At 41.9% G+C, this 487,587-nt stretch overlaps 2 protein-coding genes and 1 pseudogene across 3 annotated transcripts; all 3 read right to left on the reverse strand.

Moving 5' to 3' along the window:
* Nucleotides 1–96,973: 96,973 nt before the first annotated feature.
* LOC126412740 (protein prenyltransferase alpha subunit repeat-containing protein 1) lies at nt 96,974–135,641 on the reverse strand. 2 transcript variants are annotated; one of them, XM_050082476.1, is made up of 5 exons: nt 135,478–135,641; nt 134,896–135,056; nt 122,229–122,438; nt 111,116–111,428; nt 96,974–97,568 (listed from the first exon to the last, which is right to left on the reverse strand). In XM_050082476.1, exons 1-5 carry the CDS (start codon nt 135,552–135,554, stop codon nt 97,265–97,267), a joined length of 1,065 nt encoding a protein of 354 aa, XP_049938433.1. In that variant the 5' UTR covers nt 135,555–135,641; the 3' UTR covers nt 96,974–97,264. The 2 variants fall into 2 exon arrangements, with proteins under 2 accessions (XP_049938433.1, XP_049938432.1); XM_050082475.1 differs by having other exon boundaries at nt 111,116–111,431; nt 135,478–135,639.
* Nucleotides 135,642–212,995: 77,354 nt separating this feature from the next.
* On the reverse strand, nt 212,996–481,917 carry LOC126413320 (uncharacterized). Its single transcript, XM_050083220.1, has 8 exons — nt 479,994–481,917; nt 392,165–392,320; nt 251,232–251,306; nt 250,725–250,797; nt 248,451–248,575; nt 234,545–234,635; nt 227,012–230,616; nt 212,996–213,731 (listed from the first exon to the last, which is right to left on the reverse strand). Exons 1-7 carry the CDS (start codon nt 480,120–480,122, stop codon nt 227,024–227,026), a joined length of 4,242 nt encoding a protein of 1,413 aa, XP_049939177.1. The 5' UTR covers nt 480,123–481,917; the 3' UTR covers nt 212,996–213,731; nt 227,012–227,023.
* Nucleotides 257,806–257,923, reverse strand: LOC126413635 (5S ribosomal RNA; annotated as a pseudogene).
* Nucleotides 481,918–487,587: the final 5,670 nt, after the last annotated feature.

Below are 487,587 nucleotides of genomic sequence, written 5' to 3' on the forward strand. Positions count from 1 at the left end.
CTACAATTATATTTCTTATACAAAATTTTAAAAGAATTTCAATACAGTTTCTTGTTAAGAGGTAGGAAGTGGCAGAGTCATTCAGCTACAACACGAGCAACGTTTAAAGGCAGACAATCCAAGTCACCCAAAACTTGTCAAAACATCATAAAAATATTTCACGAGATGCCACGATTAAAACAGGGTATACGGCTACTGTATTACGAATAAACTTTAGATATTCCACTTCAAATAATTTTTCATGTTGATTGTAACAGAATGTCGCTGACTATGTTAAATAGTATAAAAGCATTCTGTGTAAATCTGTTACTCTTGAGTGACAGGTGCGGATCCCAATTATATTTTTATATATACTTTCTGTCAACAAGCGTGAACTGTGTCTGTAATTTACTGTTATACTATTAATGTATGTACAAACATTGCAAATGCTTGAGTAAATGTAAAGCAATGTTCTGTCATGAAGAGAAACAAACCGTCTTCCTAAGAGACCCTTGCTGTCACCTAATGTAGTCCACGTCATTTCTTGGTTTTAATCGTGCAATCTTGCGAGGTATTTTTATGATTTTTTATGAGTTTGAGTGAGTTGGATTGTCTACTTTTAAACCCTGCACCTGTTGCAACTGATTGACAATGCCAGTTCCTATTTCTTTTCTGAATTTGTTTTAAAATTTTATATAAAAATATTTAATTGTAGATTATTATCATTATTGTACATATTATACAAACACGAAAAATGTGGGTGTGTTATGTTCTTAAGTTATCATGTAGGAGGCTGCTGCCTTCTGGCGGTAATCTGTAATACTACACAGTCCGTTTGAGTATTGTTTGGCAGTGTCAGCTGTCAACAAGGACGGATCAAGTAATACCGTATCTCCCAATTGCATTTTATCAGTAACTTTTGTGATTGGTCACCACAATTATGATTTTGTTACTTGATGTATGATGCTACACTTGTGCATCTGCTCCAGAGAGTATGTGCACCTCTCACATGTTTTATTGTAATCTTGGCATTGGATTTTCCGTAATTGCTTTTATCCACATTACAGTTGATCTCCTATATGTCAATGGCTTGAACACAGTGCACTGATTGGACTGGCACAATATTTGATGTATGTAGATATGTAGATGGTATGTAACTCACATATGTTGAAAAAATATTCTTCAAATTGAATTTCGATTATCAGACTGTAAAAAAACTGTTGTTTAAATTTCTTTCCGATCTGAAGATGAAAATTAAAATTTGCAGCAACTAGTCATCTATTTGTGTAGTTACTGCCATCAGGGCAAATACAACTTCTCTAATAAGAAAATTATATTTTTGGTATTGTGAGATCACTTCCCTGCTGACAATGTCCGGTAATCGTAATTCTATCACTTTCATAGTTTCATCTGATTTAATTATACTACATTCCATTACCCCTGTTTCAGTTCTGTCAATATTATTCTCATACCCTGTTTCCAAGAAGCCACCCATTCAGTTCAGCTGTTCTCGCAAGACAATGTCATCGGTATACCTCACAGTTTGATTTCTTCTCCCTGAACTGTAATTCCTTTCCAAACTTTCCTTAGATTTCCTTTACTACTATTCCAGTGTACAGATTAAATAACAATAGGGATGGTCGACAGCCCTGCTTCACTCTCTTCTCAACCACTACTTCCCTTTCACGTCCTTCGACTCTTGTAACTGTAGTCTGTTTTCTTTACAAGTTGTAGATAAGTTTTCGCTCGCTGTATATTACCGTACTCTATTAGACTTATCAGTGGTAACAGACAAGCAGCACTACGTGAAATAACTGCAGAATCGATATGGGACGTACGACGAATGTATCTGTAAGCACAGTGCGGTGAAATTTGGCGCTAATAGGCAGCAGACGACCGACGCGAGTGCCTTTGCTAACAGCACGAAATTGCCGGCAGCGCCTCTCCTGGGCTCTTGACCATATCGGTTGGACCCTAGACGACCGGATATCCGTGGCCTGGTCAGATGAATCCCGATTTCCGTTGGTAAGTGCTGATGGTAGGGTTCGAGTGTGGTGCAGGCCCTGTGAAACCAAGGGCCCAAGCTGCCAACGAGGCGCTGTGTACTGGTAAGCTGGTGGTGACTCGATAATGATATGCGCTGTGTTTACTTGGAATGGACTGGGTCCTCTGGTCCAACTGAACCGATCGTTGACCAGAAATGGTTATGTGCAGCTACTTGGAGACCACTTGCAGTCATTCATGGATTTCATGTTCCTAAACAACAATGGAATTTTTATTGTTGAAAATGCACGATGTCACTGGGCCACAGTTGTTCGCGATTGGTTTGAAGAACATTCTGGACAGTTCAAGCGAATGATTTAACCGCCCAGATAACCCAACATGAATCACACCGAACATTTATGGGACAGAATCGAGAGATCAGTTTATGCACAAAAACCTGCCCCTGCAACACTTCCGCAGTTGTGGACGGCTGTAGAGACAGGTTGGTTCAGTATTTCTTCCGGGGACAAAAGGAGGTCTGATAACGATATTAAGAGGTATCCCACGACTTTTGTCATCTCTGTGTCCACTCAGCACAAAGAGACACTAAAGTATTTCTTGAGTAAGAATTTTGGCAAATCGTTACGCAACTACTGGCATCACACCTGTCTCCCTCCACCGTCCTCCAGATCAATCGCACTATATTCTACATAGGTCTTCTCGTTTTGCACTAATTTCATCGTTTTCGTACTTTGTGCCAAATATTCAAACACACTCGAAATAGCAACAGAATGCTACCGACCGCTGTAAGCAGCCCATTGCTATACATGTAGCAAGAAGAGCGGCAAAATGATTGAGTTTCAAATCATCCCGCTGTTTTAAAAACACTGTGTATCTCCTCCCATCCTCCACACTGGTATTTACGAACATCCAATTTGACATTGTTTTTGCTTTTCCCCTCATGTTCAGTGATACCTTATGAGCCGAAGTCATTCAGTTACGAAACATTTCACTGCGTAATTCTCAGAGTCCCGACATAAAATTTAACACTAGAAAAAACTGAAAAGTTTAAAACCACAAATATAAAATATTTATAATCTTCCACACAAATAAAATCTCCTTACCGCTAAACATTTTAAGCTACTGAGAGAAACTTCTGCACAGAATAAAATTTTCAACTTAAACTTTTAAATCTGTGGTTTATGATTAAAATTTATCAGTTTTATTGGATTCTGCATTTCGCACACTGTTGTCCATTTTGCAATGATGTGCTGTGAACCTCAGATGCTACATCGTTCCCTGGTCATTACTATATCGTACACCTTTATCCAAGTATCGACTATCTATATTTTATGCTTTCACACAGCTGATTTCATTCTTGTGCCTTTCTTATTCCACAATCTGCATGACCTGCACTTACATCACTGATATTGGCTCAATTAACTTACATTTTCTCATGTCACTATTGGATTAAATTTTGAACAGTGGACTGTGGTCCACCACCCACTGCTGATTTGATTTGCGCGCGCACGCGCGCTTACACACACACACACACACACACACACACACACCAACCATCTACAAGTATCATGAATTCACACCTGCCCAAACAACCACCATGTTAAACTCACTGAATACCAGTTAGTGTAAGGGCAGATTACAGCTGTGGTCCCTGTGCATTCAACATGATATAGTCTTTGACATACATAATATGTTCATCAAGTGATTTCTTAGCTTTCGCTTAAGTTTGCAAAATATAAATGAACGTGCATGCGTTGTATACGATCTTCTCATAGTAGCTATTATGGGTCATCCCGCAAACTGCCACAGAACAAACTTCGTCCCATCCACACACATATCCAATGCACATATTTAATGTTATTTCATGATGTGTTAATATGTTAAGAAAACTCACTTCACCATGAAATGGTGTGTGGAGTAAAACTTAGGACACACTTCTGACTAGTAGCGGTTTAAATCTCAGGAAATATGTCAGACACAACAGAAATAATTATCTGATTCTTTGAAAATGAACTTTAAAACATTTACTGAATTCTGTCACTAGTCACCTTGAAAGTATTTGTAGCTAATTGGGATTATAATCTCTTAATGGTATAGATGTTCAAGTTCCAAAGTGACAACTCACAAGAAAAACTTGAGTACCTATGGGGATACCACATTGTGTAACCCCTCTGACAATCTGTCCCTCTTCATAACGGACTATTTTTGGTGTCGACTGTGCAGTGAAAGTGCGCTCTGTGGTTTTGAATCAAGCGGACGTGCTTTCTCGGTGTGTACCATTTCAGCATAACGAATTACTGTTTGACCACTGTATTTCCTTGTATACATTCCACACCACGCCCTCGACATACAGACCTGTATTTGTGATCCTCGAAGACCATGAATTATGACATACATACACTGTACCAGATACTATGCATCAACAATGCAGCCACTTTTTATGCTCTGTCTTCCAACTCGCGAATTACGCAAATATGTGCAGTGCCTTACTATACAGTGCCTCGCAACCTACCCTCTGACAGAGTGTACTCTTTAAGAGTCACAGCGACACTCGCCTGTGACGTGCATCAACAACTGCCAAATAATGGCGTTCCACAACTGACTTATTGTATGACTTCACAGCCACCTTCATTTCGCAAGTGGTTCACTCCAAATCACTAGTATCAGACCATTCACACCCACAGCTGCCCACTGTGAATGACGATTCTCCATGTGGCGACACACACTCATGCAAGTGCACAGTCTGCCCACACTATCTGCACCATGTACATAAATGGGACGTTTGCCTACATTACTGCTGCCAGTCCTTCTGTGGCAACGAGCATGGCCACACATACAGGTCACCTCCAACCGATTTAGTGCTCACCGCAAGCTACCACCACTTTGTTCCGTTCAGTCCTCTGTATGGTTCACCCTAGTGGTCAGCATCCTTGCCACCCATGAGATCACCACTGATGCTGTAAAATTTGTCACTCTTCAACATGCTGACATAATAAGCGACATCACCCTTGAACAACCAGCAGACAACAAATGTTTTACAGCAAAATCAGCACTTCTGCAATGCCTTTCCAGGACACCGAAACAGTAGCTGCAACAAGTGATCTGCAATGAACAATTAAGAAACAGAACCCTGCCAAAACTGTGGTGACAGTTACAAACATTAACACCGGCAATATATCAATTTAGTTGACAACAATGCCACCACATGCAGTCAACAGCACTAGTCCCACTGTGCTCTTCTTTCTGTAGCAACCAAACTGGCCTGATGACACTCAACTGCCACTGACTGAACGTTGTGGACTTTATCCAGGACAATGATCTTCACACATCTGAGTAAGCAAAATAAATTACTGACAGCTGCGCCTCCCAGGCCGCCACCCCACCTGTCTGCTAGCACCAAACACAGCTTGCCAACGCCACATGCAAATGCCATCCTCCCTATGACCACCCAAAAGCGCCGTGTGGCCCATGACAGGCACAACAGACTGTGATTACCATTGACGCCACTGCAATAGACCAACACCCGTTTCACCAATTCAGGATAGGAGCAGACTCTATATTTTGAATCATCTCAGGCAGCAATACTATTTAGTCGATTCCTGCTCTGACATAAGTGCGGCACCTCCACCCTTCCCTGCCACAGCACATGACAAGCAAGTCATACCAGTCCACGCAGTGAACAACTCAGCAGTCAACATTTACAGGCTCCAAATCCCAAACATTGGACCTAGGGTTCAGAACAATGGCCACATGGAACATTCTAACCATGGATGTAAGTGGACCATACATAGTGCCAATTTTCTCCGCTATTTCCGGCTCCTACTGGATCTGTGCAATGGCACACTAATACAACTCAACACCAGTCATCAGTCGCTTGTACCATCTACCACTTTCTCCTGGAGGCAAAACATATCTTTGCTACATCGTCTCCAATTCAAGATCCACACAGAGTTCCTATACCTCCAACAGGAAAATGAGAAAGTATGATTGGCAGTACAAGAAAGTCTGAGGAGCTCACTGCAGCATGACACCATCTACAAAATTCTTCACCTGCTTCACCCACCAACGCTGATTCCATTGCACATGTGCAACACACTTCTGGTTCATCTACACCAGCCTCCATCCACACAGTCCTCATGGACCAATAAGGCTAGTAATGCACCTTCTGTACAAGTGTTACCTGCTGTCACCTCATGCATCAATCTACCTATTAATTCTCCCTGAGTATTATTTACCCAGCGAGCTATCACAATCAGAACAGTAAACAAGATCCCCACCACACTGCTGCTCCCTGGTCTGACACAGACCATGACAACTACCACCAGACAAATTTCACGTGGCCAATGAGGTGTTCAAACAACTTTCAAAAGCTGGAATAGTCAGACCTTCAAATAGTTCATGGGGTTCACCTGTTAAATTAGCACCAAAGGAAGAGAGTACTTCGCGTATATGTGGTGACTACAGAACTCTTAATCCGCATATCATAATTGATAGTTACCCTATACTGAAAATCTAGTTTACTCACCACCTTGCAGGTGCGTCTGACTTCATAGCCCCACACTGCAAACAAGTTTTTCACCAGATACCGATGGGCCTAGAAGGCAGCAGTTATCACACAGTTTGGCATTTTTACTCCTTAGGGCCCCAAAAATGCAGCCCAAACACAGCAACGGTTTTTGGATGGTATCCTATTTAAGCTACCATTCTGTTATGCTTCTCTTGATGACATCCTCATTTTTTTCCAGGATAATGATACACACAAATCTCAAATAAGTTTTCGATATACTTACTACAAATGGCGTCATAATTAATGATGAAAAAAGTCAACTTTGGCAAAATGAGTTTACTTTTCTCAGTCTCATTGCCAACGCCACAGGCAGCCACCCTACACTACAATGAATAGAACTCCTCACCAACTACCATCCCCCCAATGATGTCAGGAATTACGTCGACTTCTACGGATGATCAACTTCTACTGGCACCACCTGCTGCAGGCAGCCCCTATTCACGCCCCTGTCACAGATGTCCTAAAAGGAAAGACGCTGATGATAAATGGAAGCTGACAGACTGTCTCACCCAGGCAACAAACCTGGCACACCCACTTCCCTACATACAGTTCATCATAACAGTGGACGCAGCCCTGGATCTAGGGAGGGCAGAGGAGTGGGGGGAGGAGGAGAGGGGTGGGGGAGCAAACCAGGTTACCTGCCACAGGCGGCGATTTCAAGGGGCACCAAATTCATTCTAGAAGAAAAGACCTTGTTTCACAAAGCCCCTTGCATTCAGCGCACGCTGGTCTATTGATTATTCACATGATTTTGAAATGCATCCCTGTGGGGTTTTTGAACATTCTTGAACACATTTTTAGTTGATTTCTGAATGAAACATAAGTTGATTTTTGAATGTGTGCATAGCGTAGGCTTACTTGATGTCTCTGCCAGGAGAATCTCCGTCGCATCTAGAAATAAAATAATTTCCCACAGAAAAATGAGGCAGCTCTATGAGCTGGGCCGAATAAACTGGAATGAGTAAATGCCAATTGCTGTTTATTTATGTGACTGATTTGGTGTGCAAATGATCAGCATTGATTAATTATTAGCGAAATCCATGGAGTCAGACTACCAGAGTGGAAATAATCAACTAATAGGAAAAAGAAGGAAGACAGATTACATATTAATCATCTCAGTGCATCGAAGAAAACGAAATTTTGATAGAAAATTTTTACCAGATCGCTACACTACTGTCAGTTGTACAGTCCCCAGTTAGCAGCCGCTTAAGTTCTGTTCTCGGAATAGCGCATAAATAAGTTATACGAACACGTAACAACGCCTAACTGGAGAATAAAAGCGGTGTAACTAAACTGGTGATTCTGACAGGATTAGTGAAGTTAACCGGAGAATAAGTTTTGACGATGTCAGTAATAGTTGCAGAATTAGTGATGACGAGATTGTTTGTCACAACAAGGAAGGAGAAGAAATGAGGACATCACACAAATGATGTGGAAAAATATGATGATCCCAAATTCATATAAGAATTTCATACTACTACTTTTCGACCTCATGCTTGAGAAACTGGAGCATATAAATGAGATGTGAAACTATTTCCTCACATAAAAGTTTTTGCTTGTAATAAGCCTAATATGCATTTGATATTAGTATGATGGTGGTTTGAACAATTCTCGGAACGGAATAGAAAAAAAAGTGCTTAAATCACTGAAACTTTTTTTTATTTTTCAGTATAGTCTCCTTGTAGATTAATGCACTTGTCCAGCGATGTTCCAGTGCCTTGATACCGTCTCGAAAATGAGTTTCCTCCAGGCCTGTAAAATAGTTGTCAACACCGGTTATCAATTCTTCGTTTGAAGTGGATCCTCGGCCACCAAGAAAAATTTTCAGGTTTGGGAAGAGATGGAAGTCTGATGGAGCCATATCAGGTGAAAAAGGAGGGTGTGGTAACAATTCATACCTTAGTTCATGTAATTTTGCCATGGTGACGGCACATGTGCGGGCGCGCATTGTCCTGATGAAAGATGACTTGTTTCCTTGCTTAACCTGCCCTTTTTCGCGTATCTTATGTTGCAGTTTGTTCAGGAGGTTAGCATAGTATTCTCCAGTAATTGTTTGCACAGTGGGGAGATAATTTACAAACAGAATCCCCTTCGCATCCCAGAACACTGATGCCATGACCTTCCCTGCCAAAGGAAATGTCTTTGGTTTCTTTCGTGGCGAAGAATCAACGTGTTTCCACTGCTTTGACTGTCGTTTTGTCTCTGGGTTATATTAGTGCACTCAAGTTCCATCTGTGGTCACAAATCAGCGCAAAAAAATCTTGTCCGTTTCTTCTAAAACAGGCCAAACATTGTTCCGATATGTCCATTCTCATGCGGTTTTGATACAGCATCAAGAGTTGTGGCACCCATCTCGCAGATAATTTTTTCATTTCTTATTTTCTGTTAAAATGTGATATACCCTTTCAGATGACATCTGGCAAGCGTGAGCAATTTGATGCATTTTCAATAGCGATCCTCCATGACCATTTTGTGCACTTTTTCAATGATTTCTGGCATAGTGACACATCTTGGCCGGCCACTGCGCAGATCATCACCTAAGGTCTGCCGACCAAATTTAAATTCATTTGTCCTCTTGGCAACAGTTGAATATGAAGGAGCAGAGTCCCCCAGTGTATTCTGGAAATCGGCATGAATGGCTCAAATGGCTCTGAGCACTATGGGACATCTGAGATCATCAGTCCCCTTCGGCATGAATGTCCTTTGCTTTCATACCTTTCTGTACGAAGTACTTAATCACAGTTCGAATCTCGATTTTTTTTCCATCTTCGCAAATCACTACACGGAAACAACAACAGAACCACGTCACCGCCACAGCTCTCTTCCAAGAGCACTGACGTGGCAAGTTTTTTGCAGGCAACAGTCCAATGAATATCATGTGAGGAACTCGTTGCGCTAACGCTGACCTCTCGTGGTGTTTCCGAGATCTTTTCAAACCACCCTCGTATGTTCTGTAGTTTTATCTTTGTAAATGAGGTCGGTAAAAATGATCGTTTCTACTAAAACAGTCTCGCTTATTTGGCGCATGTTACAGGAGCTGCAATAATAGAAAGGCCTATTTCGTTTTATCTAGCAGGCAGTGACAGAATAGACGTAATCAAATCGGAAAACCACACCATACGACTGGTACTGACAGCTTTTTCAGTGTTAGACAATGGCATTTTGATTTTTCATGTAGTAAAACATTTAACGAACTTTGATGAGGTACTTGGTTCTTTCAGAGAAAGGAAAGCACGTCGTGTAAAGCTGTAGCAAAATTATAGCGAAAAAAAGTTCTGGTACCTAAGGACTGAAGAAATGTGTACTGTCTTGCTTGGCTCTCATCTTCACTGGCTTTATGTTTCCTACATTTACTTTTACGTCACACAAAGGGAACGTTATTAGCTAATAGGCAATAAAGAATGCAAATTTTCTGTAGATTTATTATTCCTCCGGTAATCCCACCCAGTATTAATTGTGAGTTGTTAAAAAAAAAAAAAAAAGTGGGGGTAGGATGTCGAACCGGCCGACAGGGAGCAGGACTGGCACCATAAGACATTTTAATTTCCACTGTCCTGAATGTAAGCTTGATGGCTTCCACTTCAAAATACGCGTTTGATTTCCACAGAGCGAAATACAACTACATGCGATAAAAGAATGCTGTGTGAACTGGCATGGCGCTGCACTTTGGCAAACTTAAGACCAAATAACATGTCTTTAAATTTCCTCGAACATATATGTTTTATATATCAAATTCTTCAGAAAGATGTGCGCTAAAAATGAACTTATATTTGAAAAATCTTGTTTCTAAATTTTTAACGCCCTATCTCAAACGCTCGAAGAGTGAGGAGGGGGGGGGGGGTGTACTATCAAGCTTTTTCCCCAATTCGGAAATATTGTAGATCCGGGGCTGGATGGACGCAAGTGATGTCACCATTGGCATAGTCCTCCAACAGGAAGCGGTAGTTGTACAGCGATCACTCAGATTTTTTCGATGAAAACTAACTTCTTCTCAAAACAAATGGTCCACCTATGATCACGAACTCCTCACAGTGAACGATACCTATAGTGTTCCAGAAGATAAAGCACCTGAACATATGAAACAAGGTTACGAGTTAAGGAATGCAGTACGGAATCCGAAAGTTTTAATAGCGAGTGACAGCCAAGGCTGGTACTGTAGAAACATTCTGGAGACAAAACTAGACACAAAATATCACATTCACAGTTTATTAAACCAAATGCTCCTCTCCGTGAAGTTTTTAATCGAATTGACAAATTAGCAAAAGACCTGAACGCAAATGATACTCTTATCTTAATGGCTGGGTCGAACGATGTTGAAGACTCGTACAACAACATTGTGGAAAGCATTGATAACGTGTTACCAAGTGTTCTCCAACTCAGCAACAAGACGAATATCATTTTACATCCAATTCCCCAAAGATTCGACAAAGAATATATAAACGAAAAAATTGACATGGTTAATCATCATTTAGTGCAAACAGTGAACTGTTCAAAATCTTGCAACAAAAGTAGAATATCCATAAACTTTGAAATGGAAAGACTGTCTCGTGATAAATTCACACGTCACGGATTCCACTTGAACAGAGAGGGGAAGGAGCAAGTATGCAACAGACTGTCTTCGTTAATTAAAACTAACAATCGTACAAACCAGATGCATGTATCTCTGAATCGACCAGTCTACCTGAAGAAATCAGTGTTTTACCAAAATAAATACAATGTGAAAATCAGTGCAATACAAGTGCCTTAAATGAAACAAATGCTACTTGACAAGTGGATTACCATTAGAAGCACCACAGCACATGAAAGGCAGGGCCCAGAATCCAGGGAACCAGCTAGCAAGAAGACACCACCCATACCTCAAATCAAGGAGGATTTTTTACAGCTAACAATACTAGATGTAAAAAAGAGGTAAGTGGTTAAGCAAGACACAATATAGTCCCTGCTTCACACTTTAAATTATTCCATCAGAATGTTCAGTCTCTTTCCAATAAACTGAATGAAATACAAATCTTGTTAAATGATATGAGTGATATTTGTGTTTTATGCTTTACTGAGCACTGGCTAAATAAAGACATGATAGAACTAGCATACCTACCTCAGTTTAAATTAGCTGCCACATTTTGTAGAGAAGTACTCAGGAATGGTGGTAGCTGCATATATGTTCGAGAAGATATGGACTTCACTAACATTACCAAATTTGACAGCTTATCTAAAGAAAGAGACATACAACTCTCAATAGTAGAACTGCCAACTAGCAATTCTGTAATCATCTGTGTATATAGGTCACCAGATAGCGATAAAAAAGTTTTTTATAATCATATGGAAGAGCTGTTAGAGGACTTCAACACCCTTACAAAAAATATTATCGTATGTGGAGATTTCAATGTTGATTTCTCCAAACCCAGTAAACTTAAAGATGAAATCAAAGACTTACTGAAGTCCTTTAACCTAAAACCAACTATAACCAACCCAACTCGTATAACCACTACTTTTGCAACAACCATAGATCAGGTGTTTGTGAACACAGATAAATATATCTGCAACACACAGACTGCAAACACTGGTTTTAGTGATCACAATGCCCAAGTACTAACAATCACTATTCCAGAAAACATGAAAGCACAGAAAACTAGAACTATTGTGAGAAAGTTTAATAATGAAAACATAGATTACTTTTGTTCTCTCTTGAGAAGAGAAATCTGGACTGATGTTTACATTTCAAACAGCACAGATGACAAGTTTGATAAATTTATGGCCACATACAAACATTTTTTTGAAATAGCCTTTCCTAAACAAACATCACTTATGAATTCTGTGCACAAAGCAAATAAATGGATCACAACAGGAATAAAAATATCATGCCACAATAAAAGGAACTTATATGAATACTCAAAGCAAACCACAAATCCTGTATTTATCAACTACTTTAAACAATATAAACAAATACTTAGACAAGTTATAACAAAAGGAAAGAAAATGAAAAATGACAAACAAATAAAAAATTCCATGAATAAGACTAAAGCAACCTGGAGTATCATAAAAAGAGAAACAGGTACTACATCATTAGCCCACAAAAATATAGAACTTCATGAAAACAACAACAACAACAATAAAATAATCAACCCCACAGTAGTGGCTAATAAATTTGACAACTACTTTTCTAATGTTGCACACCACCTGATTACAAAACATCACAACTCACAACCAGACAGCAATACACTCCAGTCAGATACAAAAATTCTTACAAGAACCCTATTCATGTCTCCAACAACACCTGAGGAATTATCTGCCATTATAAAAAGGTTACCCAATAAGTATTCAGCAGGTACTGATGAAATACCAGATATTATCATCAAAGCAAGTGCAACATCTATCATAGAACCACTAACGGATATTTTCAATTCATCATTCGTGAGTGGTATATTCCCGAAAAATCTGAAAATGGCAAAAGTGACACCACTGTACAAGAAAGGGGACAAACTTGAAGCTGCAAACTATAGACCTGTATCAGTATTGTCAGGCTTTGGTAAAATTCTTGAAAAACTATTTCTTAGAAGGCTGACAGCCTTTCTAAGTAAAGAAAACATAATAAGTGATGTGCAACACAGATTCAGAACTGGCAGATCAACGCAGTCAGCTATTTATACCTTCTTAAATAAAATTCTAACTGCAGTTGATAATAAGCAATATGTGTCTGGCATATTTCTTGACCTTAGTAAAGCCTTTGATGTAATTGATCATAATACTCTGCTGCAGAAGCTAGGTAATTATGGAATACAAGGCCTGCCAAACAAGTGGATACATTCGTACCTTCATGACCATCAACAGATCACTCAAATAAAATACAAAGACATAAAAACACAAAAAATTGTAATTTTTACAGTAATGCACAAAACATTACATATGGAGTTCCTCAAGGGTCAGTCCTTGGGCCAATTGTTTTCATTCTTTATGTTAATGATTTGTCAGAAAAAATAACTAAAGGGACAACAGTACTTTTCGCAGATGACACAAATATCCTAATCAAATCACGTGATGAGGAAAGCCTACAAAAAACAGCTACAGGTATAATACAAAATCTGACACAATGGTTCAAAACAAACAAGCTAATAATAAATAATGAAAAAACAGTGACAGTCAGTTTCCACAATTCACAGAAACTACATCCTGCAAGACCAATTTTTAAAATTGATGGAAAAACTGTCTCATCTGTGAGCGACACAAAATTTTTAGGTATACATATACAGCAAAACCTAAAATCGGACACACATCTTAACCATGTAAATAAAAAGCTAAATACACTTATGTACGCAGTAAGAATCCTCGCACAAAATACGAGCCTTGCGTCTGTGATCACAATGTAACATGGCAGTATTCAGTCACTGCTGATGTACGGCATTATCTTTTGGGGGAACTCCGTAGGTACAAACAAAACATTTAGGCTACAGAAAAAGATTGTTAGAATAATAAACCACGCTAAGTACAGAGACTCCTGTAGACCAATATTTAAAAATCTCAGTATACTGCCTCTTCCTTGCTTATATATGCATGAAATATTAAATTTCTCAAAAGGAAGTATTTTAAAAGATGGAAATATCTTCAAGTATAACTGTGATTACCACCCTCATGATACTAGGCAGAAACATTACTTGCATGTCAATACAGTAAGTACAAACATTTGTAAGAGAGATGTGTATCATACTGGCATAATGCTGTACAATCACATGCCATCCTATTTGAAACATATGCAAAATTTACAAAAGTTTAAAGTGAAACTGAAAGAGTACTTGCTTGACCACTGCTTCTATTCTGTTTCCGAGTTTTTAGAGTACCAGAAAAGTGTAGTGCAATTGCTCAAATATTCTTAATAAGTCTATCACTTTATTTTATTGTATTAAATTTGTCATCAATATTCAACACATATTGAATAATTTTTAATTATTTATCCTTTCAAAATAACAATGTGTGTGATGATGTATATACTGTACCAACCTGACTTGTCCTACATCGTTTGTGCGAAATATGTACCTAAACACGATTTACAGGACCAATAAAGAAATATAAATATAAACACTATGCTTGCACATGACGTTTCTTCTGGAGCACGGAAACTTAATTTCGGAAACCGTTTTCCACTATCGCATTTACATGTGAAGGCCTGAAGCGGATTTACTATCCCTGTTAAATATGGCGCCTGGGAAACAGCTGTTACAATTTGTGATTTAGTCAACACAATTGTCATTTATCTTCGATTAGACGAGGTTTAAACAGCACCAGTCTAATATTTCTATGTCTGTATTATCCAAAAATTTGTAAAAACAATATGAAACCAAAAACATTTCAAAACCGGTTGCATTTACATGTGAGCGAAAATCTATTACAGAATTGCAAAAACGGCAACCAGAAGGGGATTTACAGATTCGATTTAGTAAGCGTTTACTTGAGCACTCATAATTCGAATCAAGAACAACTGCCAACATAAGTAACTTACAAGTAGATATCCTCGGAGTAGTGAAGCAACTTAAATCACTTAATGAAAGCAAATCTTTTGGTCCAAACTGTATACCAATTAGGTTCCTTTCAGAGTATGCTGATGCAACAGCTCCATACTTAACAATCATGTAAAACTGTTCGCTCGATGAAATATCTGTACCCACAGACTGGGAAGTTGCACATGTCACACCAATATTCAAGAATGGCAGTAGAAGTAATCCACTAAATTACAGGCCCACATCATTAATGTCAATATGCAGCAAGCTTTTGGAACATGTATTGTGTTCAATCATTATGAATCACCTTGAGGAAAACGGTCTATTGACACACAGTCAACACGAATTTAGAAAACAACGTTCTTACGAAACACAACTAGCTCTTTACTCGCATGAAGTGTTGAGTGCTATTGACTAGGGATCTCAAATAAATTCCGTATTTCTTGATTCCCGGAAGGCTTTTGACACTGAACCACACAAGCATCTTGTAGTGAAATTGCAGGCTTACGGAGTATCGTCTCACCCACGCGTCAGACTTTAACTGGTTTCTAAAGTAGTTTTCCCAGTGCATCTGTGCTGACCAAGTAATTCTCAGTATTGTGCCTTAAGCTTTCTTTCTGTGTTGTGTCAGTCAGGCTTTTTTTGGAGGCTGCAGTGGGAGACCTTTGATAGTCCATTATAGTTAGTCTTGCACATCGTCTGTCGTTACTCAGCTCAGGTGATGAAGACAGCTCCTTTCGTGGAGTGCTGGCAATTTTGAGTATACAACCATGTTGCATGTTATTTCTTGAAGAACCTGAGGTCTTTATTGAGACCACTAGATATTTGCTTGACATGGAATACTATTTAGTGTAGTTTGTTCAAATTTTTTTTCTAACATTAAAATTTTCTGCAAGATGTGTGTTTTGATGGATATTGTTTTCATTATTAATTGATAATGTAATTCTATAGTGATCATTATTGGTCAATAGGCTACATGGTGGACTGCTCACTCAGAAACTTAATTTTAACCCTCCTATTTGCTACCTTGAGTAACTGTGTCTGCTGTATGAGGTATGTTTTGCGTTGACCAAATGGTTTACCACTACTAGCTACATTTCTTGAAATGTCAAAATTGCTGTGGGAATGGGAGTTCAGGATTGAATTTTGTTTATCTATGGACTCACCTCTTATGTGTACTGTACCTGTAAAATTTCCCTTCTTTTTGTGTACATCTAATTTAACATGTCACATTATTCTTTGATATCTGTTAGGATATTGTTTGCCAATGTGAATAGTCTATCTGCCACCTTAGTTGTGGGGAATAGGACTGATTGTCTCTTTTCATGCCTGCCTCTGGTTGTGTATCAGAGGGTGATGTGCACAAGACTTCTGTTCTTTAGTTTATCAAGTTTAAGCCAATACGTTTATAAATATGAATCAGGTTCACTATTTAACCCTTGTTCATTTCACTGGAATGAATATCCAAGTGCTCATTTGTAGATTGTCTGTTTCTGTTTGTTGAGTATGTTAAATAATTAAATTACATGCAGCTTGTGTACTATTACTGATAGCTATTCCACTCTTTAAACTTCAACAATTTAATATACACAGGGTATCAAAAAGAATCATCTGATGTGGCACATCTGTATTTCTGAAACTAATAAACATATACAATGGATTTTGTTTTTTGATGAATGGGAAATGCAAAGGTTTTTCTTCATATCTTTTTTTAGGTGTTCAATATGCCTCCCTTGAGATGCATGGCATATGTCAATGCAGTTCTCAAATTGTTCCCACACTGTAGCGAGCATGTCTCGAGTTGCAGCTTCCACAGCTTTTGTTATGCAATGTCTCAGTTCACTCATTATTGTTGGTACTGGAGGAACATTAACAGAGTCTTTTACAAACCCTCACAATAAATAATCACATACAGTCAGGTACAGTGACCTTGGAGGCCAGTAGTGCAAGGCCGAATCATTTGATCCAGTGTGACCGATACATTGTTCTGTAACACGTTGATTTACAAATCCCCACACTACCAGATGCCAGAGTGGCAGTAACCCCATTCTGTTGGTAAATGAAGTTGTTCAAATCAGTCTCCAACTGTGGGGAAAGAAAGTTCTCAAGTATATCGGGATGTGTGTTTCCTGTCACAGTATTCTTGGCAAAGAAAAATGGACCGTATACCTTTCCCTGTGAATCAGCACAAAACACATTTTGGAGAGTCCCTCTCATGTTGTTCAACTTCATGCGGTTGTTCTGTACCCCGTATTCTCACATTATGATGGTTCAACTTTCCATTTAAATGGAATGTTGCCTTGTAACTAAACACTAAGCATGGAAGAAAACTGTCATCCTTCCTCTTGCCAAGAATGAAATTTCAGAACTTCACCCGTTTTTGTTTGTCACCTTCATGAAGAGCTTGCAGTAGCTAATTTTGTATGGTTTCATGTGTAAACACCAAAACAACACACACCAGATTGACATCAAGGGTATGTTGAGCTTTTGAGCTATGTGGCAAATGGGTTTCTGCTGACTCCTTGTGAAACTATGGCAAATGGATGCATTCGACATCTGTCTCAGACAATTGGGGATAGCCTAGCAATTTTCCTTTACACAAACAACCTGTTTTTCAGAATTGTTAATGGCATCATCTAATGATCTGTGCTGTAAGAGGATCCATACCATACCTAGTACAAAAATCATGGTGAATAGTTATTTCTGACCTGCACTATGCAAAACATGACATAAAATGCTTTCTGTTGTCCTGACACAATTTTTAATAGAAATGAAGTGGGTGCATACTGGTGCTATCTAGCAGGAACCATGTAAAACTCTACAGTTTCCTCTTTCCAACAGTATGTTGTTCACAAATATATATCAAATAACATGATGGTTATGATTTTTTAAAATCAGATGATTCTTTTTGGTAAACCCTGTACTTATCATTCTTTCTAGTAACATGTACTTTTGTTAGTGAGAACTTTTACCTACATTTCTACATAGTTTTCTACTTTAATGGGGGGGGGGGGGGGGGAGAAGTATGCAATAAAATGTACGATATATGCTTTCTGGTACTGCATTAACTTCAATTTCCTTTCGTATGGCCTAACACCTTTTACATTCTGCTTCATGCTCATTATTCAATATTTCATAAAGTTCTTGAAGAAGAAGGAAACTGGATTTGCAACATTGCATTTTACCTGTGCCCTGTTTTCTGTGGCTAATTCCACTGGGATATTACTTGCATTATTGAGTTGTTGTATGCTGATACACTTAACACATTGACTCCCATAGGTTCACTGGCTGTCACAGCTCATGTTCATATCTGATGCCGTGTGCCCACCATCAGCCACACCTTTCACTCTGTTTGGTACAATACTGAACTCAGATGGTTCATGATGTTGCAAAAACCAAAGTTCAAAACTTTTCTATTCACTGACATCAACTCAATCAAGAAGTATGAATTAACACACCATGCTGTAGTATACAAAATGTCCCAGGGGGAATGATCACTATTCAGGGACATGACAGGAATGATCATCTGAAGCACAAATCTTCATATGGACTTATGCCCATTCCAAACAGTTTCCAAGATAGAACACATGTAATATACATTGTTAATTATTTTCTGTATTAGTCAATATGCTGTCAGGTTGACACACGTACACATGCACAACAGACAGTACACAGTATGACATCCGTTTCACAAAGTGCCAATTGAAAAATACATGTTTTTAACACATTCACCTCTAAGCATTATCATACATCACATACAGCCGTTGTAAAGATCATAATAAATGTTCGAATATATCACTATCAGTTTCAGTACATTTGTACACTCTTGACAGAACATGTTGTGTTGCTTGTCTGAGTGCCTCTGCACATTTCCTAATGAGGGCAGCAGCATCCATGATGTGACCAAGTAATTCATCTTGTGTACTCAACTTTTGTTTGTACACCCCAGGCTTTGTCTAAACCTCATAAACAACAATCTAATGGCACAGGGTCTGACAATCTTGGTAACCAGTTAATTGTACTGGGGAGAAATCACAAAGCAGTCCCATGGGTTTCAATTTTAGGTCCAATCCTATTACTTATAAATGTGTTCTGTCTCAGAAACCATTCAGAATAGAGCATATGTCCAAAAGAAGTTTGCTGCTTCAAATGGCTATTCCTGACGCATCCCTGAATACTGACCATTCCACATGCTACACTCCATATATTGAACTAGTGGAGGGCCTGGCCACCAGCAGACACTTGGCATCAGGCATGAACCCCTGCTATGTGTGCTGGCAGGCTCACGGCAGTCAGTGTGTTAGAAAGTTGTCATTGGTTTTCAGAAATTACTTGAGATGGAAAGGGTGGTTTACAGTCTATTAGTCTATTTCTCATGTCAGGAATATATATATATATATATATATATATATATATATATATATATATATATATATATATATATATATATATATATATATATCTCTTCTTGATGTGAAGTCTGTTGAGTTGTAGCTGAAGTGGTTGCACTGTCAAATATAACAGCATAGTTGAACTTACTCCCCTTAGAGTGTCCTAGCAAATTATTGTGTAAAAGCACTGAGGGTCTCTTGGTCTCTTAAATCTTTGCTTTACTTTTTTTTTTTAACAAGAACATGGTATATTTCCAACTGACTCATTGTTGCACTAATTCTTTCAGTGACTGGGTTGAGCTAAGGACAAATGATCAAAGATACCCAACCTCATTATAAGAATTACATTCCATAGATAATGAACAGGCTCTAGAGCAAATAATAAGGTCCACGAAAAACTCTCAAACAAAATATGTTTAGGAGAAGGTAAAGAGAGCATTGTTTCACCCTATATGGCATAAGCACTATTGCAGCAACTGCTTACAGAAGAGGAGAGGATTGGTTTTTATTGTTAACAAAGGTTGCTGTATCACCTTCACCCCTGCCCCCAATGCAGTCATCCTTTCTGTCGGAGCTGTAACTCATAATATTGGAGAGTAGTCCTCTATAAAATGAATCACTTGTACACACAGGCACAAAGGCCTGCCTGTGCCCTTTTGTGTCTACTCCAATACGAAAGCACAAAAGTAAACAAAGGAAGAATCATTATTAGCTGCACGTTGAACAAAAACCAAAAGCAAAACAAAACAGTCCAAAAACAAAGCAGGATTGTTGTATGTGTAGCAATCCATTAGTAGCCAAAACACTTATAAACTGTGGAACAAGACTGTCAGTCACGCCTGCGGGTCAATTTAAATCAGCATTAACAACAGCACTCAAGTGACACTTGGTCCCGGCTCCTGCAGCAAGGTATAGTAATTTTCCTGATGACAACCTCAAGCATCTATGCATTACTGCTGTTATTGATACCTGCTGCAGGTTGGGATACCAGATCCTCCCCCTTTAATTGGCACAAGGAGCCAATAATTGCTGGGTTTATGCCAGTGCTTAAGTGGAACTGAAGGAGGTGTAGCAGAGCTCCCTACCCTGTCACTGTATTGAGTGGCAGGGCCTCTTATAGTATGACCAATTCCAATGTCCCAGAATGGTCTTGTGGGGACAGCAGTATTAGCAGAGTGTTGGAGGGTACAGGAGGGGGCCTGGGTAGTTGGAGTGGTTTCACATCCAAGGGCTTTCGTATTGCAGCAGCCCACTCATCTATGTGCATATGAGTGTAGTAGTGTGAGCCCAGGTTACACCACAGTGAGTGAGTGGTCAGGGCAGCACAAGGTTAAGACTGACAGCAAAGTGGGCAGTTGCATGAGTCAGGTTCTTGGGTAGGAGGTAGTGGTGGTGGGGGCACTGAGTGTGAATGTAGTTGTAATTGGAGATAGCTTTGATGGCAGGTCATGAGTGCACGACTTATCATGTCATCAGACACTGGACACTCCCCTATGACTTATAACTGGGTCCACCCTGGGAGCTGGCTAAATGTGTGCACCCAGATGCATGTGCCCTGCACATAGGCAAGACCTGTACTTGGAATTGGCGCAGTGCATAGGCAGTGGGAGCTCAAGCAAGGTTTGATGCCTGCACCAAGATAATATTTTGGAGGTTGTGGACCTTTACACGGCAAGGAAGCTGTTTAGTGTTTCCTTGGGTGGTACTGGACATCATGATCATCCGTTCAGCCTCTGAGCTGGAGAAGAGGATGGCGGTCAGCTGTATGGTAGCCTTATATTGAGATATAAAGAGTACTCTATGACATTGGCATCGATATACGTTTGTCTCTAGACTCCGAGCACCATCTTTGGACACTGAGATTATCTTTGTTCTGTTCTGCCATGTCAGTTCTTTGTGAGCCTTTGATGTGTTTAGGTGAATAAATGAACTACTGTTAAAATGGTGTTGTTTGGTGTAACCAACCTGAACATTAACCTCACTGGTGACCCCGAGTTGTAACGTCTTCCGTTTTCGCTGTTTTACTGTGTCTGCAACCTCCACATCGGTTATTACATCGACATAGCATTCGAACAATGGGTTCCACCCAGCGCCTAACGCCGGATTTTGTGATCGACATGCATCACGTTGCAGGCGATGTACACCCGCCAGGACTGCAACACAATGCCTCTCACTCGACGATTACACCGATTTCTCTGGACGTTTTCGAGCCTGCAACAATAAGTGAGGTTAGGAGTGTGCATGACTCCGGATATCAGATGCCTTTGTTCCCACCACATGTGCCCTCCCTCATCAACAGTGCAGTTACCTCTTACGGATCTCTGTGCAGTGCAGGACTAATGCCGATTTCTGCAAATGGTTTGTTGGACAACCTACCACCGCCAGGACAACGATTTGCCACACCGCAATCCATGCAGTACCACGTGGATTCCTGCCACGCGGCCAGAACTGCTTTGTTCACAGGTCAACCTCCACAGCATCTGACCATGCCCGCACTTGCCTCGGTTCAGCATCAGCACATGCCTTCCTGTTTCGTTACCTCGGCCTAACAATAACTTGTTATCTGTGCCTGACCTCCATCTCCGTCCCACTGGTACGTCTCAGTGTTTTGTGCCACAACATTCACCTTATCCGCACACCGTTTTGAGTCGAGTGACTATGAACAGTGAACATTCACACAATCCGTCCCACGTTCGACAACATTTCCCACAATGTGCTTGTGGAAAGCCCGCACCTCCGCAGCCTCCCTGCAACACAGGTGGCCCCGGCTCCGATCATACATCAAGCTTTCCATGGACTAACACACGTTCTCAAACTTTGAACTTATTCTCACCTGTCGCCCCCGCACCGGCTCCAATCAAGCTTCCACTACTGTTCTCGGCACATCTCGGTGCCTCATCCACGTCGGTCTTCCGCGATGCATCAATCCGAACACACCTGCAACATGTTGAGCTTCTGCAACCACAATTGATACATTACGGTGTCTCACCTGCGTCGGCCTGCTGCGTCACGACGGATCGCGCTCAACCACAACGTGTCATCTTCACACTGCCACCCAAACAGCCGTCATTGCCACATCCCCTGGAGGCACACTCTCCTGGAATACCACACCAACAACAGCTCGATGCAGGCAGTGCCTGACAAATTCAACTCAACCTGTTCTTCCGAACATTCTACAACACTTACCAATGCTGCCGCCGTTTAATCCCGACAGAGCAGCAACCTGGTTCAAAATTGTGGACGAAGTGTTCGGCCATTACAAACTCGACGAGTCAATCAGGTTTCTGTACCACATCACCCACCTGCACGACCAAGAGGACTTGATTGCTGACCTGGTCGACGCCCTGGACTTATCTACCCGGTACACTCTAGCCAAAACGACAGTTCTACGTCAGCTTGCATGCTCAACTGAGGCAGCAATACGGGAAGTGCTCCACATCGAGCAACTAGGCAACGACAAACCTTCCCAGCTCTGGAGACGACTACGTGCCCTGGTCAGCGCCGATCTATTCTCTGACACAGCTCTCCTCACATCCGCTTTGCTCTGGCTCAAAGGTCTCCTGAGCCTGTCGAACAAAGAATGACAATTGCTGACAAGCTACACGATCCATCACTGCTCTATTTCGCCAGCCACTGCCTACCTGACAAGTCTCAGGTTCAGTCTAATCGCCCTGCGGCCGGACGTGGCTAGGGCCATACTGTGCCGACCGTTCCGCTCGCTCCAGGAAGCAGTAAACAAGCAACTGGGACGTCACTGGCTCCACCCATGTTCACGCCCGCTCCTGCAACTGAACCTGCTCCGGCCACCGAACCTTGGCCACCGCCACTGGCAACGAACTTGCCACAGGAAATGCAACTGCACTACCCGTACTGTTACTTCCACACACGGTTTGGTGAGGCGGCATGGAACTGCAGACCACCCCGCTACTTCCCAAACATCAATCGCAGGTAGGTCTGGGTGCCACCTCCTGCACACAACATGACAGGCACCCCCCAGTGCTCCATTCTGTTCGGGAATGACAAGATAATTGCGGACGACTTTACATTAAAGATATTTCGTCGGGATACCTTTTCCTAGTGGACACAGGCGCCGATGTTTCGCTGCTGCCTACGTCCTTAGCGTCGTCGAACATCCGCCATCATCACACTTCACTGCAAGCCGTGAATTCAACTAAACTACAATGCTCAGGTTCAACTTCCCACGTCGTCTCACTCTCCACAAACTGCAAACTCGAGTGGACTCTTTTGGTGTGCAAAATTGACAAACCTTTACTAGGCATTGACTTCTTGCGACACCACAAACTCTCACTGGACCTAGTGCAAAACGCCGTGTTTCATCATCTGTCCAAGATTCACTTCCCCTGTCCTCCGTCAAGCTACCCCCCCCCCCCCCCCCCCCTCCCATGACACATCTGTCCGGGATCATCTCATCCATACATGCTCCTCTCTGTCGACGTAGTTACAAGAAACCACGCACATGTGCCTTGTCAAGCTCGACCACGTTGCTCGCCTATGCAAGGAAAACTTCAAGCTCTCCCTCCAGCTCCACGAAACACAGCTCCAGCTCTCCGATGCAGCAAAGGAATTACAGACACTACAGCAAGGACAAAGCAAGGTCAGTAAGTGCGCCGAATCCGCTTGCAATCCCAGCAATCGAGCCTCTGTGTGTTTACCTCCCGCTACCCCTCGCAACTGTGCTATCAAGACTGCCATAACGTGTACTGACAGTTCCGCAGGGCCACACCCTCCTAACACGGCAACGTTTGACACTCGGCCAGACACAAGTGCGCATGCGCAACGAGCGTCACGTGTTCCCGAACTGACGGCTCCTACCCTGCCCCTCGCGGACAGCACCTCAAACTATGCAACTTCAGCTCCTGCACGCCGCTGTGCGACTGCCGCTGACAACACAAACAGTGCACTCGCACCAAACGTCTCGCCCGCGACCATGCTGCCACAGGCCGTGCCCTCGGACAATAGACTCACTAACGGCTCCCAAGCTCTACTGAGCTCACCTGACCACGGTGCCACTGTTTCGGGCCGGCAGCCATCTTGTCACGTTGACTCCTGGGACACTTCACCGCCTCGGCTCCCATCGGATCCGCCGAGTGCCTCCGAACACCAGGACAACGCCTCGCCTGCCCCGCCCGCCACACCGCCTCCCATGCCGTCGGCAACATTTCTGTTATCACCAACGGCATGGTTCATAAGCTTCGCCTCACGCCAGGTCCCCCGATCTCCAGTAAACCACGTCGACTTTGTCCCGAACGCCTCTCCGACCTTAAAAAGCAGATTTTTGAACTACTAAGCTCCAGTGTCATTGAACCATCTGCCAGTAGCTGGTCTATGCCCATACCTATGACACCCAAGAAAGATGGGTCCTGGCGCATGTGCGGAGACTACCGTCGACTAAACTCATGAACAATTATGGACACCTACCCCATACCCAACATACCGACTTTACCAGTTTCCTCGCAGGTGTGACCACGTTCTCTGTCATTGACTGCAAACGGGCCTACCACCAGATCCCCATGGCACCTGAAGGCATCGAGAAGACAGCAATCACCACCCCAAGCGGGTTATTTCAGTTTCGATTCATGCCCTTCGGTCTGAAAAACGTAACCCAGACCTGGCAACGCTTCATCAACGAAGTGCCATTCGACCTAAAATTCTGCTTTGCATATCTTGACGACATTCTTGTGTTCAGCTCCTCTGTTGAGAACATCATTTGACATGTGCAAACTGTGATGAACACTCTCATGGCAGCAGGCATCGAGACCAACCAGGACAAATTGCAGCTACATCAACCTGCTGTCACTTTTCTTGGTTTTTGGGTCTCTGCCGACAGCACTTCACCGCCCCCTGGGAAAGTACAAACAATACTAAACCTACCCAGACCTTCATCATTCAAAGAGCTCTTTCTGGGAATGGTTAATTATTATTGTCGACGTCTACCTCAGGCTGTGGAGATTCAGGCTCCACTGATGGATGCCTTGGCAGGCAACAACACTTCTGGATCTCGGCCCGTTCCATGGACCCCTGCTATGACTGACTCTTTCACTACCCTCAAAAATCTTCTTGCCGAGGCCTGCACCATTGCGCATCCTCATCCCAATGTGCAGCTTTTCATCACCACAGATGCAAGCGATACTACCATCGGCGCTGTTCTTAGCCAGACAATCGACGGCCAAACTTCGCCTCTGCAGTTCTTCTCGTGCAAGCTCACCAATGCACAACAGAAATATTCCGCGTTTGACAGGGAGTTGCTCACGGTCTACGAAGTGATCAAGCATTTTAAGACTGACGTTGAGGGACGCCCTTTCTATGTCTTAACGGACCACAAACCCCTGGCTGCGGCCATTACAAACCCGCCAGCTGACCCGCCTCCTCGCTGCTTCAGATAAATGGACTTCATATCTCAGTTCATCACCGATGTCAGACACATAAAGGGTGCTGACAATATAGCTGCTGATTTCCTTTCACGAGTCGACGCTGTCCATTTGCTGTTAGACCTCTCTGAACTGCCTAACCTCCAACCTGCCGACGAGGAAACACAAAACCTGATTTCAGACTCTACTTCTTCACTACACTTCGTCCGCACCACCTTCCTTGGCTTTTCTGGTGAGATCTGGTGCAACGACAGTACGGGCAAGTTACACCCCCTCATCCCAACCACACTCCGTCAAGCTGTCTTCAACGCATTGCATAATTTAGCCACCCCGGTGTTTGTGTGTCCACCCACCTCATAGCAGAGCACTTTATGTGGAGAAATGTCAACAAGGACTGCCAGCAATGGGCACGCTCCTGCGTTGCATGCCAACACTGCAAAGTACACAAGCACACTTGATCCCCCCTCAGCGCCTTTTCGATCCCTCCTGGGCGTTTCCATCCAGCATATTCATATTGACATTGTCGGCCCTCTCTACCCCTCTAAAGGCTCTCGTTATGTTCTCTCATCTATCAACCGAACAACTCGCTTGGTCGAGGCTGCCCCCCTCCCCAACATTACGGCAGAAACTGTTGCTTGAGCTTTTGTCGAGTCATGGGTATCGTGTTTCCGATGTCCAGCTATCATCACGACTGACCAAGGCAGACAATTTGAGTCAGCCCTGTTCAACACGATTTGTAACTTTTGCGGCATCCAGCACATCCACACCACAGCATATCATCCATAAAGTAACGGGCTAGTCGAGCACCACACTCTTAAGGCGGCTCTTCGATGCCACGACTCTCTATGGATGGAGGCCCTTCCCCTTGTGCTACTTGGCATTCGTGCGGTCCATAAGGAAGACCTCAAAGGCAAAATAGCCGAGTTCGTATACGGCCAGAACATTGTTCTCCCTGGTGAATTTGTGAGCCCTTCCGCTTCTCTCCCTCAGTCTGACTTACCTTCCTTCGTGGACCGCATCAGATGCCACTTTATCAACCTCCACATCCCTCCACCCGCCAGCCATTCCCACCCTAAGGTTCATGTCCCAGAATCTCTGGACAATTGCGAGTATGTTATGCTTCAAGATGACACTGTCTTTGCTCCCCTCCAACCTCCATATACTGGCCTGTACCGAGTTCTCCGGGCTCAGCCAACATCTATGACATACAGATGAAAGATTCAGCTGTCACAGTCTCTCTCAACAGACTTAAGCCTGCTCATGTTGAGCCTTCTTCTACCCCCCTTCAGGCCACGACCAAGCTACTCACTGCCGTGGCTCATGACGCTCTGAACACTCCCTCCACATCAAACTTACACACTCGATCGAGTGACTTACAGTTCCAATCATTAAGCTCTCCTCTCATCTCGCCCCCTACTCTGGTCTCACACACTCCATCGAGTGACCACATGCTCTCCACATCGAGCTTACCTACGATCACGCCCTCGCCGCCGGGCCCTTTGCCGGTCCCTTCAACCACCCCACCATCGCCTGCCTCGCCCTGTCGAGGTTTCTGAAGCTCCCCCCCCCCCCCCCCCCATCCATCTCAATAATACTACGCAATTATACACTGTTCGTCATGTGTTTCCCTTCATCCAGTCCTCATGACACAACCTCCGCCATTCCCTGCCACCTGGTGAAATGTGTTCCCCTCTCTCCCGACATCGACCTGAACATGCTTCGTGTGTTCGCCACGCCCACTGGAGACATTGTCGTCATCGCTCCATTCCACCTGCAAACTGCCGGCCTACCTGTCCCCACACAACCAGCATTCACAGTACGACATCCGGCGAACTTCAACAACTTCCAGGTTCGGTGGCCGAACCTTCCTTCACGACATCTACCCACGCTGCTCCCCAACGACCGTGGTCCAACTCCTGTGGACCACCCCTGCCGGTGGCCGATGCCTCAGTCACCCCCCCCCCCCCCCCCCCCAGCCTCTCAAAAGTATTCTGTACTGCAGAGGAGGGGCTATGTAGTGCCGATGAGGTCGACACCAGCATCGATGTACGTTTGTCTCTAGACTCCGAGCACCGTCTTTGGACACTGAGATTATCTTTGCTCTGTTCCGTCATGTCAGTTCTTTGTGAGCCTTTGATGTGCTTAGGTGAATAAATGAACTACTGTTAAAATGGTGTTGTTTGGTGTAACCAACCCGAACATCAACCTCAGCCCCTTACCCAGCCTGCATTTATTGTGAATCTCTCACCCAGCACGAAGTGCCAAGTTAATGAAAAAAAGTACAGGTGGCTACAGTATATAAGAAGGGTAAAAGAACAGATCTGCAAAATTACAGGCCAATATCCCTAACTTTGATTTGCTGCAGAATCCTTGAAAATATTCTCAGTTTGAATACAATAAACTTCTGAGGTGGAAAGGCTTATGTCCACGGATCAGCATGATTTTACAAAGCATCGCTTGTGCGAACCTCAGCTTACCCTTTTCTCACGTGATGTACTGTGAACTGTGGATGAAGGGCAACAGGCAGATTCCATATTTTTAGGTCTCTGAAAAGAGTTTGACATGTTTCCCTATTACAGGCTGCTAACGAGAGTATGAGCATATTGCAGTAAGTTCACAGGTACGTGACATGCTCAAAGACTTCTTAAACAATAGAGCCCAATATGTTGTCCTCAATGGAGCAGCAACCTGCAGTTGTTTGTTGATGATGTTGTGGTGTATGGTAAGGTGTCAAAGTTGAGTGACTGTAGAAAGATACAAGATGAACTATACAAAATTTTTAATTGGTGTGATGAATGACGGCTAGCTCTTAATGTGGAAAAGTTAATGCAGATAAGTAGAAAGAACAAGCCTGTATGTTTGGCTACAGCATTACCAGTGTCCTGCTTGACACAGTCAAGTAATTTAAATATCTAGGCATAATGTTGCAGAGCGATATGAAATGGAATGAGCATGTGAGAATCGTGGTATAAAAAGGTGAATGGTTTACTTCAGTTCACTGGGAGAATTTTAAGGAAGAGTGGTTCACCTTTAAATGAGACTGAATAAAGGAAATTGGTGCTACCTATTCTTGAGCACTGCTCGAGTATTTGGGACATGTAGCAGGTTGTATTGTAGTGCTTTGAGAATTTCCACATAAAATCTGAAACCACTCGTCCTACCATCTTGAACACACGATATTTTAAATATAAGTGGGAGAGTGGAAATGTATCTACTGTGCCACCTGTTCGTGTGTGCAGGTTGGAAGTTTGTTATGAGAAGACTACAAGCATGGCAGTCAAACTACACTGACAAGTGTTTGTCACTAGGGCCACAGAAGCCGTGATGAAAGAACAAGGAGTAATTATGTAATATTCTTTGCTGCTTTAGTGACTGTGATTATTGCTAAAGAAAACTGAACAATTGAATATAGACATTTAAGTACTTCACGTATTGTACTCTCTACAGGCAAGACGGGTTCATAAATTATAGCCGGCCGCGGTGGCCGTGCGGTTCTAGGCACTGCAGTCCGGAATCGCGGGACTGCTACGGTTGCAAGTTCGAATCCTGCATCAGGCATGGATGTGTGTGATGTCCTTAGGTTAATTAGGTTTAAGTAGTTCTAAGTTCTTGGGGACTAATGACCTAAGATGTTAAGTCCCATAGTGCTCAGAGCCATTTGAACCATTTTTTCATAAATTATATGGTTGTTAAAGCAGTTTTATTGCAGATGTATTTTATCAAGTGTAATGCAAGATGAATCAGTTGACTTGTAAACATTCGAATATTAATGTGAGAATGGTGAGTATGTTATTGGTGGAATCTTAAATATACCAAGACTGAACTAAAAGTGTTCTTCGAGTACTAAATTATTTCAAAAGTAGAGAGAGAGTCTTATAAATTCCTGTAACCAACATTATTCTTCAGAGAAGAAGCTTTTGGAGATCGATGGAGCCAGCAATCCAGACAAGAAGATTGGCTGTGCAGATCAAGTAAATCAGCTGATGTGAGAGAGGTGTGAATTTTGCAATCCAACTTCACAACACTTCGGGTCGGCTAAAGTGGTAGAACATGGTGACCAGTGAAAAGGACTTGAAAAAATGGGAATTTTGGGAGGAAATTGAAGCAGAAGATATGATGTGTTGCCATAGCAATCATGTATGACAAGACAAGAGGACTGTTTCATGTAACTGGATTAAGTCCAAAAATCAAATGAAAAAATTTGTGAATGCAACACAGTCAAAGATGTACAAAAGTAATAATGTTAAAAGAATGCAAAGAAAACCGACATATTAGACTAAGAAGAGATACAACAAGAATAATTCATCTAAGAAGGTCTGGTCTGGGAAGTGCATAGCTCTCACACACATCGCAGGGACGAAGATGCAGAGAAATCATCAGGCACCATCGGCACCAGTTGCTGCTAACTGGTGCTGATTCTACATCAGCTCACCGACGCCGACACAGAAACCAGAAATCAACGCCACCAGCACCAGTTACTGTTCATTGGTGCTGATTCCAAATCTGCTCACTGACAAAACCTAAAACTCTACGCTGGGTGAGCAAAAAACAATAATTGTTTGAATATAAAGTTGAAGAAACAATTCACTAGACTGTGTTAGTGTAGTTATTATGCTCAGTTTTTTTAAAATGATTACTAGATCTAATGTTGGTAAAACCATAGAAAACATACAGCCAGCTGAAGAGACTTCCGAACCAGCAGTGGCTATGAGAATTAGTTGAGAGGGACCTGATTGGTCTGAGATAGCAAATTTCATCAAAGCTCAGAGTTTACAATTAAATTCTAGATTAAATGCACAAAGTAAAGAGTTAGGCTTAATGAATGCCTAAAATACTTCTTTCAAAAAAGGAACTAAGTGAAGAATTAGGCTTACTGAATGCCCAAAATTCTTCTTTAAGAAAGGAACTAAGTCTTAAATTGGACTCACTAAATACTCAATTAAATGACAAAATAGATGACCAGGGTGCTTCTTTGAGGAATGAAATAAGTGCAACTTTAAGTGAAAAACTCGGCATGCAGAGTGCTAGTTTAAGTAAAGAATTAGATACAGTGAATACTCAATTAAATAATAAACTGGATGTTCAAAATAAAACTTTAGGATTGTTAAGTGCTAAGGTAGATTTACAAAGTAAAGACTTTAGTAATTTATGTGAAGCTATGGAAAATTTGAAGACTGAATTTTACACTTTAACTAGTACAGCAGAAAATCTTAAAATAGATTTGAAAGGTGAATTAACTAGTTCTTTAAGCAGTCATGTGAATCAGCTGTTCACTGACTTTAAACAGAGACAGAATGATCAATTCCAGAATTTGAAAAAAAGTTAGTATTTGTTATTGAAGATAAATGTAATACTGTAAAAACTGAACTGAGTGAGAAATTAGGATGATTTCAAAATGTATGAAATGTTACATCTTATGCTGTAATGCAGAGGTTGCATACCTTAAAAGAAAATGTTGAAAAGCAGGATAAGTTAATACCAATAGTCCAATTGCAAATTGCAGGTGTTAATATTCAAGTAGATAATGTGGAAAGAAACTTTAAAGAGAAACTAGCAACCTTAGACATAATAGATGTAAGCAGTGTGGAGGAACAGGTAGAAGAGATGATAGACCAAAAAGTTTCCGCGAGAGTAAACTCCGAGAATGTATCTTCTGAGATTACTAATACCAAGAGAGATATGGATGAACTATGGAAAGAATTCAAACTTATTCAGGGCAAAATAAATTCTCCTAATGTGGTATTAACAAGTGAGGTAACGACAGATTTACAATGGGGAGCCAATTCTAGATTATCCAGGCAATTCCCTAAGTTTAAGCCAGACAGAGAAGTACATCCTACCCATTTTTTTGAAAAGGTTCAACCAAGCCTTGCCCAAGAACTGGGAGGATTTGAAAACAATTGAGTTCACTGTGGGGTGTCATATCAAGGGAAGCCTCCGAGTGGGGTACAGTAAACTTTGAGAACTTTTCCTCTTGGAGAGATTTTCAAATGAACTATAAAGAGAAGTACTGGTCAGCAAGTGCCCAGGAAAAATTAATATTGGACTTGTGGGACCCAAAGTATTACAATAATATGTGGGGTACAATGAGAAAGTATTTCAACTGGCATTTAACACAGGTGAAGTACTTAGAGAAGAGGGATTAGTTTGAATTTCAATAAGACAATTACCCATTTACGCAAGGAAAGATACACTACGTAGCCTTAAATAAAGACCGCAACAAGAATGTACACCAAAGTGAAAATCAAAATTACAAAAGGAATAGTAATAATAATTTTCAAAAAACATGAGGCCAACTTAGCTAGAGTACACCTGTGCAATAGAAATAATGGTAACAATAATTATCAGAAGAAGCATCCACCTTCGAATTTAGGTCCAGTAACTTCACATGAATTTGTGCCAAGTAATATAGAGCACAAGGTGGTAACGTAGTACCCCGATTTGGTAACCAACCAGTGATTACTAATAATGAGGAAAACGTAGTGCAATCTGGATCCAGGGCCGGGGCCTAGGTCATAGAGATACACTAGGAGGCCTGGTTCATAAGTATGTCAGTTTCATGCACAAATTACCTACAAAGGAATGGTTGTTACTGAAAGAACCAAACCTGACTACCGATAATCCACAACTAATAGTAGCAGGAACCATGGACACTTCTGAAGTTAACATATTTATAGATTCAGGGAGTGAGGTGTCACTCATTTCTAGCACGTTCTTTAGCACATTACAGACTAGGTATCACTTACTTCTGTTACCAGTAACGGGAGTTTACATACTTCGTACAACAGGAACGAAGAGCAAAGTTGTGAAACACGAAACCCAGGTGAACTGCCACACTGGAAATATTTTGTTTTGTCAGACATTGTTTATGGCAGAAAATATCAATGGAGATGTATTATTTGGGTTAGACTGGCTATTAGAATTTAAAGTCATTTTAAACTTTGAGGAAAATCTTCTATGTTTTGGGAAAGGTGACAGTAGATTTTGGGTACCATTTGTGACAGATGTGACAGACAGCTACATTGGTAAACAAACAACTGAGTGTCAATGTCGATGATTAACTGTTACTGCACGATTGTCACCAGAGATTGATAATGTTCAAATGTGTGTGAAATCTTATGGGACTTAACTGGTAAGGTCATCAGTCCATAAGCTTACACATTAAGTAACTTAAATTATCCTATGGACAAACACACACACCCATGCCCGAGAGAGGACTCGAACCTCCACTGGAACCAGCCGGACAGTCCATGATTGCAGTGCTTTAGACCATTCAGCTAATCCCACACGATAATGTAAATCACATATCACATAGAGCTGACACAAAACAAAGTAAATGAATCTCCAATATTAATCAACCAACATAAACTAGATTTATATAGAATTCTAATGGAATATGAAGAAGTATTTTCCGACTGTCCCAGTAATATCAGTGATTGCATACATAAGTTTAAAATCAAAGATTACACTCCATTTCTCTGTAAGCCATACCCAAAACTGGTAATTTTTAAAGAAGCAGTTGAGGAGGAAAATGACAAAATGATTGACAGCAATATAATAGAACGTAGTTCTAGCATCATTAATAACCCCTTAGTAGTGGTAGAAAAGGTTACAGGAGGTGTGGGATTAGTGCTAGACATGTATACATTGAATAAGCATATAGAGACAGAACAAGACAGACCCACTAACATTGATGAATTGTTATCCAAATTTGAGAATGCAAGATTTTTTAGCACGATGGACCATGATGCATTTGAAAACACCAAGAGAGCACTAGTAGAATCACCCATAATACATCATCCAATAATGGGCGAGACATTTAAAATTTCAGCAAATGCATCTGATTATGGTGTCGCTGCAGAACTCTTCCAAGGAGAGTAGGATCTAGATCGTGAAGAACATCGAACCACAGCCTTTGCTAGCTGTAGTCTGAATAAACGTGAATTAAATTACATGGCTACTGAAAAGGAACTGTTAGCAATTGTATGGAGTATCCAGAAATTTCAAACACTAGTAAGGGGGTCAGAAATCCATATCTATACAGATCATCAAGCTTTATCTTTTCTAATGAGTAGTCGATTGTTACATAGTAGATTAGTGCAATGAATGTTGTCCCTACAGGAATGTGACATTAGGATCCAGTATGTAAAAGGTTCTGAGAATATAGTACCAGATGCTTTGTCTAGGTTACCTATAGGAATGGAAGAGTTTAAATGTATGGAAGGACCCCGTGTAATTTTTGCAATTAACTTTGACAGTAGACTATCCACACACCAGAATACAAGAAATGGCTCGAAGAATAACAGAAAACATCCATCATGATCCCTACTTTACAAAAATGTTTGCTATGTGTATCAGGAATTCCTTACCTCCCAATCAAGCAGGAACATGGAAAATTATAGGGCACAATTTGTTTTGGAGAGACAGTATAACATAGCAACGTTGGCGCATATGCATTCCGAAGTTAATGTAAGACGAAATTGTGTGGTATGTTCATACAGGGTATGGACACTTCGGGTAAAAAAGTGTATAGCTCATATGAATAAGTTCTATTATTTTAAAAAGCTAGGACATAAAGTAGCATCTTTAATTAGGACCTGTAAAATCTGTCAGAAGGTGAAAGAGAGTAACACTCATGTTAAATACAAAATGTATCCAATTATTCCTAAGTTGTTAAACAATCTACAGCAGCCGATTTTTTTTTTTTACCAATTCCTAAAGGAGAGGGTGGAGTGACATACATTTTGGTCATCATAGAATGCTGGTCAAAGTATATTAAGTTATATCCTATCAAAAGAGCAAATACACAGACAGTTATACACTGTTTGCAACAGTGGTTTCTAGAGGTAGGAAAACCAAAACTATTTCTCACAGGTAATGGACCACTATTTGTCAGTAACAAAATTAAAGAATTTCTAACTTGGGAGGATATTCATCAAGTATGAATATCAAACTATAACCTGTCCTCGAATCCATGTGACAGAGTTATGAAAGAAATTGGGAAATTATGCCGCACCTACTGCCATGAAAAGCATAGTTTACGGGCGACGAAAATTAAAGACTTTGAGCTTATTTTAAATGAATTACCACATTTATCAACTGGATTAACACCTTTAGAAGTAATAGGCAAACCTTTTCTAGGACACCCTCTGATTAAATGTTTTAATTGGCCTGAACAATCTACTGTTGATTACGATCTCAATCGGGAAATAGTTTCCAGAAATTTAGTTGAAAAGGCACAACAAAGAGTGAGTAAACATAACAAGAACATGGTTGAACCTCAGTACAATATCAATGACCTAGTTCTGGTAAAACAACATCTTCGGAGCTCTGCCCTGAAGAAAGAGAGACAAGTTTTTTCAGAAATACGAGGCGTGTTTTTTAAGTAAGTAGCGCTTTGAAATTTAAAAAAAAAGACGTGCTAAGATATCTCAATAATTTCATTTTTACATGAAATCCTGTATCTTAATCTATGCACTGAGGCCATAAGAGCCCGATTCTTCCTTGTTTACGTTGTGTACGGAGTGTTTAAGATGCCTCTGATAATTGTGAGTGCCGCCGATTGTGAAGTACGGACTGTTATAAGGCCTAAAAACGATTGATATTCATCATGAGATCTGTGCAGTTTATGGAGAAAACATTATGAGTGATGGAATGGTAATAAAGTGGGTGAGAGCACTTAAAGATGGTCCCACAAATGTGCATGATGAACAACAGAGTGGGCGTCCTTCGGTCGTTAATGAAAGTTTGGTGCAGGAAGTGGACAATAAGGTGAGAGAAAACAGATGCTTTACGAATTCCTCCTAGCAGGATGACTTTCCTAATGTTTCTCGTAGTGTTTTGTATGGAATTGTGACCGAGCACTTGAATTACTGAAAATTGTGCGCACGTTGGGTACCGAAAATGTTGACGGATGTGCACAAAACCATACGTTTAGACAGTGCACTGACTTTCCTTGAGCAGTACCACAATGATGGTGATGATTTCTTAAGCCAAATTGTTATGGGCGATGAAATGTGGGTGGCCTACGTCAAACCAGAATCAAAGCAACAGTCCATGGAAGTTGAGCAAGGACATTGTTTTGCTGCAAGACAATGCTCGTCCACATGTGGTGAATCAGACCAAAGATCTCATCACACCTTTTCAATGGGAAACTCTAGATCATCCTCCGTACAGCCTCGATCTTGTACCCAGTGACTACCATCTGTTCATGCACTTGAAGAAACACCTGAGGAGTCAGCATCTTCAAGACAATGACGAAGTCAAAACAGTGGTGATGCAGTGGTTAACAAGTCAGGCGGCAGACTTCTATGAGAAGGGTGTTCAAAAACTGGTACAACGTTATGACAAGTGCCTCAATATTGACAGAAATTATGTAGAAAAGTAGATCAAGGTACAGGCTTCCATGTAAAAATAAAATTATTGAGATATCTTAGGACGTCATTTTTTAATTTCAAAATGGTACTTACTTAAAAAACACGCATCGTGTGAAAGACCTTACCAAATACAAATGGTAATACACCCCAAAGCCTTATTCTTAGTAGATCCTACAACTGGATCAGAGAAGGGAACATTCAATGTAAAGGACATAAAGATGTATATCTCCCAGGGACGTTAACGTACGGTGATAACGGCCAGAGTGACGACCGTCAGATCCCGAGTTGTTTTTGGTGTTTCTTCTGTAATAAAATGTTCCTGCACCAAATTCCAACTTCTTACACTACCCCCCCTACTTCTTACACTATTCTATCATCCCCTGCTTACTGTATATTAGAGAAACATACCAGCGAGGAATTGTTATTACGTCATCAAAACTGCTCCTGGTAGGTGACTGTGTCATCCTCGGTTGTTAGAGAGTTGGGACCGCTAGGCGTTTGACTGCATCATCCTCGGTTGTTAGAGTGTTGGGCCTGCTAGGAATTTTGATTGTGTCATCCTCAGTTATTCCAGGGGTGCCCCTAACTGTCCTTATGACTCGCCCTGTCTTATCCCAACTTATTCTGACTTGCTAGGCAGCAACATGAGATGGGAATTTGTATGCACGTTACCCCTGAGGTAAGATAGACTAAATCTGCCTAGCCAGCCAGTTTCTCCCACTCTCCACGTATAGTTAGTTTTTATTTTTGCCAGTTTCTGTGCAAATCTGTGGACCAAAGTCTGGGTGAAGACAACGTCATTAAATCTGTTAATATGAATTATTCCAAAAAATGGTTTTCTTGAAAGCCACCTGGTAATCCTAGTCCTAAGTAAATAGGGAGAACCATACCTAGCACATAACTTTTGAAATAATTTCTGAATTTGTGAGAATACCATTCTCACACTGAACATAAGATAATTGAGTTGAAGTCATTGAAGCATAATTTTCCTAGTAAACTGAATGGGGTATTACATTTGTGGAAAACGTAATACTGTGTGACTAGTTAAATGACTGTGATAATGGAATATATAATTTCATACTCGATACAGAATATTTTATACCTTTTATGAGATGTGATGTAGAACCTCCTCCAGCTTCTCACTCAAGTACCGGCTAGGTAGGGGTCCGAGAAAAGGGGACACACACACACACACACACACACACACACACACACACGCACACACAGTATATACCGAGTAAGTATAAGCTGAAAATTAGAGGATGACTCCAGGGACTAAATGAAGTATCAAGAAGTGAGAGTGAAGTGTAAAATAGATTTTTATTTTTATCAGGAAATATTTAATTATAGTATACATAAAGAAGTATACCAGGGCAATAAATCATTAGGCCTTCACACAAAATACAAGGGGGGGAGGGGGGGGCGTACCTGGCATTTGCTAAGGATATAGGCCAGGTGTACCTACACAGAGATAGGACAACCTGCGGCCTGATGAATAGGGATGTTTTATGATGGGGTGTACCTACCAGAATTGAAGGAGGAAGTGCACTCATAGGGTCAACCCATATGTAAGGTATAGGTACTGATCCTAGGGGAAAAGGACAGTATTGTGACAGAAGTCACACATTTTATAGGAATTATTCTGCTAAGTTTGAATTCTATATACCACTAGCATTATTATGTGTAATGAATGTCAGAAAGAACACTTTCGTTTGCCCAGAGTTCTTCCAGACAAACTACTGTGAACAATGAAACTAGTACATGCTAAAGAAAAGATAGTAGAAAGAATTAGAATAAAGGATGAAATCATCAAGTGTCTATGACACCTGGAGTTTATGACTGGAAATCAGAAATGTTGTCCACAAGATTCCTAGATATAAAAGAACTGACTCCAACATTAGGTGAAATGCTCAAGTTGTTATTATCAAAGTAGAATGAAAAAAGAAGAGCTAAGTATTAAATAAAAGGCTGTTCTTGATTATTAAAAGAAATAGAATATATACTGGTTAAAATGTGAATTAGTATTATGTGGGATATTAACGTACATGAAGATTATGTATAAAATATCGCATGTTCAAGCTGAGGTGAGGGATATGTAGTGCTTCAAGAATTTCTGCATAAATTCTAGAACCACTTGTCCTTCTACCATCTCGAACACACAATATTTTAAATGTAAGTGGGAGAGTGCAAACGTATCTACTGTGCCACCTGTTTCTGTGTGCAGGTTGGAAGTTCGTTATGAGAAGACTGTAAGCATGATGGTCGAACGACATTGACAAATGTTTGCGACTAGCACCACAGAAGCCATGATGAAAGAACAAGGAGTAATTATGTAGTATTCTTTGCTGTTTTAGTGACTGTGATTATTGCTAAAGAAAACTGAACAATTGAATATAGACTTCTAAGTACTTCACGTATTGCATTCTCTACAGGCAAGACAGGTTTATAAATTATGTGGTTGTTAAACCAATTTTATTGCAGATGTATTTTATCGAGTCTAACATGAGACAAATTGGTTGACTTGTAAACATTCGAATATTAATGTGAGAAATGGTGAATATGTTATTGGTGGAAGTTGAAATATACCAAGACTGAACTAAAAGTATTCTTCAATTACTAAATTATTTCCAAAGTAGATTGAGAGTCTTATAAATTCCTGTAACCAGCATTATTCTTTGGAGGAGAAGGTTTTGGAGATCAACAGAGGTGGCAGACCAGAGGAGAAGATCGGCTGTGCAGATCAAGTAAGTCAACTGATGTGGGAGAGGTGTGAATTTTGCGATCCAACTTCACATCACTTTGGGTCATATAAAGTGTTAGAGTACTGAAGTAAGAGTACTGGAAACGATTCAAAGCAGGCTGCTAGACCTGTTACTGGTAGGTTCGAACAACACATAAGTGTTACAGAGATGCTTTGGAAACTCAAATGGGAATCCCTGGAGGGAGGGTGACATCCATTTTGACAACCACTGTTGAGAAAATTTAGAGGACAGGCATTTGAAGCTGACGTGTCACATGATTCCACTGCCGCCACTATGCATTGCATGTAAGGACCATGAAGATAAGGTATGAGAAATTAGGCCTCATACGGAGGCATATAGACAGTCATTTTTCCCTTCCTCTATTTGCAAGTGGAACAGGAAACAAAATGACTAATAATGGTATATGGTACCCTATGCCAACCACCATATGGTGGCTTGTTAAGTACTGATGTAGATGTAGACATGGCAGACATGGTCCTGAACAGTTAAAACTGGGGATCATTGTCAGACAAAACAATCATTCTTCTTGCAAACCACTCATTATGAGAACAGGAGAAGGGAGCAGTGACAGTGATACAGAACACTGTAAGGTTGCTTGCAGAGTATAAATGTAGTTGTAGATATTGTTGGCTTGCATCCATGGCCTAGGAGTAGGGTCGTTGACTAGTAATCAAAACGTCCATGGTCCCGGGTTTGAACCTCACCATAGCTTAAATTTTGAATACAAAACATCAGCAGTGGCTGCCAAAGACTTTGTACATAAAAAGGCACCCTTGTTCTGCCAGGGAAGCTAAAGTGAAATGGCTACATGAAAAATGTGAACGAACTGAAAAAGAAATGATTGTCCAAAAGAGTGACTCAGCATATAGAAAAGTCAAAACTACCTTAGTGAGATTAAAAGCACGGACAACGACATTAAGAGTGCAATGGGAGAGAGAGGATAGGTGGAAAGAGTACAATTATGGCCTCTATGTGGGGGAGGACTTGTCTGACGATGGGATAGGAGGAGAAACAGGAATCAACAGGGTAGAGATGGGGAATCCAGTATTAGAATTAGATTCTAAAAGAGCAAATAATGCAGAAGGGGTAGATAACATCACATACAAATTTCGAGTGAAGTGGCAACAAAATGACTGTTTACATCAGTGCATAGAATGTATGAGACTGGTGATGTACCATCAGACTTTCAAAACAAAACAATAAAGAAATCATCCACACAATTCTGAAGATACCAACAGCTGACAAGTGCAAGAATTATTGCACAATCTGCTTAACAGCTCAGGCATCAAAGTTGCTGACAAGAATAATACAAAGAAGAATGAAAAAGAAAACTGAGGCTCTGTTACACAACAATCAGTTTGGCTTTAGGAAAGGTAAAGGCACAAGTGAGGCAGTTCTGACATTGCAGCTTATAATGGAAGCAGGACTGAAGAAAAATCAAGACAGGCTAGTAAGACTTGTCAACATTGAAAAAGTGTTAATCAGTGTGAAATGGTGCAAGATGTTAAAAATTCTGAGAAATATATGGGTAAGCTATATGAAATGGCAGGCAATATACAATTTGTACATGAACCAAGAGGGAACAATAAGACTGGATGACCATTAACAAAGTGCTCCGATTAAAAATGGGAATATGACAAGGACGTAATCTTTCGCCCAACTGTTCAGTCTATTGAAGAAGCAATGATTGAAATAATGTAAAGGTTCAAGATTGGGATTAAAATTCAAGATGAAAGGGTATATGGCATAAGATTCATTGATGACATCCTGGGTGAAAATTAAAAAGAATTACAGAGTCTTTTGAAGAGAATGAAAGGTTGACTGAGTACATAATATGGATTGAGGGTAAACTGAAGAAAGATTAAAGTAATGAGAAGTAGTAGAAATGAGAACAGTGAAAAACTTATTAGGACTGGTGACCATGAAGTAGATGAAGTTAAGGAAGTCTGCTACCTAGGTAGCAAGATAATCCATGATGGATGGAGCAAGGAGGACATAAAAAGCAGACCCGCACTGGCAAAAAAAGGCATTCCTGGTGAAGAGTAGTCTGCTAGTATCAAACATAGGCCTTAATTTTAGAAAGAAATTTTGGAGAATGCATGTTTGGTACACAGCATTTTATGGTAGTGAAACACGGACTGTTGAAAAACCAGAACAGAAGAGAATCAAAGCATTTGAAATGTGGTGTTGCAAAAGAACATTGAAAATTAGGTGGACTGATGAGGTAAGACATGAGGAGGTTCTCAGCAGAATTGGCAAGGAAATGAAGATATGGAAAATACCGACAAGAAGTTACAGATAATTCAATAACTGGGGCAACCACAGCTAAAGTAGTTATACTTGATCAATTGGCAATTCATATAATAAACAGTTTTTGATATAGATGTTAAAATTATTATATATAAAAGGCAATGAAAAGTCCAATAGCTCACTGTAGCTGCATTTATTCATGTCAATTATACAGGGTGTTACAAAAAGGTATGGCCAAACTTTCAGGAAACATTCCTCACACACAAATAAAGAAAAGATGTTATGTGGACTTGTGTCTGGAAACACTTAATTTCCATGTTAGAGCTCATTTTAGTTTCGTCAGTATGTACTGTACTTCCTCGATTCACCGCCAGTTGGCCCAATTGAAGGAAGGTAATGTTGACTTCAGTGCTTGTGTTGACATGTGACTCATTCCTCTACAGTACTAGCATCAAACATATCAGTACGTAGCATCACCAGGTTAGTGTTCATCACGAACGTGGTTTTGCAGTCAGTGCAATGTTTACAAATGCGGAGTTGGAAGACGCCCATTTTATTTATGGATTAGCACGGGGCAATAGCCATGGCGTGGTACGTTTGTATCAAGACAGATTTCCAGAATGAAGGTGTCCTGACAGGAAGACGTTCGAAGCAATTGATCGGCATCTAAGGGAACACGGAACATTCCAGCCTATGACTTGCGACTGGGGAAGACCTAGAACGACGAGGACACCTGCAGTGGACGAGGCAATTCTTCGTGCAGTTGACGATAACCCTAATGTCAGCATCAGAGAAGTTGCTGCTGTACAAGGTAACGTTGACCACGCCACTGTATGGAGAGTGCTACGGGAGAACGAGTTGTTTCCGTACCCTGTACATCGTGTGCAGGCACTATCAGCAACTGATTGGCCTCCACGGGTACACTTCTGTGAATGGTTCATCCAACAATGTGTCAATCCTCATTTCAGTGCAAATGTTCTCTTTATGGATGAGGCTTCATTCCAACGTGATCAAATTGTAAATTTTCACAATCAACATGTGTGGGCTGACGAGAATCTGCAGGCAATTGCGCAATCACGTCATCAACACAGATTTTCTGTGAACGTTTGGGCAGGCATTGTTGGTGATGTCTTGATTGGGCCCCATGTTCTTCCACCTATGCTCAATGGAGCACGTTATCATGATTTCATATGGGATACCCTACCTGTGCTGCTAGAACATGTGCCTTTACAAGTACGACACAACATGTGGTTCATGCACGATGGAGCTCCTACACATTTCAGTCGAAGTGTTTGTACGCTTCTCAACAACAGATTCGGTGACTGATGGATTGGTAGAGGCAGACCAATTCCATGGCCTCCATGCTCTCCTGACCTCAACCCTCTTGACTTTCATTTACGGGGGTATTTGAAAGCTCTTGTCTACGCAACCCCGGTACCAAATGTAGAGACTCTTCGTGCTCATATTGTGGACGGCTGTGATACAATACGCCATTCTCCAGGACTGCATCAGCGCATCAGGGATTCCATGCGACAGATGGTGGACGCATGTATCCTCGCTAACGGAGGACATTTTGAACATTACCTGTAACAAAGTGTTTGAAGTCACGCTGGTACGTTCTGTTGCAGTGTGTTTCCATTCCATGATTAATGTGATTTGAAGAGAAGTAATAAAATGAGCTCTAACATGGAAAGTAAGCATTTCCAGACACATGTCCACATAACATATTTTCTTTCTTTGTGTGTGAGGAATGTTTCCTGAAAGTTTGTAACACCCTGTAGACCCACAAAACTGGTTTCGAAACTTTTGAGTTGCATCTTCTGGTGCACATAAACACTATGTCATATGGTGTGTGGAGTGGTTACAGAATATTGCAGAGTAACAGTTAGCATGGCTAGACAAAGTTCTCAGCCCTCCTCAGTTGATAAAAGAAACCATCATCTATGATGACTGTCATGTTTGTGTTAAAATCACAAACAGTCATCACTTCACTGACTAAAATACATTCTTGTTGGTCTATGTCAAGCAACATACAATGCCCCTCATAGAATTTATTCAGGAAAGTACTGAGCCCAAAATCCAAAATCAGTTTGTGCTGCCTGGGGTATAAACTTTGCATAGTAGGTGACTTTGCATAGAAAAGACTGAATTTGTTTCAGGTTACTGGGTGCCAGCAAGACATCAGTGAGGTCACGCATTGGCAACACACCTTTTCTGCTGAGCATGTGTTTCAGGTACTTACCACTGGGGGCAAAAAAGGTGCACTTGTCCTACTGACAGTGTTAACCAACTTCCCAAGAGCCATTTTAAAAGAAATTTATGATTCCTAAGGTGTTTTGTGTGTGTCACCTCTGTTGCAATCATATCATCTAAGTAGTTCATGCAAGGCAGAACACCATCATTCAACTACTTCCTGACTAAGTAGCTTGGTCACTAACAACACCAAATGAGGAGCAATTCTACAGGATTTTTTTTTCTTTTGGAGTTTTAGGACGCAAAACATCTAAGGTCATAACCACCCAGTATAGAACCATAGAATGCTGGAATGCTGGGACCGTGAGGGTAAAAAACTGTTTTGGGGCCCAATACAGAAAGGAAGAAAAAACAAATCTAAAACATCAAGACGTTACAGAAGAGTATCTAAAAGATGATGACAAGACACCGGAGTCACCAGGTAGAAATCAAATATCTTTCGTCAAATTACTGCTTTTAAAAAAAGTTAAAACGTGAGCCACAGCTCGCATGTCATCCGCTAAAATGTCCTGCAAAGTAGGTGACAGCCCAACCCTGAGACACAAGTGGCTAAAATAGGGGCAGAGGATCAGGAAATGTCTGACAGTTAATGGCTGGCTACAGAAAGAACACTGGGTGCATGGTCGCCACTCAACAAGTGGCAGTGACTAAAGCAGCAGTGCCCTATCTGCAAGCGAGCTAACAGTACTTCCTCATGGCAAGACGGCTGGGAGGAAGTCGACCAGACTGTTGGGAGAGGTTTGACTTCACTGAGTTTGTTCCCATGAAGGGAGCACCAATGATCATGCCAAATTCACGTGATTCATTGACAGAGGAAAGTACAAATATCTTGCGAGGGAACAGAGTAAGAGGCGGGCCGACCGAGGTGGACTGCAGCCTTGGCTGCAGCATCAGCAGCGTCATTCCCAAGCACACCAATATGGCCAGGAACTCACATGAACAACACTTGGGCTCCCCCATCCAGGAACAAATGGAGGCAGTCCTGGATCCATCGAACGATGGGGTGGACTGGATCTGAATTATCCAGACTATGAAGTGCACTGAGGCAGTCAGAGCAGATCACACAGTGAGTGAGCTGGTGCCAGTGGACGTAGTGAACAGCCTGCGGTAAAAACTGTGCACTGGTTGACAAGCTGATATTGAAACTTATCATCCCCAATGACAAAAGCACAGCCAATACCATGGGCGGACTTGGAACCATCAGTTTACAAAAATATGCTATCGGCAGGTTGTGAGTGAAGTCAGCTTGAGGTCAGCTTGGGAGCCGAATCCTTCGGGGACGAGCTGAGGTCAAAATGAACAAAAACCTGTGCCTGAAGCCAAGGTGGTGAAGGGCTCTCACCCATTCGGAAAATGGCAGGAAGTGTGAACTGCAGATGCTGAAGCAGGTGACGAAAGCAGATGCTGGGAGGCTGCAGAGAAGAAACGTACATCTCATATTGGTGGTCAAGAATGTCATCAAAAAAAGGGTCAAAGGTTGGGTGGCCTGGCATGGAAGAAGGCCGACACGCATACCTACTGAGTTGGATGTCGCGTCGGCATGACAGTGGTAGTTCACCGGCTTCTGCTTAGAGGCTCTCAACTGGGCTAGTACAGAAGGCACCACTGGCGAGACTGATCCCCAAATGGTGTATTGTATTTAGAGGGCGTAAGATAGACAGCCGTGCAGAGGAGTGGACAATACATCCATAATCCAACTTGGAGCAGACAACAGATCGATAGAAGTAGAGGGGCACAGTCCGGTCAGCTCCCCAAGAGATACCACTCAATACACGAAGGACACTGAGGGACAGGGTGCAGTGTGCATCCAGGTAGGACATGTGGGGAGACCAAATGAGTTTCCTATTGAACGTAAGCCCTAAGAACTTCGTTGCATCCACGAATGGGAGAGCATTGTGGCCCAGTTGCAAGGACGGTGGAAGATACGTCTTGTACTGCCAGAAGTTGACACAAATGGTTTGGCAGCAGAAAAGCGGAAACCATTTGTGACACTCCATGAATAGAGATGGTCCAGACAATGCTGAAGACAGCATTGCAGGAGACACGTCCTCTGGGAGCTGCAATAAATAGCAAAGTCATCAACGAAAAGAGAGCCGGAAATGCCAGCTGGAAGGCAATCCATAATTGGATTGATGGCTATGGCGAAGAAGACGACACTGAGTACAGAGTCCTGAGGCACCCTGTTCTCCTGTGAAAAGGTGTGGGATAAGGAGGAACCCACACATACCCAGAAAACTCGATCCGTTAAAAATTCCCGGATGGAAGTGGGAAGATGACCACGAAGGCCCCACAAGTGCATAGTACGTAGAATGCCTGTCCGCCAACAGGTATCATAGGCTTTCTCCAAATCAAACAATACTGCCACTGTTTGTCACTTCTGCAGAAAATTATTCATGATGAACGTTGACAGGGTGATGGGATGATCAACCACTGAGCGGCACTTTCGGAACCCTCACTGAGCATTAGTGAGAGGATGGTGTGATTCCAACCACCACACTAATCAACCATTGATCATGCGTTCCATCACCTTACAAACGATGTTGGTAAGAGAAATTGGATGATAGCTGGAAGGAAGACATTTATCTCTACCAGGCTTAGGTAGGGGAACAATAATAGCTTCACGCCAAAATGTGGGAAATACACCGTCAGTCCAACACAGTTGTAGGTATCAAGAAGAAAGAGTTTTCCCACAGGAGGAAGATTCTGCGGCATGACGATGTGGATTGTATCAGGCCCATGAGCAGAAGACCTGGACAAGGAGAGAGCACACTCGAGCTCCCTCATAGTAAAAGGAGTATTGTAGCATTCTTGATTCAAAGAGAGAAAAGAGATTGCATGAGCATCCTCCATCTGTTTCCAAGAAAGGAAGGCAGGATGGTAGTGGGTGAAGCTTGAAACCTCTGCAAAATACCGGACTAAAGCATTGGAAACATCAACATAATCGACTATGACGTTTCCCGCCACAGTCAGACCAGGGATCGGGCAGTGAGCAGTAGTCCCTGAAAGTTAGCGCAGGCCACCCCAAATGAGAAAGGACGGAGTAAAACTGTTGAACAAGCTGGTGAAGGAAACCCAGCATGCTTTCTTGCTTTCCTTTGTAGTGCAACGGCACTGCGCATGTAGTTGCTTGTAGTGGATGCAGTTCGTTAATGTAGGATGACGGTGAAAGTAAGAAGCACACGTCGTCAGGCACGAAACACATTGCCTCACTCTACAGTCCACCAAGGGACTGGGATCTGGTGGGAAGTAGAAGTAGTAGTACGAGGGATAGAGGATTCGGCAACCGAGAGAATAACGTCCATAAGGTACTCGACCTGATCATCACAGCTGGTAAATGGCCGTTTGTCAGAGACTGCCAAGGAGGAATATAGCCTCCAGTCAGCAAGAGAGAATTTCCAATGAGCGGGCTGCTGTGGCGGGGTATGATTGTACAGGCAAGTCACACGAGGGAAGTGGTCACTCGAGTAAATATTGGAAAGAGCACACCAGGGGAAGGTCCACCTGTAGCGAAGTAAAATGGGAAAGAGCAAACTGGTCTTGAGGACTTAGCTTGGTTTCCAAGGGCCATAAAATTTAGGAACACTGGAGAATGAAGAAGAAACACTCACCGCAATGGCCACTTAGGGAGAGCCATCGAGGGAGGATGGCCACTGGAATCCACAGAGGTCCAACGAGTCGGAGAGGGGGAAGACTGTTTGCCTTCAGATGATTGTTTTGACTTTTGGAGATTGGCAGAAGAGCCAGATGGCTGTGAACTCAAGGTATGCAAGAAATCCCGGGAATAATCCTCTTTGAATTGATGGTTTGCTGGCTGTGTTGCAACCGTCTTCGCCGGTGAGGGCGAAGAACGGATAGCAGAATCTACAGTAGGGGAAGCGATAGACAGAGTGTCAGATTGAAGGTGAGGAAACTTTGCCACTGAAATGTAGGTCACAAGTTTGTGTAGCCATGGTTTTCGTGGGATGGGGAGAGGCTAACATGGTGCTGTAGCTTCCAGATGAAGGGACATCCAGTTTACGGCTCACCAACAGTTTCCGGGCAACAGCAAAAGGTACCTTCTCCTTCACCTTTATCTCCTGAACAGCCCACTTGTCTTGATAGACAGGACAAGAACAAGGAGAAGCAGCATGTTCTCCATGACAATTAACGCAGTGGGGGAAAGGAGGTGGACAGGCGCCCTCATATGCATCCCTGCTACAAGTGACACGTTTGGCTGGGTTTTTACGTGAAGAACTGGTATGATTGAACTGGTGGCATTTATAACACCTCAATGGATTGGGAATGTAAAGGCACACAGAGATGACTTCATAGCCTGCTTTTATCTTGTTAGGAAGCGTTAACCAATCGAAAGTCAGGAACAATGTGTGAGTGGGCACCAAATCAGCAGCTTCCTTCTTCATAACTTGATGAACAGCAGTAATACCTGATCCAATAGATAATTAGTTATTTCATCCTCCATCAAACCATCCAACAGCTGGGTGTAGATAACATCCACTTTTATAGGGTATTCATGGAGGAGTTGGGCCTTGAGTAGTTTCTGGGCCTGGAGAGCACTATCAATTTCCAAAAGCAGAGTTCCATTGCGGAGACAGGAGCACGACTTCACAGGGCTGGCGATGCCATCCACACCTTTCTGTATAACAAAGGTGTTTACAGCAGCAAAAGTCTGGTTTTCGTTTAAACGTGAGACTACTAGATATTGAGGCGCAACAGGAAGATTCATTGAGGCAAGAGCCTCACTCCACTTTCTTTTATGTGAAGCACTCAGAGAAAGAGAAGGAAAATCAGTCATTGGGAAGAAGTCCCCCATGATTGCCAGTGTCTATGATGGCGTGCTCCTTCCAGCAGGGGCCCTGCAAAGGGGAGCCCCCTGCCTTAGGTGATTGTCCTCACCTTATGTCACACCTCCTGAATGACAGTCGGAGGGACCCATCGGCAGAGCAGGAAGGTAACAGTTCAAGCAATCACCCCTCCCTGGGCCTGGCCTGTACCAGGGGGTACGTGCGGGCCCTACATGCCAACCCGGGGCTGGGAATTAACCGTTACCCAGTCACCTGCTATGCTTGGATGGCCGTCAGGTACACACAGGGAGGAGAAGCAAAGATAAGAAGGAAAGGAAGAAAGAAAGGATGGCCTCAAATGCAGGAGCAGAGGAAAAAGAGAGCAGAACAAGGAAGGAGCAGAACAAGGAAAGAAAGGGACAAGAAAAGAAAGGGACTAGGAAAGAAAGGGACAAGGAAAGAAAGGGACAAGGAAAGAAAGGGACAAGGAAGGAAAGGGAGAAGGAAAGAGCAGAACCAGGAAAAAACTGAACAGAGAAAGAGCTAAACAGGGAAAGAGCAAAATGAGGAAAGAGCAGTACAGGGAAAGGGCAGTACAGGAAAAGAGCAGTGCAGGGAAAGAGTGGAACTGGGAAAGAGCAGTACAGGGACAGAGCAGTACAAGAGAGAATATTTCTACAAGTAAACCAATGCAAATGAGCTTCAAGAGCCCATAAAGGCACGAGACATCTCCCCAAGAGAGGAGAAAAGGAGACAAGCAGCACAGAAAGAGAAGCGGTGCTGTGAGGGCTGGGGCCCCATGGTCGCCAAGCGTGTACTCACCAAAGAGCAGTGAGCCCCCTGGGGGGCAATTGTACAGGAACATGCCAAATGGCATGTTTAAGGTTAGTAACTATTTTCACTCGCTATCTAATGGGAGTTACAGATATGCATTTTTTACATAAATTTTTCAATAATATTGACCTCAGGGTAGTTTTGTTAATAAATTCTCTGGACATTGTATAAGATAGATTACAACATTCAAATGATCATTCTAGTTACTTTTAAATCAACAGAAGTGTGTTTAGATCCATTTGATTTTGTTTAATGACACCCGTGGCTTCACCAACTGGCTTGTTGATATCAGTGAAGTCATACCAAGTTCCTGAAGATGTGTGAGCTCAGCCTCAGCAGCTTCTCTTTCAACAGTTGGTAGAGAGCAAGCTGTACAAATTTTGGCACTATGGATGACTCCATAGATATACGAGCAGATTTTTTTTTTTTTTTTTTTTTTACCATCATCATCTAGTGATGCTTGGAAAATCCCATCATACATAGCACATACAGAAGCAAGATCAGTAAATAGTACTGCTTCAGAGTTTAATTTTATATGGTCCACTGTTTTGAACTCAATGTTATAAAGGCATCTAAGCTGAAAATGTGACCAGCATTAGGCAATCTACAACTAAGACTGTTATGACAAGTTTGATGTTTTTGTACTTAGCTGTAAGCAACAATTCTGAGGAGAGGAACTATCTTTTTGACAGGAAGACATGACCTGTTGCTGAGCCCTTTTCACCAAGGGTGAGTTGAGCCATCAATACACACCTGCATTGAGTAATGACAAAGAAGCTCCAGTGTCGAGCTGCAATGCCAATGATTGGCCAGAAATGGTGTGTGGAGACAAGTGTCTTCACCAGGCTGTGTTGTTACACAAAGCTGATGTAAAAAGGGTTTAATTGACACTGATGGGGAATCATTATGATTTATATACATTACTCGCTCATGAGATGCTGGCATTCCTGATGACCATGAACCTGGCATGACATAGATGTTTAAGAAGAAGGTGATGAATCAGAACCATCAGATGGCTGCTCCTCATGACAGCAACTAACTACTCTTGAGTCCTGAATTTTGTTAGTGAAGGCATGGTGAGCTTCAGAAGCAACCTCAAAAGATTTAGCAATCTTAAGAACTTCACTTTTCTAGGGTTGGATGTGGCTTATGATCTAGCCATGACTTCCAAATGGGGACTCATTGCACAACCGCATCATGAATCAGTAATACCCCTTTGGAAATCTTACAACTCTAACAAGTGAAACCTTCACTGTCATATAAAACCCTGCAAGTCAGTAGTCATGCTGTGCAACACTGGCCATGTTGTTTATGACACTAACATGTTGACTATCATGCGGCCACAGATGGCCACAGTAATACCTTATGTCTGATGCTGTGTGTCTGCAGGTGGCCACAGCAAAACCTTCTACCTGACGCCCTGTCCTGTCCTGGTAGTGAAACATCCATCATTACAAATGCAGCAGTCAATATTTTAAATTTTAGCCAAGCTACTACATGTGCACCTGATACCACAGTAATTGTTAACAAAGTACATAATTTATTGAAACATAATCCACTGGGGTTTGTGAGTATTTGCAATTTCTGCAAAAGTTTGTACAAATAACTGCTACAAATTTTTTGAGTCATAACTCATCTGATTGGTTCGATGCGACCCACCACAAATTTCTCTCCTGCACCAACCTCTTCATCTCAGAGTAGCACTTGCAACCTAAGTCCTCGACTATTTGCTGGATGTATTCCAATCTCAGTTTTTTATATATGCTGTTTTTACCCTCTACAGTGCCCTCTAGTACCACAGAAGCTATTCCCTGATGTCTTAACAGATGTCCTACCACCCTGTCCCTTCTTCTTGTCAGCGTTTCCCATATATTCCTTTCCTTACCAATTCTCCAAAGAACCTCCTCATTCCTGATCTTATCAGTCCATCTAATTTTCAACATTCTTCTATTGCAACACTTCTCAAATTCTTCAATACCTTCTTTTCTGGTTTTCCCACAGTCCATGTTTCACAACCATACAATGCTGTGCTCCAAATATACATTATCAGAAATTTCTTCCTCAAATTAAGGCACATGTATAATACTAATAGACTTCCCTTCACCGTAAATGCCCTTTTTGCCAGGGCTAGTCTGCTTTTTATGTCCTCCATGCTCCATCCATCATGGATTATTTTGCTGCCTAGATAGCTGAATTCAGGAACTTCATCTACTTTGTGATCACTAGTCATGACGTAAAGTTTCTTGTTGTTCTCATTTCTGGTAATTCTTATTACCTTTCTTCTATTTATTCTCAATCCATATTCTGTACTCATTAGACTGTTCATTCCATTGAGTTGTTTGGGAGAAGAGAACAAACTGCGAGATCATCGGTCTCATCGGATTAGGGAAGTCGGCTGTGCCCTTCCAAAGGAACCATCCTGGCATTTGCCTGGAGCGGTTTAGGGAAATCACGGAAAACCTAAATCAGGATGGCTGGATGCGGGATGTTCATTCCATTCAGCAGATCCTCTTCTTCTACTTCTTCTTCACTTTCACTGAGAACAGCAATGTCATCAGGAAATATTATTGTTGAGGTCCTTTCGCCTTGAATTATAATTCCACTCTTGAATCTTTCATTTATTTCCACCAGTGCTTCTTGAATGTATAAACTGAACAGTATGGGAAAAGACTACATCCTTGTCTCTCTCTATTTTTAATCTGAGCACTTCTTTCTTAGCCTTCCATTATTATTTTTCCCTCTTGGGTCTTGTATGTATTGTATATTCCCTATAGCTTACCCATATATTTCTCAGAATTTTGAACATCTTGCACCATTTGACATTTTTTCAGTTTGACAAATTAAATAAATGTGTCTTGACTTTTCTTTAGTCTTGCTTCCATTATCAACCACAATGTCAGAATTGCCTCTCTAGTGCCTTTACCTTTCCTAAAGTCAAACTGATTGTCATCCAACACATTTTTGATTTTCTTTTCCAGTCTTCAGTATATTATGCAACTAGGATGCATGAGCTCTTAAGCTGATTATGCGATAATTCTTGCACTTTTGGCTCATGCAATCTTGGGAATTGTGTGGATGGCGATTTTCTGAAAGTCAGATGGTATATCGACAGACTCATACATTCTTCACACAAAAATAAATATCATTTGTTGCCACTTCCCCACTGATTTTTGAAATTCTGATGGGATGCTATCGATCCCTACCACATTATTTGATCTTAAGTTTTCCAAAGCTCTTTTAAAGTCTAATTCTAATACTGGATTCCCCATCTCTACCCTGTTGACTCCTGTTTCTCCTTCTATCACTTCATCAGACAAGTATTCCCCCTCATAGAGGCCTTCATTATACTCTTTCCACTTATTCTCTCTCTCCCACTGCACTCTTAATGTTACTGCCCTTACTTTCAATCTCACTGAAGGTAGTTCGATTTTTCAACATGCTAAGTCAGTCCTTCCAAAAATCATTTCTTTTTCGATTCATTCACATTTTTCATGCAGCCATTTTGCCTTAGCTTCTGTGTACTTTACTTTTGTTCCATTTCTAAGTGACATGTATTTTTGTGTTCTTGAATTCCCCTGCACATTTTTGTATATCTTTCTTTCATCAAGCAACTGAAGTATTTTTTCTGTTACCCATGGTTTCTTCGCAGTTACCTTCCTTTACCTATGTTTTTTTCTTTACAACTTCTGTGACTGCCCTTTTTGAAAATGTTCATTACCTGCTCCTGATTATGTCTTACAATCCAGTACCCAATTTCAAAATCTCTGCCTGACCATGACGTAAACTAACTGAAATCTTCCTGTATCTCCCAGCCTTTTCCAAGTGAGTCTTGAACAGGGTATTCGCTATTACTAGTTGAAATTTATTGCAGAATTCGATTAGAGTTTCTCCTCTCTCATTCCCAGTACCAAGTCAGTATTCTCCCATTCTCCTCTCTCATTCCTAGTACCATGTCAATATTCTCCCATAACTCTTTCTTCTACTCCTCTCCAACAATTGCATTCCAATCCCCCATGGCTCTTAGATTTTCATCTCCCTTTATGTACTTAGTTACTCATCCAGCATCCTCATATATTTTCACTATCTCTTCATCTTCTGCTCCTGACATCGGCATGTATAACTGAAATATCACCATTGTTGTTGGTTTTCTGTTGATTCTGATGAGAATAATCCTATCACTGAACTGTTCTCAGTAACTCACTCTATGCTCTGCCTCCCTATTCATAACAAATCCTACTCCAGTTATACCATTTTCTGCTGCTGTTGCTGTTACCCTATACTCATCTGAGCAGAAATCCCTGTCTTCTATCAATCTCACTTCACTGACTCCCACTATATCTAGATTGAGCCCTAGCATTTACCTTTTCAGCTTTCTAGCTTCCCTATCATGTTCAAACCTCTGACATTCCCTACTTTGACTCATAGAATGTTATCATTTTGCTGGCCATTCAACCCTTTCCTCATGGTATCCTGTCCCTTGGCAGTCCCCTCCTGGAGATCCGAATGGGGGACTATTCCGGAATCTTTTGCCAATGGAAAGATCATCATGACACTTCTTCTATTACAGGCCACATGTCCTGTGGATACAATTATGTGTCTACAGCAGTTGTTTCCTCCACCCTCTTTGACAAGGACGTTGGCTGAATGAAGGTGGCTTCTTATGCTGGTAGTCTTTGACCACCGCTGCTAGAATGCAGGAGTGAAATGTTTTGCCACGTATCAGAAACTCTGTAAACAAGATAATGCTGTCTTCCAGGTCTCCGGAGCCTAGTCAAAGCATGTGAGTGTCAGTGGAGCATAGCTGTAACCACTGATAGATGTCATTGCTGCTGGAAAACGAGCTGGAAAATATTAGCACACTGTGAATGATTTGTTCTTGTTTCGGTTTTAGTTGTTCCTAGTGCTGCTGCTGTTCCTGCAGAGACAGTAATTGTTGCCAAAGTTTAAGGAACTTTTGATCCAAAGTACTGACACTGACTGCACTGCACTGCACTGAATGCATGCACCTTGTTTCCACTTTTCTATCTACTCCCAGTGCAAAAGTGTAAACAGAGATAAGAATTATCATTTTTTTTTTAAATTATGTATTAAACATGTTTCACTACAATGTAATATTACATGTTTGATAGTTAACACAAAACATTATCTGTAGAATTTGAGTTCAACAAGGATCATAAACTCATGCAGTATTGTCAGGTGCCTTGCTTTCCAGTATGAAATTAGAATGCATTAAAACTTAACTGTTAAATTAAGTATCAGATTTGTATCAATGTACACATCTGATTATTTAAGTTATTTACAATTTAAATGAACACTGAAGTACAGATATGTGCACTTTGTGGTGTGAAACAATCTAATAACTCATTCAATGACTGTATGAGTTAGGAGTACAAATCTGTTAGGCTTCTAGCATACATCCAGGTTCTTCGGATATGCATGAAGTTATAGTTGACATGAAGTATTGTCATTCAACTGAAAATCTTACTGAATTACAAAAGTCATAAAATTTTGTTATGAGAGTCTCATTTATTGGTGGCTTGTCAACGTCCTTTTTCAGTTACTTGATTTCCGAGAGTGTCCCTCTCTATTGTTAACTTACTGCTCTCTGAAAACAGCTGGTCAACAATTTGGTTCCCTCAAATACTTGTGAAAAATGCACCTTAAGTTATTTAGAACCATTTACAACAGTCTTTCAGCTGTCAACGGTCTGTCAGGATGGTTGTACAATTCAGTGATAGTGGTAGTTCAATCATTAAATGTTGGCATATCATTAGAAAACAATTTTTTGTCTTTCCCCCATTTTCAGTTTGTTGTCACTCAAGTCTCCATTTGTTTCTGGACACTTCTCTTAGTTTTTTCCTTTATCACACCACAATAAAATTAAATTCATAACAGGAAACAGATAGTCCAAAAAAGGCATGGTCGTTTTATGCATATGACAATAGACAAAAAAAATTCATACAGCATGGAACAGATCCAATATCTGAGGCAGCAGCGGCTTTGACTAACAATTAAAATGTCCCAGGTTTGATTACTGCCAACACTTAAAGTTAGAATAAAAACTGCCAGCAATGGTGGCTGAAAACATCTAGTGTAAAGACACACTCTAGTTCACATAAGAGCTTAATAAAAAACTGTGGAAGAGCACAGGGAGATTATGGACTCCCTGATGACCTGTAGCAGGAAACTGCCCCTCGATGGCAGACAAATCAACAATGATCTACAGCATGAGGATGCAGAAGGCAATGGAATCCACTGTTTTAAATATGCATAATGTGTTTCAAGAGGATACATGGCCCATGTCTGACAAAGTGTCATGATGTTGGCAAAAAGAGTCTGGATTAGACCACCATTCATATCTCCAGGAGCCAACTATCAAGACCGAGGTAACAAAAAGAAAAAGACTACATAATCCACAAAGTGGTATCACTGTAAGAGTCGAGAGCATGGAATGTCAGAAGTTTGAATATACTAAGGTAGTTAGCAAATCTGAAAAGAAAAATACGAAGGATCCATCTGGATATAGTGGTGGTCAGTGTAGTGAAATGGGAAGGCAATATGGATTTCTGGCCAGATGAATATGGGGTAATATCAACAGTAGCAGAAAATGGTATCATGATAGTAAGACTGAGTATGATTAGGAAGATAAGGCAGAGGAAGTTAGAATGAGAAGTTCTGTAATATGGTTCTTCTCATCAAAATCAACAGTAAATCAGTGCCAACAGCAGCAGTCCAGGTACGCACACCGTCATATCAAGCAGAGGATGCAGAGACTGAGAAAGTTTATGTGGGTACTGGATGAGTAATTCACTAAGTAAAGAGAGATGATAATCTAATGCTCATAGAGGATTGGAATGTAGTAGTAGGGGAAGGAATAGAAGACAGACAGGGGAGAATATGGGATCGCTTGTGGAAATGAGAGAAGACAGACTAAATTTCAGCTAATAGTTGCAATTACACCGTTCAAAAAATTACAAGAGCAAGAGGTATACTTAGGAGAAGCCCAGAGATATGGGAATATTCCAACTGGATTACATCGTAGACAGACTGATATTGGAATGTAAGGCGTATGCAGGAGCAGATACAGACTCAGATCACAATTTAGTGAAGATGAAGAGTAGACTGAAGTTCAAGAGTATCATCCACAAGAATCAGTGGGAAAACATATGGAATACAGAAGTACTGAGGAATGATGAGATGCATGTGAAGTTCTCTGAGACTGTAGATACTGCAAAAATGAATACCAAAGTAGTCACTTCAATTGATGATAGATGGACATTTCTAAAAAGGGGAATCACAGATGTTGGACAAATAAACATAGGTACAAGGAAGGTAACAGCAAACAAACCTTGAGTAACAGAAGAAATATTTCAATTGACCAACAAAAGAAGGTGGTACAAAAATATCCAGGGAAAGAGAGGATTACAGCAATATAAGTTACTTCAGAATGAAAGAAGTAGGAACTACATGGAAACTGAGGCAGAATGGTTGCAGGAATAATTCAAATAAATCTAAAAAGAAAAGGCCATCAGAAGAACAGATACAGCATACAGAAAAGTCAAAACAATCTTTAGTGGAATTAAAAGCAAGGGCATCAAGATTTAGTCAAAGGACAAAGTGGATAAGTGGAAAGAGTACACTGAAGGTCACTTTGAGAGAGAAGAAGTGTCTGATAATGCAACAGAAGAAGAAACTGAACTTGACGTAGAAGAAATAGGATATCCGGTATTAAGAATCACAGTTTAATTGAGCTTTGGAAGACTTTTGATCAAATAAGACAAGAGATATACAATATTCCCTCAGAATTTCTAAAATCATTAGGGGAAGAGGCAACCAAACGACTGTTCAAGTTAGTATGAATAATCTATGAGACTGGAGACACACCATCAGACTTTTAGAGAAATGTCATCCACATAATCCAAAAGATAGCAAAGGCAGGTAAGTATGAGAATTACAGCCTACTCAGCTTAACATCTTGTGCAATCAAGTAGCTGACAAGAATAATACAGTGTCTCAATTCTGAGAAGCTGCAAAGCTATCTTCTGGTGAGTTATGGCATTACGATCTTTGAAGTTTCAAAACAGCCACATACAAGGCTAACATACTAGCATCACTACAGCAGACATCCTGGTCATGAATGTAATAGTGCCTGTCAAACACTCATCGAAAAATGGCATTGGAGCAGCGAGGCAACATCAAGTTTTATGTTTTATGTTTTTGTGGGTAAGAATTTGTTGAATTTAGCCCAAATAGCAAGAGGCAGATTCCTGGTCACCTCCATGACAACACCACAGCCCACAGAGTGAAGAATGTGCACAAGTTTTTGTCAGTAAGTGGATCACAGTCCTGGATCACCAACTGCTTGTTCCCAAAACTGAAGCTACTGATGAAAGGACACTGTTACAATGCAATTAAGAAGATCCAAGAAAACTTTACTACAGTACTAACGGCAATTCCAAAATCAGACTACAGTGACTGTTTCAAAATGCTTTCAAAGCAATTTTAGCTGGGTATAGATTCAGAGGGAGATTATTTTGAATAAACACTGTGTTTTTGTGAACATAATTAATGACTTATATTTTTCATAGCTCAGTCCTACTGGAACTGGGACACACTGCGTAAGCAAAAGAATGGAAAAGAATATTGAGGCTCTGTTAGATGAGAAACAGTTTGACTTCAGGAAGGGTAAAGGCACTAGAGATGCAGTCCTGACTTTGCACTAAATATTGTATGCAAGACTTAGCAAGAATAAAGAAACATCCATAGAATTTATTGAACTAGAAAAAGTGTTCAACAATTACAGTGGTACAAAATGTTCAAAATACTAAAAAAAATAGGAGTAAGCTATAGGGAAAGACAGGTAATATACAATATGTACAAGAATCGAGAGGGAGCCATAAGAATGGAAGAAGTAGATCGAAGTACTTGGATTATAAGTGTGCAAGACAAGGATGCAGTGTTCTGCACCTACATCTACATCTACATCTATACTCCGCGAGCCACCTTACGGTGTGTGGCGGAGGGTACTTATTGTACCACTATCTGATCCCCCCTTCCCTGTTCCATTCACGAATTGTGCGTGGGAAGAACGACTGCTTGTAAGTCTCCGTATTTGCTCTAATTTCTCGGATCTTTTCGTTGTGATCATTACGCGAGATATATGTGGGCGGTAGTAATATGTTGCCCATCTCTTCCCGGAATGTGCTCTCTCGTAATTTCGATAATAAACCTCTCCGTATTGCGTAACGCCTTTCTTGAAGTGTCCGCCACTGGAGCTTGTTCAGCATCTCCGTAACGCTCTCGCACTGACTAAATGTCCCCATGACAAATCGCGCTGCTTTTCGCTGGATCATGTCTATCTCTTCTATTAATCCAACCTGGTAAGGGTCCCATACTGATGAGCAATACTCAAGAATCGGACGAACAAGCATTTTGTAAGCTACTTCTTTCGTCGATGAGTCACATTTTCTTAGAATTCTTCCTATGAATCTCAACCTGGCGCCTGCTTTTCCCACTATTTGTTTTATGTGATCATTCCACTTCAGATTGCTCCGGATAGTAACTCCTAAGTATTTTACGGTCGTTACCGCTTCCAATGATTTACCACCTATGGCATAATCGTACTGGAATGGATTTCTGCCCCTATGTATGCGCATTATATTACATTTATCTACGTTTAGGGAAAGCTGCCAGCTGTCGCACCATGCATTAATCCTCTGCAGGTCCTCCTGGAGTACGTACGAGTCTTCTGATGTTGCTACTTTCTTGTAGACAACCGTGTCATCTGCAAATAGCCTCACGGAGCTACCGATGTTGTCAACTAAGTCATTTATGTATATTGTAAACAATAAAGGTCCTATCACACTTCCCTGCGGTACTCCCGAAATTACCTCTACATCTGCAGATTTTGAACCGTTAAGAATGACATGTTGTGTTCTTTCTTCTAGGAAATCCTGAATCCAATCACAAACCTGGTCCGATATTCCGTAAGCTCGTATTTTTTTCACTAAACGTAAGTGCGGAACCGTATCAAATGCCTTCCTGAAGTCCAGGAATACGGCATCAATCTGCTCGCCAGTGTCTACGGCACTGTGAATTTCTTGGGCAAATAGGGCGAGCTGAGTTTCACATGATCTCTGTTTGCGGAATCCATGTTGGTTATGATGAAGGAGATTTGTATTATCTAAGAACGTCATAATACGAGAACACAAAACATGTTCCATTATTCTACAACAGATTGACGTAAGCGAAATAGGCCTATAATTATTCGCATCTGATTTATGACCCTTCTTGAAAATGGGAACGATCTGCGCTTTCTTCCAGTCGCTAGGTACTTTACGTTCTTCCAGCGATCTACGATAAATTGCTGATAGAAAGGGGGCAAGTTCTTTAGCATAATCACTGTAGAATCCTAAGGGTATCTCGTCTGGTCCGGATGCTTTTCCGCTACTAAGTGATAGCAGTTGTTTTTCAATTCCGATATCGTTTATTTCAACCTATTGTTCAATTTGTTCATGGAAGAAGTAATTGCAGAAATAAAAGAAAGGTTCAATAGAGAGATTACAAGTCACAGAGAAGTGACACAATGGTAAGATTCGCCAATGACATACCAGTTGAATGGAATGAATAGTCTAATGAGTGCAGACTATGGACTGAGAGTAGACCAAACAACGGGATTACTAAAGAGAACCAACAGAAATGAGATAAGTGATATACTTAATATGAAATTGATGATCTTGAGGTAGTTGATATTAAGGAAGCAAAATAACACATGATGAACAATGCAAAGATGATATAAAAAAAGTACACAAGCACAGGCAAAGAGGGCATTCCAGGACAAAACAAGTCAAACATTTTATGGTAGTGATCATTGACTGTAGAAAAACTGGAACAGAAGAGAATCAAAGCATTTGATACGCAGTTCTATAGAAGGACGTTGAAAAATAGGTGGACAGATATGAAATGAGTGCTTACATTTAGGAAACTGTGCTTTTACATCACAGCAGAAGATTTTCCCACGACTGCTTGTGTGTAGGTAGCTGGTCAGTTTGTTTAGCTGTGGTTGCTTTTATTATTACTTGTAGTAGCCCCATTCCTAAGCCTTTTCACTTTTACTGTAACAACACAGTTTACAAAGTTTATACATTATCATGCTTTGCAAGTATAGAAAAGTGACATCTTGCCAACTGCTCCTTCTTGAGTTTTAATAACAACAAATACACCTTAGTACAGATATATTCTGCAACTTTTCACAGTTTTAACATTCATCATTTATTACTCTGGAGCACAAGTCTGTTGATCTCTCTATGGTGGTTGGGTGGTATATACAACCAGTGATTCACCCAGTCCAATAGGGGATTTCTGGTTCTGAGCATATTGAGTCATTTGCTTCCCACAACCAGCTAGGGAAATCAAGGCTCACCCATACCTTAACTTGCCACAGTAAGACCCACATTGTCATCCATTTGCCAAGGTAGATCTTCCAGTGTATAAGGCTCATTCCTCAGAAGACAAGCACTAATGATTGAGTCATTTCTCCAACCTGCAAGTTTACACATCTGATAAACATGTTATTTGGCCTCGTTATTTTGTGTCTAAGGAGTGGTGCACAGACTCAGCAAATTACTATCCAGCTGCAGGGTGCACACAGGGTACATGGTGTGAGCACAAGGCAGCTTTAACTAACCATTATCTAACTGCTATGGTGAGGGAAGAATGGGGGGGGGTAAGGGGGGGGGGGAGTAAACAGTAGCAGTTCTATGGTCAAGAAGCTTGACAATGGCTGGGAGAGCAGTGTGCTGACCAAATGCCCCTCCATACTGTATCCAATGGCCCCATTGACAGAGGATGACATGGCTGTCAGTTGGGCCCAACTGGCCAAAAACATGGAACTTTACCTTACTGGGGAAGGGGAAGGAGGGGAGTGGGGCAATTTCTTGCCATTTCATGATATTTCATCGCTACCTGCCCTGTAGGTTAGCTATGGCAAAGCCCCCTGGCATCACTCAACTGTTTAGGCCTGTGTAGCTCTTTAAATGTAGCCTTACCAGCCTTTAATTTTGTACCAGCATTTCCAAGTGCAGTGCTCATGACCATTTCTTGCAGTCTGGGTATTGAAGCCAAGATCGCTGCTCTACGTGACACACAACATTCCATCACAATTTTTGGTATTTTCACTTTCCTCAAATTGCCCCTAAAATGAATATTAGTTCCTGAAATGATCACAAAACTACTGTTTTCCTGAATAGACAACTCTTTCAAATTAAGAGTTCAGTAGATGCAATGCCAACTGTTTTAATGCTTTAGTGAGTTTCAATTAGGTCTGGGACACATTACATAAATAATTTATTTCCCCAAAACACTCTTACTTTGTGTTTGTTGCTGTTGATGTTTCTGCATTTTCTTGGGAAGTACAACACTGCTGTCTATCATTACGTTATGTACGCACCAAACCCAGTGATTTCTGATGTGTACCCTTGGTCTTATCTTCAAAAATAGATAAGTTCAACTGAAATGCAGATTTGCAGAATATTGTTGTAGCTACTTGCAAAACAAAACACTGCAGCTTGCACAAAGTCAAGGATATACAAGAAAATGCATTTAGTGTCTTCCATCAGAACATCTGAAGTGTCATTAACCCTCCTAGTATCACTGAGATCAATATGAGACCATATGCACACTGGAAATACACATCTCACCTGTTTTCAAACTATTATTTTTTAAATATATGACTCTCTTCCTCTGAGCCAATTTTAACCAATGTTAACCAACTTTTTATATTTACAACACATTACAATTAATTGGTGGCTTCCACACTGAATACCACTGTGGTCAACATGACCACAATTTAAATCGATTGTTTGTTTGTTTCTTGAACATAACATTTACGAAAATAGAATGATGACTAAATAGCTGTTATACGAAATGCCCACAACAAAGAAAATATATTTCCTTCTGATTTGTATGCATTATTAGAGTTTCCTTCATCAGCTGTTGTTTCTGCATTTATGAACTTCATATATCTACACAGGAAAATTAAAAGAGATCTTTATGGACACAAGCTAATATCATACCACCACAGAATGAATAAGAAGAAAGGAGGAATATATGAAAAAAAGGTGGAAACCCTTCAGGTTAATAAATATCATGTTGAACAGTTTTTTTAATGCTGTGCCATGATATGGGTCTGGAGACAAACAAACTTGTAATACTGGCAGTTTACAGGCTACCAGCAGGAAGCATATTACATTTCACAAAATGCTAGAATGACTTAAAAGATTATGCAGACTTCACTGAACAATAATTATCTGTGGAGACTTTAACGTTAACTTTCTGGTAGATAGTAGTGACAGTTGTTGATGTCTAGCTTTGGACTGAGATTACTTTCCTCAATAAATTTACCTATGAGGACTGAAGGACATTGTGAAACAGCTATTAACAACAACATGCAGAGATTTAGCAGTAACTAGTAGCCTACAGTTTATCTGACCATGATGCTGGGATGTTAAAAGTATAGTGCAAAACTCAGCTTGCCCTTTTCTCACATGTTATCTAGAAACCACAGATGGAGGTTAACAGGCAGATTCCATAGTTCTTGATTTCCATAAAGTGTTTGATGTGGTGTCCCACTGCAGACTGATGATGAGTATGGATTAGATTTCCAGATATGTGAGTGAAGACTCTTAAAGTAACAGAAAGAAGTGTATCGACGATAGTGCCCCACGGAAGTCAGATAGGAACACTCTTATTCTCTATATAAATGAGTGACTCTAAGGATAGGTTAAGCAGCAAATTAAGGCTGTTTGCTGATTATTTGTGACTGTAGAAGGACACAAGGTCAGTTCAACAAAATTTCTAGTTGGTGTGATGAATGGCAGTGTACTCTAAATTTATAAAAATGTGGACACTTGACACTGTCACATCAATTAAATATCTGGCGATAACATTTTGAAGTGATATGAAATGTAACAAGCAGGTCAGGTTAGTAGTAGGGACGGCAAATGCTCAACTTCTTTTTATTGGGAGAATTTTGGGGAAGTGTGACTCATCTACAAAGAAGACAGCATACAGAATGCTAGTGCACCTGATTCTTGAGTACTGTTTTGAGTTTTTGGGCTCCCCATCACGTCAGATTAATAGAAGGCACTGAAGCAGTTCGGAGGCATACTGCTAGACTTGTTACTAGTATGCTTGATCAGCTCGCATGTATAATGAAGATTTTCATGAACTCAAATGCAAATCCCTAGAGGAAAGGCAACACACTTTTCATGAGTCACTACTGCAAAAATTTAGAGAACCAGCAATTGAGACCAACCACAGAATGATTTTACTACTGCCAACATTCATTTTGCGTAAGAAGATAAGATGAGAGAAATTGCATCTCGTATCAAGGCTTATAGACAGTTGTATTTCCCTTCCTCTATTTGTGAAGAGGAACAGGAAAGGAAATGTACAGTGGCTTGCAGAGTATGTATGCAGATGTAGAAGTTTACTAGAGCAGTTAGGCACAGTTCATAGAAAAGAAAGATATTGTGCAAAAGAATCATAGACAACTACTCAATTGCAGTGTTCAGAAATAAATTACAAGATGAATACCAGGAAGAAATTTATAAAGCAGACAGTGCATCTCAAAACTTTAACTCTTTCTCATAACACTAGAAGAATAAGACAAAAATAGTTTGGAACATTATTTAACAAGAAATACGCAAAAATAATAATTCAAGAGAACTTGAGCTCCCAGAAAATGGTTTGGCAGAAATAACACTTTCAAATCATTGGCCACTAAGTTCAATGTGTACTTTCTCAAAAGAGCAGTAAATCATGCACCCACTAATAAACAACACAAGCTTTAGATTTAATTGTGCAGACAATGCATCGAGCAACAAAAGATAGTTTCAACAGCAGTTGGCATCTGGAAAACACTGTTCGGATGGCAGACTCGAGGGACACAAGATTATCAGTGGTACAGCAACCCTGGCGGAAACTGTCCTGGCATGGAGCCACAGGCCACATGACTCCAGGATCCAACACAACCGCCAACTCACCACATGTTCTAGCAGCTTACAAAGAACGGTGGTGAGGCTGATGGGCCGATAGCTATCCACATTAAGCAGGTGTTTACCAGGTTTGAGCATTGGAATGATGGTGTTCTCCCGCCATTGTGATGGAAAGACACCATCACACCAGACCCAGTTGAAGATGATGAGGAGATGTTGCTTGTAGTCAGATGAGGAATGTTTAATTATCTGATTGTGGATCCGATCTGGCCCAGGAGCTGTGTCGGAGCAATGTGCATTCTCTGATGCAGAGGCTCAAGCATAGTGCTCAGCAAAGTGCTTGGCAATTGCATTTGCATCATGAGATAAGAAGCCATTGATGTTAATGCCAGGGACACCTGTTGGGGTCTGGTACCCAAAAACACGTCTGATCTTCGTCCACTTGGGAAGGTAACATATGGCACCCAATGGTCGAGACGTACCTCTCCAAACATTCCTGTTTCCGTCTTTTTATAAGCTGGCGAAAGCAGGCATGGAGCCATTTAAAATCTATTATGTGCTTCAGGGAAGGGTGCCACTTATGTCACTGTAGAGCCCACCTATGCTCTTTAATGGCCTCAGCAGTTTCCGGTGACCACCAAGGTACTGTCTTTCACCGGGGCACCCTAAGGAACAAGGGATCGCATTTTCCACCACAGAAAAGATTGTTATGGTGATTCGCTCAGCCACCACATTGATGTTACCATGTGGGGGAGATTCAGTGGTGATGGTAAAGGTGAAAGCTTCCCAGTCTGCCTTGTTTAAAGCCCATCTGGGTAGGCATCTGCGGAAATGACACCGGGGAGTGACAGGAAGATGGGGAAGTGGTCACTATTATACAAGTCATAGTGGGATCTCCAGTGGACAGTTGGGAGAAGTCCTGGGCTCCAAAGTGATAAATCAATGGCTGAGTAAGTACCATGAACCACACTGAAATGTGTGGTGGCCCCAGTATTTAGGAGACAGAGGTCGAGTTGAGACAGTAAATTTTCAACATCTCTACCTCGGCTAGTAAGCATGGTGCCACCCCACAAGGGTTTACGGGTATTAAAATCTCCCAAAAGTAGGAAAGGTTTAGGGAGTTGATGAATTAGTGCAGCCAATACGTTCAGGGGTACTGCACCATCTGGAGGAAGATAGACATTGTAGACAGTTATTTCGCACATCATCCTTATCCTGACAGCCACAGCAGCAAGAGGGGTTTAAAGGGGCAGAGGTTCACTACAAACCGAGTTCAGGACATAGACACAAACTTCACCTGACACACTATTATATTCGCTACGGTTCTTGTAATATCCCCTATAGCTGCAAAGCACATGGGTCTGCTTTGCCAGAACTGGGTTTCCTGGAGATCAATGCAGAAAGTAAGTGTGAAACTTAACAGCTGCCATAGCTCAGCCAGGTGATGGATAAAACCACAGCATTTCCACTGGAGGATGACGTTATCATGAGGCTGGGAAGGCATGATACATACAAGGAGGTGGGTTACACCTCAGGGTCACCTGCTGCCACTGATTGAGCATTTGCAACCATTCTTATTGTGGTTGAGGCATCAGTGAGATCCAACTTCTTGGGAACACTAAGATCACCTCATCCTCAGATGCAGAAGTGATAGGGACTAGTGGTGTTGGGGCCACCGGAGGGTCCTGTTTCTTAGCAGACTTCTTGGTTTGCTTGTCCTCTCACTTCTTTTTAGGGACTTGCTGGGAGAACTTCTCCGAAGTAGCTTCAGGCATGGAGGACGACTGTGAAGCTACTTCATCGAGCAGCTTTTGGCTCTTTTAGCCACTCGTGAGTGTCTGCTGTGGCATTAGTGGAGACCTTGGAAGAGAGGGTCCCAAAGAATCCCTTCCACACAGAGGAGCTGGCAGAGGAGGCTGCTGCTTCTCTGGCTGGGGGCAGTGGACCGATGTCCCCTACATTTGAGGGGGCCTTGCCCCAAAGTAAGTGCTTTGGGAGCAACAGAAGGAGCTTTGCCCCCTACCACCAAGGGGGCAGATGTATTCTGGCAGTCCAGAGGGCTGACTGTTCATGGCACAGAGTGTGGAACTACTGGCACATGTGACAGCGACGTTAAAGTAGCTGCAGCATATGTGGACATCAACCGAATGGGATGTAATCGTCCAAATTTATGTTTAGCCTCTTGGTAAGTCAACCTGTCTAGGGTCTTGTACTCCATGATTTTCCACTCGTTTTGGTATACTGTGCACTCTGGCAAGCAGAGGGAGTGGTGCTCTCCACAGTTGATACAAGTGGGAGGAGGCACACAGAGAGTGGGCATCCACAGTCTCGAATGCGGTGCTGGAAGCGCAGTGGGAAGACGTGTCTGAATTTCCAGCACTTAAAGCACCGCATAGGGGGAGGGATGTATGGTTTAATGTTAGAGCTGTAAACTATCACCTTCACCTTTTCAGACAATGAATCACCCTCAAAGGCCAAGATGAAGGCACCAGTAGGAACCCTGTCATCTTTGGATCCCCTGTAAATGGGGGGGAGGGATGTATGGTTTAGTGTTAGAGCTGTAAACTATCACTTTCACCTTTTCAGACAATGAATCACCCTCAAAGGCCAAGATGAAGGCACCAGTAGGAACCCTGTCATCTTTGGATCCCCTGTAAATGCGCCGGATGAAATGAACACCCTCCTGCTCTAAATTGGCGTGGAGCTCATCATCAGACTGCAAGAGGAGGTCGCGATGGAAAATAATCCCCTGGACCATGTTGAGGCTTTTATGGAGAGTGACGGAAACAGGAAAATCACCCAGCTGGTGACAGGCTCAGGATTAGGCTGGGGATGCTGTCTGAATCAAGACTGCACTGTTTGTCATCTCGGACAGCACTGTCACTTCCCCAAACTTATACTCAAGATGTTCAACAAAAAATTGAGGCTTCATAGGTAGGGAGGAGTCCCCATCCATTCTGCAACAGGCTAAATACCGAGGTGAATATGGCTCTTTGTTTCTGTAGCCCTCCATTCCTCACATGGTGTGAGGGAGGGAAACAATATAGTGTCACACCTGTCAGCATAGTATTTGATCTTGCCCTACTTAGAGACTGCTGGCGCAATACAATCACCAGCAAGAAATGACTTTGTCCGCCACATTGCGGGTCATCTGTCCTGATGCCATCTACTCCGATCAGGGGGTCTCCCCAGATGCCCCACAAAGAAGGGCATCTACTCCTTGGCATAGTGGTGGAAGGGGGGGGGGGGGGGGGGGAATTTACAGTTCAGGCATTAGCAGTGCAATCCCTGTGTTGTCAGGGGGCTACCACAAAATGGATACATGATAGCCCCATCACAACAGACTGTCTACCGTGCTGGATATTGGGCACAGAGAAATCCAATACTGTCATCAGGGTGAAAGAGGGCACGAGACAACAGAAGAAGATGACATACCTCGGGAAGTGTCCTCGCCCAAATAGTTGAATTGCAGGTGGAGTTCCAAAACCATGATGAGAAGAGGTTCAGGAGAGCCCATCTAAGGGCACTATGGGTAACTCAAGCATCACATAAGGTGTCCTTCCCCATATGGCGTGCACTTCTGTAGAATTTGGAAAGTGGGAGGTCAAACCATAAAATGGGACCTGAACTTTCAGGGTCGAAAAGTGTGAGTCTCCTTTAAGTCACCTCTTATGACAGTCAGGAATACTGCAGGCCTATTGTAACCCCGGGACCTGCAGGGGGGGGGGGGGGGGGGTTGAAAAGAGGTCATAACATCAACATCAACAAAAGTAAAACTAGCGTAATATAATGTAGTCAAATTTAATCAAGTGACACTGAGGGTATTAGATACGGAAGTACTTGATGAAGTTTTCTTTTTATATGAACATCAAAAATATTGACCATGACTGAAGTAGACAGTATATAAAATGCATACTGGCAACAGTAATAAAAGTATTCATGAAAAACATAAATATGTTAAAATCAAATATAAATTTAAATGTTAGAAAGTATATTCTGAAAGCATTAGTCTGGAGTGTAGCCTTTTACAGAAGTGAAGCATGGATGACAAATAAATAGACAAGAAGAGAATAGAAGATTTTGAAATGCGGTACTACAGAAAAATGCTGAAGATTGAATGGGTAGTCAGATAACTAACGAGAAGGTACTGAATCAAATGGCGAAGAACAGGAATTTATGGCATAACTTGGCTAAAAGAAGAGATCAGTTGGTGGGACACATCATGACTCTTCAATAAATTATCAGTATAACTATGAATGGAAGTGTTGTAATGGGACGCAAAATTAAAGCGTCACCCACCCACAATGATCAGCTCAGTTTGCAGGTAAATATAAGTTTAATTTAGTGTTTTGTTTATGTATTTGTAATATTTTGTTATGTTTGTAAAATATTTAAAGTTTTTTATTTTTGTTTTATATGTTTCATGTTTGGAGAGAGCAGCACAACTCGCAGAAACACCATCTTCACTGACGGAACCAGAAAGAAAATTGCTGGTCACTAGACATTGCGGGTCAACGGCCAAAGAGCAGCAGAAGATCCTGTGACCGGGTTGTTGCGTCGAACCTCCAACATCCAAATAAATAAAAATTTGTAATTTTACATTGTAATGACATCACAGAATGTTTAGTTCATGTTGTGTTTGGTTCAGTTCTGTTTTGTCGAGTCTGATGTTCACATCTGTATGTAGCATATATGAAGACAATAAAACAGTGTATGCTCTAAAGCTTAAATAAGTGTTCGAGAATTATTCATGAAGAGTTATATTGAGGAAGAATTATTACTGAATTTTTCCAAGATATTAATTTTCAGAAGAGTTTGATTTCGATTTTTTGAACCTTAAAGGTTTTACAGTCTGATTTTAATATGGGAAAAATAAGATAACTTGCAAGAACATGATTTCCAAGAAGAAACAAACGACATCTAAATTTCAAAAGTTTGCGCAAACCAGTTGGACTGAGTGATGTAATTTTGCACAAATGACTCAACTGAAGGTGTTTTAATTACAGTTTCGTTCAAGAATCTTTTATAGAGAACTTTAAAAGAATTTAAATAATTTTTTTTGAAGTGTTTTGTAAACGTCGTAGGTGACAAAGTCTGCACATGTTCATATTTCAAACAAAAATCATTGAGTCATACGCGTCGTAACACTACACCGTGGCGACCTTATAAACAGGACTTGTGTGCAAATAAAGGCACACTAGTACGAAACAATTAAAACATCAAGAGTCCTTCGGAACTCAGCATGGGTCTTCGTGGAGCCTACACCAGCCAGGAGCGACTTCGCAGGTGTGGGCATCTGACGGAGTGCAGCCAAGCAGTACGGTCACGCAGTTATTCCACGAGAAGGTGCGCCTGTTGGGCAGCACCTGAACGCTGCAAACCCTGACAATCTTTTTCTCCCTAAACTAACAGGCCCAGTATGTCAGCTGGGGGGCTCCGGCTGGTATTAAAAGTGTTGCTGAGGGCTTTTCCTCTCTACGGTGTGGCCGGGCGTGGTTGCAGCCAGTGACGTCTCCAGTGTTCGACTCAGCATCCCGCCGGTTGCAGAAGCAGGGTTGCAGCATCTCAGTGGTTGCATCGATGGCTGTTACTTCTGCAGCTCACAGCAGCGCACTGATCACCGAGAGCTACAAACTACAATATTAGTGCGCGGTGAGTCTGTTTTAAGTAGAAAGTGGTGTGTTGCACTTAGGGAAGTGTGCTTTTAATAGGATTGGTGATTACAAGTCTGCGTGTGTAATTAGTTAGCATTTTTCAAAACTATTGGGATGTGAAATGTCGGACGAAGAGCAATCTGTGTCTGATAGGGGCATGAGATCCTTTTTTAGGGCTATGGCTAAGATGGAAACCAAGTTGAAACAATCTAACGTTGAGTCTATAGTTAGACTAAAAGAGGCACTTAAAGGGGAACTTAAAGAGGAACTAACAAAATCTACAGACAGGTTACAGGAACATCTTAATGAAGCCAATAGAGAATTAAGTGGTAAAATAGAGATTTCTAAAATTGAGACGCAGGAAAAATTAATAGAACTTAGCAATAAGATTGCTGATAATTGTAAAAGGTTAGAAGAGCATATCCAGGAATCACGTGATGAAAAATCTTGCATGCAAAACAATATTACCGACTTAACCAAGAGACTAGAAAATGTCAGTTGTAAATGAAATAGAGAAAAATAATGTTAAGTTACAAGATGATTTTACTATGCAAAAAGAAACTGTTCGTAGAGAATTATTAGAATCTATTAAAGAAGTCTCTACCAAAACTGTAGATATTTTTCAATGGATAATGTAGAATTAGAGACATTGGCTCAACGAGTAGAAAAGAACCATACTGAAATCGAAAATATAAAATTTTTAATTACTGAAAAATGCAATAATATCGATACTCCCAAAGATAATGATGTTGATGAAATTACAGAGCGTTCATATCGTGAACATAGTGAAGAATCAATGTTAGCAAACCGTGTATCCAGCACAGAGATGTGAATACAGGAAATTACTAAACGGCTATCAGAATTAGATAATAATGAAAACATTTCAAGTAGTAGAACTAATAACGTAATCAGACACAACAGTCGCTTCGTGTTTGCTAGCATGGAAGACAATAATGCAAATAAAGAAGCCACCGCAAGCAAATCCGACGCAACTCCATCTCTGCAAAGTGCAATCTAAACAAAATCTGGCCATGTCTCTCACAGAATGTTGGGACGATATAAAGACAAATTCAAATGTAGCAAGTCGATTTTCTGTATTCAAACCAGGAGACGAACTTCACCCCATAATCTTCATAAAGGCTTTTGAAACTTCATTATCTCCTAAATGGAGTAATGAAAAATGGATTTTAGAAGCAGAAGCCGCAGAATGGGCGATACTGCATAGGACTACATTTAGGGACTGGGAGGACTTCGTTAAGCAGTTTAAACAAAATTATTGGCCAAGAGGAAAACAACAACACTTAACTTTAGAGTTATTAGACCCTCCTCCTTATTCTGAACGGTGGGGAGGTTATAGAAATTATTTCGAATGGCATTTAAATCGCGCTAAATTAATTGAAGAACCAATTATTGAAAGTCATCTAATATGAGTCTTAATTAGTAGATTACCGTATTATGTGAAGGAAAAAATGATAGAAAGGGAATGGGCGCAACCTTGCGAATTACTGGGATATTTAGAACAGTTAGATATACTTAGTAGAGAACAGGAAGATGAGAAATTTAGATTTAGTAGAAATGAAAATTCTTGAAACAATAATAATTCAGAACCACGAAAATTTAACAACAATCATAGCCGGTTTTGTTATATAAAACGTCAATCTAAAGATCAAGAGAGCAAACAAAATCGGGGTAATAACTCTAAAATGCGGAAATTACACAATAACAATAATGAGACAAATCACCCTCAAGTAATTAATGATGTTATCATAGAAAGTTCGGAAAACTAGTAAAGTTCTTTAGTACGGGTTGACTAAAGGGAACTGTTAGTCAAAATTATACAAGACCCACTTGCAATTTTTCACAAAGCTGCCAAAAGAGGGTCATTGGCAACAAGATTTACTTCATGAAGACAATCAGATAACAGAGAATATAACTTATAAACCCATTATTAAAGGTTATATTAAAGATACCGAAGTAAATATTATAATCGATTCAGGTAGCGAAGAAAGTATTTTGTCTAAAGAATTAGTTCAACTTAAAAGGAAATACTGGAATTTTCCAATCTTACCTGTAACTGGTGTGACAATTATAGGAGTTACTGGTAAAAGAAGCCAAAATATTGGTGAAGAAGTTCATTTAACTTTTGAAATTTCTAAACAATCATTTTCTCACTCTTTACTTGTTGTAGCCAACTTAAACATGGCCATCATCTTAGGTATAGACTGGTTGTGTAAGTATAAAGCTATATTAGATTTTAAAGACTCTTCCTTAACCATTCATAAGGAAGCATATACTTTTAAAATGGTGTTTTCTAATAACCAAGTACTTGAAAATTGTTACGAATCTTTACAAGTTAAGTACAAGTGTACCAATGTGAGGGTAGTAATAGTATCAAAACCGAAGTGAAAGAAAAATGTTATTCTATGAATTGTCTATCCGAACAAGAAAAAGAAGAGCTAGAATCTTTATTGTTAGAATTTAGAGCCGTCTTCTCAGATGAACCAGGAAGAATCAAAGATTACGTCTGTAAACTTAAAATTGAGGATCAAAAACCATTCTTTAAGAAACCTTATCCTATTCCAGTACAATTCAAAGAACCAGCTACCAGGGAAATAAATAAGATGCTAGAACAGAATATTATCGAACGATCATATAGTGCTTTTAACAGTCCTTTGTGGGTAGTTAAGAAAGCTGCTGGTGGGGTACGACTGGTTCTGGATGCTCGTGAATTAAACAAAATTATAGAGATGGAAAGAGAGAGACCTATTCCTATGGAGGAGGTATTTCTTAAAATTGCTGGTCCTCGCTACATGAGTACAATGGATTTAACTGCTGGTTACCATCAAGTCATATTACACCCAGATTCTTGGCAATATACAGCTTTTCTTTTTGAAGGCAGATCATATCAGTTCCAAGTTTTACCTTTTGGACTTAATATATCAGTGTCAACTTTCATTAGGGCATTAGATTCTGCTTTGGGTCAGCAATTATTACAGAAGATTATCTTATATGTAGATGATATTTTGGTAGCCACTAAAACGTGGAAAGAACACGTAACTATATGACGGGAATTGTTTAACCGTTTAATTGATAGGGGAATTACTTTAAAATTATCTAAATCTTACTTTGGAAAAGAAGAAGTGAGATTTTCAGGGCATATAGTGGACACTAAAGGTATTAGGCCAGACCCAGCATGTATTGAAGCTATTGCTCGATGTCCAAGTCTTAGAAATTGGAAACAACTGAAATCATTCTTAGGAATGGTAGGATTTCTGAGAAGATTTCTTCCAGGGCAGGATACTGTGAATCCTAAATTACTCGATTTATTAAAAGAGAAATCGGTATGGCTCTGGGGAAAAGAAGAAGAGGAAGTCTTTAATAAGATAAAAGGGGCATTAATAGAAGCTAAAATGTTATACCACCCAGATTTAAATCAGGACTTTTGTATGTGTACAGGCGCCTCTGATTATGGTGTGTCTTGCGTAATATTCCAAGGTGATTTGACTAATGAAAAGGGATTATATCAACCTATTGGATTCGCTAGTAGAACTTTAAATAAACATGAAAGAAATTATTTTGTAACCGAGAAGGAAGCTCTCGCAGTGGTTTGGGGTTTTCAAAGAATTAGCGGATTATTAATTGGAAGAAAAACAATTGTATATACTGATCATCAGGCTTTAACCTTTTTAAACAATTGACGGTTAATTCACCATAGGTTATTACGTTGGGTATTATGCTTGCAGGAATTTCAGTACGAAATTAGGTATATAAAAGGATCTCAAAATGTAGTTTCGGATGCTTTGTCGAGACTTCCAGTAGGCATGGAGAATATTAGCATTGCAGAAGAACCAGGAACAAATTACCATGTTTATTTCCTTTTAAATCAGGAGAACGAACGTAAGGTTAAACGGTTAATAACTGCTATTAAATACAATCAAAGAAATGATGATCAGTATAGGGATGTTATACAAACCTTAGTAATGGGGAAGAAACAGTTAACACTAGAGGTGTGTGGCTATATTTCAACGAGTTGTTGTATTGGAAAGCATAGAGGGAACATCAGAGGTGGAAAATTTGCATTCCGAAAACTGTCGTTTACGAATTAGTTACTTATATCCATGAAGGTTACGGGCATTTTGGTATTCGTAAATGTGTCAAACATCGGATGAAGTATTATTATTTCAAAAATATGTCCCATATTGTAAAAAGCATTATTAGTATAGAAGTTAGTAACAAATCTAAGCATAAATTATATGTGGTAATTCTTCGAGGTCTATGGGATCTACTATCACTGGATTTTTTCAGTCCTCTGCCTCGTAGTTCAGGAGGATTCAGTTTTGTGTTTGTTATAATGGAATGTTGGTCCAAACATGTGAAACTGTATACTTTGAAACGAGCGAATATGGCAAGCGTTATACGCCGTCTCACTCGAAATTACTTTGTTAACTGGGGCACTCCTAAATGACTTATGTCTGACAATGGTAGTGCTTTTATTAGTCAAAAGTTTCAAGATATGATAAAACAATATGGAATAAGGCACATCTTAATCTCAAAATATCACCCTCACAGTAATTTAGTAGAAAGAGTTATGAAAGAATTAGGATGGTTATGTGAAACATATTGTGCATCTAGATGTACTCGGTGGGCCAAATTAATGTTTGAAATCGAAAAAATATTAAACAAATTTCCTCATCTAACGACAGGGTTATCACCTATAGAAATTTTAGGCAAACGAATTATAGGAGAGCCTTTACTAGCTGCTTTACCTTGGCCACCAGTAAATGAGACCCAACAATGCATTTCAAGCGACAAAATTTGCGAACAGATTGTTAAGAAAGCTGAATGGAGACTTAAAAGTTTTAATCAAAATGCTATAGAACCCTCATTTCAAGTAGGAGATCTTGTATTAGTATGATCTCATCCTAAAAGTTCGAAAATTAATAAGGAATGTAGGAAATTTTTCTTTACCTTTGAAAGTCCATATGTTGTCCATAAGGTTGTACATCCCAAAGCATTACTTCTTATGGAACCTTCGTCAGGTGTAATTAAAGGTTTATATAGTGTTGATCAAATTAAACCCTTCATTCCTAAAGAAGTTGATATTTAGTTTATGTTACATATGAACGAGTGTTCGTGGTTTATTCATGCAACTTTTTTTGTGATAGGGACGTATTATTTTAAGGAAATGAAAAAAAGTTTACACAAGGGCTCAACAATAATCTACCAGTACTTCAAGAAAGGAAAGATAACTAGAAAGGGTTTATATGGAAGAAATTTTGTTATTAGGTCAGAAGGAGTTTTGTATATTTTTGTATTGACTCAGATAATAGGAACCAAAGGGGATGGTTAATGGTTTTAGGGACAGACAGAGCAGAGTGCCTTTAATAGAGATTGGTAACAGTGTTAATATAGAACACACTAAACAGGGCTCTCTCGCTTGTTTCTCCTAAATAAATTGCCATTACCTAATAAGAGTGTCCAAAGGTAAAGAAAACCGTGCCGAGTTTCTAAAGAAAGTTTGCTTGATTTCTTCTTGACCTCATGCATAAACAAAGTATTATGGAAAGGAACGATGTAAGGTAAATAGTACTAGTAGTTATTGTGAGAAACTCACTTATATATTGGAAAGAGTAACTTTAGTAAATGAATAAACCTGAGACAAACCTATAACAATTTGAACGCTCTATCCTAATGTAATAATGTTAAGGAACGTGCTAAGTAATTATTTACTAGGAACTATTAAGTGGAAAGGAGTAGTCTCCATATATTCAGCTACGAATAACAACAATAACAACGACTAAAAAGTAAATGACAAATAGTCACAAACATTCATTATATTATTTCTTTAAAGTCATAAAAGGATAAATCTATCTAAAAGCAAAGACATTAGACTACGTAAAATCCAAGAAAAATGTTTGAAACTTTTGCTACGTTAACAGTTAATATTGCATATACGAGAAGTTTTATTTTCAGTTAATTCTCGCCAAACTGAGCTTGTGGGTGGGGTATGTAATGGGACGCAAAATTAAAGCGTCACCCATCCACAAGAATCAGCTCAGTTTGCAGGTAAATATAAGTTTAATTTAGTGTTTTGTTTATGTATTTGTAATATTTTGTTATGTTTGTAAAAGTTTTAAAGTTTTGTATTTTTGTTTTGTATGTTTCATGTTTAGAGAGAGCAGTGCAATTCGCGGAAACACCATCTTCATTGACGGAACCAGAAAGAAAATTGCTGGCCACTAGACGTTACGGGTCAATGGCCAAAGAGCAGCAGAAGATCCTGTGACCAGGTTGTTGCGTCGAACCTCCAACATCCAAATAAATAAAAATTTGTAATTTTCCATTGTAATGACATCACAGACTGTTTAGTCCATGTTGTATTTTGTTCGGTTCTGTTTTGTCGAGTCTGATGTTCACATCTGTATGTAGCATATACGAAGACAATAAAAAAGTGTATGCTCTAAAGCTTAAATACTTGTTCGAGAATTATGACTGTTAATTGATTTGTGAAGAACAAATCAATTAAACTGCAGGAAAAATCGCTAGGGTTCAATTTGGGCTCTGTATTACTGCAAGCAGCCAGAAAACAAAACAGTGAAAGGAAGATTTGGTCTGTGACTAGCATTGTAGTATGGCAAATAAGTGGAACTACCTTTCAACGTATTGTGTGTGGTAGTACTGTGTGTGCTTAATGTATGGGTGTAGTATTAGGGGTGTGGTATTTGGGAAGACTTAAGAGAAACCTTTGTCAAATGGATGAAGGTCCAAGAAATGTACCAAAGCAGCGAGTAAAGAATCCTCTTGACAGATGGGAAGAAATGTTGAATGTAAGAGATCAATTGAATAGGACAGCTTATTGTTAAAAGATGATTTGTTAAGGAAATTTTCTAATAGGAAAAGAGGGTCCCAGTATTAATTACTTATTTTTTGCCTGATGGGTCAATTGAGTAATGCTTACAAGTGAAAACAAGGGAAGTACAGCAAACTTATAGTGACATGAGAGGGGCACATTTCTGTAAACAGGTACAATACATGCAATGGTACCAAGATAACCAGCACTGCTCAGTCATAACCTTGAGGGTTACGATATCTGCCACCTTGGCGGCTTTGACTCTGCTGTGTGCTGCCTTCATCTGTGTTAGGTGGAGGACTGCCAACCCATGTGAACCTCCAATACAACAGCTGCCTATGGACTGGATTACTTGTAGCTGGTAACGAATAGTTAAGTGAAACTTTAGTATAGACACTATTTGATAAGCGTGAGGCATTTATTGAGTAGATGGGTTTATTGTTAAGTAGTCATTAGAGAATGTGTCAAGAATAAGGAATCTGGTAACACCGCTTTGCTAGTTTGTAAGTGGTAACTTGCCTGAGTAATGTTAATGTATAAAAAGGAGAGAAGCCAGTGGACTAACCATGAAAAAATACCATTTAGATTATGTATACTGCCAGTGAACCTAGTGGTTTAAGCTGATGGTTGTCTGGGAAAAGCTGAAAGTATTGTACATAAATCTCAGTTGGTAGGATTCAAGTTGAGCCTTAGCAGAATTACCATGCCCAGAGGCCAGATCAGCGAAAGAGTGGATGTGTGTAGTGCCACAACTATTTTTGACCTAAATAATTAAAATGGCACAGTTTGTTGTATCCAGCGAGTGGTCCTAATGCTCAGTGACATTGGAGATAGAAGAAGGTCCATCCAGTAAGCTAGATGGAGATTGCTAACTGGAAGTTGGAAAGAGTTACAGAACTTGGTCAGGAAATAATCGAACAAAGACAAGAATTGAATAACTACAATCTTTAACTGCTCGTCTGAGCAAGAATTGGATAATGACTTGAATGAAAGAGACAACTCCTGACTGCAAAAATCCCATGAAGGGAGATATGCAGCTAAGTATGAGCATGAGCAGAGCCAGAGCGAATACTAAAAGTCCAAGTACCAGGCCTGACCTAGACAGATGTCCCTTCTGGGCCACTGTCTGTACTGAACTTGCCTGCGGGCTATGCCACCCCCCCCCCTTTATCTGTGCAGTAGGCTGTGTCACCACTTCCATGCTGGCAATTCCAGACACCGCCCTGCGGGACCTCATGTGATCATATACAGTCACCGCCAACGCATTGCTGCGCCTTGCGCCTCTCCACGTGAGTATATGTAACATTTCCAGCCAATTCCCAAATCAACACACTTTTGTAGCATTTCTTTTGTACTGTGAGTATTTTCTAGAAAGGTTGTTCATTCTGGTCGCTGTTCTATGGTATTTCAGGCTTTGCATTTTTAAAATACGTGACAAGCTGCAGCTGATGCAGAAGTGGGCCAGACTAGAGCCAACTAGATGCAGTTAACATCCATAGCTACCTGATGATACGTCGAGCACTGTCTCCAAGGCGTTGAGGCAGTTACCATAGCTTACAGCCAAGCGGAGGCATCAGGGGTGTAATAGCATTGATGAAGCAAAAAGGCAGAGCTGATCTGATGTGGATGACTGACTGCATCACATCTGAGTGATGGTTCTGTTGTGGCTTGTGTGATAGAAACTGATGCTTTAGTTAAACAAGAATGGGGCAAGTCTGGTTATTTCAAGTCAAAGATATCACGGTGTGCCAGCCGTCAGTCGTGTGAGGCAGTGGACTCTGTTGCTGCTAGCTGCATCCCTGCTATCCACACTGAGACCAATGCTGTGGACTTACCGCCCTCCAACCTGTGGGTCTATCTCAACTGCTCCTGGCGTCCCAGGCTGGAGGTCTACAGTTCGAGCCTGGGGCCATGCAGCAATTCAGCCACCATCATGTGAGTGGGCAAACTCCTTGACGCCTGCCTCTGCATGTGTGGGCAGACAGTGCTTCTGCTGTTAGTCCTCTAATCCACACTAGGTGTGTGCCTTGATTTTCGATGCGTCCATGTTCCGCGTCCTGTGCAGGTGGGCTGTCTTTTGCATACATTGTGGGCTGCCGTTTGCTGCTTTGGGCAGAGCCTTGCAGTGTCGCTGCCATATCTTCATCATCTGTGGGATGCTGGACGCCACCAGGTCACCTACTGCCAGTCAGACCTTTTCTGAGGCTCCTTACTGCTATCGTCCACAGGATGTTGGCTTCCCTGAGTACAGTCAAGATTGTCATAGAGTCTTGAGTAAAGAACGAATGATCTAACAACAATATTGTCATATTGATATGTCAGGTGACTACCAGGCTTCCACTCATCACTCCACCACTACTATGCCAGGGTGGTGAATCACTTTTTCTGGTGCTAACATCTCAGTTCTGCCATCAATTGTAGTGGTCATCCACTGCCGGCCATTAATGATGTTTATAGCCATCAAGAAAAACTGCTAAGGAGTACAGTTAATGTGAAGGGAAATTGTTATAATAATTCCATGGTCCTCAAAAAAGCTTCTGCAAAATGTACAGTTGCCTGCTTTATACATTATTTTTACTGCTCTCTCCTGCTGAATAAACATTTCATTTACTGTAGGTATGAACCAGAAAATAATCCCCTAAGACGACTGGAAGTGAAAATATGCTGCATAAGCCAATGCTCTTGTCTTTAGATCAAAACAATAAGAGACGCCCCTAAGGGCATGACTTACTGAACTAATCTTCTTGATTCCATTTTAAGTTATTCTCCAACTGGACCCCAAGGAAATTTACGTGTTTTGTTTCATGTAGTGTACCGTGATTAATGTCTACTTCTGGCCTTATCAGATCATTATTGCTTGTTTCAAACTGCATAATATGAATCTCTGTAAACCTTGAACATTCATAGACCTGTTTAACTCTCATCTGAGCTGTACCTTCTAATGTTGAGATTTTGCTTTTGATTAGCCACTTGCCATCATGAAACATACAGTACTTGAACCTCCCTTTAAAGACATTGGAAAATAATTTGTGTTAGTTAAGAGCAAGAGTGGTCCCAGTAGCATTTCTTGTGGGACACTACTTGTTATTTTCCCCTATTCGAAGGTTGGTTTCATGCCTGTAATGTGATCTGTCAATGAGACCCTATGCTTTCTGTCATGAAGATAAGACTACATCCATGCAAGAGGGATACCGTTAATGCATAAAATAGAGTTTTGTGATCCATACAACTAAAGGCTTCAGCAAGGTCGCAAAATATACCAACAGGATATTTTTTCTTGTGTAGATCTGTTAGCAACTCATGCATGAGAGTTCGTATTGTTTTATCTGCAGAGGTATGAAAACCAAAGTGAGAGGCAGTTAATAGGTCCTGCTCAGTTTGATGAGATGGTATTCTGTCTTAGGCCACTGTTTTCAGCACTGTAAGGAATGTGGTTAGAGATGGTTTTCTCACCTCTAATCTGAGAGATGAATGTTGCATTGAGGTCTACAGCCTGAAGACTGAGTTGTTGCAGCTCGCTGTGCTAATAGTAATGTTATCATTGTTTATTCTCAAAGTTTAGATTTTATCAGGAATGGTGACTCTTAAATTTTATCCTATTCACTTTTAGTTGTCCATGGCTGTGTCAGTTTATGGACTTCTTCAGCAGATTGTGCAGTACCTGCTGGAAGACAAGTATTTAGCTCAGGATTCATTTTTGCAAATAAATAAGACTCTTCTCTTAACGATATATTCCATATATCCTTCAAGTGTAATACAATACTCTTCTCATGAAAAACAGCTGATTCTACTAAAACATTACATGAAACATTGTAACTCGGAATGTGAATCACAGCTTGACATTTATACTCAGTACAGTACAATCTTGCTTTGCCTTCCAAAGTTAATCCCGGAATTGTTTGGCTTTGGGCCAACAATACATGGAGCATACACAATTACTCACACAGGTACTTCCTCTCAAAGTAATTGCAATCACAGCACCATTTTGAAGACGCGAGTTGTCCCTTGACATGACTCACCACATGAAAATAATGAATTTGCACAGTAGTTGTGCTCTCCTACAAAGTATTTTGTTTCACTGTTTTATCGTACATGTGTATTATTTGTTGGAAAGGCAAACCTAGGGTTACACATCGCTCTTCTGAGGTGATGTGTAACACCATATAATCTATACCAGGGCTGGCCAAGAACTCGGCTAGCATGTGGTGATCATGCACATACGGCAGTCTCTTTGGCCTGAGTGCAAGCTTCCCTCTCTACCATGGCACACAGTGTGAATGGGAAGAGCGGTAAACTGCGAAAGCATAGCATGTGGCTGTATTTCACATTTCTCAATAACATAGATCACAAATAAAATAAATAGTTTTTTATTATTAATTATTTTTGATGTGCTAAAGACACAAAAAAATTTTTATCTGTCACAAACTGTCGACATACAGACAAACACAGAAAGTTTTGCAGATTTTTGTCACTTAGGTTGCCACGTAATCATAACTTACAACTTTCATGATCAGAAAATGCTTTTCACATACGCATGTTGATCAAAACATTGGTATCATGTTTGCAACCTTGTTATGGATAAGTGGAAACTCTTCCCGAGGAAAAAAATGTAAAATTCCTGGGCAGTTTTAATGTGAAGGATTTGTCTTTTAAATGGAAATTACAGAACATATTGACCAATTCCATCAGCAGATGCACAGGGGCACTTTCAACTGAAATGGCAAACAGCCTCAAAAACAGATGTAAGATTGGCAGTGTTCTCAAACATTAAGAAAGCTATTCGTGGAATATTTACATTGCCTCAATAGATTATTCAAAATTCACATGTTTTTTAACGTCAGTAGGCTAAGGAAAATGGACGGTGTTCCATACCCTAAATTGTCCCTTTCACAATGTGATTTTCTTTTTAAAGGTATCAACTTTCTCCATGAAATTAGAAATAAGCTGCTTCTCACCTGGCAATGCCATACTGACGGCAAACTGCAATCAAGTCTATTTAAAATGCATAGTCTAAAACCCATTCCGAATCTTCTAATTTTTATCTTAAATCGAAGACTCATTCCAGGTATATCCTTTGACTTAATCAACATATTTTTCAGTAATGTATGACATTTCCATACTCTTTGTTCAGCTCCATCTGAAACCATTGCCCCTGCTGAAGTAATAATACGTGCAACTTTAGAAAATTTGCTGTTCACACTACGAATATCTTCACTTGTTGCGTGTCTACATATTTAACGTGAAGTGCTTTTTGATTTACAGAACAGTGAATCCCTACTAAATGTCTGTTGACCAATACAATTTTTAGCTCTTTCATCATCAATTATGTCTCTGAATTCTTACTGTATGGTGTTGTGAAACCATTTCATAGCAAATTTGCAGCAGCCTTCAATTATGTGTCTACCAAATACGTACTGAGAGATCTCATCATTCTCCTCTATGATTCTCCTTCATTTTTAAAGAATTGTGTTGACAGGTCGCTATTTTGGCTATTTTTTGCAAGTGGCCACTGGAACTGTAAACCTCCTTTGTACCATGAACAAATATGAGGGATAAACAGGCCTCATACCACAATTCTGCCAAACTGAAAAAAGTCTTGCTGACCAAAATAATCTGCACCAAATGCTGGAAGAAAGTGTCGCATCACATTGCTAAATGAAAAGTTGTGCTGTACTGAGAAGGACCAAGTAAATGCAAGACGTACTGAATAGTGCCAAGAACGACTGAACCTCAGGCTGCACACGACCAGTGCATTGTGCGCAAGTGAAGTTTTACATGCCGTGGATGAGCTAGTGCAAACCTAGTCAGTTCTGTGCTTACTTTTTTCAGTCTTTTGGCTCTGTCTACAATTTTAGACGTGCACACTGTAATGGGACGCGAAATTAAAGCGTCACCCATCCACAAGGGTCAGCTCAGCTTGCAGGTAAATATAAGTTTAATTTAGTGTTTTGTTTATGTATTTGTAATATTTTGTTATGTTTGTAAAATATTTAAAGTTTTGTATTTTTGTTTTGTTTGTTTCATGTTTGGAGAGAGCAGCGCAACTCGCAGAAACACCATCTTCACTGACGGAACCAAAAAGAAAATTGCTGGCCACTAGACGTCACGGGTCAACAGCCAAAGAGCAGCAGAAGATCCTGTGACCAGGTTGTTGCGTCGAACCTCCAACATCCAAATAAATAAAAATTTGTAATTTTACATTGTAATGACATCACAGAATGTTTAGTTCATGTTGTATATTGTTCAGTTCTGTTTTGTCGAGTCTGACGTTCACATCTGTATGTAGCATACACGAAGACAATAAAGCTTAAATACGTGTTCGAGAATGATTCATGAAGAGTTATATTGAGGAAGAATTATTACTGAATTTTTCCAAGATATTCATTTTCAGAAGAGTTTGATTTCGATTTTTTGAATCTTAAAGGTTTTACATTCTGATTTTAATATGGGAAAAATAAGATAACTTGCAAGAATATGACTTCCAAGGAGAAACAAACGACATCTAAATTTCAAAAGTTTGCGTAAACCATTTGGACTGAGTGATGTAATTTTGCACAAACGACTCAACTGAAGGTGTTTTAATTACAGTTTCATTCAAGAATCTTTTATAGAGAACTTTAAAAGAATTTAAATAATTTTTCTGAAGTGCTTTGTAAACGACGTAGGTGGCAAAGTCTGCACATGGTCATATTTCAAACAAAAATAACAGTTTCTCCAACAAATATGCATCCATCAGAAGTAAATGTGTTTGTACCACTTTGTTACTCATATCATCTTCAACACGATTAACAGTATCAACAGCTTCCTATGCATCCTCTGCAGTATCTGCAAAAAAAACTTACCATCTGCAGTTTCCCTCTGCTGGCACAAAAATCAACAACTTCCCTGTACATCTGTCCCAGACCCCACAGACTTGAAATAACACCCATTATCACCCAATGGAATGTATAATATCACACTTAAAACAATATACCCACATTGCTAAAAAAAAAACACACACACACACACACACACTCACTCACTTTAGTATAGCACACATCCACTTTGTTGGCACTACAGATGATTCAGACTCTGCATTACTTTCCTTAACTTCTACAACATTAGCATTCTGCACATCAACTAAATTTAGACTATTAACCTCTTTTTGTCCTTACTTTCTGCTTCCAGTTAAGTACTACTCTTGTACCTTCTTTCACACCTCTCTGAAATCCTCATATTCCTTATTGGCAATTTATTTTCTCTGCTATACCTGCTTGGTTTGCTCCCATAGCCATTATTTCCTTAGACATATCTGCATCTTCTGCTCACATCTCAGCTAAATCGGCTTCTAAAACCTGCAATGTTTCTCCTGGATAGCACCTTGCAATGACACATTTAACACAAAAACACTAATGACAAGGACATTTAATTATAATACTTTTGTAATACTTCTTACTGTAACTTAACTTCTCTGCCTGAGTGGCTACTCATATTTACTACTTTATAAACTGAAAACAATGAGCTGTTTCCTTAACTCGCAATCAGACACACTGCTTTTGTAAATTGCACAGTATCACAAACATGCAACTGCCTCCCCCTTGGAAAAACAGAGTATCCCAGACTGAAATTGTGGAATCTCTATCCACCAAATCACAACAACAAAACTAAAAGAAAACAAAACCAAAAACAAAAAAACCCACAGAGTCGACAATAATACAATGCAGTTCCTGTATTCAACAAATCAACAATCAGGAAAAACAAACTCAAATGACAAGGAGGACACTTAAATTTAACACTATCACATTACTTCCCGACAAAACTCAGCTTCGTCCCCTTAAGTGCTGCAGATGCTTAAACCTTATATACTTCTAGATCCTGAGCAAAGCCACTTGCTCATCGTAAGAGATGTTGCCCATACTAACTAGGTGAAAACATTGGTGTTTACACATCCTCAGAACACTGTCAGAGTTCACTTGCCACACTTCACAAACGACAACAGAATTAAAAACCTGGTCGAAGATGGACTGACTCAACATGATGCTCGCATGTAAAACCAGCCCAAAAAAAAGTCAGCAGGTCCTGGATCTAGTTGCAGCTGTCAATCCCATATCTGACACCACTTGTAATGTCTGAGGTTGCATGGTCACTGCGGAGGGTGGTGGAACTGAACTGTTAGCATCAACTATTACCCTGGGCAGGATTACAGTTGAGGGGTGAGTGGAAGCCTAGTAGTCGTCCGATGTATCAACATAAAAACTTCAAGTCAAAACATGCATTTGTAACTCAACACATTACGACAATTGTGACAACACTCGGAGGATCAAACCTGCCCTGGTTTAAAGCAGTAGTCACCCTGAGAAAATGTTGGGCCATCAGTAAGTGGCCAGGTGACGTGCAGTGTTGCAAAGTGATGATGGCAGCAACTATGCAAGGTGTTATTCATAGCAGTGGGTGGCAGCTCACAATGCACACTAACGGCAACCTGACTGCAAAGGATGGGGCATGCTGAGACATGCAAGATCGTGCTGTAGACCCAGTGTGGATTAAGGCAGCAAGGAGTTTGCCTGCACATACGATGGTGCCTAAATGGCTGCACGGTCTGAGGCTCGAACTGTAGATCTCCTGGTTACGATGCCAGTAGAAGCTGAGGTGGTCTACACATGGGCCACCGAGCGAGGTGGCGCAGTGGTTAGCACACTGGACTCGCATTCAGGAGGACGACTGTTCAATCCCGTCTCCGGCCATCCTGATTTAGGTTTTCCGTGATTTCCCTAAATCGTTTCAGGCAAATGCCGGGATGGTTCCTTTAAAAGGGCACGGCCGATTTCCTTCCCAATCCTTCCCTCACCCGAGCTTGCGCTCCGTCTCTAATGACCTCGTTGTCGACGGGACGTTAAACACTAACCACCACCACCACCACCACCACCACACATGAGCCACCTGTTGCAGCATTGGTTCCACCTGTTGCAGCATTGGTTTCAGCATGAAAAGAAGGGCAGCAGCTAGCTGTGGTAGAGCCCATATGTGATGACTTGTTGACCTATGTAGATTTGTAGACTCATAGACTGTCATAGTGCCCCCCCCCCCTCCCCCTTGCTGGGACTGGTGGGTGGCAGACTGTGAAACCTGTGAGTAGAAATGACAGTTCTTTATATGGATCTGGCAAAGTTTTTTTTTTTCTGAAGTATTGGTTTCTATTGTGTAAGCCACAACAGAAACATGGCTAGAATGTGAAGGAATCAGGTCATCCATGCTACAGCAGCTCTGCCTTTCTGCTGCATCAGTGCTGTTATGTCTGGTGCCTCTGTCTGGCAGTAGGTTGTGTTAATTGTGTCAACACCTTTGAGATAGTACTTCCCATATCAGAAAGTATCTCCTGATGTAAGTGCATTTGTGGCCTCTTACAGCAGTGTCGTCACCTTATTCAGTCATGCCTATATACAGTGGTGGCACTACACGTTTCCGCTGAACTGCAATCCACACAATCAGAATAAAAGATCCAAAAAAAAAATTTCACGTTCACTTTACCACATTGCCTAGGACTCAGAATGGCGTCCTGTTCTCTGGTGGAAAGATATTCACAAGTTCCCACTTGGGGGGGGGGGGGGGGGGGGACTGGGAAACTGCACCAGTTCAAAAGAAAATTACAAACATACCCCATGAGGCACTAATCCACAAATTAATTGATCTATATTCCAGGAGGGAAACATTCTGGTAACTACAGGGTAAATAGTGTTAATTCTAAAGTAGTGTGGTAATTAGTACTACATTGTAAACAGAACTACTATTTATACACGTACATAAATATTTATTTGAAATATATCACTTTAATGGAGTAAATATTAAACTACCAACAGCACCTAGATAGCTTAACTTTTCCCAAAGTAGGAACTTACTTCCTGAATTACTTGATTAAATTTTCCTGGTGTAAACATGAATAGCATCAAGCCGTATGTGACAGTTTATTATTATTAATGCAATACACAGATTAAGTTTCTATGATTTTCCTGTCTTTTGTGATACTTTATAATCATTCCTGAATTCTTCAGTTTCTCCTTCTTAATGGGATCTATGGAACATGATAAATGAATGAATGAATGAATGAATGAACAAATTCTGAAACTACAACATGCAGTTATGAAATCATCAATATATTACTCAACAAAGTATCATCAAATTGGTCAAGAAGGATTACTTTTATCTCCATAAAACTTCATGAGCAACCTAATCCCACTAAGTTTTAAAAAAGTAGTTCCAAAACAAATTATACTTTCTCATCATAAGAAATTTCTCTTTCACATACTAATGATTAAATTTGAAATGATGTTTCTTTCCCTTCCCCACAAACAATACAACAGAACAATTCAGAACACATTACAGACACGAGGAAACATATCAAGGTGGAATAGTTCCCCTTGCTGTAATTCCACACCATAAATAATCATTCTTTATTTTGTTTTCAACTCTGTGCATAAAACAGTACCTTGAATACATGAAATCTCCAAATTCTTAGAGAATGTGTACACTAGACTCTCGCTAATCCAGCCCTTCCTGGCACATATAGGTGCCGGATTAGAGGAAGTGCCGGATTATTGAGTGTCTGAAATTTATTTTATACATTTATTTTGTTTTTTATTTATTTTGAAAACGTAGAGGATATAGTGTATTGTACTTTATTAAACTGAAGGCTACAATTTTAAAACGCAGAGGATATACTTAATTAAATCCAAAAACATATTAATTTTCAAAGAAAACTTAGTCCTTGAGTGTATACTGTACATAATTAAACAGTCATATGACTCACTATGAAACATGTCCCTAATTTTTAACTGTCACATTGAATATACATGATGGTGGCATGCTTTATCACATAACTGCATTACAAGCATTGCATTGGTACTGCATGTATCTGGTCGTTGCATAATGTACTCTAGGAAGACCTTGGCAGCTTCAGCACCAGCAGTCAGAGAAATCTTCATGCTCTCTCCTCCTGTGTCCTCTACTTCATCATTACTTTCTTGCAGGCTTTTGATTATTTCTTCATTTGATAAAGTTTGGTCCTTATCACAGTTCTCCTCATTCAGCCACTTACTAACTTCTTCGTCATCAATTTCTTCTCCTCCTGGAAGGTTGTGGAACATGTCAGTGTACAAAGTAAATGGGTCAATCCAAGTGAAGTGGTCCAATAAAAATTAAGTTGGTTGCTTGACCATTTTTAAATATTTCAATTTTTTTATATGTGATCACCCTATAATTGAGAAGTTCAAAACATTTTTTTAAAGAATTTTACCTTTCGCCTTTACTGAATGGCGGCCATTTTTATTTGTAAGTGCGCGACAATGTTTCAGTTTAGAGACACTACCAAAAATACGTATGAATATCTCTGCACTGGGTTAGGTTACAACACTGCAATTGACATGATTGTTTTTAAAAAAGTGTCCTCTACAACACTGTTTATTACACAAAATACCCTAAATTCAAAAATAACCAGTCAAAATGACCTCCAAAGTTTGGTATCCAAATTTTCAAAAATCAACTTTTTAGGCCCAAAAATAACAAACAAGGAGTGATTTATGAGAGTCCATTTTTTTCCTATAGTCATACACTACTAGCCTCATATAGAGCAAGAACACTTACAAATATTTCCTTAATTTTTTGTGAATTTTTGAAATTTGAAAATTTTTCATTTTTTGTTAAGTTTCGGGTTAATTATCTCACGTGGGACTGAATATAAAAATATGATTTTTGCACAGTTTGTACACCTATATAATAGCAATGTACTGTAAAAATTTCAACATTGATATCTGACTGTGAACAAAGATATGAATTTTTGAAAATGAGGAGATAATTCACATTACTCTACAACTGATCTTATGGCTGTTGCCTATTCATGTGTGATATTCGTGGGATATAATCAATTATTATTGAAGTAAGGTACTGAATTACATACAAAAAGTGGAAACAACACTGAAATTAACACTTATATTATTTTGCCATTCTTAAAATAAATATTTTCAATTAACATCCTTCGAGATGCGACTGTTCCTAAACCTGGTGGTAAATGTTAAGAACATTTATTTATTCAGACAGCTTCTGTGATATAGAATGAGGCCTCCCAGTTGCATTGGTAAGTTCAAGCACTGTAAGTTTTCTTAAAACATTTTTCATTGATATCCAAACTTTGTCACTAGTGGATTTCTTGAATGATGTTCTTGGGCCAGCAGGGTGGTAAAAATGCACAAAAACATTATTGCTTTCCAAAATTATTCTTTCAACCTCTGCAAGCCACCACTGTCCATCATACACACATGCCACTATGTCATTCAATGTTAAAGAGAGAGGTGTAATTTTACTGACACAATTATCCCCATAAATTTCGGTTCTGATATTACACAGCATCAAACTAAGTTTTCTGCAATGCCAAAGAATTGTGGAAATGCCTTGTTCTTTTTATTGCTATACAGTTTTCAAATCTAGTTTGAAGTGTTGTTTTCATATGCATAACTGCTTCTTTCTTGATCAGAAAATACGTAGTGCCTTTAATATTATCCTTGCAAAAGACATACATGTCCTCTACCGTGATAATTTGGTCTGTGGTTGGTCTTTGTAGGATGGCTTTACTTACTTCACGTTTTGTTGTAACTCCTACTGCATCAGATGCATTTTTACCATGCCAAGATGCAAAAAAGTGCCATTCAGCCTCCAACCCAAAGTCTACTTTGGGGTTGCACAGATTTCAAAAATTCTTTTTGTTCATATACTGACTACCACTTCCATCTGAAAAGTACATCATCTTCTCAACTTTCAGAAAATTTTCTTTTATGTAATCTATTACATACTTTTGCAACACATGTACAGTCAAAGTGTTGTGCTCCATGTAGTTGCTTAGAATGCAAATTGAAGAACTGCAAACTTCATCTTTCTCATTTTTAAAGTACAGAATAAATGGCATTGTTGCCTGGTCATTGACCCAGTGATACACTTGTATTGCATCCTGAATCACAAATGTGAAATTTTCTGCAAAATCAGCTAGCACTATGCATTAAGTTTCATGAAGTTGTACTTTTTCGTCCTTCAAAAACTTACTTTAGATTTCAGAAACTAGTGGTAACTTTTGAGTTTTTGTAAGTTATCAATTAAAGATTTCAAGTACTCCAGAGATTTAACCACTGTTATCATTTCTGCTCTGTCAGTTGTGACCCACTGTTTGAAGGTAATACTGTCCAGCATTTCCTCATCATATTCGTGAAACAATTCAATAATGGTTTCCTTAACAGGGCATTTATTACACAAACTCATCATGCAGTCATAACTGTTAGTGTCACAGTCCATTAAATCTAGTATCTCGTTGTAGTTAAGATCACTGAGTTTTGCACCCACAATCATCAGTTTGACATTTTGATGATATAAAGAAACACATATGGAGTGTGTCCCTGAGGATCCTGCCAAAATACACCACTCAGGGTGGAGGTCACAAAATTTTGACCTTCCAAGTTTACATTCAGGATAAGAATGTTTGAAAGTTACATAAAGTTCATTTAAATCTGACAGCACTAGTTGTTTCTGCTTTGTTACTTTAACTCCATTTGTAACAACTCTTTTGCTATCTTTGCAACCTGGGCACATTCTACTGTTTTCGTCGTCTTCAAAAAAACTAATGGATCTTTTTAATTGTTTCTTCACTTACACCTACTTCTTTCTTCTTTCCTAAAACTTGAAGAATGCCTTGCTCTTTCACTAATTTTCGGGTTAGTTTAACCAGACGATGAGAAATGTCGAATTCATGAACTATTTTTTCTCTTGACCATGAGTCAGGGAACAAACTTAAAATTTTAACTTTTTCCTCTTTAGATGTTACTGAACATTTAATTTTTAATTTCTCTATTAAGCTCAAAAATTCAGTGTCTGATGATGCTGGTGGTAGATTTTCTTGTTCTTTAGAAATAATGTTGGTATCTCTATTATTAAAGCATGATTCTAAGTCTTCTGACAGCTTCCTCATTAGGAATATAAATCTTAATGATTCTGGTTCTGGATTCACAACAAATATTTCTGAGTAACAATTTGGGCACAGGGAATTTCCAGGAGTCACATTACATTTCACTTGGGAAGCTGTTTCACTCTCACATAACAGGGACAAATGTTCAAGTTTTATTTCCCTCAAACCTTTAGTAATAGGCTTTTTATGAACTTTAAGTGGATCACACAGAATGTAGTCGAATTAAGTCGGGTGATGCTGAGGGAATTAGATTAGGAAATGAGACACTTAAAGTAGTAAAGGAGTTTTGCTATTTGGGGAGCAAAATAACTGATGATGGTCGAAGTAGAGAGGATATAAAATGTAGACTGGCAATGGCAAGGAAAGCATTTCTGAAGAAGAGAAATTTGTTAACATCGAGTATAGATTTAAGTATCAGGAAGTCATTTCTGAAAGTATTTGTATGGAATGTAGCCATGTATGGAAGTGAAACATGGACGATAAATAGTTTGGACAAGAAGAGAATAGAAGCTTTAGAAATGTGGTGCTACAGAAGAATGCTGAAGATTAGATGGGTAGATCACATAACTAATGAGGAGGTATTGAATAGGATTGGGGAGAAGAGAAGATTGTGGCACAACTTGACGAGAAGAAGGGATCGGTTGGTAGGACATGTTCTGAGGCATCAAGGGATCACCAATTTAGTATTGGAGGGCAGTGTGGAGGGTAAAAATCGTAGAGGGAGACCAAGAGATGAATACACTAAGCAGATTCAGAAGGATGTAGGTTGCAGTAGGTATTGGGAGATGAAGAAGCTTGCACAGGCTAGAGTAGCATGGAGAGCTGCATCAAACCAGTCTCAGGACTGAAGACCACAACAACAACAACAAGTGGATCACAGCACTTTCTTCAAAAATTTGGTTGTACTTCAGAATATATTTCCTCTCATGATACTCACACACTGATGTTACAGGAGAATTTGCTCAAAATTTGAACAAAGTTTGTCTAACTTCATCTTTCACTTGCTATATGTCCAACAGAGCACTATTCAGCCATGTTATTTCATTCCAGTTAATATCTCAAAATTAATTACAAATTACACACAGAACAAAGCACATAACACATTCTACACTCTCTAAGTATCTACATCCACTCTAACAGAGGTTTCAGAACAGACTGACTACAACAATGCCAGACGCAGCAATAATGTTGTTCTTTATCAACAGTAAACCGAAACATAAATGGGTGTTTTTATTACCATAGAACAAAAACGAAAGCTCCTATTGTTTAATATTGCATTATTAAAAATAAATAAACTAAATGAATATTGGGTGATGGTGCAAACTAAATATATGTCACAATTAAATTTCATTACAACGAAACAATAAACCATTTAAATAGGCAACAGCCATAAGATCAGTTGTAGAGTAATGTGAATTATTTCCTCATTTTGAAAAATTCATATCTTTGTTCACAGTTAGATATCAATGTTGAAATTTTTACAGTATGTTGCTATCATATAGGTGTACAGACTGTGCAAAAAATCATATTTTTATATTTAGTCCCACCTGAGATAACTAACCCAAAACTTAACAAAAAAACGAAAATCTTCAAATTTTAAAAATTCACAAAAAATTAAGGAAATATTTGAAAGTGTTCTTGCTCTATATGAAGCTAGTGTTGTATGACATCTAACTATAGGAAAAAAAATAGCCTCTCATAAATCACTCCTTGTTTGTTATTTTTGGGCCTAAAAAGTGGATTTTTGAAAATTTGGATACCAAACTTTGGAGGTCATTTTGACTGGTTATTTTTGAACTTAGGGTATTTTGTGTAATAAAAAATGTTGTAGAGGACAATTTTTTCTAAAAACAACCATGTCAATTGCAATGTTGTAACTTAAACCAGTTTCGCTAATGCCTCCAGACTGAAAAATCATCGCACGCTCACAAATAAAAATGGCCACCATCCAGTAAAGGTGCAAGATGGATTATTAAAAAAAAAAGAAAAAAAAAAAAAAAAAACTGTTTTGAACTTTTCAAACATAGGGCAATAACAAATAAAAAATTAAACTATTTAAAAATGGTCAAGCAACCATCACTGGACCACTTCTTATGGATCGACCCAATTGATAATTCCGAATTGAAGGGCTCATCGCTGTCACTCACTACTAGATCCAACTTGGCATCAACAGATGGCCACAAATTTCTCCAGCTCTTCATTACGGAAGTGCTCTCCACTTTATCCCATGCTTCAGCTGCTTGGAAAACAACATCACGTATGTTAATTTCTTTCCACGCCTTCAGCATAGTCTCAACAGAGTCGTTTTCAATTTTGTTCAGCAAGGAGATGTATACCATTGGACTTTAGAGAAACATCTAAAGGATGACTGGGAGCATTGTCAATTGTAAGGATAGCTTTCAGTGGAAGCTTTTCCTTCTTTAGCTCTTTTTCTCACTGCTGGTACAAACATTTCAAGGAATCACTGAGAGATTATTTTCCTGTCCATCCACGCTTCCTTCTGAGTGCAATACTGCACTGGTAGAGTATTTATGTCAGTGTGTTGAAAACGAGGATATTTGGATGTTGGAATTTTCCAATCATCATAAGCAGTAGTTATGATTCCCATTTGCATTATAACATGCCATTAATGTTATGCACTGTTTCTGTTGCTTGTAACCACAAGCTTCCTTCTCGTTCTTGGCAGTTAAAGTTTTTGAAAGAAGCCTCGTGTAAAAGAGTCCCGTTTGACCAGCATTATACAAGGCATCAGCAGTTAAATCTTATCATCTTCTGTGTCTTGCTTACAAACTCATCAGCATGCTTATGGTTAGTTGAACAACTTTCCTCGGTGACTGTCAGCTGCCAAATGCCACGTCGTTCTTTCCAGTTTGATAACCAACCTTTGCTCGCTGCAAACAAGTTACTACCACCAAGTTGTTTGTTAAACGCAGCTGCTTTTTCCTTTATAATTGGGCCACTGTCTGGAATGCCTTTACTGCATTGTTGTATGAACCATCTATAAACAGCTACATCCAGGTCTTCATTCTCACTCTTTTGCATAACCTTACGCTTTCCCAACTAACTATCCATTTGTGTTGGGTACTGTCGAATAATGTCTTCTTTCTTTTTGATGTCATACATAATTGCTCGTTCAACACTGTACTCAGCAGCAATGCCTTTCTGCGATGAACCTCAATTTAACTTATCTAAAATTTTCGAGTTTCTGCTTGAGGTCTAGAGTAGCGCGTTTCCTTTTAGAAGACACGATTCCGAACTGTAAAGAAAGCTACAATTTCAAATACACTATATAAAGAATGATAATTCATTGTGCATGTGTTTTTGAATGTGCACTGGATTACTGAGAGGACAGACTACTGAGGGCCGGATTAGCGAGAGACTGGTGTATGTTACTAACCTATATTACTCATGGCATGGTACCAATTTGTACCAATTTAGTAACAATTATTGTTACATTGAAGTGTGTCTGCTTAAAGTGGTTATGTATTTTTCGTTTTCTCTGTAAATGTCTAAAATGTGATAGCATTGCAGTTTAACATTTTGTAATAAGTGTCCTAACCGCATTTTTAAATAGGACTCAAAAGTATAGTTTCCAGGATACTGATGATATGGTGTCACCAGTTTACATTGACACATCTTACTTAAACAAATATCCACAGTTTCAGAGTCATGCACAACAAGCACTCTTCACTTCATAATTATACCCCGCTAATAATTACTTGTTTTGGGGTTGACACACATTATTTGAAAATCCTCACTCTCCACTATGTAGCAAATCTTACATTTTTCTAAAAACTTAGTATCTCAAAAGTTATCTTTATTCAAAATTGTCAATTACTAGAATGCTCCAATCTTAAAATGTAAACCACATCCAGTGTTAAATTTTTAACCCCCAATTTTTCTTTTTCCAAAAATGTATACTTTCATTAAAATAATGTATTATTTAATGAAATATTCAAATTAGAAAATTTTGTTTTCCAGAAAATTATTGACAGCTTTTGTAGATCTTAGTGCACACCAAAACTACACAGCGCATCAAAAAGAATCATCCAATTTCTTAAAAAAAAATCATAACTATTCTGTTGTTTGAGATATGTGTGTGAACAAAGTACTATTATAAGGAAGAAACACACTAGTTTTACAAGGTTCCCACTAGGTAGCAACAGTTTGCACCCACTTCAGTTCTAGAAAAAAATGGTGTTGGGATAAGAGTTTTGCGTTCTACATTTTGCGCAGTGCAGATCAGTGATAACTGTTCAGTGTGATTTTCGTACTACGTATGGTGTGGATCCTCCTAAAGCACAGAGCATTAGATGATGGCATGAACAATTCCAAGAAATAGGTTGTTTGTGTGAAGGCAAATAGCCGGTCCATCCCAGTGTCTAACACCAATGTCAAACACACCCGCCATAGTTCAAGGAGTCTGCAGAAATCCGTTCGCCACGCATCTCTATAGCTCAACATGCCCCGGATGTCTGCCTGACATGTGTTTGAATGACTTCATTTACCAACAGGATGGGGCACCGCCACACTGGCATCTCGATGTGCGGGAATTTTTAACTCAAAGGATTACTGAACGATGGATTGGTCACACTGGACCAAACGATTCAGTCTTACATTACTGACCTCCAAGGTCACTGGATCTGACTGTGTGTTACTATTTCTTGTGGGGGTTTATAAAAGACTCTGTTAATATGCCTCTATTACCACCAACAATGAATGAACGGGGACATCGAAGCTGGAAGCTGTAACTCAAGACATGCTTGCTGAAGTGTGGGAACAATGTGAATACCGCATTGACGTATGCCATGCATCTCAAAGGAGGCATATCGAACACCTATGAAAAGTTATGAAAAAAAAAACTTTTTCAGTTTACCGTTCATCAAAAAACAAAATTCATTGTATGTGTTTATTAGTTTCAGAGATATAGGTGTGCAAATTCAGATGAACTTTTATACACCCTGTACTGCCTCATAAAATAGAACTACTATTTGTACCAATTTAATAACAATTATTGTTACACAGAAATGTGTCTGCTTATTGTCGTTATGTATTTTTTATTTTCTCTGTTAACGTCTAAAATGTGATAGCACTGCATTTTAAAATTTTGTAATAAGTGTCCTAACCGCATTTTTAAATAGGTATTGTGGACGAAGCTATTCTGTATGTGGATAGCAAACAAGTAGTGCAAACAAGAAGTTCTTCAGTTTGTTCATTTAATTAGTCTGAGCTCAGCATTCATTGGGCAAACTTCTGTGTCAATCAGAATATTCACACAACCAGTTTGCTCGTCAAAATGTTTTGCTGAAATGGTTATTTCAGTCAAAAGTAGACTCAACCACTTATTGAGCCATGGAAGGCCACTTGTTAATTTTCAGCATGATACTTGAGCCTTTATGAGCTGCTGACCTGTTTTATACAACCTATCAAAGTTACTACTTGCTGGCTGATCACCTTGAGTGTGTTCAGTAACAATAAATATGAAGAAAATTAAAAGTAAATCTGACCCTGTTGAGTTAAATTCTTAAACAACAATTGTGTATTAATCATCATCATCATCATCATCATCTGAGGCACAGCATTGTAAGATCAACACGACTTAATCAGGCGGCAAAACAGATCAGTAAGCTTACAATGTTACATAACATTACAGAAAAAATTTCATTTTTAATCACTGCAGCTAATTATGTGTCAAAAATAGTTACTTAAAATTCTTCATTTCACTAAATTTGTTTCCAAAAACTGACAAAACAATTGAAAAATTAAATACGAGTGTGAGATATGTATTGATGGGAAATCCAGGACAAAATGTAATATTTATCACTATTTCACTGAATAGAGGAAAGTTTTGTACAACAGATGCAGAACTGCTAAGTAAGCACACACAGTTCTTCACAAAGAGGGTAGGTAAGGGGTGAGAGGGGAATCTACTATTGTGTCTTGAGACTGATTGGAGAAAAAAAATGCAAGATAATATCCGATATTCCATAAATTTCACACAAAGGAATTTGTTGGTGAGTAACTGAGCTGCAAATGAGTAATGAATAAGCAGTTTTCAAGAAAAATAGCATGACCACCACTTTAATTTCCAAAAAGTAACAATAAACAAAACATCTGACTCAGAGTAAACAACATAAACAACAACGACAGGTACAGAAACAGATTCTTCAGTAGATAAAACTTAATACTGAACAACAAATGGCACAGATAGGTACATCACTTATTAAACTGTTAAGATACACATCTTTTCACAGAAAAACAAGGAAAACTGGACAGAGGACATGGTGTCTTCCACCTTCTGTATCACTCACTCTCACCCCCCCCCCCCATCCTCCCTCCGCCAACACCCCTCCCCCCCCCCCCCCACACACACACAGATAGTGCACAGATAGAGATAGAAACAGGTATGTGTGTGGGGGGGGGGGGGGGGGGCACGCGTGTGCGCTACCACTGAATTGGGTGGCAGCATGGCAGCTGCAGTACAATTTACTCATTCTTATCAAACCAAAAATAATAAGGCACCATTCTGCTTTTAACAAGCTGTGAATCATTGCTCCTCCAACTTCACAAACAATAATCCTCACAATGACTAAAGTGATGGTCAGTGAATTAAAGACTCTGCAGCATCAAGCCCACAACTGTAATGTGCAGGACGTCTTGAGCAGAAGGACTAAATTTTGTACTTGAATTTAGTGTATTATTCTTATCTTCTCATCCTTCTTCCAAGTTAACTCCAAGAGCTTTGAGCATCCAGTGTAAGTGACGAAGTACAAATTGTTTGTCTGTCATCTTACACCTTTCCACAAAATGATGTTCTTGTTGTACAATTCTCTTCCAAAATTCTTCAGGTTTAAAAACTGTCCCACATTCAAAACCATTCTCAGGAACACACTTCCCATTTACAGATGCTGTGAGGGCTGCAGCATCTGGATAAGAGTCAAATTTTGGGAGATATTCTTTAGTACACGTCAAAACTGATCTTCGATAGTTCCACAGTGCCTCATGACTTGGATACCTGAAGTTTGGAAAGAAATGGAAACATAAGTGTAAGCACAAATTTACTACATGCATTAATAAACATTTATAAATAACAACATTTATTTGCTTTAAAACATAAACAGTAAGACAAAACCATGAGGCAATAAAGAGGATTCTAAATGAATGGAGCAATGCTTTCTCAACTGTACATGCTAAATTAATAATTAAAGTTGTACAAAAAAAAAATGAAATATCTTATCAAATGGAAAGTCCTGCATGAGAGATGGAAAACTGTATTAGGAAAGAACCACTAACCATACACAAGGAAGTTATTTCTATTCAGACATTTTAAGTGATGAACAAATCTAGTTTCTTTCCTCGGAGTTCCTACAATGCACATAATTACCCATCTTTGTGCGATCTAAAGGTTCATAGATATGAGAGTTCAACAGTAATATATTTGCTGCTGCTTAAGTGCTAACGTATTTTTATTTAGGCACACACATTAAATGCTGAGAAAATGAATGAACACTGAAGTTCAAAAAAATTTAATAGTTCACCAATTACAAACTGTTGTGTTACTTTGATGTTCAGGGAATTATTATATGCACATAATTTATCTTAAAACAATCAACCTTGGTTTTCTTATTTTCCTAAATGTCACGTCAAAAACAGTATTTCACCGAGTAATTCACATTAAACTATTGGGGCCAAAGGTGATGTAATTATAGATCGAATGCACTTTACCTGACATTCTTATAAAGCACAATATTCAAACATAGAAACAAACATGGAAAATTGATTCCATTAAATCATCTTCTTTAAATTTCACTGAATAATTTTTATTTGTAATGTCAAAAAGGGTGTTCTCAGATTAATCATGGATGTACTCTTACTTAGAATATCAGCAACATTTTCATATACAGAATCTTACTGAGAAACAATGCAGATCATTCCGCATAATGCAGCGATTGCTATTGTCAAGTCAATAATTATGGAACAAGAACAATCAATCCATAAATTTAAAATTTGTCTAGCAGTTGTACAGATGACAGTGGAACATTTACGAACTGTAATTTACAAGCGTAATGTAATAAGATAAGGTTATCACTAAACCTTGACGTATAAATTTAGAGAATCTGTTGTCAAGGTAGACTGTGTAATGATTCTGCAGCTTCACATTAAGTATAATGAGACTAAAATAAAGATTAGGACCCATACAGACAGTGTTTCTTGTGGTGTATTCTCCACCTTGTACAGTAGAACAGTTTGGAGAGTAGCATACAGATGCACATGTCAGAAGTGGCTGGAAGCTATCAGAGAAAAACAATACTTCCTGTACATTGCGTACAACAGTGGCACAGGACCCAAGGTCAGGAGTACTGTTAGACTGAATAGTCCTCCACCTGTTGTTAATCTGAACCATCTGTAAAAAGGATTAAATCCTTCACCTGTAACACTACAAACCTAGCAAGGCTTGTGATGTGTCAGGATGCACACTTGTGCACTCATGAGAGGCCACTAACAAAGAAAGAAACCCAGATATTTGTTAATTAATACATATCATTGCATATGCTAGAGTCACTCTTAATGACTGACTCACTGGTAAAGTTATCAGGTTATCAATTTTATTTACCCTTGATTAAAAATTCAGAGAGAAAAGTATAACACAATAGTATTCCAGGACCTAAGTTTGAATGTGATCACATTTTGGCATGTGTTTCTCTCTCTCTCTCTCTCTCTCTCTCTCTCTCTCTCTCTCTGTCTCTGAAGTCGAAACCTCAGAGCACAGCTGCCTCAGCCTCACTTTGCCAGCTTCTATTCAGATCAATAGAAGCCGCAAGATGACTCTTATGGAAGCACAATGAAACACAATACAGTCTTGGCACTTGCCACCTCAAGTCAGATTACAGTTCAACTGCTCATTACTTTGAGCAGAAGACAGTAATATCGATCACGTACAGATGTTGTCATTTTTAACTGGCGCACATGACTTTTAACGGCCCCAGGGATAAAACTTTTCAATTGCACAGTGATGACAAACTGAAGAAACGGGGAGTAGTAGTCGTGATTATTTTCAGGAAAGAACCAGAAAACACACACACACACGTTGGTTCCATTGCAAGGCGATTTACTTTTGTGTAGAAGCAATTATCTTCCTTCAAATAAATGAGGTGACTGTATAAAAGCTATCTTTAATCACAAATATGATGGATCTTGACCTAAATGAAATTTTATTTTAGCTCCAGAACCTGAACTGTCCTACCAAGAAGCAAGTGATGATGAGACAGGATGTAGAACTTTAATTAATTTCCACTCAAGAATCAAATCTGTTTTAATTAGAGTTGAATCCCACATCACCATTCCTCAGTGTCCTCATTAACTGGTATTCCCGTAAGTAGGAAAAATGCTGATTGCCTTCCATGGTTGACACAGATAAGTCTCAAACACCTGGTAGCTTCCAAATTTCCATACCAAAGGGCAGAGCCAGTAGCTAAAGCCTGAAAACACTGTGGCAAGCGCTTTATGAGCAGCTGCTTGGCATTTAGGACACAGCAGGTTAGGTTCCACATCCATCTTTGTAAGATGGTGGAGGCAACTCAGCTTTTGAAAATTAGTGAACTATGGTAGTTCTTTGTATTTATCTATCGTACATACAGACGTGTTCAAATTATTAGACTAAACGATTATTTTTTTTACTCTTAAGTTTTCTGGTGTAAAAATAGAAGAAAAAGTGTAACAATTGATTTTTTTTAATGGTTTGATTGATACAACAAAATTTCCCCTCCAAGCAACTTACAGACCACTGAATTTTTCACAGTTGGTAACATTTTCATTTTCCCTCCAAATCGTGTTGGTGTTAGCCGACTGTGTACATGCTCTGAAACTGTGTTTACTGTAATGTTTTATTATGTTTCTGTGGCATACTACAGCTTGTTATTTATTCTATCAACTTCTTGCTACATTAACAAGACATTATATAGCTTGTGAACTTGCATGTTTTTGGCTATATGAATAAATCATGGGGTTTCCAAAGAAAGTGAGCTTATGGGGAAGACAAAAGATGTTTCACCTCGGAAAGATTCAGATGTGGTAGCACTTCTTGCTGAAAATAATTATACACAGCAAGAAATTGCTGACAAAATGAGAATATTACAGAAAACTGTCAGCAAAATCAAACTTTCAGGGCAGAAAGGTGGTGAATACAAGCTAAACAGGAAAGGTAAGTGTGGACATAAAAGAAAAATCTGTGATAGAACAATAAGAAGACTTATAAACATGGCAACAATGAACCATAAATTTACTTCTAAAGACATGCGCCATCAGCTGAAAGGTTTGGGTGTTGAAGTTTCACCTGCGACAGAGAGGAGGAGGCTGTTTGAAAGTGGTTTAAAGGCATGCTTACCAAGGAAAAAACAGAAAATCACACCTTCCATGAAAACCAAAAGATTGCAGTGGACTAAACAACTTTAGGAGAGGACGAGTGAGGACTGGGCTAAGGTATGTGCAATGATACGATAAATTAAGTGGGTCTGATCTCTAAATATAGGAGTTTTGGTTTGAAATTGTGATGTTTTATTGATACTGAAGACATGAACATTTGAATTTTGGGACTGTTGAGGTCACATATGCTACTATTAACAACTTTTCTAACTTGCAATTTTGTACACATGCTTCAATGATGAATCTGTATTCACCGTGCTGGAAGAAAGCAGCCAGTATGTTTGCTGCAGACCTGGAGAACAGTTCAAAGCTGAGCACACGTGCGCGTGGTTGTGTGTGTGTGTGTGTGTGTGAGTGTGTGTGTGTGTGTGTGTGTGAAGCATCGAACTTCCATTATGGTCTGGAGTGTGATGTCCGTGAAAGGTCATGGCAAATTACACACTGTTGAAGGGACAATGAGGCAAGAGGAATGTAAAGAACTCCTTGAAAAGGAACTCCCCCCCCCCCCCCCCCCAAATAAATGAGTGGTTTCCTAATAAAGATGCCAAAAGTGTTTCCAAGTACTTGGAAGAAAAGCAATTGAGTGTTTCCCTCGCCAGGAAATAGCCTTGATATGAACCCAATTGGAAATTTTTGAGCTATTGTCAAACAGAGGATAAGGAAATTTACAATAAGCACCAAACAAGATCTCAAGGAGAAACTAGAGAAAATCTGGTATCATGACAATGATATTAAAATGACATGTGAAAAGTTAATAAAAACTATACCAACAGGATAAAAATGTTGATTATGGACAAAGGCATGCACACAAAGTATTGAATGTACAAATATAATCTGTATGTGGATGTAAATGTGTAATAAACGCATTTTTTTTATGTCTTTGGTCTAATAATTTGAAAACATCTATATATTCTGTGTTGTCATCACTATCTAACACATGTACATATATTCTGCATTGTCTTCACATAGTTGGTAACCAAGTAAGGAACCAGTATTGTTTCAGTCTTGTAATGCCTTATAAGGCAATGGGAAAAAGGGGATGCCAAGCCACTTCACTACTAAGTTTTCAATGGCTTCTATTATTGGGTAGCTAACACGTGGAACTGCCTTTTTGTGATAATACAGGCTGTAACAGTGAATTGTAAATTCTGTAAAAATTGTAGATACACTTTGGAATAAATTGTCTTTTATTTTTAGTTTTTTGCTTTTCTACTGAAACTGATACGGATGCTAAAATAATTTGTGTGAGCATTTGCGGTAGTCTCTTCTATTTGGTGCAAAGTAAGTAATTATTTTTACTACAGTCAATGGCTTCAAGTCCTGGACAAATTACATGGAGAACTGCCTTTTTTGTGGAGATAGAAGCAAGAGCACATAATGTATTCACTTCAAAGAAATGCTGCCTAAAATATATTTGTAATTTGTTTTCAGCCACACAGTCGGTGCTCAGGGGCTCATAACATAAAGGGTAGTTCATTTTTGTAGCTTCATTTATCACTGACAGTGTGTCCAGTGATTGACCACTTTCAAATTCAAGGTTTTTTCCAAGTTTTTCAAGACAAATTTCTTTCCATGTTGCTTTCTTATTATATTTTTGTTAATTTTTTCAAAACTTTATGTTGATAATAATTGGAATATACATAATTAATTACAAGCTATTTCTTTAATGCATAATCACAAATACAAATTTAAACAATTTAAAGATATTAAATTAGGTGTATCGAGTAACAGTCCTAACAAAAAAGTTGGCAGTTTCAGACTTCTTCAGGTTTCTGTTGAGAGCGGCACCGATGTCATGTAACTGTCGATACATTTCAAGTGAATTTGATCTATAATTTCATGTCAGACATGCAAACAAAAATTACACAGCTCCATTTAAAAGACTAAGTTGCTCCCTGTATCTCCGTCAGAGTGTCCAGCGAACCTGGAAAAGCCAGGCATTTTCAAAATAAGGAAAACCTTAAATTTTATTTAAAAACCTTGATTTTTTAAAATTTTACTGGTGCCATACCCAAACTGATATATTATCAGTTTAAACCATCTGCGATATTTCAAATAGCACCCAAATATTCAGAGTCGAATCTACATGTTACACACATAATACCCATTGTGATCCAAAGTTTACACAATGATTCATAACTGTTTTATATTCATTGAGCTGTAAAATGAAGCGGGAATCTGAGGAAGCTGGTTGGTGATACTGGATGACAGAAGAATTCATTGCTTCAAAGTCTGGTCGCTATGGTAGAAATACTGGGAAGTAATAAGTTCTGTAGAAGCATTTTACAGATACATTCATATTCAGTTTAGCACAATTTCCAAAATTATGTTAAATCTGTTGTAACACAGACTATATCAACTGTTAGATCGTTGTGGTTGGTAACAGCAGAAAACAAGATGATGATGATGATGATGATGATGATGATGATTATGATGATCAGTTTGTGGGGCACTCAACTGTGCGGTTATCAGCGGCCATACAAAGTCCCAATTTTTACACAGACCATTTTTTTTTCTCCCACAGTCCACTCTCGCCACTGGCACGAATGAAGAGAACAACACAAACACCCAGTCCCTGGGCAGAGAAAAATCTCCAACTCTGCCAGGAATCTAAACCGGGACCCCGTGATCCAGAGAAAACAAGACTTCATACTCACGAAAAGTAATGAGTTGTGCCGATATGTATCGAACCGATCTCTGGGACTGAAAGACTGTTCAACAGCAACAGTCAGCAACATGGGGTACTCTGCAATCTACTATCAATAGATCTGTAGCATGTTAATGCTTGCATGGCCATTTCATCGAACAGAGTGGTGACACCTTGAGCAGTAATGAAATTAAATCAAGGCTGTTGTAACACAATTATTCAAAAAGGAGGACACACGACATTTTACACATTTGTAATTGTGCCTCATTTTGCAGTGTTTATACAATCATCACTATCAAGTAATTATTCACCTTTTTTTTTTTTAAATGTACTCTCCTGTTTATGTTTTCTTCCATTCACAACACTGTGCGATATTTATAATAGTTCTTCTCGCTTAATACTGTGACGATGGTGTCGTAGATATAGATGGGACAGAAGTAGCTTCTTCATTCATCATTTCTCAACTCATGCACCGCACTGATCAAGTTGAAACAAGTGGGTTTCACTGCATAATGGTTATTTGTTACAATGCCACACACTGTTGGACCGTGTTGCTGGGCAGTAATTCTGAGCAACTCAAAGTACAGGGGCAACAAAATAAAATAAACACTTTCCTCCAAATGTGTTCATGTATTTGGTAGTACTTTCACTTTTACACAGTTAAGTAAAAGTAGAAAACCTGCAGTGATTCAAGAATTTCTGTGTAAATTCTAAAACTATTCAGCCTTCTACCGTCTCAAACACACGATACTCTGGATATGAGTGTGGGATGGTAGAATCCTACCTACTGCACATCACATGTTTGTGTGTGCAGGTTTAAAATCTGTCGCGGGAAGAAAGTAGACGCAGTGGTCGGACAGCACCGACAAGTACCTGTCGGGCAATCCATAGATGTTTCAGTGAGTGTGTAAGGAAGAACCACAGAGTTTATATGCAGCTCTATGCTTATTGCGTCATTGACTAATGTTATTAAAACAAGAACAGTTGAAAAAGTACTCTTGTGGACTCTTGACACAACCTTGTTAGAGGCAAGACTTGTTTTATGATTCATGTTAAGAAAGGCCATGGTATCCAAGCCAAATTTCTTTTAACTGTAACTCTGTTTCTAACATCCAACTGTACGAGAGACTAGCAGGAAGTTACATATTCATGTGGAAAGTGAGATTTTCATTGTGTATGAAAGTCAAATACATCGTTAGTTGACGAAAAGCAAAGTTTGTATGTCTACTTATTTCATAAGTAGAAAGAGTCTAAAATTCCTGCACCTAGGGTTATTCGACAGAGAAGAAGTCAAGAGGGTTTCCAGCAGCCAGCTATTCAGTAAAGAAGAATGGCTGCAAACTCCAAGTAAGTCATCTCGTAAAGAAGTGAAAGGTGATTTGGGGGAATAAGCCAATATAATCCAGATCCACACTCACACTTTAATTCGTCAGGACATTAGAACCCCAGGACAGCATAAAGAAAGAAAATCTGTAAAGCTTGTAATACACGACACACCTAACATTTACTAGTCTGCACCAGAGCCCCAAGCATACAAGTCTGAAAGTACCAACTTTTTTTTAGGCCTGTTACCACTGCATCACCACTATGAGAAATTGTTTTTTAGTCATATTTTCCCTTCGGACGGTTTCATTGATTTGCAGTGGAACCACTGTCTACACACATTATGTATATAAGGAGGAATGCCTAAATTTATTCATAGTACATTACTTCTAAACCATTTCATTGTCATTTATGAGTCAATATTACTTAATAATACACAATAAGATGAAATCACATGTGCAGCTCGGTGCTTCGCTAGATGGCATATTATTCATTCCATCTTCATTAATAGCAGCAAAATGCTTCACAAAATTGAGTTTTACCCCAACAAGCACAACCAATGGAAGAATGTCACAAACAAAAGAGATGAAATGACATTTTATGTAGCTAGTACAATGAATGTGATTGTCAGTTCTCAACAAATACAAAGAAAGTTGGTATCATTTGATGAAATGCTCTGCATATTCCTCATCGGCACCCCTATATATCTTCCTCACTTCATTACAGCAAGCAATACATGCATTGATTTTAAACATAGTGTGAATTACTGCCACAGAGTTATCCAGCAATAAAATGATTTGACAGATAAAACCTATTTATGACAGTAGATATATGTTACTGTAATGTGTTAATTGTAAGAATTACTGGTCAGTGACAAACTTGTGTTGGCCCCACAAAGTGTTCAAACGACTGTGGAGTTTGAATGCATCGTGTGGTATAATCTGACACCATGTATTTGGCACTTATTTCATTGGTGGTAGTTTGAAAGGGATCCAGTATTAGAATCAGAATTTAACAGAGCTCTGGAGGACTTAAGATCAATTAAGACAGAAGGGACAGATAACATTCCAACAGAAATTTTAAAATCATTGGGAGATGTGGCAACAAAATGACATTGTGTTGGTGTGTAGAATGTTTGAATCTGGTGACACACCATCTGACTTTCAGAAAAATATCATCCACACAATTCCAAAGACTGAAAGAGCTGAAATGTGCGAGAATTATCCCACAATCAGTTTAACAGCTCACACATCAAAGTTACTTAAAAGAATAATATACAGAAGAATGGAGAAGAGAATTGAGGATGTGTTAGATAACGATCACCTTGGCTTTACAAAAGGTAAAGGCACCAGATAGGTAATTCTGACATTCCGGTTGACAATGGAAGCACGACATACAGTATAGGATTTGTCGACCTTGAAAAAGCATTCAACAATGTAAAATGATGCAAGATGTTCGAAATTATGAGAAAAATAGGAGTAAGCTATAGGGAGAGATGGGTAATATACAACACGTACAAGAATCGAGAGGGAATAATTAGGGTGGACAACAAAGAATGAAGTGCTCGAATAAAAAAGGGTGTAAGACAGGGATGTAGTCTTTCACCCCTACTCTTCAATCTGTACATCGAAGAAGCAATGATGGAAATAAAAGAAAAGTTCAAGAGTGGGGTTAAAATTCGTGGTGGAAGGATATCAATGATATGATTTGCTAATGACATTGCTATCCTGAGTGAAAGTGAAGAAGAATTACATGATCTCATGAAAGGAATGAACAGTTTAATGAGTACAGAATATAGATAGAGAGTAAATCGAAGAAACACACGAAAATAATGAGAAGTAGCAGAAACAAGGACAGTGAGAAACTTAACATTAAAGGTAATGGCCACGAAGTAGGTGAAGTTACGGAATTCTACTATATAGGCAGCAAAATAACCAATGACAGCATCCTTGGACAAGAGAAGTCTACTAACAGCAAACACAGAATTTGATTTGAGGAAGAAATTTCAGATAATGTACGTTTGGAGCACAGCTTTTTATGGTAGGGAAACATGGACTATGGAAAAACTGGAACAGACGAAAATCGAAGTATATGAGATGTGGTGCTAAAGATGAATGTTGAAAATTAGGTGGACAGATAAGGTAAATGAGGTGGTTCTGGGCAGAATTGGAAAAGAAAGGAATATGTGGAAAACACTGACAAGGAGAAGGGACAGGATGATAGGACATCTGTTAAGACATCAGGGAATGATTGCCATGGTGCTTGAGGGAGCTGTAGAGGGCAAAAACTGCAGAGGAAGACTGAGATTGTAATACCTCTAGCAAATAATTGATATATATGTTGTTTGCTGATGATGCCATGGTGTATGGCAAGGTGTCGAAGTTGAGTGACTGTAGGAGCATACAAGACAAATTAGATGAAATTTCCAGTTGTTGTGCTGAATGGCAGCTAGCTAAATCTGGATACACTGTAATTTAACGTGGATGAATAGAAAGAACAAGCATGTAATGTTTGGATACAGCATCACTAGTGTCCAGCTTGACACAATCAAGTTGTTTAAATATCTAGGCTTAATGTTGCAAAGCGATGTGAAATGGAATGAGAATGTGTGGTGGGGAAGGCGAACTGGCTACATTCTGGGGCCTATTACTTAAGAAGTCTTCGAGCCACTCAATATCTGTGAACTTATTCCATATGCTCGTACCTTCATTAACAGCCTGCAATGGGGCACCAAGTCAAATGCTTTATGGTAATCTAAAAATAGGGAATTTTTCCATTGCCCTGCATCCCTTGTTCACAGTATATCATGTGAGGAAAGGGCAAGCTGATGATTTGTGGACATAAGCTTCTCAGTCTCAAGAAAGTTTATTATATTCGAACTGAGTATATGTTCAAGATTTCTGCAGCAAATTGAAGTTAGGAATATGGGTCTGTATTTTTGCAGGTCTGTTCTTTCACTCTTCTTATATATTGGAGACATCAGCACATTTTTCCAGTTGCTTGGGACTTTGTGCTGGGCGAGAGATTCACAATAAATGCAGGCCAGGTATGGGGCCAATGCTGTAGAGTACTCTTTATAAAATCGAACTGGGGTCCATATGGACCCTGTGATTTATTTGCTTTTAAATCTTTCAACTGCTTCTCCACACCAGGGATGCTTATTGCTATATCGTCCATGCGGTAGTGTGTCTGATGGTCAAATGATGGTACGTTTGTGTGATTCTCCTGTTTGAACGATTTCTTGATCACGAAATTTAAAACTTCAGCTTTTGTTTTGCTATCTTCAATTGCCACACCAGACTCATCAACAAGGGATTAAATGGAAGCTTTAGACCCACTTAGTGATTTTACATAAGACTAGAATTTTCTCAGGTTCTCTGCCAAATTTTTAGCTAAGGTGCAACAGTGGTAGTAGTTGTATGCTTCATGCATAGATCTTTTGAACCGAGAGTGCAACAACCTCTGCTTCCCCGGCAGTTTCTCAATCTCATTATTAAACCATGGTGGGTCTTTTCCATCCTTAATCCACTAACTAAGCACATAATTCTCTAGATTACAATTTACAATCTGCTTAAACTTTGCCCATAATTCCTCTACACCCATCTTACTGGAACTAAGCGAAATCAATTCACTGTCTAAGTGAGATGCTAACAGTAGCTTACCTACTCTATCTAGAAGAAACACCCTCCTAGCCTTTGGGACTGATTTATTAATTTTCGTAATATGCTGTAAAGACATCATGATCACTAATCCCCTTTTCTATACTGACATTATCAATAAGTTCTGCTGATTTGTAGCTACAAGGTCTACGATACTTCCACTGCATGTGGGCTGCCAAGCTAGCTGCTCAAGGTAGTTTTCAGAAAACTGTGTTCAAAAGTATTTCACATGACTGTGTCTGTACACCCTGCAATGAATCCGTAGACATCTCAGTCTATACTCACTAGGTTAAAGTTGCCTCCAACTAATATTGCACAATCTGGGATTTACCCACTACTAATGGTAGACTTTCTTTGAATGACTCTAGAAACTGCACAGTGAAATCGGGTGACCAGTTACAACACCCAACAAGTAAATTGGTGTCACCTACACCTGTTATATGTGGCGAGATAACTTCTCTGTCACACTCAACTTCGATCTCAATAGTGACAATATTTTTGTCAACTGCAGCAAATGCTGCCCATTTATAGTCTCTAATATACCTTTCTAATATACGTTCCATGACTCGCTAAATATCTCAGAGCTTTCCACTCCGGTTTTCAGTCAGTTCTCGGTCCTGGTGAGAACTTTCCTGGAGGACAATAAATTCGGGAACTTTATTATGAATACTTTGACAGTTTACTGACAAAATTATGACCATTGAAGTGTCTTTCCTGAATGCCGTTTGACCTCCCTTGCTGCATAATGACTGGTGAATGTTAATCAGAGCACTTCAAACTACTGCCTAGCCTAAAAAATCCTCATGTGCACTCGAAAGTACTCTGCTACCGGAGTAGCTGCTTGCTTTATGCAGTGCACCTCTGACCTATCAAGAGGAGTCCCACAAATCCCCATACGATAACGCAGGTCTAGAAATCTGCAGCCAAGACTGTCACAGAGTCGACAAAGGCTTCGGTCAAGACCCTCCATTCAGTTTCAAACCAAAGGATCCTGGTCAACTCTGGGAACAATGCTAACTCTACTTGCACACTGCATGCAAGGTCAGCAGTCTTCATCACCTCTGCCAGCCACCCATAAAAACCAAGGATGGCCTCAGAAACTACACGAAACGCATCATTGGTGGCAATGTGAATCATAACTTGCAGACGACTGCACCCTGCATGTTCAATAGCTGCAGGCAAGGCTGCCTCCACACCTCAGTGAGGCCCCCCATCAGACATACTTAGTTTACATTGGCTTTCTTTCCAGCCCTGAATGCTTTCTGCCTAAGGGGCTCCATAATGCACCTAACATTGGAGCTCCCAAGAACTAGTAAACCTCTCCCCCCTTGTGACTACTTGGACCCCACTGAAGGAGCGACCTGTCCATTTACAAGGTGAATGACCTAGGCCAGGCAGCCAGTCCTCACATTATTCCTCTGCCTCGAGTGATGCAAACGCATTACCACTCACCACTCACTATGCTGTGATGACAGATTCACCACATAAGGTGCCTCGGAAGTGGAGCAGAACTTGTGGGCAAAACAAGCAACACCTGAGGGTCCCATGCAACACGCCCGATTCTCCACCGCTGCTACACCCCCAGGCATCAGCCTGAAGGTAACTGATCATAGCCAAAGAGGCATTCAGCTGTTCGCAAACTGCAGCCAACTCCTCCTGCATCCACGCACAGCATGCACACATCCTAACCATCATAGCAAGACTAATGAAGTATTAGACTGCAAAGGCAGATAGAATCCTAGAACTGCAACTTGCTACCCTCCTGATGTGTCACCAAACCTGATGCATATACCAGCTACGTACCTGACTGTTCAGTGAGGAACTACAGTGCTACAGACTGAAGGAATTTACACTTACAAAAACGCGAGACTAAACTTCTTAAACAGAAGAACACGCATGAAATTTAGTAAATAGCCTACGAGGAAAAAACAGAAAAGATAAAAACTTAACTTGTCGTTCCATAGTCTTATACCAACTGAGAGCTGGAGCCCAAATTCCAATGCATTTTTACTATGTTGTTTCTGGTCAGGCCTACAAACAGTTATATCACAGAGATTGTCTCACTGAAATCAGCTTTTCCAGCACCAAATGTTAATGCCTGAATCTTCCTGATTAATAAAACTCCAAAAATGTGTTGCTTGTTTACGCAAAAACAAAATACTCATTTAGCACATTTGTTGTATAACAATAATAATATTGGGTAGCATGACGAGAAATATTGAAAAAATTTTACTCCATCACAGGTTCAGTATACATCTGAAAAAATTCTCCTGCTATATTCCTGCAACTTCCTGAGCTATTATCAAAAATATCACTGAAACATAAGCTAGCCAAATATGGAGTACTGCACAATCTACCCTAAATTATGATCTAATCACCACAGTAGATACAGTAATGATATAATTTGAGATTTTTTGTGCATTTCCTCTCCTATGAATTCAGGTTTAGAGTCAAATAAAAACACTACAGTGCCCATTTTACTCTCGCCACACAAAATCAAGTGCAACATACCTTGTAATAAGATCTGTACTGCTTTCCAGTTCGGAAGTGATTATTTCTGTACATGCTGCAATATCTGCATTTCCATCTCCCAGCAAGTGACGCAGTAAAAACTGTCTATAATGTAATCCACTGTAATCAGATATGTGAAGAGACATCCAGCCTTCTGACCACTGCCACTCCTTCAACCACAACTGATCAGTTTCTGCAAGTCTCATCATACTCCATGTTCGGTGTTGCCAGGCATGATAGTTTCCAGCATATCGATCTGCTGCTACTGCACACACTTGCAACTCCTCTTCCAGTAAGTGTATCTTGTCTACACCTGCTGTGGAATGAAATTATTTGTGTTACAAATTAAATGGTATTTAAAATAAAAGTTTATTGTATTGTTCAAAAAACTTGCTGTTTATAGCAATCCTAACACTGACAACAATGTGTGTGAATGCAGACTTCCTGGCATATAATACTGATGAAAAGCTCTTGGGTTTCCAACCTGGTGGTAGTGCTAAAAGGCCATGATTTGTTGAATAAGTTTCTGACAAAGTGTCAAGATATTGCTGGTGATGTAATATTTACACTAACAGTGCAGTGTCTCCACCAGCTGCTGGATGGGGAGGAGGGTGAGGTTGCAGTGGTGAGAGTAGTGGGTGCACTGGAGGCTACTTTAAAATTTCTGTCTATGCAGTCCATTCGAGTCCTACATGCTGGATGATGCAGAGGTGCTCTCTTCATTTTGCTGGTAGCATAGGATTCCAAGCTGAACAAAGTTTTTGTCCTTCACCCCTGTTGACCAAATTGTCAAAAATCTTTATTTCTAAGGATGCCTATTAATACTGTCCCAAAGCCGGCTGCTCAGCAAAGCACATCAGTGTTCCGAAAGTAAAAATCTAGTTCTTCCTTTATGCTCTGCTCTGCTATTGCTGAGTTCCTCTGTGTGTCCCGGTTGAACTTGCTGGATGTGGACCTTGCAGATTTGAGAGATACATTTCTGCATCTGCCCACTGTACTGGTGGCAACATTCACAAGAGATGCTGTATGTCCCAGATACATTCAGTTTTACTACGTCTTTCCAGAGCTGAGATACTCTTAAATTCCAAGCGGTGGTCAGACGACAGTTCTTTATGTTGGATTTTTTCAAGAAGCCTCACAGTTTTGGCTGAGACTGGCCCAAAGTATGAGAGGAATGCGAGTCTTTTGTCTTCTCATTCTCTTCCCAGGTGGCTGCATTTTTTCTCTTCTTGAATGCTCTACTCATCTGTGCTTTACTGAAATGGTGCTGAAAGGCTTTCCTTATTGCAGATGACGCATACCTTATGCACTAAAATGGCTAGCAATGTCCGATGTTATGACAGATGGTGGCAGCTCATTGAATACATGCCTGTGTGAGTCTTTTATCTACACGCTGCATGGCATAGTGTGTCATCTGTCTTCATCATCATCATCATCATCATCATCATCATCATCATCATTATTATTATTATTATTTCTCTTTCCTGTCTCAGACGTTATGTATGGTTAAAAATGGAAAGTGACGCGGACCTTGATCAAGCGTGACTTCCTTTTAACTGTACAGTATATGTTACATTGCATTTAGGAACTTTCGGGTAATTGAAAATGTATCAATAATTACAGATTTCTGTAGTTGTATATATACATTTGGATGTAGCTGTATTGCGTTGATGTACTGGTGGATATTGTGTGGTACGACTCCTGTAGTTGATAGTACGAGGGTCGTCCGCAAAGTAAGTTCAGTTCCTATCTCTATCCGCGGCAGCGGTACAATCGCAGATCCGAGCATGCGCGGCAGTTATTCTGACTCAAGGAGAAGACATGTACGCCATTTTCAGATCATTGCTGCTGATGTGTGCTTTGTAGCGCTTATTTATAATGTCAGCTGTAATTGAAAATGCCGCCACGTGTGAAATCAGATCTGTGATTCATTTTCTAAATGAAAAGAAAGTTAAACCAAAGGAAATTCATCGGCAAATCTGCGAGGTTTCCGGACAAAATGCTTTGAGTGATTCATTGGTTAGAAGATGGGTCAGACTGGTCAATGAAGGACGTGATCAAGTGCACGATGAAGAACGAAGTGGACACCAGTCTGTGGTTACTGATGAACTGGTTCACCAAATTGAAGAGAAGATTAACCACAACCATAAGTTTACACTTAGTGCCCTTCCTATGAAAGTTCCACAAATCTCACGATCACTAATTCATGAAACTGTTTCTGAAAACCCAATTTGGAAAACTTTGCTCACGTTGGGTACTCAAAATTTTTACTGGACAACACAAAAAACGTGGATGGGCAGTGCACTTCAGTTTTTGACATGCTACAGTGAAGAAGACGATGATTTTCTTCCTCGGATAGTCACAGGGGATGAAACTTTGGTATCGTACGACACCCCTCAAACAAATCGGCAATTGGTGGAATGGAGGCACTCTTCATCCCCAACGAAGGTTAAGCCTAAGCAAATCTTGACGCCTCGAAAAGTCATGTGCATCATTTTTGGGACAGAAAAGGCATATTGGTGATTGATTTCTTACCACGAGGCCAAACAATCATTGCACATATTTACTGTGATACCATTAAAAAACTGTGCCGCGCAATACAGAACAAGTGCCGAGGATTATTGCCAAAGTGTTGTTCTTTTTTTTTTTTTTTTTCCCCACGATAATGCCCGACCTCACACAGCGAATGTGACCAAACAACTCTAACGGGAAATCCACTGCGACGCGTTTGATCATCCTCCGTACAGCCGGGACCTCACTCCTAGGGACTTTTATCTGTTCCTACACCTAAAATCTCTCCTCGGTGATCAACACTTCAATGATGATGACGAGCTGAAAGAACATGTTACCACATGGTTGAATACACAGGTGTCAACCTTCTATGAAGAAGACATACAAAAACTTGTGTCACGCTGTGACAAATGCCTACAAAATTTCGGAAGGTATGTAGAAAAGTAGTTTAACAGTTGTAGATTTTTGTACAGTAAATATTTTTCCTGTATTTGTACACATTTGTTTTATATAACAAAACGGAACTTACTTTGTGGACATACCTCGTATAATTGGTATAATGTCAACGTTATCCTGGTGCCACATGTCTTTGACTTCCTCAGCCAGTTGGATGTATTTTTCAATTTTTTCTCCTGTTTTCTTCTGTACATTTGTTGTACTGGGTATGGATATTTCGATTAGTTGTGTTAATTTCTTCTTTTTATTGGTGAGTATGATGTCAGGTTTGTTATGTGGTGTTGTTTTATCTGTTATAATGGTTCTGTTCCAGTATAATTTGTATTCATCATTCTCCAGTACATTTTGTGGTGCATACTTCTATGTGGGAACGTGTTGTTTTATTAGTTTATGTTGTATGGCAAGTTGTTGATGTATTATTTTTGCTACATTGTCATGTCTTCTGGGGTATTCTGTATTTGCTAGTATTGTACATCCGCTTGTGATGTGATCTACTGTTTCTATTTGTTGTTTGCAAAGTCTGCATTTATCTGTTGAGGTATTGGGATCTTTAATAATATGCTTGCTGTAATATCTGGTGTTTATTGCTTGATCCTGTATTGCATCATGAATCCTTCCGTCTCACTGTATATATTGCCATTTGTTAGCCATGTGTTGGATGCATCTTGATCGATGTGTGGCTGTGTTAGATGATACGGGTGTTTGCCATGTAGTGTTTTCTTTTTCCAATTTACTTTCTTCGTATCTGTTGATGTTATGTTATCTAAAGGGTTGAGAAGTGGTTATGAAATTGCAATGGTGTAGCCGATGTATTTGTATGAGTGATTGCTTTGTGTATTTTGCTAGTTTCTGCTCGTTCTAGAAAGAATTTTCTTAAGTTGTCTACCTGTCCATAATGTAGGTTTTTTATGTCGATAAATCCCCTTCCTTTCTGCTTAATGTGAATCTTTCTGTTGCTGAATGTATGTGATGTATTCTATATTTGTGGCATTGTGATCGTGTAAGTGTATTGAGTGCTTCTAGGTCTGTGTTACTCCATTTCACTGCTCCAAATGAGTAGATCAATATTGGTATAGCATAAGTATTTATAGCTTTTGTCTTGTTTCTTGCTGTCAATTCTGTTTTCAGTATTTTTGTTAGTCTTTGTCTATATTTTTCTTTTAGTTCTTCTTTAATATTTGTATTATCTATTGCTATTTTTTGTCTGTATCCTAGATATTTATAGGCATCTGTTTTTTCCATCGCTTCTATGCAGTCGCTGTGGTTATCCAATGTGTAATCTTCTTGTTTAGTGTGTTTTCCCTTGACTATGCTATTTTTCTTACATTTGTCTGTTCCAAAAGCCATATTTATATCACTGCTGAATACTTATGTTATCTTTAGTAATTGGTTGAGTTGCTGATTTGTTGCTGCCAGTAGTTTTAGATCATCCATGTATAGCAAATGTGTGATTTTGTGTTGGTATATTCCAGTAATATTGTATCCATAATTTGTATTATTTAGCATGTTGGATAGTGGGTTCAGAGCAAGGCAGAACCAGAAAGGACTTAATGAGTCTCCTTGGTATATTCCACGCTTAATCTGTATTGACTTTGATGTGATATTATTTGAGTTTGTTTGGATATTAAGCGTGGTTTTCCAATTTTTCATTACTACGTTTAGGAACTGTATCAATTTAGGATCTACTTTGTATATTTCCAATATTTGTAGTAACCGTGAGTGGGGTACACTATCAAAAGCTTTTCGGTAATCGATGTATGCATAGTGTAGCGACCTTTGTTTAGTTTTAGCTTGATATGTCACCTCTGCATCTATTATCAGTTGCTCTTCACATCCTCATGCTCCTTTGCAACAGCCTTTTTGTTCTTCTTCTTCTTCTGCTTTTACGGCCTCATTGGACCACTTCAGTCAATCATTTCTGGTCCTCTTCTTTGGTATTTTCCCCTTCCGAGTGGCCCAGTATCTCTTCATTCGTTCCGATGCTTTTCGTCGTTCCTTATCTGTAAATACCCTTTTCATTGTATGTTGTTTGTCAATTTTTGGTTTAAATCTTATTTCTGTGTCCCTCAACTTCTTTAAATTTGGCGTTTTGTTCTGCAAATCATCCAGAGTTATTTCCAGTTCTTCCATATCCTCTCTTATTTCCTTAAGCCATCCTCCTTGTTGTTTCAAATTCCAGAGTTTCTCAATAATTTTCCTTGATAATCTGGTTTCTGGTGCCCTCAGAATGTGACCACAAAAAGAGATCCTTTTCTTTCGTATAGTATCAGTGATGGGCTCCAGTTCTCTGTATACCACTTCGTTTGGAACTATCCGCCATTGCCCAGCTTTTTGATATTTCTTATTTATGCATGTTCTAGCAATTCTTCTCTCTACTTTTAAAATTTTGTCAATTCTGTTTTTCGGGGTGACTTTAAAAAGAGTTTCACTTCCGTATGTTCTTCATTTATAATTTTGTTCTGTGTTGTATGTATCGTTAATTTCTGTGTGATGACTGAAGTTCATATTTTGTATATTGTTGGTAGGCATGTTATGGGGCGATATTTTGCTGGGTTTGGTGTGTCTGCTTGATCTTTAGGTTTCAGATAAGTTATTCCATGTGTAAGTGTATCAGGGAATGTGTATGGGTCTGCAATGTAACTGTTAAATAATTTATATATAAAAACAAAGATGAGGTGACTTACCGAACGAAAGCGCTGGCAGGTCGATAGACACACAAACAAACACAAACACACACACAAAATTCAAGCTTTCGCAACAAACTGTTGCCTCATGAGGAAAGAGGGAAGGAGAGGGAAAGACGGAAGGAAGTGGGTTTTAAGGGTGAGGGTAAAGAGTCATTCCAATCCCGGGAGCGGAAAGACTTACCTTAGGGGGAAAAAAGGACAGGTATACACTCGCGCACACACACACATATCCATCCACACATACAGACACATGCAACAGTTTGTTGCGAAAGCTTGAATTTTGTGTGTGTGTGTGTGTTTGTGTGTCTATCGACCTGCCAGCGCTTTCGTTCGGTAAGTCACCTCATCTTTGTTTTTATATATAATTTTTCCCACGTGGAATGTTTCCCTCTATTATATTGTTAAATAATTTAGTTAGATGTGAATGTGTTGAGGTGAACTTCTTTAGCCAGAAATTTGCTACTTTATCTTTTCCAGGGACTTTCCAATTGGGCGTAGAATTAATTGCTCGGGTGACTCCATGTTGCAAAATTATCACTTCAGGCATTTGTGGTATCATCTTGTATGTGTCTGTTTCTGCTTGTATCCACCGTGCATGCCTGTTATGTTGTACCGGGTTTGACCATATGTTGCTCCAGAAGTGTTCCATGTCTTATGTTTGGTGGGTTGTCTATTTTAATGTGTGTGTTATCTATTGTCTGATAAAATTTCTTTTGGTTTGTGTTGAATGTTTGGTTTTGTTTCCTTCTCTTTTCACTTTTTTTGTATCTTCTAAGTCATTTGGCCAATGCTTGTAATTTCTGCTTCTTTTCATCTAACTGCTCTATTGCTTCTTGTTGTGAGATTTTACCTAACCTTTTTCGTTTTTTGTCTGATATTCATTTCTTATAAATTGTGTTAGCTGTCCGATGTCTTTTCTCAGTTTTTCTATTCTGATCTGTAGCCTGTGTTGCCATGCTGGTTTTGTGGGTTTCTTCTGTGTGTTGGTTTGTTCTGATCTCTGCCTAGTGTGTATATTTAGTGTAGTGAGTGCTCCTATATAAACCAGTAGCTGTAACTCTTCCATAGTTGTATTTTCATTTATTTTGTTGTGTATGATTGTGTTGATAGTTGTTATTGTTGTTTCGACTTGTGGGTTATTTGGTGGTCTATGCAAGAATTGTCTAATGTCTGTATTTGTGTCTTTGTATTCTATATATGTTAGCTGAAATTCTTCTTCTATATCTAACATGTGTGTCACTTCATGTTCTATTTGTGTTTGTTCTGGTGGCTGTCTTAAGATTTCATTTTCCTCTGATTGTTTAAATGATGCGTGGTGTTCTTTGTTTGTTTGCTATGGGATGTTCGAGTCCATTACTGTATTTTCTTCTTCTTCTGATTGCACATTATTTCGTTCCAGTATTTGTTGTACTTGTTGTTCGATGTTTTCTAATTCTGACTGGGGTATCCTGTTATTTTTTATTATTACACGGATCTGACCAGCTAGTCGTTGTTCTGTTAAAAATTTTAATTCTGGGTATCTGGTAATAAATGTTGTGTATACTTGTGATCTGTATCCAATTGTGTTGGTTCCTAAGTTTGTTGCTTGGTAATAACAGAACATGAGGTGTCTGTTAACTTCATTTGACCATCTCATCCTCTGTCTTTGTTTTCCTTCTAGAGTGGTTGCAGGAAGCATATCCTGCAAAACACCTCTATTTGGATATAAATCATTTTCTGCGTGGCTAGCAGTGTCGTCCCCGACCATGACAGCGCTTGTCCGAGGCTTCATTAGTTCTGTCCTGAACCAACTAATCACACTAAAAGGGGGGTTAGCCCTATTAGTGGTTTGTTTTTTTCGTCGCCTTTTACGACTGGCACAACATACCGAAGGCCTATTCTTTTCCCGGGCCTCCACGGGGATTATTATTATTTTATTATTATTATTATCACCACCACGTGCAATAAATGGAGACAACTGTTGAATAATAGTGAGTATAATGTTTTCACAAATGCTGTTAAGGTGGTCCATAAACTCATCCAGCACCTGAATGAGATTTTCACTCTGCAGCAGAGTGTGCGCTGATATAAAACTTCCTGGCAGATTAAAACTGTGTGCCCGACCGAGACTCGAACTCGGGACCTTTGCCTTTCGCGGGCAAGTGCTCTACCATCTGAGCTACCGAAGCATGACTCACGCCCGGTACTCACAGCTTTACTTCTGCCAGTATCTTGTCTCTACCTTCCAAACTTTACAGAAGCTCTCCTGCGAACCTTGCAGAACTAGCACTCCTGAAAGAAAGGATATTGTGGAGACATGGCTTAGCCACAGCCTGGGGGATGTTTCCAGAATGAGATTTTCACTCTGCAGCGGAGTGTGCGCTGATATGAAACTTCCTGGCAGATTAAAACTGTGTGCCCGACCGAGACTCGAACTCGGGACCTTTGCCTTTCGCAGGAGAGCCTCTGTAAAGTTTGGAAGGTAGAGACAAGATACTGGCAGAAGTAAAGCTGTGAGTACCAGGCGTGAGTCGTGCTTCGGTAGCTCAGATGGTAGAGCACTTGCCCGCGAAAGGCAAAGGTCCCGAGTTCGAGTCTCGGTCGGGCACACAGTTTTAATCTGCCAGGAAGTTTCATCCAGCACCTGTCGGCTATTCTCCCACACCATGAAAGTACTGTCAACACAGCGGAAAAAGTGCTTCAGCTTTTGGCGAGGGTTTTAAAGGGCTGTTTCCTCAGCATTCCATGTAGGGATTTGAAATCCCATGAGGCAGCGAGGGTTCCATGGCTGCTACATCCAATCTGTTCATACAATCTCCACTGCACTTGAAGGTGATGGTATCCAATGCATGTTCAAAAAGAATAACTATTTGCAGATCAAAATGTCAAGTAAGGAGTGCTAAGGAGTCTTCAGGTACTACTTTTGTGAAGAGTGATAAAATGTCACCACTCTTGAGCAATTCATCCCTTTGTAGTCGCATGTCCTTAAGCACTTTCATGAAATCAGGCAAATTCTTCATGTGGTGACTGCTGTGTCCTACAGTGGGTTTTAGAAGCATTGCCAGATATCTGACCAGTCCAAAGTTGTGCAAGTTAATGGTGCTCAGTGTTGGCCACAGAGGCACCCCTTCCTTGTGGACTGGCCGAACGGGCTAGCGCAGTGGTTAGTGCACTGCACTCGCATTTGGGAGGATGACTGGTCAAACACATGTACAGCCAACTTGATTTAGATTTCCCTAAATCACTTAAGGCAAATGCAGGGATGGTTCCTTCAACAGTGCATGGCTGCTTTCCTTCTCCATCCTGCTCTAATCTAAGCTTGTGCTCCGTCTCCAACAACCTTGTTGTCAATGGGACATTAAACACTAATCTCCTCCTTGCGGACTGTAAAGTGCATACAAGTACGGTGTCGCTGAAAAACGTTGGCTCTGCTGAAGAGATCAGAGTGACCAGATAAAGTGAAGAAGATATTGTATCCCTAGGCACCAGTGACATCCTGTCTATATGCAACAGCAGACAGTGACAATCACCTTCATATATGTGGCATGCATCATCAGTGATAAGGAATGCCTTCTAGCTGATCCACAACACCTGAAGGAAGCGTCCCTCATAAACAGGTACACTGCAGTACAGATTTGTAGGGCATTTAAGATGAAGAAAGACACAACCAACCATAAGGAGGAGGAGGAGGAGGAGGAGGAGGAGGAGGAAGACAAGACATTCTTGTTTCTACCATATTCAGGATTGGTCTCAGATAAAACTGTGAGGCTTCTTGAAAAATCCAACATACGAACTTTCTTCCCACAATTTCCTGTGGCAGAAGAGACACAATGAGGAGAACACCAGGAATGTTCAAATAGAAAACATATGGAAATCTTTGTAAGCAGAGCACAGCATTACAGAATATCATACCTTTGACTTTCAAATCACTATAGCACTATGCCGAGTAACTGGCTACTGGGATAGTTTCATAAAGGAATCCATATAAATCATTATTTACGAGAATCTGGTCAGTAGAACAAAGCATACCAATATTGTTTGACATGGGATCCTGTACTGGTGGCAATACAATAAGAGAGCACCTAACACTATCCAGCAGGCAAGAATCACCTGGAATGCACAGTCGAAGATTCGAACACAGCCTCCACTGCACCTACTAACCCCACCACTCCAACACGATTCGCCATCACACCCGCTTGCCGCACAGCACACAGCCACCTGTAGCCAGATGGAGGTGGTGTGCTGCTAGCATGAATATTACGACAACTGCAATATCTTGACACTTCACCAGAAGATGATGAGTATGACACCCTTTGAAGCATCGTGGTATTTTAAAACTGACCCCCAGCTGGATACACAAGAGCTTTCAACTCAATAACTATCACATTAGCTAAAAGTTAAACTAATTGCTGGTCCAGGGGTTACAAAAATTTAGTCAATTCTTGCCTCCCAACATCTATCACAGTGAAAGCGTAGGACAGAAAATAAGCAAACAACAAACACTAGCTGCCTCTTGAACTATACAGGATAGAGGAGGCTGTGCGTCTGCTGAATAATTAATCCTGAGGCTAACCTAAAATAAACCACTGAATTAATAGCAATCTGAACCAGGTAATGTGGTATCAATATCAATACCACCCCATTGGTGTCAAGTTGACAACGGAATTGTAAGTTTCCATCGGACACCGAGAGCAGTCACACGGAACTGGTGGAACCAATGGTGCATGCCCCCCTGAGCCACACCCGCAGTGGCTCTGTACTATGAACGCCCTCTGCAGCCACGATACAGGATGAGTGGAGGCAGCCACTCAACCCACTCACACTCAAAGCCCCTTCACTACAATACTGTCGTTAGTGCTTAGTTCAGACAGCCTCATCGTTGTTGCTGTTGTAATAGCTGGACTCTGTTTCTTGCTGCATTATTTGTAATGAGTCTTCGTACACTTGAAGAAATACAAGCTAAGTAAATCTTAAGTTTACTGTGTTAATATGTTTAATAATCATGTCTACTCCTTCCAGCTTTCCCACCATGACAGTTGCCGCTCTACTCTGTAGCGCACCTCTCCTTACTGTTGCGTTGTCATGTACGAAGTCACACACAACAAGTACCAGCAACACGGAAAAGATAAATAACTACTCACAACACAGGAGGCAAGGAGTCACGGACAGGCACAATGATAGAGAATGCTAGAAATGTTCAGCTTTCAGGCCATGTCCTACACACACACACACACACACACACACACACACACACACACACACACAGTCAGACAAGCATAACTGACACACATATGGCTACTGTCATCTCTTCAGAGTGCTTGGGCCTTAGCACAAAGATGGGGATTTGTAGGCTGATTAATAATCGAGACTGAGGGCGCAGTATGAAAAAGGAATGAAGTGGCAATAACGTGAACCAATGGCGACAGAGTAAAGTGGCATGGTGCTACCCTGGACTCTAATTAGGCTACTGTTATACTCACTTGTCAATAATTTCTCCAACAGGTACCTGCGGTATGAGAATGCTTCTGCACTTTTTGGCTTCCGAGATAATATAACAACAGTGAAATGCAATTCAGACTGAACATCCAAACGCCCTGACTGAACCAACTCTTTTCTCATGTTCCAGAATGTAGACACATCAGGATTAAGTAAAAGGGCTCCAAGTAGCAGTCTTGATGTCACTTCTGGATCTGTAACAAATGAAATAGTTACACAGCTTTAAGCATTAACCCCATAAGAGACATCGCTTTCCGTATAAAGATATAACACTGAAATTAGTATCTCTCTCCCTGCAGTTTCTATACTTATCATAACAGGTTGCATTCTATTTAGAAGAGTTTTACACAAGAAAAATTTGAATATTTGTAGCTTTCACACAACACTCAACAAAACTGAAAAATAAGTGGGTTCAGCTCGATTGTCCAGCTTCCAAGATAACCATGTAACATTAGTATCAATGGATCACATACGTAATATCTCTCAATTTATATAACACCTCACAGAGTTTACACAAAATGTACACCAAAAAAGTTTGGCAGAATTTTTATATATCGGTATCACACTTTCAGGTACTGTAGCACAACAAACCAAGACAAAAACGTCTCTTGGATAACTCTTTAATGCGCTTTAGTGCTAAACGGCATTTTTGTGGAATGAGGAAGTACAAATATGAAATCCACCAAATACAGCACGATAACTTCAAAATCTGAGACATTGAGATAGCACTGTACAATATGCTTTTGTTACACAATCTGAGCACAGGACATGTGATCTCCTCACCCAAACAGAACACTGAATGAGAGCACATTACACACTATGTAAACAGCCAATCTTATCATCACATTTTCAATGCACGAACACACAAACAACAACAAAATTTTAATAATGAAACACAAATAAAGCAATGTTCCACTGTAATGTACAAAATGTACGGTTCCCAGCAAGGTGATGCTGTAACATACTTGTAATGTTGAGGAAATTAAAGGTGCCTATTTTCCTGAAATGCATGGAATTACAGTCATTAGTCTGCTTGTAACATTTCTCAAAAGAATTATTGCATTACAATTTCGCCATGTGGGTGACGTTTATCCGCTTCAGCAAAAAGATAGTGTAACCGCAGAACAGCGCCTCTGATGTTCTGCCATATTCCGTCCATGTTTTGTGTATGAAAGATATGTTGTTCTGTATCTATGAAGTTCAGACTATGGTTCACTTTAAGGTGCTGAAAACCTTCAGTGCCTTGGGTGCTGTATGAACTGAGGCCATCACTAACAATCAAGGTCCCAGGGAGGATCATTTCTTTTATTATCCTGAACACCACTTCCTAAACTCAACGAGCTCAAGGAAAATTTTTTGAACCTTTGATGAATTCCACCAATCACCCAATTTCCTGTGATTTCACGGCCTGTGTTGTGTTTCCTTTTCCCAAATTTTGCCTTGCCATCTCACAACCAAATTGTCGCATTCCAACCTAACCTAGACCTCTTGTTAAGCTGCACATCAGTTTGTCACCACAACTAGAGTTTTTGCTTTCAGATCATTGGCAACTCCAAGCCACTGTAGCGTCCTAACCTAATTGAGACATCTGGCTATGCTACAGATCAGTCTGTTACCACAATCAGGTTTTTTGCTTTCACATTCATTGGCTCCAAAAACTCCCAAGCAAACTGTTGCATTCCAACCTAACCTAGACCTGTGGCTAAGCTAGAGAGCAGTCTGCACAACAACCAGTTTTTTCTGCCAATTCAAGATGTGCTCTTATATCCCAGCCTAACAGCACCATAGGAAATCACAAGATGTTTGGGAAATACAACTGAAAAGAGCTTAACCGCACTCCAGGAAATTGTGACCTATTTGTAAAATACAAGCCAAGTATTTGTAACAACAAAGAATGTAAAAGTCATTGCTTTACTCGCAGCAATTTATCCCCCGATCACTAAACCATCTTAGAATTTATGATAGCAATTAGTATCAATTCATAGTACCTGTACTAATTCGTGGTTCCTGCCACATTTTGAGCAGAACAACTCTCAGTATAGAATGTAAAAAGAGGACATTTTTTAATTATTGCATTTGTTACCTACCACTGGATACATGATAGCTGTAACTAACTAGTGCATAAACTATAAATTATGACTTCCTATGAGTAAAGTATGAAGTAGTGTAATTTTTGATGGTTTAGTAAGTGTCCCCTCTTTAATGTTCTAGGATTAACTTCTATTGTTACATCCAAGTTGTAACATACACATGGAAATCGCAATATGGAAACTACAACATAGTCCGAATTAAAGAACAGGATATTTCTCTCAAACACGGGTGGCAATGTCACTGCTTCATTCACATCAATTTAAGATGTCCTCTTACATCGCAGTGTAACCACATCTCTGAAGAAAAAAAGCAGAACCAAAGTTATTTATGTAACCATAGCTACATTATTTTTAATTTGAGTACGTGCGATGATTGGTTGGTTTGGGGGGGATTAAAGGGACCAGACTGCTACGGTCATCGGTCCCTTGTTCCAAATACAAAGAACACCCACAGAGAATAAAAACGAGGAACAGAAGAGATCACAGACGATACAGAACAAGAGAAACTGAGACAAGGACAAGACAAAACGAACTAAAACCACACCGAGTGTGACGGTGGTTGGCCGACCATAGAAAGAAATAAGGAAAAGCCAACCACTTAGAAACACATTAAAAAATCAGTGTAAAATCATAGGCCAAAGGCCAGAATCAACACAAAACGATAAAATAAAACAGAAACACTCAGAGTAAATGATAAAATCCCCCTGCCCGAATAAAACGTAAAACTAAGTCAGCCATAGTGGAGTCGTCTGTTAAAAGGGCAGGGAGCGTAGCAGGCAGCGCAAATGTCTGCCTGACCACAGCTAAAAGGGGGCAGGCCAGCAAAATGTGGGCCACTGTCAAAGCTGCCCCACAGCGACATAGAGGAGGGTCCTCCCGGCGCAGTAAATAACTGTGTGTCAGCCGGGAGTGGCCAATGCAGAGCCGGCAAAGAACTACTGAGTCCCTGCGAGTGGCTCGCAGGGATGACCGCCACACAGCCGTCGTCTCCTTGACAGCACGGAGTTTATTGGACATTGTCAGTTCGCGCCATTCATCGTCCCATAGCGCCAAGATTTTGCGGCGGAAGACTGCCCGCAAATCAGTCTCTGGGAGGCCAAGGTCCAGAGATGGCTTGCTGGTGGCCTCTTTCGCCAGGCGGTCAACATGTTCGTTACCCGGGATACCGACATGACCGGGGGTCCACACAAAGACCACAGAGCGGCCGCAACAGGCAAGAGTATGCAGAGACTCGTGGATAGCCATCACCAGACGAGAACGAGGGAAACACTGGTCGAGAGCTCGTAAACCGCTCAGGAAATCGCTACAGATAACGAAGGACTCACCTGAGCAGGAGCGGATATACTCTAGGGCACGAAAGATGGCGACCAATTCAGCAGTGTAAACGCTGCAGCCATCCTGCAAGGAACGTTGTTCGGAACGGTCCCCTAGAGTGAGCGCATACCCGACACGACCAGCAACCATCGAACTGTCAGTGTAGACAATACCAGAGCCCTGATACGTGGCCAGGATAGAATAAAAGCGGCGGCGGAAGGCCTCTGGAGGGACTGAGTCCTTCGGGCCCTGTGCCAGGTCCAGACGAAGGCAAGGGCGACGAACACACCATGGGGGTGTATGCAAAGTAGCCCGGAAAGTAGGTGGAACAGTGAAAACCTGAAGCCCAGAGAGAAGCTCTTTGACGCGGACCGCTATTGTACAACCAGACCGGGGCCGACGATCTGGCAGATGTACGACCGATTGCGGGAACAGGAGACGATAATTTGGATGCTCAGGCGAGCTTAGAACATGGGCAGCATAAGCGGCCAGCAAACGTTGGCGTCGGAACCGCAGGGGAGGCACACCTGCCTCCACTAGTACGCTGTCCACGGGGCTGGTGCGGAAAGCACCAGTGGCAAGGCGTATCCCGCTGTGGAGAATTGGGTCCAGCACCTGTAACGCAGATGGGGATGCTGAGCCATAAGCCAGGCTCCCATAATCCAGACGGGACTGGATTAACGCCTGGTAGAGCCGCAACAGGGTAAAGCGGTCGGCGCCCCAGCAGGTGTGGCTCAAGCATCTCAGAGCGTTTAGATGCCGCCAACACGTCTGTTTAAGCTGCCGGATATGAGGCAGCCAAGTCAACCGGGCATCGAAAACCACCCCCAAAAACCTGTGGGTCTCCACCACAGCAAGGAGTTCGTCGGCAAGATAAAGCCGCGGCTCAGGATGGACTGTTCGGCACCGGCAGAAATGCATAACGCGGGTCTTGGCTGCCGAAAACTGAAAAAAATCGGCAGAGGACCCCGAAGACCCCATCCATGAAGCGTAGAAAGAATGTGATGACGCCATGTCGTATCGTACGCCTTCCGCATGTCGAAAAAGACAGCGACCAGGTGCTGACGGCGGGCAAAGGCAGTACGGATGGCAGTCTCCAGGCTCACCAGATTGTCGGTGGCGGAGCGGCCTCTACGGAACCCACCCTGAGACGGAGCCAGAAGGCCCCGAGACTCCAGTACCCAATGCAAGCGCCGGCTCACCATCCGTTCGAGAAGCTTGCAAAGAACGTTGGTGAGGCTAATGGGACGGTAGCTGTCCACCTCCAGAGGGGGTCTTTCCAGGTTTCAAAACGGGGATGATTATGCCTTCCCGCCATTGCGACGGAAACTCCCCCTCGACCCAAAGACGGTTGTAAAGATCGAGAAGGCGCCGCTGGCAGTCCACTGAAAGGTGTTTCAGCATCTGACAGTGGATGCCATCTGGCCCAGTAGCGGTATCAGGGCAAGCAGCTAGGGCACTGCGAAATTCCCACTCACTGAATGGAGCATTGTAAGATTCCGGGTGGTTGGTGCGAAACGAAAGGCTCCGACGTTCCAGCCGCTCTTTAATGGAGCGGAAGGCCAGGGGGTAATTCGCAGAAGCGGAACGCATAGCAAAATGCTCTGCTAAGCGATTTGCAATGACGTCGGAGTCAGTACACACGGCTCCATTCAGTGAGAGCGCAGGGACGCTGGCAGGGGTCCGATAGCCGTAGACGCGTCGAATCTTGGCCCAGACCTGTGAGGGAGTGACATGGAGGCCAATGGTGGACACATACCGCTTACAGCACTCCTTCTTGCCTTGGCGGATAAGGAGGCGGGCCCGCGCACGCAGCCGTTTGAAGGCGATAAGGTGCGCTAAGGAGGGATGTCGCTTGTGACGCTGGAGCGCCCGCCGGCGATATTTAATCGCTTCAGCGATCTCAGGCGACCACCAAGGCACAGCCTTCCGCCGAGGAGACCCAGAAGAACGGGGAATGGCAGATTCGGCGGCAGTAACGATGCCGGTGGTGACCGATTGAACCACCGCATCAATGTCATCAGTACAGAGAGGCTCAAAAGCGGCAGTGGAGGAGAACAAATCCCAGTCAGCCTTATTCATAGCCCATCTGCTAGGGCGCCCAGAAGAGTGACGCTGTGGTAGTGACAAAAAGAGCGGAAAGTGGTCACTACCACACAGGTCGTCATGCACACTCCATTGGACAGATGGTAAGAGGCTATGGCTACAGATGGAAAGGTCAATGGCAGAGTAGGTGCCATGCGCCACACTGAAGTGTGTGAAGGCACCATCATTTAACAGCGAGAGATCGAGCTGCGACAATAAATGCTCAACGATGGCGCCCCGACCTGTAGCCACTGACCCACCCCACAGAGGGTTATGGGCGTTGAAGTCGCCCAATAGCAAGAAAGGTGGCGGCAATTGGGCGACCAGTGCAGCCAGGACAGGCTGCGAGACATCACCATCCGGTGGAATGTAAAGACTGCAGACGGTAACAGCCTGTGGCGTCCACACGCGTACAGCGACAGCCTCTAAAGGCGTCTGGAGAGGGACAGACTCGCTGTGCAGAGTGTGAAGGACATATATGCAGACGCCACCAGACACCCTTTCATAAGCTGCTCGGTTCTTATAATAACCCCGATAGCCACGGAGGGCGGGGGTTCGCAACGCTGGAAACCAAGTTTCCTGGAGAGCAATGCAGAAGAAAGGGCGAAGGCTGAGAAGTTGGCGGAGCTCAGCTAAATGGTGGAAGAAACCGCTGCTGTTCCACTGGAGAATGGTATTGGCCATGGCTGGGAAAGGCGTGACGTTACGGGGAAGGCAGATTACGCCGCTGGGTCACCTGCTGCCTCCAAGTGAGCACCTGTGCCATTGCTTTCCATGGCGTCGGAGGGACTGGCGAGATCGAGGTCCTCAGCAGACGCCAGGATCTCCACCTCGTCCTCAGACGCAGTGTTTGAAGGCTGCGGTGGGACAGGTGCCACCGCAATGTCAGGATGCTTGGGAGCCTTTTTCTTCAACTGCTTCGCACGCTGTGCCTTGGGAGGGTCTGGCTGGGAGGGCCCCACTGGGTCAGTCTCAGGGACGGACGACGACCGTGAAGCCCTATGACCAGCGACCGGTTGTTGTTTCAAAACTTTGCGGGTGTCCGCTTTGACACTGGGCAAAGCCTGGGAAGGGAGGGCCCCAAGGGACCCCTTCCTGGCTAGAGTAGCCGAAGAAGCCCTACGCTTCTCCGGCTGGGAAGGGGGGACGAAAGTCCCCGATGGTTGGGGTGGTGTTGCTCCTGGAGTAGATGGACTGCTTGTGCAGCAGCGGCATAGGTGGATGTCATGGGCACGGGATGTAGCCGCTCATATTTCCGCCTTGCCTCGGTGTAGGTCAGGCGGTCCAGGGTCTTATATTCCATTATCTTCCTTTCCTTCTGGAAGATCCGACAGTCCGGTGAGCAGGGGGAATGGTGTTCTCCACAGTTAACACAAATGGGAGGCAGAGCACATGGAGTATCAGGATGCGAAGGACGTCCACAATCCCGACACGTGATGCTGGAAGTACAGCGAGATGACATGTGCCCGAACTTCCAGCATTTAAAACACCGCATCGGAGGAGGGATATATGGTTTCACATCACAACGGTAAACCATCACCTTAACCTTTTCGGGTAAGACATCACCCTCAAAGGCCAAGATGAAGGCACCGGTGGCTACCTGATTATCCCTCGGACCCCGATGGATGTGCCGGACGAAGTGAACACCTCGTCGTTCGAGGTTGGCGCGTAATTCATCGTCGGACTGCAGAAGAAGATCCCGGTGGAATATAATACCCTGGACCATGTTGACTCTTATGTGGCGTGATGCTAACGGAAACATCCCCCAACTTGTCACAATTGAGCAACCTCCGCGACTGGGCAGAGGATGCCGTTTTGATGAGCACAGAACCAGAGCGCATCTTGGACAGGCCCTCCACCTCCCCGAACTTGTCCTCTAATTGCTCCACAAAAAACTGGGGCTTGGTCGACATGAATGATTCTCCATCACCCCGCGTACACACGAGGTACCGGGGTGAATATTCTCCACTGCCTTCTGTAGCAAGACGTTCCTCCCATGGAGTAGCTAGGGAGGGAAACGATCTCTGATCAAATTTCTTCCCGTTGAGGTTAGACCTCGATCGCTTAGAGACTGCTGGTGGAGGCCCACCAGTGATAGATGATGTACCACGCTTCATTGTGGGTCATCCGCCCTGATGCCACCTACTCCGACCAAGGGCCCTCCCCACGGGCGCCACCCAGCCACAGCAATAGCCACCTGGCAGGATGGCCATTGCCGGGAGTCCTGATACCCCAGGGAGATGGGCATCTACTCCTGGGCATACGTGGGGAGTGAACGGCGCAGGCATCAGTAGAGTGATTCCTGTGTTGTCAGGGGGCTACAACCAAGAGGGTACATGGCGGCCCCACCACAACGGACTGGCTACCGTGCTGGAAGTTAGGTGACATGTGGTCCATGGGCGTCACCAGTGCAGAAAATGGCCCTGCACAGTGCTTGGCAGAAAGTGCACGCAGGAGCGCATCCATGCCCAAGCGATGGAGAGCGGGCAAGACTGCAATGCAACGACGAATAAGATGGCGAAAGGTCGCAACACAACACGGACACAATGCACCAAGTAAGGCGCCCTTCCCCAATCAGCTCGCTCTTCGGAAAAATTTAGAGATATGGAGGTCAAACCCGACAGGGGACCATCACATAAGGCCGAAACGTTTGAGACTCCTTTTAGTCGCCTCTTACGACAGGCAGGAATACCGCGGGCCTATTCTAACCCCCGAACCCGCAGGGGGGATACGTGTGATGAAATTGTCATGTTGTCACTAGCTGAGTAGATCACGTCTGCTATGCTCACTGTATTTGGCTAATCAGATTACATGTTCTGTGCTCAGATTGTGCACCAAAAGCACATCGTAGAGCACAATCTCAATCTCACAGTTTCCAAAGCTAACACACCGTATTTGGTGACTTTCAAATTTATACTTGCTTATTCTGCAAATATAGTTTCAACGGTACAGCACATAAAAGAGCTATCCAAGAGATGTTGTTTTCTTCTCGGTTTGTTGCGGTGCTGCCCCCGAAACTGTCATACCGATACAGAAAAATTTAGTCAAAAGTTTTATTGTGGGGTCTGAGGCTGGACAAGTCACAACCCCCACTTCAATTTCTGTTTGGACATAGCAGAGGTTTCAAACTTATCATATTTGCCATTTGGTCAATTAATTTTGATCAAGAAAGAAGTGGTAAACAATTTTGTGATGCAAACTGTGAATCAGTGATATAAGGAAATCTCTATAATAATTTGAAATAAATGTCCCATCACACTGAAAAAAATCTGATGTTTTAAATGAAGTAAAACCCACAGTGGAATAACCACATTAATTCTAATAGGTTGCTACTCGCCATATACAGGTGGTGACAACCCAGCAGACAGGCACATTTAAAAGTAGACTGTAAGATATTATTTGTTATCGTACAAACCTCATCAGATGAAGAAACAAAAAACTAAACAAACAAAACATATACACATTTTTATAAATGCATAACACACGCACACACACACACACACACACACGGCCACTGCAACGTGTTACTTGTCTGATCTGAAACTTTCCACAGCTGCTTACAGGGTCAAGCTATTCATCTTATGTCTTAGTAAATATACATTTTTCATACAAGATACTTCCACAGCCATTCACTTCAGTATCTCTTCATACTGTACTTCCAATCACTGAATTTATTGCCTCCACCAATAGCATCTTGTTTCAAATGTGTAACTGAAGAAAGCTTTCTCTATTGTGTCAATCAGCTTTCAACACATCATTCTTTTAGCCCATCTTGTAAAATTCTATTTCCTTGATGAAATTTCACTTAAGCATCTCCTGAATTTGGTGTACAGCATGCCTTTTCTCCTCTTTCATTTTGTTTTGTTTACCCCTACCCAAGGCTTGTATTCAGTAACATGTTCATTATCATTAACAGTTACAATTCTCATAACTTTTATTCTTGCTATAAAAATCTGTTTCACCAACTTCAGTGCTTTTTCCACATATAAGTTAAACAACTGTGTTCATATTATTGTGGTGCTTCATTTTCAGTATAACTCATTATTTTCTTTTTAATGGAATATAATTCATAAGGTTAGAGAACATTGGGGACTCGCATGTAGCTGATTGAACTAAGCTGACAAAGAGTTGTCCATGGACTGCACTGTTTGCACTATTAGTTGGCTACTGGTCTCCCATGTCAAGTTGGACACCCACTGGGATGATACTACATGGTAGCCATGAAAAGCTTTTAACTGTATACATCTACATGCCACTCACTTATGAACTGATCATATTTTGCTGATTGCCATTATTGGATTGAGGTTGAAAAATGATACAAAATGTTCTGCATGGATTGCCTTTTCTTCATTTTCTGCTTTTGCTGCTTACAAGATATTATTTTATTGGTGTCTACAGCACTTCTGCGATTTCATTGCAAACGCAGGATCTACACTGTGGTGACAGACTGATCTGTTGTGTAACCTGAGGGTGGAAAGTGGAAATTTGGTTGAGAGTTGGCGAATCCAACAAACGTGAATAATAAATCTAGTTTATGGTGACGAGCGATCTGTTGAGTAACTTGGAGGCTAGGTTAGGTTTGAAGTTTACCATCTGGTTGTCAAAGTCAAATTTTGGTTGAATGCAGATGCTGATCCTGAGTTCAGTTTGCTGGACGGTTGGGGAGACAGTATTTCACTGTCTCCACCCCTCAGATATAATTTGACATCAGTTCAACATTTACTGTGCTACAGATGCTTCAGATTTAAATAATAACAACAACAATAGAACATATAAAATGTGTTAATATATTATAATAATAATAATAATAACTTGTATACATCAGTAATTAGTGCAGTGCCTTTGTTTGTTCTTTTTTTTGTGGCAGGTTGGGTGGGTGGCATGACCCCCACCCCCCATAATATCCTCCTCCCATTGAAGCTACACTGCCAAAGGTCTATGTTACTTGGAACCTAATAGTAAAATTTCCCTTTGCTTTCTTTATACTCACATCAAAAATACTGCAGTGAAAACTTAAGTGTCAAACTATTTACTACATATTTGTCCTTATAAACTAAGTATTTTTTCTCCAAAATTCAGTTTGATCCCCAGCATCATATGTCCTGGAATGATGCCAACATTTATTATTTGTTAAGTTCAATTGACATAGTATTAAATACCTAACATATCTCTCATGATCAAAATGAAAACATTGTTAAGTCATTGGCTATATTAATCAGTTGTTCTGCCATCATAATTTCCCTTGGCTGCTCAAGAAAAGCATTAGCTACATGCATATTGGGATCAGAGCATGGATCGATCTTTGTAAAGTTTCAACATTGATTATCCTTAAAGGCAAATCTATAGAGTTGCTGAAGAATTCTGGGATTTGCATAAACACATCCTTTTGTCACCTCAGTAAGTTTTACATTTTCTTATCATTCAAAACTTTGCCCAATTTCTTATACCCACAATATGAAAGTCAGAACATTCTACATATTAGGATGTATAGGCCTACATGAATCATTTCACAACAACCATTGCGATCCTGCACTTGAGTCACTAAATCACAGCAGAGAAATGCAGCTTTACCTACAGACAATTACTATGTTGCCTTATCTAGAGTGATTAACAATTCACAGACACAATCGACTGAAAAATAATTCCCATTAGACCTAGCACTACATTTCAGAGGTGAAGCTGAAGTTGACTGAACATACAAAACATCAATTTCAACTTAATAGCAAGACGAATAATTGTCACTCTTTAATTTATTGAAGGAACCAAAGTATATCTTTGGCACACTCATCACAGACTACCAGATGTTTGGGCTATTATTCCCCATCCCTATCATATAAAGTTGACCATCGGTAAAGCAAATGCCAGACTGAGATTCATTGGAAGAATCTTAAGGAAATGCAATCCGAAAACAAAGGAAGTAGGTTACAGTACATTTGTTCGCCCACTGCTTGAATATTGCTCACCAGTGTGGGATCCGTACCAGCTAGGGTTGATAGAAGAGATAGAGAAGATTCAACGGAGAGCAGTGCGCTTTGTTACAGGATCATTTAGTAATCGTGAAAGTTTTACGGAGATGCTAGATGAACTACAGTGGAAGACTCTGCAGGAGAGATGCTCAGTAGCTTGGTATGGGCTTTTGTTGAAGTTTCACAAACAGACCTTCACCGAGGAGTGAAGCAGTATATTGCTCCCTCCTACGTGAGACCATGAGGATAAAATCACAGAGATTGGAGACTACACAGAGGCATAACGACAATCTTCCTTTCCACGAACAATACGAGACTGGGATAGAAGGGAGAACCTACAGAGGTACTCAAAGTACCCTCCGCCACACACCGTCAGGTGACTTGCGGAGTATGGATGAAGATGTAGAAATGGCGTATTAGTTGACTAACAACTGAAATAGTGAAACTAAGAAAGCCTAATGGGGACATACAAAAGCAGATGTCATGTTTCAGCAATTTGTAAATACACACATCCATCTCATAAATGTAGTTCTTTATTTTGTTTATAGATTAAAAATTTAATTTCACAATTGAAATTTCCCATAATTCACACAAGCTTCACAAGGAAACTACCATCATGTCCAAGTTTCTCATTGAATTACACAGTTATAGGTTCCAATAATAAATGGTAACATTCTAACAAACTGAAGAGCAATTAACAGAAAGATTAAAGGTGTGGTTTATAAATTTCTCAACAATTACTGATCAGCCAGTCAGTGTGTACGCCTAGGGTGAGAATTACGTATTCCTACACACAATTTTCAAAGACTGCTCAGCCATGGTACTTCTTTCAGCTAAACACGACTGGAATTTTTTAGAGCAACTGGGAGAGATTACCACGACAACATCAATAACTGTTATCCTGTAATTGTGGATTCCACAACAAATGGGTCTGCAACACATTGATGAGAATATCTCAAAGATAAGTACAGCTCATCAACGAACTGTCATTGACCTAAAGTGGGCAATCAGTGAAGTATGTGTCGAGGTACATTTAATTAATTCACATATTCCACAAACCATATTTTGACCTGCAGTTTACAGTAATGTCCCCCCAAGGTCAGTTAGACATATATCTCCACAATCCACCATAACGGCAAGCAGTGTATTTTGCTCATGGATCTGTATATGTGTCACGAAATGCAATAAAAGAATACCTGCTCTTCGATGCCGGAAATGTCGCGTATCCAGGAGGCGATGATACGCATAGCAGTACACATGACGCACGCACCACGATTCAAGTGCTAAACAGTGTTCCACGTGATGAAGCGGCGACTTGTTGTGGTTGACAGTAACAGGAATTATGTCGAATTCTTTCCTACAAGACAGGGACATTATGAACGTTAAACAGCACTATACTTGCCAAAGTATTATAATACACAATTTCATCTGTTGGTACTGTTAACAAGAACTAATCCTCTGGTATTAAAGACACAGCGACAGCTGAAAGACCTAGATACACATAGTACTTAAGTACAGCAGAGGTAATTTAGGTCTTAATTAACGCAACAACAGTGTTTATTTACATGCGTTTAATGTCATCGTTAAAATTGGAAAGTTACTTTACTAAGTTTAAGTACACGTGTCATTCCTTTCAACAATAGAAAAACAATAGAGCATTGACAGAACCTTCGATGCACACTTAATTTGTTCACATATATTTCCGATAAACAAGTTTATTTACAACGCAATTTAGGATCACTGTAATAACTCCAAAAAAAAACCAGAAACACACTAACAGCTTTGGATCTCTCTTGAACACATTCTCAATATCTGCCAGAATCCTCTCGGCAGCAGGAAACGTATCTTCTTGCATTATGTCTCAAATTTATCTCTGCTGTACACACGGCAACAACACACATTATCCGTCAGACATCTACCTCATTAATGATCAAAGATACTTCGTATTATGTCCAAAGTCCATCGTATGTCAATATATCGATTAGATCATAATCGAAAGAGAATACGAACTCAAGGAGGTCCGAATTTTCTAACCTCATAGTACGAATTGCTAAATTAAAGTGTCTGGCTCATTTAACATTATCTGTGTGACATCTGTGAGCTATGGGATGATGAATGAAAATGCAATTGCTTATCATCCACCACTTCGTTATTCCTCTTTGACTGGTACTATAAGTTTTGGGGAGACACTATCCTCATTAGATGTCTTCAATTAAATTATCACAGAATGGAGGCAGTTACACAATGCACAGTTATTCAGTAGTTATGTACCGCTTACATTACATAACTGCCACTCTCAAAACTTTTTAACTCAAGAAGGCTGTATGGGGGGAAGTGACACAAAGCAGTCAAGATAAAAAATCATCTGCATATAGCAACTCTTTGTCAGCATATTGTAGGTCCATTTTTATACATTTAAACTTCATGTTGGAAGTTCAGCGATTAACTAACATTGAGGCCAGAGCGAGAATTTATACCGGTATTGTCATGATCGATTCTTTTGAACAACACCTCATCTGTGCGCAGCAAAAAAGGAGGATGCTAATTCACCCAACCTGTATATGATGTGACGTCATTATGACGTATATACGCTTTAGTCGATTAACAGACATATCGACTTTTACGAACGTTCGAGATTCTAAACTGTCGTCAGCTAGTTGTTTGTTTTGACACGTGCGATTCTGAAAACAGCTCAGTGTGGCAGCGTATATGTATTTCTCCAAAATAAAAGTAAAAGAGCTGGATATTAATAGAAATATTCCCGACCGTGGCCTTGAAAACACCACGGACAACACGTTTCGTAAAAAAGTGAAGTCTTCTTATGTCCCGACCAGAATAGATTGTGTAATTGTTGTATTGAATGCTTACGCCGAAAATAATATTTACTTATCATCAACATTTTAGTATGGTTTCATACAATTGGTCTTGTCAGTACATATTAGATTGTAGCAGCATACTCTTGCTGACTTTTTTTTCTTAATTTATATAGCTGAAAGAGAACTCGTGCAAGTTCGTTAGCCAAGTAATTTATATGTCCATCCCAAGATAGTCTTTTATCAACCATAACTCCAAGTAATTTTACACTCGGACCGCAGAAACGGGTACCTTAGTGTCCAGTAATGACTGGTGTGTAGAATGATTGAATTTCGAACTTAAAAAGAAAAATATGAGGCATTGTTGAAGGAAAATCGTCGACCGGAGATGAAATAGGAGGGTAAGTGGATTTCTCATTGTAATCTTAACCAAAGGTCAGTGTCTAGTACTGATTGACGTATGAAATGATTGAATGCACTGTCAAAGCATTCCATGGTGGTATGATAAACCAGACGTTCTGTATATTATGTCATGTATACAACCACAATAGTTTTAGCATGTACCTGGCCATGTCAATGTGGTTTATGTCAGCAGTATAATTTGCAAAGACAAGATTATGCAAAATACGAATTGCATCACAACATGAGCGGATACCTTAAACTATGCAGAAGTCTCGTTACTTTTGCTGGATGCAGCTTGCAGAAGATGGCACCAGTAAAGGTCTCTTACTCGGAGAACCAATGTGTTTGGTCATCATATACTCAGTTCAACTTTGGAGTCTACTGTTCACAAGCGAATGGCGCAAAGCACAGCGCTACCCTGCCACAACCTCTCGAAAGTTCACAAAAGTCGAATAGTCGATATACGGTTTCTATCGTTTTCGATGTAGCGTGTATACATCATAATGACGTCACATCGTATCCAAGTCCGGTGAACTTAGCATCCTCCAGCAAAAAATGTTTAAAATACATGCCGCTACCTTTGTGTCATTCCCGCAACTTATTAATTCCGATTATTGTGTATTATTTCAAACTTTGCTGCGTCGACTTCAGATGAAATCAGAAGTTATTAAATCACTAATCATCCAAATTAATCTGTGAGGTCACTGAAAAAATGCGTTTCTACATTGCATGAAATAATCAATTTCCTAATACAGACATATAAACTATACAATTAATGATTGATTCTTTTGAATGTGGCCTAGTGTAAGGGTATATTTAAGTACCTAGATCGATTTTAAGGCTCACAGTAGTTGCTGCTACACTTAACTGAACTAAACTCCGCCCAAACAGGCCATGAAGGCCCAACGGTACCGACTGGCAGCCGTGTCATCCTTAGTCAAGAGGCATCACTGAATGCGGATACTGAGGGGCATGTGATCAGCACACTGCTCTCACGGACGTATGACAGTTTATGAGACCGGAGCCGCTACTTCTCAGTCAAGTAGCTCCTCAGTTGATTCTCACAAGGGCTGAGTGAACCCTACATGCCAATAGTGCCCAGCAGACCGGTTGGTCACCCATCAATACACTAGCCCAGCCCAGCAGCACATAACTTCAATTATCTGACAGGAACCAGTGTTACCACTGTGATAAGGAAATACAAAGTCAAGGGGATGTTGGATACCACCACTACTATAATCATCATTTATATAATAAACATATAATTATTAATCATCTCAGCGAATTCATCCTATTTCTCACTTTTTCCCAGTGGAATGTTCCAGTGACAACAAAATTAAATTAACAACTGTACTAGTTCATTTATGGAGGTGGTGTTGTAGAGCTTTAATGAATGTTTAGAACTGAGTATGCAATACAAAGCTAGTTGAGATGGTTTTTGGATGCGATGATGGTGTGATTGTAGACCCAAGTCGATTGTCTCTAACAATACACACCATTACAGCTGGGTATTGCAGAATGCAGTTCTTAAATGTCCTAATCCTATTTAACCTATCATCAGGCAAGGTATTCTCCACAAAGTTTATTAAAGTTTTTAATGCCAGTCATCAACAACGACATCCAGATGTAGGTGAATGTTGGTTGAAGCAGGATATTAGCTTAAAGAATAACGACAGTCAGGATCAAATCAGAATAGGAAAAGAAGAATTCTGCTTCTATGTAGCATTTATGGGAAGGGTGTAGGCGAGCAGCTTCAGCAGAAATTAGGTACAGGGTACCAGGTCATAAGTTTTGAGAAACCAAGTGCTAGCCTTAACCAGGTGACAGAAAATTTAGGTCAGGTATGCAGGGACCTTAAGAACAAATATCAGGTAATTACAGTTGGGGGAGCAGGAAGCAGCCTGGCTATGAATCCAAGTATGAATCCTAGTATTAGGAGTGACCTGGATAAAATAGGAGCATAAACTGAGTACACAAATGTGGGGTTTGTGGAAGTCTTTCAGCATCATGATTGGCCCTGGGTAAACACTGCTGTAAGGCATGTTAACACTAAGCTGGACAGGATGCTCTAGAGACTGGCAAAATCTCACATAAGTGTTGTCCCAGTTGATGCTATTGGTTCATTGGGATACACTACACATGGCCCATACCTAAAGAGAAAGAGGAAAGATAAGTTAGCTTCTCTATTAGCAGATACTGTAAGGGGGGCACAGTCACACAAGGGATGATCCCTATGGTTAATGGGACCAGGCAGACAGGTTTCTACTTTAAATCCAAAGTCCATATGGACAACCATAAAAAAATAAAATAAAAAAACCTTCATATGCAGTAAATAGGGGTAAAGAAAAGGGTAGTATCAACTTATTTCATCAAAATATCAGGGGGATAAAAATGAAAGTAGATGAGCTGATAGTGTGTTTAGATGATCTCTAAAATAAGAATGAGATTGATATACTTGGTCTGTCTGAACACAATGTAACTGTGGGTATGGATAGCGTCAGTACAAATGGGTATAATTTAGCATCTTACACTTGCAGAACTAGCGTGGATAAAGGAGGAGTTGCCATTTATACAAAACAAAGGAATAAACGCAAAACAGTAGAAATAAACAAATTTTGTGTCGATCAGCACTTTGAAGTTTGTGCATATAAACTACAGCTAGATAATGTAGTGTTGATATTAACAACAGTGTACAGGTCTCCATTAGGAGAGTGGGAGCTATTCATAAAAAACGTTTGACTCCCTATTGCATTGTCTGTCAGACAAAAAAAGAAGTTATTAATCTGTGGTGATTTCAATATAAACTTTTTAAGCAATTATGTTAGGAAAAGTGAACCAGAAGTATTATAAATGACATATAACTTAGAATCATTGATCAATTTTCCTATGCATATAGCTCAAGACAATAGCACTCTAGTACATAATGTATTTGTACAGCAAGAGGATGTAAAACTAACACATGCTTTCCCTGTGATAAATGGATTATCACACCATGATGCACAATTGATTAACAAAATCCAGCAGGGTGTACAGTTCAGAAACTAATAAGTAAAAGTGTAAGTTTGCTCAACCTGGTACCTAAAGAGCAATTCAGAGAAAGTTTAAGAACTGTTGATTGGGAGGATATGTATAACAAGCCAAATGCTGTTGATAAATGCAACGTATTTCTTGATAAATTTATATTCGTTTTGAACATTGCTGCCCAAATAATTACTAAATGTAACACCAAACAGTTTTCAAAGATGTCTTGGATTCCTATAGGTATTAATGTGTCTTCAGAAATAAAAGAAAACTGTGTGAAACAGCAAGAATTAGTAACGACAGAAATAATTTTACACTATAAAAATTAGTGTAACATACTGAGAAAAGTTCTCAGAAAATCAAGAAATATGTGTATTAGAGATGAAATTAACAACTTGGGCAATAATATCAAATCATTGTGGAATGTTTGGATATGTAGTATCACAACTGAAGAGAATGAGACCATCTTAACCAACAGTACACAAGTAGCTAATCTTTTTAACAACCATTTCTTAAGTGTAGTTGAAAAAATTGGTGAGGATAGTTCAAAAGAAAATGCCAAGCAGTACATGGAAGAGTCAGTTTTGAGAAATCTTAGATTAATTTTCACCTAACAACCTCTTGGGAAATAAGAAAAACCATTAAATCTTTGAAAAATAAATGTTCTGTTGGAGTAGATGACATCTCTAACAAAATATTAAAACAATATGAAGCAGTTACAGCTAATGTTCTGGGTCACATATGGAATGCATCACTAACTCGATATATTTTGCCAGACTGGTTAAAATATGCCATTGTCAAGGTTCTCTACAAAAAAGGGGCCACAGCAGATGTCAACAATTTCTGGCTAGTATCTTTGCTTACAGCATTTTCAAAAATCGTCTAGAAAGTAATGCACTCAAGAGTGGTCAGCCATCTCAACAGTAAATCACAATTTGGATTTCAAAAATGCTGTTCCAGTGACATAGTAATATACAATTTCACTGTCCACATAAGAGAGTCTTTCGACAGTAAAATGTCACCAATAGGAATTTTCTTTGAATTATTCATACCATTTGATAGTGTGAACCATGATATCATGTTACAGAAATTACAATTTCATGCTATAAATGGAACAGCATATGAGTGGTTTAAGTCATAACTACAGAACAGGAGGCAGAAAGTGTCTTTACATGGTTCAAGTGATTTAAGGAAGTTCACCAGTTCATCTAACTTTAGTGACATTACATTAGGTGTTTCACAGGGTTTGATCATGAGTGCCCTTCTGTTCTTGATATAAGAAGCTAAACTGACACTGTTTGCTGATGATAAAGGCATCATTATTAATGCAGTGAAAGTAACTCCAATAGAAAATTATAAAAAGAATGTCTTTGGGAAAATTATTAATTGGTTTTCTGAAATAGGCTTGCTCTGAACTTAGATAAAATACAGTATATTTAATTTTCTGCTGCAAGGAGTACAGTTTCCTCAATAAATATAACACATTAACAAAAGTCAGAAGCCAAGGTAGAGCATACTAAGCTTTTGGGTGTACATATAGATGAGAGTCTTAATTGTAAAATTCATATTTTGGATCTCCTAAAGCGACTAGGCTCAGCAACTTTTACAGTTAGAATAATTGCCAATTTTGAGGATATAGAAATTAGCAAGCTAACATACTTTGCATACTTTCACTCTCTGATGTCATATGGAATAATATTTAGGGCTAACTCAACACTTAAGCAACAAGTATTCACTGCTCAAAAGAAAGTGGTTAGAATAATGCATGGGACTCATAGTCACACATCTTGTAGGCTTCTGTTTAAAAGGTTAGGAATTCTTACAACAACCACACAGTACATTTACTCAGTAACTAAATTTGCTCTCAAAACATGACCCAGTTTAAAAACAACAATGACATTCATGATTATAATGCCAGAAGAAAGAAAGACTTTCACTATCCTCTTCTTAACCTATCGTTGGTGCAGAAAAGGCTAAAACTTTTTGATAAAGTACCAGATGAAATAAAATGTCTGACAGAGAGCAGTAATAGTTTCAAAAATAAATGGAAATCATACCTTCTTGACAAATCCTGTACCATAGATGAGTTATTGAATAGAAATAAATAATTCTATAGGTATAATACAGGCTGTATCAAAAAGAATCATCCAATTTAGCACATCTATATTTCTGAAACTAATAAACAGGAACAATGAATTTTGTGTTTTGAAGAACGGAAAATGCAAAAAGCTTTTCTTTTTCATAGCTTTTCACAGGTGTACAATATGCCCCCCTTGAGATGCATGACATGCGTCAGGGCGGTATTCAAATTGTTCCCACACTGCAGTGAGCATGTCTTGATTTACATCTTCCACAGCTTCTGTTATGCAGTGTCTCAGTTCATTAAATGTTGTTGGGAACAGAGGCACATAAACAGAGTCTTTTATAAAACCCTTCAACAAATAATCACATACAGTCAGGTCCGATGACCTTGGAGGGCAGTAATGTAAGGCTGAATCATTTGAGCCAGTGCAACCGATCCATCATTCAGTAATCCGTTGATTTAAAAAATCCTGCACATAGCGGGAACTATAATTAGCAGGAACCATGTAAAACTCGAGAGTTAGCTCTTCTCTATAGTATGTTGTTCACAGACATATCTCATATAACATAATAGTTATGACTTTTTTAAATCTCATGGTTCTTTATGGTACGCCTGTATACGCGATTTGTGCCATTTAAGGGAGTGGGGAAGATAATAAAAAAATTAAGTTTACGTAAAATGAACCTTGATTCATGTGTGTATTTCTTATGCACTTGACACGTTCCGCATCATAATGCTTACCTTGAGATTTATCAGTGGAACAAGTAACAACTAACTAACTAAAGATAAATACGACATCAGAGCACAACAGTAACAGAAATTCTAATCATTCAGTTCTCTCGTCATCACTGTTGGACTATGGTAACAAATGAAAACTTTTACGGTAGTCAGGACAAAAAATTGCTATATGCATTAAACTGAAAACCAAGTGAAACCCAAGGCATTGCCATCTAGCGGTATGGTAGCCACAATACGACTGAGCTGTGATGCTTTCCTGATGGTGTACTGGTAAAGCACGTGCTATTGGGACCACAGATTTTTCACTCTGTATTTTAAAATAGCAATAACCTTTCAGTAATAACACACTAGGAAGATGCAAATCGAAGAAGTGGAGTCAAATTAAAAGTCTTACACGAGTATAATGACACACACAGTCACTGAAAAAGGATGCCCTTGCCTCCAGCCGTGACAGGCTACTTGTGATAGATATGATATGGAGTGCCTCTATTATTCTGAATTACGATGTGAAGTTCCTTCACACATGCTAGCGGTAAGTGGGAAATCCAGGTTCGAGTCCCAGTCCAGCACAAATTTTCATTGTCATCATTGCATTTTACAGCTAATGGTAGTCCATATTCACAACTACAAATACATTTCATGTATTTTAAGCAGCTGTAGATCCTCCAGTGCCTGTGAACTTAATATCGTAATTCAGGTTGGTTGGGTTAAAGATTAAAGGGACCTAACTACAAAGGTCATCGGTCCCCGTAATTCAGGTTAACACAGGTAGCATAGTGTCATACTTATCTGCTGATACTGCACGAGCGACTTTCAAGAAAAATGTCTCTGAACCTCTCGATACCAGTAATATTCTACTATGTTTCTCTAAAGTAGTTGACATATTTGTGCGACAACATTCAGATTTGATTTCATTAATGTAGAGGTACTTTGATACATCGATATGTTTGTATTGCAATGATATTATTCTTACGTGTATTCTTTCTTTTGTCACTATGATCTTTGTCGTTCTTGTAACTCTGATTTTTGGGCGCGTAAGCGATTATTATAGTTAGAATCGGACCTTTAGAAAGTCAAGTCTTGGACGTCATGTTGGAAAGACACATATTGTAGTCAGCTTATAAAATGTGAACTTTAACAGTGAGGAAGATATTTTCAAGTATGTTTTGTATTGTGAAGTGATGTTTTGTGTGTTATGCGATATTGCAACAAAAGCAATAAAAAGGAAGTGTAACTTGAATTCGGAGTGCTGATTACTTTTTTTACATCACCATTGTCCTGCAAAAGTGTAATCTTCAAGAATGGTTTGTGAAATACATCTATAAAACTTTTGAATATAGCAGAATAAAACCTAGGCCTCTTTGCTTCGGAGCTTGGAATCATCACCTAGATTTACGACGATTGAGCCATGATTTTACAACGAGACCAGCGGGGGAAACACGAAAAGATGAGTGCCTAGTTTATTCATTATTACATGAAATGACTTTATTAACTGTGCTCTAATGACACCTGCCACATAATAACTTTGTTGTTGCCCGAAAATGCAGTATTTAGCAGCGTGAGCAACACCACAATCATTATTAAATTTTGATCTTTGTTGTGGTAGGGTTGTTAGGCCCTGTACGATGGTGATTATGATGACAATTGGTTAGTGGGGCGATCAACTGCGTGGTTATCAGCGTCCCCACCTTATCTCAGCCCAATCTCGGCCCTTTCATGAATGATGATGAAATGATGAGGACAACACAAACACCCAGTCATCTCAATGCAGGTGAAAAATCCCTGACCCCGCCGGGAATCGAACCCAGGACCCCATTCTCGGAAGCGAGAACACGACCGCAAGACCACGATTTGCGGACGTCTCGCCTGTACGGGAACATACATAATGGATGTACGAGTACAGACTGTAGATAGATGGTTAACGATGTATTGATGTTTGGTGTGGCCCAGAGTCATATGCAGATAGCCAACTCGTAAGGCGACTGCTCCCAATAAGTGGGAAATACAGGTTCGTGTCCTGGTCTGGCACAAATTTTCACTGTCGCCATTCCTCTATGCAGCTGATGGTAGTCCATATTCGCAACTGCGAATACATTTCATGTGCTTATGGTACCTTTGAAAGAGCATGCAAAGTCGTGGGTCTGCTGGAAGACGATTCTCACTGGCAAAAACCGCTATCTGAAGTTGTATTCCACGTAGCTAAAACACTCAGACTTCTATTTGCTATTATTATTTTGTTTTGTGCAATTACTGAACCGATGTTCCTTTGGGAAGATCACTGCAAAAGCATGGTTCAAACATCATAAACGACAAGAGCAGTCATTATATGTATTGATGAATATATGTCTTATGAAGCTTTACCTGAATTGAATACATAGGATGAATCTGTCAGGCAAATCTATAAAACATTTTGAACTTTCTCTACCGATAAAATCCAATAGAAATACGTTCACCAACGCAGAATATTTGCAAGAAACAAACTACGATAATTACCAACTCTTACATACCGTTCAAAATGATTGTTAGTTTTACTATGAGCAAAAAAGTTTACAACTTGATAACGTCATCAGTCAACAACTACAAATGGAAAATATTTCTCTTAGATGCACCTGGAGACAGGGGAAAACTTTTTATTTAATATATACTCGCAAAAGTCAGATCTGGTGGAAAAATTGAGGTCGCTGAGGCATCGACTGGCATTGCCACTCTTCTAGAAGGTGGCCTGCTCCTTTTACATTCAGACTTACCTGAAATTTGATGGTGACATAACTACTGCGTCTATAACGTTCCTAAGCAAAGTCATATTGACATGTAGAATAATCGGGTCTACTACCGGATGTTTGTGTCGCTCTGGCACAATATTTTGGCCACATAACTCGGTGCCTTCTTCAGGTATTCGAGGATCATGTCCAGAATTTATGCCCAGAGGGCGCTGGGATCTTTGTTTGCCGTCCGCGCCCGCCTGGCGCTACTTGCAATTTGTTGTCTCTTCCCCGGTGCTCCCTTGGACGTCCACACCCGACTTGGTCGCCATCTGTGGCAGCTCTCTGATGCCCGTCCTGTGTCGGGCGCTCCGTTCGCGGTTGGCGCCCGCCTGGTGCTGCTTCTGAGGTTTTGGCCCCTCCCTGGTGCTCCCATGGACATCCGCGCCCGCCTCGTCCACCATCTGCAGTTGTGGCAGCTGTCTGAGGCCCGCCTCGAGTCGGGCGCTCCGTTTGCGGTCCGTCCGCGCCCGCCTGGTGCTGCTTGTAAGGTATTGTCTCTTCTCTGGTGCTCCGTCGGACGTCCGCGCCCGATTCGGTCGTCATCAGTGGTCGTGGCAGCTCTCTGGGGCCCGTCCCGCGTTGGGCGCTCCGTTCGCGGTCCGCGCCCGCCTGGCGCTGCTCCTGAAGTGTTGGCACTTCCCTGGTGCTCCGACGGTCGTCCGCGCCCGGATCGTCCATCATCTGCGGTCGTGGCGGCTGTCAGAGGCCCGTCCCGCGTCGGGAGTTGCGTTCGCTGTCCGCGCCCGCCTAGCGCTCCTCCTGTGGTGTCACAACTTCTTGAGGAGTTTCTTGGTTCCTTTCGTTGGGCCATGATAAGCTCAAGAGCCGGACTCCACGCCGAGGTGAGGTGGTAACCACTGTCTCGGTTTATTAGGTTGTCTGTGACCTTGATCTCGATGGCCTTTATATGACACTGTCCCAAAATCTTGGCGTCTGTGTCACAATTTTGGTGTTGTTGTAGTCCATTGAGTGACCGAGCTCGAGACAGTTCTCCACTATGGCAGATTTGGTTGCCTGTCTGAGTCTGGTGTGCCTCTGGTGTTCTTTGCACCTGATGTCCACCGTCCTGGTTGTCTGGCCAATGTATGACTTTCCACACTGGCATGGGATGTTGTAAATGCCTGGTTTATGTAGCCCCAGATCGTCCTTCACACTCCCTAGCATTGTCCCAATTTTGGAGGGTGGACAGAAGATACTCTTTATATCATATTTTGAAAGAATTCTGCTGATCTTTGCAGAAATAGGTCCAGCATATGGCAGGTATGCGACTTTCTTCACCTCCTCTGACTCCTCTTCTGTACCTTGTGGTTGGCTGGTAGCACGAAGTGCCCTTTGGATGTCTGTGGAGGAGTATCCATTTCTGCTGAACACCAGCTGTAGATGTTCTATCTCTGTGGCCAGACAATCCATATCTGACAGTCCCGAGCCCTGTGAACTAATGTTTTCAAGACTCCATTCTTCTGTGCCGGGTGGTGGCAACTACTGGCTTGAAGGTAAAGTCAGTGTGGGTGGGCTTACAATACACACTGTGCCCCAGAGTGCCATCTGCCTTCCTCTTGACCAGGACATCCAAGAACGGGAGCTGTCCATCCTTCTCTAGCTCCATAGTAAATTTTATACTTGGGTGGCATGAATTTAGATGTTCCAAAAGACATCTAGCTTCTTCCTGCCATGGGGCCAAATGACAAACGTGTCATCGACATACCTAAGAAAGCACTTGGGTTGGTAAGTGGCTGAGGCAAGTGCCTCCTCTTTGTACATTTTCATGAAAAGGTTGGCTACCACTGGTGATAAAGGGCTGCCCATTGCCACTCCTTCCATTTGCTCATAAAATTGACCCCCGTAAAGGAAATATGTTGAGGTCAGTACATGCTTGAACAGGTCGAGCAGGGCACCATCGAACTTCTCTCCAATGATATTGAGTGAATCGGTGAGTGGCACTCGTGTGAAGAGCGACACCACATCGAAACTGACCATGATGTCAGAGTCCACGGTGTGTAGCTGCCTTAGCTGTTGTAGGAAGTCCTCTGAGTTCTGAATGTGGTGTGCACATTTGTCCATATATGGTGCCAGTATCTTCTTCAGGTATTGTGCACAGAGATATGTCGCTGTGCCGATGTTACTGACAATAGGTCGAAGAGGGACCCCCTCCTTGTGGACCTTGGGGAATCCATAAAGTCTGGGTGGTACAGGTGCTTTGGGATGAAGCTTCTTGATGACCTGTTCAGGTAGACCTGTATCCTTCAGCAACTTTCAGGTCTTCTTGTCCACCTTGTTTTTTGACCTAATCATCACGAAGAGGTTATCAATGTAGTACACAAACTAATATTTCAAAGAAATAGACTATATAAACTGGACCACAGTCAAAACATAAAAAAAATAAGCTATTACAGTCATCAATTGGAGACTAAATACAACCAATTTCGTTCAACTTTCTATACAAATTTGATCGATACTAGAATCAGCAGTTAATATTCAAATTCCTAACGTTGCTCTCTTATTATTAACCATAACATTATGCAGTAGCCTGTTACAAAAATTACTGTGACATCAAACAAGTCACACAGGCATAGATACTTAGTGCTACCCTTGCAAAGCTAGGGTAGATGACTAGTAGGCCTATAATGTTTTAGCTTTTTAAAGATATTTACGAGTTTCTGAGTTATCCAAACTTCTCCAAACCAAATGGCACAAAGCTAATGCATGAAATAGTTGTTTCAGGAATCCTTTTCTTCTGATGCAGTTTTCACAGCTGCAAAAATACATTATTCATGCATTGGTTCCATTCAGAGTCACCACTGCAAAAAATATAACAATGAGACAATAGCGGACATTTCTTGTAACTCTCTACAAAGCAGTAAACATATCCATAGTATCGACCCCATCTTCGGTAGAATGTTACAATGGATGGCATTTGTTTATTTCCTATGTCAGAATCTATTGAATTATTCTCATGCAAGCTTCTTTCTAGTAGGATCACACACTTCTCTTTTTTAGGAACGTAAGGAAATAGAGTATAGCATTTCTTGAAGTTAAAGTGGATTGTGGGTGGCACTTCCTTTACTGGTAGTAAGCCCCAAAGGAATCTAACTATTGTTTTTCCTCATCGCCCCAACAAAAGAAAGATTTCTTCTTCTTCCTAACCCACCTATGGAGCTAATATTGGTAAACCAGTTGGCTCTTTGTACATTCCGACTTAACTGATAAATTCACTCACACAATCACAGAACAACATTCAAAGGTTTGCTGCTTACGTGGTATAGGGCTGGTTGTACAGTCTGTAGTTAGCAGCCGGTTAACCTCAATTCTCAGAATAGAGAAACGCATTGTACAAATATGGAATCACACCTCACTGGAGAATAAACTGAGGATAGTAGAAGGGCATGGCCAGCGCCACCCCACTCTGCGTTGTTGCCCAATTCATTCAAGATGGCGGATCCAAGATGGCGGCGATAGAAATGGCAATGTCACAATGGGATCATGATGGGAAGTTCAAATTTTGGCGGAAAAATAGGTCACTTGGACTACCTCAACTAAACTAACCACCACACCTCCCCTCCCCAAACCTCCCTTCCCCTCCTGACTCCTCCCCAAGAAAATGGCGGGAAATTTTAATGAAAAAAATGGTGCAGAAATAGTTCAATTGGTCTGCCTCCACTAACCTAAGTCATCCAACCACCACCTCTGTCTTGGAAATGGTGGGAAAAGGACTCAGGCTATGCTTGACTGCTGGATAGGATGGATATAAATCTGTATTTTTCATGCAGTGTTTATTTAAACACTCTATGTTGTCACAGGCAGTAGCTCCATCCAGTGTGTTCATCATGAGGTCTGGAGGCCAAGTGACCTAGTACACAGTACTGCCACCAGAAGGCGCTGTCGTCCCACCCCCTCTCCCCTAATCCAAGATGGTGGTCTGGATAAAAAATGGTGGTAAAAGGACTCAGTCTGTGTCCAGCTGTTGGAAAGGAAGAAGTGTACTTCATTTACTTTCAGTGGGAAGTGTGGCACGTGCCCCTGGACTCCAACCGCGTGCTGATGTAGTAGATGCCGTAGAGCTGCTACTGCCCCAGCTCTCGCGGCAGAGTAGAGACACGGTGCGATATAATGTCAGTCTCAGTAGATTAACGGGAGAAAAAAAACTGAAAAACTTCCGAAAAGGCGTTCCTCGCATAGTCGTTGTATCTCAATTACAGGTCCGGAGTGTTGCCACTTATGCGAACTCGTATAATTGATGCTTTTTATTATTAATATTGTATTGTTAATTGCCCGGATTTGCAGTAGTTATTAATTCTTCTCTCGTTCGCATAGCACACACCACTGATTGCGAGGAAATATTTGAATTAACAGTTTTCTATTACTCTGTTGTCTCATTGCTATGGAATTGTTGTGCTGGTATGCAGCGAGATCCAGAGATACTCTTTGATTCAGTCTTTGTAAGATTGCGTCATAATACGAAAATATTTTAAAGTTCACTTCTCAACTAATGACGTGAATATTTGCACTTCAATGAAATAGTCTTTCACGAGTAGTCGTTGATTTAGTCATTTACCAAACTATTTAATGATGTAGTCCATACCGGGTATTTAACTAGTAACGAACAGTTTATTGTTATTTTGTCACCAAATACTTATAACTCCCGCACCACACACACACGGAATAGTTTATTTAAGTCAGTCCGATTGAGTTATAGTTTCTTGGCAATTACCACAACTCAACACTTTAGTGTAATTGTTTTATCTTCATGATTTCGTGTACTTGGGTTCTACTCAAGACTAATTGCGTGTATTCTTTCGTAGAACGTTCACTTCTCCTTAAGGTCCAAATAATTTAATGTCAAGTCCAATGTTCACTAATTCCGTTATTAAATTTCAATTACCCTGTAGTGCACGGCTAAATGAGTCTATCTGTTCCTGTCTCAGTTCATAAAATCAGTTTCTTAAGCCGTGAATCCCGTCACGCAACAAACACTTCTAAACTCGAAAACAATCTCGCCACGATTCGCAATCTCAATAATTCAGATCAGAACTGCTCTCGTACGTCTGCACTGAATGAGTTCTAGCAAGAGACTTCTTCTGTTGACGAACATTGTAGGTGCATTGAATTTCTTCGTTGCGCTTTCAACTCTCTTCCACATAAAAGTTATCTCTGATGACATTACTTTGGACTTAACTTTTGAGATATTAATTTCACATTTGTCACATGGATATTTGTCCATTGCGGAAATACGATGTTTCTTCTTTCTCTTTCGCTAACAAATATGCTCAGTGGTGCACAATGCAGTCGTTGACAAAACTCTTTCGTGTTAGCTCATCGGCAAAGATGTCGTAACTGCCAAGATAACTTTCCCTACTTCATGTTCTTTCTTAATTGACTTCGAGGTGGTCGTTGGGGCGTTACAGAAGCTAGAACAGTTTTTTAGGGATGGATTTCATATTGTTTATTTATTACGCTGATACAAAACACTCGCCCTGGTGTGCTTGGGGTCACAATACAGAGCCTATAGACCTGCAAACTGTTCGTAAATTGCCGAAATAACGCAGTACCCTGATGTACAGACACTCAAACACTCATAGATTGTCAAACTAATGCATGTGAAATGCTCTGCAAATACGGTCACTAATTGTAAACTGTAGAAATAATGCACTGCACAGCGTATAGACATGTTCTCAAAATAATGCAGTACACTGATGTCCAGACACGTTCACTATGCATAAAATTGTCAAAAAATTATGCATGTATATCGCTCTGCAAACTCGTTCCATAACACTTAATCAGCCGAAATATTGCAGTGCACAAATAATCATTAACATAAAATCGCATTCGAACTATCGTTAGGAAATTCGACCACGATGTATCAGCGATCTGTTCCCTAGAGTGGTCCAAACTGGAATGATGATCGCATGTGTTGTGCACTATGGTCCAGTTCGTCCCACATGTGAGACACATCTGGGCGCATGCACATATTTGCCTGCCCAGGGTTGCTGCTACATTGATGCATAGCCCATACATGCGGCTCCAGCGCTGGCCTAATTTAAGAGAGAGATGTTTGGAAAGCGACTCACCCTCTCAGGTGCACCTTAAAGATGTCAGTGTTATTCTGATGTCACATGTCTATGTAAATAATAGGCAAGTCTCCCTCTGGATATGCAACAGAAATCTTTTGTAATGCTTTCAGAAACTGTTTACGAAAATATACAGGGCGAATTCCTCCTGGCGACCTTAATGGAACAGCCCCTCCATTACATATCATCCCTTCCAGCATATTGTAAAGTGCCGTAGGAAAAGTTAACAGTAGCTTCTGTTGTAGAAACTTTCGTGATGTCTCAGCTTGTCTGCATGGAAACACTAGTCCTAACAGAACCTGTTTACGAAAATATCCCAGAATAACACCAAACACATTCTTCCTGATGGTCCTAACAAGGCACCCCATCCATCGCGTGTTGCCCTTCCTGGAAATCGTAACATCCAGCTTTCAACACACATCTCAGAAACAGTAAACGTTCGCTCATGTTCTCATCGCTAAAAGCCTTCATCATGTTTGTGCACGCTTACGAAAACACTTTTAATCATGAAAACGTTCTTGTTGTTTGGAAAGTGAGCACTGTCTAAGCACAGATGGGAAAATCAGAACAATTACACAAACAGGATTTGAAACACTATCTTACAGAAGAGAAAACTGGCTGGAATTTTCGGTGTCTTACAGCTACTGTTCTGGTGATGTCCCAAGGACACAGTGGAGGATGAGGGACAGTATCCCACCAGAGATGGATGGTTTGTTTCAACTTGTCTTTGAATGCTTGAACAAAGAAGGCATCACGCTACTCTCAGAACTTTCCTTAGATACCTTTCCCCCATCTAGTTTGAACCAGTCTGTAGGGGCTGCTGCCAGTGTGGGAGCACTGTCTGCCATTATTTTCTGCAGATGAGACTTTCAGTGGCAAAACTATTTTGTACAGATCACCATATTGCACTGACAATTAAATCCTGCAGAAGTCGTTTACAGATCGTCGAATAAGGAAAGACACTATCTTAATTACACTTCTCTGCTATTGTCAAGCCGACGGTCACAAGTCATCTGCTCCCACACACACAAAATGGCATTGCGCATTACGGGGCCACCCTCAGCGACCGACGTCACACTATGAACTATTGTGCAAAGTCTGGGTCATCCCCTACCACACAATGGCATTACTGTTTCAGACCCTGACCTGCTTCCTTACTTGCTTTCTACACTCATCTCCAGACTCTGGGATTACAAGAACATATGTATTTTCACATAGTTTACCAGAATATCTTACCATTTGCGAGATACTTCTCGATATCAAGCACATAGCAATATCGCTTCCATAGCAATATCGCTTGTACGGTATAGTTCCGAAGATATAGACTGGAAATTATTTCTCTAGAAACCTGGAACTTAAGAAAGGTGCAGCAAGGTGGAACGTGCAGCAAACCACACAGTACGAGAAACCTATTTCGTCTGCAAATACCTTTACACGAAAACTCGAAAAATATAGAGGAAGCTGGTAATTCCACCAATGATTACAGATAACGGTTATATAACAGATTCCAAATCATCCTTATAATTTACAAAGTCAACTAAGGTGTTTCTCACCTGCTACATGCACGCAACACACACCACAGTCGGTAAGCTCTCAACTAAATAAAGACAGTAAATACGAAGAAGCAGTCAACCGGACAATTTACATGGGAGGGAATAATGCTTAAGTGCTAAAACACGTCCATATTGAATCGTCTCAAATTCCCACAAAGAGCACATGCGATCACGAAGGCTGTCCAGCATGTACGGAGTATTAGTTTGCTATTAAGCTGTCTAGTGGCGACACGGTTAGGGCAGCTACATTTCTGTACCCCAAACGGCGTTTCCATTTGGTCGGCTCTGGCCGTTAGCTGGAAATGTGAATCGTTCCCGCCACAGGCCACTGATGCCCCCGCCACGCAATCCCAGACAGAATCGTCCTAGGAAAATGGCCACATATATATTTGGTCACTGTACTTACAATTAAGTATTATGATTGCAGTCTCAATTGGACGACGCTCGACAATGAGTGAAGTATCTGGAATACCCCCTCCTGACGACTGTGGCTCTGGAAATAGAAATATCTGTAACATTCTAATGACTTGACATAATTCTCCAAGCAAAAAAAAAAAAAAATCTTCTATTCCCTTTGCGGCTATCACAGTTGTCCATGTCACATCCATACTTTCCTTACGACAGGACATAGTCATTTTCTTTGTACATGCTGGAACATAAACATACTTAATAAGCCTGCTGCTCGAGGCAAATCTATCACACGTCCCCTACTACTAAGTATAATAATTCACCAATAACTGAATGCTGGTTCATCAATAACTGAATGCTGGTGACACTAAACGGTATCGAGCGAAAATCAGCGATGGTTGGACGTCTCGTAAGCTTTTCTTGTGTGTGGTACCAATATGTCTTAGAAAGAGAAACGAAATCTTCTTACAAGCTGCCAGATGTTAAAACACAATCGCAACTTTCATGTTACTGTCGCCATTGGTCTTGGTTCTACAGGTGCTCACAAGTATCACTAACGATATCCATGCTAAAAACTACACAAGTCTTATAAATAGAGGTGTGGCATTGCCTCTGAATCAAGTGGTTTTTCCAGACAAATATCGCAGCACTGAATATCGACAATGATCACCAGAGAGTATATTAACAGACCAACAGTGCGGTTACACATCGCCGACGGTGTAAGCTCGAAATAAACTCATCTAATTTAGAAAGTGACTCGGCTAAGGAACGTGCTATGAAGCCAGTATTTGCTACTCCCTCATGCCGCCACTAGATATTTCTCCAGTATTTGTAATGCATTCTGTCTTGATACCACGTCGGAGGTTCTGCGATATATACACTGGTTGATTGAGAATGATCAAATACAAGTAGATGGTGTGCTGATTGAGGTCGTAAGAAATGTACACAGGCTTTTCAGATCTCTAGTGTTACGCTTACTGGTAGAAATGCCATCTGCGATTTGGAATCAATTCTTTCCATTCAGCCACATACCAGTGTTGAATCCTATAGAGAAGTCTGTTAATGATTACAGCCACTAGTGAATGATATTCGTAGTACTCTCATATCTCGAAACGAGTCACCTTTTTCGAACCTATCTGCTACAGTAAAATTCTAACGTGGTTTTAGATAGTCCCTATGCATCTTGTAACTGCTCTTCAGACTCTGCCCTGCCAACCCTGCGCATGTGATCGTTCAAATTTAAGTCGAAACTCAGCAGAAGTCGGAGAGAGCTATGTCTACCACATTCTGCAGCCTGTGTAGAAACAAAGTGAGCTGAGTTAGTGAGACAGGATAGTGTTTTGACCATTCAGTGGTAATGGGAACATGTTGTCGTAGTTCCATCAACCGTGTACAATGTGTAAGGTCATCACCAAATGCAGCCTGCTCGTGCAACATGAGGTAGTATATCTACATCTACGTGGATACTCTGCAAATCACATTTAAGTGCCTGGCAGAGGGTTCATCGAACCACCTTCACAATTCTCTATTATTCCAATCTCGTATAGCGCGTGGAAAGAATGAGCACCTATATCTTTCCGTACGAGCTCTGATTTCCCTTATTTTATCGTGGTGATCGTTCCGCCCTATGTAGGTCGGTGTCAACAAGATATTTTCTCATTCGAGGAGAAAGTTGGTGACTGGAATTTCGTGAGAAGATTCCGTCGCAACGAAAAACGTGTTTCTTTTAATGATTTCCAGCCCAAATCGTATATCATTTCTGTGACACTCTCTCCCATATTTCGCGATAATACAAAACGTGCTGCCTTTCTTTGAACTTTTTCGATGTACTCCGTCAGTCCTATCTGGTAAGGATCCCACACTGCCCAGCAGTATTCTAAAACAGGATGGACAAGTGTAGTGTAAACAGTCTCCTTTGTAGGTCTGTTACATTTTGTAAGTGTCCTGCCAATATAATGCAGCCTTTGGTTAGCCTTCCCCACAACATTTTCTGTGTGTTCTTTCCAATTTAAGTTGTTCATATAAAAGACAGTTCGAATGGTTATGGTGGTGTTTCTTATCAGGAAAACTAGGAAGACTCAACATCATAGAGGTACTGCAGTCCACATCAGATCTGTGTCCCTCAGTGCCCATTCATGTCTATCACCCCATTCACTTGTATCACCCCAACATTCTATATCATTCAACAGAGAAAAATTACGAATTATAAAAGATCCGCTAACTTCATCCGACAGAGAACCCAATAAGATTTTTACTGCATATCGTATGCATGCTGGGATCAAACATATGCGGCAATCCTATTAAATATACAAGTATTGGTCCATTGACAGACCAGTGTAAAGTGTCAATGCCCGTACTGTAGGAGGACCATATCCCAAGGACTATCAGTTACAGGAGAGAGTCCCTGTAACATTGTTTCAAACATTGTTATTTTTCTGCTCTAACACGATTTGTACACTGCCATACATTTTGTTTTTTCCACCTCGAATTCGAGGTCTGTGTCAGGTTTTAAACTGACATAAACGTATTCTGATCCATTGCTTCTCGCAGAAAACTAGAAGTCGCACGGTGTAAATCGTGTTGTTGCTGCCGCTAAAACACCACACAAACACACTGGATGATTTTAAATAAAATACGGTCACAACATATGGAAAGTGGAAGAGTTTTGCGGCACTGCGGAGCGTTTCCAAACTGCTATCCAAAGATGATTGACAGCCTCTATATTTAACCTCAACTTTCACAGTGGCGGAATAGCAGACGGCTCAGTGTTCCATTTCGATTGTTTCCTTATATTGCAGTCATGTACACGATCACTGTTTTGGTGCTAGCCATCCCCAGATGATGTTGCCCTTCACTCCACCAAGATTTTTTCTTCATCTCAAACAAGCGATCTCAGTCCATCATTATGTGGCAATCAACAGCACACCAGTGGATTGGTGGGAAATAATAGACAACATCGATGTACTGTAATAATAAGCATCAGAGTTTATAGTGCGAACAATTTTAGAAATTTTACCGCAGTTTCAACACCAACCAATGACACGGAAGCATGCTTCCCAGATTCTGTAAACCGCACCTCCTCTACTTCGCGAGTACCATTGCGAATGTAGAAAGATGACTGTGCAGTATGTCCATTCATTGTTAATTCTCGAACATATACAACAAAGTGCATCATGCAGTGATCTACATATTTCTAACACTTTCATCATAGTTTGTAATTTACAATCATTCTCTATGCTGATGGGAGTCACAGGGCATTCTCGCGTTCTTAGGAGAAAGTTAGAGACTGAAAAGCCTCCTCGTACTGTCTTTGACTAGTCGACCCTGCAGCATTATCACCAATTTAATCTGCAGCTGACCAGAAGTAGACCGCTACATTCTGCATGAAAGAATGGAGCGTGCTAAGTCCGTAACTGCTGTTCTGCTCCCATCCAAGTGCACAAGATTTCTCCCGATGCAAGCATGTCGAGTAGGTTAGAGCCCCTTATCAGTTTCCTGTAGTAGCGGCATTTTCCTTTTTTTACGTTCTGGTAAACTGGTACCAAACATCGCTCATAATTCTTCTAGGCGAAGGCAATGTGAATGACGTATCATTGTGCAGCACTGAAAAGTGCATTGGTAAAATTAAAATATTTCGTATTAACATGGCCACTTTAAATTGTAAAAGCTTAAAGCAAGGACAATCATACATGCAGCACATTCTATATTCAGAAGTTATAGAGTAGGTTGTAGAGAGTTGTCATCTGTGAAGCTTGTGCTGGCCAGAGTAGCCGAGCGGTTCTAGGTGCTACAGTCTGGATTTAGTACCAATATAACTTTATTACACAATAAGTATGCCCTCACAAACACTGGAAACCTGAAGGGAAAACCTGCACCATGGTAACGAAAAAGCAAAAACAGTTCAAGAATCTAGGAGACATTGCACATTGAGCTTACAAACGACCTCCTCCCCTTGAACATAAAATTGATTACAAGCAGAAAGAAAACAGAGTCAATCAATATGGGAACCGAGCGAGGTGGCGCAGTGGTTAGTACACTGGACTTGCATTCGGAAGGACGACGGTTCAATCCCGTGTCCGGCCATCCTGATTTAGGTTTTCCGTGATTTCCCTAAATCGCTCCAGGCAAATGCCGGGATGATTCCTCTGAAAGGACACGGCCGACTTCCTTCCCCATCCTTCTCTAATCTGATTAGACCGATGACCACACTGTCTGGTCTCCTTCCCCAAACAACCAAACCAAACCAATCAATATGGGAGAAACGATAACTAGAGTGTGCAAATACATTAATCTAAGCATAAAGACCGGATGCTCTATGGAAAAGCTTCTGTGATCTAGGGAGGAATAGGCAAAGTAGAAGCTACAGCTGATCCCATTGTTCCAAACAAGGAACTACACCAGTACTTCACTTAAGTGATAACCTTTGTGGAACTGTAAATTAAACATAGAAATACTGATTATTTTGCCATGGTAAATGATAGTAGTAGCGAGAAATTCCTTCTTGAGCTGACAACACTGTCAACTACTGCTCCCTAGACCTTGCCTGGACAACACAGCAGAAACACTCTTTCCCATAAGAACAAAAGAACTAGAGATCTGACTGCTAAGAAGAGTAGCTGGATACATTCTGTCTGACAGGAGAGTGAATGTAGACATCAGAAAAGAACTGATAGTGAAAAACATAAATGAACAGATTAAAGAATACAGAAACAACTGTAAGAATTGTGTCACAAGAATGGAAGACGACAGATTATCAAAATTGGTGTTAATTATTATCCACTATGCAGAAGACATTTAGGAAGACTGAGGAAAATCAACAGTTTCAACCAAGAGGGCATAACAGGCAAATGCATAACAAATGCAGAGAGAAGAAGAGATAACATATTAAAAATATTATAATTTTTTAAGTTACTGTGATTTTAATAAGTGTTGTGATTTCATATAAAACTCTGGTCTGATTAAGAGGATTCCTGAGGGATTTAGTATGTTCAGGTTAAATGTATAAGTAAAAATTAAAAATAATGTACAGGTTGTCCCCAGATAAATGGTCAATATACGTAGATAGGAACAACCATTTGAAGGAAAATATGCATTATTCTGGATGGTTTCCAGGACAGAACGTATTTAATGGACATTGCTTCTTATTTTATTTATTTTTCAGTACATTGTCATTGTTTGCAACATATGATAGTAGTTTAGAAGAAGTTGAGAAGAATAATTTGATGCAGGACATGTGGTCTATCAAATCAGGAAACTACTGCAAACTGGCTTATCTACACCTCAACACATCCGCACTGCGCAAGATTTTCCATATTCTCTCACTCACTTCATGCAACCTGTTAATCCTTGAGGAAAAAGGATAAGGACCTTTTTAAAGGAAATTTAATGTAGTTTAAGTTTAGGCTGAATCACGTTTTCGCTCGAGGCCGCAGATTTCGTGTTGTTCAAGAAAACGAATAAAAGTAACTTTAAGTATGTTCCACCCCAGAAAACATTTGCAATAGGGCATTTGCCCATATTTAGTTTTCTGCTTCAAATGATCGTTCCTGTCATATCTCTGAATATTGACCATTTCTTCCAAGACAACCTTTATACACAGACTATCTTCTTCTTCTTTTGCTTGTGCCTTGTCCCACATTTTTTGCAGGGTCGGCAGTGTTACAACCGGTTTCTGCATGGTTAATTTGAAACGGTGGCCGGATGCCCTTCATGCCGCCACCCCATACCCCCAGGACAGAATCAGTGTATCCCAGCTGTCTGTGTCTTGTGTAAATCACGAAATAGTGCAAACATGTTTCAAATGTCTGCGAGTCGTGTATCTGAGGCGGGACTAACCCGGTATTCACCTAGGGCGATGTGGAAAACCGCCTACAAACCACATCCAGGCTGGCTGGCACAATGGCACTCATCGTTAATCCGCTGTCCAGGAAGCAACACATTAGTGCTATCGGTTAACCTGGCGGCTCATACATGGACCATCTTGTATGTTAAAATAATTATGTGTTATACATACTGTTATATTCAGTGTCCTATCAACCCAAAGTAACTAAATTCTTCATAAATTCTACCAACACACCAACAACAGTAACTACAAATGCAACAGGCGTACAACAAGACATAGCAGTCCACATAACAAGGGCACTCACGCAACAAGAAAGCAGAAGAGCAACAACACAAGAAGATGACAACTAGAAATAAATAAATAAAGATACAAAGAATAAAGAGCTGAACTCAGATGGATAGGTGCTCAGTCAAGAAAGCGAATTGGAAGCTTTATCACAGTGCCAAGAACGCAGAGAATGGAGTGATGCCTCAAGTCACTGTGTCATCTGCTCCATGTGATCTCATCTGCGAGAGCTAGTTGCCTTAGTGGGGACCAGTGAGCTAGCCTGCAATCTGATCTCTAAGAGTGGTTGGGAGTATTGAGCTAGAGAGCCATCTTGCAATACGATTCCTGGGAGTGGTGGTGAGCAGTGAGCTACTGAGATGGTGTAGGGTCCAATCAGTGAGAGTGGTGGGAGGGAAGTGACGCCTGGTTTACTTTGCGATATGCTCTGAACACATGGTAGTTGAAGACTGCAGCTTCTGTTATCATTGGCAACACATTCTGAGTGCAGTGCTAAGTCAAAGGACAAGAAATCACAACTCACTCAACAGTATGTAACCGCTTATTGAACTTCTGAAATTTGAGATATTCTTTTGAACTCAAGAGCGTATATGTGATGCAGGAAGTGTTTCCCGCGTTAATAGATTGTACTGAATCGCTTCCATTCTGCTTGCGTCGGTAGCTGCGCGTGCACTGTGGCGGATTGTGAAGTGAAGCGATTTCCAGTGGGTTTGGAGATTTCTTTTTCACTCAGAGACTGGGTAAAGTGTTGTGTTTACTTTCATATCATCATCATTAGTATTATTATTGAAATGTCTGAATTGGTACAGCCCACCAATGAATAAATCGAAAAAAACGGAATTTTCTTTATTTTCTGTTTTCATGGAAGAGAAAAGGTTTATGTATTAGCGATGTATGTAAATCCACATGTGCACATTGTGTATACATTTCTTGTAGCTTGGGAAACGTTTTCTTAAGGATATGGGGTGCAACACCACCACATCAGGCTACAGAAGAATTTTCATCCCGTTCATTACCACCACTAGAGTAGCATTTTGAAATCAGATGAGCTACCATTCATTTTTTTCCAATCATCCATCATCCACTCTTTAGAAAGATCTGGCTCTTGAATCAATTCAAGAGCAGAATGCCCAACTCTATCCATCGCGCCCTGTCCAGGAGGGGAAAACCATATGCAATAGGTATGCAGCCTATAAATGTAACTGATGACACAATACAGCTTGGAGATAGGCAGTTTGCGAGACTGCCGAGCTTAATTAATCTTATTCTTCTAAGACTCACGAGAAAGATGAGAAATTATTTAGTTAACGATGTACCATGAAGTACTGCATTTGACTTATGTACATAAGATAGCAAACAGCCAGAGCAAATAGAAATACTTGATTTTGAAAACAACAACAGAAGAAGTAGCAATGATGGTGGTATTGAAATTGAGCATAAAGCAGTAAACAATCGAATCCTACAATATATATATATAATGATGACCCCAACAAGCTAATAGATCAACTACACCTCTTCATGGGCATCAGTTGCTCCAGGTAATACAACTCATTCGAATGCAGCTGTTTCAATAAGCTCTACACTTAAACAGAGAGATATCATCAAGTAAATATGGTGACAGTAGTTCGAGAACTGCACAAACCAGTACACAAAACATGCCCTCATATACATGTTATGGTTGAAGATTTGGCGACTTATGGCATGCTGATCTTGTAGATATGTGGGAACATTCACATGAGAATAATGGATTGAAATATATTTTAATGGTTATTGGTACATACTCCAAATTTACCTGGGCATTATCTGCTAAAACAATAAACAGGGAGAAATGTTGCGGATGTGTTTGAGCATTTGCTGCAGACAGGTAAGACTTGATGCCCAGACAGCCTCCAAACCAATCATGATGCAGAGTTTTACCAGAGGTATTTCAAGACGGTAATGCAGCAGTATGGAATACATCACTACTCAACAATCACCCACCTGAAGGCGAGTATCATGGAACTTCTGAACAGAATAATGAAGAGTAGAATGTGGATGCTTCTTAATCTTTGTGACTCATACAAATGAACAGATATCCTTCCAGAAATAATAGCTCAGTATAATAAAAACAAATATAGTTCAATAAAAATGAGACTAATCGATGTTCATGATAATGCACTCATTGTTATGATGTGCCATCGGGTCAAAATTCTGGGTTCATGAAAACAGAAATTTAATGTAGATGACTTGGTACATATCTCCAAACACAAAACAGTGTTCGAGAAATCATACCTGCCAAACTGGTGTACAGAGTTCCTTACCATACAAAGGTGCAAAGAACGAATTCAAGAACTTGTATCTTGAAGGATAATAAATTTGAAGATATTACAGGTTGCGTCTACATCAGAAGTTGCAGAAAAGCTCAGAACCAGAGGTGTTTCTCGTGGAGTCAGTCATAAGCCGTCAGGGAAATTGAGCACTAATCAAATGGCTTGGTTTTTGTGCAGCTCAAAACTGTTGATTGATGCTGACGATTTGCTATAAAATGTGGTGCGCAGTCCATAACTACTGCAGTAGCATAACGAACTTGCTAGGAGAAACAATAGAGGAGGAGGTGGTATTCTAGGTGAATTGCCAGGGGAATTACAAATTCTGCGATATTACTATTGTGTGCTGGAAAATGGTTCAAAACCGCCTGGCATGAGGTGATAAGGGGATTAACCTGTTCGACTAAGCATGTATGAAACACGACATTGCATATGCTGCAAATAAAAATCTCCCAAGTCGTCACGTTGCAGGCAGTATTTTAGCTGATAAGGCTAAGGCGAAACGCACAAGAAAGGAATTGGTATAGGTCAACGCATTGCAGCATTTACAGTTGATAAAATTAAGTTGGGTTTAGGAGTGATAAATTTGCAGTGAATTATGAATTCTACACATTGTATGCTAAAGAAGAAGAAGAAGAAGAAGAAGGGTCAGCAGCAAAGGTCTTTGAAGAACTGTATCCTGGCAGCGATTTATGCAGCTACAAAGGGTCTGAAGCAGAAGGGTGTTGTAAGAAGAAGAGGATCGGTTACAGCATCTCGACTTCTATCATTACCCAAAACGTCTGGTGGTTTTCTTCCATTCCTCACCCCAGCCCTCTCTCGATGGTAGTACCTTCGCTGGTGATCCTCAAACTATTGCACGAATGGTCAAGAATATGCAAAATTCTCAAGCACAATTAAAAGAAGCAAGAGGACATAACCACATGATGGAAGCCACAGCTATCAGAAAGGACTATACTTGAAACCAAAAGTATAAAAAAAACTCACTAACGTTCATACCAGATCAGACACTCACAAACACTGATCTTCTTAAGTTTGTTAGAAAAAAATGTAACATTCCAAGATTCTGTGGCGTATATATGTAGAATACATTTCCAAAGGCCATGTGGAATGTAAATGTAGTACTGTGAATTTAGATGTTGCTGGAGGCTATGAAAAATACATATTCCATTTACTGTTTCAAATCATTTGGTGACCTGCAACAGCCAGAAGAATTACAAGTCGTGTGTTGTACAATTTTTGGTACTATCACGTCTTTTAAATGCACCTTTGTGGACATCCATGCATCATGTTTCTCTTGACATTTACAAAGAGGAAGAAGAGTATATAAGGAACAGCTTTAAACATTCCTTCATCAGTTGAGATTGAGATGCAATTCATACACTTTGACTTAAATAGAAAGATCATCTGTATTCTGGGTAAATTCCTTCTGCATTAGTATATGTATGAGGGTTCTGATGCAAAGAACATATTTTTTAAAGATTATCTTATATAAACCTAGATTATAATTTTTCTGTATCCCTCATTCAGTAATTTATCTATACCTACATAAGAAATCTTCATTTAATTAAAAAAAGTTAAATGAGCTAAGAAATTCAATATTCAGCATTCTTCATGTATTCAGTTAAAATTTTAAAAAATTTTAAAATTTATTCAAATTCAGTACGATGAATCTAATAATCTTTATTTTGTTTTTACCTCAATGTATAAAATTCAATCCAACAATTTTCTCCACTTTGTCATTGACTACTAAAACGATTTTAGTACAACTATCAGGAAGAGTAATTTGATATTTATCATGTAAAAACAACAAAACTTTATGAGCAGAGTTAGGTACCAAAATTCCGGTTTTTGAAATATTGTACAATTTATTTTTTGTTCAGTTATGTTAATTTAGTTAATACTTATGCTTAGCCATTACTGTTAAGTTCATTTACTAAATTTGCAATGCCACCATTCATATTCATTTTGTTTTGCTTTTACTTATAAACAAAATAACCAGATTTTCAAAAATTAACACACTTAATAATCCTTTTAATTTTTTAAAATCTAAATTTGTCAGTTTTTTCCTCTATCTTTCTGAAAATACTTCAAAAGGAAATGTAAATATAAAGTTAATACTTCTACAGCTTTTTCTAATTTTTATTCATTTATCTAATCACAAATTTTCAGCAAGTGTTCTACCTTGTGAATCATAAGTTCAATTCCTTTTACCATACATAATTATATATGCAATTGTTTAATTTGGTATTTTTCCTTAAAACAGGTATATAATTTAATTTTTGTTTTTATGTGCTGAAAGAATCATTCTCCTATTCATATTTATTACATAGATATGACATTTCCTGATAAAAAAGAATGGACTTACATTTGCATCGTTACTTGAACACATTACTCTTTTAAAATCTCTAAAAGCATCATAAGCTTTTAAAAAATTATTTGGTGGATCAAGATTCTATAATTCTTGAGGGACAATTTCATTTCTTCCATATGTTACATACATATTTTGTACTTTAACATGATTGAATAAAGAAAAATCATGTAACTGATATTTTTCAATGACTTTGGAAACGAAGAAAATAAAGTAAGCCATATGAAATACAACAGAATTATAATAATTAGTATTATCTAGTTCAAAATTACTTTTTCGTTTCAATCCAGCAGTTTCAGTTGATTGTGGTTCAAAAAAAGAAATTGGGTTTCTTTTATTTTTCAGACATTCTTGCCCCAGTTCAAGTGAATATCCTGGTTCATATTTAACAACAGGAACACGAATTTCTATACTTTTAACTACAATTTTCCTTGTTTTGGAAGTCTGCTGTAATCAGTATCACTAAGCCAGCTAATAATAGAATCATCTTGATCTTTGTCTTCAACTCCAAGTGAAAATTATTGTTAAATCTCCTTCTCAAATTATTTTCATAATCCTTAAAAATCCTCTGTGTAATTCTAGTGGGTGAAATACTTCACTTTGTTTGTTCTCAATTTCACCATTGTTGAGAATGTGTCCTACCATAGTTATTTCATTTGATACAGATGAAGTTAAACAAATAAGAGTTGATAGAAAAGTAAATGGATGTTCTGTTTTAAACAAAATATTGTTTCCTTTTTGAGCTGTAATAACATCGAACAAGTTAAAAACATAATTATAAATTAGTTTGATATCTAATATGCTGAAAAATCTGTTCCGTTGGTTGAATGACATTAAATTTCATACAAAGTTGTGATTGAACTGGATTAATCGGTCCGCCCTCTATATTAATATTAATTTCTGTTTCCTTGTTTGGAGTATTTATATTATTTTTTGTTTTCTCATTTACAAGGACTGAGTAGAATTGTTAACTCCTGAATTTGTTCATGATTTATTAGTGAAAAATTTATTAATACATCTATTAAAATTAGTGTTGCCCAAACACCACTGAAGTCAGTCAAATTACCATTTTCATTTGTTGTAATTGTTTCTAAAGACTGAATAGGATTAAAAATTGGAATATATGCAGGATAATTTGTTTCAAAAATTATTGGTCCTCCAGATTCATCGTGTGGCTTAAATGTAGAAATAATATTAGTTTCAATATCGAAAGATCACTATGTTTACAAGCATTCCATCAGCTAGATTAAAATTTATATTAATTAATGCAAATGGAATAATTTTAGAAACTTCATTAGGTTCTGTAATTGGACCATTAAAAACTAAAATATGTCAAATAAATCTTCATTATCCATAACTAATTTGACATATCTGTCAGTAGCATCTCTGTTTAAAGTTTTATGTATTTTAAAGCAAATGTTAGAATTCTTTTAATTGAATAAATTTGTACAAATTTTGCAAACTGTACTGAGTAATGGGAGTTTGTATTGTTTCTCCATCACTATAATTTTTATTATTTTTTGATATGACATTTGGAGTTAAAATTTGAATAAACACCTTCAGGTAAAGCTTTTTTTATAAGTTTCTCTTACTGGTACAGATGAATTATAACTTAATTGAAATAAAACCCATTTACATTATTAAAAATAATGTAAATAAATAACAGATTGGGAACCAAAAATTGTAATCTCAGAAAAGAAATTAAATAATTAACATGATAAGCATTGTACAAATTCTATTCAATGCTAAATAATAGGATCAAGTGGTTGTGTAAAAACAACACTAATGATTGGTAATTATATTCTAGTTGGAAGATTAAAAATTGGAATAAAGTAAATCCTTTTTCATATATTCTAAGTTTAGATCAGCCAAAATATCAATTCATGAGAAAGTGTGAAAAAATTGAAGATAAAATTAATGAAAAATTAGTACTTTTATTGTGAATAAAGGCGAAATTATTAAGTTAGATGAATATGAAGTTGTAGTTTTTGGTGATTCCATTCTTGATAATCAAGGTTTATTTAGAGTATATTTTACTATCAGTGGACATCCAGGAATAACTGGTATTTATTAAGGTCAAACATACACAAAAATACTGAAACAGTTAGTTAGAGATAATCTCAAGTTTTTAAATAATCTCAGATAAGATGATACAAATTTAAATAATATTTATCATAAGTTCGTTGGTGATAATTTAAAATTCGAAGAAATGTGTAGTAAATGATGGAATAGAGATGAATTTGGTTTTATTACAATATAATGAGAAGAAAAATTAATAATGGCAAATACAGAGGAAAGATTAACAATTTTTTAATTTTGACCTTAACCATTCAAGATAAATGATGAATATAAAACAAAACAAATTATTATTATACATAATAAATGTTTTCACAATAAATCCAGAGGTTGCTAAAAAATCTAGACGAAAGAGAAAAGGAAAAGAAAAATTAAAAGAGGAATTTCAAAAATGGGAAAAACAACCAAGAACAGAATACGAAAAATTTAAAATGAACAACCAGTTATTGCCACAACTGAACAAGTTCATGAAGGAATCTAAGGTTTAGGTGATGATGTTTTGAAACCTATTGAAGAAAATACAGAAGATTAAAAAGAAATGGTTCCCTGTAGTCAAAGTTATTTAGAAGAATTTAACAACAGTCCAAGAACTGAACACTATCATAGCGATAAAAGATATTACACATTAACTGAATCAAAAATTAATAGCTTTTAGAGAATTATGAAAAGGAGAAAAAACTTCAAAGACAAATATACTAAAAAGTAAATATAAGTGGAAGAATGACAGAATTTAACAGTGCTAGTGAAGATGCTGTTTTTGTATTAAGACCTGTAGGTACTTTTAAACATATTTGCAAATTTTGAGTGGAATTCAATGGTTATCAATTAAAACTTGGTGAGAAAGAATTTGAAGATACTGATTGATTAATAAATCTGTTAAGTTAAAAATAAATTTACTGTGGATGATTTAGGTGATGAATATGTTTCTGCTGATTTACAAAATTGTCACAGAATTTTATTAAACTCAAATGCTGTATATAATTAAGGTAATCTAAATCAAATCAAATCAAGTGATGCAAATAATTATAATAATTTGATAAATCAATTGTTGAATGTTATTTTTCTAGTTTTTTAGAAAATTTCTTAACTATTCATTTCTAAATGTTGAAGAAGGTTTAATTAAAAATTTTCAGATAAAAACAATCGAATACATTTGGATGAATGATGTTAGATGTTTAATCAATGGATTAAATAATTCATGGTGAAGAATTAGCTGGAAATAATGCATCTTTCTCGTTATAATTAAAATGCGTCTTTATGGTTACACTTAAAAATTAAACTTTCTGGTTACAATTAAAAATGCATCTTTACGGATATAATTATTGTGGCCCAGAAACAAAATTAGAAGAAACATTATCTGGCGAAGATCAAGGAATAAATCTGTTAAATAAAGCTTGTAAAAACATCGCATTAGAGAGATAACAAAGATTAATCTAAAAGGTGTGAAGCAGATAAAGGACTTCACTTAATTGTAAGAGAAAGAATGCATGCTTTGGGTGCTTCTGTTAGTGAAAAATTAGCTGCAGCTGCAGTTCGAGGAGTAATGTATGCAAAACGAAAATTAGGAATGGATTTAATGTTGCACCAGCTAGAGCAGAGTTGAGTCTGATGCTTGATGAAATCGGATAGTGTTTATAAATAAAATTGTTGATTACTTTTTAATCTATATGAATGTATAACTCCAGTATTGATTATACTTTGCTACCTAGTGGCAAAACTGATCTAATATCAATTAACATAAAATTGAATAGTAAACAAATAAACAGTATTGTGGCATTTGTAACTGATGTTCAGAAAAGAAAAAGAGATAAGAAAACTGGTGGAAATTTTCATATTACATTAGATATTTCAGTGGTGAAAAAAGTTATTGAATATCTAACAAAAAACGAATGAAAACATTAAGGCAGATTACTATCATTACTACTTACTGCATTACCATATCTGGCAAGTTTTAGTGCACTTGATAGTGGTTCTGCAGCAATTACAACTGCTGTACTAAAGAAGAAAAAGGCTGATGCAGAATTGGAAGGACAGAAAAGATATAATCTAACACAGTAGAAAAAATAAAAGTGAATAAAAAATTGAAAAAATAGTCCATATGTATCCTACGCATTAAGTAATTTTTGTAAAGAAAAATCAGTTATCAACTAAAAATTAAACATTTTTCTGGTGTATTCATGACTGATGTATTACTAAATCATCCTAGAGAATATGCATCTGGAATAGTACATTTAGATAGATCTAATCAAGTTGGTACTCAATGGATTTGTTATCAGAAGAATAAAGATATAAAATTTGTTTTTGATTCATTTAGTCATAATATACCAAAACAACTAGTAACTATTTGGAATAAATGACTTATATTATTACGATGAAAGGAAATGATGCTTATTTCCCTCAAACTATCCTCAAACATTTTAACTTTAATGAAATTTTGACTTAAATAACCGAACATTTTAGAAAATAATTTATATTATAAAGAGAGCAGAGAATTTTAAAAAATCAAAGATTGTCAAGTAAATATAGATATGAAAATTAATGAAGTATTAGATTCAGAATATAAAAAATCAAACAATAATCCCTGTAGTCAGTAAAAAAAAATTAAAGATACCCTTAACTTTTCAATTATCAGTAAATCTAAAAATCAATGTTAGAATCAAGCAATTTCAAAAAGAAATGGATAACATTTTTAGCTCAAACACATATTTTACTCAAACACATGATCCTCAAAGATAACAAATAGAAATGGAAGACAAAGAATTAAAGGTCTTAGTACAATTTGTAATCTAAAAAGGAATATATGTTAAAAAGATTTGTAGATAATGGATTATGTGTTCGTGAACAAATTATTAATGATATAAATTATCTGATAAGAAAAAAATTTAAAAGTAAGCATAGTTTCACTTGGTGTTAATGATTTATGACAATGATTTAATCGATATGTTTTCAGATGGTTTGAAAGGAATTTCAAAAAATCAAGTAAAGGATATAAATATTTATTGATCATTAGAGATATTTTTACAAGACATATTTCGACAATTTCAGTTACAAACAAAACAGGTAGATGTTCCTTTTGAAAAAATATTTACAAAGGGAAACCAGAAAGTTTATACACAGACAATGGTAAAAATTTTATAATAAAAAATTACAAAGATTAATGAAAAATATTGTTAATCATTATTCAGCATTTACCTAATGAAAAGAAACTGTTGTTGAAAGATTTAATAGTACAATGAAAGAAAAGATGTGGAAAAATTTGACTTCAAGGAAATTATGACTGAATTGATTTAGTTAAAAATCTAGTTGATGATCATAATAACACAAAACATTCAACAATAAAAATCAAACCACTGGATGTAAACAAAGAATGGAAATATCTTATTGAAGACTGTTTATGTAACAAATTTGTTAGATACTATGCCTAAATAAAACAAGTAAGAATAAGTAAATTACAAGAAGGAGAAGTAATTATTTGGTCAACAGACATTTTTGAAACTGAAGATCTTATTTAATCTAATTTAATCACAAATACATTAAAAGAATTAAATGGTGAAAGAAATAAACAGAATTTTTTGAATAAGAACTGTTGAAAAACGCTTTTTCAGATGTTTATCTGGTTGAAAAAGTTTTGAATAAAAAAGGAGAGAAAGTGTATGTTAAATTGTTAGTTTAGAGCGATTTACAATTTCTAAAGATTTAGTGATATCTCCTTTAATCTTTTAATATTTTTGGGTGTCATGCCTTTTGATTTTCTCAATGGATATTAATTCTAGTTCATATAATTTTTTAACCACCATTTTTAAAATGTACATATAAATGGAGTTAATGAGTGAACAAATAAACCTTTGGTATTGAATATAATATTCATTATGCACACCATTTTATTAATCAATCGTTATGTATGTTATATTAATTTCGAATGGGATAAAAATACTTAAAATTTAGTTTCACATTCTAAGAAACGTTCACAGGACTAATTACACAATCATACAATTTTTCTCATCAATACTTATTCAAAATATTGAAATAATTATGACAACTTAACAATACAATCGTTTTTTCAGTTTTTGGAATAAATTTATTGAGTTAGGTACTTAATTAATTCTTATAAGTTCTTTACTGTTTATATGCCTATTTGTGATAATATTTTTCTGAATATTTAATTTGTGTTTGACTAACATAGTACTCATTTAATTGTATTGTAAAAAAAGTAGGTATTAATTTTTTGCATTTAACTCAGGCTCAATGTGTAGTAATGTGCTAGCTATTTGCTCATTATTTCAAGTAAAATTTCTGTAGTTGCATCATATATTTCATCTGATCTTTTTATGTAACTGTCTTTATTTTATTTAGACCATCTAAATAATTTATTTGACCTCCATACACTTTTTTAATATTAGTCATTAGTTTATATTGACCATGCTATCGTATTGATGGGAAAACTTCTTCATAAATCCAATCATGAAAATCTTCTGCAAAAGGCCTTTTGGAATTCATATCTAAAGAATATAATCTGGTTCATTTATAAAATTTGTATCTGAATTTAGATGTAGCTGCTGGTGGCCCTTTGATTTTTTATTTACTTTTAACGTTAACATCTAAAGCTTCTCTAGAATTCCAGTATTCCAAAATATCACAAACATCTTTTTCTTTAAACCATGGATATTTTTCCATCAATAATCATTAAAACTTTTTTATTAGTAAACATATGTTTGTTATTTTTAAAATCCAGAAATAAATCCATTTATATATAAAAACGTATATTAAATTTTATTATTTTATTTGTTCCTATGCAATGGAAAGTGAAAATAATGTGGTTCGAACACTGTGTAATGAAGAAAAAGAAATTAACAAATAAATAAAAATTACAATAAAGGATTCTCATTGAGTGTATAAAAAAGGAACAAAAAGTAGATAGGGAAAATAAATCAGAAAATACAAAAGAATTTATTAATAACTGGAATAAAAAACTTTTACTTTTGAGAACTATAAAAAGAATATGAGAATGAAGGCTTTCTCGGCAAATATCGTTGATAAAATCTTCTCGGGTTGACAGCCTAGTCAATGTGTTGTTCTCCAGCAATGTTTCAGCAAGTTTCTTGCTTGCCATCTTCAGGCGAAATGTCATGTTCACGTATCGTCCGGATCTTTATAGCCGTCTGCTGTCTGAAGCCCCTGAAGAGGTGAGAATACCTCGGCGGGGGAATGCAAGACGATACGCAGCCTCAGAGAAGGTAAGGATACTATCATTCTACGAGCAGACAAAGGGAATGCGACGGTGCTGCTAAGAGCGGCTGACTACTGGGATAAGATTAATTCATTGTTGCAGGACCAGGCCTACAAACAAGGGCAGAAGGACCCTACAACAGCTGTGACTAGAAAGACCATCGATCTTCTCAACAACTCAGGTCTGAACCAGGACCTGATAAAAAGGCTTTACCCCAGAGCTCTTGTTCCACCACGGTTATACAGCCTTCCCAAGATACACAAGAGAGAGGTAACACTACACCCGATGGTAGACATGATCAGTTCTCCTACCTATGGTATAGCCGAACACCTGGCACACCAACTTAAGCCTCTCATGGGTAAATGTCCCCACCACATCAAGAATTCCACGAAATTTGTGAAGACACTCAAGGAGTGGTGTCTTGACTAAAATGATATTATGGACAGTTTTGACAATATGTCCCTCTTCACTCCTTGAAACTATTGGAGAATCATTTTGACGAAGACAGTGGAATAATTCCGCCATGCGCTCACGAGCACATATATACAGTATGGGGGCAAGTTTTACCAACAGGTGGATGGAGTCGCCATGGGATCCCCACTGGAACCATGTATAACTAATCTGTATGTAGAACACTTCGAGGATATCGCCTTGGAAACGGGATACGTTAAACCCAAGGTCTTTTATCGGTACGTGGATGATACTTTCGCGGTCTAGCCGCACGGCCAGGACACTCTAATGGACTTTCTCAACGATCTGAACAGCATACACGAGAACATCAAGTTCACAATGGAATTGGAAGAGAATGGGTGCCTACCCTTCACGACATCCTAATACAGAAGAAAACAGACGGCACCCTGGGACACTCAGTCTACCAAAGAAAACACACACAGATCTGTAGTTCAACGCCAACAGCTGCCATCAACCAACATGTCCAAGCTCACTAGTCTTCTCCGCAGAGCTCATGACATATGCGAGAAGGGCATTTTATCTGCTGAGATGCAGCACCTGAAGAAAACTTTCCAGGAGAATGGATACACTGAAATGCAGATTAGACGTGCTCTCAAGATGGGCAAGAAGAAGGAGGAGAAGGACCTTCAGGAAGAAGAGAACAACAACGGTCTGGTGTTCCTCCCGAATGCAGGGCAGCCCATGGCCAAGATTTCCAGGATACTGAAGAAGAATAAGATAAAACCATCTTCAATCCTCCATCAAAAATCAGAAATATGCTGGACTCCATGAAGGAAAACTTGGTTCTAAGAACACCAGGTGTCTACAGTATTTCTTGTGAATGTGGGAAACAATATATCAGACAGACACAGCGTTGTATAACACAACACATCTCTGAACATGTGAGAAGTATCCGCTTCGAGCGAAAAGAAAAATTCGCAGTTGCGGAGCACAGCCTCAGTGAAGAACACACATTTCAATTTGAAGAAACCAAGAGACAGTGCTGAGCGAAAGGTTTCTGGGACTCTATTATTAAAGAGGTAGTGATAACCTGGTCAATCAGGATTGTGGCTCCCAACTCAGCAATGTGTGGAACACAACATTATCAAGAATGAAACGAGAGTGCACCAATGGAGACAGGTCAGTGGTGGTCGATGGAATAAACAGGCTGCACCGAGACGAGACGCCAGGACCCGGCGCCTGCTCCTCGCCACCCCCCCACCCCCCCCACTACCAAGTGCCACCACACCGATTCCACCCGCGTCTATAAAGTTCATGACGAGACGTGAACCCGACACTTCGTCTGAAGATTGCAAGTAAGAAACTCGCTGAAACATTGCTGGAGAACAACACATTGAGTCAGCTGTCAACCCGAGACGTTTTATCAAATGTAAAAATAAGTTAAAAATTCTTCTAAATGTGTTCACAGATGTGGTTACTCAATACAAGAGAAAAATCTTTCGATTATTCAAAACATAAAGAAGATTATTTTTGAAACGTTGAATGTTTCTGTGGGAAATTTGTTTGGAAAAAATATATGAAAAAACACTAAAAATAACAATTTCAAAAAATATATATAAAAAATAATTAAAATTTTATTTCTTAATGAAATATTCTATTCAAATGTTTAATTTACAGAGAAAAACATGATTATCATCGTTCATGATTCTTTTCGTTATTTTATAATGATGATGTGGTAATGTATTAATTCCACCTTGTAATATAATATGTTTATAATCGTCTGAATTTAAAACAATTTTATTATATTCCACTGTATATAATTGATGTTCGATTGTGAAAAAAATACTTGGAAATCTAGTTTCGCATTCTAAGAAACATCCACAAGACTAATTATATAATCAAATGAAAACATCCTGTTTATGTTAACTTTTTTGTAATTTTTCTTCAGACTCCATTTTTACGTAAAGTTTATCAACCTCCCATGAAAGTTTTTCTATCTCAGTGAGCAGTCGAACTGCAAGATTATCCCCGACGTAAGATTTGTAGCAGTTATGACTTGAATCATAGGACGATACAATTTGGTACACTGTCACATATGGTATATATTTCTCTGTGAAGCTGGTATAGGAGGCTGTAGGGTCACCTTCACAGCAGGTCCAAGGAGCGTGGAGGCATTCAAAGTCGGCATGCACTGCAAACAGGCATCGCTCCTGGTAGTGAGCATTTCTAAACTTTATGAATTTGTTTTCCTCAATAGGCACAATAACACATACTGCATCCTTGGGAGCGCGATCTACTAGATGCTGTGCTAATAATTTGTTTGAGCAAAGGGAATAGGGGCACCTTCAGCAAATATGCTTTTTACACTTGGGGTTATTCAACTGAGAGAATAAGAATCAGGACACGTCTATGATCCATACATAATGATAATTATCACCTGTGGAGAAGAGGAGCATGTTTACACACGTCTCACGGTCACCAGCAAATTTTGAGAAATGGAAGGGGCCGACAATAGTATGCTTGTCATACTCATCTGACAAGCTTTTCTTCTCCAGGCAGTAAACATGAACCGATATTCCAGTATTCTGCGCCTCAAATTTAGGTATGTCCTGGATCTTGACGAGAAACTCGATACCATCAAAGTTACAATACCCAAGAATATTTTTACCTATGTGGTATGTACCGGGATGCTCAGGATGATCTCTGTAATTGTAGTTTCACTCGCAAACCAGGACCGACCATGCAAAACACCCCTGATCCTTTTTATTTTCGACATTAATACACGCCTTTGTATTATCTCTATCCTAAGGGAGCTTGATATAGCTAGACTGTCCATTTAGTGGATCATAGACGTGTCTGTGGCTGTCCAGGCATAGTATTCAGCTGAGTGTTTTAGCTGACCCTCTCACTTCCATATCGGAAAACTGGGGCAGTATACCACTCCAGGTGGATACATGAAACTACACGGCGATTGACGTTCTCCGCCTTATCACGCCATTTTCCCCTAAAGATAATGAAGACTTGTCTCTTCAATGCCAGAGGCAACTCTTGGGAGGGGGGGGGGGGGGCGAGGGGGGTTCGACTAAGAGCAATGCACCGCACGATACAGATCACTGACTGCTTTGAGCAGCTCTGTTTCCATGACAGGAAGGCACGCCCTTAGAAACCCGGCAGGGTCACAGTACCCATCTGCTGGATTCTCGATCCCTGTGAGCGAGATTCGCTCTTCAAAGGCGTCTGCAATCACCAAGTATTCTAACTGCATATGATGTCACTGACCTGAGGGCTTTCACTAAAAGGACGGGAGAGGAAACTGTCGCTAGATGCAGGATCACCTCTACTACTACTACTACTGTTACAGGATGATAAGGTCCATCCTGTTGATGATGGAGTTGGCGAGGTGCACTGCAGTATGTGCTGAGGCACACATACCTTCCACTGCTGGCGAGGCCAAACAGTCAGAGCTGGAGTAGGATAAGGTGACAGCAATGAGGGCCAATGGGAACATTCTGGATGCGACGACGGTGTCCAGTGATGCTGATGCTACATGCTGGAACCTTCGCCACCGCCAGACTGGGGGGTGGGAGGGGGGAAGAAGATCATTGCTGTTCTTCTTCTTCCAGCTGAACCACCTACGGATCGGGGGGGGGGGGGGTTTCAATGGTGCAGCTGCCATCTCTAGTGTATCTGCAGTCGTGCTTTGCACAGAAGTGCATGCCAGTCAGATGCGTACTTGATTACTGCCCCTGGAACCACTGCCCTAGGCACAGCAACAGCAAGCTATTGTGGTGCTGGAGGTGACTGTGGAACCTCTGTAATATACATATGACGAAAAAAATTAATTACCATACTCAAGATTTTTAAAAAAGTATGTGCTGTAAACTAGTAACAGCATTTCAGATTAATAATAATTATATTCTGTAACGACAACAGTTGAATTATAATCACCTTTTCCACTCTGGGTCCAAGAACTGAGCAGGGTAATTGGTTTTTCCAGTAGATCTCCCACCCAACCCAGTATTTCCTCATCCTATGTCGAAAGGGAGAGAGGATGCTGCCTTTCAGCTGCCTCTGCGGCAACCGCCATCTCATGTAGCCTTTCTGGTATTTCACTCTCACCTTGGGGCCACTTATCTTGCTCACTGACACTGAGTACAACAATAAGATATTGAATGTAATTATTTCTTGCAAATGCTAGAGACATACACACAGAGAATCGTATTGAAAATCGTTTTCGTTAACTCACTGAAATATTAACAGAAAATCGTATTCTCTAGTCCACTGAAATTACTTATGTGTGAAACACACTGAATTTGAAAATCGTACTCTGCTACTTTGAAGACTGAATCGGTTGCTCCAGCCTCTCGGCCTCGACACATACCCCAACACCGCCTTCCTCATCCATAGAAACTAGAAAAGCAAAGAATGTATCTCAGACATCTGAATACATCATGTTATGAAAAATGAATGTATACACATTTCCCACCCCTCATCATTAAGACCATAGTACATTACATGAACAAAAAAATATTTTGTCTAATAGCAACATATTTAAAAAATACAATAAAATAAAAAATAAATGCACTTACGTTCTTGCTGTGCCGATACGGTTATTATTGCTGGAGGCTGTTGTTGCAATAGTCTTTCAGACTCCAGCTGCTGATCTAGATCAGCCAACATCTCAGGGAAGAAGGCTACAAGGACACGAAAAAAGAACGACTATAATACCAGCTATGGAATAAAAATTTGTCACACACTAAAATTACAGCAACAAGCCATTGAAAAGCTTGGTAGTAAGGAGGTATGCCTCTACCGACTACGAGTAAATAAGTGATGTCAGGAATACTAAAATTGTGGGTGACACAAAGTTATATTGAATGATTAGAACAATTAACTTACACAGTAGACTTTCCTGGTGAAGGCGTTTGCTGCTGCTGCTAGAGCTGCTGATGCTGTCGCTGGAATTTTTACGTTTCATTCTTTTTCCCAGAAAAAAAGTTGGCGCAAGAACATTCACCCAACCAGACAGGCGATCTGACGAAGGCAGAATCAGAGCGCCTGCTCCACGACGAGGATTTATATAACCTCTACCCCTCCACCCGCGATTTTGCCCAGGAAGCCAATTGGAGTGCGGCATTCTACCCCACCTGAACATGAATGTTGGTCTGTGCACGCAGAACAAGTTGGTGCTGGTCTGTCGGCCACAGTTTTGGCACGCTCGCGGATCCAGCCTGAAAACCCCGCTTCCAGTCGCTGCTTTACTCTGTGGCGAGCTGCGGCCGCTGACGGACGCTCTGAAGCTTTGAGGGCCCTGACGTATGACCGTGCCTCATGTAACAAATTACTGTGATGGTGTGTTTAATAATATTTTTTTGCGTGATGTACGATCGTCTTCAGAGTTTAAAAGCGGTGTATTTGCGCTCATTTATTTTGGTTTCAATTTATAAACAATATTCCTGCTCGATATATTTTCGAGTATATTTGCCATAATATATTTCCGGTACAGCGGCACCTAAGAAGACAGAGTGCAGTGTTTTGTGTACAGGTGTATCTGAAGAAAATTGATTGAAGCCACATTTGCAAATGTACTGAGGTGTTAAACACTTTACATCATTTGTTTATGCACGCAAATATTCCAGAGTACTTGGAGGAAGACTGAGAGGTTTCACAAATGTGCCACAATCTTTTTTTAGAGTCTGTGTTAAAGTGTGGCGGAATCCATAGCAAAGCTGAGGTAATCTAATGTGCAGTGATCTTTTTAAAAGCGTATTTAGAGACATTTTCTATTGGACTTAGTAACTTTCGAAGCAGTTCGAGCTCAAAGTCAAGGATATTTTCCACAAAAGCGCTCGAATTGTCTCAGGGATGCTTACACAAATGTGTTGCGATCTTTTTAAAGAGTCGGTGTTCGATTGCGGTGGTGGTATTCCTCGGAATAAAACGTGTAATTACATCGCAAATTGTTTAAATATGCTTGCATCATCTGCAAAGCACTTTCACTCTCTTTGTTCAGTGATACATTTAGTTCCTGTGACATCTTCAAGTATTGTATGTGACAATATTCCACACACTGCTGAAACACCAGATGTAGTAGTTCCTGAAGCAGTTCTGTTCAGTGACAAAGGGTATTTGTGTGCTGAGGAGGGGAAGGAGTAAGGCTGTTTAGCACACGTGGCAACCCTGTGGCTACTGTGTGCCAGCATTGTGAGTCCTACTCCAGAGCCCTGCCACTGCTGGAAAAGGCCAAGGGCCAGAGTGGGTGAACGTCCTGCCTCTTGGGCTTCAGAAGACTGACTGGACTTCTACTGAATGATCTACAGTTAAAGCACATGCATTTAACAGCAAGAGTTGTGAAGTGTAACTTAGCCCCATCCTACAGCATTTTCATTATTTGATCAAGCATATACATCTTCTTCATACAATCATAAGATATCATGGTTTCCAAGCATCATGCAGATGACTATATACACAGTCCTCAGCCCATTAAACTCCTCCTTCTCCAGCACAGACATTTCATCCATCGAACACATAGTACACAAAGTAAACAATTACATCATGCAGATGACTATATACACAGTCCTCAGCCCATTAAACTCCTCCTTCTCCAGCACAGACATTTCATCCATCGAACACATAGTACACAAAGTAAACAATTACATCTGACCTCACACTGCAGCAGCTAGACACTGACTGAGCGAATTTCCCACTATTTTTCCCCAGACTGCCGTCTTGGATTACATCAAGAGAGGGGAGGGGAAGGGCCAACAGCGCCCTATGGTGGTGGTGGTGGTGTTGTGAACTATATCAGTTGGACTTCGGACCTCAAGGTGAACATACTGGATGGAGCTACAGTCTATGATAAGTCAGATTGTTTAAATAAAAAATTGCATACAAAATCAAGACTTAAATCTGTCCTATCCTTCAGCCCAGCACAGTTTCCGGATGGGGGAGGGGAGGGTGCAGGGGTGGGATTAGGTTAGTGGAGATAGCCCAATTCACCTGTTTTCCCAAAAAAAAAAATACGAACTTCTCAAGATGATGTCAGTACGATGTTGCCACATCCATGGCCGCCATCTTGAATAAATTTGGCAACAATACAGAATGGGGTGACACTGCCAATGTCGCACTACTCCCTCTTTCATCACAAATTACACAATTGTCACATATAAGGCACTATGTCTCGAATTTGACATGTTTTATGTTCATTACACGGCAAAGTATGTCAGCATCATCCTAGACAGTTCCACACAGATCCTCTAAGTTTTGTCTCTTACTTCTGTAAACATCATTTGAAAATAAGATACTGATGAAGGCTTTTAAATTCAGTAACATCCTTTAATGTCAAAACGAAATTCTGATGCTCTTGATATACTTCTTCGTTCACATAACTACAAAGGAAAAAATGTGGTAAACCATGAAGTGATTATGCATTCCAAAGGCGTTCTCACTGCTTTTGCCACACCTATTGGTCCAGATACATTTCGAATAACACTGGGGAGCTTGGAACATACCCTCTGCGGTGGTGGAACAAAATTCCATTTTGTCTCTGCTCTTTCCAATATAGCAATGATCGTCTTCTTCAAGTACCTCTCCATGGTATTTACTGTCATCATCCTTTGTTTCTGAATATTCCTGTAAATTTCAACTTCAGCATCACAGTTTGTATCCACTCCATCATAAAAATCCATTGAACATAATTACTGTTGTCTCCAAATAAAACATTTTGTTTCTCTGAAAGTGTTTTAGTTGGAGGCGATTATATACAGGCTTATTACAATTGATTGAAGCGATTTCACAGCTCTACAATAACTTTATTATTTGAGATATTTTCACAATGCTTTGCACACACATAGAAAAACTCAAAAAGTTTTTTTAGGCATTCACAAATGTTCGATATATGCCCCTTTAGTGATTCGGCAGACATCAAGCCGTTAATCAAGTTCCTCCCACACTCAGCGCAGCATGTCCCCATCAATGAGGTCGAAAGCATTGTTGATGCAAGCTCGCAGTTCTGGCACGTTTCTTGGTAGAGGAGGTTTAAACACTGAATCTTTCACATCACCATGCATGAAACTTGCCCGCAGGCGTTCAACCGTTTCTTCGCTCACTGCAGTCCGACCCGTTGATTTCCCCTTACAGAGGCATCCAAAAGCTTTAAACTGCGCATACCATCGCCGAATGGAGTTAGCAGTTGGTTGATCTTCGTTGAACTTCGTCCTGAAATGTCGTTGCACTGTTATGACTGACTGATGTGAGTGCATTTCAAGCACGACATACGCTTTCTCGGCTCCTGTCGCCATTTTGTCTTACTGCGCTCTCGAGCGCTCTGGCGGCAGAAACATGAAGTGCGGCTTCAGCCGAACAAAACTTCATGAGTTTTTCTACGTATCTGTAGTGTGTAGTGACCATATGTCAATGAATGGAGCTACAGTGAAATTATGAAATCGCTTCAATCATTTGTAATAGCCCTGTATTTTACTTTAGCCTGATATGCTCAAGTGTAGCCCAACTAAATCAATTGAATTCCTGTGAAATGAAACAGTAAGATACAGTTCATTTGTCCGATACTTGATATTCAGACAACTGTAACAAATAATTAAGTGATCCAAAAAGAGAATAAATGCAATTTACATTTCAAAGTAGCTTGGCACTTCTCATTAAGTTATGTTGATATGCAAATAAACGTGCAGTTGAAATGAAATGAGAATAGCACATTCTATGAAATTGAGAAGTCAGAAGATATCTTGACAAGTGACGCATGCGACAATTGCAAGTGTTCAAAGAAGGGAAGTTGCTAGTAAGAAGGTATCACTGTCATCGATTATTAATAAATATTGAACAGAAATCTGAGCAATGTAAGAGTTTGATCAGCAATGCGCAATGGAAGTTTCATTCCCACCACACACAACACAGAGGCTTCACATAAAATTTTATGGAGTCTTCTTTAAAATCTAAGTATACATATGGTTATGCAAAGGCAAAGGCAGTGTTACTAAGTGCTTAATGTCAATTTACAATCTTTTAAAAAATATATAAATCGTAATTTGTCTCAGTAATTGCCTTATTTAATCACAATAAAATCTTTAAATTATAACATTTTATTCCTGTTGCAAAATTATAACACGAACCATTATTTGAAGTCACTGTGCACATTATATCCATATCCTTAACAGAACATTTGAAATAATTTATATCATAATGTCATTTACATTACATAGTGAAGGAAAACCTATGGGATACAAACTTAGCAAATTTGTACATTAATATTGCTACGCAACTGTTAGGAAATAAATTGTTATTAAAAAGCTACAAATTTATTCGTATTTATTTTTGCTAAATTTAACACTGAAAAATCTATAGGAAAGTTGACCTTTTTGACCATCACTTTAAACAGTGTAGGTTTTCTATAGCCACTAACATATATCTGTCTGACCACATTACAATTTAACATAGAACAACAATTTTATAGATGCCCTAAAATCAACAAAATCTTCATCTTGAGCATTGACCCATGGTATAAAGGTTTCATAAAATTTTAGTCTTTGAATTTAGATAGTGAAATAGTGTTGACAGGAGATCACTAATAAGATGAAATTTTATTAGTTTTTCAAATTTCAAAGTTTCTAATTTCCGATTTTCTAATGCAAGTGAATGCAAAAGAAAAAGCGATGGTTATATGTTTACATATATCCAGTACAACAAAACCCTTGTGACTAGACATATATAGTATCAATGAAGTTACTGAAGTATTGCCACACTATTACCATGTGACCCTGTTTAATCTTTGTTTAAACTATCAATATCATACCTACATGCCACAGGTACAGGACCTCAGCATGTGGAATGTCTTGTAAAGTCCTACTCTCACTACAAGCTGTTAGATAAAATGAACATTATTGTACCATTCAAGTGAATATAAGTATTGGTATTACACTGAGAAAGCATGTTGCTAATAGCAATTTTGATCGGTTTGTAACATGTGTAACATAAACAGAAACTATTATTTGAAGTTAGTCAACTATTAAATCCCAATGTTTAAGGTGGTTATGGGGTTCGATCGTATATCTAATGCACATACATAAATAAACATCACTGTAGTTCCACATCTCCTACCTGTATTATCAATCTGACAACTTGATTAGACCTACCAGATCAAAATATCTCTTTTCCACGTAAAGAAGAGAGCTGCTATCAGTTCACCTTATGACATTCACAGTGAAATAAATACTAAATTATGAAAATATGGTCGCCAAGCTCTGACTGAGCTACTTTTGTTATTTTTTCTGAAATCTATTGAATGACGTTGAATCAGAATTTCTTTTAACAAAACTGTTACTTACTAACAATATGGGTGCCAGCAGTATTGTTTCTTACATACCACTTTTGACACCACGTTTGAATCTGTGACTAAATAAATACTGAAAATTATTTGTCTGAACTTGAAAGTTATTTCAAACGAAATCAACATAACAAGAAAGAAGGTGCCCAACAAAATAAAACTACACTCAATTTTTGGTGAAATACCCTGCAATCATTATGTTCTTTACACAACTCAGAGACACTGTCACAATATTTACGCACAATTTATGAAATTGAAATTTTAATGCAAACCATTAATTAAAATATGAAGTTGCTATCTGTACAGATATCATTGGTCATCTTACAGTTCTTGAAGAATGAAATATAGACCTTTAGGTGCTTACAGGCATTGATAAATATCAATGGGGACAGTTGAAAAATGTGTGCCTCGACCAGGACTCAGAACCAGAATCTCCTGCTTACATGGCAGACGTTCCATCCGACTGAGCCACCGAGTACACAGACAATAGAGCGACTGCAGGGACTTACCTCTGGCATGCTCCCTTGAGACCCACACTTTCCAACTTTCTGTCCACACACTATATTTGTAGTACCCCTGCCCACCATACTCAATACTCATGGCAGTCAATCCACTTCTCAAAACAAAAAAACATAGCGTTCTATGATTACAATATCAGTGAGTCACAACTGGAATATGAAGCTGGTATCTGTTCTTTCAGACATGTCTGAAAGAACAGATATCAGCTTCATATAGATAAGGCTTACCGGTAAATGATCTTCTTCAGTGTGGATGCACTCAGATAGCTCAAACTCTTATGGAAATCGGTAGAGTCACTGCTGCGAATAATGAGTATGGTTGGCAGGGGCACTGCAAATGTAGTGTGTGGACAGAAAGTTGGAAAGTGTGGGTCTCACGGGGAGCGTGCCAGAGATAAGTCCTTGCAGTCGCACTATCGTCTGTGTCCTCAGTGGCTCAGTTAGATAGAGCATCTACCATGCAAGCAGGATTTCCCGGGTTAGAGTTCCGATTGGGGCACACATTTTTCAAGTGTCCTCCTTGATATTTATCAACATCTGTAAGCAGCTAAAGGTCTAGATTTCATTATAATTTCATTAATTAAAAATCTAGACAAAAAAGTAGGAGCATGAAATATGTATAGGCAAAATTTAATGGGAATCTACTTGGAAAATAAAATTTATGTTATTCCATAGAAGCAATGTTCAACACTTGCAAGAAATGACTCACACTCCATGAACTAATTAAAAAAGTATAATAAATTTCTTGCCTCATTATTGACGTGCCATCATAATGGTATCAACGAATCTACACATTTTCTTCATATCTCTGGCAATTAGACTTAGCATAGTTCATTATGATGTCTTCCCAAAGCCATTGTTACTGCTGCTGTAGTGGCTCAAAACTTTTGTACTATGTGTGTTTGGAAATTCTTATATATGTGACCCATAAATTTCAGAGGTTCTTTATAAATGTAAAAGGGATAGCAACACCACAAGATACACCATTCAATGTGCACTAGGCATAATTTTAAATTTACATCTCTAGACATCAACAACAATTCCATATATTGTGTGGTCTCCTGCTTTTCCCTACTCTTTGATACCATGCATACCATCAGAGTCATCCAAACAAGATGCTCAAAGGAAAACACAATGTAATTTCCTGGTTTACATGGATGACAGTTTGAAAACTGACTCTAACAAAATACAATTACCTGGGAGTATTACAGTCGTTCACATTTTTTATAATTATAGTTTGTATCATATTCTAAATTCTATTCAATACCTATTAATAAAAAGTCGTTCAAGTAGTTCCAAAGACAGTTGCATTTTTCATCATGACAATATGAAGTGCACGTACACAACATGGTAGCTTATATGTGTGGATGCTAGAGTCCACATTTTTACGAAATTGATATTTCATCATAATCGTTTAAGACTGATTATGCCTTTCAGCGTTCAGTCTGGGGCATAGCCCCCTTATAAAATTCCTCCATGATCCCCTATTCAGTGCTAACATTGGTGCCTCTTCTGATGTTAAACCTATTACTTCAAAATCATTCTTAACCGAATCCAGGTACCTTCTCCTTGGTCTACCCCAACTCGTCCTACCCTCTACTGCTGAACCCATGAGTCCCTTGGGTAACCTTGCTTCTCCCATGTGTGTATCATGACCCCACCATCTAAGCTTGTTACCCTGACTGCTACATCTATAGAGTTCATTCCCAGTTTTTCTTTGATTTCCTCATTGTGGACACCCTCCTGCCATGGTTCCCATCTACTAGTACCTGCAATCATCCTAGCTACTTTCATATCCGTAACCTCAACCTTGTTGATAAGGTAACCTGAATCCACCCAGCTTTCGCTCCCATACAACAAAGTTGGCCGAAGGATTGAACTGTGCACAGATAACTTAGTCTTGGTACTGACTTCCTTCTTGCAGAAGAGAGTATATCGTAGCTGAGCGCTCACTGCATTAGCTTTGCTACACCTCACTTCCAGGTCTTTCACTAATGTTGCCATTCTGTGAGAATATGCATCCTAAGTACTTGAAACCGTCCACCTGTTCTAACTTTGTTCCTCCTATTTGGCACTCAATCCGTTTATATTTCTTTCCCACTGACATTGCTTTCGTTTTGGAGATGATAATCTTCATACCATAGTCCTTACCTTTCTCATCTAGCTCTGAAATATTACTTTGCAAACTTTCAATCGAATCTGCCATCACAACTGTCATCCGCATATGCAAGACTGCTTATTTTGTGTTCACATATCTTAATCTCACCCAGCCAGTCTATTGTTTTCAACATATGATCCATAAATAATATGAACAACAGTGGAGACAGGTTGCAGCCTTGTCTTACCCCTGAAACTACTCTGAACCATGAACTCAATTTACCGTCAACTCTAACTGCTGCCTGACTATCTATGTAAAGACCTTTAATTGCTTGCAAAAGTTTGCCTCCTATTCCATAATCTCGTAGAACAGACAATAACTTCCTCCTAGGAACCCGGTTATACGCCTTTTCTAGATCGATAAAGCATAGATACAATTCCCTGTTCCACTCATAACACTTCTCCATTATTTGCCATAAGCTAAAGATATGGTCCTGACAGGCCTAAACCCACACTGATTTTCATCCAATTGGCCCTCAACTAATACTTCCACTTTCCTTTCAGCAATACCTGAGAAGATTTTACCCATAACGCTGATTAAAGAGATACCTCTGTAGTTGTTACAATCTTTTCTGTTTCCATGTTTAAAGATTGGTGTGATTACTGCTTTTGTCCAGTCTGACGGATCCTGTCCCGACTCCCAGGTCATTTCAATTATCCTGTGTAGCCATTTAAGACCTCACATTCCACTGTATTTGATGAGTTCCGACTTAATTTCATCCACCCCAGCTGCTTTATTGCACTGCAATCTATTGACCATTTTCTCCACTTCCTCTAATGTGATCCTATTTCCATCATCATTCCTATCCCATTCTACCTCGAAATCTGAAACATTACTGATCGTATTTTCACCTACATTGAGCAACTCTTCAAAATATTCCCTCCATCTGCCCAAGGCATCCACAGGATTCACCAGCAGTTTTCCTGAGCTGTCCAAAATACTTGTCATTTCCTTCTTACCTCCCTTTCGAAGACTGCTAATTACACTCCAGAATGGTTTTCCAGCAGCTTGACCCATAGTCTCCAACCTGTTTCCAAAGTCTTCCCAAGATTTGTTCTTGGATGCTGCAATTATCTGTTCGGCTTTGATTCTTTCTTCAACATAACTTTCTCTGTCTACCTGAGTTCTAGTATGTAGCCATTTTTGATACGCCTTCTTTTTCCTTTTACAGACTGCCTTGACTTTGTCATTCCACCAAGCTGTTTGCTTCATCCTACTTTTACACACTACTGTTCCAAGACATTCTTTAGCCACTTCTAGTACTGTGTCCCTGTACCTTGTCCATTCCTTTTCCAATGACTGTAATTGACTACATTCAACTAACTGGTACCTTTCTGAGATCGCTGTTATGTACTTGTGCCTGATTTCCTTATCCTGAATTTTCTCCCCTCTTATCCTCCTACATATGGACCTGACGTCCTGCACTTTCGGCCTCACAATCCCAATTTCACTGCAGATTAAATAATGATCAGTGTCATCAAAGAATTCCCTGAATACACGTGTGTCCCTCACAGCCTTCCTGAATTCCTGATCTGCTATTATATAGTCAATGACAGATCTGGTTCTACATCTACATCTACATTGATACTCCGCAAGCCACCCAACGGTGTGTGGCGGAGGGCACTTTACGAGCCACTGTCATTACCTCCCTTTCCTGTTCCAGTCGCGTATGGTTCGCGGGAAGAACGACTGTCTGAAAGCCTCCGTGCGCGCTCTAATCTCTCTAATTTTACATTCGTGATCTCCTCGGGAAGTATAAGTAGGGGGAAGCAATATATTCGATACCTCATCCAGAAACGCACCCTCTCGAAACCTGGCGAGCAAGCTACACCGCGATGCAGAGCGCCTCTCTTGCAGAGTCTGCCACTTGAGTTTATTAAACATCTCCGTAACGCTATCACGGTTACCAAATAACCCAGTGACGAAACGCGCCGCTCTTCTTTGGATCTTCTCTATCTCCTCCGTCAACCCGACCTGGTACGGATCCCACACTGATGAGCAATACTCAAGTATAGGTCGAACGAGTGTTTTGTAAGCCACCTCCTTTGTTGATGGAGTACATTTTCTAAGCACTCTCCCAATGAATCTCAACCTGGTACCCGCCTTACCAACAATTAGTTTTATATGATCATTCCACTTCAAATCGTTCCGTACGCATACTCCCAGATATTTTACAGAAGTAACTGCTACCAGTGTTTGTTCCGCTATCATATAATCATACAATAAAGGATCCTTCTTTCTATGTATTCGCAATACATTACATTTGTCTATGTTAAGGGTCAGTTGCCACTCCCTGCACCAAGTGCCTATCCGCTGCAGATCTTCCTGTATTTCGCTACAATTTTCTAATGCAGCAACTTCTCTGTATACTACAGCATCATCCGCGAAAAGCCGCATGGAACTTCCGACACTATCTACTAAGTCATTTATATATATATTGTGAAAAGCAATGGTCCCATAACACTCCCCTGTGGCACGCCAGAGGTTACTTTAACGTCTGTAGACGTCTCTCCATTGATAACAACATGCTGTGTTCTGTTTGCTAAAAACTCTTCAATCCAGCCACACAGCTGGTCTGATATTCCGTAGGCTCTTACTTTGTTTATCAGGCGACAGTGCGGAACTGTATCGAACGCCTTCCGGAAGTCAAGAAAAATAGCATCTACCTGGGAGCCTGTATCTAATATTTTCTGGGTCTCATGAACAAATAAGGCGAGTTGGGTCTCACACGATCGCTGTTTCCGGAATCCATGTTGATTCCTACATAGCAGATTCTGGGTTTCCAGAAATGACATGATACACGAGCAAAAAACATGTTCTAAAATTCTACAAGAGATCGACGTAAGAGATATAGGTCTATAGTTTTGCGCATCTGCTCGACGACCCTTCTTGAAGACTGAGACTATCTGTGCTCTTTTCCAATCATTTGGAACCCTCCGTTCCTCTAGAGACTTGCGGTACACGGCTGTTAGAAGGGGGGCAAGTTCTTTCACGTACTCTGTGTAGAATCGAATTGGTATCCCGTCAGGTCCAGTGGACTTTCCTCTATTGAGTGATTCCAGTTGCTTTTCTATTCCTTGGACACTTATTTCGATGTCAGCCATTTTTTCGTTTGTGCGAGGATTTAGAGAAGGAACTGCAGTGCGGTCTTCCTCTGTGAAACAGCTTTGGAAAAAGGTGTTTAGTATTTCAGCTTTACGCGTGTCATCCTCTGTTTCAATGCCATCATCATCCCGTAGTGTCTGGATATGCTGTTTCGAGCCACTTACTGATTTAACGTAAGACCAGAACTTCCTAGGATTTTCTGTCAAGTCGATACATAGAATTTTACTTTCGAATTCAATGAACGCTTCACGCATAGCCCTCCTTACGCTAACTTTGACATCGTTTAGCTTCTGTTTGTCTGAGAGGATTTGGCTGCGTTTAAACTTGGAGTGGAGCTCTCTTTGCTTTCGCAGTAGTTTCCTAACTTTGTTGTTGTACCACGGTGGGTTTTTCCCGTCCCTCACAGTTTTACTCGGCACGTACCTGTCTAAAACGCATTTTACGATTGCCTTGAACTTTTTCCATAAACACTCAACATTGTCAGTGTCGGAACAGAAATTTTCGTTTTGATCTGTTAGGTAGTCTGAAATCTGCCTTCTATTACTCTTGCTAAACAGATAAACCTTCCTCCCTTTTTTTATATTCCTATTAACTTCCATATTCAGGGATGCTGCAACGGCCTTATGATCACTGATTCCCTGTTCTGTACATACAGATTCGAAAAGTTCGGGTCTGTTTGTTATCAGTAGGTCCAATATGTTATCTCCACGAGTCGGTTCTCTGTTTAATTGCTCGAGGTAATTTTCGGATAGTGCACTCAGTATAATGTCACTCGATGCTCTGTCCCTACCACCCGTCCTAAACATCTGAGTGTCCCAGTCTATATCTGGTAAATTGAAATCCCCTGCCTTCCCAAGTATACCGGTGAATGTTCTTATGTTTAAAAAAGGAGTTTGTGATTACTAAGCCCATACTGGCACAGAAATCCAAGAGTTGTTTCCCGTTCCTGTTGGCCTCCAAATCCTCTCCAAATTTACCCATAACCTTTTCATACCGTTCTGTTCGATTTCCAATCCTGGCGTTAAAATCACCCATGAGCAGAACACTGTCCTTGTCCTTTACTCTAACAACTACACCACTGAGTGCCTCATAAAAACTATCCATCTTATCTTGATCTGCCCCTTCACAATGCGAATATACTGACACAATCCTAATTTTCTTGCTAGACACTGTCAAATCTATCCACATCAGTCGTTCGTTTACATACCTTATTGCAACTACGCTGGGTTCCATTTCTTTCCTGATGTAAAGCCCTACACCCCATTGTGCTCTTCCTGCTTTGACTCCTGACAGGTAGACCTTGTATTCTCCCACTTCCGCTTCTTTCTCACCCCATGCCCGAATGTCACTAACAGCTAAAACGTCCAGCCCCATCTTACTTGCAGCCTCTGCCAGCTCTACCTTCTTCCCAGAGTAGCCCCCATTGATATTAATAGCTCCCCATCTCATTACCATTTGTTTGCCAAGTCGTATCTTAGGAGTCCCTGGTTTGTCAGTTAGAGGTGGGGCTCTGTCGCCTCCAAAGGTCTGAGGTATTTTGCTCTGATTGTTGCCGGCATCATATTTAAAGTACCAGGGAAGCAGGTTGCTAGCCTTACTTGCAACGAGTCCCATTGGGTTTTACCCCTAACGGTTGAGGGACTAACCGGTGGATTTGGTAGTCTTTGCCATATGAGCACAAAGGTGACCACGACACAGAATATGTCCGAGATGCCCAGCCTTATTCCAAATTAACTGGTATCCCGACTGTCGGGACCACTTACTTGGCCACTCATACGTTGCCCATGGTTCATGAACTAGGACATGACTACAGGAACCCACACCATGAACCACGAAAATGATATTTATTGGACTCAAATGGTTTGCAGTTTGTAGTAATAGCTTGTATATTAGAGAAGGAAGACGTAAGTGCAAAACAACACAAAAAAGAGTGTGGGTACACAGAATGTCATTACATGGTACAAAAGGGGAATTTCACACACTTTGCAAGGGGACCTTGGAAGAGGAATCCGCACTTTATATTTAAGACAGTCAAAGCGTCAGTTTTTTGCATTTGTTACATAAAATTGCAACCAGAATTACTAAAATGAATGCAGTGTTATGAGCCGCCATCACATCTCATGAAAGAATGGTTTGTTCAAAGTTAAGTTTAGTCTCTAGTACAGTGCAAATTTCTGTGCTGTAGTCATATCGCCTTCAATATTTTTCCCTTCATGATTTATAGGTTTTCTCCACATCTTGTATTTGGCTTTTAATAGTTCAAGTACCTTATTTGTTCTGGGGTTAGCTAGTAAAACCATATAAATATCGACCACCAATGCTTCCAAAACTATTTCACACACAATCCAGAGACCTACTTAACAATAAATAAGCCTGCCACAAAAACATATCTAAACAAACAACTTGCAGTGTCTGAATGTTTCAGTCCATTTCTTTAGCAAACACTACAAATATCTGACCTTAAAATACATTCCACCTAGTAATCAATCTGGTTCTATTCACAGTACTGTTCTCACATCTAGCTGCACCCACACTGCAAACCATTTCATTGTAAAATATTAAATATGGTACTGGCATGTATAAAAATCCGCTTTGTAAATGTAGTAGAGGGTACATAATTTAGTTCATTTATGTCGTATAATTCAGACCTGAACCTCACTGTGTCAGTTAATATTCCATCATTTATTGTAAATTTTAACAAAAGAAATAACAAAACAGAACAATTTATAATAAATAATCAACAACAAACAACTGATGTCAACCATGAAAACTGTTAAAAGAAAAGAAAAAATACCTTGACGACTATATTTATGTGCTGCTCCATGACTCTGCTGACAATATCTTTATTCTTGGCTTGTATGTAACTTCTGTGTTTTCTTTCAGTAAATGCGTTTTTTTTCGTATCCAGGGTGTAATTACAAAGCTAATAAAATGTTTTCTTGCCTTTAAAATAATATTTTTCATCAGGTTATGGGCCCAGTACACGTGTAAAGGCAAACAACATAATTTAATTAAAACAATATTTGAAATAAGCCTATGTCTGTAAAGAAACATGAATGCTAGCGGCGATTATAAGGTCAGCATTGATAAGCTTGAAGGACCTGACAACTGGGCCAAATGGAAATGGCATATTTCTATGGTTCTGCGTTGTATACGGACTAGAAGATATTATTAACGGGACACGTGAACGTGTAGAGTTGCCGCAAGATGCGACAAGTGCACAAAAAGAAGCGTATGTGGAATGGCACAAGGACGACGCAAAGGCAGCAAGTCTTATAGCAAGTGCACTAAGTAAACCTGTTGCAGAACTCATCTTAACGTGCAAGAATGCTAAAGAAATCTGGGACAAATTATGCGCCCGATTTGAACGTAGCAGTACTCAGCGTTTGAATATGTTGATTGAAACATTTTTCCGTGTTAAACGTGATGAAACGGAAGATATTAGTGCACATGTGGACAAACTGCAAAAGTTAATTGTGGACCTGAACGATGAATTAGCAAAACATGAAAAAAATACGCTATCTGAAAAAATCTTAAATGGTCGGATTTTGTCTACACTGGGAAAAGACTACAACAATTTTAAGGATCTCTGGGATACGATACCGACAGGAAAGCAAAGCTTGAATTTATTGATTGAAAAACTGTGTACTATTGAACTGCGTGAACAAGACATTAATGGAAGTGCAGCTTTTTCGTTTCTAAAACAAGAAAACGGCAAACAAGTAATCAGCAAGTAAAGATGACGAAGTCACAACTAAAACAGAAGTTTCCGTGTAATATATGCAAACAATTAGGTCACTGGGCAGCAGGGTGTCCACAGAACTCTCGTGACAGCAATAAAAGAAAAGAGAAGAAGCGAGAAAGTGAACACGCTGCATTTACTTCATACGCTATGGGTGTGTGTACCAGTAATCACAGTGACCCTAATAAATGGTATTGCGACAGTAGTGCTACAAATCATATCACTCCCAACAAACAGTATTTTGTTTCGTATAGTGAATTTGATGTTCCTTAAGTAATTTCATTGGGAAAACAAGATGTCAAAATGTGTGTGTATGGTCGAGGGACAGTTTACATCCAAAGTCAACGAAACAATAAATGGTACAATGCTAGAATGGACAATGTTTTGTACGTCCCTGATGCAAGTGCTAATCTGTTCTCTGTGAGAGCCATTGCCTGCAGAGGCTACAGTACTAATTTTAGTTAGAATAATGTCTGTGTTCGAAAACAAGTCAGTGGCAATATCGTTATGACAGGTTATGTGAGAAAATGGACTTTATGTGTTGAACATGCGTGTTGTTAGAAATGCAAAAATGAATCGTGTGAACTTGATGACTTCATCCGAAACATTGCAAGTGTACCATGAAAGGTTTGGTCATCAAAATAAACAGCATGTGAAGAATATTTTAAAACGAATGAACATTAATGTGGAAGATGCCAAGAGTGAATTTTGTGATGGCTGTGCGATTGGAAAGATGCATAGGCTGCCATTCAAAACACAAACAATACGCGCTACCAGTACTGGTGAATTAATCCACACGGATGTCAATGGACCAATGAGCATGAAATCTTTTGGAGGCAAGCATTATTATCTGTGTTTCAAAAACGATTTTAGTAAATTTCGTCGAATTTTCTTTTTAAGACACAAAAGTGGAGTGTGTACTGTGCTTAAGCAGTTTTTAAATGAAGCACGAACAAATGGACATGTTGTCAAACAATTTAGATGTGATGGTGGCAAAGAATTGAACTATAAGAATGTCAGTGAACTGTTTGTAGACAGCGAATAGAGCTACTGATTCCTCCTCCTTACACTCCTGAACAAAATGGTGTGACTGAACGGGAAAATAGGACCATTGTTGAAGCTGCCCAGTCAATGCTAAATCCAAGTAAGGGTTGTGGGCAGAGGCATGTAACACAGCAGTCTACCTAATAAATCGTACTGGAAAATCTTCAGTTGAAAATAAAACCTCTTATGAACTATAATTTAATCGACCAGTAGGACGACTTGATCATCTCAGAATTTTTGGAACAGGATGCTATGTTCACATTAACAAACAATTCCGTTCCAAGTTTGATGATAAGGCAGTTTTTGGACGACTTGTTGGATATGTTAATGACAAAGATGGGTTTAGAGTTTGGATTCCAACTAAAATAAAAGTGGTGTTGAGCCACGATGTGAAATTTAAGCCAGAAATTGTTTGTGATTTACATAGTGACCATGTTGAATATAGTGATCATGTTGAATCTGAAGTCCCTCAGGAAGAATTTAATGATCCGAATTCATCTAAAGATGACCAATGTAAATCTCCTAGGCTGTACGCTTCTGGAGGAAGCCAAAGTCAAGAAAAAACTGGCACTCTTTACTCTAGAGAAAGTCAAGAGTCGAGTGAATCTGATGAAAATAAAGAATTAACAGAATTTCTAAAAGCAGAAGCTGCTGAATCTTCTAATGAAGAGAAACGGAAGAATAAAAGACAACGAAGAAAACCAACCTGGATGGAAAGTGGTGAATTTTGTATGGCAACAAAAGTTGATGCACTTGAATACAAAGATCCAAACTGTTTTTCAGAAATATTGCAGTCAAACGAGCAGGAAGAATGGATGAAAGCTATTAGTGAAGAACTTCAATCACTAAAGAAAAACAATACCTGGGTGCTGGTTGACCGACCGAAGAATGCCAAAGTATTGCAAAACCGCTGGGTTCTTCGGCGAAAGGTCGCAGTCAATGGAGGTACTCGCTTTAAAGCCAGATTGGTTGCAAAAGGCTGTATTCAGAAAGCGGGAATTGATTATGACGACGCCTTTAGCCCTGTGGCACGTTATGACACCATACGAACTCTGTTGGCTGTAGCTGCTTCAAAGAAAATGCTGCTAGAACAATTCGATGTAAAGACAGCTTTTTTGAATGGAATACTTGAAGATGAAGTATATATGGAACAACCAGAAGGTTTCGAAGATGGTACAGGTCGAGTGTGTTTCTTAAAAAAGAGTCTTTATGGGTTGAAGCAAGCACCACGTTGCTGGAACAAACGTTTTGTTGAGTTGATGAAGAAAGCTGGTTTTTCAGACAGTGATGCAGATCCATGCCTATTTTATCGTAGACAAAATGGAAATAGCCTTTATGTGGCAATCTACGTGGTGATGGCTGATTGTCGGCAGTAACAAGAAAGAAATTACTGTTTTTATTGCCACGTTTTTCTCGAAAAAAGCGACCTTATCACTTCTGTGATTGATAATTTTGCTTATTTTCTCACGAAAAAGTTTCTTCCCTTCGAAATTTAGATGCATCTCATATCTGGTATGTAGACATTTGTCCATTTTACCTATATCCACTATTTTACATTTCCCAAACGAAGTACCGGTACACATCTGTTTGATTTTGATGTTCGTTTTCCGTATCTTCTTGTTGACACACCAATTAGTTCAATTAGTTTATGCCTGCGAGGTAGCGTTGTAACTATTATGTTTCCAGGTTTGTTAGCTTCTAAGAACGTTCCTAGGCTTGCTAACCAATTTTGTGGCTCATTTCTTGCAACTTCGTTGGCACCAGCTACGCACACGACATATTCAATTTTTACTATTCCCATTGCTTAGAAGTATTGTATTATAAAATACTCGCCAGGTTTCTGCCGTGGTGCTCTGTTAAGAAAAGAACATCGCACCTTTTTTGCGACTGATTTTTGGTTGTGATGTCACTGTGTCTCGTTTGCACCCCCGCTGCGTTGTTTCGTTGGGATCACACTTTACACTTTCATGTTAAACACCTGTGTCCAGTAGTAATTGCAGTCCACATTTTTGGAACAGTTTGACTGTCATCCATAAATGTACTCGATTGTCGTAGCGATGACGGTTCACAACACTTTTTGGACGTTAGTTTTTCGTATTCATATTTGGAACCGTTTGGCCATCACGCGAAAGTATACGTGATTTTCGTAGCAGCTCACACTTGTTAGAAGTAAGTTTTTTTTTATATCACTCATTAGAACGTTATTTGTTAGTTGAAGACTACTTATAAGATCATTTAACTTTCCGTTTTGGTCACTACACTTCGTGCACACGCTGCTTCTACTGGTATGATTTTCACTTTATTTCGCGTGAACACGACATGTGTTTGTACAAGTCGCCATCTTATCTTCAGTTGTAACACCAGACACGTCATTTGGTAACTGAGATTCCCATTTGTTAATAAGTATCAAACTGAAATAAAAAGATTTGGAGGAGAGACTTTATGATTACAAGACCTTTTTGCTGTATGCTCAGCTACTGAAAACAGTTTCCCAGAAATCTTATAATGTTAAAAGGCATGTGTTGTACTACTTTATGAAATTGATGCATGGCACTGAGCTTCGAACTGTCTAAGTATGGCGATAACTGACGAGGGCCAGTCCATAAGGAACTTTTGTCAGACAGTTTCGGATGCTTGGGTTTCAGAATCCCAATTATTTACCACAAACTCTCCAAGCACATTGAAGAGCGATAGAGGGTGCTTTGTTCAAAACATGGTTCAGATGGCTCTGAGCACTATGGGACTTTTAACTTCTAAGGTCATCAGTGCCCTAGAACTTAGAACTACTTAAACCTAACTAACCTACGGACATCACACACATCCATGCCTGAGGCAGGATTCGAACCTGCGACCATAGCGGTCGCGCGGTTCCAGACTGAAGCGCCTAGAACCGCTCGGCCACTCCGGCCGGCGGGTGCTTTGTGTATCAGTGGCACTTCTCCCTTTTTCTTTACAAGGATCACTTTCTGTCCTTCGCGTTTCCGACTGGTTTGATGTAGCTCAAAACGACATCGTATATTCATCTCGAGTAGCACATGTGCCGAATGTCCTTAATTATTTGTTGGATGTATTCCAATCTCCGTCCCACTACAACTCCCACTACTACCATGGAAGTTATTCTCTGATGTCATTACACAAATGCTGTCATTGTAAAATGTACGTTAGGCATAGCGTACGTTGGCGGCAGTAGAATCATTCGGCAGTCAGCTTCAAATACTGGTTCTCTAAATTCTCTCAGTAGTGTTTCTTGAATAGAACGTCACCTTCTCTCAAGGGATTTCCATTTGTGTTCCTGATGCATTTCAGTAACACTTAAGTATTGTTCAAACCTACCGGTAATAAATCTAGCAGCCCACCTCTGAATTGCTTATATGTCTTCCTTCAATCCGACCTGTTATGTAACCCGAACACTTGAGTAGTACTCAAGAATGGGTCACACCAGTGTTCTATATGTAGTCCCCTTTACAGGTGAATCACTCTTTCGTAAAATTCTTTCAATAAACCAAAGTCTATAATTCGCCTTCTCTACCACAATTCTTACATGATCTTTCCATCCCATATCTACTTCTCCATCAACAATCATGGTGAGGTGCTAGGCAGAGGGTACGCTCCATTATTCCAGTTATTAGGATTTCTTCCAATTCCACTCACGTATGGAGTGCGGGAACAATGATTGTTTGAATGCCTCTGTCCCTGCAGCAATTATTCTCATCTTATCCCCATGATCCCTATGTGAGTGATATGTAGGGGGTTGTAGTATATCCCTAGAATAATAATTTAAAGCTGTTTCTTGAAACTTTGTTGATAGTCTTTCATGGGATAGTTTACGGTTGTCTTCAAGAGTGTGCAAGGTCAGTTCCTTCAGTACTGTGTGACACTCTCCCACTGATTAACAACACCTGTGACCATTCATGCTACCCTTCTCTGAATACATTCAGTATCCCCTGTTAGTCCTATCTGGTATGGGCCCCACACACTTGAACAGTATTCTGTAACCAGTCGCCCAATTGATTTGTAAGCAAATTCATTTGTAGACTGATTACACTTCCAGAGTATTCTACCAATAAACCAAAGTGTACCATCTGCTTTACCCACGACTTTGCTTTCCAGCGTTATGCCCAGATATTTAAACTATTGACTGTGTCAAGCAAGACACTAGTAATACTGTATTCGAACATTACAAGTTTGATCTTCCTATTCACCCATGTTAACTTACATTTTTCCAAATTTAGAGCTAGGTGCCATTCTTCACACCAGCTGGAAATTTTCTCTAAGTGCTTTTGTATCTTCCTACAGTCACTCAACTTTGACACCTTACCGTACACCACACCGTCATCAGCAAAAAACCACAGATTGGTGCCAACCCTGTCTGATAAATCATTTATGTATATAGAGAACAACAACAGTCCTATCACACTTCCCTGGGGCACTCCTGATGATGCTCTTGTCTCCTATGAACTGTTTCTGTTGATGACAATGTACTGGGTTCTGTTATTTAAGAAGTCTTTGAGCCACTCACATCCCTGTGAACTTCTTCCATATGATGTGCATGTAACTACTGTATCAGATTTTGCAGAATTCCAGTACTAGAAAATATGCAGATTAGTCATTATCTGGATGACATTTAGAACTTAGATTCTAGATTTCTCCACTAAAATTCTGTAAGTGCTGTCATAGGAATGAGTCCATACTGTTAGGGTCTTAGTCCAACTGAGCGATATCTGTGTAAAATGGAAATAAATACTGTTCAATTCTCTTAGAATATCTCTTAAGTTAAAAAAAAAGCCAGCCAGTATTGTAGCCACCACTGTACTTAATAGTATTTAATAACACTACTTGACATCCAAATGGTAGCCATTTCATTTTCACCCACTGTCCACCCACAGAGTTCATCATAAAATTGTTTATTCTCTTCAGGTATATAACATAGCAGTTTTGTTACATTACTCAACTTGACACATTTGATTGCTGCATGTTATGTTGATTATGCTACGGTGTTTAGTAGACTAGGCACAGGTCATCCTGGTTGAATCACATGGAAAGTGTTATTGGTCATGGCATTAGTGAAGCCCCTGGCAATAATGCAGCTTGATACTACAGATTAAATGCTTGAAACTGCTGATGTTAAGCTGTACTTCCTGGTATTAAGAAATGCTGGTATTAGCAATTTCATCTGAGATGCATGTCTTTTTATAGAAGACATTCCAGAAATTTTAAAACCAAAAAAATCATATGTAAGCACTTCCATGATGGTAAACTTGATTTTGCTGCTGCTTATGATGATCTCTGGTAACTTGTCTGCACTGTAGATTTGGTCATGCTTCCTTAGCGACTGTTGTACAAAACCGAAGTCCCTGTCACAAGAAAGCAGAGAAATATCCCTGACTGGGAAGTACTGTTCTGCCTTCTGCAACCTTTGTCAGTTGGATAGGGGGGGGGGGGGGGGGAAGGCATTCTAGCCAGATTATGATTTTTCTTTCGACCCTCACAGTTGTTTGATAAGAAGTGAAATTTATTTATTTCTAATGGAATGTCATTATGTGTGTTATCAAGAAGGAAAGGACACACATCATTGAACACTTAACTGTATTGTCTTCATGTTATCCCTGCATTTCTCAATTCTTTTTTTCCCATCACTGCCGTAGTCTATGACACTTCGCAGCAATGCTTGAAACACAGCAAAAATCCTCTTACTCACTGCCAATAAAAAAAGTGTGGGACAGAGGAAATAAATATAGAAGGCAGCTGTCTTCAGTATCTAGTATACAATGGGTCTCAGCTGCAGATGGAAACACTTTCTCTGTGGAGCTACAAAAAGTGTGTATCAGTTTCTCCATTTTACAAACTTGGTACTGCTGTCCTTTCACTGTAGCACTTTAGGTTGGTCCCAAAGAGCATTAATTTGACAATAACTTATGTTCTCTAATGTTGAGACAGAAGTCATTCAGTAAATTTCAAAACAATTAATTTATCTGAAAAGTTTGCAGAAGATGCACCCTGGGAGAAAATAATAACTGATCTTTCAAGAAAGCATATTCATTAATATTTGCTGAAGCCATTATTTCCTCATATTGCACCAAACATTCATGTTTTCATTTATTTACTAAGTAACCTGCCACATACGCAGATAATATTCATTGTGTAATTTATCAGAATATCTGAACTTGAGGATGTAAGTCCAGATAATACTAATGGTCACATTATACAGGTTTTCAACTTGATTACTGTGTAGACAGTTGAAAAGTGTTCTCTAAATGAACTAATGTTATATGTTTATTAGTCTGAAGCACTAGATAGAAACAGCAACTGATTATTCTAATATGATGAACAGTAACTTGTTCAAAGTAACTGCATTTATCCTTACATAGCAAATGTCTTTTCTAAAAGTAGTCAGACACATTTTCTCTGGTGTTTAGTTAGAGTTTTACTCTGGCGTTAGTTTGGTTTTACTTTGTATAGGTGAAATCAGCCTGAACATGTTTTTTGTGACAGCCAGTGCCAACAGAAAATGTGACATTAAACTGAAAATTGGACTAGGCTAATCTGACACTGTACTATTGGCTGGGTACATAAAATCCCACTGTGAAAAACATTTTGTTTGTAACAAGTCAAAATTAAGCATTTTCCTTGAGCATCAGGTACCACATGAAACCTGTGATGAGGGTTGTGTGTGTGTGTGTGTGTGTGTGTGTGTGTGTGTGTGCACGTTTTATGTGCAACACATTCCTGGCAGCTCTAAGTTCATGATAGATTTAACAAACACGATGACTGAGTAAATGAATGTGTAATAGTGATGAATGTTAGTATTTTCTGTATATCTATGAACCTTAGGTAGACAGCATATTAACAAAAACCACTGATAGGTTACTTTGCACACATTTGCTCTGTTGTTATTCCCCATTTCGCCATAGCCAAATTCAGTTCTCTCTGTCTTAATGCACGGAGATAATGTGTTTGGATCATAAGCTGAAGTTTTTGTATGGAATCCACTTTTATTAAATGTGTTTCAGATTAAACCAAATGAGATGAATTTAATTCCCATATTAACATTTAGCATGACTAAAATGGACACACATTCATGCAGTTAACTTGAACTAGTGTATGCCTGTTTTGACAAATACAGTGTGCGTGAGATCCTTATGTAGAGTCAGTAAAATAATGTCAACATTGCTGTAAGATTTTCATAACTAGAATGATTATGCAAGATAAAGATGTTTGTGTATTGCTATGACTATATATGTCATATCTGGGAACTTGCTGTGGTACCAGGTTGCCAGCACGCTACTCTCAAATACTCTGCCAACAGCATCTGCATGAGCTGGCCATCACAGGTTGCCCGCGACTTGTGCACATGGCATGGCACCCACCAGGCCATCTACCGATACTCTCCTTTCTACAAGGACAGCACAGTAGGCACCCATCCTCAGATTGTTTTCTGTACCATTTATATGTTTGTTGTTTCCTTAATGTGGATAAATAAACTTTTGTTCTTTGTAGCTGTACTATTATTTGTGTCTAGCACTATGACAGAACGGACGAGTGCGGTGTTCCCTTCTGTGTGTTCAGCGTATTTGGTTGTTCCATCAGATCTCAGGTACATGGAGGTAGTGCTCAAATCTCTCCTCAAGCAGCAGCAGACTCCTACACTTGCTACCACAAATTTGTTGGCCACATCAACTATGCAGGCTTCTGCACTGTCCTTTCCCCCTGACTGGAAGGCTTATGAGAAGTCGCATCAGCAACACTTCCTTGCTTTTGCTCTCGTTGATGCAAACATGTTTAAGGCTTTGTTCCTTTCTTGGATTTCCCCCAGTTTGTTAGTTGTGGTTTCAGTGAGCTCCTCTCCAGGAACCAGCTTCACTTTTGTTTCATGATGTGTAAGTTTTCCCAGTTATTACCGTAAGTGCACATGTCACTGCAGTGCATTTTGAGTTGTGTTGAGCCTGCCGCGGTGGCCGAGCGGTTCTAGGCGCTTCAGTCCGGAACCACGCGACTGCTATGGTCGCAGGTTCGCATCCTGCCTCAGGCATGGATGTGTGTGCTGTCCTTAGGTTAGTTCGGTTTATGTAGTTCTAAGTTCTAGGGGACTGATGACCTCAGATGTTAAATCCCATAGTTCTCAGAGCCATTTGAACCAGAGCCATTTTGAGTTGTGTTGTTGTCATAAACAGCCCCACCAGTCCTATCAGGCTTGGGTGGCCGAACACTGTGGCCTCAGTTGCTAATGTCAGTTTGTTAGTGATGCTCATCAGGATTCCTGTGCTGACTCTATGGTCTATGACATCATCATTTGGTAGGCTCTGGACAAGATGTGCACCCATGTATGCTATAGTGCGAGAATCCATCTTTGGCTAAAGTGTTGAATATTGCTCAGTCTCTCAAGGTATCTCATGCTCCTAGAATGAAATTTTCACTCTACAGTGGAGTGTGTGCTGATATGAAACTTCCTGGCAGATTAAAACTGTCTGCGGGACTGAGACTCGAACTTGGGACCATTGCCTTTTGCAGGCAAGTGCTCTACCAACTGAGCTACCCAAGCACGACTCATGCCCTGTCCTCACAGCTTTAATTCCGCCAGTACCTCGTCTCCTACCTTCCAAACTTTACAGAAGCTCTCCTGCGAACGTTGCAGAACTAGCATTCCTGAAAGAAAGGATATTGCGGAGACATGATTTAGCCACAGCCTGGGGGATGTTTCCAGAATGAGATTTTCACTCTGCAGTGGAGTGTGCGCTGATATGAAACTTCCTGGCAGATTAAAACTGTGTGCCAGACCGAGACTCGAACTCAGGACCATTGCCTTTTGCGGGCAAGTGCTCTACCAACTGCAAGGTTCGCAGGAGAGCTTCTGTGAAGTTTGGAAGGTAGGAGACGAGGTACTGGCAGAATTAAAGCTGTGAGGACGGGGCATGAGTCATGCTTGGGTAGCTCAGTTGGTAGAGCACTTGCCTGCAAAAGGCAGTGGTCCTGAGTTCGAGTCTCAGTTGGGAACACAGTTTTAATCTGCCAGGAAGTTTCATATCTCATGCTGCTGGTGATCAGATTGAGGCTTGGCGTGATGTCACTATGCTGGCTCTCATTCCTGGTTGTTGGGCGTCAGTTAGTTCTCAAGTGGAGGGTGATGCAGCAACCGTGCAAATGCAGCCCCCTTGCCACACTGGGCAGCAATGTGCCAAACAACAACAACAATGAGTCATGAGTCTTCTGACTCGTTTGATATGGCCCACTATGAACTTCTCTCCTGTGCCAACCGCTTCATCTCAGAGTAGCACTTGCAACCTAAATCCTTAATTACTCACTGGATGTATTCCAATCTCTGTCCTCTTTACAGTTTTTGCGCTCTACAGCTCCCTCTAGTACCACTGAAGTTATTCGCTGATGTCTTAACAGATGTCCTATCATCCTGTCCCTTCTTCTTGTTAGTGTTTTCCACATATTCCTTTCCTCTCCGATCCTGTGCAGAACCTCCTCATTCCTTACCTTATCAATCCACTCAATTTTCAACATATGTCTGTGGCACCACATCTCAGATGCTTTAATCCTCTTCTGTTCTGGATTTCCAATAGTCCATAATTCACATCCATACAATGCTGTGCTCAATACACTGAAAAAAACAAAACAAATGGTGAGCTTTGCCTCTATGGCTATTTTAAAGCTTCCGTTAATGCTGAGTCTATCACTGACACCTAATTATCCCATCAAGGCAGGTTGTTGGCCAAACTTGCGGGGGCTAGTTTTTCTCTAAAACTGATTTATCTAAAGCCTGTTTACGGGTTCCATTGGGTGAGGACTCGGAAAGGCTCATTGTGATTAGCACATCCTTCTGGTTGTACCAATACCAGTGCCTCCTGTTCAGTGTGGCTAGTACCCCCAACAGTTTTTCAGAGTTTTCTGGAACAATTGACAATGTTTGTTCCAGGATGCATCAACTATCTCAATGACGTTGCATGATGGGTGCATCCACAGAAGAGCATTTATGCAACTTATGCACCTCGATCATGGTCTTACATAATGCAGGGTTAAAGTGCAGCTATGCCAAACCCCACTTTCTTGGGATGGTTTAAAGCCCTTACGTCATCATGTCCTCACTGTCACACCTCTGCCTCGCACTTCCAGTGTCAAGGAATGTCAAGCATTGTTAGGGAAAATTGCCCACTATGGCTATTTTATTCTGGGTGCAGCCAAGTTGGCCCATCTTCTCCATGAATTGCTCCACAAGGATGGTCCATTTTGGTGGATGATTGCCTGTGACTGCACATTCACACTTTTGAAATGTAAATTGTGAGGATCATTTTGAAAATAATGCCTCCCATTTTTTGTGGTGGCACTTTTGATGTCTGCACCAGATGTTATTGGTGTAGCACAAATGCTTGAACCTTCCTTTTTCATTTGCAGGTGGTTCTGTTATTCTGTGGTAGTTGGGGCCAGCAGAGGAGTGTTCCAAAATGAAGTTTGATTATGGACACACGTATAAAACAGCGATGTGTGATTGAATTCCTCACTGCTGAAGAAATTGTGCTGATTGAAATTGATTGATGCTTGCTAAAGGTGTATGGAGGCAATACAAAAAGATGGGTCCCGCGGATGCTTACAGAAGAACAAAAAACTCATTGAATGAAAATTTGTTGGGACCTGCTAGACCAGCATGAAGCTGAAGGTGACAATTTTCTGAATAGCATCATCACCGGTGATGAGATGTGGTGTCACCACTATGAGCTGGAATCTGAAAGACAGTCCATGGAATTGTGACAGGGGAATTCTCAAGATACAGCCATCTGCAGGCAAAGTAATGTGCACAGTCTTCTGGGATAGCCAGGATATTCTGGAGCCTGGAGAAACAGTCAAGTGCAGAGTCTTCTTGGATAGCCAGGATGTCGTGGAGCCTGGAGAAACAGTCAATTCAGCACGCTACAAGATGACACTAACTAAGCTAAAAGCCCAAATTTCCAGGATAAGGCCAGAGAAGAAGACTAGCTATCACCTGCAACATGATAATGCTCCACACCAGTTCTGCAAAATTATGCTATACTGTCTTACCACATCGACCATATAGTGCCGATTTAGCGCCTTCAGATTTTCCCTTTGGGCCGCTGAGAGAAGGACTAAATGACGAGCATTTTCAAGACTCGGATGCTGTTGTCAAAGCTGTAAGAAAGTGGTTAGCCTCAGCTGGTTCTGATTTTTACAAGAGCAGCATGCAGGCTTGGTTCATCATTGGCAAAAGTCCATAATGAATAGTGGTGACTATATGGAAAAATGACGATGTGGAGCTGAAATGTGGCTCTATTTAGCTGTGCTGTTGTGATTTTTGTATCTCCAGTAGTTTCCTGGAATAAAGATCGGAGGAATTACTTTCAGAACAACCCTCATACATTCTGCTCCTTGTTTAGCCATCTTTCATCATGGCCACCACCTGGTCTTAGCAACATTCACCTCCCAGGATGGCCTCGGGGCTGTTCTTGCACATCACTGTAAGGACGGTTCCAAATTTCCAACACCTTACATGTCAAAAAGGCTCAACTCCACTCGCTGCACTACACCCAAGCTTAAAAAAAAGAAACTTCCTGGCAGATTAAAACTATGTGCTGGACCGAGACTCAAACTCGGGACTTGGCTGCAAAAGGCAAAGGTCCTGAGTTTGAGTCTTGGTCTGGCACACAGCTTTAATCTGCCAGCAAGTTTCATATCAGAGAAGACTCCACTGCAAAGTGAAAATTTCATTCTGAAAAAAAAAGAGTTTGTTATTGTCTACACCCTTAAAACATTTCATTCTATGTTGTATGGGTCTGAGTTCCAACTAATGACTTACAACAAGCCTTTGGTTTTGTTGTTTAACCCTTCTGCTTTATTGCCTGACAAAGTAGCCCATTGCCTCCAGTTCTAGACTTGCTTCTGTTTCCCTGCAACTGTGGAATACATTTTCAGCCTACCAAGCAGCATGCCAATATCAAAGTGTTGTCCCGGCTTCCGACGGGGCTGGATCCAACTTTTTATCAGGATGAGCTCCTATGGTTGCACTTAGATGTGGAGGCACAACACCCAGTGGAGATATGGGCTCCCATATTGCAGCTGCTGTTGCTGCCCATTCAGTTTTCCACCAAGTTGGTCACTTTGTTCAGCATGGTTGGCTGGACAGGACTCCGAGCAGTGCTCCCGATCCTTTACATAACTATTTTGTCCCTCTGACACCACCTTTCGGTGTTTGATGGTGGTTTTCTCTTAGCTACAGACAGGCTGTCACTCAGGTTTGTGATCCTGTGTGCCCTACAGTGGGACATTGGGAAATCTTTCATACTAAGCCACTGTCCCATTGACACATGTTTTGGCCTGGCATTGACAGTGACATTTTGCATCTTATTGCAGCCTGCTCTCAGTGCTACACAGTAGGTAATGCTGCGGGTGATGCTCCCTCTGTGACCCATTCTGCAACTTCCATGGTAACATGTCCGTATTGATTTTGTATGTCCCTAGGTTGTTGGTTGTCATTGTTTCTTCAAAATTTCCATATATTCTCCACTTCATCCACTTAAGCTATGACTGTGATTCAGGCCCTCTCAAACATTTTTCCCAGTGAAAGGTTGCCTTATCCACCCGTGAAGGATAATGATCCATAGTTTGTATTTCGTACCTTTTACGATTTCTGCACCCGTCAAGGCATTTGCAAAGTGACCAATTTTCCCTTCTACCTCCAATCTACTAGCGAGGCAGAATATCTCATTCACATGTTCAAGGTTCAAATGAAGAAGTACATCATGGACTCTTCCATGGACGATGCCTTGACATGTTTCTTGAGTTCCTACAGCTTTATGCTGGTGGAGGGTCAGAGTCCAGCAGAGATGCTCCATAGTCACCAGCCACATACTCTTCTACATCTGTTTGAGCTGTCCCACCAACATCCATCGGCTTGGCAGGGGTCATCGCAGTTTGCTTGTGGCTCTGCGATCTGGGCTAGGGGATTTGGCCTCTGACTAAAGTGGATTCGGGCCACAGTCCACAGTTGCCACAGCCACTGCCTCTATATGTTGTGCAGCAGTGATGGGCTGGTTGTGCGTCACCACAATCAGCTGTGCCCTTATGCCATGGTGAGGACCACAGGTCCACCACCACTACCTTTGCCTCCTTCTTTGGGACCCTCCCAGACCTCGCAGGGCATCCCCACTGTGAGGGTTGGCACAGCCTCCTTGTAGATGTTACTGCCGCTTGCCTCTCCTCTGGGGTGCAGCACCCTGATGCATGCTGCTGGCCCTTCCCATGATGCTTCACTGCCACCAGTGTTATGCTGCCAGTTGGACCAGCGCTGTCAGGTCGTTCACTACTGGTGTCCCTGCCCGAGTGGCCAGTACCTTCACTGTCAGTTCACTTATACCTTGTTTAGGACCCAGGCATTGAGATACTTCCAGTGACCATATCACCAGTCTTCTCTTATAGTACTGTGGAGGGTGGAAGGGGGGGGGGGGGGGGGCTGCCATGCTTGTCTGCTGCCACGCCACTTCTGACTTCTGCCCCCTACTCTCCTTCTGCTGTTGCCATCACCATCTGCGGTGCCCACCACAGAACTCGTGGATGTGTCATCATTTGTGACAAGATTGCGCTGAATGAAAATTACAAGTGCAACAGCTTCATAAGTTAAATTAAAAATTGCAATGGAAAGTGCATAATGTGCGAAAAAATCAGTACTCATTGTGATAATACTTGTCTGGCGTGCTATATTATTAAAAAAGTTGACAAAAGAAGAAGTGCAAACACTGAAAAATACATAGATGAACTTGTGTGTGCAGCATCAACAACCAACACGGAACATTTGCAAGAAAATGGAGCGTCTTCCCTCTGCTATTGTAACAATGCGCCGACAAAGGAATAATGTGTCTAAAATGTGAAACAGTTTACCAATATAAAAATGCAAACGTAAGTTCAAAATGAAAGACTTGGTACGGTTTGAATTGCTGCAAAGACGAAACGCATGATAATGTAAACAGCAAAGACACTAAAGACAATATTGTAGCATTTATATTAGATGAAATTCATGCGTTAAAACTAAAAAATATTAACTTAAACAGCAGTGTGAATTTCCAATGTACAGTGATGTGGTAACAGAAAATTTGACTAGTACAAATACAGGCGACAGGACCAATAAACATTGTCAAAAATGCCAGAAAACTGTGAGAAGTGGTGTTGAGTGCATGGAATTTGGAAACATATTTCATTTTCGATGTGGAAAAGTAGATCCTTCACTAAAGGGACAGGAGATAATCATAAAAAAACTGGAACTGTGATGAATGTAGGTTGAAAACTATTAGGCCTAAAGTATGTAACATACCCGATTATAATGGACCTGAAGATAATGAAGTTCACAAAATCTCATCTGAAGCCAAACACACAAAGCAGAACAACATGAATTGTGGCACAAAAAGCGCAGATGTATTTAAATCATTGAAAAAGAAACACATCAAAGAATCTTGCAGAAACGCAGATTTGATGGTACCTGCTTTGAAACTGAATAAAACAAACAATGTATCATATGCAACAATAAAGAACAAGATGGAGCACAGAGTCAAGAAATATGAAGAGAAGAAACAACACACATCAGAATCTACTCTGATGGTTTTGGAAGAGGGATGGCTACAAAAACGAAGACCCTGACAACTCAAAAAAACATGAAAATTGAAGGCCTAGTGAAACCTGGAGCAAGATTCAACCAGATCCTCACCAACACTGAAGATTGCAGTAATTTGTCAAGGAGTGACTTTGCAGTTCTTATAGGTGGTCCCAATGATGTATACTATAATGAAACAGCTGCAGCAACAACAGCTCTGAAGACAACACTGGGCAGGTTAACAAACACAAATGTTATATTATTTGAAATACCTCATCATTACGATTTAATTGAAACATCATGTGTAAACAGAGAAATAACCAAAGCTAACAAATATTTTGAAACAATTTGCAAACAGTTTAAAAATGTAATGCTTTTAAATATTAAGGAATGTATCAGTTGTAACCATGAACCCTCTGACAGTTGTAACTGCTCGAGAACTTGTCATACAAGACATGGTCAAGGTCTAAGTGGAACAGGAAAGACACTGCTGGCCAAAAAAATACTTAATGTGGTAAATATCAAATTATCTTGTATCAGCAATTTGGAACATATGTCTCAAAACTCAGAACGAGATCAGGGAACAGATCAGAGAAACGTATAAGGCTGACCAAGCCTGAAATGTGTCAGACTTGGTCAAAACCTAAAGGGGACACTAAGGTGAGCTGTGTACCAAATCTAGATGGCTTGACGTTGCTGTATCAGAATGTACAAGGACTAGGCAACAACATGTGTGATCTGCAAGTAATTTTAAACTCTAATCTTAAGGAGGTTTCTGTGCTGTGTATCAATGAGCACTGGCTTTGGGACACTTAGATTTGTGCAGCAAATATACCAGACTTTGATTTAATAAGTAGCTTTTGCAGGGAAACTTATAAATGTGGAGGAGTATGCATCTACATTAGAAGTAATGTTAAATCTAAGGAGGTAAAACTTAGCAAGGTGAAGTGTGTAGGAAAAGATTTTGAATGTTGTATTTGTGAACTTACAGACTGTCAAACTACCATTGCTTGCATCTATAGGTCCCTATCAGGTGACTTTACCCAATTCTTATATTATATAGGTGATCGATCTTTTAAATAAATTGAGAGGCAAGTCAAAATGCACAATAGTTCTTGGTGACTTTAACATTAATTTTAACAAAAGTAATAAGAACAAGGTACAATTATTAAATCTGTTTAACACATACAACATGCAGCCCACAGTGCAGAAAATTACCAGATATGAGGATGGGTCTGAAACAACACTTAATCAGATATTTACCAACAAACAAAGCTGGGAGTACAATGTTGAAGTAACAGATACAGGATTTTCTGACCATATGGCTTTAAAAATGATGATAAGGAATGAGAACAATAAGAAATGCACAGTCACTGAAAAATGTGTACAAAGAAGACTTACTAATGCAAACAACATAAGGGTATTTAATAGTGTGCTAAAAAGGGTGCAGTGGGGCACAGAACATACTGATGATGCAGACAAAAAGTATGACAGTTTTCTCACTGACTATAAATATTGCTAAGATGTAGCATTCCCGTTAAAAAGAATTAAAGTCAGTGAGAAGACATACACATGGGTAACACAAGGGATTAAAAAAATCAGCAACCACCCTTAGAAAACTAAGCAAACATGCTAAAATAAATAAAACAATAAAACCATACTATAGGAAATATAGAAGGGTCTATAGGAAAGTTTTACAGGCAGCAAAAAGGCTAAGCAATGATTCATACGTTAATAAGAGAAGCAATAAATCAAAATAGATTTGGAAGGTTATAAACAGTAGCTTAGGAAAATGTAAAACCAAGAACAAAAATTTCAAAATTAAAAGTAAGGGCAAAGTGGTAGAAGGTGCTCAACAGGTAGCCAATATATTCAATGAACATTATGTGAACATAGCACCAAACCTAATTAAAAGTCTGCGCAATTCAAACAAAAAAAATGTAAAAGCACCAACTTGTGAAAAGACAATGTTTCTGTAAATGGTAACAGAATTTGAAGTTACAAATGCTATTAATAAACTAAAAAATAAAATGTCTTGTGGTATTGATGGAATTCCAAAAGAGGTAATCAAACATAGCTCTACCAGTATAGATACTCACCTAACTGACATTACTAATACTTCTTTCAGGACAGGGGTGTTCCCATCAAAACTAAAACTCTCCACAATAAAGCCACTTCACAAAAAGGATAGTACAGCTGACACATAAATATAGGCTAGTGTCATTTTTGTCAGGTTTCTCTGAAGTAATTGAAAGAGTAATGTATGAAAGGCTAGCTGACTTCCTGAATAAAAATAAAATACTGACTAATGCTCAAAATGAGTTTAGAAAGAACAGATCCACAGAAACAGTCTTCCAATACATGAAAATGGTTCTAAATGCCTTGGACAAGAACGAATTAAGCTGTGGGATATTCTTAGATTTATCTAAAGCATTTGATTTAATCAGGCATGACTTATTGCTTATGAAACTAGAATTTTATGGGGTCCGGGGACTTGAATTCAAATTGTTCAAGTCTTATCTCTCTGATAGACAACAGAAAGTACAAATATGCCATGAAGGCAAAGAGTATCTTTCAGATTTCAAAAAAACTAGCTGTGGAGTGTTCCAGGGTTCTGTGTTAGGCCCTTCTGTTGTTCTTAGTGTACATAAATGATTTGCCAAATCATCTGACAGTCGCAGAAACAGTTATGTTTGCTGATGACACTAGCATTTTTATAAAAGGATACACTGAGGATAATCTGCAGCAGAGTGTCTCTAGGACAATAAATGAGACAGGTAAATGGTTTAGCGATAGTGCTTTGATCATAAATAAGGATAAAACGGTATTGATGAATTTGACTAATATTAAAAGTAAAGCTAGAAGAAGAATAAAAGCTGAGTTAGGGAACTATGTTATTGCACAAGTTCCATACATAAAATTCCTTGGTGTATGGATGGATGAGCATTTAAGATGGGAAAAGCATCTAGAAGTTTTGAGTAAAAAATTGAGTTAATGCTGCTATGTGGTAAGAATGCTTCGGGAGTATTGCAACACTGAATCATTGCTGTGTGCCTATTATGCTTATGTGAACAGTTTGCTTAGATATGGTGTGATCTTCTGTGGAAATACAGGTAAGGCAAAACAAGCTTTCAAACTTCAAAAAAGGGCTATTAGAATAATGAAAGGGGTTTGCTGCAGAGTGTCATGCAGGGAAATATTTAAAGAATTTAAAATAATGACTCATCCTAGCTTATACATCTATGAATGTGTATGCTTTCTGAAAACTCACTAGGAATTTTCAACATTAAATAATCAGGTTCATAACCATGAAACAAGAAACAGGGATGATTTTCACACACACACCCACAAAGGCACACTCTACCAAAAAAGTGTAAGCTACCAGCCCAAAATACTTTTTAGCGCATTGCCTTCTACAATAAAAAAAATTAAAGAATTTCATAAATTCAAAGTAGATCTTAAACAATTTTTACTAACACGTAGTTTTTATAACATTGAAGAACATCTAAATATGGAAAAGTAATATTATTTATATATACCGATTTAAAATATTCCAAGTTTTTTTAAACAAATTAAATATAAGAAACTATATTGTAATTGACTACATTCATACAATGTATATTATTAATGGATGAATAAAGAGATTGATCACCAACTGCATCTACTTGGGCTGGCCACCAGAGGCCCTCTACAGTTTGTGCACACAGCATGGCACCTGCTGCACTGTCTGCTGGGATTGTTCTCTATATAAGGACAGCATGGTAGGTGCCCATTCTCAGAATGTATTCTACTGCTTATTGTACCATTTCGATGTTTGTTATTTATTTGAATGTGGATAAATGAACTTTGCTCTTTTCGGATCCACTATTGTTTGTGTCTTGCAGTACGATGTGTGTACGTGTGCATATGAGCATGTGCACATGTGTGTGTTTGTGTGTTTAGACTTACAAATACATTTGAAGTTCCAAGATATTATAAAATTTAAATAAGTAACTCATTGTCTACACACCAAGCGGTAGTGCAGGAGACACAAGTCATCTTAATTATATTTTACTCTCTGTTATGATGCTGGCTTCTGCAGGAGCATTATTCGTAAGAAATGTATATTATCTCAGGATATGGTTATTGGTGAGAGATGAAATATAACCTTGTGGATGAAATATATATATATATTTAAATGTTTAATGTTGCTTTGTTAACAAAATCATTTCCAATTTTCAGCATGTACAAAGCGTAAATAATGTGGATGATGTACATATAGGTTTTGAGAAGGTACATTACATCATGATTCATCTTTTCTCATTGATAGCAATTAAGCTGTAGGCATGACTTCCTTTCATAAAAATACGCTCTGTGCTTTTCTAAAGCAACATATTTATATTTTGTAACACTACATAGTAAGACACAGACACACACAGCCTTCCTGTTTAAATGATCTAAAATGAACTTGCTACAACATAGTTTACTTGCACATTTAAACTTTTAATACTTTTAACAAATACCACAATATATATTGTAATAATCAAATATTTACAGTGACAGTTCAGTCATTTGATAAATATGGATATCTGTTAGGAAAATCAATAAACTACATTTTAATTTTGACAACCATACAGTTGGCATCCTTGCACAGAATAATAGTTCTTGGATGCATGCAAAGCACTTTTCACTCATTCTTAGACAGGAGCATCCCTGAAAGGCACTTGTGTGGAGGTGCTAGCTAATTTATTGTTTTATGCACATAATACATTTAAGAGAGAAACTCTCCTATATGGTTTATTGAACAAAAATACACCTGCCATACACAGATCACAATTCTGATAGTACCAAAAAGTACAATGGCTTAATACAACAAAAATATTTGGAAATAGTATACTGTACCTATGGAGATATAATACAATTGTGTTTATATACAATTAAATATATATGTACACACTTATACAAAAATATCACTCGTTAGTTAACACAGTCCAGAAATGAAAGTATGTAAAATTAATTTATGATATGCCATAAATTTTAATTCACTTTATCTAGAAGTATACTCTCTATCTATTCTGCAAAAAATAAAAGAATGATTCAACAGTTATGTGAGATGCCATTGTCACATGACAATTGCTTCATCAAAAGAACAGAACACAGAAGACACATACTGTGTATAATGGCTGTGGAATTATTTAAGCATAATATCAGACGCATAGCACATCAGAAACTAGAATCTGTAAAGAAAATTTAAATTTTACAAGCATTTTCCAAAAACAAGGAAAAGAACAAACAGTGGAATGATTATAAATGAAAGAAGTGTTGATGTATGGCATCTTGCTTCAAGAAAAAGAAATCATGAAATAAAACTCTTTCAAATTTTGTGACTGAAAGAACATGGAGAAATACTCTCTTTACGTAATTTACTAATTCACATGATGGAGGAAAAAAAAAAAAAAAAAAAAAACATATATTTCATTGTCATGAATGAGCTCAAAAGTGAATTCAAATGCATAGTTTTCAGACATTAATACACCATTAATAACTTTCAAGATATCTGCTGGAAGATCACTTCTGAATGTGTGGTTATTGGTCAGCAGATCATTACACAGATATCTAATGTTACAAATTCCTTCAGCTTGTTAAAAAAAAGTTGAATTTCGATAGAGATGTAGGTCAGTTAGCCAAACTTATTAAAAACTCAGTTGCTGAGTTCTACTTCATGACATTTTCTGTCTCTAAGCTGTGGCAGAGTCTCTCTTCCAATACTCACCATCGTGCTTTGTTTTTATAGTTTCATTTTTCTTGCACAGGGTAGTATTTATTTATAAGTCATTTGAAATAAATGTCTCATCTGAAATGCATTACCACAAAAACTCCACAATGAAACTATGCACCTTTGGACATAAAAAAGTCTAAAATATGTAACCTCATTTCACAAAATGTTATGAAAAGCTATTCATGTGACAAGCTAATATTTTATCTCAAAAGTGTAAAATTACACAGTCGTCTCCAGTATTGAAATACTTCGCCATTAGCATTACAAAATATGGTTTATGTAGTTGCAGTGATTGCTCCATGAAACCAATTTCACTCTTTGTGAAGTGAGTAACAAAATATTCATGTAATTTGCTACCATCTCCAGCAATGGAGGAGAACATTTCTTTTGTTTCTTCTTGGGTTACATTCTGTAAAATAAAGAGAGGACAATTTCAGTATTATGATTTGCAACTAAACCAAGACAAAAGTGATATAAACAACATTAATAAGTACTACAGTACTGTTCAGAATGCATCCTAGAACTGAGAGACATAGCTTGATCTTGTGAGGTCACAGTTTTTTCCCTTTTGTTATCTAGGCTGCGAGGCAAAAAGTTGAAATGAACCAGATAAATAAAGTCAACACGGCAGATAAGAATGTTATCCAAATGAAGGTTTTTGTGACATGTCAGTACAATAAAAATGTTGGGTTTCTTCCCACATCAGTTCACTGAGGTGAACAATGTTTCCAAAGGTATATACTCTCCTTCCAATCTTCTGGCAAAATGCTAGTATTTTGCTATCCAACTCCTTGTATAGTCACCAGGAGTGACTGAAATTCAAACCCCCATGACAGACCCTACACAACAGTTTGTCACCTGACCCTGTGTTTACATGGAGAGCAGCTTGCATTTGCTCTCCATTGTCACCACATGAACTGCAGCATGTCACTCCCATCTTATTGCTTCCAGTGCAGGTTGACAAGATGCCTCCCGCGGCAAGGTGGTGGGGGGCACACCGCAGGTATAAAGGGACCGGCATCCGCAAAGTCTCGGCACTTCGCCAGAAGATGATGAGTATGTCACTTGTCGAAACGTCGCAGTTTGAAGACACCGCCACCCGGCTGGAAGCCCGAGAACTCTTCGCCAGCTGCATTCTTACTGTATGCTAACTCAGCCTTCACAAGAATTGGTCAAGCTCTAAACAAGAAGGAATCAAGTCATCTTCTGATCACCAACAAACACTAACAAATGTTTGACCATCATAAAATACAACCTTGGGCTTCGTAGATCTGAGATCTGTTACATTCCTTTCTAATATGGAAAGTCTTTACATCAGACTGACACAGGGCTGTATTCTGTACATTGTACTGAACATACGTGCAATGTAATACAAAGTTATAGATGAATCATGTTTGCTGAGCAGTGTTTAATGGAGGAGCATAAGTTTAATTTCAATGATATGTCTGTGGTCTGCCCAGCAAATGGATTCTGCAACACTACAGTTCAGGAGGCATTTAGATCAAGTGTGACGCCAAACCTCATGAGATGTGGTAGGGATGTTTGCCTTCAGTGCAGTTCATAAACCTGCATTGGAAGAAGTAAGACATGTATTTCATTGAGCATCAGCACAATATGTAAGCCATATAAACCTAGGGCTGGGTGTTGGTTAAATTGCTATTGAGGGGCCAATGTGGTGATCCACCATCAATGGCCAAAGACAACCGGCTATGGGTATTGGCACTTTTACAAAAGATGGAAGTGTATAGCACAGGCCTGCCAAAACATTACAGGCTCACTGTGAACTGACACAGCAAGAAATCCAAGAAGAGTCAAAAGCTTTAATCATACATGCCAAGGGAAGTGACAAGAAAGGAATATTGTCCTTTTGTGAAACCTGGAAAGGAAACACACTCCTCACATAGTTAAAGACAAATCAGCATAACATACAGACTTTTTCAAGTTATTAGAAAGGATGGTAAACTGGTGAATTCTTGGGTGTCTCAAGTCATATGGGGTCTTATTCTGATAGCAAATTTGGCTTCCATGCATTCTAATACACCACTAACCCCTGGTACATTTGGACTCCACAGCTCGAGACACTTTTGTAAATTGCCACCACCTAATTGCTGTGTCCTCTTATCTGCATAAAACACACAATAGTGCCTAGCATCATCATAACCTATCAACACTCCATGGATGTAGTTTTTGGGCCACCTGCAGATTTTCATAAGTAACTTCCTATCTCTATCTAGGCTTTGTGTCCAGATTGGAGTGATATAAGTGGATGATGTGAACAGGAGGATGGAGAATCCCAGGTATTTGCTCTGAGTGTCACAGTGTTTGGCATCAGTATTAAAGCAGTTCATGACCACAGTGGGCCAGATGGTCTTACCATCACTATATGTGGACGACTTTTGCCTCCAGCACAGTGCTGCACAATAGGCACTACTGAGCATCACCTCCAGAACCCAAAGGCACAAAACTGAGTAGAGAAATATGGACTTCAGTTATCTCTATCAAAAGACCATTTATGGCCCCTGAGCTCTATGTGGGCAACAAATTACTAGAACTGATTGAACACAGTTTCCTGAGTTTTCTTCTTGACAGCAAGCTGATGATTGCCACCTGTATTTATGTCAACTGAAAGCCAACTATATGATGAAGCTTAATACACACTGGTTCCTCAGTAGCACCAATTGGGAAGGTGATGACATGACTCAGCAACATTTTTACAATTCACTATGGGTTGTTATGTATGGATCAAGTTGCTCTTTTAGTATAATATTTCCTCAGTCTGGTCTACCATAGTGGCATGACACTGACAACTGGAGCTTCCATGTGAACTCTATCAACAATCTGCTGGAAGAGACAGGAACCCCATCACTAAGAGTCTTGTGACATCAGTTACACGTAAATTATGCAATAACAATCCACCAGATGCCCAAACATGTATGTTACTAAGTTTTTTTTCGCCAACAATCCATCAGATGCCCAATCACATATGTTACTAAGTTCTTTTTCATCACTATCAGGACACACTCTTTATGAACCAAACACTGAATAAGTAAACCAGCCTGGACAAAAATAGAAGCTCTGAGAAATGACCTATAACCTCGTTCACTGGTTTATGCACACAAAACTCTTCCTAGGGTACCTCCATGGTAACTGAATCATTCTGTGATGCTTCTAGCCTGCCTCTGGGGTCAAGGGAGAACACTTTCTGATGACTGCTTTGCTCAGTTCTCAAATACTATCCCAACCCAAAAAAAGTCTACATTTATGGTTCAAGAATTAACAGTTGAGTTGGCTTTGCTTTCAGTCACACAGGTGGCTCTGAACAGTGATCCATACTGAATGCATGTAGTGTGTTTACTGTTGAAATTTCAGCCATCACCCAATCCCTGCATCACCTCAGTAGAGAAAGATCTTCCTATTTTGCTGTGATTCAATGAGATGCTTACAAACCACTGTTAAATGTTACCAACATTAAATACTGGTATCTGACATCCAGGACCAGTTAGCAGTTTCACCATGCTGCTTCTTCCTTACGTTCATACACCTGGCTGATCAAATGGCCAAACAAGCCATGAAAAGATTTTTAGATCTTTGAATAGCTGCTGCTGATGTACACTTACAACAAAGGCATTTAATTTTAAAATTATTGCTTGAGGAATAGCAAATTACAGCCACCCCTAACAAATTAAGACAGGTTAAGTGAATCACAGTTGTTTGAATGACATCCCAAAGATGTCACACCAGGTAGACCCACACATTTCATCATAATGAAAATGACTCCAACCTAATTTGTTTATGAGCCCCTGGACAATGGCCCATATTCTTGGGGAATGTACCACATTGTTCAGCATGAGGAAGGAGCTAAAGTTGGATACATTCATAGCTCTCACAATCTCAGACACAAAATAGCCATAAAATAAATTTTGTATTTCATGAGAATGTAGTACTTCTATAATTGTGTTGATAGCTCTCACAATCTCATACACAAAATAGTCACAAAATAAATTTTGTATTTCATGAGAACGTAGTACTTCTATAATTGTGTTGGTGTAGGGGATAGGCATGTAGGATGGGCTCCAGCCAAGGGCAGCCACCCACTGGACCACTACCATGCACTGATATTCTCTACATACCATTCACTGATGTCTAGCTTGGGGGAAAGGAGCTACGGCTGCTCCTGCAGACTTAGGCCTGAGAGTCACCAACCTTGCAGCCCCCCCCCCCCCCCCCCCCCCAACCACCTTTGCCTGACACTTCTACAAGGCCACCGTTTTGCTTTCATACCACAGTGCATCAGAGAGCCTGTCATTATTTATCACCATGCCGATTAGAATGGCGTCAACATTTTACTACTACATTTCATTTTCAGGAACAGAAGAAAGCTGTTGCTTCTGCATCATACCATCTATTTGAAAACAGTGCAGAAACTGAGCCCCTAAGTACCACATGGTGCAGTCAACAATATTTTTCCCCTTTTTGAAGCCTTATAACAACAGTGTGAAAATCATAATATGGGTTCTTCATATCACGTATAATCTTTACAAAACAATGAAAATTTTGGAGGGAGGTGTGAAAGTTAGATTTGGAGAAAAGAATAGTGCAGACGATTCTGAGGAGTGTTGGACACATCTCAAAGAAATCAGTACATGTTAAATCTGGGAACTGGTGGAAGACAGGGAAACATTGAAACTGAAATTAGTGAGTTTTCAAAGGAATGACATGGTGGAATAAAGAGATATCATATTTTGTCTCTCTTGTGTATTGTGGTTCATATTGTGAAACCCGAGTTTCTCCTAGCATATAAAATGTTTTACTTTTGAATGCATTATGGGAACAGCAGTGATCAATAAAATTGTAAGTAATTACTATTAAAAACAGTCTTGATCACAATTTATTTTATAAGGTGACCGGTTTCGACCACTGCTGTGGTCATCTTCAGACCTACTAGATGTATACAAAGCACTAATTAGAGGGCTACATGCATTAATGAAAATACATAGAGTTATACGGCTATAAAACGTTGAATTACCATTGAGTGGAAACCCCTTTCTGTTGGAGAATCACAACTGGAGAAACCAGTGCACGTCTTACTTTATATAATGGAGGCTCCACCCACTTCTGACTGCATGATGTCATTATTAACCAATGAGTTATAAGTCGAATTACAATTTAAAATTTCTTAGTTAAAAGAACATTGTCAAGAATTAGAAATAAATATACATTAAACTTTGCTTATTTAACAGCTATTGTCAATTAAAAAGCGTTAAAAATATTTAAAAATGTAGGAAAATGAACTTCAGTTTGGCAATACATGGGTTGCCCTCTCGTGGCCTGTCAGTGAACCATTTGAAACCACTGGTTGCTATGGTGAAGTTAGACGCCGTTACAAAGATGAAGGAGCAAGCTTTTTCCACTGAAGTTGTTGTAGAGTCGATAGTTGAACTAGTGGTTGCCATGGTGAGGACAAACGCCAATGCAAAGATGTGGCAGCAGGCTTCTTTCCAATGAAGTTGTTGCAAAGTGGAATGGAAAAGACTGTGGCGTCAGACGATGTATTATTGAGCAGCAACTTGTCTTTATTGAAACGAAAAGAGTAAGCTACAATAATCTGTAGCTGATATATATAACTCATGCTGCACAAATACGCTATGAAGTAGTTGACTGTATATATGAAATATTATCTATGAAGTTAGTATGTAGATTACCAGTGCCATTTTTTTTATAAGGCATTGCTATTCTTCAAGTTACATACCAGTCATATAAGAAAATAAAATTGAAAGAATTTAAAATTATAAAATTATTAAATTATGAGCCATTGTCAATAATAAAATAAAACGATGTGAATTAGCAGTCTAAAAGCATAAAAGCAATAATTCTAAAACAGGTAGTCAATCATAAAATAATGTTTGGTAAAATTCAATTACAATGTAAAGATAAAATTATTTGCTAAAAGTCTTAATAATTAGAAAGACTTTTTTTTTTTTAACAAATACAGAAGAGTAGACATTCTAAAGCAGATCATCGAAAAGCTCAAAGAAATGTTTGTCTTTGAACTGAAGTTGTTCGTTTAAAACAGATAATGGATTACTTTTGTGAAGTGAAAAAATTTCAATTTCTTCTAAGGTATTTAGCAGTGGTCCTTTTGGCACAGTATGTAATATTTTCAAATTCCTAGAAATGCAACCCTCAGAATGATTGTATTCATCAAGATGTTGACCAAATATTGATTTGATACGTGCAGCACCAGTAGTATGTTCTCTGAAACGTGTTAAAAAGTTTCGGCCAGTTTGGCCAATATACTGTTTCTCACAGTCATTACATATTATTTTATAAACACCTGACTTTTGGTATCTATTTGAGTCTCCAATTGTGTGTTTCAGTTTCATCTGTAGGGGGTTATTAGTTTTAAATGCTATTGCCACGCTTGTGTTCTTAAATAATTTATTTATTTTATCTGAGATAGGTCCCATGTATGTCATTTGTGTAAATCTCTTCTTGGAATTTATAACGGCATCATTTTTTTCTTGTAATTTTTTATATAACAGATCAAACCTGATGGGAATTATAATTGTTAGCAACTGCTATCTGTTTTAATGTATCAATTTCCTTTTGGATTGCATCATGTTGGAGAGGTAATCTCAGTATCCTATGTATCATAGTTTTAAAAAATGCCATTTTGTATCTTAATGGATGGCATGATGTAGCATTTATTATTACGTCGGTTGATGTGGGTTTTCTATAAATAGAAATATTATGTCTTCCATTCTGTTTTGTAATTGTGAGGTCAAGGAAATTAATACTATTTTTACTTTCATGTTCTACTGTAAATACAAGTTTTGGATGTAAATTATTTAAGTTGTTAGCGAAAGCATCAATTTCTTCCTTAGAGCCGTTATATAATAGCAGTGTGTCGTCAACATATCTTTTGTAGTATATAATTTTATTTGTTATTTCTGGATTATTTTTGAAAAATTGGATTTCAACATAGTTGACGAAGATATCTGCTATAGTGCTAGCCAGGGAATTTCCCATTGCAAGTCCATCTTCTTGTATGTATATTTTATTATTAAATGAGAAATAATTAAAATCTAGAGTAATTCTTAACAGTTCAATGAATTCTACTATTTCTTTGGGGCTCATGATTTTGTGATGCGTTAAGTTATCATTAATAATAGAGATAGTCTCTTGAATAGGTATATTTGTGTAAAGATTTGTGATGTCTAACGATGCAAACCTTGCGTTTTTTGGAATATCCACATCATAAATTAACTTAGTTAATTCGAAACTGTTTTTAATACTATAATTTTCTTCATACACATAGAAGGATTTTAAGATTTGATTGAGCTTTTTGTTTAAGTTATAAGAGGGACAGTTTGTATTGTTAACAATTGGACGAATTGGTAAGTTTTGTTTGTGTAATTTGATTTGCGATCTCAACTTAGGTAAAGTGGGGTTCATAACTTTAAGTGTTATTTTATCTTTAGGTGAAAGTAAAGAGTCATTATCATCAATCAGTTTTCTAATTTTTGTTTGAAATCTTGAAGTCGGGTCTTTATTAACCTCAGTTATTCCATTAGCGTTAAAAAATTGTAAAGTTTTAGAAACATAATCCTCTTCGCTAACAATGACTAGAGTATTCCCTTTATCTGCCTTGATTGCAATAGCTTTATTAGCTATTAACTTTTGGTTGATTTGCTTTACAAGTTTTAATTCATTATTATGTTTATTTTTATTTTTTTCATTAGTAATAACATTCTTAGTTTTACGTGCAATGTCACATATTTCAGACCTACTAAATTGTGCATGTTTTGCAGCAATCTTTACATCAGCAATCACACGTTTAATATTTGCATTGCTCAATTGTGGAGCTAAATTATATTTTAGGCCTTTGTTTAAAAGTGTTGTCTCGGCAGGAGTAAAAGAAATTTTGGTTAGATTGGTTACTCTTGGATGAAAGTGATGTACATTTGGTGAAACATCTTGTGAACACATATTTTGGTGACTAACAAGGGCTGCAATTTTTTTATTATGCTTTTTAAAAATAGTTTCTCGCACTGCATTAATTTTCTCATCTGTAAAGTTAAGTAGCTGTGAAAATATTAATGGTGACAACTGACTGCTAATTTTTAAATGTAAATTGTACATTTCAAGATTTAATGTATCTTTTTCTTTATATGCATCTCTAATTTCAGATCTGATCCACAGAATGCTACTCTTCTGTCGTAGAAACTTTTCTATATTTGATCTGGTATTAAAACTAATTTTTACATAATTAGGAATCACATTATTCATCAGGCATTGTTTGTTAAAAGATATTTTGGTATTAAGTTTCATAATTTTAGTGCGTAACCCTCTAAACTTCTTGTAATCTCCCAATACCTGACTAGGCAATAATTGTATTACTTTTGAATGCATTATGGGAACAGCAGTGATCAATAAAATTGTAAATAATTACTATTAAAAACAGTCTTGATCACAATTTATTTTTATAGTCAGGTATTGGGAGATTACAAGAAGTTTAGAGGGTTACGCACTAAAATTATGAAACTTAATACCAAAATATCTTTTAACAAACAATGCCTGATGAATAATGTGATTCCTAATTATGTAAGACTTTTAGCAAATAATTTTATCTTTACATTGTAATTGAATTTTACCAAACATTATTTTATGATTGACTACCTGTTTTAGAATTATTGCTTTTATGCTTTTAGACTGCTAATTCACATCGTTTTATTTTATTATTGACAATGGCTCATAATTTAATAATTTTATAATTTTAAATTCTTTCAATTTTATTTTCTTATATGACTGGTATGTAACTTGAAGAATAGCAATGCCTTATAAAAAAAAATGGCACTGGTAATCTACATACTAACTTCATAGATAATATTTCATATATACAGTCAACTACTTCATAGCGTATTTGTGCAGCATGAGTTATATATATCAGCTACAGATTATTGTAGCTTACTCTTTTCGTTTCAATAAAGACAAGTTGCTGCTCAATAATACATCGTCTGACGCCACAGTCTTTTCCATTCCACTTTGCAACAACTTCATTGGAAAGAAGCCTGCTGCCACATCTTTGCATTGGCGTTTGTCCTCACCATGGCAACCACTAGTTCAACTATCGACTCTACAACAACTTCAGTGGAAAAAGCTTGCTCCTTCATCTTTGTAACGGCGTCTAACTTCACCATAGCAACCAGTGGTTTCAAATGGTTCACTGACAGGCCACGAGAGGGCAACCCATGTATTGCCAAACTGAAGTTCATTTTCCTACATTTTAAAATATTTTTAACGCTTTTTAATTGACAATAGCTGTTAAATAAGCAAAGTTTAATGTATATTTATTTCTAATTCTTGACAATGTTCTTTTAACTAAGAAATTTTAAATTGAAATTCGACTTATAACTCATTGGTTAATAATGACATCATGCAGTCAGAAGTGGGTGGAGCCTCCATTATATAAAGTAAGACGTGCACTGGTTTCTCCAGTTGTGATTCTCCAACAGAAAGGGGTTTCCACTCAATGGTAATTCAACGTTTTATAGCCGTATAACTCTATGTATTTTCATTAATGCATGTAGCCCTCTAATTAGTGCTTTGTATACATCTAGTAGGTCTGAAGATGACCACAGCAGTGGTCGAAACCGGTCACCTTATAAAATAAATTGTGATCAAGACTGTTTTTAATAGTAATTATATAAAATGTTCATATAATTTAATTGAACGCAGCCCAGTGATGTCTTCAGTGTACACTGTAATTTCAACAAGTGCACACCCTGTCATTTTCAAGGCACAAATGCAGTAAGAACACACTGTGCAAGGGAATTTGAAATCTAGGTATTCAGAGCATATTCAAAAAGGTAAAACACACACACACACACACACACACACACACACACACACACACACACACACACACACACAAACGAGAGAGGGGGAGAGGGAGTGGGGGAGAGTATAAAGTATGAAGTGAAACTCCTTATTCACTTAGATGCAGGTACTATTTGACAGTTACAATTATTTGGTGGTTTTATAAATTTAATTATTACAGTCTACAAATCAATGAAGTTACTTAGTCCCATACCTGATGCCTCCACTTCCTCTCCTTGTTATGGTGTTCGTGCATTTCCTAAACACCTTGAGGTGATTTATTCTTCTATAATGCTAGATTCGCCAATTTTCAGTGTTATTGGCTTTCATTTGTAAGAGATACAATTGGTTAGAGCCTGTCCCAACATGCTCATCCCTGTCCTCCCGTCATCCCTTTCCCATCCGCTCTCATATGAATCACTTGATTTTTTATGTACTTTGTCTGTACACTTTTGACTATAGTTTTTGTTTTGGCTGGACCCTAACTGGGCCACTATAATCACCAACATTATCTTGGATACTGTGGATGTCTTTTGGCTGGGCTGCAATTTCCCATTAAGCTGCAAGTGCACCACTGACAGTGGGTTGGTGATTACGGAACTATTTTCTTCACCTGTGATCACATGGCTACTGCACATGCACTGTCCATAGTGGCACTGCAACCAAAGTCACGTGATTACTGGTGAATCAGTTCACTTTCCTTTATAGGCTGTGCTGAGGCCACCAGCAGGCAGATGATTCTTCCAGTCTCGGCAATTACGCCGGGCTCTTGCAGCCCACCAGTAAGAGTCTCATCATCCGTCTCACCTGTCCATCAGTATTGCCACATTCTTGGGGGCTGCCTTGGGTGACCCATCACTCCCTTTGGTCCCTGACACTTACTAATGTTTCAGCTCTATGCCAGCACACTCCGTCGATATCGTCCCAGGCAGTCTCACTGGCCGAGCACTATCTTCCAGCTGCCGCCAATGCAGCAGAGACCAGAGCAACATCACTCTCACTGGCCTGTTGGTGTTGCCACACCCTTGGTGGTCACTGCTGATCAAGCACTGCCTTGCCAGTGGCTGCCAATGTCTGTGCTCTTGCTACCATGCGTGGGAGCATAAGGTGGTGATGTGCTTGTTCCAGTGTTCCCAACATCTGGGCCAACACCCTGCTCATCCTTCTGCATCTCCACTGGCTGTCGATGATCAAGCTCATGACTCCCACCAGCTGCAGGTGCCTGGCCAGCCCTGCCATGTATCCAGCAGCTGCTGGTGGTTGGGTCTCTCCTCCCATTAGCCGCCGATGACACCATCACAGTTTCCCACTGTTGCGGGACACCTGTTAGTCCTTCTAGTGTTCTTCTGTGCTTTCTGTGTCATCTTTGGCATGTTTCAGCATGTTTCAAGCCCAAGCCTTTCTCTGGGTGCCTGTGCATTGTCTGTCTTTCTTTTCAGTGGTGCATCTTCCTATCATTTGCACATGTCATCATCCTATGCCTGTGGCACACCTGGTGACATCTTCACTGACACTTTGGGCCTCCTTCCTGGCTCTCCTTTGCATGTTTTTCTGCACACCGTGCATCCTGGGAGCTACCATCAAGCCTTCAGTTCTAATGGCTGTCAATGCCCTTGCAGTCGCTCTTCCTTATGGTGTTCCTTGTGGACCCTCCACTCAGGATCTCTGGGGTTCCATTTCCCCCTCTCTGTCATTTCTTTTCAGTTGAGATCGCCCCACTATCTCCTCCTAAGCTTGGAGGAGTATTATAGCTAGTCCTTACCTGAGTCACTACAACCACTAAAATTACCCCTCCATGCTGCTGTTTATCTGGTGGCTGGCTGAAGGCATTTCTTCGTCAGAGGCACCAGTTCCCTGCTAGCTGTACACTCACTGCTGACAGCAGTGTGGAGGCACCAGTTCCCTGCTAAGTTGTACACTTGCTGCTGATAGCAGCATGATGATCACAGAAACATGTCCCTCATCTGCAGTCGCGTGGCTACAGATGTATGTGTGCACACTATCAATAGCAGTGCTGTGATCATAGTCATATGATTATGCACATATCAGTCTGCCTACCTTCAATGGCTGTGTTGAAGCCACAAACAAGCAGAGGTTCTCACACTGGGCAATTACATCAGCCACTGCAGCCCGCTAGTCAGAGCTGACTCCACTATCAGCGAGAGTAAAATTGCCCTCAGTGGCCTGTAGGGCTCACCGCATCCCAGGAGGTCACTGCTGATTCAGTGCTGCTTTGCCAGCAGCTGCCAATGCATGCTGCAGTAGCAGCTGGCTCATTGTGCTACTGATGCTGCAAGTCTCAATGGATACCACCACACCACACTCATTGCAGTGTCAGTTACCAGGTGCCTGCTGCGCCCCGCCGAGCATTACCAAGTGCCAGCCATGCCCTAACCACAGCACCACACTGGGTCCAGACCACATCCAGAAGAGCTTTATCTATTGTAATAACATATGCATTGTTATTGTTAAACTTGTGGAATAAACCCTTGCAGATTTCACTGGGAACTACTGTTTTACTTTTCTTATAGATGATTGCTCCAATTATCTTTACGTTATTTCTGATATTGGTTTTGTATTAATTTGTCTGCTTACTTTTAGTGTATATTTTTAAAGCCACTACAAACATAAAGTGATGCCACTGGGTGGCATGTATTGATAATTACTCTTTGAAACAGTAGCCTGCCATTAGCTGAACTCCAGTGTTGTGATTGTAATTATGTGACACTGCACTATGTGTTAAAGCTTTCTATATGTTATCTGACTTAATTGTGAATGTTTTTGAATACTTTTACTCTTAGTGGCATGGATATATTGCGCTTATACTTTCAGGAAATGGTGTTTCATTTGGGAGATTTGCTGATGGTGGGCTATGCTCAAAACATGTCCACAAATATAATTTTTTACAACTAGTGATCTGTTGAGTTTAGTGACCCAATAAACCATAGACATACGATGTGCTCAGAGTTTACATAATGGTCACAGGCCTTCTTCTCAACTTTGTTGCAACTACCTATAGTCAAGAAGTCAAACAATGGGAAATCCAGTTTGGAATACCAGAAATACTATAGAATGGACAGACTCCTCTCACCATAAAGACAATACATTGAGTTACAGGCTGGATCATCAAAAAGACAGTTACATACGAGCTTTCAGTGAAGGCCTTCTTCTGAAAAGAAAGAAACACAGACATTCACACAAGCAAAGAACACCTTCTATCCACAGCCTTTCTAACTAGAATGCTTTTGTGTGTGTGTGTGTGTGTGTGTGTGTGTGTGAGGAGGGGGTCTATTTTGAACATTGGCCTTGTTGGCCAAAAGCTTATTTTGTGGCAGCCTTTTTGTTGTGCCTATCAGTGACAGCATCTCCACTATATGGTGAAATGCATACTCATTACTTATTACACTTCATCAAACTCAAAAGGAAGTGTTTATTTAGCAGTCTGTTAGTCAAATATAAGCTCCATTTATTTATTTGTGTTTTCAATTTTTGTCTGTAATTTTTAGCTTAAAGTTTTGTAAACACAAATACAAAATGTCTGCTGTAAAACAATATATGTTGTTGAGTTCTGTTTGACTGCATAGTATAAAATGAAACATGTTGTTAATTACACTTCAGCAAGCAAGTTCAAAAGCTTATTAAGCATAGAATCAGTTGTAAGTAAGTCAGTTCCGAAATAAAAATGTAAGGTTGTAGGCTTAAAATTTCATACTTGTCGGTTACTTTAGAACTTTCAGCTGTACAAGTAACTGATATGAAATGTGTAATTTCTAGCATCTATACTTTTTTTAAATTTTTGATTGCACTTACCGGTTTTAGCACCTAAGGCAGATTCCTCTTTGAGGCCAGCTGTGCTCGTTGCTCCCATTCCTCTCGCCTCTGCTGTATGCGCTTGAATCTTGGAATGCTGCTTTCTTCAACCTCTGAAGCATTAGTCTCATTTTCAGTCTGAGTATTCAGTCTCTCTGCTGCTGTTTTGCTCTCAGTGCTTACAATGTGCATTTCTTTCTCTTTGTATATGTTTGCCCAAGCTCTGTGTGGAGTTCTTTCTGAAGAAATGAAGCAACTATCTGTGCGCTGTGATTCAGGAACAGTTCTATTTCTAATGCGTTTTTCGGGGCTCATGTTATCCTTTTTATAGGGTGATAAAATGTTCTCGTTTATGTTTGTGTTCTCATTGCTTGCAGTGCTGCTTCCACTTATACTTCTTTGATACTTAAAATTTGCTGGGCTGCTGTGTCGGGTATTATTCACGGGGGCAGCTACTTTAATAGGTGGTTCAGGGACTATGTCTGTGTGGTGTTTTGACTCAACAAGTGGTTCCTTAACAGGCAACTTTTTCCTCTCTTCTTTAGGTGAATCTCCACATTCATTTTCTTTGTCACTATCTCTTGATTTTGTTGCCTGAGTGTCAGAGACGGCTTGGTTTTCCCGGTTCTTTGATGAGAGACTTTGTTGACTAAGAACTTCAATATCACTATCTTTCAGTTTAAGAGATCTTCTAGCAAATACTTTGAGTAACTCAGGTTCTTCCTCATTTTTAAGGCCTATCTCTTTTGTCACTGACTTTTTACGTAGAACTACTTCGTTCATACTATTCTCAAATACACTGCCTGACTCTGATCCAAAAGTTTCTTTTGATTTTGAGCTCCTGTGGCTATTATCTGTAGAGCTTGCCTCAGAACAGACTGACTCACGTCCTGATGAAAACCTTTCAACAGGAGGAAAACAGTCTTCCTCCTTTCTGAGGATGGGGTCCCTTTGCACAGATTTTTTACGAATTACTACATCTTGTGTACCAAAATCTTTTGTACTTATGGACCCTTCACACTTATTTGTGGTCTTCATATCTTCAGATTCATTTAGGATATTATCATTCAAAGGGATGTGAGAATCTGGAGAATCAAAACTAGACGATTGTTTCTTAAAAGCAAACTTTGATGGGTGGCGTGCTGTTTGCATTTCAGATGATATTGAAACAACTGAGTAATTTCTATTCTGTTGACTTGGAGTTGCTGTTAATGATATACTTCTCTTTGTTTTCACAGGATTGTTTATTCCTGCTTCTGGCTTTGCTATTTCTTCAAATGTAGAAGCAGGTTCACATATCTTCTGTATGCCATCCGATGTGTGGCCAACAGGTTTTCCAGTTACATTTCTACCATCAGCACCATCCTTAACTGCTTTGAACTGTTCTTCTCTAAAGAGCTTCTGCTTAATGGAAGATGTTGTTCCATTTGTTTCCTGGGATGTCTCAGAAATGAGTGATGTCCTTTTTGCTTGTTCATCAGCTTCATCTGTCTGTTCAGTCTTTATACCTAACTTCTCATCAATACTTTTCAAACGACTTCTTTGTGGATCAGGTTTATCAGTATCAAAAATTACATTCACTGCAGGCTGACTATCAACACGATTCAGCTGGATTCTGAGAAATTCAGGAACGTGTTCTGATGCAGTAGCAAGCCGAGGTTCACGTTTTGTTGGTTGTGGTCGGGGAGTAAAATTGTGTGCAAGTAAATCTTTTTCCTGCTGAGATAATCCAGGGGATGTTTTTGGTAAATCAGCACTTTTCCTGGCATTATCAAAACTCTTTGCGGTACTTTCTTGTCCACTTAGCATTTCAGGTAAATTCGACTCAGTTTTTGTTGATTCTTGTGCAGTTATCACCAGCTCGTTAGGCTGTTGAGTTGCATCATTTATTGCTGCTATAGAAGGCTGAGTGTCTACTGAAAGGTCAGCTTTTACAACTTCCTCCATTGTATTTTCACCTTTATAGATATCCATGTTATGCTGCTGCATGAAATGTGAACCATTCCCTTTTAAGTCTGTTTTAGTTTCTTCATGTTTTGTGAATGTTTGTGTGATAGTGATACCATCAGTGCCAGGTGGCAACACTACATGTTGAGTGTAGTTGGTATCATTTTCACTACCTGAGGATGTTTTTGCTGGTTTAGAGTCTAGCACAGACGAAGTTTTGGAATAATGATCAGTACTGATACTTTCTGAAGAGGCAGCCTTTTCAAGAGATCCTACATTTTCCTTAGCTAGAGGAACTTCAGGAGATGAAACACTTGTGAATATATTTTCAATTGTCTTTTCTTTTAGAACGCTTGTTGTTGATACATAAACATTGTTTGCAAACAGGTTTGTCTTCTCATTGGTAGCGGTTTCATCGTAAAACAATAATTCTTTTTCCATTGGTTTTGTACTCAGTGGTCTTTCACTACTGATTGTCATAATGTTTGTTTCATCAGCAGATATTGTTGCTGAAATTGTGCTTTTGTAAGATATTGTTGTCTCTTCTACTTCTCTTACATCTTCCTGAAAGCTCAGATCTTGGCTTTCTTTAACAATGTTACTTAATGTATTGCTTGTATTTGATGCTGGTTTTTTGTGAGTTTTCTGTGAAAAATCTATATCAGTTCTAAAGCTCTGAGACTTTTTGACTGGAAATTTTGGAGAGCTTGGTTTCTCAACTGTGTTCACCAAGGAACTGCATTCTCTTTCATCAGTTTCATCATACGCACTAGGAAGTGGTTGCTCATGAGGTAGTGCTTCACCAATTCTGAAGGAAGATTTGTATTCATTTTCATTGGAGAGAGAATCTTGACTTTCAGATCTTTTATCTGCATTTATATGCTGCAATGAAGTGGAATTAAGTTCTTTGCTACCTCCTGCACTATGTGATGTCCACACATGTTTTGGAGGAGAAACAGAGAGATTTCCATGCATCACATCTGGAACTACTTTTTCTGCTACACTTACGTTATCATTTTTGTCAGTCACTAAAATATCTGAGCCATAATCATTTGGAGGAATGGAAGTAACTTCAGGGACTTCAAGAACTTTTCCTCTTTTTTCTATTTCAGGACTTGGTGGTAAATTAATTGGCTCTACTCTCTGACGTGAGGCAGCAGAACTTCGTGGCTGTAATTTGGTATTATGATGCCTAGATGACGCATGGGAAGTAAAATCAGTGAAAAAGTCATTGGCATATTGCCCACCTTCATTTATTCGCTTTGGTATGAGTGGTGGAGCTGAAATCTGTTTGTTTAAGTTATCACCAAGATTGCTGTCTACATCATCTGATTTTTCCTTTTTCTTTTTCCCACTACGTCTCGACAAGAGCCGTCCGAAAAAGGTTGTTTCCTCTTTCTTTTCATCTTTTTCTTTATTTTCATCCTTATCTTCTGCAATGTCTGCTTTCTCATCTTCATCCTCTTCCCCAACAACGCCAAACATTTCCCTTGATTTTGTGAGAGCTTCTAGGGCAATTATACTCGACATATTCATTTCAAGTTCTGAAGCAGATGCTGCTCGTTTGTAGCGGCTGCTTGAAGATGCTTCAGTCTGTCTGTATGCAGCATTTGACCGGCTTCGAGGCAGTTTGTTCACATGTTCTCCGGGAGTGAGAGCTAATCCAGGAGGGAGAGATGCAGATTTTTGTTGAATTTCAATAGGCAGATTCACAAGAGGTGGCAGCATGTGTTCAGTTGCAGTGGAAGGCCAAGCAGGAATTTCAGTGTCATCATTCTTGCTAAATTCAGATGCGTTTTCTGCAAGCATCAGTAAATAAAGCCATGCATCAGCGCTTATGAACATGCAAGCTTTAATATAAATGTTTCATTACAAGGTATTAAATTAAATAAACACATATGTATATAAATAATGAGCCATGCTCACTGAAAAGACGTAACATGCAGATTTGGAAAATATGCCGTTGGTGTAGCTACAGAAGAAAGACTGTTAAACACAAAATAAAGTCCTGAAAGCACTGAATAAATGTAAGTGATTTTGTGGTATGAGAGCAAAGTCTGAACTCGTTGTACATGCAGTGTAGTGAAATGGGAGGGGAAAAGCACACAATAAGAAAAATGTGACATGTAAATATCATGATATTTCAACTCACACAACAACGTGAATATTATTAGAGCTATATACACTTAGTCATATTTCAAAATGTAGAAAAAATGTATTATTGCAAATTAGTGACAGTGTGTAATTAATTATAAACATTGGATCATACAAAGAGAAGGAACTTAAACCCTAATCTTTCTCCCTTTCTGCATGACTAAGTAAAAGAGCTACATGATATACAGTATGTTTGGAGAGAACATTAGACTTAGATCAAAAGAACATCAGTTTACCAGTAGTAAATAATGATAAAACATTCTTCACTATACTAGAGCACATTAAAAAGTTACCAGACTTGCACAATATTGGCATTGATATCAATGGTAAATGTCATACATTCTGCATGATAATCTCAATAAGTGTCAACTGCACTTGCTGAATAGTTCTGTTCACATATCTTTCGAAAGAGATGACTGTGTCTATTTCATTCAGATGGATAAATCCCAGTAATGTATATTTGTTCTGAGTAGTTTATCATATGTGGGAATTCATCCAAAGCTGGTGAGGATTTACAAGGACTCAGATTATTCATACCCAGCATTTGGAAGAAAAAAAATCAGATATGGCTGTACTACTCCACATGAAGGACACACTAAAAATAGAAGCACAGATCAAACACTGAGAAAGTGTACTGTGTGGCACTGAAGCATTTGCAATTAAGAGTTTATGAAACAGCTGATACCAGAGAAAATATCAGCAATCAGAGAAATGAGGGTGGCACTCATTACAAGAAAAATTAAGTAAGTCCTGCAGTGTACAACAATGGATAAAAATCCTTCATCTTGACAATTCACTTGTCACCTTAGATGTGTTGCAATTGGAAAAGTGAGTAAATTAAAGTATACATTTTTAGAATAACCACTGTATTCACCAGATCACTTGCTGATTGCACTCTATTTCTGAAACTAAGTACAATTTTGGCCGAAAAGCATTTTGAGTTCACAGAAAACTTTATGGCTGCCTCGATGGGAATTCTGCCGAGTGTAGTGCCTTCCTTAACCATTTGTCCCTTCACACAGTAAAGTGCAAAAATATAAACTAGGACTATATTCCAAAAGTAAATAGATTTTTCTGCCCAAAAAGCCACAGTCATTCACTACTTAACTGATAACTTTTCAACTTGCTCTTGTAGTTTGACTACATGCAATGAGGTGACAAAAGTCATAGGATAGTGGTATGCACATCTACTAGTGATGGTAGAATCATGTACACATGGTGTAAAAGGACACTGCATTGGCAGATTTGTCATTTGTACTCAGGTGATTCATGTGAAATGGATTCCAACTGAGCATGGCTGCACGGCAGGAATTAACATACTTTGAATGCAGAATGTTAGTTGGAGCTAGACACATGGGATATTCCATTTAAGAAATCATAAGGGAATTCAGTATTCTGAGACCCACAGTATCAAGAGTGTACTGAGAATAACAAATTTCAGGCACAACCTCTCACTGCAAACAATGCAGTGGCTGACAGCCTTCACTTAATGACTGAACACAGTAGCGTTTGCGTAGAGTGGTCAGTGTTACCAGACAAAGAAACTGCATGAGGTAACCACCAGAGTCAATGTGGAATGTATGATGAATGTATCCATTAGGACAGTGAGGCAAAATTTGGCATTAATGGGCCTTTGCTAATAGCACTACATTGCCTGCAGCACCTCTCCTGAGCTCACGATCATATCGGTCGGATGCTTGACAGCCGTGGCCTGGCCAGGTGAGTCCTGATTTCAGATGGTAAGAGCTGATGGTAGGGTTGAAGTGTGGTGCAGACACCACGAAGCCAAGGACCCAAGTTGTGAACGAGACACTGCAAGCTGGTGGTTGCTCCATAATGGTGTGAGGTGTATTTACCTGGAATGGACTGGGTCTTGTGGTCCAACTGAACTGATCATTAACTGTAAATGTTTATGTTCAGGTACTTGAAGACCATTTGCAGCCATTCATGAACTTCATGTTCCCTAACAATGATGGAATTATCACCGGGCCACAATTGTTCGTGATTAGTTTTAAGAACATTCTGGACAATTTAAGTAAATGTTTTGACCACTCAGATTGCCTCACATGAATCCCATCAAACACGTATGGGACATAACTGAGAGGTCAGTTCAGGCACAAAATTCTGTACCAGCAACACTTTCACAATTATGGATGGCTGTAGAGGCAGTGTGGCTTAATATTTATGCAAGGACTTCCAACCTTGTTGAGTCCCTGCCATGTTGAGTTGCTGCACTATGCTGGGAGAAAGAAATCTGACACAATATCAGGAGATATGCCATGCATTTTGTCAGCTCAGTGTAAAGTAAAATGTTTACAAGATACGTTATATAAGTGGTCATGATTCTCAGTTGGTTCAAGAACTTTCTTTTCTGAAATGTATTCCACATCCATATAAGAAAGTAACATAAAATAATGAAAATGAAAACGGTTGCAAGGTCCAAAAATAAATGGAATGAAAAGCAGAAATGTTTGAGTGTCATACATAGTGGAAGTTAAATAGCACTTGTATAAAATCAAGTCCTGTAGAATGTACTAAGTTGAAGTGAACTGAAGAGACAGCTCTTACTTATAGAGTTCAGAAAACTTTCTGGATAATAGAATAAAACAAATGACATGTGTCATGAACAACATATTTGTTTCCAGAATGAATTTTCTCTGTGCACTTAAGTGTGTGATGATTTGAAACTTTTTGGCAGATTAAAACTGTGTGCCTACCTGGTACTCAAAATGCAGATCTGGGCCCTTTGTGGGCAAATGCGCTGCTCACTGAACTTTCCCAGCATGACTCATAATATACCCTCACTGCCTAACTTCCACCAGTACCTTTTCCCTAGAGTCCAAACTTCACACAAGTTCCCTTGCATACCATATGGAATTAGTACTCCTCAAAGAATGGATATTGCACAGAACTGACTTAGACATAGCCTAGGGGACTGTTTCCTGAATCTGACAAGAAGTTTCAAATCAGTGCTGTCTATGCTGCAGAGTAAAAATTTGCTATGGAAATAATCCGTAACGTTCTGTGCTATGTCTGCAATATAAGCAGGAGAACATCTGTTTTGGAAGGTAGGAGAGAGGTACTGGCAGAACTAAGACTCTGGAGGTAGGTTGTGAATCATGCCTGGATTGATCAGTCTGTAGAGTACTGCCCATGAAAAGCAGAGGTTTTGGGTTCACATCCTGATCTGGTTTGCAGTTTTAATCTGTCAGGAATTACATATTTGTTGAATACACATGGATAACTGTTGGTAACTTGAGATTTATATTGCTCAGTGTGTTTCATTTTTCCAGCTTTGCTTGATTTTCAAGCTAAACAAGGAGCTGTATTAGCTCCTGTTACTCCCCTTTGTGTTACTTTTTTTCATAAACATAAACAAAATTAAGAATATTACACCTTGGCTTTCATAGACAAGGTATTGGTAAAATATACCTTTCCTTTGTTTCACCTCTGGACTTGTACTCCTACAAGATGCTTCTTCATTTACTTCTGGGGTTGTAGGCAGGGAGCTCCCAGCAGAAATCTATGAACATGGAAGAAGATAGTTAGTTACAATTATGATACATGTTGTTCTAATATTTTGTTACTAGCTATTAAAAAATTGTGTACAGAGATCACAATTCTTGGAAGGAATGTGTTACTACTATTTACTTTATGAGTAAAGAAGTGTAACAATGCCCAACAATCATATGATATTATAACCTTTGATGTAGGCTAGATTTTGGATTTCATATCAAAACTCAGATATGATAGCAACAACAGATAGGGTAATCACCCCTCATTCTGCAGTACCTGCCCTTTTTATGCTTATGCACTAAAATAGGGTGTAAGAAATTTAATGCGTAGGTTAAAGTGGTCTCGGTCAAGAGATATTTTTTGCCATTAGTTTCACTAATTATATGTTTTTGCAACCTTGGTTTTATTTTTTAGTGGGGTAGATCTGGTAAAGATTTAAGTTACTCTTCAGTTCTTGAAACTGCTAAATCTGTCTGATTACCCAAGCAAAATTTGTTGAATTGCACACCACTATAAATCGATGTGCCAGTGAATTATATAATTCAGTGTTTTATAGTTATAAATTGATATTATGTATACTTAGTGTTAACAATTAATTTCTCTGGTGACTATAAAATCTTTGCTTTTCAAGTTTGTACCATTACGCACATCATCATCTCCAATTACAAGACAAATAACCTGACAAATAAAACACGTACAATAAATTTTGCTTAGTATGTAAAGCAAATCAAGTGGATAATACTGATTGGTGTTTATGACTTTAAGCTAAAAGGGGCTGTCAGCTAGTTGTAAAAAGAGAACAGAGGGCAGTGAGAAAGGATATAGCCAACAAATGGAATGATTGAAAGGAAAAAAATTATGATCTACTCATAATAGCATCTGTGAGAAAGAGAAGGCTGTTACTGTGCTACTCACAATGACCAACAAACTGTACTCCAGCTCCTGCAGTCTTAAACCAGAGGCTCAGACAGTTGGGTGAGGTTCTCGGATGCAGGTTTCTTTACCTCCACCATTGACAGAAAGTTGTAGAACCAACACCCTCCCCCTTAACGCCATAAATGACCAGGCACAAGAAATGGCTACTGGGGTACTGGAGTAGATGTGCTGTAAACATTTAGATTTTTAGGATAGAGAAATCCCTCCACAGACATAGTAATAATCGTTCTAATCTCGGACAAGGAAGAATGCTGTCCACATTAATTAAAGAGAGTAGTATTCATCATGGCAGATCAGAGAAAGAAAATGTTAATATAGTATTAGTTACCTTCAGGGGTGTCTATGGAAAGGTCTCAGAACTAGTCTTGCTGATAAGTGGCAACAATGTCCACATAATACTAAGGACAGAAACCTGGCTGTAAACAGGTGTTAATAGCAGTGAAATACTAAATTCAGATTGGAATGTACAGTATATTGCAGGGAGAGAGTGAATGCCAGTAGTGGGGGCATGTTTATAGCTGTAAAAAATGTGATGATCATTAGTGATGTTAGTACAGATTCTGAATGCTAAATAATTTGGGTGAAGATAGTGTTAAAGATGGATCAAACATGGTCAATAGATGCTCTTATTAGACCCCCTGCCTCAGTAACAATAGTAGTGCAGCATTTGAGGAGAAACTGGAAGAATATTCTATTTAAATCTCCAGGTTACGATATTAGGTGGAGACTTCCACTTACCATCTGTGGACTGGGATACTCAAGTGATTTAGATGGTTAGTCAGGACAGAGAACCATGTGAATCTGTTCTAGATGTTTTATCTGAAAAGTATCTTGAGCAGCTAATCAGGTAACTGGCATGTGAAGGTAACATATTAGATCTCTTTGTAATCAATAGGAATGAAGTTTTTGGCTCATTTAGCATAGACATGGAATCAGTGATCATAAGGCCATTACAGTTATCAATCAGCATGGTGGATGAAGAAAGATAGGAAGTTATTTCTGCTTAGCAAAAGTGACCTAAAACAGATAACAGATTACCTGTATGGTGAACATGAAAATTTCATCGCTAGTACAGACGATGGTCAGCATCAATGGACTAAGTTCTAGACTATTGTATAATATGCTTTAGAAAGGCACATGCTGTACAAAGTTGCAAGGGTTGGGTTGACCTGCCATGTTAGACAGTTAGTATGAAAGAGAACTTTACTGTAAATCTGAACATAGCCAAAGCCTGACACACAAACAAAGACAGAGCAAAGCCAAAATTAATGTGAGGCGAGTCAAGTGTGAAACATTCAACAAATTGGAAAGTAAAATTCCACGTACTGGCTTGACAAAAATCCTAAGAAGTTTTGGTCTTATGTTGAATCAGTATGCGGATTGAATCCATATGTCCAGATACTTTTTGACCATAACTGCATCAAAATGGCAAATGACAAAGACAAGGCTGATATAGTAAATGTCTTTTTCTGAAATTGTTTTACTGAAGAAGATCATGCAGTAGTTCCTCCTTTAAATCATTGCATAAATGTCAACATGACAGATATTGAAATAAGTGATCACTGCTCCTCTTCTAGCAGCAGTGTGCTGCAGGTTGCTGGAGAAGAGAAGCATTACTAATGTTTGAAAAAGAGCACAGGTCATTCTCTTCCTCAAGAATACTCATTGAACATAAACACAAATTTGTAGGCCCATGTCTCTGGTGACAGTCTGTTGTAGAATTTTGGAGCATGTGTATGCTTGCACAGTATGAAATTTTTGTATGCTGAAAATTTCATATGTAGAGATCAATATGGGTTCTGAGAACAACAGTCATGTGAAACCCAGCACACTCTGTTTGTCAACAGATCCAGAAAGTGGTATATACCAGTACCCAGGTTGATGCCATGTTCCTTTACTTCTGGAAGGTGTTCGAAATAGTTCTGTAGTTCGTAATGAACAAAATGTCAGCATATGGAATATCATACCATTACATGTGATTCTTAAGGCAGAGTTATCTGCATACAAAGAAATATCTTCAGATGCACCGCAAGGGAGTGTTATCAGACACTTATTGTTCACAAATTCTATAAATGACCTGGTGGATAATTTTGGAAGTTCCACGAGGCATTTCACAGATAATGCTGGTGTATACAGAGAAGTCGCAACACTAGAAAATTGTAGTGAAATGCAGAAAGACCTGTGGAGGATTGAGGCTTCACGCGTGGAGTGGCAATTGACTTTCAACAAAAACAAATTTAATTTACTGCATGTATATAGACAGAAAGACCCATTATTGTATGATTACACTGTTGCAGAACAACCATGGAAAGCAATCATGGCCATAAATTATTTAGGAGCTGCGTACAGAGTTGTTTGAAATGGAAAAGCACATAAACTAATTGCAGTTGAGGCAGGTGCTGGAGTGAGATTCACTGGAAGACTCCTCAGGAAGTATAGTCCATCCACAAAGGAAGTAGTGTAATAAACCCTCATTTGATCAATACTTGAATACTGCTTGTCGGTCTAAGATCCATACCAGATATGATAGATAGAGGAAATATAAAAGATCCAAAGCAAAGAATTGTGTTTTGTTACAGGATCATTTTACAAACGTGAGGCTGTCATAGAGTGCTCTGACAACTCCAGTGTCAGCTGCTATCAGAGGGGCATCATGGTGTGCTTTACCGTTAGAAGTTCGACAGCATATATTCCTAGAAGAATCAACCAATGTATTATAATGCCTCTTCCTGTACATATCTTGTGAATAAACATTGAGTATAAAATTAAAGAGATTCAAACTTACACATACGCTTGCCAGCAATCATTCTTCCCAGAAACTCTTTGTGACTGGAGCAGGATAAGGGAAAGTGGCAGTGATGCACAAAGCACCCTCCACCATAGATCACAAGGTGGCATGTAGAGTGTAGATGTGGGTGTAGTCAAATATAACTGAGTCATTTGATCTTATGAGAATACAAGTGTATTTATGTTTATAGTTACCAGATTTATGTGTTTAAAAAATCTGTAAGTGTATATAAGATAAGGAAAGTAAAGTGAAGAATATGATGACACAGTTTTCAAAGAAATATATAAAAGTTCTTTCTCACATCAAACTAGTGCAGCAGTTCATCTTTCCAGTGTTGTAATAGCTACGAAAATACCTTTGACCTTTTATTTGTGTTTTTGACATCCCCTGACTCCATTGCTCTCACACAGTATGCCCTTTACCTTTCTTCATATTTTATTTCTTTTTTATGCTCAACCAGCTGTCACCTCTCACAGGTACACTGATTTAATTTTAGCTCTCGAATCTTGTGTTTAGTTTTCCAGTTGGCATCTTGTGGCACGCTACTGAACACAGGTTACTTTTGAATCTTCTGCCACATGATTGGGCTTCTCTTCTTCAGCCTTCTTTTTCCTTTAGTTCCCACACACATTGTTACATACCACATCATTCACCATTAGAAATTAGTACTGTCTTTCGAGGTTGTGCTGACACAAAATTGTCATTCTTAAACAGTGGCAGAAATGCAAGGAAGAAAATATATAGGCCAAATTGTTTGTTGATAAGCAGCTTACACAGACTATATGTTTGTACTGTACAGGATCACAGAAATAAAAATGGAACAGAAAATGTTTGTAAGTCTGACATGGTTGCCTTTCTTCCGTCTATCTCCTAAGACATCTACATCTACATCCAAACTCTGCAAAGCACAAAAAAGTGCATGGTAGAGGGTACATCCCATTGTACCAGTTAGTAGTATTTCTTCCCATTCCATTCATGTATAGAACATGGGGAGAATGACTGTTTGAATGCCTTTGTGTGTGCTGTAATTATTCTAATCTTGTCGTTGCGATCCCTATGTGAGCAATACATAGGAGGCTGTAGTATATTGCTAGTGTCATCATATAAAGCTGGTTCTTGAAATTTTGTCAGTAGTTTACATCTATCTTCAATAGTCTGCCAGTTCACTTTCTTCAGCATCACTGTAAGACTCTTGCCTGGGTCAAACAAACCTGTAACCATTCATTCTGTGCTTCTCTGTATATGTTAAATATCCCCTGTTAGTCCCATTTGGTATGGGTCCCATACACTTGAGCAGTATTCTAGAATACTGCACAAGTGATTTGTAAGCAATCTCCTTTGTGTACTGATTGCACTGATTCAGTATTCTATGAATAAATTGAAGTCTACTACCTGCTTTACCCAAAACTAAGTCTATGTGATCGTACAATTTTATATCCCTGCAGTGTGTTACACCCAAGTATTTGTATGAGTTAGCTGATTCCAACTGTGACTCATTGATATTGTAGTCATAGGATACTATGTTTCTTTATTTTTTGTAATGCACAATTTTACATTTATGAATATTTATAGCAAGTTGCCAATCTTTGTATCTCTTTGAAATATTATCAAGGTCTGACTGAATATTTAAGCAACTTCTTTTAGAGACTACTTCATTACAGATAACTGCATTGTCTGTAAAAAGTCTGAGGTCCATAAGGTCATTAATATACAACATGGACAGCAAGGGTCCCAACACACTTCCTTGGGGTGCACCCAAAATTACTTGTATGTCTGACAATGACTACATCCAATATAACATGCCGTTTCCACCATTCCTTGTAAATGGGCATTACCTGCGCTTTCCTCCAACCACTGGGCATGGTTTTTTTGTTCGCTGGGTCTATGATAGATTGGAGTTACAAGAGGGGCTAACTCAGCTGCAAATTCGCTATAGAATTTGATAGGGATTCCATCAGGCCCTAGAGCTTTGTTGAATTTTAACAGAATCATTTCAGCTTTTGCACTGCTACAGTCAGTTTCAGTTCCTGCATCACTCACTTGGGATTGAACGCAAACTTTGGTGCCACTAGAAGCCTTTACAAATGACCAGAATTTCTTTGGGCTTTCTGATATGTCATTTGACAATATTCTACTACTTTCATCAATAAAGGCTTGACATGTTGCTCTCTTGACAGCCAAACACATTTCATTTAGCATCGCTCTATCTACAGTCCTATGCTATGTTTTACACCTGTTATGCAGTAGTCAATGTTTCTTTAGGCGTTTCCTTACAGTGACTGCATACCATGGAGGGTCCCTTCCATTATGATCTGTTCCACACTTTGCATATCTATTCAGTGCTGATCTTTTTAAACTTGGGCCATAGTTTCTTTACATGCTCCTGCTTAAGCTAAAAGTTTCAAGTTCCTCATCGAAATATGACATGACTGATTTTTTATCTAGTGTAATGAACATATACAGGGTGAAGCGAAATTCACGCACTCGGCTTTGCAGCGTGACTCCTCACATGCCAGTGGTAAAAAAATGTCGTCCAGCAAATATATCTGGCAGAAAAAGGACATTAAAGAGTGGCAATCTGGCAACACTGTAAACACATGTATGGTAACTACCTCTGTCAGTACACAGTAGTTGTGCTGTGCAGTTGGTGCAGTAGAGGTAGAGTTTTGGGTTAGCGTGCAGGAGGTCGAGGGTTGGATCCTGGGTTGAACCATATGTTTTTTACTTGGTGAATGTAGTCCAGGTAGTACTGTAGCTGGCATTTTAATTGTCAACAGCCATTGCAGTGGGTCATCTAGAAAACACTTGCACTTACACAGCCACATGGCCTAAGGCGCCTTGTCACGTTCCGTGCGGCTCCCCCTTTTGGAGGTTTGAGTCCTCCCTCAGGTGTATGTGTGAGTGTGTGTGTGTGTGTGTGTGTGTGTGTGTGTGTGTGTGTGTGTGTGTGTGTGTGTGTGTGTGTATGTGTTGTCTATAGCACAAGTTAATTTAATATAATGGAAGGAAACATTCCACGTGGGAAAAATTATATATAAAAACAAAGATGAGGTGACTTACCGAACAAAAGCGCTGGCAGGTCGATAGATACACAAACAAACACAAACACACACACAAAATTCAAGCTTTCGCAACAAACTGTTGCCTCATCAGGAAAGAGGGAAGGAGAGGGGAAGACGAAAGGAAGTGGGTTTTAAGGGAGAGGGTAAGGAGTCATTCCAATCCTGGGAGCGGAAAGACTTACCTTAGGGGGAAAAAAGGAAAAAAGGAAAAATATGTCTGCTTGTGTCTGTATGTGTGGATGGATATGTGCGTGTGTGCGAGTGTATACCTGTCCTTTTTTCCCCCTAAGGTAAGTCTTTCCGCTCCCAGGATTGGAATGACTCCTTACCCTCTCCCTTAAAACCCACTTCCTTTCGTCTTCCCCTCTCCTTCCCTCTTTCCTGATGAGGCAACAGTTTGTTGCGAAAGCTTGAATTTTGTGTGTGTGTTTGTGTTTGTTTGTGTATCTATCGACCTGCCAGCGCTTTTGTTCGGTAAGTCACCTCATCTTTGTTTTTATATATAACAAGTTAATTTAAGTTATATTAAGTAGTGTGTAGGTATAGGGACTGATGACCTCAATAGTTTGGTCTTATGACCTTACCAAAAATTTCCAAATTTTGCATTGACATACTACAATCATAGAAATGGAAGATTGGTCAGCTTTGGAAGGGGCCCTTTCCTCATCATGGGTGTGAATTTATTCGCACCACTTCATCTACTAGATGCAAAACCTGTTTTCCTTGTATCCTCCTCCAACGGCCCCATAAATTAGTAACAAACTATTATTTTTGCCTCGTTCAGGTGGATTACTTTTTGTTAGGGCCTTACGTTACCAACAGGACTAGCAATGTGCTTGCAAATAAAGTCCAAACTCGGTTACTGTTTGTATGTGTTATCAATTCTGTTTAGTACATATCTGAATGCATTATTATTATTATTATTATTATTATTATTATTATTGTATTGATGGGATTTTGGAAACATCACGTCTATTACTGTTAGGGAAACAGTGTAATTCGAAACCGAACATTTCACAATTAGTGGTGTTGGGATGAATCATGCAGAACAATATCTGTCAGAGTGGTAATGCATGTTAGGTGGAACAGGGCGCAAGAATGACAGCGTGTTTATACTCTATGCGCTGTTCACCAAACAGGAACTAGTTGTGAGTGGAGTAACGTGCCTGTGACAGACTCCAATGTACATGTATACATATCACTGTAACCAGTGTGGCAGACATATGGCATACGCAAATGATGAATATGTGGATATTATTTGGTCCTTGGTGCATCTGATAACCGCCGGGCTGGTGTTGCCACTCATGAATTTGCTGCTAGATATCCTCGTTGATGCCATCCAGATAAAAATGTGCTTCGTTGTCTGGAGCTGCACCTTCGGGAGTCAGGTTCTCTCCTTTCACCACTGCATGACAGAGGTCGTCCACAGACTCACAGTACTCCAGCAACTGAGGAAGCTATTCTGGAGGTCATACACCAAGAACCTCAGTGAAGTACACAGAGCGTAGCAAGGCAGCTGTGTGTCTCACAATGCACAGTCATTACATGCTGCACGAGCATGGGCTGAACGCTTTCACGCAACACCTGCGTTCTGCAGACCGCCATCAGTATTTGGACTGAACATTACCAGGGTAATGGCTCAGACGTGGAGGTCCAGTTGGATGGCCACCACGTTTACGTGACCTAAATCCTATGGATTTCTTCCTGCCGGGACACCTGAAGGTGCACTTGCACTCTATTCTGCCGACAAATGTGGAAGAATTGTTAGTGTGCCTTCATGCTCCTCTTGTTACTGTGGATGCAGCTTTACTGCAAAGGGTCCAGAGCTGTATGATCCAGCAGATTGCGCAATGTTTGGATGCGCAGGGAGGTCGCTTTGAGCATCTGTTGTTCTGAGGACGACATATTTTGTTGTGTAAGTATTGCGGTCATTAATATGGACATTATTACTGTCACTGGTTGCTAATGTGCGACATCTGAGTGCTCATATTACATGTAATATAAATGACAAGTAGTTGTTGTGTAATTGTACTGTGCCATCATCTTTAGCCTCTCGAAACTGATATTGTTTTGGTAGTAATTCTGTCCTATGACAGGTCATTTGTTTCCTCTGTCTATTTATTATTTGTCTAACCACATATTTGTTATATTCAGCATTACAAAATGTTGTAAATTTGGGATACATGTGACCTAAGAAATTGTGCATATTACAGTATGAAATGTCAGAATGAAATTAGCCATAAAAAAAATGTGCCCCAACCCAGGATCGAAACCTCGACCTCCTGCATGCTAACCCAAAACTCTATCCACTGCACCAACTATGCAGCACACCTGAGGTGTACTAAGAGAGGCAGTTACCATACATGTGGTTACAGTATTGCAAGATTGCCACTCTTTAATGTCCTTTTTCTGCTGGATGTACTCGCCGGACAAGATTTTGTGACAGACATTTTTTTTTATCGTTGGCATGTGAGGAGTCACACTGTGAAGCCCGAGTGTGCGAATTTGGAGTCACCCTGTATATCTTTCATAGGGACAAGTCATAGTGGCAAGATTGGCTTGTGTGTTTTTACATTTCCCCAGAGCCCAAACATTCCTTTCCTGAGGTCAGCATCTACGTCTTTCCATATTTCTGGAATCAATTTTTTTCTTATACCTTGCAACCATGATATACATTAAATTGCTAGATCATTAATAATTCCACTTGTCAGCACTCTCCTGCTTTGGAAATTGAATTATTAACTCTTCTTAAAGTCCAGGATATTTTGCCTGCTTTAGATGTCTTGCATGAAGGTGGAATAGTTATATCATATTGATTCCCCCAAGCATTTCAATAATTCTGAAGGAATGTTGCTATTCCGAGTTTCTCTTGGCATTACAAAATTGCAGATGAAAATGCCTTACATTGATGAACAAACAACATTTATCCAGAAGACACACCACCAAGTAGATCTGTGCCTTTGCAAGGTGGGAAAATGATATACAGGGTGCCAATAATTAAAGTTCCAGTTTCATAACATTGTACAAAGAGAAGAATGAAGGCAAATTTGAACAGCATATTATTGATGCAGGGGGAAACATGGAAAATATTAACAAAAATTTTACTAATAGATGGTGCTCTAATTCTCAGAATATGCACATACCAACATAAGTGCAGTACTTGGCTTTTCCTCACTTCGCATCCAAGATGCCCAAATGGCTGTCTCCATGAAGGATCGTGCATTGCTGGTAAAGCTCTTTTTCAAGAGTGGAGACTGTGTTCCAAGCGCCCTTCAGAAGTTCTGTACATTCAAGAGTATGAAAAAAGGCATTGGACCAATGTGTGCTAAGGGTCTGGAGAAAATTATTACTAGATTTGAATAGACGGGTTCTTCTGAAGTGCAGTGTGGCAAAGAGAAGAAAGCAGGTAATCCAACATCTGTCAAAGATGTGGCCATAGCATTGCTGGAGAGATTGAGCGGTGGTGTGCAAACATGCAGTGCGCAGGGATATGCCTGTGAGCAAAGTGCGTAAAATCCTATGATGCATACTGCATTGCTATCCATACAAAATCACCCATATTCAGGTGTTGCCTCCTGCTGACCTGCCCGCAAGATAAATTTCACTGTGAAATTTCTTGCTCACAGGGAAGTGGGCAATGTATGGACGTGGAACATTCTGTGGATAGACCCATTTCCATTTCCAATGACATGTCAGTATGCAGAAATGAAGAATATGAGCAATGAAAAATCCACCCGCACATCAACCTGTACCATTTCACTCTGCAAACGTGACTGTGTGGCGCAGGTTGATGGCATCATTTATCGTAGGGCCATATTTTTTCAAGGAGATGGGTCCTGCAGGTCCTTTACAGTTACTGCACAGCAACAGCATTCCAACCATTCAACACTCTGCACATTGCACAGCCAGTGAAGCGGCTGCTGTAGAGGCATTTTGGAAATAGGAGGGTTGCCCAGAAAGTAATACACTGCATTTTTTTTTCTCAGCCAAAAATGATGCTACAGATGTGAAACATTACGTATGTACTATTTGAAGTGTCCTGACAGAAAGCGTAGCTGCAAGATAGTTTCAAAATGGTGTCTGTAGGTGACGTACATTACAAGCAACGTCCTGTCATTGAATTTCTCACTGCAGAGGAAGAAACTGTGAGGAATATTCACAAACGCTTGTGAAAAGTCTATGGAACATCTGCCATGGACAGAAGTACAGTTAGTCACTTGGCACAGAGGTCGAGGTCATCAGAAGGCGGTTCCGCGGAGCTCCACAATTTGCAGTGGTCAGGGAGACCATCCACAGCTGTCAAACCTGACATGTTGCAGTGAGCTGCTGATGTCATTCGTGAGGATGGGCACATTATGACTCAGCAGTTGGCGTTTCATCTGTCAATCAGCAAAGGAGAGAACTTTTCGTCAGACACTGATCTGTATTTGTGGCATAGAAGTTAATTTTTCTTTCATTAAATGTTCATTTTTCTTTGAGTCTTACACGGTGTACATGTTGAACAAGTGTGGGAAATAACTTCTCTCTCTTGAATCAAAGAAATACTACAGAAGGTCATTACTTAATATTACTCAAGAGCTTCATTTCAAGAAACAGAGTCTTAATTTTTAGTTCCTGTTAAAATGAGCTGTACTTGCAGTTTTGGTACATGGCATCTCTTCTGAACTTTAATGCTGAACATTTTTGTGAATCTTGTATCTTCCATATTTTATTTCAGAACTGATGTAACAGAATTTCACAATGATCTGTCACAGAGCTTGTCAGAACAAGGGCAAAAGGATTATCACATAAATCCACATCCATATTCTGCAAACCTCTGTGAAGTGCGTGGCAGACAGTACTTTCCAGTGTTTCACATATTAGCGTTTTGTCCTATTCCATTTGAATTTGGAGCACAGGAAGGATGGATGTGTAAATGACTTCTGTTCATGCTATAATTAGTTTAATCTTTTCTTCACAGTACTTAACAAGAGCAATACATAGAGGGCTACTGCTTATTCCTAAATTTGTCACTTAATAGTGGGTTCTAACATTCTGGAAGTAGGCTGTTGTACTGCAATTTGCCTCACTCAAAGTGCCTGGCAGTTAAGGTTTTTCATCATTTCCGTGACATTCTCCCATGGGTCAGACAAACCTGTGACAATTTGTAGTGTTCTTCTTAAAGTAGTCCTGTTTGTTATTGTTCCGACACACTTGAATGATATCCTGCAAGCAATCTATAAGGGTGATCAAAAATTTTACTTTTGAGAGCATTGCTGCAGGTTATATGCAATTTAGCATGACTCTGATGGAGGTATACAAGCATCGACATGTAAGCAAGGGATTAGTGTGGCATTCATGTGTTTCCAATGTGTGTGCAGCAAATACAGAAACGTGAACTATGGTGACATTATCACCAAATGTGACCAAACAGGACCAACATGCTGTTTTTTGTTTCTTGGCTGCTGAAGGCCAAAGACTGGTAGGCATTCATCAAAGAATGAAAAATGTGTATTTGGCAGCGTGTCTGTCAAAAACCACAATTGTGGAATTGAGTGCAAAATTCTGGTTGGTTGTGGTTTGACACAAGACGCTGGTCACTCTAGGAGGCCAGCCTCATCCATTATAGACAGGTGGGAGACACTTGAGCACCCACCTTACAGTTGCTGATCTCTCCCCATGTGATTGTCATGCCTATGGTCCCCTGAAAAGGCCGTGAAGGCTTGATGGTCCCTGTAAGATGAAAATGTGCAGCAGGCAGTTATGTTCTTCCTCAAACAGCAAGACACAGTGTTTTACCAAATTGGTATCTTCAATCTGGTGCATCGGTGGGATGATTGTCTCAATGCTCATGGCAATTTTGCCAGTTCACTCCCAGCCTGAAAGAAGCTGGAATATGTAATGGGTGTTGTCTAGTCGCAAGTGTATTCAGAATCATTTGTTGCAAAATTTCAAAATTATTTCTCTGTTCACTGCTGTTCTCCTTGCTACTAAAAAGGTCAGATGGCTCTGTTTTGTAAACTCTTTCAATTGAACTGTACCTTCAGTCTGATATGTTTCCTCTTGTGCTACCAGCCAGCATAAAAAGCTACTAAATTATGCATGTAGAAAGTATTCACATATCCCCAAATATCACCTGGGTGTCAATAAAATAATATACACAAATCTCAAATAAACTGTAAATTGTAGGTAGCAGACGCGGCAGCGCATTCTTCGCGTGCGTGTGTTCTAGAAACGGGGCACCGAAGTGCGGATACCGTTAGTCGTACCGAGCCACCAGCAAGGTTGAACCACCTAAAGATGTCGGACAGTTGATCTGAGGAAATACTGTGGAATTTGCACAACGTGATCCAGCGGCAAACCCGTGAAGACTATTTACAACGCATCCATTGGGAAAACTTGAAGAGTCACATAGTAGACATTTGTTATAAAGTGGAAGCATCAGTATGTTTTCAGTAGTTTTGAGTTTTAATTTGTAATAAATTTTGCTTAGAAATTGTGCTTTGTTTCCTCTGCTTACCTCCTTCTGTGAAGTTAATATGAAAAGCTAACAACCAAACAAAACTAGCTTTTGGAACTGTGAGTATGAAAGGCCCCCATCTTATGAAGACAAGTGAGTCCCTCTAATTCTGATGTCTGAATGGCCTATCCCTACTTTCTAACCTGCCCCAACCTCCCTCTTTTCTCTCTGATGAACCAACTAATAGTTCTGAAAGTTAGGATTGGTTTTCTCAGTTTTAAATGTTTCTAATGATATTACTGGAATTTTGCCTACTGAAGGTAAGAATTGGTAAGCAACTCAGTCTGTGAGTAATCGTAGAAAATAAATTCTTATATACAAGGGCAGCACACAATATTGTGGTCTTGATAATGATTTCACTGTCAGCAGTACATGAAGTTTTGTATATAAAAAGAGAAGTGCTAGTCAGCACTCAACCAGGTCAGTAATGCTTCACCTACCTGCTGCATTCAGCTATTCATTAAATTTTGTATTTAAAAAAAGAAGGAACACTAATTTACAACTGACCCTAAACCAGGTCATTACCTCTTTACCTACCTGCTGCATTCTGTGTCGTCTGGGTGCTCCGTGTGTTCTTTTAGGCCGCACAGCCATCTTATGCCTTGCTGCACTGTGGCTGAGTGGTACAGCTAACACTCCAATGTCCAGTTCAGCATCTGATGCTATCAAAAATGAAATTATCAATTAAACAATGGAACCGTGTGTGTGTGTCTATTGTTGAGGAAGGTCTTAATGGCCGAAAGCTATAATTGTGAGAGTCTTTTTGTTGTGCCTATCTGCGACTCAGCATATCTGCTATATGGTGAGTAGCAACTTTCCTTCTCATATTATCGTTACAAATTGTCAATTAATATTTTCTTTTATACAGGGTGGCCCATTGATAGTGACCGGGCCAAATATCTCACGAAATAAGCATCAAATAAAAAAACTACCAAGAACGAAACTCGTCTGGCTTGAAGGTGGAAACCAGATGGCGCTATGGTTGGTCCGCTAGATGGCGCTGCCATAGGTCAAACGGATATCAACTGCGATTTTTTTAAATAGGAACCCCATTTTTAATTGCATATTCGTGTAGTACGTAAAGAAATATGAATGTTTTAGTTGGATCACTTTTTTCGCTTTGTGACAGATGGCGCTGTAATAGTCACAACCGTATAAGTACGTGGTACCACGTAACATTCCGCCAGTGCGGACGGTATTTGCTTCGTGATACATAACCCGTGTTAAAATGGACCGCTCGGTATCCTGGGCGACATCGTCCAAGTGTCCGGACCGTTCGCCGGAAAGTTACGTTATTAAAGGAAACAGGAAGCGTTCAGCCACATGTGAAACGTCAACCACGACCTACAACAAATGATGATGTCCAAGTAGGTGTTTTAGCTGCTGTCGCGGCTAATCCGTACATCAGTAGCAGAAATATTGCGCGAGAATCGGGAATCTCAAAAACGTCGGTGTTGAGTATACTACATCAACATCGATTGCACCCGTACCATATTTCTATGCACCAGGACTTGCATGGCGACGACTTTGAACGTCGTGTACAGTTCTGCCACTGGGCACAAGAGAAATTACGGGACGATGACAGAGTTTTTGCACGCGTTCTATTTAGCGACGAAGCATCATTTACCAAGCGCTGTAACGTAAACCGGCATAATATGCATTATTGGGCAACGGAAAATTCACGATGGCTGCGACAAGTGGAACATCAGCGACCTTGGCGGGTTAATGTATGGTGCGGCATTATGGGAGGAAGGATAATTGGCCCCCATTTTATCTATGGCAATCTAAATGGTGCAATGTATGCTGATTTCCACGTAATGTTCTACCGACGTTACCACAGGATGTTTCACTGCATGATAGAATGGCGATGTACTTCCAACATGATGGATGTCCGGCACATAGCTCGCGTGCGGTTGAAGTGGTACTGAATAGCATATTTCATGACAGGTGGATTGGTCGTCGAAGCACCATACTATGGCCCGCACGTTCACCGGATCTGACGTCCCCGGATTTCTTTCTGTGGGGGAAGTTGAAGGATATTTGCTATCGTGATCCACTGACAACGCCTGACAACATGGCATCAGCGCATTGTCAATGCATGTGCGAACATTACGGAAGGCGAACTACTCGCTGTTTAGAGGAATGTCGTTAGACGTATTGCCAAATGCACTGAGGTTGACGGACATCATTTTGAGCATTTATTGCATTAAAATGGTATTTACTGGTAATCACGCTGTAACAGCATGCGTTCTCAGAAATGATAAGTTCACAAAGGTACATGTATCACATTGGAACAACCGAAACAAAATGTTCAAACGTAACTGCGTTCTAAATTTTAATTTAAAAAATCTACCTTTTACCAACTGTTCGTCTAAAATTATGAGCCATATGTTTGCGACTATTACAGCGCCATCTATCACAAAACGAAAAAAGTGGTCCAACTAAAACATTAATATTTCTTTACGTACTACACGAATATGTAATAAAAATGGGGCTTCCTATTAAAAAAAAAACAAAAAAAAAACGCAGCTGATATCCGTTTGACCTACGGCAGCGCCATATAGCGGGCCAACTATAGCGCCATCTGGTTTCCCCCTTCAAGCTAGACAAGTTTCGTTCTTCATAGTTTTTTCGTTTGACGCTTATTTCGTGAGATATTTGGCCCGGTGGCGATCAGTGGACCACCCTGTATACATATATATTGAAAAATGTTATTCCTTGAGTCAAAGAACTAATTTTTTTAAACTAGTTAAAAGTAGTCAAATGAATAGAAATTACTTTCGCACAAATAAAGTTCACTTTCATATTTACCATTTTCCTGGTAAATTTTCTTGTCTTGAAGAGAAATCTTTGAGGAATGACCAGAGTTTTGTCCCATGGAGTCCTATAAAGAAAAAGAAAATGTTCTTCATTCCACAAGAGTATGTATCCAAAAATTATTGAACATGAAATTTCTAACTGTCATTGTCCTCTTGAAATAAAAAAGTTGGTAAGTTTCATGTGCAGTATGGTATTTGTGTGTTTCCTTTTTAATAAATATTTTTGGTTTGCCATAGTGTCAATTCAGTTGTGAAAGACTACAAAAGAAATTAAGCCTTTCACAGAGTAAATGAAACACTTTCATTTGGATAGTTACATTTAAAACAAGAATTTTATTTTAAATTAAATGTATGTTAATTCTCAGATGTTTCACTGCCATTCCTACGAATTTATAGTGCTGTAAGTTCTCTACAAGAGATGTCACTGTTTACAGCCTCTGAGTATTCACAACAAAATTTTAGACGGATTAAGGAGAAACATTATACTTTTTGTTCATACCTCGTCCATTTCGGAGCTACCCATGCTGAGTAACGACCCATCACTGCATGTGCTATGAGATTTGGTTGGGTTTTCCTGCAAAAAAAGAAGAAAAAATTAATAAGAGATTCACATACTTCAGCTATGACTACTATTGTTATGACTGAATTGGATGCAGTTGAATGGCAATGAACCTATCAGAAGGAAAATCAGTTAATGTGGATCCTTAGCTTCCATGTACATTGAAATATGAATGAGTTTTTTTCTAATATGTCAAATTTATTACAGAATTGTAAAAACTCAGTTATTTGTTGGGGCAATAGGGATACTGTTTGGTTACTAATTTTACACTTGTCCTTGAATTCTGTCACCATTCATTGTATAAATATCAAAATTTCATTTAAAAATTCGTTAAATTCACAGATGGACAGACAGAAGTATTTATCTTAAGGAGGTGACATGGTCAGTACTGCCAATAGAATGCAAACAGTCACCGTGCCGCTGCAAGGTTAGAAGAAAGAAAATAAGTTGGTTGAAGATTATACAGCATATAAGACGATCAAGTCGTTCAGAACCCAGGCTAGGAGGGTGGAAGGCGGGTGGTGTCTGTTAGAATTCAAGAGTAACAGAGTTTACACATGTCTGTTATCGTTAGGAAAGGACTCTAGAGTAGGATGAGTATTCCACTTCCCAATTAAGTTTGAGGTTCTCAGGCATCTGAAATAGCCAAAAAGAAATCCGTGTGGGATTTTCAAATTGGCAATGGCGTACATTTGACTTTCACCGTTTCTCCATAGTGCCTTTTCTGTCTACAACCATTTTTCACATTTCTTGACAGAACTTTCATAGTTCACCAACAGGTTAGGGTATTTACATTTACTAGAGTAGCAACTAGTTTTTGGACATATAATGAAATCTGTCTTTTAGTATGTGACCTTTTTTTTCTTCTACTTCCTTTCACTTTGGTGCATTAACATCTCTGTAAGATCAGTGGGTAAGTGAACTCAACCCTTAGCCACACCACTTTTTTTAAAAAAAAATTGCATTATCTCTTCTGACAGCCTATTCTGGTAAGAAGACCAGAGGAAAAGCACTCATATAAAACAGATGAGAAAATTTGAACAATGTTAATTAGTATGCTAAACATCCATAGAATTTTGCATCTAAAATGCCGTCTGGCATTTGCCTTCCTCTTATTTTGACAGATCATCACAAATAAGGTTTGTCAGTGATCAACATGTGTGGCATCAACCTGAATGGCATTCATTATGGGATCTGAGCCTAATTAATGAAGAGAGTAAGTTGGATTTTATACAAAATTTGTTCTTGAAATGCGTTATGATTTTTATTGATGAGTTCTTTAGTTTCTTTAGGGGTCACTGTGTTTGACTTATAAATTGTACAAGAAAATGGCACCAACAGCATAGGTTACTCACTTAAGTCTTCTCTTATTACTTTTGCAAAGGTAACAGAGGAGAAAAGATTCCTAGTACCCCTCTGTGTAAATCCAAATTCCTCTAATTTCACTATCACAATTAGTACTGAAATGTATGCTTGAAAACGAATAAGCTTCTTCAGTCATGTTAAATTATTGGAGTTTTCATTGTAAAACTGTCACTGTGGCACATTACTGCCCTTGAAGTGTCTCACACTGGAGTTTGTTCAGCATTTCTGTGATGATCTCACATTGACTAAAGAAATCAAACCAAGCAGGTCTTGGAATCTCTAGTATCTCATATGTTAAACCCTCTCACTATGTTCACAGACTGATGAAATGCTTGAGTATAATTGTTACTTTTGAGTCATTCCATGTGAAATCAACCAATAAAAAATTTAAACCTTAATGATTAGCAATTTTATAATTTTTTGTCATTGTATCCTACCTACCAAAATGAGAGAAAATAAAGTGTTAAAATTATTCTGGACATTTCATTTTAAAGTTATTAATATTTAAATGTCCCAAAATTTTGCGATTTCTGCCATGTTTCGAAACCTTCAAATGCCAATATCTCAAAAGGTAATTGGCATACAGACCTGAAATTTATGCCATTTTATTTAGTTTATTACAGGCTTTTAAAATATGTGTACCTTCACAAAATTCATTATAATGCAAAATTTTCCCAAACTAAAACTTTCTTAACTTTTGAAAATTTCGAAAAAGGATTTTTTTTTTGTTTAAAAAAAATTTTTTAGCTGTACACTATCTATGAATGTGTGTGCCAAATTTCATTTTGGAATCTCAAATGGAACTGCTTATTCATATTGTCGGCTGTGTCTCAACTGTACTTGGTTTGCAAGCTGGTATATTGAACTACTGTTAAAATGAAATTATTGAGAACTAATAAAGCACACTTTGATCTTTCATTTTAAAATTGTACTGAACTATGTGATATAATGATTAACATAAATAATGTAAGGGATAGTGTGCATCTTTCATTGTATATAACTTTTAATTATTGGTAGTTGTAGTTCATATTTATAGAGCAACTCTGTGTGTGTGTGTGTGTGTGTGTGTGTGTGTGCGTGTGTGTGCGTGCGTGTGCATTCACTTCTACTGCTAGTCATTTACTTCAGTTGAGATGAAATTAGCAAAGTATTGGTGAGAGAAAGGGGACTTGGTTGCTTTGTACATGTATAAGTCTTTAAGCACAAGTCATCATGTGACAAAGTGGCAGAAAACTGCCAGTGTCATTATTTCTAATGCTTAACCGCCCAATAAAATGTTGAAGGGCATGTGTTGGAATATGATAAATATCAAGTGCAGTGCACGAATTGAATTGTTGTTCTTGTCAGATCCCAACATTAGTGGTTCAACATTTTGTTGGGAAATCAATTCATGACTCTGGCACATTTGTGCCACTTTGTCACTGAGGATGTTAATATAGAATGAAACGAGTGGCTTAATAAATGCACATAAAACAATAGTCGAAGTGGTTTTCTTAACACTCATATTAATCTGTTGTGGAAGCACTACATGGTCAAGTATTAATTTCATTTCAATTATTTGAGTGAAGTAATTCAATATTGCCTAATTATAGTTGGTGACCCCTATAACACTTTATGGTGAATGGCAATGAATACCATTCACAGGTGGCACTATGACTCTCCTAATCAAACTGCCCTATTACTAGGGACAGGAAAAAATCGTTTCATTTTATGGACAAATTCAGTGTTATTCTTTGCAAAATTCGGTGTTATTTTTTCTAATTTCAGTGTTGTTTATTACCAGTTTCTGTGGTTTTTGCTATTTTGGTACTTTTTTTGTCAAACTCAGTGGTGTTTTTTTGTCAGTTTCTCTATTTTTGCCAATTTCGGTGTTATTTTTTGTTAAATTGGGTCATTTTTCTTAACAAATTCGGTATTATTTTTTACCAATTTCAGTGTAATATTTGCCAGTTGTGGTGTTATAGTTGACAATTTCGGTGTTATTTCATTTTTGGTGCTATTTATTTGTCACATTCGGCGTTACCTGCCACTGTCGCTGCTAATTATTTAGCCAATTTCGGTAGTGCATTCTTCCCTTTTTCGTGTTTATATTTTTTCCTGTTTTGGTGCGTTTTTTCCACTTTCCATGTTCCAACCATTGTACACTCGTAGGTGGGGTTCCGCGTGTCATCCTCATATTTGGAGGCAATACTGAATTCATCTTTGCTGTGAGTTACGAATTTTTTGAAACATTCTCGAATCATATGGTAAATCTTGACAATATTGTACAATTCGGTGCTCCAATTCTTCAATTTTATCAACGGGAGTGCTGTACGCTTTACTTTTGAGAAGACCGCAGGCAGAAAAATTCAAAATGGAAAGGCCTTGTACGTCAAGATAGAGGCCGTGCTTGTCCTATATGCCTTGGACCTTTCTCGCGCATGAGGTGTGTTAAATGAGCAGCAAAATATGTTTGTGTCCTATAAAGATCCATATCCAAACACTGAAAAGTTGCGCATGTCACACCAATATTCAAGAAAGGCAATAGAAAAGCCCGCTAAATTACAGGCCCATATCGTTAACGACAACATGCAGCCAGATTTTGGAACGTGTACTGTGTTCGAACATAATGAATTATCTCGAAGAGAACGGTCTATTGATACATAGTCAACACGGATTTGCAAAATATCGTCCTTGTGAAACATAACTAACTATTTACTCAGAAGAGGTGTTGAGCGCTATCGACAAGGGATTTCAAATTGATTGCGTGTTTCTAGCTTTCCAGAAGGCTTCTGACACCGTACCTCACAAGTTGCTTGTACTCAAACTGCGTGCTTGTGGAATATCATCTCAGTTACGCGACTGGGTTCGCGATTTCCTATCAGAGAGGCCACAGTTTGTAATAATTGGCGGAAAGTCATCGAGTAAAACAGAAGTGATTTCTGACGTTCCCCAAGATAGTACTATATATAGGCCCTCTGTTGTTCATTATCCATATAAACGATTTAGGAGACAGCCTGAGCAGCCGTCTTAGGCTGGTTGGAAATGATGCTGGCGTTTATCGTGTAGTAAAGTCATCCGAAGATTAAAACAAATTGCATAACCATTTAGAAAAAAGATATCTACGTGGTGCGGGAATTGGTAATTGACCCCAAATAATGAAAAGTGTGAGGTCATCCACATGAGTGCTAAAAGAAATCCGTTAAACTTCGCTTACACGATAAAATCAATCAAATCCAAAGGCCGTAAATGCAACTAAATACCTAGGAATTACACATACGAACAACATTAATTGGAAAGAGCACATGGAAAATGTTATGGAAGGAAGACGAACCAAAGATGCGTTTTATTGGCAGAATACTTAGAAGATGCAACAGATCTACTAAAGAGACTGCCTACATTACGCTTGTCCGTTCTCTTTTGAACTGCTGCGCGGTGTGAGGTCTTTACTAGATAGGATTAACGGAGCACATCGAGAAAGTTCAAAGAAAGGCAGCACTTTTTGTATTATCGAAAAACGGGGGAGAGACTGTCACGGACGTGATATGTGATTTAGGGTTTCCATCATTAAAACAAAGGCATTTCTCTTTGCGACAGGATCTACTCATGAAATTTCAATCACCAACTTTCGCCTTCGAATGTGAAAATATTTTTTTGACGCCGATCTACATAGAGAGAAACGATCTTCATAGAACAGGGTGTATCAAAAAGACTCATCCCATTTAAAAAAAAAAATGATAACTGTTACGCTCTTTGAGGTCCGTACGCGAACTGTTGGAAAGAGCAAACTATAGCAGCAGTGTGCGTCCACTTCAGTTCTAGTAAAAATGGTACATGTATTACATATCACATATTAAAGAAATAGGCGCCTAAAAACACGCCTGTGTCAGAATGCAACGTTGTGTCAAAATTTCAAAGCAATCGGTCAAGAGCTTTCCGAGATACACTATTTTTAACAAACGAACATTTACATTTTTGAAACTTACTGGCAGATTAAAACTGTGTGCCGGACCGAGACTCGAACTCGGGACCTTTGCCTTTCGCGGGCAAGTGCTGTACCAACTGAGTTATCCAAGCACGACTCACGCCCCGTCCTCACAGCTTGCAAAGGTCCCGAGTTCGAGTCTCGGTCCGGCACACAGTTTTAATCTGCCAGGGAGTTTCATATCAGCGCACACTCCGCTGCAGAGTGAAAATCTCATTCTGGCATTTACATTTTTATTTATATAGATTAATCATCCGCTCACACAGGCAACAGAACATCACTTCTTCAGGCAATGACAGTGTGACAACACGCTGAGGATTGCAACAATCTCAAACAGAGAACTCTCGACGCGAAGTGTTCGGAACAATCAGCGGTACTTGGGAGCCGGCGGTCAACTTACCGCGTCCTTACTACAGCTAGGGTGTTAGGTGCTTATAACTTACTATTTTATTTAGATTACCAATTAACAGTGAGATCGTTACATCCGCGGCCCGAGGTGCCACCACCCCGTCCCCACAACGTCAGTATTGGCTCCTGAGCAAGAACACTTGACGATCACATTCTAAGGTCTAAGGTTGTAACCCACGGTTCTCCTCTCCCATACGTATCCTCCCAAGGCGCCGGTTTGCTTCCTGAAATGCAGAGCGTGCGTTTGTAGCCCCTCTCCGCTGCTAGGCACGCGCGCCAGCTGCCGTATGGCGTCTGCTGATTCACGGCGGTAACCCATTGGCCTCCTTACGGCGTCTGCGGCACCTAAGCACGGCCAGCCATTGCCCTGGGATTCCGCTGTCTCGCGTACGGCGAACGTTCGGGCTGCAGTCTCGGCTACCTGTTACAGATCTATCGGCTGCAAGCTCGGCTACATGTCACCATTTTGTCACCCGAGTTCACCAATGTAACAGCCGTCCAATGCGTCAAATTCGTTTGTCATTGTCGGATCGCAGACGCCAAATCCTCCATTTGCTACAGATAAACCTCTCCGTCCGAACAGGCCTTGGAAGGCCCAACGCTACCGACCGGCCGCCGTGGCATCTCAGCGCACAGGTGTCACTGGAGGCGGATATGGAGAGGCATGTGGTCAGCACACCGCTCTCCCGGCCGTATGTCAGTTTACGAGACCGGAGCCGCTACTTCTCAATCAACTAGCTCTTCAGTTTGCCTCACAAGGGCTTAGTCCAACCCGCTTGGCAACAGCGCTCGGCAGACCGGATGGTCACCCATCCAAGTGCTAGCCCAGCTCGACAGCGCTTAACGTCGGTGATCTGACGGGAACCGGTGTTACCACTGCGGCAAGGCCGTTGGCCAGATAAACCTCGACTCCCGGAATTTTCCGACTATGAAGAGAAATTTTATGCCGGCACCTGTGCGTCGGATCTACGATCGCACAGTCAGCGCTGCTCCGACAGTAGAACGCTGTGAACTCTTCTGTGTTAACAGAGCTGTACATTTTTCGTCAGTAAGCAAACAGTGTCGGATCTTCTGCATTATAAGCTCCATAACATGCGTCAACGTGGCACCGCGATCTTTCACAGCGGTCACATGACACTAGGGTCTGACTGTTTTGTGTAAACATTTCGGCCTCGTGAGCCTGTTTGTTTATTTATTTACTTTTTAACCTGGCAGGATTAGGGCCTTTATGCGCTCTGTTACATCTAACTAGACATCCTTAGTGAGTCAACACTACGATTTGTATAGTACATAACCAATACATGGGAGAGGTGGGCAAGGTGGCCACTGGGATCCTCGGGGCTCTAATGTGCTGGCATGGTACGGAAAGTGCGTAGACTTACTCTGTCTGGAGGGCCCGCTCACCCCATGAAGTCTAAACAGTCTGCTGTGCCGCTTCTCAGAGTTATAATAATTTTTGTGGATAAAAAAAATGGTTCAAATGGCTCTAAGCACTATGGGACTTAACATCTGAGGTCATCAGTCCCCTAGACACACGTCCATGTCCGAGGCAGGATTCGAACCTGCGACCATAGTAGTAGCGCCTAGAACCACTCGGCCACAGCGGCCGGCTGTGGATTTTAGTAATCTTAATGTAAGATAAATGGTTAGTTCGTGTATTTATTGTCGAGAGGTAATGGGGCTTTCGTAGTTTTAATGAAATTATGTCAAAAATGTCATGGATTGACTCCGTAATACTACTTTGGTGCCGCGCGGGATTAACCGAGCGGTCTTGGGGCGCTGCAGTCATGGACTGTGTGGCGGGTCCCGGCGGAGGTTCGAGTCCTCCCTCGGGCATGGGTGTGTGTGTTTGTCCTTAGGATAATTTAGATCATGTAGTGTGTAAGCTTAGGGACTGATGACCTTAGCAGTTAAGTCCCTTAACATTTCACACACATTTGAACTACTTTCGTTATTGGAAGTTCGGTCATGCTTTTAGAGCGTGTACAGCTTTTGTGTAATGTCGTCAATGCGGGCAAAGACGCCATCTCGGCTGTGGGTTCTGACCTCTTTGTATAGTACGGGAAAATGTAAAAGCAGTGGCTGAAGATACTTACAGCAAGTCCTTATAAGAGTCAACTAAAAGCGGCAAATAAAGAGAGAGGAGAAAAAGAAATTAGAAAGGAGCAAAAAGACAGTTAAAAGAAGAGAAGAAGAGCAGGAAACCCAACCTTAGATGAGCTCTTTTGATGATAACGATGAAAACAGAGAACGCATTTACTAAGAAGAAAAAAAAATTCAAATTCAAGGCCATAAGAGCAGTCAGTTTAGTGCCAACTGGGTTCCCTCTGTCGAACTGGCGTACTTCCGAGTCCAGCGTCACCGCACAGGCGTCGTTTAGCGACATAGGCGACTATTTTTTACTCTATCCCGTAAACCATTTTATTATCTTTCTTTTCGGGGAAAGAATTGCCGTGTTTCCTTGGACGTTCTCGTCTTCGTCCTTGGTAGGTCACATTTCTGAATACCAAAGTAAGTAATTTAACCATCATACACAAGATTTAAATAAAAGGAAGGATAAATGAATGTAAATACACCGAAGCGTCAAAGAAACTGGTATAGGCATGTGTATTCAAATACAGAGATGTCTAAACAGGCAGAATACGGCGCTGCGGTCGGCAGCGCATATACACTCCTGGAAATTGAAATAAGAACACCGTGAATTCATTGTCCCAGGAAGGGGAAACTTTATTGACACATTCCTGGGGTCAGATACATCACATGATCACACTGACAGAACCACAGGCACATAGACACAGGCAACAGAGCATGTACAATGTCGGCACTAGTACAGTGTATATCCACCTTTCGCAGCAATGCAGGCTGCTATTCTCCCATGGAGACGATCGTAGAGATGCTGGATGTAGTCCTGTGGAACGGCTTGCCATGCCATTTCCACCTGGCGCCTCAGTTGGGCCAGCGTTCGTGCTGGACGTGCAGACCGCGTGAGACGACGCTTCATCCAGTCCCAAACATGCTCAATGGGGGACAGATCCGGAGATCTTGCTGGCCAGGGTAGTTGACTTACACCTTCTAGAGCACGTTGGGTGGCACGGGATACATGCGGACGTGCATTGTCCTGTTGGAACAGCAAGTTCCCTTGCCGGTCTAGGAATGGTAGAACGATGGGTTCGATGACGGTTTGGATGTACCGTGCACTATTCAGTGTCCCCTCGACGATCACCAGTGGTGTACGGCCAGTGTAGGAGATCGCTCCCCACACCATGATGCCGGGTGTTGGCCCTGTGTGCCTCGGTCGTATGCAGTCCTGATTGTGGCGCTCACCTGCACGGCGCCAAACACGCATACGACCATCATTGGCACCAAGGCAGAAGCGACTCTCATCGCTGAAGACGACACGTCTCCATTCGTCCCTCCATTCACGCCTGTCGCGACACCACTGGAGGCGGGCTGCACGATGTTGGGGCGTGAGCGGAAGACGGCCTAACGGTGTGCGGGACCGTAACCCAGCTTCATGGAGACGGTTGCGAATGGTCCTCGCCGATACCCCAGGAGCAACAGTGTCCCTAATTTGCTGGGAAGTGGCGGTGCGGTCCCCTACGGCACTGCGTAGGATCCTATGGTCTTGGCGTGCATCCGTGCGTCGCTGCGGTCCGGTCCCAGGTCGACGGGCACGAGCACCTTCCGCCGACCACTGGCGACAACATCGATGTACTGTGGAGACCTCACGCCCCACGTGTTGAGCAATTCGGCGGTACGTCCACCCGGCCTCCCGCATGCCCACTATACGCCCTCGCTCAAAGTCCGTCAACTGCACATACGGTTCACGTCCACGCTGTCGCGGCATGCTACCAGTGTTAAAGACTACGATGGATCTCCGTATGCCACGGCAAACTGGCTGACACTGACGGCGGCGGTGCACAAATGCTGCGAAGCTAGCGCCATTCGACGGCCAACACCGCGGTTCCTGGTGTGTCCGCTGTGCCGTGCGTGTGATCATTGCTTGTACAGCCCTCTCGCAGTGTCCGGAGCAAGTATGGTGGGTCTGACACACCGGTGTCAATGTGTTCTTTTTTCCATTTCCAGGAGTGTATAAGACAACAAGTGCCTGGCTACAATTGCAGCTTATCAATATTTAAGTGAGTTTGAACGTGGTGTTAGAGTTGGCGCACGAGCGATCGGACACAGCATCTCAGAGGTAGTGATGGAGAGGGGATTTTCCCGAACGACCATTTCACGAGTGTATCGTGAATATCATGAATCCGGTAAAACATCAAATCTCTGACATCGCTGCGGCGGAAACAGATCCTGCAAGAACGGGAGCAACGTCGACTGAAGAAAATCTTTCAACGTGACAGGAGTGCAATCCTTCCCCAAGTGTCGCAGATTTCAATGCTGGGCCATCAACAAGTGTCAGCGTGCGAACCATTCAACGAAACATCATCGGTATGGGCATTCGGAGCCGAAGGCCCACTGGTGTACCCTTGATGACTGCACGACCGAATCCTTGACGCCTCGCTTGTGCCCGTAAGCACCGACATTGAACTGTTGATGACTGTAAACATTGTATCGAGCGGATGGACGTGTCCGGGTATGGAGACAACCTCATGAATCCATGAACCCTACATGTCAGCAGGGGACTGCTCAAGCTGGTGTGGGGCGCGTGCAGCTGGAGTGATATGGGACCCCTTATACACCTAGATACGACTCTGACAGGTGACACGTACGTAAGCATCCTGTCTGGTCACCTGCATCCATTCATATCCATTTTGCGCTCCTACGGACTTGGGCAATTCCAGCAGGACAATGGGACACCCTACATAATTGCTACAGAGTCGCTCTAGGAACACTTAAGTTTAAACACTTCCGCTGGCCACCAAACTCCCCAGACATGAACATTATTGACCATATGTGGGATGTCTTGCAACGTGCTGTTCAGAAGAGATCTCCAGCCCTTCATACTAATACGGATTTATGGAAAGCCGTGCAAGATTCATGGTGTCATTTCCCTCCACCACTACTACAGACGTTAGTCGAGTCCATGCCACGTCGTATTGCGGCACTTCTGCATGCTCGAGGGAGCCCTACACGATATTAGGCAGGAGTATCAGTTTCTTCGGCTTTTCAATGTAAATGTAGTCCTTAGTTACGAATCTTCTCCCATCGCAGAACATTAAGAAATTATAGCCTGAATTTTCATACACTCGTACATTTTCCACTGCTTTGTGCAGATAGTTTTGGAAAGTAATTTTATATTTCTCATAAAATCGGCCTCTCAGTATCCAGTGTTTCTGATGGAGGTAGTCCTGGTAAGCCTGTATAAAGTGACGTTTTGTCTTGACGGTGTACTAGACACGCTTTCCGATCTACCAAATGTAGCTACGGCGTTTTGCAGTTGGAAATGACTTCTAATCTGGTCGCAGTATGGTCGTGATATCAGTCTGTTGAGGGGGCGTCTTGATATCACAGACAACTTCTTTTTCGTCCAACTCCAAATGCTGCTGAAGCTGATGTGGACAAATGATGTCGTTGCGAATAACCGCCGGGAAAATAGCAGCGCCATTAATCTTGGACGTGAACATCGATAACAACGGCGAGTAAACAGCAACCGACATGTTACAGCGGAACAGCTTGCTATCTAAATATTTCCGATGGTAACCAATCTCTTCATTACCACAGTATTTCAGTGAACAGTTCGGCGCATGTGCTTACGTATTCTAAGTACTGCGCATCGACTTGCATTTTCGCTATAGCCGGCATATTTGTCCCGCGAGAATCAGCAACTGTATTGCTATTTAAGATAATTCTCCTTTGTTGTTCAGTCTCAGTTGCACATTTTTAATTAAATGATATGTTTCGATCTTTCAGGGTTATCTTCAGATCGAAGTACTTGCGTCAGCAACCCGTCTTGTATATTGAGAATCTCATATTGGAGTAGTTGCGTCAGCAACCCGTCTGATATGAAGTTCTGAACAGACAAGACGGGTTGCTGACGCAGCTACTTAGATCTGAAGATAATCCTGAAAGATCGAAACATATCATGTAATTAAAAATATGCAACTGACACGCAACAATAAATGAGAATTATCTTAGAGTTGCATTTGCTTTTTAAGCCTGAGGACTTTTAATTGGCGGCAGTCAGAATCTTTCGGACAGTGACATTTTCTACTAGACAGAACTTAACGAGGTCACGCGACCGTTGAGCAATGTCGGAGACCAAACGTCGTTAAAGCAAAATTTTCGACCTGAGGACTGTTTCGTTAATTCATACGGAAAGCACTTAATCGATTTTGTTTTAAATCCAACCACAAATATGTTAATTATCATGCCTGGGTGATGCGATGTATACATGTATACAACACACCGTAGACGAGGTCACTGGAAATGGAAAAGGAATTCGGCCGTATCCTTTCACTTGAGAGAAGCATTTCGGTGGCAAAATGGGATTGCAAATCCGAATGTTCAGGCTTCAATCTCCAACAAGTTCTAATAACTTTTTTATCATTTATCAGTCCTTTCATATTTGGCAATGATATGTTGTACGGTAGTGTGGAGATCAAATTAAACTCCCCCAATAAATGACTAGGCAAGTCACTTCAAAGGTTAGTGGAAAGAAAGAACATACCACTTCCGATAAAGCACTGCAATGTTCAAACTTATCTTCAGTTTGAAAACAGCTTACGTTTTTACATTTTCAGAGAAAGTATCCCGCCATTAGTATTAAGCAAATTTTCCTTAACACTCTAAATATATTTTGAATTACTGTAAAGTACAAAACATTTCCATCTTATTATCATACCGAGCGAGATGGCGCAATGGTTATTACACTACACTCGCATTCGGGAGGACGACGGTTCAAACCCGCATCCGGCCATCCTGATTTAGGTTTTCCGTGATTTCCCTAAATCGCTTCAGGCAAATGTCGGGATGGTTCCTATAAAAGGGCCGGCCGATTTCCCTTTCCAACCTTCCCTAATCCGAGCTTGTGCTCCGTCTCTAATGACCTCGTTGTCGACGAGACGTTAAACACTAATCTCCTCCTCCTCTTATTATCATACTCAATGGTAGCTGAGTGAAAATACACTACTGCCCATTAAAATTGCTACACCACGAAGATGACGTGCTACAGACGCGAAATTTAACCGACAGGAAGAAGATGCTGTGGTATGCAAATGATTAGATTTTCAGAGCATTCACACAAGGTTGGCGCCGGTGGCGACACCTACAACGTGCTGACATGAAAATTTCCAACCGATTTCTGATACACAAACAGCGGTTGACCGGCGTTGCCTGGTGAAACGTTGCTGTGATGCCTTGTGTAAGGAGGAGAAATGTGAACCATCACGTTTCCGACTTTGATAAAGGTCGGACCGTAGCCTATCGCGATTGCGGTTTATCGTATCGCGACATTGCTGCTCGCGTTGGTCGAGATCCAGTGACTGTTAGCAGAATACGGAATCGGTGGGTTCAGGAGGGTAATACGGAACGCTGGATCCCAACGGCCTCGTATCACTAGCAGTCGAGATGACACGCATCTTATTCGCATGGATGAAACGGATCGTGCAGCCATGTCTCGATCCCTGAGGCAACAGATGCGGAAGTTTGCAAGAGAACAACCATCTGCACGAATAGTTCGACGACGTTTGCAGCAGCATGGACTATCAGCTCGGAGACCATGGCTGTGAGTTACCCTTGACGCTGCATCACAGGCAGGAGCGTCTGCGATGGTGTACTCAACGACGAACCTGGGTGCACGAACGGCAAAACGGCATTTTTTCGGATGAACCCAGGTTCTGTTTACAGCGTCATGATGGTCGCATCCGTGTTTGGCGACATCGCAGTGAACGCACATTGGAAGCGTGTATTCGTCATCGCTGTACTGGCGTATCACCCGGCATGATGGTATGGGGTGCCATTGGTTACTCGTCTCGGTCACCTCTTGTTCGCACTGACGGCACCCTGAACCGTGGACGCTACATTTCAAATGTGTTACAACCCCTGCGATCCGCGCGGTTCTGGCGCTGCAGTCTGGAACCGCGAGACCGCTACGGTCGCAGGTTCGAATCCTGCCTTGGGCATGGATGTGTGTGATGTCCTTAGGTTAGTTAGGTTTAACTAGTTCTAAGTTCTAGGGGACTAATGACCTCAGCAGTTGAGTCCCATAGTGCTCAGAGCCATTTGAACCATTTTTTTTTATCCCTGCGAAACCCTACATTGCAGCAGGATAATGCAGCACCGCATGTTGGAGGTCCTGTCCTGCCCTGGCCAGCACATTCTCCAGACCTCTCACCAATTGAAAACGTCTGGTCAATGGTAGCCGAGCAACTGGCTCGTCACAACACGCCAGTCACTACTCGAGATGATCTGTGGTATCGTGTTGAAGCTGCATGGGCAGCTGTACGTGTACACGCCATCTTAGCTCTGTTTGACTCAATGCCCAGCCGTATGAAGGCCGTTATTACGGCCAGAGGCGGTTGTTGTGGGTACTGATTTCTCAGGATCTATACACCCAAATTGCGTGAAAATGTAATTACATGTCAATTCTAGTATAACATATTTGTCCAATGAATACCCGTTTATCATCTGCATTTCTTCTTGGTGTAGCAATTTTAATGGGCAGTAGTGTATTTAGACGTTCCTGTATATTTTGTGCTTATTCTTGCAAGGTAGTGAGAAGTCGTGTTTCGTTGACAGGTCGGTACCTTTCACCCGGTTCTCGCACGAATTTCACCGTCGGTTCTTTCCGCACAGGGAATTCGCGAAGGGAATTGACGGGTGCCGCCGGCGGAACCTGCATCGCAGTGGAGCATCTCATCCGCGGCCAGGAAGTGCCCTCACGAGTTCGCTCGCACCATCCGGTGGGAACCAGAACGCGGGAACAGCTGTGGGCTTTGTGCCACTTGCTGGGAGGCGTGCTAGCATACCGCCTGCGAGGCGTTTTTAAAGGACTTCGTTCAGCGATCCAGAGATGAGATAAACGTCTGCTACTGCTGTAAGAAATATTGTTGTGTTTAGTATCATCTCCGTAGCTGTCAAGCACCTGAAGATTTTAAATAGCGAACACCTCTTTCTTGCGTTTTTTGAGATAATTTTTAATTTTGTAAAAATATCGAAGGGGAGGAAGTGATAGATTTGTGCGAAAGATAGCAAGTAGGAGTTATGATGTCGAGACTGTCAAGGTGGGGTGTGGATTCACCCAGTAGCAGTCTGCTGGTTTCTAACAAAATTTAAACTCGAGTCGCGTGTATGAGACGTTCACGATCTTCGTGTCTCGTTGTTCCAAAAGTGTCTAACATGTGTGGCTACATTCGAGAACCGTTAAATAAATATGTTTAAACTTGGGGGCTCCTCGCTATCTCATTTCCTCACAAAATTTCGAAAACAAAACAGAACGATTCTCCCATACTGAATATGAATGCTAACACTTCCGTTAATCTCTATATATAAAATGAGGTGTGCTGACTGATTCACTGACCCAACATCGTCCAGCCCAAACTGCTAAGGATGGAAACTTGAAATTTGGAGAGCGCGTTGATCTAATATTACAGGCATCGTTTAAGAAGGTATTTTCCGAAATTCTATCCCTAAGGGAGTGGAACAAGGGGATGAATGGTTTTATGAAAATGTTTTGCTATTTATTATTATGCTATTTATTATCATAATGTTGAAGCTATACCTACGGAAATTGATACATGGTTTCTCCGTCAGAAAGAAAAAATTAACTGTTTCTGTATTTTTCGAAATTCAACCGCTGACGGGGCGAAAGAGTGGGTGAAGGTTTTTTTTTTTAAATAAACCATTATTAAAGAATTACTAATGCATTTTTAAAGCTACATCTTTGAAAATTAGTATTTTACTTCTCGGTTAAATTCAACCCATAAAGGGATGAAATAAGGGATGAGAAGTTTTATGGAAATATTTGATGATGAAAGCAGAATCGCTTTCGGTCAGAAAAGACCATGCTTCTATGGTCTTAATAAGCACGACAAGTTTAGAGGCTGTTGTATTTTGTGAACTAAATTAGTGAAAACTATTTAACAGTCACCACGACAAATTGGCTTTGTCAAAACTGCATGGAAAAAGAAACAGATCTTTAATCCATTAATTTTTCATAAGGCCTAACATATATTTGTAAATTTTTTTGTTCTAACTACTAAGCAAGCTAATCATTACTCATGACAAAATAGATGCGACGTTTAAATGTGATTCCACGTACATGTATATCCTTTTGAGATGAGAGAATTCAGTACCGGGTGCGAGACTGGCGCTAATAACTATAGAATCATTTGTCTCCTTTTTTTGATTACGTTAAGCCCGTTGGAACGCAACCATGTAAATGGCCAGTAACTCTTTTATAGTGTGTAGATTCACATACGAGCAATGGGCGTAACAACATATAAATTCCATTAAAGAAGGGAAAAAAGAATCTGTGGGGACCACACAGTCTACGTGAGTGAATCAGCGGGTGCTTGAGCTATTTTTAATATAAAAATGTAGAGGTATGAGTATGTAGGTAAAAACAAAAATTTATTTAAATTATAAAACAAAATCCACTGTGTTACTCGTTAACAGAACTGATGTTACGTAGGTGTTGAACAGCTCTGCCTATGTGATAAACTTGTTCAAAAGGAAGCTCTTATTCTTTAATATGACTCAATGCACACTCTGTGCAATTTGATAGCAACTGAGTCGCTATATCCTGCGATGTGGATGCTCTTGGCTGCTACGTAGATTCGTAGATTCTGGTAGGTACCACTGTAGTATATTGTTAAGCCACTGTTTAATCTTGTCACCTGTAATTCGCTATTTTCAGTATTCTGGTTGTTAGCCTTGAATTACGGAGTTTTGGAGGCAGGTCGAGATATCCGTGAACTATGGGAGATAGTCTGTCAAGTGGGAAAACGCAGGCCTTCCGGTAAATTCTTGCAGATGAGTGAATGGCACGGAGGTGACTGGAAATTTTAAGCCGCTAACAAGGAGAATGTGATCGAAGAAAGTCAGGACAAAATTATTCTGGCTGGCTATTCTGTCCTGAAAAATTCGCCCAGTTAGAACGACAGCCTGCTTTGCTGGAGAGCCTCTGTTAATTGATGCCAGTGAAACTTATTAGAGGATACAGTCAACTGTATCCGAACAAGCGTAGTGCGGTAATTGTATTTATTACTCAATGTTAAAAAATCGGGTCTAAGTGAAAACCACAATAATCAGTGAGGTACCATTTGTGGAACTCTTTTGGATCGTCATCGTTTAGCTCTTGAATAATACTTATTATTATACAACACTGTACGTGGTGGCAGGACATCGTGCAATTGCGTCATCAAATCTGAAGCTGCCCTAGGTTAGTTAGTTAGTTAGTTTCGTGTGCCATTAAATCGTAATGATCGTTTACATTCATATCTCAAATTAATTTGTAAGTATGGCTACATGCTGAACATTTATAAGATTAAAAGAATGTATACAGATGTCACTTGGTAGTTCCTGCCTACCACCTTTTACAGGCCGGTCGGGGCGGCCGAGCGGTTCTAGGCGCTACAGTCCGGAACCGTGCGACCGCTACAGTCGCAGGTTCGAATCCTGCCTCGGGCATGGATGTGTGTGATGTCCTTAGGTTAGTTAGGTTTAAGTGGTTCTAAGTTCTAGGAGACTGGTGACCTCAGAAATTAAGTCCCATAGTGCTCAGAGCCATTTGATTTGAACCACCTTTTACACATTATAACAATAGAAATTCATCTATGGACAGGAGGAGTTGTCAAAGAGAAATTCTTTCAATTTGTTTTTCAATTTTACTTTGCTTCTGTCTGACATTTTATATCACTGGTAAGTTATCAAACATTTAATTACAGCTTTGTGCACACTTTTTTGTGCTAAGGCAACCTGTGGAGTAATGAATGTCATTTTTCCGTCCGATATTGTAATTATGTACGTCATTGTTCCTTTTGAACTAATTTCTTAAAAGTATTATTGACTCGTTTTCTGCGAGTGGCCTCGCCCTCAATTTTAAAAGAGGCACAACATATGCAGTTCTGTAGATCTAGGGGTACTACACCAACAATCAATGTAACACATGGTGAGGAACTAATAAATGCTGTGGAAGTGGTTTTAGACCACTTCTGCACAATAAATAATATTTAAAAAATATTTAAGGTTTTCATTTGACTCACCCTCGTACATGAAATGTTGAAACTGTGCCGGCGGGGGTGGCTGAGCAGTTCTAGGCGCTACAGTCTGGAAATGCGCGACCGCTACTGTCGCAGGTTCGAATCCTGCCTCGGGCATGGCTGTGTGTGATATCCTTAGCTTAGTTAGGTTTAAGTAGTTCTAAGTTCTAGGGGACTGATGACCTTAGAATTAAGTCCCATAGTGCTCAGAGCCATTTGAACCATCTGAACTTCTTCTGTATCTGAATGTATGCTTGGAATGATTACAGTACTAGTGTCATCTACAAAAGGATCCCATTCTCCTTGTTGTTTGTTAGATGGCAGATCGTTTACATTATATGAGGAACAATAGTGGTCCTAAGGTGTAGCCTTTTGGACATTCATACGCGATTTCTCCCATTTGAATAACGCTCCTGGACTACATTGACTGAATTACGAAGTCTAGCTTTTCTGCATTCTTTTGGCTAGAATGACGTTACCATTGGTTGGCATACCATAAATCCCGTAAAAATCAAAATATCTAGGACAATACTGTGATTCACACAGCCAAATGTCTTAGACAGGTCGCAGAAAATACCAACCGGCAGTGCTTAATTATTTGATGCTTGTCAGATCTGGTGAGTGAACATGTACATGGCATTCTCAGTAGAGCAACTCTTCTGAAGCTCAAACTTTAATTAACGGGTTGGTATTGCTCTACGACAACGACACAGTTCATTCTATTGAGGACACACCCACAAAGGCTGCTTCTTTGGGTTGTCAAATTTTGCCTAATACTCGTATTCTCCTGATGTGACACCCAATAACTTACCCTCTTTCCTCAGATGCAGAAACCACTGCTTGTCAGTCATTTCAAGAACGACCACGACGAGGTTATCCTGGTGGAACGTTCCTCGAACTCGGAAAAATGCAAAGTTCTCCAACCAAACTATCCGCAAAGTCAATCACTATTGGTAAAAATGTGTCGCATTTATGAGTGATTATGTAGAGGGGGATCAACACCACCACCAGCAAGTTTTATGTTCCTTAAGGGATAATTGAAACGTTTCCTAAGGGGATAATTGAAACGCTAATACTACCCGCTAACGACCGCTAAAGCCACCACGGCAGCTGACGCTGACATCTCGTCGAGACACGCTGTGGAACGCTGACTCCTAGCAGAGCAGTTCAGGTCCGTGGAAGGTGAGTCGACGTAACAGTCTTTCTGCTAAAGGAGGCGTTACCGCCGCGGCATCAGGCGGACGGACTAGCAGGGACGAGTCGACGCGGCTGACGGGTTGCACCGTTGCAGCTCCTCATTACGCAAAAATGCGTAACGTGGGACGTCGGCCGCAGCAGGCCGTTGACACATGCGTCCCTCAGCACCGTGCAGCACTGACAGGTAGCCGCAAGAAACGCCTGCAGTAATGTGTGGCGTGCGCTGGTGTGACTTTCATCCTCTTCTATCATTGCGGGATTCAGCAATGTAGAGGCCTCTGGGCAAGCCAAACAATCCCTTTCTTCCTCCAAATCTACTGCGTTTTTATAAACCACTGGCCATTATAATTGCTGCACCAAGAAGAAACGCAGATGAAAAACGGGTATTCATTGGACAAATATATTATACTAGAACTGACATGCGATTACATTTTCACGCAGTTTGGGTGCATAGATCCTGAGAAATCAGTACTCAGAACAACCACCTCTGGCCGTAATAACGGCCTTGATGCGCCTGGGCATTGAGTCAAACAGAGCTTGCATGGCGTGTACAGGTACAGCTGCCCATGAATCTACAACACGGTACCACAGTTCATCAAGAGTAGCGACTGGCGTATTGTGACGAGCCAGTTGCTCGGCCACCACTGACCAGACGTTTTCAGTTGGTGAGAGATCTACAAAATGTGCTGGCCAGGGCAGCAGTCGAACATTTTCTGTATCCAGAAAGGCCCGTACAGGGCCTGCTACATGCGGTCGTCCATCATCCTGCTGAAATGTAGGGTTTCTCAGGGATCGAATGAAGGGTACAGCCCCGGGTCGTAACACATCTGAAATGTAACGTCCACTGTTCAAAGTGCCGTCAAAGCGAACAAGAGGTGACCGAGACGTGTAACCAATGGCACACAATACCATCACACCGGGTGTTACGCCAGTATGGCGACGACGAATACACGATTCCAATGTGCGCTCACCGCGATGTCGCCAAACACCGATGCGACCATCATGATGCTGTAAACAGAACCTGGATTCATCCGAAAAAATGACGTTTTGCCATTCGTGCACCCAGGTTCGTCGTTGAGTACACCATCGCAGGCGCTCCTGTCTGTGATGCAGCATCAAGGGTAACCGCAGCCATGGTCTCCGTGCTGACAGTCCATGGTGCTGCAAACGTCGTCGAACTGTTCGTGCAGATGGTTGTCGTCTTGCTAACGTCCCCATCTGTTGCCTCAGGGATCTAGACGTGGCTGCACGATCCGTTACAGCCATGCGGATAAGATGCCTGTCATCTCGACTGCTAGTGGTACGAGGCCGTTGGGATCCAGCACGGCGTTCCGTATTACCCTCCTGAACCCACCGATTCTATATTCTGGTAACAGTCATTGGATCTCGACCAAGGCGAGCAGCAATGTCGCGATACGATAAACCGCAATCACGATAGGCTACAATCCGACCTTGATCGAAGTCGGAAACGTGATGGTGCGCATTTCTCCTCCTGACACGAGGCATCACAACAACGTTTCTCAGGCAACGCCGGTCAACTGCTGTTTGTGTATGAGAAATCGGTTGGAAACTTTCCTCATGTGAGCACGTTGTAGGTGTCGCCACCAGCGCCAACCATGTGTGAATGCTCTGAAAAGCTAATCATCTGCATATCACAGCATCTTCTTCCTGTCAGTTAAATTACGCGTCTGTAGCACGTCATCTTCGTGGTGTAGCAATTTTAATGGCCAGTATTGTAATTAAAGAGCGGCTACTCACAGTGGTAGAGTGTGAGCTGCAGTTATCACATGGCAGCAAAACTTGGCAGATATTGTAATGTGTTAATGTTGAACCGATATAAGCTGGAAAAAATTAGTTCCAGAGTTGGTCATCAGGTGCAAATATGACGCTGTGAATTAAAAAAAAAAGTATAGAAATGTTCCATATGTATTGGATTGGGAAAGAGATGTGGGCGGAAAAAGTCAAACAAGTGAGAAACGCTTACACAGTTCGTTCAATACGAGCGCCAGAGACGTAGATGAGATGCGGTACAGCGCCAGTTTTGCACCTGGTGGCCAAAATTGGGACTAATGTTTGTCCAGCGTAAAGAGGTTCCACATTAACGCATTAGCGTATCTACCGAGTTTCGCTGCCATTTGATAGTTACAGCCCACAATGTACCTTGGTGAGTAGCTGCATTTTAATTATAACCTCCCACTATATTATTAAATGGCTAACCCGCTTCATGGTGCCCGGCCTTGGCTGTAGGTTGCCTATCTAGCGCCTTCCAGGGCCAGCAGAAAATTGAGTTTCAACATTTCATGTACGAGGGTGAGTCAAATGAAAACCTTAAATATTTTTTAAAATATTATTTATTGTGCAGAAGTGGTACAACGCTGTATCATATTTCAACATAATCTCTTCCACGCTCAATGCAAATTCTACAGCACTTACAAAGTGCATAAATTCCTTTAGAACAAAAATTCTTTTGGTAGTCCGCGCAACCACTCATGCACCGCGTGGCGTACCTCTTCATCAGAACGGAACTTCTTTCCTCCCACTGCGTCTTTGAGTGGTCCAAACATATGGAAACCACTTGGGGCAAGGACTGGTGAGTATGGTGGATGAGGAAGACACTCAAAATGTATGTCTGTGATTGTTGCAACTGTTGTACGGGCGGTGTGGGGCCTTGCACTGTCATGTTGCAAAGGGACACCTGCTGACAGCAATCCACGTCGCTTTGATTTGATTGCTGGCCGCAGATGATTTTTTAGGAGATCTGTGTATGATGCACTGGTGACAGTGGTCCCTCTAGGCATGTAATGCTCCAAAATTACGCCTTTTTCGTCCCAAAAGACAGTCAGCATAACCTTCGCTGCTGATAGTTCTGTTCGAAACTTCTTTGGTTTTGGTGATGAGGAATGGCGGCATTCCTTGCTCGCTCTCTTCGTTTCCGGTTGGTGGAAGTGAACCCAGGTTTCGTCCCCAGTAACGATTCTTGCAAGGAACCCATCACCTTCTCGTTCAAAGCGCCGAAGAAGTTCTTCACAAACATCAACACGTCATTCTCTCATTTCAGGAGTCAGCTGCCGTGGCACACATCTTGCAGACACTTTGTGAAACTGGAGCACATCGTGCACAATGTGGTGTGCTGACCCATGACTAATTTGTAAACATGCTGCAATGTCATTCAGTGTCACTCGACGGTTTTCCTTCACAATGGCTTCAACTGCTGCAATGTTCTGTGGAGTCACAACTCGTTGTGCCTGACCTGGACGAGGAGCATCTTCCATTGAAATCACACCATTTGCGAAATTCCTACTCCATTCGTAGACTTGCTGCTGTGACAAACATGCATCACCGTACTGAACCTTCATTCGTTGATGAATTTCAATAGGTTTCACACCTTCACTATGCAAAAACAGAATAACAGAACGCTGCCTGCTTTCATCGAGGCAGTGCTTTTTTTCATTTGTATTCTTAAATTCACGCAATTTTCAACCGAGAAACGATATCTAAAGTCTTATGACAGAAGTCTTACAATTTTTTAAAGTTTTTTTTTGACACCATTTTTCCGTATGTAGAGCCTAACGGTTAAAGCAGAGGAAGAAGCATTTAGTTCTATTAATACTAGCACATATTCGGGGCTATTTTTAGTTCACTGGTGTGGGGTCTGAATTTAGTTTTCCCCTGTAACTGTAGTTTGTTTGTAATGCGACGTTCAAAGTTTGCCTACATTGATTATTTAAAAAAAAGGCTAATCAACAATTCGACTTGAATCTTATTTTAGACTCCATACCAACAAAAATATTTTTCGTTCACTAAAAAAAAAAATTAGCAAATCCGTTTGCCGGCCGCGGTGGTCGTGCGGTTCTAGGCGCTGCAGTCCGCAACCGCGGGACTGCTACGGTCGCAGATTAGAATCCTGCCTCGGGCATGGATGTGTGTGATGTCCTTAGGTTAGTTAGGTTTAAGTAGTTCTAAGTTCTAGGGGACTGATGACCTAAGATGTTGAGTCCCATAGTGCTCAGAGCCATTTGAACCATTTGACCCAATCCGTTTGAACAGATATTACACCAAAAATACGACAAAACAAAAATAGCTTTTGTTCGGGGTATTGAATATGTCTTCATTAGTATAGACCTAATGAAGATGAAGATAATATACTCCAGCAACTTGCATTAATCAGAAATACTACATACACGCAAAAATTTGCTCTAAAAAGTTTTACATTTGTGTATAAGCACAGGGCAGTCTCGTTTTATGTTCCCCGAGCGGTCAACCAATGTACTTCTGCTCCATGGTCCGATGCTGTTACATTATCTGCCATGCACGATGGAGTCGTTCTCTCTGTTCATCACCAATGGCCTCAATGTTAGCACGAAACTATACCAGTTGACTGTACATGCAAAATGTGTCTTCACAATTATGTTGCACCCAATATCCTTAAGAATTTCCGAAGTGCAAAGGTGAGGGGATGGGGGATGGAGTCCCGAAGTATAAGAGAACGAACTAGATCGTAAGCCTGGAGCTACTGAGATGTAGACGCCCTTAGTTTCCTGACAATACCTCGAATGGTACGGCAACTACAACGAAAGTACATTTCGGCCTTACGTTGACGTTACGACTCATGGTTAATACTATAATGGCCAGCCGATTTTTTTGCACTTGGTTGCTGATGAAACGTGCATAAGTTAATAGACGCAAGTTTATGTGTAAGATGCTGTAAGTAAAAGCTATATGACAGTAAACAGGCTTCATTAAGCTCGATGTAGCATTAATGTCTGACTTGAAGAATGTCGCTGAACAAAAACTAGTTGTGTGTAAACAAACAGTACAACAACAACTTTTGGTGATTCCCTGCTGCCGCTCATTAAATACACTGATCAGCCATAACATTACGACCACCGACGTGCTATCGATATAAACCCGTCCACGCGATACGAGCGTCACCTGGCAAGGAACGACTCTCGAAGAAAATGATTTATTGACACATAGCACGGTTTCAGAAAATATCGTTCTTGTGAAACACAACTAGTTCTTTATACTTATAAAGTAATAAGTGCTATCGACGGGGGATGTCAAATTGATTCCATATTTTTGGGTTTCCAGAAGACTTTCGATACCGTTCCTCACAAGCGTCTTCTAACCAAACTGCATGTCTACGGAGTATCGCCTCATTTGTGCGGCTGGATTCGTGATTTCCTGTCAGAAAGGTCACAGTTCGTAGTAATAGACGGAAAGTCATTGAGTAAAACAGAAGTAACATCAAGCGTTCCCCACGGAAGTGTTATAGGCCCTCTATTGTTCCTGATGTATATTAACGACATACGAGACAATCTGAGTAGCCGTCTTCGATTGTTTGCAGATGATGCTGTCATTTACCGTCTTGTAAAGTCATCAGATGATCAAAACGATTTGCAAAATAATTTAGATAAGATATCTGTGTGGTGTGAAAAGTGGCAATTAACCCTGAATAAGGAAAAGTGTGAAGTTATTCACTTGAGTACTACAGGAAATCAGCAAAATTTCCATTACGCGATAAGTCACTCAAATCTGAAGACTGCAAATTCAGCTAAATACTTAAAAATGATTGCAATTACCAATAACCTAAATTGGAACGATCACATAGATAATATTGTGGGTAGAGCAAACCAAATACTGCGATTCATTGGCCGAACACTTAGAAGGTGCGCCGGCCGAAGTGACCGAGCGGTTCTAGGCGCTACAATCTGGAACCACGCGACTGCTACGGTCGCAGATTCGAATCCTGCCTCAGGCATGGATGTGTGTGATGTCCTTAGGTTAGTTATGTTTAAGTAGTTCTAAGTTCTAGGGGACTCAGAAGTTAAGTCCCATAGTGTTCAGAGCCATTTGAACCATTTTTGAACTTAGAAGGTGCAACAGGTGTACTAAAGAGACTGCTTACACCACGCTTGTCCGCCCTATTCCGGAGTATTTCTGTGCGGTTTGGGAACCGCATCAGATGCGACTGACGGATGACATCGAAAAAGTGCAAAGAAGGGCAGCTCGTTTTGTATTATCGCGAAATAGGGGAGATAGTGTCGAAGACATGATACGTGAATTGGAGTGGCAATCATTAAAGCAAAGGCGTTTTTCGTTGCGACGGGACCTTCTCATGAAATTTCAATCACCAGTTTTCTCCTCCGATTGCGAAAACATTCTGTTGGCACCCACCTACATAGGGAGAAATGATCATCACGATAAAATAAGAGGAATCAGGGCTCGCATAGAAAAATTTAAGTGCTCGTTTTTCCCGCGTGTCGTTCGAGAGTGGAACGGTAGAGAGACAGCTTGAAAGTGGTTCATTGGACCCTCTGCCAGGCATTTTATTGTGAATAGCAGAGTAATCACGTAGATGTAGATGTAGATGTAGACTGCTAGTCAGACACACGCACGGTGCATGTAGTACCAGTGAGCTTGCCGTCCGTGTATAGAGTGGGGAAGGCGCTCGATCTATCTGAGTTCGACCGAAAGCAGATTGTGATGTCCCGGAGGCTCAGCACGAGCTTTTCGGAAACTGCACGGCTTGTCGAGTGTTCCAGGAGTAGTGTGGTGAGTGTCTTCAACACGTGGCGAGACCGTGAAACCATGTCCAGATATTGTGGGGTTGGGCAGTCACCCCAGATTACAGATGACGGACGTCGTAGGCTGGGCAGACTACTAAAACAGGACAGGCGGAGAAATGTGGCGGAACTAACATCAGGCTTTATTGCTGGGCAGAGTACAAGTGTGTCTGAACGCACAGTGCACAGAACACTCCTAATGATGGGTCTCCGCAGCCGACGACACATACACGTGCCAACGTTAACACCACGACATCGGCAACTACTACTGAAATGGGCACGTGACCATCAACACTGGACGTTGGTGCAGTGGCAGAGCGTTGCATGATCTGACTAATCCGGATACTGTCATCATCATGCCGATGTGAAGGTGAGAATCCGTCGTCTTCCAGGAGAACAGCTTCTTGACACATGTACTGCGGGACGGAGATAAACTGACGGCGGCTCAATTATTTTCTGGGGGACATTCACGTGGACGACCATGGGTCCAGTGCAGCTAGTGCAAGGCAATATGACGGCCAAGGAGTATCGTACACTGGTTGCAGACCACGTACACTCCTTCATGACGATCATGTTTCCCGACAGCAGTTTCATTTTTCAACAAGATAATGCGCCGTGTCACACGGCCAGGTGTATGACAGAGTGGTTCGAGAAACACAATGCTGAGTTCCAATTAATGTGCTGCTCCAACTCGTCAGATCTGGACACGATCGAACACATTTGGGATGTGACTGAACGTGGCGCAAGAGCTCGTCACCCCCCTCCCCGGAATTTACGGGAATTAAGTGAGACGTGTGTGTGCAGATGTTGTACCAACTCCCTTCAGCGACCTACCAAGACCTAAATGCTTCCATGCCAGGACGCGTCGCTGCTGTTATCCGTACCAAAGGTGGACATACCGGCTATTGGATAGGTTGTCATAATGCACTTATGAAACAATCGTGGACTTTGTAAGGTACTGTAACCTGCACACGTAACTCAATGTCCGTTTCCAAAGTGGTCCGTGTCATACAATGAATTGTATGTTGGACAATTCATCTATATCTACAAGCCACCTTGCAGTGTGTGGCGGAGGGTACTTTGGGTAACCTTGTCACTTCCGCCTTTCAGTCGCGAAGAACGATTGCCGGTAAGCCTCAGTGTGGGCTCGAATCTCTTAAATTTTATCTTTATAGTTTTATGGTCTTTTCGAGGAATATTCCTAGAAGGACTGCCCTGTGTACGTATTACTTGACCATTCCCTGTTGGTAGCAATTGTATAACCAAAAGCCAATGCTCTGAGTAGAAGAAATTAGAATTTTTGTATCGTTCTTTACCTTTTTGTTTTATTTAATAACCTGAATTAATTGTTCTTGTTGGCCCTTACAAGATGTATTATTGAGATCTTTGTCAGGTTTCAGTTTGTATGTGCCTTGTATGTACTAACAAAAATTTGTTGCAGGTTATCGGATGTAGTGCTAATGTAATACTACGTTGTCTGCGTGGTATAAACACCAAATGCAAATAATAATAATAATAATAATAATAATAATAATAATAATAATCCGTTTCCATGCTTAAGATCGGCATCAAAAATAGCTAGAAACTGTTGAAAAATCTCATGCAACAGAATTTAAGAAAAAATTCTCTCTCAAGTGCTAGAAACTGTTGAAAAATATCATGCAACAGAATTTAAGAAAAAATTCTCGTAGAGCCATCTCTCCCTCCCCCCCCCCCCCCCCCCTCTCTCTCTCTCCTTTTTTGGAATGGGGAGGCATCCACGCTGATATGTTTTCTGAGTTTCTAAGAACCTCATCCATCACGCCAAGTTGCGAGACACTGCTATCCTGTCGCAGGTGGGCACCAAAGAAGTCAATGCCCTGAGTAGGCAGCATCCGAGTACAGTTATACGAGGCCTCACCTCTTGTCGCCCATCAACCGCGAGCTTGAGGTTGCGTGTTGCTTTAATTCCCAGCACTCTCTTTAATGCGCAAAAAATGTCTCATCCTCTTAGAAAAAACCGTTGTAGCTTCAGCACAAATGGGAAGTTATGGTGTAACGACGCTGTCGTATCAAAGCCATTACAGTCTAAGCACCAGCTCAGTTCATGAAGGATGCAGCGAGAAGAGGCTTTAGACTGTTGAAGGAACTATGCTAGCAATGTTAAAGACACGGTAGAAAGTGTCTTCAGGTGCAAGGCACTCAGTAGCGTCCTAGATGTGGTCCAACTACTGGTGTTCTCTAAGTTTATGCTGTTAATGTCGCGTTAACATCATTTATATTACATTTATGTACTTTTATCTTTAATACCACCAGTACTGGTGGTTCCCAAAAGACGTAGACAAGTGAGAAGAAACACCAGGCAGATAAGAAGCTGGAGAGGAAAGGAAAACCAGTGAATATTTGCAGTGGAAGGCAGGCGGTGGTACTATTGACAACGCCGAAAGATCATTTGCTGTAACAATATGAAAAAGGAAAGAAGTATTCTATAAATAACTAGAAAAATATGTCACACCTAAATAACACATAGCGTTAATAATTTCTTGAAGAATAAACGTACTAAGTGCTCGTAATGTTTACAGCGTAACCAACGGGAAAAATTTTTCAAAAAGACCCGAGTTTTACAATTTGCAGTACGCTTAAAGCACGAAAAGGAATAATAATAAATGAAACGGCAACTTAAGCTTAAATATCCATGTGCTATACTCGGAGGACGGTAAAGCCATGCTTGCTATCGACATCAGGAATTTCCCCGCTACACACCGGCGCTCTCTAAATAGAAGATGTGCCTCAAGTAGCGTGCAGCAGGCAAATAGCGTCGTAAATATTGTAAGCCTATCGATAGCATCGTTGGCCGAAGTTTCAACTGTACATTATTCCGGCTGTCACCACAGTACTTAAGGTACGAAAATGTTCACGAACAATCGACATTACTTCTCCCGCGAACCGATATGGCGAATGTGGTGCAATGCAGAATTCCGTCGATTACAGAAAAATAAAACAATTCTACACAAAACGGATGTCTCCAGCCGCCTTCCCTCCCAGAACATAACTGGCTGGGTACGACGTTTTACAGGTCAAAACATGACAATGGCTCGCTGTCTCAGACAGCATTCAAACCCACAATAGATATGGTTAGTTTTACCGACAGGGAATATTCCTACACCGTGTAAGAGTGGTTATTGTGGTTATAAATATGATTCAACGTGCTCTTAAATTGTAAGGCTCGAAACAGACTGTTTTACCGTTCCGATCAATCGAGAAATAAATCTTGTGAAAGTTTGTTTGTGTGTGTGTGTGTGTGTGTGTGTGTGTGTGTGTGTGTGTGTGTGTGTGTGTTACTCCTTCACGCCGAAACGGTTGGAAGGATTTGGACGAAATTTGGAATATACGTAGCTTATACTCTGAATTAACAGGTAGGCAACCTATCAAAACGGTGAGGGTGGAAAAGAGGTATAGCCTACGACGCGCGAATAGCCATACTTTAGTTATCCAGTAATTGAGAATAATAAACTTTGTGACTTGCAACAGACTTTACACATAATATGAAACCTTTATGAAACTTTTTCTCGGTGATTACCCCCGCAAAATGATGAAAGAAAAAAGATTCATCGTTTACTACATTTTCGCTGTTCATGCAGTAAAGCTGCCGCATAAAGAATGACATTTTAATTGTTGCTTCTTTACTACTAACTCTACCCGCGACACATTCTACAGACAGTATACACATGTACCACTGAATGTACCAGCAGAATTATTCATTGTACAGTACATTGTTCAGGAGATAAGACGTCAAATACGAGATGCGTAAAAAATTGCGGCGTAATGCATGACGTTTCAATTTTTCACTTCTCTACTATTAACTCTATTCACAACACATTTCGCAGACAGTGACCACCTACACTACTGGATGTATCTGCAAAATTATATCATTTTACGACGTACAGTTCAGGAGATACGTTGTCATAAACACTGAGCTGCGTGAAAATGAAATGGCAGGGCGAAATTTGCTAGAGATCCAGCTGAAATGTGTGTACAAATACGTGGGAAATAGGCTAAATACATATGAAATATATTTGAAATGTGCGTACAAGGGCAAATTCACGGGTAAAACCCGTGGAACGATTTCAAACAAATCTGGAAAGAACTATTGTGAGGATAAGAATCACCATCTTCCTATCGGGGTGGGAGTGATAACGTGGAGAGAGAAGCAGGGAGGAGCAGCTTAAGAAATAGACAGGGAGATGGGAGGAGATACGCACAGACAGGAGGAGGAGGAGATGGACAAATAGAGGGAGAGGGGTAAATGGACAGAGAGAGGAGAGAGCAGGAGATGAACAGAGGAAAGAAAGAGGAGGAGATGGACAGAGGCTGGGGGAGGAAGAGGCAGGCAGAGAGAGGGGGCGGGGAGATGAGTAGGAGATGGACAGCGAGAGGGGACACGAGGGGATGGACAGGGAGAGGGGGAAATGGACAGGGGAAAGAGGGGATGGATGGGGAGGGGAGAATGTGTTGGACAGAGAAAGGGTGGTGGAGGAGGAGATCGACAGAGAGTGGGAGGTTGAGATGGTGGACAGAGAGAGGGGGTGGAGGAAATGGACAGAGTGTGGGGTGGGGTGGAGGAGGTGGACAGAGAGAGGGGGTGGAGGAGATAGAGAGAGGGGAAGGAGAATACGGACTAATAGAGTATTGGAATAAACACATACCCGGGCATTTTTTCTTATAAATAACTGTTCAACCGTGGGGGCGGAGGTAGTTGAATAATAGTACTCATTTGCATGACTGAAGAGAAAAGCCAATTCACAGTCAGTGTATAAATTTTGAATTCAATCATAATAGTTGCCATTAGATATATACGATGTATCATAACTATTGTAACAATTCAGTGCATTGCTCTTTCCGAGCAGATATAAAATGATGAGACAAATTATTATGGCCGCTTGCTTAATGCGGTGATGGTCGACCTACGCAACGGTGCACAACAGCGATTCTGTTTGCCACGGATTCGACAAGCCTTTGGTAGGTTTCAAAAATGTGTGTGAAATCTTATGGGACTTAATTGCTAAGGTCAACAGTCCCTAAGCTTACAGACTACTTAACCTAAATTATCCTAAGGACAAACACACACACCCATGCCCGAGGGAGGACTCGAACCTCCGCCGGGACCAGCCGCGCAGACTCGGTAGGTTTGCGAGGAATGTGGCGCCAGATGTCAACGCACAGCAGGTCTCACAAGTCTAAATTACTTGCCGGTATCTTGTGGACGCAGAACTGACGCCCGACTGCTTTCTATGCGTGTTCCGTGGGGTTCAGATCAGACGAATTTCGTGGTCAAGACATCAACGTGAGTTCACTACCACGCTCCTCAAAGCACTGTAGCACGATTCTCGCCTTGTGACACGGACAATGATCCTGCTGAAAGCTGCCGTCGCCGTCAATGAAGGCATCAAGCATGAAGGAATGCATTCGCCGAAATCTACAGTTGTCAGAGTGCCTTCGATTACTACCGCAGGTTACATGGACGTCGAGGTGACTGTCCCTCATACCATAATACGCGTCCGTGGCGCGATGCATTTTTCGACCAGTTGTTCACCTGGATGGTGGCGCATCCCTCCGTACCATCGATCTGATGTAACAAGAAACGTAATTCACCCGAACAGGCGTCACGTTTCCACTGATCCACAATCCAGTTGCAAAGATATCGTACCAACTGCAGTCGTAACTGACGATGTCGTTGGGTCAACTTTGGAACAGATAGGGGCTGTCTGATGCTCCATGTTCAACAATATACACCAAACAGTGTGCCCGGAAATACTTGTGCGAGCACGAACAATCTACGCTGTTTCAGATCTGCCACAGATCGACTCCTATGCTACATCACAGAGTGGGCAAGCCTCTGACTTCTTCGTTTTATGATGAGGCGTGAACATATAATACCCTGTGGCTTACTCGTGGTTTCACTGTCCTTCAACCACTTTCCATAGCTGCTGACGACGGTACCACGCGAAAAAAGGACCACCTCTACCGTATTCGAGATTCTCGTTTCCAAGCGCCGGCCATAACAATTTGCCATTGTCAAAGTCGCTTATGTCGATGGGTTTCCCCATCTACGGCTCTTATTGTCGCTAGAACGAGTTCCCATTAGTCTGTGCTTCGCTTATATGCTTTTCTTGGAGCGTGACGTGCCCGCAACACACCGGGTGGCATTCAATTCAGCAGTGGGCGGGGGTCATAATGTATCCTATCAGGCTATCCCTTTTTTAGTCAACCTGTACCACAGATTTCTTTTCTGCCCTATACGGTATAGTGCTTCTGTACTAGTTATTCGATCTACATATCTAATCTTCACCATTCTTCCGTAATACATACCTAATGCTACTGCTCTTTTCTTGCATTTGAAATTTATCGTCCACGATTCACTAGCTGTGGTGCAGCGCATGTATAAACTGTTATAGGAATAACTAGTTTGGAGAAATACGAATGGATGGATCAGAAATCGGCTGTGACATGACAGAGGAACTAATGTAACATTCATTTGCAATGATTTAATACCTCCCCGCACATGTACTAACAGGGTGAAGAAGCTACTGTACCATTTCGCTTGGTTTCGGTCTACTAAGAGACTGATGTGATGCTCATCAAAGTAGAGATTTTTAAGTAAAACTAACTTTATTTACATTCTACAACTTTATTCTTCATTTCTACATATTTATTTCTCAGCATAGTCACCCTGGCGACGAACACATGTGTCTCAACAAGAGACCAGCTTGTTTGCCTACAAATACCTATTACTCCGCAAGCCACCTAACGGCGGTGTGTGATGGAGGGCACTTTTGGGATCACTAACTGATCCATCCTTAGTCTGTTCCACTCGCGAATGGCGTCTAGGAAGAATGATCGTCGGTAAGCCTCTATATTAGCTCTAGTTTCTCGAATTTTCTCATTGTGGTCATTTCACAAGATGTGTGCGGGAGGAAATAATCCTCTCTTGTAAAGTCTTCAAAATAGTTCAGATGGCTCTGAGCACTATGGGACTTAACATCTGAGGTCATCAGTCCCCTATAACTTAGAACTACTTAAACCTAACTAACATGAGGACAACACACACATCCATGCCCGAGGCACGATTCGAACTTGCGACCGTAGCGGTCGCGAGGTTCCGGACTGAAGAGCCTAGAACGGCTCGGTCACAGCGGCCGGCTTGTAACGTCTGCCACTGTAGTCTGTTGATCATCCCTGGAACGTTCTCGCGCCGACTAAACGATCCGTGGCGGAAGGTAAGAATCCCAAACTGACGCACTATAGTCAAGAATCGGTTGAACTAGTACCTTATAAGCCAATTTCTTCGTGAATGAGTTATACTTCTTTAACATCACCGACCAGAGTGGCCGTGCGGTTCTAGGCGCTACAGTCTGGAGCCGAGCGACCGCTACGGTCGCAGGTTCGACTCTTGCCTAGGGCATGGATGTGTGTGATGTCCTTAGGTTAGTTAGGTTTAATTAGTTCTAAGTTCTAGGCGACTGATGACCTCAGAAGTTAAGTCGCATAGTGCTCAGAGCCATTTGAACCATTTTTTTTCTCTAGCATCCTTCCTATGAATCTCAGTCTGGTGTCTGTTTTTCCTACTATCTGTTTTATGCGATCATTCCACTTTTGGTCTCTCAAAAGTTACTTCTAGATATTTTACGGTAGATACTGATTCCAACAGTGTGTCATCAATAGATCACTTGTACAGTAGCGTGATTATTTTCCCTAAGTATGCGCAATATGCTACATTTATTTACGTGCAGGGTTAACTGCACCATTCTCGAATCCTCTGCAGGTTATTCTGCAAATCGCTACTGTCTTTTGGCGTTGTTACTTTCTTATAAGCCGGCCGGAGTGACCGAGCGGTTCTAGGCGCTACAGTCTGGAACCGCGCGACTTCTACGGTCGCAGGTTCGAATCCTGCCTCGGGCATGGATGTGTGTGATGTCCTTAGGTTAGTAAGGTTTAAGTAGTTCTAAGTTCTAGGGGACTGATGACCTCAGAAGTTAAGTCCCATAGTGCTCAGAGCCATTTGAACCATTTGAACTTTCTTATAAACAACCGCGTCATCTGCAAATAGTCTTAAAGAGCTTCCGAAGCTTTCTACTGGATCATTTATAGGCATTGTAAACAGCAACTGTCCTATCACACTTCCTTGCTGTACTGCGGAAATTACCTCTACATCTATCGATTTTGTTGACCTAAGAGGTACGCAAATCTGGTCTGATACTCGATAAGGTCGTATTTTATTTCACTAACCAGCAGTGCAGGACGCTGTCAAATTGCTTCCTGAAATCAAGGAACGCGGCATCAAACTGTGGCCGTTGCCTATAGCGCTATGGATCTCATGGAGTATACGTCACTGAAAAATGTTTGACTTTGTTGACGGAACCATACGCCGCCTGTACTTTCACTACTTCATCACTATCGAAGTGAGCTCATTGAAGATGTTCTTTAAGTTCTGGAAACAGATGAAAATTAGATGGGGTCAAGTCGGGACTGTATGAGGGATACCAAAGGCAGCGAACCCCAAGGGGTCGGATTGCTGCAGATGTTGCAGCGTTCGGGCGTGGTATGACATTGTCTTGCTGAATGAGAGAGTCCACAATGTGTGGACGAACTCTTCGAACCCGTGATTTCATTTTTCCTCACGCACCGACATAGTTACATTACAGGCTATAATTAGGAAAACGGGAAAGTCAGCAGAGTACTGGGCGTGACGTTTAATAACTCAACCGATATAGAGAATAGAATAAAAAATTCGGAGGCATTACTTAGGAACAGACGAGATGACCGACGTAAATTTATTGCTAATAAAAAAAAGATACCGTCTAGTTCAGTTGGTTTTTTTTAATAAGATCCAGAAATTGTAGTACCATAAAGCTTAGCTTATCAGCTGGCAAATATTCAGTAAAAACTACCTCATATTGACAAGTTGCGTTTCGCAGTAATTAGATTCATGGATGATCTGTACTGCAGGTCGGAAATGGTTATTCTAATACAACATACCAAGTGTCCCAAACGGTGACTTTCTTCATTATAATTACAAGTGGTCACACTTCCCTGAGAGATCGTGCATTTGATGATGAATTTAGGGCGACAACAGCAAGAACAGTTGTAGTTTAGTATTTTAATAAAAGGCACTTTGGTTGCAATAAAGTTTTATTTTAATCCTGGTCATCGGTTTCGGTCTATACCAACACCCTCAGAGCAAGGCATAGATAACGTAAGTCATCGGCGCAAGGAGCTGCTTTGGAACGCCGACTGGTACCTGTCACGTCAGTTCGTAACAGGCACCAGCCGGTATTGTACTCCTGCACGGACACCTCACGTCATCTGGAGCCTTTGTAATATCTCTTTATATTCGATGAATTATTCTGATACAATTCTACCCTTGAATGACGTTTACTAATTTTCTATCTTCATACTCGCAGAATCCATGCGCAAAGTAGTTTCATACAATAGCTACGCCATGCTCCTTCATACAAAGGTGTGTAACAATTTACATTATTTGACATTTGAGAATTAATGACATTCATCGATATATATTAATCAGAAGGGAACTTCCGAAAGACTGGATACGAACCTGCATTTAATAATCCAAGAGCTCAATTACTTCTTCGGAAGGTTAAACTTCATCAAAGCCAAATATCCGCTTGATCTGAGGTTTCCCGACTGATTACACAACGCTCCCAAAAATACGAGGCATGTTATTTGTACAGATTAGCAGACTGTCGCAAAGCACGAGCCTACAGAGGAGAAGAATCATCGCCTGATTTCATTCTAACAAGTAAAATTTCTGAATCATTTGAGTGACTGAGTTATGACTGTGTTTCCTATTATGAATGATTGATTGCTCGAACGAATTGAGAACTACATAATTACATAGATAGGAGGAAAAATTACACCTTGGTGTGAAGATGGTCTTATAGACCGAAACTCGTCACCAGAACTAAAAAGGTATTGCGATTTGGATTGCTTTTTTACTAAAATATTAAATAGGATCGCGGTGTTCCACAACGTTGTAAAAAATTTTACCAGGTGTAGCGCCACAAAATGACGCCACCGCGACCAGGTGTGGGTACTCACACGTCGCAAACAGATCGGCGTGACGCCGAGGTAGCCGACAGCGATCATTTGCGGCGGGGTAGGAGCCAGCAAGGCAGCTAGCAAGAGTCTCGTCTGCTCATGTGGGCCGCAGGTCGCGGCGGAGGCGGCGCATCCCGGGCTGGTAGCAATCGGCTGTGCGCGGAGCTAGCGGCAGTGTCTCGTGCGAGGAGTCGGTGAAGACTGGAGGTCGCGCAGACGGAGCGCCTGCCACCTGCGCGCTGCGCGGGGTGTCTACGCCGCAGGCGCCACAGTTCCCGTTACGGCATTCGCGTCGCGGGGTCCAGAGACTACGGTCGCAGATTGCCCGCAGGACACCGGACACTATAATCGCTGCCGTTAGCAGCGTACACGGTCATTTGCGTTTCCGTCCGCGAAGAAAAAGTACGGGTGAAAACAAAAGTTCCTTCTAAAGGGTGCCATGTGCAGGATATCGTAATACACACTTTTAAGAACTGTGGAGAAGGGCAAATTTACCCGCCGGATAGCCACGCACGCTAGTACGCTGCTTGTGGGATTCGGGGAGAAGAGCAGGCACTGGGTCGAATCCGTCTGACAGATTAACTCCATGCCGTACCATTTAGTTAGACGAAATCTGTACCCGAGTGATTGGACACGGAGTGTGCGAAACGGGTCAGCGTGTTGCGCGAGACAATCGCAGTTCAAGCCGACGTGCGGACACGTGTTATGTAGCTACAGATTTATTTAGTTCACGTGATATTGAACTCGCAGACTTTAATACTAATTTAATTCTTGTTCCTTTTCAAACATTACTTAAAAATATACACAAATATTTGCATATAAGCAATACTATAACAGGAATTATGATCTTGATGGGTGTCTTCAGGTGTGGCTTCTTCAGAAGCATTGTAATAACACGACGCCTAAACGTAGATGTAATCAACAAAAAATGTAATTACTAGAAGACATGCTCCCCTTAACCAAATTAGGAAAATACCTACAACTCTAAAAATTAATTGTCCTGCATGGCAAGGTCGTTTTGGAAGTACTGTCGTACATATAACGCCACATTACACTCCTTGTATTTCCACGTCGTTTTGCTTCTTACTTTCTGCTTCATGTAAAGTTCGTACGTCCTTATCGGGTTCTTTTAGGCGTCTGATCGGTATTTTTTGGGGAATGAGGCCAATATTGCGCTTGGAATGGAGGAGGTGGTTCATCTAGCAATGATTTCGCTCGCATTCCGCAGTTTAACATTTATTTATTCGGTAATCAACATACGTTTCATTTCTATAACCACGTATTGTTTTTTGGACAGTGTACGTATAGAATAGAGCCATACCGACACACAAAAAAAGTTGCGCCTCAATTTCGTTCCTATGAGTACGGCTCGTGATGTTCATGTTTGGTTCGCATTTGTTTGCACGAGTCGGACTCGTCCAAGTATGCCAAGCGGTTAAAGACGACGGTCTGTGTGCCGGCCAGCCTGGATGTGGTTTTTAGCCGGTTTCCGACATCAGAATAAGTGAATAAAGGGCTGAGAACCAGGTCCCGCATCACTTACACGATTAGCAAACATTTAGAAAACGTACGCACACATTCACTTGGGATACCACTAGACACAGACAGTTAGGGAGCAGAAATTCCGTCCAGTAATTAACATGCCGACCTTCTGAAGATACGGGAGAAAGGCTAAGCAATGAAAGTAGAAGTGGATAGGAGCTAATGTATCAGTATAGACCCTAGTCCGCAACCGACTGAGTAGAAACTTATGAACTAGTCGTATCAGAACTCTGAAAGTCGAAGCTGAGAACATACTGAAACGCTGCTTACGTCCGTATGTCCAAGGAATCACACGAAGTCCCATTCACGGCCGCTGAAAGAATCCACACATTTAGCGACGTTCGACGAAAACGCGGGACAAATTATCCGACGTACTGCTCAGCAAGTTTACTTGGAAACGTTTGCGGGAGGAATCGAATTGAGTCTTTGCCCTGCTACACTATTAAAAACGATGTAAATAAGCGTCGCAACACTTGCTTAGAGCCGTGAGACTGGGTTAAAGTTATCACTGCGCGAAAATCAATAATTAAATCCCTTTAGTTACCAAAGAATCTGCTGCACGATGAGTTGGATGAAATGAACAGTCTAACCAGTACCGAATATGGATTGGGAGTAAACCGAAGAAAGTCGAAAGTAATGGGAAGTAGAAGAAATGAGAATAGCTAGAAGCTTAAGACCAAAATTGGTGATCACAAGTCGACGAATTTAAGGAATTCTTCCCATTAAAGTAAATAAGAACAGATTGGATATAAAACAACCAGGCATATTAAAACTGTGTGCCGGACCGAGACTCGAACTCGGGACCTTTGCCTTCACGGGGCAAGGTACTGGCAGAATGGAAGCTGTGAGGCTTGGTCGTGAGTGGTGCTTGGGTAGCTCAGACGGTAGAGCTCTTGCCCGCGAAAGGCAAAGGTTTCGAGTTCGAGTCTCGGTCCAGCACACAGTTTTAATCTGCAAGGAAGTTTCATATGAGCGCACACTCCGCTGCAGAGTGAAAAATCTCATTCTGGAGTTTTGATATAGAAACCGGCAGCAATACCAAACATAAAATTGAATGCAGCCAGTCTCGAACAAGTCATCAGTCTTAAGCAGCTAAGAATGACCGCGGATGGGAGCTAAAAATTTGCAATTGAGCAAATAAAAGTAACAGCGATAAGAACTTGTACCTATTAATATCAACCATAGGCTGTTATTTGAAACTTCAGGAAGACTTTTAAGAACGGAGAAGACTGTTTGCCCTGTTATAATAAATCTCATGGCAGGAAAGAGCAATACAAAAAATAATCCACGAGAAATATCAGAACTATAGGCAGGCAATCAAATAACGCAAGATCTAAAATTAACAAGCTAAACACATTGAAGAGTCTTACAAGACGTAGAAATAAGTAGAGAATGAAAGCTGCTGTCTGGCAGTCTACGGATTGATAAATTAAGAAGAAGAAGATTTTTTTTAGGCCACTTTTTGTTCGTGACGAATTACGCAATAATGAGCGGCCTATAAAGATAACGTTGTCAGCATCCCGGCACGCAGAGGACGCTGTGGCGAAAACGGAAGTGAGGATACGTTTACTGAGGCCTTCTGACGCTAAGGAGGCCGTGGTTGTGTGTCCACAGCACATCCTCAACAAACCTTCAGATACGACGGATTACAAAACTGCGGGTACTTACTTGGGACTATACAGAGTTACCTACGTGCCACCTGGAGTATTTTAAGATGAAGGGAACTACACTTCTACCCTAGTTCCATTAATCAGGATCTGGCGTACCTACCATTTGAGCACTGCCTAGAAGCTGTGCTTTCGCAGCGATTCTAAGAGGTCCCAAGTGGGACGAAACAAAATTTGGGATGAAAATTAACAGGAGCTAACAGAAAATCAGTGGACTTCGCGCTTCTCCTCTGTCGCTTAGTACTGTTCACGCTGAAGGTTTAAAAAGTGGTTTTTGAGAAGACGATGATAAAGTATTGACATTGTAAGAGTATGCAAACTGTTACAACGTGACGGTTCGCTCAGCTGCGTCGATGCCAACGATAATGTTAGCAAACTTGTCAAAATAAAGGGTTGAAGAAGCAGAATTGTTATTGACACTCACAAAAAGGTATCACGGTGTACCAAGAGTGAAGGGCATTTTTTTCCATAACTTGACAGCACCTGTAAACAGGAGTTCGAAGTTCTTGTTTTATCGATGTGTACAGCTAGGATACTAGTTAAGTGAGATTCTAAAAAAAAATGGCTCTGAGCACTATGGGACTTAACATCTTAGGTCATCAGTCCCCTAGAACTTAGAACTACTTAAACCTAACTAACCTAAGGACATCACACACATCCATGCCCGAGGCAGGATTCGAACCTGCGACCGTAGCAGTCCCGCGGTTCCGGACTGAGCGCCTAGAACCGCACGGCCACCGCGGCCGGCTGTAAGATTCTATATTACCACTATAATGAGATGCTTTGCGAGATGAGTTACTGAGGAAGATGCACACAGAGTAGCCGGCGAGTAAATTAACTCTTCTACTGGGCCGTAGGAAACAATCGAATGACTAAACAGGCGGGTATTTCAGACATAATTCATACACCCATTTCTACGTGGTTCTAACAGCCTAGTATATCCAGTTACGGTCGTCTATGTTTATACTGAAATGGTAGTAGTTCAGCAGAACGTATGACTAAACAAGTTTCCGTTTCATATCTATGGGAACTTGTTTCGAAATGTTTGGAGGCTTAGGACAAACGGAAGACTCCCTGAGCGTGGCAACATGTCCTGTCCAGGTCTGGTGCTCACCCAAAACTACGCCTTTATCCTTTACCGTCATCAGCTACTGATTTGGTGTGTTGTCAGTGAGCACATGGGGAGTTCAGCAGCGGAATTCAGGATTAATTAACGTCTGACGAGCTACTAAAACTACCTTTTTTAAATTAGGTATTGGCTTTTGGGCATCACTCATACAGCCAGGTTCAGAACCAAGAAAAGACAGTTATCTGTTACATCCATTTAAACTGAATTTAGGTGAACGATCTAAGCAAATTAACATTTTTCACTAAATTTTAACGTAAAAAATGCTCTTTTCCTATGTTTTTATTTGGTCCTCTGTTAGAAATCGTATAGGAGGTTACACACTTTTGTATCTTCTGTTGCTGTTAATGTTTGTTGGTAAACCATTTCTAGAGGTCATCTGATCCTGTATTAGTTTAGAAGACAAGACGTCATCATTTTGGGGCAGTAGGGATGTTGCCAGAATCTCCCTGACTGAATCAAAGTCATGCCAGTGTCACTATAAATTTTCTGTTGCATCTTGTAATCTTGATACCAAGGCTGTGATGGGAGATTAAGTACCACTGCGGCATAGTGTCTCCCTTTAATTTAGTAAGATCGTTGGAGGTTTTCATTCCATCGGGCCAGAATAAAGTCCTTATGGTATGAAGAAGAACGTCTGGTGGCACCTTATCGTATTTCAATGAACCCGTATGTAAAGTTCCTTGGCCAAGGTATCTACTTTTTCATTTTCCTTTATTTCACTATACGCCTTCACCCATAACAAGATGGTCGTCTTATTAAGGCTAGAAAGCTCCTGCACTGCTTCTGTAATGCGATATACTACATAATGTTTGGTAGTGTTGGCATCTTAGCATTTTAACAGAACCAGTGCTGAGCATCAGTTACTTGGTATTCTTTCACATTTAATTTTAGGTCCAAACTCCGCCTTCCTCTGAATACTGAAGATGACTCATCATTCATTGTGGCACTGGCAGCACTAATATCTTCAAGTCTTGTATTCAATTACAGCAAGAGGTGGTCGGCATAGGAAAGTAATGTACAGAAAAACAGACGTGACAAGCAGACCCTGACATACAAGAGTGCCAAGAATGAGTCCTATGGTACTCCTGAAAGAATCTGCTTCCAAAACCTATCCGTTCCTGGAAACAAAAGACCACCTGCATATACATAGTGTTAGGGGTGTAAGTGCAGATTTGTGATCATTGTTACCTTAATATGTACCTACTTCAGTACGTTAGTTGTTCCTTTCTCTGCATCTAACAGTCTTCCCACAACCACATCACATAATCTACTATCTGATGTTTTCTGAACGGTCGTAACTGCACCGTTAAGTGGGCTAGGCCATTCAGTATAGATTGGCCGTTTTGCATCCACGTGTCCAACCTTAAACAACTGACCTGCTCCCTAGAGGAAAACAAGCATTAATGGCTTGCTCTTGTCACATGTACTTGGAGGTACTAACCAACCTAAGAACATACTACTCTTAATAGCTATAATAATTAGTCTGCAGATGAATTAAATGCTGATGTAATGATGTTCAGTAGACTGGTCTCAGTCACCAATAAAAATATCTACTCTTATACCCTTAACATCCTGCATACTCCGCAAGCCACGGTACAACACGCAGGGAGGGTAATTCGTATCGGTGTTAGGAATATTCAATCCTTTTCCGTTCACGTAACGAGCAAGGGAAAATGCCTGCCTACTTGCTTCTGTATAGAGGCGACTTTCATTCTCCGTACGCGAGACTTGCGGCGGTTGCAGCAGAATGGTCGAACATCCTTCCTGGGATACAAGTTCTCTAAATTTACCCTTCACGGTTCTGCGAGAAGAACATCGCCTTTCTTAGATTTCATTTCGGTTCCTAGAGGACCTCAGTGACACGTCCGTAAGCTATGTTGCGATATGTTATGATTCTAGCAACGAGTCTGTAAAATTGTTCCATGTCTCTTAAGGCTACTTGATAACGACTCCAAACGCTGCGATATTGGTCTATAACTGGCTGCACTAACGCCAGTATGCTGTTTCCCTTACAGATGCACTGCACTTTCCGAGAACATTTCCTTCAAATCCGAAAGTCTTCAGTTAGCTTTTCCCAATACTAACGTGACCGTGTAATTTTATGCCGCTTCTTAGTCAGTATCAATATCCTTCTTGACTGCTAGTTATATTTCAGTTTTTTTAAAAATGTGCACCTCAGCGCGTTTCAGCCACAGCCATCATCAAAATTTCACAGATGAACAGAACAAAACGAAGACAGACCACTATATTCTTTATGGGACATCCACAACTCTTCCTAAAATTTTTCATAATGAATAAATCCGCTCCAGCTTTATTTTGATAAAATACCAGACATGTAAAGTAATCTAGCAAATTTATGAAGTAGCATGCGACATTTCGCGTGCTACTAAATAAATTTGCTGGATTTTTTTTACCTGGCTTGTACGATTTTCTCGTAAGCGACCAAGCGCGAGAAGGTAGGAATTACGTCCTGAAACCCGGGTCGTGTGTGCAATTTTATCCAAATAAAGGATCTGTCAATGACACCTGGAGCGAATTTATTCATCATGAAACACACATTTAAAATCTTGATACACTGTATCTCGTCAATCGAGATGCACATTTTTACCACGACTGGTGATGTTTAGTGAGACTGTCTACCTTATATGACAATATGCGGCCGTTGGCGGCGTTGAATGCTATTGGATTTTCCATCTAAAACTCGGATCAATGTCTTCAAATTAAGCATAAAGTCAATTCAAAAAGAATCCACAAAAATAACGAACTGGAACTGGCGCACTAAAATTCAAAGTAACGTCTTCAAATCGAACATACAGTAATATCATAAAAGTAGCATACAGACATTTCATAAAACAACATAGGCTACAGTCAAAATACGCCATATGCAAGATAATGTAGAAACTTTCACAAGGCAACTAATATTAGAAGAAATGGAAATTTTTATTTAGGGCAAAAGAGAACAGTAGTGCGTACTTAATGAACAAAATGACTTCAGATTAAGGTGGTATTTTGAAACTTTCCAGAACTTGTTGGTGTGCCTGTGCTGCATGTGGGGAGGGTTCGGCCGAAGATGCTGCTCGCCTACTGTCCACTGTTCGTTCTTCTTTTGACAGCCCGCTGTGCGCGACTTGTCACGGTGGCACTGTGGCCTTTTCCTTACGTGGTGGAAGCGCCAGTAGTGTCGCAGGACTCACATCTCAGCGCGTTCGCTCCAAGTTCCCCAGGCACGGGGCGGCCGCCGGGAGGACTCCTAGAGGATGATGGCAGATGGCGCGGGCGGACGTTGCGCAGCGGGTCCCGCGGAAGGCAAGGCGGCCCGCAGACGGCCGGCGCGCTGTGCTCTGCTTGCCCGCCTGTTGCGTCACTTCCCACTTTCCTGGGCATTGTTATGCGCGCGGCGTCCGTCACACCCGCGCGCGCCCCTCGGCATGCGTAGCGCATCGCCGACACGGCGCCGGCGCCGGCGCGATATTCCGTCCGGTTTCCGCAGAACGGCACTCGGGGGCCCAGCGCGGCGTGCAGTGGCGCAACTGGTCGCTCTGCGGGGCTCCTCCGCGAGCACTTGTTGCAGCTCGGGTCCGGTGGCGTAACACTTCTCGAGTGCCCCTGTTCCGCTGGAGACGAACCTTGCTGGTAATGCTGATGTTGCAAAGACCTTACGTTCGTTTATTTAAACATACGATTTCAAATGAGGCAAAGGAAGCGCGCTGCTAGTATTTCGAAACACGGCATTTCTTCTGGAAGACGAAACGACAGAAGAACGATAAGAGCTTTATGCCACTTTGTAATATCCAGGGGACGATCGTTAAACGCGATGACTTTACTGTAACTCGACTTCGTTGACATTGTCATCCAGAAAATACGAAATTCGTTGAACATTTTTTTTGTTTTGTTTATGTTAGCGACTGAAAACGCTTGATGTCAAATTTCCATGTATTACTAGTTTCGGCCGGGCAACGGCCTTGCCGCAGCGGCTACACCGGTTCCCGTGAGATCACCGAAGTTAAGCGCTGTAGGGCGTGGTCGGCACTTGTATGGGTGACCATCCAGGCCGCCAAGCCTTTTGCCATTTTTTCGGGGTGCACTCAGCCTCGTGATGCCAATTGAGGAGCTACTCGACCGAATAGTAGCGGCTTCGGTCCAGAATATCATCATAACGACCGGGAGAGCGGTGTGCTGACCCCACGCCCCTCCTATCCGCATCCTCCTCTGAGGATGACACGGCGGTCGGATGGTCCCGGTAGGCCACTCGTGGCCTGAAGACGAAGTGTTTTTTGTTTTTACTAGTTTCAGCAAACAGTCTGGCCATCTTCAGATCATAAAACATTCTTGATTAGTGTTGATGCCATTACGGGTTCACACTGCGTTAAAAAGCTTTCTTAAAATTACAAAACCATACATAACATAGTTAAAAACGACTATTCATCGTTCGTGGCCAAAATAATTGAACGATGGTTTGGAAACAAAGGCGTTGTGCCATTAAAACTTAGTAACTGACACAATCACTGTTTACATTACCCCGTAACTGACATCATCGTATATTGTTGATACCACCTTGTGGCCAGCATGAGACACGTTGCACAGCGTGACTCATTATTAAGAACCTTGTCCCGTCATTTGTAATGTCCGTCGAACCATCATGAACGCTGGTGACGTCAATGTAATTATTGTCTTTGCATGAAAGTGTTTTCTGTTCGTTTCACTGGTATTTCTCCCAGTTACCTTCTGTACTATGATGTACTAATTTTATGTACGGTCCAAGTATCACAGCGATATGTTACTTGGCAGTGACGCATCACACATAAGTTCCTTTCGTTCTCAAGTTTTGCACACGAGTGTACGGACAAAATATTCACATTATCGGTTTCGGCAAGTAGTCGCCGTCTTCAGATGTGGTACAGCCACTAAAAAAGCTTCGCACAGATATATAACAAGTATTCTTAGGCACTTTGACGTCAAGTAAAATTCTTCAATGGATGTATTTAGCATCGTCACGCGGTAGGTAAGACTAAAATTAAAATATGGCCCAAACCTAATGTTTATTTTATGTTGTTAAAATTCACAAAACTGTTAGGTAAAAGTTACACAAACGTCAATTTTACGATTTGTAAGTGTTCTGCTAAGCGTCAGTCAAGGAAGACCAAAAAAGGTCGAATGTGGGACTAATTTGTGCAGCAGCAAATATTTCTACAGTGGTAGAAGGGAGTGCCATGAACAGCATACTAGAAATCCTGACAGGAGGGGGCTGAGTGTGGGATTGGGGGTGCATTTAAAGGTCACTTTTGTACGTTATTCTTGAATAACTCAAAAACTACGGCCTCCAGTGAAAATGTATCCCAGTATAAAATTTTACTGCACTGAATTTCCTACCATGAAGCCCTGTCGATTTTTTCTCTTGAGCTAATAGTTTGCTCGTTGAGAGCGAGAGAATATGAATATCTCGCTCATGGTTTACGAAGGCCAGCTGTAACATTGCGGGTTGCATAAAACGTCAGCGGTAGGGGTAGCTGAATCACCCTGTACAGGGATCATGGGAGAGAGGGATACAGGAATATGGGGGACAGGGTAAAAAGGGGAGACACAGGAGAGATGGGGTGGGTACAGTGTACTCAGTATAATTTAAAACTGATATTTTAAAAGCGCATGCAAGAGTAGACACAATTAAAGTTATAAACCTTTGAAAAAAATATTAGAAAAACTGTTTAAAAATGTAACATGATAAATCATAAAAAATAAAAACCGTCAAGAATGTATAGACTTTTATCCTTGGTCTAACATTCTCAACAAATTTTATAAAAATGTGTTGCATTATATTACAAGTGCTAAAATTAAATATTTCTTTTCTTTATTGTTATTTCGTCTCTCTCACCCGATGTGGGTGGGGGATGGGCGGCCGGCTGCTGATCTTCAGCCAAAAGATTTTACGGAAGATGAGTGAAGGCAGACAAAATTTATGGGTGCAAAATTTAAAACATTTTTAAAATGTTGTTTTCTACATTTAAAAATTTAGAAAAGAAATAAATTTCTGACAAAATACATCATTAAAAAGGACGTCGATGTTAATTTAACTGTGCACTGCATTGTCACTAAAAAGGTGAAGGACCTGAGCTGGATAGAAGCTTGTGGTGATATGAATGTGGGGTGTGCTATGGAGAGATTGATTGTGGGAATAAATTTTTAAGTCCACAGTGTTTTGATAAAAAGAAGCTAATCGTCTCGTCTCTCAGTGGGATAAATGTCTTAATGCGTGTGTGGTTTAAATGGAATCATTCCACGGTCTCGTTCTATCGGCTGTTCGGATATTATTTCATTACCCTTCATACACTCATTGAAATGTCTTTTAACTGCAAAATATTCAAAATGCCTAAATGTATTTCGTATGTACCGGGTGATCAAAAAGTCAGTATAAATTTGAAAACTTAATAAACCACGGAATAATGTAGATGCTTGGAATGACGTGTGGTTTCATTAGAACCACCCCATATAGCTAGAAGCGTGAAAGATCTCTTGCGCGCGTCGTTTGGTGATGATCGTGTGCTCAGCCGCCACTTTCGTCATGCTTGGCCTCCCAGGTCCCCAGACCTCAGTCCGTGCGATTATTGGCTTTGGGCTTACCTGAAGTCGCAAGTGTATCGTGATCGACCGACATCTCTAGGGATGCTGAAAGACAACATCCGACGCCGATGCCTCACCATAACTCCGGACATGTTTTACAGTGCTGTTCACAACATTATTCCTCGACTACAGCTATTGTTGAGAAATGGTGGTGGACGTATTGAGCATTTCCTGTAAAGAACATCATCTTTGCTTTGTCTTACTTTGTTATGCTAATTATTGCTATTCTGATCATATGAAGCGCCATCTATCGGACATTTTTTGAACTTTTGTATTTTTTTGGTTCTAATAAAACCCCATGTCATTCGGAGCATGTGTGTCAATTTGTACCTCTCTATCTACATTATTCCGTGATTTATTCAGTTTTCAAATTGATGCTGACTTTTTGATCACCCGGTATATCTGTAGGGGATATATCATATCTGAAGATGGGAACTACTTGCCGAAACCGATAATGTGAGTATTTTACATATATTTGAGCGTCATAAATTATTATACAGTTATCTGTACTTTGATTTTCTGTACACATCGAAAAGTTATCCCGTGTACTAAACGCAACGGATTAACTTTCCTCTCCGACACGGCTTAGGAGCAGAAGGTTGCACTGCGTTGCAATTGCTGGATGCACCAGTTCGTTCTCTCGAATTTCGCTTCCGGGTTTTCAGAGGCAGCGGAATAATTACGGAAGCGCGCAGCCAGCGACGCCTGGGCACCGTCTTCCTCGTTAGTCATCCCGCATAATGGCCGCCGGGCGCACGTCTTTTCAGCGCCGACAAGTTTCACTTTCTGCATCCTACATAGAACGCCCTTACAAAGCCAAAGAGCCCACGGTGACTGCAACGACGCGAAATGCACGTGGACTACCGCTACCTGTCCTTCATGTCGGCGGCTTTCGCTAGGAACATATTTTGAAGTTCTCCACATCGACTTAGGGACTGTACGTAGCATGTTTATTGTGTGACAACAACTTTTAGCAGACGTTGAAAGCAAATGTTTGTACTCCATTTAGGACCTTCTGCAATCTATACAGGGTGTTACAAGAAGATTGGTCAAATTTTCAGCAAACATTCTGTCACATGTAGACCGAGAAAATATGTTATAGTAGCTTAACGCCCGCTGCTTTTTTCACGTAGACTGTACGGTCTGCACATGTTTTTGTTTTGTTTTTCTTTAATCGAATTTTTATGTTGTTTACAAATTGCAATACCTAAACGTTTCAGGTTAATGAACACTATAGAAGCACGATCTTTTCCGAGTGTCCTTCTGAGGAAAAAGCGATTCTGGTAGCTGGAGTCCAAGGTTTCTGTTAATCATTGCTTTTGCGTTCTTGTGGTGATATTTCCGCAGAAAGTTTCATTCCGTAACATATATTTCTTTATATCCAACCGGAAGTGAAACACCAATTTTCATTGCTTTAACTTTAAATTTTTTTTATACAATGAAATATTTTCTTTAAAATTTTCATCTCCTTTCCCCTCAGAAAGGACTGAATTACTGAAAAGAGTGAAACACGAGTTATTTTAATTTATGACTGAGAAACCAAATATCAATTTTGGTAGTTCTAGATTCAAAATTGCCTTAATGGGACATATTCCCCTGTTTCACTTCCTTAGGAGTAGATTTTCGAACAGTCACTTCTTTAACGATGCGTACAGTACACTATCTACACCCTCTCCAAATTTCAAGTTTCTGTCCTTTGCAAATTGTGCTGGGCGATGGTGACTCAGTGAATCTGTCTGGCCCTGGTTCACCCCCGTATGAGCTGAGTTACCAGAAAACGGCGGTACACGTATTTTTTTATTTCTAACCGAGAAGGCAAATATCAATTTTCATAGATTTAGTGTTAAAAATGCTTTCACAGTGAAATGATTTCATAAAACATTTTACTTCCTCTTTCAACCCTTTAGAGGTTGAAATTCCAAGAAAACGTTGAACAAAAAAATCTTGCATAATGAAATATTCCCATAAAAAGTTTTATTTCCCATTTCACCCTCAAAGGGTTTTCAAAAACAGTGAAACTGCGATTTGTTTCAATTTCTGACCGAGAAGCCATATTCAGTTTTTCATAGATTTAACTTCAAAAATTTATTCATAATGAATTGTTTGATAAAGAATTTCATCCCCTATTTCATCCCTTAGAGACTGAATTTCCAAAACACTAAAATGCGTTCTTTTTTTAAAAAAAATTGTAACCGAGAAGTCAAATACCAGTTTTCGTTGATGTAGCTTTAAAAATACTTTAGTAGTTTCTTAACCCACTGTTTCACCCAAACAGGGGCTAAATCTCCAAAAATGCTGAAACACTCATTTGTTTATTTCTGCCGAAGAAACCAAATACCAATTTTCGTAGGTCTAGCTTCAAAACTTCTTTAATAGCGACTTTTTTCCAAAACACCTTTCATTCCACCCCCTTAGGGGTAGAATTTTGAAACATTCCTTCTTGAACGGCGCTTGCAGTATAAGACCCACATCCTCCTCACATTTCAAGTTTCTATTCTTGGCGGTTTGGGCTAGGCTATGTAGAGTCAGTTAGTCAGGACATTGTCTTTTATGTATATAGATGGAAATGGAACCAGAGGCACTTTATTTCCATGTTAGAGCTCAGTTTCTTCAGCTCTTCAACACAGTCATCATGGGAAACACATAGGGGAAGAACGTATCAACACCGTATGAGACACTTTCATAAATGAAATGTTCAAAATACCCCCCCCCCCCTGCCGGCTGCGGTGGTCTAGCGGTTCTAGGCGCGCAGTCCGGAACCGCGCGACTGCTACGGTCGCAGGTTCGAATCCTGCCTCGGGCATGGATGTGTGTGATGTCCTTAGGTTAGTTAGGTTTAAGTAGTTCTAAGTTCTAGGTTCTAGGGGACTGATGACCACAGATGTTAAGTCCTATAGTGCTCAGAGCCATTTTACCCCCCCCCCCCCCCCCTCCAGGTAGTCGTGTGGTCTTTATTATTGTTGCAGCTAATTATCTTCCGCTGACATTAGAGTTGTCAATTGCCCGACGATGTTCCTCCTCTAGCTGAGGCATCCTCGTCCTTTTGGGCCTCCCCCAGTCACGAGTAGTAGGCTTAAACGTCCCGTGCTCCCTAAGGCGACGGTCAGTTGCTTCAAACGCCCACTTGTCAGGGTACCGTCTGCAAAGGTTTCCCTGTACAAACGTTGGCCCCATGGTCTTGACCTTCTGCTGATCCATACGAGGGGCGTTTGAAAAGACCGTGCAAAAATAAAAACTACTTACGTGTTTAGGGTAAAACTTTTTTTATTTTTCGACATAGTCTCCTTTTAGACTTATACACTTCGTCTAACGCTGTTCTAATTTGTTGATCCCTTCCGAATAATAGGAATTGTCCAAGTCTGCAAAATAGCTATTAGTTGCTGCAATCACCTCTTCGTCAGAATGAAGTCTTTGTCCCACCAGCCATTTCCTCAAATCGGGGAACAAATAGTAGTCCGAGGGAGCCATGTCTGGAGAATAGGGGGATGTGAAAAGAGTTGAAATCCTATTTACAATAATTTTGCGACCACAGCTGCTGAGGTGTGTGCTGGTGCATTGTCGTGATGGAAAAGGACTTTTTTTGCGATCCAATCTCCGGCGTTTTTCTTGCAGCTCGGTTTTCAAACGGTCCAATAACGATGAATAATATGCACCTGCAAACGTTTTACCCTTTTCCAGATATCTGATGAGGATTATCCCTTGCGAATCCCAAAAGACAGTCGCCATAACCTTTCCGGCCGAAGGAATGGTCTTCGCCTTTTTTGATGCAGATTCTCCCTTGGTAACCCATTATTTAGATTGTTATTTATTCTCAGGAGTATAGTAATGCATTCTTGTTTCATCCACAGTGACGAAACTACGCTTGAAGTCCTGCGGATTCTTCCTGAACAGCGGGAAACCATCCTTACAATACTTCACACGATTCCGTTTTTGGTCAAGCGTGAGAAATCGCGAAACCCATCTTGCGGTTAGCTTTCTCATGTCCAAATGTTTATGCAAAATATTATGTACCCGTTCATTCTAGATGCCCACAGCACTGGCAATCACAGGCACCTTAACTCTTCTGTCATCCATCACGATATCATGGATTTTATCAATGATTTCTGGAATCATAACCTCCACAGGGCGTCCAGAACGTTCAGCATCACTTGTGCCCATATGGCCACTCCGAAAATTTTCAAACCACTTATAAACTGTTCTAATCGAAGGTGCAGAGTCACCGTAATGTCTATCAAGCTTCTCTTTAGACTTCTGAAGCGTTTTGCCTTTCATAAAGTAATATTTAATCACCACACGAAATTCTTTTTCGTCCATTTCTTGACAATCGCTCGACTTCTTTGATTCACAGGAATGCCAAACACAAAGAAATAGATCAATGTGGCTGAAACTTGGTGTGCGTTCTTTGCAAAGATGCTACTAACTAAACATGACCTCGATACGCGCCAGTGGTGCCATCTCTCGGACTTTGCACGGACTTTTCAAACGCCCCTCGTACAGCAAATGAGCATCTGCCACTTCCACATTTGAGTACACTTCCATTGCACTGTACGTGAAACAACTTCGCGACTAACATTAAACAGTTGATGCTAGCAGAGCAATGAAGTTAGTCGTAAGTCATCACAAGCAGTCAAGTCTGTCGCATGTCAGAGCAAGCAATGAAGTGAGTCACATGTCAACAACACCTTCGTTTAACTATAACAACAAACACTGGCAGTGAACCTGAGACTTAAAACTTTTTGAATATGCTAACCAAACACAACCAAAAGGGTATTTTAAAATGTGAAGTAAGCAAGCGTTTGATGTAATGCTGGTAACACTCTTTCTCTGTTCCCCATGATTAACGTGATTATGAAGAGAACTGCAAAATGAGCTCTAACATGGAAATAAAGCGTTTACGAACCCATGTCCATAAATAAGGGAAGTTCAAAAAGAAACGAGCCGGAGGCATAATTACAGAAACCAGTACCTGTATGTTAGAAGTACTGACCCTGGCTGTTGAGACACCTGTTCCCCTCTGACACAAGGCGGTGAATGGCTGTCTCATAAAATTCCCGGGGCTGCGATGTTAACCAGTTCCGCACGCACAACTGGACGTCGTCGTCCGAGGTGAACTGATTGCCACTCAGAGCCTTTTTAAGAGAACCAAAAATGGCGTAATCACAGAGAGAGAGGTCCGGACCGTATGGAGGGTGGCCCGAACCTCCCATTTGAATTTCTGCTGGAGTGCCGCGACTGTGTTGGCCGTATGAGGCTTTGCATTGTCATGGAGCAGAATGACCCCAAGGGAGAGATTGCCTGGTCGTTTTGGTTGGTTGGTTGGTTGGTTTGGGGGAGTAAAGGGACCAGACTGCTATGGTCATCGGTCCCTTTTTCCAAAGACAAAGAACACCCACAGAGAATAAAAACAAGGAACAGAAGAGATCACAGACGATACAGAACAAGAGAAACGGAGACAAGGACAAGACAAAACGAACTAAAACCACACAGAGTGTGACGGTGGTTGGCCGACCATAGAAATAAATAAGGAAATGCCAACCACTTAGAAACACATTAAAAAAACCAGTGGAAAATCATAGGCCAAAGGCCAGAGTCAACACAAAACAATAAAATAAAACAGAAACACTCAGAGTAAATGATAAAATCCCCCTGCCCGAATAAAACGTAAAACTAAGTCAGCCATAGTGGAGTCGTCTGTTAAAAGGGCAGGGAGCGTAGCAGGCAGCGCAAATGTCTGCCTGACCACTGCTAAAAGGGGGCAGGCCAGCAAAATGTGGGCCACTGTCAAAGCCGCCCCGCAGCGACATACAGGAGGGTCCTCCCTGCGCAGTAAATAACTGTGTGTCAGCCGGGAGTGGCCAATGCGGAGCCGGCAAAGAACTACCGAGTCCCTGCGAGTGGCTCGCAGGGATGACCGCCACACAGCCGTCGTCTCCTTGACAGCACGGAGTTTGTTGGACATTGTCAGTTCGCGCCATTCCTCGTCCCATAGCGCCAAGATTTTGCGGCGGAAGACTGCCCGCAAATCAGTCTCAGGGAGGCCAAGGTCCAGAGATGGCTTGCTGGTGGCCTCTTTCGCCAGGCGGTCAACATGTTCGTTACCCGGGATACCGACATGACCGGGGGTCCACACAAAGACCACAGAGCGGCCGCAACAGGCGAGAGTATGCATAGACTCGTGGATAGCCATCACCAAACGAGAACGAGGGAAACACTGGTCGAGAGCTCGTAAACCGCTCAGGGAATCGCTACAGATAACGAAGGACTCACCTGAGCAGGAGCGGATATACTCTAGGGCACGAAAGATGGCGACCAGTTCAGCAGTGTAAACGCTGCAGCCATCCGGCAAGGAACGTTGTTCGGAACGGTCCCCTAGAGTGAGCGCATACCCGACACGACCAGCAACCATCGAACCGTCAGTGTAGACAATACCAGAGCCCTGATACGTGGCCAGGATAGAATAAAAGCGGCGGCGGAAGGCCTCTGGAGGGACTGAGTCCTTCGGGCCCTGTGCCAGGTCCAGCCGGAGGCAAGGGCGACGAACACACCATGGGGGTGTATGCAAAGTAGCCCGGAAAGTAGGTGGAACAGTGAAAACCTGAAGCCCAGAGAGAAGCTCTTTGACGCGGACCGCTATTGTACAACCAGACCGGGGCCGACGATCTGGCAGATGGACGACCGATCGCGGGAACAGGAGACGATAATTTGGATGCCCGGGCGAGCTTAGAACATGGGCAGCATAAGCGGCCAGCAAACGTTGGCGTCGGAACCGCAGGGGAGGTACACCTGCCTCCACTAGTACGCTGTCCACGGGGCTGGTGCGGAAAGCACCAGTGGCAAGGCGTATCCCGCTGTGGAGAATTGGGTCCAGCACCTGTAACGCAGATGGGGATGCTGAGCCATAAGCCAGGCTCCCATAATCCAGACGGGACTGGATTAACGCCTGGTAGAGCCGCAACAGGGTAAAGCGGTCGGCGCCCCAGCGGGTGTGGCTCAAGCATCTCAGAGCGTTTAGATGCCGCCAACACGTCTGTTTAAGCTGCCGGATATGAGGCAGCCAAGTCAACCGGGCATCGAAAACCACCCCCAAAAACCTGTGGGTCTCCACCACAGCAAGGAGTTCGTCGGCAAGATAAAGCCGCGGCTCAGGATGGACTGTTCGGCGCCGGCAGAAATGCATAACGCGGGTCTTGGCTGCCGAAAACTGAAACCCAGGCGCTACAGCCCAAGACTGCGCCTTACGGATAGCGCCCTGTAGCTGACGTTCAACAGCTGCAATGCCAGTAGAGCTGTAATAAAGGCAAAAGTCGTCAGCATACAGGGAAGCAGAGACAGAATTACCCACGGCCGCAGCAAGACCGTTAATGGCTATTAAAAACAGACAGACACTTAAAACAGAGCCCTGTGGCACACCGTTCTCCTGGACGTGGGAGGAACTATACGAGGCCGCGACTTGCACGCGGAAGGTACGACACGACAGAAAATTGCGGATAAAAATCGTCAGAGGACCCCGAAGACCCCATCCATGAAGCGTAGAAAGAATGTGATGACGCCATGTCGTATCGTACGCCTTCCGCATGTCGAAAAAGACAGCGACCAGGTGCTGACGGCGGGCAAAGGCAGTACGGATGGCAGTCTCCAGGCTCACCAGATTGTCGGTGGCGGAGCGGCCTTTACGGAACCCACCCTGAGACGGAGCCAGAAGGCCCCGAGACTCCAGTACCCAATGCAAGCGCCGGCTCACCATCCGTTCGAGAAGCTTGCACATAACGTTGGTGAGGCTAATGGGACGGTAGCTGTCCACCTCCAGAGGGGTCTTTCCAGGTTTCAAAACGGGGATGACAATGCCTTCCCGCCATTGCGACGGAAACTCCCCCTCGACCCAAAGACGGTTGTAAAGATCGAGAAGGCGCCGCTGGCAGTCCACTGAAAGGTGTTTCAGCATCTGACAGTGGATGCCATCTGGCCCAGGAGCGGTATCAGGGCAAGCAGCTAGGGCACTGCGAAATTCCCACTCACTGAATGGAGCATTGTAAGATTCCGGGTGGTTGGTGCGAAACGAAAGGCTCCGACGTTCCAGCCGCTCTTTAATGGAGCGGAAGGCCTGGGGGTAATTCGCAGAAGCGGAACTCATAGCAAAATGCTCTGCTAAGCGATTTGCAATGACGTCGGAGTCGGTACACACGGCTCCATTCAGTGAGAGCGCAGGGACGCTGGCAGGGGTCCGATAGCCGTAGACGCGTCGAATCTTGGCCCAGACCTGCGAAGGAGTGACATGGAGGCCAATGGTGGACACATACCGCTCCCAGCACTCCTTCTTGCCTTGGCGGACAAGGAGGCGGGCCCGCGCACGCAGCCGTTTGAAGGCGATAAGGTGCGCTAAGGAGGGATGTCGCTTGTGACGCTGGAGCGCCCGCCGGCGATCTTTAATCGCTTCAGCGATCTCAGGCGACCACCAAGGCACAGCCTTCCGCCGAGGGGACCCACAGGAATGGGGAATGGCAGATGCGGCGGCAGTAACGATGCCGGCGGTGACCGATTGAACCACCGCATCAATGTCATCGGTAGAGAGAGGCTCAAAAGCGGCAGTGGAGGAGAACAAGTCCCAGTCAGCCTTATTCAGAGCCCATCTGCTAGGGCGCCCAGAAGAGTGGCGCTGTGGTAGTGACAAAAAGATCGGAAAGTGGTCACTACCACACAGGTCGTCATGCACACTCCATTGGACAGATGGTAAGAGGCTATGGCTACAGATTGAAAGGTCAATGGCGGAGTAGGTGTCATGCGCCACACTGAAGTGTGTGAAGGCACCATCATTTAACAGCGAGAGATCGAGCTGCGACAATAAATGCTCAACGATGGCGCCTCGACCTGTTGCCACTGACCCACCCCACAGAGGGTTATGGGCGTTGAAGTCGCCCAATAGCAAGAAAGGTGGCGGCAATTGGGCGACCAGTGCAGCCAGGACATGCTGCGAGACATCACCATCCGGTGGAATGTAAAGACTGCAGACGGTAACAGCCTGTGGCGTCCACACGCGTACAGCGACAGCCTCTAAAGGCGTCTGGAGAGGGACAGACTCGCTGTGCAGAGTGTGAAGAACATATATGCAGACGCCACCAGACACCCTTTCATAAGCTGCTCGGTTCTTATAATAACCCCGATAGCCACGGAGGGCGGGGGTTCGCATTGCTGGAAACCAAGTTTCCTGGAGAGCAATGCAGAAGAAAGGGTGAAGGCTGATAAGTTGGCGGAGCTCAGCTAGATGGTGGAAGAAACCGCTGCAGTTCCACTGGAGGATGGTGTTGTCCATGGCTGGGAAAGGCGTGACGGGACTGGGAAGGCAGATTACGCGGCTGGGTCACCTGCTGCCTCCAAGTGAGCACCTGCGCCAGTGCTTTCCATGGCGCCGGAGGGACTGGCGAGATCGAGGTCCTCAGCGGACGCCAGGATCTCCACCTCGTCCGCAGACGCAGAGTTTGAGGGTGGCGGTGGGACAGGTGCCACCGCAATGTCAGGTTGCTTGGGAGCCTTTTTCTTCAACGGCTTCGCACGCTGTGCCTTGGGAGGGTCTGGCTGGGAGGGCCCCACTGGGTCAGTCTCAGGGACGGACGACGACCGTGAAGCCCTATGACCAGCGACCGGTTGTTGTTTCAAAACTTTTCGTGGGTCCGCTTTGACACTGGGCAAAGCCTGGGAAGGGAGGGCCCCAAGGGACCCCTTCCTGGCTGGAGTGGCCGAAGAAGCCCTACGCTTCTCCGGCTGGGAAGGGGGGACGAATGTCCCCGATGGTTGGGGTGGTGTTGCTCCTGGAGTAGATGGAGCAACAGTGGGCGAAGTGCCCCCCACAACCAAGGGGGCCGGTGCATTGAGACATAGCTGAGAGGCAGCAGTACGTGACGACACGGGAGAGGATCGGACTGCTTGTGCAGCAGCGGCATAGGTGGATGTCATGGGCACGGGATGTAGCCGTTCATATTTCCGCCTTGCCTCGGTGTAGGTCAGGCGGTCCAGGGTCTTATATTCCATTATCTTCCTTTCCTTCTGGAAGATCCGACAGTCCGGTGAGCAGGGGGAATGGTGTTCTCCACAGTTAACACAAATGGGAGGCGGAGCACATGGAGTATCAGGATGCGAAGGACGTCCGCAATCCCGACACGTGATGCTGGAAGTACAGCAAGATGACATGTGCCCGAACTTCCAGCATTTAAAACACCGCATCGGAGGAGGGATATATGGTTTCACATCACAACGGTAAACCATCACCTTAACCTTTTCGGGTAAGACATCACCCTCAAAGGCCAAGATGAAGGCACTGGTGGCTACCTGATTATCCCTCGGACCCCGATGGACGCGCCGGACGAAGTGAACACCTCGTCGTTCGAGGTTGGCGCGTAATTCATCGTCGGACTGCAGAAGAAGATCCCTGTGGAATATAATACCCTGGACCATGTTGAGACTCTTATGCGGCGTGATGCTAACGGAAACATCCCCCAACTTGTCACAATTGAGCAACCTCCGTGACTGGGCAGAGGATGCCGTTTTGATGAGCACAGAACCAGAGCGCATCTTGGACAGGCCCTCCACCTCCCCGAACTGGTCCTCTAAATGCTCCACAAAAAACTGGGGCTTGGTCGACATGAAAGATTCTCCATCGACCCGCGTACACACGAGGTACCGGGGTGAATATTCTCCACTGCCTTCTTTAGCAAGTCGTTCCTCCCATGGAGTAGCTAGGGAGGGAAACGATCTCTGATCCAATTTCTTCACGTTGAGGTTAGACCTCGATCGCTTAGAGACTGCTGGTGGAGGCCCACCAGCGATAGATGATGTACCACGCTTCATTGCGGGTCATCCGCCCTGATGCCACCTACTCCGACCAAGGGCCCTCCCCACGGGCGCCACCCAGCCACAGCAAAGGCCACCTGGCAGGATGGCCATTGCCGGGAGTCCTGATGCCCCAGGGAGATGGGTATCTACTCCTTGGCATACGTGGGGAGTGAACGGCGCAGGCATCAGTAGAGCGATCCCTGTGTTGTCAGGGGGCTACAACCAAGAGGGTACATGGCGACCCCACCACAACGGACTGGCTACCGTGCTGGATCTTAGGTGCAAAAACGGCCAAGGTCGTCGTCACAGTTAAAAGAAACACTGCAGAGTGCAGCGTGGTAATCGCCCAAGAGATCGAAAACGAGCGGGACACCATTGCAACGACGAGAAAGACGGCTATAGGTCTAATTGCACGAAGGATACAGTGCACCACGTAAGGTGCCCTTCCCCAATTGGCTCGCTCTTCGGAATAATTTAGATAGATGGAGGTCAAACCCGAGAGGGGACCATCACATAAGGCCGAAACGTTGGAGACTCCTTTTAGTCGCCTCTTACGACAGGCAGGAATACCGCGGGTCTATTCTAACCCCCGAACCCGCAGGGGGTCTGGTCGTTTTGATTTGATCGCTTGGCGAAGAGTAGTCAATGTTTGCGAATAACGCTGGGCATTCACTGTTGTCCCGTGCTGCAGGAAGTGAATCAGAAGGGGGCCATCTTGGTCAAAGAAGAACGTCAGCATAACCTTTCCGATTCACGTCGGACGACGACGTCCAGCTGTACATGCGGAACTGGTTAACATCGCATCCCCGGGAATTTTATGAGACAGCCATTCACCGCCTTGTGTCACAGTGGGATAATTATCGTAATGGCCAGGGTCAATACTTCTAACACACAGGTACTGGTTTCCGTAATTATTCCTCCGACTCATTTCTTTTTAAGCGCCCCTTATAACATATTTTCTTGCTCAACACGTGAGGGATGTTTCCTTAAAGTTACCTTTTTGTTACGCCCTGTATTTTTTTTTCTCTTAATGGCACGCATCGTACGTCACTGATGACGAAGAAGGATGTACGACATTTTTTTGCGACGCGGTATGGAAGAACTTTTACGGAGTACTAGCACTGTTGTCGCTGTCGTATTCGTTTGAGATTTCAGAGGCGAGCCATGAAGAGCAGTCGCTTTATTAGAGCTGATTCTAACACTTACCGTAACGAGTGCAAAGTTTATGCAGAAAGTAGTATCTTTCATTGCTGCTGCGTTGGTACGTAGGTACACGCTAGTCTACTCACCATCCGCACACAGCTACCTCGCTGCCGACATTCGTAAAATATGCATTTATCCCCCTTGCAAAAGGGGAATATTACGGGCTTTCACGGCCAAGAGTGGCAATATCACTGAAACGGAGCATTTTGTTAACGATCCTGTGCTGCCAAGGGGAAGGTTTATTGTGCGCGGACTCACGGTGAGTAACTAGTGAAAGCTGGCGAATAATATGAGCTAGGAAAGACAGATATGAACATAGGCTGAAAACCGGCCTTGAAAGCTGTAATAAACAAAGTTATTGTTCTGCCACTTTCCCAGATGACAATTCAGCAAACTCTCTCCCGAATGGAAATCAGCTGCAAACACTTTGTCGCAAAACGGAGGTGGCATTGGCGGAATGTTGAATTTCACAGCATAATGAATTCTCTGTTTCGATATGTGACGGTATCTTCTCCACACGACTATTCGCGTACTGTGTTCTCGGTGTCTGGAGTGACCAGCTACAGCAGCGATGAAGCAGGGAATATAACACGTCATTTCAGATCATGCAGTCGCAAATATCTGACTCTGTTATGATGCGAGCAAACATGTCTCCCAAGGATTTTCCACTCCCTCTCTGTCAATAGTAATTGCCCTATGATATCGTCGCTTCTCAATCTTTAGACGTTGTAGAAAACACTGCGTACAGGGCTGGGTGTCGTGGTGAAGTTCAAATTTATATTTCAGTATTACCTTTTGTAACCCGAATCGGTAGCCAAGATCGCTAACGACATTCCTTATGTCTCATAAACTGTATATCACTGGCTTCGAATCCTCGAAGGGGCGATGGTACAATCCCCGATATAAAACTGTGTGTCAGTTTCTAGTCCTCTTTGAAGTGTTCTGCAGAGTGAGGGGATGTGATGCTCTTACTGCTGTCCTATCTGACATTAAGCTCAGTGACCTCATTCGTGCTATTTGGGAGGAGTAGGTTATGTTACCCTCCGTCTTCTTTCCCTTTCACAACAACACAAACTCCACATTACAATGCCCGTGCAATCATCATAATCATCAAACAGATAGAGTGACATACCGAAAACAAAACCATACCAACAGCCACGACCACGTCACAATTGGTAGGCTTAAACGAATAACTGTTTAGGAACCCAAGACAAGATCCCTTAGTTGCCTATTCGACATACATTTTAAATACACATGAAAGGAATGATATCAGGATACATTTCAGTTTCGTCTCAATGAGACTGCTCACATACTATGATTCTCGGTACAGTGCTAATGGAAGACCGAACGTCTCAATCGCGGTAACCCAGTGCAACTGGACCGTTATCCATTAGGACTTGGCTTGCAGATGAAGCAGCTCGAGCAAAGGAGACAACGAACCTGACAGGCCGACAAATCCAGAAGCTACTGGAGACCATAGCAGTCCAGCAGCAGGAGTAGTGGTTTAGTGGTTCAGTACCGATTCTGGCACAGTTTATGTGGTTGCCAGAATTCAAGGTCATAGATGATTTACTATTCCCCTGTGGAGTGTTGGCAGATTTCAATCAGGAAAAATATGTGAGACTACAGAAAGATCTCATTTGTGGCAAGTTAAAATGATAGGAGAGAATAGGGATTTTTGCAAATTTGCAAGGACTGAACAAGTACCGGGTGATCAAAAAGTCAGTATAAATTTGAAAACTTAATAAACCACGGAATAATGTAGAAAGAGAGGTAAAAATTGACACACACGCTTGGAATGACATGGGGTTTTATGAGAACCACCCCATATTGCTAGACGCGTGGAAGATCTCTTGCGCGCGTCGTTTGGGGCTGATCGTGTGCTCAGCCGCCACTTTCGTCATACTTGGCCTCCCAGGTCCCAAGACCTCAGTCCGTGGGATTATTGGCTTTGGGCTTACCTGAAGTCGCAAGTGTATCGTGATCGACCGACACCTCTAGGGATGCTGAAAGGCAACATCCGACGCCAATGCCTCACCATAACTCCGGACATGCTTTACAGTGCTGTTCACAACATTATTCCTCGACTACAGCTATTGTTGAGGAATGATGGCGGTCATATTGAGCATTTCCTGTAAAGAACATCATCTTTGCTTTGTCTTACTTTGTTATGCTAATTATTGCTATTCTGATCAGATGAAGCGCCATCTGTCGGACATTTTTTGAACTTTTGTATTTTTTTTTCTTTTTTTGGTTCTAATGAAAACCTATGTCATTCCAAGCATGTGTGTCAATTTGTACCTCTCTATTGCATTATTCCGTGATTTATTCAGTTTTCAAATTTATACTGACTTTTTGATCACCCGGTATATCATGTCACATTCGCATTTCACATTGTGTATATTGAACCGGAGAGGCTTCGTCCCGCCGAAGTAAATGAATTTACAATTAAATCAATACCATTAGCTGCTGACAAGCGTTGAAATACATCAACGGGGACAGTTGAAAATGTGTGCCCCGACCGGGACTCGAACCCGAGCTCTCCTGCTTACATGGTAGACCCTCTATCCATCTTTTTTTCCAATTTATTGGTCATAACATTCTACAGCAGAACAGAATTTTCAACTGGCATTTAAAAGTAATAACAAACTAAAATTAATTACAGGTTCCTTGACATTTTAGAATAAATCCAAGTCTAGATCAGAGAGTGAAGTTAGGCATTTGATCGTACAAATTGTCTCTCGTTTCTCCATGTTCTGAATTGCGTAATTGACAGTTGGAGTTCACATGACGGTTCTTCTGAGGAAGGTGGCGTGTGTACCATAGTAATTATTGATGCGCAGTAGCTGGTCGGAGATGTATGTCCAAAAGTGTCCTTCGCCCCTTTCTTTACTGGACAGTAGGTAAAAAACCGCGTGTCCCTTCAACCGGCTGACGGCATTTTTCTCCGAGGCGGGGTATAGTTCTTCTTCCAGGTACAAAAGGCACGTTGGTGTTATCAAATACGGCGGTTTTCTCTGCATAGTTGTTAATTTTATCTGATTGACAACAGTATCTTATTTGCATTGCCACATATAAACTGATGTTCATCTGTGTCAGTCAGGTTGCAAGTGGTACACAAAGGGGAATCAGTTAGATGAATGGAATGTAGTCTGGAGTTCGTTGAAAATTTCCCATTCACAAAATAATACCACAATGACCGCACTTTTGTTGGTAAATGCGTGTGGTGTATGTTCCTCCAGATATCATGCCAAGAGTGACCGACGTCTTTTTGTCTTATAATGTTCTTGGTCTGAAAGTTCATTAAGTTTTGATAAATTTTCTTGACTTTGATGACAGCTTTCTCGGGTGTTCCCAGTCTAATATAGCTGTATTCTACGAAGAAATATTTGAGGCGGTAAAGTTCATTTGGGATGTGGTGAACGTCTGTTGGGGCGTCCAGGATGCCCGGTGCTATTTCATGTAACAGAAATGCAGCAACACTATTGACTGACCGTTTCCACAGTTTATATGTTTTACAGACGTACAATGCTTGTGCTTTATTGTACACGTCTGTAAGATTCAATCCACCGTTCTCGGTCGTTAGAGTCAACGTTTGGTATTTGACGTTGAAGATGTGACCGAGGATGACGAAGTGGCCAAAAGCAGCCAAAATCCTATTCGCCACTTCTCTCGGCATTGGCAGGGCTTGAGCCACGTAATTTAATTTAGAGGATAAACAGATGTCTGAGCCACCGAGGGCACAGAGGATAGTGCGACTGCAGGGACTTATCGCCAGGCCGGCCGAAGTGGCCGTGCGGTTCCAGGCGCTGTAGTCTGGAACCGCGAGACCGCTACGGTCGCAGGTTCGAATCCTGCCTCGGGCATGGATGTGTGTGATGTCCTTAGGTTAGTTAGGTTTAAGTATTTCTAAGTTCTAGGGGACTGATGAGCTCAGAAGTTAGGTCCCATAGTGCTCAGAGCCATTTGAACCATTTGAACCATTTGAACTTATCGCCAGCACGCTTCCCGTGACACCCACATTCTCAATTTATAGTCCACACACTACATTCGTAGCGCCCCTGCCATTATACCCATTACTCGCGGCAAGCAATTCACCGAGTCCCGTAAGAGTTCAGGCAATTCGTGTGCATCCGCACTGAAGGAGGTCATCAGCCGGTTGGCCTTAACGATATGAAGATGGTATCTGTTCTTTCGGACATTATTGAGTATTACAACTGTTTCGGAAGTTTTTATTTTCAAGTACGTCTACATTGTCCTGAAGTATATATAACATCTGGTGTGACTTTATCTGGTGACTGTTCTCGTTATATTTCAAATGAATTCTAATATATCGATTTCACGGCGATTTTGTCCTTTTTATGCAGTGTAGCGTAATATTTTGATATAATATTGTAAATGTGTCCTGTAATTTTTTTACAGTTCACACCATAGGTGCTTTAGATTTCTCTGTTGCACTGCCCTGCCTGTAAGCCTACAAAGACCGCAAAAACTATATATGTTAATTTACAGGAAATATTCACATAATCATTTTATTGGATGTACTTTTTCTTAAATGTAGATGTCTAATATAAATGAGATTTGTTTACTAGCTGCTGAGTCTATCGACACAAATAACCAAAGAACATTCTTAATCTATGCAAACCTCAGATTTTACTGCTCATTATATCTAGTTTCTTCTTTCCAGAATTATTGGATTAGGAAAGGAAATAATAAAAAATCAACCAATGGTTTTGTGAATGGATACATACTGGGACATACTAACCGAACAGATTTTTCGAAACCATGGTGACGGTTGACCAATGCAACCACTCGTGCAGAAATAAAATTAGACATTGCTCCTACACGCTGTGTAATGCTGCGATTTGTCATGACTGCTTCTTGCACAACACATTTGGCTTTGTGGTATTAGGCTCGCGGATTTGTATTTTGGTCTACGTTCCTTTTCAGTGAAATATTGCTCCTGGTGAAGTTAACAAGTTAGCTGCTGTAAATGTTACGTGAAACTGCGAGATGGCGGGTCTCCAGCAGCAGAAAAACAGGTAATTGTATGAGAAATCGTGTACAAGCAGTAAAGGATACCGTTCTGTGGCAGTACAAACCAAAAGATTATTAACTGTAGCAAAATTGTTTGATGATAAGGAGAGCACGTTATTTTACCAAAATACCATGATTTTATCGGCGCTGGAAGACTGAGTACTCTAAAATCAGAGAACTACAGTAGTAAATTCCTGATGAAACGAAAACTTTTTTTTTGACTGAGGAACTTTTGATAGATGTGGGTTTAGTGGATGTAATTTCGTCGACGGGTAGATCAATATGGTTGTGCTCTGGCTTAGTTGTGCAAGGTTGTTGTAGGTAATAGGCACACTCTTTGAAATTGCAGAAGAAATCAATAACTGACAATATCTCGAGTAATGTTATGTGTTGTTCATTCGTTTTACATCTTACTTACTACTTCCAATTGTCCAGTTCTTCCAGCTATTATTGTGGGCAGAAAATCATAGACGACTTGGTGGGCGTCATAAAAGCAGACGTCAAACTGAGCAGTTTATTCACAACATCGCAACACTAGAAGAAGAGCTAATATATTTTGAAGATAGAGTCGAAGTACAAACATAAATCGTTGCGTGCCTTTGCACTGTTATCAACTAGGGAAGCCACAATGATTTCTGGTGTTGTTTAGCGGGGAAAGGAAAGGACGATTAATAAATACGCCAAAAGTAGGCTCCTTACTGGCATAGCTCTCCAGGGTAAGCTGGATGATAATTGGGAAGGCACTTGGTCGTATCATTATCGCAATAACAACCTCAACTTTCACATGAAACAGTTTTGCGAGGAATCGAGGGAAAAAAGAGCTCAGATAGCGCGGTTGGGGTTTGAAGCCAGTTTTCTGAGAGGCAAGTTTCTTATTACTGCATCAGCTCGCTCTGTATAAAATTCTGCCGCAGCGCATGGTCTCTACATTTAGCTAAACTATTTGCCCAAGACTTCGCGCGCTTATGCATATGTCACATGTATACATTTCACACGTACTTCTCCTGTCCTGATGTTTCATTCGAATCATGAGGAAACTTGTAATTCTTCTTGGATACGAAGTCATGAAAAGTCGAGGACAATGATTCAACATTTTAGGTTTGAAAACGAAAAAACACTTTCATACATTAAACGCATCGCAGATTAAATACAGCTATCTTACTCCCAAAGAATCTGTATTAATGAAAAAAATGGTTTAAATGGCTCTGAGCACTATGGGACTTAAGTTCTGAGGTCATCAGTCCCCTAGAACTTAGAACTACTTAACCTAACTAACCTAAGGACATCACACACACCCACGCCCGAGGCAGGATTCGAACCTGCAACCGTAGCGGTCGCGCGGTTCCAGACTGTAGCGCCTAGAACCGCTCGGCCACCGCGGCCGGTTGTATTAATGAGTTACGTACACACTAAATTTGGTTGAAATTGATCCAAGCGTTGCTAGGGTATGTTTTTACGTCACTCTTTTTCACTCCCGTGCCCAGAAACACAAGTTAGCAGATACATTTGCCAGTGCCTGTTACTTGCTAGTTGCGACTAACCATATAGGAACATCTATGTTGATAAATAGCGGAGGTCGCAGAAATCGCATTTTAACATTAATAGAGTGCGGAGGGATTCAAGTTGTGATTTAGTGAACTGTGATTTTAAATTGTAATAAATCACAGCTAAGAATCGCAGTTATTGAAAAGTAGCATTCACAGAAATCACTAACATTGGCAAGTCAGAGCGAAACGTGTAACTTTACTGTTGACTGATATGTCTATCATATTTTCGTAAATCACGTTGCTATACAGACATCCTGTAATACTGTAGTGTGTTTTGTAAGATTAAAATAGGTTCAAGGAATCCCGCGACTGTATAGCGACAGTAAGAAACCAATTATAGGTGGTCCATAGGAACACATTATTTGTATATCGTCGCAGAGAAACAATACTAAAGACGCAATGCCCCTCCGCATCGCTAGCATCGTTTCCAAGCAAAATGCGCTATTTTATCACTGCCCTCGCGTGATATCATACCGTCACGGGCCTAAGAGAACGCTCAAGATCACAGTGTCTCGGATCGCAACCCAATTACAGTGCTGTTGGCAAGAGAAACCGCGACGTATGAAGTATGTATCTGGTGCGCACGGAGAGAAAGCTAGTCTTCCCATAAAGCACTGCGGCACAGTAATGAACAGTTAGGCCATCACTTACCCCCACGGAAATGACTGCGGTTCGTGGACGTGTGTCAGCATACAGATCGCTTTCCTTCCAAGCGCCCTCCCTTTCCATTTCTGTAGCATCGGAGAGGTACATTGATGCCTACATCTGTGAATGACAACTTTGGACTTCAGTATGAGTATATTTAAAAGAGCGAGCCCGTAACGGAAAACATCTCTTAAATTTCTGGATATGTCCATCAGCAGCAGTATAATATAAGATGCAAATACATTTGGAGTACTCCGACTTGAACAAAACATAATTTCTTGTTTCTCTCTTTTAACTCGCACACGTGTTGGTGACTTTATACCACCATCAGTGGGTTTCACGTTATTCAACAGGAAATCGTAAGTAAATATTATACAGAAATCTATCTGCATACTAATAGTAAAACTGTAAAATCACCGCGTCTCTCTGTTTGAACACATTAATTTCCAAAACTGATAGACAAATTTTCATAGGGTTCTCACAGGAAACATGAGCGTAGCTTGGAGGGACGTATAGGACTTATTTCGTCAACATCCTGTCATTCTACTATGGATTTTTTTAAAAATATGATAGTTCCTTTCAATTATCTGTTTCTGTGGAGAGGTATTATCACATTTAAGATTACGTTTAAGAATTTATGGGTCAGTTGTAACTAGCAACCCGTCAGTCAAGTGCGGAAGGAAGTGGAAGAGATAAGGGTATAAAATTCCATGATGTGTGGAACAGACGTAAACAGACTGAAATGATGAATTGCTAGATTGGTTTCAGAAATCAGGTTAAGTATAAAAACGAGCAAGACATGAAATGTCAAGTAAGAAAACACGGGAATGACAAAATACTATGATGGAAAAAAGACACAACACCAAATAATAATTAATGTAGAGTAATTCAATTTCGGGAATACATTTGTATAGGTAACATACTTCAGTGATTAACACTGCATGATCACAGGTTAAAGTAAGCGTGAGACAAGCCACTGAACAAGTGAAATGCTGGTACATTAATAACCTGTGTAACAGCCAGAACGTTGAATGCAAGAGTGAAAACATGCATGCATTGTGTTGTACAGGTGCCGGATGTTAGTTTATGGGATGGAGCTCCATGTCTGTTGCACTTGGTTGGTCAATACAGGGACGGTTAATACTGTTTTTGGATGACGTTAGAGTTGTCGTCCAATGATGTTCCATTTGTGTTCGATTGGAGATAGACCAGGTGATAGGGCAGGCCAAGGCAACTTGTTGCACTCTGTAGAGCATGTTGGGTTACAACAACGGTATGTGGGCGAGCGTTATGCAACTGGAAAACACCCCTGAATTGCTGTTCATGAATGGCAGCACGACAGGTCGAACTACCAGACTGACGTACAATTTTGCAGTCAAGGTGCCTGGTATAACCACGAGAGTGCTCCTGCTGTGATAGGAAATCGCACCGCACGCCATAACTCATGGTGTAGGTGCAGTGAGTCTAGCACGCAGACTGGCTCCTTCTAACCATGGTCAGCACTGGTACCGAGACTGAACCGAATTTCATTAAAAAACACAAAAGACCTCCACCCTGCCCTTCAGTGAGCACTCGCTTGATACCCCTGAAGTCCCAAATGGCGTTGGTCTGGGGCCAGTGGAATAGGACTTCAGTCTCGGAGCTGTCCTTAAAGTAACAATTTGTAACAGTTCCGTGGTGCCAATTGTTGCTCAAATTGCTGCTGCAGATGCAGTACGATACCCCTGAGCCATATGCCGAACACGATAGCCTTCCCTCTCGGTAGTGCCACGTGATCGTCCGGAATCTGGTCTTTTTCCGACCGTACATTCTCGTGACCACCGCTACCAGGAATCACGTACAGTGGCTACATTCCTGCCCGAGTCTTTCTGCAGTATCGCAGATGGAACATTCAGTTTCTCGTAGCCCTATTTTACGGCCTCGTTCAAACTCAGTGAGGTACTGATAATGGCGTCTTTGTCACGTTGAAGGCATTCTTGACCAACACCAACTCACCACGTCCAATATCAAAGCTAAATAACGCTCACGACCGTTGCAGAGAGTATTTAAGACAAACCTTATTTGCATCCTCATCGTGGCGCTACCGAGCGAGGTGGCGCATTGTTTAGCACACTGGACTCGCATACGGGTGAACGGCGGTTCAAACCCGCGTCCGGCTATACTGATTTAGGTTTTCCGTGATTTTCCTAAATCGCTTCAGGCAAATACTGGGATGGTTCCTTTGAAAGGGCGCGGTCGACTTCCTTTCCGTCCTTCCCTAACCCGATGGGACCAATGACCTCGCTGTTTGGTCCCCTCCCCCAAATCCAACCAACCAACCAAGCTCTAATAGCGTCAGTCTTAAGCGTCTGGCGCGAAATTTGAATAGGCACCATGTTTCAGGTGCAGAAACACGCCTAATAACTTTCATTTATGTCATAAAACTATTTCTTCTTGTTGTTACGATTTTTTTCCGTCAGTGTATCATGTTAAGGGGAAACGGCGCAGGCGCAGGAAAGAGGATGAAACGTTCCGACCTAAATGTCTCCTCTCTTACCAAATGCTTGTACCAACATCACATAAAAGAAATTCGCCTATAAAAAGACAATGGAAAGGAAAAGTTATGTGAGAGCAACGAGTACACCAAAACAACAGGCCGCTGTGGTCGAGCGGTTCTAGGCGCTTCAGTCCGGAACCACGCGGCTACTACGGTCGCAGGTTCGAATCCTGCATCGGGCATGGATGTGTGTGATGTCCTTAGGTTAGTTAGGTTTAAGTAGTTGTAAGTCTAGGAGACTGATGACATCAGATGTTAAGTCCCATAGTGCTTAGAGCCATTTATGAACACCAATACAAACCGCCGGTTCTTCGCTGCCGGATAGTATGTGCTGTGGAAATTTGAATCACATATAACAGTATGCGTTCGGTAGGAGATGCACATGCCAAAGAATGGAGATCAAGCATTCATGATATAAAGTGAAACAGCAGAACATCCAAATTGAGTTACGCAAAGGCAGATAAAATATCACATGATGATGATGACGGAAAAATATTATTTAACTACTCACAGTTTTATAAGGTAGAGAAGGTTATTGTAGAAGAAAAGTCAAGGAAGTGACAAATGAGAAATGAAGATATAAATATCGTGGTTTTGAGTTCGAAGACTGATTTGATGGTGTTGTACATGCTAGTTTAACCTGTGGAAGCCTCTCTCCCTCTGCCTAACTACTGCAACCAACATCTATTTGAATCTGCTTCATGTAGGCGAGCCTTCGTGTTTGTCTACGATATAATCGCCACACTTGTGTACATTAACAAATAGACGATTCCTTAAGGCTTCAATAAACGGATCTCCCTTTTTCCTTTTAGTCAAATTCTGGAATAAATTTCTTTTCTTTCCAATCCTGTTCTGCGACTCTTCAGCCATAGATCCAACCATCTAATCGTCAGGATTATTCTATAGCACGATATTTCAAAAACTATTCTCTTCTCGTCTGAACTGCTTATCGTCCACTTTTCGTTTCCGTGCAAGGCTACATCCTACACAAGTACCTCTAAAAAAACTTAATAACACTTAAATTTGTGTTTGATACTAACTAAATTATACTTTTTTAAAAACGCTTTTATTGGTAGGTTGGTTGATTTGGGGGGAGGGGACCAAACAGCGAGGTCATCGGTCCCATCGGATTAGGGAAGAATGGGATACCAGCATGTGTCTGAAGCGATTTAGGGAAATCACGAAAAACCTAAATCACCCGGATGGCCGGACGCAGGTTTGAACCGTTGTCCTCCCGAATGCGAGTCCAGTGTGATAACCACTGCACCACCCCGCTCGGTCGCTTTTTTTGGTATTGCCATTTTGTATCCGCTCTCCATCAGCCATGATCAGTTATTTTACTGCCCAGAAAGCAAAATTCAATGCTAATTTTAGGGTCCAAGTTCATAACTTACGGGGGGCGTTCAATAAGCAACGCAACACACTTTTTTCCTCGGCCGGTTTCGGTTGAAAAAATGCGGAATTTAAGATGGGACATTGTGGAATATTCTCGCTTCATCCCCTACAGTTTCATGAAGTTGCGATAGGTGGTGGTGCTATAGGTAGCCTTCAAAATGGCGTCAATGACGGAGGTACGTTCCAAGCACAGAGCCGTCAATGAAATTATTTTGGCGGAACACCGGAGTATCCGAGATATACATAGGCGCTCCAGTAAACAAAAGCACGGTGAGCCGTTGGGCGAGGCGTCTGTCATCATCGCAACAAGGTCACGCACAGCTCTCCAATCTCCCGCGTGTCGGCCGGTCGCACATAGCTGCGACTCCTGCAGTGCTGGAACGTGCGGACACTCTCACCCAATGTGATCAATGGATCACAGTCAAACACCCCTCTGCTCAATCGGACGTCTCTGTCGGTAATGCTGACACAAGTCTGCGCACCCAAGAGGAGCTCACAAAACTTCATTGCACTGATGTTGCTCATTCACCCTACGGCCCGGATCTCGCATCTTCCATCTGCCAGGCTCAATGAAGGATGGACTCCGCGGGAAGCAGTACGTGGATGTTGGGAAGGTTGTTGATGCAGCAAGACGTTGGCCCCGACGTCGACCCGTGGAGTGGTACCATGCCGGTAAAGTGGCGTAAAGTCATCGCATTGAACGGAGATTATGTTGAAAAATAGGGTTTTATATCCAGAAGAATGGGAAATAATATGGTGTATTGGAGCCCTGAATAAAGCCAACCCGCTCTGAGAAAAAAAAAGTGTTGCATTACTTATTAACGACCCTCGTAGATCCCTTAGCGTCGCCTATTTGGTCCCACTACATTCCATTACACTTGTTTTACAGTTATTTTTGTTTAACTCATAACCCCTTTCCATCAATTGCGCTCAGCTGGGTGTCCATGTGGTTTTGCATCTCAGAATTACTATTATAGCGGGAAGCCTCAAAGTTTCAATACCCTTTCAAAATTTTTCCTAGGTTTTCATTACTGCTTGTTCGAAATTCAGGTTGTATAGCTCTGGGGACACGTTACATCTCTCACTCCCTTCCTATAGAAATAGACACAGATAAAATTTCTGAGGAAGCGACAATAATCCGTGCTCCAATCAGACTGTGCAACGTATTGAAGTTAATGTTTTGGTTGGCAGGAGAGCCAACACCGTTTTACTAGAGGAAGCCGAAAGGCACGCGTTTTAGCTCACGAAGGCTGGCGTGAGGTCTGGAACAGGACAAGGAAATTAGAATTTAGAAAAACGGACGTAGATGGTGGAATACTTAACTTTAATCCGTTAATGAAGAACGTCGGTCTTGACGGTACATTATTACGGTATCAATAGTAACTGGTAATGGCGCCTTGCTAGGTCGTAGCAAATGACGTAGCTGAAGGCTATGCTAACTATCGTCTCGGCAAATGAGAGCGTATTTTGTCAGTGAACCATCGCTAGCAAAGTCGGTTGCACAACTGGGGCGAGTGCTAGGAAGTCTCTCTAGACCTGCCGTGTGGCGGCGCTCGGTCTGCAATCACTGATAGTAGCGACACGCGGGTCCGACGTATACTAACGGACCGCGGCCGATTTAAAGGTTACCACCTAGCAAGTGTGGTGTCTGGCGGTGACACCACAGTTAATAACACCACAGTTAATAACCACAAAAATATGAAAGATAGTTACTGTAAGAAGCCCGTGTAAAATTTTTGAAAGCTTAGTGTTTAATAGAATGATTTCCCAGAAGTCTTACATACTTCATTCCTTTCTTGCGATTCCCTTAGAATCCAAGTGGAGAAACTAACATCTCGTGGCAGACCCTGCGAACTACATCAATCTGCACACTACTACTATTATTTACAATCGCTACGGTTCCTATCAGCTCTAAATAAAAATGTGCACCTTTCAATTTACGGTAAACTCTTACGTCCTGTCACGACGCCGTTTCTGGTTTGACGAAGACATAACTAAAGAGTCTGGCGCAGTGACCATGCAGGAGAACGTGAGTATTCGCCTCCCAGCACAAGGGGAGTTGTATGCGGTCGGCGCGGCTGGATTTCCCCCGACAGCAATGCCGCTTCAATCAGACGGTGCTCCGTCCATCACAGCGGCCACACCAGTATCTCGGCCCTGCACCTAGGGCTCTTTTCCCAATGCCTAAGCATTCTCTTTTTTTATTTACATTGGCTTCTGTATTGTACCTTGACATAAACTAGGCAGATCACTACCACGAACCACACAGCGTTCAGAAACCAAGTTACAGACCTGCATTCTCAACATCAGTTTCCTGCAGAATTCTAGACAGAGTGCGAATGTAATAAATTTCCTAGAGACCGAAAGCTTTTGTCTACGAATGAGCACGGTTTAGAAAACACCGCTTTGATGAACACTCGCCGGCGAGGACAACAGATTGGGTTCTTTTACTTAAGAAGTCTTAGAGCCACTCACGTATCTGGGAACGTATACCATATGGTCGTACCTTCATTAACAGCCTGTAATCGAGCACGTGCCAAATGCTTTTCTGAAATCTAGAAAATGGAATCTGCCTGTTGCCCTTCATCCATAGGTCGCAGTATATCATGTGAAAAAAGGGGCAGGCTGAGTCTCCGCCGGCCGCTGTGGTCGAGCGGTTGTAGGCGCTTCAGTCCGGAACCGCGCGACTGCTATGGTCGCAGGTTCGAATCCTGCCTCGGGCAAGGATGTGTTTGATGTCCTTAGGTTAGTTATGTTTAAGCAGTTCTAAGTTCTAGGGGACTGATGACCTCAGACGTTAAGTCCCATAGTGCTCAGAGCCATTTGAACCATTTGAACAACAATTTAGAAAGCTTTCTCCAACAACGATAAAGTGCTTAGTCGGCTGTGCCTATTTAGATTTTGAAAACAGGGAGAATGGACTATTTCGGCTACCGAAAGAGGTGTCAATTCACACGGCTGTGCTCCTAGCCACTGAGAGGGAACTACGATATGGCATGACCATCACAGCTAATCATATATCGTAATAACCATGGATTCGCTCTCCGAGGTGCAAACATTGACATTAATTGGTGAAGACAAAGCGAATAGTTATTTACCATTCCAGTGGACGATATACAACTACTGTGGACAGAGACATTGCCAAAAGCGAATGGAACAAGACGGCGGAGACCGAAGATCTGCACAACAGCACCTGGCACCAACAAATTCATCGGCATTTACGCGAAGGCCCAATGGTGCGCTGAAAAGTGGGATATGAAATGTAACTCATCTGGCATAGGAAACAAGAGACAATTTGTAAGGACCACAAAATTAAACCATGGCTGCTGCTACCGTCAATACCTCTGTAGAATCCACGTCATATCATCGGCATACTGCGACTTTGTGCAGATCCAAGACACATCACATCTACTTTGCGTGCCCTGAATACAGAATAGAATGAGACCGGTTCCTTACAGAGCTGGTCCACATGAATCAAGAACTTCCCTCGAATATATTAATACTCTTGACAACGAAGATAAGAGTTGAAATTAAATTGTAGCTATTCAATTTGTGTGTGTGTGTGTGTGTGTGTGTTTCTTTTCATTTGCTAGAAACCTGTCAGTGTCCACCCCTCCGCCGTATTAAACTATGTGCTATTAACATCATCATCATCATCATCATTTAAGACTGATTATGCCTTTTAGCGTTCAGTCTGGAGCATAGTCCCCCTTATAAAATTCCTCCATGATCCCCTGTTCAGTGCTAACATTGGTGCCTCTTCTGATGTTAAGCCTATTACTTCAAAATCATTCTTAACCGAATCCAGGTACTTTCTCCTTGGTATACCCCGACTCCTCCTACCCTCTACTGCTGAACCCATGAGTCTCTTGGGTAACCTTGCTTCTCCCATGCGTGTAACAAGCCCCCCCTCCCCCTCCCCCCCCCCTAAGCCTGTTCGCCCTGACAGCTACATCTATAGAGTTCATTCCCAGTTTTTCTTTGATTTTCTCATTGTGGACACCCTCCTGCCATTGTTTCCATCTACTAGTACATGCAATCATCCCAGCTACTTTCATATCCGTAACCTCAACCTTATATCAACGATTTTTTTTAAATTCCTCAGAAAATGTGGAAAAGATAGATCGATGCTTTCAAAGAACAAGCACTCCTTTAAGTTTGAATTGCTGTATTGGGGGTGAATCCATAAGCCAATAAATCGAATTAAAAAAAGATAAGTGTACTGCTAGTAATTTATACAGTTACATAAAAATTGATTTCAGTAATAAATGAAATGTCACTCTTAGTTTTCTGTCTTCTAAAGGCTAAAGAAACAAAAAAGCAGTAAACAGAATAACAGTGCAATGCTCACCGCTTACCATGTGCCAGACAATGAAACAACCGTACGTGATGCAGATAAGGTGTCACGTTGTATGCACCGCGAGGATGATGTAATGCGGTCGCTTTACCTCCATGACCAGGGTTACAGTGCCGTTAACAAAGGCAAGGAAACAAACTAATTGTTGGTGGTTCAATTGTTCACTTGCCATCTGCGCGGGAAATCTGTACGTCATTGACCCACTTACGACGGTTCAGCAGGGCGTCGCCTTACCGACTTGCCGCTGATGGTGGTGCCACCTCGTAGCAGCGGTACAAACTTCCAACAGCGCTCTGGACTCAAAGACTGCCTACCTGCACTTGAAGTAGCTGACGACGTCTACAATAGACAGATTCACATTTTCATTCGTTCTCGCAGTAGACCGTAGCAGCACCACAAGATACGTCTTGCCTGATCTTTAAAGAAATTTTTCAGTCATCAAAACAGCACGTTGTTTAGAAAGAACGTGATTAACGTTATGAAAGCTCGACACGTATTAATCAGTGAACAGTGAACATGCAGCGGCTTTCTTTCAGATGCTAGCCACTATATCAAAAACAGATCTGCTACTGCTCTCTGTTTCCATTTTGATGAAAATCAATTGAGTATACAATTCTTGAATCGATTTAAGTACATTCTAAGTAAAAATAAATCAGAGAATCGTAACGGTGCAGAATGTCATGCAGATCGGTAACCAACCAAAGAATGTATGTGCATATGCTGATTTCGCTGCAGTACTATTTTTTTCTTTTCCTTGCTGTAAAGGTTTATCAATGATGTGTCCGATGCTGTGGAAGTACATGAAACAATTCCTTTGCAGAAACCATGCTTATTTTTATATATCACTTCTTTGACTGCAGGAGGTAAGTTAAGCGAAAGTTAACACACAGGGTGTTTCATAAAGAATATACGTATTACAAAGTATTATTTTGTCCAAACTATCGATCGCTGCGCCTCGCCTCGGCTATTGGAGAAACGAATACATAATCTAGTTTATATTGATAGCCGCTAGATGTCAATTGTCTTCTGTTTTGCTTGGTAACTGTCATAATTATGTTTAAAATGGCTACTCCGCAGCAGAAATCATTTTGTGCTATCGAATTTGCGAAGTGCAAGTCCGTGATTACAGTGCAAAGACGTTTCAGGATGAGGCACCAAACTGATCCTCCGAATGGGCAGAACATTCGCAGATGGTATCGACAGTTTCTAGGTACAGGATGTGTATATACCGCCCTTGTGTTCTTGAAGTAAATGTTAACCGAATTCAAACTGCTTTCCAACGTAGTCCTTCAAAACCAACTCGTCGTGCCATTCATGAATTACAACTGCCTCCAACAACAATTTGGCATGTTTTGAGACGTCAGTAGGTTATGAAGCTGTACAAGTTACAACTGTTACAAACTCTGCGTCCTGACGACAAACGCAAACGTGGAATTTTGTAACGAGATTCTTGATGCTACTGACAATGACAATACTTTCGCACAACACATCGTATTCAGTGATGAAGCGGCTTTCCATGTCAGTGGTCAGGTAAACAAACAAAATGTTCGAGTTTGGGGCCTACAGAACCCACATGCAGCAACTGAACATGTACGAGATTCGCCCAAAGTCAATGTGTTTTGTGCGATATCCCGATCATCTGTTACGGCCCATTCTTCTTTGATGGAAACATGATTAATGGTCAGCAGTATCTTGCTATGTTACAAAACTGGTTGTTTCCGAGGCTGCACGAAGACAACTTCATTTTTGAACAAGACGGGGCACCCCTCACTGGAGTCGCAAAGTGCGTGAATATCTGAATGAAACTCTAACGAACCGTTGGGTTTGTCGTCAAGGAGCTGGCGACTTAGCATGTCTCAGCTGGGTTCCACGGTTACCAGATTTGACCCTCTGACTTGTTCCTGTGGCCTTTCTTTATAGACAGCGTTTATCTACCACCACTCCCACAGAACTTGGAAGAGCTGAAGAACCAGATTCGTACTGCCATAACATCAGTGACGATGCTTTCCGAGTATGGGAGGAATTTGAGTATCAAGGTGATATTGTCCGTGTCGCCGATGGAGGACATAATCTGAACTTGAGAGGTTCTTACATATGTGTGTAAAGTTTCATATTCGTATGTCTTACAGCTTAATAAATATATGCATTCGAAATACGTATATTCTTTGTGAAACACCCTGCAGTATCACCTTCACAGATAAGACCTACAGAATAAAGTGTTATACGATGTAGTTACTACTTAGTGCTCAGGTAAACAACGTAAGGCGTACTGAACGTCATGTTTGTCGAAGTAGACACCTGCGAGATAATGCCGAGCGACTGTATCACTTACCATTACATAATCTGTATGCGCTGTCACATTGCAGTATTAACTAACAGTTCTTTTGTTGATAAAGTCTCAGTTTAGGAAGAAAACAGGCAGCCTTAACGTGTGGCATTAAAATATTAACTATATTTCTGGGCTATCAGAAGTTTCGGATATTTTCCAATGAAATCCATAGGGTTTGTCAGATTGGAAATAAATAGACTGCTGTTTTGGCTCAGTCGATGAGATAAGAACTGATTGTCGAAACATCAGATCACATATGAACTGATAACTCGGTGGAACTACTGGACCTGGCACTCCAAGAAAGTGTCCCATTGTGATAAGTTGGCTGGCTGTGGGCGTTGAAATAATAATAAAAAATATAACTATTTTATAATATTTTGTTTGCTAACGGAATTACTGGTTGGTCCACCATTTAAAAACAAAAACTGGTGGGTAGAAACCAATTTATAGTGAAGTATATGAATCGGGGGAGGAGAAAAACAGTGAAGCTATGTTACCAACATGGCGGCCATTTTGGAGGCCGTCGTTTTAGACGTATCTCGTAATTTTCAAGTTGATTGGGAACATGTGTCGCGTCGCGTCAAGCAGACAGAGAAATAAATGAGAAAAACATGCCTTTCAGCGCAAGGCAAGTTCATCAAGAATGATATTACTTTCAGTTCGCCCTGTCCGCAGCTCGTGGTCGTGCGGTAGCGTTCTCGCTTCCCACGCCCGGGTTCCCGGGTTCGATTCCCGGCGGGGTCGGGGATTTTCTCTGCCTCGTGATGATTTCAGTTCGCCCTCAAACTGACGCAGTGCCAAACATATATAGCATACACAACTGCCTTTCCATGTTCTCACAGATGGAAATCTAATGGGATTATATCCGTGGAATGTGCTGGCTGCTCCACGAGACCTTAGCTACTTATCCATCTCCGAGAAGACTGGATATTCATGTGTGCCAGGCAGCTAGCCTGTGATGAGGTGGGGCACCAACGAGTCTAAAATAAGATGTCCGCAGCTCGTGGTCTAGTGGCATGCGTTGCTGGCTGTGGATCACAGGGACCCGGGTTAGATTCCTGGCCAAGTTGGGGATTTTCTCCACCTGGTGTTAGTGTTGTCCTCATCATTTCATCGTCATCTTGGAACGTGGCATAACTAGATAGTGTAAAGATTAGGAATTTGAACGGGCGCCCATAAACATGCAGTTGAACGCCTCCCAAATCAAATAGCATCATCATCATCATCATCTAAAGAAAGCTGTAAGTGTCCCGTCTTCAGACGGCAGCATGGCTTCGTCTAACAAATGGTTCAAATGGCTCTGAGCACTATGCGACTTAACTTCTGAGGTCATCAGTCGCCTAGAACTTAGAACTAATTAAACCTAACTAACCTAAGGACATCACACACGTCCATGCCCGAGGCAGGATTAGAACCTGCGACCTTAGCGGTCGCTCGGCTCCAGACTGTAGCGCCTAGAACCGCACGGCCACTCCGGCCGGCTTCGTCTAACAACCTAAGAAAATGAGCTGCTGTTCGTGAGGAAGTGTCCAAGGAAACGAAAACCACTTCTTCCACGCTAACTGATGCGGCATTTATGCTGTCTACTTACATCAATCGACCTCCTGTTAAAAGCCCGAATAACAACATTTTGCAATGTGGACCTTTGCGAGACGTGCACGAAGAGAGTCAATGAGGTTCTTGAAGGTTCCAGGTATGTGGAGGCACGCCGACTACAGCGCCATGGCCTGCTTGGTTAGGTTTTTCGGTTGAGGATCCATGGTGCGAACAGCCCAAACGAGGTGGTCCCACTGATTCTCGATTGGGTTTTAATCTGGGGAGTTTGGTGGCCAGGGGTGTATGGTAAACACATCCTGGTGCTCTCCGAATCAAGCACATTCACTGCGAGCTGCGTAACACGTTGCATCGTCCTGCTGGTACATGCCATCATGCCGAAGAAAAACAAGCTGCACTTAGGGTTAGACATGATCCCCAAGGATACAGGCATGTTTTTGTTCATCCACTGTTCCTTCCAGAACTACGAGATTAGCCATGGAATGCTACAAAAACATTTCGCTGACCATAACGCTCCCGTCTCCGGTCTGGAGCCTTCCGACAATTGTTACAGGGTGTTTGCCTTCAGTCAGATGGAGCAGAAAAGGTCACCAGTCGCTACTCAGTGAACGTCCAGGTACGATATTGGCGTGTTAATTCCAGCCTTTGTCGCTGATGAAGAGTAGTCAGCATGGGTGCATTGAAACAGGCGCAGATGCAGAGGCCTATAAGCAGCAACGTTCGCTGAACGGTCGTTAAGGAGACACTATTGGTAGCCCCTTAGTTCATCTGGGTGGTCAGTTGTTCACCTGTTGCACGTCTATTCGCCCGTACGCGTCTCCACAACCGTCGATCACGCCTGTCATCTATGGCCCATAATGCTCCACAACTGCCTCGCAACCGGTTTTGGATGTTGCCTAGAACCGCTCGGCCACAACTGCAGTGAGGGTTGACATCTGACCAGTATAAGTGACTCTGTTTCTTTACCTCTCCGTTCACATATAAATCAGCTTCATCTCTTTACAGACGCCATTAGTAAGCGACCGTTTTCGTCCAGTTCGTGTGTCACACATTCTGTCTAGTACTATACCCTGGACACTTACTGAACGATGTCAGAACACTGAATGATGTTGCTTCATCCTTAGCCTGCCCAACTTTCGGTCTATCTGCGACAGAGGCAGCTTCAGTAAATTTCGCGAGAGGTTTGACAACCGCACTGCGACTAATGGGTTGGCTGATATCGTCTGCGATAACACGAGTGCTTCTCTCTCTTGTTATCAGCATAGTTTCAGTACCTTCGGTTTGTGACAAACTCATCAGTTTTTACGTCAATATTAAGGAAGAAACATCAGTCATAATTCGAGAGTGAATAAAACTATGCTCAAATGAAACTCGCCAATGTTTTTGAGACGTAGTTCTCTGTTTTATATGTCAGATGACACCCCTTTCACTTGATAATTACGAGTTGCATCGGAGATGTTGATTCCAAAATGGTCTAATGCCCCATCTCATTCTACTTTAAATATCTGTTTGTCCACATGTGTTTGTTTTACAAGGGTTGTTCCACACATAATGACCACCACATACAAACGATCCGTTTAGTCTTTAGCCCTCAGAAAAGTTCATTTTGCGTTACATTAGGGCTAATTACCCCAGCGTGGGAACCACTGGTCTAGAATTGAATCATTACTTGCGCCCCTCCATCCCTCCTCCCCTCCCCTCCACTCTCCCCTGCTCCTCTGCCGAAATCATTCCATTCTTTCAATCTTTACCACTACAAAAACTTTTCTTTTTTTGTGAGATTAACATGGCTCTTCAATGAACTAAAAGCTACAGTTTCAAAAATTAAGACAATTCAAACCAAATGACAACCAGCAGTCCAAAGCTGCAGTGCTTGCAACAGTAATACGAGTTCTTTTTCACTGTTTCTTCCCGATTAAACAAAAGTCGTAACAAACAGAACCCCACTATACGTAGTTCAGAACCTGTAAGATACTTCCTTCCAGCATATGTATGACATATGAAGACATGCAGATCGTAAAGGTTGAGAGTGTTTGATTTTTTGGATTACAACTCGATAATAAATTCAGTTGGGAAGGGCATACCATACAATTGCTTAAGCACCTGAACAAATCTGTATTTGCAGAGAGAATTATAACACACGTAGGAGATATAAATATAAAAAAAACTATTTGCATATTTTGCTTAGTTTCGTACTATTATGCCGTACAGGATCGTATTCTGGGGAAAAGTTTTTAGGCTGCAAATGCGTGTGATTAGAGTCATATGTGGTGTACATTCAAGAACATCATGTAGAAACCTGTTCAAGGATCTTTGTGTTCTAACCACTGCTTCTCAGTATATTTATTCCTTAATAAAATTTGTTGCAAGTAATATATCTCCATTTCCAAACAATAGCTCAATACATAATATCAATACTAGGAATAAGAAAAATCTACTTACAGACATAAAATCACTTACCTTGGTCCAAAAAGGGGTCCAATATTCAGGAACATACATTTTCAATAAATTGCGAGCAACCATCAAAAACTTGGTTTCAGGTAAAGCACGGTTTAAAAAGAGTTTGAAAGACTTTTTGATAGGCAACTCCTTCTACTCCATAGATGAATATCTTAACAGAGACTGTTAAGCCAGCTTAAGTAAAATTTGCAGTTTTGACAGCACTTGGTCACAACAGTCAAGATTAGGTATTTTCTGTATGATAAATTTATTACTAATGCATAACAATGTTTCATTCTGACAGCGTGTTAATTCTGTAAATATTAGCTGTTCCAGTTTACCGCATTGTATTCACCTATTTCGACAATCTCCTGACAAATGATCAGGGTAGTAAGTATTATATTCAAATGTTTTATGTTTTTGTGTTATACTTTCTGAAACGTTCCTCAATCCTCGAGAATCACCTCATTTTTTGGGATATGGAACGCAAATCGAATCTAATCTTATCAACGAATTAGACTTGCGTTAGCTTACTTACTATGACGGAAATGCTCCAGTTAGCAGCCGAAAACAGGAGAGCACTGTCTCGATACCAGTGAGTAGTAGCTTGTACAGAACGGAAAGTATGAATTAAAAAACGCCTCTAATCACAAATTTTCGTCTTTTATTAAATACACAATGCATTTCGGACCCTGTGGGTCCATCATCAGGTGTAAGTCGTCTTAATACACTCCTGGAAATTGAAATAAGAACACCGTGAATTCATTGTCCCAGGAAGGGGAAACTTTATTGACACATTCCTGGGGTCAGATACATCACATGATCACACTGACAGAACCACAGGCACATAGACACAGGCAACAGAGCATGCACAATGTCGGCACTAGTACAGTGTATATCCACCTTTCGCAGCAATGCAGGCTGCTATTCTCCCATGGAGACGATCGTAGAGATGCTGGATGTAGTCCTGTGGAACGGCTTGCCATGCCATTTCCACCTGGCGCCTCAGTTGGACCAGCGTTCGTGCTGGACGTGCAGACCGCGTGAGACGACGCTTCATCCAGTCCCAAACATGCTCAATGGGGGACAGATCCGGAGATCTTGCTGGCCAGGGTAGTTGACTTACACCTTCTAGAGCACGTTGGGTGGCACGGGATACATGCGGACGTGCATTGTCCTGTTGGAACAGCAAGTTCCCTTGCCGGTCTAGGAATGGTAGAACGATGGGTTCGATGACGGTTTGGATGTACCGTGCACTATTCAGTGTCCCCTCGACGATCACCAGTGGTGTACGGCCAGTGTAGGAGATCGCTCCCCACACCATGATGCCGGGTGTTGGCCCTGTGTGCCTCGGTCGTATGCAGTCCTGATTGTGGCGCTCACCTGCACGGCGCCAAACACGCATACGACCATCATTGGCACCAAGGCAGAAGCGACTCTCATCGCTGAAGACGACACGTCTCCATTCGTCCCTCCATTCACGCCTGTCGCGACACCACTGGAGGCGGGCTGCACGATGTTGTGGCGTGAGCGGAAGACGGCCTAACGGTGTGCGGGACCGTAGCCCAGCTTCATGGAGACGGTTGCGAATGGTCCTCGCCGATACCCCAGGAGCAACAGTGTCCCTAATTTGCTGGGAAGTGGCGGTGCGGTCCCTACGGCACTGCGTAGGATCCTACGGTCTTGGCGTGCATCCGTGCGTCGCTGCGGTCCGGTCCCAGGTCGACGGGCACGTGCACCTTCCGCCGACCACTGGCGACAACATCGATGTACTGTGGAGACCTCACGCCCCACGTGTTGAGCAATTCGGCGGTACGTCCACCCGGCCTCCCGCATGCCCACTATACGCCCTCGCTCAAACTCCATCAACTGCACATACGGTTCACGTCCACGCTGTCGCGGCATGCTACCAGTGTTAAAGACTGCGATGGAGCTCCGTATGCCACGGCAAACTGGCTGACACTGACGGCGGCGGTGCACAAATGCTGCGCAGCTAGCGCCATTCGACGGCCAACACCGCGGTTCCTGGTGTGTCCGCTGTGCCGTGCGTGTGACCATTGCTTGTGCAGCCCTCTCGCAGTGTCCGGAGCAAGTATGGTGGGTCTGACACACCGGTGTCAATGTGTTCTTTTTTCCATTTCCAGGAGTGTATATGATTTATTTTTGCTCTTGAATGAGGTGAAATGCATGTTCCGCACAATCCGAGGAACTTTTAAACTTTTTAACACCATCATACATTGGTTTCTTCATCCTGTTCGTGCATATCGCTTCACACATTTTGTTTACAAGAATGTGTATACAAGTGTGGCTCTTGAGTGAAGCGATAGGCATTAACAATACGGAGAAACCAATGTATGATGGTGTTAAAAAGTTTAAAAGTTCCTCGGATTGTGTGGAACATGCATTTCACCTTATTCAAAAGCAAAAATAAATCATTTATTTAGATGACTCACACCTGATGATGGGCCTACAGGGCTCGAGAAGCATAAAAAATGAAATCTGTGACTGAAGGCGTCTTTTAATTCAGTTTCTAGTGCACTGAATACAGTCAGGTTTGCAACTACAAAATATGGATAAAATTAAACTGTATGGAACTGTTGCTGGCATACCCGAGTTTCGCCACTGCCTTAGAGTACTATGTTCCGAAACAGGTTCGGAACTTCGTGTGGCCCAACTTCCTGGAGCAAGTCTTTCAGACGAACATAACCAGGACCCAGTCCATTCCATGTAAGCACAGCACACCATTACGGAGTCAACAGCAGCTTCCGCAGTGCCTTGTTCACAACTTGGGTCTATGGCTTCGTGGTGTCTGCACTACACTCGAATCCTGCCATCTGCTCTTATCAGTAATGATAGAAGTAAAAGAAAAGTTCAAGAGTGGGATTATAATTCAGAGTGAAACGATATCAATGATACGATTCGCTAATGACGTTGCTATCTGCAGTGAAAGTAAGGAAGAATTACATGATCTGCTGAATGGAATGCACAGTGCAATGAGTACAGAATATGGATTGAGAATAAAGTGAAGAAAAACGAAAGTAATAACAAGTAGCAGAAATGAGAACAGTGATAAATTTAACTTCGGAATGAAATAGATGAAGTCAATGAATTCTACTACCTAGGAGGCAAAATAATCAAAGACGGAAAGAGGAAGGAAGACAGCAAAAGCAGTCGTGCACTGGAGAAAAGGGCATTCCAGGCCAAGAGAAGTCTACTAGAATCAAACACACGCATTAATTTGAGGAAGAAATTTCTGAGAATGTGCTTTTGGGGTACAGTGATCCACCAGGTTAGCCGAGAGCGCTGTACTCGGGTAGGCGCGCCAGCCCCGGATCGAATCCTCCCGGCAGACTACCGACGAGGGCCAGTGTGCTGGCCAGTCTGGATATGGGTTTTAGGCGGTTTTCCACATCCCACTAGGTGAATACTGGGCTGGTCCCCACGTCCCGCCTCATTTACACGATTTGCAGACATTTGCAACATGTTTGCACTCTTTCATGATTTACACTAGCAGACAGCTGGAGTACACTGATTCTGTCCTGGGGCAGGAATGGCATCTGGTCACCCCTTCAAATTAACATTGTCAAATCCGATTTTAACCACGCCGACCTTGCGTGGACTGCGGGACAAACAAACAAACAAACGCTTGGAGTATAGCATTATATGGTAGAGAAACGTGGACTGTGGAAAAATCGGAAGAGGATCAAAGCATTTGATATGTGGTGCTACAGGAGGATGTTGAAAATTAGGTAGACTGTTAAGGTAAGAAATGAGGAAGTTCTGTGCAGAATCGGAGTGGGGTATAATATGTGGAAAACACTGATAAGGAGAAGGGATAGGACGATAGGGAATCTGTTAAGACATTAGGGAATAACTTCCGTGGTACTAGAGGGAGCTGTAGAGGGCCCAAACTGCTGAGGAAGACAGAGATTGGAATACATCCAACAAATAATTGAAAGTGTAGGCTGCATGTGCTACTGTGAGATGAAGAGGTTGGGACAGGAGAGGAAAAAAGTTTACTCTTCTTAGTTGCATTATCTGCTTGATTCTGTACTTTAATTATCTCTTGTTGTTAAAATACAGTAATTCTTCTGAACGATGGAAAAATACAGTAACGTAACCATTTTGTATGATGAGAAACTTTTTGCGTATTTAAATCGAATTTCTTTTGAACTGTAAATTAAATGAAGAAAATTTTTCATTTCGTTTAACTGAAATAAGAAATAGTAAACTACACACCCTATACATCTTCCTTCAATCTTAAAATTTAATTCCCCTACTCTTCTGAAATATTTTATGTCTCAGTTTTTTCTAGAACTGAAATTTATGCTTTTTTTTATAAATGCATGAGTCCTGTGATTTTGTCCAAATCCAGTCTCTTCGACATCTATAGAAACTAAAGTACTTGTTTCCTATTAAGGGAAAAAAAATCATAAAATTAAGTTTTTCTCCTTCGTCGTTGGAACCTTTCTCCTTTTTAACACGTAATCGCTGGACTGCCAAGCTCGACTATGTTTGGAATAGCATTCCCACAAAATTCCTCAGCTTTCGCATCACCAACGAGCTGGCGAGGAAGCTTGCGTGGCTTGCCTACTGCTACGTGGGGTAGTGGGCAACCCCCAGAGACCCATCTAGCAGGGAAAAGGAGACGGCAGGTGGCGTCCCGCCATAAACAACCCGGTCGCCACCACGGAATTTATCGCCTTGTCACTCCGCTACGGCTGTTGCACGCAAACTACCAATAACCACCACCAAAGACGGAGTCCGATGGAGTTTATTTCTCAAGAGTCTTCAGTTAGAATAGTATTCCTCCCTCATTTTAAGAGAGTTTGGTGAAGTAACAGACTCTAAAAGCCGTTAACTTCAATGAAACTACGATAACGGTGGTTGAACTCTGTGGCTGCAGATTCAGTTACTTGCAGAAATACAGCAAACAGCCATTTTTCAAATGTTTATTTATAGTAAGAGGCGTTTCGGGTTTCCAGCAATCTTCAACTGACGCATGCGTTTTTATCGTCATCAATACAGCCACCGCCGTAGCATATGTCGCCAACGCACGCCCATGCAGTAGTGCTGAACTCGGAAGCTGCCGGTTCGAGTTCTGGTTGTGGAAGCAATTTTCGACGCCAGTATTTGCCCGGAGAGCGGAGGGGGTGGTGGTGGCGTTAGGTTCCTGATCACCTGGCTTTGCACTAATATCCTGGATTCAGGTCCGGAACTCTCTGCGGTGTCTTTTGGAGTTAGAGCACGGAACACTACTGGGAATGTTAACACCGGAAATACCCCTTGCTGCTATTCACGAGGAGTACGCTATGTGCCGGCACCGGGTTTCACCCCCTCTCTTCTCTCATCGTCATACAACACTAACATGGCACACAAACATATTCAGCTCGATGATGTACTATTACATCGCAACTTAATAAGGAACTGGAAGTTATACCATTAAAGGTAGCTGCATCGTTCAAAATGGCGTGGAGAAAAATAGTAATGATGAAGATAAAAATGTATTATACAAAGAGAAACTGGGGAAAAAAGTTGAAATGTGTCTTCACATAAATGGAATCCAATGAAAAGCGACTTGTTGCTGTATTTATTCAAGTAACTATAACCACTTGAGTAAATCGAACCAGTTGATGAGGCCGCTGCTTGCTAGAGAACGTATACCTCCGTGAAATACGATTTTTATCATCAAAGAGTATCTGTGATGTACTGCTACAGTAACGCAATCCGTAACAATGCAAGTACTCCTTAGCTATACGACCTTTGATAAAAGTAAAGTAGTCATTATGCCGAAATGTGGTTCTGATACAACACAGCTTTGCAAGCTCTATTCGAGAAGGTCATATCTCTTTTCCTGCCCCTTGAGAACCGATTCGTCAGGCTGTTTAATGCAGTCAAGACCACTGAGTGACTTTACAAGTACTCGAACCATTACCAGAATTGAACGTCATGTGAAGTGCCTCGAAATTGCTAAACTTCAGTAGGATTGGAGCCCTAAACCTATCGATTTCCAGCTTAAAGTGTACTCTTTTACGAGTCTGTGTTGAGTAAGTATTACAATTGCGAGAAAATATGAAAAATTATGGATGCTTGTAATTGAATTGGTGGCTCGAAATCTGCGCTCAAGCTTCTCACCATCCGAAATGTCATTGGATTTTATGAAAACAATACAGTATATTGTCTACAAGAAAACCTCTGACAAAGTACACAGTCTGATCTAAAATTTCCAGACACTCCTGTGTAATGCGGAACTGACCACCAGATGTCACTAGAGCGGGTCACGCCCCTATAAGAGGTGGGTAGTATTATCAGTGGATAAGTAGTAAAAGCAGAATGGGTCGGTCAGGAATGCTAAGTGATATCGAGTGCTGACTAGTCACAGGATGTCACCTGAGTAACAAATACATCAAGGATTTTCGACTTTTATAAAGCTGCCCAAATTGATTGCTGGTGATGGGCTTATGAAGTGGAAATGCGAAGGAATAACCATAGCCCCCCAAATCCTGTAAGTACCTCCAGATCCTCGAACGCCATGCACTCTGCCTCGCCTTCCGTATACGCCTCCTGTCCCCCACACGGATCCTCTACGACCTGATTCCTTTCCCCCCATCTGCTCCTATTCCTCGAACATACCCGCATACTCTACACCTCCCGCCGCCTTGGTCCCCCTCATCGCCTGGTTGCTCCTCCCCTCTCCAACCCCCACCCTCTGCTGCGCCTTCACCGTTGTGTACCCCCTACCTTCCATCTCTATACCCTTCATCTCCTTTCCCAAGGTGGATTCCGTTAGCTCCCCCTCCTGGATGATGCCCTCTCTCCCTCCATTTATCCCTCCTATCAACTCTAATCCTCACCTCCCCCTCCCTTCCTGTCCTTTTCCCAGGCTCCCTCCCCCCTTTCCATCCTGTTTTTCCCCTCCTATCCTTTCTCTGCCTCTTCTCTCCACTGACTCCTTTTGCATTCCCCTCCTCTGCCTTTCCCCACTCCCTCTCGCATCTGCCCTGCCATGCCCTTATGAGTCCTCTCCCTCCGTCAGTTCGCCCCCCCCTTTGTTTTTCCTCTCCTCCCCCCTTTTTCCCCCCTCATCTGTCTAGGTTCCCCCCACCCTCACCTCCATCTGCCTTGGCTGTGGTGTGTCATCTTCATGCCGACATTTTAGTGCAGTGTTTCCAGTGAGTGTTAAGTGTTTTACGAAGTGCAAAGTGTTGCGAACGGACATCATACTGTCGCTGGATGTGATTTTTATATCTCTTGCAAACAGAAACCAGACTGTCGCTGTGTTTTTTAATTGTTTGTCTACTATTTTACCTGTCTGCTTCTTGCGTATTTTATTAGCATCGCCAACTCCTTTATATTATGTTTTAACTTTCCACAATGTTCCACCGTTTTACAATTAAGTCACCGTTTTATCGCCTCCTTTTATTGTTTCTTATTTTCTTATGTTTTAAAAATTCTGTAGGCTGAAGAGCAGCGTACTAAGCTGCTGCCAGCCCGCCCCCTTTGGGGGGGGGGGGGGAATCTAAATACAATAAAGGAAAAAAAAGATCAACCACAGCTGCTCCAAGACCAGCAGGGCCTACTTACTGACCGTCAGATCGTCAGATACAGACGAGCATTGCGGAGGGTGGAAGTAAAAACTCGGCAAACTAACGGAAGAAATCACTCGTGAGGAAGGTAGGAGACGAGGTACTGGCGGAAGTGAAGCTGTGAGGACGAGTCGAGAGTCGTGCTTGGGTAGCTCAGTCGGTAGAGCACTTGCCCGTGAAAGGCAAAGGTCCCGAGTTCGAGTATCGGTCCGGCTCACTGCCAGGAAGTTTCTAACCACCCGTGAGTTTCGAAATGCAACCAACAGTCTAGCCACCACAGTGACTGTATTTTGCAATTATAAAGAATGGAGTGCAATGGTCGAGCAGCTTCTCATAAACCACTCATTTCTGTAGTCAGTGCAGAACGATGCTCGAGGCGGTGGAAAGAGTGACTGAAGCGATGACTCACGCTGTACCCTGTGGCAATCCGATGGAAGGTTTTGGTTTGGCGAGCGCATATAGAACGTACCTGTAATAAGGTATAGTACTAACAGTAAAGTACGGAGGGAGTAGTGTTACGGTGTGGGGATGTTTTTCGAGGTTAGGGCGTGGTCCCCTTTTTTGCGTGTAAGAAAATGCTAAATGCAGAAGGATGTGAACACGATTCACAATATTGTGTGTTGCATACAACAGAGGAACTGTTCCGAGACGACGATTGTTTTTATCAGCACCAAAATGTACCATGTCTTAAAGCAGTGTCTGTGAGGCAGTGGTTTGTGGACAGTAACATTCCTGAAACGGACTGGCCTACCCAGAGTCCTGCCATGAACCAATCGAAAACGCTTGGGAAGAGTTAGGAAGTTGACTTCGCCCCAGACCCAAGTGTAAGACAGCACTGCCTTTTTTTCCGGCTCTTGAGGAAGAATGGGTTGCCATTGACTACAGACATTCTGACAAAAAAAAAATGGTTAAAATGGCTCTGAGCACTATGGGACTTAGCATCTGAGGTCATCAGTCCCCTAGACTAGAACTACTTAAACCTAACTAACCTAAGGACATCACACACATCCATGCCCGAGGCAGGATTCGAACGTACGACCGTAGCAGCAGCGCGGCTCCGGGGTGAAGCGCCTAAATCGCTCGGCCACAAGAGGCGGCACTTTCAGACACCTCACAGGAAGAATCCCCAGCAGAGTTCAAGGTTTGATCAGATAGCGTAATGCGATGTGGCTCCATTGCAGGATGCACTGGAATAGAGTCCGCCTCGGTAGCTCAGTGGATGCCGGCATGGTAGCTCAGCGTGTTCGGTCAGAGGGTTAGCTGCCCTGTGTAATAAAAAAAACTGAGTTAATGGATCAACAACGAACTTCAACGGTTGTCTTACGACGTCCGCCCCGAGCAGATGCAACGAACGAAAATGAACAAAAATGAGATTAAAAAAAAAAAAAAGTGGTCAGCGCGACAGAATGCCATGCGAAGGGGCCCGGGTTCGATTCCCGGCAGGGTCGGATATTTTTCTCCGCTCAGGGACTGGGTGTTGTGTCGTCTTCATCATCAAATCATCCCCATCGACGCGCAAGTCGCCGAAGTGGCGTCAACTAAAAAGACATACACCAGCCGACTGGTCTACCCGACGGGAGGCCCTAGCCACATGACATTCCATTTCACTGTAATGGAAGTCCAACACATCCTAAGTGAAATGTGAATCGGTTTTCTCGGACTTCTTTCGAACGCCATTTCTCGGTTAAAATTTATACGCTACGCTGTCCCAACAACAGCACAGGGCATCAGACGGCCCTCGGAGTCTACCCAAGGGGTACAAGTTCCCGCACAATGCCGGAGGTAGCTCTTGCGTCGTACGTGAGACATCTTATAAGTCACTAAAGCAAAAACGGCTGCACACACTTATACTCGAATCAACTAGGAATGTGACTAGCCGCAACAGGAAGTCTGTACCGGCATTGCTCCAAGAGGAGAATGTTGAGCACACAAGTGTAAGTAATTTCGTAGATTACCGACCACGCTGGGGAGCAGATGAAACCCGGTAACTGAGGCAACTTCTGTCCATCAGCGACCGGGGATTACTGGTAATCTACTGCCGACTAGACAAATGCTTCCCGCTAATAACGTCAGCATCTTGCAGGCTGCGCGAGATTAAAGGCGCGTCTTCTCGCCCCCTCCTTCCTATCCCCCCTCCCCGCTGCTTCCTATCCCCCCCTCCACCCCTTCGCAACCCACCACCAACCTTAATCCAGATGGAACGCAGCTCCGCGGATAGACGACAAAGCAGGAAGCGGCAGTTCTCTGCCGCATTTCTCAGAAAGGGCCGCAGCTGCGTGACGGACAGTTAACAGGAAAAGCACCAGTTCCCTCTACCCTGGCGGTATCGTAAGAAAGGAACACACTGGATTCCTTCTTGTTAACGGTTGCGCTCATTTGAAGTCAAACTACAATATACAGTTCCGCACGGTCGTTTCGTGAACAAAGCAGGAGCTTACCGAGTATTGGAACACATTTGTGACTGGACGAGGACTTCCTAGCAGATAGAACTCAACACGTTGTTGTTAACGGAACGAAATCGACAGATAACGTGTGTGTGATTTCCTAAAGGACCAAAATACTGAGGTCATTGGTCCCTAAACTTCCACCCTACTGAAACTAACTTACGCTAAGAACAAAACACACGCATGCCCGAGGGAGGACTCGAACCTCCGGCGGGAGGGAAATCGACAGATACAATAGTAATTTTGGTAGAAACCCAAGCGACTGATACACGAACGTTAGTGTTCGCAACATACGAAGAGTCTTCAGAAAGTAAGCTATATTTGTCTTCCAACACTAACGTCCTCTTGAGTAGTCCCCGCCCGGAGATCCGAATGGGGGACTGTTTTGCCTCCGGAATATTTTACCCAAGAGGACGCTATCATCATTTAATCATACAGTAAAGCTGCATGCCCTCGGGAAAAGTTACGGCTGTGTTAGTGCTAGTGCTCACAATATACGAATAGTCTTCAGAAAGTAAGCTGTATTTGTCGTCCAACACTAACTGGGGATCGCAGGACAACCGGACTTTTGTTCCTTTTTTTATTTATTTATGGTCCGTAAAGTTCAGAATCCGAATATCAGTTACCAAAAGGCAGTTCGATGCAACTCTCAAAACTTCGCGAGAAAATCGACTTTGAAGTTTTCGGACCGACTTTATTATGCTAAAGGAAGGTCGCTTTTTCGCGACAGGAGGTGTGCCTGTGTGGTAGATGTCCGTCTGCCCTGTAGGGGTTTTAAGTTCGATTTCTGACTGATATAAATTTTTAAACATTGGTGTGTGCTATACTAGCATTTCTGTGAAGTTTTAAGTACAAAAAATGGCTCTGAGCACTATGGGACTTAACTTCTGAGGTCACCAGTCCCCATAGAACTTAGAACTACTTAAACCTAACTAACGTAAGCACATCACACACGTCCATGATCGAGGCAGGATTCGAACCTGCGACCGTAGCGGTCGCGTGGTTCCAGACTGTAGCGCCTAGAACCGCTCGGCCACCCTGTTGTTGTTGTTGTTGTTGTGGTCTTCAGTCCTGAGACTGGTTTGATGCAGCTCTCCATGCTACTCTATCCTGTGTAAGCTTCTTCATCTCCCAGTACCTACTGCAACCTACATCCTTCTGAATCTGCTTAGTGTATTCATCTCTTGGTCTCCCTCTACGATTTTTACCCTCCACGCTGCCCTCCAATGCTAAATTTGTGATCCCTTGATGCCTCAAAACATGTCCTACCAACCGATCCCTTCTTCTAGTCAAGTTGTGCCACAAACTTCTCTTCTCCCCAATCCTATTCAATACCTCCTCATTAGTTACGTGATCTACCCACCTTATCTTCAGCATTCTTCTGTAGCACCACATTTCGAAAGCTTCTATTCTCTTCTTGTCCAAACTGGTTATCGTCCATGTTTCACTTCCGTACATGGCTACACTCCATACAAATACTTTCAGAAACGACTTCCTGACACTTAAATCTATACTCGATGTTAACAAATTTCTCTTCTTCAGAAACGATTTCCTTGCCATTGCCAGTCTACATTTTATATCCTCTCTACTTCGACCATCATCAGTTATTTTACTCCCTAAATAGCAAAACTCCTTTACTTCTTTAAGTGTCTCATTTCCTAATCTAATCCCCTCAGCATCACCCGATTTAATTTGACTACATTCCATTATCCTCGTTTTGCTTTTGTTGATGTTCATCTTATATCCTCCTTTCAAGACACTGTCCATTCCGTTCAACTGCTCTTCCAAGTCCTTTGCTGTCTCTGACAGAATTACAATGTCATCGGCGAACCTCAAAGTTTTTACTTCTTCTCCATGAATTTTAATACCTACTCCGAATTTTTCTTTTGTTTCCTTTACTGCTTGCTCAATATACAGATTGAATAACATCGGGGACAGGCTACAACCCTGTCTCACTCCTTTCCCAACCACTGCTTGCCTTTCATGCCCCTCGACTCTTATAACTGCCATCTGGTTTCTGTACAAATTGTAAATAGCCTTCCGCTCCATGTATTTTACCCATGCCACCTTCAGAATTTGAAAGAGAGTATTCCAATTAACGTTGTCAAAAGCTTTCTCTAAGTCTACAAATGCTAGAAACGTAGGTTTGCCTTTTCTTAATCTTTCTTCTAAGATAAGTCGTAAGGCCACCCTAGCCGGCTTTAAAGTACATAAAAAAATATCGCCCAGCGGTTCAAGGCACTGCAGTCATGGACTGTGCGGCTGGTCCCGGCGGAGGTTCGAGCCCTCCCTCGGGCCTGGGTGTGTATGTTTGTCCTTAGGATAATTTAGGTTAAGTAGCGTAAGCTTAGGGAGTGATGGCCTTAGCAGTTAAGTCCCATAAGATTTCACACACATTTGAATATTTTTTTTATTTTTTTTTTTTAATATCAGTAACGCTTGAGACTGGCAACCGATGATTTGAACCTCGTTACGGTCATTTTTTTTCCTTTTTTCGTTCACCTCGAATACTTACGTCATTTAAATATAAAATTCATCAAATATATGCTAATTAACATATCTAATTGCTGTTCTTGCAAAAAACGCACGACTTATTTCTAAATACATATCGCACACAAAATTTCATATTTCATTACAAATATAAGTTCTTCATTACCAGTCTTTCATAAGAGATTTTTAATTTAATAAAATTCCAGATTTTATTCTTTTTCATTCCTGTTATTTTACGTTTTGGAGAAATGTTCATGGACCATCCACTTATGTTTAATAAAATTTTGTCAGGGCTGGAAATCGAGCCTGCGCAACACACGTGGTAAGGGAGCGTTCTACTACACAGCCACACGACCTTCCGGGAAAAACTGGCATCGCTTTAGTACATTAAAGAAAGTACGTAAAACAGAAAAGTCCAATTTCTCGAGAATTTTTGAGAGCTGCATCGACCTGCTTTCGATAACTGGTATTGGGGTTCTGAACTTCATGTACAAGAAATATAAGAAAGGTACAAAAGCCCGTTACCGTCCCATTGCAAGACTACTTGTAAGTACGCTGTTTAGGTTTTTATGTTGGTAATGCCACGTAGCGCTCTGTATGAAAATCTCTGACTGTGCTGTGTGCAGTCTGTGGCTGGATTGCATTGTTGGAATTTTTGCTATTGTAGTGTCGGGCAGTTGGATGCAGTTGGAGGTGAACCGCCAGCAGAGGTGGATGTTGGGGGGGGGGGGGGGGCGCGACATGGCAGAATTTTGAGAGCGGACGATCTGGACGTGTGTCCATCAGAAAGAGTAAATTTGTAATACTGTATATCATGCACTGATATATATATATCATGACTTTAGAATATTATTAAGGTAAATACATTGCTATTTCTGTGGTGTCACCGCCAGACACCACACTTGCTAGGTGGTAGCCTTTAAATCGGCCGCGGTCCATTAGTACACGCCGGACCCGCGTGTCGCCACTGTCAGTAATTGCAGACCGAGCGCCACCACACGGCAGGTCTAAAGAGACTTCCTAGCACTCGCCCCAGTTGCACAGCCGACGTTAATAGCAATGGTTCACTGACAAATACGCTCTCATTTGCCGAGACGATAGTTAGCATAGTCTTCAGCTAAGTCATTGGCTACGACCTAGCAAGGCGCCATAGCTTTGATAATTAACATTGTGAAGCATGTATCATCAAGAGCGATGTTCTACAAATGTGGATTAAAGTTAAGTATTACAGCAACTGTGTCCATTTTCTAAGTTCTCAATTCCTTTTAACTGTTCCAGACCTCACGCCAATCTGCGTGAGCTTAACGCGTGCCTTTCGGCTTCCTCTCGTTGTGACTTGGCTGTCTTGCTAAGTCACAACAATTTCTCTATCAGAATCTTTCATTTGCTAACTATGCCTATCAGTAGTTAGTGCCTTCAGTAGTTAGAATCTTTTATTTAGCTGGCAGTATTGGCGCTCGCTGTGTTGCAGTAGTTCAAGTAACGAAGATTTTTGTTAGGTAAGTGATTCATGAAAGGTGTAGGTTATTGTTAGTCAGGGCCATTCTTTTGTAGGGATTATTGAAAGTCAGATTGCGTTGCGCTAAAAATATTGTGTGTCAGTTTAGTGTTGATCAGAATAAGTAAAGAGAGAAATGTCTGAGTACGTTCAGTTCTGCTCAGCTGTTTGAAAATCAAATAACGTAAGAGGTTTATCAGCACAGTAATTCATTAATTTTTCGAAGGGGATGTTTCATACTGAAAACAAGGGCGGCGCGTTGTCATAAGATTGAAAATGTCTTGCACAGCCTGCAGACAAAGTTCTGCTGCGGAACGGATAACACGGGCCTCATAGTGTGGGAATGAAAAGGAGGAGCAACTGGAAACGTACTCCACAGTTAAAGCACATGGGACAGTGAGATTCTTATCGGAAAAAGTCCAAATTGTGTGGTGTCACCGCCAGACACCACACTTGCTAGGTGGTAGCCTTTAAATCGGCCGCGGTCCGTTAGTATACGTCGGACCCGCGTGTCGGCACTGTCAGTGATTGCAGACCGAGCGCCACCACACGGCAGGTCTAAAGAGACTTCCTAGCACTCGCCCCAGTTGCACAGCCGACGTTAATAGCAATGGTTCACTGACAAATACGCTCTCATTTGCCGAGACGATAGTTAGCATAGCCTTCGGCTACGTCATTTGCTACGACCTAGTAAGGCGCCATTATCAATAGATATTTAACTTGTGATGCCTGTACCGTCAGACCGATGTACACCACTTATAGATTAAAGTTAAGTATTACATCAACTACGTACTTTATTTACTACTATTAATTCCCTTAACTGTTCCAGACCTCGCGCCAGCCTGCGTGAGCTTAAACGCGTGCCTTTCGGCTTCCTCTCATAGTGTCTTGGCTGTCTTGCCAAGTCACAACAAATTGCACACTGATTCACAGTGAAATTCCGACGATATGTAGACCAAATGCCATGTAGCGTCCCGACGTAGTGGGATGGTGCCAACAGCGTGGCCAAATGATGCTCATCGGGAGGAAAGACATTGATCACAGACGACAATGTCCAGCCAATAGAGGACTTGATTCGCAGCAGTCGCAGATTCCCCGGCGATGAGGATGTTCAAACAGCGGGTCTCGAATAGCTCCGTCACCAAGGAGTGCATTTCCATCGTCAAGTGATTGAACGATTGCTAGAACGTTCCGACCATCATTTGCAGAGACTCAATGATTGTATTGAGAAATAGTGTCGCTTATCTAAGTCCAAATTTGTGTGAATTTCTAAGGGACCAAACTGCTGAGGTCATCGGTCCCTAGACTTACACACTACTCAAACTAACTTATGCTAAGAACAAAACACACGCCCATCCCCGAGGGAGGAGTCGAACCTCCGACGGGAGGGGCCGCGCAATCCGTGGCAGGGCGCCCTAAACCCCGCGGCCACTCCGTTCGGCGTCGCTTATCTCTCCTACTTTGAAATGTAGTATCGCATTCAATAATAGTTACTTGGACTGCGATACAACGTGCAACTCATATTTTGAAGCTCCCTGGTGTATAGATAGGGGTGAACAAAAATATGTAAACACCAAAAACACAAGACATTGCCACGCCTAATACGGTGTAGAATAATCGCTGGCATTCAAAACAGCTTCCAGTCATCTCCAGTACGATTTTCAAGGAAATAGCATACCATTCTTCCTGCAAAATATTGGCGTATTCAGGTAACGATGATGGAGGTGGATAGCGATAACACACCCTTTTCTCCAATGTAGACTGCAAAGGGTCAATAATGTTGGTGACCGTGGTGGCCAGGGGAGATACGACCCTTAATGCTCCTGCTTATTAAACCAGTCCGGAATGATGTGAGCAGGGGCGCATATGTCTTGAAACACAGCCCGGCTATTCGGGAACAAACATTCCACCATCGGATGCTCTGATCGGGCAAAATGGTCATATAATCTTGGCCAGCAATGCAACCATACAGCATGGTGCCCCATGCAATATCACGGTATGGCTGCCCAAATCATCACCGAACCCCCGACATGTTTCAGTTTTGGGACATGGACCCGGTCAGAAGTTGGAAACTCATCTGACCAAATGACATTCTTCCATTGTGTTAAGTCTTCGAAACTACGTTTCCCTCAAATGGCTCTAATCACTATGGGACTTAACATCTGAAGTCTACAGTCCCCTAGACTTAGAACTACTTAAACCTAACTAACCTAAGCACATCACACACAGCCATGCCCGAGGCAGGATTCGAACCTGCGACCGTAGCAGCGGCGCGGTTCCGGACTGACGCGCCTAGAAGAACTCGGCCACAGCTGCCTGCTACGTGTTCCTGTTCGGGGCATTTGCATAATTGATGAAGTGATGAGTGGTTTTGGAATTTCAGCCCACCATGCAATTCTCCGCTTACGGAGTTCCTTTCGTGTTGTTTCGGAACTGACTGCGTTCGCGAGGCTGACATTCAGTTCTGCAGCGAATTTTGCAGCTGTCCATGCTCTTATTTTTCGTCACAACACTCTTCAAGGACCATATTTCACGATCACTCAACACATACTGTCGTGACTTAGTGACCGCGGTATTATTCTTCCATACGGTGCCTCTTGAAACACTAGAGCTCTCTCGGTTACGGAGGCACCCACCATATGAGCACCAACGATTTACCTACGTTCCAATGCGCTTAGCTCCGACACAATGCTCTCACAACTACACAGAACACTGTTCTGACCGCAACCGACACTTGCAACGTATTTAGGGTGTTGCACAAGGCGTTCGTGTTCAGATAAAACAGCGCAACTTGCAATCTCCATTTATGTGCAAGCATATATTTCTCGGGGCGTTTCTGTATCTTTGTAAATGCTGATGTCGGAAGCTCCATGATGCAGCTGTCTACGGGATGGTAGCAGAGGCAGAAGAGTATCGAAATGCAAGAAGACTTGCGGTGTATCGATGACTAGTCCAACGTGTGACAGTTGAAAGTTGGCGTAAATGAATGTTACGTATTGTGCATAAATAGCCGACGAGACAGATTACTTTCAGATTATACTATTGGCGAAAATATCTCTGGGAACAGTAATAATTGTGAAATACCTAAGAGCGACCTTAAGTTGAATGACCTCGGGAAACTGCTTGTAGGAAAAGAAAATGGCAGACTGAGATTCATTTGATGTATCTTGAGGAAATGCAATTCACCCACGGAAGTAGTGGCTTACAGAACACGTCCAAAATGAGAAGTTTGGAAGGTAGGAGACGAAGAACTGGCAGAATTGAAGCCGTGAGGACCGGTCGTGAGTCGTGCTTGGGTAGCTCAGATCGTAGAGCACTTACCCGCGAAAGGCAAAGGTCCTGAGTTCGAGTCTCGGTCCGGCACACAGTTTTAATCTGCCAGGAAGTTTCATACAGAACACTTGTTCGACAGACTCTTCGGTACTACTCATCACCCCTGGATCTTTACTAACTTGCTTTAAAAGACGAAACAGAGAAGTTTCGACAAGTGCGAAACGTTTCGTCACGGTATCGGGTGGTAAGCGCGAGAGAGTTGCGGATATATAGTGGCAAACGCTACAAGAGTGGCATTGGGTAAGACCTAGAGATTTACTATTGAAATTCGGAACGCGTACGTTCCAAGTAGAGACGGGCAGGTAATTTAGAAGACTTGTTTTGGGAATCGATGTCATGGTCTCATTGGAAGAGATATACATCGAACGGGTGAATTGACGGAGGAGACAACAAAAGACGAACGCGACTCTCGCAGCGGCAAGTTAGAATGTCGTTTCGTTTTATCAACAGCGATGAGTGAATATGATGTAATTTCGATGTCACATAGTCTTACGTGGAAGAATTTATTTAAAAATTCGTGTAGTGCAGAAAAATGCTTGGAGTTGTTTTGTGTAGTATAGATAAATGTTTCGAGCTCTGTTAGGAATATGGCTGCTGGACAACCAAAAGCCCGAAAACTGCATTGACTATAGCGTGAATTTATAGAAGAAAATTGCCGACGTACATTTTCCGTTTGAGTTATATTGTACTAAACGCATAAAAAGAACTGCGATAATAGTTGCTTACTGTGATAATAAAGATTAAATTCGTGAAAAATTTTACATTTATGTTCCAAAGTGCAGCCACGTCCTGAAAACAATTGTTTACTTTTTGCCAATTTCGTCTTGTATTCGTTGCTTACTATAGTAATAAGGGCCAATTGCGCGAAAAATTTTAAAATTACCCATTTTTTCCTAGTCTTGGGACCTAAGGAGTAAGCAGCTTGTCATAATGTTTCGGCTTATCAGTAGACTTTTTGGTCCTTTTTTTCAGTAAACAAGTGTTGTCAGCTACGTTAAGGCATCGTAATTATACATTTGTATTGTCTACAACGGAGAAAACAGAGTGTGTTACAGTTCCATTTCCCTTTGCGCCTCTGTTCACCTCCCTCTTCCCCCTCCCCCTCCTTCTCACTTTTTCTCTCTTCACCTTTCGTCTCACCGTGCTGCCTCGTTCTCACACTCACCCTCCGCTCTCCCTCTGTATATTCTTCTGCTCCCCTTCTCCAACTTCAGATAATCAACCTCCCGTATTCCACTATCCGCCCTCTCTCAAACCACACATCCTCCTTCCACCACCCGCCCCCCTCTCTCCTCTCTCTCTCTCTCTCTCTCTCTCTCTCTCTCTCTCTCTCTCTCTCTCTCTCTCTGTATCGTATCAGCGCGCCACAAACAACACAGCACTACGCTCATCGCATTACGCATACATTTCCCTGGACTGGGATGCATAAACGTCTTAAGACGAACATTAATAACTTGCCTTTTGTAAATATTGCATATTGCACATCAGTACTCCCCACCACCACCACCATTTTATCACCGATATCTTTGTGTCACTAGTCGTCTGCCATTACAGCGAGTGCGGCGCTGATCATTGTACGCGTCGTCTCGGCCGCTGTTGGTGCCGGCTGATAGCATCGGCATGCGAGGCAGGCGGCGACAGAGGCTGTCTGGCGGTCGGCGAGTCGCTTCAGTCCCGTCCTGTAATCTCGCGCCTTTTGCGGGCGCGCCGCCAAGCCGTTGGCACGTGCACCAGCTGAACGTGACGTGGAGAGGGGGGAGTGGGCTTCCTCTACTACATGACCCCGACTCGGCTCGCCCCCGCTCCCGCTCCTTACTACCCACCCAATCTCCTCCCCTCCCCCCATCCCTCCCTCTGCAACAGTGTTGCATTTAGTGATTTTCCTGTGGTAATGTGACAAGTATTCTCAAAGCACTGTGCTAGCTAGCCTAGTTTCAATAAATATTACCATTAAGTACGCACACTACATAAGTCGAGTGAACTCTCTGTTTCACAGGCAAGCATATATTGGTTCAAATGGCTCTGAGCACTATGGGACTCAACTGCTGAGGTCATTAGTCCCCTAGAACTTAGAACTAGTTAAACCTAACTAACCTAAGGACATCACAAACATCCATGCCCGAGGCAGGATTCGAACCTGCGACCGTAGCGGTCTTGCGGTTCCAGACTGCAGCGCCTTTAACCGCACGGCCACTTCGGCCGGCAAGCATATATTCAAACATGCACTAACCCATCACATTTTTTCCCACTCATGGGCCATATTGTTCCAGAAATAATCCTCCGGTTTAAGGCAATGTTTTGAGAGATTTCCCTTGGTTGTAAAACAAATTCCGGAACGGGAATACAGGGTGAAAAGTATTTAAGTCGACAAACTCTGGGAGGTTGTAGGGGACATCAAAACTAATATTTTTCCCTAATGTCATTTTTTCCTATGAGGATTATTTAAACCGGTGGAGGCCGTATTACGCTCTTCAGTTGTTAAGAGGCTGTATTACGATCTTCAGTTGTAGGCAACTGCTGTCCACCAGTGCAGTAGTGCATTGTCTCTGTTTACTAATGGAGCGTTACACCTGGAGTGAGTACACTGATACGGTTGGTGCGTACTACGTAGCGCACCACAACGGACGAGCTGCACAGCGTGTTTATCAACAACAATATCCTAATCGCCGTATCACGCATCATACGACCTTGGCTGCTGTGTATCAACATGTGCGCGAGACCGGGTCATTTAGCAGATTACCTGGACAGGGACGCCGTAGCACGGTAAGAACGCTGCAATTTGAGGAAGCTGTCTTGCAGCATGTGGAGCAGGTTTCTTCAATCAGCACTCGCGCAATTGCACGTAACATGGGGACGAATCAGACGAATGTAAGAACAGTCCTTCGAGAGCAATTGTTACGTTCATTTCACTTACAGCGTGTCCACAACCTGGAACCAGTTGATTATCCACCCAGAGCACAGTTTTCGCAGTGGTACCTGGAACAGTGTGAAATGCATCCTACATTTTCATCCTGTGTGTTTTTTACCGATGAAGCAACGTTCGGGCGTGATGGAGTCTTCAACATGCACAATTCGCATGTTTGGAGTGAGGATAACCCACAAGCCACAGTTACTAGTGCTCATCAAGTGCGGTTCTTCGTTAATGTATGGGTCGGTGTTATTGGGGACTGTTTAATTGGGCCGTATCTGCTACCTAGGCCATTAAATGGCAGGCACTATTACAATTTTCTCTCCAGAGCATTGCCAGAATTGCTGGAAGACGTCCCGCCCCCTACAAGACAACGCGTGTAGTTCCAACATGATGGGGCGCCTGCACATTTCAGTCGTCGTGTGCGTCGATTCCTGGACCGACGATTCCCAGAAACATGGGTTGACAGAGGTGGTCCTGTACCATGGCCTGTGTGGGGAGAGATGCGCAACATTGTTTACGTAACTCCTGTTGCATCAGAAGAGGATCTGGTTGCCCGGATAGTAGCAGCAGCAGGAACAATTCAGGATACTCCTGGGGTTTTTGCCCGTGTCAGACAAAACATGATCCGACGGTGTAACTTTTGTTTACCTGTCAATGGAGGAATTTTTGAAAATCTACTGTAATTGAAATTGGGTTGTGTTAATTTGTTGTCTCTTGGTGATAAATAAACGAAAAAGTGTTTGTGGGTTTAATTAATTTCCCGCCAGAGAAATCTTCCTCTACCGGTTTAAATACTCCTCATAGGAAAAAATGACTTACGGAAAAATATTTCTTTTGATGTACCCTACAACCTCCGAGAGTTTGTCTGTTTAAATACTTTTCAGCCCGTATATTCCCAATGATTTAGTTTAGTTTTTTGCACATTCCGAGGAGCATAATCATAATAACCTCATCACGTGAGGTACGTGACAGCATATTCACAAATTAAATACATTTCCTCTTTGAAAACATGGCTTCATGTTGGACATTTACATAATTGTAATCGGTCTTCTGACGGGTTTGATGCTGTCCAGCACGAATTCATCTCCTGTGCCAGCCTTTTTCTACAAAAAAATAAAATTTTAAAGAGGTAATTTGAAACAAGCAGTTTTTCACCATCAGCTGTACAGTTGCATGTTTATCTTATTAAAACCATCTTCACAGGAGAAAAACAGTTATATCAATGGATCAAAAATACATGTTCGTGAAACGTGACCCAATCAAATGTAACTGTCGTAAGGGTCTGTCTGAACACAGGCCTTGGCACAATTACAGTAATGCATCAGAGTAGTGCATCATGCTCCTCAAACCACTGTCACGCGATTCTTGCCTTGCGACACCGACAGTTATCCTGCTGGATAAATCGGTGTGCTCTTTTAAAGGGGTGACGAATATTTTATTTGGCTAGGTTATTTCTTTTGTACGAGACGAACAGCCCCATGTTTCCATGATACATGTACATCTAAATCTGTACTCCGCTCAACGGTGTATGTAGGAGGGTACTCTGTGCACCAGTGGCACTTCCCCTGATTCCTGTTCCAGGCGCGAATGGTTCGCGGGAAGAACGATTGCTGGTAAGAGTCAGTGTCATGTCGCACCTCTCTAATTTTTCCTTCGTGTTCTCTGCGCGACATGTACGTAAGAGGAAGCGATATAATGGTTGACTCTTCTAGCAACGTACGTTCTCAGGATTTTAACAGTTAACCACATTGTGATGAAGAACGCCTGGCTTGTAGCGTCTACGGCTGTAGCTGACTGAGCTTCTCCGTGACGATCCCAGGTTTACTAAATGAACCTGTAACGAAACGCGCTGCTCTTCTTTCGATCTTCTCATTCCCTCTATCAGTCCTACACTACTGGCCATTAAAATTGCTACACCACGAAGATGACGTACTACAGACGCGAAATTTAACCGACAGGAAGAAGATGCTGTGATATGCAAATTATTAGGTTTTCAGAGCATTCACACAAGGTTGGCGCCGCTGACGACACCTACAACGTGCTGACACGAGGAAAGTTTCCAACCGAATTCTCATACACCAACAGCAGTTGACCGGCGTTGCCTGGTGAAACGTCGTTGCGATGCCTCGTGTGAGGAGGAGAAATGCGTACCATCACGTTTCCGACTTTGATAAAGGTCGGATTGTAGCCTATCGCGATTGCGGTTTATCGTATCGCGACACTGCTGCTCGCGTTGGTCGAGATCCAATGACTGTTACCAGAATATGGAATCGGTGGGTTCAAGGGTAATACCGAACGCCGTGCTGGATCCCAACGGCCTCGTATCACTAGCAGTCGAGATGACAGGCATCTTATCCGCATGGCTGTAACGGATCGTGCAGCCATGTCTCGATCCCTGAGTCAACAGATGGGGACGCTTGCAAGACAACCACCATCTACATGAACAGTTCGACGACGTTTGCAGCAGCATGGACTATCATCTCGGAGACCATGGCTGCGGTTACCCTTAATGCTGCATCACATACAGGAGCGCCTGCGATGGTGTACTCAACGACGAGCCTGGGTGCACGAATGGCAAAACGTCATTTTTTCGGATGAATCCAGGTTCTCTTACAGCATCATGACGGTCGCATCCGTGTTTGGCGACATCGCGGTGAACGCACATTAGACGCGTGTCACCGGCATGATGGTATGGGGTGCCATTGATTACACGTCTCGGTCACCTCTTGTTCGCATCCACGGCACTTTGAAAAGTGGACAATACATTTCAGATGTGTTACGACTCGTGGCTCTAGCTTTCATTCGATCTCTGCGAAACCCTACATTTCAGCAGGATAATGCACGACCGCATGTTGCAGGCCGTGTGCGGGCCTTTCTGGATACAGAAAATGTTCGACTGCTGCACTGGCCAGCACATTCTCCGGATCTCTCACCAATTGAAAACATCTGGTCAATGGTGGCCGAGCAACTGGCTCGTCACAATACGCCAGTCACTACTCTTGATGAACTGTGGTACCGTGTTGCAGCTGCATGGGCAGCTGTACCTGTACACGCCATCCAAGCTCTGTTTGACTCAATGCCCAGGCGTATCAAGGCCGTTATTACGGCCAGACGTGGTTGTTCTGAGTACTGATTTCTCAAGATCTATGCACCCAAACTACGTGAAAATGTAATCACATGTCAGTTCTAGTATAATATATTTGTCCAATGAGTACCCGTTTATCATCTGCATTTCTTCTTGGTGTAGCAATTTTATATGGCCAGTAGTGTATTTGGTACGGATTCCAGAATAACGAGCAATTTTCAAATATTGCTTGAACAGGGCTAAATAAGCTACCTCCTTTTGAGGTTCGACTACATATCCTGGCGATTCTTCCACTGAATCTCAGTCTCGTATCAGTCCTGCCCGCGATTAGTTTTATGTAGCCGTTAGCCTCCAGAGAGGTCAACTTCTGCAGTTCATTAGTGCATGTGTTCCACGAATCAGTGGGAATTTAAGTGCCTCTGGCGCCTCTCATAGGACGGTCCAGCACTGAGCCGTAGCGGGGGAAACCTCAAGGACGGACAGTGTCCGCCGGATTGCTGGCATGGACTCAACGCACGGCCAATGATCCACCGTGTCCTCCGAGGCCGCCACCGCCGCTACGGATCTCTTGGCGGTCTAGTCACGCGTCTCGTCGTCCTCCAAGTCGGAAAGTTTTCTTCCACCCGCAAAAGCACGGACCCACGTGTCGAGGCAATAGTCAAATAATTCTCAATTGCTGCAGCACAGAACTGGAAATCCTCAAGGTGTCTCACTCACATCTACGCTCGGAAAGTGATCATAAAGTGACTTGAAACCCCGTACTTTCAGTTTACTGCGTTTGTTTGTGATAGATGTCAGGTGCCAGTGAAGCGACAAAGAAACTGGTATGGGCATGGGTATTCAAATACAGAGATATGTAAACAGACAGAGTACGGCTCCGCGGTCAGCAACACCTATATAAAAGACAAGTGTCTGGCGCAGTTATTATATCGGTTACTGCTGCTACAATGGCAGGTTATCAAGATTTAAATGAGTTTGAACGTGATATTACAGTTGGCGCACGAGCGATGGGACACGGGATCTCCGAGGTAGCGATGAAGTGGGGATTTTCCCGTACGGCCATTTCACGAGTGTACCGTGAATATCAGGAATCTGGTAAAACATCAGATCTCCGACATCGTTGCGGCCGAAAAAAGATCCTACAATAACGGGACCAACGACGACTGAAGAGAATTGTTCAGCGTGTCAGAGGTGCAACTCTTCTGCAAATTGCTGCAGATTTCAGTGCTGGGCCATCAACAAGTATCACCGTGCGAACCATTCAACAAAACATCATCGATATGGGTTTCGGAGACGAAGGCCCACTCGTGTACCCTTGATGACTGCACGGCACAAAGCTTTACGCCTCGCCTGGGGCCGTCAACACTAACATTGGACTATTGACGACTGGAAACATGTTGCCTCGTCGGACGAGTCTCGTTTCAATTTGTATCGGGCGGATCAACGTGCACAGGTATGGGGACAATCTCATAAATCCATCGACATTGCATGTCCGCAGGAGACTGTTCAAGCTGGTGGAGGTTCTGCAGTGGTGTGGGGCGTGTGCAGTTGGGAGTGATACGGGACCCTTGATGCGTCTAGATACGACTCTGGTAGGGGACACGTACACAAGCATCCTGTCTGATCACCTGCATCCTCTCATGTCCATTGTGTATTCCGACGAACTTAGGCAGTTCCAGCGGGACAAGGGGACACCCCACATATCCAGAATTGCTACAGAGTGGCTCCAGGAACACTCTTTCGAGTTTAAACACTTCCACTGGCCACCAAACTCCGCAGACATAAACATTATTGAGCATATCTGGGATGCCTTGCAACGTCTGGTTCCGAAGATATCTCCAGCCCCTGGTATTCTTACGGATTTCCTTGCAACGTCTTGTTCAGAAGATATCTGCACGCCCTGGTATTCTTACGGATTTATGAACAGGTGTACATGATCCATGGCATCAATTCCCTCCAGTACTACTTCAGACTTTAATCGAGTCCATGCCACGTCGTGTTGCGGCACCTCTGCGTGCTCGTGGGGCCCTATACGATATTAGGCAGGTGTACCATTTTCTTTGGCTCTTCAGTATACATGAGCCTGGCAGTTTCACACTGCAGTTAGGCTGGCCAACAAATGTGTTACCTTTCGTGCTGCTCTTTTTCCTATCTAGTCTACGTCCCCTACTAGCACAACGCGATATGGATCCGACAGAGTTCATCATATTCCAGTATGGGCTGTGAGTGAGTTTTCCATGCCATGTCTTTTTGAGAATCTGGAAGCACTGAACAGATGTCATGACACCACTTGAGAGGAAAACGAGCTAGGTTTCACAAGATCAGCGTTTTTTCATGAATTCGTATACGTTACTGTGGAGCAGGTCGCTTAGTACGAAATCAATCACCCTGTTTACGATTGCAGATGAAAGACGAAATAATGTCAATCGTGACTGGGTTAGATGATAATTAATTTGGTCATTGGAATCCTCAAATCCCAAAGAACTGTCGTCCCACCATCGTGTAGCACTCTCAAAAACTGACTACTGCGCGAAATTCAACGCTTGTCTCACTTCAAATCTAGACCAGAGCACCTCCGGAAAATTGTTTTTAGCCTTTTGGATATTTCATCCCAACACTACTATCGCCACGATTTCATTTCCTTTTAGCTCAGTCCCACATACAACTGACTAACTCCATTTTCACTAACTGCATCCCTCTATCGACGTTGCCTCCTGGCTCGATCTCTAATACAATTACTAAATGGTTCAAATGGCTCTGAGCACTATGGGACTTAACATCTATGGTCATCAGTCCCCTAGAACTTAGAACTAATTAAACTTAACTAACCTAAGGACATCACACATCACCCAGCCATCACGAGGCAGAGAAAATCCCTGACCCCGCCGGGAATCGAACCCGGGAACCCGGGCGTGGGAAGCGAGAACGCTACCGCACGACCACGGGATGCGGGCTATACAATTACTAACTAACCTAGACAATGACACTCTCACTCCCAACTCACTCGCGTTGATCCACACATTCACTCTATCTTACAGGCCGTAAGATACCGGAGAAAGAGTGAAAGTCGCTACATCTGGGGTTAAAACATAAGGAAACGACAGAGGAGCTAAAATGACAGCACAAGGAGATATGGCTAGCTGACGTCTTAATATAAACATGGGTGAGCCTGACACCCTGGTTTTATTTATTTTGAGTCGTCAGTCTTCTGGCTGGTTTGATGCGACCCGCCGCGAATTCCTCTCCTGGCCAACTTCTTCATCTCAGAGTAGGACTTGCAACTTCCGTCCTCAATCATTTTCTGGATGTATTCCAGTCTCTGTCTTCCTCTACATTTTTTTCCCTCTACAGTTTCCTCTGCTACCATGGAAGTCATTCCCTCATGTCTTTACAGATGTCCTATCATCCTGTCCCTTCTCCTTGTCAGTGTTTTCCATATATTCCTTTCCTCTCCGATACTGCGCAGAACCTCCTCATTCCTTACCTTACCAGACCATCTAATTTTCAACATTCGTCTGTAACACCACATATCAAACGCTTTTATTTTCTTTTGTTCCGGTTTTCCCACAGTCCATGTTTCACTGCCATACAATTCTGTGCTCCAAATGTACATTCTCCGAAATTTCTTCCTCAAATTAAGGCCTATGCTTGATACTAGTAGAATTCACTTTGCCAGGAATGCCCTTTTTCTCAATGCACGTCTGCTTTTGATTTCCTCCTTGCTCCGTCCGTCCTAGGTTATTTTGCTGCCTAGGTAGTAGAACTCCTTCGATCCTGATGTTGAGTTTCTCGCAGTTCTCATTTGTGCTACTTCTCATTACTTTCGTCTTTCTTCAATTTACTCTCAATCCATATTCTTTACTTATTAGACTGTTCATTCCATTCAGCAGATCATGCAATTCTTCTTCGCTTTCACTGAGGACAGTGATGTCACCAGCGAATCGTATCATTGATATCCTTTTAATTTTGAATGTCAATCCCACTCCTGAACCTTTCTTTTATTTCTATCTTTGTTGATAAGAGCTGATGGCAGGATTCGAGTGTAGTGCAAACACCACGAAGCCATAGACCCACGTTGTGAACAAGGCACTGTGGAAGCTGCTGTTGACTCTATAATGGTGTGGGCTGTGCTTACATGTTCGGCTACTTGGGGTCCATTTGTACTCATTCATGGACTTCACGTTCCCAAATAACATTGGAATTTTTTATGATTGACATTGCGCCTTGTCACCGGTCCACAGTTGCTAGAACATTTTGGACAGATCGAGCGAATGATTTGCCCACCCAGACCACCCACCATGATTCCTATTGAACATTTAAGAGACATAATCGAGAGATCGTTTCGACCACCACAAAATCCGGCATCAGCCACCTTTCCGCATATATGGATGGTTAAAGAGGCAGCGTGGCTCAATATTTCCGCATGGGACTTCCAACGGCTTGTTGAGTCCCTGCCACGTCGAGTTGATGCGCTGTGGTGCAAAGCAAAGTCCGATGCGATGTTAGGAGGTATCCCATGTCACCTCATTTTAGTACTGAAGGCAAAAGAAGCGTCCCAGCTAGATTCGTCCGAACTCCTTCTTCTGTGAATACAGATAACGACCTGGTTCGTCGTAGTCATACGAATATTTCTCCCCAACTGAGGCCCTTTTGCACAGCGGCTAACGTGCTCTGTGTCTAGTGTGGTATGTGTGTGCCTGAAGTGAAAAGATGAATTATCTAGTCTGGAAAGATTCAGCCCATCAGACAGGCTGTGCCGAATGAAAGTTGTTGGATCAAGACTGAAAACAACGCGAGAGTGAATTGAAGCTACACTCAGTCGCATAAGTATTCGGACAGCACGTAACGGCATATAATTTTGCAGTTTGCCGCATGAACAAATACAAAAATTGCACATTGCAATGTATTTTGGACTCTGGGTACGATGTCGCAACGTGAAACACGCGTCAAGTACGAAGAATTGTTGTTGGACATGTGTCTGTTACGTAATATTTCCTGAAAACGGCATGGGAAGGTGCAGCAAAAGTATTCGGACAAAGGCGGACAACGTGAGAGAATATTTCATTCAGAGACGCACAGAGGGTGAAGCGACTGCAGTGTGTTCAACATTTCCGCGAGACGATAGCGATGATTAGTAAACACGTATCGTGAGCCTGTGCAGGTCGACGATGAGACGCAGAGGGAAGTGTTCTACGTTCGAGCAAAGGAAACTTGTCGTTTATCATCACGCGAAGCGGAAAACCTGCAGGGAAATTGCCGCAATAGTGAACATGAAGAAAAGTGCAGTTCACGACATTATTAAACGGCTCGAGAAAGAAGACCGATTGGAATTCCTTTGCAGTACAGGACGGCCACGGACATTTTCACAGAGAGATGAACGTGTGATTGTGCAAAGGGTACAACAGAATCCGAAAATATCTGCCACACGAATTGCAAGTGAGGTGGAGGGAGACCTTGGTATAAAAGTTCATCCCGAAACCGTGCGGAGAGTACTACGACGATCGCAATACTATGGTCGAGTGGCACGTCGAAAGCCATTCATAAATGCAGTGAACCAGAAGAAACGTATGCAGTTTGCGAGGGAATACGCCGAATACGATCAGGCTTGGTGGAATCGGGTGATATTTTGCGACGAATGTAAATTTACATTATGGCAAAGCGACGGAAAGGCAAACGTGTGGCGAAAGACCAATGAAGAGCTGAATCCGAGGAACCTCGAACCAACAGTAAAGTTTGGAAGTGGGAGCATCATGGTGTGGGGTGCATGTCCGGCAATGGTGTGGGTGATTTAGTGTTCATTGATGATACGATGAACAAGGAAGCGTATTTGAATAAACTGCAGCTGGTCGGTGTGGCCGTGCGGTTCTAGGCGCTTCAGTCTGGAACCGCGTGACCGCTACGGTCGCAGGTTCGAATCCTGCCTCGGGCATGGATGTGTGTGCTGCCCTTAGGTTAGTTACGTTTAAGTAGTTCTAAGTTCTAGGGGACTGATGACCACAGATGTTAAGTCCCATAGTGCTCCGAGCCATTTTTTTTTTTTTTTTTAATAAACTGCGAGGACATTTGAAGCAGAGTGCACGACTTCTAGGTATTGCGAACAACTTTCATTTTTATCAGGATAATGATCCCAAGCATACCGCGCATATTGTACAAATGTGGTTGCTCTTCAATTGCCCGAAAGTATTGCACCCCCCTCACCATTCACCAGACCTTAACCCAATCGAACATTTGTGGGATAGCCGGCCGCGGTGGTCTCGCGGTTCTAGGCGCGCAGTCCGGAACCGTGCGACTGCTACGGTCGCAGGTTCGAATCCTGCCTCGGGCATGGATGTGTGTGATGTCCTTAGGTTAGTTAGGTTTAAGTAGTTCTAAGTTCTAGGGGACTGATGACCACAGCAGTTGAGTCCCATAGTGCTCAGAGCCATGTGTGGGATAAATTGAAACGGACCCATCGCGCGGACATCTATACGGAGACCTTGAAAGAGAAACTACGCCAAGAATGGGCAAATATAGGCCCAGATTTCACGAAAAAGCTCGGGGAAAGTATGCCTAGTAGATTGGAGGAGGTATTGAAAATGAAAGGTGGACCCACAAGGTATTGACATTTTCGTCGTACAACTTACGAACATTTACTGGACAGTGTCCGAATACTTTTGTAGCAGCAGGGTGTGCAGGATGTTTCATTTTTGTTGTTAATTTTTCTGTTATTTATGTTTTGGAAACGAAAGAATGCCATAATTCTTTTCTAATTAATGTTGTTACGCGTATGTATTGCTAATAAATATGTTTGGGTTTCATAGTCAGTGTTTCTCGAGTACTCATTGTGAAACTTCCCACTGTCCGAATACTTTTGTGACAGTGTATATTCGCAGTGACAGGTGGCCGTGTCGAGGCGGCCCGGGAAGGGCGAAGCGGCCAGCGGCGGCGGGCGTCAACCGCGGCGAATACAGTTCCGGCCGGCGGCATCCGGGAAGCCGGCGCGTTGGGAAACTGCTGGCTGGCCGGGTCCAAGCAGGAGCCACTGCGTCGCCGGCTGCTGCTCTTCAACACCACCGAATCCCTCAGAGCGCTCCACGACAAACCAAACTTGCCACGACCGGATCGTTGTCGAAATTACCAGGTGCAGTCTCCCCCACAGATACCAGAAACACATTTTGAAATAGATTTAATTTGTAATCAGGAATAGGTAGGGGGCAAATGCAAGGCTGTAGAAGCAGTTAGAGGAAAGGTGGAGCACGCCAATAAGAAAACTGAAGAAGAATTTGGAGGGTAGAAAAGCAACTGTAGGAATACCAAGAGCTCTGATGGAAGACCAGATCTGAGCAACATAGGGGCAGCTGAAAGGTGGAAGGAATAGACATTGATCAGCCAGAACATACGATCACCTACATAATAGTCGGTAAGTCAACTTTTCGCACGGATAGCACGTCCTGGTATGTTAGCAATAAGGCCTTAGTAGGTCCTGGAGGAAGTTGGATCCACATCTGCACACGCAAGTTACGTAATTCCCGTAAATTCCGGGGAAGGAGTGCGATGAGCTCTGACGCCACGTTCAGTCACATCCGAGATGCGTTCGAACGGGTTCGGATCTGGCGAGTTGGCGGGCTAGCATATCCACTGGAACTCACCACTGTGTTCCACTCCATCATACTCCTGGCCTTATGACTAGTGCATTATCTTGTTGAAAAACGCCGATGTCGTCGGGAAACATGATCGTCATGAAGGAATGTACGTGGTCTGCAACCAGTGTACAATTCTCCTTGGCCGTCATGGTGCCTTGCGCTAGCTCCGCTGGACCCAAGGGTACCCACGTGAATGTTCGCCAGGACATAAGGAAGCTGCTGACACATTGTCTCCCTCCCACAGTACAGGTGTCAAGGAGCTTTTCCCCTGGACGACGACGGATTCGCGCCCTCCCACCGGCATGATGAAGAAGGTATCAGCATTCATCAGACCACGGAACGCCCTGCCACTGCGTCAGTGCCCAATGTCCATTGTCTCGTGCCCATTTCAGTCGTAGCTGCCGATGTCGTGGTGTTAACATTGGCACATGCATGGGCCGACGGCTGCGGAGGCCCATCATTAGGAGTGTTCGGTACATTGTGTATTCATGCACACTTGTACTCTGCCCAGCATTAAAGTCTGATGTTAGTTTCGCCACAGTTCGCCGCCTGTCCTGTTTTACCAGTCTGCCCACCCTACGACGCCCGACGTTAACGGGGAGTGGCCGTCCAAGTACATCACGTCTGAACATGGTTTCACCTCGGTTTTGCCAGGTGTTGAAGACTCTCGCCACGGCACTCCTCGAACACCCGACAGGTCGCGTAGTTTCCGAAATGCTCGTGCCGAGCCACCGGGCCATCACAGTCTGTTCTCGGTCAAACTCAGATAGATCTCGCGCCTTCCCCATACTGTACACGGACCACGCTCACTGATACTGCAACCGTGCGTGTGTCTGACGAGCGATCATTCGTCGCGGAGGTGACGCTCCTACCACCTGGACAGGTTGATATCGATAGTAGGTAAACGGCCGTAATGTTCTGGCTGATCAGTGCATAGAGGGCCTATGCAAGGGAAACGAGCTTTAACGCAAGATTATAGAAAGTGAAGTAGATGGAGATGGGAGTTAAGTAGAAGAGGTACGGGGTATTGGAGATATAAGTAGAGATACTGTGGTAATTTGGTACTTTAATATGCGCCCACTTCAGTGCGTTCGTTTTTTTTTTCTCTGTATGTAACCGTTCTGCCGCAAACACATCATATAATTTACTTCCTAATCTTTTCGGCACGGTAGCAACTGCGTCACGAAGTGGACTACGCTTTTCAGTATAGATTAACTGTTTTGCGATCACATGTCCACTTTTCAATGCCTGATCTGCAGCACAGGGGAAAATAAACATTAATGGTTTGCTTGTGCACATGTACTTGGAGGTACTAACCAACCTAAAAATGTACTACTCTGTACTGTACTAGTCTGCAAATGAAGTAGATACTGATGTGATGTTGTTCAGAATACTAGCCTTAGTCATTAACAGAAACATCTACACTTATATCCCTGACATTCTATATATTTCGCAGCAGTGAAGATGGAAAAGTGCTCTTAGCTCCTAAGGTACGCATTTAGAACCCATGTTTACTGGACACTTTTTCCTATTTTGGTCGATACTAACACCTGTTTCAAAATACGGCAAGAAACGGACAAGCGCGAATAGGAATCGCACTCTTAGATTTCTGTACAAACTAAGTTATGTATATAGACACTTCATCTATAAGTTTTGATGAGTGAGTTTGCATGAAAATATGTGACGTAAATGAACGTATCTTTTCATTGCATTGACTTAGAATTTCTAAGCAGGAGTGGCTAAGGGGCAAATACAAGGCTATAAAACATGTATAACTAGTGGAAAGATAGATAGCATCCATATGAGAACTGAAGAGGAGTATGGACCAAAGAACAGCAACCAAAAGCTCAGACGGAAAACCAATCCTAAGCAAAGAAGGGAAAGCTGAGAGGCTCTGGCTCTGAGCACTATGGGACTTAACATCTATGGTCATCAGTCCCCTAGAACTTAGAACTATTTAAACCTAACTAACCTAAGGACATCACACAACACCCAGTCATCACGAGGCAGAGAAAATCCCTGACCCCGCCGGGAATCGAACCCGGAAACCCGGGTGCGGGAAGCGAGAACGCTACCGCGCGACCACGAGCTGCGGACAAAGCTGAGAGGTGGAAAGAGTATATAGGAAGGGTATACAAGGGAAATGAACTTCAAACCGCGTTTATAGAAAGGATAGAAGAAATAGATGAAGATGAGTGGAAGACACGATACTGCGAGAAGAATTTGACGGAACACTGAAAGACCTTAAGTCGAAACAAGGCCCCTGGAGTAGTCGAAATCCCGTAGGAACTACTGACAGCCTTGAGAGAGCCAACGATGAGAAAATTATTCCATCTGGTGTGCAAGATATATGAGACAGGCGCCAAAGAAAGCAGGAGCAGACATGTGTGAATATTACCGAACTATCAGTTTAATAACTCACAGCTGCAAAATATTAACACGAATTCTTTACAGGAGAAAGGAGAAGCTGGCAGAAGCCAACAAGTGGAAGTTCAGTTTGGATTCCGGAGAAATGTAGGAACATGCGAGGTAATACTGACCCTACAGACATATCTAAGAAGATAGGTTACGAAAGCAAACTTACTTTTGTAGCATTTGTAGACTTAGAGAAAGCTTTTGGCAATGTTGACTGAGACACTCTCTTTGAAATTCTGATGGTAGGAGGGGTAAAGTGCAGCGAGCAAGAGGTTATTCACATCTTGTAGCAGAAACCAGATGGATCTTATAAAGAATCAAAGGGCATAACAGAGAAGCAGCAGTTGAGAAGGGAGTGAAACAGGGTTAGAGCCTGTCCCCGTTGTTATTCAATGTGTATTCTGAGCAAGGAATAAAAAAAAATAAAAAAAGCCAAAGAGAAATTTGGAGAAGGCATTTAAAATCAGGGGGAGGAAGTAAAAACGACAGGTTTATCAATGATACAGTATTTCTACCAGAGACAGCAGAGAAATGGAAGAGCAGTTGAACGGAATGGTCAGTGTCTAGAAATGACGATATAAGATGAACATCAACAGAAGTGTAACAAGGATACTTGAATGTAGCCTAATTAAATCAGGCGATGACGAGGGAATTAAATTAGGAAATCAGACAGTAAAATTAGTAGGCGAGTTTTGTTACTTAGGCAGCAAAATAACTGATGACATCCGAAGTGGAGAGGGTATAAAATGTAGTCCTGGCAATGGTTAGAAAAGTGTTTCTTGAGAAGAGAAATTTAGCAAACATCAAATATAAACATGTTTCTTTTCTGGAAGTATTTGTATGGAGTGTAGCCTTGTGTAGAAGTGAAAGTTTGCTTCAACACATTCGCTTTTGAAGCAAAAGTAACTACATCTACAAAAGTATTTGCGTATCAGAAAGCCGAGTGAAGTGTAAGAATGGGCAAATCTTTAGGAACCATAACTTTTTTACGCGGTAAAGAAAGTGGCTACCATAATAACAGACAATAACAGAAATTTGTACTTCTCATGCTTGAAATATGTATTTATATTCTCTTGCTGTCAGCGGAGTATGCTGCGATTATGCACATGTTATAAACTGCTTCTCCATGAATATGTTGTAGTTTATGTATTAAATCAGTGGAATTCGGCTGTTTTTACATTTATTTCACAATATACAGGTCCCTTGGTAATTTAGTAGTTCATGGAAAGCAAAAAATGAAACAATTATTTCGTTAATTAAGAGGATAAAATACATTATCCCTGCGATCATTTCACTGTGCTTTCTCACCGCTTGGGGCGCTAGTGTTGCTCCATCTGTCAAACGGAAACAACTTTCACACCATTGTCGCAACTGTATTGTTTTAGTCTGTGGTAGCACAGAGAATTGCATCAAAGCAGTCTTCGGACTGAAGACTGCAACAGCAACATCCAGATCACAGGACAAAATATCAGCAACTCCCTAAAAAAAAAGTGTTGTGGTCACTTTGAGACGCGGTGGATGGCGTATAATTGGTACCAGACGGTCATGTGATTCTCCACCGCTGACGTAACTCACGGAAACTCTTCATTCATGGCACAGGGCTCCACGCATACGTTCCTCGTTCGACCAATATTCTGGCACACTGTGGAACGACTGGCCTGCTGAATCACCCGATCTTAATCCCACAGAAAATATCTGGCAGTGTTCGGAAGAACGGATGAAACGTAGCCATCAGCATACCCCCATTATAAGTTAATAGACTTCCACCAGGGCTGTTGACGCAATGTCGATATATATATATATATATATATATATATATATATATATATATATATATATATATATCAGGAAAGTAGTCGATATTACCGACTATACGTTTTCAACGATATATAGATATACAAGTGACGAAATGGCAATATCGAGTCCCGATACTTTTATTTTGTATTTTTTTTTTCGCAGTTTTCTCTAAATATTTGAAATTACAGTAGAACGTGATTTTACTTTCACCGTGTGAAGGAGTCTTACTGTTTTTTGAGCTTCCATCACGTCCAGTCTTTCTCTTCGACTGTGTGAAGCAAGTTTAGTGGCCCAAAGGAGAAGTCCGATTGCACTGAGGGATGGCAGTGTGAATGGAATAACAATATATCAGATGTCAAGAAATAGCACGCCAGTTGCGTTAAAAAACAAAAATCTAAATGACAAGACTTATCTTTTCGGTGGGTGGAGACGTGTGAGAGGAAATGTTCGGCGCTACCAACAGAAACTGCAAGGTTACCTTCACCACAGAATTTTGACAACTTTTAGGTCGTGACATTTACAGAAATGAAAAAAAAAAAAAAACAGGGAAGTCGGCATGAAGTATTACGGACAAGTCCGCTGTGTGTCGAAACCGATCGACGTACCAATCGGACACCTTTTAGTGTGCCACTTACATGCAGTTCCCATTATTAATAAAGTGGTTGTCACCAAGCGTGGACGCGCATCGTTTTCCTTTCAAAAAATTCTTCCTCTAAGGGGGATAAGCAGGCTGCTAGCTTGTTAAAGTACAGAATATCTAATACTCAATCAATACTTAAATATACAGTTCTAAAACTGCCAGTATATTTACAATGTACAGCCGATATTTTTGTGGCCGGTTCGTCGATATTTTATCCAGTGATATATCGATAACTTTTTTCAATATGTCGAGGGCCTATTATGATATCTTTTTAAATATCCATATATCGGATTGCTGATATTTTTAAAAATATCAGCAATCCTCGCTCCCACCGAAAGTGTCATCTTGAATAAAATAATTTGGATGTTAGGCTGCGTCATTGCACAACACTGAAGAAACTAAATGGCAGTTTAGTTGCTTTAGTGTTTTACAATGAAGCGGACAAACACCTAAAATTGTTTCAATCAAAACATACCCCCAGTTTTTGGTAGCATTATGCGACGTAATAGTCAATGAATTGCTTCAGCTGGATATGACACATGTGAAGATACTTGTGGACTGTCTTACCAAACTGAGACCGTGATCTGGGCTAGAGGCGATGTTACACAGTATTAGCAGGTGTCACCTGAGAGTGAGTTACTCAGCATTAGCAGATCTCACCTGAGAGTGAGCAATGCTTCCTCCTGTTTGTTTTCTTCTAACAGCAAATTTAACTAAGAAATGGTATGGTATTTGCTTCTCAAATATCTCTTTCTTCTAGGATTTGTACTTACTTCTCACGTTTTATCACAAATAAAGTTTTAATTTTTAACAGCGACTTCCAACAGTTATAATACAGCAGGACTCATTTTACAAATTTCAATTTGTCGGGTTTTTATGTCAGTTACTGTCACTACGGGACATGCTAGTGATGTGAATTTTATTATTTTCGTTGGATATTCTTTATTTATGCACGTTTTGGCAGTATTGTTCTCATTTATCTCAATGTGATCTGAATTTAGTAGCTGTCTAGATATCATCTCACATTAATTAATTAGTACGTACTAACCCAGATTTCGAGGAAACCGTATTTAGCTCACTGCAAGAAATGTACGCACTACACAACACGTCACGTAGTCAGCATCTATTCCTAGTAGCGTGTCTACAGAAGAGCGAGTTTCCACGGCCAAGCAGCTGGCCACAAGCTATGCGTCATACTGACAAACGCTAGCGGCTATTTCGCTTCGTACAGGGAAGGACGCCAGGGGTGTCTATAAGTAGGAATGCATGTACTGCGCAGTAATGAATCATGGTACAGCACGTAATTTGTGCAGTTTTGGCTAATCTGCAGATGGGACGCGTGCAGCGTAGGGCTATTGTCCGAGGTATCAGATCTGCTCTGCATGACAAAGCCACTGTCGATTATTACAAGTGTGTTTTGACTTGTTACTTGCTGCCACACCAGCGAACAGCCTGGGCGGGTTACTGTATGTACGAGGGTTGGAACTTATATAAGGGCAACTATTTATTCACAACCGATACAAAAGAGTTAGATGTTTTCACCTGTTACTGTCCTTCAAAGCAGTCACCAGCGTTGTGTAGAACCTGTTGCCAGCGATGTGGAAGGCTTAGTATACCGTTAGTAGAGCCTGTTCTGTTGATGGTGCGAATGGAGCGGTCTACTGCCTGTCGAATCTCTGGAACAGTTCTGAAGCAAATGCCACGAAGCCAAAACTGAAACACCAGTCCAACGAATGGCGTCATTATGGCTCGCCGCGAAAGTCGAAAGTGCGTCAGAGCCCCAGTATGGTGAAAGTTATGGTGATTCTCGTGTACGACTGTGATTGTGTTATCAAATGGTTCAAATGGCTCTGAGCACTATGGGACTCAACTGCTGAGGTCATTAGTCCCCTATAACTTAGAACTAGTTAAACCTAACTAACCTAAGGACATCACAAACATCCATGCCCGAGGCAGGATTCGAACCTGCGACCGTAGCGGTCTTGCGGTTCCAGACTGCAGCGCCTTTAACCGCACGGCCACTTCGGTCGGCTGATGGTGTTATCCTAACGCATTACATTCCTCCACGGCAGATCGTCAGTGCACAGTATTACTATTCGTTTTTGGAGCATCACCTGGGACCAGCTTTGCGAAAGAAGTGGCGACACTTTCTGCGCAATCCACCCATCATTTTGCACGACAATGCGCGGGATCATACAGCGCAAGCTGTGGCTGCTCTGTTCGGTCGATGGGACTGGGAAGTACTGTACCATCCACCATTAGCCACTTCTATCATCGTTACCGGGACGTGTCACTATTCAGTACGAAGAAACCATAAAGGACCTGTTTTTATCCGTTCCGAGCCGACTGGAAGCCAACGGGTTTCTTACGCAGTATTAAGCGCTGTAAAGTGTTGTGTTTTTGGCGTTTCCGTATATTAGGCCACCACTAATACGGGGGCTGGATAGCCTTAACTACCCCACCCAGTGGATGTAGATGTAGACTATCTGATTTGAATTGATTCAATTTAGTCAGGGAAACAAAGCCCCTTGTTTGCCAACACCGAACGTTTATTCTACAGTATCTTTCCTTGCCATTCTAAAAAAGTAAATCACTACCCTTAAAGATTAATAGTATGCTCTACTATGTCTATTAGCCGCAATTTCTCCGAGAATTAATGACCCAAATGTTGCGTGTCTTTCAGCCTTTAGTGCTTCGCATTCGAGGATTGAATACGGCGCCTCTTCATCCCCCATACGACATACTGTGTACTTAGGGGCTTGTATTCCCAACGTGTGCTGATGTTTCCTGAAGTTACCATGGCCAGTCATTAGACCTGCTATGTGTTTAATAAGCCTGTTGCCACGCCCAGGACTGCAGAACTTTCTTTAAAACATGGTTTCATTAGCTTTTCATGTTTTTGTTTTTGGATTTTAGTGCAATATTTTATTTGTTGCCTTATGATCCAGCTACATAGAGTAGATTTCACCATCACCTTGGCGACGGTTGAGACAGGTTCTGGTCCAGCTAATGAACTCCTGCCCTGGCCAGTCTATCTGCTTGTTCGTTACCTAAGTGACGAGGGACCCAAAGGAGGTTTACCGTGTTGCTTTTCCTAGTCCCACGAGAGTTTCGTGGCGCTCTGCAACGATCTCGTGGCAGAGGTCGATAGAGACGTCAGAGCTGCTTGCCTGCCTAGATGAATGTAGATGCTAAGATCCTTGTTATACCTACGTAGATTATCCTCCTCGCATACTCTGATAGCGAATAGCTCCGCCAGGTCGAAAAGGCGGAAGGAAGATTAGGGTTTAACATACCGTCGACAACGAGGTCTTGCAGCACAAGCTCGGTTTCAAGCGTGGGGAAGGAAATCGGCCACGCCCTCTCAGAGAAACCATCCTGGCATTTGCCTGGAGCGATTTAGAGAAATAATGGAAAACCCAAATCAGGATGGTCGAACGCAGATTTGAACCATTATTCACTACAATTCGAGTCCACTGTGCTACTTACTGTGCCAGCTACCTCGGTGCTGCAGTAGACTAATAGTCACATTTGCTCTGCAGGGGGGCAAACTCTTTAACAGACACGCTTACAAGAGATAGACCCACAGATAAACGTTGACTAGATATGGCAGCGAGCGTCCGAATATTTCTCCATAAATTATGTATAGTCGTAATAATTGAGAGTGGTGAAGCCTATCCTTCCCACAAACGCCCCATTCTGGAGAATTCGTGCCAGAAGATACCATCTGAGAAACCCAGTTGGCTGGTAGAGGCGGCAAGCTGCTGCGAAAGGCGCTCCTAGATAGGCAGCAGGTGGCGGTGCGGGTGGAGGTGGGCGTGTGGCGGCGATATAGCCGGCGCGTTACCCACACAAAGGACGCGCTAATGGCCTACGCGGGCCGATAAGCAACCCCGTACCACCCTCTGTGTCCCTCAAAAACAGCTTTCAGCAAACAACGTGGCTCGGGGCGGCGCCTCCACTGAACGGGCGCCAATCAGCCACGTGAAAGGCCGCTGTGCAGAGGCGCTCTGGGGTCCATGGCGCCTCTTCCGATACCATCGCTACCGTCGTGTTAGCATCACGCACTCGCCAAGTCATTTCACCATTATAAATGATCTGCTCGTTGTACACACGATTTTAATCTCCAGAGAATGAAAGACTGAAACCATGTAATACACTGAACGTTAACACACTTGCAACGTTACTAAGGTCCTAGCTTTAAAAAACTTGGTTTGAGGACTTTTCAGGAGGCGAACAATTCTGCAATGATATCATCGCATAGACATCAAGAATAATAATTGAAACACAAGCATCTCTGAGTGGCCCTAATACGTCTAGTAATACGTCTACGAGTTTGAAATAGGAGATTTTTTTTTTCCCCAGTCAGCAGCTGTTTAACGTTGACGTCGTTACACTAGTCAATGATTCTATGATTTTATAATTGACCTACGTCAGTATTTTAAAAGCCTATTACAGACAGGTATGTCTGTGTAGCTGAGTACTGTTACGTGTAGTGCCCTATAAATATTTGTGCTATAGAGCGACTTCAGTTCCTGCAGACGGGGTTTTCTCTAAGGCAAGAGAAATAATTAATGAAAAACGCGTACTACAGGACAAGAACGTAAATATCTTACTTTTTATAAAACAAAATTTCCGTAACCTGTATTGGAATCGGCTATTTTAAACAATAAAAAATTATCATAAAATTATTTTTAATTTGAACTGCTTGACTAGAACAATCGATGGTTTATCGGTTTATCGATATTTTAAAGAAGTACTATCGATACTATCGGATATTTAAACTATTAACGTTTAAGTTATACAAATTCTCACACATACAGTAACACTGCACAATACTCGCTGTACATTGGCGCGCACCAAACCTCGCTCACTGTTGATACCACAAAAAAAAGAGCAATACACTCTCACAACAGTACATAAATCAGGAAACTGATCAAACAAACACACACACACACACACACACACACACACACACACATATATATATATATATATATATATATATATATATATATATATATATATATATATATACCGTTCAATAAGTTGATACGAAACTGGAACACGTGCGTTACACACATCCCACCCCAGCAAACCAATAACACAACTTAAAAATATAATACTTGAGAAAACTCGAGTTGAAGAAATAATGCTATAAAACGCATCTTGAAAGAGTATAAGCTTCCTTTAAATTTCAAGTAAGTGTTGCTGGCAGTAAATTCCATTACATTTTTCATGCATGTTGGGATACTTCACAGATATTTTTCAATGACGCGAACCAAAGAAGCCGTTTTTCGAGACGTGTCAAAGCAAAGAAATTCTTCCCCACCCCAAACAGTGACGCTCTAGCCACTTCTGCCACATCTGCCTGTAGCGTGACCGTCAGGGTGCGTCTAGAACACTTAGCGTTGATGTTTATGATAGTTTAGACGTGGTGAAGGTACGTAGCAACCATATTGTAGCATGAAGGAAACATTACAAGTATTACGCTAACAAGCGCCAGCGACAGCTTTCTGAACTTACCGATACGGCCATATTCTTTATGCTAATTGAAGCAACGCAGTGCAAGTGTTAGGGCGGGTCCACACACCGAGGCCTTTGTTGGCGCCAACAGTATTGGTCCAATGTGTGGATCAATGAAATAGCATCGGAACCAATGTCGGCCCCGCTTTTGGTACAAATCAGTTGTTTGCCGGTATTTCGACCAAACTTCAAAGGACGATGGGCCAATGCCTGTTAAAGGACTCTTCTATACACCATGAGGTGTACTAGCAATTTTTTACTTGCCAAAACTGGTTTTCGGGTTTATAACCCGATTTCTACGAAATCATAACGATATATGTATAGCAGTAATATAAATCTGCTTAAATTATGCATATATATTGGAGTGACATGTTGTCAGTTAATATTACAGGATGTGAAGTATGCTCTGTACAATAGTTCACAGACTGTCATGTAAGTTACTGCTGTCAAATCTTAGTCAGTGACAGTTCTTGATAACGTTTGTCATGTAGAGTAAACATGGAACTGACAGGTCAAGTAGTCTCTATTACCTGTCTATGTTATATCTAAGATGACAATTATTGAACTATATGAAATAAAATCGTCATAACTTCTCAACGGTTTGCGTTAGGATGTTCAAACTGCGCGGTTAACCGCGGTCATGATGGGACTTAGTATGCGCCGTATGATTTGATTTAGCTACAAAGCCCACTTTCATTTGGATGGGTTCATCAATAAGCAAAACTGGCTCATGTGGGCGGCTGAGAATCCTCAACGGGTGACTGTATGGTGTGCAATGTCCTCTTACGGAACAATCGATGCGATAGTCCTTGATGCCACGGTGACTACCGGACGGGACGTGAAGGTTTTGGAAGATGATTTCAGCCCCATTTTAAAAGTGACTTTGATTTCGACAAGATGTGGTTCATGCAAGATGGAGCTCGACCCCCATGGAAGCAGGAGAGTGTTTGATATCCCGGAGGAGCACTTTGGGGACCAACTTCTGGCTCTGCGTTACCCAGAGGCCACTGGCATGGGCCTCGATTGGCCGCCATATGCTACGGATCTGAACACACGTGTCTCCTCTTTGTGGGACTATGTTAAAGACAAGGTGTACAGCAGTAACACCAAAACCACTGCTGAGCTGAAAACAGCCATTTAGGAGGTCCTCGACAGCATCGATGTTCCGTCACTTCAGCGAGTCATGCAGAATTTCGCTGTTCGTCTGCGTCACATCGCGGCCAATGATGGCAGGCTTATCGAACACGTCATAATCTAAATCCGAATATCTGTAGTGACTTTAACATGTTGAATTAAGTGTGTGCTGTAAATAATTTACATTTTTTTCCTTATAGTCCAATAATTGTCATCTGGCGTAGCTGTGATATGCATTTATACAATTATGTAAATTACAATTTGCAACCTTTGGCATGTGAAGTAGAATATACAAAAGGAATAAAATTGCAGAACAATCGAACATATTACGTCAAATTTTTACATGTAGGACATGAACAGCAAACCAAAATTGTTCGGTTGCAACACTGCTGAAGTTTTGTAAATACGAGTGCATCTTATTACGTAACTCTATTTGCTCATTAAGTAGATTGTCCACTTGTTCTGTCACTGAAATATACAACCATATGACGAAACAACCGGTCCTATTAACTAACAAACGTGTCATTGCTATAGAAGTGTATGATGTAAGTAGACTACTATATATATACAGTTATCATTTCGTAGAAATCAATGTACATACAGTTGTTTATACCTCTGTATCAGATGTCATTCATGATGGGTTATACCCGAAAAACGGTTTTGGCTAATAAAACATTTGTAATGGAGCTCCTAGTGTATGGACAATGTCATTTAACAAATATCTGAAAGCTATGGAGGCCAAGTATTTAAGATTTTGGGCCAATATCGATAGGCCTACCACGCTGGCACCAATTTGTTTGTTTTCTGCCTTTACCATTTCGATACCGAGTTAGTTTCTTTGTGCGTCGCCGTCGTATCTTCACATGCAGAGGCAGCGTCTGTGCGTCAGACGTACTGAATTAGCTCTGTAAGGAATCAACTGAATGCTTGCTTCAGTGTGTGGGCTCTGTCCCTTAAATCCATAAATACTGGCACCAGTGTGTGAATGAAGGGTAAAAACTATGTTTTGCAATTGTTCTTTTGTTTGTTACGTCTTTGCACTGACCGGCAATGGAAACAAAGTAAAAGGAATCGCGTTATGTTGCAAGTTTTTTGACTTTCGGCTGTATACTCTTCTGTGGATCGAGCTGTATCAGACAAAAAAGAATTTTGATGAGACTACCTTCTACTTTATTGTACTGTCGTGTTGATCCGAACAAAGGGATAAAGGGGTTAAGCAGCGCTGGATAGATGACTAAACTAAATAAATGAGATATTGATAGTCGAGGAAGAGTGGCTGAAGGCGCGGGTTTTGCCCTGGACTCCAGGTAGAAAATGCTCTGTTTGAAAAGAGAGGCAGGCGACGGTTATTATAATAGTTCTGCATTCGGGCTGACTGGGTCGCAATGCTAAAAGTCAAACATCAGCCAACATAGCAATGCATGGCTGGCTGTAGCATTCCACTTTGACTGAGAACACCTGGCACAAACTATAATACGTCTCCTACGAGCGATTGCTGCGCATAGATAGTGTTTCGAATTATATGTAAAACAATTATTCGCAGACAGCTGACATAATTCCGAAGAGCGCGGACCAGGAAGTCATTTTTGCACACCAGGTGGCATTACAAAATGTATAGAGGCGCCAACGTGCGTCAATTGCTGTACATTTATTATACTATGTGACTCACGGCTATGAACCACCTTATTGTAAAAGAAATATTTTTTTATACAAATGCTAATGACTTTACAATGACCAAAGGTTACACAAAGTATTTGTTGTATTACGAAGGGTCAAAAGTCGCTAAAGGCTATAATCACAGCAACTGTGCAATGTTACAAGTGACAAAAAATTAAAAGGTACAATAGCAATACAAACATATGCCACGAATTTAAATAACAGGCATTAAGCGAGGGGACGGAGAATACAATATTTTCGTTAAAACTAGGACATTCCGTCTATCAGATTCAAATCCGGTACCAGAGGTACTCAATATGCGCTTACATCAAATAGAAGAAAAAAATTCTGCTAATGAGAACAACTAGTTCTTATGAAACATGGGAAGTACTTTACAACAAACAAAAATCGGATGTGGGGAATTGCACGTTATATCCACATAAGTAAGAAATATTATTTGGTTCCATGTACCGTCAAATGTTAAAATCTTTGCTTCTTGTAACGCTTTACAATAGTTATAAAGTCAAGGTATACAATACATAGTGTAATCGTGCATCTTAACCCATATTAATATAAGACGTATACAACAGAAATTTGGGGGGGGGGGGGGAGGAGGGAAGGAAACCAGTACATATGAGCAACAATCGCACCTGGGTAGGTGTATTGTAGTTTCTGCCAGGTATTTTCAACCGAAGTGGAATGTTTATAAAATTTGTGTTATGTTTTATTAAATATTTTGTATTTTTTTTTTTTTTTTTTTTTTTTTTTTTTTTTTTTTTTTTTTTTTTTTTGTAGATGTCTTCTGGCAAATTCATTTAGCCAGGAGATATTTGAGCTTATGTGGCTGCCTCTGCTTCTTGGCTTTAGATATTTCAGATACTCTCTAGAGGGAGGCAAATCTTCACCACTATCGTGTGACTGTGATGCGGAACGAAAGACATTTGCTCATGTTGTACCGACGTATCCCGCAAGGGTCTACAAGGGTCCTTTTGAAGAGTTCCTCACAGCGACGAGTGATGTTATAAAATACATAAAAGCACTTAGTATCCATATTTAGCTGTTGTCATTTGTATTATTTTATGCTGGGGAGCTGTGCTTAAATGTTGTTGTGTAATAGTTTTGTAATCTTTGTATATGTATTGCCATACGAGAAATAAATAAATAAATAATTTTTTTTTGTAGGTGTCTCATGGATCAGTTCTGAAACGCATCATATGAGCAATAAAGTCATTCATTGTTTGATGTCTGATTGACCAGCCAGTCTGAATATAGAACTACTGATTATTAAAATGCGGAATATTCATGAATGAATAGTATGGATATTTGTAAGGATGGGGAGGAGGGGGGGGGGGCGAGTAAGAAAACGAGAAAGACATGGCCAAATTAGAAAGCTTTTGTAACTATCCAAATAGCCGCGACAGAACAAGTTCCTGCTCGTAAACTGTATCTTGTCGTTAAGTATGTGGGATAGAACTTGAAAAGGATTGTAAATGAATGCTTAAAAATTGTCTGAAAGGTGCCACCAAAGCTGCTGGGTTATATGGGGCACAGAGTAAGTGACCAAATACGTCCCGTGCCGCATAAGCTAGGATTCCGCGAGGCATTAGCACTAAGACGAAACGCATTATCGTCGGCGCATACTCGTGAATATTTAAATGGAGGAAACTGGCTTGCAGACCGTAACGGCGCCAGAGGAAAGTGAAATGGGGCGGTGAAGTTGTGTGCGGCTCAGCGTTAATGGATGTGTTGCAATAAATATGCAAACAGGGCTGTGGTTTGCTAGTATCTCATAAGCGAGATATTATCGTTGGGGGGTGTACATTCCGCTTGAAACTGGAGACGTCTTACACGTTTATTCCAGTTATGGGTCACAAAATTTTGTACCAAGTTATTTATTTCTGTCAGTAATGACCATTTTCAGACCTGAGAACACACAATTTTCTAATCAGATCAAGTCAGCACATGTAAAAATGTTACAGTCAAAGTAACAAGACAAAAAGGTTTCGTCGTACTTATATAAAATGTGCTACATACACTGTTGCAGCAAACATGTTCACCCTTTTAAGGATCGTATAAGACTGCCGTACACGGCACGGCACGGCGTCTAATAAAGGCGCTTCATAGAGTAAATATGTGTGTTATAACCGTGCAAGTGGTATTTATGTTTTATATAGGTGTGACAAAACTCGTTTGACTCCTTACTTTGACTCTCACATTTTTTCAGATGCTGATACGGTGTGGTTAGATAACTATGCGTTCTCAGGTCTGGATAAAGCAGTGTAGCTTCAATATTCTTTCACACATTTACCTTTAATGGTAAGAATATTGAGGCTATACTGTATTGTATTTGTTTCTGACTCGAATAAATGAATAAATAAGGTCCAAAGATGGTCACTACTGACCAGAAGTAGTAACATGGTGATTCATAACAGAAATAAATACATAAATACTACTTCTATAACTGTGCATTTTTCTTGCGACTTTGTCGCAACTCAGGAAATGCTTTAGTTGATCAGCGCAATGACGAAATTAAGCATGTAGGAAATATAATCAACAGAAACTTCAATTGGAACTACAAGTCTACTGTTACCAGTCACAATTTATTTTCACTGTGCGTTTCGAAGTTTCAGACGTTCATCACCAGGTGGGTTTACGTCAGTTAATAAGTAACGTACGCGTTGTCCGTACAGCTTTGGCATATCCTGTGAGACTGCCTCCAGTTGTCACAGGCTCCTTTCTTAGTCGCGTTACATCACATACGGTTTGTATACAATGAAGGAAGTAAAGTTGGCATAAACGCGTCTGATGATGGATGTTTAAGCCTCTGAGATGCTTAGTGAACAATGGCGTAAGGCGATAGTAAACTTGTAGCTTCAATTCACACCAATAATAGTCACGGTAAAACCTAAGCCAGAATGTTCGCATTTAAACAGATACTTAATTTACTTACGTTAATTATCATGTAGAAGTTATTGTTTCTCTATTTCCAGCCCATGATCACGAAAAAAGATCTCGAGACTGGGTGTAAGACATCTAGAGAGGCATATATCTAAAACTAACTTCGCCGCTTACTTAATTGTGGGTGTAATTTTTCAATTGAGGAGCAGTAATAATGAAAACAGAATCTCCGTAAGACTTCAGCTTCAATTACGAATAATCAGAAGTATCTTTCCTCTCTCCGCTCTTTCGTCTTCAACAACGAGAAAAAAAATAAGTGTCTTAAATTATTTAACTGAACGAGGTGGGGCATTGAATGAATCTTCCACCCTGCAGTGGTGTGTGCGCCACTTTTAAACTTTCAAGCAGGTTAAAACTGTATGCCGGACCGATGGTTGGTTGGTTGATTTGGGGGGAAGGGGACCAAATAGCGGGATCATCGGTCCTATCGTATTAGGGAAGGATGGGGAATGAAGTCGGCTGTGCCCTTTCAAAGGAACCATCCCTGCATTTGCCTGAAGCGATTGAGGGAAATCACGGAAAAGCTGGCCGGTCGGAGTGGTCGAGCGGTTCTAGGCGCTTCAGTCTGGAACCGCGCGACCGCTACGGTCGCAGGTTCGAATCCTGCCTCGGGCATGGATGTGTGTGATGTCATTAGCTTAGGTAGGTTTAAGTTGTTCTAAGTTCTAGGGGACTGATGACCTCAGATGTTAAGTCACATAGTGCTCAGAGCCATTTGAACCATTTCTTGAACGGAAAACCTAAATCAGGACGGCCGTACTCGGGTCTGAACCGTCGTCTTCCCAAATGCGAGTCCGGCGCGCTAACGACTGCGCCACCTCACCCGTTGTGCCAGTCCGAGATCTTTCGCGAAAGGCAAGAGTACCTCTGGCAAAACGTTTTAATCTGCCCGGATGTCTGAAAGCAGCACACAGTCCACTCTGGAAACAATAAGCGGCGTCTAAGCCATTTCTTCATGTAATCGTTTTTCTCGAGACGTGCTATCCCAGAAAGGTATGCAGGAGCGCTTCTGTGAAGTATGCAAAGAAGGAGAGAGTGAAAGGCAGATATTTCGTAGCGAGCGCCTTGCATACATTGCAGTATCGCTCCCTGTATAAGTCACCAGTTGTTTCACAGTCACGAGTCGCCTCTGTCTGCGAAAGCGACTCATCTTCGCCAAAACAAGGAAGTGCGTGTATCTCTTACAGAGGGGACAAAGCTTCGACCGGAACCGGCCAGTGTTTTAGAGCGTTAGGCGCGCATCGTTTCGTTTAGTTCCACCTTGCTTTTGTAATACAGACGCACTTCCATCTCTTTTTTCCGCTATTGCCAACATGCAGTGACGAGCAGTATTCAGAAATATGTCTTGTGACGATCGCATTCGACCAGCAATCTTTGGTGTGATGGTGAAATTGCAGAAATCAGCAATAATTTCAGTTGCATTCATATTGTCGAAATCAATGATAACATTCAGTTTAGTTAAAATCGTGTCTTTTTTCGGCATATTTTGCATGTCGGCTTCCGTGCTTAGTTGTCTCGACCATCAAAATCATAACATCTTACTTGTACACAGCGAATGTAAATGAGCAAAGAAATTAAGACGCTCTTAATGGAGAGACTTCCACAGTGGCATTGTTCAAAAGAAAAACACATTTCCCTCTATCTCACGTATTTATTCGTTACCTGCAGCCAATATACGTTTAGTTCTTACATTTGCAATTGAGGTGCTGCTCTGTAGCCAGAATTAACAAAGTAGTACAATTTCCCTACGGAGGCGTTGTAATACGCACAACAGTATAAACAGTTACACTTTATTTGTCATTTATTGGTTCAAATGGCTCTGAACACTATGGGACTCAACTGCTGAGGTCATTAGTCCCCTAGAACTTAGAACTAGTTAAACCTAACTAACCTAAGGACATCACAAACATCCATGCCCGAGGCAGGATTCGAACCTGCGACCGTAGCGGTCTTGCGGTTCCAGACTGCAGCGCCTTTAACCGCACGGCCACTTCGGCCTGTCATTTATTCACACTGTTTAAGATGAATGATGATGAACGAAACGATTAGTGATTGTAGGTATTTTCAGTGGTGTTCTGCGGATACGAATTTCTTATTGGATAGGATAATGTGGGACAATTGATAACGAACTTCCTTTCTTACAGCTTTTAACACATACAGTGGCCTGCCAAAAGGTTGCTCAGAATTGCCTACGTAGCTGCACAAAACACGAACAGAACTCTTTTTCAGTCTTACATATATGACGTAACTAGCGAATGAGGTAACGTAAATCAGTTATATAACGAGCTTATTAAGATAATAAGTACATTGTCACATTATTTCACACAAAACCTTTGCGATAATGAAGAATTACCTGGAGAGAAACTCATTGCGAGCAGATACCAACACTATCTACAGGAAAACATGTCGTTTTGAAGGAAATTATCTAGTGTGGAACATATGGAGCAATCCACACGCGGACAATTCTCATTTTGCACATATACAGCTGTTACAAATATAGAAAGGTGTAAAATTTGGAAAAAATACAAATGCGAAATATTTCGGTCAGTCTTCGTTCTACATTTGTGGATGATGCAGGAGGAAAACAAATGTCCTCGCTGTCGGGAGAACATTAGGCTCTGACTACAAAAAAGAGGGAAGAGAGGGACAGAGCTTCCTGTGTCCTCGGGTGACAGTGATTGGTGGGGCAGTGACCTCATTACAGCCAGTACGTGACGTGGCCGAATGACGTGCCGTGCCGAAATGGCACCGACCCATCGATCTTTCGCAGTGAAGGCTCGCACACACACACACACACATGGCTTTAGCACTGGGAGTAAAGCAACGGTGTTGCCAGGGTGAGGCTATCGGGCCACGTGCTTGATTAGCCGTTCCCATGTGTGCTGTTTAGTGACGGAAACAAAGGGGGAAGAGGGGGGGGGGCGAAGGACGAGGAGATGATGAAGAAGAAGAAGAAGAAGAGAAAGGATTGGAAGGTAATAAAGTGTGGAGGGGATAGAGATCTATGAAGCTAAATCATGAGGAGATAAGGATTGGAATACCGGGTGATCAAAACAGTCAGTATAAATTTGAAAACTTAGTAAACCACGAGCTAATATAGATAGAGAGGTAAAAATTGACACACATGCTTGGAATGACATGGGGTTTTATTAGAACAAAAAAAAAAAACAAAGTTCACAAAATGTCCGACAGATGGCGCTGGACAGCAAAACGTCAGTGACTGCGCATGACAATCGTGTATAAAAGGAGCTGTAGTGAGAGAGAATCAGATGCGCCAGCAGTCGCAGCATGTTGACGTTACCTGAAAAGGCGCTTTTAGTGAAGCTGTATTATCAGAATGGGGAATGTGCTAGTTTGGTGATGATCGTGTGCTCAGCCGCCACTTTCGTCATGCTTGGCCTCCTAGGTCCCCAGACCTCAGTCCGTGCGATTATTCGCTTTGGGGTTACCTGAAGTTGCAAGTGTATCGTGATCGACCGACATCTCTAGGGATACTGAAAGACAACATCCGACGCCAATGCCTCACCATAACTCCGGACATGCTTTACAGTGCTGTTCACAACATTATTCCTCGAATACAGCTATTGTTGAGGAATGATGGTGGACGTATTGAGCATTTCCTGTAAAGAACGTCATCTTTGCTTTGTCTTACTTTGTTATGCTAATTATTGCTATTCTGATCAGATGAAGCGCCATCTGCCGGACATTTTTTGAACTTTTGTATTCTTTTGGTTCTAATAAAACCCAATGTCATTCCAAGCATGTGTGTCAATTTGTACCTCTCTACTACATTATTCCGTGATTTATTCAGTTTTCAAATTTATACTGACTTTTTGATCACCCGGTATATTCAGCAACATTACGATGATAACTATCTCTCCTGGGTACGGAGACGTCTGTTTCTCGTCTTCGACAGCTAGGTACAGTTCCTCCAATTTTGCCAAGTGAGCCTACGCAACGAGCACATTCTGCGTTTGTTGCACACGTTAAATTTGATCCTTAGCGTTATGAATATCAGCTGAAACCACAGGCTGCTGTAACCAGTCACATTTACTATAATTTTCAATAAGCGTTTCAGAAAGCAACACCACCATCACCACGTGGATTCATGTCCATTAGATATATATGTACAGTACATACGATTTTTGGCACTGTCTTTCAGTGTTTTGTAAACACGGCCACATATATGTAACATGTGAAACGTGAATGGCAATGCCGCAGGTTATCCAAAGTTACACAAACTATCGTATCGACGCCTTGTTAACTTAGATAAATCCACCTGATGGCGAAATATATAATCCTCCGAAACGCATAGCGAAAATAATAATAAATAGCTGGTTACAATCTTTTCAGTATCAACTCATTTTCGTTTTTCTTCCGGCTGATCAGAAATGAAACGCTGAAAAAGTAATCGCGTTACTGCCAGCAATGCAGTTTGGAAATGCGTGTCGTTCCACTTTTGAACTGTGTCATACAAAATAAGAATTATTAAAATATGTACTTTTTTTTACTAAGTTCGTAGGGTTCCATGGCTAGTGTCAATTAAAAAAAAAATCATTTTCGGTGTTAGGCAGCGACATTATGAAACACCAAAACAACTAGACTACGATCTTTAGACCGTCTTTTCAGCGGTCTTCTTCAGGTTCTCATGAGGACGGGCTTAAAGTTTCCTCTGAGCTCCATTTATCCTTGTAACGCCACTGGAGTAATGATTGAAGCAAGATGAACCAAATGAAATTAGTCCATCCCCTAAAGGATGAGCAAGTAGTACATATTTATGTCTTCAAAAAGTGTTCAAATGTGTGTGAATTCCTAAGGGACCAAACTGCTGAGGTTATCGGTCCCTAGACTTACACACTACTTGAACTACCTTATACTAAGAACAGCTCACACACCCATGCCCGAGGGAGGACTTCAACTTCCGGCGGGAGGGAATTTTTGTGTTCTCGGAGTCTTTCGCGGTGGCATGTCTCAGTAAAATCTTCACCGTTTACAAGCCGCGTCATTTCTAATAAAACACTCGAGCTTCCGATAGTTGTCTCCGCCATCGCCATCAGAAGTCGAAAGCTCGAGTCTTTTATGTTTTGTTCGAAATGACGCGGCTTGTAAACAGAGAAGATTTTATTGAAGTAAATGTTTAGACCGAGACACGGCATTCCTCCAAGACCGTAGGCGCTATTCTACAAGGCTCTGTCGAGGAAGGGCACAAAGTTTTTCTGAGCGCCAGTTACCCTTGTTATGGCACTGGAGACATGACTGAAGCAAAATGGACCACATGGAGCAGGTCCATTCCCTTGATAATAGGGGAAGTAGTACACATTTAGACAGAGACATGACACTTCTTCAAGTCCGCAACTATTTGCCGATACACGTACACAAAAGCGAAATCGTTCCTGCAACCGCTGGCGAAAGTTTGGGCTGACCTGGAAGGGGCCGTGGAACAGCAACCCGCGCCGCGCTGCGTATTGGCGACCTTTGGGCAGGTTTCCCACGGTCAGCACTGGGCACGCAGTACAGAAAGGAGATCAGGCAGGCGCTTCGGCCTCTCCAAGGAGGAGTCTCACGATCACCGATTCGCTTCTCGCCAGGGGCTCCACCCATCTCCTACACCTTCTGCGAGCACTTTCAAAGCGAGCTATCGGTCACTGCTGACGAAATAAAACGGTACAGCCGAACAAGTACCCTAGAATACCGTCTCGTCACTTCACATCCGACAGTACTTACGCCGACGAGGCAAAACTTTATGGTCGCGTACTTAATAGGGTGCTGGGCCACCTCTAAACGCAATAGAGCGGAGATTCTGCGTCTCATGGATTCGGCAAGTCAATGGCAGATCTCCATAAGGATGTGACACGCGGCGAATATGCACATGTCAAGCAAACACTTCCCGTAAATTGCAGGGCGGCGGTTTGTTGGCGCGGAGCTAGCATCTTACAGCGTCCCAGATGTGTTCCATCGAGTACAGTTCAGCCAATTTGGTGGCCAAGACATCAACGTGACCTTATCATGTTCCTAAAACTACTGTGACACTGTTCTGGCCTTATGACACGGCCAGTTTTACCGCTGAACAACCGCGCGCAGTGGCCGCGCGGTTTGAGGCGCCATGTCACAGATTGCGCGGCCCTTCCCGCCGGAGGTTCGAGTCCTCCCTCGGGCATGGGTGTGTGTGTGTGTGTGTGTGTTGTTCTTAAAATAAGTTATATTAAGTTATTTTAAGTAGTGTGTAAGTCTAGGGACCGATGGCCTCAGCAGTTTGATCCATTAGGAATTCACACACACACACACACACACACATTTGAACCGCTGAATGACGCCATGGGCTTTGCAGAAGACATCATGATGTAATGTTCAATATATTTTCAAGAGGCGGGGTCCCACGGCTCGTAGAGGTTCGAAAAATGTTATGGTTCAAATGGCTCCAAGCACTATGGGACTTAACATCTGAGGTCATCAGTCCCCTGGACTTAGAACTACTTAAACCTAACTAACCTAAGGGCATCACACACATCCATTCCCGAGGCAGGATTCGAACCTGCGACCGCAGCAAAAAAATGTTATGATTACTGCCTTGAGCTGTTGATGTAATCTTTATTTTAACACCCAGTTTCAGTCGAGTGACAATCATCAGGTTCTTAAAAGCCTCTACAGCATCGTACTACGTGAATAACGTCATTGACGTCAGATAATTAAACCATGAATTGGTCACTAATGTCACATCATAATATAAATCATAGTGCATCCGTTCACAACTGATGTAATACGAGAGAGAGCATTGCCTAGCACAGTTTATATATTGGCGGTGTAATTTACGTCACGAAGTGACTCAATTGTCAAACTGTTAATCGTTCGGTCGTTCACAGATGGTATTAACCATTTTTAGCCAAAAGTTCAGCATCTAAAGGATTAGCAAAGTATGTCGAACAGCTGTGATCTACGTTGATTTTGTAGTATGTACTCGATGGATCGTGATCGCGTCTTGTATGTGCGTTGTCCTTAGTGTATCCAATAGAAAGACAACATCGTCTGGTGCTGTGGCCAGAAGACTTCGGGAAGGCACCACGTACTTCGTGTGTGCAGCTCGGCACATGGTGGGCGGGGGGGGGGGGGGGGGGTGACTGAAGTGGGACTATCAACTTTTCCACTGTGCCCAGATCATTAGCGAGCTTTTCTCCTCAGTGTCTCGATTTAGCTTGCGAAGTTACAGCAGAGTTGCCCTCAGCAGAGTCTGTGCGTAAAGACACGCTGAGCGGCACTTACAGGCCTTCATGTCATTGACAGGGAATGGTGTCTGTGTGCGTCTGTAGATAGTACTTTTTTATTGAAGAGCAAGTGTTTGTGCTACATTACGTGACAATTTGATGCTACAAGGCAACAACGTTCCCCCGATTAGACCTTGTCTCGCAGATAAGCACGTTTAGAAAGCTGTGAGGAGCTGCGATGCAATATACATTGCCTCTTACAGACATCTGCTCCACTGAAAGTATGTTTGCAAGGAGAACGGCAATCTCTCCTATGAAGATCACAGTCACCATCATCAACTGCGCACATCTGCTGCAATCGTGTTCGGGGCAATCAGATTCTGTATAGGTGGCCTTCGCTCTACACTTAACTTATACATTCGTCTTGTATATTTGGAAGTAGGTTATTGCTCGGTTACTTATTTTTGTGTCGCCCCATTCCCACTTCTAACGAGACACTAAGAGTGAAATCATATTAAAACTGTCGCCAGTCTGTTAGCTAACATATGAAACCACTGATTCGACACTAGTTCTACTTGTCATCTTCCTCCGCCCTCACAAACACGATTATCAGGGAGCCTTATTCTCCCTTCCCCGGCATTTTTTCCAGATAGTATGTCATACTGGTACTAAACTCGGTTGAGATTGCTCTAGGCGTTCGTAGTTGTGAGTAAATGTCACTCCTTTTCCTTCCCCTGCCCCCCTTTCCCTACCATCATCTGTAATAGTTATAGTGGTGCCCTAGTCGCATGCATTTTTTTTCCAGATACTAAGTCATTTGTGTACCAAGTTTGACTGAAATTGCCTCTAAGGTTCGAGAGTATCACAGTTAAAGCATTACCTAGGGGTTCATCCTAAAGCTGATTACATTGTTCTGATGAGTCAGAGAAAGTATTGACTATATATAAAATTGTTAATCACTGTCTCTTGACGAAATGACATTTTGTTCCAAAAGGATATCCGACCAGATCCGGGACTGGATTCAGGGCTTCTTAATGGAAAGAACTCGGCACGTCGCTCTTAATAGAACAAAATCAACGATTATAAAGGTCGTTTCAGGAGTACCCTAAGTGTTACAGCGCCGTTACTGTTTAAAATACATAAAAATGATCTAGTGGATAACGTCAGAAGCTACGTGAGGCTATTCGCAGACTGTGCGGTTGTTTGTAAGAAGGTAGCAACGGCAGAAGAGTATAGGAGTCTGTTTGGAGACCTGCAGAAGTGTGATGATTGGTGCAGGGAATGACATCTGATCGTGAACGCAAATAAAGGTAACACATTGGGCTTAAACAGGCGAAGAAGTCACCAATAAGAAATCAGAGGAAACAGTAACTATCGTAAAACACCTAGGATTAGTCACCCGGGTCGTCTTCAAGTGGAATGACCACATAAAACATTTCGACCAGTTCTTGAGTATTTCCCGTTAGCCTGGGATCCTTACCTGGTTAGATTAAATAGAACAGATAGGCAAGGTCCAACGAAGAGCATTTAATGACGCGATCGTTAATCTGCATGAGAATATAACAAAGATGCTTATCAAAATCCAGTGGCAGATATTTAAAGAGAACCGTTGTGTACCACAGCGAGATTTACTACCGAAATTCCAAGAGAGTACGCTTTGGTGCGAGTCTCGCGACATGACCACAAAAAGGGAAAATCCGAGAAATGAGAGCTACTACCGTGATTACCGACGATCGTTCTTCCCCTGGACTGTTCTCAGATGAGTAGAGATGAGTAGAGTATAGGTTTACATGCAGACATTAACTGTACGTCGTCTGATTTTCCATACAGATCAGACAGACCCTTGTATGTGCTATGTTATGTTTACAGTTCGGTTACGGTTCAGCACATTAGAAACACAGCATTCTGAATGTTTATTCCTTGGGCAATGGAAATCACAGTAGTTGAGAAGGAAGATGGAATGTGTAAGTTTTGTTGTAAGTACACTACTGATCATTAAAATTGATACACCGAAAAGAAATGCAGATCATAAACGGGTATTCAATGGGAAAATATATTATACTAGAACTGACATGTGATTACATTTACACGCAATTTGGGTGCATAGATGCTGAGAAAACAGTACTCATAACAACCACCTCTGGCCGTAATAACGGCCCTGATACGCCTGGGCATTGAGTCAAAAAGAGCTTGGATGGTGTGTACAGGTACAGCTGCCCTTGCAGCTTCAACACGATACCACAGTTCATCAAGTGGTGACTGGCGTATTGTGACGAGCCAGTTGCTCGGCCACCATTTACCAGACGTTTTCAATAGGTGAGAGATCTGGAAAATGTGCTGGCCAGGGCAGCAGTCGAACATTTTCTGTATCCTGAGAGGCCCGTACAGCACCTGCAACATTGCGGTCGTGCATTATCCTGCTGAAATGTAGCGTTTCGCAGGGATCGAATGAAGGGTAGAGCCACGGGTCGTAACACATCTGAAATGTAACGTCCACTGTTCAAAGTGACGTCATTGCGAACAAGAGGTGACCGAGGCGTGTAACCAATGGCATGCCATACCATCACACCGGGTGATACGCCAGTATGGCGATGACGAAGACACGCTTCCAATGTGCGTTCACCGCGATGTCGCCAAACATGATGCGACCATCATGATGCTGTAAACAGAACCTGGATTCATCCGAAAAACTGACGTTTTGCCATTCGTGCACCCAGGTTCGTCGTCGAGTACACCATCGCACGCGCTCCTATCTGTGATGCAGCGTCAAGGGTAACCGCAACCATGGTCTCCGAGCTGATAGTCCATGCTACTGCTAACGTCGTCTAACTGTTCGTGCAGATGGTTGTCGTCTTGCAAACGTCCCCATGTGTTGACTCAGGGGTCGAGACGTGGCTGCACGATCCGTTACAGCCATGCGGATAAGATGCCTGTCATCTCGACTGCTAGTGATACGAGGCCGTTGGGATCCAGCACGGCGTTTCGTATTACCCTCCTGAACCCACCGATCCCATATTCTGCTAACAGTCATTGGATCTCGACCAACGCGAGCAGCAATGTCGCGATACGATAAACCGCAATCGCGACAGGCTACAATCCGACCTTTATCAAAGTCGGAAACGTGATGGTACGCATTTCTCCTCCTTACACGAGGCATCACAACAACGTTTCACCAGGCAACGCCGATCAACTGCTGTTTGTGTATGAGAAATCGATTGGAAACTTTCCTCATGTCAGCACGTTGTAGGTGTCGCCACCGGCGCCAACCTTGTGTGAATGCTCTGAAAAGCTAATCATTTGCATATCACAGCATCTTCTTCCTGTCGGTTAAATTTCGCGTCTGTAGTACGTCATCTTCGTGGTGTAGCAATTTTAATGGCCAGTAGTGTAATTCAGAATGACGCAGTTATAGCAATGGCACAGGTGTCGCTCTTTACGAGGGTTGGGTCCACAGCGAAGCCGCGTCACCAGCCCCGCGGGACAAAGGCGGTGCGGGCTCATGGGCAGCGGCGGCGGCAGCGGCCACCGAGCACCGGCTGCGGGTCCCGTTACGTTATGACCCGCCAGGGGCCAGCGGTCGGCGGTCGGGACCAGCGGGCCGGGCCTTCCCTGACCACTGCGGGGTGAACACCGCGGGCGACTTTTACTGAACGAGCAGCCAGGTCAGAGAGTCTGGTCCATCTAGGTCAACACCTTGAGGACACCCCACAAGACCTTAGCGCAGCCGTCAACAGTCAGGTGGCACTGTTGAAGAGCAAGTCAATAACTAACTGCGTTCTTTGTTTCTTATCTTTTTTGTGCTGCGTAGGTTGACGGCAGTGACTTAACTTCATTGTTACTCTTCCGCATCAGCTGTGTTGCTTCAGTGGTTTCCGAACATGGTACTATGAGTGCCCTCGTTGTTTGTATGCACTGAGGAGGAAATGAAAGGAGTGACGTGTTTTCCTCAGCTTCAGCATAGTACTGGTAGTACTAGGGATGGTAAAAAAGTTCTAACGATCAACTCAGAAAATTGTAGTTACATGACTATTTTTTCTTGTTTGCTGTTACAAGTTTGTAGTTTCAGTACGCATAGAAATTATTGCGCACGAGTACCACAGCAGGCCAGTAAAGCAGCTAAAAATGGCTGACTCACTGATCACGTGAAGAACTACGAGGTAATTCGTTTCTTGCCATAGCGCAAATACTGGAGCTGTTTCGGACAAACTAAGAGACTAGTTTAGCCATCGCATGACGAGCCTTGTAGTGAACGCACGTTTTCAGTGGACTGTCATACGGCAAGTCACCTATTTATTTATTTTATTTATTTACACATCAAGTTCCGTAGGACCAAATTGAGGAGCAAATCTCCAAGGTCATGGAACATGAAATTACAACATAAAAGTAATAACAGATAAAAATAAATGTTGATGAACCCGAAAAAAGTCAATCCATAAGTTTAAGTAAACGCAGTCAACAATACAATAAGAATCAGCTTAATTTTTCAAGGAACTCCTCGACAGAATAGGAGTGACCCATGAGGAAACTCTTCAGTTTCGATTTGAAAGCGCGTGTATTACTACTAAGATTTTTTAATTCGAGTGGTAGCTTGCCACAGCGTAAATATTGCAACCGTTTCAGACAAACTAAGAGACTAGTTTAGTGAGGGTGCACTTTCACTGGACTGTCACATCAGAGGTTTTGTAGTCAAGGTATACTTTCACTAGACCATTGCATCATCGACCATGCACTGACTACACACTTTTATTGGTCCATTATATGACAGGCCTTGTAGCGAGGGTATGCTTTCGTTGCTCTGTAATATGACAGGCCTCACAGTGAAAATGTGCTTTGTTTGGATTGTCGTATGATGAGCCTCATAGCGAATCAACACTTTCATTCAACTCTCGTATGACAGGTCTCATAGTGAAAATTGGACTTTCATATCACAGGCCTCATAATGAGGGCACACACTGCTTGGACTGTCATATCACAGACCTGGTAGTGCAGGCACTCCTTTGGCTTGTCAAATGAAGTGCTTCATGGTAAAGGTAGGCTGTCTTTGGTCAGTCACGTCATGGGTATTCTAGCGAAGGCACGATTTCATTTAGACTGTACTGCTACGAGCCTCTTTGCAAAAGCACGTTTTCATTTGCTCTCCATATGATGAGATACTGCAGGCATGCTATTACTGGACAATCATATGACAGGTCTTACAGTAGCATGTATTCATCTGATGGTCTTATAATGAGCTTCATACTAAGGGTATACTTTTATTGGTCAGTCATTGTACTCTTTATGTAATGAGCCTGACAAGGAGGTCAAGGTTTCATTTGTCTGTCATGTGACAGGCCTCATCGTGAGGGCACAGTTCTGGTAGACTGTCATAAGCTAAAAATCATGATGAGGGTAGGGTTTCATTGGATGATCGTAACATGAGCGTCGTACTGAAGACAGTTTTATTAGACTGTGATATAATAGGCCTAATGGTAGTTCTACACTTTCATTGGTCAGTCATATGATGGAAAGGTATGCTTTTACTGGACTGTCATACGGTGACCTTCAGAGTAATGACATACTTTCATTGTATCATCACATAATTAGTCTCATATTGAGGGCATGCTTTCATTGGATCGTGATACGGTGAGTCCTTAAGTAAGGACTTGGTTTCATTGGATTGTCACATGAAGGGCCTCATAGTAAGGGCACATTTCAATACACTGTCACATGATGAGTCTCATGGAGAGGGGATGATTTCATTGGATCATCATATGACTACTTTTATACCTTATAATGAGGATTGGTCCCTCAAATAATGGGTCTCTTCCTTGAAGAATTAACCCAGCATTGTAAGCTCCGACCACAAACTTCAGACAGTTTAGGGAGTAACAGACCCATCAGCTCCAACGTCTTTAAAGCCCCTTCCACCATATGTTGTGCGCCTGCTCTCGTGGCCCCACTGGCCCAAAGAATGATGCCACGCCAGGGCCAGGACGTGCGTTACAACCATAAAGAGGGTCGCACGTACCTTGAGCGTCTTGTCGAGCAGCACGTCCGCGGTGGTGGGCGGCGAGTTGGTGGGAGAGCGCGGCAGCCCCAGGTCCTCGTCCGTGTCCTCACTCGTGTCCTGCTGGTCCCTCTGCTGCCCGCTGCGCCGCCGCCGCACCGCGTCCAGCAGCTCATCCTGCACACACCACACACACCAATACGTCAGCTCCAGTATGGCAACTAGCGGCCAAGCACGCTGCGCACTATAAGTTTTGATCACAGTTACACTACTGGACATTAAAATTGCTACACCACGAAGATGACGTGCTACAGAAGCGAAATTCAATCGACAAGAAGAAGATGCTGTGATATGCAAATGATTAGCTTTTCAGAGCATTCACACAGCGTTAGCGCCGGTGGCGACACCTACAACGTGCTGACATGAGGAAAGTTTCCAACCGATTTCTCATACAGAAACACCAGTTGACCGGCGTTGCCTGGTGAAACGTTGTTGTGATGCCTCGTGTAAGGAGGAGAAATGCGTACCATCACGTTTCCGATTTTGATAAAGGTCGGATTGTAGCCTATCGCGATTGCGGTTTATCGTATCGCGACATTGCTGCTCGCGTCGGTCGAGATCCAATAACTGTTAGCAGAATATGGAATCGGTGGGTTCAGGAGAGTAAGTGTGATAACCACTGGGACACCTCGCTGGGTTTTACATAGAGTCGTCAGTGCTAACAGAGAAGCAACATTGCGTGCAATAACCGCAGAAAGCGATATGGGACGCACGATGAAAGTATCAGTCGGGACAGTGTGGCGAAATTTGACATTAATGGGCTATAGCAGCAGCACGACATCGCCTGCAGCGCCTCTCCTGGGCTCGTGACCATATCGGTTTGGCCCTAGACGACTGGAAAACCATGTCCTGATCAGATGAGTTCCGATTTGAGCAGATAAGAGCTGATGGTATGGTTCGAGTGTGGCGCAGATCCCACGAATCCACGGACCCAAGTTGTCAATATGGCACTGTGCAAGTTGGTAGAGGCTCCATAATGGTGTGTGCTGTGTTTCAGTGGAGTGTGCTGGGTCCCTTGGTCCAACTGAACCGATCAATGACTGGAAATGATGATGTTTGGCTACTTGCAGGCCATCTGCTGCCACTCATGTTCCCAAACAACGATAGAGTTTTTATGGATGACAAAGCACCACGTCACTGTGGCACAGTAGTTCGTGACTGCTTTGAAGAACATTTTGGGCAATTCGAGTGAATAATATGGCCACCTAGATCGCCCGACGTGAATCCCATTGAACATTTATGGTACATATTTGAGAGAACAAATCGTGCACAAAATCCATTACTGCCGGCCGCTGTGGCCGAGTGGTTCTAGGCGCTTCAGTCCGGAACCGCGCGGCTATTACGGTCACAGGTTCGAATCCTGCCTCGGGCATGGATGTGTGTAATGTCCTTAGGTTAGTTAGGTTTAAGTAGTTCTAACTTTAGGGGACTGAATACCTCAGATGTTGAGTTCCATAGTGCTCAGAGCCATTTGAGCCATTTTGAATCCCTCACTGGCAACACTTTTGCAATAATAAATATTTGAGAACGAGAGCATTTTGTAACTTGCAACGAACTTTACACACAATATCAATCCTTTGCTAAACTTTTCCTCTCTGACAACCCCCAGAAAGTCATGAAAGGAAAAAAAGTTTATCGTTTACTACATTTTCTTTTTGTAGCAAAATCGTCGCATGAAGCACGACGTTTTAGTTTATTACTTAATTACTCGTAAAGCATTCGAGATGCATTTTGCTGACAGTATTCACCAGCAAAATTGTATCACTGAACGACACGTAGTTCAAGCGATACAATGTCATAAGCATTCAGCTACATGGAAATGGAATTGCAGGGCGAAATTCGCTAAAGATACAGGTGAAATATCTGTGCACATGCAGAGAAATATATTTGACATGTGTGTACGCAGGCAAAGAAATGAATAGAGAGCTCATTCTAAACCCCTGGAACGACTTCAACCAAATATGGTAAAGTATTAGTTATCATCTGGAAATAAATACTATCGGGGTAAGAACCACCAGCCTCCTATTGGGGTGGGCGTGATAACGTGGGGAGAGAAGGGGAGAAGGAGGAATTAGACAGGCAGAGAAATGAAACGAGGAGTATGACACAAATGAGGGAGGAGGGGGCAAGAGACGGGCACAGGGAGGGGTAAAGAGGGGACGGACAGAGAATGGGGGAAGAGGAGGTGAAAACAGAGAGGCGTGGAGCACGTTTCCACACAGGGTGGGAAGGAGGAGATGGAAGGATGGTTGGTTGGTTGTTTCAGGGAAGGAGACCAGACAGCGAGGTCATCGGTCTCATCGGATTAGGGAAGGACGGGGAAGGAAGTCGGCCGTGCCCTTCGAAAGGAACCATCCCGGCATTTGCCTGGAGCGATTTAGGGAAATCACGGAAAACTTAAATCAGGATGGCCGGACGCGGGATTGAACCGTCGTCCTCCCGAATGCGAGTCCAGTGTCTAACCACTGCGCCACCTCGCTCGGTAGATGGAAGGAGAAGAGGGACTAATACAAGACTGGAAGAAGTACATACCCGGGTATTCTTTTTTATAAATAACTCTTTAGTTGCGGGTAACATCGCAGCCCGCAGCTGGTTTTCTAATATGAACACGCAGGTTTCCATAAAGTGATTGAATAATGTTGTGCTTTCAGGTGCCGAGTCATGTAGTTGATTTCATTTTTCAACATGTTTCCACGACTCAGTCGTCTTCCTGTGTATTTCATTCCCGTCAGTAAAGATAAAAAGTCTTCTTCGTAACGTTAATACGACAATCATCTCCGAAAGTCGGCTGTGTACCGCATCGCATGCGAATGTCGCTTGACTTGCGTGGGGCAGCGTGTTATAACAGTCAAGGAGCAAGGGCGATACAAACGGCTAAAATAACCAAGCAAAGCTCTCGCTGAAAACTGCCTCGAATATAATCATGAAATGAAATACAGTGAGACCAGCATAGTGACGTAAACGCCAAGTTTCTGCGTCAGTGCAGTTAGGAAGTCTGTCGAGATGAAGAGAGCGGAAGATCTGATGAATCAAGAGTTAAAGTCCGGCGCTTAAATTATTAAAGGCTAGCCGGCCAGTATATTCATCAGAGCTGGGAAATGTTGAGACAATCTGCGTTTCCTGGAATAACTTGTGCAGTCTCTGAAAAACAACTGAGCATCGACCACGCAGTCGCCGATAGTCGTCCAGCTGTTCTGTACAGGGCTGTAACAGGTATAAGGGCAGATATTTTTATATATGGTTCCTTAATATGTACACACATCAGTGTGTTGATTGCTTTTTCTCTGCATAAAACAGTCTTCCCACAAACACATCCAAAACTGTACAAAAATGGTTCAAATGGCTCTGAGCACTATGGGACTTAACTTCTAAGGCCATCAGTCCCCTAGAACTTAGAATTACTTAAACCTAACTAACCTAAGGACATCACACACATCCATGCCCGAGGCAGGATTCGAACCTGCGACCGTAGCGGTCGCGCGGTTCCAGACTGTAGCGCCTTTAACCGCTTGTCCACCACGGCCGGCACAAACTATACGACCTGATGTCTTCTGCATGGTGGTTCTCTGACACTAAGTGGACCACGTAGGTCAGAGTAGACTATCCGATTTGCGTCCACACGTCCACACTTCAACACCTGACTTGATGCCTAGCGGAAAATAAGCATTAATAGCTTGCTCTTACCACATGAACTTGGAAGTACTAACCAACCTAAAAACATACAACTCGTAATGCCTATAAATATGAGTCTGCAAATGACGTAAACACTGATGTAACGCTGTTCAGTACACTGTCCTCAGCCACCAACAGAGATACAAGTACGTGCGCTTATATTCGTTACATTTTGTATATAGCGGCACAACACCAGCAACACTTCACAGTCTGGTTTGAGTACAAGAAGCGAGTACGCATAAAAAAACAACTTGCCGCATCCGAAGAGGACGACTGGGTCAGTAGTCGGAATAGTGCAAATAATTCTTTTCATTTAATTGTCTTGATTGCAAATGTTTTTTGAATAGAACTACCGGTTTTGGCTAAGCAATAGCCTTGTTTAGAATCTCTCATTCTGTAGCAAGTAATAGCGATGCAAAAATAAGGTCATTTTTACATAATTTGACTTGTTACAGTGCAGCAAAATGAGATATTCTTAGAATGGTAACGGTAATTCTCTTCGAAAACTTTGCATTCAAGAAAATTAAGTAAAAAGTATGTACTTCATGACCGCTCTCCAGGTTTTCAGTTCAAGCCAGAGTCTAATCTATTGTGCATAAAATAGAAACAAGAACCTGGCTGAACGCCCGAAAGTGGGTCATTAATTTTCTAATGCGTTGCTTTTATTACGACCTTAAAAATATATTGTGATGGATGTCTATGATGACGGTAATGCACTTGGTACAGTTTGAACGCCTTGACAATTTGCTGTTTGCAATGCTGCCTTATTGATAACGTGTCACAGTGTGCCTTACGATACTAGTTCCATTAGGAGCTGTGGTATGTTATCCGACATTAATTTTCAAATAAAGCATGTTGAGCTTAAACCAAAAATTTTTCCTTGCTGATAACCGTCTTCTTGTACTGTTAGTAGCTCTGAAAATTGTTGTTCAGTATCTGCAGCCAGTAATATAATAGCTTCTTTATACTGCAATCAAGACAAATAAATTTATAGCTAAGTACTACATCAGCAATGGAAACGAAGTTAGCTCTGTGGCTCAAATTTGTGAGAACTCGTTAGTATGTGCAAGGTCGAGATATCGCACCTCTTTGCTATTTTATTTTGTTAGTTAATTATCGTTCACTCACTCATGACACCCATCGACAAAACAGGTTGTGTACCAGCACGGTAAGTGCGGGCATATCTAAGCACGTACGTTAAAGCCATATAGGAATTCTGTACAAGCTGTAATGGTGGGATTAAAGTAGGAAAATTACTTTCCCAAGCGTCTCCAGCCTCAAAACAACTACCACAAGGGTGCTCTGTGGCTCCCAGCGTATTAAAATCTACTTAGAGTTTCTGAATTCTGCACACATGGCATTAATGGCTTCGTAAGTCATTATGAACTAAATATTTACGAGGTTTATATTTTTAAAATCTGACATATGCACTAAAGCGTTAAAAGAACAGTTGTGTGTTTCTATGCAGTGGGTATACAATCAGCTTATACTACTTCAGTACGCTTGTACAATGCCTCCAGTCACGAAACTATGGCTTTCTTCTGCAGGAGCTGTCACTGTATCTTGCGTAGGATGTACAGTATTTTGTAACCTTCTGATGTTTTCTGTTCTATTCAGTTTGTTTCTAACATTTCCGTTGGTCACTGGTCACCGAGGGAGACAGACATTTTGCTGTTGGCAAACTTAAGTCGAAAGTGTACTTTAGGATTCCACCAACAAAATCAAATGTGATCACACAAATGTCGCGATTCTTCGAGCTGAAAGTGAATTCTGAATGACTAGCAAGACTCAATTCCATCTTTCATCGACGTTCGACTACTGATGCTTTCATTTGCTTTTATTTTATTTTTGAAGCAGGGCCCATTTCACCGGAAACAATTCCATTATTCTTCTTGGAGAGTGTCCACCATCTAGGCAGAATCTCGAACATCACCTGTTAAAACCCAGAATACTCTCCGAAGTCACTGTTTCGATTTAAATTTTTTGTCCTTAACACAATGTGTAATGATCATTCCCTGCAGAACCGCCTCTTCTCCTATAGAAGTGGCGTCTTGCGAGATGAATACAACTATTGTTGACTTCCTGCGTCAGCAGCAACTGTCGAAGAGAAACCTCTTTAGCACAGTACGACGCATATTCTCCTGGAGAATCACAAATTGCAATCAAACACTTTTACCAAAAACCGTGAAAAAGTATCGATTCAATTTCTCTCTAGTTGCCTTCTACCTCTACAATAATTTTTTGCACAACTGAAGAACGTTGTAAAATTTGCAGCTGTATTTTCTAGCAATTTGCTCACCTGTGCTGTGTATATGACAGCCTTCTTCTGCATGCACTCAAGTGTTGTCTTGTATAACGGCACACACTCGTCAAACAGAACAAAAAGGAGAGTTGTGGCTGCAGGAAGGACACAGGCGTGAATGAGGTAATACGACTCTTGGGTCGCAGACATGTGAGGCCTAAGCGACAGTTAAAACTTTCGCATTGAAACTTAAACACGAGTTTCTGCTTAGGCCGTATTTACGCGTTGCATTATTCAGAACAAAAATAAGAGCTTTCTCTTTTCCACAATCCTGTAACAATCGGCGGCAGAGAAACTCGGAAAGAAATATTAAGACCTGTATTTGTACTCAACTTTTAGCTTCAACTGTTAGCGCTTAATGAACAAAGCAGCAGTTTTGTTTCGCGGGTGCTACCGTGTTTAACAAGGGCTTCGTCTGTATATAGTGCATCATCTTTGAAGTTCATTTAGCCATGTATTACATGCAACTATATTTTCACGATTTTGATGCAGCATTAGTTTAGTTAAGGATAAGTTTAAAAATCTTTGGAAACTCTATAATGTGTTAAAATTTCTTTCTAGGTTTTGTGAAAAGACTGAGTAAGTTATGTCTCTCTTTCACCTGAGTAAGGAAATAAAATTTATTGGACACCATATTGAAATGCAAATAATATAATTATAGGAAGGTTATATCCATTAAAAACGTTTATGTAACAGAAAATATCTTAATGTAATTCACTGATCTGGAAACAATGACCTTCCCACTAAACGTTGGTCCGCAGCTCGTGGTCGCGCGGTAGCGTTCTCGCTTCTCGCGCCCGGGTTCCCGGGTTCGATTCCCGGCGGGGTCAGGGATTTTCTCTGCCTCGTGATGACTGGGTGTTGTGTGATGTCCTTAGGTTAGTTAGGTTTAAGTAGTTCTAAGTTCTAGGGGACTGATGACCATAGATGTTAAGTGCCATAGTGCTCAGAGCCATTTGAACCATTTTGAACTAAACGTTGTATCAGGTAAAAGGAGTTTTTTTTCAGATTTGTTGTTATTAAAACACGTTTAAAAACGTCAAAGGAGCAAGAGAATCGAATGTTCCAAGAGTGCTGGCAGCTGCAAAACGAACGGCGAGAAACTGACGAATTGAAAAAAAAGCAAGGATGACGTCCGTCAACTCATACATACATTCTATGAAGGTGTAGTATTGTGTATAAAACAGTAGAAAATGGTTTTATTGAAAATTTAAAGATGTCTGTGTACATCGTACAGCTACTTATCACACGGATGTATAGTAATTATGGCATCTAACTGCCACGAACACAGTGTTAAGAGTATAGATAAAGATATTGTGATCATCGGTACTTTAATATTTACCAACGTCAGTGTGTAAGTTGTTTCTTCTTTGCATCTAACAGTCTTCCCAAAAACACATCACTTAATTTACTACCTGATATTTTCTGCACGGTCGTAACTGCACTACTAACAAGGGAAACTTCCCACCCCTCCCATCTTCAGATTTAGTAGTAAGATGGCCCAGTGGATAGCCCATGAGAAACTGAGCACAGGTCAAGCATGAAAACAGGAAGACAGTGTACTGAACTGTGGAGATGTGATGGAGTTTCCCTCGTATGTGGACTACGCCTGTCCGTATGGACTACCCTTTTGCCTCCACGCATTCACACTTCGGTACCTGAACTGCTCCCAGGGAAAAATAAACTTTAATGGCTTGTTTGAGCCACACTAACTAACCTAAAAATATATTACTCGTAATAGCTATGAATATTAGTCTGAAAATGAAGTAAATGCTGATGTAACGTTGTTCGATAGTCCTCACTCATCACGAGAAATATCTGCACTTATATCCCTAACAACCTGTATGACAATAAAAGGAACAGCCCCTGTACTAAACATGTACAACGTATTTAGCAGATTATTTCGCAGCCCTGGTAAATGACGATCGAGTATTTGTGGTACGGAGAAGAGTAACACTCTAGAAGTAGCGCCGCAAACATACTCTTCTGACGTCAGTAGGAGTATGAGGAAGTTGGACACAGGAAGTTCAGGTGATAGCCGGCCGCGAATGACTGTTGCATCGCTGCAGGACTCACTAGAATGAAATGCTGATATTAACTGACTACAGTGGTCGTGGTTACTAATTGTAAATTATCAGAGAGCTACAGCGTGGTTAAAACACAGGAGTAACTGATGACTTGGTCAGTGCCGGGTCTGTAGGCTGAACCTGAAATTAACACGTTTGGATGATAAGAGCGCGTCATTTTGCTCTTCTGCTCCTGTTGCGAAGTTGTAATTTCGATCTGTCTGCTGGAGATGGCGTCAGGTGGCTGAACTCCGTCAAGAAGACCGCATCACTGCAGTTAGCCAGTAAATATGTGTTTTAAAAAAACGCATCAATCTAACCAAAATGTATAGACTGTGAAATGTGCACGCAAATGTCAGTAGCAAGTCACAACATTCAAATAAATTTTAAACCGGGGCTCAGATGCAAAGAATGTATCGCACCAAACTGTAATTTTGATCAATAAACGTTAAAACCTTTAGGAATTTGTGAGTAAAAATGGTTGTTTTTAACCTGCCTGAAGGGTGTTAACGGAGGAAAGATTATCACACGCTACAATCAACACAGTGCTTGAAGGAACCAGGAGGGTCTGAAGACCAATGCTGAAGTGGGAGGGAGGAGACGGAAAGGACACAAGGAAAAGAGGAGTGAAGAATTCGAGGAGTTCAGCATCAAACAGGAAAGAATCAAATAATCTTCCACAGAACGGCAAGGCACACAAACGGCTGTCGCGCCACTGCGGATGGTGACGATTACACGCCACTTAAAATACTTCAAAAAGAAAGAGAAGCGAAGTAGGTACGGCAGAGGAACCTTAGGGTCCTTTTCATGGAATTCCGACATGACGTTAGTGGAAGGATCAGCAACAATTATTCTCTTCACTGTTTTAATTTCATACCGTCGCTGGATTCAACACTCAAATTTATAGGTAAATGCTTTCGAACACAATGTTCATTTTCAAACAATTACCAGATTCATCATCACGAGAATCGTTATTCATTATTTTAATAGAAGAGTTATGAACAGTCATGGATAGTAAGAAAACCGGAACAGAATAGAGTCGAATCGTTTGAGAAGTGGAGCTACAAAAGACTATTGAATATTAGGTGGATAGTTAAGGAATGAAGAGGTGAAGAAAACATATGGACAATACTGACAAGAAAAAAGGAAAGAATGATAGGACTTGTGTTACGACGTCGGAGAATAATCTCCATGGTGCTAGAGGGAGAGGTAGAGGGCAAAACTGTAGGGGAAGACAGAGACTGGTATACATCCAGCAATAACTGAGGTCGTAGGGTTCAAATGCTATTCTGAGGTGAAGAGGTAATCGCAGCAGAGGAATTCGTGGCGGGCTGCATCACGTCAGGAGACTGATGACTTAAAAAATAAAAAGAACGTTTATACATTTATTATATTTAGCTGCATGGGGTCAGCTGCTCTGTACTCAATCATTTGACAGACTGTAGGCTGGTATAGGCAATGATTGTGTTCATAACTAGGCGGCGACCAGTTTGAATGTGCATGTAAGTCGAAAGAAAAAGAAACCGTATTTTGACGAGGCGATGATTTACATCTTCTAGAAATTTTTGGAAAATTATCGCTTGTACACAGGGAGTCTTGCCATGTGCTTCGCCAAATTACCTACTTGTGCATTATGTACTATAGTATTATAGTTGGATGTTAGATGATCGTTTATGGCGTGACGTTTGTTAATAGTTATTTGTCACGCATCTGACTAATGATGTCACATTATACCAGAGGATGATCCGTTTCTGACAAACAGGTTGTTTAGTAAAGTGACAATAGAGCTGTGTGCAAATCTTGATTTTCCGAAAGTAAATACAGTTAAAAAAGTCTTTTTTCAATAGCAGATACGGACATCCAATACTAAGTACTGTAAGTTGTAATGAAATAATCAAGAAAGGAATCACAAAAGACTCAAAATCCATACCAATATTATAAACGCGAAAATAACTCTGTCTGTTATGTTTTCACGACAATCTGGCTGAGCTAATTTCGATGGAATCTGGTACTGAGTAGCTCGAAACCTGAGGAAAAAACTGGGCTACTTTGGAAGATGTGTAGTCCAAGATACTTATTGATTTGAATATTATTGTGTTAATTAGGGAAGAATAATTATTCTCTGAAAAACTATATACTCTTTGACTTCTGATCTTTATTGTCCAGGTGTCCGGGTTAAACAGATAATAATATATATTGTAACAATTTGAGACATTTATTGGCGGTTTGCTTCTACAAGTATGGTAACCCAGAATGTTTTCTGTGTTTGATTGCGGAAGTATGTACCATGTGAGCGTATGCGTAACTGCTTTGTTCATGTAAAGCGTATCAGTAGCCTTGTAGATTCCAAAGAAGAAGGTGTTCTGTTCAAATGATTCAAAGCACTATGGGACTTAACATCTGAGGTCATCAGTCCCCTAGAACTTAGAACTATTTAAACCTAACTAACCTGAGGACATCACACACATCCATGCCCAAGACAGGATCTGAACCTGCGACCGTAGCAGCAGCGCGGTTCCGGACTGAAGCGCCTAGAACCGCTCGGTCACAGAGGCCGGCAGGTGTTCTGTATGCTGTCTCTAGAGGTGGTAAAGTCTGTTTCACTGGCACAGCGTCTTTCAACAATATGGCGCACAACGCCATTTTGCGAACATCGTGAGGGATTTCTCGCATCATATGTTCTTAGACCACTAGATTAGGAGGAGTAGCCCATCGATTGCTTGTCCCCCTGGAAGCCCAAACATTACGCCATTTAATTTTTCTCTGTGGGCGTTTATCAGAAATCAAGCGTACGAGCCACCAGTTTGTTATTTGCCAGATCTGCACCATCGCATTCGTGCAGCTATCGCAAATGTTATGAACACAGTGCTGCAAAACACTTGAAGAGAAGTGGGCAAAGATTAGATGTGTGCCGCGCCACTGATGATGCGCATATTGAAATGTGTGAAAAAACGTCTTGAGTCACCAAACTTGTAGGAACATGCCATGAATAGGTATCTCAATTTCTTCTCAAGTTATTACAATTTGTGTGGTGTCACCGCCAGACACCACACTTGCTAGGTGGTAGCTTAAATCGGCCGCGGTCCATTTAGTACATGTCGGACCCGCGTGTCGCCACTGTGTGATCGCAGACCGAGCGCCACCACAAGGCAGGTCTCGAGATACGGACGAGCACTCGCCCCAGTTGTACGACGACTTTGCTAGCGACTACACTGACGAAGCCTTTCTCTCATTTGCCGAGAGACAGTTAGAATAGCCTTCAGCTAAGTCCATGGCTACGACCTAGCAAGGCGCCATTAGCCTTACATAGTTTGATAGTTATCGTATGAAAGGTCTCATCAAGAATGCTGTAAACAACAAGGATAAATAAAAGTTAAGTATTCGAGTTGCTGCATACTTTTCTTATTAGAATTCACTACTTATCCTGTTCCAGAATTCACGCCCGTCTGCGTTAGATAGCGTGCATTTAGGCCGCCTCTATCTACAAGGTGTTGGCACATTTACCAACACATAAATTTGTACTATTGTATACCCTGTATTTGTGAAAATACTTTTACTGGCAGATACGTGAGACATCCAGCTTGCTCTTTTCTCACATGATGTTCTGCGAAGTATGGATGAAGGGTAACTGGCAGATTTCATATTTCTAGATTTCCGGAAAGCATTCGACACCGTACCCCACTGCAGACTGCTACCGAAGGTACGTGCTCACGAAACAGGCTCCCAGATATGTGACTTGTTCGAAGACTTCTTAAGTAATAGAACGCAGTATGTTGTCTTCGACAGCGAGTGTTCATCGGAGACGGTAGTAACATCAGGAGCTCCCCAGAGAAGTGTGGTAGGACCGCTGCTATTTTCTGTATACATAAATGATATGGCAGACAGGGTAGGTAGCAATCTGCGGCTGTTCGCTGATGATGATGTGCTGTACAGAAAGGTGTCGAAGATAAGTGCCTTTAGGTTGATAGAAGATGACCTAGACGATACTTCTAGCTGGTGTGATGAACGGCAGCTGGCTCTTGATGTAGGAAAATGAGAGTTAATACGCACGAGTACGAAAAGTAAACCGACAATTTTCGGATACAGCATTAGCAGTGCTCTGCTTGACACAGTCACGTCGTTTAAATATCTGGACGTAACACTGCGAAGCTATATGAAACAGAACGAACATGTGTGGACCGACATAGGCAAAGCGAATGGTCGACTACGGTTTATTGGGAGAATTTTAGGAAAGTGTAGTTCACCTATAAAGAAGACCGTATAATAGGACGCTAGTGCGACGTATTCTTGAGTACTGATCGAGTGTTTGGGATCCGCACCAAGTTGAATTGAAAGAAGACTTCGCAACAATTCTGAGGCGAGCTGCTAGATTTGTTACCGGTAGGTCCGATCAGCGTACAGGTGTTACGGATATGCTTCGGGAGCTCAAGTGGGAATCCGTGGACGGAGGAAGACATTTACTTCGAAGAACACTACTGAGAAGATTTAGACAACCGGCATTTGAAGCTGACTGCAGAACGATCGTACTGCCGCTAACATACATTTCGCGTTGGGACCAAGAAGATGAGATTCTAGAAATTAGGGCTCATACGGAGGCATAGAGATAGTTGTTTTTTCCTTGCTCTATTTGCGATTGTAACAGGTAAGGAAACGACTAGCTGTGGTACCCTCCGTCACTCACCGTACGGTGGCTGGCGGAGTATGTATGTAGTTATGGATGTAGATGTTACGATTTAAAGTATTGAATATAATGCTTATAAAATTCTCAATACGTTTAACCCACATTTACACGCTATTTGTTGCATAATCTGTACATTGTACAATGTACAGCTATTTCAACAGCACGATGCGTAGATGCGTGCTCTTACCCCTGCCGCAGTATGTGCACTGCATGGCAGTGACGCAGAGACCATACCGACGCTTCGTGCGTTGAGACAGTTTGGGAATGAGGGGGGAGGAAAGCACATCAAGAGCTATACTTACCAGAACAGGCAGATATGTGAAGGCAGTTGACGTCATTGCACGTACAGTAGCTTACTTACTCACCATCACTCATCAAAACAAAACTAATGAGACGTGAGAGCAGCCGCGAGTAACAGCTAGTACAATATATGTCAAAACCTGCAAAACCTTCCACCGCAGATACGTGTATATTTCCGTAGACGAAGTAAGTGAAGTAATGGTTTCTTTTCAAACTGTCGTAGAATCCAAATCCTCTTTCTTTATTTTCTTTTCCTTCTTTTTTCCGTTTTCGTTTACTATTATTTTTGTTATCATTATTATAGTTATTCAACGTGTGCAAAAATTTTGCAGAAGAGTTTCTGTCATCTCTGTGAATAACAAGTATACATAGTGATAGTTCACAAGCAAACAGTTGATTCACAAAGAAGAAAGGTGCAGTTCTGTAAACCTTGATCCGCGTATCAGTAAAAACTAACAAGTGGGTGGGAGCTTTAGAGATAATAAAACTGACTGACTGAGATAACCTATAAAAACACCAGCTGCAACACGTCGCAAAACCTGGTCAGAGGCCGGAAACCAACGGGAATGTAAGTCACCGGGGTTCAGCCTTGGAGATCAGGCGGCTGACGGTGGCCAATTATTCAGGTTCCTTTCTGGTACCGGCGGGGAATTTAATAAGCTATCGGCGTGTGGGCGCCCAGCGAGGTGACTCAGCAGAGGAACTCGAGAGGTCGGTCAGAGTTAACCGAGCGCGACGCTAGAAAAGTCCCGTATATTTTACACGTGCGTCAGCAGTCTGAGGGTCACACTACAAGGCAACACCTACGCCGAATGGGTCGTTCCGCTGGTTTCTCGCAAATACAACTTTCACTTCTTGCCGTATATGCACAATTGATGCGTAGTGCTAAATAATACTCACATATAATTATGTGGTAGATTACTGTTGGGGTTACATTTGGTTCTTCAAAATCAGTACCGTCATTTCGAACTTTCAGATTTCTACCTCACCATCTGTAGCCAAACCATCCATCTTACTAATACGCTAAAATGTCTTGGACTAACTCTCGTCCACAAACAAACTTGGTACCGCTACTCATTAACCGTTCAACACAACGTTCAAAGGATATTAAAATGACAAGCTGCTTAACAGATCATTCTTAGCATGTATTCTTTCACCATCTACCACACCCAAAAAGGTCTTACGCGATCCTATTCTTGGAGTCGCCAAAGTAGCTCGGATATCCACACTTCTAGAATCTTTATACTACTCAAAATTCGTGAAGCGCCAGGCACTTCGCTTCGTCTTCCGAAACCATCTTCCGCCTCCCATACGCATCATCTGCCAGCTGATTTAAGTTCCTTTGTTAATCAGAGACAAAAGTATCGTCAGCAATGCTCCAGGGAAGTGCGACAGGACCTCTGCTTTTCTCTACGTACATAAAGTGTCGTATACGAGCATATAGGATGACTTGGACGGAACTTCTATTTGGTGTGATGAAAGGCATGTTGCTCTAAGAGTGGGAAAATAAAAACCAGATGAGTAGGAAAAACTGTCCTGTAATGTTCGTACTGTGACTGACGCAGTAGCGTCGATTACACACTGAAGCGCCAAAGAAACTGGTATACGCACGCGTATTCAAATACAGAGATATGTAAACAGGCAGAATACTGCGCAGTGGTCGGCAACGTCTGTACAATACAAGTGTTTGGCGCAGTTGTTAGATCGGTTATTGCTGCTACAGTGGCATGTTATCAAGATTTAAGTGAGTTTGAACGTGGTGCCATAGTCGGAGCACGAGCGATGGCACACAGCATCTCCGATGTAACGATGAAGTGGAGATTTTCCCCGTACGACCATTTCACGAGCGCACCGTGAATATCAGAAATCTGGTAGAAAAAAACATCAAATCTCCGACATCGCTGCGGCCGGAAAAAGATTATGCAAGAACGGGACCAACGACGGCTGAAGAGAAACTTTCAACGTGACAGAAGTGCAAACCTTACGCAAACTGTTCATATTGCAATGCTGGGCCATCAACAAGTGTCAGCTTGCGAACCATTCGAGGAAACATAATCCTTATGGGCTTTCGGAGCCGAAGCACCACTCGTGTACCATTGATGACTACACGACGCAAAGCTTTACGCCTCGCCTGGGACCGTCAACACCGACATTGGACTGTTGATGACTGGAAACATGTTGCCTGGTCGGACGAGTCTCGTTTCAAATTGTATCGAGCAGATGGACTTGTACGGGTATGGAGACAGCCTCATGAATCCATGGACCCTGCATGTCACCATGGGAGTCTTCAAGCTGGTGGAGGCTCTGTAATGGTGTAGGGCGTGAGCACTTGGAGTGATATGGGACCCCTCATACGTCTAGACACGACTCTGACAGGTGACACGTACGTAAGCATTCTGCCTGATCACCTGCATCCTTACTTGTCCATTGTGCATTCCGGAGGACTTAGACAATTCCAGCACGACAATGCGACACCCCACACATCCAGAATTGCTACAGAGTGGTTTCAGGAACACTCTTCTGAATTTAAACACTTCCGCTGGCCACAAAAGTCCCCAGACATGAACATTATTGAGCTTATCTGGGATGCCTTGCCACGTGCTATTCAGAAGAGATCTCCACCCCTCGTACTCAGACATTAATCGAGTCCATGCCAAGTCATATTGCGGCACTTCCGCGTGCTCGTGGATGCCCCACACGATATTAGGCAGGTGTACCAGTTTTTTTGGCTCTTTAGTGTAGAAGCGTAATGTTGCAAAGCGACATGATATGGAACGAGCAACTAAGGTCGGTTGATGGGAAGGTGAAAGGCTGACTTCGCACTATTGAGAGATTTCTATGAAAGTGTGGCTCATCTATAAACGAGAGGCCGTGTACATAGCACTTGTGCGACTCGTTATTGAGCACTGCATGAGTGTTTGGGACCCCAACAGGTCGGATTAAAGGAAGACATCGGATCAATTCATAGCCAGACAGTTGGATTTGTTACCGGTAGATTTAATCAACACGCGAGTATTATGAAAATATTCCGTGAATTCAAATGTAGATCTCTCGCAGCAAAATGTTTCCTTCTTGAAACACTGATGAGAACGTTCAGAGCATCGGGTTAGCCATCTCTAGCCTATATGCTTCTGCATATCTCATTCTACCAGTATCTGAATACTGCTCGTTAACTTGGGATACGTGCCAAATAGGATAGTCAGAGACTGCAGAACGACCACAAAGGCAAGATTAATGTACATATACATCTAGATCTACACTCCACAAGCCATTTTACAGCATGTACTTTGTCTAATACCACCACTTCACGCCTTTCTTGTTGCTGTCGCGAATGGTTCGCAGGAAGAACGATTGTTGGGAAGCTTCCGAGCAAGCTCGAATCTCTCAGTTTTACCTCCATGGTCTTTTGGCGAGATATACGTCGGAGAGACCAATATACTGGTTGGCTCTCCTTGCAAAGTACTCAGATCTTTAACAGTAAGCCACATCGTGATGCAGAACTTTCTGTTGCTCCGACTGCTACTGCATGTGGCCGAGCATCTCCACGACGCTTTCACGCTTACTAAATGAACCTGTAACGAAACGCGCTGGTCTTCTTTCGATCTTCTCTATTTCCTCTGACTATTCTATTTGCCACGGATCCCCAAGTTAACGAGCAGTATTCAAGTACTGGTCGAACGAGATATGCAGAAGCATATAGACCAAAGGTGTCCAACCCTCTATCCGCGGGCCGCACGCGGCGCAAAGCAGGTATCAATGCGGCCCAAGAAGTTAACATCGCTCACATGACTTGGAAAAAAACAAAAAAATGCCGCCCGTGCTATACTTGAACACCCAGGGTCTCGTTCTTATAACCGATCAGACGTGCCGGTATGTTATCTTACGGCTACTTCAATTGCAACTGCGAAAATAGAGATTAGAGACAAGTAATGAAATTAATTTATTGAAAAGAAGGGGTTCTAAAATTAGTAGAAGACGATGCCTTTGCTGTCAGAAAATGTCATTTTGTAAAACAGCATTGCATAACAGACCAAGAAAATTTATGCAGAAAAGTTTTAGAAATGGATAAAGTTATGCAAGTCGTAGTGGAGACTGCATTTTATAAAAGCCAGGGTACTGAATCATCGCCAATTCCTGGAATTCTTTAGAAGTTCAGTTGCTGAGTTTGGTGATATCGTATATTTTATAGAAGTAAGTTGCCTCAGTCGAGACTGATTAACTGAAATCACATCGTTCATCATATCAAAAGTAAAGTCTGGGTAACAGATTTGGCGTTTTTGTTACATCTGACTGCTCATATAGGTGACTTAAACAGCCATCTCTCAGGTAGAAACATATTAGTACAGTGTTTCAAACAATAAACGCTTTCCAAATGCAACTAAAATTATGGGAAGCACAAGCACATGAAGACTTTTTTTTTCATTTCAGTACGCTGGCCAAACATAATTCTAAAGGCGAGATGAAATACGAAAAATACTTTTCGATTTGAAGCAAGCATTTGAAAATTGATTTTAGGATTTTTGAAAAAATAATCAACATTTTTTTATTTATGCGACGCCTTTTACAAACGAATATAGACACGTTGCCAGAAGATTTTCAAGTAGATTGCAAAGAGTTTTGGTCTGACAAGCAACGGAAAGAAAAATATGATCATTTATTTTTGTTGGACTTCTTCAACTCATACCTGAACAGGGACAAATATCGGTTGCTGCACAGCCATGCGTTATACATGTCATCTTTATTTGGTAGCACGTGGATCATGCTTGTGCACAGTTATTTTCAAGAGTAAAGCAGCACAGAAAAGGGTGAAAACAGAACCAAAAACTCAGATGAACGCCTTGAGATCACCCTGCGAATTGCAACCACTTTGATCGAACCTGATATTGACTCATTAATGTCCCAAATTCTAAGTTGAATGTCACATTAATTATATGATTTGTAATTATATATAAAATTATTAATGATATCTGATAGATAAAACGTCAAATTAATTCCATCTTACATTTTTAGAACAAAAAAAATCATAAACTAACAAGCGGCCCTACACCGACATGTATCCTCTATCCTTCAACGTTCAACTTCTTCTCGTTCAAAACTCCAGTACCTCTCTTAGCCTCCCGACTACAGCTGCCCCACTATCATCCTTCTCCTTTTTTCCTTTCGGAATAATAGAGAAAGGGCGGTACGTTCCAGGCACTGACGGACGCGTACCCTGGTTTATGCAGTCTGACGCTTCGGGCTGTGTTGCTCATGGGCGACAGCCTCCCAGCGTCAATTGCAGCAGACTCAGCCGGACAGCCAGTGAGACACGTAATTTCCGGAGTGCGTGCTTTCCTGGGAACGGCGAGCGAGAATCGGGACCTGCCCACAGCACCGAAACGGCTCCACTTGTCTCCTGACGCAGCCCTAATCCACCGCTCCTCTACGACTACGTAGAAATCTCGGCAGTTTAATTTACACTTCACGTGTATTCGAATCAGGAGTTCATCTCAGGCGAAGTAGCTCCACTTCCTAGTAACACCGTTCCCCGTTGCTAACAAGTCACGACACGTATCCAACTGGACGGTATTTGATTCGAATTCTGACGTTCTAATACCCTGTTTTATATACATGACCTTCCCGTTAGCATATCAGTCAACAAAAACTTTCTCTTTGCTGATGACACTACAATTCTCTCATTTCTCGCACAAAGGAACCAGACCAGACTGCAGTGAATGAAATAGGGCTATTGCTTATCATAAGTATTTGCTACTGCCAAGGAGACAATCCTCCCAGCAAAAAGATTTTTTTTCATTATTTGTATTTATATAACCTGAAGTTCAAAACTTGGATTTCTCTATCCCATAGCAGTTCGATACAACTCTAAAAAATTCTCGAGTAAATCGACTTTGAAGTTTTCCGAGGAACTTAAGAAAATTTGATTCCCTGAAATAAAGCCACTTATTTGCGACAAGTAGCGTGGCTCTCCCGGTACAACTAAAGAATGGTTATCAGTGGATCGCTGGCTCGAATCTCACTATTGCCTTCAATTTTTTATTTCATTTTTTCGTTCAGTTCGGACACCTATATCATTTAACCAAGAATTCATATTTAACTTATTTTTATGAAAAATGCTCGTCTTCTTGTTTCTAATAACATATTGCATGCAAAAATCCAGTTTGATTCTTAATTATCGATATTTTATTAAAGACCATTAACAAAGTTATAATACATATTATTTTCAAAACGTAAACAATCTTTATTAACAATCTTTCGTTCAATATCGATAACTACGAATTTGTATTTGCAATGAAAACTTGAATTTTGCATGCAGTACGTAATTACAAACAAGAAGACGTGCAATTTTCATAAAAATAATGCTTATATATATATATATATATATATATATATATATATATATATATGTTAATTAGCATATATTCGATGAATTGTGTATGAAATTATGTGAGGATTCGAAATGAACGGAAAAAGAGTATTGCGAGATTGGAACCGACGATCAAATGGTTCAAATGGCTCTGAGCACTATGGGACTTAACATCTATGGTCATCAGTCCCCTAGAACTTAGAACTGCTTAAACCTAACTAACCTAAGGACATCACACAACACCCAGCCATCACGAGGCAGAGAAAATCCCTGACCCCGCCGGGAATCGAAGAACCGACGATCTTTTAATTACCAGATTACTATTCTCCAACGCCACCGAGCAAGCCACGGTATCCGTCGTAAAAAAAATCGCCTTATTTTAGAAAATTACAGTTTCTTAAGTTCCTCGGAAAACTTCGTAGTCGATTTTGTCGAGAATTTTTGAGAGCTGCGTCAAACAGCTTTAAACGATTGATATTTGAGGTCTTCAACTCCACGTACCGTAAATATGATAAATTACAGAAATCCGATTGCTGAGTGGTCCCAATGAGTACTGTGTCTACCACGAGACTTGAAGTTCCGTTTCGTCGCTACCTGAAATGTTTAGTTACTTGCATGTTTTCTCCCCCGCAAGCAGTTCGTGCCAAACTCGGGTCACGTCGCGTTTTGCGTATTCTTCCAATTCTTTACATTAAGCGGGAAGCGATTCGTTACTCTCCTATCTCCTTTCTTATGGCCTGCGTCAGTAGCTGCGCAATCAATGCGTCGGGTTGCTTAGTGAAGGGCCAGGCGTTGGATTCCCGACCGGGTCGGAGATCTTCTCCGCTTGGGGAATTGGCTATCGTGTTGTCCTTCCGTTCCATATCATCATAAATAACTCTCCACTGCTGAGATGGCTGTATCGGCAAGCACTGAAAACGAAATACAAAAATTCTTTCCTGCGCGTTCGTGCTGACTCTGTAGTTTTCGTATGCCTACAGTTTCTTGTTCTCAGCGGAGCAAGTCGTTAGTGCGCGATGTACGAATTCACTTTGTCACTCGTCGTATTTTCTTTTCCGCACGCAGTTCGCATCCGATTCTTGCAGCGTCGACAGTATCCTCCAATTCCTTCTTTTCATACGCTACGGTTTCGATAGTCTACTGCTCTAAACGGGGTTTCATCAGAACAACAGCAAATGGACTGAACACAGATACTGCTGTCCAGCGACCGCAGATATGTTGTCGTGCTGTACCATTGCCTGTAGTGGCCTACGTGTGGCAATGGCAATTTGATTCAGGTTGGAGTTATTTTGATATGGCGACCCGTTCAACTCCTCCAACTTCAGCAGTTACCATTAATACCAGTACTGCCACTGTGACTTCAATACTGCGTAGAAGATAAAAACCTGTCCAGTTGATACATCCAAATCGAACGGCTCACTCAAGATTAAGGTGTCAGCGACCGTGTCAGGATGGGTACACCGGTCCCTTACTTGGATGGGTGACCGTCCGGTTACCAGTGCAGTGTTGACAAAACGGCAGAGGGGACATTACGGTCGGTGGCGTGAAGTTCCTAATCACCAGTCTTCGCTCCAGTGTCCTGGGTTAAATCCCAAAACTCTCCACGGAGTCTCACGAAGTAATGGAAATAAGCGTTTAGCATCATTGGCCGGGGGGCCCCGTACGGGGCAGGTCCGGCCGCCTTGGTGCAGGTCTTATTACATTCTGCGCCACATTGGGCGACCTGCGCGCCGGATAGAGATGAAATGATGATGAAGACAACACAACACCCAGTACCTGAACGGAGAAAATCCCCGACCTAGCCGGGAATCGAACCCGGGCCCTTTAGGACAACAGTCCGTCACGCTGACCACTCAGCTATCGGTCTCACGAAGTGACGACAGGCGACACTGCTGATGGTGATTCAACCGCTGGATGGGGATATCAAGGTCGGCCGTCCTCTTGGAGCTATTCGGGAGGAGTAGACTTCGTGCCAGTATCAGGTTTCATCCTCTCCCTCGTATCATCATCATCATCATCTCTAACACGGATATGACACTACACACACTCCCACTACAGTCATATACCATTACGCACACAGCTCTCCTACGTTGTGAAGACTGAGCAAAGTAGCGCAGTGGTTAGCACACTGGACTCGCATTCGGGAGGACAAAGGGTCAAACCCGCGTCCGGCCATCCAGGCAAATGCCGGAATGGTTCCTTTGAAAGGGCACTGGCGATTTCCTTCCCCATCCGTGACATAATCCATGCTTGTGCTCCAGCTCTAATGACCTCTATGTCGACGATACGCTAAATCCAATCTTCCTTCCTTTCTTACTTTGTGAAGGAAATAAGCTTGGGGGCGCCAGCGATAGTGAAAACATTTGCAATTACTCGGCTGAAGTTGCTCTTCTGGGTCTCCCAGCCGTTCATGCCACAGGACTTCCCTTTACTTTTCGGGAGCAAGGTCATATCCACAACTTAATGTGTTAACACAAAGATATTTATGTGTAATGACTACATCAGTAATGACGTTCATTATCGAAACTAATGAGTAACGAATACTTTTTAACGGCCAGGTTCCTCCTCAATATCGAATAAATACGGCACAAAATTAAGTCGTACCTTTTACATTCCTATAATAGAAGCACAACTGATTAAATTCAGCAAGAAAGCAGTCTGGCAATACTGTTCAGACAGACAAAGAAGCATGTAAACGACTGTTTAAGAGACTGCGTGTACCTGTGTTACCCCTTCCGTTCAGTACATACTAGAGCTACCGAATTTCACAAAGAAAAACTTGTGCAAACTAGAGAGGAACTCAGATTTTCACCACCAAAACACAAAATCACAAAAAGCTCATGATGATTCGTTCCCCTCTCAATTAAACTGTACGGTAAAGATGTTAAATAAGAGGAGAAATTATACAACAACACCAATAAATAACATCGCGGAACTTGTTGATTTTAGTATAAATCTACGGTCACTTTATTAAAGCTTTCTTAGAATCGGTCCTGACATAATTAGGAGCAGCATATCCGAACAACTTGAGACATTTTAAGTCATTTAATCAGCTTGTGTTGTTTATTTAAGTGCGAGTAAACGGATAATTAACTGGCTCTTAGAGAAAGTAACCTACTTGAAGGATATGATAACGATATGGCTGGAGACTTCAAATATTCATTTGTTATCTTTTATTCGTGTAATAAATGTATCTGCTAGTTATATACTTACCGAACTCCTTAGTATATATTTACTCGCAAATTAATTCCCATTACGTGAAACAGCGTACCTTTTAAATGTTATAACCACAGCACTTTCCACCACCCGCCATAATATCACCTACTCTGATTAGTCCTATATCATGATGCGCTTGCTGTACAATGTATGATCTAAAAGTCCAATAAAAAGTAAAATGACACAAAGAAGGAAACTTACATGAAACTGAATATCACAAATAACTGTAAGTTGTAGCATTTACTTATATTTCCACAGCGCTTTTCTGATAACGGAAATACTTCAGCTAACAACAGCTAAAAGCGAATAAAAATTATTTCAATGTACGAAGATGTGTCTGTTCTACCGCCCATCAACGTCATTTATCTCTAAAATACTTCCTGTGTAACAGACAATTATGACCACCAGATTCACAAGAAGTCATAAAAGACATATTATTTGGCAAAAAACTAAAAGCTTTGTTTGAAAAAGTTGTTTGCTAACACATGCAGTACTTGCACAGTCACATTTCCCAAAACGTAAGTTGCTGTATTATCGAATGATAAACGAGATGTAAATGTGGAGTATCTCTAGGTACTTAGTCTGTCATTCCTGCACTTACTCGTCCTCATGCAATTTCAGTTAAGAACATGGACTACTTCATGATGAACTATAACTTTTATTCAACAAAAGAAATACACTACTATCCATTAAAATTGCTACACCACCAAGATGACGTGCTACAGACGCCAAATTTAACCGACAGGAAGAAGATGCTGTGATATACAAATGATTAGTTTTTCAGAGCACTCACACAAGGTTGGCGCCAGTGGCGACACCTAAAACGTGCTGACATGAGGAAAGTTTCCAACCGATTTCTCACACACAAACAGCAATTGACCGGCGTTGCCTGGTGAAACGTTGTTGTGATGCCTCGTGTGAGGAGGAGAAATGCGTACCATCACGTTTCCGACTTTAATAAAGGTCGGATGGTAGCCAATCACGATTGCGGTTTATCGTATCGCGACACTGCTGCTCGCGTTGGTCGAGATCCAATGACTGTTAGCAGAATATGGAATCGGTGGGTTCAGGAGGGTAATACGGAACGCCGTGCTGGATCCCAATGGCCTCGTATCACTAGCAGTCGAGATGACGGGCATCTTATCCGCATGGCTGTAACGGATCGTGCAGCCACGTCTCGATCCCTGAGTCAACAGATAGGGATGTTTGCAAGACAACAACCATCTGCACGAACAGTTCGACGACGTTTGCAGCAGCATGGACTATAAGCTCGGAGACCATGGTTGCGGTTACCCTTGACGCTGCATCATAGACAGGAGCGCCTGCGATGGTATACTCAACAGCGAACCTGGGTGCACGAATTGCAAAACGTGATTTTTTCGGATGAATCCAGGTTCTGTTTACAGCATCATGATGGTCGCATCCGTGTTTGGCGACATCGCAGTGAACGCACATTGGAAGCGTGTATTCGTCATCGCCATACTGGCGTATCACCCGGCGTGATGGTATGGGGTGCCATTGGTTACACGTCTCGGTCACCTCTTGTTCGCATTGACGGCACTTTGAACAGTGTTACCCGTGGATCTACCCTTCATTCGATCCCTGCGAAACCATACATTTCAGCAGGATAATGCACGACCGCATAATGCACGTCCTGTACGGGCCTTTCTGGATACAGAAAATGTTCGACTGCTGCCTTGGCCAGCACAGTCTCCAGATCTCTCACCAATTGAAAACGTCTGGTCAATGGTAGCCGAGCAACTGGCTCGTCATAATACACTGGTCACTACTCTTGATGAACTGTGGTAATGTGGTATCGTGTTGAAGCTGCATGGCCAGCTGTACCTATACACGCCATCCAAACTCTGTTTGACTCAATGTCCAGGCGTATCGAGGCCGTTATTACGGCCAGAGGTGGTTGTTGTGGGTACCGATTTCTCAGGATCTATGCACCCAAATTGCGTGAAAATGTAATCACGTGTCAGCTATAGTATAATATATTTATCCAATCAATACCCGTTTATCATCTGCATTTCTTCTTGGTGTAGCAATTTTAATGGCTAGTAGTGTATTTGCTCTTGGCTGAGACTTCCTTAATCAGTGTACACATAGCTGCGCACTATCAGGCACGAACCAATAGGCCTTCCTGAGGAGCTTAAAAATGTGATCGATAACATAGCAACTCCTTTCATTCTGCACAATGGTTTGTCAGAGTAGTTTAGAGCTGCAGTGTATTATTTTTAGTGATTGCAGAAAAATTTTGGTCAAGTGCCTCACCCTGTTTTTATTAAAAAAATTAAGTTTTTTGTTGGCATTCTCTGAGTTATGTAGTGTCTAGTTCCGTGTTCCAGTGGAATAAACTCGGATTGGTCCACGTATCCCGATCAAGTTAAATCCATTAGTAAGATGAAAACGTTCCAATGATTTACTGCTCAGCTTTAATAAAAGTGTGGTCGTCGTAGCGGCAGTGCTACGTATGTTTGCGCCTAGAGGGTGACAAATGCAGATTTATGCTGACTGGTCAACTGGTTCCAGGGGCGCTTGGGCCTTCAACGGAACAGTGACGCTACAAAATGACTTCCGCCGCAAGCGTGGCTCACAAAACAGCCCACGATTCGGCTGCCCGTGTTTCCGTCGTTCCCTCCGGTCCTGGCACAGAGCGAAGAGCCGCAGCAGCTACCCACGTGTGTGGATACTGTGTGGAGAACTAACACAGTGGTGGACCTGCTCACGCCAAGAGTACAACATGCCAAACGCTCGAACACGTTTTCAACGCGTGACTGGAAATATTTGCGAGAAACTGTACCAAGGTTGTGTGATGGTCCGTGACTATAATACGGAAATCGTAGTGGCTACTGAGTTATTTAGCCCTACTGACAGCGGCATTAGACTGTTTGCCGATGATGCTGTAGTCTGCAGGAAAGTGGTATCGCACGAAAGTTGCGAACAAATCAATGAGGTTTTGCAGAAAATAAATGCGTGGTGTAATGACTGGCAGTTATCTCTCAATATTAGCAAGTGTAACCTACTGCGTATAACAAGGCGAAAATTCCCATTAATGTACGAGTACAAAATAAATGATCAGTCTTCGGAAGCGGTAACATCCGTCAAATATCTGGGTGTGACTATTAGAAATGATCTCAAATGGAATGATCTGATTACACAAGTAACGGGCAAGGCGAACTCTAGATTGCGGTTTATTTTTAGAAGCCTGAAGCGATGCAGTCCTTCAACAAAGGAAATAGCTTACAATACGTTAGTTCGTCCAGTCTTGGAGTATTGTTGGTCTGTGTGGGACCCTTACCAGTTGGGTCTCTTTCAAGAGATTGAAAAGGTCCAAAGTAGAGCGGCAAGATTCGTGACTGGTACATTTAGCTATAGCGAGAGCGTTACAAATCTCATAGAAAGTTTGAAGTGGGATACATGGGATACACTTGCAGACAGACGACTCGCTAAACGGAAGGGGCTGCTCACTAAATTCCGAAATCTGATCTTCGCCGAGGATGTAGAGCATACATTATTACCACCAACTTTCAAATCGCGCAATGATCACCATTCAAAGATAAGGGAAATAAGAGCTCGTACTGAGGCGTTCAGACAGTCGTTTTTCCCTCGTGCGATCGAGCAGAGGAGGGGGGGGGGGAGGAGGGGGGCGGGGAATACGACTTTGGCGCGAATTGTGCCCTCCGCCACACACCGCTTGGTGGCTAGCGGAGTATATATGTAGATGTAGATGTATATATTTCTTTTTTCGTCAATTATGAAGCGACAGGAAAAAATACACAAGACCAATTGCTCCTCTGCGACAGTTTCTCATATCATAAATCCAGAAAGGTGTTTTGGGAGCTTAAGAAATTTCACTGAGGCAAACTCGAGTCACATTTTCGTATTCAATGTCTTAATCAATTGTCAAATTTAAGCAAACCTGATATATTTTGTAATGGAGACAATATCAGAGAAAACGTTACAGTACGTTGCACTGTGCCTTTCTTAAACGTTCTTGTTGTATGATTATATAGGAAGCAGACTTTCTCGTCAAATTTCATTCGTGAAATCTTCTCGGGTTATCAGCCGAGTTGTGGTGTCGTTGGTGCAACGTTTCGAAGTGTTTCCTATTCGTCATCTTCAGGCGAAATGAAGGTGACGAGTAGGAAACTCGTAGAAACGTTGCTTCAACAAGACTCTACAACTCAGATGGTAACCAAAGAAGTCTTCACCAATCTTTTTGTAGCATTTTGACCTGCACATTACAGCAGACTTAGGAAGCTTACGTTTGCGCGTCGGTGGATCGGTAAATAGGAGTGCTATTCGGAAAGTTAGGAACGATAGGTCGTGAAATGGAAACCAAAGTGAAAATAAACTGTTTTATTTGCTACGGTTAGCTACATCTTCCAGCTACTTCTCTACACAGTCGCGGCTCAGACTTAAACATCTGTCGTAGCGCTGTACCAACTTTTCACTTACCTCGTTATAGAAGACAGCCGCCAGTGCTTTTCGACAGTTTTCTAATCTGGACTGCAGCTCGTTTTCTGTGTCAAAATATTGTCTCCATAGCCAGCGGATCATTCGAGCAGAGGTGAGCCTCAGGGGTAGCCAGTTACGGGCTGTATTGTGGGTGATGCCCCTGCAGAGCGCGGCCGCGAACTGTCGTGTAGATCAACTGCATGACAGCTATGTTACGTGGATTGAATAGCTTCAGGCGAAATCTTTCGCAAGGCCCTCATACTTGGCGGGAGACGTTAATTTCTAACCAGCTTTACTTTATCACTGTGAGCTCAAAACTGAAAAGAGCGATGTGATGCGATCGACGGGCGTACTAGACATAGTGTCTAATGCATCTGTGCCAAGCTTCATCAGATTTTCACTGTATTTTCCATTTCGCGACCGATCGTTCCTTATTTTCCGAACAACCCTTGTAGCATAAGCGCTTGTTTTACGACATAGTGTCTGAGGACTCACAAAGCGTTTTAGAACCAGTCACAGCTGTGAAAAATACGAATACACTATACACAACGAATTTCAATAAATTACTAATTTCATTTATTGCTTATTTATGAATTAATGTTGCAGTTCATCAGTGATACTATACCCAAATTACTGCACAAATCCGTTAACAGACACATTGCCTTCTTTTTTAGCGAGTCCATATCAGTTTCACTTGGTACACAGAGACAGTGAAAGATAAGTATTTTATCAATAAAAGCCCCTTTATAGATTTCTTTTCCGATGCATCGAGGTTTTCAACAAAATATGAGGCTTTCCGTCCTGAACTGCTGAAGCAAACGCACCTGTGTTTCGTCAGGGAAATAGATACTCACAACATGCAGGCCCGATTGCTTCACCAGTTCAAGACGGAACTTTATGCGAATGTTGGAAATTTTGATGGAGATTTCACACCGAAATGCGTAGCGGAAATAAAAATCTAAAAATTGAAATACAGAGAATCGACGGACTTTTATTCATAAAATATAAACGCGTTGCTGTTTAGTTCACTCTATACGAAAGAATAAGACTCCCTTTTTGGTATTTGCTTCTCGCCTTCCATACATCGGCCAATGGGTAGGACTTCAGCAGGTAACATAGTAAAGACATTAGACATCTGACATACTGAGTACTAAACCTTGAAAGCTCGTTAGTCGATCTAAAAGAGAGGGTTTAGAATGTCATCACGATTGCTTTGATTTATTCTGTGCCAAGTTTCAGAAACCACTGCCAGCGAACACTAATTAAGCTCTACAGTTCGATAACGTAAATAGTACTTGGTATTTAAGTTTCGGCAAATTATAACATTAAACACAATAATTTTTGTATTCTGTGGTTAGTCAGAAGCCGTGAATTATCGATCGTAACATAATTTATGTTTTTAGTTGTCTGCCCATCATCAACATCATCATCAATATTGTTCTGTGTGTTAGTAGATCCATACTCTAATAACGAGATTACATTCACTCTTCCTCTGTTTCCGATAGTTATTGTTCTTTTTCTTTACCTTCAATTTCTTTCTTGAACTGCCAGTATTTACTATTGATCCGGAATTTATGAACGAGTACTTACCTGCTTCTTACCACTCTAGTCCACTGCACCGTCATGTAGAAGACACTAATATCTGGAAGCATCGTTTACTGAATTATATTTACTGCGAAAAATATATTTGTCAAAATAGGCTTTCTCTTGCCATTTCGTTTCAACGTATCTTTGTCATCATCCCATGTTACTCTTTCTATTCTCCTTCAAAATCACGTCTCAGAGCTCTCTAAATGTTTTCAGTCAGTTCGTATAAAGTTCCAAGTTTCTCATCCATCAAGTACCGTACTTCTTATAACATTTAAGCTTTTTTCCCTTCGTCCCAGTATTAACAGTGCTATTTTCAACAAAGACCTCCATCTTGTGGAAGTCTCCTTGTCCCTGGAAATTCGATAACGAATTTTTTCCCCATCGGCGTGTAGTAATGTTCCTTGGAGTTGAACCAGCCAAAATCATATGAGAAATAACGGAGAACATGACCACTACGAAAGCGTATCGCTGCTTTCCAACTTTCTAGCTTCATCAGTCACTCGGTTTCCAAATCAATTGTTGAGCGGCTTTCCTACGTCAATTTGCCGTGTAGATTCTACCCATCCTACTTAAATATCAATCAGCGATTATGTGATATCCCTCGCTGGAGTTGAGCAAGAGAAACAATTCCCGTGCAAGTGACCACTGAGTGAAACGAGTTATTAAGCAACTGGAGAGGGAGAGCAGACTCGCCGGAGGCTTGCGCAGGTCCGGTGGCCATCACGGGCGACGTGTTTGTTTGGCCCTCGCGTGTATTTCGGGAGCTGTGTGACTGTGACGCACAGGAAACTGCCCATCACTTTCGGAGGATCACGGCCGTTGGCTGGGACTTTACACCACAAAGGCCTTTCTCGTTTTGGAGCGCCCTGCCCTATTCATTCGGCTTTGTAGCCGACACTGCATACCGGTACAGTTCAGTAGCGCTTGACTTAAATTAAGGAAGATTGATGTTAACTCCAAGTTGCTTTTGTAGTTGTGTTGCAATTGGGAAACCTTTGTTTCTGATTTGCTCTCAGCAGCAAATCACTCAGGATCTTTTCATTCAGGCAGCATATCTCGGAGTGCAGGCTTTATCGGTGAACTTCATTAATGAAATCCTCTCTGGTCAGCAGCCAACTTGTGGCATTGTGTTGATGTAACGTTTCAACGAGTTCCTTACTCGTAATATTTAGATAAAGCAACTTCGCCTGAGGACAACGCTACGACTTGGCCGATAACCTGAGAAGATTTCATGGAAAAGCATATCCTTTCTAATCCTTCATTTATGAGTATTGTGCATGAGACTCTTTTGGTCCTCCGTTACTTCCTCCGTTGTACCAATCTTTTCATATATACGTAACTACTCCATCCAAAATCCTCTGTTATCTGTTTTGGTTATTTTAGTCTTTATCTCCCCCCCCCTACCCCCCCCCCCCCCACCCCCTCACACACTATTTTCCCACTTTATTGCTTCTCCCATCAACAAGCTTATTAATTCTATATGCCGTTAACACGTGTTTCACCAACCTGTCTTCTGGTAAAGGTTTTCCACAGACCTCTGTCCTCGCCTATTCTTTTTACATCTTCTCCATTCCGCGCTTCATCTGTCCATTTCCCTTTCAACATTCTTGGATAACATTTCAAACGCTTCCAATTGCTTCTTCTCTGCACTTCGGATGGACCATAATTCACTTGGTAATGCAGCAGATCGAAGAACCCGATACACAATTTCAGTAATCAAGCTGATATACCTTTTTCTACATTTGCAAAAATTTCCTATTACAATTTTTATTTTTGACTAACATGATCACTACTCATTAAGTAATTTGGAAGGATAGTCAAAAAATGGTTCAAATGGCTCTGAGCACTATGGAACTGATGAGGTCATCAGTCTCCTAGAACTTAGAACTACTTAAACCTAACTAACCTACATCCATGCCCAAGGCAGGATTCGAACCTGCGACCGTAGTGGTCGCGCGGTTCCAGACTGTAGCGCCTAGAACCGCTCGGCCAGCCCGGCCGGTGAACGATAATCAATGTCACTTTTACTCAGTTATGTGAAAGATTGTTTAAAACACTGTTATACTCCTAGTATTTTCGTAATTCCAATTATTAGTAAAAAGGCGACTGGTAGTGGAAAAAAATTTCACTGCCAGTAGTTGGCCGGCAAGGGGAAGAGAGATGGTAGCGTAAAGTTCCTGATCACCAGGCTTCACACCAATGTCCTGGTTTAAAATCAAACCTCTTCGCAGTGTCTCTTGAAGTGAGGGCATCTGACACTGCCGATGGTAATCTGTCCGTCGGATAGAGACGTTAAGCTTGGGCGGCTCCCTTGGTCCTATTCCGAAGGAATAGGCCGTGCGCCGGCACCAGGTTTCGTTCTCTCCCTTCTCTAATCATCATCATCACCATCATCATCATCATCATACAATAGCAACATTACAGAACACGTACACACGAACGCGTGTGCACACACACACACACACACACACACACACAAAGTATGTACATGTAGTATTACAAATATTGTAATGGAGCATGTTACAAACAAATAAAAAAAGTAAAAACACGACATGATTCAATACAATGTTATGTTCTGAGACAAAGATTTGTAACATGTATGGTAAGGTAATTACATGTTTGATTAAAATCTGGTATTTTCTGTGTTTCCGATAGTAAAAGCACGTATGTTTTTGAACTGACGCTGTAATTATGTATTTTACTTAATGATTAGAAAACCTGTGTTTACATTTTATTAAGTAAGTCGTTGAGCGTTTCAACAGCTCTGAATCAGTTTCTGAAATTATAATTTATTTTGATCTGATTCTTTCTATTGTAACTTCGTATACACAGGTTAGACAAAAGTATGGAATCACAGCACGGCCGGCATCAGTGGGCGAGCGGTTCTAGGCGCTTCAGTCCGGAACTGCGCGACTGCTACGGTCGCAGGTTCGAATCCTGCCTCGGGCATGGATGTGTGTGATGTCCTTAGGTTAGTTAGGTTTTAGTAGTTCTAAGTTCTAGGGGATTGATGACTTCAGATGTTAAGTCTCGTAATGCTCAGAGCCATTTGAACCATTTTTTGAAACACCGCACAAAAGCAGGCTTGAACATCACTGCACAGAGGCTTTCCGGCAGTCGTTCTTCCCGCGAACAATACGCGACTGGAACAGGAAAGGGAGGTAATGACAGTGGCACGTAAAGTGCCCTCCGACACACACCGTTGGGTGGCTTGCGGAGTATAAATGTAGATGTAGATGCAGATTGTAGCCAAGCCTGCAGATTGTGCTGTTGTATTTGACCACGAACGGCAGCTGTGCAGTGTCCTCAACACGTTGCAAGTGTCAATCGTGGTCAAAACACTGTCCTATGTAGTTGTGAGTGCGTTATTTCGGAGCTGACTGCGCTCGAACGTGGGTATACTGTTGGTGCTCCTACTTCTGTAACCGTAACCAGAGGGGCCGAAGTGTTCGGTGTTTCAAGGGAACCGTACCAAAGATTTATCCTGCGTGAAAAAAAGAAATTGTAAGTTTGTGGTAAGATCTTATGGGACGAAACTGTGCTTAGGTCATCGGTCCCTAAGCTTACACACTACTTAATCCAACTTAAACTAACTTACGCTGTGGACAACACACACACCCGTGTCCGAGGGAGGACTCGAAACTCCGACGGGGGGGGGGGGGGGGGGGGGGGGGGGGGAGACACGCTACCTTGTGCAGGGTATGCGGAAACACAACATCCGCTATCGCTATGTCACAAATGAACGAAGGTGTGTGCTGAGTGATCATGAAAGACGGTCATTGAAGAGAATTGTGACGAAAGTCACTGCAGAACTGAACGGCGGACTCACGAACTCTGTTACCGTCTAAACAACACGAAGAGAGCTACAGAAGCAGGGAAATGCAGTGTAGCTGGAGTTCCAAAACCGTTCATCAACGATGCTAATGTCCATAAAATGAAAACGTGGTGCCGATGCAATAAAGCATCTACTATGAAGCAATAGAAGAACCATTTTGTCGGATGAATCTCGTTTGTACTCTTTCCATCTACTGGCTGGGTTTACATCCCAAGACATGGGGGGCATGCAGTGATGATTTGGACAGCCATATCGTGGAATATTACTTAGGGATGACATCAGGGAATAACTTCTATGGTGCTACAGGGAGCTGTAGAGGATAAAAACTGTAGGCGAAGACACAGATTGGAATATATCCAGCAAATGACTGAGGATGTAGGTTGCAAGTACTACTCTGAAATGGAAAAGGTTGGCTCGGGAGAGGAATTCGTGGTCGGAAGAGAGAAAAAGTCGTGGTACTTCACGGGCCCCAGTGTTGCTCTGTAGGATCACGTTACTATCAAGGATTGTGTGACTGTTCTGGCTGATCAGGTCCGTCCCATGGTACAATGTTAATTCCCCAGTGGTGATGCCGTGTTCCAAGATTACAACGCCCCTGCTCACACAACTCGCTTCGTCCCGGACTGAGGATGAACTGTCGCATCTCCGCTGGCTACCAAAGTTACCAGATCTCAATATTGTTGGGACTTTGCGGTCTACTTTCGAGAGAATGGGTCATGATCGCTATCTAACTCCATCATCGTTAATTGAACTTGCCGCTATTTTGCAGCAATAATGGTATAAGATACAGGAAGCGTTTATCCATTCCGAGGCTAATGGAGGCTGGTTTGGATGCCAACAAGTTGCTTCCACTGTATTAGGCATGGTGATGTGTTTTTGATGATCCCATATTTTTGTCCAACCCCCTGTACCCTACTCGTACTTCTGTGACTGGGGAAAAGAAGCCGAAAAACAACAAAAGGCAGCACTAATAATTACGAAGAAATGGGAAGACAATGCAGTTATTGTGGTATCAAAAAATGTAGCGATCCTAACGTACAAGTCGTATCATTAGATCATCACAGTCCACCGCCGTTACCACATCAGGTAGTAATTGGTTTACGCCGAGCGGATGTGGTAGCAAGTAGATGTAATGCAGACGTCAGCCTGGCGATTTACACTTGGAAGCGACGTGCAGCATACAAACACCGGCGCCCCAGTGGCGATCTGCTTTGTTATGCGAGGGACAATGCTTTCGCTTGCCGGCCACCGGGCTAACGGTACGATGCACGCTGCACGCGTGTGCCGAAAAACAATAGCTTACTAATATTGGCTCTCACGTGGCCAGCGTACCAAGGACGGACGGCGAATGCTGATGTTCCCGGTAAGCAACACGGTTCCTGAAGAACGCCATCTGAGGCTGTGGAACTTTAATTATGACTCCGTCCAATGTTTCGTGGTGAATGATAAATATAAACAACGTTTTTCCACTGTTCAACCGTCCACTGTTTACGCTCCTTACACCAAGCGAGGTATCGTTTGGCATTTACCGGAGTGATGTGTGGCTTATCCAAGTTTTCTCACCTCCCGCCTAACTGTCATAGTACTTGCAGTGGATCCCGAAGCAGTCTGGAATTCCTGTATGATGGTCTGGATAGATGTTTGCCTATTAGACACTACGACCCTCGTCAACTGTCGGCGGTCTCTGTCAGTCAACAGACGAGGTCGACCTGTACGCTTTCGTGCTATATGTGTCCCTTCACGTTTCCATTTCACTATCACATCGGAAACAGTGGAGCTAGGGATGTTTACGAGTGTGGAAATCTCGCGTACAGACGTATGACACAAGTAACACTCAATCACCTGACCACATTCGAAGTACGTGAGTTTCGCGGAGCGCCGCATTCTGCTCTCTCACGATGTCTAATGACTACTGAGGTCGCTGCCAGTACCTGGCAGTAGGTGGCAGCACAATGCACCTAATAGGAAAACATATGTTTTTGGGGGTGTCCGGATACCTTGTATCACATACTGTATCTTCTCTTCCCCCTCCATCTGTCCATTTATCCCCCCCCCCCCGTCTCTTTGTGCATTTTCTCCTCCTCCTCCTCCTCTCACTGTCCTTCTCCTCCTCCCCGTCTCTCTGTTCTTCTCCTCCTCCTCCTTCTCTCTCTGTTCACCTCCTCCTCTCTCCCCCCCTCTCTCTATTTCTTCTTCCCTGCTCTCTCTGATCTTTTCTTCTTCCGCTGTCTCTCTCTCAATCAACTCATCTTTCCTTTCTGGGATCGTCTCCTTTTCTCCTCTATCCATCTACTTCTCTTGCTTCCTTTCATTTGCCCCCTCCTCCTCTCTCCCCACTAACTGTATCCCTCTCCTTCTTCCCCTCTCTGTTCATCTCCTACTTCCTCTTCTCCCGCCAAAATATCACCCCTACACCAATAGGAGGATGCTTGTTCTTACTTCCACAATATTTCTTTCCAGATAGTGCTAAGTAGTATGTGTGCCAAGTTTGCTTGAAATCGATTAAGGGTTTTAGCAGGAATTTTCACACGTGGCTTTGCCCATGTACGCTTATGTCATATGTACTTACACAGTTGACGCATAAACGCACACATAGTCCACCGTTATCTCGAGCTCATTTCATTCTGCAGTTTCGTTTTCTGTCAGCTGAATGTTTGTTACGTCATATCTTCTGAAGTATGTGTCGTAAAATGATATAATTTTGCAAGCATATTCAGTGGTATATGTGAACACTGTATGCAGAATGTGTTGCGAATACAATTAGTAGTGAAGAGGTAATAAACTGAAACGTCACGCCTGATGCAGCAGTTTTACTGCATGAACAGCGAAAATGTAGTAAGCGATAACCTTTTTATCCTTTCATCATTTTGTGGGGTTTGTCAGCGAGAAAAAGTCTCGTAAAGGTTCTAAATTACGCGTAAAGTTTGTTGCAACTCTCTACGGGCTCTCTTTCTCAAATACTGAATGAGTATAGTGTGGCTATTTGTGCGTTGTGAACTACAGCGATTCTTTCCAGGCAGTAAGTGATACGTGTATCAAGTTTTGTTAAAATCGGTCCAGTGGTTTAGGAGGAAATGTGGAACACACACACACATCCATTTCATAATATGTATAGATCTGTCTTTCATTTCTTGTAAGATGTTGAAACAACGTGTATCCCATGTTCATCCATTTTTCTCTTACGTCAGATCTTTCTTTTAACATGTGTACCTCTTTTTTTTATAATTTTTATCTTACGACACACCTGAGGATGTCTCAGTGACGAAACACACAACCAGAAATAATAAAGTACGACCAACAAAGCGAACTTCGTGTCTAAACTGGAGGATTTTACCTTCAATGCTAAGGGCCATGGAAACGTTGAGACTTATACTAGGAATAAATGAAGTGTATATGGACTGAAGCGGTGAGTGAAAATTTATATTACGGCCGGGAATAGAACCCGGGAACACGGAGAGCCTCGGCTATTGTTTGTGCGTAAGGGAGAAGTTAAAGTAGACTGGGGCGGCAGCGGAGTTTGGATCGAGGAGGAAGGCCTGCCACAGTAATCCGTACAGTTGTGTGAACCAGTGTGCTAAGGTGACTTAGTAGCTAACGCACCTGCCTAGTAAACAGGAGATCAGGGTTCGATTCCCGGCCTTGATAAAAATTTTCAGTCACCTCTTCACTCTGTATGCATAAAATAATATTCGTATGAGACCATTTAAACCTATGAAATTATGTCATTTCACATGAATAAACGACGTGGTTGAAACCAGGCGGATTCAGAAACCTCAAACTGCTATTCTACACATACGTGTCGGCAGAACGCGCGCCTGCACACGCCGCGTGACAGCAGTGTGCAGCTATGCGTCACACGCGTTAGGGCAGACACGGCGACGCCCGCGGCCGGAATGCCGGAGCAGAGCGCCTGCTACAGAAATACGCGGCTCGCGCTGCCACGCCTGCGCTGCGCCCGTTTCGCCATATCGCCTCTCCCAGCTCTCAGGCCGTCAGGCAGAAAACTCCTTTCGGCGATAGCGGCAGCGGCGTGAAACTCCGGAATAACTTGACGCGCGTGAATCATCGCCGTTACTTCATCGCTGCGTTGACGGAGCTGGCTCCAGCTACGGACAGAGGCTTTTAGTGAAAGTTGTCACAGCGGTGGGAGGATCTCAAACGGCGAGGAGAGCTGCGGCAGGCTGCGGCTTTCAAGACGGCTGCAACACCCGCCGACAGCTGCGACTCATCGCAGGAGGAAGAGGCGCCAGAAATGGCTTTTCATGTACCTCTGCATCAACATCCCTAACTGCAACCCAAAGTACTGTGCATCGCAGAGAGTGCAGTGTAACCAATATTTTCTCATTTCTTTTCCATTCCATTCGCATACTGACTGGAAAAAGCACTGTCTATAAGAGGCGATCAGAAAGTTTTCGACTGAGCGCAGTGGTGCAGCGCATATGCAACGTAGTATGACTTCTATATGTGTATACACGGCTATTACAAATGATTGAAGCGATTTCATAAATCCACTGGAGCTCCATTCATTGACATATGGTCACGACACACATACGTAGAAAAACTCATAAAGTTTTGTTCGGCTGAAGCCGCACTTCAGGTTTCTGCCGCCAGAGCGCTCGAGAGCGCACTGAGACAAAATGGCGAAAGCAGCCGAGAAAGCGTACGTCGTGCTTGAAATGCACTCACATCAGTCAGTCATAACAGTCCAACGACACTTCAGGACGAAGTTCAACAAAGATCCACCAACTGCTAACTCCATTTGGCGATGGTATGCGCAGTTTAAAGCTTCTGGATGCCTCTGTAAGGGGAAATCAACGGGTCGGCCTGCAGTGAGCGAAGAAACGGTTGAACGCGTGCGGGCAAGTTTCACGCGTAGCCCGCGGAAGTCGACGAATAAAGCAAGCAGGGAGCTAAACGTACCACAGCCGATGGTTTGGAAAATCTTACGGAAAAGGCTAAAGCAAAGCCTTACCGTTTACAATTGCTACAAGCCCTGACACCCGAAGACAAAGTCAAACGCTTTGAATTTTCGGCGCGGTTGCAACAGCTCATGGAAGAGGATGCGTTCAGTGCGAAACTTGTTTTCCGTGATGAAGCAACATTTTTTCTTAATGGTGAAGTGAACAGACACAATGTGCGAATCTGGGCGGTAGAGAATCCTCACGCATTCGTGCAGCAAATTCGCAATTCACCAAAAGTTAACGTGTTTTGTGCAATCTCACGGTTTAAAGTTTACGGCCCCTCTTTCTTCTGCGAAAAAAACGTTACAGGACACGTGTATCTGGACATGCTGGAAAATTGGCTCATGCCACAACTGGAGACCGACAGCGCCGACTTCATCTTTCAACAGAATGGTGCTCCACCGCACTTCCATCATGATGTTCGGCATTTCTTAAACAGGAGATTGGAAAACCGATGGATCGGTCGTGGTGGAGATCATGATCAGCAATTCATGTCATGGCCTCCACGCTCTCTCGACTTAACCCCATGTGATTTCTTTCTGTGGGGTTATGTGAAAGATTCAGTGTTTAAACCTCCTCTACCAAGAAACGTGCCAGAACTGCGAGCTCGCATCAACGATGCTTTCGAACTCATTGATGGGGACATGCTGCGCCGATTGTGGGAGGAACTTGATTATCGGCTTGATGTCTGCCGAATCACTAAAGGGCCACATATCGAACATTTGTGAATGCCTAAAAAAACTTTTTGAGTTTTTGTATGTGTGTGCAAAGCATTGTGAAAATATCTCAAATAATAAAGTTATTGTAGAGCTGTGAAATCGCTTCAATCATTTGTAATAACCCTGTATAAGTACCGACATGTAGCCAAGGGATTAGTGAGGCATTCGTGTCCTTCTGACGAGCGTACTGCAAATGCGAGAACGTGAACTATGGCGAGTTTATTTCCTTTTGAATGCAAACAGGACCAATGTGCGCCGGCCGGAGTGGCCGTGCGGTTCTAGGCGCTGCAGTCTGGAACCGAGCGATCGCTACGGTCGCAGATTCGAATCCTGCCTCGGGTATGGATGTGTCTGATGTCCTTAGGTTAGTTAGGTTTAATTAGTTCTAAGTTCTAGGCGACTGATGACCTCAGAAGTTAAGTCGCATAGTGCTCAGACCCATTTGAACCATTTGAACCAACGTGCAGTTATTGTTTTCTTGGCTGCCAAAGGAGAACACCAGTAGACATAAGTCGGAGAACGAAGAATGTGTATGGGACATCATGTCTCTAGAAAACTAACATTCTGGAAAAACTGCGATAAGGGGCGCCGCTGCGTCATGATAACGTACGTCCTCATATAGCAAATCTCATAACGCAGAAGTTACGACAACTCAAGTAGGAGACACTGGAGCACCCGCTCTATACTTAGGATGTAGAGAGTGTGCAAGTGGAGGGTTGGTGTGATGTGTAGGCAGAGGCGCGGCAGCACATTAAGACTGGAAAGGAGAGGGGACACAATATGATCATTGGAGTCGAGTTTTCGGATGGTGTAGGTAATTTGGAGGTATTCAGTGCGAGCGAGGAAAGTCGGGAACTTGATGAGCTGGTAAAGGATCTTTATGGGGGGAGGAGTACCAGTCTCACTGCCGGTCACTTTGTACAGCATTCTCATACGGCATCACAGACATGTTGCTATCCAGCGCCATCTGCTGGCCATCTTTTGCGCTAGTTTTCGGTTTCAATAAAACCGTATGTGACTTCAGGCATTTGAGTCAACTCTTACCTCAGTACCTACATTACTCTGTGAATTAGTGCGTTCTAAATGTTAACGGACTTTTGGGTCGCCCTGTACATCTAAATGTACATCTCAATACATACTCTGCAAATTGCTGAGGCCAGCATGCCAGAGGAGTCTTAGAATGTTACGGAATGTTATGGATTCTTCCCGTTACAATTGCTTATGCTGAATATCTGCTTAATTACTTGCGTGCGCGCCTTAATTGGTCTAACCTGTGTCTAGCTGCGTTACACACAATCGTTGCTTGCGTAATCTACGTTGTTTCCTAGAGAGAAAGTTTTTCGGTCTCCAGAAGGTAATAATACGCGAATGTAAAACGAGGCCGAAAGTCCTACAACCGTCTCAGTGTTGCGGTGCGAGTAGATTCCGGGAGAGGGAGAGAGCGCTAGCGCGCCACGCTGAACAGACAAGGCCGCCCGCGGGCGAAGCGGCAGGTGCGAGCAGGTGTGTGGATGTCTGGCAGGCGAGGCCGAGTTACAGAGGCTGACAGATGTCTACACGAATGCGCGGGCATTCCGGTGGTCTGCGAAACCTGGCACGCTAGCCGCGCAGGCGCTTGCACCTCTGGGGTGCAGTCCTATTCGAAGTACTGTACTTGTCATTTGACAGCTAGTGGCCTGGGCTTATGCCGCCAGCAGTTCACCGATGGGAGCTGTATGGCGTTGTCGGCTCCTACGGTGTTGCCACTTCCACAGAGGAAAGCTTTGTACCTGCCAATTCTGAGTGAACCGTTGCAGCACGAGTTTCACTTGGCTTACGATGTGCGACGAAAGTACTCGTAAGAGGGTGATCTGGGAAGCAAAATAGAGATCTATGCCCTACACGAGTATCAGAATCCTTACGCGCTTTTTGAAGAAGATAGAAGCTTTGATCATCATACTTGAAACGAGTTCATTATCACTAGAAAGAAAAAAAAATCCAGTTTTCCGAACATTATACATTGCTGTGCAATACTTAAGGAAAGTATTCGCGTGATGATTGACTGCTAAGTAACATAGCTCGATCAAGCTTGGACCATACATAGAAAGAATAGCTACAATGTACTACGCATTGAGACGAACAGAAATGAGACTTTTATTCAAAGAAAATAATTAACGCTAAAGTCACCGCCATTCGTGATGATCCCACGGGCATCGCGAAGCCGGGACATGGTTCTTACTACGGTGTGCGATCACCACGGACGGCGATGCACGCTGCCCAAGTGGTTGGTAAGGATTTCTTGCAGAAGAGCGTTCCATTTTCTCGCCAACGCAGCTGACAACTGCTGAATGGACGATGGTGCATGAGGACGTGCTGCCTTGGCAATACATCTCATACGTGCTCGTTGGCATTTAAGTCGGGGGCTGGGGCAGGCCAGTCCATTCGCCGAATACCCTATCATTCCAGGAGCTTGTCCACCTGGAGTGTTCAATGCAGCCGTGCATTCTCACCCAAAAAATAATGTAAGAACCGGAGGCACCTCTGAAAACACACACATGGGGAAGCGACAAAGGAGTACAGTATCACAGCAACACTGATTGGTCAGCGTATCGTTCAGTGTACCGTGATCAACACGATCTACACGTGCAACATTATGCCTCTGCACAACATAATACCTGACCCACCAAAACGATCATGTTCGACAATGCTGGTAGTACGCTCATATAGGGAAGAGAAAGGATGGTTAAAAGTTAAATTGGGATTTCCCAAAATCTACATAAAATGCCCCACATTTCACACAGCAACTGCGCCATCTGAACTCAAAAAATAAAAAAATCCACGTAGAATCACGTTAAATTAGACAGATGTTGTTCCTCTCGGACGGCTGCAATCATCAAACTGACGCACACAGATCCTAGAACATGCTTTTGTTTCTCTCTCTCTTCCCTTATCTTCTTTTTTTCTTATTGCTGTTACAGACAATACTCAAGTAACACCCTGTTAAGGGTTAAAACGGCGTTCACTAGAACACATAAAAATGTGCACAGCAACCTCAGCAACCTTATATACCTATATAACTCAGCAACCTTATATACATATACTACCATTTTTAGGACACCAGCATATCTTTCTGCTTTAATCAAGTCGTTCACACAGTACTCCGTCGATCCAAAACATTTCGAGGCTGAATTAATAAAAAACAGAGAACAGATGGCGGTTTTAACGCTTCAGATATTCTACGTGGTCATCCCCATGAGTGCAACGCACAGAACGTTCATACATCTATTCCTTTGGAGAGCTGTTCAACTCGCTCGTCACATTCGAGCCTGGTTCGGTCTTGGAGAACCATCAGAGATCCACACTTTGTCGTTTTGTGGTAGGTTCGTATTGATAACACCAGTCTCGTCTCCCTTGATGATTTTTTTTCGAGAAAAGACTAGACCGCGTTCTGCATTTGAATGAAGTCGATGCAGGCGTCGACGCTTCGTCGTTTTTAATCGGGTGTTCAGGCGTGCGGGACAAATTTTGTACTCACTTTTCTCTTCTTCGAAGCATTCTGAAGAAAGTCTTAAACGATGAATTTAGAGAAGTTCATTTCATTGCTCCGTTGTAATTTGTGGCACAACACCGTTGACACTAAGGATGTAAGTTCGCTACATAATACATTCGGAAAGGGTTAACATTATGACAAAACGAATCGTTCACAAGAACAGAATCACCTCTATCTTCATTGTTGGAGTCACTTGACAATACTGCCACCTTACGCTTCTTTGCAGATCTAATGATGTTACTGATGCTAAATACGTAAATAATACATAAAGGCAATCAAGTTTGATACCTCAACTAGATAGACGAAGTAGCCAATATATATCACAGCAGGTGGCATCTACAGACAGCATGTAGAAAATACGAATTACCTCGAAATCCATCCGTAACGGATTGCGCGTGAAACACGAGTAAATTCGGGATCTGTCCGCAGTGTGTTCTGGCTATTCGCAATTGACTGGTCGAATGGATACACATCTGTTGTTTAAAGTTGATAGTCCAAGATGCCACTGTAGTTACTGCGCTGACGTCGCTTATACACTGGGAATAAAATCAGCCTCAGAAATTTATGGAGCGACGGTGAGTACAAAACGGCGCTAACCATCCGAATATCCTTAAGCGATTAAAGAGTAGACGACCTGCTGCTGAAAAATCTAATACACTGTGGTGACGAAAATCATAGCATAACTCCAAACATAGCATCGGACCTTCTTTTGCCCGGCGTAGTGCAGCACGTCGACATGGCATTCATTGACTCAACAAGTCGTGCTCAAATGCTGCACCATGCTGTCTATATTGCGAAACTGTTGCAGGTGCGGGATTTTGTCTACGAACTGACCTCTCGTTTGTGTCCCATAAATGCTCGATAGGATACATGTCTGGTGGTTTGGGTGGCCAGTCATTCGCTCGAATTGTCCGCCGGCCAGTGTGGCCGAGCGGTTCTAGGCGCTTCAGTCTGGTACCGCGCGACCGCTACAGTCGCAGGTTTGAATCCTGTCTCGGGCATGGATGTGTGTGATGTCCTTAGGTTAGTTAGGGGACTGATGACTTAAGATGTTAAGTCCCATAGTACTGAGAGCCATTTGAACCATTTTTGAATCGAATTGTCCAGAACGTTCTTCAAACAAATCGCGCACAATTGTGACCCGGTGACATGGCACATTGTCATCCATAAAAATTCTATCGTCGTTTGGGAACATAAACTTAGTGAATGGCTGCAAATGGTCTTCAAGTAGCGGAATCCAACCATTTCCAGTCAATGTTTGTTTCGGTTGGAGCAGAGCACCCAGTCAATTCCATGCAAACACAGCCACATCTGTACCTTGTTGACAGCTTGGGTCCATGGCTTCGTGGGGTCTGCGCCACACTCGAATCCTAGCATCAGCTCTTACCAACTGATACTGGGACTCATCTGACCAAGCCATGGTTTTCCAGTCGTCTATGGACCAACAATATAGTCATGAGCCCAGGAGAGGCGCTGAAGGCGATGTCGTGCTGTTAGCAAAGGCACTCACGTCGGTCGTCGGCTGCCACAGCCCATTATCGCCAGATTTCACAGCACTATCCTAAGGGATACGTTCGCCGTACGTCCCACATAGATTTCTGCAGTTATTTCACGCAGTGTTGCTTGTCTGTTAGCACTGACAACTCTACGTAGACGCCGATGCTCTCGGTCGTTAAATGAAAGCCATCGGCCACTGTGTTGTCCGTGCTGAGACGTAATGCCTCAGATTTGGTATTCTCGGCACACTCCTGATGCTATGGATCTCGGAATATTGAATTCCCCATTGACTTCCGAAATAGAACGGCACATGCGTCTAGCTTCAACTACTATTCCGCGTCCGTTGTCTCTTTAATTCTAGTGCGGCCATAATCACGTCGGAAATATTTTCACGTTAATCATCCAAGTAAAAATGTACAGCTCCGCCAATGCACTGCCGTTTTATGCCTTGTGTACGCGTTACTACAGCTATCTGTATGTGTGCGTATCGCTATCACATGAGTTTTGCCACCTCAGTGTACAGTAGTAGAAAAAATCAAGCCATCTGAAGTTAGGCATAATAGCTCAGAATACGTCATGGCAATAAAATAAGGCTATTAAAGAAGTATTTACAGCTGGTTCTGTTCCACACCACCAACAATTAATTGTAACAGCCGTGGATTTAAACAAAATCCAGCAAGGACAGAATAGCATGAAAACAAGCGTTGCATTGGATTGTTTGAGGGAAGAGACCAAACAGCGAGGTCATCGGTCTCATCAGATTAGGGAGGACGGTGAAGGAAGTCGGCCGTGCCCTTTCAAAGGAACCATCCCGGCATTTGCCTGGAGCGATTAAGGGAAATCACGGAAAACCTAAATCAGGATGGCCGGACGCGGGATTGAACCGTCGTCCTTCCGAATGCGAGTCCACTGCGCCACCTCCCTCGGTAAACAAGCGTTCCACCAGAATTGTCATCAATATTTTAAAACTTGTTCATTACATGGCTGTTTTGTCTGCCGCGCGATTGTCAAGTGGTATCTAAAACATTCCAAACGTACATCGAATACATTCAGGAGTAGATTATCATATACATTTGACTGATAATCATAAAAACTTGCACTGTAAGATGAGATAAATCTTAGAAGTAAATTTGACTATTTTTATGGTACATACTGACACATTCTTATATCTGTTCTAGAAGTGGAGCTGTGCACGTCGTGCTTGCCGGTTTCTGGTTAGAGGACAGAGACCTACGGTCACGAACAAGGTCGCCGACGTCACGTAACGCCAGCGCGGAGCATTCCTCCACAGTTCCGTCACGACTGAGGACAAGTGGTGAGGGGCGTAATGCGAGGACGCAGGAGCGCGTCAAGACGTGCAGCGGTCTGGCGACGAAAACCAGAATTACGGCACGGCACGTACGCGAACTCGACACCGCGGCCGCTGCCGCTGTCGGTTTGTGTTGCAATCCGTTCTGCTCGGCTGGCACTGTGCCGCGGCGCAGGATCTGCGTCAACCGATAAACGCCCGAGTATGCGCCGGCGCGTAGGCCCGCTTGCTATTTCTGTAGCCGGAGTAATGCTTTGTCTTCCTATAGGCTGAGCACTCACCTAATCTTGCCCCTACTTCAGTACGCAAATGAGCGAAAGGCTGGACTGAATCACTCCTCGTGTTATTAATGACCTGAACTTGTTCATGTTTTCAGTCAGAACACTGCAGGTCTCCAGGCCGCTCTATTCTGTGCAAACCTCGTCACTTCTGTTTAACTACCGCATCCATTTGACCTACTTACTGTGTTCAAGCCTTGAGCTCCCTATTCACTTTTTATCTCCCACATTTCCTTTCGTTACCAGATTAACAATTTCTTGATGCCTCAGGATATGTAATATCAACTGATCTCGCCTTTCAGTTAAGTTTTCGCGCAGATTTATTTTTTCCTCCAAATCGATTCGGTACCTCTCCATTAATAATTCGATCTACTCATGTAAGCTATAGCACCAGACTTCAAAAGCTTATAGTTTCCTCTTGTCTAAACTGCTTATGGTACACATTTCACTTCCGTACAAGGCCACAGTCAATACAATTACCTTCGGAAAAGTCTTTCTATCTGATGGATTTTATCAGGGATTAAGAAACGTACCTCTGCCTGAAATTATTCTCTTACTGTTGCCAATCTGCTTTTATATCGTCTCTACTTCGACCGTCATTAGTTATTCTGCTGCCCAAACAGTTAAAAACTTCCACTATTTTTAGTTTATCATTTCGTGACCCGTAAGGGGGCTATCAAAAAGTTTCCTTTCGAAGGTAGTGCGATCAGGAATCGATATGCCAATCAGCAAAACTCGCCGTGAACGTTGAGGAAACCACCCCACCGACGCTCCGGGCCAGAGATACTCGTTTGGGAAAACACCGTGTTCTGCTACGTAAAGAAGTCCTTAACTGCCTGCTGTCCGACGGGAATCATCGATCCTTCAAGGTTTTTTATGGGGGCCGAAGGCATGATAATCACGCGCGGAGAGACCAGAACTATAGGGAGGGTGCTGGAAAGTTTCCCACTTGAATTGGCGTAACTTCTCCGTTACACTGGCGACATGGCGATGTGCGTTATCACGAAGTAGCACGAAACTTGGCGCACCGTTCCACACAGGTGGTCTCAGATGGACGTCTACAGGTGTTTGTCCTTCGGCAGCCAAGAAAAGAATAACAGCACATTGGTCCCGCTTGGACACATTTGGTAATAACGTCGCCATAGTTCACGTTTCCGCATGTGCCGCACGCAAGTCGGAAAGACGCTAATGCCACATTAAGCCGTTGCCTACATGTGGGTGCTTATATACCCACATCGGGGGCGCTATGTTGGATTTACGCTGCAGCAACGCCCTCAAACGGAAAATTTTTGATCGCCTTTATAACTCTAATAGCATCATCTGATATACTTCCACTACATTCCATTATCCGAGTTTTACTTGAGTTAATATTGAAAATCCATTTAGTTCAACAGATCTTCTTAGTACTTTGCCACCTCTGAGAGAGTTACAATATTGGCAGACTTCAGAGTTTTTATTTCTTCTACCTGACCTTCAATTCCCCTTCCAAATTTCTTCTTGGTTTCCATTACTGCTTGCACAATGTACAGATTCAATAATACTGGGCATATACTACAGCCATGTCTCTGTCCCTTTCCAAATACAGTCGTAAGCTCAACATTGCCTCGAGGATGCCTGCATTTCTAAGGAATCCAAAGTTATCTTCCCCGATGTCGGGTTCTATCAGCTTTTCTGTGTCTCTGTTAGTAACAGTTGCACTGTTTTGCAAGTATGGCTTATTAAACTCGTGGATTTACAGTATTCACGCTTGTCAGCATCATTTATAAGGGATGCAGAGTTTGGGAGGGAAATAAGACAGGGCAGTATCCTCTTCCCACAGTTATTCAGTCTGCAGAGTGAGGAAGCTGTAAAGGAAACTAAGAATAAATCTGGAAAGAGAATTAAATTTCAAGAAGAAGAAATAAAAACTCTGAGATTTACCGACAACATTGTAATTCTGTCAGACACTGACTTGAAACAACAGCTGAAGGGAAGGTATCGTGTTCTGAATAAAGAATATAAGAAATATCGACGAAACAAGGGTAACGGAATGTAGAAGAATTACGACAGGCCCTTCTGAGGTAATTAGAATGAGAAATGAGACTCTAAAGGTAGCAGCTGAATTTTGCCATCATGCAGAAAAATAACTGATGACGGTACAAGTACAGTGGATATAATATATAGAACGGCAACAGCAAGAAGGGCATTTCTGAACAACAGGAATTTGTTAATACCAAATATAAATTAAAAATAAGGAAGTATTTTCTGTAGGCACTTGTATAGAGTGTGGCCTTGAACAGAGATCAAACGTGGACGATATGTAGCTCAGACAAGAAGAGAATAGAAGCTTTTGAAATGTGGTGATATAGAATACAAGCCAAATTCAGCCAAATTTGGAACAGAAACACCAGGCCTGACGAGAACCGGCATTGTGAAGTTTATAACCTTTTGTTTCCAGTAGAAGCTGAGGTACGGGAAAGCGCATGGTATATAGGCTACTCTGTATGGAAGGTGTGCTGTTTGGGAACAGCATTGGCCTACAGAAGCAAACTGTTTTGCAGGGCAGCCTTCATGTCAGTGGCGAGAAACAGTTATCTAGGCCCTAAAATGTAGGCTGCCTTGCAGGACAGGAACGTTGTGTTGGAGTAATATCGACATGATGGCCTGTACATCAAGGAAAAATAAATGGCTTTCAGTCTCTGACGTGTAGCACACTCTGCATGACAGGTCATGATGATGATGATGTTTGGTTTTCGGGGCGTTCAACTGTGTGGTCATCAGCGCCCATACAAATTTTCAATCTGTACACAGTGCACTGTAGCCACTTTCACGAATGATGACGGAATGATTAAGACAACACAAACACCCAGTCCCTGCGCAGACAAAATCCCTAACACAGCCGGCAATCGACCCAGGAGCCCGTGATACAGAGATAGCAGTGGTAGCCACTAGACCACGAGCTGTGGACTGCATGGCAGATGTGTCGTGGGAGTAGTATTGACCTGCTTTGTTGATCAGTCTTGCAGAAGCTGCTGTCCAAGAGTGTACCTGGAGATGGGTTCAATGGATAGAGGAGGGGATGGAGAGAGCGAGAGGGAGGAGCAGACAGACAGAGCAAGGGGGAAGTGGACACAGAGAAGGAAGGGAGTGGATATGTGTGAGGCAAGTGGAACTTGTAGAGGGTTAGGTGGAAAAAGAAGAGAGAGAGGTGCAGATGCAAAAAGTGAGTAGGAGGAGGATATTGTCAGAGGGAGGGGAGGAAGAAATGGACAAACAGAGAGGAAGGAAGAGATGATGACCAGCCGGAGTGGCGGAGCGGTTCTAGGTGCTACAGTCTGAAACCGCGCGACCGCTACGGTCGCAGGTTCGTATCCTGCCTCGGGCATGGATGTGTGTGATGTCCTAGGTCAGTTAGCCTTAAGTAGTTCTAAGTTCTAGGGGACTGATGACCTCAGAAGTTAAGTCCCATAGTGCTCAGACCATTTGAACCATTTGAAGAGATGATGATGTTTGGTTTGTGGTTATCAGCACCCGTTTTTTTTTTTTGATCATCAGTCTACTGACTGGTTTGATGGAATTCCTTTCCTGTGCTAACCTCTTCATCTCAGAGTAGCACTTGCAACCTACGTCCTCAATTATTTGGTTGACGTATTCCAATCTCTGTCTTCCTCTACAGTTTTTGCCCTCTACAGCTCCCTCTAGTACCATGGAAGTCATTCCCTCATGTCTTAGCAGATGTCCTATCATCCTGTCCCTTCTCCTTATCAGTGTTTTCCACATATTCCTTTCCTCTCCGATTCTGCGTAGAACCTCCTCATTCCTTACCTTATCAGTCCACCTAATTTTCAACATTCGTCTATAGCACCACATCTCAAATGCTTCGATTCTCTTCTGTTCCGGTTTTCCCACAGTCCATGTTTCACTACCATACAATGCTGTACTCCAGACGTACATCCTCAGAAACTTCTTCCTCAAATTAAGGCCGGTATTTGATATTAGTAGACTTCTCTTGGCCAGAAATGTCTTTTTTGCCGTAGCGAGTCTGCTTTTGATGTCCTCCTTGCTCCGTCCGTCATTGGTTATTTTACTGCCTAGGTAGCACAATTCCTTAACCTTATTGATTTCGTGACCATCAATCCTGATGTTAAGTTTCTCGCTGTTCTCATTTCTACTACTTCTCATTACCTTCGTCTTTCTCCGATTTCCTCTCAAACCATACTGTGTACTCATTAGACTGTTCATTCTGTTCAGAAGATCATTTAGTTCTTCTTCACTTTCATTCAGGATAGCAATGTCATCAGCGAATCGTATCATTGACATCCTTTCACCTTGTATTTTAATTCCACTCCTGAACCTTTCTTTTATTTCCATCATTGCTTCCTCGATGTACATATTGAAGAGTAGGGGCGAAAGGCTGCAGCCTTGTCTTACACCCTTCTTAATACGAGCACTTCGTTCTTGATCGTCCACTCTTATTATTCCCTCTTGGTTGTTGTACATATTGTATATGACCCGTCTCTCCCTATAGCTTACCCCTACATTTTTCAGAATCTCGAACAGCTTGCACCATTTTATATTGTCGAACGTTTTTTCCAGGTTGACAAATCCTATGAAAGTGTTTTGATTTTTCTTTAGCCTTGCTTCCGTTATTAGCCGTAACGTCAGAATTGCCTCTCTCGTCCCTTTATTTTTCCTAAAGCCAAACTGATCGTCACCTAGCGCATTCTCAATTTTCTTTTCCATTCTTCTGTATATTATTCTTGTAAGCAGCTTCGATGCATGAGCTGTTAAGCTGATTGTGCGATAATTCTCCCACTTGTCAGTTCTTGCCGTCTTCGGAATTGTGTGGATGATGCTTTTCCGAAAGTCAGATGGTACGTCGCCAGACTCATATATTCTACACACCAACGTGAGTAGTCGTTTTGTTGCCACTTCCCCCAATGATTTTAGAAATTCTGATGGAATGTTATCAATCCCTTCTGCCTTATTTGACCGTAAGTCCTCCAAACCTCTTTTAAATTCCGATTCTAATACTGGATCCCCTATCTCTTCTAAATCAACTCCTGTTTCTTCTTCTATCACATCAGACAAATCTTCACCCTCATAGAGGCTTTCAACGTATTCTTTCCACCTATCTGCTCTCTCCTCTGCATTTAACAGTGGAATTCCCTTTGCACTCTTAATGTTACCACCGTTGCTTTTAATGTCACCAAAGGTTGTTTTGACTTTCCTGTATGCTGAGTCTGTCCTTCCGACAATCATATCTTTTTCGATGTCTTCACATTTTTCCTGCAGCCATTTCGTCTTAGCTTCCCTGCACTTCCTATTTATTTCATTCCTCAGCGACTTGTATTTCTGTATTCCTGATTTTCCCGGAACATGTTTGTACTTCCTCCTTTCCTCAATCAACTGAAGTATTTCTTCTGTTACCCATGGTTTCTTCGCAGCTACCTTCTTTGTACCTATGTTTTCCTTCCCAACTCCTGTGATGGCCCCTTTTAGAGATGTCCATTCCTCTTCAACTGTACTGCCTACTGCGCTATTCCTTATTGCTGTATCTATAGCGTTAGAGAACTTCAAACGTATCTCGTCATTCCTTAGTACTTCCGTATCCCACTTCTTTGCGTATGGCTTCTTCCTGACTAATGTCTTGAACTTCAGCCTACTCTTCATCACTACTGTATTGTGATCTGAGTCTATATCTGCTCCAGGGTACGCCTTACAGTCCAGTATCTGATTTCGGAATCTCTACCTGACCACGATGTAATCTAATTGAAATATTCCCGTATCTCCCGGCCTTTTCCAAGTATACTTCCACCTCTTGTGATTCTTGAACAGGGTATTCGCTATTACTAGCTGAAACTTGTTACAGAACTCAATTAGTCTTTCTCCTCTTTCATTCCTTGTCCCAAGCCCATATTCTCTTGTAACCTTTTCTTCTACTCCTTCCCCTACAACTGCATTCCAGTCGCCCATGACAATTACATTTTCGTCCCCCTTTACATACTGCATTACCCTTTCAATATCCTCATACACTTTCTCTATCTGTTCATCTTCAGCTTGCGACGTCGGCATGCATACCTGAACTATCGTTGTCGGTGTTGGTCTGCTGTCGATTCTGCTTAGAACAACCCGGTCACTGAACTGTTCACAGTAACACACCCTCTGCCCTACCTTTCTATTCATAACGAATCCTACACCTGTTATACCATTTTCTGCTGCTGTTGATATTACCCGATACTCATCTAACCAGAAATCCTTGTCTTCCTTCCACTTCACTTCACTGACCCCTACTATATCTAGATTGAGACTTTGCATTTCCCTTTTCAGATTTTCTAGTTTCCCTACCACGTTCAAGCTTCTGACTTTCCACGCCACGACTCGTAGAACGTTATCCTTTCGTTGATTATTCAATCTTTTTCTCATGGTAACCTCCCCCTTGGCAGTCCCCTCCCGGAGATCCGAATGGGTGACTATTCCGGAATCTTTTGCCAATGGAGAGATCATCATGACACTTCTTCAATTACAGGCCACATGTCCTGTGGATACACGTTACGTGTCTTTAATGCAGTGGTTTCCATTGCCTTCTGCGTCCTCATGTCGTTGATCATTGCTGATTCTTCCGCCTTTAGGGGCAATTTCCCACCCCTAGGACAAGGGAGAGCTGATTTCTTATGCCGGAAGTCTTCGGACGCCAATGCTGATTATTTATCAAAATTTAGGCAGTGGCGGGGATCGAACCCGGGACCGAAGACGTTTTGATTATGAATCAAAGACGCTACCCCTAGACCCGTACAGATTCCCAACCGTTGCTAAGTCCAATCTCGCCACTTTCATGAATGATGATGAAATGATGAGGACAACACAAACAGTCGGTCATGACGAGGCAGGTGAAAATCTCCGACCCCGCCCGGAATCGAACCGGGACCCCGAGCTCGGGAAGCGAGAACGCGACCACGAGACCACGAGCCGCGGACGGAGGAGGAGATGAAGAGAGTGTTGAGGATGAGATGGACACAGAGAAGGGGAGGTGGAAATGTGTTCAATATATGTGTTGAACATATGCACTGGCAGGGTGTGGGTTAAAGGGCAGTTTTGTAATAAAATATAATACTTATTTTTAGATTTAACATTCGTATACTCTTACAATATGGCTCACTGATGTGTACTGCGGAATGGCCGAGAGGAAAATACAGGTCTGTTGCTAGTTGTAGCATAAGGGTAATGGCGGTGGGTTGGGTTGTTTGGGGGAAGAGACGCAACAGCTAGGTCATCGGTCTCATTGGATTAGAGAAGGACGGGGAAGGAAGTAGGCCGTGCCGTTTCAAAGGAACCATCCCGGCATTTTCCTTGAGTGATTTAGGGAAATCGCGGAAAACCTAAATCAGGATGGCCGGACGCGGGACTGAACCGTCGTCCTCACGAATAATGGCGGTGAGGGCCATTTGAGGGCAATTTTGGGCAAGCTGCAAAGTTCGAGTGTTGAGCACGTGAAAGTTGTAGAGCTCGCGTAAGAGGCGCCAAAGCCTTCGTGGGAGAGGTCATCTTCAGCAAATATGAAAGGCCTGTCTCTTGCAGACACTACCTGCGATCAGAAGCCAATTTCGGTAATCATTTGCCGGTGATCGAGTGCCCGGAACTGGGTGAAGCTGTTACCCGATGCTACGACACGCGGATTCGCCTTTGGAGCGTTGTGTGTGCGTGCGGGATTAGTGCACTAACGGCGCCATTAGCCGGCGCTGATTTACGGCCGTCTGCGGTCGCCGCACAGTGCAGCGGCGGCGGCGGCTGCGACCGGCTCTCTCCGGCCGGTCAGCTAACGGTAGGGGCAGAGGCGGACCATATGAGACGAGGCACGCCGAGCCGAGCGACTGGACTCGGCCGCGTCTGGTCCCGCCCGACCCAGATCACCGGCCGCGGCTAACGGGACGACTCCGACTGCGGCCGGCCACCACCTGCACCAGCAGCCCGCCCTGCTGCTGTCTCGTTAACACACCGTCGTCTGACATCTCATCTACATCTACATACATACTCCACAATCCACCATACGGTGCGTGGCGGAGGGTACCTCATACGACAACTAGCATCTTCTCTCCCTGTTCCAACTCCAAACAGAACGAGGGAAAAATGACTGCCTATAGGCCTCTGTATGAGCCCTAATCTCTCTTATCTTATCTTTGTGGTCTTTCCGCGAAATGTAAGTTGGCGGCAGTAACATTGTACTGCAGTCAGCCCCAAATGCTGGTTCTCTAAATTTCCTCAGTAGCGATTCACGAAAAGAACGCCTCCTTTCCTCCAGAGACTCCCACCCGAGTTCCTGAAGCATTTCCGTAACACTCGCGTGATGATCAAACCTACCAGTAACAAATCTAGCAGCCCGCCTCTGAATTGCTTCTATGTCCTCCCTCCTGATAGGGATCCCAAACGCTCGAGCAGTACTCAAGAATAGGTCGTATTAGTGTTTTATAAGCGGTCTTCTTTACAGATGAACTACATCTTCCCAAAATTCTATCAATGAACCGAAGATGACAATCCGCCTTCCCCACAACTGCCATTACATGCTTGTCCCACTTCATATCGCTCTGCAATGTTGCGCCCAAATATTTAATCGACGTGACTGTGTCAAGCGCTACACTACAAATGGAGTATTCAAGCATTACGGGATTCTTTTCCCTATTCATCTGCATTAATTTACATTTATCTATATTTAGAGTTAGCTGCCACTCTTTACACCAATCACAAATCCTGTCGAAGTCATCTTGTATCCTCCTACAATCACTCAACGACGACACCTTCCCGTACACCACAGCACATTGCTATCCACCCTATCCAAAATATCATTTATGTTGATAGAAAACAACAGCGGACCTACCACACTTTCCTGGGGCACTCCAGATGATACCCTCACCTCCAATGAACACTCACCATCGAGGACAACGTACTGGGTTCTATTACTTACGAAGTTTTCGAGCCACTCACATATTTGGGAACCAATCTCATATGCTCGTACCTTAGTGCAGTGGGGCACCGACAAGGACAAGGTCGATTCGCGCCGGATCTATCAGCGCAGCTGCTGACTTAAGACACCAGACTTTGGGGTCACCACATTAGGGATGGGCTAAACTGTGAATTATCAGTGACTGCCATGTATTTTACTTTCTGGTGACTGCGATTTTTAGTTGCTATTTGTCAGTTTACGGCTTCACAATTTGTATCCCTCCGTAACAAAGCTGTTTCTGAGATTTATCACCCTTGGTGCTTACAGTGAGTTGACAAAAGTGATGGGATAGCGATATGGAAATGTACAGATGGCGGTAGTATCGCGTCCACGAGGCATACAAGGGCAGTGTATTGGCGCAGCTGCCGTTTGCACTCAGGTGATTCATATGAAAAGGTTTCGAAAAAGACGATCGTGTGAAACCCAGCTCACGCTATTCGTCCACGAGACCCAGAGGGCCATAGACACGGGTTCCCAGGTAGATGCCGTGTTTCTTGACTTCCGCATGGCTTTCGATACAGTTCCCCACAGTCGTTTAATGGATAAAGTAAGAGCATATGGACTATCAGAACAATTGTGTGATTGGATTGAAGAGTTCCTACATAACAGAACGCAGCATGACATTCTCAATGGAGAGAAGTCTTCCGAAGTAAGAGTGATTTCAGGTGTGCCGCAGGGGAGTGTCGTAGGACCGTTGCTATTCACAATATACATAAATGACCTTGTGGATGGCATCGGAAGTTCACTGAGGCTTTTTGCGCATGATGCTGTGGTATATCGAGAGGTTGTAACAATGGAAAATTGTACTGAAATGCAGGAGGATCTGCAGCGAATTGACGCATGGTGCAGGGAATGGCAAGTGAATCTCAATGTAGACAATTGTAATGTGCTGCGAATACATAGAAAGAAAGATCCCTTATCATTTAGCTACAATAAAGCAGGTCAGCAACTGGAAGCAGTTAATTCCATAAATTATCTGGGAGTACGCATTAGGAGTGATTTAAAATGAGATGATCATATAAAGTTGATCGTCGGTAAAGCAGATGCAAGACTGAGATTCATTGGAAGAATCCTAAGGAAATGCAATTCGAAAACAAAGGAAGTAGGTTACAGTAAGCTTGTTCACCCGCTGCTTGAATACTGCTCAGCAGTGTGGGATCCGTACCAGATAGCGTTGATAGAAGAGATAGAGAAGATCCAACGGAGAGCAGCGCGCTTCGTTACAGGATCATTTAGTAATCGCGAAAGCGTTACGGAGATGATAGATAAACTCTAGTGGAAGACTGCAGGAGAGACACTCAGTAGCTCGGTACGGGCTTTTGTTGAAGTTTCGAAAACATACCTTCACCGAAGAGTCAAGCAGTATATTGCTCCCTCCTACGTATATCTCGCGAAGAGACCATGAGAATAAAATCAGAGAGATTAGAGCCCACACAGAGGCATACCGACAATCCTTCTTTCCACTAACAATACGAGACTGGAATAGAAGGGAGAACCGATAGAGGTACTCAAGGTACCATCCGCCACACACCGTCAGGAGTATGGATGTAGATGAGGATGTAGATGGCAGCACGACGAGAATTGACTGATTTCGAATGCGGAATGGTAGTTGGAGCTAGACGCACTGGACATTCCATTTCGGAAATCGTTAGGGAATTCAATATTCCGAGATCCACAGTGTCAAGAGTCTGTCGATAATACCAGATTTCAGGCGTTACCTCTCACCACGGAGAACACCGTGGTCGACGGCCTTCACCCAACGACTGAGGGCAGCGGTGTTTCATAGAGTTATCAGTGCTAACAGACAAGCAACACTGCGTGGAATAACTGCAGAAATCAGTATGAGACGTACGACGAACGTAGCCGCTAGGACAAAGCGACGGCGAAATTTTGGATAAATGGGCTATGGCAGCAGACGACCGACGCTAGTGCCTTTGCTGACAGCATAACATCGCTTGCAGCACCTCTCCTGGGCTCGTGACCATACCGGTTGGGCGCTAGACGACTGGAAGACGGTGCCTCGTCAGATAAGCACCGCCGGCCGTTGTGACCGAACGGTTCTAGGCGCTTGAATCCGGAACCGCGTGACCGCTACGGTCGCAGTTTCGAGCACTGCCCCGGGCATGGATGTGTGTGATGTCCTTACGTTAGTTAGGTTTAAGTAGTTCTATGTTCTACGGGACTGATGACCTGAGATGTTAAGTCCCATAGTGCTCAGAGCCATTTGACCCATTTTTAGATAAGCACCGATTCCAGATGGTAACAGCTGATGGTAGGGTTCTAGGTTGGCAGAGGCCCCCCGAAGCCGTGAACCCAAGTTGTCGAGGAGGCATTGTGAAAGCTATTGGTGGTTCCACAATGATGTGGGCTGTGCTTACATGGAATGGATTGTGTCCGCAGGTCCACCTGAACCGATCACTCACCATTTGCAGCCATTCCCGGACTTCCCAAGCAACTATGGAATTTTTATGCGTGAATTGCAACATCTCATCGGACTGCAATTGTTCTCAGTTGGTTTGGAGAACATTCTGGGCAGTTTGATTTGGCTACCCAGATCGCCCGATCTGAACCCCATCGATAGTTTATGGGACATAATCGAGAGACCAGTTCGTGCATAAAATTCTGCACCAGAAACACTTTCGTAGTTATGTAGGGCTATAGAGGCAGCATGTGTTAATATTTCTCCATTTGACTTCCAAAGACTCGTTGAGTCCATGCCCCGTCGAGTTGCTGCACTAAGCCGGGCAAGAGGAAGTCAGACACGATGTTTGGAGGTATCTCATGATTTTTTCACCTCATTGTATTAAGAGATCACTGACACTGAAAACATGTATGTATAAAGTTACTGTAACGTAAGTTTGAGTTTGTGCTACTGTGTTACGGGTGGTCTCCAAATGAAACCTCTGGAGCAGTATGTACATTTGATTTAATAAATTTCTATTTTTGGCCCATTTTTGCTTCTTATGTAGGACTATGTTTTAGGCATTATGAGCCCATGGAACTACGAGATGTGAGACTATGTACACGAAAAGTGGTAAATTGCTTTCAAATATATCACATGAAATGGCGGGAGGTTGAAAACTATGTGTCCCAGTGGTTCCAAAGAGGATCCATAACTTTAAAACAGTTAATTGTTTACCTTTTGTCAATTTCTTCTTGCACCCGTAGCTTACTATGATAATAAAGATCAATTTTGTGAACAATTCAAAAATTAAATAGACTGCTGGCCATTAAAATTGCTACACCACGAAGATGACGTGCTACAGACGCGAAATTTAACCGACAAGAAGAAGATGCTGTGATATGTAAATGATTAGCTTTTCAAAGCATTCACACAAGGTGGGCGCCGGTGGCGACACCTACAACGTGCTGACATGAGGAAAGTTTCCAACCGATTTCTCATATACAAACAGCAGTTGACCGGTGTTGCCTGGTGAAACGTTGTTGTGATGCCTCGTGTAAGGAGGAGAAATGCTTACCATCACGTTTCCGACTTTGATAAAGGTCGGATTCATTCGATCGCTGCGAAACCCTACATTTCAGCAGGATAATGCTCGACCGCATGTTGCAGGTCCTGTACGGGTCTTTTTGGATACAGAAAATGTTCGACTGTTCCCGTGGCCAGCACATTCCCCAGATCTGGTCAATGGTGGCCGAGCAACTGGTTCGTCACAATACGCCAGTCACTACTGTTGATGAACTGTGGTAATCGTGTTCAAGCTGCATGGGCAGCTGTACCTGTACACGCCATCCAAGATCTGTTTGACTCAATGCCAAGGCGTATCAAGGCCGTTATTACGGCCAGAGGTGGTTGTTCTGGGTACTGATTTCTCAGGATCTATGCTCCCAAATTGCGTGAAAATGAAATCACATGTCAGTTCCAGTGTAATATATTTGTCCAATGAACACCCGTCTGTATTTCTTCTTGGTGTAGTAATTTTAATGGCCAGTAGTGTATTTTTTATGTTGCTGAGTCTGGAAGGGTTGAGCATTGGATAGTTGAGCTGTGCTGGCGACGTATCATACGTCGTTCTATCACGTCAATTTCCTGTCCAACCAGACTCCAAGGTGCCTGAGTTTCTCCCGAATCATATTGGACGAACGTGTAGCGTAATTTGTCTGCAGTGTCGGTGTTTGCGCAGTTGTTTCGGTGTATCTGTTAACAGAACTGCCTTGCGCTTGTCGACGTATACTCGAACACGCCACTTTTTCAGCCAAAACTCGACACTTCGAGTGCTGTGTGTGGTCGTGAGTTTATGACCTACGCCAGGATCAGCGTAGATGCTACTATTGTGTTATCTGTCGTTACTATACAGATTAAAGAGAATCAGAACCGATCATCCTACAACTACATCTGCATTTACTCTCCGAAAATCACGTCACGGTGACTGGCGGAGGGAACTTCTGGTACAACCTCTACTGTCCCATTCACGAATGGTGCGTGGCGAGGGCGACTGGCAGTAATCCTCTACGGGAATTCTAATTTCCCTCACTTACTCGTTGTGCTAATTTCGCGAAACTTATGCAGGACGAAGCAATATGCTGTTAGACTCTTCTTGAAATGTACATTCTCAGTATTTAAACAGTAAACCTTTCCGTGATGCCCAACATTTTCTTGTAGGGTGTGTAACTGGAATTTAATGATTATCCGTGACATTTTCGTGCTTACTAAGCGGACATACTGTTTTTTATTCGAGCCTTTCTCTGTCCTAGCTGCAGCCTATCTGGTATGCGTCTCACACTGACAAGGAAAGCTCATCATTTGGTTTGTATTATATGTATTTGCAGATTACAGACCTTACATCTGTCTCTCTTTGTTAAGTACAAATTATGAATTTACTTCTCCAAACTTGTTCCAATGCTTCCGTATTTTCAGCGGGTCCTTATATTTACTGCATATTAGAAAATATTAACTGATTTAACAAAAGCAGTCAGGAATGGAAAATTTAGCCTATTTTTTGCTATTTAGGGCTTTTTATACAATTTTAATCTTGTTTGTTTGCTTCTTAAGGCCTTAATATCATTCTGTTCTCTAGTTTATCATCTGCAACAGCACTAGGTCCATCGTTGTTGTTGTTGTGGTCTTCAGTCCTGAGACTGGTTTGATGCAGCTCTCCATGCTACTCTATCCTGTGCAAGCTTTTTCATCTCCCAGTACCTACTGCAACCTACATCCTTCTGAATCTGCTTAGTGTATTCATCTCTTGGTCTCCCTCTACGATTTTTACCCTCCACGCTGCCCTCCAATACTAAATTGGTGATCCCTTGATGCCTCAGAACATGTCCTACCAACCGATCCCTTCTTCTGGTCAAGTTGTGCCACAAACTTCTCTTCTCCCCAATCCTATTCAATACTTCCTCATTAGTTATGTGATCTACCCATCTAATCTTCAGCATTCTTCTGTAGCTTCACTTCCATACATGGCTACACTCCATACGAATACTTTCAGAAATGATTTCCTGACACTTAAATCAATACTGGGTGTTAACAAATTTCTCTTCTTCAGAAACGCTTTCCTTGCCATTGCCAGCCTACATTTTATATCCTCTCTACTTCGACCATCATCAGTTATTTTGCTCCCCAAATAGCAAAACTTCTTTACTACTTTAAGTGCCTCATTTCCTAATCTAATTCCCTCAGCATCATCCGACTTAATTAGACTACATTCATTATCCTTGTTTTGCTTTTGTTGATGTTCATCTTATATCCTCCTTTCAAGACACTGTCCATTCCATTCAACTGCTCTTCAAAGTCCTTTGCTGTCTCTGACAGAATTACAATGCCATCGGCGAACCTCAAAGTTTTTATTTCTTCTCCATGAATTTTAATACCTACTCCGAATTTATCTTTTGTTTCCTTTACTGCTTGCTCAATATACAGATTGAACAACATCGGGGAGAGGCTACAACCCTGTCTTACTCCCTTCCCAACCACTGCTTCCCTTTCATGCCCCTCGACTCTTACAACTGCCATCTGGTTTCTGTACAAATTGTAAATAGCCTTTCGCTCCCTGTATTTTACCCCTGCCACCTTTAGAATTTGAAAGAGAGTATTCCAGTCAACATTGTCAAAAGCTTTCTCTAAGTCTACAAATGCTAGAAACGTAGGTTTGCCTTTCCTTAATCTTTCTTCTAAGATAAGTCGTAAGGTCAGTATTGCCTCACGTGTTCCAGTGTTTCTACGGAGTCCAAACTGATCTTCCCCGAGGTTGGCTTCTACTAGTTTTTCCATTCGTCTGTAAAGAATTCGTGTTACTATTTTGCAGCTGTGACTTATTAAACTGATAGTTTGGTAATTTTCACATCTGTCAACACCTGCTTTCTTTGGGATTGGAATTATTATGTTCTTCTTGAAGTCTGAGGGTATTTCACCTGTTTCATACATCTTGCTCACCAGATGGTAGAGTTTTGTCAGGACTGGATCTCCCAAGGCCGTCAGTAGTTCCAATGGAATGTTGTCTACTCCGGGGGCCTTGTTTCGACTCAGGTCATTCAGTGCTCTGTCAAACTCTTCACGCAGTATCATATCTCCCATTTCATCTTCATCTACATCCTCTTCCATTTCCATAATATCGTCCTCAAGTACATCGCCCTTGTATAGACCCTCCATATACTCCTTCCACCTTTGTGCTTTCCCTTCTTTGCTTAGAACTGGGTTTCCATCTGAGCTCTTGATATTCATACAAGTCGTTCTCTTATCTCCAAAGGTCTCTTTAATTTTCCTGTAGGCAGTATCTATCCTACCCCTAGTGAGATAGGCCTCTACATCCTTACATTTGTCCTCTAGCCATTTTGCACTTCCTGTCGATCTCATTTTTGAGACGTTTGTATTCCTTTTTGCTTGCTTCATTTACTGCATTTTTATATTTTCTCCATTCATCAATTAAATTCAATATTTCTTCTGCTACCCAAGGATTTCTACTAGCCCTCGTCTTTTTACCTACTTGATCCTCTGCTGCCTTCGCTACTTCATCCCTCAAAGCTACCCATTCTTCTTCTACTGTATTTCTTTCCCCCATTCCTATCAATTGTTCCCTTATGCTCTCCCTGAAACTCTGTACAACCTCTGGTTCTTTCAGTTTATCCAGGTCCCATCTCCTTAAATTCCCACCTTTTTGCAGTATCTTCAGTTTTAATCTACAGGTCATAACCAATAGATTGTGGTCAGAGTCCACATCTGCCCCTGGAAATGTCTTACAATTTAAAACCTGGTTCCTAAATCTCTGTCTTACCATTATATAATCTATCTGATACCTTTTAGTATCTCCAGGGTTCTTCCATGTATACAACCTTCTTTCATGATTCTTAAACCAAGTGTTAGTTATGATTATGTTGTGCTCTGTGCAAAATTCTACCAGGCGGCTTCCTCTTTCATTTCTTAGCCCCAACCCATATTCACCTACTATGTTTCCTTCTCTCCCTTTTCCTACACTCGAATTCCAGTCACCCATGACTATTAAATTTTCGTCTCCCTTCACAATCTGAATAATTTCTTTTATTTCATCATACATTTCTTCAATTTCGTCGTCATCTGCAGAGCCAGTTGGCATATAAACTTGTACTACTGCAGTAGGTGTGGGCTTCGTATCTATCTTGGCCACAATAATGCGTTCACTATGCTGTTTGTAGTAGCTTACCCACATTCCTATTTTCCTATTCATTATTAAACCTACTCCTGCATTACCCCTATTTGATTTTGTGTTTATAACCCTGTAGTCACCTGACCAGAAGTCTTGTTCCTCCCGCCACCGAACTTCACTAATTCCCACTATATCTAACTTCAACCTATCCATTTCCCTTTTTAAATTTTCTAACCTACCTGCCCGATTAAGGGATCTGACATTCCACGCTCCGATCCGTAGAACGCCAGTTTTCTTTCTCCTGATAGCGACATCCTCTTGAGTAGTCCCCGCCCGGAGATCCGAATGGGGGACTATTTTACCTCTGGAATATTTTACCCAAGAGGACGCCATCATCATTTAATCATACAGTAAAGCTGCATGCCCTCGGGAAAAATTACGGCTGTAGTTTCCCCTTGCTTTCAGCCGTTCGCAGTACAAGCACAGCAAGGCCGTTTTGGTTATTGTTACAAGGCCAGATCAGTCAATCATCCAGACTGTTGCCTTTGCAACTACTGAAAAGGCTGCTGCCCCTCTTCAGGAACCACACGTTTGTCTGGCCTCTCAACAGATACCCCTCCGTTGTGGTTGCACCTACGGTACGGCTATCTGTATCGCTGAGGCACGCAAGCCTCCCCAACAACGGCAAGGTCCATGGTTCATGGGGGGGGACTAGGTCCATAGAATACCATAACTGTGTGGGACATACACTTGGGCGTGCAGTTGATGGTCGATGGTTTCTTTTCTGGGACAATCGCGTCTCACACTCTCTCTTCAGTGTTGAACAGCCATTGCGTAGTTCTGTGTATTTCTTTTAAATCTGTTTCTCCTAGTCGTTTTCTTCAGTGAGATTTTATTTGTTGGGATACAGCTTGAGGTAAACATTCTTAAATTTTTCTATTTTTGTTGGGTATTGGTTGTGGAAAACAGCAAGCAGATGTAAAGTCAAAGTCGTTAATCCTCGACCACTTTCCTAACCACCGTGCAGGTGCAGAGACAAGGTCACCCAGAAGATGAATGGCTTAAAATTAACAAAAAAAGTATATTCTTACGTTTTCAGTCATCTGTTGTTTTTAAGACATTTTATAATTTCAAGTAATCAGTAAAAAGAAGGATCCATTACTAGTGGCACAATTGTGCTCAAACATGTTTGAGAAACCAAACGAGGAAGAATTTTTGCTTCAAACAAACATACTGAACTCAGTGTTGTACGACCAAAATAAGATCAAATAGAACATGACTATAGGAATCTAGGTCAAGAAATCTGCCAGAGAAATGTTTCAAGATCTATACGTGCCCAGATCCACTGTTCCTACATATGAACACAGTTGTGTACACCTTCCCAACTTACTCCACGAAGTAAGTGATGGTGATGATGTATCCGTTACATCTGGACAATTTCAGTACTAATGTCAATTGTTTGTATAAGTTCAAACGTTGCTAACATGTTTATGTGATCAATACTCGTGTAGTGTGGTTAACCGTCATTAGTTTTTAATTCATAATTGGTAAATAATCTGTATGGCACTAAACATCATTACTCTTAGTATTAATTACCGTTTAAAAAAGACACAGATAAAAATAAGTGACTGACGCTTGACACCGTTGTAAGGGGAAGTAACAAAGCACTAAAAAGTACCTTTAATTACTATACGGAATATACAAGTATACAGAAACACAAACGCGTACTTACGCAATGTATCTGTACATCGCGAACACAGTGGCCCTGTACACTTTGACAAATCATTATCAAATGATCAACTATCACATAATAAAAGTCCTCTCATTCTGGTTGTCAGAGAGTGCATTGACGAATGCTCGGAGAAAGTATTCTTGTTATGCGCTGTGCTTGGAGCACGAAATTGTTATACCATTCGCGCCTCCTTCTTAGTAGCACCAACTTCGTAATACTGAATGCTCTAACTCGGACTAGAACGGCTGGCAATTTACCATGATTCCTTAGCATGTGCTTTATAGTTGTTATGTGTCGCCAATTTACGTTTCAGGTTGCAAGCGTTAGACCAGGGCCCATTTTTGGTTTTGCACCTAACTATTATATATTCCTTTCGTGACCTTTGTGAATGCTAATATATGTTTCAGAAGTCTTTATCATTTATTGAACTCATATCATTTACTGTAAACGCGGCGTGGGAAATGAGAGGGTATGTAAAGTTTTTTATCCCACGTATTCACACATCTGACCACGTTTTGGCGTTTCTTTGCTGATTGTACAAGATATTACTGAGTGTGTGTTTCCAAACAAAACAGGTCATCGGTACAACTTTGAAAACATTTAGACAAGTTGGAACCCTTTTGCTTGTGTCTTTGTCAGCCCTATTTATACCCTAACATTCCTAAACAAACATCGAACAGTGTTGAACGTCAGCAAAACCACTACCGAAATGTATATGTTGTTGTCCTTAGTTCCGAGTTTGTTGCAAAGTCCCTGAATTGACTAATAGTCCTTTTATGTAAACTCTGAGTACAGTCTTTGCAAAATACAAATACGATCACGTGCTTAAATTTATTGTGCCCTCTCTCGCCTATAGCGGATGACGTTCTCTACAACGGGGAAGAACTTTCGCGAAGAGTCCGGTGTGTCAGTGGCCAGCGGGTGCGAAGGGAAGTGGTAGCAGTTCCGAAGTCGTCACGTGCGAAAACAGCGGCGTCTGCAGCCATATAAGACCCAGCTAGAGGCGACGTCATACTGAAACCGGAGCTGGTTTGCCAAGCAGGCGTTCGCGGAGAAACTGTCTCTTCCGCGATGCACAACCGCAAAGGTTGGATTTTGCGGTTCCGTGTTCGCATCGCTGTCGCCACGTAACTGGCCCACTGTGCTGCCTGGCAGTTACGTTTTCTGTGAATGCCTGGCTGCAAATTATGTTTCATGAGGAAATGAAGATAACTTTTTGTTTGTCTGATGCGGCCCGCCCCTAATTCCTTTTTACTACCAACCTCCACCGCCACTGTGGCGTACTTGACTTTGTTGACGTAGCCACAGTCTCACCTCTGGTTGCGCCGCTTCATCACTATCAAAGTGAAGTCCTCGATGGTAATCTTTGAGTTTTGGAAACAGATAAAAATCGGAAGGGACAATGTCGGGACTGTATGGAGGATGGTCGATGACAATGAACCCAAGCCGTCGGATTGTTGAAATGTCGCAGTGCTCGGTAGTGGTCAGGCATTGTCGTGCTGAAGGAGACAGTGCTCCATGTGTGGACGAACTTTTCGAATTCGAAACACGATTATTGCATGCTGTATCTCACGCGCCGACATAGTTACGTTACACATCGCCATGTTACACGCTACAATACGGAGCGCTCTAGCGCCAGAGGGCTGCAAATATGTAGACATGTTAATAACGTTTGTTTTAATTAAAAAGCTTTCGGAGTTTTCACACATAAAATTCGGAGGTGTCAGCTTTCAGCTCACTCTTGTATCTATGCATGTATGATTTCAAGCCTCGGACAGTTGTTTCTGTCCTTATCTGCAGGCTAATCTCAGCAACTACTGTATGGATTTTCATAAGGCTTTCACTAACAGACTGATTCATGAAGAAGGTTTGTGTTCGTAATTTATCATTAAGCAAGACAGGTCGTCCATGCCAGATTATGTGATCAAAGTATGCAATCTGATGATAACCTAGACTTGTTTCAAAAACGAGGACAGTGCAGCATTGTCAGCGCCCAGACACAGCATTAGCGCACCTGCTACTAACATATCCCTACACCTGTGCGTGAACTATCGCTGCTGGCAACACAAATTCGCCTGCCCGTCCCGACTGTCGCAGAGGTTAGTTTTCCCCACGGTGCACGCTGTGGCGCTGTTTTCCTTCTTCCTTAAAAACCCTACCAATCAAAATTTTTGGTTTTCCTGTTGTGGTAGTGATATTGAGTCCGAAGATTGGCTTGATGCGGGCCTCCATGGTTCTGTATCCTGTGCAAGGGTCTTCATCTCCGAATAACTACTGCAGCCTACATTCTTCTGAATCTGTTTACTGTATTCATCTTTTGGCCTCCCTATACGATTTTTACCTCACACACTTCTCTCCAATACTAAACTGGTCATCCCTTGATGTCTCAGAATGTGTCCAACCAACCGACACCTTCTTTTAGTCAACTGTGCCACACATTTCTTGTCTCCCCAATTCTATTAGTACCTCCTCATTTGTTACACTCTCTACCCACCTAATCTTCAGCATTGTTCTGTAGCACCGCATTTCAAAAGCCTCTATTCTCTTCTTGGCTGAACTGTTTATCGTCCATGTTTCACTTCTAGACATGGCTGCTCTCCAGACAAATACCTTCAGAAAATACTTTCTAGTTTTTGCATTTAAATCTGAATTCGATGTTAAATTTCTTTTGTTCTGAAATGGTTTTCTTGTCATTCTACAATTTATATCATGCCTACATCTCCCTTCATCAGTTATATAGCAAACCTTATCTACTGCTTTTAGTGTCTCGTTTCCTAATCCCATTCCCTCAGCATAACCTGATTTATTTCTACTACAATCTATTATCCTAGCTTTGCTTTTGTTGATTTTCATCTTATATCCCCCTTCCTAGTCACAGTCCATTCCATTCAACTGCTACTCCGAGTTCTTAACTGTCTCTCACAGATTTACAGTGTCATCGATGAACCTCAAAGATTTTATTCCTTCTCCTTGAACTTTAATTCCTACTCCAAATTTTTCTACATTTCCTTTACTGCTGGCTCAGTGTGCAGATTGAATAGCGTTGGGCATATACTACCACCGCGCCTCAGTTCCTTCCCAACCTCTGCTTCCCTTTCATGCCCCTCGCCTCTTATAATTGCCATCTGGTTTCTGTACATGCAGTTTTACACCTGTTTACCGCTGCTACCTCCAGAATTTCAAAACGAGTATTCCAGTCAACAATCTCAGACTCTTTTGTCTTTCCTTCAACTACATTCTAAGAGAAGTGGTAGGATCAGTATTGCCTCGCGTGTTTCCACATTTCCCCGGAATCCAAACTGATGTTCCCAGTGATCGTCTCTTACCAGTTTCTCCAATTTTCTGCAAGGAATTTGTGCTAGTATTTTGCAGCCGTGATTTATTAAACTGATAGTTCGGTAATATTTACACCTGTCAGCATCTGCTTGTTTGGCATTGGAATCATTACATTTTTCTTTAATTCTGAGGGTGTTTCGTCTGTCTCACACATCTTGTACATCAGATGGAGTGGTTTTGTCTTGGCTGGCTCTTCTAAGGCTATCAGTAGGTGTGACGGAATGTCGCCTGCTATAGGGGCATTTTTCTTTCAGTGTTCTATCAAATTTTTCACGTGGTATTATACCTCCAGCCTCATCTTCATCTACGCCCTCTTCGCTTTCTGTGATATTGCCTTGAAGTTCATCTCCCTTGTACAGATCCTATATGTCTCCTTCCATCCTTCAGTTTCCCCTTCTTTGCTTAGTACTGGCTTTCCATCTGACCTCCCGTGCCGGCCGAGGTGACCGAGCGGTTCTAGGCGCTACAGTCTGGAACCGCGTGACCGCTACGGTCACATGTTCGAATCCTGCGTCGGGCATGGATGTGTGTGATGTCCTTAGGTTAGTTAGGTTTAAGTAGTTCTAAGTTCTAGGGGACTGATGACCTCAGAAGTTAAGTCCCGTAGTGCTCAGAGCCATTTGGCCTCCCGATATTCATACAGCTGCTTCTCTTTTCTCCAAAGGCCTCTTTAATTTTCCTGTGAGTGGTATCCACCTTTCCCCTTGTGAAATATGCTTCTAAATCTTTACATTTTTCCTCTAGGCATTCCTGTTTAGGGATTTTGCACTTCCTCAAACATCTCCTAAATGGAATCATATCAGTGAGTGTATACAAACAGATGTATGGATGTCACAAACCAACATCCTGCGAACCTCGACAGAAATCTAATCCTTTCGCACAGGTGGCAGTAGAACTTTTTTGTGAAGGGCGCCACGCAAATGCGGGTGAGTGGGAGCTGCTTCACTTCTTTTGGTTCTAATTCTGTAGCCTCTCTCTGACGTCACACTGCGCGCTGTTCAGTGCGGAGCGATGAAGGCTCTCGGCTGTGTCGATTGCCGCACCGGCCAGACAGACAGGGAAACGGTGTTGGGAAGGGGGGGGGGGGGTGGAAGAGGGGGAGGGTGTTGCGGTAGGGTTGGCGATCGCGCGGCGAGCCAGCGACAGCTGCGGCAGGAAACTCGTCTGGCTTCCGGAGCGACCAGTTCTGCCAATGCTGCGGCAGAAAAAACGCGCCGCTCTCACAGCCATACACCACGAGCCTATTGGATGTAACCTGCGCTGCTCAACAGCGTGTGACTCGAAATGGGAAGTGCACCTGGGATTCGGCTGAAATAGGAAAGCGGTCACGTTATGTCCTTCGCTCGCTGCATCTGAGACGCCATGCTTGGTGAATAATATTTTGGTTGTTTCCGTAGTACGACAGTGCACCGTTTTAAGGCAAAGATGCGATTAAGAGATATCACTCTAGGTGCGATCATTTATAGCGAAATGTCAATCGCATATCGTCTGTAAAAGACCTAAGAAAATCCATTATGAAAAATTTTAAAGCATTACTCCTGTAGTTAAGAGAGATGACGTTGTACAGCTGAAGGTCGTAGGTTCGTGTCCGCTTTTGTAACACATTCTGGGAGCTTCTTAATCATGTAACGGAAGTATGTTCTGCAATATTCGATTTTATTTATGCAGGGTGATTCGAAATTCCTATTGCAAGCTTCTAGGGGCTGTACAGATGACATAACGGATGAAGCTTTGATAAGGAACCCATGCCCGGGAAAGTACCGTTTGATCGTATCACTTTCAAATCTCCCGCTTCACGGTACGCACACAAGCTGAGAGCAAGGAGCCGTCATCAGTCCCTGTTGTAATGATGACGTTAAATATCATCTCCTACCGACTAAAACAACGGCTCTGGCAAACTGGTACGTTCGAAAACCGGAGGGCTGGCTGTGCTGCTCTGCAGATGCGTTACTCTCGAGTTTGAAGACGATGCCCTCCGTCACACAGAAGAGAACTCGAAACATTGTCCATGCCTTGTGCTCCTAAAGCACACAGCTGTGTGTCTCTGCTGTGTGCGTACTGTGAAGCAGGATATTTGAAAGTGATCGGATCCTCAAACTGATTTTACATCCAAACGTTATTTTTCCGGATATGGGTTCCTTATCAAAATGTTCAAATGTGTGTAAAATCTTATGGGACTTAACTGCTAAGGTCATCAGTGCCTAAGCTTACACACTACTTAACCTAAACTATCCTAAGGACAAACACACACACCCATGCCCGAGGGAGGACTGGAACCTCCGCCGGGACCAGGTTCTTTATCAAAACTTTATCTACAAAATCCCCTCTACAGCCCCTAGAAGCATGTAATAGTAATTTTTAATCACCGAGTGTAGAAGAGTGTGCTCTGTCAGTAATGAGTTCTTTCCGGTTTGTGACATCTGTGTGATTAAAGAAATTAAGATGAAACTGCTGCGAATGAAATATCCAACGCTGACATTTATATTCCTTCTTGTCACAAAGATTTGATTTTTTAAAAATATGTTGCGATTTCCGACGGTGTGCTTAGGCAGCTTTAAGTGCTGCGAGTATTACGAAGGGCAATCATGTGTATAGTCTTGCTTGTCACCAACACTTTGCTGTTTATTCAGAATATGACGCGATTTTCGAGGATTTGGTTGGGCAGGAAGCTAAGAGCACAACTGCGAATGAAATGAGCAGCAATCATATTTATAGTCTTTCATGTCACAAATATTTAGTTGCAATCGATTTGGTAACAAGGCTTTCGTAAATTTGTCAGCCAAGTCGAAGATCACACCACAAGTACGAGGGACGTCACGTGGCCGCTTTTCGATTTCAGCTGAATGCCAGACAGAATCGTGGCCAAACAGTAGCTTGTTTGTACTGCGACGCTGTACTCTCAATCGGCCGCTCCTATTCGTGCATGTTTCCAACACCAGAGAGACAATAATCATTTCTAAAAGCTCCTGATGGCATTTTTGCGTGTATGTGAATTAAGTTTGGGATTTTTAGAAGAATTCCCCCTTCTGCAAAACACAATGTTTTTCTTTTTTCTTTTCTTCTCTTTACTCAAACATATTTCGACACCAATGAGTCATCATCAGTGGGTCTCCTTTTTTTAATTCTGTAAAATATTATACAAACTTTTGGTTGGTTCCACACTCACAATTCCGTACTCACAACGTAAACAATGGTTCCCTCTGGACTTTCAGGTCGCTTACACCCTATGTCCAGGTCTTGTGACTTCTGCACGAAGATACAGAAGAGTGTACAAACTGCTTAATTTCTTTCCACTGGATTGTTTTTTTTTTTTTTTTTTTTGGTTGATGCAAAACAAAAGAGATGAATATTACAAAAAACTTATGACCCCATTTGATTTAAAGGAGAGCTATATTAATAAGACTTGTTCTGGGGCAAAAGGAATAGTGAGTTTACTACTGCAGGGGTAAATGGTGCCTAAAAATTGTGGAAGGAAACCCGCGTTTGACTACAGTAAACAGCTTCAAGTATGTTGCAGTAGTTATGGAGAGATGAAGATGATTGCACATGTTATACTAGCGTGGAAACAAGGAAAACAAGGTCTTCAGAATGAAGATAACAACAACAAGAACAAGAACAACATTACGAGACCGAGTAAAGGCACGTCCTTTAATTGTTAATAGTGAATAAGAGAATATGTGAAAGTGCTATGTATTGTCTACTCGCACCTATCTGTTTTAAGTGAGCTCAAAGTTATGAAACTACCAGATGCTACAGCATACTTACAGAAGCGTGTAATACTACGTACATCAGTTGCCCTGTACCAAACAGTCAGAGCAGCTAGGCATGAACTGCGGCTCTACTCTCTATTTACTTCTTTACGAAGCTTATCGTTCGCAAATGGTCACACTGTGGATGCAAACGGTAACGTTCATAGATAACAATAAAAAATTACTTGTGCTGTTGGCGACTTCACCTCCTCGGTCAGAGAAAGGAGCAAGTTATGCATCCAGAAAATATTCCATAGCCTCTTCAGCGAATTACCAGTGAAACCCGGATACTTTAAAGAAACGAAGTGCCATGTATAAAACAGTTCCAAACGTCTGATTTCTTTACAACTGAGCTACTGTGGTAAATATTTGACTTTAAGCTTGAAAGCGAAGGAAAGTTCAGGAAATGTACCAAATTATGCTGTAAGTGCTCTCTTTATGAAACCGTGGGTAATGTAGTGTGGGTAATTTGTCCTCCATTTTAAGCAAAATCAGTTCTCAATCATTCAATTATTTATACGTCATATCTCCTGAACTATGTGTCACACAGTGACATAATTTTGCGGCAACGTTCAATGATACACGTAGGCACTGTCTGAAAATTTTTTTACGAATAGAGTTAGTACCAAAGAATTATTAAATTAAAACTTCATGTCTGACAAGTTATATTGCATGAACAGCGAAAACGTAATAACGATAAACTTTTTTCCCTTTATCATTGTGTGTATGTGGGTGGGGGAGGGGTGTGAGCAAGAAAAAGTTTCGTAAAGGTTTGAAATTTTGTGTCAACTGTGTTGGAAGTCTCTGAGTACTCTAATTCTCAACTACTGGATGAATAAAGCACGGGTATATGTGCACCATCAGCGATGCTGCCTCAAGAAAAACTCACAGTTTCTTACTGTAATACTTGCCTCACTGCGTTATACTTTTAACATAAGAGTATATCTCTTAATGGGTACACGATCGCAGATTTAAAATTTTTAATCTCGGGCATTAATTATGCGAACTATTGAAAATCAAGTTTTTGTTCCCCACATATTAGGTAGGAAGCCTGGATGTGGCACCGGGTCCTTGGTTCCTGGTAGTAGCTTAGGCCCGTATTAAAATGTCGAATTTCTTTGACAAACATCTTTGATCAAAGCCCTTTGGTCAAACCTTCGACAGTGTACTAAGATATCTTTCATTAAAGATCTTTGTTCAGAGTTAGAGCAGGGGCCTAACTTTGATCAAAGACCGCTGTATTGGATACTTGTTCGACTCGCTTCAGCTGATTTTTACCTGTAAAATGACTTCAAAGTTTATTTGGTGTGCGGCTAGCACTACACTGAAAGTTTCAAAGTATGAAAAATGGCACATTGTTCGTAAAACCGAACACATCGGTCACAACAACTGCAATAAGCGGGTAGACTGTTATTAAGAAATAGCTGTATTCGAAGTGGCTGAACTGTGGACGACATAACGATGAAATTTAGTAAAGCAAGGTGTCTCTGGCAAAGTGGAAATAAAAGTGTTGTCAATACGCTGCACATAAGTGGAATAAATGTATTTATTTATTACTTTAAATAATGTAACCTAACCTTCATAAGTTCTTCCTTAAGTGATTTTCATTGATTCAGAAGTTTTTGGAACAAGACACGAAATGGTACACGGTGGAATACGAGTACTATATTGCAAGCTCGACTAGATTTCGTCTGTTGCTAAAAATCTTACCTTAGCTGAGAAACGATCTTTAGCAGAAATCTCGTTTGTTAAACGAGCATCTTGTTCTAAATACGAAGAGCAACTTTCATAAGCACAAATTAAAAGGTTTGTTCGTCCATTGTCACTTTCTTAGCTCTTTCCGTACTCGAACAGTAGCTCACGAAGCAAATTCCAGTGAACCCCTCGGACTTCTCTTCTCGCTGTCCATGGTTTCACATACTTTCATTTCTTTTTCTCTTTCATCTTAACAATGCGCTCCCCGCCAATATTACATCCAAATGTTCAAATGTGTGTGAATTGCTAAGGGACAAACCACCTGAGGTCATCAGCCTCTAGACTTATACACTACTGAAATTAGCTTAAACTAACTTATGCTAAGAACAACACACACACCCATGACCGAGGGAGGACTCGAACCAGCGGCGGGATGGGCCGCGCAATCCGTGACATGACCCCTCAAATATTACATTAGATGCTGCTGCAGAGACGATTAACTGTTCAGCATTCGCACTCCAGTACTCACGACAAAAAATTTAACGACAGTATAAGCTCCAGCGAAGTACTTTGCTCAAAGAAATTTGACAAAATCAAAAAACTTTAACATTTTAATATGGGAATTAGTAATATGGATAGGTTCTGATTCGTTTTTGTTGGTAACTTCTTTTCGCACAGACAAGACTTGTGACTTGCGCCTAAGAATAGGTGTTTCTTTTTCAGAACGCCGTACAGAAAAAGTGTTAATGTGAACTAAGCATGACGTATATGTAAACGTAAACCGCTCACGTAACAGTATATTCGTCTAAAACATCTAACGTTTTGAGGTACTCCACGTGGTCGCGAGATAACACGGAAATGAAAAAAACAGAAGGCGTCACTTAAAATGAGTCACGGAGACACTGACCTCCAGAGACAGACTTCAGATATCGAGTGCATAATTACGAGGCGTAATAGCTCCGAGCCCTGTTAATTCCGGTAAGTAATAATTTCGAGACGTAAATGTAGTATTTAATGGACTGTGAAAACACACTGCGCACTCGGTCTTTATGCCATGTACGGTTTATTAACTCGATAGGAAATCAACGGCGTTCATTGTCTGGGAGTGGGTTCTGCAGAACAGTTTTGACACAAACTGTCGGTGTGATTCAGTGGGGTTTACAGTAAGAGCACTTTGGAGGAAACTACAGAGTAGAGATAGCCCGGGCTTGCGGTTCCGATGCGTCAGCTGCGAGTCGTCACAAATGCGATAAGATACCCTGCGAAGGGCACATAGCCTGCATGCGGGCGCTGCGAACTTGATTAGCGAGAGGATACACGCAGCATGAGGGCCAAGGCGGAGTGTTTAACAACAGAGAGGGGGCTACCGACAGTAATACTGAACGCGTCGTCACCAGTACTGGCTGCATGCTGGTCAAATAAAGCTGTGCCCTGGAAACCATAAGGTACGCTGCCATAAGGGGTTTGGTGCTGAAAGTTCAACACAATTTTTCATCGCGGGTTACCGCTCCAGTCCTCACATTTTTCGCAGGAACCAACCTCGAGCGAAATGTCACGGGACCATGTCTACATCACACTTACTGGATGTTACTACGACGACGATGGGTACATTTAGGGGTAATGTACAAACGCAAACGAATTACCTTCAGGCAGGGAACCCAGGTACAGAAGCGAATAGGTCGAAAGTTACGAAGCAGCATGTGGATACGAAAACATGCGAATCGCTCAGGGTGTAATAATGCTTTGTGTGGTTTTCTGTGACGTAGAAACGTGAGCGACAGAGAAGGTACAATGCTGTCACCGCAATGTGAAAGAACAGTGTAAAGTAATCTTACTCATTTCATCACTGTACTTCTTGCATTTGCATCCTGCTGTATGCCTTTGTAAATAAGTTTAACTGAGAGATGTATAATGACCTTTGTATTTGCAATATACGTATAGACTGAATTTTGTTACCATAACTACATGCTGAATTTTTTCACCATAATCAGTGCCATCTCTCGGTTTGTGATACAACTCTACTTAGTACTTTCTTCCATAAGCAAAGCCTTCTTTCGGTTTGTATTGTAACTCCACTGAATTCATTTCAATGCAATCACTTGGAGGACCAGTTTTATAGACAATTAACGATACGTCAGTATTTTCAACAGTATTTTAGCATCGAGGTTTTTTTGTATTTTGAAAATTTGGTAAGATTCCTACTTACACTTTACCAGATTCATTGTGACCATTAACTATTCATGATATCTAACTAACCTAAGGACATCACACACATCTATGCCCAAGGCAGGACTCGAACTTGCGACCGTAGCGGTCGCGCGGTTCCAGACTGTAGCGCCTAGAACCGCTCGTCCACCCCGGCCGGCAACCTTATGCGTCAATGCTCGCAGCGATTTCGCCTAGTTGGAATACCGATTCCGGACTGTACGGCCTTCGAACAGAAACTTTCTGATTTCCACTTATATTTCGCTCTCGTAAGTAGCATACTGAAACAAAGGCCGGCCGGTGTGGCCGTGAGGTTCTAGGCGCTTCAGTCTGGAACCGCGTGACCGCTACGGTCGCAGGTTCGAATCCTGCCTGGGGCATGGATGTGTGTGATGTCCTCAGGTTAGTTAGGTTTAAGTAGTTCTAAGTTCTAGGGGACTGATGACCTTAGATGTTAAGTCTCATAGTGCTAAGAGCCATTTGAACCATTTTTGAAACAAAGCTGTTTTTTCTGTGGTGACAGAGTGCAGAAATATGACACGCAATCTAATGACATTTTCTAGGTCTTTGGAACTGCCGTCGTCAATACTACATTTCCATGTCGACAATAAAGGGTTCGTCACTGGAACTTCGGACTACACAGAAAAGGATTAGTTGCGATAGATTAAAACAAGTGTCATCACGAAGGGAAATGTACCGCTTGTTGCATGTAGGCGCTATTGAATCGGGCCATTAAGACATCTTCGTGGAAGAACAAAAATAATGGTTCAAATGGGTCTACGCACTATGGGACTTAACATCTGAGATCATCAGTCCCCTACTTAAACCAGACTAACCTAAGGACATCACACATATCCATGCCCGAGGCAGGATTCGAACCTGCGACCATAGCAGTCGCACGGTTCCGGACTGAAGTGGCTAGAATCGCTCGGTCACCGCGGCTGGCTCGTTGAAGAATACTGGCAGCGAATGCACGACCAGCGCGCAGTTGCAACTTGTCGCAAAGAATCGACACGGTATATGGCTCGGTAAAAACAAAGGATATTAAACTCATTTTAGAGCAAGACTGGTACGAGAAAAGAAATACACGTTTTCAGGCAATTCTCCAGTGCTGTCTTATAAATGAGTGTGCTACATGGACAATCCGAAGTCACGCATCTGTACCTATACGTGTTCAGCACGTCTGTTGCGCAGCCTTTGCATTGCTGCTTTGCAAATAACGCACGTCATACGCACAATAGAACGAGCTTCCTCGTCTCGTCTTTATAGCATTACAAGCAGAAAAAGTGTGACTTCACGCGAGTTTCTCGCAGCTTCAGTCACATGAATACCGCTCTGATTCGTGCCGCACTTGTGACAATGCAAGTGACATCGGTCAAAATGTTGACAGCCTCCTCAAGTAGACAAACACACGACTCTTTCGAGATTCGAAAGGTGAGGCTGCGACGCAGGTCGGCGCCGCCAAAGGCCACAGTGTGGGTGAGCGCATGACTTCTACTTTCACTTGACTTTCCTCATATCGGCAGGGCTTATTTACATGTGTGTAAGAGCCACAGGCATCACTTCATGTTTAACTAGTTTCTCAGCCGTCCTTTCGAAGTGAAGTAGACTCTGTTCTAGTTGACCTGCGTACGGAAAAATCCTTGACAACCACGTTAACGGCCGGGCATCTATGTGTCACTGAGATGCATACTGCTCAAAATATTTGCTCGTAAATATTATTTACGTTCATTTGCCCCGCCTGCAACAGTAAAACAGCACAAACTGAAACGTTTCATACGCACGTAGATGTCGCACTTAGTTGCGAGTGGTGTAACGTGGTGATAAGGGAACGATTTGGAAGTGAGAGTCCCCAGCACGGAGTCCATCACAACGTAATAGGTTCGGTGCGGCCTGTTGCAGCTACGTCATCTCGCGTGACCACGCGTGGGAACACTCTTACTGGAGGATCGTAAATTCTTGTAGCCTTATTCTCTCGGCTCCCCGGGACCTTAATGGCTAGCACTTTCAACACAGCTTCTAAAAGAAGTACTTTTACAAACGAAGAATTTTCGGTCACGTCTCTGTGTTGGAGTTTTTCCTTCTGTGTGGGGAAAACTCATTCTGATACACGCTATATGTGAACTGTTTCAGTTTACACACAGATATAGGGCAATATCCCTTCTTCCAGGAGTGCTAGTTCTGCAAGGTTCGCAGAAGAGCTCCTGTGAAGTTTGGAAGGTAGTAGACGAGGTACTGGCAGAATTGAAGCTATGAGGATGAGTCGTGAGTCGTGCTTGGGTAGCTCAATTGGTAGAGCACTTGCCCGCGAAAGGCAAGGTTCCCGATTTCGAGTCTCGGCCCGGCACACAGTTTTAATCTGCCAAGAAGTTTCAGACACAGGGTGTCTCACAAAGGAGTTTACACTGTTTGAACTTCGATAACTGAAAACGTTTTAATGATAACCTGCTCCAATTGTGCTCTCATGACAAATCTCTAGAAAAAAATGAAAAATGAGCGTTAGGCGTCATTGGCCGGGAGGTCCCTTGCAGGAAAGGTCCGGCCGCCTTGGTGCAGGTCTTATTACATTCGACGCCACATTGGGCGACCTGCGCGCCGGATGGGGATGAAATGATGAAGGCAGCACAACACTCAGTCCTTGAGCGGAGAAAATCCCCGACCCCACCGTAAATCTAACATGGGCCCGTAGGACGGCAATCCGTCAACCTGATCACTCAGCTATAGGGGCGGACTTCAGTTGCTATAAACCGCATGTAAATAAGAAAATGGCTGAAAACTTGTCCTTGAAGAAAAGAAAGTGGATTTTAAAGTTGACTGGCAATAGGAAAACACGACAGAAGTGCAGAGATGAAGGCGGGCAGAGTTTGGTACTGCGCCAGTGTCACGTGTAACAATAACGAAGCTATGCGACAGATTTGAGATGGAAGGAAATGTGTGTGATCTGAAGAAGGGACAGCGTGGCAGGAAGATATCAGTAGCGGACGAAAGAGGAGTTAAGGCAGTGGCACAGGCCTTCACAAGATCTCCAAAAAAGTCCACACGGCAAGCTGTGCATGAATCAGGTGTAAGTAAATCAAGTGTTCGCCGCATTTTAAAGTAAGTAGAGTGGAAATCCTACATTCCTAGGTTGCTTCACGCGATCAATGACGATGATCCGAATGGGCGACTCGAATTTTGTGAATTGATTTGCGATACTGAATAGTCGGCTGATGTCACTGTTTGATCTAATGCGTTTAAGTTGAATGGAACCATCAGTAGCCATAACTATGTACAATTGGCTAGAGATAATCCCCTTGTTACAGAAGAACGAGCTGTCAATCTTCGTGGCCGAGCGGTTCTAGGCGCTTCAGTCTGGAACTGCGCGACCGCTACGGTAGCAGGTTCGAATCTTGCCTCGAGCATGGATGTGTGTGATATAAAAAAAAAAAAAAAAAAAAAAATAGTTCAAATGGCTCTGAGCACTATGGGACTCAACATCTTAGGTCATAAGTCCCCTAGAGCTTAGAACTATTTAAACCTAACTAACCTAAGGACATCACACACACCCATGCCCGAGGCAGGATTCGAACCTGCGACCGTAGCAGTCCCGCGGCCGGCTGTGTGTGATATCCTTAGGTTAATTAGGTTTAAGTAGTTCTAAGTTCTAGGGGCTGATGACCTCAGATGTTAAGTCCCATAGTGCTCAGAGCCATCTGAACCATTTTTTGTTGATATTCCTGGGTTATCAGCGTGTTGTGGCACGTTTATCAGAGGACTTCAGGGACAGTGACAGGTGTAAAGCACTCACCATGTTGCAGGACCGAATTGTACCGGCTCTTCACCAAATGTACCGAGATGAAGACTGTTTTTTTTCACCAAGATGATGCACCGTCACATTATCACCGTGATGTGCGAAAATCCTTGGATGAAACGTTTACTTGAGAGGTGGATGGGCCAAAGACGTAGTACTGAGTTTCCACACAGATGTCCAGATATAATGCCTCTGGACTTCCTTCTGCAGGGAACTATGAAGGACGCCGTCTACACCACAAAACCACGTACGGTGGATAACACGGGGGAGGCGATTGTGACTACTTGTGAATCCATTCCAATGGCAACCATAACACAGAGCCGCTGTGTTGCTGCAGATGGAAGGCATTTTGAACATCTTCAGGATTAAAACATCATCAGTAATGACGTGACCATCTATTTGACTTTGAAATTCCTAGTCTTTGTACTTTTTTTCGAGTTATTGAAGTTCAAACTGTGTAAACCCATCCGTAGGACACACTGTATGCTTTTTACATGTGTAATTCTTTCAACTGGCGCCTGGTCAGAGAGAGTAGAACGATTTTGACTGTCTCAATACTGATTTCGTTGCTAAACAGCGTTCTTTCTTGCTTTCTCAGTGCAACTAATGCTACACTACTTTCCTAGTATCCAGCCAGATCATACGAGTAGGATCGTGAGGTGAAAGTTCGCTCGAGTTCAGGTAGTGCATAATTTCATATCAGTGTTTACGAGTTGATGAAGGCGGCTAAGCTAATCATCTGCGCAACAAAAGGATGTTTGTAGCTCGTAGGTATATTTTTAAATTTGTCTATTAATATTTATATGACCTAGACACATATTACTCACTTAGTGGCAGCAATAACAACTATTTGAGACCGGTTTCACGCATAACAAGATGAAGGCAGACGTTGACAACCTGACGAAAACACTAAAACAGGTGCAAAATGTGAGGTGACGAATTGTGCATTGAGTGAGATGATTTAAGTACGTCAAATGTGATCTATCTCTTTGTCAGATAGTACTGGGTACAGAAGAAGGGGTCAAAATATGTATGCAATAGGAAGAAACAAAGCCGATGACGCAAATACTGCAACAGTTCGATGAAGCAAATACTGCAACAGTCCTTTCGTGAAAGTGGCCAAAACAGAAGAATACATTGCTTATTAAATCACATACTGAGAAAATCTACAAAATGCAAAAAAGAGAATATGTACCATCCTCATCGCGACTTTGCACTTCCGTGACATCTCTAAGCACTCGATGCCTTTTGTGTCTCAAGGCGATTTATCCAGAAGTGAACGTACTGATATCGACCACAGCGGTGTCATTTTCTTTCTCCTTTTCTTAATGTACCCAAGACGTCTCTTTTTTACATTGCTTTTCCACGTAGTATGTCCAAATATCAGTTTGATAATGAAGGGAAGAATTCGGGAGGGGGGAGGGGGGGCGGAGGGCGGTGAACGTTGTATAGATAGATCAAGGCTTGCCCAACAACAATAACAACAACAACTTGAATAGTTATTTGTGGTGGCGTAAAGTCGCTAATCATTATATTGTCCGCCATTCTAATGGGTAATCCGACATCTTATCTTCCGCGATCATGGAATGGGGACACTTGACACTGTCGACTATCATACGTCAGATGGGGATGTTTAACTAATTGGTGAGTAGAAGTAGCCTGAAATCTGTTAAAGTGTTTCCCCCTCTCCCTTTTCTCTCACTGTCGCAACAGAGGCACGAAATTCTACATTGGTAGTCGCACTATGGCGTCACTGATTGGGTAGTAGGCAACAGGTGGCTCGCGTTTAGAAACAAGGAAGAATTTCTTAATTTTTTAAAAGACATCATAGTCGCCAATGACTGTAAAACTTATTTATTTGCAGCCTAATGGCCATTATCAACTGGCATAGTGCAAACGATTGCTTTGGGGCATCTCAAATCTAAGAATCATCTGGAATGTATACACAGCATCGTCGTATTTCTATGTTGAGGCTTTTGAAATACCTCAACATTAAACGATTGCGAGAATACTGTTACCGATATTGACATTTTTAACGTAAATCCCACCAAATCACCATTCCTGTACACTGTTTACATGACAATTGAGCCAGTTGGCAGTCACATGATTTTCTTTCAGGAACCTCCGCCGCCTTTCAGTTTTACTACCCTCTACTCCTTTTCCTTCTTCTTCCTCTTCTCCTTCGTCTTCTTTTTACCTCACCTACTTCCACCTCCCTCTTCCTTTTTTCTATTTGCCGTTCGTTGTCATTCTCGACTGTCACAAACCATACGCTAGTTTCGCCTCTGCATGGCACATCCTCCACATAAAGAAAACTTTTCCTGCAAGATAGAAAGTAGAAAATTGAAAAAATATTTAGAGTGATCTAATAGTGGCCTTGGACCGAAACTTGCTGTGGAAACAAATACAGTGGCTGGTTCCAGATCGCTTCCTCACTGAGACTTGACTGTCGATTCACACATGTCGGAACGGAACGTCAAAACTTTTCACAACGTATTCCCACCGCCGGCATCCAAGCAGACTGTCAATGTAAAGGAGCGGGACGTGAACATCAAATATTCTCGGGAAGAAAGTTGTGGATATTTACGTTGATGGGGAGAGTGTGGCGTCGCGTGCTGACATCGGAAACAATCTATTCTCGCTCACACATGTAATGATAGTGGATTCTGTGCTTTTGTGTCTCCTTAATGTTTATTTTATTTTCGTGGAACATTGTTAAGGTTTCATACGGACTTCCATACTTTTCCTGTCAGCGTTCTTTCCCCTAATGACGCCAGATATCTGAAAGCTCAAAAATAATTTACTTTTTACAAAAACTGGGCAAAGCAATAGCCTAAATTGTGCATAAATACCATGAGTTTGTGAAACAATTTCCATTAAATGACATCGTTTTAGTAGTGAGAAAATCATCTCTGCTGAAGAGGAAATACTGCTTTGTACTTAGAATAAAAACACACAATGGATTAGGTGGAAAACCTCTACATACCGAATTCTAAATATTGTTTTCTAGATTTGGGGTCAGGGAGTCGGTTGCAGGGGGCAAGAGGACCCAGAATCATTTGTCGTGAAATTTCAAAACTATTTCGCCGTTCACCGCGTAACTAATAGTTATCTCCTCATTACCTATGCAATACTCATGCTCCATCTGGTTCAGATCCTGGATATTCTGTTATGTGTTTTTATGTATATATTTTCTCCACGTTCTGAAATGTTTGGACGACACTTTTCTTATTCTTTCATTATTCTAACTTTGTGAAGATTGGTCTGTGGAAAACCGAGCATACTTATACAACCATATGTATTTGGATTCGAGCAGCTGAAAGCTGTGTTCCAGATTGCCACAACTTTAGTGTTGTAGAGCGGTCTTTAACATCACTCAATGAATGATAACGACAAAATGTAGAAATTGAGACAGCAATAAATATTTTAACAGCCTTATAGGCTACGTTCAGTAATTACATTAAGGTTTTTTTCAATCCAGCCCTCGGCAGAATTTTGTCTTCATTTAGATTTTGTCAAGCACATCGGCTATGAATAATGATTTGGCCATTAATAAACATTATCAATGTTAAATCCTTTATTTTGAAACTATATTCCGGAATTTTGTCGAAGAACATAAAAAAACCACTCCGTCTACAGGCCACAAGTGGCCCATCGGGACCATCCGACCGCCGTATCATCCTCAGAGGAGGATGCGGATAGGAGGGGCGTGGGGTCAGCACACCGCTCTCCCGGTCGTTATGATGGTATTCTTGATCGAAGCCGCTACAATACGGTCGCGTAGCTCCTCAATTGGCATCACGAGGCTGAGTGCACCCCGAAAAAACGGCAACAGCGCATGGCGGCCTGGATGGTCACCCATCCAAGTGCCGACCACGCCCGACAGCGCTTAATTGCGGTGATCTCACGGGGACCGGTGTAGCCACTGCGGCAAGGCCGTTGCCTTTGTCGAAGAACATGCAAAGGAAAAATGTTAAGTCTTCATGGAACCTTTGCGAGATGTCACGAAAACAAGGTAAAGCACTCAGCAGCATGAAGACTAGTTTGAAGGCCTTCCAGCCAGCTACAGGTGCACCTACAATTTAGCTTACACCCCAAACTACGGAGCAACACGGTATTTTTCACACATCAATAAACATTTCTCGAAATGAAGGAAGTGATACCTGAATATCGCTCGCTTGTCTGGGACCCGTGCCACGTAGCATTGATAGAGGAAATTAAGAAGATCCAAAGAAGAGCAGCGCGTTTCGTTACCTTTTTATTTAGAAAGAGCGAAAGCGGCGCGAGAAGCTCACTTGACTCCAGCAGCAGACGCTGCAAGAGAGGCGTCCTGTATCGCGGTGTGCTTTATTATTGAAGTTCCGAGAGCGTACGTTTCTAAAAGACGTTTATCTGGTAATAAATAGGCAACCAGTAGCTTTTTTGCGATTTATTCAACCATGAACATGTTTTAGAACCACTGCAGGCTCATCTTCAGACGGAGGTATTACAGAAACATTATCTTGTGAACAAAGTGTAGCTAGATTCAGTGCTGGTGCTGCTGGTGGAAATGACGAAAATTTAGTAATCGGTGACGAAACATTTACGAATACGAAAGTTTTTTATGTTTTAGGTACTTGTAGTGCACTGCCTTGTGGTATTCACATCAAATTCCTTCTTATAACGTGCATTATTAAGCTATGTACACGAATAAACACAGTATGTAGCTGCACTTGGCTTTACACTGGCTCACAGGGTGCAAACATTCGATGTTTTTACAAATAATATGGATATGACAGATACTGCTCTTTACTACATAATAGTCTTTGGCAAGAGATGCTTTGTATTATGATACAAACATTACTAGTACAGATTTTACATTTCAGCAAATGTTGCTAGCTGCATACAAAAGGTAAACAGCCAAGAGGTGAATATTCAACATATAATTAAAAACTTTTTGTAAGTTACAGAATACCATAGTCGCTATACGCCAAGAAGAACAAGATTTATGCAGGAAGATGAATTATTGTCATTTTGTTGTTTTGGTGCCAGGATATTCTGGAAATTCTGGAAGAAAAGGTGTTGTGTTGACTCAGTATGTTCATTCAGGATTTTTTAGGGTGGTTTTAGTTTGTAGATGAAAATTACTAATTGTTCAAGGAGGTCCATCTGTAGTCCTTTCTGAGCAATGTGTAGCATAGAAAGACTGTCATTGATATCATCAACAGAGTGTTCATAATGAGCAACATGTGATGCAAAACTGGACTTATTTATGTTTTTAAGTCGAAGGGCACCCATATGTTCTTTGTAGCGGGTTGCAAAATTGCTCCCTGTTTGGCCTATATAGAAGGAAGAACAGAAGCATATGAGTTTATATACGCCAGAATTTTTATGTCAAACTCCAGTGGATTTATTATTGTGTACATTTTCATTTTGTAGTTACTGTCAGTGTGGAAGGATATTTTTATGTGGTGTGGTCTGAAAAGATTTGCAAGTTTATATGACACTTTGCCAAGGAACGGAAGACAGACAAATTTTGGCATTTCTTTCTTAGTTTCTAATGGTGATAGTAGTTCCTTGAGTTTAATTTGGATTTTTTCAACTACAGTGTTTATCACAGAGGCATTATAAGCATTATTTTGGGCTATAGATTTAAGTATGTTTCTTTCTTTACACGCATCTTTCACTGATAAGGCGCGGAGCATACGGTTTACAGATGACCTGAAGAAAACAGTTTTAAGTTGGTTCGCTTGGCATGAGGTACTGTTAATTGTAACATCACTTGTAGTGGGTTTAGCACTTTTATTTTCACAAGTCTGTATTCATCACATAGATTTCTTTACACTTTATGACCGGTTTTGGCTTATCGCCATCTTCAGATCTGTTGTAAATATAAATACACTCCTGGAAATTGAAATAAGAACACCGTGAATTCATTGTCCCAGGAAGGGGAAACTTTATTGACACATTCCTGGGGTCAGATACATCACATGATCACACTGACAGAACCACAGGCACATAGACACAGGCAACAGAGCATGCACAATGTCGGCACTAGTACAGTGTATATCCACCTTTCGCAGCAATGCAGGCTGCTATTCTCCCATGGAGACGATCGTAGAGATGCTGGATGTAGTCCTGTGGAACGGCTTGCCATGCCATTTCCACCTGGCGCCTCAGTTGGACCAGCGTTCGTGCTGGACGTGCAGACCGCGTGAGACGACGCTTCATCCAGTCCCAAACATGCTCAATGGGGGACAGATCCGGAGATCTTGCTGGCCAGGGTAGTTGACTTACACCTTCTAGAGCACGTTGGGTGGCACGGGATACATGCGGACGTGCATTGTCCTGTTGGAACAGCAAGTTCCCTTGCCGGTCTAGGAATGGTAGAACGATGGGTTCGATGACGGTTTGGATGCACCGTGCACTATTCAGTGTCCCCTCGACGATCACCAGTGGTGTACGGCCAGTGTAGGAGATCGCTCCCCACACCATGATGCCGGGTGTTGGCCCTGTGTGCCTCGGTCGTATGCAGTCCTGATTGTGGCGCTCACCTGCACGGCGCCAAACACGCATACGACCATCATTGGCACCAAGGCAGAAGCGACTCTCATCGCTGAAGACGACACGTCTCCATTCGTCCCTCCATTCACGCCTGTCGCGACACCACTGGAGGCGGGCTGCACGATGTTGGGGCGTGAGCGGAAGACGGCCTAACGGTGTGCGGGACCGTAGCCCAGCTTCATGGAGACGGTTGCGAATGGTCCTCGCCGATACCCCAGGAGCAACAGTGTCCCTAATTTGCTGGGAAGTGGCGGTGCGGTCCCCTACGGCACTGCGTAGGATCCTACGGTCTTGGCGTGCATCCATGCGTCGCTGCGGTCCGGTCCCTGGTCGACGGGCACGTGCACCTTCCGCCGACCACTGGCGACAACATCGATGTACTGTGGAGACCTCACGCCCCACGTGTTGAGCAATTCGGCGGTACGTCCACCCGGCCTCCCGCATGCCCACTATACACCCTCGCTCAAAGTCCGTCAACTGCACATACGGTTCACGTCCACGCTGTCGCGGCATGCTACCAGTGTTAAAGACTGCGATGGAGCTCCGTATGCCACGGCAAACTGGCTGACACTGACGGCGGCGGTGCACAAATGCTGCGCAGCTAGCGCCATTCGACGGCCAACACCGCGGTTCCTGGTGTGTCCGCTGTGCCGTGCGTGTGATCATTGCTTGTACAGCCCTCTCGCAGTGTCCGGAGCGAGTATGGTGGGTCTGACACACCGGTGTCAATGTGTTCTTTTTTCCATTTCCAGGAGTGTATTTATGACCGGTTTCGGCTTATCGCCGAACCAGTCATAAAGTGTAAAGAAATCTATGTGATCAAGACGGACTTGTGAAAATAAAAGTGATAAAAATAAAATGATTGCAGACTAATATGCAGACTTCATGTCTTCAATTGATAAGGTAGTGGATTTTCTGTATGGTCCACAACATAATATTCCTGTAACACCTCCATCTGAAAATGAACCTGCAGTGGCTGGAAAACATGTTCATGGTTGAATAAATCGTAAAAAAACGACTGGTTGCATATTTATTACCAGATAAACGCCAATTTAAATCACAGTCGCAGTTCGTCATCCACAATGGATATACCAAAATTTCTGAGAGACTCTTACGTATATCTCGCTAAAAGACCGTGAATGTAAAATTAGAGAGATTCGAGCACACACGGAGGCTTCCAGCGATCTATTCTCGACGGGAACTGGAAAAACGGGGAAGTGAAACATGTACACAGAGCACCAGCCGTCACACACCATAAGATATATGTAGATATAAACAAGTGTCAGATAAAAATCCTGCGGCTAAGTGGTGACCTAACCCGAAGAATTACGATCCATAGTAGTTTTCAACTTTACTATTATGCTACCGAGGATAACAATATGAGAACGACTTACAAGGAGAGTTCCCCAAAGGTAAGGCAGATTTTTGAAACCATCTGTACGGTAATGTAGGTCAGGGTGCCACGTATCTCACCGCCGCAACCGTTCATCTTGGTGGACCTTGGTTTGGTTGTAATCGTCGAAATTTGTTAATTTTTCGTGACATTCTAGAGCCTTAAAATTAATAACATTAGGTATATCGACCTTGTGATGTTCTCGGTAACATACGAACCTGACGAGTAAAAGGTTGTTAGTGCGAATCTCGACAGGTATTTAAAAAAAATTATATTTTTAAATATTTATCGCAATGACATTGACTATTTAATTCAATTACTTAGTTTAAAGGTGATTTTTTTTAATTTTCTAATCCTTTGTCACGTTATTTTAATCATCGTATCAACTTTTTCATTTTCTCTTACTTTTTCCTATCTTTTTTCGTTTGGAATCTTTATGCATTTAATTTTAATCATTTTCACTTATCGATCATGATATTTAAAGCATTGAAAATGCCGATCTGTCGTTTAAAAGAACAAAATATGAAATAATCTTTTTATATTGGCTGTGCAATGGTGTCAAAAGTGTGTTATTCGTTACGTATAAGACGTAAAATTTTTTGAATGGTAATCCTGATACCAATATTTAAAACTATACACTATGGACTAATAACGCAAATGATGGAATTACAATTAAAACGATTAAAAAATGGTTCAAGTGGCTCTGAGCACTATGGGACTCAACTGCTGTGGTTATCAGTCCCCTAGAACTTAGAACTACTTAAACCTAACTAACCTAAGGACATCACACACATCCATGCCCAAGGCAGGATTCGAACCTGCGACCGTAGCGGTCGCGCGGTTCCAGACTGTAGCGCGTAGAACCGCTTGGCCACTGCGGCCGGCTTAAAACGATATTGAAGCGAAATGACGAATAGAAATTATAAATGTATTAACATGGACAAAAATACAAGATGATGAAACGCAGTAAATTAAATCAAAAGTTAATACAAAAAGTAATTAAAATGACGTGTATAAAGATTCTAAATGAAAAAGGATGAGAATAAAAAATAATGCGCAAATGGAAAAGTTAAAACGAACGTTAAAATTACGTGTCAAAAAATATGTTTAAAGCAATTAATTGAATTAAGTAACGATCAGAGTCATTTCGACAGAGATTTAAAAAAAAAAAAAAGAAATTGAAGCACCTGACGAGAATCGAACCCACAACAATCTGTACGTCAGGCCATACACTCTTACCTGTAGAACATTCACGCAAAACTTAGATTTTTTTTTTTTTTCGTGTATTACTCGCACAGGGTGACCACCAGGTTGAATGGCTGCGGTGTGATATACCCGGGACCCGAAACTGCGTCATCGTATAGATGGTTTCAAAAACTCTGTTCCTGCGCACCTCTACTTGCTACAAGGCAGAAAAGCACAAAACGCAGCCGCGCGGGATTAGCCGAGCGGTCTTAGGAGCTGCAGTCATGCACTGTGCGGCTGGCCCCGGCGGAGGTTCGAGTCCTCCCTCGGGCATGAGTGTGTGTGTTTGTCCTTAGGATAATTTAGAGTAAGTAGTGTGTAAGCTTAGGGACTGATGACCTTAGCAGTTAAGTCCCATAAGTTTTCACACACATTTGAACATTTGAACACAAAACACAGGGACCGATGACCGAGCAGTTATGTCCCTTCCCCCCCTCCCTCCCCCCTTTTAAACCAGCCAACCACAAAACGCGCAACTGTAGCGCGAGTGAGGCGGCGAGATTTCTTCCGATGTTAGCAGACCATGTCACCGTCCCTTCTACGAGCATAAACATTGACGCTTGACGAGTGAAGAAACCTTCGCGAGAGACCACGTTCTGTTCCTTTGCGTTGACGATGTGTGTCAATTCCGCCATTTAAAATGCGCCGTGGTTTGTTTTAGCGTTCCGTCCCGCTTAGTACACTGCGAATGGAATCGGTCAGTAACAGGACGAGCCCGCAGTCGAGCTAAGCGGACGACCGCAGCGCGTACGGAGCACATACCCAGAAGCGGCGGCAGGCGGAGACGGCGGGCTGACAGCAGCGGCAGCGGGGCCGTCGACGTTCGCGTCTCGAGGGCGGGGCCGGCGCGCCCGCCAGGGGTTTCTTGACGACGACGGCGGCGGCCGCCATCCGGCCTCCAGAGAACACCAGCGCGCCGCGTGCGTGGCCACGCTGCACCCGTCACCGCTCGCGCTGCACTGGACTGGAGCCGGCCGGAAGAGGGCCGCGCCGGCGGATTGGCCGGACAGGCTCACTTGCCGGAAGTGCGGTCGTGCGGCTGCTGCTGCTGCTGCTGCCGCTGTCGCAAACGGACCCGCCTGGCGCCGCAATCGCTGGCTCGTCTGACGTTACCTCCTCTTATCTCCGCACCACTTGGAGAACCTGACGTGACCAGTTTGCGCACTCACACGGCTCCGTCTTGTTCCGATGTCACACGTTTGTTTCTATGTCATAAGTTGCGTCCACAGGGGAATGGACTCTGTGACTGCAAAAGCAGCAGCAGTACGAAAAACACATATAACCACTAGCTGTACAACCACTGTGCGTCGATCACTGTCACACACTCTCACTTAGAACGAAACTGAATTTCCAGAGCTGCACTTTGCACTCGCGTCCGTAACAGGGACACCAGTTAGCACTGAGACAAGCGTCAAGTAACCAATTTCAGCTCTTCCGTATTACATAAAAAAAACGAAAATCTCGGTTCAAGGCATCATTACTGATAGCCTGACCGTCATTTCTCTCTGCTGATTCAGTACCTACCACATTTTTTGCCGCTTCGTAACTGCACCACCGCTTCGGGCTATTCAACCTTCACTTGTGAATCGAGATATCTTCACTCGTTGATTTTGCACCGCACAACTCTGCTCGCAGCGTAATAACCATACATCAGTGGGGAAACATTAACCTCCCTGCGACAGCTATGACACTCCTTCACTCGTCAGTTTTGCACGGAACAGCGCAGTAACCAAACGTCAGCGGGGAAGCGGAAAAGTTCGCGCAACAGCTACGACACTGTACCAACGCAATCTCTGTGAAACCCCGACTAATAGCCGTGCGGGCGCCCATTTACAGCGCAATTACGAAGGCAGGACTTCGGTAATCGCTGGGTTCGTTTCCTCTCGAAAATCCATTTAAATGCCCTGCATAGCTCGCCCCGCGAAACCGATTACGAGTTTAACATGTACAGCTCTAAATAAAACGCACTCGCGAGCACTGATCTCCTAGCCACATGACGGGTGCAGCGTTAATGAGCGAGCGCTGGATCGCTGGAAACGGGATTAAATGCTCCGCTTCGTCCGAATTGCTTGTGGCTTCTAACGATGACGAAAGAGCACAATTTTTTTTTTCTTTTGAAGTAAAGTAGTGAGGATGTCAGTACTGCAGAGGAAGAAAAGAGGAACAGCACAAAAATATAGCTGGAAGAGACTGGCCGAGCCGACACTTTGAAGTCGCCGCAGATTTAGAGCTCATTTCTCGAACGAGCTTCGGATCAAAGTTCGTCGAAGTCGGCGCCGGCTGGAAGCATAGCAGATGACGCACGAAGGAACAGCTGTTTCTGATCACACACACATTCGGCCTCTGACTGCTATGCTTTACAGTGGAGAGCTTCAGCTGGAACAGGTTGCCAGTAACGTATGCTGGGCGATCAGCCGGCAAACGCAGAGGGTTGCGCACAAGGGGTGACGAGCCACCCTTAAACACTGAATGCTGCCTTCTTGACTACGCAACCCCTCGAAGAGGATGGAGAAAGCCGGTAGTGTGGCGGTCGTCGTTCACTTGTCACAGCCCGCCGAACGAGTGACAATCGCGCTGCTGCGGTTGCAGGTAGTGTTTCGCGGCGACGCCGTAAGAGGCGCTGGCGGAGCGGAGACGCGAAGCGACGCGATCGCGGAGTAGCGCGGAGCGGTCGCACCTCTGAGCGTGAGGCGGGCCCGGCGGTGACTGAGTGGCCACGGCGAGCCGGTGAGCTCAGCAGAAACCAGTCAGCCGCGGCCCACACGTAACGGGACCCCTCCACCGCTCTGGGGAGACGCCCCACCAGCCACGGCCGGGCCCGGCCCAGCCCAGCCGGCAAAGTGCACAGCTGCCTGCACACACGCCGGCCGCAATGCATCTAGCCCCACAGTGGTGTCTAGCACCTTCTCCTGTCTCTTACCAAAGTGTCCAGTGTTTGCAGATGCCTGTAATTTACTGTCGTTGTTGTTATTGTCGTCTTCAGTCCTAAGGAATATTTGACGCGGCTCTCACGCTATTGTTGCACCCACGTTCATCTCTACCTAACACTCACAATCTACATCCACTTGAAGCTGCTTACTGCAGTCAAATCTGATTCTACTTTTACAATTTTTTATCAAGTAGACTCCGCTCTGTTAACGAAATAAACTATTCCTTGATACCTCAGGATGTCGTACCAAACTTTTTTATGGGTGCCTTACCTCAGTTGGTAAAAACGTAATCCTTACAGGATTTATTGCCTAGACGACAGTTTCTTTCCCTTATAGAATTAAAGCACGATAACTACACTACTGGCCATTAAAATTGCTACACCGAGAAGAAATGTAGGTGATAAATGGGTATTCATTGGACAAATATATTATACTAGAACTGACATCTGATTACATTTTCACGCAATTTGGGTGCATAGATGCTGAGAAATCAGTACCCAGAACAACCACCTCTAGCCGTAATAACGGCCTTGATACGCCTGGGCATTGAGTCAAACAGAGCTTGGATAGTGTGTACAGGTACAGCTGCCCTTGCAGCTTCAACACGATATCACAGTTCATCAAGAGTAGTGACTGGCGTATTGTGACGAGCCAGTTGCTCGGCCACCATTGACCAGACGTTTTCAATTGGTGAGAGATCTGGAGAATGTGCTGGCCAGGGCAGCAGTCGAACATTTTCTGTATCCAGAAAGGCCCGTACAGAACCTGCAACATGCGGTCGTGCATTATCCTGCTGAAATGTATGGTTTCGTAGGGATCGAATGAAGGGTAGAGCCACGGGTCGTAACACATCTGAAATGTAACGTGCACTGTTCAAAGTACCGTCAATGCGAACAAGAGGTGACCGAGACGTGTAACCAATGGCACCCCATACCATCACGCCGGGTGATACGCCAGTATGGCGATGACGAATATACGCTTCCAATGTGCGTTCACCACGATGTCGCCAAACACGGATGCGACCATCATGATGCTGTAAACAGAACTTCGATTCATCCGAAAAAATGACGTTTTGCCATTCGTGCACCCAGGTTCGTCGTTGAGTACACCATCGCAGGCGCTCCTGTCTGTGATGCAGCATCAAGGGTAACCGCAACCATGGTCTCCGAGCTGATAGTCCATGCTGCTGCAAACGTCGTCGAACTGTTCGTGCAGATGGTTGTTGTCTTGCAAACGTCGCCATTTGTTGACTCAGGGATCGAGACGTGGCTGCACGATCCGTTACAGCCATGCGGATAAGATGCCTGTCATCTCGACTGCTAGTGATACGAGGCCGTTGGGATCCAGCACGGAGTTCCGTATTTCCCGAACCCACTGATTCCATATTCTGCTAACAGTCATTGGATCTCGACCAACGCGAGCAGCAATGTCGCGATACGATAAACCACAATCGCGATAGACTACAATCCGTCCTTTATCAAAGTCGGAAACGTGATGGTACGTATTTCTCCTCCTTACACGAGGCATCACAACAACGTTTCACCAGGCAACTCCGGTCAACTGCTGTTTGTGTATGAGAAATCGGCTGGAAACTTTCCTCATGTCAGCACGTTGTAAGTGTCGCCACCGGCGCCAAACTTGCGTGAATGCTCTGAAAAGCTAATCATTTGCATATCACAGCATCTTCTTCCTGTCGGTTAAATTTCGCGTCTGTAGCACGTTATCTTCGTGGTGTAGCAATTTGAATGGCCAGTAGTGTAGCTTCGGATGCTTTCTACAGTCATCTTCAAGTCGTCCAAACAGTAAAAAAGCAGTGAATACGCATTGAAAATGATCATCATTAGCTGCAGTCATGCAATTACATGCATTCGTGTAGAGGGCCAACAGGAGTATCACACTGTATAGTTACGAACTTCATCGTAGGCGAGACAGTTCGTGAACCATAATCTAACATGATGACGGTAATAAAGAATGCGTTTGGCAAGTTGCATTAGTAAAAATTGAATCAAAGGCCATGCGAATACATGTAATTGCTTGGTTATAGCTAATGATGATCGTTTTTATTGCATATTCAGCAACTTTTCACGGGTGTAGCGATCTTATGCTGACTGTAAGAAAGCAACCGAAGCTAGTTATCGTAGCTTAATTGTGTGAGGGAAAAAAATAAAAAATAAATTTGCAGTCTAAACGTTAAAAACTTTTTCAAACTAAAAAATAGGTATTTAGTAAATTACATAATGTAACGGGCTTAATATACATGCGTGACCTTTCACGTCAACAGCTATTAGAACATAAAGGTAGTTTGTCTGTTCCATGCTATTTGCGTTCATAGACCTCTCTTGATTCAGCTTCATGGTTCAGTACCTCAAGTACCTGATTTTAAGAAACTATTTTAGCTTTAGGTTCTTTTACACTGTTCTGGTACATATCGGATAGCACAAGGGCGATGAAGGCGACTTCCTTTCACGCAATTACATTAAGCCTGTCATACTAATTTGACCCTTACTTGGAAAATAGCACTTAGAATTTAATACAGTAACTTTACACGCTTATCGAAGCATAGTCATCAAATACTATCACCGACCCCAAGTAATTGAAAAAATGTTTCAAATGGCTCTGAGCACTATGGGACTGTAGCGCCTAGAACCGCTCGGCCACCCCGGCCGGCGGTTATTCATCCCTCATATTTTTAGCCTGCTTCTAGCTGATGGTACTCTGCTGTCCTGCGTGCATACGTTTTGACCATCCGTGGAATCTGCTATCCCACTTATATAGTTTCAGCCTATCCACGTTCTATAGTTCTGTAAAATCGTCCTCGAGCTAGGACATTATACATACACACGCATTAACTTCCTGCGCCCTCGACTAGGTCATCGGATCACTTTCGTAACACATTTTATGCCAGTCACATGGAAGGAGACGATTTCGCAATTTGCGCATGCGCGTTCCTTTCTGACATTTTCACATCCTAGCTGCCGGCGCCACCTCAGTTTACCTGAGAGCCCGCGGCCCACCGAACGTTGGCTGGAGTGAGGAAGCACCCTTCTGACGTTTGAGCTAAGTACAGATGTTGACATGGTACACACGTACCGTTTATTTTACATTGAAAGCGAGTCTTTTACCCTTTTGGGCGTTCTGTACTAATGTTGGACCATGCCTCTTTAGGCAGTTTGTAGTTTTAGTATGTTCCGAAGAAGGCGTGCTTATCCGCGCCGAAACCTAGGTCAACATCCGGTTTCTATTTGCAATCGAGGCGGATTCTTTATAATCATTAAATAATATGTAGCTGACAACGTCGATTTAGGTCATCGAAGCAGACTATATGCAAACGAACACTTAACATATCCCCAAAAGAGAAGCTAGTAAAATACTTTACCAAGCCCATCGTAGGTAAGTGCAACAGCCAAGAACTATGCTGATTGTGGTTTTCACTGGTGATTTTCCTCAGTTATAAAATTAGGAATATAGATTTCGACCGCAAGTAGTAATATAGAAAAAGAAACGCAATCAAAAGAATAATAAGCAGGAAACCGGAACGAATGAAAAAAACTCTGTGGTCTTTGCTTTTATGATTTCGCTACCGCCTTTGTCCCGCATTGTGCACAGGGTCGGCAGGGTTAAGTACGGATTTGACATGGTTAATTGTAAGGGGTGCCGGATGCCCATCCTGCCGCCACCCCATACCCCCCCGGGACGGAATTAGTGTACCCCAGCTGTCTGCGTCTAGTGTAAATCGTGAATAGTGTGAATGTGTTTCAAACGTCTGCGAGTCGTGTAACTGAGGCGGGACGTGGGGACCAGCCTTGTATTCACCTAGTAGGATGTGGAAAACCGCCTAAACACCACATCCAGGCTGGCCGGCACACCGGCCGCCGTCGTTAATCCGCCGGGCGGATTCGATCTGGGGCCGGCGCGCCTACGCGAGACCAGGAAGCAGCACGTTAGCGCTCTCGACTACCCTGGCGGGTGAAAAAACTCTGTGGTCGAACATAACAAAATTCCTAAATCCCGGCTGGTAAGGGCATCAATGTTCTAAACGGTGTCCAGGAATTAAGACAGTCTTGCAAAAAAAAAAAGTAAAATTAAAATTAAAAAAATAGACGCACAGACTCTGCGCTGGCGCCAGCGATACAAAATCTTGCGACGTGCAGGATGGTCCCTAATAGTTGCTGTAAGCAGCAGCCAGCACTGCCTTGCACGCGAGCACCACTTTACTGCAGGACACTGGAACAAAACACGCGCAGTAGTTGGCCGCTGTTGCCGGTTGTCCGACACTCACAGATCAGATATCTGGTAAGGCCATATCTACAGACGGCGTGACGCACACACAACAGCGAAGGGCAGGTGCAACTCCGGCTGTGCCTCCTGGCGGTCGCAATGGGCCCGTATTTAGAGCCCTCGTCACGTCATGTGCCGTATAAGACGGCGGCGCAGACGCTGCCCTGCCTACTATGGACGCTTCTGGGACGTGCCAGCCGTGGGATGCCGCGGGACTTGTCCTCGTGAGAAACGCACCTCTCGCAGTGAAGCTGGTAAGGAATGTCGAGTCAATCATTGTCACGTTGGTACAATGCCTATCCGTTATCTTATTGTGATGCGAACGAGTACTGCCTCTACCAGAAATTACAGTGTTTCATCTCATCTGCTTCGCACTGCTTCAGTCCTCAAATCTACATTACGCAAGCCACCTTAGGGCATATGCTGGAGGCATCCATGTGTGCCAATATCCCTCCCCCCCCCCTCCTCCCACCCCATATCCCGTCCTAGTCTCGAACGGTCCGCGGCAAGAGCGATTCTCTCTAATCCTACCCTCAGGGCTATTTCACAAGATATACGCAGGAGGAAGTAATTTATCACTTGTCTCTCCTGAGAACGCACGCTCTTCGCATTGTAACTAAGACCACCAACATCTTCCGTGCATTCGCGAACGCCTAGCCTTTGGCTATGTACACTACTGGCCATTAAAATTGCTACACCAAGAAGAAATGCAGATGACAAACGGGTATTCATTGGACAGATATATTCTACTAGAACTGACATGCGATTACCTTTTCACGGCCGGCTGGAGTGGCCGAGCGGTTCTAGGCGCTACAATCCGGAACAGCGCTGCTGCTACGGTCGCAGGTTCGAATCCTGCCTCGGGCATGGATGTGTGTGATGTCCTTATGTTAGTTAGTTTCAAGTAGTTCTAAGTTCTAGGGGACTGATGACCTTAGAAGTTAAGTCCCATAGTGCTCAGAGCCATTTGAACCATTTTGAACCTTTTCACGCAATTTGGGTGCATAGGTCCTGAGAAATCAGTACCCAGAACAACCACCTCTGGCCGCAATAACGGCCTTGATACGCCTGGGCATCGAGTCAGACAGCTTCAACACAATACCACAGTTCATCATGAGTTAGTGCCCGGCGTATTTTGACAAGCCAGT

The sequence above is a fragment of the Schistocerca serialis genome, chromosome 7 (genome assembly GCF_023864345.2).
Source record: "Schistocerca serialis cubense isolate TAMUIC-IGC-003099 chromosome 7, iqSchSeri2.2, whole genome shotgun sequence".
Lineage (NCBI taxonomy): Eukaryota > Metazoa > Arthropoda > Insecta > Orthoptera > Acrididae > Schistocerca > Schistocerca serialis.

Bases quoted from the DNA above. Each gene is read 5' to 3' on its own strand.
- LOC126412740 (XM_050082475.1), bottom strand. From the start codon at position 135,554: ATGCAAGAAGATACGTTTCCTGCTGCCGAGAGGATTCTGGCAGATATT. The intron at 111,432-122,228 runs GTGAGTATAACA...TTCATTCCACAG, and splicing joins GTTGGAGAAATTATTGACAA to CAGGTGTAGACAAGATACAC. The intron at 97,569-111,115 runs GTATGTTGCACT...TCCAAACTTCAG, and splicing joins AGTACAGATCTTATTACAAG to GTATCCAAGTCATGAGGCAC.
- LOC126413320 (XM_050083220.1), bottom strand. From the start codon at position 480,122: ATGGCGGCCGCCGCCGTCGTCGTCAAGAAACCCCTGGCGGGCGCGCCG. The intron at 234,636-248,450 runs GTAGGTAAAGAG...CCATGTTCATAG, and splicing joins GACGACACAGAATGCAGCAG to ATTTCTGCTGGGAGCTCCCT. The intron at 230,617-234,544 runs GTATATTTTACC...CTCCTGGATTAG, and splicing joins AGAGGTGAAACAAAGGAAAG to CTCTCACTCCCGGAGAACAT.